The sequence below is a fragment of the Rhinopithecus roxellana genome, chromosome 9 (genome assembly GCF_007565055.1).
Source record: "Rhinopithecus roxellana isolate Shanxi Qingling chromosome 9, ASM756505v1, whole genome shotgun sequence".
Classification (NCBI taxonomy): domain Eukaryota; kingdom Metazoa; phylum Chordata; class Mammalia; order Primates; family Cercopithecidae; genus Rhinopithecus; species Rhinopithecus roxellana.
The window spans coordinates 105,597,647-106,069,498 of NC_044557.1; the positions used below are offsets into that span (position 1 = coordinate 105,597,647).

At 39.9% G+C, this 471,852-nt stretch overlaps 1 protein-coding gene and 1 pseudogene across 1 annotated transcript; both read left to right on the forward strand.

Moving 5' to 3' along the window:
• The first annotated feature begins 167,825 nt into the window (after positions 1-167,825).
• SNTB1 (syntrophin beta 1) lies at positions 167,826-460,166 on the forward strand. Its single transcript, XM_010381498.2, has 7 exons — positions 167,826-169,907; positions 289,654-289,870; positions 348,465-348,672; positions 420,992-421,131; positions 450,254-450,450; positions 453,948-454,138; positions 456,965-460,166. The coding sequence occupies exons 1-7, from the start codon at positions 169,331-169,333 to the stop codon at positions 457,055-457,057; spliced, it is 1,623 nt and encodes a 540-aa protein (XP_010379800.1). The 5' UTR covers positions 167,826-169,330; the 3' UTR covers positions 457,058-460,166.
• Positions 343,356-345,150, forward strand: LOC104676616 (annotated as a pseudogene).
• Positions 460,167-471,852: the final 11,686 nt, after the last annotated feature.

Genomic DNA, 471,852 nt, shown 5'->3' on the forward strand with positions numbered 1-471,852 from the left:
AGCTCTGAGAGTTGCCTGAAGAATGTCTTCTACCAGTTATCCCAGGAGCAGAACTGAGCTGTCTCCCACAGGATGCCACCAAAGGCCCCAAGACATCCTATGGACAGTTATTTTGGCCTGTATGATACCCTCATTTGATTTTCTCACTTTACAGAGAGTCCTTAATGTGGGTTATCCAGGAATCCCACAACAAAACACCCCACTGAGAAAAAAAGGTTTTGGCTTCGTACACAAAGATTTAATGTACTTGCAGCTTCTGGAACACAACATTTCTCTTCAAAAGTTTGCCATAGAATGGTGACATTTGTCAAGACTAAAAAGCTATAATTCTATTCATATATTACTTTGAAGCTGAAAACTAAAATTGCATTTACTGGACATAGATTTTAAATCCTCTATTTTCAAAGTAACCACAGACCAATCTTTTACAGTGAGGTCTTACAGCAGAGTAAATTTCATAGTGGTTGCTGCTTCTAACCACTAACTAATGACCTTCTAACGTCATTTCATGACGTTAAGCTTATGAGTCCAGGCTTTGGCGCCAGGTTTCATGTGTGTAAGTCCCAGCTATGTCACCTCTCGTAGATATATGACCAAGGCAAAAGCACTTAACACTAGGCCAGTATTTCCCAGTCTGCTGAATGGAGCCAATTCCAGTGCCTATTTCAGAGAGCTGTTGTGAAGATTAGACTGTGTCTAATGTAATCACTCAGCAAAATGCTTGGTCTGCAGTAAGCATTCACCAGATTGTGTGAACTAACTCAGTGCCCATCACAATTCCAAAAGACACAATCCTGAATGCCATAATCCCAAATGTTGAAATCCCAATCAAAATCCCTAAAGGCTAAAATCTCTAACATCTAAAATCCAAAAAGTCACAATCCTGAAGGATTAAAATCCCGAATGTTGAAGTCCTGAAAACCAAATTCTGGAGAAGGAATTTGTGTTTGGGGTTATTCTCCAGGTAGTTGCATCATGGTAGGCAGAACTATTACCTTGTTATTGTTTTTATTTGGAAATTAAGTTTAAGATGATGTGTTAGGGTGCCATGTTGACAAGGTGGGAACTTGTGGGCTTAATTTCAGGTGTCAATTTGACTGGATTAAGGAATGCCTAGAAACCCGGTAATGCATTATTTTGGGGGTCTGTGAGTGTTTTCAGAGAAGATGAAAGTGTCAGTCTGTGTAGATTTGGTGGGGAAAATCTTTCCTTAAGGCTTGCAGACACCATCCAATCAGCTGGAGGCCAAAGAACAAATACAGAAGGCAAATTGGTCTCTTTCTGAGAACTAGGACAGACCTTTTTTTCTGCTGCCTTGGACATCAGAACTCCAGGCTGTCCAGCCTCTGGACTCTAGGACTTAACACCAGTGGCCCCCCAGGTCCTGAGGCTATTGGCCTGAGACTGGGAGTTACACAATCAGCTTCCCCAGTTCTGAGGCCTTTGGACTTGGACTGAGCCATGCGAGCAACATCCCAGGGTCTCCAACTCGCAGATGGCCTGTCCTGGAACTTCTCAGGCACTGTACTTGCATGAGCCAATTCCCCTAATAAATCCTCTCTCATTGATCTATACACATATCCTGTTGATTCCGACTCTCTGGAGAACCCTGACTAATACTGATTTGGTATTCAGGAGGTTGAATATTATTCCTTCCTACTGTATCCCTTACAACATAATGGAAGAAATCAGTGAAACTATTTCCTTGCAAAAAGGCTGTGAGTTAAGTGTATGCGGCTTCTTAATGGTGAAAAGTAGTTTAAAGAAAGTTTAAAAGCTGATTATTATTGGTGCTACAAAAGCAAAAAAAAAAAATTTTTGCTTAATTCCAAGAGCCAAACAATAACCAGGCTTTCGAATGGAACAGTCATAGACTTATAAAACTTGTAGACCATAACTACTTTCGAAATACAACAAGTGTTTCAAAGATCACAGAAAACACAGGGCAAAAAATAGAAGAAATTTCCTTTGCCAAAGCACCAATTCACTATGCTATGTATTTTATCTTCACATCACTTCCAATACTGGAGGTATAAATTGCGTAGTGATATGGTTTGGCTGCGTCCCTACCCAAATCTCAACTTGAATTGTGTCTCCCAGAATTCCCACATGTTATGGGAGGGACCCAGGAAGAGGTAATTGAATCATGGGGGCTGGTCTTACCACAAACAACTGAATTACACACTTTATAAACATTCTCATGACAGTAAATCTCACAAGCTCTGATGGGTTTATCAGGGGTTTCCACTTTTGCTTCTTCATTCTTCTCATGCTGCCACCATGTAAGAAGTACTTTTCGCCTCCCACCATGACTCTGAGGCCTCCCCAGCCATGTAGAACTGTAAGTCCAATTAAGCCTCTTTTTCTTCCCAGTCTCAGGTATGTCTTTATCAGCAGCGTGAAAATGTGTACGCTCTTAAAAAGTTCTAATTTGGGGCCGGGCGCAGTGGCTCAAGCCTATAATCCCAGCACTTTGGGAGGCCGAGACAGGCGGATCATGAGGTCAGGAGATCGAGACCATCCTGGCTAACACGGTGAAACCCCGTCTCTATTTTAAAAAAATACAAAAAACTAGCCGGGCGAGGTGGCGGGCGCCTGTAGTCACAGCTACTCAGGAGGCTGAGGCACGAGAATGGCGTGAACCTGGGAGGCAGAGCTTGCAGTGAGGTGAGATCCAGCCACTGCACTCCAGCCTGGATGACAGAGCCAGACTCCGTCTCAAAAAAAAAAAAAAGTTCTAATTTGTTTTATGTAGTTTTTGTAAATTTGACTCCACAAAAGTACATTATCACAACATTGACTCTGTGTGTAACCATTGTATGTATATGTAAAAGCATTGAAACTTCCTTAATGAAGAGGTGTTCTGTTTGTATATCGGCATTTGTGAAAGATGATAAAATTCCTCAAGATCTTATCTCTTTGGGCAACAGCAATAGGTGGTGGTGACATCATGGTTTTTGATTCATTTTATCAAAATAGTTGGGTTTTCCATCATGGTATTTCAGATGACCACAGTTATAACGGTGGGTGCACACAGTTACCAACTATAGTGACGTGTTTATACATTTCTCTTTTTGACCTATTTCTTTATGAATACAGTTCATCTGCTTATAATTCTGGTACCCATGTGACTGTCCTTAGTATACCTGAGTGCTTAGGTATATGTGCAACAATATGTATGTTATTTTTGCCTATTCTATTTGTAAAGTGGCCTATGAAGTGTTCTGTTTTGTTTTTATATGTTTCTCAGGTAAATTGCCTTTTAAAAATGTAAACAAGGGTATTTTTTAAAATTCTTTTTTTTTTGTAATTATACTTTTCTGATTTTGATCATTTGGGATTGTGTTTGGGGGATTGCTGACTAGGAATTTTGATCCTTAGGGATTTCAACATTTGGGATCATGGCATTTAGGATTGTGTCTTTTGGGATTATGGCACAACTCAACCAAGCTAATTAGGTATTTCCCCATTTTCTTAGATTTAGAACCCCTTAAAATGGATCAAACAGGAATTTGCTCTAATGTCATGACCCCATTAATCAATATAACACTGATGCCCAAGTTCTGCGTGGCATCTGCCATCTCATCCTGGATCAGAAGGGTAGCCCCATGGCTTCAGAAGGTATATCTCCTCGATTAGATGTATGCTGTTTACCTAGTATATGCTTAGTATAAATGCTAATTTTCATCTCCGTAACTAAAAGGGAAATTCAGCTCTTAAAAATGCTAGTCTGGGCCAGATGAATACATATTAAGAGACTCAGATTTACCTACAACTTTCTGTGTGATCTTGGACAAGTCCTGAACTTCTTCACTCCTCAGCTTTATCTCGAAATGGGCTTGATAATATCATCCATAGAGGCCTACTAGGAGGATTATGTCTGATGTGACACTGTGCTCAACACTTTATAAGCATACTGTCTTCAGTGAGTATAATAATCTTTTCACTTTTGCAATAGATTCTCATTTTTTCTTTAAATAAAGACATGGTAAATGTGAGCATAAAATAAAGTCACGGTGGGAAACAGTTTGGCAGTTCATCAAAAAAGTAAATATGGCCAGGCGCGGTGGCTCAAGCCTGTAATCCCAGCACTTTGGGAGGCCGAGGCGGGCGGATCACGAGGGCAGGAGATCGAGACCATCCTGGCTAACACGGTGAAACCCCGTCTCTACTAAAAAAATACAAAAAACTAGCCGGGCGAGGTGGCGGGCACCTGTAGTCCCAGCTACTCGGGAGGCTGAGGCAGGAGAATGGCGTAAACCCGGGAGGCGGAGTTTGCAGTGAGCTGAGATCTGGCCACTGCACTCCAGCCTGGGTGACAGAGCGAGACTCCTTCTCAAAAAAAAAAAAAAAAAAAAAAAAAAAAAAAAAAAAGTAAACATAAGATCACTATATGACCTAACTATTCCATTCCTAGGTATATACCCAAAAAATGAAAACATATGGTCATACAAAAAAATTGCACACAACTGTTTATAACAGCTGTATTTATAACATTTAAAAATGTGTAAACAACCCAAAAGTCCATCAATTGATGAATGGATAAACACTATCAATGTTATTCAGCAATAAAAAGAAATGAAATACTAATACATTCTATAACACGGATCAACTTGAAAAACTTTATGCTAAGTGAAAGAAATCAAATATAAAAGACCATAGTTTATACGATTCCATTCATACAGAATATCCAGAATAGGCAAATCTATAGAGAATGAAAGTAGATTAATGGTTTCCTGGAGCTGGGGGAGAGGAGATGGAGAGCTAATTGGTAAGGAGTTTATTTGCGGGGGAGTTGATTAGAATATTCTAAAATTATGATGGCTGCATAACTCTGTAAACCTACTACAAACAATTGAATTACACAGTCAAAATGGGTAAACTTTATGGTATATAAATCATATTTCAATAAAGGTGTTTCAAGGAATATATGTAATGGTAATTGTATCTACTCTAAGTTCTTAGCTGGGATGCCTAACAGCTTCCATATTGCTTTGCATGTTATCAACATTTAAAAAGTAGCTACTGAATAAAGAACAAAATGTAGAAGCCAAACTTTTCCACTGAAATTTCCTGCCATTGTCACAGTCCCTCTCTCCTAGCCCTAAATCAAGCTGAATCAAGTGCCAAAATACACCTAAAGAAGTTAAAAGTAGCCAACTTTTTTTGCTGCAAATAGATATTGGTGTAGGAACTAGACCTTATGCGGTCTGGCTCCTCAACCTAAAAGAGCAGTCGTTTCCCACCCACAAATACATTCTCTTTCATCCACAACAAACAGTTGAAGACTAGAATCGTGTTTATAAAGGGTCACCAGACGAAAAGATTTTATTTATTCAGCCACACCACTGTTAGAATGAATTTTTCCTCCATGTTTATGGGTTGAAGAAAGTAATCTAATTGATTCATTCATTTAATTATTATGTATAGATCACCCACACTGTACCAAGAACTAGTCCAGGTATTAAACCTACTTAAGTTATTAATTTTCAGCATTACCAAACAAAAACATTTCATTTCTTCAAGGTGACTCAGATGTGCTCATAAAGATTCAATAGGGATGTTAATTTATTTAAACAAGGTTCTGGCCAACCATCCAAATAAAGTAAAAAAGGAGCCTCTAGTTACTTAGACACAGCCTGAGATTTTCAAGCAAAGAATGGTGACACTCTACTTGTCCACTAAGAAACCATTTCTTACTACTCTGGTCTTACGTCTTTTACTTGCACTGAAGTATCATTAATCCAAAAAGAATGTGGAAAGGCATGTAATTTCCAAACGATAACCTGATTTCCCAAAAGCAAACTGCAACTAAGATTTTGAGCACAATAAAGATAGAAATGGCACAGAAGAAGAGAGCATGATCCACTGAGGCACCAAACTTGAATCCTTGGCCTCCTCCACACTGTACATTTTACCTTGGCCATTCCCTTCTGCTTTTAACTGGCTTCAATTACTCCTAGTTTTGGCTTCAGCAAACAAAGTATTGAAAACTCAATTTTCCATTCTTCAAAGTGCATTACTGAGAAAAAGTGAAATGCAAGGCAACAAAGAACATTTAATCATTAGGATCTTGCCCCTTGCTGTGGGGAAACCACACAGCTTGGCCCACTTCCAAAGCCAGAATTAATGAATGAGCAAGATTCTCAGGGAAAGCCTTTAACTACAGCTGCTTAGCCCAGAGAGCCTGCCCCTTTATTGCTCTTGGCATGTCTGCCTCTGTTTCTAATGCATCACCTTCCCTGGGGAATTTGCACAGAGAGAAAGGTGCAGCCTTATGAATTCATGTTTCCATTTCCTTTCTTTTCTTAAGAAACAGACTTCAGGAGATTTAATTATGCCAAAACAGAAAAGTCTTGAGTCTTAGGACCAAGAGAGCAGTTATTTGGGATCGTCCTCTGCCATTTATTGTCTCTGAAGAATGTGGCACTTGCTTGTGGCTAAGGTTCTGGGCTACCGTATCTCAGACACTGAATCTTCCCTAAGCTCAGACCTCCAGGGAACCTGTAGCGGCAGCATCATGAACCCTCTCTCCGTCCTCATACGTCTCGAAAAGGTAGATCACCATTACGAGCCCAGCAAGGGCAACACTGGGCTACCATCCTAGGAAGTGAAGCTGTCTAGACAAGCCAAGTTAAGAGTTAGTCGGCTTCTATCCTAGAAGTTCTCTCCTGATGGCTTCTTTCACTCAGGCTCCCGAAAAGCTAGTGCAGGAAAACAGGCCTGACACTGCACTGTGACATTTGTTGTATGTTGCCACCCGATATCACACCCATCTAAATATTGAACATCACTTTGATTTCCTTTTGGGGAATTCTTCTACCCTTTCTAAACATAGTCTTGCAAGTGTCATTAAATCACCCTCCCCACCTCTAGCCAAAGGTGAGCACAGGACATAAGCTGGGGCCACATATGTTCTCGTCCCCAAAGCTTTCATCTTCAGCAGAATGATTCAAAACAAAAACTGAACACAGATTTTTTTTTTTTCATGGGGGTGGGGAAGTGTTTAGGAGAAGGTTTTTTTTTTTTTTCAGTTCCCGATATAAAGAATCCACTTACCCAACTCCCACTGCCCCCAACCACACACAGACAGCTGTTGTAGTCCCTTGCTGTCATTCCTCTTTCCTATTCCATGAGCAACTCCACAGCCTTCCAAATTCCCTCTCTGTATAAGTTAAGCAGACTCAGTTTCTGTTACTTGAAACCAAGCAGCTGCATCATAAGTTCAATTTTTCTCAGTTTAATAAAGCCAACTCAAAGATGTAACTAAGAATCTGGCCTCTAAAGATGGACTGTGTTTCCAATCCTTCAAGAAATTCTTAATAAATGTATTTTAGACTTGTTTACTATACAGTCTTTAAAATACTCTCTCTATATATACACACATATATGTGTGTGTATATATATACATGCGTATGTGTATGTCTCTATATATACACACACACAGATAATATATATGTATTATATATATAATAAAGAGAAAAACAATCTCATTTGAGACAAAAACTGTTCTTTTGTAACTACTGCTTATACTTTATAGAAATTATTAACTGAAATTTTAAAAAGTGATGTGGATTGCTCAAAAAATAGTAGGGTTATAAAAAATCCTCATATTTTCTGGCTCCCAGTTCAGAATGTGTTCAAGTAAACAGAACACAAAATAATGAAACTAAATCTTTTAACACACACTACCGAAGTATTACAGGTTACTTACCTCATTTAATCCTCTTTAAAACCTGCTAAGATATTATTAGGCCTATGTTACATCACAAGGTAACTGGGGATTTTAAGTGAATTGTCTTGGTCCTCAGCTAGTAAATAACAAAGTAAAGCAATGCAAACCCAGGCAGTTTTGACTGTAAAGTCTGTGATCTTCACCCTACATCATGTTGACTGTCTATGAAAACAAACTCTTAATGGATTTAAGGCAGAATAAATTATTCAATAAATGTTATTTAATCATTAATGTAACACCACGGTGGGAGACGAGGGAGTAGATTCCTACAACGAAACCTAAATCAAAATTAATTCAGCACAGCTTGAAGTGTTTCATGTTTAAAAATGAAACAAAACAAATATAGAATAAAATATAGGCAAAATTTTTCTGATCTCAGAGTAAGGAAAGCCATTCTAAGCAGAAAAACAAGGCAGCATCTTAAAGAAAATTATTGCTGTATTTGACTACATATCAGTTGAAAACATCTGTAGAAAAAAAGTAACATAAATTGAATTCAAAGACAAACAGGAAAAATATTTTCAGAGTACATTACACAAGATGAGTATTTTTAGTGTATAAATGTTTTTTTCTAAAACAAAAAGGGAATAAGCCCTTCAATATTTTTATATTTATTTATTTGTTTGAGAGAGAGTCTCACTCTGTTGCCAGGCTGGTGTACAATGGCGCCATGTCGGCTCACTGCAACCTCCAACTCCCGGGTTCAAGCTGTTCTCCTGCCTCAGCCTCCTGAGCAGTTGGGATTACAGGTGTGCACCACTACACCCAGCTAATTTTTGTATTTTTAGTACAGATAAGGTTTCACCATGTTGGTCAGGCTGGTCTGGAACTCCTGACCTCATGATCTGCCTGTCTCGGCCTCCCAAAGTGCTGGGATTACAGGCGCCCGGCCTTTCTTGTTTTTAAAACAGGTCTCACTCTGTCACCTAGGCTGGAGTGTACTGGTGTATTCACAGCTCACTGCAGTCTCCCAAAATCAAGCAATTCTCCCACTTCAGCCTCCCAAGTAGCTGGGACCACAGGTGTGCGCCAACGTGCCCAGCTATCTTTCAAATTTTTTGTTTCCCTATGTTGCCCAGACTGGTCTTGAACTCCTGGGTTTAGCAGTCCTTCCCAACTTGGCCTCCCAAAGTGCTGGGGTTACAGGCATGAGCCACCATACCCATCCTTCAAGTTTTAAAAATAGGCAATAGTCATGACCACTCAAATTACAGCAAAAGTCATATGCATGAGCAGAATACATCTAATGATAAATTTAGATTCACTAATAAAAAAACACAAAGTAAAGAAATTATAGGCTTCTATTTTTTTACTTACCATATTGACAAAAGTTTGCATTAGTCATATTGAGAGGTGACAATGTGCTAGCAGCCCTCACTCTTGGCGCCTCCTCGGCCTCAGCGTCCACTCTGGTGGCCCTCGAGGAGCCCTTCAGCCCGCCACTGCACTGTGTGAGCCCCTCTCTGGGCTGGCCGAGGCCGAAGCCTGCTCCCTCTGCTTGCGGGGAGGTGTGGACGCGCGGGCGGGAAGGGGGGCTGCGCGCGGCGGTCACATTCCAGCGTGAGTTCCGGCGGGCGCGAGCTCGGCGGGCCCCGCACTCAGAGCGGCCAGCCTGCGCCGCAGGCCCAGGGCAGCGGGGAGCTTACCACCTAGGCCAGCAGGTACAGAGGGCGTGCAGATTCCCCCAGCAGTGCTGACCGGCCTGAGCTCGAGTTCTGGCGGGGCCTCAGCTGCCTCTCCGTGGGGCAGGGCTCGGGGCGGGCAGCCCGCCAAATCGGAGCCCGCCATATTTGAGCCCGTGCACCCGCCTCGACAAGTGCGGCGCGGCTGGAGCCTCCCCGACGGGCGCCGCCCCCTACTCCGTGGAGCCTGGTCCCATCGACAGCCCAAGGGCTGAGAACCGGCGGGGCTGGGGACCCGCGGGCAGCTCTGCCTGCAGCCCAGGTGCAGGATCCATTAGGTGAAGCCGGCTGGGCTCCTGGGTCTAGTGGGGACTTGGAGAACTTTTATGTCTAGCTAAGGGATTGTGAACGCACCAATCAGCACTCTGTCAAAACGGACCAATCAGCGCTCTGTAAAATGGACCAATCAGCAGAATATGGCTGGGGTCAGATAAGGGAATAAAAGTAGGCTGCCCAAGGCAGCAGTGACAACCTGCTAGGGTCCCTTCCAAACTGTGGAAGCTTTGATCTTTTGCTCTTTGCAGCAAATCTTGTTGTTGCTAACTTTTTGGGTCCACGCTACCTTTAAGAGCTGTAACACTCACTGTGAAGGTCTGCAGCTTCACTCCTGTCAGCAAGACCACAAACCCACCAGAAAGAAGAAGCTCCAGACACATCTGAAAGTCTGAAGGAATAAACTCCAGACACACCATCTTTGAGAACTGTAACACTCACCGTGAGGGTTCGAGGCTTCATTCTTGAACTCAGCGAGACCAAGAACCCACCAATTCCGGACACAGTATCAACACTATTATAATACCAAATGCTGTGAAGGGTACCAGAAACAATGTAAATTGGTACAACTTCTCCAGAAAACTCTTTCCTATTATCTACCAAATGCTTTAAACAATGTCAATACAACTTGTCTCAATGGGGAAAACTTTTTAAAAGGCATTTGTTTTATGCAATAGAATGCTATGAAGTTATTGAGTGACAAGATAATTTTCATCTTTTATATATATATCTATATTTTCCAAATTTTCACAATAAATGTACACAGGAAAGTATGTGTGTATCCATATTATAAGTAAAAATAAAAATGTGTTAATATAAAATTGTGTATATACACTTATATGTAAATATATACATACATATATAGGGTTTAACATTTGTGCAAATTTAAGTTTATATACATTTAAGCTTGTGTGCATGCTGAGAAGTTTAAACTCATTGGGATATATACAAGAAACCATTTTATTCTCATTCTACTCTGTCAAATTTCCTTTTCCCCTCCATGTTGACACCTTAAGCATATTCCAGGATTCCTGAACACCTTCAGTTATTTAAAAACACAGTCCTTTTGTTTTAAAAGAGTCTTTCTCCACTGATTCAACCTCCTGTTTCAGCACCAAGCAGCATCCTAGCTTGGAACCTAAACTAGGGAAAGGGGTGTGGTCTATGCTTTCTCTTTCTAAAGCTTGGGTGGGAACAGAGCACGGTGGGCCTCACTCTCTGCTCTCTCCTTTCTGGACCTAGCGCTTCTGCCCTGGGGGCTAAAAAGAAGAGAGCAGAGCCGGGCACGGTGGCTCACGCCTGTAATCCCAGCACTTTGGGAGGCTGAGGCGGGCAGATCACGAGGTCAGGAGATCAAGACCACGGTGAATACTAAAAATACAAAAAATTAGCCGGGTGCAGTGGCAGGCGCCTGTAGTCCCAGCTACTCAGGAGGCTGAGGCAGGAGAATGGCGTGAACCCGAGAGGCGGAGCTTGCAGTGAGCCAAGATCTCGCCACTGCACTCCAGCCTGGGCAACAGAGCGAGACTCCCTCCAAAAAAAAAAAGAGGAGAGCGGAAGGAAGCACCAAGACTTGGGCTTCCCAGCCTCACTTGGTTGTTAGGTACTTTTTCCCTGGGAACACTAGGGGGCAGTGGTGCCCTACGTGGTGCTCCAGAGACTCAGCGGGTCCTGCAGGACTCCTCCCCAGGGCTCCTGTTAGCAAGACTCAGCGGTACATCCATCTCCCCCACATCCCTGCCTCTGTCCCACCGTTCTGATGTTCCCTCGAAGCCTTTTGCTGCTAGAATTTCTATCCAAGGAACTATGTCGCTCTGGAAAAAGACCTCTGGAGATGACCATGTTAAAAGGAAAACCACACCCAGATTAAATTTAACAAGAGTTTAACTGAGCAAAAAGAGAGTTTTCAATGGGGCAGCCTCTCAAGCCAGATCCGGTAGGCACAGAGAGACTCCAGCACAGCCACATGGTGGAAGAAGATTTATAGACAGAAAAAGGAAAGAGGCCTACAGAAAATGGAAGTGAGGTACAGAAACCTCCAGTTGGCTACAGTTCTGATTTACTTTATTAGAATGCTGTTTGAACTGACCCCCATTGACCAAAACTCAGTGACTGGCACAATAGTAGGTTACAGTCTGTTTACAACTCCATTAAGTTATAGTTCACTATGTACAGAGAAACTTTTAGGCTGAGCTTAAAATATGAAGGAAGGCAGCTTCAGACTGAACTTGATTTAACAATCTCATGTGGGTAGCTAAGAAAGAGACAATAAAGAGAAGGCAACTAAATACCTCTTAACACATCCGCTTCTCTTAACTCCTATCACTGTGAACTCCGGCCAACATTATCTTCTGCCTGGATTACTCAAAGAACCTCTTAGCTCCCTGCCTCCCAATCCCCCAACCCCAATCAATCTCGACCCTGCAAGCCAGCAGACTCCTAAAACACACATCCAATTGTTTAAAGACCTGTTGTCAATGATTTCCCATCCCCTTACGATAAGCTCCAAACCTGCCCACAGGGGATACAAGATTGGCATGTGGCCTCTCTTCACCGCATCCTCTACCTCCATCTCCCTGTTGCATCCTCTCCAGTTCTAGGCAGATTGAATGTTCACTCCCCTCCAAGGGGCCCCACTCCTGCTTACCCTAAGGTCTCCACAGAGGTGCTTCCTTCTTCCCACCACACTCTCTACCACCCCAGCGCTGTCACATCCTTACCTAATTCATGCCCCCCTCCTGCTTTCTATTTCAATTCAAGCTACACTCACAGGGCCCCCGTCCGAACACAAGGCAAGCTGTCAGGTACCCTAACATCAGCTGCCCTGCACTCACTACCATTTTGCAATCACTAATTTCCGTGCACTCTAAAAGGCAATGCTTTCACCGAAAGCTGGATTGTATCTTTCATATTTACAGAGGGGTATACCTCCAGGACCTAGCACCTAGTCACTTGATCCATAATAAGCACTTAACTATAAACGAATGAATTAATTCATATGGAAGCTTACTTCTGGGTATCTCTTGGGCTCCTCTGCAAGGCACTGATAGGTACAGGCAAACTGAATAATCTGAAAGAGTTACATTAAAAAAAGAGTATTTTCAAAAAAGTGAGCAGAACTTATGGAAGGCAACAAGGCCGGGGTAGCATCCTGGGGACAGGGACACCAGGGAGCACTCACCACACCTTAGGTGTAAAGGGCAAGAGAAGGGAGCCGTGGGTAGTCAGGATCTACCCAGAGATAGAGCTGGATGGAGAAGGACAACTGGCCAGATGCAAACCAGACATGAGCCTGCAGTTCAGGAGAGAGTTAGGGGAATAAATACTCCAGCTCTCTCTCTTACCCACTGGTATCTCCTGTTGGTGGCTTCCATTGCCTGAACCAATTCAAAGCCAACAGCAGAAGAACACAGTGATGGGTCCACATAAACCAGGTCTCCAGTGTGCAGGGCAGGGTGGAGACGAATAGAGAGGAGTAGATTCAGAGCACCAGCACTGCAATAGCAGAGGCAGGTTGCAGCTCTTTGCTTCCTTGTATCCTCTCAGTGCTCAGTACATACAGTGTGTCCAAAACATTTATGAAAATGAGTAAGGTGAATTGAACCGAACTGAATTGAATTGCTTTGAACTGAATGGAACCAACCAGATTGCTGAATAGTTTCCAAGTCAGGATTTATCTTATCTTCAAGTTATAATCATGGATATCGCACCCCTGATTTCTGATACACTCACGCGAAGCCTCCGGGTTTAACACAGTTAGGAAGGCAAAACATCCCATGTTTCAAGCAATTGCAGTGAAGCCTGCAGTTTACTGTTACATGACATTTTATATGGCTTGATGTTTTATCTTTAATGACTGGGTCTCCCTTCCCCCAAAGCGTATGGGGCATAATTTAGGCAAAGAAATATTGGTTACATCTGCAGTTTCAAACCAAAGAGGTAGTTAATGTTGCAGGTTTATATACATGCATTAAAATTAAAAAGTGCAACTTTTACTTGAGATTTCTTCATGCATTTAGTGGCAGCATCCATAAAGGCCTCCAGGTGCTGGTATTGGCTTGCACATGGCAGCACCTTGTGAATTATCCAGCTGGCAATTCACGGAGTGCAGCTTGTCAGAGCACAGAACCATTTGAATGGCAGCTCATGCTGGCGCAGGTGACATGCCAAAGGCAAGTCACTGGCATCCATTAGGAGGGCAGTCAACAGAGTTCAGGAATAAAAGGAGTCAGTCAGGCTGTGTCACAGTGACTCAAAAATAGCCTGCCCGATAATCAGTTATCTTAGTGGAAAACATTGCCAGACTTTTAATTTCAGGTAACCAGATTATTGGATTATCCTGCTTAATCCATTTTATTATTTTAATGTAGGTCCACCTTAAGAAAAATAATTTTTAAGCCCAGAAATGAAACTTGAACATAAGGCAAACAGTTGGACTAGAGAGTCTTTTATGACTCCAGTACTAGAAACAGGACTCACATCATCTGCTGTAGGAGAACTATTCCTTGTCAGACTTTCTGTATAATAATGAAAATCATAACAGTGATTTCACCCACCGTTTAAAGTATTCCATGCAATTAAATCATGCTATAATAGGATTATAGTGGCTGCACATGGGCTAAAAAGCAACCTACTTTGATGTCAAGGTTCTCTGAGTCTGAACTGATAGGACACACACACACACACACACACACACACACACACACACGAAAAAAGTCACAGAATTCATGTTTTGTGCCATCAACTATAAAATAACATCAAGGTCTAATCAGTTGTGTCATATAGGGAAACTCAGAAAAAAATTACAGCGTTCCCTAAAACCTACCTCATCTACAAATTTCAACAGAACAGTGATTTTAAATTCTGTCAGATAGCATAAAGTGGGGAAGAGATTTGAAAATGGTGAGGAGAATCTTTAACCCAGAAGTATACAGTTTATTTTAATCAAAGCTATTCAGAAATTATTAGCCCCCTGGAAAGTCCTGAGAGAGGTACTGGAACCAAAAGAACAAGGGCAAGAAGGAGGAACCCCCTGAATGAGATCCAGGTGAACATCCCCTGGAGGGTCTCCGGTAAACCCACCAATGTCCCTCTACCCCTGCAAAACCTACATTTGAACACCTGCCACAACAGAAAATACTGAAGTCAGATTGAGACAGCACCAACTAGGTGACACCCTCCCTCTCCTCCCCATCCTCTTCTCCTTGGCCCAATATCCTGGAAGAAAAAGAATGAAAACTGGTAAGCAGTACGGTGAGATGGGAGGGCCCACCTCTTCATGGTCACATGATCGTGAACTACAGCTCAGACCTGGCCTTGGTGGAGGGAAGAAAATCTAATTAGGATCTGAGATCAAAGTTTTGACTTGGACCACACTAGATTTTTCAATCCCTGAAATGAGACATTTTTGACATTGAAAGTGACTTTGTAGTCATAGGATTTTCCTAAGATATTATCACAGGACAGGATAGTGAGAGTCAATGGATCAGAGAGGGCAGCAGGTAGCAAAAAAAATGTTATTTTTTCTTTGCACCCAATTAATACTAGCAAGAAAATTGTTACATGTGGTACTGAGAGTTCACAGTCCCAACAGCCAATATTAATACCAATATTAATATCGACCTCTGCCCCCACTGCTCCCTGAGCCACGCAAAGCACTGTATGAGGCTCTCCATGTAGGCTGTGTGCTCTCAAGCCAATCCCTTCCTCCAGGGAGGAGTTTCTCTACTTGGTCAGTCTGAGTCATGCACACATTCATACATTCATGAATTGAAGATCAAGCCACAAGACTGATGGTCCTACTGGTTCTACTGTAATCAAGTAGAGAGGTAAGAAGCATTTCCCAAAAAGAAGGGATGCCGGGGGAAAAAAAAAAAAAAAAAAAAAAGACATTACAATACCAAACGTGTGGCCTACCACATCAGCCGACCCGTATTTACTTGTTCTGTTGTCAATTGTCAGAAAGCATCTACTTCTGCCTTTTAAACTAACCGACTTTTTAAGCTTTCTTTAATAGCAGGATTGATTCAGAGAATCAAGAAGCAGGATGTCAGCAAGGCAGAGTAAACGTGAGATATACTTAAAGCAAGCTGATGTAAATTTAATTCCTGGTTCTTCCAGCAACCTGTACTGTTTGTGCCAGATCACTTCATATCTCCAAGCTTTAAAACTCCTATAAGTCTTACAAAATTAAACTTAAAAGAGGGAAAAATAGTCATTAGCCACATGAATGACCTCAGAAACAATTTAATACTTCCAAGCCTCATAAGTTTTTTTTTTTGTTTTTTGTTTTTTTTTGTTTTTGAGACAGTCTTACTCTGCCTCCCAGGCTGGAGTGCAGTGACACAATCTCAGCTCACTGCAACCTCCGCCTCCCAGGTTCAAGCAATTCTCGGCTTCAGCCTCCTGAATACCTCGGATTACAGGTGCCCACCACCATGCCCACCTAATTTTTGTATTTTTAGTGGAGACAGGGTTTCACCATCTTGGCCAGGCTGGTCTTGAACTCCTGACCTCAGGTGATCTGCCTACCTCAGCCTCCCTAAGTGCTGGGATTATGGGCGTGAGTCACCGCACCCAGCCACAACTCTAAAAATCTTACAAAATAGGGCTGGGCACCATGATTCATGCCTGTAATCTCAGCACTTTGGGAAGCTGAGGCAGGAGGATCACTTGAGCCCCGGAGTCTGCAGCTGCAGCGAGCCATGATCACGCCACTGCACTACAGCCTGGGCAACAGAGTAAAACCCTGTCTTTAAAAACTATAATGAAAAAACTTACAAAATTAATCTAACGAGGGAAAAGAATAGTCAACAGCCACATGAGTGACCTCAGAAACAACTGTTACATATTTGATTTGCCTTAGAGAAATAAGTATATAGTCTACATTATTGTGCATTCATTAGATTTTAAAGATAACATCAAGGAACCTAAAACTCAACCTTATTTTGTTAAACAGTAAAGACATCTACTTTGTTCTATATAATAAACTGCCCAGGTAAAGTTTTAAATATAAGAGAAAAAAAGAAAAGTAGAAAGAGGTAGAAACAAACACCAAAAATTCTAAGAAAAAGGCAGAGACCATCACAATCAAATTAAAAAGTCAAACCCAGAAAAACAAGCATCACAGAACCTGGAGCAATAGTGACTTCTATAGAATAGGAGCACCATCTTGTGGAAGATAAGGATACTGCAGCTGAAGGCTTCTGACACCTTATTTTCTCAACTATGCAATAATTGTAAACAGCAATATCACTTTCTTGGTACTTTTCCAATGGATCAAGTGAAATTAAGTAGAGGAACAGACCCAATGTATGGACTGCAGGTTCCCCGATTATTAGAGGAAATAATGATTCATAGAATGTCTTCAAAACATCACAAATATGAGACACACATGAAAACATTCAGAATAAATCTAAAGGCAATGAAATTGTGAGGCTGTCTTAAGATTAAGTTTTCTGTGGCTTATTTCATTGATCTCAATTAACTAGTGTATTTATTTGAATGTGAATATTTATAGAGCATATGTTACATACCCCAGATACCACTATGGGTGTGCGCACGCGCGTGTGCTGCATGATTCCATTCATATCAAATGTCTAAATAGGAAAATCCATGAGAAAGAAATTAGATTAATGATTTCCTAGGCTTGAGGTTTGGGAGCGAATGGTGGGGATGATGGCTAATTGATACAGGCTTGCTTTGGGGGGTGATAAAGAGGTCTTAAAATTGATGGCTGCTTGGGAGGCCAAGGTGGGCGGATCACCTGAGGTCAGGAGTTTGAGACCAACCAGCGCGGCCAATGTGGTGAAACCCCATGTCTACTAAAAATAAAAAATTTAGCTGGGCATGGTGGCACACGCCTATAATCCCAACTACTCGGGAGGCGGAGGCAGGAGAATAGCTTGAACCCGGGAGGTGGAGGTTGCAGTGAGCCAAGATTACACCACTGTACTCCAGCCTGGATGACAAGAGTGAAACTCCATCTCAAAAATTAAAAAAAAAAAAAAAAATTGATGGTTTCCATGGTTGCAAAGCTCATGAATGTAGTAAAAGTCATTGGAGTATTCACTTTCAAGGGGTGAATTCTATGGTAAATAAATTATATATAAATAAAGCTATTATCAAAACATGTATCTATAAAGAAAATGCATCAGAACTTCATTGGGACATTTTTGAATATGTGCAATATAGATAAAAACTTGCATTAATAAGTATTTGTACACAGTTCTTGTTGAAATATGTGAATAAAATGTGTTCTGTGAAGGACTACCAATATTTGCTTGGTCTGTGTACCACATAGATTAGTCCATACATATGATATAAAAACAAATTGTAATTTACTCCTATAGTCAAACCAATGTTGTTCTTTGACAGAGTGAACTCAAATCACTTACCTGTTTTGTGAAGCTGCGAGATACCAGTTTGGGTGCTGGAGACACAGCAGTGAATAATACAAGGGCCTTGGCCTTTTGGAGCTTTTGTTCCAGTGAGAGATAAATGATCAAGAGGCAAGTAACTATAAAGTGCCATATGATATAAGGTGTTATAATGCTAAATAAAGCAGTGTGGCAGACAGGAAGTGTAGGGATGAGAGAAGGGACTGCTGTTTTCTACAGGGTGGATAAATTAGTGAAAACTAAGCAGAGACATGAAATAAGCAAGGGAGTGAGTCATGTGGTTATGGGGGAAGGTAGAACCAAAGGCAGCTAATAAACGAGGTGCTTGGGCTCTGAAATCAGACACACCTGAGCCAGAATCCCAGCTCTGCCATTTACCAACTCTGTTATTCGAACTCCCTAAGCTTCAATTTCTTCATCTACAAAATGAGACAAATAATGCATTATCCAATGCTGCAAAGGTTAAATGCACATAGAGTGCTTTGCACAGGGCCAGCCACATGACAGATGTACAGCAACTGTAGCCAACACCTATGTCAATTTGACCACGTGAACATGTAGACAGATATTCAAACACTCTTCTTGTTTCATTTTTATGGGATTTTCAATAATAGCTAACATTTATTGAATGCTTACTCTGTACGTCTTAAATTAAAACCTCACAATGTCAAAAAAGGGTAACGTTATTTTCATTTTATAGATGAAGAAACTGAGGCTCAACGAAGTTGAGTAGCTTGTTCATGTTCATGAACACAACTAACTGTGAGCCAGAAATTAGACAAAGGCAGTCTGACTACAGAATCTATACTCTTTGCCAGGATGCAAAACTAGCCCTCAATTAGAATGCATGCAAAGCAAGTGTCTGAAGCCAAAACCAAACTCATGCCTCCATTTCTTCCCATTCTGCTTAACTCTCACTCAGAATTATTTGATTTAATCATGCTACAATTCAAGTTTGACAGTTAAACCAAAACTGCACATATATGCTGTCAAAACAAGTGGTCACTGTAAAGATTTCAAATTGCCTGGTCCAGTTGTTTTTCCATCTACGATAGCAACTCATTATGGAGATGTGAAATCAATGTAGTCCACTGTAATCAACTTCTTTTGAAACATGGAATGGATAAAAACAGGAAACACTAGAGCCAATAACACACAGTAAGAATAAGTTTTCTGTTTTGTTTTTTGTTGTTGTTGTTTTTTGTTTTGTTTTGTTTTGTTTTGTTTTCAGATGGAGTCTTGCTCTGTCACCCAGGCTGAGGTGCAGTGGTGCAATCTCGACTCACTGCAACCTCCACCTCCCGGGTTCAAGTGATTCTCCTGACTCAGCCTCCCAAGTAGCTGGGATTACAGGTTCACCATGCCCAGCTAATTTGTTTGTTTGTTTGTTTGTTTTTAGTAGAGATGGGGTTTCACCATGTTGGCCAGGCTGGTCTCAAACTCCTGACTTCAGGTGATCCACCCACCTTGGCCTCCCAAAGTGCTGGGATTACAGGCATGAGCCACTGCACCCAGACAGAATAGGCTTTTTTTCCCCCCCCAGATGGAGTCTTGCTCTGTCGCCCAGGCTGGAATGGAATGTAGTGGCACGATTTCGGCTCACTGCAGCCTCTGCCTCCCGGGTTCCAGTGATTCTCCTGCCTCAGCCTCCTGGGCAGCTGGGATAACACGCACACACCACCACGCCTGGCTAATTTTTTTGTATTTTTAGAAGAGACGCGGTTTCGTCATGTTGGCCAGGCTGGTCTTGAACTCCTGACCTCAGGTGATCTGCCCGCCTTGGCCTCCCAGAGTGCTGGGATTACAGGCATGAGCCACTGCACCCAGCCCAGAATAAGTATTTTTAAGTAAATCCTCGTGATATGGTTTTCTGTGTCCCCACACAAATCTCATCTTTTATTGTAGCTCCCATAATTCCAATGCATCTTGGGAGGGACCTAGTGGGAAGTAATTGAATCGGGGGTGCGTTTTTCCCATGCTGTTCTAGTGATAGTGAATAAGGCTCATGAGATCTGGCGGTTTTATAAAGGGCAGTTCCCCTGCACACACTCTCACCTACCACCACGTAAGACATGCCTTTGCTCCACCTTCACCTTCTGCCATGAATGTGAGGCCTCCCCAGCCACGTGGAATTGTGAATTCACTAAACCTCTTTTTCTTTATAAATTACCAAATTACCCAGTCTCAGGTATGTCTTTGTTAGCAGTGTAAGAATGAACTAATATAGTAAGGATACATATTTTTAAGTTAATCCTTGTTTCAGTTGTGTGCATGCATGTGTGAGCATTGTGTATGCTCTGTGTTGTGATGTAAAAATGCACTTTTTACAGTTGGTCTTAATCTAAATACCTTGAAACAAACTGATGTAGGGGATACTCTTTGATCCTTTCAAACTATGATTGGTTGCCCACTTATGCCTTTTGCTTTCCAGGCTGGTCTGTTTAAATCAGGTACCTATAAGATAAGTTATCAGAATGGAGTTTTCATTCTTTGTTCAAACATGTTGCTGTCATGGATAGATGACATCTTTACCTACGTGTCAGAAAACCTGGATCAAGTGTTAAATTTTTACTATTTTAGTGGTTATGATTCTCCCAAAAAACCTGTCAGATTTTCTTTCATTGAGCAGACAAGCTATTTTAGCATCAAATATATATCACCTCAATTTACTAAGTATGAAAGTTGTGTCACACACTAAAAATAAATAAATAAATAAAAATTAAAAAAAAAATCTCTTGCCTTAGGCAAACTGGTTTTCAACAACCAGGTGAGTTCATAGACCACATTCTCAGTCATTCTCACGCATTTTTCAGAGTTGAAAATGTCATACATTTATATAATTTATTTGTAAGGCACTGACAAGTGACAATAATTGAAACATTATGGTCTGATTATTTCCTAAAGTAATTCATTTAAGCAATTCAAGTGGTTGAAATTTAAGGGTACAAAACATCATGTGACACTAATAAAATTTTATTATTGTTGTTAAGCTTACATAATTTAAAACACCTATTTAATTTAAAAAAATATAGCTTCCTTCCTTATAACATAAATTTAATCTTTTAGTAATAGGTCAAAAGATGCTTTGGTAACTTTAGAATTTTCTTTATAAAATATAATTACTCAGAAACAGTGTTAAAATTGTGCTATACATTCACCACCCATTTTCTGTGACAGATAACATTTGTTTGGGTAGCCCAGGTATAGTTTCAGAAATCCCTTCCACACTGCAACCACTACCAACTGAATAGAGTCGACATGGATTAAATGTATTTATCCTTCCTATCATTAACCATTATATTGTCTAAAACCAACATCTTGGGGTTCAAGTTCTATATCTTAGACTCTCCCTGGCACTTGAAACAGAATAACAATCCAATGTCATACAATGTGCTTTGTTTTACGGTTTGGAATATAAGGTCACAGCATAATGCATAACAAGGGAACCAATAGCTTCTCTTGCATAAAATAGTTATGATTAATATGGCCTAGTCATGAGAAATCTAGCTTATCCCCTTAAGTATTTTCCCCACTGAACAACCAACACTCAAATCTTTTGTCAAATCAATAGATCCTCAATTTTAGATCTAAACAAAATAGACACTATATAACTGAAGGGGTGGCCTGCCCCTCCACACCTGTGGGCATTTCTCGTTAGGTGGAACAAGAGACTTGAGAAAAGAAATGAGACACAGAGACAAAGTATAGAGAAAGAAAAAGTGGGCCCAGGGGACCAGCGCTCAGCTTACAGAGGACCCACGCCGGCACCGGTCTCTGAGTTCCCTTAGTATTTATTGATAATTATCTTTACCATCTTAAAGATAAGGGAGTGGCAGGATAATAGGATCGTTGTAGGGAGAAAATCAGCAGTAAGACATATGAACAAAAATCCCTGTGACATGAATAAGTTTAAAGGAAAATGCTGTGCCTTGATATGCATATGCAAACATCTCCATAAACCTTTTAGCAGCATTGCTTCAGCAAGTCCCACCAGCAAGTCCCACCTTATGCCGTAAGGTGGTTTTCTCCTATCTCAGTAAACAGAGCATACAATCGGGTCTAACACCGAGATGTTCCATTGCCCAGGGACGGGCAGGAGACAAATGCTTTTCTCTTACTTGAGATTAAGAGAATGGTGATGACTTTTAACCAGCAAGCTGCCTTCAGGTACTTGTTTAACAAAGCACATCCTGCACAGCCCAAAATCCCTTAAACCTTGAGTCACCACAGCACATGTCTCTTGCAAGGACAAGGTTGGGGGTAGGGTCACAGATTAACAGCATCTCAAATACAGCACAAAATGGAGTCTCTTATGTCTACTTCTTTCTATATAGACACAGTAACAGGCTGATCTCTCTTTCTTTTCCCCACATATAACTAATAAACATGATACACCATATCAACAGAATGAAGGACAAAAACTATATGATAATCTCAATAGATGCAGAAAAAGCACTTCATAAAATTCAGCATTTCTTCATGATAAAAGCTCTCAACCACATAAGTATAGAAGGAACATACCTTAGCACAACAAAAGTCATGACATGTCCATAGCAAACATCATACTAAACGGGGAAAAGTCAATAGTTTTCCTCTAAGAATGAGAACAAGATAAGGCTGCCCACTTTCACAACTGTTACTCAACATAGTACCGGAAGTCCTAGTCAAAGCAATTAGGAGACAGAAAGAAAGAACCAGCATCCAGATGAGAAAGGAGGGAGTCAAATTATCCCTGTTTGCAGATAACAGAATTTTATGTATAGAAAGACACAAAGACTCCACCAAAAAAAAAAAAAAAAAAAAATTAGAACTGAAAAACAAATTCAGTAAAGTTATAGGATATAAAATTAATATACAGAAATTAGTAGCATTTCTATACACCAATAGCGAACTATCTGAAAAAGGGAATTGAGAAAGCAATCACATTTACAATAGCTACAAAAAATAAAACAAAATACGCGGGGATAATTTAACCAAGGAGGTGAACGAGTTCTACAATAAAAACTATAAACCACTGATGAAAGAAATCGAAGAGGACACAAAAAATGGAAAGACATCCATGTGAATAGATTGGAAGAATATTGTAAAAATGATCATACTACCCAACATGATCCACAGATTCAATGCAATTTCTTTCAAAATACCAATGACATTCTCATGGAAAAAAAAAAAAAAAAAAAAAAAACTCCTAAAATTATAATGGTACCACAAAAGACCCCAAGTAGCCAAGGCAATCCTGAGCAAAAAGAACAAAGCTAGAGGCATCACATCATTTGACTTCAAAATATACTGCAAAGCTAAAGTAACCAATACAATCTAGTATTGGCATAAAAACTGATATATAACACCAACATAACAGAATAGAGAACCCAGAAATAAATCCATGTATTTACAGCCAACTGATTTTTGACAAAGACGCCAAGAACATATACTGGGGAAAGAAGAGTCTCTTGAACAAATAATATGAGTATATTTGTATGCTGAAGAATGAAACTAGATCCCTATCCCTCACAAGTACCAAAATCAACTCAAAATGAATGAAATATTTAAATGTCAGACTCAAAACTAGGAAACTACAAGAAGAAAATATAGAATAAAGGCCTTAAGGCATTTGTCAGGGCAAATATTTTATGGATGAGACTTCAAAAGCACAGGCAACAAAAGAAAAAAAATACACAAATACAATGACATAAAATTGGAAAGTTTCTGCACAGAAAAGAAAACAACCAACAAAGTGAGAAGACAACTTGCTGAATGAGAGAAAATATTTGCAAACTATTCATCTGACAAGGGATTAATATCCAGAATATATACAGAACTCAAACAATTCAACAGCCAAAAAAATAAAAATAAATAATGCCACTGCACTCCAGCCTGGGTGGCAGAACGATTCTCCATCTCAAAAAATAAAAAATATAATATAATAAAAATAGGCAATAATCTGAATAGACTTTATTTTTATTTTTTTTTGGACAGAGTCTCATTCTGTTGCCCAGGCTGGAGTGCAGTAGTGCAACCTCGGCTTACTGCAACCTCCTCCTCTCAGGTTCAAGTGATTCTCCTCCCTCAGCCTCCCAAGTAGCTGGGATTACAGGCACAGGCCACCATGCCCAGCTAATTTTTGTATCTTTTAGTAGAGACAGGGTTTCACCATGTTGGCCAGGCTGGTCTCAAACTCCTAACCTCAGGTGATCTGCCCACCTCAGCCTTCCAAAGTTCTGGGATTACAGGCGTGAGCCACCACTCCTGGCCTGAATGGACATTTCTCAAAAGACATACAAATGGTTAACATGAAAAAATGCTCAACACTGTTCATCACCAGGGAAATGCAAATTAAGCCAAAATGAGATACCATCTTACCCCTGTTAGAATGGCTATTACTAAAAAAGGACAAAAAAATAACAAATTCTAATGAGTATGCAGAGAAAAGGAAATCCTTATACACTGTTGGTGGGAATGCAAATTAATGTAAGCACTATGGAAAACAGTATGGAGGTTCCTCAAAAACCTACAAATTGAACTACCATCTGACCCAGCAATCCCACTACTGAGTATATATTCAAAGGAAAGGAAATTGATATGTCAAAAATATATCTGCTCTCCTATGTTAATTGCAGCACTATTTGCAATAGCCAGGATATGAAATTAACTGAAATGTCCAGCAAAAGAAATGTGGTGTGTGTGTATATATATATACATATATATACATATATATACACACACACATATATACATATATATACATATATACACACATATATATACATATATATGTACACACACACACACACAGTGAAATACTATTCAGCCATTAAAAGAAAAACATCCTGCTATTCACAACAACATGGATGAGCCTGGAGAAGATAAAGTTAAGTGAAATGAGCCAGGTACAGAAAGACAAATACCACATGTTCTCATTCATATGGGGAAGCTAAAAAATTTGATCTCATAAAAGCAGAGATTAGGATATAGTTACTAGAGGCTGGGAAGCAGGGAGATATGCAGAAGTTAATTAACAGATACAAAATTACAGTTAGATAGGAATAAGTTCTAGTGTTCTATAAATAGTGTTCTAAATAAATTATTATTATTTTACCAACCACCTTGGTAAAAATTGAAAATTATAATTATTTACATATTTTCCAATATTAAAACCCGGTAATTCTAGTATTAGAATCATACTTAGTTGGTAGAATCTAGCAAATAAATTTTTGAATTTTACCTTCATGAATTCCTAGTCAATACATCTCAGGATTGTTTTTAACTTTATGTTTATAAAACACCACTTTTCAATGGGAAAAAACTTTTACCAGTAAAAGAATAGTAAATTAAAAATTCAATAGGTACTACACAGAATAACCTGTGTATGCACATATACATATATATATGATGTATTTAATATGTAAGGCATATATATGTTACAAACACATACCTAAAAATATACCATTTACATACACACATAACTACATACCCAGTACTTGCTTGTTACAAATACATTAATTAACACAGTAAAGCTTCAAGTTGTTCTACATTGATACAGAATTCATAATAACTTGCCCAGTTTGGAGAAGACATTTGCCTTTGGATCATAAGAAAGAATATATCTATTAAGCAAATTTGGTTAGCAAGAATTGGAGAAGGGGTCTGGACATGGTGGCTCATGCCTGTAATCCCAGCATTTTGGGAGGCCGAGGCAGGCAGATCACCTGATGTCAGGAGTTCAAGACCAGCCTGGCCAACATGGTGAAACCCTGCCTCTACTAAAAACACAAAAATTAGCCAGCCTCAGTGGCGGGCATCTGTAATCTTAGCTACTCGAGAGTCTGAGGCAGGAGAATTGCTTGAACCTAGGAGGTGGAAGTTGCAGTGAGCCAAGATCATGCCATTGCACTCCAGCCTGGGTGACAGGAATGAGACTCCGTCTCAAAAAAAATAAAACAAAATAAAGAATTGGAGAAGGGAACTATGGAAGAATTCTTTATGCTGTTTAAGAGAACAAACTTTTTCAGATACATTTGGAGTGTCTATTTGAACACATGGTGTTTTTATTTACATATATGGAGTGAAAATACTGATTAAAGATGTTCAGCAAAACAACTTGAATAAAAATGGTTCATAACTTTAATGCATTTATAAATACTTAGCACACACCAAATATAAACAATAAAATACCTTGGGGAAAGTGATGTTAAGATATAAAAGGTTGGCTATAATTTATGTTTTCGTATGCAGCCCAGCATTTTAACCTTGGGCATTTTTTCTTGCTTAGCAGAGTATCTGGGCCACTTACTTCTTTTATTCTCCTAAAATCAAAAGGTGCAAAAATCATTTTTACACAAGCCTAATAGAATAATTATGAAATAGAATGTTCCCCCTGTCCAAATTATATAATATTTTCCAAAAGCAATTATCAAAGATCTGGATACTGTCTGCTGTTTTCAATTAAATGCCCCATTACTTCCTGACACTGCCATGATTACTGAGAGTAGGTGGTTTCACACTAATTTAGAGCTGTTCACAATACATAATGCCAGAGATGGCCATTCTCACTTGCACTCTGAAGAACGTAATTCATTGACACTTTACAGACGGAAACAACTTGCATGATTAATGATACTGCTTTTTGTAATCTTGCGCAAATGACTACAAAAGGCACAGAATACCATCTGAAGAAAATATCTACTTTACCCCAACATTAACAGTACTCTGGGAGAACATAATTTGAGTTTCTTTTAGAAGAAAGCATAGGTTTAATTTAAAGAATGTATATTGTGGTTATTTGCTGGTTGGGGGTAGCAATTGGATTTCTGCCCACTTAATGACAATAAATGCAGAAAACTGATGTGATCCCCTAGAATAAATGACTCTGCAACTTATACATTGCGTGTTCCTGCCCAATATATGTAATCTTTGAATTTTCCTGTCTTCACAGTAAAAGAAATGAGGTACATATTGTTTTGAGAATTAAAGATGATTATACAAAATTTCTAGCACATAGTAGGTGCTAGTGAAATGGCAGGTTAGTAAATGGTTATTGGATAATCCATTCAGGCTCTTTTATTCTTGGGATGAACACATATGGCACAATAGGGGAAAATTTTCCTCTCACACCACACTTCTTGACATTTCTTAAAGCATGTGTTATACTCTGGATTCCCAGAGATGAATGTTGGTGATTTGCAATAGCGTATACTGAAAGGATTTTTTTTTTCTGAATCTAACCACACTCAACTGTACACAAATTCATATCATGCAATTTGCTCTTGAGAATTTCAAGGACAGCATCTATCCTGCCCTTTTTCCTAGTAAAGGACCTTGTAACTAGGATAATGTTTCTGTCCCTTAGCCTTAAATACTGTGAGAGGGTATCTCCATAGAAGACTTTAAAAACACGGATATATTATTCTTTGAATATCTTGATCAATGCCTTCTCTTCACTGCCCTAGCTCTCTCTTGCCAACCAAGACTACATTGTCAGTAGTTAATTTTGAACCTCTGATACTGTTGAAGTCCCTCTAATAGCTGCTTAAACACCTTGTCCTTATTTAATAATGCTTTTAGGAAAATGACTACATGACTTGTCCTGCCCAATGAGTAAAAGGCGGCAAAGGTCATTTTAGCTAATTCCTAATTCTACAATCAACCTGCTCAAAACAAAACACATACATCCCCTCATCAGTAGATCACCCACTGTTGACTAGTTTGCCATTGGACAGAGTTTAGATGCCAGCTCCCTATTAATTATGCAGGACCTGCTCAGGGAAGCTGTAAAACTACTGATCAGCCAAGAGTGGAAATGTGCTCCTGTGGCAGGTAGCGTTTCTGCTATCACAAATATCCTTTAAGTTAAAAGTAAAAACTCTCTTTTTGGCATTATTGTTTACAGTAAGAACCTACAGCATGGAATGAAGGGAATTATTCAAATATTCAGTCCAGGATCTAATTCCTAAACAGCGGATTAAACCTAAGGAGATGGATACTATGCTTTTGAATGGAAACCGTTCTCTGGATTTCCAAAGGAACACATCACGTCACTTGACAATTTCTCAGAATAACTAAGACAATATCACCTTTTATATTTAAAAAGATATCCAAAGATCCTAGAATAGTACTTTATACATACTAGTTATTTAGTAAGTATGTGCTATAATTGTTAAAATGGTGGGCAGAAGAAACACACTAACTGTGTTCCATTAAGTTTGCTTTCAGACAGAAAAACTCAAGTGTTTTGAGTAAGTTTATCAAACAATTCAGCTATTTCAACATCATAACCAAAATATTCTGCAATCAATGTTATGTGGCTGTTTAACAATAAACCACAAGGAAAGTATGCAAAATTTTGAAGCACAGAATTGGTTATCCATTATAATTAATCATGGTTATAGTCTTTAATTACTAATTTGCTTATTTGTAGTTTAGGCTTCCCACGACCCGTCTATCCTACCAGGAAATCCTAATTCCCATCTAGTGGCCAAATTGATGATGTGACACATGTTAAAGAACCCTAAAAATCAAAGTGCTGGCCGAGCACGGTGGCTCACGCCTGCAATCCCAGCACTTTAGGAGGCTGAGGTGGGCGGATCACGAGGTCAGGAGATGGGACCATCCTGGCTAACACGGTGAAACCGCGGCTCTATTAAAAATACACACAAAAAATTAGCCGAGTGTGGTGGCGGGCACCTGAGGCAGGAGAATGGCGTGAAACCGGGAGGTGGAGCTTGCAGTGAGCCGAGATCCCGCCACTGCACTCCAGCCTGGGCGACAGAGCGAGACTCTGTTCCAAATAAATAATAAATAATAAAAGTGCAACTCAGAAGAATGTTATCTATATTCAGCATCATTCGCATCCCTGAGTGACAATTCATTGTCATTTTATACATTTCTGGTGTCACACAGAACTCTCAAGGTCGTTTCCTCAGGACATGGTGTTGATCTCACCCTAGTCTTCCAACATTAAAGAAACTCTCTTCAGCTGACACGCGTGCTTAGGTGACATTTAGAATAGCATTGACCTAGAGTTATTCTTCTCAAAGATAATGGTAATTGTATTAGTTCATTTTTACACTGCTATAAGGAAATACCCAAGACTGGGTGATTTATAAAGGAAAGAGGTTTAATTGACTCACAGTTCTGCAGGGCTGGGGAGACCTCAGGAAACTTACAGTCACGGCGGAAGGGGAAGCAAACATGTCCTTCTTCACAAGGTGGCAGGAGAGAGAATTGCAGAACAAAGGGGGAAGAGCCCCTTATAAAACCATAAGACCTTATGAGAACTCACTATCATGAGAACAGCATGGAGTAACTGCACCCATCATTTAATCACCTCCCATAAGGTCCCTCTCTTAACATGTGGGGATTACAGTTCAACATGAGATTTTGGTGGGTTCACAGAGCCAGACCATATCAGCAGTTGAGGAAATGGCCAGCTTTCCTCTCACCCCTAAAATCACACCATATAATCAGTCTCCTCTTCCTCTTAATGTAAATCTAGTCTACCTGTAAGAGCACTGCTATTCCAGGGAATAGCAAACCATCTGAGGTCTTAACTTTGTCCTGTGATATGACCCAACACCATTAGATGGCAGCAATGGCAAGTGACTGTGTCGTCATGACTCAGTCTTTTAGGCGGACTAGAGCAGCACTTGGGAAAGTAAAGCCGTCTGTGTGATGAAAGATGAGTCAGGCTCCTGGAATAGTGTTTCAATAGGCCTAAATTTTCATTTTCTCCTACCGTTCCCCATAAGACAGTTTGTTTTTGTATAGACCCTTCTGTTCTCTGGGAAAAAAATTCCTCTGGGTATTCAGTGTGTGAGGATTCCAAAAAACAATGGAACAATAGGAGTTCTTAAAGTATTTTATTAAGTTCAAGTTTTACTATTGAAAATGCCTCCTTACCCTATTGTGACATGATGCTTGGCTCCATGTAAGGTGAGCAAACTTAAGTCTTGTTTCATGAAGCTATTTATTTCAAAGTTTGGTGAAATGCCTTGAGCAAAATGAATTAGTGAGTTACCTAAAATCATTACCTCACTTACCTTAAATCAAATCAGCATGATCCATTGCAACAGCATATTTGCCCCAGTATTTTTAACTTCCAGTATCACTTGAACAGTCAAAAGGCTGTGATACGGCAATGTAAGAACACTTTTACAGCATTCACTTCTACTCAGCTGGGTTGAATTCTCTTAGCCAACATTCTCCTGTAATTGACTAATTGTAGTTGCCCCTCTGAGGAAGAAAGAAGCATGCAAATAAAGCCTCCATAGAAACAGCTACACAGCTCCAGGCTCCTTCTCCTTTTTTAATGAACTAAGATCCACAAGTTGTTTCTGGCACTGAGGACAGCTCCTCCAGGCATTTGATGTGCTAAGCACTTGAATTATATTATCTCACTTGGCACTGCCAAGAACCCTATGTTATCATCCTCAGTCCACAGACAGGAAACTAAGGCTCAGAGAGATTGAATAACATGCCCAAGATCCCACAACTACTAAGTGGTGGAGGACTGCCAACTCCAAGGGAAGACACTCCTCCTCAGTGGCTGCAGACATGGTAAGGTGGGAAACGACTCACCGCCACATGCTGAGGTCAACCCAGGCCCCTGCCCCTGCACACACAAGGGACAGTTTCCCATCCTGCTCAGCTGATAGAAAGGATCAGAAAGTGGATGGTGGGAAAATATGTGTCTTACCCCCTCCCAAAATCAACCCAGTAATTCTGCAACTACTCCCTACCTATACCCACAACAGTTGGGCATGTTCCTTTCTGTATTTACGGTGGAGAAATCCATTTTTGTCCTACTACACTGTCTCCCTCATAGTATATTTGAGCCACCTGCTGTTTATTTTCGTTTTGAGCATCACAGAGCAGCTACTTCCAATTCCAGGCCAAGCCTGGGATATACCCGCAGACAATGAACTTAAAGTCAATCTATACCCAGGAACCCTTTCTCCTGATTGGAAATAACTCCCAGTTTGCCCCTTGCACTCATGTCTGCAAAAAGGCCAAGCACTCTTCACCTCTGCTCTCCAATCCCCAACACAATCCCCCAACACCAGGCCCACATTCCTGGAATCTTATTGATGTATTTCAGGCACTAACTTATGGAAAAATGATAGATTCCTTCAACAAACTTCTGTTACTATTTATCCTCTTGTTTTACCTAATAAGAATACTACTATTACTACTAATAATAATAAAAGGGGTAAAGAATGTGGAAATCTCCAACAGCCTCTTCCTCTAGAGGTAGAAAACAGAGTCAGGGGTATACAAGAAGGGTATGTATGAAGGGTGATCTATCTCTCTCAGCCACTCAGAAATCTCAAAGGTCTGTTTTTCTTTGCACCTGACAACAGGGCCTGGGCCCACACTTCATGTGTCTGTGTTGTTTATGCCTCTTAACCAGTTTTCTGGGTAAGGAGGAGTTAAAATCCTACAGAATCCTCTTCTTCACCACACATCCTGGCAAGTCTATTTCTAATTTACATGAAGACACTGCATACATTTGTGAAGATAGCCAGTGATCTGGGCCAGCAAAATAGAAAAATAACAAAGATCATCTTGGCATGCCCAGGCACGTCTTTCTCGTTTTGTCCCACTCTTCTCCTTTAAAAACACTTTTTTCTCCTTCCTTCCCATGGCCACCCAAACCAGGCTGCGAGCGGTTCAGCCATGCTCATAAACATAAGCCAGGGAGAAAGTTTGACCTTGAAAACAGAATTTGGGTTAAAAATAAAAAGATAAGAGCTCTAACATTCATTAAGATCTGCTATGTGTTAGAAACACAGGTGTTTTGCTTATTTTCAGGTTATACACAAAAGAACACCAGAAGATAACTCCCATTACCCATCTCCAACTTCAGCAATTTTCAAGAGCCTGCCAGTTTTAGTTTGTCTATCCCTCATTTTTAAAACATCTCCCAGATATCACATCTTTTCAAGTCTAGATACTTGATTATGTGTCTTTAATAGGTAAGAGGTTGTTACAGAAAAATGATGATCATGTCATTATCACACATAAGATTAATAATTAATATATAAAATCATCTCATAAATAGGCCACATTCAAATTTACCTTACTGGCTCAAAAATGTACTTTTACAGTTGGTTTGATTAAATCGAGATGCAATAAGTTTCATCCACTGCATTTGGTTGGTAGTCTCCTAAGACTCTTGTGATCCATAAGAGTTCCCTTTCTCCTACTCCCACCCAAGATTTTTAAGTCATCTGTTTGCAAGATGAGTTATTTGACTTGTAGATTGTCCTAAATTCTTTGTTGATTTATCTTTTGTCATGTTGTTTAATTTACTATTCTATTACCACTTAATATAAACATGTAGTCAGGTCCAAAGGATGTATTTGTGTGTGTAATAAGAATCTATCATAGGTATTGAATACACTACCTATATAGCATATCTAGAGTCCCAGGATTCCTGACTGTGTATGTTTATTGACATTAGCACTGAATAGTGGGTTTTGGTGATATCTATCTGATCCCTTCCTTGTAGAGTTTCTCATTCAGTCCTTCACTGTTTTAGCAGCCATCGATGATCGTCTCCTAGATCCATTATTTCATTACAGTTAGTAAAACGGGTATTTCCTATCAGCCCTCCAGTATTTATTAGCTGGAACTATTTAATAAAGAACAATTTTCCTCATCAATTGTTTATCTGAAAACAACAACAAAAGCCAGATTAATGCCTGATTCTTTCGTCTGTTTTCAGAATAGTGAGTTAGTGACCACACAACCTTCAAATGAACTTGTGGATTTTGCATATTTAACATGTTTCAAAACACTGTAGTCACTATTTGCTTTTAAATTATTCCAGGTTTTCCCAGTGGGAGCTCTTGTATTAGTTCATTCCCACACTGCTAATAAAGACATACCTAAAACTGGGTAATTTCTGAAAGAAAGAGGTTTAACTGACTCACAGTTCAGTGAAGGGGTGGCCTGCCCCTCCACACCTGTGGACGTTTCTCATTAGGTGGAAAGAGAGACTTGAGAAAAAAAATGAGACACAGAGACAAAGTATAGAGAAAGAAAAAGTGGGCCCAGGGGACCAGCGCTCAGCATACAGAGGACCTGCACCAGCACGGTCTCTGAGTTCCCTCAGTATTTATTGATCATTATCTTTACCATCTTGGAAAAGGGAAATGGCAGGATAATAGGATCCTAGTAGGGAAAAGGTCAGCAGTAAGACATATGAATAAAGATCTCTGTGACATGAATAAGTTTAAGGAAAAGTGCTGTGCCTTGATATGCATATGCAAACATCTCCGTAAACCTTTTTTATTGCATGAAGAGCAGCATTGCTGCTAGCATGTCCCACCTTCAGCCCTAAGACAGTTTTCTCCCATCTCAGTAAATAGAACATATAATCAGGTTTTACACTGAGATATTTCATTGCCCAGGGACGGGCAGGAGACAGATGCCTTTCTCTATCTCAACTGCCCAGAGGCCTTCTTTCCTCTTATACTAGTCCTCCTCAGCACAGACCCTTCATGGGTGTCGGGCTGGGGGACAATCAGGTCTTTCCCTTCCCATGGGGCCATACTTCAGACTATCACATGGGGAGAAACCTTGGACAATACCTAGCTTTCCTAGGCAGAGGTCCCTGCGACCTTCCGCAGTGTACGTGTCCCTGGGTACTTGAGATTTAGAGAATGGTGATGACTTTTAACCAGCAAGCTGCCTTCAGGCACTTGTTTAACAAAGCACACCCTGCACAGCCCAAATCCATTAAACCTTGAGTCACCACAGCACATGTCTCTTGCAAGGACAGGGTTGGGGGCAGGGTCACAGATTAACAGGATCTCAAATACAGAACAAAATGGAGTCTCTTATGTCTACTTCTTTCTATATAGACACAGTAACAGTCTGATCTCTCTTTTCCCCACAGTTCAGCATGGCTGGGGGAGCCTCACAATGATGGCGGAAGGCAAAGGAAGAGCAAAGGCACATCTTAAATTGCAGCAGGCAAGAGAGAAATGAGAGCCAAGTGAAAGGAGAAACCCCTTATAAAACCATTAGATCTCATAAGATTCATTCACTACCCTACCATGAGAACAGTAGGGGGGAAACTGCCTCTATGATTCAGTTATCTCTGACCTGGTCCCACCTGCAACATGTGGGAACTATGGGAGCTACAATTCAAGATGAATTTGGGTGGGGACACAGTCAAACCATATCAGCTCCTTAACCTGGCTCATCCATTTTATGCATCGGGGTACAACAATATTTCTCAGGCTCATCTCAAATACTTCCTGCTCATGCTAGAATCAGTCATTTCTCCAAGGAGACCTGGTTCCTTTAACACGGAAATGGCACTTAGATATAAAATTCTGGGTACTTGGAGTGATTATTGCTACTGAACTGATCACATTTCTAGGCCTTGTCAGTAGACATGACTGAGAAATTTGTAGTTTTAAGAAAAATAAACTATAAATTCATACCAATATTTCTAATTCAAAATAAGGATTATAGTGTTTTTAATGATTTTTTAAAGTTTATCTTCTCTTACTCTGAAAATTTTATCTCCTAAGGATAATTTAATTGTTTAATTGATTTATCCTATTTTAGCTATAATAAACTCAAAAAGAATGTAAATATCACCACTAAAAGCTAGCCAACAAAATTGAATCTAAGATGTCTTTGTACTTCTTTTCGTCCTTAGGATATATGTCCCTAAGGACATACAATCAAAATATCTGTTCTAAACTCATTTAGAATAATTCTTGAGATCATTATGCCACAGAATTGGTAGATGCCTAAGTTCTTTGTTTTCAGTTTGTTGCAAATTTTTAGAAATTGTTATATTTTAATGTGGTCTTCCCTTTTGTTTTTAATCATGTAAAACATTTACACAATTTCAAAGTCAAAATAAAATAAGGTATGTGGAAAAGCATAGCTCTTTCGTATCCCCTACTCGTCTGCTTCCTCCATCCAACTATAGGTAAGCATTTTTACTGATTTTTGTTTTATCTTGCTATTGCAATCATAAATATGTATTTCATATTTCTTCTCCTTTCCTATCCACACTATAATCTACTATAAATACAGTAAAGCATTTTGCTTATTTTGCTTAACAATATGTCCTGGACATTATTGTATTTCAGAACATAAAGATACATTTCTTTCCCTTTCAGGGATACATTATATGACATTGTGTAAATATCCCAGTTTATTTAACTAATGTCCCTTTGATAGACATTAGTTATCAAATGTCTAAACATTTGGGTTTCCGGCCTTTTGCTGGTTGGTCTTCTGGGTTTGTGTTATTTAGTCCTCCCTAGAGCTTTGTCAATTTGGCTTATTATCCTCATGTTAAAAGGAGGAAACTGCTACATAAGCAGTTAAAGACTTGACCAAAGTCTTGGAATTAAGCAGGGAGAAGAGGAAAGAATTCCCCTGCTTCCATAATGTCTGTTATTTGCACAAGTCCATGTAATTCACACTACAATGAAAATGTCTGTTGACACCTTTATTTTAGAGTTGGAGGAGGGAGAGGTAAGCACATGCTTTGCAGTAGATTGTGGAGAAAAATTTAGCCTTAAGTTCAAGGCTGGAATTTCAGGCCTGAGCAAGCCTGTGGGGAGGGTATCTGAGGGAACAGCTGCCCTTTCTGGCTTTGTCCCCAGCTAAAGGCATGCCAGACATCCACAAGCAGGTGTGTCTATTTTGGGCAGAGGGATCTTCTCAGTGTCTGCTAAATCACAACATGTCCATTCTATCACAGTGTGCTCTGAACCCTGGTGCTCCCCTAATAAATCCACCAAAACTCCCTTTGAAGGATAGAGAACAATCCATTCTCTACTGTGCCCCTTAACAGTGACTTCTCCCTTCTTCCTTCTTATCCTACAGACCAACGAACAATTATATATACCAAACCAAACAGAGCAGCACAGTTTTGATTCAGTAAAAACCATTTTACATACATTTTAGAGGAGAAATTAAGCGAGATTTGGAGGAAGCCTTAGGACAAAACCAAAAACTTTCATTAATTTTCCTTTTTCCACTCAGTTTTTTTTAAGGAAAAAGATTAATTCTGAGGGAAAATATGCCCCAATCATGTTGTTTTAAAATAAGCATCTCAAGCTAAGGCCTCATCTCAGAGCACTTTTAGCCCAATCTCTTCCCACATCCATCCTCCTCTCCAAAATCATCATTGAAATCATTGTAAGATATGAGGATCATTCACTTTTCAATTTCAAGATGCAAATCATATTCACTGCACAGTTTTTAACCGAGGCAGAAGGAGATGGCCACTACATTTTAGAGATTTTGCAAAAGGGTTTAAACAAAGCAGCTTTCTTTTTCTGCCCCAGTAGCCACTGAATAGTCTTGTTAATAAAGGTTTTATTGTGCCATTGCTAAGCTTCTGAGACCAAACAGCATAAGCAAATTAGCCACAAGATCATCGTACCATAGACTGGGCAGCTGAGCACTTGGCTGACCATGTGGGGATCTGATTTCGTCACGGAGCTGAGTAGCCTCCCTAGCTAGCTGCACTCAGGACACTCCAAGCTCAGCTGCATGGACGTGCTTAGTAAAGCCAGTACTCCAAAACTCTGCTCTCCATCTAGTCAAAACAGGAAGTGCGGCATGTGAGTCAAAGGCTGGAAGTCCACTCACTCCACATAAGTGACTTTATTTTCTGCCATGTGCCAGAGACGGAGAAGAGAATGAGATGGGGAAGACACACCACTCCCTTCTGTCTGAGAGCGATATAGATAAATAAAAATACAGAGAAATACTTACATACCAGTTAAGTGTTACTGTATAACATTGGGTATATTTTTTAAGCTCTATGGGCATTTATTTGTTCACTTGCAAAGGAGGATAACAACAGTAACTACGTCAGATTATTATAAAGAGTAAAACACTCAGAATGTATCTGGCAGATGGTAGGTACTCCACGAATATTAGATACAATAATTATTAAGTGTCCCTCCCCTAAATTTAAAGCTAGATGTTCTCCCTCCCCTTCCTAAAGTACATTTCTCTCTCCCAGTGTTTCATTTAATTAATCCAACAAAACTTTAATTTAGATGCTACTCATATGTGAAGAAGAATGGCACAGAGCTGCATAGATTTATCCAAGTCATACACTTCATAGGACGTAGACATGGAATGCAGATCAACTTGCATCAGTTCAGCCACAAAATTCCTTATGCTTTTAACCTGTACCTATGCCACTTTTTGTGTAAGAGTCAAAACCATTAGGCACAGAGGAGGGAGAGATTTATGTCAACAAGAGGTACTAGGAAGGCCTACTGCAGGAAAGCATAGGAGTATACACTCTTCTGCTAAAACCTTCATGGCGCCCCATTGCTTTAAAATAAAGTGTAAGTCTTTTACCAGAGGCAGAAATCCTCTCTTCCCTGTAGCATCCACATCTGAGTCACCAGCAAGTCCTATTAGTTATAACTACAAATTGTATTCCACTATGTACATTTTTTCTGTCTATTTCTACTGCTACCACCCTAATCCAAGGTACCATCATCCAGTGCTGGTTTTTCCTACTAATGATCTCCTGGGACCTCTTCTTGCCAACCTACAAACCATTCCCTACACAGCAGCACGAGAAAGCTTAAAATGCAAACCAGACCATGGCACTCTCTTACTTTAAACTTTTTAAATAATTATCAATTGTATTTAAAGTTAAATTTAAACTCCTTGCCATGGGTTTCTAAATATGCATGATTTGGTGCCTGCTTATCTTTTCAACTTCATCCCATCAATTTCTTCTCCTAATTCATTATACTGCATTCATGAAGACCTCCTTTATTTTGTCCAACAAAACACATTTTTTCCCAGCTCATGGCTTTGTACTTGCTGTATTCTCTGCCAAGGATGCCTGATATGAAAGAAGAAAGAAAAAACAAAAGAGGAAAGGAAAGAAAGAAAATAAAGGAGCAAAGAGGGAAAGCCTGAGCTAAGGCACAAAGGTCAGAAATAGAATGGTGTAAGCAGAAAAAGATAAGCACTTCGGTGATGCTTAAATATAAATACAACGATGATAAAAGAATGAAGAAACAAAACAGTGGTAGGCTAAGACCAGATTAAGTAAATATATATTAGCTGTTATTGCTGCACCCAGAATTTAGCAACTTAAACCAACAGTTTCAATCTCACACTTTCAATGGATCAGCAACTTGGGAGTAACATAGGTAGTTCTGGTTCAGAACTTTTTATGAGATTTCAATTAAGACATCAGCCTGGACTAGTCATTTAAAGTCTTGAATGGGACTAGAGAATTCACTGCCAAGTTTGCTTTTGTAGGGCATCTCAGTTTCATGCTATGTGGACCCTTCCACAGTGCAGCTTGAATGTTCTCACGAAATGACAAGTGGCCTCCCCTAGAGGGGGTGATTCAAGAGAAAGAGCAAGGAGAAACCTGTAATGCCTTTCATGAACTCTCCATGGAAGTCCCATACCATCACTTCTGTTATTTTCTGTTTACTGAGCCCATATAAGCGGGGGAAAGTTAAACTCTACCTATCAAAGAGAAATATCTTGGAGAATTTGTTAATAGGTTTTAAAACCACCTTATCTATCAAGCAACGAAAAGTGACTTAGGAAGTAGGAAGTTGTATTTTAGGTTAATCACCCTGGTGCTGATAAACTGATGGATTTGAAAATAACAATACTGAAAGCAAACAGACAAATCCAGAGAATCCTGAAATAGCCCAGGGTGAGATCAAACAAGCAAACAATAGAAAAATAGATGCATTTGAGAAATAGTAAAAAGATAAATTTGCTGTATGAGGCAGAAAAACGTAAAAATTTTATGTCATATTTTAAATTTGAATTAATTTTCAAGATAGAAAATCCATGAGAGACAAAGAAGTTGAAGAATAAGAGCATGAGTTCAGCAATGAATATTTTGAGTTTGTGCTCTGAGGTCTAGTGGATACTAATTTGTCACTACAGCATTTGTTCTTGCCTTACTCTGATAACAATCTCCTTTTTTTTTTGAGGGGGATCTACCCATACCTGCTATCTTGCACAGGGCTATACCCAGTGGTGTGCTGGTAAACAAACTTTCTAAAATTAATAAAGCCCTAAGTTGTGATTTAAATATTCCCACCTTTTCCAACTTAATGCTACAAACAGTTTAACAACCAGCTCAGAAAATACTGAAATGTAGTTAACAGGCTCACTCTAGCACACTACTGGTTATTTCCCTTGCTTAGCAATAAAGCACATGACCCAAACCTAAGCCAGTCAGTGCATTGAATAACTTCTGGTCATGGTGATTGATTCAGAGATGGGCAATGAGAGCCAATGAGATGCAAGGAAACTCTAGCTATACATCATGGGAAAAAATTCCTTTTCCTCAACACATAAACGAGATGATGTAATGCAACTACTGCACCATGAGAAGTTAAAGGCTAGAGCCAACCCTGTAGAAAGCAGATCTGAGAGACTAAAAGGAAGTAAATCTAGATGACATTATGTAAGCCCTAAATCTAGCTGTAGCTAAAACTAACTCTATTCATAGTTTTCATTTAAGTGAGCCAATAAGTTCCTTTATATTCTTTATTTTTGTGATTTGGTGCAACTAAATTTTGCATTGCCTTTCTTTCACATTCAGAGAATCTCAGCTGATACACTTTGTGATATCCAGATAATTGGTTACATGAATCTGAAGCTCAGTTGGGAAGTTCAGGATTATCAGAATTTAGTGAAAATTTAAACCATGAGAGGGACAAGCTCACCAAGAGAGAGAACCACCCTGCTAATCTTAATATTCTTAAAATACTGTAGAATCAGAGAGCTTGGAGAAGCATTAGAGATTATCAAATCCAGCTCCTTCATTTAGTAATTAAGAAAACTGTAGCCCTAAAGAGTATAATAACTTGTCCGAGGTCATTTAACTGGTTATTTCATGACAGAGCCAGGACTGAATCCCTGATTTTCTGACTTCCATGTAGACTTTTTTCTAAGTCATCACAAGCTCCGAGTTATTAGGGTTTCACTTAACTCAATAAATATATGTTCTGTGTATATTGTGAATAAAAAATTATGTAACATCTTAGTTTAATGGATAGCACTTTGTTTCAAAGCACCTTTTATACATTAATACTTTTGCCAACCTTGTAAAGTCGGTTAGGCAAGTGGTTTGGAGGTAAGCAAATCTAGGCTTAGACTACTTGAATGACTTTTCCAAGGTCAAACAGCCAGTGAGTAGCTACCAGTATAGAACACATGTCTTCCAATGTTCTTCCTTCTGCCTCTTTCAATGTAACATCTCATTGCAAGTGTTAAAGGTATAAATTAGCACAGCTTCTCAGGATTTGTGATGACTTCTCAGAAACTTCGGGAAAATACATTCCGAAATGTTTATACTCTGTACTATTTTTTCTTTTATTCATATTTTAATTGAAAAATAAAAATGTGTTTTTTATATTTATGGTGTATAACATGATGTTTTGAAACATGTGTATTGTGGAATGACTAAATCGAACTAGTTAATACATATGCATTACCTCCATACTTATCAGTATTTTTTTGTGATAAGAACCCAATCTTCAAGTATATAAAATCTGCACTATTTCTACAATTCTTCAGGCTGCTAATATTCAGAGTGCTTAGCAGTCACAGTGCTAACACAGATGGTTTTATAGGAGGTATATTTGTTTCTGGGGGCTGCTGCGACCAATTACCATAAATTTACTGGCTTGCAATGATGGAAATTTATTTCCTCACAATTTCCTCACCATTCTGGAGGCCAGAAGTCTACAACCAGGGTCATATTCCCCAAAAAACCTTTAGGGAATAATTTGTTCCATATCTCTTCCAATTTCTGATGCCTGCCAGCTTTCTTGGCTTGTGGCTACATCACACTAATCTCTGCCTCCATCTTCACATAGCCTTTTTCTCATTGTATCTGTCCCCTGTGTGTATCTTATAAGCACACTTGCTATTGGATTTAGGACCCATCCAGATAATTCAGAATGATCACCTCTTCTCAATAGCCTTAACTTAATGACATTTGCAAAGACATTTTTCCAAACATCGCAACATTCACAGGTTCTGGGGACTAGGATATGAATATATCTTCTGAGGGACTGCCATGAAGGTCACTACAGGAGGCAAAGGAGAAGAGTTATTCATTTAAAGGTCAGGAGCTTAACAAGTGAAGTGAATCAAAGCTCTGCCAAAGTGATGACCAAGCATTCTCTTTCCCGGAGTCTTCAGTTCATCTACAAATTTTGAAAAAAGTCCAAGAGGTCAGTCTTCTGAAAAAATTCCCTACCATCAGCTTTGTCAGATAGTCATGAGTCTTGGGCTGGAGGGGGTGAGAATATATCCAACAAGTTGGGCCTGGCTTACATGCTTGGGCACATGCCCTGTTTATATGATACCCTCTGCCAAAGTCAGCTTCATGCCAAAAGGCAATCTTGAAAAGCCACTGTCGAAATAAGAGCTCCTGTTTATCTCTGACCAGCATAGCAAGTTCTCTGCATCACTCACTCTCAGAGAGCCGGCCACTAGACTAGCCATGTTCTTCCTGCTGATCCTTTGAACAAAGCTTGATAGGTGTTGATTTCCAACTCCAGAGCTGTGCCTGTGATGTATCACAATCTGCAGAACTTACATATAAGTGACAGTAATTCAGGGACTAATGACACATCTACTGTATGATTATTCTTCCATGGGAAAGACACCCTCTTTTCCACACTATTGGGAAGAAAAATAAGAAGGGAATTGATACTTACTGAGCATGACGAGTCTGTTTAGTTTGCCCCAGATCCACTCTCAATCCTTATTTAATCTGTTTCACAGTTCACTCCTGTGACCTTAATGGACTTCCTTACCAAATGGCTTCAAGTTAGGTTTAACCAATAGAAGACCCTGAAGGAAACTAGAGGGATGAAAAGAGAGGGAAGAAAGCTACACAATTCATTTCCCCGTTCCCCAGTGATTGCCAAGGGCTGGCCACATCTCTCCACAAAAGGCCTCAGCACCTGTCTGATAGCTCGTCCTACACAGCCTTCTTAGGTTCTCCCTGGGTCCCAGGAAACACTTCTGCTCACATCTTCAGGCCTAAAGCTGGTGACCCCAGAATATTGTACTATATTTTGTAGTTGTCCTCTGCCCTGCCTACGCATTGTCCAGCTCTACATTTTCCTAATTTGAATGGGCCATGTTTTCTGGCAGGACTCAGACTGATGAAGCCCCAGTTCTTTTATGATATTTGCTAGATGTTTTATTTCAATGATTACAACAGTCCTGTAGATACTCTTAACTCCATATTATAGATGAGGAAACTGAGGCAATACGGCCCTATGAGGTGATACTGTGCTACGAGAAACAGCTAGCAAGTGAGCAGTGAGAAGTCAAACCCAGATTTGTCTAACTTCAAAGCCCTTGGATTTTCAGTCATTTCTTCTCGATACTGAAGATACGTCTTATAGGATGCCTGGAGAAACGGAGTTTTAAGGCACAAAAATGGCGGAATCGTTCAAATGCTTTATTCGAAGTTAACCTTTATAAAGCTGTTCAGAGGCCCCAACTCTGTTTAGTATTACATGCAAAAAAACAAACAAAAACAATCCCGCAGACACAATAACTGAATGTAATTGATGTCTTTACTGTAGTCTCCTAAAAAGGAGCCAGGAGTAGATTACATTTATAATGCAGAGCCAAACTTCTTAAAAGCCTCTTTCCCTCATTATTCTCCCTGTCAACATATGTCACATATGGCAGCTACCCACAAAATCAAATCTTTTTCCTAACCACCTCCATGCTCTCAAGATCTCCAATAACATACTTTCGTCCTACTAGTCCCTTTGTCCTTTATTTTTGTTGTTGTTTTCCTCCTGCCAGTAACTCTACCTTTTCCAACAAAAATCCCTCTTGTCGGGAGAGCATTAGGATAAATATCAATGCATGCAGTGCTTAGAATCTAGATGATGGGTTGATGGGTGCAGCAAACCACCATGGCACATGTATACCTAGGTAACAAACCTGCACGTTCAGCACATGTATCCCAGAACTTAAAAAAAAAATCCCTTTTGTCTCTTCTATCTTCTCCACAATTTCTTTTGGTTTCTGTCCTCAATTAACACACAACTGAAGAACTAACTGCTTGACAGCTACCTGAGCAACATACGCATTTTGTTGGGAGAGTGGCAGTTTTGTTAATAGACTAAACTATTTGTTAATATTTTTTCTGTGACATAGTATAGAGTTACTGTTATTTCCTCAAGAAGAAAAGATGTTGGTGTCTCATGTAAAATCTATGCTAAGGATAAAATATATATTACAATTGCCTGAAGCAAGAGAAGGGTAGTGGGAGAGAGTGAAAGGACTCTTCAATTCACATCATATCCATTCCGTCAATGCCCCAGCAAACTATAGTGTAAATATTTGTTTGAACGCAAGTGTTTGGAACTCTGGACATATTTTATTTGAGAAACATCATTACAGACTACATGTTTTATCCATTATAAATAGTATTTGCATTAAAATTATAACAATTAATAATATTTCCTTATCAATAAATTTACCCTCTGTCTTCCATGTCCCAGTCTCTAGTGAGGCAGTCACACAGTCAAGCTGAGCCAAGAGGAGCTCTATCTACTAGAAAGTGATTCTAGGAACCATTACATTTCACAGCTTTTCTTAAACACCTTAATTGGCAGAATTCAGTAAAAGGTAGAATAAGTCAGTACAAGCAATTTGCAGTAGTTTTTTTTTTTTTTTTTTTTCAGTAACATTTATAGTTTCAGAACCGTTTATCCCAAAGCATTCTCTTTGTCAAGGCAAAACGGAGAGTAAAATATAAGAGGATGATTCACTCTCAGACATGAAAGAAAGGCACTCACAGAAACATTAGACAATGAAACCAGCTCATTCCAATTCTATGTATGGTTCATGCAGATGACAAGGATTTTCATTTTCCTGGTTTCAAAAAAGGCATCAATCAAACTGAGAAAGAGTCAGTTTGTTTTTCACTTGGACCCTGTAGGGTCAGGAGTAGAGAAAGGTAGAGAACCAACACTTGCTAAGCACCTGCCCTGTGAGACATCACCAAGTAATTAATAACTTACCTTATATCACAAAAATACAAAATACAGAGGCTGGGAGCTGAAGAGTATTCATATGCTTGTTGTCAGACCTCTCCACCTCCACCCTCTTACTAAATTATAATATCTGTGGAAGCAAGCAGCCCATCAGTCTGTTGCTAAATCCCCAGAGCCTAACATATTAGGTTTGTGCAAAAATAATTGCAATTTTTGCCATTACTTTCAATGGCAAAAACTGCAATTACTTTTGCACCAACCTAACAGTACCTGGCCCATAGAAAGAGCTCAACAAGAATATATGGAATAAATGAACTAATGAATGAGTTCCTTCTGACTTCAAAGCCCAGGGTTATTCCACTTCATCTTGCTTGTAGCTGGAAAAATAAAACTCAAACAGTGGTTGTCCTTAGATTTCGAGATGTCTGCTGTGCAGTGTATTGATATCAGGATAGTATTTCTTCCTTTACAAACAAAATAGTTCCCCTCCACGTAAGTTTGCTTTGAAAAACCACTCAGTGACATCAAATTCAAAATGTAAATCGCAGTTTTTGTTAGCAAACAAACCTAGTTCCCTTAATGATGATTGACCACTTAATTTCTACCTCTATAGTTAATTTGGGAGCAAATTGGAAAACAAAGTTTAGCAGAAACAATGACATTATAATGGAAATTCTGAGGAATATCTCATACTGTTTCAGGTTTGCTTTGGCTGTGTTTGCAGCCAAAATTCAGTCACAGTCAATCAACCAATTGTTTCCTCTGCACTACACCAAAGGAGTGGTTGGTCTAATTTTTTTTCTGTGCCACTGAATTGATGAATTGCTTTGGCATCAGGTAGATCAGGTAGTCAGCTTTTATCTTGGGAAATAATCATCTTCTGCTGGGAGAGCTATTCAGCTGTGTGGTAGTGCTTTATCATAGGCAGCGCATAAGTGGTGCTGTTTGCAATTTGATAAACGTGCACTGTAAGGCGCAGAAGTCCCCAAACACAAGTCTCATATGTAAACACAATCAAATCATGCTGTTAACTAGGGAACTGAATTGTCATTGTTCATCCTTCTCTGTCTTTTTCACTCCTCTGTAAAAAAAAAAAATCCTCATACTTCATTCTGTACAAGCAAATTGAGAGGCATTTCTCAGTTGCGGGTAGCATTAAGATGAGCATCAAATATTTTCCATCTGCTTTAAACTGAATTGATTGGGAAATACCATATTAAAACAATTTCATAAGAAACTGGAACATGGTGAGTGTGGTAGCTCAAATCTGTAATCCCAGCACTTTGGGAGGCTGAGGTGGGCAGATCACATGAGGTCTAGAGTTCGAGACCAGCCTGGCCAACATACCAAAACCTGGTCTCTACTAAAATTACAGAAATTAACTGGGTGTGGTGGCACATACATGTAATCCCAGCTACTTAGGAGGCTGAGGTAGGAGAATTACTTAAATTTGGAAGGTGGAAGTTATAGTGAGCCGAGATTATGCCACTGCACTCCAGCCTGGGCAAGAGTGAGACTGACTCCATCTCCAACAAAAAAAAAAAAAAAAAAAGAAACTGGAACACTGGGGAATATCTAAGAAATGCAGAAGGATAGCTAGTTTTTAAAAACTTTTCTTTCCCAAAGCCTTTGGAATCATAACACTTCAGATTAGGAGAAATCAAATGTTGCATGTATATGCAACGCGCACACACACACACACAAACACACCTGTCTCTCTTCAGACACTAAGGACCAAAGTTAATTATTTTAATTATTGCTGACATTTGTGCAGTGGATAGTAAGTGCATTTTAAAAATTATGAAATTGAAGCAGAAAAATTAAGCAACTTGCCATAGGTCCCATATTTAGTAAGTGGAAGAATCAAAATTGGAACCCAGTTTTATCTCTATGTCTTCACTACTGCATGCACCACCACACTTCTGTAATATTCCTGCCAATGTATGCTTGAATTCCTTTTTTAAGCCAGTCCATGAACTCAGTTTATCCCATCCTCAGACATCTCTATTTGAATTGCCTGCTCTATGCAGTGAATTAAAAGTTGTCTTTCTATAACTTCTGCCTAGTGATCCTAGGACTGGCCTGAGGCCTTTCTAAGTGCAATTCCTCTTCCAAGCGACAAGCTTTTGAATATTAAAAGCTGGTAATCATGTCACCTTGAGCTTGCTTTCTGGAGCCTGGGTAAATATTTCCAAGTCCTTCAGCCATCTTCTCTATAACATGGTTTTGTTTTCTTGATTACTGTCTATCGTATATGTCTTCCTCTTAAAATGTGGCTCAGTATTACTCATAAGATGTCAGCTTTCATCTGGCCTCCCTAGGAAGACCAGAAATCTTACCCCCTCAATCTATTAATGCATTGATTAAATTAAAATTTCTCTCTGCCCCAACAACCCTATGTTTTTAAATCTATACTTTACGGGCATGCAGCCTTGCCTCAGAGTCCCCAAGACCCCACACAGAGTGTTAAATCTGTAACAATCGTCTTCTAAAAACGTAAAGCAAATCCTACATGAAATTAACCAGAGCACCCAATGGGACTCTATCTTATGAAACTTAATCCACTTTAGTGTCCTGCTTCTCTCCCTAAAGCCTCATGGTCCAAGCATCCTCTATCTTTAAAAGGTCTATAAATCCTTAAGTGCTTGCCACAAACCCAGTTACTCTCCCAGGAAAGTACAGGCATATCTCATTTTATTGTGATTCACTTGATCGTGTACTGCATTTTTCACAAACAGGAGTTTTGTGGCAGCTCTGCTTCAAGCAAGTCTAGCAGCACAATGTTTTCCAACAGCATGTGGTCACTCCATGTCTCTGTGTCACATTTGGGTAATTCTTGCAATATTTCAGATTTTTTCATTATTATATCTATTTTGGTGACCTGTGACCAGTGATCTTTGATGTTACTACTATAACTGTTTGGGGGTGCCCATGAACCACTCCCATATATAACTGTGAACTTAATTGATAAAATTATGTATATTGTGACTGCTCCACTGACTGACCATTCTCCCATCTTTTCCTGTCTCCTTGGGCTTCTCTATTGCCTGAGACACAGCAATATTAAAATTAAGCCAATTAATAACCCTACAATGGCTTCTAAGTGTCCAAGTGAAGGGAAGAGTCACACATATCTCACTTTAAATCAAAAGCTACAAATGATTTTTAGTGAGGAAGTTATGCCAAAAACAGAGATAGGCCAAAAGCTCGTTCTCTTGCACCAGTCAGTGATCAACATTGTTAATGCAAAGAAAATGTTTTTGAAGGATTAAAAATGTTATTCCAGTGAACACATTAATAATAAGAAAGTGATATGAATAGTAAGAAACAGCCTTATTGCCAATATGCAGAAAGCTTTAGAGATCTGGATAGATCAAACTAGACACAACATTCCCTTAAGCCAAAGCTTAATCCAGAAAAAGGTCCTAATCTTCAACTCTATGAAGGCTGAAAGAGGTGAAGAATCTGCAGAAGAAAATTTGGAAGCTACCAGAGAGGTTGATTCATGAGGTTTAAGGAAAGAAGCTTTCTCTATAGCATAAAAGTACAAGGTGAAGCAGCAAAGCTGATGCAGAAGAGTCAGCAAGTTATACAGAAGGTCTGTTAAGATCACTGATAAAGGTGACTACTCTAAACAACAAATTTTCAATGCAGACAAAACAGTCTTAATTTGGAAGAAGATGCCATCAAGGACTATCATAGCTAGAGAGAAGAGTCAATGCCTGGCTTCGAAACTTCAAAGCACAGGCTGACTCTCTTGTTAGGAGCTAATGCAACTGGTGATTTTGAATTGAAGCCAGTGTTCCGGGCCTTAAGAAATCTGCTGTGCCTGTGCTCAATGAGATTTTATTGTTTTAAACTTTATTTAAACACAATGGATGACAGCACATCTATTTACAGCATGATTTACTGAATATTTTAAGTCTACTGTCAAGACTTAATTCTCTGAAAAAAAATTCTTTTAAAAATATGGCTGCTCATTGACAATGCACATGGTCAACCAACAGCTCTGATAGAGATGTATAAGTAGAAAAATGTTGTTATCATGCCTGCTAAAGCAACGTCCATTCTGCAGCCTATGAATCAAGGGGTTATTTCCAACTTTCAAGTTTTATTTAAGAAATACATTTTGTAAGCCAATAGCTGCCATAGATAGTAATTTTTCTGATGGGTCTGGGATAAGTAAATTGAAAAACTTCTGGAAAGGATTCACCAATTTAGATGCCATTAAGAACATTGGTAATTAATGCATGGAGGTCAAAATATCAACATAAACCAGAGTTTTAAGAAAGTTGATTCCAATCCTCATGGATGACTTTGAAGAGTTTGAGACTTAATTGGAGGAAGTAACTGCAGATGGGATGGAAATAACAAGAGAAGTAGAAGTGAATCCTGAAGATGTTACCAAATTGCTACAATCTCATGATAAAACTTGAACCGATGAGAAGTTGCTTTTTATGGATGAGCAAAGAAAGTGGTTTCTTGGGATGCAATCTACCCCTGGTAAAGATGATGTAAACACTGCTGAAATGACAAGAAATGATTTAGCATATTAAATCAACTTAGTTGATAAAGAATGGTACAGTTTGCGAGGATTGGCTCCAACTTTGAAAGAAGTTCTACAGGGGGTAAAATGCTACCAAAAAAATTCATATGTCAGAGAGAACTCTTTCTTGAAATGCAGCAAACTTCATTGTTGTCTTTTTATAAGAAATTGCCGGCCGGGTGCAGTGGCTCACACCTGTAATCCCAGCACTTTGGGAGGCCGAGGCGGGCAGATCATAAGGTCAGGAAATCGAGACCATCCTGGCTAACATGGTGAAACCCCGTCTCTACTAAAAATACAAAAACAAAATTAGCCAGGCATGGTGGCAGGCACCTGTAGTCCCAGCAGCTACTCAGGAGGCTGAGGCAGGAGAATGGTGTGAACCCAGGAGGCAAAGCTTGCAGTGAGCTGAGATCATGCCACTGCACTCCAGCCTGGGTGACAGTGCGAGACTCCATCTCAAAAAAAAAAAAAAAAAATACATATATATATAATCTCCACAGCCACCCCAACCTTAAGTGACCACCACCCTGATCAGTGACCATCACCCATCAATGAGGCAAGATCCTCTACCAGAAAAAAGATTACACCAGCAAAAACATTAAGATTACACCAGCAAAAAGATTAAGACTCAGATGATTGTTAGCAGTTTTTAGCAACAAAGTATTTTTAAATTAATTACGTACATGTTTTAGACATAATGTTATTGCACTTAATAGACTACAGTATCTTATAAATATAACTTTTACATGAACTGGGAAAGCAAAAAATTTGTCTGACTTCTTTATCATGATATTCACTTTATTGTGGTAATTTGTAACCAAGCCCATGATATCTCTGAGATATGCCAAGGCTTTTCTTGCTTAAGTTGTCATTACTGTTAAAAAGGTACAGTCACTCATTACCCTTGCCTTTGCTGATGAGGCCAACCAGGGACAGGTGTGTGACTCAAGTGCCCGCACATGAACTGGTTACCTCTGGAGTGGCTATAATTAACTACAGAAAAAAAAATGCTTCTTATCAAGTGGGGCCAAAACAACCTCATCGTATATTGTTTTTAAATGAAAGAATGTTACTCTTCAAGCTCCATTGTGTGAGAGAATTGTATTTTACTTCTGAACTTTATTCCTAGTGCGAGTCTCCATTTGACTGGGGATTAATCTCAGGTAATTCAAGGACTCCCTTCTTCGGGAGAAGTTACCTTTAGTTTGGGGGAGTTTATGGACTGCCAATGCTTTGCTGGGGAGAGGGCATCTGATTTGGGCTGTTGTTTATCCTCACCAGCATCTGTCAAATTGTCTTCCTCCTTAAGTCACCTCCTGGTTTTCAGTCATTGCTGCATTTCGGTTTGGGATATGTCATCTCAGTTGTTGAACACAGGCCTTCTCTTGGCACTTGGGGGTTACTCTTTCTAAGTGCTTGGGATGATTTTTTTTTTTTTTTTTTTTTTTTTTTTTTTTTGCACCATGCCACAGAGTCATAAAAACTCACTAAGGCTGTTTCTATCTCTTTCCTAATTTGCATTCTCCCAAATCTCTGGCACACACACCCTCTTAGGCTCCCTCTGAACTCCCAAACTTTTGAAATACAAAAATCAAGGAAAGACCCTTTGCTTCTCCTTTCAACGTGCCATTATTTTCTTGCAATGAGCTTAGAACCTCCTTTCTATTACCTAAATGGCAAAAAGAGATAGTAGGAATAAAAAATCATTTAAATTGCTATCCAAAAAACATTAATCTTCTGGAAGCATAAATTCAGAGCACACACAAAGACAGGAAGATTCACTCAAGTCCAATGGCTGCACCAAATGACAATGGAGGGAGTCCAGGTTTCATAACAAATGTGCCTCACACCATCTTAGGCCCTCGTAAGTGACTTGACTGCTAACGTGACCTCTTCTTCTTCTATCTCACCATCTATATTCTTGCAATAAACTCCTATCTTTGTTAACAATCTGTGCATGTCACTTCCTTGTGGCCCAGAAAAAAACCGACTGGCAGAATTAGTAAACAACATTATAGACTCCATTAACACCTCCACATATCCACACACATACACAAACACATACAAACACACACACACACACACCCCTTTCTGCAGCAACACTGGTTGGTAACTAGATATTGGCAATAAGATCCAGTGTGAAAAGATGGACTGAACCAATCAGATTCTTGCTTTCAAAAGTTTAAACTGAGGAACAATCAACAGAATCAAATAATACTCATACCAGAAAACATGTATTGAGCAGATACTATGTCGGAAGCATTGTGCTACCTGATTTAAATGCATATTTCATTTAAACCTCACACCAATCATTTAAAGTAGGTATCATTACTATCTTTACTTCATAGGTGATCCAATTAAGACAGAGAAATTAAGTAACATGCTGAAAGTCATGTATCTAAAGCCAGGATTGGAACCCAATAATTCTGACCCCAGAGTCTAGGCTCTCAGCCACCTGTGTGACAAGGAACAGATGCAGGAAGAAAAGCCACATACAGTGTTAGGGTCATAGTAAACTAATATTATGAAGAAATAGAAAATGTATAGTGCCACAAGCTTGTGCAGTGATGGTGGGGAAAGGCAGGAAGATCTAATCTAATCAGAATCATAACTAGATCATTCTGAAGAAGTGACATTTGGGCTGAGATCAAAAGGTTATATCGGAGCTAGCTAGTCACCACAAAGCGAGAATAGCACCGGCACAGCACCCCTGTGGGCCTGAAAGAAGCCCAGAATGGCTGGAGCAGAGAGAATGTCAGGGAGACTGGTGAGCAATGACACTAGAAAAGAAAGCAGAAAACACATCATGCTGGGCCTTGTAAAGTATGTTAATAAATTTTACTGGGAATAGCCATCCCGCAAGAAGAAGCTCAAGTCCTGAGTTTCCATCACTTCTTACCTCAAGCAGTCATCATGGATAAACAAACATGACTGCAAACGTACAAGGTAGAGAGTCTGATTTGTTCAACTTGGCTGAGGTATCTCCCGCTTATCCAATCAGCAGGAGGGGGCAAGGTCACATGGTCACCGGAGCCCATCAGTGTGAGGACGCAAAAGCGGTTTACTACAAATATATGTATTAGACCACAGATTCCTGCATTCACCAGCATCTTTGAAATTACAAGATTCCCAGACATACTCAGATTTACCTGGGTCGCTGAGTTTTATTGTAAAGATAAAATGGGACAAAAAAAAAAAAAAAAAAAAAAAAAAAAAAAAAAAAAAAAAAAACACCCTGAAGCTGACTTAATAGGCTTGGAGCTAGGTCTTATAGAAAAAGATGTTTATTCAGAAAACATCAGTAGCACTAACATCTACTACACACAGCAAAAGTTCTAGCCACTTGGTCCTGTGATTAACCTGGCAACAACAGTTGTCCAACTGGAATGCTCTGCCATTAAAGGTTTCTTAGTGAGTCTATGGCTCTGCTTCTTCTACTTCCATTACTATGACTTCACTCTCTCTGTATCTTCTGTTCCAGTTCCCTAAGAGCAAGGACTTGATGGAGTTGAACAGTTGCCCTCTGGTTTTAGGCTTCCCTGTTGAGGAGGATGCTTCTCAAGGTCTCCAGGGATAACCTAAAGAGGGTTGCCATTGCTCCAGTTCCATTTTTCTCCAATCTGCTGAAGGCAACACAGTGGTGCTTTGAATAAAGGACTCAATCTTTGTGCAAGGTAACTACTGCCAACAGGAGTCTAGAACTGGCCACAGATATATTTGGTTTGACTTGCACAACATTGGCTCACACAGTACTTATTTAATAATGTTTAACCATGAATGATTTTTGAATAGGGAAATTTCACATAAAAATTCAGATTTCCAGCTTTCCTTGAAAAATTAGAAAGTCAAGAAACACTAGCCACAGTCAACAGGCACTGAGTACTATATGAGCCATTAAAAAGCACCTGAGCTCTTCAGTTCACCAGAGTCCCTAACTTAGGCTACTGTCAAAGAGTTTCACTGCCTTGACTGACCCTTGTGGGCACTGGAGTTGATGAACGCTAAGGTAAAGAGTGATGTGCAGTTACTTTAATCAAAAGAGAGTTTATGGGGATGCAGGCACTTGAAGAGTCACTGCCTATAGTACTTCACCAATTGTGATTGAGAAACTATGGCCAGTGTGATTTCATCACTGCTGACAGCTCCTAGAGCAACTTTGAGATAGCCTCTCAATGCTGCTAGCTAGTGTCCCTACAAGCTGCTGCCTAATCAGCAATTGATCCTTTACTCATCCTGATAGCTTAACCCAGACTTGACCTAAGCATTTTTAAAAAGAGGCAGGGATAGACGAAAGAAGGCCTTGTAGCACATTGGCCCAATCCCATGTCACATCTCAGTTCATTCTTCTCTGCCCTAATAATGCCTATTACAAAACACAGTAATAATGGGGTATCCTTGCCAAGCTACATGCTTCTTCTGGTTATCAGATGACCCAGAGGGGTAGATACACCTCATGCTGGTAAAACTGGACACTCACATTTGTTGTACTAGTACATTCATGCTTCTCTCTTGAGAAGAGATGCTACACAACGTAAGGTAAAAATCACTATTTTACAGGGCAAATTGGTGTCCACCTATCTACCAGGCATATGACCCTGGGAAAGTCACTTAATCTGTTCCTGCTTCAATTTCTTTATCCACAAAATGTTGATAATATGTGTTTCAGTGGATACTCTGAGGATGAAATACAACGAAGGTGTACACTTACTTCTTCACCCTTTTAGGGCATGAAACAACCTCAAACTCAGCTGCTTTCATATTTAAATTAAGTTAACTTCTCTCACCCTAGCCCTCATATTGTCATCATGAGAAGCTTCTTCTTGCCTTATTCAGGTTCTTACTCCCCCGAAGGCCTTCTTTAATGCAAATGCTTAGTCCTGGTTTTCCGGAGAGAAGATCTGATCAGTCCTACCAGTGGCTGCATTTTTTTCAAACCTGCTGCAGCTGTCAATATATTAAGGTGAAAGCCATGTGGCCTCATTGGTGAACTCATGACCAAAGCATCCCACCGTGCTGCCACATGCCCCTAAACTATGAAACCCAGGAGGCCCCGGAGCCTGCGGGCTGTGCCCAGCTTAGTGCAGCTGCTGTGGTCAGCAGACACATATCATGAATGCAGGGAGAGGCCCTGTGGTCCAAGGGGTAGATACCACTATGGAAGCATCATCCTCTGCCCCTACCTCATGGTTCAGCTTCTGATTTTACAGACTTTCAAGCTACCCAGCTCCTTTAACAGACACTCACAATCAGCCACTTTCAGAAATCACATACCCAATCCAACACAGCCGAGTTTAAAAATGTTTCCCAACTCAAGGCACACGGTAGCAGAACCATTCTCATGGGACAAAACGCCGAGGTCCCCAAAGGTGGAGAATGCCCCTCCTCTCCTTCTCAACTCCTTCCATCTCCCACCGCTGGAGGAGCTTGTTTCCTCCCTGGAAAAACATGGAGACATGAAAAGGCCCTGCCGATGCTCTTCTTCACCCTGCCTTGTGATTAAATCCTCCCCTGTACCCCTTTTAGGGCCACATACGTTTTAGACCACCTAGTGACTTACAGACAGGCTAAAATGCGGGCTATCTGACAATTTGAGTTTACATTTCTCGGCAATTATTTAGGACAGGTGTTGCTACTGTGCCCTGCCCTAAGGAAGACGGTAAAGCAGGTGGAGTGGGTAGGGCACAGGAGGAGAAAGAGTGTAGCAGCTGAGGATGGAAACTGATGACAGATCACCTGAGATCAGGCCTCAGTTGTGCCACTCCCTTGACCCTGTGATCTTGACAAGTCACTTAACCTCCCTATGCCCCAGTTTTTTCTTCTGTCAAATAAGGCGATCACAAAGATTATAGGAATTAATATATGTAAAGCTCTTAGACCAGTCTCTGACATGTAAAAAAAAGAAAAAAGAAAAAAAAAAGCATAGTCACCTTTATTCCAGTTCCCAACAAGTTCCTCATCTCCATCTGAGACCACTTGAGTCTGGACTTTATTGCCCATATCACTATCAGCATTTTGGTTAAAGCTATTCAACAACTCTCTAGGAAGTTCCAAACTTTCCTACATCTTCCTGTCTTCTTCTGAGCCCTCCAAACTGTTCCAACCTCTGCCTGTTACCCAGTTCCAAAGTCACTTCCGCAGTTTCGGGTATCTTTATAGCAGCACCTCACTCTCTGTGGTACCAATTTACTGTATTAGCCCGTTTTCAGACTGCTATAAAGAACTGCCTGAGTAATTTATAAAGGAAACAGGTTTAATTGACTCACAGTTCAGCATGTCTGGGGAATCCTCAGGAAACTTACATTCACGGTGGAAAGCGAAGGGAAAGCAAGACACCTTCCTCACAGGGCAGCTGGACTGAGAAGTACTGAGCAAAATGGGAAGAGCCCATTATAAAACCATCAGATCTCGTGAGAACTCACTCACTATCATGAGAACGGCTTGGGGGAAACCACCGCCATGATTCAATTACCTCCACCTGCTCTCTCCCTTGACACGTAGGGATCATGGGGATTATAATTCAAGAAGAGATTTGGGTGGGAACACAAAGCCTAACCATATCAGTTTGTTTCCCTCATTTGGGGAACTCTTGCTACTCCATTCCTCCAATCCCTCGCTCTCATATAAGTGTAGAAATTTCCATGGAGAGGGACTAACATGGTACCACTGAAAACCAGGAGGACACTGCATACCTGGCAACAACTGAGAAAACATGGCTTCCCAAATTATATTTTGCAGTCCATTAATATTAATATCTTATTGCCAATTTTTACATCTAACTGTATTATTGGAATATGCCCTTTGTTGCTTGTTAATAAAGGGAACTATTTATGGTTGTTAAAGTTAAAGGGGCCCAAAATAATATCACCCTTTTTTCTTATCCAAGGTGAGACTCCAATGAAAGAGAAAGAGTTAGGTAAATGATGGAAAAAAATATCAGATTTAGCTTAGCACAATGGTACATGCCTGTAGTTGCAGCTACTCAGGAGGCTATAGCAGGAGGCTTGAGCCCAGGAGTTCGAGGCCATAGTGCATTATGATCACGAAGCCTGGGCAACACAGCAAGACCCTGTCTCTTAAAAAAAATGTCAGATGTAATACTGATAATGCTGATACAGAAATGCTGCTTAAGTGTGCGGCTACACTGGGTTTACCCATACTGGATTGCATACTCCCAGTCACAGGCAGCTCAGATCTACATTAGATAGGGCTTTTGCTGCAAATATTATATTATGTCCCAGAGGAGACAAAAAATTATGCTTTATTCAACCAGACAGATCCCAAAGACAATGCAGCTATGAGGGGCTGTTTCTCCCCGACAGTCATCAATAGAATATCACCTCTCTCCACCGAGATGACATGTCTAAGGGACAGAAATAGGGACAATAATTCTATATGGAAATATATGAATGGGGAATAATGTTCCTCCTAATAATGATATTAACCTATGACCCTTCCCCTTTCCAACCATGGAAGCTAAGTTGTGTTAATCTTTCTGAATTTCATGACATTTTTAATGACAAAAATAGTTTTCAATTTGCTTCTCATGACTGAGGCCATTTCCTCCTTGGAATCTCTCAGAGGCTCCTTGATTTCTGCAAATCTTCATGAGGGTTAGTATTTCCTGGGCCCCTGTTTTTGACCATCCTCTAACTCTAAGTAGACTTTTTAGGTGGTTTTAAAAGCTTGTGTGATTTCACAAAGTATTTCTTGCTCCAAATTTTCTTTCAGTCAAGCTCCAGGATTATATAACTGATTTCTTAGTAAATATCTCACTGTGACCATCCCGTCTGCTTCTCACAAAGGGCTAGATCATGGTGTCTGAATCTCCAAGTCCCAGGGCAGGACATGACACATAGCAGACACTCAAGAAAGAAAGAATGGAGGAAGGGTAATTGAGAGAAGGGATACAATAGAGAAAGAAGGGAGAAAGAAAGAAAACTTGGGGAAAGAAGAAAAAATGAAGGAAGGAGAGACTGCAAAAGGAAGCCAAGAGACCTGAGGAGCATTGCTTTCATTGGTAATGAAAGGGAGAAAACATTTATAACTAGACATGGTTCCAGTGTGTAATAGCGTTCTGAATTGGGGGCAGTTAATTAAACTTTCTGAGCTTCTATTTTCTCATTTATAAAAAAAAAATTATTTCAATATATTAGTTTGAGAATTAACCAAGTTAATGTCTGTGAAAATATCTAGCACATGTAATAAACACTCAATAAATGTTGGTTACATTAAGGTATGCATTTTAAATCATCCAAGTACTGCCAACTGCTGAATTCTTTAAAGGCTGCGTTGTAGTTCCCTTCAGACTTGAAAACCCTGATTTTGAGTAAGACACCTGGATTAGATCCCAAAGAACCACCATATGGAAGAATTTCACTCGGGGCTCTTCCTACAAAACCACATCAAATATATAAATGTGGGCTGACTCCAATCTATCTTCAGCTGGGTGGGGCACCCACACTCACTGCTACAATTATGTAGTGGAGTGGCTCAGTGCTTATCTGAAATCTCGATAATTATAAAAGGAGTCATATAGTCTTAAATAGCTTCTAAAAAAACACTGCCATAAAACAGAAGATGATAGTGTTTGCCTCAAAATAGATATCCAAACAGTTTCCCTTTCATGATTGAAAACATAATAGTAAATTTAACTTCCTGTCCTGAATTCCTCATTAAACTTCTCTGCAGTTGAGTGAGTTTTAGAATTTCTCCCAAGCTGCAAGTCTTCAGTGACAGGCCTGGAATTTGGTTTGGAGAGAAGAGAGGCTACAACTAGGACTGGGAATCCAGGTGCCTGCACTCATTTCCCTTAACCTAAAAGCTGGCTTGGTAGGAAGCAAGAGGCTCTCAGTATTATCTGTTACCTTCAAAATGGCCAGAGGGTGTAACTCCCAGCAATTTTTTAAAAGATTATATGGTGTATTAGTTCTTTCAGCACAAGAATTTTATATATGTATGTGTGCGTGTGTATATATATACGTATACGTGTGTATATATATATTTTTGTTTGTTGTTGAGATGGAGTTTTACTCTGTCGCCCAGGCTGGAGTGCAGTGGCACGATCTTGGCTCACCACAACCTCCACAACGCAGGTTGAAGCAATTCTCTTGCCTCAGCCTCCTGAGTAGCTGGGATTACAGGCACCCGCCACCACACCGATCTAATTTTTTGTATTTTTACTACAGACGGGGTTTTACCATGTTGGCCAGGCTGATCTTGATCTCAGGTGATCCACCTGCCTTGGCCTCCCAAAGTGCTAGGATTACAGGCGTGAGCCACTGCGCCCAGTCTTGTCTTAATATTTTTAAATCCTCACTCAATACCAAGCATAACTCCTGACACATTGTAGGTATAGTCATTGATCAAAAGAATAATAGAAAAATCAAATGAAGGAAAGATTTGAAAAAATAACTGAATGAATAATTGAATGATGAATAAATGAGAGTCTGAAAGACAGTTCAATAGGGCTTTTCATGGTTTTACTTTTACGTTCAAGAATACATCTGCAGGTTTGTTATACTGGTAAATTGCATGTCACAGGGATTTAGGATACAGATTATTTCATCACCCAGGTAATAAGCATAGTAACTGATAGGTAGTGTTTCTATCTTCACCCCGCTCTCACCTTCCCCCTTCAAGTAGGCCTCGGTGTCTGCTGTTCTCTTCTTTGTGTCCATATGCACTCAATGTTTAGCTCCCACTTACAAGTGAGAATATAAACTACTTGATTTTCTGTTCCTTAGGTTAATAGTCTCCAGCCGCATCCTTCTTGCTGCAAAGGACATGATCGTGTTCTTTTTTATGGCTACATAATATTCCATAGTGTGTATGTACCATATTTACTTAATCCAGTCTACTGTTGATAGGCATTTAGGTTGATTCCATGTATTTGTTATTGTAAATAGTGCTGTGATGAACATGCAATGCATGTTCTTTATGGTAGAATGATCTATAGTTATTCAAGTATATACTCAATCATGGGATTGCTGAGTTGAATGGTAATTCTGCTTTGAGTCATTTAAGAAATCGCCAAACTGCTTTCCACAATGGCTGAACTAATTTACACTCCCACCAGCAGTGTGTAAATGTTCCCTTTTCTCTGCAACCTCACCAGCATCTGTTACTTGATGAGTTTTTAATAGTCCTTCTGACTGGTGTGAGATGGTATCTCATTGTGGTTTTGATTTGAATTTCTCTAATGATTAGTGAGGTTGAGCATTTTTTCATATGCTTGTTGGTTGCATGTATGTCTTCTTTTGAAAGGGGTATGTTCATATTCTTTGCCCACTTTTTAATGGGATTGTTTTTTCTTGTTAATTAGTTCAAATTCCTTGTTGATTCTGGTTATTAGACCTTTGTCAGATGCATGGCTTGCAGATATTTCCTCGCACTCTGTAGATTGTTTACTCTGTTGATACTTTCTTTTACTATGCAGAAGCTCTTTAGTTTAATTATGTCCCATTTGTTAATTTTTGTTTTTGTCACAATTGCTTTTGGCATCTTCATCATGAAATCTTTGCTAAGTCAATGGGGCTTTTCAAAGTGCTTAAAGGCTTACAGAAGTGTTCAAATTTGGGCTTACATATTCAAGAACTACATTTTACACGGAGTGATGAGATGTGAGGGTCTAAACCCATATTAACCTGATTCATAAATTGATTAATTAATCAGTGTCAAATTACTAATTTACACTGAGAAAACTCAACTTTTAGCATTCAAAAATCCTTAGCCTAATTTCTGACTCACAGGAGGCATGCAACCATATTTACTGACTATGCATAATATTTAGTCAACTCAACAAATATTTAATGAGCGCACACAGTGATCCAGGCACTGAACTTAGCACGGGGGATACAGTGGTAAGGAAATCTATCATATCATGATCAGGCAAGCCTCTTTAATGGAAAAGTCTCTATGGGAACTTGAGAAAAGTAAAAAAAAGTTTGCATGTTGCATATAAAATCAGAGAAAAGATCTTAATAAATAATTTTATTATCTGCTGGGTGGATGTTTATGTCTTTCTACCTTCTTAATCTAGTATGTCACCTTAAAAAGAGCTGGCACCAGGCACTTGGATCATAAATATGGTATTTCATACTGGATATGCTCTTTTGCCATGATCTGTTTACCTTTGATCAGAGGTTTAACACATTATCTCCTTGTTTCTGCATCTTCATAAACCTCACTCAATGCTTAGTGCCTACTGGCCATCTAGCACTTTATGAAAAACTATGAAATAGTGACCATATATTTCAGAGCGAAAGATACGCATGCTAATCACTGTGAAAGATTTATGAGGATAGCAGCACTTTTGAAATCTTAACTGTCATTAAACTGGAAAAAAAACCATCACAGAGCTACTAAAACCAGACAGATGCAAGGAAGGACCAGAGTGAGTTGTGATTCTACACAGAAATGAAATGGAAAATAAGACAATGTTATGTGTATACCTGGATCTGTATATCAATATCAATATATGTGCATTCATTTGCTAGGGCTTCTGTAACAACATCATCAACTAGGTGACTTAAGCAACAGAAATGTATCGTCTCACAGTTCCTGAAGCTAGAAATCCAAAATCAAGATATTGGCGGGGTTGTTTCCTTCTGAGGACTGTGAGGAAGAAACTGTTCCATGCCTCCCTCCTGGTTGCTGGTGGTTTGCTGGCAGTCTTTGGTGTTCTGTGGCTTATAGGAGCATCATCGAACTCTCTGCCTTCATATTCACATGGCATTCTCCCTGGGTGTGTTTGTCTCTATGTTCAAATTGCCCCTTTTTATAAAAATCCTCGTTATATTGGATTAGATTTCACCCTAATTAGCTCATTTAAATTATCTCTGTAAAGACCTTATTTCCAAATAAGGTCACATGCTCAGGTACTGGGGGTTAGGGCTTCAACACATCTTTTGTGGGGACACTATTCCACCCATACAATATGTTTGTCATTCATAGAAGATTTCTGCACAGTAATCAAGAAAATATAAACAGTGATATCTTCTAGGGAGTTAGACTATGAGATCAGGGGAATTTTATTTTTGGCTTTTCATCTTTGAATACTCTATCAATTTTAACCATGAGTATATAATATTGTCTTGATTTTCAAATTACACCAGTAATGCCTACTTGGGGCTTTCTTCATTATGTTATTGGAAATAAGCAACAGAGCATTTAGCAGAAAATGAATAGCTGCCCCCAACATTCCATGTCTGAAACAAGCACTTCAGGGAGAAGTCTAGATTCTGTTTCCAGTGAACAGAGTGTTTTACTAAGCCATTTAATCTAGGTTGTAAGCTATCTGAGCTGGGACTAGTTTAATCACATTTTGGACACAATGCCCAGTATATTTTTGGCCATGAACCTGGGCAAAAGGCAATGTCTGTGACCCATTTATGAGTCACCAGATCTTATTGGCTAATGCCAAACAATATCTCTTCTGTTCTTAAAAAGTGGATTAACGTGGAATTTGCTGTCTCTGCTAGCATCCCCCTAAAAGGACTGCAAACATGAAGCTAAGCATGACAATCAGAGGCACAGGCTCATTCCTGCTGCACGTGCATGTGGCAGTTTCCTCTAAGTGCTTCTGCAGTGCCAGGCCTCCAAGGCCACAAGTATGTATCCCACAGGGCTGAGCCAAGGAACTTCAGTGTGCGCCCTTTATCAGTCCCTTCAAGGCCAATGCCACACAAAATTTATTTCAGCTCTCTCTCCATTCAGTTCTCACGTCTATAGAAAGGAAAGTCAACTAATGGAAACCTTTGATTTCAGTGTCAGTATGAGATTGTGTTGAAAGAGGAGTTTTAATGTGTAAGTAGAGAGGAGCTATTTAATCAATCAGCAACTTCTACTTTCTTTAAGCTTTTGCTGAGTACCTGGCATTGGGGCACCATGTGAGTGCAGCGATTAGTGACAGAGGCCTCAGAATCAGAAAGACTAGAGTCTGAGTACTGACTCTGTCAAATACTTACAGTTGCACCACATGATCCTTCTAGTATTAAATCATCCTGAAATATAATTCACTCAAGGCAAGTAGAGGGCACATTCTTTCATAGGATAGCAAAACTAGATTATTATTTTATAAGAAATGAGTTCAATGTCATGTTAATAGGAAGAAAACTAATTTCTCATGAAAGATCAGAAAAGATTTCCTGAATTAAAGTTGTTTTTTTTTCCCTACCCAATACCTTTGAATGTCTACTGAATAATGTGGTTAGGGGCCAGGCTCTTTCTATCTTCTTGCCCCACCATCTTATCACATTACTTTTTCTTCATGGTGGCTGGAGATCTATTGCACCTTCAATTATCACACTTGCTTTTCAAGCAAGAGGAAGGGAGGAGGGTCCAAACCCCTCTGCTTAATGAAAGCCCTTCTCATCAGAAGTAAGCTTATATACCATTGGGCAGAGCTGTGGTATATCACCACTGCTGCTAGGCTGTGACTGAGAAAAATGAGTCCTTCATCCTTTATCCCCTAGGTTAGAGAAAAGCAAAGAAGGTATTTGAGAATCTGTGTTGAGTGAGCCAATCCTTGACAAAGGCAGGGATGGAGGAGAAGACATCAGTTATACAATGAGTTATTTATTTGCAAGTTATTTTTAGCTTCACATTAGGATGAGGAACTAAGATTGAGAGAGGTTACAATTGCCCCAAATTTTGAGATAGGATTGGAACCTCAGTCATCGTGTCTCCAAAGTTTTTGCATTTAAGAACTTTGCTTGCCTGGAAATTCAAAAAATAAGAGCGCATCTCCCCCTGCAAAGGAGCGCAGCCCATCGCCAGCAACGGATCGAAGCTGGTCAGAGAATGACTTTGATGAGATGAGAGAAGAAGGCTTCAGTCCATCAAACTTCTCAGAGCTAAAGGAGGAATTACGTACTCAGCACAAAGAAACTAAAAATCTTGAAAAAAGAGTGGAAGAATTGACAGCTAGACTAATTAATGCAGAGAAGATCATAAACGAAATGACAGAGATGAAAACCATGACACGAGAAATACGTGACAAATGCACAAGCTTCAGTAACCGACTCGATCAACTGGAAGAAAGAGTATCAGCGATTGAAGATCGAATGAATGAAATGAAGCGAGAAGAGAAACCAAAAGAAAAAAGAAGAAAAAGAAATGAACAAAGCCTGCAAGAAGTATGGGATTACGTAAAAAGACCAAATCTACGTCTGATTGGGGTGCCTGAAAGTGAGGGGGAAAATGGAACCAAGTTGGAAAACACTCTTCAGGATATCATCCAGGAGAACTTCCCCAACCTAGTAGGGCAGGCCAACATTCAAATTCAGGAAATACAGAGAACGCCACAAAGATAATCCTCCAGAAGAGCAACTCCAAGACACATAATTGCCAGATTCACCAAAGTTGAAATGAAGGAAAAAATCTTAAGGGCAGCCAGAGAGAAAGGTCGGGTTACCCACAAAGGGAAGCCCATCAGACTAACAGCAGATGTCTCGGCAGAAACTCTACAAGCCAGAAGAGAGTGGGGGTCAATATTCAATGTTCTTAAAGAAAAGAATTTTAAACCCAGAATTTCATATCCAGCCAAACTAAGTTTCATAAGTGAAGGAGAAATAAAATCCTTTACAGATAAGCAAATGCTTAGAGATTTTGTCACCACCAGGCCTGCCTTACAAGAGACCCTGAAGGAAGCCCTAAACATGGAAAGGAACAAGCGGTACCAGCCATTGCAAAAACATGCCAAAATGTAAAGACCATCGAGGCTAGGAAGAAACTGCATCAACTAACGAGCAAAATAACCAGTTAATATCATAATGGCAGGATCAAGTTCACACGTAACAATATTAACCTTAAATGTTAATGGACTAAATGCTCCAATTAAAAGACACAGACTGGCAAACTGGATAAAGAGTCAAGACCCATCAGTCTGCTGTATTCAGGAGACCCATCTCACATGCAGAGACATACATAGGCTCCAAATAAAGGGATGGAGGAAGATCTACCAAGCAAATGGAGAACAAAAAAAAGCAGGGGTTGCAATCCTAGTCTCTGATAAAACAGACTTTAAACCATCAAAGATCAAAAGAGACAAAGAAGGCCATTACATCATGGTAAAGGGATCAATTCAACAGGAAGAGCTAACTATCCTAAATATATATGCACCCAATACAGGAGCACCCAGATTCATAAAGCAAGTCCTTAGAGACTTACAAAGAGACTTAGACTCCCATACAATAATAATGGGAGACTTCAACACTCCACTGTCAACATTAGACAGATCAACGAGACAGAAAGTTAACAAGGATATCCAGGAATTGAACTCATCTCTGCACCAAGCGGACCTAATAGACATCTATAGAACTCTCCACCCCAAATCAACAGAATATACATTCTTCTCAGCACCACATCGCACTTATTCCAAAATTGACCACATAATTGGAAGTAAAGCACTCCTCAGCAAATGTAAAAGAACAGATATTATAACAAACTGTCTCTCAGACCACAGTGCAATCAAACTAGAACTCAGGACTAAGAAACTCAAACAAAACCGCTCAACTACATGGAAACTGAACAACCTGCTCCTGAATGACTACTGGGTACATAACAAAATGAAAGCGGAAATAAAGATGTTCTTTGAAACCAATGAGAACAAAGATACAACATACCAGAATCTCTGGGACACATTTAAAGCAGTGTGTAGAGGGAAATTTATAGCACTGAATGCCCACAAGAGAAAGCAGGAAAGATCTAAAATTGACACTCTAACATCACAGTTAAAAGAACTAGAGAAGCAAGAGCAAACACATTCAAAAGCTAGCAGAAGGCAAGAAATAACTAAGATCAGAGCCAAACTGAAGGAGATAGAGACACAAAAAACCCTCCAAAAAATCAATGAATCCAGGAGTTGGTTTTTTGAAAAGATCAACAAAATTGACAGACCGCTAGCAAGGATAATAAAGAAGAAAAGAGAGAGGAATCAAATAGATGCAATAAAAAATGATAAAGGGGATATCACCACTGACCCCACAGAAATACAAACAACCATCAGAGAATACTATAAACGCCTCTACGCAAATCAACTAGAAAATCTAGAAGAAATGGATAATTTCCTGGACACTTACACTCTCCCAAGGCTAAACCAGGAAGAAGTTGAATCCCTGAATAGACCAATAGCAGGCTCTGAAATTGAGGCAACAATTAATAGCCTACCCACCAAAAAAAATCCAGGACCAGATGGATTCACAGCTGAATTCTACCAGAGGTACAAGGAGGAGCTGGTACCATTCCTTCTGAAACTATTCCAATCAATAGAAAAAGAGGGAATCCTCCCTAACTCATTTTATGAGGCCAACATCATCCTGATACCAAAGCCTGGCAGAGACACAACAAAAAAAGAGAATTTTAGACCGATATCCCTGATGAACGTTGATGCAAAAATTCTCAATAAAATACTGGCAAACCAGATTCAGCAGCACATCCAAAAGCTTATCCACCATGATCAAGTGGGCTTCATCCCTGGGAAGCAAGGCTGGTTCAACATTCGCAAATCAATAAACGTAATCCAGCATATAAACAGAACCAAAGACAAGAACCACATGATTATCTCAATAGATGCAGAAAAGGCTTTTGACAAAATTCAACAGCCCTTCATGCTAAAAATGCTCAATAAATTCGGTATCGATGGAACGTACCTCAAAATAATAAGAGCTATTTATGACAAACCCACAGCTAATATCATACTGAATGGGCAAAAACTGGAAAAATTCCCTTTGAAAACTGGCACAAGACAGGGATGCCCTCTCTCACCACTCCTATTCAACATAGTGTTGGAAGTTCTGGCTAGGGCAATCAGGCAAGAGAAAGAAATCAAGGGTATCCGGTTAGGAAAAGAAGAAGTCAAATTGTCCCTGTTTGCAGATGACATGATTGTATATTTAGAAAACCCCATTGTCTCAGCCCAAAATCTCCTTAAGCTGATAAGCAACTTCAGCAAAGTCTCAGGATACAAAATTAATGTGCAAAAATCACAAGCATTCTTATACACCAGTAACAGACAAGCAGAGAGCCAAATCAGGAATAAACTTCCATTCACAATTGCTTCAAAGAGAATAAAATACCTAGGAATCCAGCTTACAAGGGATGTAAAGGACCTCTTCAAGGAGAACTACAAACCACTGCTCAGTGAAATAAAAGAGGACACAAACAAATGGAAGAACATACCATGCTCATGGATAGGAAGAATCAATATCGTGAAAATGGCCATATTGCCCAAGGTTATTTATAGATTCAATGCCATCCCCATCAAGCTACCAATGAGTTTCTTCACAGAGTTGGAAAAAACTGCTTTAAAGTTCGTATGGAACCAAAAAAGAGCCCGCATTGCCAAGACAATCCTAAGTCAAAAGGACAAAGCTGGAGGTGTCACGCTACCTGACTTCAAACTATACTACAAGGCTACAGTAACCAAAACAGCATGGTACTGGTACCAAAACAGAGATATAGACCAATGGAACAGAACAGAGTCCTCAGAAATAATACCGCACATCTACAGCCATCTGATCTTTGACAAACCTGAGAGAAACAAGAAATGGGGAAAGGATTCCCTATTTAATAAATGGTGCTGGGAAAATTGGCTAGCCATAAGTAGAAAGCTGAAACTGGATCCTTTCCTTACCCCTTATACGAAGATTAATTCAAGATGGATTAGAGACTTAAATGTTAGACCTAATACCATAAAAACCCTAGAAGAAAATCTAGGTAGTACCATTCAGGACATAGGCATGGGCAAGGACTTCATGTCTAAAACACCAAAAGCAACGGCAGCAAAAGCCAAAATTGACAAATGGGATCTAATTAAACTAAAGAGCTTTTGCACAGCAAAAGAAGCTACCATCAGAGTGAACAGGCAACCTACAGAATGGGAGAAAATTTTTGCAACCTACTCATCTGACAAAGGGCTAATATCTAGAATCTACAAAGAACTCAAACAAATATACAAGAAAAAAGCAAACAACCCCATCAAAAAGTGGGCAAAGGATATGAACAGACATTTCTCAAAAGAAGACATTCATACAGCCAACAGACACATGAAAAAATGCTCATCATCACTCGCCATCAGAGAAATGCAAATCAAAACCACAATGAGATACCATCTCACACCAGTTAGAATGGCAATCATTAAGAAGTCAGGAAACAACAGTTGTTGGAGAGGATGTGGAGAAATAGGAACACTTTTATACTCTTGGTGGGATTGTAAACTAGTTCAACCATTATGGAAAACAGTATGGCAATTCCTCAAGGATCTAGAACTAGATGTACCATATGACCCAGCCATCCCACTACTGGGTATATGCCCAAAGGATTATAAATTATTCTACTACAAAGACACATGCACATGTATGTTTATTGCGGCACTGTTCACAATAGCAAAGACTTGGAATCAACCCAAATGTCCATCTGTGACAGACTGGATTAAGAAAATGTGGCACATATACACCATGGAATACTATGCAGCCATAAAAAAGGATGAGTTTGCGTCCTTTGTAGGGACATGGATGCAGCTGGAAACCATCATTCTTAGCAAACTATCACAAGAAGAGAAAACCAAACACCGCATGTTCTCACTCATAGGTGGGAACTGAACAATGAGATCACTTGGACTCGGGAAGGGGAACATCACACACTGGGGCCTATCATGGGGAGGGGGGAGGAGGGAGGGATTGCCTTGGGGAGTTGTACATGATATAAATGATGAATTGATGGGTGCTGACGAGTTGATGGGTGCAGCACACCAACATGGCATAAGTATACATATGTAACAAACCTGCACGTTATGCACGTGTACCCTAGAACTTAAAGTATAAAAAAAAAAAAAAAAAAAAAAAAAAAAAAAAAAAAAAAAAAGAACTTTGCTTGCTTGGAACAAGAATCTAGAGTTTTCCTTTAAGCACCTTTGATAGGAGTAATGTTCTCTATTAAGATATAGAAGTAACAGTCAAGTTTGCAGTTGGCAATATACCTCCTTGACTGGCTTTAGGACATGGTGGGAAGAACAATTTAGTTGATTATTCAAGGTAGAGGCCAGCATACCCTACCAGGCCATTTTAGCTGCTGCTCTCTCAACATGGTAGGCAAATACACATTTATTTTGTAGTCACTGATAAGGTCTCCAATTAGATTTAAGTAACAGTAATTGTCTCCATCTCTTGTATTGGTTGAAATCGACAAGCTAATATACCTTTTACAATCCATTTTTTAAGCTATAAGCAGAAGGATGTTTAAACTATTTTCTCAAAAAGCAAAAATATACAGTTCTCAGAACTTCTCCAAAAAGGTGATCAACAGGGCACTTATCAACTATGATTGCTAAAGAGACTGATGACAGATGGAGTTAGAAGGATTTAATTTGGTTTCCAGACACTGTAAACTGTGGATAATCTGATGCACAAAGAGTATGAAGTATGGAATGTTAAATAAAAAGTAAACCACAAGTGCAAAAGAGTCTTATGTCATTCAGTGGCAAGGTCGTCTGCTTACTCCAATGGCTGGTTATTTAGAAGAAAGGTTCATCTTCACAGTGTGTCACCTAATGATTAGGACTGTACCTTGTGGAACATAGAAATGTATCATTTCAAGATAATACCTACCTTTGCATCACAGCACTAGGTGAGTCATTTGCAAAAGCACAGCACTTATGTCCTTGAAAATGAAAACTAAATTGCGTGGCATACAGAATAAGGTGTGCAGCTATAGCACTGGGAATGTAACAGAATCAGATAATCAACTTTGGAAACTGAACCACAGCAAATGACTCATTCATTCATTCCACAAACCTTTATTGATCACCTACTGAGCTAATAATCACTGTGACCCTATTTGGAATAACTAGAACACAGATTAAGGGAGATAATGTCCTGCTTTAGATTGAGGGCCTAGTTAGACCAGGCACCATCTCACTTATTAATGGCTACCTTGAAAACAAACCTATCTTACCACCGCTCTCGGGAACAAGGGGGAAATGAGCACCTTATGACTGGGAGCATAAAAAACTAATTCTTACTATGACTTTAATGGGTTTTGAAGTCTTAAGAAGCAGGAACCTTTTGTTAAATAATCAAACAATTAAGAGATTTCTGAGAATCACACAGGGCTTATCCCAAAGTAAGCAAAAAGCTATTAGTCACCTACTGGGTTATCCAATTATTTATTCAATATGGTCTTTAAAGTAACCTAATGTGTATGAATTGAGCTTTGGGAGATATTAATGGCCATGGGGTATGACCTGGTGACAAATTTCCCTTAGTACTTTGCTGAATGAAGCATTTGGACTAGGCATCACATTCATGATTTCTTATGCCCCAACACCCATCTTACCCAGTAGCAAATTTTGTATTATATTGAAATTGTCTCCTAAACTCTACCATATGTTCTCTAAGGAGCTGAGAGTCTCCCTTATTCATCTGTGTATACTCAGCAGTTAACATAAAACCTGGTATATAAAAGATACTCAATTTTTGAAAGTATATGAATGTGTAAGCCATTTCTTTTTCAAATGTAAAATTCACAACTCGTTAGGAGAATTATGTACATCAGAGGTATATAAATAACTATTCTTAAATTAATAAAAAGACAAAATAAATGGATGAGTAATTTTATTTGAAAACCTGTTGTCTTCTTGGAAACACAAACAAACACACAATCCCTTCATGTGTTCACATGAAGAGGAGAAATAGTGCCTAAGACAGTTTGGGATGCTATATCAGAATACCATAGACCAGGTGGCTCAAACAGTAAACATTTATTTCTTAGAGTTCTGGAGACTGGGAATTCCAAGGTCAAGGTGCAAGCAGATGTGATGTCTAGTGTGGGCATCCATCTTGGTTTGCAGACAGCTGTCTTCTTGTATTCTCACAGAGCAAAGAGCAGAGAGAGAGGGGTTATAAGTTCACTTGTGTCTCTTCTTTCATGAACATTCATACCATCATGAGGGCTCCCATCTCATAATCTAATTGCCAACAACAGCCCCACCTCCTAATACTATCACAATGGGGTTAGGATTTCCACATATGAATTTTGGGTGCACACAAACATTCAGTCCATAGCAAACAGTTTTCTAAGCTGAAGTCTTAAGTGTGGTCTTTGCTCCCAGGGACCCTAGCCATGTAGACGTGTTTTATAATTCACCCCATGTATAGGACCAAGTCCACAGTATTTTGTTCCATTGTGTCATTGCTTATTTATTTGATTTTTATGCAGGTTCACACCATGACAATCAGGTCCTCTCAGTAGCTAATAATTGGGTGCTATTTCACACTAATGTCTGGTATTCATTTCATTGGGAAGGAACAAAAACATTTGTCTTTAAATAAAATTTATGCAGAAATAGATTCACTTACTAATTTAAATTCAGGTACCACAGCATTGAAATACTTTGGCAAAATCATTTTCTCTTCTCTGCAGTTCTTGTATCACTTTTGTTTTCTTGTGATCCTTAATAAACAAGACACCTTCTTGGGAGGCATATTAAAGTGTGCAAAATTTAGATAATAAAGCAAATCCTGGGACACAGCATGTATCATGCATTATTCAATTTTTAGAATTTCAACAAATTTTCAGCTATGCCTGAACATGTGAATCAAAACAACATTCAACTAATATAGGTGGGTGCTAACTAGGAGGCCCTTTTCTCTTTTTCCACTTGAGGAACCTCTCTATTTTGGCAGCAGAAGGACTAATTAAGCCTCATAAGTTATGTGTGCTAGAAACTAGAGACCCCACAATTCTGATTTATTCTAAGGATAGACCCTCCTCATCCCCCAGTCTCTTACTGGATTCTAAGATGCTGCTTTTTGTGCATGCTTCTTTACTTCGATTAAGACTCCATAGAGATCTAAGGTAATTTCATCCAGTAAAACATTAGAGCTTCAAAGGAATTGAAGAATGTTGTTCTACGATAATCTCAGCAGAAGCTTAAAGGAAAAAAAAAAAAAGGATGTTATCTTAAAGAGATTCATAGAGGTAACTTTTGTCTAGTGAAATGAACCCCAGTAAAACTCCCAGGACAGTCACAAAGGTTTTTAAGAAAAATGAGTTAGCAGAAATGCCACTAGCTTGGATTGAAAGGAACAGATACAGATAAAATGAAAAGAGGTCTTTGAAATCCCTGAGAAAACTGCACACCTGAAAATATGGCTACTTTTTACAAAAAAATAAAATAAAGTAAAAATAACTCAGAGACACAGAATAGAGACAAGAGCCTAGAAGGCAGAGCAAAGAGCCATAAGGAATTACTCTCAAGTCTTTAATCCTATTTAAGAAACTACTACCTGTGCCTTGATGATTTTCAGAATGGCTATGGACTAGTGATTCCTATATACCTTCTATTTCTCCCTTTTTGAACAGGTGATTTTTTTCCCATAAGTTATTGGGGTATTGGGGTACAGGTGGCACTTGGTTACATGAGTAAGTTTTTTAGTGGTGATTTGTGAGATTTTGGTGCACCCATCACCCAAGCAGTATACACTGCACCATATTTGTAGTCTTTTATCTCTTGCCCCTCCCACTTTTTCCCCGAATTCTCCAAAGTTCATTGTATCATTCTTATGCCTTTACGTCCTCATAGCGTAGCTCCCACATATCAGTGAGAACATACAACGTTTGGTTTTCCATTCCTGAGTTACTTCACTTACAATAAGTTACTTCACTTACAATCTCTTACTTCCTGAGTTACTTCACTTACAATCTCATTCAGGTCACTGCAAATATTAATTCACTCTTTTTTTATGGCTGAATAGTATTTCATCATATATATATTTCATCATATATATGATGTAGTATTTCATCATATATATATGTGTGTATATATATATATCCTACAGTTTCTTTATCCACTTAATGATTGATGGGCATTTGTGTTGGCTCCATGATTTAGCAATTGTGAATTGTGCTACTATAGATATGCATGTGCAAGTGTCTTTTTTGAATAATGACTTTTTTTTCGCTGGGTAGATACCCAGTAGTGGGATTGCTGGATCAAACAGTAGTTCTACTCTTAGTTCTTTAAGGAATCTCCACACTGTTTTCCATAATGGCTGTACTAGCTTACATTCCCAACAGCAGTGTAGAAGTGTTCCCTGTTGACTGCATCCACGCCAACATCTACTGTTTTTTGATTTTTTGATTATGGCCATTCTCACAGGGAAAAGGTGGTTTTGAACTGTGGTTTTGATTTGCATTTCCCTGATCATTAATGACGTTGAACAGTTTTTCATATATTTGTTGGCCATTTGTGTATCTTCTTTAGAGAGTTGTCTATTCATGTCCTTAGTCCACTTTTTGATGGGATTTTTTTTCTTACTGATTTGTTTGGGTTTGTTGCAAACCCTGGATATTAGTCTTTTGTCAGATGTATAGATTGTGAAGATTTTCTCCCATTCTGTGGTTGTCTGTTTACTCTGCTGACTGTTCCTTTTGCCATGGAAAAGCCCTTTGGTTTAATTAGGTCTCAGCTATTTATCTTTGTTTTTATTGCATTTGCTTTTGGGTTCTTGGTCATGAAATGCTTGCCTAAGCCAATGTCTAGAAAGGTTTTTCCAATATTATCTTCTAGAATTTTTATAGTTTCAGGTTTTAAGTTTATGTCCTTAATCTATTTTGAGTTGATTTTGTATAAGGTGAGAGATGAGGATCCGGTTTTATTCTCCTACATGTGGCTAGTCAATTATCCCAGTACCATTTGTTGAAAACGGTGTTCTTTCCCCACTTTCTATTTTTGTTTGCTTTGTTAAAGATCAGTTGGTTGTAAGCATTTGGGTTTACTTCTGGGTTCTCTATTCTGTTCCATTGGTCTATGTGCCTATCTTTATACCAGTACCTCGCTGTTCTGATGAGTATGGCATTATTCTATAGTTTGAAATCAGGTAGTGTGATGCCTCCAAATTTGTTCTTTTTGCTTAGTCTTGCTTTGGCTATTGAGGCTTTTTTTTGGTTCCATGTGAATTTTAGAATTGTTTTTTCAATTCTGTGAAGAATGATGGGGGTATTTGGTTGGGGATTGCACTGAACCTGTAGATTGCTTTTGGCAGTATAGTCATTTTCACAATATTGATTCTACCCATCCATGAACATGGGATGTGTTTCCATGTGTTTGTATCGTGAAAAGAATATGATTTGTAGTTTTCCTTGTAGAGGTCTTTTGAATCCTTTGTTAAGTATATTCCTAAGCATTTCTTTCTTTCTTTCTTTCTTTTTTGCAGTTATTGTAAAAGTGGTTGAGTTCTTGATTTGATTGACTGCTTGGTCGCTGTTGGTGTACAAAGGAGCTACTTATTTGTGTACATTAATCTTGTGCCCAGAAACTTTGCTGAATTCTTTTATCAGTCCTAGGAGTTTTCTAGAGAAGTCTTTAGGGTTTTCAAGGTAAACAATCATGTTGTCAGCAAACAGTGACTGTTTGACTTCCTCTTTACCGATTTGGATGTCCTTTATTTCTTTCTCTTATCTGATTATTCCAGCTAAGACTTCCAGTACTATGTTGAAGAGGCGTGGTGAGACTGGGCATCCTTGTCTTGTTCCAGTTCTCAGAGGGAATGCTTTCAACCTTTCCGCATTCAGTTTTATGTTGGCTGTAGGTTTGTCATCGATGGCTTTTATTACATTCAGGTATGTCCCTTGTATGCCGATTTTGCTGAGAGTTTTAATCATAAAGGAATGCTGGATTTTGTCGAATGCTTTTCTGCATCTATTGAGATGATTATGTGATTTTTGTTTTTAATTCTGTTTATGTGATGTATCACATTTATTGACTTGCATATGTTAAACCATCCCTGCATCCCTGGTATGAAACCCACTTGATCATGGTGGGTTATCTTTTTGATATGTTGTTGGTGGATTCGGTTAGCTAGTATTTTGTTAAGGATTTTAGCATCTATGTTCATCAAGGATATTGGTCTGTTGTTTTCTTTTTTGATTATGCCCTTTCCTGGTTTTGGTATTAGGGTGATGCTGACTTCATAGAATGAGAGAAGGTTCCTTCTTTCTCTATCTTGTGGAATAGTGTCAAAAGGATTGGTACCAGTTCTTCTTTGAATGTCTGTTAGATTTCTGCTGTGAATCTGTCTGGTCCTGGACTTTTTTTGTTGGTAATTTTAAAATTACCATTTCAATCTCACTGCTTGTTATTGTCTGTTCAGATTATTTAATTCTTCCTGATTTAGGCTAGGAAGGTTTTATCTTTGCAGGAATTTATCCATCTCTTCTAGGTTTTCTAGTTTATGTGCATAAAGGTGTTCATAGTAGGCTCGAATGATCTTTTGTATTTCAGTGATGTCAATTGTAATATCTCCTGTTTCGTTTCTTAGTGAGGTTATTTGGATTTTCTCTATGCTTTTCTTGGTTAACTTTGCTCATGGTCCATAAATTTTACTTATTTTTTAAAGACTCAGTTCTGTTTCATTTATATTTTGTATTTTTTTTTTTTTTTTTTTTGGTTCAATTTCATTTAGTTCTGCTCTGATCTTGGTTATTACCTTTCTTCTGCTGGATTTGGGTTTGGTTTATTCTTGTTTCTCTAGTTCCTTGAGGTGTGACCTTAGATTGTCTATTTGTGCTCTTTCAGACTTTTTGATGTAGGCATTTAGGGCTATGAACTCTCCTCTTAGCACCACCTTTGCTGTATCCCACAGGTTTTGATAGGTTTTGTCATTATTGTCATTCAGTTCAAAGAATTTTTTAATTTCCATCATGATTTTATTTTTGGCCCAATGCTCATTCAGGAGCGCTATTTAATTTCCATGTATTTGCGTGGTTTCAAAGGTTCCTTTTGGAGTTGATTTCCAGCTTTATTCCACTGTGGTCTGAGAGAGTGCTTGATATAATATCAATTTTTTTAAATTTACTAAGGCTCTTTTTAGGGCCTATCATGTGGTCTACCTTGGAGAAAGCTCCACGTGCTGTTGAATAAAATGTGTATTCTGAGGTTGTTAGATGAAAGGTTCTGTATATATCTGTTAAGTCAGTTTGTTCCAAGGTATAGTTTAAATCCATTGTTTCTTTGTTGACTTTCTGTCTTGATGACCTGTCTAGTGCTGTCAGTGAAGTATTGAAGTCCCCCACTATTACAGTGTTGCTGTCTATCTCATTTCTTAGGTCTATTAGTAATTGTTTTGTCAATTTGGGAGCTCCAGTGTTAGGTGCATATGTATTTAGGATGGTGGTATTTTCTCATTGGACGAGACCTTTTACCATTATATACTGTCCCTCTTTGTCTCTTTTAATTGCTGTTGCTTTAAAGTTTGTTTTGTCTGATATAAGAATAGCTACCCCTGCTTGCTTTTGGTGTCCATTTTCATCCCTTTACTTTAAGTTTATGTGAGTCTTTATGTGTTACGTGAGTCTCCTGAAGGCAACAGATAGTCGGTTGGTGAGTTCTTACCCATTCTGCAGTTCTGTATCTTTTAAGAAAGAGCATTTAGGCCATTTACATTCAATGTTATTACTGAAATGTGAGGTACTATTGCTTCCATCATGCTCTTTGTTGCCTGTGTACTTTTGTTTTGTTTGTTTTTACTTTATAACTTGTATTTTTGTTTTATAGGTCCTGTGTGATTTATGCTTTAAAGAAGCTCTGTTTTCATATGTTTCCAGGATTTGTTTCAAGATTTAGAGCTCCTTTTAGCAGTTATTGTAGTGGTGGTTTGGTAATGGTGAATTCTCTCTCTCAGCATTTGTTTGTCTGAAAACAACTGTATTTTTCCTTCATATATGATGCTTAGTTTTGCTGGATACAAAATTCTTGGCTGATAATTGTTTTGTTTGAAGAGTGTGAAGATAAGTCTTGAATCCCTTCAAGCTTGTAGGGTTTCTGCTGAGAAATTTGCTGTTAATCTGATAACTTTTCCTTTATAAGTTACCTTGTGCTTCTGTCTCACAGCTTATAAGATTCTTTCCTTTGTCTTGACTTTGGATAATCTGATGACAATGTGCCTAGGCAAAGATCTTTTTGCGATGAATTTCCCAGGTGTTCTTTATCCTTGTATTTGGATGTCTAGGTCTCTCACAAGGCCAGGGAAGTTTTCCTTGATTATTCCTCCAAATATGTTTTTCAGGCTTTTAGAATTATCTTCTTCCTCTGAAGAAGATTATTCTTAGGTTTGGTGGTTTATCATAATCCCAGACTTCTTGATGGCTTTGTTCATATTTTCTTATTCTTTTTTCTTTGTCTTTGTTGGATTGGTTTAATTAGAAGACCTTGTCTTTGAGCTCTGAATTTCTTTCTTCTAGTTGTTCAATTCTATTGCTGAGACTTCCCAGAGCACTTTGCATTTCTAAAAGCGTGTCCAGAGTTTCCTGAATTTTTTATTGTTTTTTCTTTAAGATATCTATTTCCATGAATATTTCTCCCTTCACTTCTTGTGTCATTTTTTGGATTTCTTTGCATTGGGCTTTGCCTTTCTCTGGTCCCTCCCTGATTATCTTAATGACTAACCTCCTGAATTCTTTTTCAAATAAATCAGGAATTTCTTCTTGGTTTGGATCCATTGCTGGTGAACTAGTGTAATTTTTGGAGGGGTGTTGAAGAGCCTTGTTTTGTTGTATTACCAGGGTTGGTTTTCTGGTTCTTTCATATTTGAGTAGGTTCTGTCAGAGGGAAGATCTAGGGCTGAAAGCCGTTCAGATTCTTTTGGCCCATGGGGTGGTAGTACTCTCCCCCTTTTCTTATGGACGTGGCTTCCTGTGAGCCAAACTGCAGTGATTGTTGTCTCACTTCTGCGTCTAGCCACCCAGCACGTCTGCCCGGCTCTGGGCTGGTCCTGGGGGTTGTCTGCACCAAGTCCTGTGATGTGAACTGTCCATGGGTCTCTCAGACATGGATACCAACTCCTGTTCCAGGGGAGGTGGTGGAGGGTACAATGGATTCTGGGAGGGCCCTTAGCTTTGATGGTTTAATGCTCTATTTTTGTGCTGTTTGATCTCCTGCCAGGAGGTGGTACTTTCCAGAAAGCATCAGCTGTAGTAGTGTGGAGAAGTACTGGTGGTGGGCAGGGCCCTAGAACTCCCAAGATTATATGCCCTTTATCTTTCACTACCAGGGTGGATAGGGAAAGACCATCAGGTAGGGATGGGACTAGGCATGTCTGAGCTCAGACTCTCCTTGGGCATGTCTGGCTGAGTCTGCTGTGGGGTATGGGGGTAAGAGTCCCAGGTCACTGGAGTTGTGTAGGGGAGGATTATGGTTGTCTCTGCTGAGTCATGCAGGTTGTCAGGAACGTGGGGGAAAGCCAAAGTCACAGGCCTCACCCAGCTCCCATGCAATCCAAAAGGCCTTTCTCACTCACACTATGCCCCTTACCAACAGCCCAGGGAGTCTGTTTCCAGGTGGAGGGTGATGGGCTTAAAAACTTGCCTGAGGCTATCTGCCTCCCAGCTGTGAGAAAAAAGGGCTTTAGTTCTTCCCCTGCCTGTGAAATATATATGCCTGATTTGCACCCTCCCCCGAGTTCTGGCCAGGAGACTTCTCACCCCTGAACAGGATATTTTATAGCTACTATCTTATGGGAGTGGCGTGATTCTATGTTGAGTGCGAGTAGAAGACATAACTTAAGTTTTAGTTAACAGGTCTTCAGCTTGAGAGAAACCATAAGCAAGGAAATGTTCTTAAGGAGTAACCTAGAAGCCCCATTCACATCTGGACCATTTAAATAAGGAGATTCCGGACTTTGTGTAATATTGTAATAGGGTGAGACTTTTTGGAGCCTTGTAAGAGGGTGAGTATATTTTGCACATGTAAGGGTTGTGAATCACTGGGAACCAGAGTGCAGATTATGATTGTCAGGCTTTGACATGACCCTGAATGATTATTACCTTCTAGTGTCCATGTATTTGTATAATCCTTCCCACACTGAATAAGGATGGGTTGTGTAACCAATAGAAGATTGCAAAAATTATGGAACAATAACTTCAAGGCTAGGTCACAAAAGACATTGTGACTTTCTCCTTATGCTTTCTTAATTCACTCTTCTTCCCAAATGCACATGGAAAATTCATGAGGAAGGACTATATTTTAGGCAATAAAATTAGTCTCAATAAACTTTAAAAGATCGAAATAATATGAAGCCTTCTTTAATGACAATGGAATGCAGTTACCATGAATAATAACAGAAAATCTAGAAACTTCATGAATTTATAAAACTTAAACAACACATTCTTAATCAACCAATGTGTCAAAGAAGAAATCAAAGGAAAATGTCAAATATATGAAAATAAAAACACAGCATACCAAAACTGGAATGCAGTGAAAGGAGTGCTCAGAGAGAAATATGTAGCTATAAATGACCCCATTTGTAAAGAAGATTTGAAGTCAAGAGCCTAGACTTCTACTTTAAGAAGTTAGAAAAGAAATAACAAAGTAAGCCCAAAGCCAGCATAAAGAAGGAAATAATAAAGATTACAGTGGAGATAAACAAAATAAAGAGTAAAAAGGAATAGGGAATCAACAAAACAAAAATTTAGTTCTTTCCAAACATCAACAGAATTAACAAAGCTTTACCTAAATTGACCAAGAAAAAAAGAGAATACTCAAATTCCTAAAGTTAGGAATGCAAGTGGGGACATTAGTACAGACCTTACAGAAATGAAAAGATAATAAGAAATTGAATAACCTAAATGATATTGGCAAATCCTCTAAACACACAAACTGCCAAAACATACTCAAAAAGAAATAGAAAATATAAATAGACCTATAACAACAACAACAAAAAATTGAATTTGTAATCAAAATTTCCATTTATCACTGGAAATCCCAGTGAAGATGGTGTCACTGGTGAACTTCACCAAACATAGAAAGAAGAATTAAAACTAATCCTTCACAAATTCTTCCAAAAAAATGGAAGTGGAAGAAACACTTTTTCACTTATTATATCAGGCTACTATTAATACCAAAGCCAAACAAAAACACTGCAAGAAAAGGAAACCACCAATTAATACCTCATATGAATATAGATGCAAACATTTCAACAAAACATGAGCAAACAAAATTCAGGAGCATATTAAAATGATTATAAATTGTGACTCACTGAGAATGTAAAGTTGGAATAACATCTAAAAATAAATTAATATAATACTCCATGTCAATAGAATAAAAGTGAAATCCATATAATTATCTCAGAAAATAGAGAAAAAGCATTTGACAAAAACCAACATCCTTTCATAATAAAAAAAATCAACTAACTAGGAACAGAAATGAACTTCATCAACCTGATAAAAGTCATCTGTGAAAAACCTCCCACTGACATCATACTTAATGTTAAAAACTTTGGTCCTAAAATCAAGAACAAGACAAGGATGTCCACTCTCCCCATTTCTGTTCAACATTTGACTGACAGTTCCAGTCAGGGTCAATTGGGGGCAGGGAGGAAGGAGGGAAGGTAGGTTGGCAGGCAGGGTAAGCACCTAAATGGGAAAGGAAGAAAGTAAGACTAGCTCTATCTACATATGAATCACACAAAAATGGACAAGCTGAAACTAAAATTCATATGGAATTGCAAGAGCCCTTGAATAGCCAAATGAATTATAAAAAAGAGCTAAGTTGAAACATATAACTGCTCAACTCCAAAACTTATTACAAAGTCACAATAGTCAAGACAGTATGTTACTGGCATAAGGATAGATATACAGATCAATGAAATAGAATTGGGAGTTCAAAAGTGAACTCATAGCTCTAGGGTCAGTTGGGTTTTGACAGAGGCACTGATACATTCAATGGGGAAAGAACAGTCTTTTCAACAAATGCTACTGAGATGATTGGATATCTACATACACAAGAATGAATTTAGACTCCAACCACATACCATATACAAATATTAGCCCAAAAAGAATCAAAAGCCTAAATGTAAGAGAAAAACTCTAAAACTCTTGGAAGAAAATATAGGGTTAAATATTTTTAACCCATAGCTTAGATAGTGTTTCTTAAAAATGACACCAAAAACACAAGCAACAAAATAAAAAGATAAATTCAACTTCATCAAAAATAAAAACTTATGTACATTAAAGGACACTACCAGGAAAGTGAAAAGACAATTTACATAATGGGAGAAAAATTTTGCAAACCATAGGGCCTAGTATAAAGAATGTATAAAGAACTCACAACAAAAAGTCAAATAACCCAATTAAAATTTGGATACAGAACCTAAATGGACATTTCTCCAAAGTAGATAAATAATTAGTCAATAAGGACATGAAAATATCCTCAAAATCGTTGTCATTAGGCAAATGCAAATTAAACCATAATGAGATGTCATTTTGCACCCATTAGTATGGCTAGAATTTTCTTTTTAAATGGAAAATAACAAGTGTTAGTGAGAATGTAGTGAAATTGGAACTCATACATTGTTGGTGGTCTGTAAAATACTGCAATATAGAGTATGACTATAAATATGTAAAAATGCCTCTGTCCCAGGTAAGATGGATTTGACATAAGAATGGTCTGTTTCATGACAGGCCAGGCAGCCTCATAAGTAAGATAATATATGTGCCCTCTGTCCCAGCATAATTGTTAGTCATACACCCTCTTCTCTCAAGAAAGCCCTAGAATGGACAACAAATTACATTGCCATCCTCCTCATGGAAAGAAACTTTACCCTAAGGAAAGAGAGGATGAAGGCCCATCCCCTTTGCAAAGGGTTATGAATCATTAAAGCAGGGAAAGAGTAAATTTGAGGACAGGAGGCAGTGGACTTCTTGAATTGCCTTTCATCCTACACCTCACAACGTCCTCCAAGCTGTTGAGGATATTACACAAATATATTTAAAAATTAAAAATATATAAATCGAGATCCCAAGGAAAGTTATGTTTTTTCTATAGCAGAGCACAGCACAAGATGCTATAACACAGCATAGTACAAGAGTGTGTAAGAAGTATTTTCCCCATTTCAATGTTGGATGTTAAAGCGAGGAATAGAGATATCAATGTCGACCTCACTGGCAGCAGAGAACACTGGATACGAATATGATAGAAGTTAGGAAGTTAAGGCAAAAAATAAATTGATACCTAGAGATGCACACGTTTTCATTTATGTGACAATTGCTTTTCTGTTTTAATGTATGCCTGTGGAAAGAGGAAGGTGATTACAGAACTGAATAGTAGTTATTTTAAGATGAGGGGATTATAAGCGTTTTTTTCACTTTATTCAAAACTTTTTATGTAGTTATTGATTTTTGACTTTCTCATAATAATAACTTTTATCAAAAATGTTACCAGTTATATCAAGGCACAATCAGAGAAGCAAAACTACATATCTATATGTGGGTGTGTGTGTCTTTGTCTGTGTTTCTGTCTCTGTGCACATCCACACATATTATTTGCTACAGCGATTTGACTTCCTACAAATTGTGAGAGCTGGTTGAGCAGTCACTGTGGGATGGTTGTCATCCTGTCTGATGGTGAAACTTCAAGTCCAGAAGGCAGACAGTCGGGAAGAGAAGATGAATGTTATGTGGAGTAAGCAAGATCAAGCTAGAACCATAGTCACAAGCCGGAGCCCACAAGCACAGGCAGAAAGCCCTGTCTGTTCTTGTTATAGTGGGTGTCCTACAGAAGCTAGGCCCTTCCCTCACAGAACTACACACACATCTAACCCAACAGTTGCAAGAATTGGAGGAAGATCCAAGGAAAAGTGAAATGGTTGTGGGCTGGCTCCAATCTCACACCATGGGTGAGCCTGCAAGTCAGTGACAATATGTGTGAACTACAAAAGGGCAGCTGCATCACATCTGCCCCATATATCTCACCCCAAAATATCTCTTTTGCTCAATCCTATCCAGAAACATGCAAGAAATAGGGATTTGGGGAAATGTAGGTCACTGTAGCCAAGCTGACATGTTACAAAGCCACCACAGTCAAATTGTGCCTTTTGTCAAAAAACACCAGTAGTTTCCCTAACAAAAGATCATTAAAATCTGGACTAACATGAATATCTCCTTTACCAGGATATCTCTAGTATTTATTCCTAAACGTTTTATTTAATCTAATTCAACCTCTTCCCTCATCGTAAAATAGGATTAATAATATCACCTATTTTAGAAAAGTTATTAATTATAAGCCATAGAAACTGTAGGGTAGGATTTCTCAGCCTCCCAACTGTTGACACTTTGGGACAGACTCCTTTGTGACACAGTCTGCTCTGAGCACTGTAGAATGTCTCACAGCATCTCTGGCCAAGGCCAGATATATCTATATCGCCTCTACTACTCGTGGGTACTCTTGCCTCCACCACAGCTGCAAGGCCATAGCAAGTACCCGGCTATGGTTATGGAACATCTGCTGCTCACCTAGCAGGATGCCAAGTACTGTGTTAAATCCAAAGAAGTCAGAGTTCCTCAGCTTCAAGAAGTTACAATCAGCCCTATAAATAATCAAGATTTGACCTTTCTGTGGGGGCCACGTCCTTTAGCACAGTCCTGTGTCCAGGGAGAGCAAGGACACAGGACGGTGCTGGACTGTGGAAGACCTTTTGGTTTTGGAAGACCTTATCGCTGTTATTGAAAAGAACATTTTGGTCAGAGATAAACGATGGCATCTTTCCACTTTCTCGTTTGGAAAGCTACTTAGAAAAGAAGGAAGTGAGTGAGCAAGGGTTGATGGTGATGTGATGGATGAGAAAAGGCTCCTCTCTATGCTGCAGTGGCCCAGAAAAGGCAACAGTCACACACGTAGTGCTCGTTAGTGCTGATGGGAGTTGGGTCTGGCATCCAGAGAAGAACATGCCCTTGGAGTTGTGCTTCCCTCTGTGGACAAATTGACATTGAGGAAACCTTTGCCATAAATAATCCCTGCTATTCAAGAGAATATTTATCCCTTTGCTGCAGAGTGAAGACAAAAGAGTCAACGAAGTTTTCAGGAGGAGATCACAGACTCTGGGGGCTCTCTTTAGGAAGATTAAGAAAGACACAACAGGCATCAGAACCGTAATGATGGATAAAACAAATAAAGAGGTGTTGAGTTGCTGAAACTTGCAATGGCTGTGTAATAGTCCGTTCACACACTGCTCTAAAGAAATATCAGAGACTGGATAGTTTATAATGAAAAAAAGTTTAATTGGCTCCCGGTTCTGCAGGCTGTACAGAAAGTATAGCGGCTTCTGCTTCTGAGGAGGCCTCAGGAAATTTACAATCATGGCAGACAGAGTGGGAGCAGACATCTTACTTGGCAGGAGTAGGACCGAGAGAGAAGAGGGAGGTGCTACACACTTTTAAATAACCAGATCTTACAATAACTCACTCACTATCACAAGAACAACACCGAGGGGATGATGCTAACCCATTCGTAAGAACTCAGACCAGGCCCCATGCCCAACATTGGGGATTACAAATCCACATGAGATTTGGGCAGAGACACAGATCCGCACGATATCAGGTTGTAACAGGTACATAATGCTAAATGTCTGGGTACAGAATGAAAAAATCAGTTACTATCCCTAAAACCTGTATTCTACTGCTTTGTATTTTATTTAAATAGAAAAAAATAAAAATAAAACAATGAGTCAGGGTCAGAGTCCATTCAACTGAGCATTCTGTCCTTGGCAGTGCTATTAAAGGTATTTTGGTGAAGGGTAATGTTGGCCCATGTTACATAAATGAATAAATAAGTGAGATAAGGAAGGATACATAAATCAATAAACAAAAAGACTCACGGCTTTGCTCCATGCAGTCATTCATGGACCCAGGCTCTTTCCATCTATCCTGACAGCCTTTGGAGTCCACCACTGGATCCTCTGCATTCAACCTGTAGAGAAAAGAAAAGAATGAATGTAGAGGACTTAGTGGGAAGTTTAGGGTACAGTCCTACAGGTGGTGTACATCATTTATTCTAATATCTTATTGGCAATAACTCATTCACAAGGCCACACCTCACTGCAATCATAGCCAGAAATATAATCTAGTATGTGCTCAGAAGCAAAAGGGAAAATGGTTTGGTGAACCACAAAGTGCGTTTAATCTTGATCTGGTCCTTCTCAAACTATTTTCCAATTTGAAGAATCCTTTGCTTTTGTGTTTTTCTTACCTTGATTACATGATAACCCTTCCGTGTAAATTCTCCAGCTCATTTATGCCTCTCACGACTTGAGATATCAGAATTACACACCATAGTGGAAGAAAAATTAGAGATGAGAAGAGAGGGGATGAGAGGAGAAGAGAGAGCTTCTGAACTAAAAAGACCTGTGCGGCAACAAATCCCAAACACCTCATTTCACAAAAGAGGACACTAAGTCCCGGGGAAAAGTCACCTAACCATGGCAGCACACCTTTAAATATAAAACTGGGACTTCAGCCCAGTGCTCTTAATTTTCTTTTCAGGATTCTTACCAACAGTACCATTATTTCAAATGTGCACATGTTAAAATCTGCTACAAATGTGCAATAACTTTTCCAAGTAGTTTTTAATTCTCTGTAGCTTTATAATAATGTCTCATATTTTGTTGGTACTTTTGACCCAAGAAGTACATATTTGATAAGCATGCCTCTAGTCCAAACTACCAACCCAGAGCTCTTTGTTTGAGCTTCTATCATTATAATTATTTTTCACTATTCATCAGAATGCATGTATATACTGAACAAGCCTCCAAAAAGAAGTATTTGGAGACAATTTTGTTTTTGGTTTTAACTCCCCTTTTATTTGCTATATTAGGATCATTTCAATTGATAATATTGGAAAATAATTCAAAAAGCTTAATTTTCAAAATGGAATCATTGAATCATGTGTATACTGCAGGATTCAGGGATACAACCAGTATCATCAGAGTTATTCATGTCTACCCATTTTTAATTCTCTTTCTTGGTCAGTCTGACTCCCTCTTCTTGCAGACAGGCTACTTCCACATGTTGGGAATGATGGCCACTGGCAAGGTCAGCCCTACAAGTTTTAACTTGAGATTCAAAGGGAAGAGAGAATCTTTCCCTCCAACTGCAGCAAAAAAAGTCCCAGAGTGGATTCTAACTGGCCTGGCTCAGTCACCTGCTTTTCAATGAGTGGATTTAGGTATGGGAGCAGACACTATGATTGACAGCTCCACCAAAACCACAAGGAGTGGGTTAGGATTTCCTCCAGAAACCAGAAACGGGGCTACAAAACATGCTGATTTGAGAAAAATAGCTGTTATAGTCCATTCTGCTTGTTGGCTAGGAAAATGATATTAAACATTCAAGAAATGGAATGCATTTTTAATGCATAACTAAAATTTCAGCCACCTGATGCTTGAAGTATATACCTCCAACCTAAGAGTCAACATGAAAATTCAGGACATTTTCCTTCCTCTCTTTAAGTTAAAAATATAGAACCGTAGATAGACAGTAAAAAATAGTATCTCTCTGCCCAATACCTCCTGTTATTCATGGATATTCAATGGAAAGATATCAGATTTGTAGTTAATTTGGTTACTTATGCAAAAATTAATCACTAAGATATCTCTCTTCCCACCCAGAAAAAAAATAGAGCTAAATGTTGGGTTTGGAAAAGGGCTATAAACATTGTCTATTCCATCTCTTTCATTTTCTACATTGTGATATTGAAGACCAGAGAAGTAATATAATCTAGCTAAAGTTACACAGCTTCCTATTGAATAAATCCTGGGTTAAGACTCAAATTTCCTTCCAGGTAGTCTAGTACTGTTTTCATTGCATACCATTATCCAAATTGTGTACATATTACATCCTTTTTAAAGGTTTTTTAAAATGTAGAAGCAAATAGACAATTGTAAACTAAAAAGGGATCTTTCCAGGTCTTATAATCTTTCAATTTTTTTTGCAACAACTCAAAAATCCTCCTCCATTCATATTTTCCAGTGCATAGTCCTATGATATCCAGAAAAACATGGTGGCTTCTATGAATGGCAAGTTTCAAACTGAATGGAAATGCTTGCAAAATAATTACTGATAAAGTCAGAAGGACATGAATCATGAGGGTTGCCTTTCCAATTTGGCTTCTGAATTTTTTTCAAAAACATCTATCTCCTGTTGTGTCTTTATGCAATTATACACAGCATGATTCAATAGGGAAAGAGTCCCTAAATACCATGAACAGCTAAAATAAAGTTCTAATCAACCCACTTGATTTTTAAATTGTTACAAAATACATCCTAGGTACTAACATGATAATCCTTAACTTTTCTTACTTTAGTAGAAATTAGTTCTGTTTTTCTTGACCAACAAAGTTTACTTGGGATACACTCTAATCAGAAAATTCAACTTAAAATGAAATACTATCCTTTGCCCATCGGGTTAATAAATTAGGATTGAAAGTACCTAGTTTAGCAAGAGTGTGGTAAAGGGGCCATCTCATATACTTCTAGGGCAGATGTAAGGCATTAATATTTGTTCTTCAGGCCAGCTAGGAAATATGTATTAAGTATCATTAAAAATATTCATGCCTTTTGATCTAGTAATTTTGCTTCTAATAGTTTATCATAAGAAAATTATCAAATACATACAAAAGTGATCACAACAGTATTTGTCACAATATTATTTGAGTTGGAATAAAAAGGATGTTACTAAATATAAAAAAGCTGTGGTTAAATAAATTAGTGATAGCACATATGATGGAATATTTTCCAACCTAAATAACCAAGAATATAAGATTGGAAATAAACTAAATAACCACAATATAAGATTGGAAAATAAACTTTGGTGTGTTAGGATGATGAAATACTATGATGCCATTTTTTAAGTAGAAAGATTTTACAACAATATAATCCAATTCATGCAAATTTTGCAAATATCTTTCAATATACCTGTACACACACACAGAGAGAGAGAGAGAAAGATATACTTTAGAAGTACATATACCACACAAATATTAGCATATATACCAAAAATATTAGCTCTGTCTGGAGATAATATCTACTTCAAAATGTTACTGTTAGGATTCAATTTGTGTGTGTGTGTGTATGTGTGTGTGTATCCCTATCAGAAGCCCTGGGAAATAGCCTGGGAAATATATCTTCAGATAATGCTGATCACCTTCTTGCCTGTACAACCTTTTCTGTATGTGGCACCACTCCACACTATTCTATATCTAACATGATTTGGCTCCAAGAACAGGGATAGAGAAGAATCTTGGGAAGGAGGATAAATCAGGTAGAAAACTTAAAAGCATCTGGAACTCTTGGCAGCATCTCTGCATTTACCCTGTAAAACCAAAGCCTTAAGTTGACGTCAGCTTTCACATGACAGCAGAGTGACAGGGCCTCATCTTGCGGTGCATGATCTGAAAGTCTACCTTTAGTGATGAACGTAGACTAAGGGTAACCTCTTTCTCAGAAAGTGTTCTCTCATTACCTTTTAAAAGCATGAATCAGACCCAGGAAAAGCTTAGGTTCATTACTTTAAAATAACCATGTGAAGGAAGCCACAGTCACATGTGCAGGCCTAATGGATTTTGCCCCTTGAAAGAGGCCTAATTTTGGACTCTTCTTCCTGTTCCCTGTTGGGTTTCCATGGAAACAAGTGTCAGAGGGGAGGGGGTCAACTCTACTCATCTTGGGTTGGGGAGCTATTTGAATGGGTAAGAGAGACAAAATCTGTCCTCTTTGGGAGCTAATTGGGTCTAACTATGGGTGTATACTTGGCCATAACAGAAAAGTGGAGGGCCCTGAGGTGATGAGGGATTTTAAGGCCAGAGCAGCAAAAGCTTCACAGAAATCTGACATAATTTTCATCTTCTCCAAATTGCTACCTGGTAAGCTGTTCTCTGACCATCTTTAGTCTGTTTTCCCTTTTGTTCAAAAAAAAAGTGTAGATGACATCTTTTCAGGCTATTAACACAAAGGGAGAAAGGACTCCCAAACCCAATCCTACAATCTGATTTAATGAAACTGAAAGTCAAACTGAGTGAAACATCAAAGTATTGCTTCTCTGAGAAATGAATTAAACTTCAAAATGCACAATCACCTCAACTACGGGTTAACTCATTGTGGCAAATGTGCATATTCCAGTATAGACCTCTACTCTCCCACAAAGCAACACTTATTATAATGGTGGGAGATGGCTGAACCATAATAAACAGAAACACAGACTCCAAGGTAATTTCTTTGACTTCAATGTGGACTTTTTGGCCTCAGTAGCAGATGTCACACACATCTTCTAAGTTCCAGGGAGATACCAAAAACACCATTGGAGATGCTAGACATAAGTAAGACAGAGGCACATTTCAAGACAGGCCAAATTCCAGCTAGAATTTTCTGGTGTAAATGCCAGTGAAAGGTTTGACTGAATCAAGTCCTAATCATACTATACATTTATGTATCATTACCGCATGACTACTCATTTTATACTGGGCCAATACAAATAAACTCATCACTGTGATATACAGTCTCTCAGGAAGAAGTGTTTAGATGAGAGAGAACAGCTTTTCTCCTACTATCTCACCTATGAAAAGACCCTTGGGTTCTATTGTTTTCTTAGATCAACTTTGAAAGAAAGAAAGAAAGAAAGAAGGAAAGAAAGAAAGAAAGAAAGAAAGAAAGAAAGAAAGAAAGAAAGAAAGAAAGAAAGAAAGAAAGAAAGAAAGAAAGAAAGGAAGGAAGGAAGGAAGGAAGGAAGGAAGGAAGGAAGGAAGGAAGGAAGGAAGGAAGGAAGGAAGGAAGGAAGGAAGAAAGGAAGAAAGAAACCCTTTTGTTAGCATCTACATATGTCCATCAGTAATGATAAGTATATCATGGTTATAAAGTCTCCGAAAATGAAGAAAACAATCTTCAGTGGCCAGCTTGCATATGAGGGAAAGAAAACAGGAGTGGAAGGGATTAATATGTCAAACCACTTCCTTAAAGACAAGAAAACGTGACTTGAGAAGTTTTTCTTAGTCATTGTAGCCAAGTTCTTCCTATTCTGAATAACAGTTGCATTTACAATTTCTACCTTTGACTTTCATTCATTCAACAAGAATTCACTGTGTAACTGTGATGGGTCAAAGCCAAGGATTGGTACTTATTGACTGGTGACAAATTTTTCCTTATTATGTAATCAAATATCTGTTATGTTCTTTCTTCCAACAAGAGTCTATGTCTCTTGAGGACTTGAATCATGGCACACCTTTGTCTATAAAATAAAGATCTGAGTGTTCTCCCTCCATTATATTGTAACAACCCATCTTTCCAGCCCCATCCCCACCTTTCTCTTTCATTTCTCTCTATGACAAACCAGCCATGCTATGCCCCATTGTGATATGAAGTCAGCACATCCTGTTGGAATGCATTGGTTCGGGCAACCCCTTTACATGAATGCCCTTCTTCAAACTCTTTTCTTTAAAATGATACCCATTCTTTGGTGTCATTATCAGAGGCTATCCTGTCTACTAAGCCTCTGGAGGACCTCCAAAACCATAATCACTCTCTTCTTCCTCTGTGTTCCTGTAACATTTTTGTTCTGATCCTCTCTTTAGAAACTTCTCACATTCTTCTTATTTCAGAGCCAATAATGTCATCTATTCTATTAAATTTGAAGCTCATTATTTTAATAATGTCTTACTTATCACTGTATCCTCTATATCACATATAGAAGACAATTAATAAACATTTTAAATAAATTTATTGATACTAGCTCTTGCAATGAATGATAATAGCTAAGCAAACTCAGCCTGGAGATCCACTAACAAATCATGGCTGAAATAATTACTTTACATCCACAAAATAAAATACTATAAAGCCATGAAAAATGGTGACTTAGAGGAGATTTTCAGGCCGTCACTCTTCTTTCATCCTTAGTAGCTGTTTCAAGCTATTTAAATCATCTCAAACCCTCAAACTCATGTTTCTTTTTACTCTCAGCAGATGACTTCACATCCTAATTCACAGAGCAAATAAAACAACCAGATTTGGTTTTTTTTTTTTGTAAAAAAAAACTTTGTAACACCAAGCATACACACTCACCTGTGTGTGTATCCATCCGGCCCTTCCATACAGTTACACTGAAAGAGGTTTTACTTATCTTGCTTTAAGACGAATTTCCCTCCATGTGCTCAGTGTTATCCCCCAATGTCTTTCTTCTTATACCCTTGCTGTATTGATTACCCCTTCAAATTTCTTTATCTTCAGTCACTTCCTCTCTATTGAGTCCTTCCCAAGGGCATTTTTAAGTGTTCATGTATTTGTACTTAAAAAAAAAAAAAAATCACCTCACATGACCCTGGATCCTGTGCATAAAAAACTTGATGAGGCCAGTTCTCTCTCTGTTCCCTGAATTTCATCTACTGTGCATTCCCCTCACACTGATATCTAGCTTCCTTCTCCACCACCAAATAAAAATAATAACAATACTTCATCAAAATCATCACTTACCTGCTTCTCACTAGAGCCTTTGAGTACTTCAACCTTTAAGCAGTTGCTCGATAATTTAGACAGCTCCTCTATACAGTATATTTATCCCCAGCTGTCAACTGCACTTCACATGGCTTTGCTTCTGCCTTTCTTGGTTCCCCTTTGTGAGCTTCCCTTCCTCTGACATCCCTTAAATTTACATATATCTCAGAGGCTGCATCTAGGTCCTCTTTTCTTCTCATTCAAAACATTACTAATGAACATTTTCCTCCACCGTAACTTCAGTTACCATATTAGTGCCGATGACTCAGAGATGGGGCCTATGGTTTCCACCCAGATCACTCTCTTCAGCTCCCATCTCATACACCCGACTGCCTCACAGGCGTCTCCATTAAGCTGTCCTACAGGCAACATTTCCTAGCATTTTCCTGAAGTGCTCCATTCTACCACACCCAGCATTCTCCTCTTCTGCTTCCTTTCTCATTAGACAGCCCCACCACCATCCAACTAAGAAACCCAGATGACATTCTTATTACCTCCCCTCCTCACCTTCCACATCCACCCAGTCACCTTATCATGTAGAATCCACCTTCCAATATTTCTCAGGTTTACCAACTTGTCTCCAGGTCCACTGACACTACCCTACTCCAGGCCACTATCACCTCTTGCCAGGATTTCTGAAACAACCTCCCAACTCATTTTTCCTGCCTCAGTCTTGCTACACTCTAATCTTTCCCTAGATTACAACAACCATGGCATTTCTAAAATGCACATTATCTGTGCATATTAGATAGACACAGAGTCCATGTCAAAGCTCTGGGGAAGATTGTGTCCCTACTGAAAACTCTTTCGGTGCCATTGCCCTCAGAATAAACTACAATATTATAATGAACTCCCCATTCCAGATTGCTATAATATCTGCTTAGCTCCATGATTTTTGTCTCTTACATGCTACTTTTCTTCCTTCTCTATTCCCCTGCCATCTTGAAAATCGCTGAGCTCATCAAGTGAACCTTCTATTTCACATTGCTTAATCTTTGCTTACTCTGTTCACTTTACCTGTAACATTCTCCTTTTCTCCAAGACCACACTCTCATACCTGTCAATCACACCTGGCTAATGTCTACTCATACCTCAGATATTAGATGAGACATTGATTCATTCAGGTATCCTTCTCATGCGTACAAGTCCAGTTTGAGTGCCTCCTCTTTGCTCTCACAGCATCTAGTAACCCTATTGTAACACCTAACCCAAGACATTATAATTTCTGTTACTTGCCTATATCCTATATTATAAAATTCTTGAGGACAGACATTGTGTCAATGCTGATTATTTATTGATTCAACAAATAGTATTGCAATACTAATTCTAGAATTGCAATGGTGAGGAAAAACAGACATGTAGGTTCATTCATATTTCTTACAGCTAATTGAAAAAAAAACAGACATTAATCAAATGATCATGCATAAAATTAACTCTGGCAAATGCCACAAAGGAAAGTTAGGTTTAATGAGAGCCTGCAAAGAAGGGATTGACTTACTCAAGACGGCCAGGGCAAAGAAGGCTTCCTTGCTTCTGCAAGATGTGATAACTAATGGGAGATCTGACACTGAAGGTAATTAAAGGACAGAAAGAAAAGAATGTGCTCCAGTTTAAGGAACAGCCTGTGTCAAAGCTCTAGAGGAGATTAAAGGAACTGAAAGAGATTCAATGTGATTGAAACACCAAGAGAAAAATTTAGGAGATTAATTGAAGACTGTACAAGTAGCTAAAGGTCCAGACATTCAAATTTGAATACTTATTCTACAGTCTTTGAAGGATTTCACACAAGAATATGATATAAGCAGATTTTTGCTCTGAAACAAATCACTCTTGACTGCAGAGCAGACAATGGATTGGGTGGACCCAGAAATGAATGTTTGTATGTCTATAAGGAGACTGCTGCCATCATCTCAATGGCAGATGATAGCGATTTGGACTAGGTTGGTGCCATCGGCCAAGGAGAGAAAGGGAAGAATTTGGGAGATATTTAAGAGATAAAAGTAATAGTACTTAGTGATGGATTCAATGTAGTAGTTAAGGAGAAATTCCCTAGAGCAGTACCTGGCATTTAGTAGCATTATAACAAATATCTATTTATAATATCACTATGTAGTATATAATATCTTGATTCTTAAAAATATATACCTATGGACTAAGTTACAAATTTCAGTTCTTATATTTTATACTTATTAACTTTGATCAAGTAACTTAATTTATTTTGTTTTTATAATTTTTTTTTTGAAACAGGATCTGGCTCTATCATGCAGGCTAGAATGCAGTAGTGTGATTATAGCTCATGGCTACCTTGAACTCCTGGGTTCAAGTCATTCTCCCACCTCAGCCTTACTAGTAGCTGGGACTATAGGCATGGGCCACCACACCCAGCTAATTTGTTTTTTCTTTTTTTTTTTCAGAAACAGGGTCTTGCTATGTTGCCCAGGCTGATCTCAAACTTCTGGGCTCAAGTGACCCACCTGCCTCAGCCTTCCAAAGTTTTGGGATTATAGTCATAAGCCACTGTACCCAGCCAAATAATTTAATTTCTATGTGATTAAATTTCTTCATCCATGTAATGGGGGCAGGGGAGGGAGCAGAAATATAACACAAATGTCATAGGACATTTTTATGAAAATGAAATATAAAAATTGATATAAAGCATTTATCACAATATGTAATATACTGTGAATGTTGAATATATGTGAGTTTTAAAATATGTATATAACTGTTCTATAATATTATTACACAAACATGAAGAAAGTTTAGGAATCCTAACTTTAGCCATAATAGAGATTAAGGAGGTAAAAGTTCTATACATTGAAAACTATTAAACAATAAAATAAATTGAAAAAGGTACAAATAAATGGAAATACATCCTGTGTTCATGGATTGAAAGAATTAATATTGTTAAAATGTTCATACTACCCAAAGCTATCTACAGATTCAATGTAATCCTTACCAAAATTTTAATGACATATTAACAGAAATAGGAAAACAATCCTAAAATTAATATGGAACCACAAAAAACCTGAACAGCCAAGGCACTCTCCATTAAAAAGAACAAAGTTGGAAGCAACACATGACCTGACTTTAAATTTTTACAAAGCTATAGCGATTAAAACAGCATGTATAGGCATATAAATAGAAACATCCACCAATGAACAAAATAGCCCAGAAATGAACCCACACATTTACAGTTAATTGATTTTGAAAAGGTGCCAATAGCAGATAGTGGGAAAAGAACACTGTATTCAATATTGATGTTGGAAAAACTGGATATTCACATGCAGAAGAATGAAATTGGAACTCTTATCTCATACTGTATATAAAAATCAACTCAAAACGTTATTAAAGACTTAAATACAAGAACTGAAACTATGAAAAGACTGGAAAAAATAGGAGAAAAACTACACAACATTGATCTGGGCAATGATTTTTTGGATTTGGCACTCAAAACTCAGGCAACAAAAGCAAAAATAGACAAATGGGATTATTTCATACTGAAAGGCTTCTACACAGCGGAGGAAACAATAGAGTGAAGAAACCTATAGGTTGAGAGAAAATATTTGCAGTCAATAATCTGATAAGGTATTAATAGCCAAAACACAAAAAAAAAAAAACCTCAAAAAACAACTCAATGTCAAAAAAAAGCCTTGATTTTGAAATGTGAAAAGTATCTGTATAGACATTTCTCAAAAGAAGACATACAAATGGCCCACAGATATATGAAAAAATGCTAATCATCACACCAATTATTAGGGAAATGTAAATTAAAACCACAATGAAATATCACCTTATACTAGTTACAATGGCTATTATCAAAATGACAAAAGATAAATTTTGGCAAGCATGCAGTGAAAAGGCAATCCTTGTACACTGTTGATGGAAATGTAAACTAGTACAGATATTATGGAAAACTGCATGAAGGATTTTCAAGAAACTAAAAACAGAACTACCATAGGATCCAGCAATTCCATTTCTGGGTATATATCCTAAGGAAATGAGATAAGTATGTCAAAGAGGTATCTACATTCCCATATTGATTACAGCATTACTTACAACAGCCAACTTATGGAATCAATCTAAGCCCATCAATGGATGAACAGATAAAGAAAATGTGGTATATTTACACAATAGAATACTAGTCAATCTTAAAAAAAAAAAAAAAGGAATGTTGTCATTTGCAACAACCTGGATGAATCTGGACATTATGCTGCATGAAAGAAGCCAGGAATAGAGAGGCAAATATCTTATGTTCTCACGTATATGTAGAATCTAAGAAAATCAAACTCACAGAAGCAGAGAGTAGAATGGTGGTTATCAGGGCTGCAGGGTAGGAGACATAGGAATATGTTGTTCAAAGAGTACAAAGTTGCAGTTAAGAGTAATAAATGATAAATACTTAAAGTGATGGATAGGTTAATTAGTTTGATTCAATTATTCTACACTATATACGTATAACCTCACTGTGTATTCCCCGATAAAATACTGTCATAATTTGTTAAAAAATAAAATTAAATAAAAATAATAATTTTTTGAAAGAGCAAGGATTATTTCAGTGGTTTTATGGAGAAAGGAGAAAGCAAGAGATGGCCCAAAAGACAAAAACACTAAAGAATATACAGATGTGATTTGACCACATTTATAAATTGTTGTAAAATGACAAGTCTGTATATACATTTTAAGACAAATGTTGAATATTTTTAGTAAAAATAAAACTCTTATTTATGAGTTTATCTCCTTTATGTATGGGTATTTTAAAAATATTTTCTGTAATATACATATATATGTATATATTATATTTATAATAAAAAATTGGCCGGGCGCGGTGGCTCACTCCTGTAATCCCAGCACTTTGGGAGGCCGAGGCGGGCGGATCACGAGGTCAAGAGATTGAGACCTTGCTCGCTAACTCGGTGAAACCCCGTCTCTACTAAAAATACAAAAAATTAGCCGGGCGCGGTGGCGGGCGCCTGTAATCCCACCTACTCCGGAGGCTGAGGCAGGAGAATGGCGTGAAACCAGGAGGCGGAGCTTGCAGTGAGCACAGATCGCGCCACTGCACTCCAGCCTGGGCGACAGAGTAAGACTCCATCTTGGGGAAAACAAAACAAAACAAAACAAAAAAGAAAAAATTAATTTTGAACTATACTTTATGTTTCACTTTCTGAAAGTATGAAGTGATTCTGAAGCTTTATTCTCTTAAAACCTAATTCAAGGCTGGGCGCAGTGGCCCTTTGAGAGGCCAACGAGGCAGATCACCTGAGATCAGGAGTTCAACACCAGCCTGACCACCATGGTGAAACCACATCTCTACTAAAAATACAAAAATTAGCCAGGTGTTGTGGTTCACGCCTGTAGTCGCAGCTACTCAGGAGGCTGAGGCACAAGAATCACTTGAACCTAGCAGGCAGAGGTTGGAGTAAGTTGAGGTGGCATTGCACTCCAGCCTGGGCTACAGAGTGCGACTCTGTCTCAAAAATAAATAAATAAATAAACCTAATTCAGCAATTGATGTCATCTTGTAATTTATAGTTTATTTCCCCAGATTTCATAGCACTAAGTTTTCCCTATAATTTTGCTTGTATTTCTGCTTTAAGCGTTTAAGAGCTGAAATGCAAAAGAAATTTAAATATGTGTATATGTCCAACCATAATGAAAGGAATACAAAATTACTGAAGATGACCAAGAAAAATTACAAAATAAAGCAGACCTGTGTATTTAAGCTGGGTGAACTCAGATTTGAGAGCAGATAATAGCCTCAAGAACTGATTTATGTAACTAAATTAAAACAAAAAGATAGTCTGTAATAATTACCCCTCTCTTCTAATCAAAAGTACTCAGACAACACTTCGCAAAAGCACAGTGGAGACTTGCTTTAATACTGTATTATAGAAATAAATGAATAAGCAGAGGGAGGAGAAAATTAGAAAACATACACTATTGGACACTTTGCATTATTCCCCAAAGTAGAGACGTTTTAGGTTCATTAAGGAACATCTAAAGATATGAGTGCAAACAAGCTATCTGATTACAGAAACAATTTAGAAGAAAGAAAGTAAAAGATCTAACCTGAACTAAATGAAGGTCAAGAGAGACTATAATAAAATCATCAGGCTTTTGAACTAAAAGGTTCTCTAAATGACAATAGTCATATTCTAGACATTGTAGCAAATGCATTACAAATGTTCTCTCACTTAATGGCCACAAACAACCCTTCCCATTTTACTATAGAGAAATACAGAGGCAAAGAAAGGCTGAATAACACTCCAGTTAGTCCAACTTTCTGAATTTTCTCTTTGCTCAGATAGTATAGGGAGCTGGGGAAGAGGGAGCAAGTTACAGGTTTTGCTTGACAAAATCTATGCTTGAGTATAAAGGCAGAGATATAAAGTAGTATTTAGAAATATCCACCTATGCCTTAAGACCAGACAACTTTTGAGTATTTTTTAATGAACAGATTTAGATAATAACTATAGCATAGTAAGTCTTGAATCCTCATTGATATTTGATTATGTTGATTGTATCAGTCAATGGACAGGCAGGCTCAAAAAGTTTAACTGAAGCCAGTTTAATGAAAATTGTGAGTTGAGAGTAAGTTTAAAAAAAAACCAAGTAGGTTTTGGTGATGACCAAAGGATGACTTCAGCCTTGACTAGTGTTCTGAAGAGCAGCCTGTCAAAGTCAAGTAAAGAATTTGAGGGAACAGGACATAATACATTAGCCATATTTTCACTGCAAATGTTTGGAGGGCTAGCAATGTCATCTGAATGGAAACAAATTTGGATTTGTTCCAAAAAGAATATCGAACTTAAAGCAGAAAGAGCAAAGGCTGTCCTTCTGGATTTTGGTAAAGACTGGTATGATAACAAGTTTTCCATGGAAAGATGATGTCTACCATTAACTCCAAATGGTTATTGGGAGAGCGAGATGCAAGTACAATCTACCTGTGTTTGGGAATAATTGTTAAGCAGAAACATCTCAGAGACTGGATGATCTAAAGATGTTAAGGGAACAGGAGCAAAAGTCAGGAGATACTGACTGGAACTTTTTCTCCACAGAAATATTCACCTACAATTTCTCATTTTGTGAATGAGTAAACTGGGGCCGAGAGAAGCAATGCTAAAGTAAAGCTAAAGACACATTTATAAAGCATGATTAGGACAAAAATATAGCTGTAAGGACAGCTACCAGTCCACTATTTTCCCATTAAACCATACTGTCATTACTGCTGTCATTTTTTCCATTGCTTAGGTACTAACATAATATTATTATTTATGATTGTCTTAATTGTCTCCAAACACACATATTACAATTATGTTGAATAAGAATTTGATCCATAAACCTGCAGCCCTTACATATTGCCTTCATCCTCATTCTCAACTACCAGAAAAGTAGCCTACTAATAAGAATACTAATAAAGATACAAAACAAAGAGGTACCCCTAATAAGTCAATGGTGGAAATAGGATAAAATTATGAAAAAATGTAATGACTCCAAAAGAAGGCAAGAAGAGAGTTTAAAAAAAAAAATGGAATGGATAGAACAAGGAGAAAAATGTTAACACCACAGATTTAAATTAAAAATCAGGTAATATGTAAACACTGCCCCTCTCAAAAAAGGAAGATTGTCACATTGTGTTTAAAAATTAAAAATGACAATCCAACTCTATGTTATCTACAACTAATACTCTTTAAACATAGGTAAAAAGAGTAAAAGAATGAAAAAGATATGTTATATAAACACTGATTAAGAAAGCTGAAGTGGCTATACTAATATTTCAGGACAAGAACTGAATATAATATAATATATTATAGGAATATAAAATGATGTTATCTAATGATAAATTAACAAATTCATTAATAAGGTATAACAATTCTAAATGTGTATACACCTAATAACAGATTCAATATACACAAAGAAAGGTTGTTGGACCAAAAACATAAATAGACAAATCCACAATTATAGTTGGAGATTTTGAGATATTTCATTCAATATTTGACAGAGCAAAAATACAGGAAATTATAAGGATTTAGAAGACCTGTACAGTATATTGGTCTTAACTAGAATTTCTCCAACACTCCACCCAGTAAAAGCATAGTACACATTCTTTGAAAGTACATATGAAACATTAACCAATGTATATCAGATGTTGAACCAGAAAAGATATCTCACAGATTAATAAGAATTCGAATCATATAAATTATGTTTTCTGATTATAACAAATTAAATTAGAAATCAATAATTGAAAGATATCTGAAAAGTCTCTATTATTTGAAATCAAGCAACACATTTCCAAATAAACTATGGATCAAAAAGAATATAAGAAAGTACCTTGAATTGAATAAAAATAAAAATATAACACATAAAAATGTGTGGATATAGCTAAGACAGTGCTTAGAGGGAAGTTTATAACTTTAAATGCTTATATTAAAAAAGAGGAAAGGGCTCAAATCATTGATGTAAGTTTCCACCTTAAGAAACCAGAAAACGTAAAAAACATCTTAAACAGAGAAATAAATAATAAAGGGAATGTTTAAATTATTGAAATATAAAATATAAAAATAATAGGGAACATCAATGAAACCAAGAACTGGTTCTTTGATAGGATAAATGAAATTGATAAATCTCTGGCCAGATTGATAAAAAAAAAAAAAAAGAAGAGAGAGAGAGACAGAGAGAGAGAGGACACAATTTGCCAATATCAGTAATAGAAGCGAGAACATCACAAAAGACCCTACAGATATTTAAAAATAAGTGAAAACTGTGAACATCTTTATGCTAGTAAATTTAACAATTTAGATGTAACAGGAAAATAAATTGAAATACACATACTACCCAAAAGAAATTGATAACTCAAATACCTTATATTCAAAAAATTAAATTTTTTCTCAAGAAACTTTTCATACAAAATTATCCAGCTCTACGTGGCTTCACTGGAGAATTCCACTAACTCTTAAGGAAGAAATAATAACAAGTCTACATGATCTTTTTTAAGATGAGAAAAGAACATTTCCCAACTCATTCTGAGGTCAGCATTACCCTGAAAATAAAATCAGACAAAAGCACTATAAAGAAAACTAGGTATCAATATCCTTTAAGAATAGTGATGTGAATATTCTTTTAAAAATTTTAGCAAGTAGAATTCAGCAATATGTGAAAAACACAATACATCATGGCTAAGTATTTATTCCAGGAATGCAAAGTTGATTTACTGTTTGAAAATCAATTAATATAATTTAACCTATGACTAGACTAAAAAAGAAAAGCAAGTCATCTCAATATATGCAGAAAAAGCATTGGATAAAATTCAACACAAATGCATAACAAAAATAAAAATAAATTCTCAGCAAACTAGTAACACAGGGAAGCATTCTCAAATTAATAATTAGTATCTACAAAACACCTAAAAGTAACATCATCATTCATGGTGAAGGACAAATACTTTACCGTGAAGATCAGAGCAAGACAAAAATGCCTTCTCTCACTTATTCAACATGTAATAGTGGTGCTAGCTTATGCAATGAAACAAGAAATAAAAATAAAATGCTTATGAATTGGAAGAAGTAATTTTTTTTTAATTTGCAGAACACATGATTATCTATGTAGAATATTCCAAAAGAATATGTTAAAACTAAAGAGTAAGTTTAGTAAGGTTGTAGATAACAAACTCAACAAAGAAAAATCAGTTACAAATCCTGTATTCTTTCGACATTGAAAAGTTTAAAATAGGCTATTTGCAAAAGCATAATTTAAAATAATTAGAAATGAATTTTTTAAAAATGTAAGCCTTTTAATATAAAATGGTAAAATACCACTGAGAAAAATTAAAGATCTAAATAATGGAAAGATACAGATTAGAAGACTAATTATTGTTGAGGTGCCAATTCTCCCCTAATTGATCTATAAATTCGTTGCAATCTTATACAAAATTTCAACACTTTTGTTAAAACTGGGAAGTTTATTCTCAAATGTACATGAAATGACAAAGTAATTAGTATAACCCATGACACCGACAAAGAAGAACAAAATCAGAGGATTTACGCTGCTTGACTTTAATAAAAATCTTACTCCTAAGGCACAGCAATGGAAGCAGTGTGGTATTGGTGCCAAATAGATACACAGATCAATTAAATAGGAGACCTCAGAAACAGACACACACATATATAGTCAACTGATTTTTAACAAAGTAGCTAAGGCAGTTGAGTGGGGAAATATAATATTTTTTGAGAAATAATTTTTAAACAGTTGGATATCCAAATTCAAAAAAACTGAACCTTAAAAATTATACCATTTTTAACTTTTATTTCAAATCGTAGACCTAAGCATAAGAGCAAAAACAAGCATCAAGAAAAAATCATAAAAATCCCAGTGATTCTGAATTTAGTAAGGATTAAATAGAATTAAGAACTCCAAAGAATGAAATGTAAAAGAAAAAAATGGACAAATATGACTTCATTAAAATTTTAGATTTTGCTCTTCAAAAGACACTATTAATAAAAAGATAATCACAAATGACAGAAAATACTCACAATGCACGTAGCTAATAAAATATTTTCATCTAAAATATATAAGGAATCACACAATACAATAATGAGGCAATGACCTAATATATATATATACATGTGTATATATATGCATATGTATATAAATTGCATATATATGTATCCAAACTAAAACCATGAGATACCGTTATGCATCCATTAGAATAGCTAGAATTAAAAAGATTGACAATACCAATTATCAACAAGTACATGGAACAACCAGAGCTCTCTTTCATTGCTAGTGAGAATACACACTTAAAAACAGTTGTAATTTCTATATAAGTTATACATATACTTTAACCATATACCCTGAAATTCCATTCTTAGGTATTCATCCAAGTTATGGAAATATTAGTACACACTTGTACTCAAAAAGCAGATTTATTCATAATAGCCTCAAATTTGAAAGAATTCAAATTTCCAACAACATCTGAATGGTTTAACAAAATGTGGTATCTACATACAATGAAACACAACTCAGCAACTAAAAGGAATAAACTACTATAAAAGCAATAACATGAATAATATCAAGAACATTTTGCTAAGTGAAGGAAAAGACTACATACTATATGATTTCATTCATGGAAAATTATTTAAAAGTCAAATAAATAAACAAATATAAAATAAAAACTAAAAAGCAGATCAATATTTTCCAAAAGTCAGGAGTTGGGGAGAGGGTATTGACTTTGTTAAAGCTAACTAACTATGGCCTGAGAAGGACTCCGTATTTCTGTATTTGAGTCCTTGTAGAGAAATTGCAACCTAACTTCATAGGCAGACAAACTGAAAACCTAATTTAGGAGTACGTAGCAATAGCTGAGCCTCGGCCAATCCCAGCAGCCATCCATCAACCACTCATACACTGCGGAGTGTTGGAATGAGGCAAACGCCAACCTGTAACCAATACAGCTGTTTATGTACCTCACTTCCGATTTCTGTACCTCAATTCCTTTTTTATTTCTTTTTGTTTGTTTGTCTATAAATCTCCCACCACGTGGCTGCGCTGGAGTCTCTCTGAATCTGCTGTGATTCTGGGCACTGCCCGATTTCCGAATAGTTCGCTGCTCCATTAAACTCCTTTAAGTTTCATTTCGCTGAAGTTTTTCTTTTAACAACTTTAAAGAGATATAAAGGAACTTCTTGGGATGATGAAAATATTCCATTTTATGATTACTATGGAGACGACACAATTGGTAATTGTATGCAGTTACATATCCATATACAATTATCAAAACACAACAAATTATTGCACTGAAAATGAATGTATTTTGTTGTGTGTGAATTTTACTTTAATAATGCTGATTTTAAAAATACACTACAGACAAAAATGCCTACGACCCTAATGCTGTAATTGTCAATGGGAATTTCTTAAACTATGATAATTTAATCTTCTGCTAATTAATTAATTACATATGATCTAACACATGGTATAAAAATGAAACAGAATATTCACAGATTATTCTGAAGAGTTATGGTAGCAATGCCAACTGTTGAGGATATAAAGCAGGAAAAACCTTTATACACACTGAAGAACTGTAAATTAGGACAACTTCTTTGAAAAACTCCGTGCATTAACTTTTAATCCTAATCATATACATACCCTGTGGCCTAGCAGTTCCATGAGTGAGTATGTATCCAATAAAAATAAGGTCTTGTGTCCCTTAAATAAAATATACAAGAACTTCATAGGTGCCTTATTTAGAATACTTCCAAACTGGAAACTAATAAGTGTTCAAAAACAAAAAATGGAGAAATAAATGGTGATATAGTCACAAAATAATCTGTTCAACAATAAAAAACTAACTACTGCTACCCACAACAATACAGATGAACTTTGTAGGCATCATGTTAAATAAACAACAACAAAAAGACCCCAAATTCCTTTCAAAGAATAGGCAAAACAAATCTAAGTTGATAGAATTCTGAATGGTGTTATTTTTGGTGGGAGTATTGTCAAGGAGGGGACATGAGGGAGCCTTCTGAATTGCTGGCTATATTCTAAATCTTTTTTCTTTTTCTTTTTTTTTCTTTTTGAGATAAGGTCTTGCTCTGTCTCCCAGACTGGAGTGCAGTGGTGTGATCATAGCTTACTGCCACCTCCAATTCCTGGACTCCAGTGATTCTCCCGCCTCAGCCTCCTTAGTAACTAGGACTACAGGCACAAGCCACTGCACCACGCAAATACTCTCTTTTGATGTGGGTGGTAGGAACATGGCTGCATACACATTTTTGTGAAAATCCATTGAATTGCATACTTAAAATTGGTGCACTTTATGTAAATTACACCATAATTTAAAAATTTTTGAAAGTTTAAATCATGCTTTAAAAATGTGTGGAAACATTTAAGTGTGAATAAAGGTTAAAAGATCATAACATGTAATAGTCTTAGAATATTAAATACTATTCTCGCTCTCTGGGTAAGAAGCTAGGGGAGGGAAAGGATGCTTTTAGAATATTCTCTTTATAAAAATCCCTGTGGAGTGTACGAGCGAATTCCCAGGATCAGCTAGAATAAGACTTCAAACCACACAAGAAAAAAACAACCTCTCAGTGTATTTAATTAAAATGTCGACACTTTTTATTCACTCCTTCAGTGGTTATTTCTTCTGAGTTTCCCATAAGGGTTAACAGTGGACAGACATGGCATGACTGGAAATCGGCAGGTTATATACTTTAAGCCCAGTCTGTTTCTCAATAGTGGTGTACACTTGGGGTGTTAGTTACCCTCCCTGTGATTTCAGATTCTCAGCCAATGAAAATATTATTAATAGTTATAATAAGAATAGCTCCTGTCCACTGAATACCTATTGTGGGCTGAACACCATGCTGGCTACTTTCCATTCAGTATCTCCAACTTTATTTGGTAGGTCTTATTATGAAGAGGCAATATACGAGTGTGTTCTCTGGAGTCAGGCTTCCTGAGTTAAAAACCTGGCTCTGCTTCTTCCCAGCTATGTAAACTTGGGCCTCTGTTTCCTCACCTGTAAAATGGGAATAGAAAAATTGCTTTTCTCCCAGAATTGTTGCTAGAATTAAACAGAGATAGAAATAGAGATAGATATATATAGACACACACACATATTTTTGTGTTTCTGTGTGTGTGTGTATCATTGAGAATTTCCTGGCATGTAATAAGGGCTGTAAAATATTTTATAGGTAAAATGACAAAAATAATTTTGAAGGTAGAAAATGCAAGCCCACAGAGGCAGTAGCATATCAATGATGAGGCAATGACCATGGTACACTCAAGTACAGACAAGGGGTGGGCGCACATCGTCTGTTGGGAATTTTTTAAATAATAAAAACAAGACATTTTACTATCATCATGCCCCAGCAACTCAAAACAATGTCAGAGATAAAAAAAAAACCCTCCTGGGACCAATTGCTTTCATGTCCTATCCACTTTAGACAACCCCGAATCAAGGTTAAAACATTTGCCCAAGGCCACACAACTGCAGGTGATAGAGCTGAGATTTAAACCCACAGCCATCACATTTAAAAATCTATACTGACTAAACCTTCGTTAAGAACCATTCTAGCTCCCAAAACACATATCTTATAATTTCTATCTGCTGTATACAGTATTCATGTCTTCTTCCTTGAAACATTTTTAATCCAAGAAATAAATAATAGTATCTACCATGTCCTAGGTTCTGTTCTAGCTACAGAGGCTACAGGTGTCCACAAGAAAATGTAACTGCTGTTTCAGAGCTTACATTCTAGTAGAGTAAGACAAAGTAAATAACGCAAATACAAACACATAACTTTCGGATGACTAATCCCTCAGCTACATATGGCTACTGAATACTTAAAACGTGGCTGGTTCAAACTGAAATGTGATATAAGTGTAAAACACATGGATTTCAAAGATTTAATAGGAAAAACAGAGTGTAAAAGACCTCATAAATATTTTTATATGTTCATTACATGTTGGTAAAGAAAACAGTGATAGTATTAAAACAGCATATTTACCATTTCCAATGTTCTTTATTTTCTTAATTTCAAGTTTTCAGCTGGTATTGTTTTCCTTCCAGATGAAAAACTTATTTTAATATCTTTTATAGTGCAACTCTGCTGCCAATGAATTCTCTTAGCTTTTGCTCATTTGAAAAAGTCTATTTTGCCTTTGTTTTTAAAGCTATTTCCACTGAATAGAGAATTCTAGGTTGGGCTGGGCACAGTGGCTCACGCCTGTAATCTCAGCACTTTGGGAGGCTGCAGCAGGCTGATCACAAAGTCAGGAGTTAGAGACCAGCCTGACCAATATGGTGAAACCCTGTTATCTACTAAAAATACAAAAATTAGCCAAGCATGGTGGCGCACACCTATAATCCCAGCTACTCGAGAGGCTCAGGCAGGAGAATCCCTTGAACCTGGGAGGCGGAGGTTGCAATGAGCCAAGATCATGCCACTGCACTCCAGCCTGGGCAACAGAGTGAGACTCTGCCTCAAAAAAAAAAAAAAAAAAAAAAAAAAAGAATTCTAGGTTGATAGTTTTTTTATTTTATTTTTTCTTTCAGGACTTTAAAGATGCCATTCTATTATCTTCTGGTCTACAATGTGTCAGACTAGGAGTCTGCCTATTATGATGGTTTACTTTGTATACAGTGCCTGGCTCCTTTCGAGATTTATTTTTTATCATAGGTTTCCAACAATTTTATTATAATATGCCTGGATGTGGTTTTCATTGTGTTTATCCTGCTTGAGGTTCTGTTGAGCATCTTGGATATATAGATTTACCATTTTCATCAAATTAGCAAAAAATTTTGCCAGTATTTCTTCAAATAATTTTACGTGTTAATTTATTTTTCCCGTTTTACTAAGCTTAAATCACACATACATTGACATTCAATGTTGTCCCCTGAGTCACTAAGGCTCTGTTTATTTTGTTCATTTTTTTCTCCCTCTATGCTTCAGTTTACGTGGTTTCTATTGCTATGCTTTCAAATTTAGTAATTTTTTTCTTGCTTTCTTGGTGTTAATCAGTTTTAATCTCCTCCAGTGAAATTTTTCATTCATATATTATCCCATTTCTAGAAGTTCCAGTTTTAATCTTTCATCCCTCTCCTTATTAGGCTGTTTCCCTTTAAATTTTAAAGGTGTTTGTAAAGCTCTTTTAAGGTTATTTTCTGTCAATTCCATTGCCTTTGCCATGTTTTAAAATCTGTTTCTGGTGACTGATGCTTTTTGTAATAGAATAGACTTTAATTTACATTTTAATTAAATGTAATGTATTCATATACATAATATTTATATTATTTTATTATAATATAAATTGTGATGCTTTTTGTAGTCAATTGAGTTGTTCTACTTCTTCAGTTGCCTACTATTCTTCATTAGATTCTGGACATTGTACATGTTACACTGGTGAGAATACATTTGCACAGCCTCAGCTATCACTATTGCCTGCATCACCCTGGCTAACAAGGATGTCTTGGGTCTGTCCACATATCCAGTGCATTACTACTACAATCCTATTCATAACCAAGAAATCTCAGAGTCTATGGCACTACGCTGTAACCCGCATCAGAGCTGATGCTGGTACCCACTACTAGGAGCCTAGAGGGAACATCACATCCCTGGATTCCCTGTAAACACACACACACACACACACACACACACACACACACACACAAATGTTCCTTTTTTTTTAATTCTAGCAAACTTTTGAGTTACTTGTTGATCAGCTTAAGCTTTTCAAAGTTTTCGTATAAGCTTTGTTATAGCAGGTTTCAAGTGTCCTTTACTGTAGACCTAGTTTATTCACTCTTGCAAGGCATGACCCTCTAGTGTTTCCACTGAATCCCTCAAAGCTTTAACAAGGGCTCTTCACTATGGTTGACCAGAACACAAACATCTCCCAGTCCTGTGTGTACTCTAGAAACTCTTCAACTCATGGTTTCTTGTTTTTTGCCCAGCCTCATGGAGTCTCACCCTTCACAACTGTGGTTTAGTATTCAAGGAGGTCTTCATACAGATTTTGGAGCTCTTTCTCTGGGCAGCTCCTCAATCTCTGGTTTTACTCATTAAATTCCAGATGGCTCACTCTTTCTAAATTCCAGTTGATCTCCTTCTATGTGCTATCTGGAAAGTGCTTCCGGACAGAAAGGCAGATGAACGTAATGTTCACTGATTTGGGTTAGCTGTGTCCCCACTCAAATATCATCTTGAATTGTTGTTCCCATAATCCCCACGTGTCAGGAGAGAAACCCAGTGGGAGGTAATTGAATCACGGCAGCAGTTTCCCCTTGCTATTCTCGAGATAGTGAGTAAGTTCTCACAAAATCTGATGGTTTTATAAGGGGCTTCCCCTTCACTCGGTTCTCACTATTCTCCTTCCTGCCACCATGTAAAGAAGGATATGTTTGCTTCCCCTTCTGCTATGATTGTAAAGTTCCTGAGGCCTCCCCAGCCCTGCAGAACTGTGAGTCAATTAAACCTCTTTTCTTTATACATTACCCAAATCTTGGGTATTTCTTCATAGCAGTGTGAGAAGGAACTAATGCATTCACCTTGCTTATTTCTCTTCTCTCATAAATTATAGCCCTGCACTGCCTGTTGTCTACTGTCCAGAAATAGTTGCCTTGTGTATTTCATCCAGTTATCTAGTTATTTACTATGAGAGGATTAAGTCTCAGCACAGTTACCCCATTATAGTCAGAAGCTGAGGTAAGCATGTATGAAATTTGGCAACTTATACAAATAAAAATGTTTTCTTCTTAAAAAGTAATTTTTTTTTTTCAAGATGGTAGATTGGAGGCATTGTTAACATGCCTCTCCCACTTGGAAAGACAAAATAGTGTGTCAAGATTCACGCTCTGAAATTTTTTCCAAGAAGTAACACAGGATCTTAATAGAAAAACCTAAAGGAACTACAGACTCTTGGAAAGAAGCAGGAGGCAGTCACCTCCACCATGAACCAGGTGAAAAACTGTGCGTTTACATAGTGTGAGAAGGGGAGAGACGGCCTCTGTGACACACACTCCCACTGGGGAGCCAGGCAGTCCAGGCCCTGGAGAAAAGTTTTGACCCTATCCAGTGCTGGAGCTGATTTAGTGAGTATGTAAGAAGGAGCAGCATTAAGATATGCTTTGTGTGCAGTCCCAGACTCCAGCAGGGGTAGAGGGAAGCCATTCCTGATCCTGTCTCAGGAGACCTTACAGAAGTCTGCCAGCTAACTCAGGCAGTGGTCACAGGTTGACAGAAGCTCTCAATTGATATTTGTGATATAATCTCAAGTGGGGATGAACCCTGATGGCCAGAACCAAGGGGAAAGTAGGGAGTGTGCTAAGAAATGGGCAGAGGAGCTGGGTGCCTACTTTGTGGATGGACTGGAAGGGGTATAACCTGAACGCCACTGTTTCTGCCTCAGTTGGGTAGGCTTATAGCTGGGGCAGTTTTGAATTCTGAGTACGTGCTGCTTGGAACCCAAGTGTGAGACCTGTATTGCCAGATAAGTAGGAGCTGAGTAGCTGAGTGGGGCTTATTGACACCTGCTATACTCTGCTTTCTGCTTTCTGTGTGGATCTTTTTGTGCAGCAGGGGCAGCTGTGCTCCTCCCAGTAACCAGGGAATGGCCCTCTGATCTTCAATAGGGCCACTGCTTGTGTCCACACATGGGAAGCCAGAGTACAAACTTGCCTGACTTAGACCCTACCAGGCTCTGCCCTTCTACATATGCTGGTAGTGTAACACAATGGAGAGGAATATTTGGAAGCTCCATGGCCTTACCCATCACTGGAGATACCAGAGTACTTCCAGTGGGTAACATAAGGCAAATACAAATTCCACTGCTACCACTCCAGCTGGTGCTTTTTGGCAAGCACCAGCTCCTGGCTGGAGGCCAGCCAGCACAGCCCATTACAACATCTGCAGGCACAATAACACAGCACTCAGGAAGGAGAATACTTTCAGGTAACCTCAGCTATCACCATTGCTTGCATCAACCTGGCTAACCAGGAGGTCTTGAGTCTATCCATGTATTTAGTATATTACTATGACAAGCCTACTTACAACCAGGAAATCTCAGAGTCTATGGCACTACCCTCTGATCTCCATCAGGGCTGATGCTGTTACCCACTACTGGGAACGTCACATCACTGGATCTCCTGCAGACATTCCCCAGCACCAGACTGGAGCAAGCAGTCCCACTGGGTGGCTAGACCCAGAGGAGCAGCAGGATTCACAGTAGTCTGGCCCACCAGGGACTGCTACTCCTAGGGAAGAGGGAATGCACCATGGACATCTAATGGGATGTCACATGGGACATCTCAAGGGAGCATCCCATGAGACAAAAGAAATCAGGCTGCAAGCCCTGACTTCTTGAGCTTTCCACTTGTGGGAAGTTTCTTTCAGCAGAGGCACAGGTACACTGCTAGGCTAACTGGGAAAAGTCTAGTCTCAGATTTACCCCAATAGTCAGGCAGCCCTAGCACTCATGAAGGGTCTTGGAGAAGGGAACAAATGGAGGATCTGAATGAAAAAAAATTTTAACGAGTTACATATTTTAAAGAAAAACAAATCAATATTTCTGGAAATGAAAGACACGTTTAGGGAATGAAAATATGCAGTGTAAAAGTTTAACAATAGACTAGACCAAGTAGAAGAACGAACTTCAGACTTCAAAGACAAGGCTTTCAAATTAACCCAATCAGAAAAAAATAAAGAAAAATGACAATCCTAAATATATGTGCACCTAACTCCAGAGCTCTCAGATTCATAAAGCAGTTACTACCAGACCTAAGAAAAGAGATATACAGCAACACAACAATCTTGGGAACGTCAGCACTCCACTGACAGAACTAGACAGATTATTGAGGCAAAAAGTCAACAAAGAATCACTGGACTTAAAGGGCACCCTAGAACAAATGGATGGAGCTAGTAGATATTTACAGAAAATTCTACCAGGAATAGCAGAATATACATTCTTCTAATCAGCACATGGAACATTCTCCAAGATAGACCATATGATTGGCCACAAAACAAGTCTTAAAACATTTTTGAAAATTGAAATTATATCAAGTATCTTCGCAGACTACAGCAGAATTAAACTAGAATTCAATTCCAAATGAAACTCTGAAAAATATACAAAGATATGAAAATAAAGCAATCTGCCCCTGAATAACTTTTGGATTAACTATGAAATCAAGATGAAAATTTAAAAATTTGTCAAAATGAACGATAACAGTTACCTTTGACCAAAACCCTTTTGAAGGTAACTTGACCAAAAGTCAAACTTTCCTTTTAGCACTGCTTTTGCTTTATAGCAAAAGCTATATAAAGTTTATAGGACTAAATGCCTATGTCAAAAAGTCTGAAAGATGACGAATTGACAACATAATGTCATACCTCTGCAAGGAGAGGTATCTACAAGGAGAACTACAAAATGCTGCTGGAAGAAATCATACACGGCGCAAAACAAATGGAAATGCATCCCATGTTCATGGATTGGAACAATCAATATTGTGAAACCGGCTGTACTGCCCAAAACAATCTACATATTCAAAGCAATTTTCATCAAAATACCAACATCATTTTTCACAGAATTAGAGAAAAAGTCCTCAAATTCATATGGAACTTGAAAAGAGCCCCAATAGCCAAAGCAATTTTAAGCAAAAAGAACAAATCTGAAGGCATCACATTACCTGATTTCAAATTATACTGCAAGGCTATAGAAACTAAGACAGCATGGTGCTGGTATAAAAGTAGATACATAGACCATTGAAAGAGAATAGAGCACCCATTCATAAAGCCAAATACTTAAAACCAGCTGATCTTCAACAAAGTAGATAAAAACATAAATTGGGAAATGGACACCCTATTTTATAAATGGTCCTAGGAAAATTGGATAACCACATGTAGAAGAATGAAACTGGATCCTTATCTCTCACCGTATACAAAAATTAACTCAACATGGATTAGATACTTCAATCTAAGACTTGAAACCATAAAAATTCTAGAAAGAGAAAAACTAAGAAAAACTCTTCTGGACATTGTCCTAGCAAAGGATTTATGACTAAGATCCCGAAAACAAATGGAACAAAAACAGTAATAAATACATGGGACCTAATTAAACTAAATCTGAAAAGTAAAAGAATATTCATCAGAATAAGCAAACAACCTACAGAATGGAAGAAAATATTTGCAAATTATGCATCCAACAAAGTACTAATACACAGAATCTACAAGGAATTCAAACAGATCAGCAAGAAGAAAACAAACAATTCCATTAAAAAGTGGGCAAAGGACATGAATAGACACTTCTCATAAGAAGATATACAAAGGGCCAAGAAACATATGGAAAAATGCTCAGCATCACTAATCATCAGGGAAATGCAAACTAAAACCACAATGAACCACTATTAAAAAGTCAGAAAACAATAAATGTCAGTGCAGATGTGGTGAAAAGGGAACCCTTATACAGTGCTAGTGGGAATGTAAATTAGTACAACCTCTATAAAAAACAATATGGAGATTTCTTAAAGAACTAAAAGTAGATCTACCATTCCATCCAACAATTCCCCTACTGGGTACCTCCTCAATGGAAAATAAGTGGCTATATTAAAAAGACACCTACATGTATATGTTTATCACAGCACAATTCACAATTGCAAAGATATGGAATCAATTTATGTGCCCATCAACAAATGAGTGAATAAAGAAAATGTGGTATGTATATACCATGGAATACTACTCAGCAATAAAAAATAAATAAAATAATGTCATTTGCAGCAACTTGGATGAAACTGGAGGCCATTATTCTAAATGTAGTAACTCAAGAATTGAAAACCAAATACTGCATGTTCTCATTTATAAATGCAAAGTAAGCTATGGGTATGCAAATGCATACAGAGTGTTATAATGGACATTGCATACTCAGAGCGGGTGAGGGTGGGAGGGGGGTGAGAAATTAAAAAGTACTTCTTGGACACAATGTACACTACACAGGTGATAGGTGCCCTAAAATCCTAGACTTCATCACTATACAATTCACCTATGTAATCGAAAACCACTTGTACCCCTAAAGCTGTTGAAATGGATTTTTTTTTTTTTTTAGATGAAGTCTGGCTCTGTCGCCCAGGCTGGGGTGCAGTGGTACAATCTCTGCTCACTGCAAGCTCAGCCTCCTGGGTTCACGCCATTCTCCTGCCTCAGCCTCCCGAGTAACTGGAACTACAGGCTTCCGCCACCATGCCCGGCTAATTTTTTGTATTTTTAATAGAGACAGGGTTTCACCGTGTTAGATAGGATGGTCTCGATCTCCTGACCTCGTAATCCACCCGCCTCAGCCTCCCAAAGCGCTGGGATTACAGGCGTGAGCCACCACACCCGGGCGAAATGGATTTTTTTTTAAAGTAGATTAATTTCAAGAGCATCTCATTATAAGAAATACCTAGTTCAGTACACTGATTTTCAAACATGTTTGCACAATGCAGTAACCTGGAGCCCACTCCCAGAGTTTTTGACTTAAATGGTCTGCGATGTCACTGGAGCATCAGAAATTTTAAGATTCCTTAGTGAGTTTATTATGCAGCCAACTTTGAGCAAACCACTGGCTTGCTATACTGAAGTACTTACTGACTGATATTACACTAAAAACAGATGCATGCAGTGTGTGTGGGTGTGTGTGTGTGGGGGGGGTGTTTGTGTGCACACACCAACTGGGTATAAATATATATGTGGAGTATACCCTCTACCTAGGTCTCTAGATCAGTATTTCTCGAACATTGTTATTGGAGAAGAAATATTCAAGACAAAACCTAGCAAATGATATTTTCTAACTGTGAATGTGCCTAGCTAACTCTAAGGACAGAGCAGAGAATTATGTTCAAGTAACTGATGGCAATTAGGAATAGCTGTGTGTAAGTGGATAAGGGCTATATATTATGGATTAACCATTTGATTATGTGCTTATTAATGTGATCCAGAATGGTTAGCAATGAATCCTACCAGGGAAGGCGCCTGTTTGACATGCCAGGGCTTAGAGTAGAGCTCATGTCCCTTTATTCCACCCTTCAGTTGTTACAGTTTTTCTTTCAGACCAAAGCCACACCTAGAGAGGTATTCACACCTAGAGAGGTATTAACAGCTAATCTATGTCTACTAAATCAGGGATTGAATTGAAACACTTCATAGCCTAAACTGAATTTTTCTTCTCTGGATGTACTAAAAAAGAACAGAAATATGAAAGAAAGGTACACTTATTGAGAACCAGGTTTTTTATATATGCCATCTGACCAATAGCACCAACAATCCTATGAGATAAGATAGTCTCATTTTAAGAAGAAATCAAGGAAAATCTTAGGACCTTAGTTCTCATGATTTTCTTTGGTGAACATGAAGAAAAAAGAGCGAAAAAATGAATTAAAGTATATCAGCTCTTGATGAAGTAGATGAGGAAATCAAAAGCCATCCCAATATCTCATTTGTTCCTCGTGCAAATTTCAGAGGCTTTTATGTGGAACTGCTAGGACTCCCTTAAACACTGCGTGAAAACTGCTTGCCAAGAAGGGCCATCCCAAGTCTAATATCTCATCATTCTATAGGTTCAGCATCTTGCCCAGGGTAGGAAGTCAAGGAGTGTTTATAGCATCTATTTTTTTTCTTTGTTTATCCCATAATGGTATTCTTCTCAGCTAAGAACACTAGTTCTCTAACTTTCCCATAAATATTCACACAGATTAGTGTTATGCAAAAGAAACAGGCACTGGAGCACTGGACAGATCTGGGTTAAAAATCCCAGAACCAACTATTGCTAGTTGTATGAGGGTGAGTATGTTACATAAAAATCTCTATAACTCACTTATCCCATTTACAACAAAATAAATGGTACCTGGGTCCATCATGGTAACAGCAGGATACTGATGACACAACCAAGTTTGCTGATTTAAGAGAATTCAATTCAAGATCAATTTACAAAGACAAGAGTAGTTTTTGGGGAACCAACAATGTGTAGCAATTACATCAAGGCTTGAAGGGGCAGGTGAAAGAACAGTGACTGGAAGAGAGCTGTATGGGGAAGATGGCTCAACAGGAGCGGGACATTTTGAGAAAGGAATGCAGCCAACCCACAGTGACCCAGAAAAATAAATATTTCTGCCGTATTTGTGGACTTCACTCTCCTCTCACCTTCCAGTTGCCTTCCAGTGCCATTAACTGAACTCCACAGGAAGCTAGAGGACAAGATGAAGAAAAAAGAAGGGTAGAGAGTAGAACGTAGATGGGGCAGGAGGGTATACAAATGGCATAGTAACTACACAACTTTACTCTGAGGACTACATGAAACAGTCAGCTATAGCGGATGCATAACATGAGGCAGTTTGTTTCCCTTTCCCTCCTGGCATTTACTCTTTCTTCCTCTCAGGCATTGCTTCCTGTCATTCTCCTCCTCTTTCCAATCTCTAGAATTCCCTGATCTAATTCTTCCAGAGTCCTGTCTCCAGCCCTGACCACTCCACCTTTACTACCTCTGTCTATTCTTAAATACTTGCCACTCTTGAAGAAGTGAGTATCACATTCACATACCTGGAGTTGAGTTTATCCCTGGTTAAGCTTTCTTTCTAGTTCCCTAAAATACCATAATTGAAGTAAATGGGAAAATACATGAACTTTGGCAAAAGAGGAATAAATAACACCTTTATTAAAATTTGTTCTTTACTCTGTGGATACAAGACCTTGGCTAAAATGTTAACTCATTCAGACGTCTGATTTTTAGGCCAAAAATATTAGCAGCAGCAAACAGGAAAGAAGAAATCAAGAAGGGAAAAGAAAGGAATGGGAGAAAGGAAGGGGGAAGAAACAATGGCAAACACAACAGAAAGAATGGTTGAGATCTAGACATAGAGGAAAGAGAGAGACAGAAACACTGAAGTCCTAGAAGGACATAGTAAAGTAAGGATGCCCAAACACTTGAACAAAGGTAAAATATGTTTAGAGTTATCTGGTTAAAAATGCAGAAAATAATATAATGTTCTAGGAGATGATTTCTCAGAAAAGATGATGAAAATCAAAATTATATTAAGCTTTGCAGAGTAGTACCTCAATTCCCTAGGGAATTTAGTTATGCAATGTCCCTCATTCTTATGAGGGGAGATACTTAGAAATCAATATACTGTCTTACGTTAGTCACTGTTGTTTCTTACATTTGGTCTTGTCCCCTCTGCTTTTTGAGTGTAGCATTCATAAGACATTTACTGAGTCCCTTCTGAGGCTGCCATAAATGTGGAGGCATGGTAAGTCTTTACAGTAAAAGAAGAAACATATGTGGAGCCAGGGAAACTTGAGTTCAGATCCTACGACTAATAATATCAGTTGAGTCTGAATAAGATTGTTTACAAATTGGTGCAAACTGAAGAGCAGAAAGAGGAAAAAAATAAGATAAAAGTTGTTTTCACAACATGCCCTTACAACGTGCACAAGTCACCCCCTCCATTCACAGATTCATTTGACAAACCATTATTTTCATAAGGGCATCACTCATATTTAGAAGGGTTTTGGCACATATTAGTCACTCAGTAAATGCTTGAGTACTTGAGGTTCAAAGACAAATATGGTGGGTCACTGTTGTGTAAAGGTCTTTGAAAAGCAATAAGTATATTGTTGGGTTACCTCCATTCTTTTTTCTAACCAGACTCCTATATCCCCATCTCTCCATTTATGCAAGGCTAAGTGCTAAGTCAGGTTATCTGAGACCCATAGTTTGAAGTATCTCTAGGAGACGAGGCTGTTTCTCAGCAGAATCCTCAACAAGAGTTTAAGTCTTCTCAGTAGTGAGTTGGGTTTCTCCTACTAATATGTGATGGGTACTTTCTACCAGTTGATCCTATCAGTGGACAGTGCTACGCATGTGTGACTATATTTAATGAGATAAAAATATGCTCTAAGAGATAAAATGGATTGTCTCCATTTTACTGATCATAAACCTAAGGCTAAGAGAGGTTAGGAATTTTTCAAAAGTCACACAAATAGGATTGATGGAACAAAGATTCCAACCAAAATGTCTGCTTTTCAGATACTCAAAGGTTCATACTGCAGGCACACCAGAACAAACCACTAACTTCCCAGATAACCTCTGGACTTGGGATCCAGGCCAGACCCTTAGAGTCTGGACCAAGTCTCCAATACCTCTGTAGCTTACCTGAGTCTGGATGCCACATAAGACAACTAAGACAGTTATGGCAAGGGCAGATTCACTAGAGTATGTGCAGCCAAGCAAATCCCAAGGGTGGAATCATGATGTAACAGAAAGAACATTGCCATGGAGTTCAGACACCTGGCGTCTAGCCCCAACTCAATTAATATTAAAGGGTGGATGACTGCTGCTTATTATATTTGTTAGAAAAATCACATGAGATAACCCAAAAAACAATCACAATAACCTCATAATTCCTTTATTTAAAAAAGTAATTGAAATTGAAGTCCTTTTAAGAGAAGATTTGATGGAAGAAGAAGTTGAACCATTGATTAGAGTGACAGTTTTGATCTGTCTTTGTTTTTCACTTACCTCAGTTTTTATTTTCTGTTACTCATTGATGTGAATCATTAAGGTCTAGTTCAGAGTCCTCCCCAAACTTGTATATTCAGTATGTTAACAACTATATAGAAAATAAACTATTCATTTTTTTAAAAGAAAGTGAAAGATCATCTACTCAAATAGTTAACAGTGATCATCACTTGAGTAATGTGAATATAGGTGATTTTTAGAACCTTCTTTCATAATGAATGTGTATTATTTTCCAAATGAAAAAATAATATGTGCTCATTTTAAGTGCTGTACCAAATGCGTATTACCTTGAAACAAATAAGAAGGGAGAAATTGAACAAGTAAGGGGTGTCTCAAAAAATGTTCTTGTCTATAAACACATGATTTACTTGGAGATAAATCAAAGATGAAACATGATTACCTAATCATCACTGTAATTTTGCAAGTTATATAACCAAGGGGTGCTACTGATACTTAACTGTAAAGACAGAGAACTCTCCACAGGCGACTTCAACAGTGTGAAATGTCTTGAACTATTATCCACACAGAGCTGTGGCCACAGAACAGAATAAGAAGCACTAGTTAGGTCTACATGGCATAAATAGCTGAAAGTCCATCTGAGCCTGGATTTTCTCACGGCTGTTCATTGAGCTGAGTGATATCAAGTTGGAAGAGCACATATCTGAAAATTCCATGTATATATTCCTATGTCTTGGAATACAGGAAAGTATTCACAACTCAATTATGTCGACCAAGTTAAAAGGTAGCCCCTCCTGCATTCCCACATGCACCTTTGTTTAAAATATACTCACATCCATGTCCCTACAAAGGACGCAAACTCATCCTTTTTTATGGCTGCATAGTATTCCATGGTGTATATGTGCCACATTTTCTTAATCCAGTCTGTCACAGATGGACATTTGGGTTGATTCCAAGTCTTTGCTATTGTGAATAGTGCCGCAATAAACATACGTGTACATGTGTCTTTGTAGTAGAATAATTTATAATCCTTTGGGTATATACCCAGTAGTGGGATGGCTGGGTCATATGGTACATCTAGTTCTAGATCCTTGAGGAATTGCCATACTGTTTTCCATAATGGTTGAACTAGTTTACAATCCCACCAACAGTGTAAAAGTGTTCCTATTTCTCCACATCCTCTCCAACACCTGTTGTTTCCTGACTTCAATGAGATCACTTGGACTCGGGAAGGGGAACATCACACACTGGGGCCTATCATGGGGAGGGGGGAGGGGGGAGGAGGGAGGGATTGCATTGGGGAGTTATACATGATATAAATGATGAATTGATGGGTGCTGACGAGTTGATGGGTGCAGCACACCAACATGGCATAAGTATACATATGTAACAAACCTGCACGTTATGCACATGTACCCTAGAACTTAAAGTATAATAAAAAATAAAAAAAAATAAAAAAAACAAAAACAAAAACAAAACAAAACAAAACAAAACAAAACAAAACTTTCCTAACAGCATGTAAAAAAAAAAAAAAAAATAAATAAATAAATAAATAAATAAATAAAGTTAAGCATTCACCTTTCATACCTCCTAAAAAAAATAAATAAATAAAAATAAAAAAATAAAAAAAATAAAATATACTCACATCAACTGATGCCCTAACAATCTTTTTGAAGTCTGGATGAATTTCCTCGTCTACTCACCACCTTTTCATCAATTTCAAATATTTGTTCAGTTGCTGCCTTCCAGCTCAAGCTACTTTTCCAGAGGGGGAAAAAAAAATCAGTACTATATTTAAAACTAATTGCCAAACATTCTGAATGCTGAAGGTGGCCTAAATAAAGTTCAAAAAACAGATAGTCACGAGGAACTGGAAACAAGCTTCAGTGATGCCACTACATTTGTAGACATCTCACCTTTCCATTGGAAATTTAATACCAACTTATCATTACTTTATGAGATATAAAGCAGTGTCACAATCAGTTGTCATTTTTTCAATTTGACAATTGGCTTATTACTTTTCCTCTGACAGTTGTGTTCTTCCGGATTGAGTATCGTTTCTCAGCAATTGTTTTGAACAAAGCACTGTCATCTGTTGCGGGAAAGAGAATTAAAAAAAAAATCTATTGACCCTTTCATCTTTAATTCACCCTCCTAAGAGAATGTGAAGTGCGTGTGAGGCTCTTTTAGAAAGTTAGCTTTATGGTTACTGCCACAGTTCAATCCTGTTATTCCTTAATGATATTAAAAAATTGTTTTAAGTTTCACATAATGTTCTCGTTGAATACCCATAGGATTATAAAAGATTATGTTTGATAATGTAAAATTACTGTAGATGCTCAAACCAGGCCTATGTTTTTTTCATTTATTCTACAAATGTGTGAAATATTGGAGAGTTAAAGTCCTGCAAGTGAGGCTTGACCAGTCAAAGACAGGAGACATGAAGGAACCAGCAGATAAATTCATTCCACAAACATATGAGCACTGTATGTGCCGTATGTGCCTATGTATTCCAGGCACTGTACTTGCTTGGTGATATCACATGTACCTTTGTCATAGACCACATAGTTTTGTTTTTTTTTTAATGGTGAAGAGGTAGTTTCCCTTCCTTTATCCTGGGAGCTACTAAAAGTTGAAGTTAACTAGAATATTAACAAAATAAAAGGGCTTGCTTGTACAATGTCTTTCATGAACAGCTTTCATTTAATGATAGCAAGTTTTGGAAATCTTTTTTTTTTTTAATTTTTTTATTTTACTTTAAGTTCTGGGATACACGTGCAGAACGTGTAGGTTTGTTACATAGGATACATGTGCCATGGTGGTTTGCTGCACCTATCAACCCATCATCTAGGTTTTAAGCCCCACATGCATTAGGTATTTGTCCTAATGCTCTCTCTCCCCTTGCCTCCAACCCCCCAACAGGACCCTGTATGTGATGTTCCCCTCCCTGTGTCCATGTTCTCATTGTTCAACTCCCACTTATGAGTGAGAATATGCAGTGTTTGGTTTTCTGTTCCTGCGTTAGTTTGCTGAGAATGATGGTTTCCAGCTTCATTCATGTCCCTGCAAAGGACATGAACTCATTCTGCGTAGTATCCATGGTGTATATGTGCCACATTTTCTTTATCCAGTCTATCATTGATGGGCATTTGGGTTGGTTCCAAGTCTTTGCTATTGTGAATAGTGCTGCACTAAACATACGTGTGTGTGTGTCTTTATAGTAGACCACCTCAGCCTGGAACTTATTGTTCTTATCCCTATCAGCATTTTTGTCAAAGTCATTCAACAAGTCTCTAGGAGTTTCCAACTTTTCCACATTTTCCTGTCTTCTTCTGAGCCCTCCAAACTGTTCCAACCTCTGCCTCTTACCCAGTTCCAAAGTCACTTCCACCTTTTCAGGCATATTTTCAGCAATGACCCACTCTACCAATTTACTGTATTAGTACATTTTCATGCTGCTGATAAAGACATACCTGAAACTGGGGAGAAAAAGAGGCTTAATTGGACTTAGAGTTCCAAATGGCTGGGGAGGCCTCCAAATCATGGCAGGAGGCAAAAGGCACTTCTTACATGGGGGTGACAAGAGAAAAATGAGGAAGAAGCAAAAGAAGAAAGAACTTGATAAACGCATCAGATCTCCTGAGACTTGTTCACTATCATGAGAATAGTATGGGAAAGACTGGCCCCATGTTTCAGTTACCTTCCCCTGGGTTTCTCCCACAACACGTGGGAATCCTAGGAGGTACAACTCAAATTGAGATTTAGGTGGGGACACAGCCAAACCATATCAGGTATATACCCAGTAATGGGATTGCTGGGTTGAATGGTAGTTCTGTTTTTAGTTTTTTGAGGAATCACCACACTGCTTTCCACAGTGGTTGAACTAATTTACACTCCCACTAGCAGTATATAAGTGTTCCCTTTTCTCCTTAACTCTGCCAGCATGTGTTATTTTTAATTTTTTTTAGTAATAGCCACTCTGACTGGTGTGAGATGGTATCTCATTGTGGTTTTGATTTGTATTTCTCCAATAATTAGGGGTATTGAGTATTTTTTCATGTTTGTTAGCCACATACATGTCTTCGTTTGAAAAGTGTCTGTTCATGTCCTTTGCCCACTTTTTAATGGGGTTTTTTGCTTTTTACTTGAGTCTTTTAAAGTAAACAAACATCTCATCTCCCTATAATTATAATATTAGGTGAAAAAGAAGTCTTAGAGATCAAGTCATTTCTAAAAACTAGGAAGCAACCCAGGAAACACAGAGATATCAATTTCCTTTTTTGTTGTTGTTGTTAATGAGAGGATTAAAAAGTAAACTCAAACTACAATTACCATAATTTCATAACATAAATAACATTTTAATCCCAGTAGGAAAGAAATTATCTCAGAATTCTAATACTCTGTTACAAATTTGTGAAACCTCATTAAATATTCTAATTCTTCTCATTTCACTCCCATTCTAGCTGCCCTGACACTGGACCCTCCAAAAAGCCTTAATAGGTGAACTCTGTCATAGACTCTGTTTTCTAAGAAACCCATGCCTAGACATTGCTATTCTTTTATTCCCATTTTAGAGATTAAGATAAGTGAGACTTAATCAAATTTGTCCAATGTTACATAGCCTGTAAACTGCATGATTAGGATTCAACTCCAATTTGCGTAATATGTCTGAATGTCTGATTGTTACGTTATTTCTCAATGCCCCAATTTATCCATTCTGACACTGTCAAGTCATTTGACTTAAAACAATGGCATAAAAATATTTCTTTGTTTCTCACATAATTATAAATTTTGAGAGATATCCCAGACAGACGGCCAAAATGAAATGTATTAAAATAAATATAAAAAATTTAAGGTGAACATGACTAGATACCCACCCTATATTTAGCTTCCCCTTTTTCCTTAGTAAGAGAACCAAGATTTGGTTCAGGGTAGCTGGCTTTGTCCCAGCTTCCACTGTGGCTAAGGGTAGCTACATCACACAGTGTGGCTGAGGAGATGTAAATGGAAATCACTAGGAGGGGATTGAAGGAAAGCTCCATAAAAAAAAGACACACTTAACTAAAATATGTGCTGTGCCCTTTACCTCTGTCCCTTATACTATGTAGATTGTGAACTTGACACTGGAAAAGGAGCATTCATTTTACAATCACCAAACATTTTTGAAAATAAAAACCCCATGCCAAAGGAGTCTCCGTGGAAACACAGAAGAAACCTGAGTTGCTGGGAGTGTTGTTCAGCTACAAAATTAAGTCCAAACTGTCCCTCTCAGCACTTCTATTTATAGAAAAGAGAAAGAGATCCCTGAATTGTTAAGGAACCATATTTTCAAGTTGTCATGACATGGAGCAGAACGCAATCCCTAATGAATCACTGACACAAACATATCTTTTTAAAAACATAAAAATAAAAAATGGAAAATGTGGCTATACATGAAGAAATTATGAGAGCGTCAAGTAAAGAGTTTAAATGCCCAAATGTTGGCACTAGGAATTGTCGAGAGATACAGGTAGGAGACCCTCCAAGGTGGAAACATAGAGCAAAAAGTAGAGATATGGAGGAAATCGTGAATCAGAAAGAAGAGGGGTGAAGAGATGAACCAGGTGCTAGGTATTAAACAGTTGAAAACACAGAGCTTCAGCCATCAATGCCTAGACTGAATTAACATCAGCGGCCGCATCCAAGAGCAGATGGAGGCTTCCTATCCAAGCTAAGCATCATAGAACAGCATGAACTCTGCTGATAGTACACTCCACTGTGTAGAGTGCACCCAACTTCTCTTCACACTGACATAATGCTTAGGTTTAAACCAAACTTTCTGTGCAGCTGGTATGAAGCGGAAAGACTGGATCTGAAGTTGCCAATGAAGCTCTTAGAGAGGAGGTAGGGTCCAAAGCTAACAGGACTCGGGGCTCACTCAGCCTTCCTTTTGTGACTCATGCTTTCATGTATTCATTCACTCATTTTTTTCAACAAACTTATGTTGAGTATCTAGCATGTTATAGGTATTGCTAGCAAAAAATAGAAATCACTAAGTACTAGCAAAATATAATATTCAAAAGGATAAAAACATGACTCACATACAATATATAATGATTAATTTATATTAACTTCAGAAGGAATTGGTGAAATCATAAAATATTATCAAAGAGCATTTAAGCAACAGAGAATTTATAAGGATTAAAGAAAGAACATTCAAGTAAAATGTCTGGAAAGAAAGAAAGGATTAAAGAAAGAATATTCAAATAAAATATTCTATATAAAACTAGTAAACTGTCCTCTGCAGTTACGTTTTCTACTAGACAGAAATTATTTGCATGTCTACTGGACAAAAACCTACAAGTTAAAATGTGACATTACAGCATCAGGGCTCTGATTTATAATAAATAGGATAGCAAACACAGGCATATTTGCCTCAATTATTAAATAGTCTTCGGGTAAATCTATTATACAGTGCTTCAGAATGACACTGAAAGGACACACAACTGTCTTTGCCTTGTTTCTAAGTATTGAATAATTTTGGGAATAAGAAGCAGATTCTGTGGGTTGTTCTATTGAAACTACACTTCCCCAACTCCAAGAAAAGAAATAAAGAACTTAAGAGAATTAAATCCTCAATGTAAACATATACCTGGAACTTAATATGACACTTCATTTGATTCTCACCCAACCAAGCAAGGTGATTATTATTAAACACATCTAAAATATTTTTTAAATTGAGGCTAAAAGCATTGCAATCACACACAAAAAGGAGCTAATCTCAAATTTGTAAATGTCTGTTTCCAGTCTTCAAGCTCTTTCCATTTAGGCCATGTGGACTCTCATGAAATGTATAGATGTATTGAGCCATCCACTGACTGGTTAACTCAACAATACTTAGTGAGTACCACCTACACATCCAGCAATCTTACAGGCCCTGGCATTGCAGGGATGAACAATCTTTTCCTTCATGAAGCTTACATCCTAAGGGACTCCAGACCTTCACTTTGGACAGCCATCATCGCAAGCATTTCCCCCAGATATATGTATATATTTAATACTAATTTGAAGTGGTTCTATTAAAAAAAAAGTATGCTCCTCTTTCTGTTATCTCAGTCCAGCCACAGATGCCTGCTCCTTTTATCTAGTGGCCTCTGCCATTTCTTGCTCTCTTCCAAATCCATTTCATTCCCTGAGTTCAGAGCTGCAGAGCTTTTCTTGTAAGTCAGACAGACATCTCACATACTCCATTCAAAGGTTTCAGATGCCTACATGACAAGCAGCTGCTGTTGGGAAACCTGAGCCAGGAGCCCTTTCAAGCAGGCTGCTCCATGAATGACTCTCCCCTGTGACTGCTGGTACAGGCTGGACCTGGGATGGACGGTCAGCCCAGGATGAGGTGGCTTTCACTTAGGATACATGACTCAGGAAGCTGCTCCTTACTACAACATGTTGCAACTTCATCTTATATGAGCATAATTCAGGCCGGCCCTCTTAGTGGTCATTCACAATGGAGTATATCACTGGCAAAACAGAATTCAAAGCCCTCCTCCTCCTCTACCAGTGGTCCATGTGTGAGAGGGCTCCCTTAGGCATTCAGCAAGAATGCAAAACAGCAAGAGCACAGTTCCTCGCAGCCCGTGCAGACCATTTCCTTACTTGCTCAGAAATTGTGGTAAAACTCATTTCCTGCCTTTGAGTTGCAGTTATGTGTGATTGTGTAATGATTAAACAGCAGGCCATGAAATCCTAACCTTCTAGAGCTCTAAGGACTGTATATCATTGTATGCCCCACTCCTCCACTTTTAGACAAGGCTAAACCTGGGTCATTACATTCATATTGGAGAAATCCAACTGTAGCCCAAAGGAAGAGAAGGCAGAGGCTCTCACTATTGGTCTCAATCAACCATTGCAAGGTTTAAGAATAATATGCTGCCAAATACGTTTCCTGGTGCGTCAATGAAATCCCTCAAACCACAGCTTAATGGTCCGTCCTTCTCTTATTCTGTATTTGTAGCGATGTTGTGAGACTGGTCAGTATCCACTAAATTACAGTATAACACATTGCAAACACAGTCTGCCCTTCTCTAAATATTTCCAACTCCCAAGTGTCTGGGACTATGTGGCTGTGGTGAGTAAGCCATAAAGTTGAACTAGAATCCACGCATTCATCCCGGTGAACTCCCTGAGGGCCAGAAACAGGAGATTCTAACTACTCTGTGTAAAAAGTAATTTTTACTTCCTCTAGAAGGATAGCCAGGTCAGGTCTACTCTTATTATTCCTAGACCAAAGGTGACAAATTGAGGCCCACTTATTGTATCTAAAGAGTTTACCATATATTTTAAAGGAATAAACCAAACTAACACACTCCTCATTAAAATATGTTCTATTGTCCTTCCTTGAAAAGTATACCTTCATAATGACAAAATTGGAAAAGATTTCTAACATCATTTATTTTAAATGACTGGAAGCCAGCGTGATATCAATGAAAATATGAAAACTGAAATTTAATTCAAGTTGGGGTGCTCTGTTGGAAAGATGTCAATGTTAGGATGAGTTCTAAAGACATAAAATGTTTTAACTATTATATATTCCATTCACATAAATATTTTCTTACCTTTATTTCAGCACATAACTATGTTGTTAAAGAGATTCTCATAATTTGTGTACAATTGACAGTAAAGCCAAATTACATACACTTCTCTTGAGTCATTGTAGTTCTTAGTTTTTAAAAATTAATTTCAATTAGGAGAAATTCTGAAGCAATAAGCAATTGGAATTGTCAATGAATTCTTTAAACAATAGATTCAGAAATTAATTATTATTTTACATATCATGTTAAAATATTTTAATGAGGTCACAAACTATAACCACAGAAATATCATTAAAATTTTAATTTTATCACATAAATAAGGCACAATTGCATTTTATCACCTCTTTAAAAAATATTCGAATTCTGTAGTATTTCTTAAGATAAACATGTTCCATTTTTCTCTTCTAGTGAATCTTACGTCCTATTGGAACTTAATTTAGTTGAAGGCATTTAGTCAGTGTTCTTAGTGGGTATCTGAGAGTGGTTATGATGTCATACTTGATATGTTTCATTAAGACATCTCTCCTTTGCCTAAATCCAGAAAAAAATATGTATGATCTCTGAATTGATCCCAATGTCATTTCTATAGGCATAGTTGAGAAAATAAATCAAAAATATGTATCCTTCAGAGTATGGAAAATATTTCTGTATTTCAGTCAACATTCTACTTTGACAATTTTTTTAATCTACCAGGTTTGTGCCATTATCCTAGGCCTGCTGTCAGTGGTCTCTGAATTACTTCAATAAAGCTGAATATTTTTATTTAGTTTTTTGAGGATTTGTTAAACTATATTAAATATTTTTTGTAAAAATAAAATTATTTCCAATTTCAGCTTTAGTACCAATGTAATGGCTGATGTAAAGAATTAGTATCATGCTTCACACTTGTTACATCCAGATCAGTGTTGTCCAGTAAAATTTTCTTCAATGATAGAAATGTTCTGGATTTGAACTGTCTAATACGGTAGTTTCTCTCCATATGCGGCAGTTAAGTATTCGAAATGTGATATGACTGAGGACCTGAATGTTTTATTTTGTTTAATTTTAGTTCATTTAAATTTAATCAGACGCTTTTGACTAGTGGCTACTATATTGGACAGCAGAGATCTCAACTTACATTTGAACACATTTAAAAGTAATATGAATTTATCATATTGCAAAATATTTCTCTGAATTGATCTCAATGTTGCCAATATTGTAAGAATTTCTGAATAGTGCCTTGTCCCTGCTTGGAAACCATGTCTCACTATGCAAAATCTATTGATTTCATGCTATCTGTAAAATTCATTAATTTATCTTATTCTTACGTAAGAGTTCTACCAGTCAATTTCTTTCCATATTCTAATATCCATCTCCAGTATTATCCCACCCAGGACTGAGATATGGAGGAGTGTTTGGCTGGGGCCTGAACTGTTTTTGTGCTAGGTGAAACTTTCTGATATGGAGTCCTATGACCAGGGTTCCTCTTATCCAAATCTAGGGTAAGTTATGTGGGGGAAATAAAAAATATTGAATTTAAAAAGGAAGTAAGGAGAAGAGGAAATAGGATACAGTGATTTATCCTGCCCTCCTTACTGTCGGTACTCAGGATGCCCAAATCTGGGGATAAATGATAGTTGGCAGCTTCTGACCACAAATTTCTTATCATTAAAACGTTCACTATTCTGAAGAGGAGGCAAGACCTTATGTAATCAATAGGTTCAAAAAGTTTTATGAGTAATAATTGAATGAATGAACAAAGCACATATCTCTATGCCACTTCCCCCTTACAATAGAAGGGGCTTTCAATCAGCTCCCCTTTGGGGCCCAATAATTTGACACATTTAACTATAGTCCTTAGAGGACCTTGAAAAATGATATTACATCCCTAATATTCAATTTCATCTGTAAAAATTAAGAAGTTTGCATTTAAAAAAGACGCTTTCTTCCTGATCTTTACTAGGATGTTTATATGTTCACTATCTAGATTTTTAACTGAATTGTGGAATCTCTTTCGTGAAATGATGACAAAAATGGTACGTCCGGGTATTCCTCATTACAGGAACACCATTTCAGGGACACTATATATTAGTTTGTTAGGGTTGCTGTAACAAAGGTTTGCAAACTAAGTGGCTCCAACAGCAGGAATTTATTGTCTTACAGCTTTGGAGTTTAGAAGCCCAAGATCAAGTATTGACAAGCCCATGCTCTTTCTGCAGGATCTGGGGAATGATTTTCTGTGGTCCTGTTTTCTAGTGTCTGGTAGTTCCTTGCCTTATGGCAGCATAAATCCAACCTTACAAAGCTTTCTTCCTGCATATGTGGTTGTGTCCAAATTTCTCCCTTTTTATGAGGACACCAGTCATATTGGATTAGGGGCTCACCCTATCCAGTAGGACTCCATCTTACCTAACTACATCTGCAGAGACCCTGTTTCCAAATGACCCTTTCGAATAAGGTCATATTCTGAGATGCTGAGGATTTAAGACTTCAATATATATACTTGGGGGTAGGGTACATAATTCAACCCATCACACATACATTCCAGATTCCCCTGTTTTAAGATATACTGCGACATTGCATTCACATTGTACTACTCTCTTTTTCTATATTCTTTATATTTTTTCCTGGTAGATTATGTATCATTTCCATTTTATAGATGTGAGGTAAGAAGAGCAGAAAGAACATAAGTGATATCCCTAAATTCACAATTGTGTTTGTATAGGCTCATAGGTGGAAAGTTAATACTCAGTGTCAACTTGATTGGATTGAAGGATGCAAAGTTTTCTTCCTGGATATGTCTGTGAGAGTGTTACCAACGGAGATTAACATTTGAGTCAGTGGACTGAGAAAGGCAGATCCACCCTCAATCTGGATGGGCACAATCTAATCAGCTGCCAGTGCAGCCAGAATAGAAACAGGCAGAAGAACGTGGAAAGATTAGACTGGTTTAGCCTTCTGCCCTACATCTTTCTCTTGTGCTGGATGCTTCTTGCCCTCTAACATCGGACTCCAAGCTCTTCAGTTTTGAGACTCAGACTGGCTTCCTTGCTCCTCAGCTTGCTGATGGTCTATTGTGGGACCTTACCTTGTGATTGTGTAAGGAGAGACTTAATAAACTCCCCTTATACATACATCTTTCCTATTCGTTAAGAGTTCTGACTAATACACATTGTCTCAAATGAGAGTTTGGACTTGGACTTTTGGGTTAATGCTGGAATGAGTTAAGATTTTGAGGGACAGTTGGGAAGGCATAGTTGTGTTTTAAAATATGAGGACATGAGATTTGTACTGCATTAGTTCATTCTCATGCTGCTAATAAAGACATATCCAAGACTGGGTAATTTATCAAGAAAGACATTTCATTGACTCACAGTTCAGCATGGCTGTGGAGGCCTCAGGAAACTTACAATCATGGCAGAAGGGGGAGCAAACATTTCCTTCTTCACATGGCAGCAGGAAGGAGAAAAATGAGAACTGAGCAAAGGGGGGAACCCCTTATAAAACCATCAGCTCTCATGACAACTCACTCGCTATCATGAGAATAGCATGGGGGAAACTGCTTCCATGATTCAATTACCTCCTACTGGGTCCCTCCCACAACACATGGGGATTATGGGAACTACAATTCAAGATATGATTTGGGTGAGAACACAGCCAAACCATATCAGTTACCAATGCTAGTTTCAAAGTATCCTACTCTCAAGGGCAGTGATTTTATTCCAAGACTATATTTTGTTGCTTGTTCTGCATACATGATTTATTTTTCTAAAGATGTCTTTATTACCATTATTCTAATTCCCATGTAAACTGAATATTTAAAAGCTACTCAGTCTTGCCTGCTTTCTCTGCCCATACAAATTCCAACTTGATCCTTTGTTACTGTACTTAGTCTGAAGAACAAGATAAACCCTTAACAGAAATTGACCCTGGGTTCTGAGTCTTCTTGCAGACAAATTGAAAGGCTGTTGACCCTGGACCTCAAACTCTGAATTCCTCAGAGTCACAGGAGTATCCCAGGGCATCTAGCTGATGGAATTTCTGCACTTCCACAGGGGCAAACCAGAGAGTTGGTGGGAAAAGCCAAGAATCACAGGTCAAGCAGAACTTGGCTCCACTTGGCCATGCACTAGCTGTATGTAATATCTCAGATTTAGTAACATAATCTCATAATATAGTGGGACTCATCAAAATGCACATAAAACATTTTATAAATTGTAAAGCACTATACAAATACTAGTTCTTTGTGTAATGGAAAGTATATTTCACCACTCTCCCACTGGGCACTTTAACTACCACTTCTGGCCCTGCTACTGTCTCCAGCCATTTAGGTGTTCAGGACATTCTCCAGTATTCCTCCATATCCTTCTCATGGAGACTGTGTTGTCCACATAGAGTGGGTCAGAGGAAGACTGACTAAATGTGAGGCACAATTAGGTCCCATTCTACTGGATGATCAGTATGTGTAGAGAAGGCTGAGGATGGGAGGACCTGTCCAGAGTAGATGTTCTGGGAACAGTGACTGGTCCCCATCCTGCTTCCTGATGTAAGCTCTAGCTGTTCCTTGCTCAGGACTGCATTGTTACTTTAATTTATCCATGCCACTCCTCCCTTCTCTTTCTTCTCTATACTATGGAATCTTCATCTAGTCTCAAGCAGGGAAGGTCTGGAGAAGTTACACTGGACCAAATAATCTTCCAGTTATTTCCAAGTTTTTCAAAGCTAAAGAGTCAAGAGTTTGAGTGCACTCTTCTCTGATCCTCTGTGTTGACATTCCTCTAGTTAATGGATAACACATGTTTAGATGTCTGGTTATAGGAAGGGCTTCAGACCTCAGGTTCAAGGGAAATGGACTGGGGGAAAGATATATGTTGACTCTTAAAAGTATTGTAACTACTTGAATATCTGGTCGATACTTAATTCATAGTGGAGAAACTTTTGCTACATTATAAGGCAAAAATTGCAAGGTGAAACTCACTCTGTGTAGGTCATTTAATGTAAAATTAGTCAAAGAGGCTTCCAGTGGGAAGCAGAAACCTGGTACCATCTTACCATGCTAGTATCAGCTGTGTAATCTGGGACTGATCCCTGAACACCAGTAGGAGGCTGAATAATAGCCCCCTAAGATATCAGGTCCTAATCTCTTGAACCTGTAAGAGTTACCTTACATGAAAAAAGGATTTTTGTAGGTATGGTTATATTAAGGTTCTTGAGATGAGGGTTTATCTTGGATTATCTAGGAGGACCCTAAATGCAATCACAAGTGTCTTAGTCCATTTGTGCGGAGACTGGGTAATTTATAAAGAAGAGAATTTTATTTCTCATAGTTACAGAGGATGGAAAGCCCTTGATAAAAGTGTTAGCAGGTTTGATGTCTGGTGAGGGCTTCTCTCTGCCTTCAAGGTAGTGCCTGTTGCTGCAACCTCCAGAGGGGACAAATGCTGTATCCTCACATGGTGGAAGGAATGGACAGGTGTGTACCCACTCCTCAAAGCCCTTTTATAAGGGCCCTTACCCCATTCATGAAGGCTCTGCCCTCATGACTTAATCACCCACTAAAGGTTCCACATCTTAATACTATCACATTGGTGATTAAGTTTTAACACATGAATTTTAGGATACACAAACCATAGCAACACATATCTTTATGAAACAGAGTCAGGGGGAGATTTCAGACACATGGAGAGAAGATGATGATGTGAAAATGGAGCAGAAAGTGATTCAAAGATGCTTACACTGCTGGCCATGAGATGAAGGAAGGGGCCATGAGATAATCAACAGTAGGAATGCTCACAGCCAGAAGAAGCTGGAAAAGGCAAGGACCCAAGTTGTCCCCTAGAGCATCTGGGAGGGAGTATAGCTGTGTAAATGCCTTGATTTTGGCCCAGTTCTGCTGATTTCAGACTTCTGGCCTCCAGAACTGTGAGAGAATAAATTTCTGTTGTTTTAAGTTTGTGGTAATTTGTTATAGCAGCCCTAGGAAACCTATACATACTTTTGAGTCCAAGTTTCCCATTTGCTGAATTGGAGGTGGAAGGGAGAATAGATCAGTAATTCTCAACTCTGTACACACAAGAGACTTAGTGGGAGAGCTTATGAATTATTCTGATAGGGGCCACTTCCAGAGACTCTGATTTAATACCCTGGGGTGGGGCCTGAGTATCCGTACTTATAAAAGTTCTCCAAGTGGTTATAATGGTGCAGCTAGGCTTAGGAGTCACGAGACTATGTGGTTCTTCCCACATCTAACATGCCTAGTGGTCTGAATATGAGATAAGAGATTACTAGAGAAGACAAGACAAAAGAAAAAACACCCAGGATAAACCAAGAGAAGACTGAGTGGTATGTAAGAGAGCCAGAGGGCTCCAGAGCAAATCTAGCTTATCTCTTTGGTGTTTGCTAGCCTTCCTCTCCTGGGGAGGGTGTAATCATCTCCCCCAACAGTAAGGAACACTTTAGATGTATGTGACTTTCAGAAAAACTGCATCAAATGGCAAGTCAATTTACTTGTGTGCTCTGCCAGAATAGAAACGAAAGGACCAGCAGAAATTCAAAGAACTTTCTTTCTTAATAATTCATTCATCCATTCATGAAATATTTATTAGAAGGCTATTCAACATTCAATCATTCAACAAATATGTATGAGGTATATACTGTGTATCAGGCACCGTTCTAGGTACTTGAGATCTAATAGTAAACAAAATCCAGAAAGATTCTATTTTTCACAGGGTTCTGGGAAGAAACATTCTGCGATGAAAAATACGTCGGGGGTGTGCAATAAGAAACGAGGTTGGGGGAAGGCGTGGTAGTGCCCATGCTTGGACACGAAGGCCTCACTGAAGATAAATTTCAGCACACCCCTTAAGTGGGGAAGGGCAAGAGCCATGGTCTTCTGGTTAGAGAGCTTCCCAAGCACAGGGAATAGCAGCACTGATGGCCAATATTTTCAGTAAATCTAGAGAACCTGCTATTCTCAGATCTTGATTAAATAATCTATGTATTTCCTTTCACTTTACTCTATCTCAAAATGCTTTGGAAATGGAAAATGGAGCTTGTTTAACTCCAAGTAGAATGGAGCATAGGGAATACTGCTTTGATGAGGAATTGGTTCTATCAATAAGACTCTTCTTTACCCTTTTTTTTTTTTTTTTTTAACCAATAAAGGCAGGAAAGGGAATCTTTTCAAACAAATAACCCAAAACTAAAAGTTAAGCTATTGTGAGACTTTGGTCCCCAAAGGGCAAATTCCTCAACAAGAAGCTCAAGGGAGGAACAGTGACCAGGGTGGCCGAAGCCCTTGAGCTCCACATTGTTTTTCCTTGCTGTGATGTGATTTTCCTTTTACATTTTTGGACCAGTCCCCTTTCCAATTAGGGATCACAGTTGCTAAGAATAAAGTGGTGTCTGTTTAACTGGCAGAAGGCACAATGGCCCACTCAGGCCATCAATGGGAGTCATTGTTCAAGAAATATTGCCATTGAGATTTTCAAAATGCTAATGAAATTACTTTCTCTTTCAATGTTGATTGTCACCCAGCTCCTTTTAGAAAAATGAAGGAGGGGTTTTAATTTTAATTATAGTGGACCAAAAACATTTCTCATGAAAATACAGATTCAGAATTTTAAAACTGCCAGGAACTTTTGATATTATTTGTGTAACCAACTCATGTATAGAGAAGAATACAGCCCAGAAGGCTGAGACATTTGGTAACAGCAACACTGCTGCTGAATGGCAGAGTTGGAACTAGCACCCAGTCTCTTCCATCTCCATCCTACTTTCTTTCCACTATAGCAGGCTGTGCCATCAGAAATATTTGTTAGTGACATCTGTAATTCACCATCAGATTTTCTTTGCCATGAATGAGTGCCAAGTAAGTATCTTCCTCCAGCAAATTTTCTTAGTGCTGAAACATGAAATCTAGGAAGACATCTCATGACCTTCTCCTCGCTGAATCAACACTACCTTTTCCACTCGAGCAAGGGATGTCCTTCTACACTGCTAGGGGAATCAAAGGAATGTATTCCTTTGGGTAGAGGCATGTTTCCTGGTGGAGCATGTTCTGTGGCTTATGTGGACTTTAGGTCTCAAGACTAAAAGATTGATGAGTTCATCTTTTTCAGGTAACCTGATCAGCAGCTGAGGGTGCTTTAGCCATCTGAATAAAGTGCCCTGAAGACTGCACACACAATAAGCCTCTTTTGAAAAGAGGATCCCAGGCCAGGCCTCATGCCTCACACCTGTAATCCCAGCACTTTGCGAGGCTCTCTTGAGTCCAGGAGTTCAAGAGCAGCCTGGGCAACTTAGCAAGACCCTGTCTCTATAAAAGAAAAAATATTAAAGAGAATTCCTCTAACAATCTGGAAAATAAAAGTATGATTCAGTCCCCACTTAGATTAAGCAAACTCTACTTTATCTAAGTGCCCATAATTCTGCTGTGATTACCGGTAAACATGACCCCGGTTTAGACAGGCAGCTTTAGCACATAAAAAATTGCAATGAACTTGAAATGTAGATAATTTTCGTTTTTAAGTACTTCCATTCAGTCATTTATTCAACAAAAACATTAAGACCTACTAAAAGCCAAGCCCTGTACTAGGCAATAAGGAATAATCTTCATCTAAAATAGATTTCCAATTTTGCCACGATTTTCAGTGTGACTTTTGAAAAATTCATTTTCTATCTCTTAGCTTCAGTTTCTTCATCTTTAAAGTGAGAAATTTTAATACTTACCTTGAGATCTTCACACACAAAATGTTAATACTTTACAAACTGTGAAAGCTTCAAATCAAAACAAAGATTTGTAAATACTGTATAATCAATCCTTTTGGAGGATGTTTATTAATAACAGGAAAGTGCCAGGCACTTGTACTAGTGTCTCAGCTCGCACTACTCTAACAAAATGCCACAGACTGGTTAGCTTAAATAATAGACATTTACTTCTAGTCTGGAGTTTGCAAAGCTCAACGTCAAGGTGGCAACCAATTTGACTCCTGGTTAGGGATCTCCTCCTGGCTTACAAAAGGCCACCTTCCTTCTGTGTCTTCCTGTGGTGAAGAAAGTGAGAGAGCAGGGGTCTCTCTTTGTCTTCAGATGAGGACACTAATCCTATCCTGAGTCCCCACCCTCACCACCTCATCTAAACTTAATTACCTCTCAAGGACAACACGTCCAAATACTATCACACTGGGATTTAGGGCTTCAACATATAAATTTGGGGGGCACACTAGGATCATTTTCCCCTTCCTAAATCCTCCCAGGTAGGCAGTATTATTTTCTTTAAACCAGCAGTAACTGAGATGTACCAAGGGAACGTGTTTGCCCAAATTCCTAATGCTAGGAGATGGAGGATCTGAGAATCAAGTCATGTCTGTTCACTGTTGACTCTGAAGGCTCTGATGTGAAAGTCATGCATATATGACTTCTACAAAACAGACCTGACTGCCACCAAGCAGGAGGAAGTAAATGGCACTGAAACTCTTAGAGTAAACTAACCCAACTGGTTCATAAAATTTCATGCACTTACAATGATGTATATCCCCTCCCCCCAGCAATAGAAATTGTCTCCCAAGGCCAAATGCCTTATCTCTTGATATACATTCCAGAACCATCAAAAGAAATAATGGAAATCGTATCTCCAGGTCAGTCAGTCTACAAATTTGACAGCTTCATCAAGACGTGTGGTCTCCACTATCAAAAAGATTTTTTTGTCTAGGGCCAGGACATTTTAGCATGATAAACTCAAATAAATAAAGTTTACCTGAGGCTCCCACAAAGAATTTCAGGAATTGACCTTCTTTTCAGGCCTAGACACTTGTATTTTTTTTTCCTATCAAAAGCAAAAAATGAAAACAAAAGCCTGAAACACTAACAGTAAACATTTCTAATTCAGTAACTTCTTTAGAACATTCAACATCCAAGAAGAATATGAGGGTCAAAAACTTTCTGGGGTTTTCTCCTTTTTTTTTTTTTTTTTTTTAAGGTATTATCAGTGGTCCTATATGCAAAAGCTGAAATCAACCTCGCAGGCACCTTTGACTTTTGAGTAGGACATTTCGTTCTGTACTTGCCTGACAAATTAGTGGCCATACTCTTGTTCCCAAGTAATAATCTAAATCCTAACCTGGGGCCACCTTGCAATGTTAGTTCCATTATGTCTTAGGTAGCAGAGAGGGGTTAGGGGAGACAAATCAACCCCTCAAATGTGGTTTTCTGGCCACTGGCATTCTCCCGGAGCCTGAAACAAGGTCATCGAGTTAGGAACACAACAACTGAAAAGAGCAAAAAGCAAACAAAGACAGAAACAAAGGGCCAAGGCCACAGAGCAATAGTTGAACTCGGTTCCAAATAACTGTTCAGAACCAATGTTAACAACACTCTTTCCCAATTCTGAGAGTGACTTTGATTTAATTCATCAGAATAATTCAATTATGCGATTTTTTAAATTTCTATTTTTCAATTCTTTTTCTTTGCTTTGTGTAGTCCATCTGCCAAACTGCAAAGAGCCTCGGTCAGGCTCACATCCTCACTTGACCCTCACATATGCAGCATGTGTGTCATATTTATCATGCCACATAGTCCCAAGTTGGATTTATACATGTTCATTACTGTGTTGTGAAATGTATAAAGATATCTGTATTGCTTCTCACTCATAGTGAGCCCTGTATATGTTCTATCTTTTTCTGTTTAGCCTTAAAACAGCCTTGCAAAGTAGCTGGAAAAGATACCATCACTCCCATTTTACAGATAAAAAACTATTAATAAGGTTCAAGAGGTTCAGTGACTTGCATGATAAAGGCTAGCAAGTTCGGTGAGGTGTTACAGGAAGAAGATAGACTCTGTAGCTGAGCGGAACTTGTACCTACCACCTACTTTTCCTTCCTCTCTTTTTCCATTCCTCCATTTTCCACTTTTCCCCAGTAGTCAATAACTACCAACTGTTTGAATTTAAGCCAGGTAGACATTAGGTTCTGGCAAATTTGTGGTACTACTTCTTTTCCAATAATCCAAAAGCAATAACCCCAAACCTGACCTGTGTCAAACTTGAAATTTTAGGTCCATTTCATCTTACCCAAAACCTGATCTTATCCTACATCTTAGCTACTACAGGTATTTTGCTGGCTATTATGAATAAATGTGTATGCTGTTCAATAGTATGGTACAATAATTTGTACCATAACTGTGACTGTCATAATCACTTAAGTATTATTTGTCTCCAAGTAACCTTGAGAACAATGGTTTAAGGAAACAATGTTTGGGGTAAATGAAAAGCTGAGCAGAGTTCCATATATGAGAATGACGCCCTGGAGCCCGAAAAAGGGAAGCGATAGCAGTTTCACCCCCTTGGCTCCAGCAAGCCACCATTTTTTTCAGCTCCTTTACAATCCAACTACTGTTTTTTATTGTTGTTGTCAGCAACAATGCCAACTCTTAACTGATGTCCTTAATCACATGGCTGCAAGCAAGCTTCTGACCCTCATATTCTTTGTTCAGGAAGTGAAGAAACATACCCAGTTGCCTCAATGTAAAGGCTGAATGAGACTGTGTGTGAAAACAATCAGCATCTTTATGATTAATATCAGCAAACGTCAGTGGGTGGGGAAGTGGGAGATGTAGAGAGATAGGAGAAAAAGAAGGAGAAGCAGTAGCATGGGAAACCTACAAAAATTTATTTGTAAGTCAGTTACGGATTTCCACATGTAGTTCCTCCTAGAGGAGAAAAAAATTAGTCTTTCTTAGGGTATGCAGAAAGACATGCTAGTTCTGCCAGATATTAACAAGGGTTACTAGAAAAAAAATGAGACCTGTAATCCTAGCACTTTGGGAGTCCAAGGTGGGCAATTGCTTGAGCCCAGGAGTTGGAAACCAGGCTGAGCAATATGGCCAAACCCCATCTCTACAAAAAAAAAAAAAAAAAGTTACCCAGGCATGGTGGTGCATGTGTGTAGTCCCAGCCACTAGGGAGGCTGAGGTGGGAAGATCCCTCGAGCCTGGGAAGGTCAAGGCTGCAATGAGCCATCATCAGGCCACTGCACTCCAGCCTGGGAGACAGAATAAGACCCTGAAAAAAAAAAGAAAGAAAGAAAGGGAAAAAAAGGTTGAGGGGTGGTGAGACAGGAGAGAGAGGGGGTTGGAAGGTCCAATGGTCAATACCCGACTAAATAAAATTTAAGAATTTATATATATATGACCTTTAATATGTGAATGAGAATGGGTAGACAAGACGACTACAGATATGTTGGATTTACCAAATGGATATGATTGTGGAAACATTTTCTCAGAATCTACTTCAGAGAATGTTCTGTGGAACACAGTTTGCTCAGTTACATCTGCAAAGAAACAAAAAAGACAAGAACTTGGGACAAAATGTAGTTGAATTTCTCACGTTTATGTAATACCTTACAGTTTATCAAATACTTCACTGATGTAATCTCAATATATGATGTTTTAGTCTCACTGTCCTTTGAATTTTACCTAATTCCATATGGTTCTCAGTCAAAGTGGCTCATGAGTTATGTAAACAACAGCAGAATTCTTTCTCAGTCTCCCCTCAATTTTTCTCATTCTTTCCATTCCTATTTTTTCTCCTTTTTCTTAAAGATTGGATACAGGGCTGAAGGGAAAACCACCTCCATCCTGTACCCCACACAGGTCCAGCACTTTTTCCTCTTCCAGTAGGATCCTAAGTAAGAGGAGTATGGGGAGTGCTAGAAGTGCAGTTAGTTATTAGTTCAATGAATGTTTATTGAGAATGAGGCATAATCAGAAATGCTGGGAGGGAAAAACAGCAAACTAGGACTATGTATAAAGGTAAATCCAAGTTAGATTAACATCTCAGTTTCACTCCTGCTGCTGGACAAGAGATAGAGACAAAAGAGGAGTCATCTTCTATTACTTTATATCATAAACATTGCTAGATCTGGTTTCACTGATTAAGAATAAAGCAGGTGAAAAAAAATCATCTGGTGATCTCTACATCATTTTTACTAAAGTGGCAGCTGTTTGTAAGAAATAGTATCTGTTGTTGTTTGCCTCCCAGTCTTTCTTTTTTTTTTTTTTTTTTTTTTTAGAACCATGCCTTCCCTTATTCCCTTAACTCTTGGTTCATATGGTTTGGAAGAACTTCATCCCCTTGGATCAGGGAGGATACACAGGCAGAGAACTCCATCCTTGGGTCAAAGGATCAGTTGAGGGATCAATACTTGATGTCAGCAGATCAGAGAATGTCAACGTTTGCTGAATCTCTCAGGAAAAAGGAGTTTATGTTCTCTGTGATTGTGATCTCTATCTGTGAGAGTGAGGTAAACCTGGAAATTCTGGTGACCATGTTAACCATCAATTAGAAGTGGTTTCCTGAGAGTAAATCCTAAACTGAGGAAGACAGAGGTGAGAAAGAGAGAGAACTAGGCAATTTCCTGATGGCATTATTTGCACAACTGGATCTAGCCCTCCTGAAACTAGAAACACTTATGAAGTTTTAAGGTTTTTATTGAAGGGTTCAGTCTTTACACAACGGTCTCAGCTACAATCTTTTGTTTCATGTGAGCCCATTTTCTCCTGAGCCAGTCTGTATGCCTAGCACTCTAGGTTACTAAGGCAAGAAGCCACTCACTCTAGGACTTGCACAGTTTGACGATATTGACACTCTCTTTTATAGCTCTCTGGGCATCCAGTGTCTTCCCTTACTTACTGATAATCTAAGTTATGCTTTCAAAAGATATAACAAGCACTATGGGGTGTTTTTGTTAGGAGAGTTTCAGGTTGTCTATTTGACAGTATTTCCAGATATAAAAGTGTAACTATTTTTTTTAAATTGTGTTTTCTATAGTAAAATATAGATTGTCTTCTTTCTGACACAAACAGTCATTAAAAAGCTGTATTGCAACTGGATGACAACTGGCAGAGGGGAAATATAATTTTCCTATTGATCCTTCTTTGTTTCCCAATGTACTTCTGTTAAACTAGAGGTCTAAGAGCAGAGAACATATTTTTTTTTTGAGCATTCTGAGTCATATTAATTAGTCCATGTTTTCAAAGTGCTTTTTGAGATGAAATCTTTATTCATCAGCAAAACCGGGTTTTTTTTTTTTTTGTCGTTGTAATGATAACAAAAGATGCTAATTGGCCCACCTGCCATGAAAGAACAACTTCACCTTTACATTTAATGACTAGAAACAACATACCTAGGTATCCTATTTATTAATTCACAAGTTAAAACTTCATAGGCAAGAAATATATACTTCTACTGTTACAATAGCAGTGAAAATTCACCGCAATGAAGGAGGGCATTTTGGCAATGCTGTGTACCACCTGAAAATAGAATGTTGCTTATGTGGGTGTCACAAGGGAAAACCCATTATTCTCATTGTTTCCATGTCATTGTTTCTAAATATATGAGAAATATTTCCGTATTTCTCAGCAGTGTAGACCTTATTGAAGTAGTCCATTCTCAACACCTGTCCTATGAATATTGCTTTATGCCATTTCTATTCTATTTTTATAGATGGGAAACAGTTGTTTGTATTTTTAGCATTTAAATAAAACCTGTCTTATATTAGGTTGGTGCAAAAGTAATTGCTGTCATTGCCATTAAAATGAATCTAAGAAAAACAATCTAATAAAAACACAAATTCAAAAACAATATCAAAAGCCAGACTTAAAGAACATAAGTATTTAGCAATCTGAACAGTAATGAAAAGATTTCTCTCAGATTCTTTTCCATAACATGCAAAGAGAAAATATTATGTTCTCTGTAATATTATCCAAATATTCTTTGGCATTTTTCCTAAGTTATATTTTTATCCATGCTGTATTTTTTTTGGATATCAGATGTTTGATAGGACATTTGAAATGACTTAATTTTCTTCCCAGGAACTAAAATTATTTTTTATAAATTTTTCTTACAGAATCAAAACTATTTGAAAATCAACATTAATAGCCCTGTCATCTGAGAAAACAGAGAGATCTATAAAACATCTATCATAGAGCACCAAGTATATACAGCTCTTTAAGCTTTAAATCTAAAAATAAAATGTTCATGACACTTGTTTGGAAAGTAAGTTATAGAAATAAATTTAATTCAAATGCCTCTTTTTAAAAAATTAGTTTTGAAGCCTTTGTTCCATAATAGATGGCCCAATATATGTGCAATTCACTAGTTGCAAACATTTGGGGATTCTGGGTTACTTCTTTTGTGGACCAAGGTACCCTTGAATAAACTGAAATACTCATTCAGTAAAATGACACCCCAGAGTCAGAAAAGCTAAGGGAGCACTGAAAAGCACCTACATTATTATTCTCAACCAGATTCTATCCCAGGCTAATCTATCTGGTTCATACATAGAATGAGTCTAATTGAAATCTTTGAAAGTCTGATGATATATAATGTTGAGAATCTGGCTTCTAAAACGGTCTTACTTCTTAATTTGAAAATAAAACAGGCTGGTTTATGAATTTTTATACAATCCTATTATCCATAATTTATCCACTATGTCTAAATAAGGAATTTATAATAGCTGGGCAAATAAACTCTCTTCCCTCAAAGAAGGTAGTTAGAAGTATTTTAGGGGACTTCATGTATGTCTGTAATTTGAGATTTGGAGTAAGGAAGAGGTGACTGTGACATGCCCTCTGCTCTCAATAGTCCCAGGTCTGAGGAGAGGCGGATGTGAATCTGCAGTTATGAAGCAGTGTAACAAGTGCAATGACAGAACACTCTTCCAAGTGCCTGGATGGCAGAAAGAAAGGAGTCATCAACTCCACTTGGGAAGCCCCGAGAAAACGTCCAGAGGAGATGTTTGCACCAAGATTGAAAGACAAGTAGGAGTTCTCTCTACAGACAAGAGGGACAAGGGGAGTCCCAGCAGAGATGTGAAATATAATGGCAGTTTGAGGGAACTGTGTACTTTCAGTAGGATTGGAGAGTTAAGTGTACTGAGGGAGGTGGTGGGAATTAGGGTTCCAAAGGCACACACGTACATATATTTACACTTTAGTATTTCAGTCATTTTTTAAAATGTACAAATAAAAATGATGGTTTTCATACATTGATTTAAATTAAAAATATACAAATAAATATATATCCTTACAATTAATTTCACCTGTTTCATGTGGCTCCCACTTGGGGGTTGCATTATACATTTATGTATTTTTTTTGGGCAGCACTCTAGACTATGGGTTTCTCATTTCTGCACCTTCTGTGCCTAATATGGTTCCTGTCACATAGTTCAATACCACACCCATCAAGAAACAACAGAAGGAAACAGAAGAGCTATGGAGGATTCTGTAATACAGTGAAGGCAGTTGTTATCAAATGATTTTTCTCTCAACAGTGGTGTTCTTGGACGGGTACGGCATGATCTGCTACTGAAAGGTAATAATAGTCATCTTTTCTCAGTTTTGGCAGGCTGGGGGATGTCAAATAAAAGGATTTTCTTTTTTTTGTTTGTTTGTTTTTTGTATTTTTAGTAGACACAGGGTTTCACCGTGTTAGCCAGGATGGTCTCGATCTCCTGAGCTTGTGATCTGCCCACCTCGGCCTCCCAAAGTGCTGGGATTACAGGCGTGACCCACTGCGTCCGGCTGGATTTTGTTTAAGTAGTATTTTTTGCTCGTGAATTTTTATTAAACCTTTATAAAATAAAGTAAATAAGAAGTGTAGTCAATAAGAAAAATGGAAAAGAGCCCCCCTCTATCAAACACTGGGAGCTTCTTTAGAAGCAGTATTCCGGGTCCTTCTATAACTTATTTCTCAACCTCTTCCATTTCAGTCCAGTTGGCTCTCAGCTTCTGACCTTTGATTGCCTGCCTTGCTTGGGATCTTCTGCCCCTTGGACAGAAGTCAATATTTAGCTTTGCTAGCCTTGATGTTTGATGCTACTCTAGATCTTGATCGTCTTCCCCTTCTGGCCTTGGGTGGGGGAATCATATCCCAATTTCAGTCTCTTGGCCTTCCTAGCCAATTCTAAATTGTACCCACAGAGACATAAGGTGTTAGGCCAAGAAGACTTTATTGCTTTGAGCACTTTGCCTTTGAGAAGTGTGAATCATTCCTAATGAAATGGGCATCAGTTCCCATTGATCTGGGGATGCCACAGATAACACTGTTATGCTCCCTACAAGAAGACAGAAAAGTTTATGCCCAAAATTCATGGTGGTTAGGAGCTTTGGAGAGTTATTGAGAATCCAAAACGTAACGTGATTTCTGGTCAGAAGAGTGGGATGCTGAGGAAGAAGATTCACGCCATGTGGAATGCATAAACTAAAAACTCTAAGAAATATCACTTCCCTTGTCTTTTTAAAATTTGATTTAATTCTGATACTTTACCCCATTCTACCAGGCTGACAGAATATTCAATCTCGGACATTATGTGGGTCTCCTGTCTCCCAGGTTTCCATCAGGATATAATATACCTAAATGATGTCTTTAAAAAAAAAGAAAAGATATGGCCTTCTAATCCTTACTTTTTGTGATGACCATTGATATCTCAGAGTCCAAGCCACATTAGTCCTCCAGCCTCTCATGGTTGTTAACTCCTGTGCCCCTCAAGTGTCAGGAAACACTTTCTAAGGCTGGGTACCTTCATGATACACGCCCCACCTCCCCAGGCACTCATTATAGTCTTAACTTCTGAGTCCTGTATCCTCTTCAGGGAGCCATATAGCAGTTTATAGTATACACATCTATACTAGTCTGGAAACACATAAATCTTTCTCCTCTTTTCCATTCAAAAGAATTTCTCTCCATTTCTTTGCCTTCAAAGACGTCACTGTTTCATCTCTCCCTCTGGGACATGATCTTTTTAAATATCCATAGGATTTCACAAAAGACAAAAAGAGTTATTGACTCGAGGTTGCTTTTACAAAGGCTCTGGCTTCTAGCAGACACCGGAAGCAAGATATGGTAAAAGAGGTAAGAATAGAAAATACAAGGAGAAAAAAAGCATAAATGGATGTTTTAACCAACGGAGTTGAAAGAAGAACTATAAAAAACCACAGATTTAGACAATGGCTTCTTTGTTTTTTTACCCTATCTCCAATAGCTAGTGTAGTACTTGGCTCAACAAATACAGATTGTATAAATGAATAATTGAATGAGTGAATTCAACAAGATGTATGTTGACCACCTTTCCTAAGGCATACCAAATTTAAGCGACCTCCATCATTTTCTCAGGATGCCCACCTAATTTGGTCTATCAATGTGGCAATTATCTCAATATAAAAGAAACAGACCTTGTTGTTATGGTCTGAACCTTCAGTGGTGCATGTGTCAGACTAGCAAGATCCAATCTCAGACATTTCAAACATCTTTAACAAGCAAAAAGTTTGTGGGCCTCTTTTCTTTTCACTTCTGCATGAGGAACTTTGATGGCAAAACTGGTAAATCTCCTTCCAATTTTAATATGGAAAGAGTCTGCAAATGACTGCTAGGCCAAAAGCCCCTGCAAAATCAGCTTCCATGTAGAGAAAAATAAATGAAAATATAAGAGAGAGTGTGAGTGAGGCTCTCATGCCTTCAACATGTCCTCAGATTGACAGGACTCAATTTTTGTCTTCACCCACTAAAAAATGATCTGCACTCATTACTATCCTTCCCTCCTTCAATCCCTCTTCCATATAAGAAATGTTTCCCCCCTTTTTGTTCGTTTTTTGTTTGCTTTTAACCTTTCCTCCGTTTCTGATTCCCCCTTTCTGAAAGCAAGCTCTTCTGTTTGGGATCTGTATTAATTATCTTTGCTATAATGTCAAACCCCCAAATCGTAGTGACCTATAATTTTAAAGTTGTACTTCTCAGTTGTGTGTGTGTCATTGGTGGGCCAGCTATGACTTGCTCTAGATTATAGCTCTACTGCACAAGTCTTCTCATTCCAGGATGCAGGCAGAGCAAGCAGACCCCAGGTAGAACACATCTTCTTCGTGGTAAGAGGGAAGAATAAGAGAACCGATGATGTATGTCAAGTTCACTCATATTCTTCTGAGTAAATCATGTCAAATGGCCAAGCCCAAAGTCAATGGGATGGAGATATACAATCCTCTTACAGGGAAGAAAGAGTGAATAATTTTGCATAATAATGCAATTTGCCATAGGATCCATCTTACTTCTTCTGGAATCCCCATCCATTGATGGTATTCTCTACGTTGTATCTCCAACTTGTCTCTCGCCTCACTCTCTTCTCTCCATAGGTAAGCAACCTTGGTCTTTTACACTAAAATAAACAACAATTAATCCTTCAAATTGGCCGGGCGCGGTGGCTCAAGCCTGTAATCCCAGCACTTTGGGAGGCCGAGACGGGCGGATCACGAGGTCAGGAGATCGAGACCATCCTGGCTAACATGGTGAAACCCCGTCTCTACTAAAAAAAATACACAAAAAACTAGCCGGGCGAGGTGGCGGGTGCCTGTAGTCCCAGCTACTCGGGAGGCTGAGGCAGGAGAATGGCGTAAACCCGGGAGGCGGAGCTTGCAGTGAGCTGAGATCCGGCCACTGCACTCCAGCCCGGGTGACAGAGCGAGACTCCGTCTCAAAAAAAAAAAAAAAAAAAAAAAAAAAAAAAAAAAAAAAAAAAAAAAAAAAATCCTTCAAATTCAAGTTCCCTCTATCTATTATCCAGTTACTCCTCTTTCCCCCTTCAAGATTCTTTTAAGAGCAATCAAAGTCTCCCATCTCTATTCCCTCTTCAACACATTGCATTGTGGCATTTCCCACCCTACCCACAAAACCCTGAAGTGGCTGTTGCCAAGGTAACCAATACTCTCTTAGTTGCTAAGTTCAGGGAGCACTTTTTCAGTCTTTATCTTCCTTGACCTCTTTGCCAAGATGAAGTGCTGTTGACCACTGCCGAGGCTATCACTCTTAGTGACTTTAATATGTGCTCTCCTGACTTGCTTCCTATTTTTATGGATGCAAACTCTAAGTATCCTTTGAAAACGGTGTTTCTTCTTGTTCTGGGTTTGTGGGGGCCCAATAAATAATATTTTCTTTTCTTGCAACTGGAAGACAGACAGGAAAGTCAGGCTAGTGGAGATAAAAATGTAAGCTATATTTATTGATGAAAGCTATACTGGATATGTGGTTTAGTTGTGCAACGATAATGAATTTCCTAAAACTGAAACTCAAGAGTAGACGTGTTATACTGAGTTGCAGGCAGTGGTGAAACCTCATAGGCCTCCTTATGGGGGCAGAAAATTTTTAATTGCTTCTCAAAGAGCTCTTTATAGGGAGGCAGATGCCAAATGGGATGGGGAAGAAAGGATTGAGCCTTCCCAGCTTTGAAAGGACAGTTCCTCCTTTCAAAGGTGCCAAACTGATAAGCAACTCCTCTGCCTTCTAATTGACAGGGCAATGAGAGGTCAGGCTTGTTACTCCAACGGAAGTGCTGCAAGTCCCTCAGTGTAGAAATATGAGTCAGGGTGAAGGAGGCTCTGCCCTCACCCCACCCTCTGTCCCCCTCCACATCCATTTCTTTATCATCGGTGTTCTCCACATTATCTGCGAGGCCTACCATAACAAAATATCGCAGACTGGGTGGCTTCAAGCATAGAAATTTACTGTCTCACAATTCTGGAGGCTGGAAGTCCAAGAGCAAGGTGTCCAAAATTCGGTTTAGTTTCTCCTAAAGGTTCTCTCTTTGGCTTGCAGGTGGCTGCCTTCTTGCAGTGTCCTCACATAGCCTTCTCTCTGTGCTTGCACATCCTTGGCGTCTCTTCCTCTTCCTTTAAGGACATCAGTCATATTGGGTTACAGATCACCCTAATGGCATCATTTTAACTTACTTACACTTTAAAGACCCTCACTCCAAATATAGTCAGATGCTGAGGTGCTGAGCATTAAGGCTTCATTATACGCATTTGCAGAAGACACAATCCAGTCCATAACACCAAGATGTCATTCACTACTTTCTTCTCTACTGTAGCTACACGTACTCTGCAGAATCTAATCTATTCATCTAGATTGAACTCTCACCAGACACTGATAACTCAAATAACATGAATTCATTCTCTTTGGGAGTTAGGGATATTTAAGGAAAAATATATGTGAGAGGTGTGTCCAGGAAAGAAGACAACGGAGGGGACAATGAGCTTTCTGAAATCCAATCCAACACCAGGCCCTCAGCCTGAGCACAGAGCAAAAGGGGGCTATAAATAAAAATTAAAGAATTTGTATGAGAGTTTTGTTAAACCTCCAGCACAACCAGTTTGGTGACCACTAGAGAAATGATGGTACTGGGTTAGGAAAATAGGCAGTCCTTCCATTTCTTCAAGAGACATGCTGTGGCCTGAGGACAGTTAGGAGCATGTTGTCAATTGGTACTGCATAGCTTTGGGGATGTCCCAAGGTGTTAGGCGAGCAAGGAAGCGGCATTATCATGATGAGTGCACACAGACATAGAAGATGGAGAGGCAGAACGGGACAGGTTCATCTCTTGTGAGACATTGTGGGGAATCTTAGACAATGTCACTTGGAGCACAGATCCGAGGCACCACAGAAATGCAAATGGTGTCATGACCAAGAAATGTGGGTTTTAATTATAATGTAACTGTTTTTACACTTGTTTGGGATGAGGCCTGGAAGGATATGGGTTACACTGAAATGGCACACAGGCCCCACCTGCCTTTCCTGCATCCTCTAGCCCCATAACCCTTAGAGTCTACTGCCAGCCAGGACAAGTTATCTGGAACACCTAGAACTCACCTGGCTGCTTCTTGCTTCAATGTCATCGACAATCTGACTTTTGTAATGAATACCCTTCCCTGTCTTCCCCCATGATTATTACTCCGTTTTCTTTTGAAATCATGCTCAGATATCACTTGGAGTGGGAAAAATTTTCTGAATGTCCCTAAATTTAATATTTCCTTCTGATTAAAAGAAGGAGCATTCCACCCCTTTAATCAGAACTTCTATCTCTTTTCTTCTTTTATTGTTCTTCACTGATCTTCCCACGGGCAGGGAGAATCCATGGAAAAGGAAAGACTTTCTGCTCTTAACTTTATGTGGTCTGGTCGGGACCAGGCACTTCCACAGCAGTAGAGTTTCCAGTCAAGATTTGTTGAAGTGAACTGAAGAGGAATGAACACAAGAATCTAGAAAATTCCCTTATTTGCCTTTTAAAAAGATATCATGAGAGTTAAAAAAAAATTAAGGAAAAAAGTAAAAGAAGAAAAATATATGCAGCGAAGAAGGAAGTGTTTTTTTAAATGTGTCTGTGTGTGCATGTGTGACATATATTCATTTATGTTAAGCAAAGCTCTGGCCTTTGAAAAGATAAATGTCGGCATAATATAGAATGACATGAAGCCTTTCCCAGTATTTCCCATACAACCACATAGCTTAGGAGACAACCTAAAGGTGCCACTGATTTTCACATGGCAATGATTGCAAATTCTAAGGCACAGTGAAAAGACAGTAAGATAATGTTGAGACCTACCCCATAAGAGTCATTCATTTGGCTTTTATTTAAGGAGTGCCCACTTGCTAAGAGGGAACACTATTCTCCACTATTTCACGTTTCCCACTAGAAACACTAAAGTCACCCTCCTGGCCGCCATCCCCACCCGGCGACCTCCTCTCCAGGAGAGTAGTGATACGTCTAACTGAGGAGTTTGGGAGAAGGGACAAGCCTGTTCTATTCCTTAACAGCTATAGGGAAAGTTCTGCCTCCGTGAGGGGTGGCCTGTCTTGCCCCAGTAGTACTGGTGACTGAGTGGGAAATTCCGGAGTTCAGAATTAGGAAGCAACATCCTCAGCCTAGTTGTGGGACCCTCTAAAACTCCAGCCCTGCTACATCACGTTCACTGCGACAACCATATGGTCTCCTCCCTCAAGAAACTCATGGTTCACAGTAGGGACCAGACACATAAATATATAATTACAACATAATGTGGTGAGTAATGATTGAAATAAGCGTGGGCACTGTGCAAGCACAGGAGAAAGTCACCTGATCCAGCTTGGGGAGGTCAGGGAAAGCACGAGCAGCAAGCTGAGTGTTCAATGATAACTAAAAGCTAGCCACCAAAATAGTAAACAGCAACTGCCGTTTATTGACCAAGTACCATGTTTCAGGATGCATGGTAAGACACTTTACATAACCTAGCTCAATGAATCCTCACAACAGTCTGTAAATACGTTCTTACTTGCATCAGAACGATGGGAAAATGAAGACTCAAAAGTTATTTTTTATGAGCTCACACAACTTTTAAGTGATGAGGATGGAGGCATGCATTTTTTTTTTTTTTTTTTTTTGGTGCTTAAAATCAGGATTTGGCAAACTTTTTCTATAAAAGATCAGATAATATTTGGGGCTTTGTAGGTTATGTGGTCTTCACTGCAACTACTCATAATTCTGGTGCTGTGGAGTGGAAATAGCCATAAACTATACATAAATCAATAAGTATTGCTGTGTTCCAATAATACTTTATTTACAGATAATTTGAATTTGAATTTCTGATTATTTTCCTTTGTCTTCCTGAAATCTTCTTCTGACTTTTTCCAACTATTTAAAAAGGTAAAAGCCATTCTCAGCTGTGCAAAAGCAGGCTGTATAACAACGGGTAGCAGGTCAGATTTGGCCCATGAGCCAGTGATTCTCTATCGTTGCCTTGAGTCATTTTTATGCCCAAGTTTCTGATTCTTTCCTGCAGTTTTTCTCCTCAATTGTGATGGTTGAGATCTTTGTTGTCTTTGTTTTTATTAAAGTATAAGTTACCGGATTTTCTTTGACATTTTCTAAGGTGGAAAATAATTTATTGTCTTCCTAGATTGCGTTTAGCTCAAAGTAAGAATGTTATAGCTTATGGGGGTGCCAATTAGAACTCATTACAGTAGGTTTGCCCCTGCCATTAATCTGAAATATTTGGGAAAACTTTACCTTTTGTTCTTTCAGCCTTGAACTTTGTTTGGTTTCCATTTGGTTTTCCCCTCACTATTCGCCAGCACATCCCTCTAAGAAAGTCATCCCTTTATAGGTATAGATGAGAAAACCAATGACAAGTCAAATGATGACTTCAGAAAATGACCCTTCAGTTTCTTACTGCCTGGAAGTGCAGTGCATCTGAGAACATTCCTTAGTTTCCCAAAGATGAGAAGTTAAAAGCCCTTGTAGAAATTGTGGCATGGAAGTCTTCTTGTAGGAAAGGCTCTAATAAAGTAAAACTGTCAAAGCTCAAGTCTGACCCTTGGAAAAATTGTGAAGGGAGTGGAACTTATTTTCTCAGCACTTTCCATTCTTGCCTAGAGTCCCTATTCCTGCTCAGTATCTGCTTACCCACTCTGCACCCTTAGGTGCCCAGTGTCCTCAAAGCACCCTTGGTCAGCTACTTAGTTCAAAGTCATAAACAGAATAGTATTCTATCTTTCAAATCTATGGGATAAGAACTCTGTCTTTCTTAACACCCAGGAATGGGTCATTTTTGGCAGAACTGCTAGTTGCCTACTCCAAAATCCACTCTCCCCCTACCACCCTTTTTTTTAGTAATATAACCTTACATTGTTATTCAGGCAAGTGACTGTCTGAAATATATTTTCCCAGCATCCTTACCTGTGAGATTCCTTAGCTGTGAGCAAATGATTAAGTTCTAAACAATGATATGTAAGGGGAACTTCTGTTTAGCAGCTTTCAAGAAGCATGTTTAGATATCTGGTATGCAGCCTCTCTTTCCTCTCTTTTTGCCCCATTCTCCCTGGAGTATGGATGCTGTGGCCAAAACTCCCAATAGTCATTTTGACCATGAATGTGAAGGACACATGCAAGGGATGGTGGATGGAGGGCTGGAAGGAAAGTTGGTCTCTGATTTCATACAGCCACCAAGTTAGCTCTGGACTACTTTAGATTTCTTTTATATAGGCAAAAACATAAAGATAAACCTCTATCTTATTTAAACAATTTGCGGGGGGTTCCTATTATATGGCTCCACCTAACTCTAACTTGAATTTGATACAATAATCAAATTAGCCAAACCCATGTGGGGAGAAATATTATCTCTCTGGCTTTTTTGAGGCAGCTTAACTGATATACCATCAGGTATCCAGCGGCTGGTAAATGTGAGCATGGAAACCTCCAAGGCTGGTTACAGCAATTTCCTGGCTCTTACTTCTCAGTTCCAGGTCAATCCTCAGCTCAGTTCTGGACTTTGGGGTCTTCATCTTACCTAGAGAGACAAGGTAGGATAAGGGTCAAGAGCACAAACTCTTGACTCCCCTCGCCCATACCTGCTTAACCACTTCCTAGCTGTGTGTCTTGGAGTATATTAGTTCTGACCTCTTTATGCCTTAGTTCTCCAGCATAAAAAAGATTACGTGAATAGTAACTACCTCATAGGATTATTGTAAGTCTTAAATAAGTAAATGTATATAACATGCTTATTATAAAACATCATCTAGCACAAAGGGATGCTACCTGAGTGTGTGCTATTATTATTAATGTTATTATCATTAGTATCTTTGACAATTTGGCCTTGATGTTGATAACAGTTGATATTCCTACTACAGGGTTTTGTTTTGTTTGTTTGTTTGTTTGTTTTTTCGAGACAGTCTCACTCTGTCACCAGACTAGAGTGCATTGGCACAATTTTGGCTCACTGCAACCTCCACCTCCTGGGTTCAAGCTATTCTCATGCCTATGTCTCCCAAGTAGCTAGGCGTACAGGCGTGTGCCACCACTTCTGGCTAATTTTTATACTTTTTTAGTAGAGATGAGGTTTTGCCACGTTGGTCAGGCTGGTCTTGGATTCCTGATCTTAGGCAATCCACCCATCTCAGCCTCTCAAAGTGCTGGGATTACAAGCGTGAGCCACTGCGCCTGGCCGGTTTTTCTTGTTTATTTTACTCCTTTAGTAGTTTATTTAAAATATTATTTGAACTATAAAAAATAAACATTAACTGTTAAAAATATTCAAGTTGGGTATAAGTCAATAAAGTAAAAACTAAAACCCCTTCCTGCACTAGTCTTCCCACTCTCACTCCCATTGGCAACCACTGTTAACTCTTGCACATGTATCCTTTCAGATATGTTTCATCCACGGAGAATCATACAGAGACATCAAGAGACAGAGAGAGAAATCCTTTGAGTGAGATATGTCTTTTTGTTGTTTTATACTAAAAATGTTCCTAGCATATGTACTATTCTACTTCTTGCTTTTCTTGCTCAATATCATTTGGACATTTAGAAAATGTTCCCCTGGTATTAGGGAATACCATAGGAATCATAACTGTTTCCATACTCTTAGTATTATTAAAAAATTGTCACAATCTACTTCCTTGCACAGTATCTTTGTGCACCTGTGTGAGTACATTTGTCAGAAAAATTCCCCAAAATAGAGTAGCTGGGTCAAAGTGTATGTACATCATAGATGTTGCTATAAAGCTCTCCAAAAAAAATGTGCAGTTCACTGATAGGGAGTTGGAGTTCTATCTGCCCACACTATCTTTAAGATTGGATGTTTTCAAACTTCTTAAATAGTTGCCAACCTGAGAGATGAAAAATAATGCTTTTATTGTTTTAATTTTTATTACAAATAAAGCCGAGAACCTTTCTGGAAATTTATTATCACTTTTGTTTCTTTTTTTATGGAATGTGTTTGATTTACGTTTTTCCCATATTTGAATCTTGCCATTTCCTCAAGGACTCTGGGTTTCTGTGCTCTGGGCAGCCTCACATAGAGACTCCTGCTGCATTTCTGGTTTCTGACATTGGCCATTCAGTTGTCATCTTGGCCTGAGTGTCCTGGCTCCAAATGCTCTGTCCTAAATGGGTCAGGGAGGGAATTGAGGGGGCAGATTTAGACACATCAATCCAGGATCTCTAGGTAACAGCATAAGACATTGTAGCTCTTCTTTTCCAAAGCTTTGGCTCCTCCATGAGGTGAGAGGATCAGTTACGTGGCTCTAGGCCTCTCCAAGCTGCCATGAGTCCTCACCCAAAGGTCCTGCATCTCCAACAGCACAACATATCCTGGAGAGAAATGCTTGCTCTTTAGTGAGGACTACACAGAAAGTCCAACAAGTCCTACCATGCTACCGTCATCCCATGTCAGAATGGAATCCCTTCTGGAATGGTTGAGATGGCCAAAGTCCTCCAGGAAATAAGGTCTCCCAAGCTGGGGCCATGCATAACTCACAAGATGGGAATCACCTTCTAGCAGCAACTGTAGCTCCAAAATATTGAGGATGCAATAGACAAAGTGGAGTTCAGACAACCAGCTCCAGCTCCACCACCTGTTAGTGTCACACTTTGGCACTGGAATTTAAGACTTCGGGGTTAAATTCTCTCATCTTCTACTTCTTCATCTGTGAATGAGAAAAGATTTGTCCTCTCTACTTCTGAGTTATTGTAGAGACCAAATGAGAGTGTATATTGTGAAAATATTTTATAAACTGTAAAGGACTGTACAATTTTTATGGCTATTGTATATTATTATTGTTAATAGTAGTAGTAGTCTTACCAGTAGCAGTAGTAGTAGAGTAGTAGTTCTTTACTCCTTCTCCTTGGCAATAGCTTTCAAAGGCAGAAGAATTTCCATTGAGATCCCTTGGGAGCACTTTTGGAGGGGAAGGACTGTATCTTACGCACCTATACATTAACGAGGGCCCAGCCCAGTGTCTTTGCCTGAACAAATGCTTAATGCTTGTTGGATGACTAACTAATTGAATGCCTGAATGGATGAACAGATAAATAATTGAATGCCACTTGGTTTTCTCTCTGACCTTCTTGGAGCAACTTTAAGATACCCTTAGTAGTACCACTAAGGTTTCTCCTTAGACCTTCTTTTCTGAACAGGAGTGAACATGCACGTCCACCTCTTTATGAGAGGAGCAGCAAACAATCTGTGGCTAATTTTAAAGGCCAGTTTTAAAATTTGATTTTTTTTCCAGAGAAACTAAACAATCAATTTTTAGATGAAATTTCCCAGTTCGTCAAAATATGCCAATCAAATAAAATATGTCTGTGGGCCATGATTCTGAAAGGTACAAAATTTGAATCACCTTTCAAGAGTGTGTACAAAGCTTTGTGTTGTGAAACAAGTGTGTGTAACACCCTCAAGAGGGCCTTTAAACTTGCCTTCACAATTCTCAAGGAAAGGCATGGTTTAGTCCACGCTTCCTTACTCAGGTGAGCCCCTTCACTGTCCTCCCATAGCTCTTGCAAAACGTTGCTTTTCCTCTATCCCAGGGTGTACCTGATCTCAGGAGATGAGGGCATTTGGCCAAAGCAACACATTCTCCTTCAGAACAAAGAGCACAGTTATAAATCCAGCTTCAAGAGCTCATCCCTCTGCTATCCCTATAGATCTCCACCACCAGATAAGCCATCTGACCTCTGAGAACAACTGCATTACACAGTACCAACCTATTCTTCCATAATTCCTCATGATTTTCCAATCCATCCTTGACCTCCTCACCACCACCTGGTCTTCACCAATCCATGCCCACCATTGCTTTCAAGCTCTAACTCAATCGCTCACTCCTCTGGTCCTGCCCTTCTCTAAGAATGCCCAACTTCCACATTTTTCTGGGTATTTAAGTGTTCAGTCCCCAGCACAATGGGCTTCTGGGTGTGTTCGGTGAGTCAGAATGGCAAAGCGATACTCTCCAGAACTTTGACCCCTGGGTTGAATCCCATCTCTGTCATTAGGGCAAGTTACTCAATAGTTTATTCCACTGCCAGGGGAATAATCACAGTGGCCTGGGAGAGTTGCTGCAAGGATTACATCAGATGACATATGTAAAGTACTCAGTTCTCCATTTGACACATGCTATGAGACCTACTTTCTTAGTTTTACCTCTATTTTCTGGGAGTTTCATCTAATTCTTTTCTTTTAAACTGCAAATTGCCCATTTCTTAACAACAGAAACTGAGACCTATTTTTTAATCCCAGAAAAGTGTCTAGTACAGGCTGTCTATGGATTAGTCAATAATTGTTTCTGAAATTACCAGAATGTTTATATAATATTGAAGTCAAAGTCATGAGGGACCTAGGAATCAGGTTTAAAAGTTGATGGCCTTGGCTGGGCGCGGTGGCTCACGCCTGTAATCCCAACACTTTGGGAGGCTGAGCCGGGTGGATCATGAGGTCAGGAGATCGAGACCATCCTGGCTAACACGGTGAAACCCTGTCTCTACTAAAAATACAAAAAATTAGCCGGACGAAGTGGCGGGCACCTGTAGTCCCAGCTACATGAAAGGCTGAGGCAGGAGAATGGTGTGAACCTGGGAGGCGGAGCTTGTAGTGAGTGGAGATCGCGCCACTGCACTCCAGCCTGGGTGACAGAGCGAGACTCTGTCTCAAAAAAAAAAAAAAAAAAAAAAAAAAAGTTGATGGCCTCAACAGAATTGGTGCAGTATTGTGTAAAATGGTGATTCTCCAGACATTGAAGAAGAAAAAAAAAAAGAAAAAACACTGACGTTTGACTCAGAAAAACTGAGTTATAGTATCCTTGATAAAGTCTAACACCTTGCTAAGCTTTTATGTCCTCGTTAGAAAACCACCTGAGATGCCTGCGTTTCCAAGAATTGTTAAAGATCAATAGCCATCATAATATGCTGTTTGAAATGAAAACATTTTCAAACATAAATTAATATAATATAAAAACAAAAAACCAAAGAATGACTGGATAACTTACACTTCTTGTACTTACCTAGGAAAGAAAGAAAGAGGCAGGCTGTTTCTCCTGGAAACTTCCCAGTTTCCCAGCATTGTTAGGATTTGAAGCCTTGAAATGCAGACATAATCTCATCCTCTCCAGGATGACCAGAGGTCAGGCTGTACTTCCCAAGGCTACTACGAGCCAGGTCTTCTTGCTTCCCAAACTCTACCCCTGCACCTGTGTTAAGCCTGCTGTGGCTAAAGCTAATTTCTAAAATATTAGAAACACTTATGGGAGCAAAACCAGGTGCTTAACCAGAAATATTTTTCTCTGGGTTGACTATGTTTATAGAAAATCAACATAGATGTATCAGTCCCTTTTCATGCTGCTGAAAAGGACATGCCTGAGACTGGGTAATTTACAAAGAAAAGAGTTTAATGAACTCACAGTTCCACGTGGCTGGGGAGGCCTCACAATCATGGCAGAAGGTGAAGGAAGAACAAAAGCATGTCTTTCATGGTGGCAGACAAGAGAGAGTTTGTGCAGGGAAACTCCCCTTTGTAAAACCATCAGATCTCTTGAGACTTATTCACTATCACAAGAACAGCACAGGAAAGACTCGCCCCCATAATTCAATTACCACCCACCAGGTCTCTCCCATGACACCTGGGAATTGTGGGAGCTACAGTTCAAGATAAAGATTGGGTGGGGACACAGCCAAACCAAGTCAGGAGAATTCCAGCATCCCTATAGATTAAAGTAAACCCAAACTTCATCTCTATCCAAGTACCATTTTTAAAGCTTTTGCCATAATGTTGTTTTGGTTTTTTTACATTTGATTCTACTGCTAGTCTGTGGAAGTCTTTGTCACTTGACAACTGGGAGTTCAGAAAAACATGGAAAATCACTATCTGATAGTTGTTTCTTGCCTTTTTGAAAGAACCTAATATAAAAGCAGTTAGTCTCACATGGAATCACATAGCAGAAAACAAACTGTCTGCCATCCTTATTTCTGTCAAGTGTTTGAGCACTGGTGCAGATCTATGGAGCATGCTATCAAGCAGAAGGAAGGCCAATCAGCTCACTGCCGAGAAGCCTCCTTTGCAGGGTTGCATTAATTGTATAAGCAGGGGCAGGTGGTCCTTGGAACTCAGGGACTTCACGGTATCAGAACATGAGACTGGATCACAGTGTTGAGGCTAGACTTGCCCTATGCAAACAGCCTGGAGACTCATATAGAAATCCAGACCTCCAATTCACTTAACTTAAATTGAGAGGTACAGATTTATGAATCTGAAGACCAAATCCAGCCTGCAAGAGTCTTTTTGGTTTGCTTGCCTTTTATTTTATTTGTGGGGCCAAATGATATTTTTTACAATTTGAGCCAATTTTTAAAAATCCTTTAAAAGTATATTTCTTGACTGTCTTAGAAAATTGGAAGATCTGACCCCTGTGCTTTCCTGAATGGCAGCAATTGCTGGCTGGAGCTAAGTAGTGCTGCCCCTCTACATGAAGTTTGTGCTCCCTAGTTTTGCACATCTCTCACCATTTCTGATTATTCCCCAAATATGAGGCCATTTGTTATGTTACTTGCATTGTTTTCTTGTAATAGGGATGTATCTCTCCTATACTTATGACTCTGTCAAAATTTGGAAAACTGAATAGAAGGCTAGAAGAAAGATTGTTTCAAGAAAATTGAAAAAGGACGTATTTCCTTTTGAAGGCAAAGAATAAACTTCTAGCCAGGTGCAGTGGCTCATGCCTATAAACTCAACACTTTGGGAGGCTGGGGTGAGCAGATTGCTTGAGTCCAGGAGTTTGAGACCAGCCTGTGAAACCTGGCAAAACCCCATCTATACAAAAAATACAAAAATTAGCTGGGCATGGTGGCATGCAGCTGTAGTCCTCGGTACTCAAGAGGCTGAGTGGGGAGAATCGCTTGAGCCCAGGAGGTAGAGGCTACAGTGAGCCATGATCATGTCACTGCACTCTGGCCTGAGTGACAGAATGAGATATTGTCTCAAAAAATATAAATAAATAAATAAATAAATAAATAAATAAATAAATAAATTCTGATATAATCACATACGTGATATATGTAAATACAATATATACCTACCATCATTCTCCTTTGGTTACAAGCTTCCACATTTGCCAAAGAAGAATCACAATAATTTTTGCCTTGAAAGAATTTCAGAACTCACTGGTTTTAAAGGACATTTTGTGACGAAATCTAAGTTCGCTCTAAGTGGATTTTATTGTAGAAACCACAAAACAAAATGCTCCCTTTAAAAATAAAGAAAGATAATGAAAAAAAGAAAAGAGAGAGAGGAGTAGGAAGGGAGGGATCCCCAATATCCCCAAACAAATTTTTCAGTTGGTTAACTTTCTGGAAAGAAAATAAAAGGCAGTAAAATGTGTTGGAACCTTACTGAAATTTCTACTGCAATCTAACACTGATCTGACTTGGGAGTATTGGTGTTGGTGACTAAGAGGAACGGCCACAATTTTTTAACCTTTCAGGAAGCCTATGGGACAGAATTTAAAGCATAGCCATGTAAGGCTGACAGACTCACTCTTCAGAAGAGAAGTTAATCCTCTTGGGGGTTTCCCTTTAAAAATAATTTTAAAGGCCCTCACTCAGAGAACCTGGAATGTAAAACTGAGTTTCAATTAACTGAAGCCCGGTGGAAAGGGGACAAGATGTGGACTCTGTCAAACTTAAGTCTGAATTCCAGTCCTTCCGCTCACACTTAATGTGACCTTGAGCAGGTTTCTTCATGTCTCTGTGTTCCAAATCTCCATTTATGAAACTGGGATGACTTCTGCTTTACAGAGTTGATGTAAGGCTTGCATGAGAAGATATGGCAAACTGGTTCATTGCAGGTCCTCTCAAATGTTGGTTCAGATTCTCTTTTTCGTTTCCTTTGTTTATAATTATGATAACCACCATAGACTGGAATGCCTATTACAGTTATGAGCCACCAAATGACGTTTCAGTCAAGGAAGGACCACATATATGACAATGATCCTGTACAATTGTGTTATAATTGTCCAACATGCTATACGAGTTTGTGGTCTAGAAATTAGTCCATAGCCTAGGTGTGTGGTAGGCTATAGCATCTAGATTTGTTTAAGTACCGTCTATGCTATTTGCACAACAAATTGCCTAACAATGCATTTCTTAATACGTATCTCCATCATTAAGTGACACCTGACTGTATTTGCCAGACTGGCGCCCCTTACCCTAATTTCCAGTTTTCCCTGCTTTTAAAGTTTCTCCAGTCCTTTTCAAAGTATTTTAAGACATTGGAGCAGGTGTTATTCTTTTTTTGTAAATGGTCAAGTTAGAAATATTTTAAGCTTTTCAGGCTTTATGGTCTCTCTCAGGATTACTCAACTCTGCCTGCCATTGTAGCATGAATGGTAGCCATAGACAACATGTAAATGAATGTGTGTGGTTGTGTTCCAATGAAACTTTATGAAATTGAGTAGCTAGTCCATGGAAAATAGTTTGCCAACCTTTGCACTTTACTATGAAACTTCAGCATCCTGTACACATTGAAATTTTAACAATGCCTTAGGATAAAAATTTCAGTTTGTTTTAGGAAAGAGAGGGAGGCAAGGGAAAAGGGAGAAGAGAAATAGTTGAAGAATTCAATGTGAGTTTATATTCATTACACTATTATTGTAACCAAATATAGAGAAAATAATCTTTCCACTTGTCTTAAGCTATTTACTTTAACTAAGTTGTTTACCACTTATTAGCTCAATGCTCTCAGACCTAGTAAGACTAGTTAATATTTATTGATCACTTACTCTAGGTGAGTCCTGTGTCAAGTGCCTACATGCACGATTTTATTTAATATTTAAAATAATCCTATGAGATAAAAATAATTTGGAAACACTGTTTTAAAGCCAAGTAAGTGGAAGCTTAAAAAGATGACTTTTCCTAGTATCACTGGGTCAGTAAATTAAGTAACTGGAATTTATATCCAGGTAGTTTGACTTCACAGTTGTTTAACCTCGGTTTTATTATACATAAAAATAAATTATCAATCTATATCTTACAGGTTACTTGGAAAGATTACAACAGGATAAGTATCTGAAAACACCTGGGTAACAATCATAGGGCACTAAATCCTTTCCTTTCTCTTTTTCTAGTCTTACTAAGCATTCATAATTATCTAGCAATTTTTTTTTAAGAGACAGGGTCTCACTCCATCACCCAGACTGGAGTGCAGTGGTGTGAGTATGGCTAACTGCATCCTGGACATCTTGGGCTCAAGTGATCCTTTGTATTCAGCCTCCCAAGTAGCTGGGACTACAGGTTTGTGCCACCACATCCAGCTAATGTTTATTCATTTTATTTTTTTGTAGAGACAGAGTTTTGCTATTTTGCCCAGGCTGGTCTTGAACTTCTGACCTCAAGTAATCATCCTGCCTTGGCCTCCCAAAATACTGGGATTACAGACATGAGACACCATGCCCAACCATTTACTAAATATTTGTTGAGTACCCTCTATCTTCTTGGGTTTGACTGATCTAGAACCACTGATTCCTTGGTAGAGGAAGTTTTAGTGTTGGCTTGGCAAAAGAAATTGTTTCTTTAGCCAAGGATATATGATCTTGAAGAGTCTTTGGCCTTGAGTTTCCATGACGTGTCTACTCAATCTTTCTTAAAATGCTATCTAATCTGCATCAGAATCCTGTTGATAAAATTTACATTTTCAGACACTAACTAAGATCATAATCATCAGCATGTTTTGGGGTGGGGCTCAGGTTTCTGCTTTATTATCCCCAACTCTATTTTGAAAAAAAATTAAAAAAAAACTTTAACCTACAAAAAGTTGAATCATACAGCATAAACCCATTTATCTATCACTAGCTTCTCTTATTTGGATCTCTTTCTCTTGCTGTTACACTCTCTCTTTGTTTCTGTCTCTGTATTTAAAAATTAGTTTATAGTTTACCACATTTCCTAGAGAGTTATTTTCTTTCTCCATTTGAAAGTCAGTTATAGACATCATGTCACCCCTAAACACATCAGCACATATATTTTAAGAGCAAAGACATTCACAACCACAATACTGTTATCACACTTAGGAAATTTGATTTACATTGATGCAATCATATTATCAAATATAGTCTATATTTAAATTTCTTCATCACACACAAAAGTCCTTATAGTTTCTCTTTGATGATTTAATCCAAGATTTTGCCTTTTATTTGGTTTTCATGTTGCTTTAGTTTTCTTTCATTTAGAGTAATTCCACCCTGTTTCTTGTCTTCCATAACTTGACATTTTTAAGAACCTAAGCCACTTGTTTTGTTGAATGTCCTATAGTCTGGATCTGCCTGTTTGCCTGTATTTAGATGGTAGATTAGATCAAGCATCTATATGGTACTTTGTGCACTTTTACTGGGATATATACTAAGAACAAAACAAACTGCAAAGAAATTTTGAACTTGTTTGGTAGTTTTGTTATTGGTATTGCTATTGAAACAATAATTCTGAAACAACTTCCTTTTATACTGTAGAATACAGAAAAATGAATTAACCTATTGGCATTTTTGAAAACCAAATTTCTCACTTATTGGGAGATACAAATGTGAATAAGGAAAGGTAAGGAAGTACCTTATGATGTTAGGTTTGAATTGGCGACACGAGTATGAACGCTATCTGTCTTCCTTAGTAGCAATAAGTTTACCTGGTCTCCAGATCTTGGTTCCTATGTGACCTTTCTTACTAAAAGGAATCAGGGATCTTTAAAGGAGTGGCTGATGCCAGGACTAGGCAGATAAAATACAAGTTAATCCTGCCAGAAGGCAAAAAACAAACAAACCAAAAAAATACTTAAGGACAAAGAGGACCTGTCAAAAGAACATAGGAGTCAGCTTGAAGAGGCTCATACTGGCCAAATTTTGGATATCAAAACAACAAACAGAATAATGATAGTAGTGAATTATGGCACATTAGGGAAGAATCTATGTTGAAGTGAAATGTAAAAACAACGGCAGCAAAAATAGCCGTATATTGGAGAAAGCTCTTCATTACAGAAGTATGTCTGCTGATAAATGTAGAAGGAATTTAGATATGTTACTTACATTTTTAACATGCTCCCTATGTGGTTCTAATTCCCTCCAAAGTTTGGGAACAATTTCTAGATGTTACCTTGAAGTTCTTTAATTCTATAATAGCTATAAAACTTTAAACATAGTTCCTTTCTTGCATAAATAATATTTAATATAAACATATGAAAAACAGAGATTCTAGTTAGCCGCTGATAATTTGTTTTCTCCTTTATAATACTTCTGAAAGCATTTTTATTGACTCTTCTCTATACTGGTCAGTCTGGCTATTCCTGAAATTTGCCATTCTATTCTAGTATGGTCCTGGGAGAATTCTTCCCCCTCTTTACTTCCACTACAATTCCCTTCCTCTGTGGAGAAAAATATTTACACTCACGGAGATGGGAAAAGGAGGCAGCTGCCTCAGACTGTCTCGAAGCTCTGCCTTTTGCTTGCTTTAGTTTTCTTTGTCCCTTCACCAGGGAGATGAGAGCTTTTAGACATCCAGTTGCCTTCTTGGAGTTTAGTTCAGTGGACACTATGTAAAAGCAGTGTGTAGTGATACCTCAAAGGGCTTGAATTTTCATTTCAGACGTGAAATACAGCAATTGCCTTTTGCCTTTAAATATGTGTTCTTCCTCTTGGCCTCCAAGTTTTACATCTAAGTAAATGATACTGTCTTAATCTGTTTGTGCTGCTAGAACAAAATACTTGAGACTGGGTAGTTTATAAATAACAGAAATGTATTTTTCACAGCTCCAGAGGCTGGGAAGTCCAAGATCAAGGCAGTAGCAGGTTTGGCACCTAGTGAGGGACCAGTTTCTTCTTCCAAGATGGCACCTTGTTGCTGAATCTTCCAGAAGGGACAAATGTTGTGTCCTCATATGGCAGAAGAGATAGAAAGGCAAAAGGGGCTATCTAGTTCCTTCCAGCCCTTTCATAATGTCGCCAGTTGCATTATGAGGCCTCTACTCTCATGACTTAATCAACTCCCAAAGGTCCCACCTGTTAATACTATCATATTGGGTCTTATGTTCTGACATGAGTTTTGGGGGAACACATACATTCAAACCTTAACAGATACCTAAATGCCCTTATCTAGGCCCTCAACTATAATGCTTTTAGGTCACAACCTGTTTCATGTTCCACTATTCCCTCAAACTTGACAAATCTAAAATGAACTCACATCACCTCCTGACAAGTTCTCCCACACTCTTTCTGTCTACCTAAGTTCATGCCTAGTATATTATAACAGTTATGAGCATAAGCTTTGAAGAAAAACAGATCTAAGTTAGACTAGGTTTGAACCCCAACTCAAATGCTTATAGAAAGTGTGAACCTGTTGAGTGCAACATTCTCATCTGTAATATGTGGATGATATTACCTACCTCAAATAATTTCTGCCAGGAATCAATGGTATACGTTAAGTACACACAGAATCTAACACCTTGTAAAGGTTTAATAAAAACTAATTGTTATTTCATTGGCTTCTCCTCCTTTTCCTAGTTCTTTATCCAATAAATCATCACAAGCTGTTGAATCTTTTTTAAAAACCATCTCTTTTATTTCCACACAAATACTGATTTTTAGCCATCCTGCCTAGGCTATTGAACAATCTCCCTAAGTCATTTTCCTGCTTCAGTTTGCCAAAGGCTTGTATTCCTATTGTGTGCAAGGAATCATGCTAAAGCATCTCAGTCTTTCCCAACTACTTAATCCTCAATCTGTCACCAGTATCTCTTCTGATAATACCTCTCTTTTGATTAGCAGGAATGAATGGCTTCTCAGTGCTTTTAGATAAATTCTACAGTAAGTTTCCAACATATCTATAGTGAAGAGCTATCATTTAGTCTGGCCCAGTCTGCTTCCAGATGTATTCTAGTGAACACATGCCTTTCTTTTGGTGACTTGCTTATCACCCCCACTCTAGCCATGAGGCTTTGGCTGTCAATCATGCTCTCTATCTGTGTTCAGAAGGATAGAAATGTAACCCAAGCTGAGTCACCTGACTCCTCTCTTTGCTTGAAAGTTTTCTTGAATTGAGTTTAGGAGAAAAGGGTCCTTTCCTTCCTGGAAGCCAAGCTGAGTACCATGAACCTGGAAGCTGCCAATGGCCATGGTTTAGCCTTGTATAGCCTAAGAAAATGCAGTGTGCTGGTATCACGTTCTAGCTGTACTTGAGGCTCGTTTTTCCCTTGATCTTCTAGCAGATTGGCTGTGTGAACCAATGATTTTCTCATTGGCATTTAGTGTCAGTTGAAATTTCATCATTTGGAGCCAAGTATTCTGACGAATAACACTATCTTTTCACCAGATCACTGTCTTATTTCTTTCCCAAACCCATCCAAGCTGGTCAACCCACTGCTCAATGAAGAAAATGCATATCCTTTTTCTTCTTGCCTTTGACCAAGTTGATCTCCCTGCTAGGAATGTTTTCTCTTATGCTCCAAAGTCTGTACTTTATTTAAGACTCAGCTCAAAGCCTACCTTTTCCATGAAACTCAATTTGTTTGCCATAAGCTCAAGTTGAACATCTAAAGTTTAGATTCTAAAGTCTGAAAGTACTGAAATCATCTCATATGATTTCTAATTATTAGGTCATTAATTCTTGGATGTCTTTCCTTTCTACCAAATTATAATCAAAATTATGGGTTCAATGAAACCATCAAATCAAATTCTATCATTTTATAGGCAAGAAACCAAAGTCGAGAAGTGAAAAGAGATAGTTCCAAATCACAAAGCCACTTTAAGTAAATTAGAATTTACTTAAAGATACTCACGTATGACTGATAATAGTGAAGAATGCACTGAAAAGGAAAAGCATGTGCCAGTAGCTTAAGTCACTGCAAAATGTCTATGTTGTTAGAAGAGTGGGGGGAAAGATGAAAAATAATTTAAAGAAAATGCTACAGTTGTTCAATGATGAAAAATGAAAGGCCCTAAATATTCCATGATCTGGAAATATTTCTAGGCAGCAAAACTCTTGGTTTACCTTTAAGAGATTCCCAGAGCAGTAGAAGAACTTGAGGCCCTTGCCAGAGAAAGCAGTGGGATAAGGATGTGGTATTTGGGGACTATTCCAAGTTTCAGTTATAGTTAAAGAATAGAAGGAAGAGATATCCATTTAGGATATAAGAGAATTTGCACTAGTCATACTGATAGCATAAGAGTACAGTGCAAAGAGGTAACTGGGGGCGGGGCAGGGGTGTCTGGAAGGAAACTGCTGGAGCAGAGAGGAGTGGGTCAGGTGAGTTATAAACAAAAGTGAGCTAGCAGGTTATGATACAGAGTAAGAAAAGAAATTTGCCATTTCTCATGAATCAAGGGAGGGGCACAGAGATGATTCCATAAAGGAAGTAGAGATGGTGGAGAAGGGATGCAGAGGTCTCCTCACATATAGACCCCGATGGCAAATGTTCTCCTAGTAATTGAATAACAAATCTCCTTTGCAATCTGAAGAGTATTAATAGTTTAGCAAGGCCCTGAAATAGTTATTTCAAATTTCTTTTCATATTATTTTAAAGATGCATATGGGTGAAACTTTGATTTCTTATTCCTTTTTACTTCCCACATCTGATATACCTACTTAGGCCCATTTGCTGAAGTTTCTAGTATGTAGTAGGATAGCTTGCTATTATGATTTCACAGATCTGTTATGTTTGACATGTCTGCCAAATGGAATCTATCATTCCACAGTTTCAAATGTATAATCCCTGAGGAAAAATGACAAATTTATACCATAGATATTAAAATACTAGTATAAAGTTTGTTTCAACAGTAGATTGTTATAGAAGAGAAGTAAAAAGAGTAGAAATCAGTAACAGATGATGAAGGATAAACAACTAATTACTTTACAACTCTGCCTTAGGCTAAGCCTGAAAACATCCTCAAAATCAAATTCTAAACATAGTGAGCAGTCAAATAACTCTCACCTGACTGACTGGTTGGCTGAGAGTCTGGGTGATGGTTTATCTAGTTTACCAAGGACTTGCCCAGGTCTATGCAGGTATATGCAATAGAAGGAGTTTCCCAATCCTTTTAAAATGGTGACATATCTGCTAGCCAACTGGGGCACACCAGAGAAGAAAGAAACCACTCAGCCTTCTACTCATGTGCCATCTCCCATTCTCAGTGCTTTACCTTTAAAATAAGAATCACTAATCTAGCACTGGGATTTGGAATCTGGAGGCTGGCTGCTTCCAGACTCATTTCACTCTCAGAACTGCAGCTACCTAATTCTCCCTGTGGGCTCTTTGTGTATATGTCTTCTTCCTGTCTTGATCATCTTTGCATTCCTGGGTGTGTCTGTCTCCAGCACCTACCTAAGTTATTTACCAAAGTATATGCTCAGAAAGTATTGGTTGATAACTGTTTAAATAGGTAGGCCACATCTTGGGAGTTTTGCATCTCAAGAACCCCTCCTGCTCCGCTTTCATTCTGGTCTCTAACATACCCATAGATATCAAAGAGCTCTCCATTTCCTCTTCTCCAGTATTCACATTGTATCACTCTCCATTCTATATGCATTGGAAAAATCTCCTTAAAGATGCTCAATCTGTTACTCATGAAACACTATCAAAAGCACAGTGATCATATTTTCCAAACTGAAATATTGGAGCACATATTCTAATCAGTAGAAATTTACTTAGCAGGTAATTGAAAGTAATTTTTGAAAACAGGACTGTTCTTCAAAACCCAAAACATATGGTTGTTGAAACTCAAAGAGGACAAGGAAGATGGTCTGTGTTATGATCCTCCAAGGCCCCAAGCTGTGGCCTGGTCCAACCTATCTCTCTGATCTCCTCTCTTACCTCTTCTTTCCTCCCATAGACTGCCCCAGCCACATTGACCTCCTTTGGGTCTTTTGAACCAGACCAGCTTGGTTCTGTCTCGGGTACTTTGCACTGGCGTTTCCTTCTCCCTGGGACCCTCTTTCCTAGGTCTTTACAAGGCTTGCCTCTTATTACTCATGTCTCAGTCTAAATGTCACCTTTTCACAAAGGCTTTCCTTAATAGCCAACACCTCCAGTAGCTGGTCCTCAGCAGCTCTCAATTTTATGACTGTTTTTTCTTCCTAGCATTTACTTCTACATGAAAGTATCTGATGTGTTTATAGTCCATCTCCACTTCTACCCTACCCTACAATGCAAGCTTCACAGCGAGAGTCTTTGCTGGTTTGTCCACTCCCGTATCCCAGCACCAAGAACATGCTAGGGGCACAGCGAAATTTTATGGAATAAACAGAACATGGTTCCTTCCCCATGTGATACTCTTCTGTTATGTATCTGTGGCTACTGTGGGGCTGAAGATTGTGTGACCTGCTCTTCCAAGGCTAAATCCACCCAAATATCCTTAGGAAAATGCATATCTCATGGGAAAGAGCAATAGAAGGATTTCAGTTTGGACTGGGTGGACAATGGAAGTCAAAGTTAGGACTGGAAAAAGATACAGAACAGGGGACAGAGCTCAGTGAAAGAAATCGAGTAAAAAGGGGACTTTCGGTACAATTTCCAGAATCCTGAAGTTGGACTGTTCCTAGACTCAGCTTTGACACAAACTTACAGTGTGGCCTTGGATCCTTCCTTGCTCTGCTCTGAGCTTCAAATGCCACATCTAGGAGTAAGCAAGCTGGAGTTCGCTTCAGACCATCCCAGTGACCATTCTCTGAAAGGGGACACCTAAGAGAGTACTTGCTTTCCTAATTATACGGAGTATGGGGCCGCAGTGCAGTTGTCCCAGCCTTACTGAACTAAAAAATGAGGTCAATAAGGTATACCTTTGAGAGTCAGCATTAGCAATCAGAGGCCAGATATGTGGAGTTGTCTGAGAGGAAAACAAACACCCAGGCCTACTTGAGGGTACAGGATGGGAGGAGGGTAAGGATTGAAAAACTACCTATTAGGTACTATGCTTATTATATGAGTGACAAAATAATTACACCAAACCCCGTGACATGCAATTTACCTATACAAAACACCTGTACATATACCCCTGAACCTAAAATTAAAAAGGTTTTTGTTTTTTGTGGGTTTTTTTGAGATGGAGTCTCACTCTGTCACCCAGGCTGGAGTGCACTGGCACAATCTCTGCTCACTACAACCTCCGCCTCCTGAGTTCAAGCAACTCTCCTGCCTCAGTCACCCAAGTAGCTGGAACTACAAGTGCCCGCCACGACACCCAGCTAACGATTGTATTTTTAGTAGAGATGGGGTTTCACTACCTTAGCCAGGCTGGTCTGGAACTCCTGACCTCAGGTGATCTGCCTGCCTTGGCCTCCCAAAGTGCTGGAAGTACAGGCATGAGCCACCGCACCTCGCCATAAGTTTTTTTTTTTTTAATAAAAGACAGAATGAAGTATAACAAGACCACAACAGTCACCAGTTTCAACTTGTTAACATGTCTATAGAAAAAAATGTGTTGACTAGGGGAGGGCAGGGTGTTCTCCAACCTTGGAAAGAAGGAAAGGCCAGAGGCACCAGCTGGTTCCACCCTTCTCCATATGGTCTAGGGGAAGGGCCTTCCTCCTCAGTGTCTCCCTCCCAGTGGAAAGGCTGGCTTCAGTGTGCAGATGAACATAGGGGCTATAGCTAACAGGCTTTGAAGATTTTCAAGAGTGTAAGGGCAATGGTTAAATCCTGACTCTGCCATTTACTAATTACATGACAGGTGCAGCTTATGAAACCTGAACCTCCCCTTCTTCACCTGTGAAATGGGAATGACGGTAATAGTAAATATCCTCAAGAATTGCTGGGATGATTAGGTTAATATGTGTAAAGCACTTAGAATAGGAGCTGTAATTATGATTCCACTGGAAAGGCCATCTCTGGCTAACATACATGCCTCAGGCCTAATAACTGTCTCCTCTCATTCCGATGCAGCTTTCAAAAAGCAACATACTCCTTCCCATGTAGGTTTGCTTACACAGAAAAAAAAAAAAAAATGTGCTGATCACAGAGATTCTGAGAAATTCCCATCCCAGAGCCTACAATTTCTTATGGCAAATCGATATATTATCTGTGGTTGTGCCTGGGCCTCCCACATTGTTTGGCTACAGAGGCAAGATGCAGGCATGATGTTGATGCAGGATTTCTGGTCCAGAAGTAGATCTGTCTTGATTTGTAAATCTTCACACTGGCACTCTGTTGCCTATCTCAACCTTAGTGTATCTGGATTTCAACGCAGATACTCGGGATCTGGTTTCACTGAAGAATGATGCACATGAGTCCTCAGTCTCTAAAGCAAGGGGCCAGCCCCAGCTGCTTTTGGGTCCTGAGAGTGGATGGTGATACCACCTGTGCTAGCTCCTTGTCTGATTCTGCACGTCACAAAGGGCTGGAGAGCCCCTGAGGCTGCCGTCCCTGCTGTGGCCACCTTTGCATGAAAGAGTAAAGAGCTTTTGCAAAATGGGTGAGTTAAAAATATAGGAAAAGGGAGAGCTACAAGCAGAAGCATCAATCCAGGGCACCTTCTCACCTGCAATGTCTCCACCTTCTCAAGAAAATGTCCAAATGTTTTCATTTCATTCTTTAACCTGGTTGGGACTCCACTCTTTAGGGAGTCATCTGAGCTTTTAAGCCTCCTTGATTAAAACTGCGAGTTATTCTAAAAGACTTAGAGAACTTTCAACGATGATGCACATCAATGGGAATGTGTTCAATAAGCTTTATTTCCTCTCAACACCTTGCTGGGTTGGGTTTACCTCAGGAATTAACAGAACTGTGTGTTTTGTTTTGTGTTGTGTTTGGAGAGAGGGTAGACCGCAGTGGGAAGGGGACGTAACGGAGAAGCATGAAACACCTTGAGCGGATCCTGAGACCTGCTTAGAGTTAGGGGAAAACTGGAGAGGTTCAAGGATAGAAGAACTCAGGGTTGTTCAGGTGTGACATGGGTTACGTGGGCATTTCTGGATCGGTCTGGGAAGGTAAACAACCATTATAATATTGTTACCCTGGAAAAATGCAACTTGAAATCCAAATAACTAACTTGCAAAGCAACTTTTGAAATACCACCCATTCCAACTGAATTCTTAAATGGGAGGCTTCTTATATGGGAACTCAGGAAGAGAGATCCCCAGGCAGCATTTGGTGTGGCACTGGGAAAACAAAGATAGGTCAAAAGCTTAAAGCATAGAATGAGTTAGAGCTGGAAGAACATTTGTCCCTGGGGTCTGAGGCAGGCATGACCTGTTGAAAACCCCAGGCCAGCAGAGACACCTGTCCAGGGCTCCATAGAAAATATTTCCTGCATTTAAGGAGAGGAGGTTTAAGGCACTCGGGCTATGTTGAGTCTTCATTCTAGAATCTTGGGACAGCGTATTCCCTTTTAACTCCTGTGGAGTCCAGGGCCTTGGTCTGAGTTTAGCTTCCTCCTAGGAACCTGGGTGGAAAAGAGAGACAGGTAAGAACTCCGCAGAGTCAGGGAAGCCTGGGTTTGAGGAAGCAGAGGGAGGAGACCTGGATCTAGTTACAAAGGAGTTGTAAGACCTAGGGACAATTCTACGTGCTGGGTGTGAAAGGGAAGGGGGCTCAGGAGGACCTAGTGAGGGCACCGAGGCGGGACGCACGCACCCGGCGAAGGTGCTGTGTGGGCGCCCACGGAATGGGGGAGCTGGGACGAAAGGGGGTACTGCTGTGGGCTGGAGAGAAGCGGGACGGGGAAGGCGCTCGGGAAGCTGTCCCCGCGGCGTCGTGCGCTCCGGGGACGGAGGCGGGGAGGTCTGGGCGGGCGGGCGGCGTGTGACCGCCAAGGCTGCGGCGGCTGGAACAGGTGAGCGGCCGCTGGGTTGTGGGTCCCCGCCCTTCACCGCCAGCGTGCCTCCTCCCACGGACTCTCCCCAGCGCTGAGCTGCTCCGCGGCTCCCCTTGGTTTGGGGTTTTGCAACTGGCTGCTGGCTTTTTTCCCCTCCCCTGTCTCGATCTCTCCTTCTTCTTTAGGTTGCTCCACCCCGCCCAGGATCAGGAGAGGGGGAACCAGCCTGACTGCGGCTGCCAACTCCCGCCGAGTGCGTCTGCGAACTCCCGGAGCAGAGTCCCGCGTGCCGCCACCTCCCCGCGGGGCGCACTCTCCTCGCTCCCCCGGGCCCCCCGTCCTCCCCCCGGCCACCCTTCCCCACTTTTCCCCCCTTTTCCAATCACATGGCATTTTAAGAATGCCGGAAAGATGGCGGTAGCAGCGGCGGCGGCGGCGGCGGCGGCTGGGCCGGCTGGCGGGGGAGGCGGCCGGGCGCAGCGGAGCGGGCTGCTGGAAGTTTTGGTGCGGGATCGCTGGCACAAAGTTCTGGTGAACTTGAGCGAGGACGCCCTGGTTCTGAGCAGCGAGGAGGGCGCTGCGGCGTACAACGGCATTGGGACCGCCACCAATGACTCGTTCTGCAGGGGCGCCGGGGCTGGGCACCCGGGCGCGGGCGGCGCGCAGCCCCCGGACTCGCCCGCCGGAGTCCGCACCGCCTTCACCGACCTGCCGGAGCAGGTGCCCGAGTCCATCTCGAACCAGAAGCGCGGCGTGAAGGTGCTGAAGCAGGAGCTAGGCGGGTTGGGGATCAGCATCAAGGGGGGCAAGGAGAACAAGATGCCCATCCTCATCAGCAAGATCTTCAAAGGGCTGGCGGCGGACCAGACCCAAGCCCTGTACGTGGGCGACGCCATCCTGTCAGTGAACGGAGCCGACCTGCGGGACGCCACCCACGACGAGGCTGTGCAGGCGCTAAAGCGCGCGGGCAAGGAAGTGCTGCTGGAAGGTAAGGGGTTAACCGCGCGCGGGCCGCGCCGGGCGCGCACACACCTGTTCGGCTTCCCACCCGCACGCTCACACTCACGCCACACTCGACCACGTGCCGACACACCCCAGGGGGCCGAATGTGTGTGTGTGGGTGAGGAAGAGGGCGGAGGAAGTGGCAGCATAGAGTTTTGTCAACTTTTACCCACCCTGGGGGCAATTTGTCTCCAGTCCGCAGGGTTGGCTTTAACCCAGGAGGGGTGTATGGAAAAGCAAGGCTAGCAGGGTTTCCCAGCCGGATTGCCTGCTTAGTATACGTTGTTTCATTTTTGTCTGCGAGTAATCCTGGTAGAGTGTAGGGATTGGGATATGGAATCCAGAATGAAGGGTGAACTTAGAATATTCCTACATCCAACGTTGCCAAGCAGGGCTACTGCGTAATTGCAACTCATAGTTTTCCTCTTTGGCAAAATTTCCCACTCTAAAGCCTGGGCAACCCAGCAGAAGAGGGTTGACTCATAAAGGGGTAAGAGAGAGGTGGCAATATTGTGAATGCTAAAACTCCGACTGTCCTTCTGGACGTTACCCCTGCAAATGGGGGACTAGGATTATGCCTGGAGAGTTGTGTCAGGGGCCGGGAAATATGTTGTAGTTTTGGGAAAAATTCACTTTCCCTGCCGGGCATCTGGCCGGTCAGTCTGGATTCCAGGTTCCTCTGGGTGGAGAGCTGGTGAAGTGGTTTTTCTGGCTGCGTTTTCTGGAGCCCTTTCTGAGTGGTGTGGAAACAACTTTGCATTTGTAAACAGTTTCCCCTGCGTGTGAGGAGCCTAGAAACTACTCTCTGTCTCTTGAGATCTGATGTCCCCAGTCCCCTCATTATTGAATGTGAATAGAATAGGAACCATCTATTTACAGTTTTGCACTGTTCATGGCTGTGTTGAGTTATGTCGGGGAGAAGGGCATGTGGTAGTAAACTGAATTCTCCTGTTTGGCTACAGCTGCATTTCTCACTTGTTTCTCTTCTCTTTAGTGCTGTGTACATACCTCTGTCAGCACTAATAACGTGTAATTATTTTATCTATTTACTCAGCCTAGCCTAGCTATAGATTGCGGTATCTGGAGTCTTTTATTTAGTGGTGGATCTCTCTTGAGCTTAGTTGCTCCATGACATACATGCTGAGTAAATGAATAAATGAACCCATAGCTATTGAAATAGACTATTTCATCTGAGACCATGTAATATGGTGATTGATTTAAGCCCTAAAGACTTAAGTCAATTTCCTGCTTACCTAGTCGTGGCACTGTTGTGTGAAACTGAGAAAGTTTAAAGTAAGGGTGCCAGCATCGCTAGTGTGTGGCAGCTGATGCAACTCCCTGGTATGTCATGGCCCACCTCCTGGCCCACAATACAGAGAAGTCCTCCCCCACCGACTTTGTTTGTCTAGAGGATTTGCGATGTCTTCATAGTCAATTGCCACCCTGGACCCAGAAAGTGGAAAGCTATTTGCTTTGGCTTGATGATTAACATAACAGAAAAAAAAAGTTTTCTTGACTCTAGTGTATGTTGGTTTGTGTGACAAGGGGCAGGTGGGATCTGGGGCAAGTGTTATTTGGACTATAAACTGTTGGGCACCTGCTCAGTTTGCAATACTTACTGTAAATACCGGGGTAGGGGTTGGGGGTGGGGCAGAAGGCAGGTCATTTTATTTTAGGTACCATCCTTTATTATGTCCCTGCTTTTCTTCCTCTGCTTGCTTTCAATTTCATGAATAATTACTTGGCAAAGAAGTAAAAAATATCTCTCACCCAAAAAGAGGAAGAAATTTCTCTGCAATTGAAAATAAACTTAGAGAAAGAAAAAAAAATCAAGCAGTTATGTGACTTTCAGTTTCTTGAAACAGAAACTGAAAAGTGAGTTTGGTAAAAACCTCTAACATGACATTCTTAGAACACTTTGTCATTTGTCACAGGCAGGACCTCTGGAGAAACCCTGTGGGTCTCCTAGATATGAACATTTTTGGCTCAGTGTAGCAGCCTTATCCTCAGCCCAAGTTTTTCAAAATCAGCTGCTGTTAAGGGAAGTGGAGGCCCTCAGAACAGTGCCTCTTATTCTGAGCCAAAGTGTTCGTTCTCCATGCAATGGTAGTCATCAAATACCATCAAGTCAAATATCACAATCCTCTCTTTTGTAGCTTAGCCTAAGACTGGGATTCCCAGTTGAAGGGGCTTATTAGGACCACTTCAAGGGCTTTTTAAAAAGACATACCTACTTCTTCATATTCTAACATGCAGTGTGGATTCCAGAGTTTCTACATAGGAGAGGTTTTGAAGATGTAATCTGGTTGCCTGACAGGGCAGAGGGAAATGTTTTGAAGGTACATTTGTATAGCAAGTACACCCTTTTCTCCGCCTAGATTCCTTTTTGTTTGTTTATTGGGGGAGTAAATGGAGATTAGTTTAGTACTCCAACCACCGCCCATATGCACCCCACTGCATGACATGCGCCCCCTCGTGGAGAGTTACTACCTCTACGAGTGGAACACCCTGTAGAGTGAAACCCTGGAAAAGTTTCAATGCCTGCATTCTAGGCATAGATTCCGCCACAGAATTAACATAACCTCCCTGAGTCTCAGTGTCTTCATCCGCGAGATGGGAATAAGGAAACCTGCTGGACCGGCTTACTTTACAGGGCTGCTGTATGGAAGAATACATTGAGAATGAAATGTGTGTATCAAATATCTGCTACAAGTAGTTAGCTTTACAATTCAAATGAAATGAACATGAAACTGTCCCTTCTCAAGGACAGTCCTATCTTTTTCCTTTACTGGAGTTTATATTTCTCATTTTTATAACCCCCTTTTTTTTTGTACTATGGTGTAATGCTGGGAGACCATTCCTGTGGGACCACAGGAGTTAAACAGAACTGGAGAAAGAGAATCATAACAATAGCTAACATTTCTTGAGCACTTAATATGTGCCAGGCTTTACCTGTTACACTTATAGTAACTGAGGCCAGTACTGTTGTTATTGTTTATTTTACTGATGAGGAAATTAAAGCTTACAGACGTTAAGTTTTTTGCATAAAGTAACATAGTGGCCAGCGCGGTAGCTCATGCCCGTAATCCCAGCACTTTGGGAAGCTGAGGTGGGCAGATCACAAGGTCATGAGTTCAAGACCAGCCTGGCCAACATGGTGAAACCCTGTCTCTACTAAAAATACAAAAATTAGCTGGGCATGGTGCCACATACCTATAATCCCAGCTACTGGGGAGGCTGAGGCAGGAGAATCTCTTGGATCCGGAAGGTGGGGGTTGCAGTGAACTGAGATTGTGCCATTGCACCCCAGCCTGGGCAACAGAGAAAGACTCCATCTCAAAAAAATAAAAAATAAAATATAAATATAAATATAAATAATGTAACATAGCCAGGAGCATTCCAAATCTATCTGACATAAAAGCTTATACTTTTAACCTCTTCACAATACTGATGCTCTGAGCTTCCACTTGGAACTGTGTACTTGAACCAGTTGGAGTTATTGGGTTCAAAGCATTCTTCTGCCCCACTCCTGAAGTGCTGGGGACAAATCAGCAGGAAACAGCAATTGTGTGGGCCACTCAAAAGGGAGGGACGGGAAGGAGGAGTGAGTCTTAAAAACCTAATGCACCAAGTGTCTGCTGTCAAAATGAAGCTGCTATAACATGACCCAGCCCTACCATGGTTAAACACATGGCCAGCAAGGAGACTAAATGTAATCCAAATGTGAATAAACTCTGCCAGTTAAGCCAGTGTTTAGCCAATATTCATTAAAGTTAAGATCAGAAATCTTCACACCACAAGCTCATTTCTCATTTTAAGGGGTATGGGCAGGGGCTGCACCTCCAGCCATGCAGGTATTGTACCTGTAATTCCAGCAACAGCATTCACATAGACCATAGTGTCAGTGGCACCCTCTGGAGCTGGGCACAGTGCACTTGCGCAAACGTCCTTGGCAGCTCCAGGTCAGGAGGGACAGAGAGGTTTTTTGCTCTTAGATTGATAGTAAAGTTGTATTTTGAAATAGGTCAACTTTTTGTAACTGAAGCTACAAGGAAATTAATTTATCCATAACTTTATTGAGATCAAGAAGTTCAGAATCTTCTGGAAGACTCATGTTGGAATATGGAGGTGGGGGTGGACTGAATAATCCCTTGATCCAAAAGGTCTCCTATGGAACTGGACTGGAAAAAGTGGAAACTCAAAGTAGAAAGTCAAGGACAGTTGTTGACATTACCTCTGTCCATTAGAGCTTCCCCTTCAGCAATGCTCCCCTGGAATGTTTGCCTGAGATGGTCTGGAACCTCACTGTCACAATCACTTTCTCCAGCCGTGGAAGTGGGAGTGATCAAGGAGAAAGATGGGAGCAAGGGAGGGGCAGTAATTTTCTGGAATAAAATATCAGGATTGGAAGAAAATTTGAATTTTAAGGAATCTTACTTTATTTAGGATGTACAGATTCTTGAAGAATACCCAATATCCTGAGATTCGTGTCTTGAAACCTAGGTTTTTATCTTCTACTAGTTTCACTTTTATAAGAAATTTCATCTTTTTAGGACTTAGTTTTCTTTACTGGAAAGCATAAGGAGCTGGGTTAAGCCATCTCTAAACCTTATTCTGTCTTACATCCTATAAACTCAGACCTGGTGCACATCACTAATAACAAAATTTTAACACCCCTTTTATTATTGTAAAGTGAATTTCACAAATAACATAGCCTAACTCTAATTTAAGTTTAACCATCAATAGAATGCCCTACTAGTAATATAAAGGAGAAATAAAATAAATTGTTAAAACAAAAACCATTGTTTCAATAGATAAATGCATGGACACAACTACACCAGAGGTCATAATGAGAGAGTTAGATGCTCGCACCTTTATGTTAAATCACTACCAATGCACAGCTGCACATGAAGATGAGTAGGGCTGTGTGGTATCACTTAGGAGCCAGACAAGCCTTTCACTGTGAAGGACTGCCCCAGGTATTCCAGGATGTCCAGCTTCCCTAGCTTCCTTCACTAAATGCCAGCAGTGTGACACCCTTCTGTACTTCATTGCTAAAAAGCCTTCATAAGTTTCTGAACTGCCACTGGGAGGGAGGTGTGGACCCCCCACCTTCTTGAGAACTGGTGTCCTGTAAGAATACTAATTCTGCCTCATCACTTTGTAGTGTCTAACCTTTTGCAAACTCTTTTTCGAATGTAGTAATAGCGAACACATGCAAAACACTGTACCACATGCTGTTTTAAGCACTTTACACAGATCAGCTCCCTGGATCCCAATGCTATTAGTATCCCTCTTTTACACACAAGAAAACTGAGGCAGAGAGTTTAAGTCACTTGCCAAAAACACACCGTGAATAAGTGCGGAGTCTTAGGTTCAAGCACAGGCCTTATAGCTTTTAATCCTCATAAATGGGCTTAGGAGATAAATAGATAAAGGATGCTTATCCCCAATTTGTTGATCAGGAAAGGGAAGCTCCAAAGGTTGGAATGATTTGTCATCATTGGTCTTCTGTTTTCTTATCTGGTGTACTGGTTTTCTATTGCTGCTATAACAAATTATTAGAAACCCTAGTAAATTGAAACACCACACATTTATTACAGTTTTTAAAGTCAGAAGTCTGACACAGGTCTCACTGAACTAACGTCATTAGCAAATCTTTATTTCTTTCTGGATGTCTAAGGGAGAACCCCCCCCTTTTTTTTAATCTTTTCCAGAAGATCCTAGAGACCACCCACATGCCTTTGCTATTGGTTCCATTCCATTTCTAAAGCCTGCCATAGCACCCTAAATCCTTCTCACATCAAATCACTCTAGCCTCTTTTCTGCTTCCCTTTCATTTTTAAGGACTCTTGTGATTACTTTGGTCACTAACAAACACACAGGATAATTCTCTATTTTAATGTTATCTCATTAGCAACCTTAATTCTATCTTCAACCCTAATTCCCCTTTGCCACATAAGTTAACATATTCACAGGATCTGGAGAAGACTAGGATGTGCGTGTCTTTGGAGAGTGGGGGTGGGCATTCTTCTGCCTACTAAATCTAGTTTGCTGAAGTTGTAATGGTAAGAAATGTCCAGGGTAGTCATTAGATGATGAACCACACTTTTATAAATAATCACTTCCTCTCTCATTGCAGGAGAGTTTCTCATTGATTTACATATTTGCTCTTTTATCAAGTAATTTAATGAGTGTCTTCTATGTACTATGAACTATACACTACTAGGATATTGCCCTCAAGAAACAACATTCTACTGACAGATGCAGATAAGCACCATGCAGATACCTATAAGAGGGAGGAAAAATGGCTACATTATGGGTATTATGAGATGCTGTGGTACTCTGTGGGAAGGGTATCTGGTCTGTTCTTGGACAGGGCAGTATAGAAGGCAAATGTCTTCAGGCAGCCCAAGAAAGAGCTTGGGCCTCATCTGTAGCTCAGTGTGGCTAACGGGCAGAACGTGACCTTCAGACTTTGCTGAGGGGGAAGAGTGGGGAAAAGCAAAAAGTAAGGAATTGAGGACCATGCCTTGGGGGGCTTATTACGGAATTGGATTTCAGATTGAGGGTAAAGTGTTTTAAGCAGGAAAATGTCATGCTCAGTTTTGCATTTAAGGCAGATTTCCCTCTAGAGTAACATGAGGTTGGTGAGGCCCTAGTAAAATGGAAGTGCCAGAGAGTAGGAAGTCACCTACTAGGTGACTAGTCACTAGGTGACTTCCTACTCTCTGGCACTTCCACTTTACTGAGGCTTTCCAAACAGGAGCTGGAAATCAGGTGATCTAACACCTCATCAGGCCCATCCTGCTGTATACTACACAAACTGAAGACACTGTGAGGTGGACAAAAAGAAGTTAAAGAGGTATAAGGCGTGGCTTCTGGTTTCAGGGAGCTTCAAGTAATTGAGGAGGTAGGGCATTTGAGGCTGACTATGAAGTACTTGAGCCGGTGATGAGCGATACATGTTAGCCTTTAGCACAGTGCCTGGCACATATTAGGCTGTTAAAGTGTGTTAGAAAGGAAAAAATGCTAAAGGATAGATGAATGGATGGGTGGAAGGAAAGAGGAAGGAATAAAGGGAGGGAGAAAGGGAAGGAGAGAAGGAAGGAAAGGAAAGGGGAAGGGAGAAAGAAAAGAAGGAGGGAAGGGAGAGAAAGAATTAGAAGATTAGTTGCCCGTTTTATGACTCCCATCATCCACCACTCGTACTACTGGACTATGGTGGTAAACATTAGACGTGGTATAATGAAAGCTATACCTTGCTCTGTAGAGGAGTAAAGAGTGACTTTATAGACCTAGGAAACATTTAATGTAAGCCAATTTTGAAAGATGGTTGACGAAAGAGGAGCCAGACATGATTACAAAAGGTATAGGTAATGTAATTATCCTTTTAATGTTATACAGTATTTATAACCACCTTTCTTTTGACCCCCTATGGCTCAGGGACCTGCCAGTCTGAATACGTAAGAACACTTTCTACCTGAGGAGATGAAAACTGTCTGCTTAGATATTTTAATTGCTTCTTTTTTAAGCGTAGGTAGCAATGTGAGAATTCAGACCATTTTCCTTCCTTGAAGCTCATCAGAACAGCCCTTCAATTCCTTATTTCTGCTGTGGTTGGGTAACGCTCTTCATGTTCAGTGGTGCATTTTAGCAGTCACCCCATGGAGGGTGTATTAAAAATAACTCACTCCGCATGGCTCCATATTTGTGAAAAGCTTCTAGCTGAACCTACCAGTGGTCTGGGGAAGGAAAATTATTCTGTGGTAGCTACTGGCCTACTAGGCGTTCCATTTCAAATGATGCACTTCAAAGCTGTTAATGTTTTCTAAAAGCCACAAGTTCCCCTGCATTTATATCAAGTGTTTTATATACCAAACCTCATTACCCACTTCACTGGCCTTGACCTTTAATGATGCTTGCCTTTAGCTCTGGCCTGCAGAGTTAAGACTTAAGACAAAAATATGTAATACCCACCACAAAATCAATGCCCACACAGACTCGTGCAAGTGAGCACCACTCTCAAACAGGGATAGACAAGATGGAAAAGCTTATGATTAATAGTGATTATGATGGAAATTAAAATGACGACCCATACTTTTTAGCTCAATACGTTTTTAAAAACAACTACTTCTACCTGTGGTTTGAAGCATCATTCTTTGCATGTTGGTGAGTGTGGAAAGATATATCTAAACTGACTGGTTGGTTAGTAGCACTGCATTTGATATATCCTGTTTATTTGCATTGCTGTTCAAACTGCCATTGTTTCTTCCTGTCACAGTTTTGATTTATTTATTTATTTATTTATTTATTTCTCTCTTCTCAAAGCAGGTTAGTGCAGTGGTTTAGAGGACGGGTGTTAGATTTACTCTGCCTGGCCTTAAATTCCTATTCCATTATTTCTAACTATGTGCAAATTAACTACAACTCTCAATTTCTTAATCAGTAAAGTAACTTTCCTCTTCGTAGGCTTGTTCTGAGGAGTAAGGGGATTATGTATGTAAAAGAGTTAACTCGTTGCCCAGAATTTAGTAAGTCCTAAATTATATAGTATGTCACATCTCATGCTTAGCTAAGTATTATTTTCCAATAGAGTTCAATCATGTAAGTTATAGGGTTTAATCATATGTTATATAAAGTCGTTTGGGGGTGCAAGGAACAATTTGGAATTTGCCATATAGGGAATGGAACAGTGTAACGAATGACCAAGGTGAGGTTGTTTGCTTTGTGGGGTGAGAGTTATGATTCCACAGGGGTGTTTTTTGTGGATGATTTTTAAGCAGTATCAGATGTTTTCCATCAACCAGACCACAGTGTAGGCTGCTGTGGGTTTTGGTGGGCAAATATGAAATCTGTATTAAAATGCTGGTTGTGCAGAAACATGCAGGAAACTATTTTGTAAAGGGAAAGCCAACACATAAGGATTTAACCTACACAGCAAAATTCAAACTTCTTTGAAAGTTTGCATTTCCGATTACTTCAGTCTTCCAATAATTATGGAAATGTGGAAATATTATTAACCAAAAAATGCCAAAATGTTTCTTTTTATTAAGACTGATACTTTATAAAACTTCTTTCTATAAATTTACATAAATGTAATAACATAATTGTTATTAAACCAACATTATACTTTTCGTTTTTTATTCTCTATTTAGTTCTGTGCTTCATGAAATCCCAGAGGCCATCCAGTGGAAGATATATCATTGTTTATGTACCTTTAAGAAAGAAAAACTGTCTTCAATGGGAAGTCTAATAAGATAGCTGATTAAAGTTGGGACACCAAAGGGTTATCTCGCCAGTACAGGGAAAAATGAGAAATAGGCCCATCACTCAGACAGGCAACTTGCAACACAGAAACTTGTAGGTCTCAAATTTGGTCCCGGTAGAAGGAAGGACAAACATCTTCCCTGAGATTTTGATTTTACAATGTCATTGTGAATTTTTTAAACAATGTTGGGATAGTGCATTTAATTTAAAGTGGTCTCAGGTGGGTAGGCCCCTGAACAAATCCTAGGAGCAGCTGTGAATACTCTCTGGACGAACTCTAGGGTCCATCCAAGTCTCCAGGGATTTTAAGATGTCAGCCATTTTCAAGGACATTCTCAAAATCAGAGATGATAAAATATGAAAAAATTGGACAGTTTGAATTGATTAAATACGGTGCATAATAGTCATACAATATTGTTACAATTATGAATTTGGACAACATTTGTAAGGTGAGATCTTGTTGATAGATTGAAGCAAAATTTTCATTCCATTACAGGAATGAAATTAAACTCCTTTCCTTCTAAAATAGAACAGTCTGGAGGAGAGACAGGTGTAGAGTAATACGTTACATATATATAAGTTACAAATAGATTTTATAAAACAATAATAAATTATAAAGGAGTGAATGTTGCCACAGAACTTACAGAATGACCAGAGAAGTCATTATGGATACCTGAAATTGAAAGGAATGTTTCACAGAAGAGGTGAGTGACTTACATAGTAGAGTTACATTAGCAAAGTGAAACTTAAAATATAGGCAATTATTTGGCTCTTTGAGGCCTTGCATTTCAAATACTTTCATCTGAAACTTTCTTTCATCTGCAGTGAAAATCAAGGTTAATGATTTTTCCTTGCTTGCTTGTAATATTCCTATATTTTCCTCTGTTTTCTACTTCATTTTTAGAATTTTTCTAAATCAAAATAACATATGATTATAGCATTTCTTTGCATACCTTGTCCACACGCTCTTCTGCTGAGAATGTTAGACTGTATATATCCCAGAATACAAAACTTAGAATATTAAAATGTATATTCAAATATTAAAACATATATTCTAATATTTTAGCCTATATTCATATTAGAATATATTTTAATATTCTAAGTAATATGCTTATACTGCTTTTTCTTGATATATCAATTCTAGGCATTATTAACTAAATCAGTCTATGTTTACAAAATTATGACCATGACAGTATCATTCCATTTTTTAGCCAAGTAATATCTATGATTAAATTTCTTGGAGTTATTAACCACTTCTTATTTTTCTGTTTGCTTAGTTTTTTTGTATTTATCCCAATTTTTTTTCTTTCGAATACAACAATAGATTTATTAAGTTTCCAGCAGTAATTTTACTTTTTTAATGTTCATTCCCATCAAACAATCCACAGTTTTTTTAATAAAAAAAATTAAAATTCTGTATAATTTTTTTTTTCCTGGGGCCCTGCTACTCTGGACTGGTCCCATCTAGGTCTGATGCGTGACCATCCTCCTTGAGCTGTCCTCGGCTTTCTCCTGTGTCTATTTTCCTGGATCCATTGTTATTTTTTCTCTGAATTCCCTAGTTTCGCTGGAGCACATTTTTCAGTGACTTCCTGAGAAAGATTTTGGTAGGTAAGTATCTGAAAATGTCTTTAATCTCTCACTGGATGGATAATTTGAGTATGATATCCTAAATTAGCTGTTGCTTTCCTCCAGCACTTTCCAGAGTTACTGACGAGGAGTCGTATGGCATTTTCATTCTCTTTTAATAACCTTTTTTTAAATCACTAATTGTCTAAGTTGTGTAAAGTTGGCATGGGGCTCTTATTAATCAATTTGCTAAGCATGTGATAGACACTAATAAGCTAAAGCCATGACTCTTACACTATGTGTGGAGGTTCCCCTGGGTACATAGGGTGCCCCAGTGAACTTGCCAGGATGCCAGGGACTGTTTTACAATTTCAAGGAAGATGTAGCAACATCTTTTGGACACCAGATAACCATAACTTGAGTTTCTTTTTTTTTTTTTTTTTTTTTTTTTTTTTTTTTTTTTTTTTGAGACGGAGTCTCGCTCTGTCACCCAAGCTGGAGTGCACTGGCCAGATCTCAGCTCACTGCAAGCTCCGCCTCCTGGGTTCACGCCATTCTCCTGCCTCAGCCTCCCGAGTAGCTGGGACTACAGGCGCCCGCCACCTCGCCCGGCTAGTTTTTTGTATTTTTTAGTAGAGACGGGGTTTCACCGTGTTAGCCAGGATAGTCTCGATCTCCTGACCTTGTGATCCGCCCGCCTCGGCCTCCCAAAGTGCTGGGATTACAGGCTTGAGCCACCGCGCCCGGCCCATAACTTGAGTTTCAACGTAAGATTGCTACATTTCTTCAACGATGTGATATCTTTTAACTGAGTTTTCTGCAGTACTGTGATTTTTCAAAAAGTCATGAAAATTCGCATGGAACAGGAAATGAGAGTGGTAATATCTATTATAGTATAATTTCAAGGTTTGAAAAGTTGCATAATGCCCAGTAGGTGCCAAGTTTTTAGTACATAAATACTTACTGTTGTTTGGGCCTAAGTACTTAATAAATAGACTTGTTAGGTATTTCTTTGGGCCCCAAGCGTGTCATGAAAAAATCACTAAGACACTAAGGGCACTGTTTACCAAGAAAGGTGGGACCTCTGAACTGAAGACTCTTACACTATCTGCATGTAGAAATCCTATTAACTGAATGTTGGACTCTCCATATTGACCCACTAATAAACTGATTTTTGTTGCTATCTTATTGTTTCTCCAATTTTCCTTCATTTTTGTTCATTCTGGAGAATTATTAGATTTTTTTTTTTTTTTTTTTTTTTTTTTTTTTTTTTTTTGAGACGGAGTCTCACTCTGTCGCCCAGGCTAGCGTGCAGTGGCGCGATCTAGGCTCACTGCAAGCTCCGCCTCCCGGGTTTACGCCATTCTCCTGCCTCAGCCTCCTGAGTAGCTGGGACTACAGGCGCCCGCCACCTCGCCCGGCTAGTTTCACCGTGTTCGCCAGGATGGTCTCCATCTCTTGACCTGGTGATCCGCCCATCTCGGCCTCCCAAAGTGCTGGGATTACAGGCTTGAGCCACCGCGCCCGGCCGAATTATTAGATTTTTATCTACAACTCTTGTATTGATTTTTCATTCCATCTATCATATATCTAAGTTCCCAAACCATTTTCGTGTTCTTTGATTGTTCCTTTTTTATATAGCATCCTCTTGTTTAGGCACATTATGTTTGCTTGTCTGTCTGAGCATATTAATAATAGTTTTTTGAAGACTTTTTTGCACCAGTATTGACTCAGATGTCTCCAAGTTGCTTTTTCTCTACTTCGTTTTTGAGTGTGCTATGCATATCTGATAATTTCATCTATTTTGAGATTTGTTCCATCTTTGTGTACCCCAAGAGACAGAATCTGAAATGAGGATCTAAGTGCAAGAAGTTATTTGGAGGCCGGGCGCGGTGGCTCAAGCCTGTAATCCCAGCACTTTGGGAGGCCGAGACGGGCGGATCACGAGGTCAGAAGATCGAGAAGTTATTTGGGATGTAATTCTAGGAAACACTGGTAGTAAAGTGCAGACATGAGACAGTGAAGGGAATGAACCAATAAAGGCCCTACTGTTACTTGCTCAGTCCCTCTAGAGCTCAGCATGTCCCAGTTGAAAGTGAGTGAGAAAGCTGGTAAAGTGGATTTACCAACTCTCCAACCATCTTTGCGTTAGAGGTTGCTTCTGGGACATTAACTCCCTGGCCAGCATCTCCATGAGGGCTGTGTGTACTCCCAACAAAAAGATGCCCTCAGGGAGAGAACTGAAGGTATTTTCTGTAAGCAAGCTTCCGCCTGTGGAGTTGAATGCAGAGGAGACATAACATGCTAACATTAGGCTTCATCATGATCACATTCCTTATTCTAAAAGAGTTCAGAGGAAATCATGGTGGAAGGTGTATTGCATGCAGCCCTAGACACATTTTCATCTCAAATCTTTTATAAAAAGCTGGTTCAGACATGACCAAGATTGAATATATTATCCTTGGGAAGACTTGCAAGACAATATTTTGGGCCACCTATACCAGATTTTTAAGAACTTCTTGGAATGCATGGCTAGCTGAGTGTTTGTGAAATCCAGCCGATTGCGGATTGCACAGTTCCTGTGAGTAGATTACGTACAAGTTAGATTCACTGAACTAAACAGGAGTATTGTGTACATCAAGGTTTCTCAACTTCAGAGATAGTGACATTTTGGATCAGATAGTTCTTTATTGTGGAGGCTGTCCTTTGTATTATAGGATGTTTAGCAGCATCTCTAGCCTCTACTCACTAGGTGCAAGTAGCATTATCTTTTTCTAGTTGTATTAAACAAAAGTGTCTTCAGACATTGACAAGTGTTTTCTGGAGGGCAAATGTCCCCAGTTGAGAGGCACTGGTGTACAGCCTACAGCTCTGGTTCTCAAACTTCGCCACATATTATGGACACTTGGGAAGCTTTTAAAACCCTCATGATTGGATCCTTCCCCAAGAGGTCCTGATTTTAATAGTTTGGGGCCTTACAAGGTTTAAAATTTCCCCCAGGTGATTCTAATCTACAATCAAGGCTGGTCATTAACTGTAGGGCAGCAAAACTTGCTGAGTGTAAGATAATCAGATATGGTGGGGCCTGTGTTAAACTGGGCATCTTGTTGCCATATAGAAGAGATTTTCACTTCTTATGGATTTATTTCTCTTTATTTGTGCTTTGTAGCAAACATAAGACATTTTTAGCACATCTCTCTTTTAATAGTACTATTCTGGTATGACAAGAAAACTACTGAGCCACAGAGTGACGATAAAAGCCAGGTGTGGAATAAAGGCATACAGACCAGCTTTGTGACCTTGTGCAATCACTGCATCTGCCTGGCCTCAGTTTTCTCATTGATAACATAAGAATAGCAATGATGCTTTCTTTATAGTGCTGAGGTGACAATTAAGAGTTAATACAGAACTTAGTACAGTATCTGGCACACAGAGGTCAGCATGTGTTGACTCTTATTACGAACTGTTTGTCTTCCTTCACTTGAATGTATGCTCCTAAGAGATCAGGTCTTATCCATCTTAAAACTTCAGTGAACTGAGCAAAATTAACCCATTGACAATTGTCTTTTTGTCATTAGCTATGGCCTTCACATAGAAGGATTAGGACAAAAAAAAAAAAAGAAAAACAAGTTGCTTTGGTTAATGATATTTACTGGCTGTAAAATAATGTGCATTAGTTTGGGTCAACAACTACTCAAAAATGTTGCCAGGCCATGGGCTTTTGTTACATCAACCCCTGCTTGAATATCAACCCCTGAATAACAAAGCCACAAAACTATCCCGGTCCTTACTTCTAAAGTAGAAAAATAAAAGTTAGAAATGGATTTACTGCTTTTCAAATATTATAAACACTTTAAAATTTTTATACAGGTACACTTTATTTAAAATCTTAACGTGTCACAGGATCAGTATTTCTCATTTTGTTAGAAAATGTATTCTCTGCAAATTTATCTTTGCCTCAGATATGAAATGACAGGAGACCATGTTTTTGTATGGTGTGTTTATCAATCTGTATTTATCAGGGAAAAAATAAATATAAGTTTCTACAGCTATTCCAAATGCTGAATTAAATCGTATATCCCTTGAAAATGGCCGTAGCCCTGGGAGAGCTATCTGAAAGAAACTTTTTAAAGAAGGAATCTTAGAAAATAGTTTGTAAAATTCCATTCTCAGCTACTGTATTTTTAAAAAAATGTGTACTTCTTTATATATTAGTATTTGTGTGCATATAATGTAAAACATGCACACAAAATCTACTTTGGGAAGGTTGAAACTTTTTCTTTTAAAGCTGTACAGAAAGAGCATACATATAAAACATGCATAACACTATATGATAGCTTTGCCCCATGAATGTTCAAATAGTAAATGCCATACACATAGACTGAGGGAAGAATCATGAGACTTAGGAACGGGAAGGAATGCTCTCTTGCAGAGCCGGGGCCAAAAGTGGATGCAAAATAGTTCATTCCTGTCTGCTCCTGCCTATTTTCATGCTGTGTGAAAACAGCATGCTTTCCCTGCAAAGCAGCTTTAATATAAATCTCCTCATCAGCCCTTTCCCACCAGGTCGGAATAGTTAGACTCTCAGGAGCATGTCCCAGGCACTGGGAAACTCCCACTTCAAATGGACTTTCTTTCAGTTTTAAACTCCAGACCTGTGTTGTTGATTTCTGGCTCTCCTCTCCAGACTTTCTACTTTTGCATTTTTTAATCCCTATTTTTTGGATTAACTGTGTCACCCCAAAATTCATAGGTTGAAGTCCTAACCGCCAGTACCGCACATGTGATCTTATTAGGAGATAGGGTCTTTATAGAAGTAATCAAGTGTATTAGTCCATTCTCGCACTGCTATAAACAAATACCTGAAACTGGTATTTCTTTATAAAGAGGTTTAATTGGCTCATGATTCTGCAGGCTGTACAGGAATCCTGGCTGTGGAGGCCTTGGGAAACTCACAATTATGGCAGAAGGAGGAGGGGAAGCAGGCATGTCTTACCATGGTGGCAGGAGAGAGAGAGAGCTAAGGGGGAGGTGCTACACACTTTGAAACAACCTCTTGAAAACTCACTCACTATCGTAAGAACAGCAAGGGGGAAATCTACCCCCAAGATCTAATCACTTCCCACCAGGACCCTAGTCCAACCTCGGGGATTACAAATTGACATGAGATTTGGGCGGTGACACAGATTCAAACCATATCATCAAGTTAAAGTGAGGTCATTAGGGTGGGTGGTAATCCAGTAAGACTGGGGCTTTATAAAAAGGGGGAAATTTGGAAACATTCATGCACACAGGGAGGGGCCATATGAACATGAAGGCAGGGATGGGGATGATGCATCTACAAGCCGAAGAACACCAAGGATTGCCAGCAAACACCAGAAACTAGGAGCAGGGCACGGAAGAGAGTCTCCCTCACAGTCTTCAGAAGGAACCAACCTTGCTGACACCTGGATCTTGGACTTTTAACCTTCAGAACTGTGAGACAATGAACTCCTGTTGTCTGAGCCATCCAGTTGGTGATCCTTTATTATAGCAGGCCTAGGAAACTAACATCCACTGTAGGAGGATTTAGAATACATTTCATTAGAAGTTAATAGGGAGTGTATGAAATGAGTAAATAGTAACTAAATTCTAGCATTCTAGATATTTTTTCTCTTTGTCAAATATCTGATGACACCACCTGTCTTTACTAACTGTTCAGATAAATTCTTGATCACCTCTAGGTGTATGGTCAGGACAGAGAATGCTGGGCAATGGTGAAGGTTGTTCAGATTAATTTGTATTTATTCAATAGGTGGGACCAGGTCCCCTGGTACATACAGCACCACTAAATTTTGCTCTCATGCGTGCCAGCCTTGCTATGAGTACAGTTACCAGAGAGTAACTTCTCCACTTTCTGAAGGAGTCAAAATCTGATACCTATACAACTGAACTAATTAATAGGTTTCCTAAAATCTTCACACGTGTCATTGCTGAATAAAAAAGTTATTTGACACAAATAAATGTCAAATGTATAAGTATTTCACAAATATTGCATGGGACATCCTTATGATGAAAAATATTTGTCATTCATCTGAAAGTTAAATTCAACTGCATTTTTCTTTGCTAAATCTGGCAACCTTATTTACGTGACTTTCAAAATTATAGCCTTTCAACCAGTCTGAGACTCTGGTTTGCAGCAAACCAGGAGTCACTAGAGATAGACTAACCAGAAAGTAGATGGTTTTAAAATGGTTTGTAAAGATAATGGTAAACCAAGAAGCTCTTTAGAAGGTATGGCCATGGTCCTTCTCAGAAGACTGAAGAACAGCTGATGGAAGGTGTGGTTCCTTCTCTGAAGCCCTGTCTCCTCTCACCAATTTTAGAGGAACCAGAGCTTGGAGCAGCAACTAAGAAATGGGGCAAAGGGGTAAGGAATAAGATGGCAGTAAATCTTCCATCAGTACTGACTGAATTACTAATAAAAACTAATATTACCAGCGTAACCTAAAGCACTTACCAAGTGAAAATCAAAGAATTGGTCTCTTGATGCTGTTGTAAAACTAATCAACAAGATTATCATTAATAACAGCCTCTCTTTATATATTTACCATGTACATCATAGTACATATTTTTATATACTTGAGTGTGTGTGTGTATATATATATAACAGTACATATACTACTTATATATTGAATAGTTTTCTCTAAGTAACCCAGACTTTACAGAAGTCCCTCTAGTTAGTCATTTGAAAGAAGTGAAGGAAGGGGCTTACCTTCTGAGTTTTGTATGTGAAGGTCTGAGAAATGTAACGCTGTCATAAATTAACTTGAGCTGATGGGAGCTGGGAATACTGGTACGGGAAGTTTAGAGAGGGAAATATGCTTTAAAAAATTTCAGTATTCCGGCCGAGCGTGGTGGTTCACGCCTGTAATCCCAGCACTTTGGAAGGCCGAGGCGGGCAGATTACAAGGTCAGGAGATCGAGACCATCCTGGCTAACATGGTGAAACCCTGTCTCTACTAAAAATACAGAAAAACAAAAATAGCCGGGCATGGCCGCATGTACCTGTAGACCCAGCTGCTCAGAAGGCTGAGGCAGAAGAATGGCATGAACCTGGGAGGTGGAGCTTGCAGTGAGATGAGATCGTGCCACTCCACTCCAGCCTGGGTGACAGAGTGAGACTCCATCTCAAAAAAAAAAAAAAAAAAAAAAAAAAAATTCAGTATTCCATTCCAAGTTACTGGGTTGCATCATCCTTCAGAATATTGTATGATCTACAGGACTTCTCGAAGTCTCTCCAGTTTCTCGCTGACTGGTAGTGAAGCTTACCTTCTTAATACTGAATTCGCCATCTCTGCACATTCCTTCAGTTTCTTTATGAAGGGGAAGGGAGCCATATGGAAAGAAAGCCTCATTTTATGATCTCACCCTATTATTGTCATAACTAAACCAATTGCAGGATTTTTTTTCCTTCTACAGTGTAAAAAAATTTTATCACGCTTGACCTATGTTAAAAAATAAGCTGAGGCATATTTTGTCATTGAGAAAGACACTGTGAGCTAGTCACACTTATAAAAGTTCTTTCATATGCTTCAAATAACAAATATATGAATATTTCAAACACTCAATAATTTTGGGGTGTTTGGCAGCAATATTAAAATTCAGATTAATTCTTGAATTGTTAATGTGCTCTAGAATCTTGTATTAAATAAATAGGATTTTTTAAATCACCTTAGGCAAACCTGTATTTGACTAGTTAGAACAATGTAGAGTTTTAAGTTTAATAGGCTGATCGGCAATTACACAACTCCTTAGACCCCAACCACCCAAATCTTCATAATTCCGGTTCTCAGAAACCCAGGACACTGGATGGAAGAAAAAAATATTTTTAGCGGAGCTGCTTCCTTGAGTGAAACACTTAATAGATTGTATCCTGATAGATCACATTTGGGAACAGCATTTCTTCACGGGCAACCTGTGTCCTCTTTCTTAGATCTCAACTTGCTTTATCTCTTTAGCAGCTTGATTAGAAGTGGTTACTGCAACTGCTGTGGAAAAATCCACCAGGAGGTTATCGTATTTAATGTTTCAGAAAACTTGCTTTTGAAGGCGATAACAGTATTTCTTAATCACTGTGCCTTTGGGCAAAGCACAGATGTGTTGCATACCGTTAAATCACTCTCTTCTTAGGACGTAATGTTGTTCTTTGAAAGTATTTGGTTCTCCTTCCACCTCTCTTTCCCTCGCCCTCTCATTATGCCAAAGAAGGCACATTTCACAGACTTACTCTCCACACCCAGCAAGGTATTCCTTCAGAAATCCTGAATGATTTTTTTTTTTTTTTAAGCTCATTCCATCCCAGTTGCATCTCCAAGCTCATGATACATGTTTCTTATTCATTTCAGGTCTGCACAGATTGAGCACCTCTTAGTATGGAGCCCTAAAGTAGATTCCAAAGATAGAAATGTATTAACAAAGCACCAACACACAGACCTATAGAGAGGCCACCTTCTTTTCTCTTCTTTCAATAGAGTTTGCCTTGAATTAGAGTCAGGGAGAATCATAATATAATAGACACTTCAATCTTAGTAACAAAAAAGGTTGAAATTATATTTCAGTGAATGTTGATTCCATTAAAAGTATAAGTCTTGAAAGGGAAATAATGGAGAAGCAGAGGACTTCTTATGTGAATCAGCTAGTGTACAACATTCTGTACAACCAGATACCTTTTTATAAAATAAAATCCCAAACCTCTGAAATACCATCAAAACTTGCTACAATTTTAGCTTCAACCCAATTTTCCAATTTCCTAGGTTAACGCTATACTTTAGCTAAATTATTCTACTTACCATCTAAAAACACTGTAAGATATGGGATTTGCCACAGTACTTGGCTAGCAGCAAGCAATTAGTTTGTATTTGGAGAAGAGTGAATGAATGAATGAATGAATGACTATTTCTTCTGCCATTGCCATTAAAAAAGATTTAAAAGCTTTAGGGGTACAAGTAGATTTTTGTTATATGGATGAATTTTATAGCGGTGAAGTCTGGGATTTTAGTGCACCCATCACACAACTAGTGTACATTGTACCCAACAGATAGGTTTGAATCACTTACCGCCACCGACTCTCCCCTTTTTTGAGTCTCCAATATCCATCATACCTCTCTGTATGCATTTATGTACCCATAGCTTAGCCTCCACTTATGAGAACATACAGTATTTAGTTTTCAATTCGTGAGTTACTTCACTTAGAATAATGGCCTCTAGTTTCATCCAAGTTGCTGCAAATGACATTATTTTGTTCTTTTTTATGGTTGAGTAGTATTCCATGGTGTATGTGTGTGTGTGTGTGTGTGTGTGTGTGTGTGTGCGCGCGCTTCTTTAGTACTCATATATATATGAGTGATACCCACTCCTTGGTTGATGAGCATTTCAGTCATTTCCATATCTTTGCAATTGTGAATCACGCTGTGATAAACATACCCATGCAGGTGTCATTTTAATATAGTAAATGTTTTCCTTTGGGTAAATACTCAGTAGTGGGATTGCTGGATCCAATGGTAGATCTACTTTGAGAAATCTCCATACTGTTTTCCATAGAGGTGTACTAATTTACATTCCCACCAGCAGTGTATAAATGTTCCATTTTCACAACATCCACACCACCATCTATTGTGTGGGTTTAAAAAAAAAATGAATTATGTTTATTCTGATTGGGGTAAGGTAGTATCTCATTGTAATTTTAATTTGCATTTCCCTGATGATGTTGAGCATTTTTTCATGTTAGTTGGAATTTGTATACCTTCTTTTGAGAAATTCATGGCTTCAAGTATTCATGATATTTGCCCAACTTTCAATGGGATTATTTGGATTTTTTCTTGATGATTTGTTTGAGTTCCTTGTAGATTCTGGATATTAGTCTTTTGTCAGTAGTATAATTTGAAGTCAGGTAATATGTTGCCTCCAGATTTTTTCTTTTTGCTTAGGATTGCCTTGGCTATTTGGGCTCTTTTTAAGTTCCATAGGAATTTGAGGATGATTTTTTTGAATTCTTTAATAAATGATGTTGGCATTTTGATAGAAATTGAATTGAATCTGTAGATTGCTTTGGGCCGTATGTCCATTTTGATGATACCAATTCTTCCTATCCATGAGCATGAGATGTATTTCCATTTGTTTGTATCATCTCTGATTTCTTTCTGCAGTGTTTTGCAGTTGTCCTGGTAGACATCTTTTGCCTCCTTGGTTAAGTAAATTCCTAAGTATTTTATTTTATTTTTTGCTATTGTAAAAGGGATTGTGTTCTTGATTTTATTCTCATCTTAGTTGTTATTGGTGTATAGCAGTGCTGCTGATTTGTATACCCTGACTTGGTAACCTGAGACTTTACTGAATTAATTTATCAGATCTAGGAATCTCTTGGAAGAGTTATTAGGTATTTCTGTTTATAAGATTATATCATTGACAAACAGAAAATTTCACTTCCTGTTTTCAAATTTGGATGCCCTTTATTTCTTTCTCTTGCCTGATTGTTCTGTCTAGGATTTCCAGTACTATGTTGAATAGGAGTGGTGAAAGAGGTTATCCTTGTCTTGTTCCAGTTCTTAGGAGCAATGCTTTCAATTTTTTCCCATTCAGTATGATGTTGGCTATGGGTTTGTCATATATGGATTTTATTATTTTGAGGTATATTCCTTGTAGGTCTAGTTTTTTGATGGTTTGTATCATAAAAGGATGCTGGATTTTATTGAATGCTCTTTCTGTGTCTATTGAGATGTTCATAAGGCTTTTGTTTTTAATTGTTTTTGTGATAAATCCCATTTATTGACTTGCATATGTTGAAACATGCCTCCATCCCTGGGATAAAACCCACCTGATTATGGTGAATTACTTTTTTTGATGTGCTGTTGGATTTGGTTTACTAGAATTTTGTAGAGGATTTTTGTATCTATATTCATCAAACACATTGGTCTGCAGCTTTCTCTTTTTTTGTGATATTCTTTCCTGGCTTTGGTATCAGGGTGATACTGGCTTCGCAGAATGAGTTAGGAAGGATTCTCTCCTTCTCAATCTTTGGAATAGTTTCAGTATAATTGGTACCAACTCTCCTTTGAATGTCTGGTAGAATTTGACTGAGAATCTGTCTGGCCTTGGGCTATTTTTTTGTTGGCAGCTTTTTTAAAATTACTGATCAATCTCATTGCTTTGTATTGATCTGTTCAGGATGTCTATTTCTTCCTGATTCAAGCAAGGGGTAGGGGGTATACGTTTTCAGGAATGTATCCAATTTCTCTAGTTTTTTTGTTTGTGTGCATAGAGTTGTTCATAGTAGTCTCAAATGATATTCTGTACTTCTGTAGTGTCAGTTGTGATGTCTCTATTTTCCCTCCTAATTGAGCTTATTTGAATTTCTTCTCTGCTTGGTTAATCTAGCAAGTAGCTTTTCAATTTCGTTAATCTTTTCAAAGAACCAGCTTTTTGTTTCATTGACTTTTTTTTTCTTTTGGTTTCAGTTTCATTAGATTCTGCTCTGATCCTTTTTGTTTCTTTTCACATGCTAGCTTTGGGTTTGATTTGTTCTTTTTTCTTCTAGTTCCTTGAGGGATGACATTAGATTATCAATTTTTCATCCTTCACACTCTCTGATAGAGGCATTTTGTGCTATAAGCTTTCTTCTTAGCACAACTTTTGCTATATCCCAGAGGTTTTGATAATTTGTGTCACTGTGATCATTCATTTCAGAAAATTCTTAAATTTTCATCTTTATTTTGTTGTTAACACAAAAATAATTCTGGAGCGGATTTGTTTAATCACTATGTATTTGCATGGTTTGAAGGTTACTTTTGGAATTGATTTCTAATTTTATTCTGCTGTGCTCTGAGAAGATACTTGATACTGTTTCGATAATTTAAAATTTATTAAGACTTGTTTTGTGGCCTGTCATATAGTCTATCTTGGTGAATGTTTTGTGTGCTGATGAGAAGAATGTGTATTCTGAAGTTCTTGGGTAGAATGTTCTGTAAGGGTCTTTTAGATCCATTTGAGCTAGAGTACAGTTTAAGTCCAGTGTTTCTTTGTTGATTTTCTGCCTCAGTGATCTGCCTAGTGCTGTCAGTGGAGTGTTGAAGTCCCCCACTATTATTGTGCTGCTGACTATTTCTTTTCTTTTCTTTTTTTTTTTTTTTTTTTTTTTTTTGAGACAGAGTCTCGCTCTGTCACCCAGGCTGGAGTGCTGTGGCCGGATCTCAGCTCACTGCAAGCTCCGCCTCCCGGGTTCACGCCATTCTCCTGCCTCAGCCTCCCGGGTAGCTGGGACTACAGGTGCCGCCACCTCGCCCGGCTAGTTTTTTGTATTTTTTAGTAGAGACGGGGTTTCACCGTGTTAGCCAGGATGGTCTCGATCTCCTGACCTTGTGATCCACCCGTCTCGGCCTCCCAAAGTGCTGGGATTACAGGCTTGAGCCACCGCGCCTGGCTCTTTTCATATATCTAATAGTAACTGCTTTATGAATCTGGAAGCTTCAGAGTTAGCTGCATATGTATCTAGAATTGCTATATCTTCTTGTTGAACTGATCATTTTATCATTATGTAATGACCTTCTTTGTCTTTTCCTTGTGCTGTTTTTGCTTTAACATCTGTTTTATCTGATATAAGAATTGCTACTACTGCTTGATTTTGGTTTCCATTTGCATGAAATATCTTTTTCCACCCCCTACCTTGGGTCTATAAGAATCCTTACATGTTAGCTGTATCTCTTGAAGACAGCAGATATTTGGTTTATGATTTTTAATCAGTTATTCCAATCTATATATCTTAATTGGACCATTTAGACCATTTACATTCAATGTTAATATGGAGATGTGAATGTGAATGACTGTTCCAGTCATCATTTAATTGTTACTTAGTGACTTTGTTTTCTTACTTGTCTTATTGTTTTATAAACCCTGTTAATCTTAAGCTTTCAGGAATGTCTATTCCAATGTGTAACAGCCTTTTGTTTCAAGATTTAGAACTCCTTTTAGCCTTTCTGGTATGGCTGGTCTAATATTGACAAATTCCCACAGCATTTGCTCACCTAAGAAAGACTTTATTTCTTCCTCATTTATAAAATTTAGTTTTGCTGGATACAAAATTCTTGGCTGACAGTTATTCTATTTAAGGAGACTAAAGATAGGAGCTCAGTCCCTTCTAGACTTCAGGTTTCTACTCAGAAGTCCCCTGTTAGTCTGATAGATTTTCCTTTACAGGTTACCTGATGCTTTGGTCTCACTGCTGTTGGAATTCTTTCTTTCAGGTTGAGTTTAGATAGCCTGATGATTATATATCTTGATGATTTTCTTTGTACAATTAATCTTCCAGGAATTATTTGAGCATCTTTTATTTGGATGTCTAAATCCCTAGCAAGACAAGGGAAGCTTTCCTTCATCATTCCCTCAAATAGGTTTCCCAAACTTTTTGCTTTTTCTTCTCCTCAGGAAACCCTATGATTCATAGGTTTGGCCATTTTACATAACCCCATATTTCTTAGAGACTTTATTCCTTTCTTTTAATTTTTTTTGTCATTTTTGTCTGATTTGGTTAATTCAAAAGCCTTGTCTACAGCCTCTGAAATCCTTCTCCTTGATCTAGTCTATTGTTAAAGCTTTCTTCTTCATTTTATAGTTCCCTAAATATGTCTTTCATTTACAGTAATTCTGATGGTCTTTCTTTAAAATATGTATCTCTTTAGAAAACTTTTCATTCGTATCCTGAGTTGTTTTTGAAATTTGCCTATTTTTTTTTTTTTTTTTTTTTTTTTTTTTTTTTACCTTTCTCCTGTATCTCCATTAGTGACTTAATAATCAACCTTTTGAATTTTTTATCTGGTATTTCAAAGATTGCATTTGGGTTTAGATCCACTGCTGTAGAATTAGTGTACTCTTCTGGGGGTATTCTTTGCATATTGCCTGAATTATTTTTCTCATTTTTTCTTTTTTAGGTAGACTATTTCATCTAATTATTTTAAAATTTATTTTTGATTCAACTTTTAAAAAAAATTTTTTTCTCTTGAGGATGTGACTTTAATGTTTCTAGGTTATTGTCACCTAGCTTCAGCTCTGGGTGTTTTCCATGGTGAATACTCTGTATGAGTTTCTTGTTTATAGAGAATCCTTGTGTAATGGCTTTCTCAGATGCTGGTTGTAATAGTGATGTGTTAGGTATGTGAGCAAGTTCGCCATCTCCTGTTGGGCTAGAATGGCAGAGGTCTCATGAAGCTTACCTTATTCCCCAGTGGTATGCATTTAAAAAATGTTTTTTCTTTCGTACTTTCTTCATTGGGTTGAACAGTTTAGGCTTCAGGCGAGTGGGAGATGGCTATGGGTAAAATCTGGCTATGGCTAAAGCGGGTGGACAAACATATTACCCTAATAGTGTGCCAAGGTCATAGACTCAACAGAGGTAGGTGGGGAAGCTTTCAGTGAAATGCACTGAAGTATTTCAGGGGAAATGGAAGGAGCCACCACAGCCTCTATTCCAAGCCAGCAGGAAAGAAATCCTTCCAGTCACTCTTGACCTGGTATTCTGGCTATTCAGATCAGACCAGTACGTCTTTTCATCTGTAGGAATGCTGATGTTTTATGTAGGGAGGGATTGTGACTCTACCTCTCATGCAAGCCTGAACCTGGAGGGTACTCCTCCTACAAGGATTTAGTCACCCTGAAGTGTTCCAGAAAGACTGTCTACAGATGTACCCATGCTGAACTTCTGTGGTAAAAGCCCCAGCTGTGTCTGCAGTGGTGGGAAAGGGGGAGAAGTCCCTTCTCTAAGACCCTTCATGAGCACCAGGGCTGCCTGACCATTCGGCTAGAGCTCCAGACTTTTCTCACTGAACCCAGCACTGCACCTGTACCTCTGCTGAAACAGACTTCCCTTAAGTAGAAAGTGCAGGGATGCAAAGCCTGAAGCCTGATTTCTTTTGCCTCACAGGGTGCTCCCTTAATGTGGTGCATGCCCTCTTCCCTAGGAGTAGCAATCCCTGAGAGTCAGACTACTGGAAATCCCTCTGCTCCTCTTAGTCTAGCCACCCAGTGGGGTTTGTGCACCCCAGAATGTTGCTGGGGAATATCTGCAGACAGTTCAGTGGTGTAACCTGTCCTCTAGTCTCCCAGCAGCAGGTACTGCGTCAGCTCTGATGGGAGTAGGAGGGAAGTCATGTAGATTGTGTGAGATTTCCTTAGTTATAAATAGCCTTAGTGTATTGGCTTTCTCAAATTTCTCAAATGCCAGCTGTAGTAGTAATGTACTGGGCACATGGACAGACTCAAGACCTCCTGGTTAGCCAGCATAATGCAGGAAATGGCAATAGCTGAGGTTGTGCAAGTTTTTCCTTCCTAAGTGCCGTGTTACTGTGCCTGCAGATGTTGTAATGGGCTGGGATGGCTGGCTTCCAGCCAGGAGGTTGTGCTTGCAAAAGAGCGCCAGCTGTGGTAGTAACAGTGGGATTTGTGCTTGCCTTGTGTTTCCCAGAGTAGGTACTCTGGGGTCTCAGGCAGTGGGCGGGGTCATGGAGAACCCAAAATTCCCTGTTAATTGTGTTTCACTAGCAGGGTGGGTGGAGGGGCAAAGCCACATGGGGGCCAGGTCAGGCAAGTCCATACACTGGCCTCTCATGTGTGGGCTCAAGCAGCAGCCCCAATGGGGATCAGAGGGCAGTTCTCTGGCTGCTGCAGTAATGGTCCAGTAAGGAGCACAGCTGCCTCCACTGCACCAAATGAGCTGCGTGGAGCGTGGGGAGTAGCAGGTGGCAATAAGCTGCACTCAGCTCCCACGCATTTGGCAAGGGAGGTCCAACACCCACAGTGTTCTGCTAGCAGCAGCTAGCTGGGTTCCGGGCAGCCTGTACTCAGAACCCAAAACTGCCCTGGGCCATAACCCTTCTTGACTGAGACAGAAATCATGGCTTTCAGGCCGTACCCCTCCTGGTTCACCCAGGAAACAGAAATGCCCAACTCCTGTGCCCGTGGCTGTAGCACACTTCCTGCTCTCTCAATGGTTCTGGTCATAGGGATTCATTCCTACTCAAGATTATATCATGAATCTCAGCTGGGGGTTTCTCTAAACCTGTGACCACTGCCTGAATTAGCTGGAAGACTTTTGCAAGGTTCCCTGTGAGGTGGAATCAAGAATGGTTTCCCTCCATCCCTGCTGGAGTCTTGATGCCACTCCTTCTCATATATTCCCCAGCACTCACTAAATCAGCTCTAGCACTTAGTAGGGTTGAGGCCTTCCCCTTGGCCTGGACTCCCCAGTGTGGGGTTGTGTCATGGAGGCAGTCTCTCTCCTCCTTAAACTCTGCAGACTCACTTTTTCTCCTGGTTCACAGTGTAGGCTGCTGCCCACTGCTTCTTTCCAAGAGTCTGCGGTTTCTTTCTGTTTTTCTTTTAAATTCCTGTGTTGCTTCTTGGAAAACTGTTGACAGCATGAATCCCAATACACTATTTTGTCTTTTCAAGTGGAAGAGGCATGCTTACAATGCCTTGAATCCACCATCTTGGAAAGAAAAAGCTGCTATTGCCATTTTTAGCATCATTTTTCCACAGCATTCCACACCAAGAATATTCCAATTCCAAATGATCTGATTAGTGTGGCTTGGGTCAGGTGTCTCTCCTTTGTCCAGACAGCTGTGTCCAGGAAATCAGGCCATGTGGCTAGATGCCCACTCAGCCAGGACTCTGAGGACACTTTCTGAGAAGTGGCTCATGGTTATGACCTGCCACATCATGAAGTAGCTTATGAATGCAATTTATTGAGATATTATAGGAGATCCAGTATAGTCATCCCTATGTATCTGAGGTGGATTGGTTCCAGGACTCCCTTGGATACCATAATCATTGGATACTCAAATCCCTTTAATAAAAATTGTGCAGACTGGGCGCAGTGCCTCACACTTGTAATCCCAGCACTTTGGGAGGCCGAGGCAGGTGGATCATTTGAGATCAGGAGTTCAAAACCAGCCTGGCCAACATCGTGAAACCCCGTCTCTACTAAAAATACAAAAATTAGCTGGGCGTGATGGTGGGTGCCTGTAATCCCAGCTACTTGGGAGGCTGAGGCAGGAGAATTGCTTGAACCCAGGAGGTGGAGGTTGCAGTGAGCAGAAATTACGCCATTGCACTCCAACCTAGGTGACAGAGCAAGACTCTGTCCAAAAAAAAAAAAAAAACCTGGAGTATTTGCATATAACCTACACAAATTTTCCCATATACTTTAAATCATTTCTAGATGACTTATAGTACCTAATATAATCTAAATGCTATGTAACTTGTTATACTGTATTGTTATTTACTTGCATTTTTTAAAAATCATTTTATTGGTAAAAAAATGTTTGTTTTATCTATTTTGAATATTTTTCATCTGCAGTTGGTTGAATCTTTGTATGCAGAACATACAGTTAGGAAGGACCAACTGAATCTGGAAGAGGCAGTAGGGAACAAAGAATTTACTGATTGTTCTTCTTTGCCCTTGAAGTTAGAGATTGAAGAAGCAGTTTCTAGAATTGGAAAGGCCTAAAAGGGGTTACAAAGTGGTATTTTCAGGAGAAAGCCAAGACTCTATCAGGGCAAGTTGGAAGAGGAGGAGGGAGAATTTGAAAAAAGATGAAAAATAAGGAGAAAGGTTTTTTCCGTAAGAAAACATTTCATATATTTTTAGGTTTTGTTTAGGGGTATTGACATTATTTTCTTTCATCTCATGATTAAATATGCATTTATTGAATGCACATGTGTATTCAATACAATATTCAATGTGTATTCTACATGTGTAATATTACTTTCATTTTAAACAATGCATTCCAAGTCCAAGCAGCAGTATTATAAATTTTAAAAAAGCAACCCACATTTAGATTGAGATTTTCCCATGATTGTTGAATGATTCAGTAAAAGTGAGTGAGTAGATGAAATGAGTTAGTGAAAACCAACCAACTTAAGAGTGAGAAGTAGGTGTATTTGGAAAATATCAGTGATATATAATTTATATAATGTACTTCCATGAGAAATACTTGCTATTCTGTTAGATTGCTAGCAGAACTTGTGTTCAAAGTTAACCAGAACAGTTAAGCCAAGTTAAACATATTTGCAGAAGCTTTTTAGGTTAGTATACAATTGCATATTATAGAGGAATTATTGATTAGACACACTTATTAAGAGAAACTTTTTCTCTCTTAAACTTCCTGTGAAGAGATAGTTCTTAGTATAAAGACCAGTGCATGAAGAGTTGACTGGAAATCAAAGAGAAACTTGTTATCCTTGTTTTTCTTTCTGAGTGAAAAGCAAAAGGTAAATATCATGGTCAAATGGAAAAGTAAATTGGATTTTAAATTTTCATGTGAGTTTTCCCAGTTTGAGGTGCTCAGATTTCATTTAGTGGTTAGTTTCATTTCATTTAGTTATAATTGACAAGACCTCTTAAAACGTGACATATCCACTTGAGGGTTGAACTTTTTCATGTACTGTTAGGTGAATGCTTTTACGTTTTTGGATGGTAACTCTGTTATATAACATTTGTTATGTTTAGTATAACATTTTACATATATATGTGTAGGTATGTATGTATACATATTTATGCATAATTTAAATTATTATTACATTCTAGGAGATAATGTTGTGGTTTCTTTCTCCATTTTATTTAATAGAGTTTTTAAAAATAGGTAAATGTGCAGTAAATCTCTAACCAATAAATGTTGTATTTCAATTGATTTTAACTTTTAAAAAACTTTTTTTAAAAAGATACTCTAAATGTTTCAGGGAAGGCTTGAAAGATTTTGTTGTCTCCTGGTTTCGTGGGTTGACCTGTGTCTCCTCAAAATTCATATATTGAAATCTTAATCCCCAGTATCTCAAAAGGTGACTGCATTTGAAAATAGGATTGTTGCAAATATAATTAGCTAAAATGAGGTTATATTGGAGTAGGATGAGCCCCTAGTCCAGTATCACTGGTATTCTTATAAAAAGGGAAAATTTGAACACACAGGCATGCATGGAGGGAAGACCATGTAAAGACACACAGCAAGAAGATGGTCTACCAGCAAGCCATGGAGAGAAGCCCAGGACAGTTCCTTCTCTCACGGCTCCTTAGAGGGAACCAATCCTGCTCACACCGTGATTTTGGACTTCTTGTCTCCAGAATAATGAGACAGTAAAATTCCATTGTTTAAGCCACTTAGCTTGTGGTAATTTATTATGACAGCCCTAGCAAACTAATACATCTGGCTGTATGTCAGTAGTGGCTGCCATATGGAATGATATGATCTCTCCCATGCTAGAGACAGACTTTTTGTTATGAATTCCAACTCCATGCCCCAGCTCCTAGGACTTTCCTTGTTCTTCTCTTTAACATTAGACATTTCTAATGTCTACTGAGGTTGAGCTGTGATATAATTTTCCAGGAGGACCTATAGAATCATCTGAAAATTCCTGAATAAGAATAAGTCCATTCTCTGTTTTGTGAAATTCATAAAAAGAGGTAGGTTGGCTACATACGTATAATACACACACCTAGTAGGAATGCTGGGCTCTTGCTTTGACTGTATGTTCCATGGCCTTGGGTCACTCACTTAACTTGTCTGAGTCTCAATCTTTTTATTTGTAAGATAGAAGTTAGTCTTTTTGTGATATTGTGAGTCTAAATTCAAATATCTATTACATAAGCCAAAGTAAGGGAATATGTAGTAATAACACTTAATAGTTTTCATGGTTCTTTTTCTCACCATTTTCATGTATTATCCAAGTGAAAAATATCTTTGGTTAAAAAAAAAAAAATGGCAAAGTACAGGATGTCTTATAATGCAAAGCACAGTGTCTGCTTCAGCCGTCCCCAGCCTCCTCAATGCCTAGCTTACTTCCCAGAGGAAACCACTTTTAACAGTTTCCATATTTAGCTCTTTTAGTGGTTACCACCCTGACTTAAATAATATGCTTATGCTACATTTCCTTGATGATCAACTCTAGACATTATCTCTTTGCTCTCCACCACTTACTACTTTTAAAGTGAAGAATCACTGATTCAGCAGACATTCCCGATTGCCTACAGGTCCACCGACCTCTTTTGGAGGCTCATTCTCTATGGATCTAATTTGAGCAAAGAACTTTCGCTTCACTCAAAGGAAACCAGGGATTAGATGATCACGGGGCATAGCACAGGACAAGAAGGCGTTTGGCTTAATTACTCAACGTCAAATTGGGCCTGAGTTGTAATGAGTTTACTCTTAATATTTTTCTGTCTGACCACATTTGTTTTAAATAAAATTAAAACAAAAGGCGAACTTAAAATATTTTATGTTACTTTTACAAAAAGGGAAATTATCTACCCTGATAGCTCATTACTTTAAGAAGTACCACTTATTAAGAGATACTTAACAGGTATGGTGCTTTATTCTTCAATTTTAAACATGAACTAAACTGCTATGAAGATGTCAGTTGATCATCTGCGGTGCCAGTTTGATTTGATTTTGCACCCTTCCCCTTCCAGAAATTTGCTACTGGTTATCCAAAGAGTAAGACATAAGAGAGAAAACAGTTGAAACCATTACTGTTTCTTGGAAACATGGCATTTCTGCAATTCAGATTTTTCTGGAAGTGCTATAAAGTAAATGACTTTGACTTATAATTTAGAAAACCTCATTATCATCCATAATGTCAGGAAAACATATTTTAGAAAAGTTTACACGTTGACCATTTTGGGTTTCTTTGAGCACTGCTCAAAGAATGTGACACATCTGTTGCTCATTTCTAACTCCTGATTACGTTGAATGACTCACCAAAGTGGAGTCAGAAAACCTTGATGTTAATGGAGTTTCATATTTAGCTACTATATATGCCATAGTCACAGATATATATTAAAGCATAACTTAAGAGGAGATATTCAAGGATATGTCTGCAAACGGGGCAATCCAATTTGGTGGTGGGGTGAAAAGAAATGTAGAAGGGGTTGTGTTTTCAGCACTTCCTGCTGCATACCAGCCCTCTTTCTGGAAATTCTCTCTTGCCTTGTTGGCTTCACGATAGCACTCTTTCCTGGTTCTTCTGCTCTGACACAGATCTTTTTTTTTTTTTTTAAACTAGATCATCATTCCTCATATGTCTTCAATAGGCTTTTAATAAGGTGTCTGTTACTTTTTTGCAACACATCTGCCACTTTTTCATCGGCCCCCACCGGTCTTTACTCAATATAATATATCCAGAGCCCTACGTGGATATATTATGTTGTTTTTTGCAGACGACCCTCACATCCCTCTCTCTAGCCCTTGCCTCTATCCTGAACTACAGGCATGTTCACTGGATGTTCCTACGTGGACAACCCAGAAATTTCTCAGACGTAACATACCTCAAACCAAAACTATCATCTTTCACTCTCCTGTCAAACTCCCTTCTAGGTAACAGCCTCATGTTTTATCTATTAATACAAGCCAGAAAACTAACGCTTCGGCTCCGTCCCTTCCTATCTCTCAAGAGTTCGTTTTACCCACAGCTTGCAAATTTTTATTCCTCTTTTTATGCCCTCTTCCCTTGTCCTAGTCAGATCTTATCCTGTTTCTAGATTACAGCAATATCTTCTATAGCTGGGCTCTCAGTCATCAGCTTTTCTAACTCTCCACTTTAAAATTTTATTTTATTTTATTTTATTTTGAGATAGAGTCTCACTCTGTTGCCAGGCTGGAATGCAGTGGCACAATCTGGACTCACTGCAGCCTCTGCCTCCCAGGTTCAAGCAATTCTCCTGCCTTGGCCTCCCGAGTGGCTGGGACTACAAGGGCACACCACCACACTCAGCTAATGTTTATATTTTTAGCAGAGACAGGGTTTCACCATGTTGGCCAGGATGATCTCAATCTCCTGACCTTGTGATCTGCCCACCTCGGCCTCCCAAAGTGCTGGGATTACAGGCATGAGCCATCACCCCAGCCTTACATTTTATTTTTGGCCAGAGCTATTTTACTTAATAGAGGTGGTAATCATGTCATTTGCCTGCTCGAAAATCCTTGATTAGATCCTATGACTATCAGGATACGACTGAAACTTCATAGCCTGACATCTAATACTTTTTCCTCTGTGCCTACTGGTCTTTACTCAATATAATATATCCAGGGCCCCATGTGGAGCGTAACATACTGCAGAGGCCTGATAAATAAATGAATAAATGAACAAATGAATGATGGAGTGGATAAATGAATAAATTACTCACCAGGCATTAAGCCTGCAAACAGATGCATGCATCATGCTGCCAAGAAAGCTATTCCCCTCCTTCTGATACGGGTGAAATCCTATTCAATATGTCATTTTTTAAAGTTTTTTTAGACTATTCCAGTCTCAATCAATTGCTTCTCCACTTGTGATTCTGAGACATTTTATTCATGCTACAGTTGTAGCAGTTAATATATGTCAAGGTTATTTATATGTATGTTGGGTGTTCACAGAGACAGGGACTCTTGATGGCAGTGAAGACTCAGCTGCTAGCAAAAAGCCTGATGCACTTTGGAAATCAATCCATGTTTGAATTCCCACCACCACTAACTTCTTTCAGTCATATTATATCTTTCCTGAAGTCCTACAATAGCTTTGTAAGTGTTTTCCCTACCTCCATTCTCATCCTAAAATCTACTCCTCATTGTCCTACTAGACGAATGCTTTTGTTCTGTAAATGAAAAGTTTGCAGAAATGCCAGAGCATTGATGAAATTAGAGGTCAAGATTCCTGATTTAGAGGTCATTGTCTTCTTAAATGCATCCGAAGTTTCCACCTTTTTTGGTGACTAAAATTGTTTTAGAGTTTTAGGCACCCTGGGTTGTGAAATAAATAGAATATCATTTTGTGGCGTAGTAGAGATCTTTCTGTAAGTTTTTAGCTGCTTAGCCATTTCACATTATTTGTACTTTGTGAGTAAATATAGAGTGAGGAAGAAATGTTCCTGGGAACAGGAAAGAGACATATCTAAGCCTGAAGTGAACTTAATGACTTTGTGTTTTCCCTGCTAACAAGAGTCTTGGAACCCACCTGGGTTGTATCAAATAATACAATTATTGCAGTTCAACTAGGTCATGTTTGTGTGCACACAAAGTTTGGATGTGGCAGAAGTAAATGACCAGACATGGTTTACAGAGCTGTAGTTTGCAAAACAGCAAAGGTTTTCAGACTTGAGAAAGAGAGTGAGTTCAGAGAAACATCAGTCTAACTGAAGGTTTCTGCTGCTGCTGCAGATGCCACTGTTAATTGGAATTGCTTATTACTTCAGTTACTTTCAATAGTGCTTTGGGGGATACTCTTGCCCTCATTGTCTAAATCTGTCCCTGTCACTAGTGACTGGATAACCCAGGGCATTTTAACAGGCATCCTATTACCTGACAGTAGGCATCCAGTTTCCCGTATTAGAAGTAGACATTTCTCCTGGGATTTTACCTTCTGTTCAAAGCTTGAACTGCTTTGGTAGGAAAAATGTGGTCCTAATAATGTTTTCCAGTCACCTGTGGCTTGCAAAGTACTTAATGCTTATTAACTCATTAATCCTCTTCATGAATCCAGTGAGGAAGGTAGATGTCAAGTTATGTTTTTCCTCTTTCTAAGGGCTGTGAATCTGAAGCACAGACTTGCACAGACTGTTTGGGACATATCAGTGGCAAACTGGGAGAAAGGGGCCTATCATTTTGAGATGTTCATACCCAAAATCTAGCAGCTGATCTTTAAAAATTGTAACTTCAAGGTGGCTCTCCCCTCTGTAGCTATCAATCAGAAATCCTCAGTGGGTAAATCTAGCAGGAGGCATTGGCTGAAAAATGAAGCTTTGAGAGCAATAACATCTGCTCAGTTGGGTGGGGAGCAGATACTTGTAGTGTCAAGATTGTGATGCATGGTCTTGGGATTTTTCCAAGTTCAACATGTTTGTCAGTCTTTTGAGGCCCCTATTTATCCACGGGGTAAGGATTTGTTTAACCAATATTTCCTCCTAATCCTTGCAAAAACATATATGAAGCACACAACAGCAGATGAAACCATAGTAGGAATTCTTTCAAAGGACCCAGTCTATGGCTTCTGTCCTTCCCCATTCTAAATCTGAGTGGTAGAAATGTATCCTAGTGGAAGATTGGTATTCGATGCTTACTGCTAAAACTGGAATGTGAATTCCTACTTCTAATTAAAAGCCCTCATTGCTGTTCCTTAGATCTATTGGTTAGGTGATTTCTTGGGTTCTGGCCAACCATAGAGGGGAACTTTAATCTGCATGCTTCTTAGAGAACCCTGTTGCCACCTTATTATTTTCCTAATGAAGTATACAGAGCCCAAGGACATGTAGATTGTTTATTCATCCATGTGTGCACTTATTTAGGAAGTACTTTTTCATTATTCACCATGTGACCACCATGTGCCAAGCTCCTGGGGGTACTGATATGACCAGGCTTCTGAGGGGGAAGCAGGTGGGCCATTTAGCAGGAGGCCTCATATTCATAAAAGGCCTCACATTAAGACTCTTGACATTGCTCCCAAATGAAGTTTTATTTTGGTTGTAAATAAGGGTTATTTACAAAATACAAGCATTTAAAAATATGTGAGAGTTTTGGTAATCCTGCTTTGGCATTGCATAACATCATAACGTGTCCACAGGTTTCAAAAGTGGAAGTGACCTGGGCTGGTTAGAACCTCTTGAAGTTTGTAGAAATGGCTCAGACACCCTCCTTGTGTCTCATTACTCTGTAGGAGATCAGGCATCCTTCTCCCCAAGAAACAATGCAGATGGTACCCCAGAATAAGAGAACATCCAGAAGCAGCCATGGAATATAAATGTTAGACAGCTGGAAGAAGCCACAGAGAGCCTCCAGTGCTTATGTGTCAGTCAAGGAAACTGACTTGAAAGAGTTGTGGGGGGACATCCCTAAGACCTACAGGCAGTTCACGGCACAGTGAGACTAGAATGGAAGGTTGGTAATCTGAGGAGCTCTGCTGTTTCCTCCATAGAATTGGGCCCTTGATAAACATACATGTGCATGTGTCTTTATAGCAGCATGATTTATAATCCTTTGCGTATATACCCAGTAATGAGATGGCTGGGTCAAATGGAATCTCTAGTTCTAGATCCCTGAGGAATTTCCACACTGTCTTTCACAATGGTTGAACTAGTTTACAGTTAATGGGTGCAGCAAACCAACATGGCAATGTATACATATGTAAAAAATCTGTACATTGTGCACATGTACCCTAGAACTTAAAGTATAATAAAAAAGAGAGAGAGGCTAGGTGCGGTGGCTCACGCCTGTAATCCCAGCACTTTGGGAGGCCGAGGCGGGTGGATCACCTGAGGTCAGGAGTTCGAGACCAACCTGACCAACATGAAGAAACCCCATCTCTACTAAAAATACAAAAATTAGCTGGGTGTGGTAGCTTATACCTGTAATCCCAGCTACTCAGGAGACTGAGGCAGGAGAATCACTTGAACCCAGGAGGCGGAGGTTGCGGTGAGCTGAGATCACGCCATTGCACTCTAGCCTGGGCAATAAGAGGGAAACTCCGTTTCAAAAAAAAAAGAGAGAGGGGGCGGGGAAAGAATTGGGCCCTTGACAAGAGAGTGGCACTTATACTATACTGTGCTTTACCCTGTTACATGGTCCTCTACACCACTCCCTAGGCATGGGCTGATGTCAGCTTCTTTCTGTTCCTTCCTTCCTTCCTTCTTTCCTTCCTTCCTCCTTCCCTCTTACCCTCCCTTCCTCCCCACCTTCCCTCCTTCCTTCCCTCCCTAGGCATGGGCTGATGTCAGCTTCTTTTCCTTCCTTCCTTCCTTCCTTCCTTCCTTCCTTCCTTCCTTCCTTCCTTCCTTCTTTCCTTCCTTCCTTCCTTCCTTCTTTCCTTCCTTCCTTCCCTCCTCCCCTCCTTCCCTCCCTCCCTCCCTCCCTCACTCCTTGTTTCCTTCCTTCTTCCCTCCCTCCCTCCTTCTCTTCCTTCCTCCTCCCTCCCTCTCTCCCTCTCTCCTTCCTTCCTTCCTTCCTTCCTTCCTTCCTTCCTTCCTTCCTTTCTTCCTTCTTTCTTTTTTTATTTCTTTGTCTACCCCCATCCTCATCACTCTCTTTTTTTCTTTCTCTCTCTGTCTTTTAAATTGAGTGCATCCTGGTTTTATACTTACTGCCAGTGTCTTTTGGCTATACTCCTCCCTTGTTCCTACCAGCAATGGAGGTTGGCCCACATCAAAAGCAGAAAGTTTGGTTTTAATCAGAATAATATTTGCATTGTGAGCTTTGATCTTGACTTCTCCTGCCTGGGGCCAGAGCAGGACTTCACCGCAACAGTGAACTCAAGTCTCCATGTTCTCCTCTCTGAATCTGGGATCACCAGGATGTGGTTAGCATGTTGCGGAATGAGTGTCGCTGGGATTCAAAGCCTGCAATGAGTTTTTTTCAGTAAGTCCCAACTATATGAGAAAGAGAGAGGGAAAAATCCCACATAAAGTAAGCATCTCCCTTCTCCCCTCAAAACACAAAAAAGACAAGCTAGACCAGATTGACTATTTTCCTGTTTCATCCTGTTCTTATTCCTTTTCTTTGAGTTTTAGACAAGTATGTTATGACAAAAATTTAACTCCATATTTTCCCTGGAGTTTCAAAATTCTTTGAGCCACCTCATGGATAGTACTGCTCAATGTGCCAAAGACTTCAAACTCAACATGACAAGCCCGAACTTAACATTTTCTCCTAGAAACCCGCTCTTCTGGCTAGGCGTGGTGGCTCATGCCTGTAATCTCAGCACTTGGGGAGGCTAAGGCAGGTGGACCACTTGAGGTCAGGAGTTTGAGACCAGCCTGGCCAACATGGTGAAACCCCGTCTCTACTAAAAATACAAAAATTAGCAGGGCGGGGTGGTGTGTGACTGTAGTTCCAGCTACTTGGGAGGTTGAGGCAGGAGAATGGCTTGAACCCAGAGGCAGAGGTCGCAGTGAGCCAAGGTCATGCCACTGCACTCTAGCCTGTGTGAGAGAGCGAGACCCATCTCAAAACAAACAAACAAACAAACAAGCAAACCCTGCTCCTTTGGTTTTTGTAATCTGCCACCAGGCTCCCCAGCTGGAAACCTTGAATTCATCTTACACTCCTCTCTCATTCACCACGTTCTGTCAATTCTGCCACCTAAACAAATCCAATTACTGCCTTCCTTCCACTCTGTACGCCACACAGCTGCCAGGGAGATCTGTCTAAAATGCATATCTGATTGTGCCATCCTCCTCCTTGAAAAGCTCTGTGCATTCCCCGGACTGAGTCACACATGTACACTCTTAAGCATGAGATAGCCACATGGCTCTGGCTGCAGCTTAACGAGGTAGCCCTGCTATAACCCATGCTGCAGCCACACTGGATGTCTGACCACACCGTCATGGGGTGTGCTCATGAGTGCCTCCTGCATCTTTGCTCCAGTTAATCACACCACCTGCAATATTCTTTCTCTTTCTTTCACAGCTGGTCACATTTTGTTCTTTCTTCTAGATTCAGCTCACTCTCCCCACATTTAAGTCTTCCACGGCCTCTCAGGTACTTGGTTGCATCATCCTCCCACTTGGATTTGATTTACTGGAAGGAACATGGGCTTTAGAGTTTCACAAACAAGACTTAAGAACCTGTCCCACTCCGAATGTCATTGCTTCAACCATAACATAGACACAGTGCCAACTTCACAGAACTATTGAGGGAATTAAACAAAGAAATGTTTGGCTTCTGATAAATATTAGTTTCCTTTCTATAGCAAATTTTATGTAGAAAATTGCATAGTGGTTAAGAGACTGTGGCCCTCAATCCAGAAGATGTGGCTTTAAAGCCTAGCTCCACCTCATACTTACGTGAGTGACCTTAAACGATTACATTTGCTTGAGCAAATTATTCTGCTTTCAATGTCCTTATCTCTATAATAATAGTACCCGCTTGATAGGGTGCTTGGGAATATTAAATGAGATAAATATAAGGTTATTGTATTTGGCACACAGTAATCACACAGTGGGTTTTGGCGGTAGTCTTTTTTTTTTCCCTATACTTGCCCTGCGGTATCATAATTATTTGTTTACACATTGTTTTCCCTATTAACCTAAGGATTCCTAAAAGGACCAGATAATGCCTTACTCAGACTTGTATCCTCAGCTGCTGCCGTGGAACACAGTGTAAGTGTTCGGGAGTTACTTCTTCAAATGGATAAGGCCTGGCACGTTTCATATGAAGTTTTACTCCTGGACTGTGGTCAGCAACACAATCCGAAATTCTTCTAGGGTACTACCCCACGCTCACATCCATGCCAATCTCTATTTTTATTATTTATGTATTTATTTTTAATAGAAATGGGGTCTTACTATGTTGCCCAGGCTGGTCCCAAACTCTGGGCTTAAGCAATCATCATACCTCAGCCTTCCAAAGTGCTGAGATTACAGACACGAACCATCGTGCCCAGCCTCAACCTCTCTTTAAAACCCACTTCAAAGTAGGCTTCTCTAAGAATGTTTCCTCCATGTTACCCCAAGTTCATTTAGAGCTCTCTTTTAAATCTCAGTTCCAGTTGCTTTACTGATTTTTTTAAAATTATTATTTCACATGTATGTCCTCAGTGGGCTTTTTTCTTCAGTTGTTAAATTATTTCATTTGTTTATTTTTAATTTTAATTTTGGGGGCTACATAGCTGACATGTAAATGATAGGGGACTGGACTACCTCCTTTCTATGATCTGTGAGTGGTCCTGCTGTCACCAACAGTAGCACAGTTGTTGTGGGGCTTTCAATGAATAGTGTTACCTGGTCAGGTTGCCTCTCATGGTAGCATCTTTTTTCCCCATCTTCTTTTCTTTTTCTTCTCTTTCTGTTCTCTCCAAGGGCCCCTCCAGCCTTGAATGAGTGTTGTGATCCCTGTTTTAGACTAGAGGAACTTCCATTCCTGCCCTGGATCCCAGAGTCCATCCATTTAAAATCTGTTCTCTCCTCTTTCCTATCTGTGGCAGGCATATACAATGTGGGTTGTTTCTCACCCTTCTCACTTCAGCTTAGTTGACTCCAGTGGTATTGGATGCCAGGAGACATCCTCCTCCTTTGCTTGTTTATTTTACACACATACACAAACACACACACACACAGATTTTAAAAGTGTGCCCCTTGCCGGGCGTGGTAGCTCACACCTGTAATCCTAGCGCTTTTGGAGGCTGAGGTTGGTGGATCACTTGAAGTCAGGAGTTCAAGACTAGCCTGGCCAACATGGTGAAACCCCATCCAACACAAATAATTAGCTGGTGTGTGACTGTAATCCTAGCTACTCAGGAGGCTGAGGCAGGAGAATGGTTTGAACCCAGGAGGCAGTGGGTGCAGTGAGCTGAGATCATGCCACTGCACTCCAACCTAGGTGACATAGTGAGACTCTGTCTCAAAAAAAAAAAAAAAAAAGAAGAAGAAGAAAACAATTGTGTCACCCCAATCCCATATGTGAGAGACAATCTAGAGGGTTCTGTACAGGACAGACATAAAACAGATACAGGTCGGGCACAGCGGCTCATGCCTGTAATCCCAGCACTTTGGGAGGCCAAGGCGAGTGGATCACTTGAGGTCAGGAGTTCAAGACCAGCCTGACCAACATAGTGAAGCCTCATCTCTACTAAAAATATAAAAATTAGCCTGGTGTGGTGGCGCATGCCTGTAGACCCAGTTACTTGGGAGGCTGAGGCAGGAGAGTCGCTTGAGCCCTGGAGGTGGAGGTTGTTGTGAGCCAAGTATACGCCACTGCACTCCAGCCTGGGCAAGGGGAGTGAAACCATGTCTCAAAATAAATAAATAAATACATACATAAATAATAAATAAAATAAAACAGATACAAAATATGTGCTGAAACACTGTTACCCAACAGAAGTCTTAAGAGCAGTATATTTTAGATTTCAGTTAGTAGGGCTAAATTCTATTATAAAGACGCTCAGAGAGCTTGACGTAAATTAAAGCTCTCTGTTTGGGTTTAAGTTTCAAAAAACGATGAGGCATGGTTTTGTTTTGTTTTAGGCATGTTTTTCTATCGTCTTCATGTCACACCCTCGAGCTGAAAGTGATTCTTGATTAGGGAGAAGACAGAAACCAATTAAGGGCTTCTCCAGTCCAAATGGAGTGATTACTAGAAAAAAGCTGCGGCGTACTCCACTTGCATTTACACAATCTCAATGCATTTGTTTTCTTAGAAAAGAAATTTAAACACTTGTGATGCAATGGAACAGAATTTTTTTTTTTTGAGACAGAATCTTGTTCTGTCCCCAGGTCGGAGTGTGGTGGTGCAATCTCTACTCACTGCAAGCTCTGCCTCCCAGGTTCACACCATTCTCCTGCCTCAGCCTCCCGAGTAGCTGGGACTACAGGCACCTGCCACTAGGCCCGACTAACTTTTTGTATTTTTAGGAGAGACGGGGTTTCACCGTGTTAGCCAGGATGGTCTCAATCTCCTGACCTCGTGATCCACCTGCCTCAGCCTCCAAAGTGCTGGAATTACAGGCTTGAGCCACTGGGAACAGAAATTTTTTAATACATTTTTCCTAAATCTGTCTTTTTCTTTATTTTCATATGGAAACAGAAATTTATTTGTCAGGTGCGTTTTTCTTCAGAATAATTATTTTTCTGCTCTTCAGATGACAGAAATGGTAGAAATGAAAAGAGCATACACACCTAGCATTTTCTTCCATTATATAAATTTGTATCTTTTATCTCATTCTCTGGATTCGGATATTCTAATTATTGTCTGGGTCCCTAGACTTTTCTCTTTTCCCAAAACCTTGTTCACCTCCCTCTGGGACAGAGCAGTTTCCCTTCCTGGGGATACTGAGCTGCTAGTTTTATTCTCTTCCGCCCACAAATCTAGTATTGCTGCATCTCTAAAGTCTCCTTGATCTCCTCCCATGTAATAACTTATTTTACCCTTCCATTGAGTGATCAACCTCCTGGGTAAAAAATGACAATCCAGGAAACAGATGATCCAGAGTGACTCTTCTTGTTATAGTATTGTGAGATCATTATTTCGCACCTCTACCCATTCCCTAGCCTAATTAAAATGTCTGGAAACATGGGTACCAGAAATAAACTGCATAAGAAAATAAGCACAGACCATTGAAATTAGATGGTTCCATCATTAAAGGTCTGTACTTTTTTTAAAAAAAATTTTGAGACAGAGTTTAGCTCTTGTTGACCAGGCTGGAGTGCAATGGCACAATATCGGCTCACTGCAACCTCTGCTTCCTGGGTTTGAGTGATTCTCCTGCCTCAGCCTCCCAAGTAGCTGGGATTACCAGCGCCTGCCATCATACCCAGCTAATTTGTGTATTTTTAGTGGAGACAGGGTTTCACCAATGTTGGCCAGGCTGGTCTCAAACTCCTGACCTCAAATAATCTGCCTGCCCTGGCCTCCCAAAGTGCTGGGATTACAGGTGTGAGCCACTGCGCCTGGCATAAAGGTCCGTACTTCAAGAGATATATCTTTCAAACTCTATTTATATTCTCCTTTTTAATATTGGAGACTAAATTTTTGTAAGATCTGGTTTTCAGATAAGCACTTGAAATAAGGCAAAAACAAACAAACAAACAAAAAATACGCTTATTACTAGACCTAGTTCATATCTTAAGGAAAGAGGTGGATGTCGTCTGTAGAGAAAGCGAAGCCAAGGAAAGGATCCACACTGACCTCACTTTCTGCAAATTGGATGGTGGTGGTTTCTCTTGTTTCTTTTTATCAGTTCCTCCACCAACATCAATATTTGTTGGGAGGAAAAGCCACCTGGCAATGTAGGATCAACAAATAGGAGAAGACATCACAGTCATGACTACTGTAGAGTCAGATGTCGAAGTAGCTATCAGTATAAACTTGTAGGAAGAGATGCGCTTCCTGATAGAAAATACAGCTAGGATGCACACAAATGATTCCCAGAAAATATAGTGGCTGCTTACAACCAGCTCCCATTGGTTAGTGAGAGAACAACTACATGTAGTAGAGAGAACACTGAGCTAAGAGTTCAACCCTGTTTTTGTTCTCGACCCTGTCCAACAGCAAACTTGTTTCTGAGTTTGAGTAAATCATGTAATAATATTATGTACTGGGCATGTACTGAGCATTCTTTAGGCATCGTGTATATGCTGATCATCTATTGTGTAGGAAACCATCCAAAGCTTCATAACTTAAAAAACATATTCTTTCTTACCATTCTAGGGATTAATGTGCACAGCCAAGCAGCGATTTTTGGGGTACCTTTGTATGGTTGCAATTAAATTGTCAGGTGTTGGAAGGCTCTATTCACCTGACTGCATCCCCTAGACTGAGATGGCTGGATCAGTTGAGGATTCTTGGAGCAGCTCCCTCTGTACAGCATGTCCATGTGCTTGACCTGGGCTTCCTCCAGCATGGTGATCTCAGATAGTGGGACTTCTTACATGGCTGCTGGCACCCCCACCCACTGCAACCCAGAGTGAGTATCCAGGAGACAGGAAGTGGAAGCTACTAGTCTTTGAAAGTCTGGGCCTAGAAACTGGAGCAACATCATTTCTGCCATGTGCTCCACGGGTCAAAGCAGTCTCAGAGCTCCCCCAGATTAAAGAAGAGGAGAAATTGACTCACTTGTCAATGGGAGGAGTGTCAAAGCAGGTGCAGTCATCTTTACTTTACTACATTACTTAATACTCCGGAAAAGGCTCTGACTGGGTTCCTCTTGTCCAGAAATCTGCTTGAAAAGAGGATATAAAGAACTATTGCCAAATGGTGATCAAAATAATCAACTCTATTGGTACTAAAACTGTGCCAAAAGCTACACTTCCTCCAGCTGAAACGGGGGCTTGTTCTACCCCTTTTGCCCTGAATTTCAAATACAGGGACCCTGGGTCTAACCTGGCTGATCCACACAGTCAGATGCCTTGTCTGGAACTGAGAGAGAAGATGCCTGGCTGGACCTTCCAGGTGGGGCAAACAGGTCTAGGTCCACAGGCCAAGAGAGAGGCTGGAAGTCTGTCATTCTTTTGAGGCACCCACTGGTAATGTGCTTAGGTCTGATTAGTAGCTTCTCCGCATGTGGTGGGGAACCATTGAGATGCACCTGAACTTTCTTTCAGTCCTGCCCTTTCTTAAGAAGTAGAGCAAGTCTCTATCTCTTCTAAAAATGTGAGGAGGGCAGGGATGTGTCAGGCATTTTCTTCTTCCCCCTACCATCCAAAACTCCAGGATTATTGGCCATCTTTTGCATAGAAGAAAACTTAGGCTTAGAATAGATTCACCAAGTTTCCAGAATAACAAGCTGATAAGCAATAGAAGCACATTCACAGGACGTCATTCTCTCTCTCTTTCAACATCTCAAAAATCGAACAAAGGCATGCGTGGCAAACCTTACTACCTCCCCAACACACTACTCCCAAGACCCACCCCTACTTACTTCTCTCCATATCCCTTATTACCTTACCATCTTGCATAGTGTATGTGTACTCGTTCATATGTTTGCTGTCTGCCCCTCCTCCCACTATAACTGGATCAAATGTAAATGATATCATTAGAACATAGAAGAGTACTCAGTTAATACCTGCTGCCTTTAGAATGTCCCCTTTATGAAGCTCTCAAGATATGGGCTGCCGTGTACCAATCACTACTGGCTGTAGGGTACTGGCACATCGCTGAAGTTCTGGTGCTGGTGTAGATTCACTGGGACTTGAATAGCATGAGATCAATGCATTCCATAGGAAACTGTGGTAACACTGTGTGCAGGTGGGATAAGTCTGTTTTCCAGGTAAGATGTTCCTGGCTTAGCCGCTGTTTTCTGTGACAAGTTTTGTGGACAGGAACAATTGCCTGCCTTCCCAGAAGTGCACTTAGAACCTCAAAAAAACTGGCTCTTGGGCAGATCAACAAACCATTGAATGCAGTTGCAATTTAAAAATTTGAGCCACAGAAAGATACTGTTACTTGGCTGGGTTGTGACTATCTTCCCTGGGTAATCCCTGCAGGACTTTTGACGGTAGTAAAGAAGTGGCATCTCCCATTTCATCCGTCAGAATCATCGTTTAGGAATTATCAAGAATGAGAGAGAGTTAGTCTCGGAATGTGCAGAAAGGTATACATGGCAGTTAATAATATATTAATAAAAATGTCACTGTGCTGAAGAAACAACCGAGCATGATAAAAGACTACTATGGAAAGAACTTTTCATTATGGCACTCTTGCTATGGCTTTAGGTGTCTGATTGCATTTAAGGCTCAGAACAACCCTCTAAGGAATGATAATCTCCATTTCACAGATGAGGAGGAAGAAGAACAAAGAGGCTAAGTGATTTGCCCAAGGTCTCACAGTAATGAGTGTCAGAATCCAGATTTGAACCAAGACAGTCTGGCTGTAGAGCCTATGTTCTAAACAGCTATACCACCAGATCCTTCTACTACCTTTTTGGTGTTTTGTTGTTAACATAAGGTCTAAAGAGTGTATAAGCAAGCCAACTAACTTGCACACTCTTTGTGTTATTGAAATATATATGCATGGTGTGTGTATGAACACTTTATATACACGGTGTACAATTATAAAGTACTTTGGAGTGGGAGGGGGTTTAGAAGTTTATTTCAGCTTCCCACCCAGTGCAGGGGTCCCCAGAGAATCACCATTCAGCTTTGCTTGAACTTTAAGGTCAGATGAATAAAAATACTAAGGGTCAACATAAGCGCTGATGCTAATAATTGCTGTAACTATGGAAACAAACTAGAATACAAAGGACAAAAAAAGGTTCTTAAGAGAGAATCTTAAAAAGACAACTGAAATCCACCAGAAACACACAAAGTAGTGACTAGGCTTGGGAACCCAAATAAATTAATAAACACTGGAAAATGGAGGAGCGTAGGGTGAGAGAAGTATAAGCACTAGATTTCTGGCCATCTGTAAAACATAGTTAAACACTTTGTTTCGATTAAATAAATATTTTTGTGTTTGTGAAAAAAACTCTGGGATAATCATTCATATAATTAGAAATAAGATGCCTGCCTTCTAAATGGATATAGAATATAAAACATAGCCTATTTGGGAAAAGAAATAGTGGAAGAGAAACAGTAAGAAAACAAATGAACAATAGCAATGAACCCCAATGTGTAAGCTCCATGGCAAATACATAGCTTTACATTTTCCTGTTAAAACATAAAATATACCAAAGTAGATTTAACAATGATATGCATGATTTGTATTCATTACCCAATGACTAAAAATATTCTAGCCAATTATAGGGCTGTACAGTATTTTGTTGGTTAACATCTTCTCTAATTACTTGGAAGATAAACTATGCCTTATTCAATTTGGTATTGCCAATGTATAATTGTTGTATGATTGGTGCTCAGATATATGTTAAATGACTTAATGAATTTTTTAAAAATGAGTAGATAACAATATAAGGAAAAAAGTATTTAATGAAAAAATATTATATATAGAAGAGTGGGTGATTATAAATGTATAATCAATAGTGAAGACATAATGAAATGGAAACCTTATGTGCCAAAGAGCATTGCTATAAACTACTTGGGGCAAAAACTGTTGAAAATACAAAGATAAATTGGTGGTAAGAGTGTGGGCTTTGTAATCGGTCATACCTGGGTTTGAATCATGGCTCTGATATTTAGTAGGTTGGCCAATTATTTATCCTTTCTGAATCTTATTTTCATCATCTACAAAAATGGGACTAACCTCATTGTGAGGATTAAGTGAGGAAATGTAGGTAAAAGTGAAGGAGGGAGAGATGTATCCTGTTCTCAGTGGTTATGCAGCATTTGTTCAATAAATATCCTGAGAGTGGGAACCCTCTTCTAGTCATTTTCACAGTTCTTTCATGCCAGTATAATGCCTGTTCTATTAAACATTCAAATAGATGCTGAGTATAGAATAATTTTAAAAAGAAGATGAGCATAAACTCTGCTTCCTTGCTTAAAAACAGAAATCTAACTGTAGTGGCTTTACAAATTAGAGGTTTGTTTTCTTACATAAAGCTCAGACATAGGTGATGAGGTGTGGCTCCATGAAGTTATGAAGGACTCAACCCCCTTCTCTCCTTCAGTTCAACCAACCTTAGCACTTTCTTTCCATGCTCCAAGTCACAGAATGGCTTCTGAAACTCTAACTATCATGGCAACTGCCGTGACTTGAATGTGCTCCTCAAAAAAAAAAAGTGTTTTGGAAAGTTAATACCCAGTTCAACAGTGTTGGGAGGTGGGATCTAGTGGGAGGTGTTTAGGTGATAAGGGCTTCATCCTCATCAATGCATTAATGCCCATTATTAAAGAGTTTGAGGCTGTGAGTTCCATTTCTTGCTCTCTTGCATGCATGCTTTTTTTTTTTTTTTTTTTGCCTGTCTATCTCCCACCATAGGATGATGCAGCAAGAAGGCCCTCACCAGATGCCAGCACCTTGATATTGGACTTCTCAGCCTCCGGAACCATGGAAAATAAGTGTCCTTTCTTAAAAGTCACCCAATCTGTGATATACTGTTACAGAAGTACAAAACGGACTCAGACAGCCACAGTCTAGGTTATAGGAAGAGGAATGGCAACAGTCAAGGACATTTCTTCCACTTTGCTTATCTCTCTTCAAAAACTCTCCTGGAATCCCTACCCACAAATTCTACTTATCTCTTATACCATCCATTACTCCCTATAAAGAAGACAGAGAAATGTGAATTTTTTAGTTTTCTCGGTTTTATTTTGTTTTGTTTTGTTTTTGAGACAGAGTCTTGCTCTGTCATCCAGGCTGGAGTGCAGTGGCATGATCTTGGCTCACTGCAAGCTCCACCTCCTGGGTTCAAGTGATTCTTATGCCTTATGCCTCAGTTTCCCAAGTAGCTGGGACTATAGGTGCCTGCCACCACATCCGTCTAATTTTTTTGTATTTTTTAGTAGAGATGGGGTTTCACCATGTTGGTTAGGCTGGTCTCAAACTCCTGACCTCAGGCGATCCTCCCGCCTCTGCCTCCCAGAGTGCTAGGATTACAGGCATGAGCCACCGCACCTGGCCGTGAGTTTTTTTTAAGCTGGAATCTTAGCCACCCCATATACAATAGAGGTTCTAATGTTAGTGAAGAAAGGGAGAATTGATATTAGGGAGGCAACAAAGAATCTGTCAAAATGATTGATGGTTTTCTTGGATGGAAACTTCTTGCATCACTTATTAAACTCTACACTTATGTATTTAATAATTTTCTGTCTAGTGGGTTTACTTCAACTGAGCAGGGCCTGGGGTGGGGTCCTAAAGTAACTGATGGAGCTTTCCTTTGTGAGTTTTATCTGATATATATTCTCTGAGAGATTGAATTTAGAAAGTAGGGCAATTGAAAATGGCTAGGGATTCCTGAAGGGTATTTATTAATTTATTTGACTGGTAAGACATACACCAAAAAAATCAACAGGGGCAAAACAAATACAACTAAAAAGTAATTTTTCTTCACCCTTGGTTCTCAGTTATTCAGCCCCTGTTTTTAGAAGTAACCACTGTGACTAACCACTATTTAAATTTTGTGTAGACTTCTGGATGAAGTCACTGCATATAATGCATATATGGGTATGTAATCTGGTTTTTTTTTTTAAGCAAATGAGACTGTATCAGACATACTTCTGTGCACATGGAATATTTCACTTAAGAGTATTTCTTGGATATCTTTCCAAGTCATACTTGAGAAGCTGCCTCATTGTTTTTAACAGCTGGCTAGTATATCATTGCATGGATATACCATTATTTATTCTCTTGATGAACTGTATATACACCATAATTTATTTGGCTGAACATTTTGAAGAGTCCAATATTTTTGCTGTTATAAATAAGACTATAATGAATAACCTTGGAAATATGTCATTTTGTGTATGTGTAAAAGTATTCCAAGAACTAGAATTTATTCTGAGTCAAAAGACATTTGACCTTATGACTTTGAGAACATTGCCAAATTACTCTCCATAAGTATCGTGGCAGTTTTTACTCCACTAACAGTGTACTGAGAATATATTTTTGCTCATTACATGTGTGACCAAACACTTGGTCTTCTTGGAAAGGCCAAGGCAGGAGAATCGTTTGACCCCAGGAGTTCAAGACCAGCCTGGACAACATAGCAAGACCCCATCTCTATAAAACAAACAAACAAACATTTTGGTGTTTGCTCATATAAGAGACAAAAAAAAAAATCGTAGGTTGAGTATCATATTGTAAATTTAAGAGCTAAAAAAAATTCTATTTATATTCTTTGCACATTTTTCTCTTGGGTTGGTTAATTCTTACAGGTTGTCTTTATAGTTTAAGGAAATTAGCCTCTTATTAGTTGCAAATGTTTCCAATTCGGTTTTTACTTTGTTTATGGTATTTTTCATGCAGAAAAAAATTTTTTAACTATTATATAGTCAAGTTGATTGACTTTTAAATGGCATGCAGATTTTACATCATATGTAGAAAAGTTAAGATCTCACATTAAGATTGTTTTAATAGGTCAATTTTTTCCTAGTTTTGTTTTTCCAAAGGGTAGCACAAAGACCAGTGTAACTACAAGCTACCAGGAAGCCAATTTCAGCTCCTCCTGGAAGAAAGAACTTTTTAACAATTAGTCCAACAGTGGAATCAACCCCTTCTTGTTGTAGTTTTCTTCAGGGTTTGGTAAGCTAACCATTTCTAAGAGTATTCCAGGAAGCCTGTTTTTCTTATTTCTGCAGTCCTCTATCTTCTTTCCAAGAAGAAATTTACATTTTACAACGGGTATCATTACCAGGCAGTTCTTGGAAAATAAGCACATTTAGTAATGGGATATTAAGACTCATGATATCTATTTAATAAATAGCAAAAGAAATTTAATGGAAATCATATAAATTGTTCTAGAGGAAGAAGTTTTTTGACATAGTTCAGTATAGTGGTGACAGACTGAGCTTCCAAGTCAGAAATACTAATTCAGATCCAAATCTCTGCCTGGCTGTGAACCTCTGAGCCTCAGTTTCCCCATCTTTAAAATGGAGATAGTAATACTACCTACTACATAGGGTTCTTGTCAGGCACTCTTAAAAGTCCAAAAGTTCTATGCATTTTTTAAAAGTTTAAGTGTTCAATAAATATTAGCTATTTTGTTATTACTCTATTTGGATGCAATTCCATTGCCTAGTATTTTTTTTTTTATTTCAGCAAGCATTTATTTAGTGCACACTGTGTACTAAACACTGTACTGGATTCTGGGGCATAAACAAGAGTAAACAAAGTACCTGTTCCCAAAGACCATAGCCTTAGGTTTTACAGGGGTAAGGAGGCAGGATAATAATAAAATTTACTTATTAAATCAATAAGACCCCAAAGCACTGTGCATTTGTAATCTAGAGTATGAATGGCACATATGGCAAAGTAACATGTTGGCAACGAGCCTATGAATGAATAGCAGCTGGATTGCAAAATCAAGGAGAAGCTTTTCCCCTACCCTCCGAACCCAAACAATCCCCTTCTTTCATCAGGTAACAAGAGATGACAGCACAGGGATCAGGTCCTAATGCACAGCCTTTCATGGCCCCAGTCCTGCTTTTCATTCTGATTAGAGGATAAAGGAAATGGGTTTCCTGGCTGGTCTCATCCTGGTAAACATTTTGCCTGCTTTGCAGAACCGCCACCCTATTTAAGTGCAATTTGCTGGACCTGCAGTTGGTTGAAAACAGCAGGGCCTTTGTCAGTGAATAGCGCTGTAGTGACAGGGAGGACATTTATAAAAATGCTGGTGTGTCTCATGCCCTGTGCCAGCTGGTGCTATTAGTGCTCTTTTATGTGCCTCTTGAAATACACTATAATAAATCTTTAAAGGAAAGCCAGGGCATAATGAGTAATCAAATTCAGTCGTCTGGAATGCATTGCAGTGGTGGCTTCTAAACGTGCATATTGCCCCACCAGAAATGGAGAACTGAGAAGTTAAGCAAAACAGGTTGTTCTTGAAAATGTATCAGAGACATTTTTGGTAAAGAATCATAGTGGCCCTCTTCCAGTGGCTTTATTTTTATTAAGAACTAGCAATCCACGAGCTGAAATACACAGACTGCTGGAACCCAGCCTTGATGTGAATCCTGCATCTTAGTCTGAGTTACTATTTTAATAAAAAAGAAACACTTCTATTAAAAGTCTCTGGGTGCTCCACCAAGTATTCTCTATCTATTCAATGTTACAATCATAGAGCTTATACCATACTGTAGGAAAATGTCTGGGAAAGTGATGACTGAAAAAAGCAGTTTTCTTCCAGTGGTATCTACCTGATGATCACCCCATATGTATATGGTCAAGGTGCGGAAGAGATCTCTCCAATTAAAAATACTTGATACATTTGGGTCATACAACGTGTTCCAAGTTTTCTCTTTTTCCTTTTCATTTTTATTGCTGTAGAATAATTAAAAATGATCAAAAATAAAAGAACTGTGGTCAGGTATGTATGTCTACAGACCACCCATTATTCTCCCTTCTGGGCAAAGTCTAGATCAATTTTTCCATTTGAGCTGGAGCTTCCTATTTGCAATTATAGAGATTAGTGTTGAATGCTTGGACCTGCTAACATAGGAGTTGGTTAACTGTGGCTTGTGGGTCAATTCCAGCTTTCCATCTCTTTTTTATTTGCCTAGAAGTTAGTCTGTGTTTATTGTTTGCTGTAACTGTAGGTGTCAGAGGCTGAAATTTCTGCTGGTGTCCTTGTTTTTGGGGGGTCCCTGTTTTCCTGGGTTTCCCCTAGAGACTCCTCTATAAATAGAATCTGAGCCTTGCAGTTCTTTTCAGCTATCATCCTCTGTTATACTGGAATCCTATTGATGTGGCGCTAAAATGGAGGTGGTGGTAAAGGAGAAGCACTCAATAACCCTACGATTTGTCTCAGTCTTCAGTGACTCCATCATTATAGATTTAAGAACATTTTAATTCCTTTCCTTGTTTATAGTCTTGCTCATTTTCCTGTTGGGTTACTTAACTTTTGCATATGTTCTTTATAGTTTTAAGAAATTCGCCTCTTGTTAGTTGCAAATCTGTTTCCTATTTGTCTTTTGACTTTGTTTATGGTATTTTTCATGCAGAAAAATTTTTAAATATTAATAAATTTTACTATATAAAATTCTTCACAAGGTCTTCAGGGTTTTTTTTCACTCCTTAGTAAGTGAGACAGGAAGGCTAGATGGGGCTGGAGTTGGGTATTTCCCTTCTCCCAGGTCAACTGGGCTCTCTCTGATAAAATCTTACTAGGTTAGGCTCTGGTAAAATGGTTTCCCTCAAAGACAGGTTGTGTTAAGGAGAACAGAACAGTCTGGGTGTATTTAAAAATGGTTACTTCCCCCCCCCTCCCCCCTGCAGGAAGGATGAGGGGATTTTTCTTTGACCTTTACAGTGCAAACCTAGTTAAGTTTCAGCAGGTAAAACTCATACAAATGTGCCTCACCCACCTCCCTCAGGCTGGGTCTCCAGGAGTTTTTAATCTCTGAAGCTAGGCCAGGCTCAGTCTCCAGTAATTAGTAAATTATCCTTTAAATGTGTCTACCCAATGTTGGCTCCAGTATTTCTGCCCCAACTAAGATACAATTCTTTGTATTGACGCTTCTTTTCGGTTTTAGCAGTGGTGATTTGATCTGTGACTTCACTTCTCTGATAGACCTAAGAAGAATTGTTGATTTTCAGGGTTTTTTTTTTTGGCTTGTTTCTTACTGTGAGGACAGGAGTGATAAATACCATGATTATTTACAGAGCCAGAAACCAAAGTCTACCACCTGTATTTGTATAGCTTGTGAGCTAAGCATGCTTTTTGGCATTACCAAATGGTTGAAAAAAATTTAAATAATTTTTTGTGACATGTAAAAATTATATCAAATTCAAACTTTAATACTGTGTTCATAAATAAAATTCTGTTGAAACATGGCCATTCTCATTCATTTATGTAGTCTATGGCAGATTGAGTATTTGTGACAGAGACTGTATGGCCAGCAAAACTTAAGTTATTTATCATCTGGCCCTTTACAGAAATGGCTGCTTTTTAGTACACTCTAGACATAGGTCCTGGTTAAGTTTGAATCCATTGACACTGTGCTTGAGTTGAAAATCAAATGACTGGGCACCTGTCAAGGGCTGGAGAGGATCTTCACATTTAGAGATGAGCGAAGACATAGGCCTTCTCTCAAGGAGACTCTAGGCTTGTGGGGACAACCAACCTTAAAGGGACAACCAAATAAGAATTTAACTGGAGCAGTTCAGAATGAAAGGCTATGGAGTTCGTCTTGGGCCATAGGAAGTCATTGGAGTCCATCCTATTTGGTAGAACAGGAACTTCTTTATGATGGGCCAAGGGCTGGATCTTTTCAGGAGTGCCAAGCTCAGGTGGACATTGATGTATTGCACTTTCTGAGAACTGAGAAGTTTCAGCCCCAATCTTTCCAACAGTAATGGCTGCTGTGGCCACTTCAGTACTGTAATGCCACTTTCAAATGCATGTTTGATTTTTTTATTTTTAATTTTACCATTGTGATTTTTTTATTCTTCAGTTACCAAGAATTACGCTAATTTGAGGAAAGAATGGACTCGTGCATCAGAAAAGTATTCAAAGGAAACCATCAACCTAATTTCAGAAAGTAGAGACCAGTGAAAGTCCTAAACATTTATAAAGGGTAGAATGCTTGGACATTTCTGGGTTGATTGTGAACTCTGCCAGTAGTGTTTATCCATTTGCTCTGCCCTCTGAAGCCTGCTTAGATTTCGAGTAAAAGGAAGGATAAACCACAAACCGTTTAGTTCACATATATCCTATAATACATGTATGTTATTATCTCTGTAGAGAATAGGAGAACTTCAGAACTTTGTCTATGGCCTGGATGGAAATTCTTTCAGTCCCTGTTGTTATTTACAACAACTATAAGATGTCAGAAATGCCTCCTTAGCTAAAGTGGGTTGGGGCCGGGCAAGGTGGTTTATGCCTGTAATCCTTGTGCTTTGGGAGGCTGAGGCAGGAGGATTGCTTGAGCCCAGGAGTTCAAGACCAGTCTAGGCAACACAGCAAGAAACTGTCTATAAAATAACAATAATAAATAAATAAATAAATAAATAAGTTGGTTGATGCTGAGGAGGGTCCATGCTGGACTTATATGATAGGACGGATGCAGACAACAAGGAGATATATAATATGGAGTTCCTTATTAATTAATCACAACTTCCCTGAGGTCCAGATTCCTCAGAAAAGTTAGGTGACCACTCTTGGGCCCCCTGTGTTGGCCACAGTGTATTAAGATGTGCCTAGTCTGCAAATTGAGTAGTGTCCTGGAGTCTTTCTGGCTATGTCCCCAAACTGCAATTCTGACTGTGCACTATGTTGTGGTTTGGCCCGGAAACAGGTATATTCCCTTGCTGCCTTATACTTTTTATCAGAGTGATTGTGAAATCCACCCAGCAGCTCTTGTCCATGGGGTATCAGCATATTACATTGCATGTTAATGGAGCTGGAGAAATAGTGAAGAAAATAACCCATGCAAAAGTAACTAAAGCACAAATAAGGAACATGATATTTACTCTCTTGAATCTCTCACAGAGTGTAGATTTGATGAGGACCTCTAACTCAATGTGAAGGTTGCCTTAATGAAATCTGTCTCTTACTATCGTCATCCAGGCCCTTACTGAGTATGTCCAGAGGGAGGAACTCATATCCTCCCCTCAACCCATGTGTGTCAGTGTTAGATACTGTATTAGTCAGGGATCTGGGGGTTGCAAGTGACACATCAATTTGTTTAAGCAAAAAACAAGATTTATTAGCTCTCTTGACAAAATTTGAAAAGGGCACATTTCAAAAGTGAATATAAATAAGGTTTAAATATTGGAAATCAATAATTTTTCATCTCTTTCCCTCCTTCCTTTTCTCTTTCATATACGTATATGTAAAGCTATTACAACATCACCTGGAACATAGTAAGTGCCCAATATGTGCTACTTGTTGTTACCTTTATTACTTCATAGGGTTAGCAGAAGCAATAAATGAGATAATGCGTTTAGCATGGTTCCTGGTATCACCACCACCACCACCGCTGTTACTACTTCTCTTTCCAATTTTCTCTGTTCTCCTTTAATCTTTCAGAGTGTCTTTTCTACTTAGTGGAAAATATGGCCATCAGTAACTTCCAAACTCACATGTCCCTGCTTCACAATTAGAAAGCATTTGGGATTTCTTCTTTCTGTTTCTTATGTTCCCCATGTTAGGGAGAAATCTGATTAGCTTAACTTTACTCCAGTGTGCATACTTCTGTGGTCACAGTGGCCAGAAGGAAGGATACCCTCACTAGAACAGTACAGTTGGAATAGAGGGATGTTTTTCACAGAATAAGGGAAGACTTGTTAAGCTGACACAACTAGAAAGCTGTTAGAGACATCTGGGTGATTAGGAGTGCTTTCCATAAATTTAAACGGAATACTTGTACTTCCTGGTTTGCTCTTCTCCTGAAACACAAAATGAATCAGTTCTTTCTCCTCTATGACCTTTCAGATATTTAAACGCAGCTGCCATGTCTGACTACTTGGCACATTACAACATTCTACTGACCCAGGTCTCCTCTCTCGGAGTTACTTTTACTCCAATTTTCAGCTCTGATAGGACCCTTGTAGACTTCTCCTTGTTTGTTCCTTTTCTTTAACCTCTCTAATCGCCTTGCCATCCCTCACCCTGCTTTAGTCCCCATAGTTCCCCTTAATCGTTGCTCAGCTGGCCTGGCCTTTGCAGACCAATCACCCAGTATCATGTAGGAATGCAGTCCTTTCAGCAGCAAACAGGTTTGGGAACCCGATAGATCTGTTTTGATGCCTGTGTCTCTCCTACTGAGTAAAAGTATGACCTTGAGAAATTGACTCAGCCTCTTGCAGTGTTGTTGTAAGGATTAGGGACTAGTTATACACAGTCCTTAGCCCAAGGCCTGGCATATAGCAGATATACAATAAATAGTAGCTGTGGTTACCATCATCATTATTCTTATATCAATTGCTGGCATCCCACAGTAAAGGAACATGTGGTTAGAGAATTTATACTCCATCCCGTGCCCATGAAGCAAAAGGCCAGGTTCTTCCTACCCTGGCAAAGCCAGCATGAAGAGGTGACTTGACCACATAGGCAAAAATTAGACCTTGGGACTTCAATTTCTTTTTCTTGCAGGACTTAGGTGTTGTCGGTCCCAGCACTTAGGCCACTGGGAATGTAGCAGTGGCTTTTCTCTTGTTTTCTACCTCAAGTTTTAAGCCAATTGTCTTGAGGGATATAAAAGCCCCGTTATCCCAAGCTAGGGAATTAGAATGTTAATTCTGTCCAGGTCAGCTATTAGAGGCTACATAGGTAGAGATGACTCCTGTCTGGGGGCTTTACCAAAAGTGCTGGCTCAACTCATTCAGCTCCATCGAAGAAACATAGTTTTCATATTCTTACTCTGGCTAAATGTCTTGGCATTTGAGGTTCCCTACATTTTGACTGTAGTCTACTTTTCCAGCTTTAATTCCCCTTACTCTGTTGTACTCAACTTCTACCCATACAGAACAGGTTAATTCCCCCTCCCAAAGCCCACTCTGTGAATAAGCACATCTGAATATTTTATCACATCATTACCTCAGTGAGTGACCTGCACCAAACTAAATAAATCCTACCCATCTTTACCACCTTAGCTGTCTATTCATTGCTTTACATCTATCCATCCATCCATTGAAGAAAATTGCTATTTTAGGCATCGAGGATACAGATGTAAACAAGACCAAGTCCCTGGCCTCATGGAATTTACATTCCAGTGTAAGAAACAGACAACAAAGATATAAATAGATGCTCTAATGCCAGGTGTATTAAGTGTTGTCCTAAAAATTAAAACAAAATAAGGAAAGAGAAAATGATGTTAGAGTTAGGAAGGGTAGAGATTGACTATGTTGGATATGCTTATTATGGTTCATAGAAGGGAAAGTCATCTTGTCCAAAATGCTCCAATACCTCTGAAAGACAGCAATCCATGGAGACGATGCACTATTGATCTTAAGAGCACAGGCCCTGGAGCTGGATTGACCTTGGTTTGAATTCCAGCTCAACCACTTGCTGGAATTCAGCTCAACGATGTGACCTTGGCTGACTGACTTACCATCTTAGAGGCTTCTTATTCCTTATCTGGCAAATGGGGATTATAATAGCACTATTTGTTCCAGCTGTTGATTGTTGGGAGGATTAAATGAAGTTATGTCTGTAAAGCTATTACAACATAACTTGGAACATAGTGCTTAATATGTGTTACCTGTTGTTACTTTTATTACTTCATACAGTTAGCATAAGCAATAAGTGAGATAACGTATTTGGCATGGTTCCTGGTATCACTACCATCGCTACTACTACTACTATTATGATTGTTATTTTTATTATTATTTTCTAGTGACAGAAGACTTTTAAGATGGGAAGTTCCTTGTCTTATGAGTTTCCTTTTTTGACAGTCTGTTCACCAAATCGCCCCTTTTCACGTTGAACCCGAACGTACTTCACATAAATATTTAGTTTGTGGTCCCAGATGGACCTGTCGATCATAACCTCCAGAGCTAAGCATCCAGACCAACATAGTTTGGCTCTCCCTGATCATGACAGCCCATGGCACGCTCTCCTCCTCTGAAACCCCCAAGCCACTTTTGTTAATGCCACTCACTTGACTTTACCCTTTATTGTTCTGATAGCTATTGCCTTATTATGTTAGTGTTTAGTTCAATCTATACCCAGAACAAAAGTGCTCTAGGGCAGGATATTGTCCTACCTTTTCTTTTTATAATCCCCTGGATGGAACCCCCTCTCTCTCTTTCTTCTCTCTCTCTCTCTCTCTCTCTCTCTCTCTCTCACACACACACACACACACACACACACACACAACACACCACAGCGTAGCATAGACTCAACATTTACACAGTGTCAAGGCCACTGTGTCACTACTGTGTGAAGGCCACTGCAACCACACTGGGTGACATGAGAACCAACACCATTGCCTCAGATACAAAGGTTGCTTGTGTTTCGCTGGAGCATCTATTATTATGCCAGTTTCTTCCATGTGCAAGTCAAAATTGAGTCTTTTTAAAATGTTCCTGCTGACTCATAATCATGCTTGTCGTCTTTTCCTCCTCATTTACGACTCTACAATCCATAATGTATTAAATGATGCAAGATCGCGGCCTAATATTAGGGAAGGAAAGTAGTAATTGAATTCTTAAACTCATGCACCTTTCTGTAGCCTTTGCTTATGATGTTGTTTTTGCCCTGGGCACAGACAGTACATTGAAGGACTGGCCTTCAAACCAGCTTCTTCCATTGCTTTTCTAATGATAATAGTGAGTAACATTTATTAAACGTTCACTTTGCCTTCGTATATTCTCTACTACACTTCACATGCATGATGTCATTTAATCTTCAGAATCACCCTCTGAATTTGGAACAATTCTTATCCCCACTTTAGGGATAAGAAAATTGAGACTTAGACAAGGTATCTCAATCCCAGAACTAGATTTCTTTTTCTTCTTCTTTCTTTTTTGAGACGGTCTCACTCTGTTGCCCAGGTTGGAGTACAGTGGCACAATCACAGCTCACTAATAGCTCAAGCGATTCTCCTACCTCAACCTCCCCAGTAACTGGTACTACAGGCGTACCCCACCACACCCAGCTAATATTTTTCTTGATTTTTTTTTTTTTTTTTTTTTTTGTAGAGACCTTTTTTCACCATGTTGCCCAGGCTGGTCTCAAACTCCTGGACTCAAGCAATCCAGCAATCCACCCACCCTGGCCTCCCAAAGTGCTGGGATTACAGGTGTGAGCCACAGTGCCAGGCCCAAGAACTATATTTCTTAACTACTCCCCCGTATGATTCCATCAGGACCTGTGTGACAGTGAGATAATTTTTCAGGTTCTTTTCTCTGTGATGCAGCCTCTGGCCATGTGTTCATTTATAGTTTCAAGTAGAAAGTGAGTTACTGTCAGCAGGCCAGAAATAGAAGACTTTGGAAAATTTCTTTTATCTATGATATTAGTTTACAAAGTTTAGACCCTGATTTAAGTAGGCATCATACTCCCAAATTAAGATTGATGAGACAAATTAGAACAAATGTATCTATGATTGCAGGATCAGTCATAGGGTTTCCTTGATACAAAAATTCTCTCCTATCTTTTGATAGTTCAGTTTGATTAGAAAAATTCATTGCATACACAAATTTTTAGGCACATATCTAAGGCATAAGATAAGATATATATATGTGGATCCACTGGTTAAAACGTTAAATGTGTGGCTTGTTTCATCATTAAAGTCCCTCTAATATGCATTTATTTGCTTCCCAGAAGAATTTGATCTGATCGTTGTTCTGCCAACCGCACACACCTGATTATTCTCTGATCTTATCTGCTCCTACTCTCTGCCTTGCTTATTCTCCCCTTACTGTTCACAGGGAAAATGTACCAAGCACTGTGGGACTGAAGTTCTGTTCCTACCCTCAAGGAACTTCCCATTTTGTTGAGGTGACAAGGTTATATACATGGGATTATTTGACAATTTGGAGCTACATAGTAGTGCTGTTGAGAAATAGGGCAGGTCTTAAGAGGAGGATTTAGAGTAGACTTTTCAGAGGAGGTGAAGGACTTGAACTGGAGATTGGATTTGGTTGGTGGAGTAAATGGATGGGTTTACAAGTCTGGGAAGTGGAGTAGGCATTGGAAGACCAAAGACAGCATAAAGGAAGAACTTTTTAAAGTTATCCAATTATATCCTACCATGTTTCAAACCATCTTGAAGGCATGATGCTGGAAGGAACCTAGCATGTGGGTGGACTGATCTGATACATGTACCATTTTTCCTTGGTGTATATTATATGAGTTTCAAACAGTAGTTTAATGTGGCGCCTCAGGATTTAAACAGGTGATTTCTATTCCCACACTGCCAGTGATGGCCCAACTGTGATGTTCCTCCAGGGCCTCTGAAACACCCTGTGCCATCAGGCTTAGCCACCCCAAGGAAAACCTTGGAAGGGAGCACATAATGCTTCTTTTCCAGTAAAAACAAGTCTGTTTTTTCTTTTTTTTCCTTCCAACTTTTGTTTTAGGCTCAGGGAGTGCATATCCAGGTTTGTTACAGGGGGAAATTGCATGTTGCTGCGGTTTGGTGTACAAATTATTTCATTAGGTAGTGAGTATAGTACCCAATAGGTAGTTTACCAATCCTCACCTTCCTCCCACCCTCCATCCTCAAGTAGGCCCCTGTGTCTGTTGTTCCTTTATTTATGTCCATGTGTACTCAGTGTTTAGCTCTCAATTATAAGTGAGAACATGTGGTATTTGGTTTTCCATTCCTGCATTAATTAGCTTAGGATAATAGCCTCCAGCTGCATCCATGTTGCTACAAAGAACATTATTTCCTTCTTTTTATGGCTGTGTAGTATTCCATGGTGTGTGTGGAATAACATTGTTTCACAGTTTCTTTATCCAGTTCTCCATTGATGAGTTTCTAAGTTGATTTCATTTATTTGCTACTGTGACTGGTGCTACAATGAACACAGCTGTGTGTGTGTCTTTTTCCTAGAACGATTGATATTTCTTTAGGTATATACTCAGTAATGAGACTGATGAATCAAATTCTTATGAGGATGGTCAGGGAAGTTATTCTCACTTTACTGAAGATGAAATTGATGTTCATGTGCTAAGACACAAAGATGTGATTTTTAAAATATTACATATATAATAGGTATGAAACAATATATATTATATATGCATATATACACACACAGATATAATATGCTAACTTCAGCATTTCTGCAAGCTTTAACCTAGCCAAGGTGCCTGATCTGAGATCAAATTGGATTTTCATTACCTTTTGGCCTAATGAACCACATACACCTGCCCTTCTCTTAGGCTTGGCTCTTGCTAATTATCTCTCTCATTTTGATGTTCTTCTCTTCTCATTGTGTATGTCATTTTTAATGAGACAAACCAGTGTTTGGGAGAGGTTTATGGGCAAGAAGAAAAATAAGACGATCACTAACAACTGGCAGCAGGTTATAATGCCAAGATCATCTACAACATTTTAAATGACGTGCTGAGCTGTGTGCTGAATTGCACCATTTTCCATTAACTGCTTTCAGCCAGAACAAGATGAACAAGTAAGAATGGGTTGAGAAAGCGACCTGATCATAATGTCTGCTATTTATTGGGCACCCATTGTATGCAGACACTGTACTCAATCCTTACATATTTTTTTTCATTTAAACCTCATACTATTATTATCACCATTTTACAGAAAAATAAATGGAAGCCTGTAGAGGTTAAGTAGGTGGCTCAAGAAGATATAACTAGTAGTGATGGAGCTGGTGGTCAGGAATTTTTATATATAAATGTATATATAATAGTTCATTGGAAGAAAGCTTTCACCATGAGTCAAATGCTTATGGGTAAAGAAAAATTGGAGGCCAGCTGTAAGACAAGACATTTACTTCCAGTGCCAATCAATATTGTCACCATAGCAGGTGTAGAAATGATTGTGGGGACAGATTTCTTGCACAAAAAAAATGTATCTTTTAAGATTTAATTTGTATGGCTATTTGAATGTGCAGTAATAAAAAGAAGTAGAAATACACACATAGAAGAAGTAACTTCAGAGCCTTCACAAAACCCTCCTGTCTGAAAGGATATCCTCTACCCACTTGTCGTGTCAGAAATTCCTTCCTTAGTAATTAATATCCTTGCGTAGTTTTTTTTTAGGTGTCATCTTAATGTGGACAACATTCATCACATATCAGATTTTGTCACATTATCAGATTTCATCAAAATTGAGTTTGTCTTTTCACATTTACTCCCCCTTCTTCCTTCTCCTGAGATAACTTAACGTCCTCACTCCACTCTTTTTTTTTTTTTTTTTTTTTTTGAGACGGAGTCTCGCTCTGTCGCCCAGGCTGGCATCCAGTGGCTGGATCTCAGCTCACTGCAAGCTCTGCCTCCCGGGTTCGGGTTCACGCCATTCTCCTGCCTCAGCCTCCCGAGTAGCTGGGACTACAGGCGCCCGCCACCTCGCCCGGCTAGTTTTTTGTATTTTTTTTTTTTAGTAGAGACGGGGTTTCACCATGTTAGCCAGGATGGTCTCGATCTCCTGACCTCATGATCTGCCCGTCTCGGCCTCCCAAAGTGCTGGGATTACAGGCTTGAGCCACCGCGCCTGGCCACTCCACTCTTTACTTAAGCACTGAATCTCACTTCATTCTCTCTCCTTCATCAGAACTTCTCCATTCTGTGACTCTCTGTTCCTTGATACCTTGTTCTCTAAAGCTGACAGTGGGTGATCACAGGTCAGTTATCAGATGGAATCCTTTAGCCGTAGATAATACGATTTTTCTGCTTCTTAGAAGACAGTGTCATAATAGTTAAGCAGCAGGCTGATTGTATGTGTTTTCATCACCTGAATTGTAGTATATCCAGATGGAGGGTAGTTTGGGGGAGGGGGATTCTTTTAGATTCTGCAGGAGCTTTTCCCCATACTTAAATCACGGTTTCCCTTCCTAATGCATAAAGCTGATTCTGCTTGGAAGAGGGAAGCCGGCCTTTCATTTTCCACCTGACACCTCATGATAGATGGAAATGTCCCTTCCTCTTCTCTTTCTTATCTCTCAGCATCCTTATTCTCTGAACAAATGAGCATTCGTGACCCTTGGTGAGTCAATTTCATTTAAACAGAAGGCCAGATACACCCCAGTGTATTCAATTATTTTATCATCAATTCCCTTTTCGGCAGCATCTTTCTCCCAAGAGTCAGAGATCACTTTACAAACTGTATTGGCAACATTATTGCAAGTCAGAGCACAGTGACCTGCATCTGAGGACAGTGATTTAAGAGACAGTGAATATGAAAAGACAAATTTGATTTTGATGAATGAATGATAAGAATTTTGTGTGTTATCAACATAAGGTGACACCTAGAGAAACCAGTTCAACAAGTACATCACCAGTGAAGGAATTTCAGGCAAGTCAGTTGGTGTTGGGGCAGTTAGGAGCTCAGCAATTCATTTCACACTCTCCATCAAATGATTAATTACACAAATACACTAATTCAAGATACTTCTTGAGCTTTTGCTATCGCCAGACCCTGGGCACAGGGTGCTGGAGATACAAAGGTTTAAGTGAATAAATGAAGGAAGCTGGCAATGGTGAAAAGGAAGGAATGAAGGAAGGAAGGGAGGGAGGGAAGCAAGGAGGGAGGGAAGCAAGGAGGGAGGGAAGGAGGGATGGAGGGAGGGAGGGAGGGATTGTTAGCTTTAGTAATTGAATAATTTGTCTCTGACAGGAAGGGCTGGCCTTGCAAGCTCAACCAAGCTTTCTTAATACTTCTCAATAATTAAAATAATTGAGCTATATGACTAAAAATTTGCAAGTGGAAATTTCTGTTCATGTTCTGTGATTGCTATAGGTTTATAAAGCAAAAACTTTAAAACTTAGAAAGAACCGTGTTATGGCTTTGAGTCAAAGACTTGGACAGTTTTTTCACCTGAAAAAACAGAACCTAGACTCATGAGGAGTTAGGTAAGTTCACAGGAATTACCAGACAGGAATTCCAAGAGCACCACAGACCTTTCTGTACTAATGTTTCAAGCCAACCCACATATTGCAGTTGCTGAGCCGCCTAGACTTTCAGCGGAAATGTAAAGACGAGAAAGATATTTGGCTTCTAACTTCCCCTGAGTCTGTTTCAGTTTCCTTTTTTGCAAACGTTTATCAACAGTTGTTCATAAGACTTTCTTAATAACCAAAAAACGCAACAGGCAGCCAGAAGAGATGGCCTCTTCACAGCATACAGATAGCCACAAAATACCACCAGAAAAAAATAGAATAAGACACATCAGGTAGATGCATAGAGGGGCTGTAGTGGTTTATGCAGAGTATATTGATCCAACTCCTAGACATGGAAAAATCAACATATTTAAGTAGCCTCCTTAAAATAAGTTGACTTTTCAGTAAGCAGTTTGGCCAACTGCTAGTGTACAGTGAAAGGAATAATTTAAGATTTAACCTTGGCCACAACTTGATTCTGCAAACATGTACAGAAGAAAGAGAATGCTTTTCCTTTCCTTTTTACTGCCTCCTGCAATCAGTGGTTTGCCCAAGCAAATTTTAAAAATGGGAGAAAACGGGTCTTTGGAAGAACTAGTTAGAAATAGGCTACAGCCAGACCTCCTAACTAATCCGTTGAAGGATGCCTTCTCATTCTTTTCCAGGCTTTCCTTTGATTCAGTGTTTGAAAAATCAGGCAAACTAGAAGATTATTATTATAACCACTGTTATGAGTCATTAAAATTTTTTATAATTTAGATTTACATGATTACTGATTCACTTGTATTATGTTCTTATTGGGTGCCAGGTGTCCTACTGCCTGTTGCCTGTATAATTACTAACAATAACAAAAATCACTGCAAGGTTGGTAGTATTCTTCCTATAATTTGTAGAAGAGAAAAATTTAGACTCAGACAAGTGCAAATGACTTACTCGAAGTCCCACAGCTGTGAAGTTGCATGGCCAGTGACTTAAATGCTTGAGTCTGTCTGGCTGCAATGCCTGGGCTATTTCTTACCACACCATGTTTAATGAAACTAGAACACTGCCCTAAACGATAAAACAAGGATATATCTTTAGTGCCATTCTAGTCTTTTGCTGGGTAATGAAGCATTAACAGCATAACCCTTGGAAGAAATTTCCATTTTTTATTTTCCTTTGGAATTATCTGCCTTGAGGGTCCATAGTAAATTAAAGGACTTACACATTTCTTCTTCTATGGGCAGCTTTATAACATACACATTTTGTATGTTATATATATTATATACTGTATTCTGGGTCCTGTGAAGTCAAAAGCCCCCTGATCCATGAATCTGGCTTTTCCAGACAGCAAATAACTTCACCATCCCTTTCCCTCTAGTCTTTACTATCCCTGCATGAGCCAGATGCTTTAGAAAACAGATCCTTTGTATTGAATTTCCACACTGCAGTTCCCAGACCACGGAAGGATGAAGACCAAATTTTTTGTATTTTGTCATCTCTATTTATGTGGATAGATATATATTTAGAACAAGTTAAAAAGGAGGGAGGAAAAAAAAAGCCCACTCCAAAACAAACGACTTCCTGATCTAATACAGAGGATGCAGGAGACTTTGCCGTCAGTAGAATGGACAGGATGTCCACTGTTGCCACAACAGAGCTTATTTGAGTAGAGTCGAACTAATTTATCTGAGAGGATGCCTGGTTGCACAAGAGAAAGGGGAGTGAAAGGTTTGAGTTATTTAGAAAAGCAAACAGTTATTCTTTAGCAGGCATCAAACACTTTAACTCTGGCAAACAAGTCCTTTCAAGAGCTCATCACATGGAAAATAACTAGCAATGCATAATGTATCTTTTCTATGAGGAAACAGTAGAGGAAGAAAGAAGAAAAAAAATAATTTTTATATCTACCCAGAGACAACCATGTTTAAAAATTAGTACATTGTTCTAGATTATTTTGTGTATATATACAAATGTGTGTATGGCCATGCCGTTTTTTACATTTTAATTTTAAATGTATGTTAAGTTCATGGGTGCATAGGCAGGTTTGTTTTATAGGTAAACTTGTGTCATGGGGTTTGTTGTACAGATTATTTCTTCACCCAGGTATTAAGCCTAGTAACCATTAGTTACTTTTTCTGACCCTCTCCTTCCTCCCACTCTCCACCCTCCCAAAGGCCCCAGTATGTGCTGTTCTCCTCTGTGTGTCCATGTGTTCTCATTTAGTTCCCATTTATAAGTGAGAACATGGGCTGGGTGTGATGGCTCATGCCTGTAATCCCCGCACTTTCGGAGGCTGAGGTGGGCGGATCAGTCGAGGTCAGGAGTTTGAGACCAGCTTGGCCAACATGGCGAAACCCCGTCTCTCCTAAAAATACAAGAATGAGCCAGGCATGGTGGTACACACCTGTAGTCCTAGCTACTCAGGAGGCTGAGGTATGAGAGTCGCTTGAACCCAGGAGACGGAGGTTGCAGTGAGCCAAGATTGTGCCACTGCACTCCAGCCTGTGTGACAGAGCAAGACCCTGTCTCAAAAATAAATCAATAAATAAGTGAGAACATGCAGTATTTGGTTTTCTGTTCCTGCATTAGTTTGCTAAGGATAATGGCCTTCAACTCCATCCATGTCCCTGCAAGAGACATGATCTCATTCTTTTTCATGGCTGCATAGTATTCCATGATGTATATGGGGTATGACTATTTAAAAAAAAATAATAAATAAGACCATATGATATATTCTGTATTTTAACCTGCTTTTTTTTTCTTTTTACTTAAAAATACCGTGGACATTTTTCTCTGAAAAAACAATTCATTGCTTCTGAGTATTCTGTGCCTAGATCTACAACAATTGTTGGCTGTGCATGTTGCTTCCTATTACAAACCATTCATAATGGCATCCTTGTGACTCACTGAACCCTTGTTCACTGCACTCCAGCCTGAGTCCACTGACTTCCTTAGGATAAATTAATTAAAGCTGCAATTAAATACCATGCATATTTTCAAGATGATTAAACTGTCCCTGGAAACATGGTTTCAGTCTATAGCCTGAATATAGGAAATGCCATTTCTCCCATCTCCAGTAATACTGAATGTTTATGATACTGAATAACAGAAAGAAATCATTATTTTGAAAGCTTTCTGTCTATTCATCTTGATATCATAGTAAATGGCACAATTAATCTTAAGGAAAGACTGTAAGTTTTATTTAGAAAAATGGGCCGGGCGCGGTGGCTCAAGCCTGTAATCCCAGCACTTTGGGAGGCCGAGACGGGCGGATCACGAGGTCAGGAGATCGAGACCATCCTGGCTAACATGGTGAAACCCCGTCTCTACTAAAAATACAAAAAACTAGCCGGGCGAGGTGGCGGGCGCCTGTAGTCCCAGCTACTCGGGAGGCTGAGGCAGGAGAATGGCGTGAACCCGGGAGGCGGAGCTTGCAGTGAGCCGAGATTGCGCCACTGCACTCCAGTCTGGGTGACAGAGCGAGACTCCGCCTAAAAAAAAAAAAAAAGAAAAGAAAAGAAAAATGCCTGCTTGGCTTATTTAGATGTGAACAGCTAAAGCTGGGGTAGGTAAATTTTTTCCGTAAAGAGCCAAAGAGTAAATATTTTAGGCTTTGTGGGTTATAAGATCTCTATTGCAGCCACAGTTGACCCTTGAACAACATGGGGCTTGGGGCAGTGATCTCTGCACTATTGAAAATTCCCATGTAACTTTTGACTTTCCACTCACTTAACCACTAATAGCCTGCTATTGACCAAAGCCTTACCAATAGCATAATCAATTAACATTTATTTTGTATGTTATATATATTATATACTGTATTTTTACAATGAAGTAAGCTAGAGAAAAAATGTTATTAAGAAAATCATATGGAAGAGAAAATATATTTACTATCATTAAATGAAAGTAGATCATCATGCAGGTCTCCATCCTCGTCATCTTCATGTTGAGTAGGCTGACGAGGAGGAGGAAGAAGAGGGGTTGGTGTTGCTGTATTGGGGTGGCAGAGATGAAAGAAAGTCCAAGTATAAGTGAACCTATGCAGTTCAAACCTATGTCAAGGCTCAACTCTGCTCAACTCTGCAGTGGCACCAAGCCTTCGTGGATAATGAGTGTGCCTGTGTTCCAATAAAACTTTATTTACAAACACAGGTGGCTTGAACCCACAGAGCTGGGGTGCACCAACCCCTGGGATAGACCACTGGGCATGGTCTGTAAGGATTAGATTCAGACCAAAACAGAGCAATAATAGGGTACATGATGGAGTAACTCTTGGGAGGAGAGGCAGCAGTTAGAGGCAGTAAAGATACGGGGGCAGTGGGACAGGACTTTGGGGTGAGAGAAAGTGTCCAGTGTCATGGCAGCTGCTAAGCATTACAGAAAAAACCTTCCAGAGAGAAATTCCCTATGGTGTGGGTGGGTGGCTGAAGAAATTCAGCTGAGGAATTGCATCATGTCTAAAATTAATTTCAAGATATTTCCTGTTTTGCTCCAAATAGGAGTTCTCTTCCATGTTTCTAAAACCTTCAGTAAAATGTTACTGACGAATGAGGGAGCTAGGAAGGGCTCCTCCCATGGAGTAGGTGGAAAGAGAAACATCCCCAGGAGGCGTCATGGTGAATGGAGTGTCTGAGAATTAATCTAGGTGAGAGAATCCAGACAAACTGTGACAGGAGAATGTAATTCTGCTTCTTTTCTGGAATTTTCTGAAGTCCCCCGGGGAATGCTGGCTTCTCTCCATCTGTAGGATGGGGCTATATCAGGCAAGGTTCTGGCAGGAAATGGATGGAGTGCTGGAGTAGAGGTGTGACCCAGGTTAGGTAACCAACCACGATGGGGATGATGTCAGGGACTAGTGACAGTGGGGAGCCATCAGCACCCCAAGCATGGGAGGCCAGAGAGGGAGATGCATCACCAAGGGCTGATGAAAGCTGCAGGCAGTGAAGACGCTCCACTCTGCCCCACTGCTAACACTTGTAGCTCTGTGCAGCCAAGACCAGAGAGGACACGTAGCTGGGAAGGACAGTTAAAATAACCACTGAGACCTCTTTTTATTCCACGTTTGTTCTTCTCCCTATGGTCCTAATGTCTGGACCAAATAGAAGTCAGAGGACAAGTGAGACTGGTTAATGGAGCCCACAGAGGTCAGTCTCTTAGGACATCAAGAAAGACGATGGATTTTGGGGCAAGAAGGTGTCATGGAGAGTAACCAGCCATTTTATTTGGATAATAAAAGAAAGCTGTGGAACTTGGGATATCTATATTATTAAAATCTACCAAATTATGGTATTATATTATTTCATGTAATATATGATTGTATTATTATTTTTAATGTGGCAACAATATTAGGTGCTTTGGACATAGAGGAAGAGACAGCGATACAAATACAAATCATACAAATGTGATTTGCAGTTGCTGCTTGTTTTGGTTTTAGGAGTCTGAAATATTCTCCAGTTTAATCCATGTGTAGTATCTATTCAAAGTTTCTTTTGTCCAGAAAAACCCTACCAACACTTAAAAATAATAAAATATTAAAATAGAAGGAAAATGATTCCCACTGAGTTCCTCTGCAATTATAGCAATACTTCATATTCACTGGTAAAAATGAAGTTGAATTTATGCCACGTCAAACATACTAAGAGTAACTGAAAGGTTTGCATTTGTATTCTGAGGGGGTGAGAATGATCCATCTTCTGCAGATGAATCAGCTTCCAGGGTTGGTGGAGGGGCTACGACAAATGACAGCTCGTGATTGTTTTCTTGTGGAGCTCAAGGAATCTTTGTACATTTTTCTGTTGCAGCAAATTGCATTGCTAACATTGACCTTCATTTGCTTAAATGGATGCATTCGTTTTTAGAAAGAAATGAGAGGTGCTAGTTAATTTTTAGTGTAAGAGATGTAGATGCACTCTTCCAAGGATTGATTTAATCAGCTTCTCTTCCCAGTGGAACTGGAAATAAATCAAAGTGAAGACCTGATTTTCCCATCCCATTACCTTCTTGTATGAGGGATTCCCTTGCAAAAAAGGGTCACCCAGGCTGGAGTGCAGTGGCACAATCATAGCTCACTGAAGCCTCAAACTGCTGGGCTCGAGCGATCCTCCTGCCTCAGCCTCCCAAGTAACTGGGACCACAAGCATATGCCACCACGGCCGGCTAACTAATTTTTATTTTGTGTAGAGACAAAGTATCCTATGTTGCCCAGGCTGGTCTTGAACTCCTGGCTTCAAGCGATCCTCCTGCCTCATCTTCCCAACCTGTTAGGATTACAGGCATGGGCCACTGCACCCAGCCCCAAATTAAATTTGTATTAAAAAAAAAAATGACGTTTTCTTTGTATTGGGCCCTGTGATATAATGGTTGTGGGCTCTGTACTTTAGTGTGAGACACACAAGTTTAGGAAGAGATTTAGGCTATTTCATTGCCACTTGCCAACATTGTAATGATGACACCCAGAAAAACCCCACACCTCTAAAAGTGCCTCTGTCATTAGACCACCTGCTTTTTATTGAATGTTTTATTCATAGCTTGAAAGGGGGTTTTACTTTATCAGGAAACAGGGAATTACTACTTCTACCTTTGCTGCAAATCAAACTCCATTAGATTTTCATCTTCCTTCACTGATGCACAACCCTTTAAACACAGGTCTTTGCATGACCCTTTACTCAACTTTCCATTAATATAGGCCAATCACACTCGCCTGCATTGCAGATATCAGTTAACACGAGTAATGCTGGCCAGGTATCAAGAATGTCAATCAAGAAACCAAGGAAAGGGTGTTTTGTAATTACGAAACCGTGTTTTATAATTACCTCTGTGCTATGTGCAATTTCCTGACCCCAAATGATAATAAAACACAGTCATCCAATGACACAGTCAGCCAGTCTACGAAATCTGTGTCCTTTGAAGATAAAACTTCCCTAAGATTGTCCTCACATATTTGGGCTCTACCATCAGAAGTTTCCTTGTGGAACAACTGAGCAGAAAAACCCATAAAGAAGAATTTCCGTTCTATAGTAGTCACTGACTTGCTTTCAGAGAAATGGTAGTCCCTGTGGTGGCCTCTAAAGGTCCTCCAGAGAGCTCCCTGTAGTAGACTCCTACCTCACTTCACTTTTTTCTAAAAATCTTACTTTTGCACACTTGAAAGTCTCTGTACCTCCTCTCTTCTCATTTTCAAAAATATCAATTTTTGAAATTCATATCTGGCTTTTTGCTGGTCCCCAGGGATCACTATTGGTTCCACTTGTCCCTCCCCAACACTCCCAAGGTGTGAGTTGATCTGTCCTCCCCACTGAGACCCAGAAGAGAGCCCTGGTTTAGTGTTTAGAGATGCATGCAGTGTTTAGCACCTTCTTTGTGTAAACTTCCCTATCTAAAAACTACCTATCAGTCTGTTAATTTCTGGAAAGAGGAAGGAAATGTCTTACTATAAAGAGGGATATTCATGATTCCAATCTGTAAAGGGACCATTTAAATAAAGCTCCTGAGAAGAACAGCTGAATGAAACGCTGCACATATGTCTTAGAAGAGTTCAACAATGTGAAAGGTGGAGAACTTATGCTGTACCCTCAACTGTAGGAGGAAGCTCAGCAAGCAGTCCTGAGCTGAGACAGGGATGCTCAGGTGCCATCCTGTGACTCGATCTTTTTGCTTCCCGTAAGAAATAAATCATAAATAAATCACCTCAGACAAATCTGATGCTTTCAGTTGCTTACATCCTCCAGAACAGGCGAGCCAGTCTTCTGGCTCAGTAACTTATCCCTGAGTCATTCTGGGTTGGTACACTTTTACCAATATTTCATGAAGATTCTTTTTATTGCTTTTTGAATCAATGGAACACAACATCCAAGATAATCAAGAAAATCTTTTTCAAAGGCATGGCTTTCTACCTCAAAATGGTTTTACTTAAGCCAGGGGCCATAAGATGGCAGGCAGTGCTTTGCTTGGCTGTCAGAGGAATTGACTTTTCTTTTTAAGTTGAATGTCTTTGCTTCTGCTCTCCTGTTTTCATGGGCTCTATTATTTCCTACAGTTGTTCATCCAGCCCATTCACATGTGTATTCTACCCGCCCATCCCCTATGGATTAAACTTTTACTTTCTCAACGTTGTTTAGAAACACAATATTTATATGGCTATTTCTGTATCCCTTACACATACCCTACCTCAATACTGACCCTGGAATACTTTGGAGAATAGAGTTGAAGGCTTTGCGTCTTCAACTCATACAGTCTTTATGGCATACCTTCTCCCCACTTTCTCCTCTTCCTTCTCTATTTCTCCTTCTTCTCCTTATTTTTCTTTTTCACAACCTTTAAAAATGTAAAAACTATTCTTAGCATGTAGGTCCTACAAAAATAGGCCAAGAGCCGGATTGGCTATAGTTTGCTGACAACTGATATAGAGAAATGAAAGTTGAGAAGACACTTAGATTCATGTTTTAAAAAATTAGGAGGGGGTAAAATACCATACTTCTTGGGTGTTTGTTTGTGTATGTGTTTGTTTGTTTTGAGAGGGAGTCTGGCTCTGTCACCCAGGTGGGAGTGCAGTGGCGTGATCTTAGCTCACTGCAACCTCTGCCTCCCAAATTCAAGCAATTCTCCCACCTCAACCCCCCGAGTAGCTGGGACTACAGGGGCTGGCCACTGAACCCAGCTAATTTTGTATTTTTAGTAGAGACAGGGTTTCGCCATGTTGGCCAGGCTGGTCCTGAACTCCCAAATCCAGGTGATCTGCCCACCCTGGCCTCCCAAAGTGCTGGGATTACAGGTGTGAGCCACCACAACTGGCCTCAAAACACTATACTTCTAACCACATATATCTGAGTCTGAATTCATAGAACATGAATCAAAATTGCCTAGAAATGCTTAAAACAAAGAAAGAAAATCAATGACTAGTTGCCATGAAGACTTAGTAAACTTGGACATGAATCTCTAATACAATCATGTGAGGTTTATGTCTCATCCAAAAGGAAGAGAGCTGTATAAAGTAGAAGTGAATACACTGGACACCAAGAAGATGCATCCTTCTGTGCAAACTCACTGCCTGACATTAGGGTGTGGACAGGACTGATGTGATGTTATCATGCTAGTGATTAAAATCACGGACTATGGGATCAAATCCTTGCTCAACCACTGGCTAGCTGGGATGTAACCAGTCTTAAGTTCTGTGGGCTTCAGTTTCTACATCTGTGAAATGGCTGTCGTCATTGTGACCACTTCCTAGTGGTTGTGTGCTGTTGAGAAGATTAAAAATGCTTGATACATTTGGGTAACAGAATGTGTTAAAGTTTTTTCTTTTTCTTTTTCAATTTTATGTGCTGTAAAAAAAAAAAAAAAAAAGTGATTTAAAAAAAAGAAGAAGAAAATAAAGAACTGTGTTTGGATGTGCCTACAGGCCGCCCATCATTCTCTCTTCCGGACAAAGTCTAAATCAGTTTTTCCATTTGGGCCAGAGCTTCCTATTTGCTGCTATGGAGACTGTTGTGGAATGCCTGGAGCTGCTTAACATAAGGCTTAATTACCTATGGCCTGTGAGCCAGTTCCAGTTCCCCACCTCTTTTGTCTTTATTTACCTAGGAGTTAGGCTATGTTGATTGTTTGCTGTAACTGTGGATGTCAGAAGCTAAAATATCTTCCGGCATCCTCTTTTCTTCTACCTCAAGTGCTTAAAATATGCCTGACAGATAGAAATGCTCCGTAAATATTAGTTATTATTATTGTGATTACTCTTTTTGTTTTACTACAAAATCAATGAAAGGAAATTGATAATTTTCTTCTGAGAGATCATATTCTAGAAGAAAGATGCCACAGTGCTGGAGGATCTGAACCTGGATGCTTCATTCTATATAAAATATAACATGTGCCAAGTTCTTGAGTGTGTCAGCTTCATGGCTCAGAAGGTGGAGGAAGAGATGAAGGCAGCAGCTGCTATGGACCATCTTGTCTTCAGCCAAATACATAAGAGGTGCATCACTTCTCTTCCAGCTGTCCTCCTGTCACTAAAATTAAAGAATCTAAGTATCCACCCTCTGGCAAAAACAGATCATGGAAAAGAAGCAAGTAACTGCTTTCCTACTGAATTTCTCTTAGGGCCACTGACTGATTTCCCCTGAGTATAGATGGGTTACTCCAAGAACATGGGGTCATGTATGGCTGTGTCATTTTTAATCATGCCAGCAATCTGACTCTTCCATTAAGTTTGTAATTTGAATATGCCACATGGTATTTATGATCTTCCTCTTCCTCACCAATAAAATGGGAGTAATAGCGACACTTCCCCACCTGGGCAGAAGGCAAAAATGTAAAGAAGAGTTAAAAAGCACTCCCCAACCCAAGTGCTTTGTAAATATTTAATACTTACTGAGTAGTTGAGGTAAATGTCAGGAGAGTGTGGAGCCCACCATGAATCTTTTTGTTATGACAGCTCTTTAGATGTGTTTAATTCCCCAGTCCAAACACAGGGAACCCTGCACTTTTCTGACCATTTCCCCTTGTCTTATTTTCCTGCTTCTACTATGCCCGAATATTTCCCATCTACCATTAAATGACAGTTCATTCGAATTCCTCTACAAAAAATACTTTTAGTTTATTAGGATCCTTGATGGGCTGCTCTCCACTTTGAGTTCCTAAATGCTTGTACAGAAAAACTTAGGTTTCTTGGGAAATTCCCTTTCTGGACAAAAACACCTCTTTGTATTTGAAGAGGACTGAATGCCATTGTCTGAGAACAACCCCCATTGTTGGAAGTCCTCGCTTCTCATTAGGCTAGCTCATTTCCACAGAAAGGCTCAAATAATTTTCTTTCAACTTCACAACCCTACTGGGCCCTTGAAACTAAGCAGATTTTGCACTGTTCCCCTGATGAAGGTTTGCTGGTTGATAGGAGGGGTCTAGGTAAATTGAGTATAAATAAATGGGTAAAAAAGAAAAGCCTTTTAAATAATGCATTGGGGTTTTTCCAGAGTAACACTGTTTCCTCTTGAAATTACTAGAGTTTTTCAGTAAACATTTGCCTGGATACATTTTCACAGAGGAGTTTGCCACATTCTGAGGACCTCATTGGCTCCCACTGTTCATTGCTTTGCCCATCTCACACCCACTTCAACTGTCAAACAGAAGAACAATTCTTATTAACAGTGATTTGCTTTGCAGTTTTAGTTTATTTCTAAATTACAAACATGGTTGATGACTGAAGTTGTTTTAGTGACTGTTTATTGGAACAGAGCAGAGAATAGATTCAGGAATTCTTCAGGCTGCCACATGTATGGTGAAAAATAGAAATAAAAACCATGCCATTTTGCTTAAAAAGAAAAATCCCCAGAAACCTTAATGGTGATACATGCAATCTAAGGTTAGATAGCTTATATTTGTATTGTGCTTTGCAATTTTCTTAGGACTTTTTTGTACATTATCTTCTCAGCTTTAAAGTACTGGTTTTGAGGTTTTTGGTTGATGACCTCCAGTAATAGCTGTAGAAGACAGAGCTAGGATGGATGATTGTGAGTTATAGGGAGGAACATTGTTACATTAGGAAGGAAGGAAGGAAGGAAGGAAGGAATGAAGGAATGAAGGAAGGAAGGGAGGGAGGGAGGGAGGGAAGGAGGGAAAAGGTCAATCACTCAGCCTCTCTAAGACTTGCTTTCCTTTTCTAAAACGTGAAGAGAATAATAATTCTTACCCTATCTGTCCCATAAGGTCTTGGATCACCTGCAGTAGACTCTACATTAAAGTATTGCTTCATCCAAAGAGTACTTTAGAAGTTTTAGTGGGTGTTATTGCTTACATGATTATGACTCAGGAAAAGTTGATGTCTTCGTCTGTTCAGGATGCCCTAACAAAATATCATAAACTGTGTAGCTTATATATAACAGAAATTTGTTTCTCATGATTCTGGAGGCCGTGAAGTCCATAGCAGATTTGGTGTCTGGTGAGGGCCCACTTATGGTTCACAGAAGGTGTCTTCTTGCTGTGTCCTCATAGAAGGGGGAAGCACTCTCTCTCAGGCCTCTTTTATAACAGTACTAATCTCATTCATGAGGGTTCTGTCCCTATGACCTAGTCAACTCTCAAAGGCCCCCATCTCCTACTACTATCACCCTGGGAGTTAGGATTTCAATATATGAATTTGGGGAGGACACAAACATTCAGACCATAGCAGTTGGTCCACCCAAGATTGTTTCATTCACTGGCCTACTGTGCTATAAAGTTCCCACTTTGGGAAGATAACACATGAACTCTATAGCATTTATGAACATATCAACTGGATTGGCTCAGCCACTTATGTATTGCCTTCTTAGGAGACCTAATAAAAGTGAAAACTAGGATTATATATTATGACAATTGAAAGGGGTGGATAAAAGCTCTGAATTGGAGGATAACAGAAAAGAAATGAGGATTGCATTGCAAGGTAGGTGGAGAGCATGCTGAAGCCAGACTTCACCAAGACATACCTTGACATGGCTGGCCCCAGGTTTGCCCTCAGCCATACAAACCAATAGCTGCTGTGTTCTTCTAAGTGACTTCTGAACTCTAATCTCTGCATATTGCTTGTGATTAGATCTTTCTGAGCTTGTTTTGGTTTTCATTTTCTTCTGTCAAAAATTGCTAGTTCATAAGATATGTCAGAGTTGGACACAAATTGCTTTTCTTTCCTCTTAGAAAATGCCAATGGAAGGAACATATACTACACAGCCATGAGATTTCTTTGAACTGAGAACAAATATCTAGCTGTCTATCACTTCTTCGGTGCTTCATAGTCGACAAAGTGATTTTTCATGCTGTATATAATTTATTTAGTGCATTAACTCTGAAGTAGGTAACCCCAGTATTTTTAGGAAAATGAAGGTAATACATACCTACCTTGCAAGGTTGAGAGGATTAAATGAGACATTTGTAAGCAACTTTTCACAGCCCCCTGGCATAGAGAAAAGTCTTATTTTTAATAACCATATTTTATGGATGAAGAAACAAATTCAAAGGATGTGTGATACGTTCAAGGTCACAGAACAAGTTGAAGATGGATCTATCACTTGGACTGCCGCTCCACCGTGCTAACATCATGTTGATGAACAGTCCAACCATTTGATATTTAAGTTTAAATTCCATGTTTCAAACTGTTGAGAAAGAAAGTGAGAGAAAGAAGGAAAGAGAGAGATGGAGAGAGAGGAGTTTAAGAACATTGAAGGGCTAAGACACAGGTAAGACATGTTGAATACCTCACCCAGGGGTGATTAGGATATCACGTAAAAATGATGTGTGCCTGTGGCTCAGGTGTAGTTATGTAATCGAAAGGGCTGTGGGAATGAAATGCATTTAATTTTCCTCCAGCTCCCTGCTTCTAAGGCTTCAGTGTTTGAGTTCTGCCACACCAGCCTTTGCATATTAATAGATGGTTGACAATCCCTGGGGAGCTCAGGGTGAGGGAGAGGTCCTCTGCAATAAAATCCAAGCTGATTCAGTTGAAGATATTTGTGAAGCCCTTTTTTATATCTACTTTGCTTCTAGACCTCCCAGCATACATCACGGAAATGTTATTTCCAGCAACTGAAGCTTTGATCTCCAGCAAAACCAGCTCTTGATAGAATTTGGCAGTAAGCGGGTTCATGGTCATTGGCTCCTTGTTATTCTTTTTGGCCTCCTTGCCATACTTTTAGTTCTCTTCACTGATATCTGCTTGTTGCAGAGTATTTCCAATTTTCCATGATTCACCAGTTGAGGGGTAAATGGTTAGGCTTTGTGTCCCAACCCAAATCTCATCTTGAATGGTAATCCCCATAATCCCCACATGTCAAGGGAGAGGTCAGGTAGAGGTAATTGAATCATGGGGACAGTTTCCCCCATGCTGTTCTCATGATAGTGAGTTCTCACCAGATCTGATGGTTTTTATGAGAGGCTCTTCCCACTGTCACTCAGCACTTCTCCTTCCTGCCGCCTTGTGAAGAAGGTGCCTTGCTTCCCCTTTGCCTTCCACCATGATTGAAAATTTCCTGAAACCTCTCCAGCCACATTGAACTGTGAGTCAATTAAACCTCTTTCTTTTATAAATGACCCAGTCTTGGGGAGTTCTTTATAGCAGTATGAAAACAGACTAATAGAAGGGCATACTTTCAAAAGAACATAGTTTACAATAAAAATACTTGGCGAGCTATTGTGAGCCACCCATGGAGCTGCTTGAACCAACCTCTTCCTGCCTCCTGCCTGTTCTTCTTCCTTCTTAGGAGAATCCAAAGATGGCTCATTTGTTCCCTGGTGTATTAGTTTGCCAAGGCTACCAAAACAAAATACCACAGTCTGTGTGACTTGACCAGCAGACATTTATTTTCTCATGGTTCTGGAGGCTAGAAGTCTAAGGTCAAGATCTGGTTTCTTCTGTGGTCTCTCTCCTTGGCTGCAGACGGCTGCCTTCTTCCTGTGTCTTCACGTGGCCTTTCTCTGTGCACATATAACCTTGGTGTTTCTTTTATGTGTGTCCTAATAACCCCTTATAATAAGGACACCAACCACTCAGATTAGGGACCACCCTAATGACCTCATTTTAACTTAATCACCTCTTTAAAGGGGCTGTCTATCTCCAAATACAGTTCAGTTCCATGGTCCTGGGGGTTAGGGCTTCAACATATAAATTTTGTAAGAGGTGGCACAATTCAGCCCATAACATCTCATCACCTTGCTCCCTTCATGTCTTGCTGCCTCCCTTTTCGGTTTCTTTGGTGTCTTGTTTTCCATTCTTCTGGTCTTATAAGGCTCCAGGGTCCCCTTATGGAAGTCCCTTGTGTCATCCTCCAAGCCACTCTCCTACTGTCCTGCAAAAATTTGCTGACATTCAAGCTTCTTTGAGGTTTGTGTAAACTTTGTGGCATTGACCTTGGGTTGTCACATGGCCATAGCCTCATCTGGTGACTTGGGCTACAGCCCTCTTCCACCAGAGCAACGATGCTTTTCTTAAGACACAAAATGGACAGACTTGTATTCTCTTTCTTTAATGCCCCTAAGTTGTTTGACTGCTTTTCCTGACTCATTCTTTCTATTTTATGTCCTCTCCCTCTTAGAACTTCACAAGTTCTTTTATGGGCTGGTTTGAAAAACAGTCGAGATGTGTTCACTTCCAAAGCTTTTTTATCCACTTATAGCCAGTCATCCTTTAACCATCTGGACCCTCTCAGAAATCTCTAGGCTGGAGGGCTCTTTTTCCTCTCAAGACTTTGCAGACAGTTAAAAGGCAGCCATCATCCGGTTTGGTGCAGGCCACATGACCTAGATGCCGCAATTATGCTCTCTTTCTGGAGGAGGTTCCAACAACCTGTGTTTCAGCATGCATCGTAGGGCTTCATCCTTCTGGTTCTGGGGTAAATCCGAGGTTGAACCCTAGAATTGCCACTTAATTGTTCAATAACCCAGGAGCATTATTTTCATCGGTCTTAGACTCTTCATCTATAAAATGGTGATAATGACACCTACTTCTTAGTCTTGCTATCAGACATGAAGTAAGGTGGCATAAAGCCTGGCACATAGCAAGCATTCAATAAATGTTAGTTTTCATGACCATTTTGCAAATAAAACTTTTTTTTTTTTTTTTTTGGGACAGAATCTCGCTCTGTCCCTCAGACTGGAGTGCAATGGTGCAATCTCGGCTCACTGCAACCTCTGCCTCCCGGGTTCAAGCGATTCTCTTGCCTCAGCCTCCTGAGTAGCTGGGATTATAGGTGCCCACCACCATGCCTGGCTACAATTTTTTGTATTTTTAGTAGAGACAGGGTTTCACACTATGGGCCAGGCTGGTCTCGAACCCCTGACCTCAGGTGGTCTGCCCACCTCAGCCTCCCAAAGTGCTGGGATTATAGGCATGAACCACCATGCCCGGCCTGCAAATAAAACTTTGTGACAGGCTGGAACTTCTTCGGTTATAAGCTTTCCTTCTCCTGTTTGTGCTCCTCTATTATTTGTATTAAACAAAGTATTTATTGAATATCTGTTATGTTCTAAGTACTGCATTAAGTTCTTTACATTTGTTGATCTTATTTAACTCCTCACAATAAGCCTTAAGGTTGATACTGTTACTAACAGAACTTTACAATCCTGGGAATATAGCCTTGAACAAGGCAGATATTATACACTCCTGTCAGATCTTACATTACAGTGAGAAACTCAGAGTTCAACTAATAATTACAATACAATAATTATAGCAGCCGACTCTTCCTTGAGGCAGTACCTACTTCCCTCTAGTTATTACTGGATCTTGGAGTTCAAAGAGTTTGCCTTACTATTGCTAAGCACTCCATGTTGTGAAATCATATAATCAACTTTCACATTCCTTAGGAGTCTTATCGATGAAAACTCTGAAATCTTAGAGATGGAAAGAAATGGAAGGGATATGGTTGTTTGTATTTGTTAAGTCAGAGCTAATTATTTGTAATTACCTCATAAGCAGGAGACGCATATTCATGCTTTGTTCCTTCTTTTAGAAGGGACCAAATAGTTTGGAAATCTCAGACAACATCCTGATGAAAGGCAGTTGAAGAAAGAGAAATATTACTTGGTTGGCTTAATGGGAGTTTGGAAAAGATCTATTGCTTGGAGTTCCAGAATCACTGAGCCTGGGCCCTGTAATTCCACAGAGCAGTGTGCTGATCATAAAACCAATGTTGTATGGAGGAAAATGACACAGACGCCTATGCGTGGACCACCAACTGCCAGCCAAGGATACCTTTCGGCGCCCTCAACTAAAAACCACAGCCAGATTTTTAACATGGATAGACCTTCTTATTCATACAAAGTGATGCCTCAAGTGTGATGACTCACTCTAGGAAGAGGAAAGAAACAGACTACTCAATGCTTTTGAAATAAATTATGTAATATTTTTACCATTTTGTGAGTGTTTATTAGAAAGGCTATTTGTCTACCTCGTACTTGGCATATACATGATTTGTACTCCCAGTCAGGGCCTGTTGAATGAAATTAGTTTCCTTTATCAATCATCCCTGTGATGTCTGTTACATGGACTGGCATTCTGGATACTATCTAATAGCAATAGTTCTAATGAACACACTCTAATAATATTGCTCCTTGCAACAGATGTGTTTTACCCCAAAGTATAAATTCCTTAAAGCATAGACAGGCAGAGTTGGCTCATGCCTGTTATGCAGCCTATCATGTCCTTTCTTTTATTTCTTTCGTTTTATTTATTTATTTTAATTTTAATTTTTTTTTTTTTTTTTTTGAGATGGTGTCTCATTCTGTCACCCAGGCTGAGCTGGAGTGCAGCAGCATGATCTCAGCTCACTGCAGCCTCTGCCTCCCGGGTTCAAATGATTCTCCTGCCTCAGCTTCCCAAGTAGCTGGGATTACAGGCATGTGCCAACATGCCCAGCTAATTTTTTGTATTTTTAGTAGAGACAGGTTTTCCCTATGTTGGCCAGGCTGGTCTTAAACTCCTGGTCTCAAGTGATTTGCCTACCTTGGTCTCCCAAAGTCTGTCATGCCCTATTGAGTAGCCTGCAAGTGTCTCAAAGAAATGTTTATTAACTACTTATAGAATATTTCTTTGTTCAAAATAGAAACGATTAACTCTTAACTGAAGTAAATGATATAATTATCTGAAGAACAGAAGTGAAATCTTTCACGCTCAAGAAGACAGAACCCACATCCTCAGAGTGAGGTTTCTGCTTTTCTGGTTAAACATGAGTATTAACTGGAAAAGTCTACTTTAAAGCATGAGCTCTGGTAGGTACAGCTAACATCATTTTGGACACCTTCGCTTTTTTTAAATCATAAACTGTAATGCTGTCTTCCTCTTGGTGGTTCAACATTACAGAAATGAGTAGAGTTAACCTACAAGTTGTAGGAAGCCATTTGGTGACAGAAAGAAACTTGAAAAAGTAGCTGATTTACCCACAAGTCCTATCAGCACTTTGAAGAAACAAACACTGCCACAGTACCCTGTTAAAAGTGTCAGTCATAAAGCGCTTTACAAAGGTATTGTGCCTCCGACTTTTAATTTTCATACCCTCATGGAGAGATAAGCATCTTCAAAAGAGCCCAGTTGCCTTATAGGGCTTTCAAAGGAAGCTTCCAGTTTGAAACACTGCTCACTGCTTCTACATTCCCCCCATTTCCATGAAATAAAATTGGCATACTAGTCCCCTTTGCAGAAGTTATACAGCATTTGGGAATACTGAATGTTTTCTGCTGAAGTTCATCTTAGAGAACTTAAAAATTCAACAAGTCATAATCATAACCCAGAATTAAGCCCATGGTATACAGCAACAGCTGGGGTCTGGGTGATAGAGAGGAACGAGTTCTGCCATAGACATCTGCAGGTTTGGCTTCTGGTTCTGGGTCGGGTACTCACTTGCTAGGTGATTCAGGGCCAGTCTTCTCTCAGGGAGCCCCAGTTTCCTGCTCCTGCCATGTAAAATGAGCCTGATACCTGCATGATCACCAAGCTCTTTTCCTGCACTGACATCCTATGACTCCTAGCAAGGCAGGGGAGCTCACCTTTTCTAATGAAATATTAAGCAATCAGGACTAGACGCCTTGGAAGTCATCTCTTCAAGCCCAGTCCTTGCAGGCTTTCATCAGCTGGCCCAGAGAGGTCATACTGTTCCTATTGATCCTGTTTCTAATGTTTTGCCATTGACTAGATTTCACATCTTTCACTCTCTCTGAGTCTGAAAGTAAAGAGCTGCTGCCCCTTTCTACAGAACGTGTGTGTTTCCTGTATATTGTGGTTGTATACTTTCTTTGCTCTGACTTGTGAAAAGAAAAAAAAAGAGAGAGCTAAGCATTCTTTTTCTTTTCTTTCTTCTTGAGCAAGCTGAAATAGGCAGGGTATAATTTCACTTGGGTTTATAAAATGGCAGTTTATTTATTTAACTGAGAAATACCTGTACTTTTTCTTCTTAGCTATTATTTATTTATTTGTTTAATTTTTTATTACTATATTTTTTTGAGACAAAGTCTCACTCTGTTGCCCAGGCTGGAGTGCCGTAGTGCAATCTTGGCTCACTGCAGCCTCCGACTTCCAGATTCAAGCAATTCTCCTGCCTCAACCTCCCGAGTAGCTGGAATTACAGGTGCCCACCACCACACCTGGCTAATTTTTATATTTTTAGTAGAGACTGGGATTTTACCATGTTGGCCATGGTGGTCTCAAACTCCTGACCTCAACTGATCTGCCTGTCTCGGCCTCCCAAAGTGCTGGGATTACAGGCGTGAGCCACTGCGCCCGGCTGCTATTATTTATTAAGCAAACCCACAGTAAGCACTGTGCTAAACTCTCTCTCTCTAAAGATATACTATTTAAAAGGTTTAAATCACCAGGAAAAATAGGTGTTATTGTTCCCACTTACAGAAGATGAGATTAAAGTTCAAAAATATTAAGTGACTTGCTTAGGGTTACTAAGTGATGGACCTGAGATTCCGATTCATCCCAAAGATCCTAATCACAACATGTTTAAATCATTTTGAAGAGACATAAGAAGGTGTAATGCTTCCATTTCTAAAACAGTTTGTTGTAAAATCAAACTCATTTTGAGGTATGTTTTAAGCTTACCACTTGAATATTTAAATTTCATTAGAACTGGGCCTGGTGCAGTGGTGGATCACCTGAGGTCAGGAGTTCGATACCCAGCCTGGCCAACATGGCAAAACTTTACTAAAAGTACAAAATACTCTACAAAATTACTAAAAATACAAAAATTAGCCAGGCATGGTGGTGTGCACCTGTAATCCCAGCTAATCAGGAGGCTGAGACAGGAGAATCACTTGAACCCAGGAGGCTAAGGTGGCAGTGAGTTGAGATTGAACCACTGCACTTCAGCCTAGGTGACAGAGCAAGACTCCGTCTCAAAAAATAATAATAATAAAAAGAAAAAATAAATAAAATTTCATTAGAACTGTTCCTGGCATAGAATAGGTGGGTACTTAATTTGGTTGAACAGATACTTGGATTTATAAAAATGCGATTTATGTGCGGGACATCACTAAGGGGTTGTTGGCAGAATTAGCAGTGCGTCTGTCGTATGTTGAGTGAGACAACTGCTTTTGCAGGCTCTGTGTTTGCAGTTGACCTGATGCCACAGTCATGTGCATGGTGGCTGTAGGGGCAGTGGTTCTGGTAAAGTCTTGGGACACACTCTGTCCTTAAAACTCACACTCTGTGCTTAAAAATATGTTAGTGGAAAGACTGCATCTAACAAACTGAATGTCCCTTTTGACATGTTTTTCAGTGGCATCACTATCCTGTGAGGTTGGTGGTAAATTAGGCATAGTCCCTGTTCTGCTGTATCAGCCGCTCTGAAAGCAACAGGACTCTCATTTTGGGCTCTTAGACAAACTTGGATTCATGTAGGCACAGCATAGAGCTATTAATCAAAATTGATAGCAATTGTAATTAGAGCTACATAGGGAAATATTATTTTTAAGGTTAATTTTGAATAATCAATGCATACATGGAATAGAGAATTCAACAAGTGCCAAAACTCTCACCCTCAACCCTCACTTCCATTCACCCAGTCTCTTCCAGAAGATTTCAGAGATATCTAGACATATACAAGCATGTATATATTCATACATTATTTTTTCTCACAAAGAGTAATAACATATTTGAACAATTCTGTACATTGCTTGGAAAATAAGATTTTCTTTAAAGAGTGTCCAGCACATAGAGATCAGTTAATAAATATTTTGTGAAAACCACAGTGAAATACTATCTCACATCAGTCAGAATGGCTATTATTAAAAAGTCAGGCCAGGTGCGGTGGCTCATGTCTATAATCCCAGCACTTTGAGAGACCAAGGTGGGTGGATTACTTGAGACCAGGAGTTAGAGACCAACCTGGGCAACATGACTGTAGAAACCACGTCTCTAAAACAAAGTACAAAAATAGCCGGGTTTAATGGCTCGTGTCTGAAGTCCCAGCTACTTGTAAGGCTGAGGTGGGAGGATCACTTGAGCCCAGGAGGCAGAGGTTGCAGTGAGGCAAGATAGCACCAGTGCACTCCAGCCTGGGGACAGGGTGAGACCCCATTTGAAAAAAAAAGATCAGTAAACAACAGATGCTGGAGAGGCTGTGGAGAAAAGGTAACATTTATCCACTGTTTGTGGGAATGTAAATTAGTTCAGGTGCTGTGAAAAGTAGTTTGGAGATTTCTTAAATAACTTAAAACAGAACTACCATTTGACCCAGCAATCCCACTACTAGGTATATATCCAACAGAAAACAAAATGTTCTACCAAAAAGGCACATGCACTCGTATGTTCATTGCAGCATTATTCAATAGCTAAGACATGGAATCAACCTAGGTGCCCATGAATGGTGGACAGGATAAAAAAAATATGGTACATATACATCATGGAATACTATGCAGTTGTAAAAAAAGAATGAAATCATGTCCTTTGCAGCAATGTGGATGCAGCTGGAGGCCATTATCCTAAGTGAATTAATGCAGGAACAGAAAACCAAATGCTGCATGTTCTCACTTATAAGACTTATAAGCGGGAGCTAAATATTGGGTGCTTTTGGACATAAAGACGGCAATAGACAATGCGGACTACTAGCCGTGGGAGGGAGTTGAGAAACCAACTGTTGGGTACTATGCTCAGTACCTGGGTGACAGGATCATTTATATCCCAAACCTCAGCATCACACAATATACCCAGGTAACAAGCCTGCCTGTGTACCCCCTGAATATAAAACAAATGTTGAAAAAGGAGAAAAAATAATAAATGTTTTGTTTTGTTTAAAAAATAATTCATGGCCGGACACAGTGGCTCATGCCTGTAATCCCAGCACTTTGGAAGGCTGAAGTGGGCAGATGGCTTGAGCTCAGAAGTTCAAAACCAGCCCAGGCAACATGGTGAAACCCCATCTATACCAAAAATATACCCCTGTAGTCCCAGCTACTCAGAAGGCTGGGGTGGAAGAATCACTTGAGCCTGGGAGGTGGAGGTTGCAGTAAGCCAAGATCATGCCACTGCACTCCAGCCTGGATGACAGAGCAAAACCCTATCTCAGAAAAAAAGAAAAAATAATAAATAAATGAAAAATAAAAAATAATTCACAAAAGCAACATGCAAGAGGGAAAGGGTGGGAGAAGGAATATGTGCATAGTAATACCATACCACAGTTACACTCAGAAAGACTCGCCTAGGAAGCCAGGGTTCTAATCTTTCGTGAATTCTTCTGATCTAGAAGGAAGCTATATGGTATAGCAAAAAAACCATAGGGTTTGGAGTCAAACTCACACAGAACGTGTTCCATATTTATTAGCTCAGCAATCAATGAACTGAAAATTCTCACAGGGAACCACACAGCCTGGTGCTGGGCACATGGTAGATTTTACACAGGAATGATAAAAACTTCTGCTCTTTCATGAATCTTATCTACAGTAGTTTGGCTCAATTTCAACTTGGGTCTTGTTGCAATAGTCTACGTATGATGAAAAAAAACACCTGGTGGTAGTTTTCCTCTTCTCTGAAAGCAATGGCTAGCATTTATGGAGTATTACTATTGCCAGGCACCGTATGAAGCACTGTGCAAATGTGATCCCATTTAATACTCATCGCGACCCTACAAGGTAGTAACTATTCTTGCTATTATCTTTAGACAAGAAACTGAAGAGAAACATAAGATAATTTACTCACTGTTCCCTCAGGTAAACGGACTGTCATCTGGCTGACCCCAACGTGCCTGCTCCTCACAGTCCTTGCCTGCCTCTTGTCCGCATCAAATGGTCTTATTCTCTGTAGACATAACCCTTGGACACCCCAGAAGAGAAATGGAGTTGTTACCACCTCAGCTCAGTTCTGGCACACACCCCCAAAGCTGGAGGCAGCTTTTTAATGTATTACAACTACAAATCACACGACAAGGCAGCCTTTGACCCCACATGTCAGAGATCCCATATTATTCTTTTCTGTGTTGGCCAGCAGGCAAGAGTTTTTATTGAGGTGCATTTTCTGGCTTCTCTTACTTCTGCCGCCCAACCAAACTATCCCTGAGAACATCCTTGCCTTCTAATCTCTTGCCATCACAGCAGGCTTCCTATAATTCCTGCAGCGTAATGCAAAAAGAAGCGGGGGGAAAGTGTTGACTGAGATTTCTGGCAAACATTATTTAAGCTGAAGAGGAGCACTGCAGATTGACTATTAGACACTATTAGACTATTAGTGCTGGTAATGCCAGGATGCTTTCTTGTCAGCATTCCAGTCTGAGATTTTTATGACTGTTTAATTACCAACACTCTCCCACATTGCCAGGATGTGCCTCTTCAAAACCCTACTGGAAGTTCAGTGTCGATTACAACCAGCTACATGCATTTCCTACATTGTAGATCTTTAATAGCTTTCTTTATTCTGTGGCACTAGCAGAAATCATCCAGATAATGGCTCCAAATTTCCCTTTTAAATCTTATATTTTTTCCCATGTACCATGAAAATAGAACTGTTTTCTTTCTGCTGAAGAGTAATTTTCCTGGTAATGATATTTAAACAGGAGTCTATTTCAAAATGTCCACATTCATCTTACATGTTATCTGGAGATTCATTCATGATTTTTAGCCATTTGAATAATTGTGGGAATTACATATTTGATGTCAATGTTGAAAGAGGAGTTTAATCCACATAGGGTGAGTTTGTCAAGAAAATGGCATTGCTACAGAAATAGGCGGTTGTTTTATAGAGAAACAAACTGAATCCTTATCCCAAAAAAAGTATACTCACCAGTCAACAATGTCTCTGAGAATGTCTAGGGAACTAGAGAAGACAATCTTAGTGCTAAAATAATATTCAGGTTTTTAAATGGTAGCTACGATTTTTTAGAAATCTATGTGTACAAAAATAGATTTTTCAAAACTGAATAAACATAGTTCTTAAACAATGATGAGCAAAATAGTTTTGTTTATACGGCACCAGCAAATGGGGAAAACTTTAGTTCTTGTTGAATACCTGGGAGAAACAGAAATCCTCATTGAGGTGGGAAGGGAGTGAGGCAGTCATTTCAATATATTGAGCCCTGAACACCCAGCCTTACCTCCCACATGGTTATCTGTCAGATTGATCAGACTGGTTTGTATAAAGTCAACAGTGATAACTTTATGTGTATGGTGGCAGTGTTCTAATTTATTATCAGTACTAATGATAATTATCAACTTCATAGAGTTTGTAATGATATTGAGAAATTTTCAAATAGCAGCTCTTAAGAAAGCTGTCCTGTCTGGGGAGACGAAGGAGCTGCCTAAAGATAAGAATACAGACTAGACAGTATCTTAAAAGTCCTTTTGGTCCTGTGTTACAATGATGAATATTGTGTATGATGGAACCTTTCCACGGGCATAATTTAATCTGTCCTTTCTCTGTTGTAGATACTGCTGCTACCAACTCATTTCCTTCAATCCTCTTTTATTAGGTTGGTGCAAAATTAATTGTGGATTTGCCATTACTTTCAAAAACAAAAACAAAAGTGGCTTCCAAAGCTCAAATCTCACAGTAGATTAGAGCTTTGTACACAACATTGTGAGCTAATTTGCAGCTGAAGCTTTAAAACTTGGTGCTTCCTTTCCATCAAATTACTGGAAGTTTAGGTTCCCCTAAAAGCAGAGTCTGTTTGAGACAAGGACCTAGGTACAGGTAGTTGATTTCAGAGATGATCTCAAGAAGTGGAATGAAGGGCCGAGAGATTGATACAGGGAAGAATGGAGAGTCCTTAAAGAATGAATACTAAGCTGGTTAGCACTTTGAGCAACTGGGGAGGAATCTGACTGGGGACAATTTGAGGAATTATTCAGAATGCATTTAGAATAATGATACCCCCCGCCTCCCATAGGTTTGAAGGCTGGAGCATTATCCAACAACCCCTCACCCCTCCTCTCTCCACTTACCTCCTCCTTCCCAGTCTCACATTAACTCCTCCATACTTGGCTGAGGGGGTTCTGCAGTTTTGCAGAAAGTTCTGAAGCAGAGGAGCTGAGGAGCCTTAAGACAGGAAGTCCTCACTGGTTAAAGGAACTGCTCATCACATCTGCCGTTAAAATCAGATGTGGTTCAAGTCAGGAGTAGTCAAAGACTTGGGCCATGGAATCCCATTAGCAGCTGCCACATTTTTTAATTGCTTGTACTCCCCTGCCCTGCATCTCCACCTCCTAGCCCACTTCCCTCCTGCTCACACTCTGCCTTGTGCTTTTCGCCCACAGTCTTCCATGGCCCCCCTAAGTCAGCTTGCCTCTCTCCTCATCCCCAGCTCCCTCTCCCTCCTGCATGCCTAGTTCAACTGTGCGATTCTGCCACCCTGGCTTTTCTTCCTTCCTCTCTAGCTAAAATCATCTTTGTTTAGGAGCCTCATCTTTCTTATCTGGCTTTCCATTTCATTAAAACAACAAAAACAAACATAGTTTCCAAAGCTCAAATCTTACATTAGATTAGAGATTTGTATACAACATTGTGAGCTAATTTGCAGCTGAATCTTTAAAATCTGGTGCTTCCTTTCCATCAAATTACTCAAAATTTCTTCCCCACTCCATGTTCCCTAAAAGGGAATCTCAACTAAAAATAGCTTTCAGTGTTTGAAAGCAGTTATGTGGTGTGGGCTGAGGAGCTCAACTTGTGCATGCGTGGAGAGAACTTTATTCTGAGAGTCTCAGGAGACACATATCCCTTACCTGGCAGGTGACACAAGATGAAGGGACTCTGTGTTCTCTTGCAGCACTGAAGTCATGTAATGGAACTAATTAAAGCAAGCAGGCCTGGGCCCATGGCTGTCACTCATCTCAAAGCCCCGACTTTGTCAGAGTGTACAAGAGCTCTGACTGGCCATATTACCCATGTGTTGGGCAGGGTCCTCTGAAACAGGGCTCCTTTGCAGAGTAACCAGGTTGAACCTATCGCAAAAAGGCTGGCACACCTCCAAAGCCTTCTGCTCTCTTCCATGGGTTTCCTCTGTAGCTTCAGAGACCGAAAAGATCTTGGCAGAGCCTGAAGTAATCTTTTTCTTTCATGGAGAATAAGCCTGAGTTTCAGACCCTCTAGCTCTAACTCCATTAAGCATGCCTCTCTTGAGTTCCCAACACACTGTCTTTGCTTCAGTTGCATTGCTAATTGTGATGTAGTATAATTCATCTTCAGATGTCTGCTGCCTTCCCCACTAGACTGGAAACACCCTGTGGCAGGAGCCATTTCCTAGCAAAAACAATAGCTGCCATTTACTGGACATTCAGTATGTGCTAGGTATTGTCTTAGGGTTCTAAACATATTTCATGTTCTTTATGGTAGTCTTGCTGGGCAGATATGATCATCCTCTTTTGTAAATCAGAAAATTTGAGAGAGGTCAAGTATGCCCAGGGATATACAGCTTTTCAAGGACATAAGAGGAACTTGGGCCCAGCCGCCTATCTATCTGAGCCAGTGCAACTAACTGGTGAGCTGTACAGCCCCCTCACTGCTTCAGTGTATGTGTCTCCTGGTCAAGAAACCAACTAGGAGTGAATGAAGGGATATACAGAGTGGGCTTAGCAAACTCTGGGCTCATCTCACACATTTATTTACTTTGTCCATTTGGAAATAATGCCAATCACACTCATCCATTTACACTGAAGAAATGTAACTTTTTTTGCCTTCTAAAAATAATTTTAATTGGCTTTTTGTATAGTTTGTAGCACTGGAGTATTGACTTTTAGTCTTTTCTAAGTATAAATCATATGTAGTATATATATGTATGAATATGCAATATATATATATATATGTGTCGTATATAGCTCCTTTGAACCTGCTTTGTTCATATAGCAACAACATAACACCATGAGTATTCTTCCTATTAAAGTATCATTGCTACAACATAGTCAGAACAAGTGTTGTGACTGGATAATCAGACTGGAAGGGAATTTTGAAGTCATTACCCACCTTTATCTAAACTAATGATCTCCAGAGGCCTCAGAAATAATGCCACACGTCTACAACCATCTGATCTTTGACAAACCTGACAAAAACAAGAAATGGGGAAAGGATTCCCTATTTAATAAATGGTGCTGGGAAAACTGGCTAGCCATTTGTAGAAAGCTGAAACTGGATCCCTTCCTTACACCTTATACAAAAAGTAATTCAAGATGGATTAGAGACTTAAATGTTAGACCTAAAACCAAAAAAAAAAACGTAAAAGAAAACCTAGGCGATACCATTCAGGACGTAGGTGTGGGCAAGAACTTCATGACTAAAATACCAAAAGCAATGGCAACAAAAGCCAAAATTGACAGATGGGATCTAATTAAACTAAAGAGCTTCTGCACAGCAAAAGAAACTGCCATCAGAGTGAACAGGCAACCTATAGAATGGGAGAAAATTTTGCAATCTACCTATCTGACAAAGGGCTAAAATCCAGAATCTACAGAGAACTTAAACAAGAAAAAATTCAAACAACCCCATCAAAAGGTGGGCAAAGGATATGAATAGACACTTCTCAAAAGAAGACATTTATGCAGCCAACAGACATATGAAAAAATGCTCATCATCACTGGTCATCAGAGAAATGCAAATCAAAACCACAATGAATTACCATCTCACACCAGTTAGAATGGCAATCATTAAAAAGTCAGGAAACAACAGGTGCTGGAGAGGATGTGGAGAAATAGGAACACTTTTACACTGTTGGTGGGACCGTAAACGAGTTCAACCATTGTGGAAGACAGTGTGGCGATTCCTCAAGGATCTAGAGCTAGAAATACCATTTGGCCCAGCAATCCTGTTACTGGGTATATGCCCAAAGGATTATAAATCATGCTACTATAAAGACACATGTGCATGGATGTTTATTGTGGCAGTATTCACAGTAGCAAAGACTTGGAGCCAACGCAAATGTCCATCAGTGATAGACTGGATTAAGAAAATGTGGCACATATACACCATGGAATACTATGCAGCCATAAAAAGGATGATATCCATGCAGGGACATGGATGAAGCTGGAAACCATCATTCTCAGCAAACTATCACAAGGACAGGAAACCAAACACCGCATGTTCTCACTCATAAGTGGGAATTGAACAATGAGAACACTTGGTCACAGGGTGGGGAACATCACACACCAGGGCCTGTCATGTGGTGGGGGGCAGGGGGAGGGATAGCACTGGGAGAAATACCTAATGTAAATGATGGGTTGATGGGTGCAGCGGGCCAGCATGGCACATGTATACCTATGTAATGAGCCTGCACATTGTGCACATGTACCCTAGAACTTAAAGTGTAATAAATAAATAAATAAATAAATAAATAATTTAAAAATGAAAAAAAATAAACGAATGGTCTCAAAGTTATTTTTAACTATGACTCATTTTTTTCCTCAGGAAATCTATATAAAACATCAATAGATAGCATAAATAAAAACTGGCATTATGGTTATATTTATATGAATTTATTTTGTAAGTACAGCTTTGTCACATTTACTCATTAAAAAGCCAGCCAATTAAAGTATAAGGCTCGTTCAACCAGGCAGCAATGTTTAATTGGAAGTTAGGGATGACATCTGAGGTTTTATGTAAGCCTCAGTATCTTGTCTTCATTGCATAGGAGTTGGGGGGTCATGGTCCACACAGGTATTTGTAACATCATCGTTTAACAGATGCCCCTGGAATTAGCTAAATACAGGCTACAGGAGAAGCCTGATTTCAAGTCTGCAGAAAAATGAGTTAACCTTGTAGCAGCATCCAAACTTTGGTGTTCCAGCATATCTAAGTTTTATATAAGACACATTTAAATGCACAGGTGCCACTTTTTCTTACCATTTTTTAAACAGTCAGAAGTAAATTCTCATTAAAAAGTGAAATCTTAAACAAATATGTGTATAATCCCTTAAAGCACACTTTATAGAAGTCTAGGGTTCCCTGACACCCTAGGGTTTTCTGAAATTCAGCTAGGAAATCACTGATTTAGCTTTCCCTAAAAGTCTAACACATTAATAAAAGCTGCAAAACAGGGAGGCTACCTAGGCTGCCTCAGGAATACACCCAAGTATTTAAATCCCCTAATGATGGTCAGAAAATTCCTTCTCATGCCTGACTTAAGTTTCCTAAGCTGGTGCCTCAGCTTAGCATAGTATATAGAAGGCTCTTTGAAAAGACTTGTTGACTGACAGATGGAGGCTCCTGTGGAAGGGTAAGGTAGGTGATTGGCCACTCTTCTTCTCACCAAATAAATATGATCTAGTCTCCCACTCACTCCTGACTTGGTACTGTGATTACCACGATTAGGCAGCATCATTTTCTGATTAGCCCAACATCCTACCAAAACAGTAATGACTTCTTCAAGTCGCCTCTGCATAGAAAACATTTGGCTTGATACATTTTTACAGTGTGGGTTTGCAAAGGATATTGATCAATGCTCTTCATAGCACTTATGTGAAGCTCTAATACTTCTCGTCAAAACTCAGTATAGGATAGAGGTCATTGCACTGGGTCAGGCAGAAAGGAAAAGTCAGTAATTCGAGTTGTCCACTTGAGCCAGTAATTGAATGTTCAATAGTTGTCTGGGGAGTTGGATTCATTTGCAGCAGATAGAAACAGGAGATGGTAGGCAGATCTGAGGCATACGGAAAAGACCCAGTTATCAGAATAGGGTCACGGGGCCAGAGAGTCAGGAGGACTTGATACTCACTGGCCATGCATTGTGCTGATGGCACATAAATCTATCCTTTCTGGCCCACATGAGACTCGTGTGAGAACAGGGAGGATACTGGGCCCTCAGATAGGGGCCAAGGAGAGAGCTGGAGGGAGAGGAGAGCTTCACTGTCTGGGGTGCCAGGGAAGGTCTAATATGCTCAGGATTGGGCTGCCCCAAAGTGCATATGGGAATTTTCTCCACAGTCTTATGACATAGGTTATTTATGTTGGATAGCGAGCTTTTCCTCGTCTTGCTGCCAGCCCCTTTGCCCTAACCCATGTACTTACTGCATCACCGATCACGGGAAGGTTTGATGGCTACCCAGGCATTTAAGAAAATTTGGAAGCTGTGCTCTAATCCTGGAAGGAAGTATAAACTTTTAATTGAACTATGTAGACAGTCTGAAATCATTTTACAAATAGGAGGGCAAGGCTTTTTGAGCCTTGCCCGCCATTCATGTAAGTGGAATTCTTCATGAGAGACAGAAAGGTTAGGCTCATTCCATGGCATGAGAAATGATGTGAGCAAAGGTGAAATCTGGTAGAGTAAGTAAGTGTAGTGAGTAGAGCAGACACCAGCAGACGATGTTGGTTTTTCTGTCTTCCCTGTCTCTCTTTCCTACATCCTGGTTTGTGTTTCCTGGATTCACCTCTCAAATAAACCACCAGCACTCACGTCCTTGTCTTGGGTTCTGCTTTTGGGGGAAGGCAAACTAAGACACCGAGTTCAACCTTCTTCAACTGAATGTCATAGCTTTGGGGGAGAATTACATGGAGCAATGATGGATGGCAAGGATACCCACCAGATGAGCCATCTCCACCTGGGCAAGCTAGACAGACTTGGACCAACCAATTGTCCATGCTTCTAAGAGACTAGGAGTGTGCCTGAATAGAAAAGGGAGTTTATTCAGTAGTATTAACTCATACAATCACAAGGTCCCATAAAAGGCTGTCTGCAAGATGAGGAGCAAGGAAGCCAGTCCAAGTCCCAAAGCTGAAGAACTTGAAGTCCAATGTTTGAGGGCAGGAAGCATCCAGCACTGGAGATAGATGTAAGCTGGGAGGCTAGGCCAGTCTGACTTTTTCACGTTTCTCTGGCTGCTTTATATTCTAGCGACACTGGCAGCTGATTAGATGGTGCCCACCCAGATTAAGGGTGGGTCTGCCTTTCTCAGTCCACTGACTCAAATGTTAATCTCCTTTGGCAACACCCTCACAGACACACCCAGGATCAATACTTTGCATCCTTCAATCCAATCAAATTGACACTCAATATTAGCCATCACACCAGGTTAATGAGTTCCTTCTCTATTCAATCCCTCTGCTGTTGGACAAACCTTTTACCTTGCTGTTTGCTTCCGAGATGGTGAGAGAGTTTGGGTTTGAAGCAGATGCTGATCAGTGACCTTCACCACACTTTCCTAGTCACAGTATCATAGTTGTTCTGAACCTACCAAGTCAAGCCAAGAGACAGCATCCTTCCTTTGTGTGTGTGTGTAGAACTGACACTCTTGCCTTAGCTCTTGTAACATTTGGAGTTTATAGGGAACCACAGAGAGAAAACATACTCTATTTTGATTTCTTCCTGGTAGTTTTACTTTCTCTAAACTTTTTGTTTGGTTCTAGTGGCTGCACAGTGCCTCCTACTTAGCCCCCCAAAACCCTCACTTCCCACCTGTCAAACCACCCTAAGTCCTTATTTCCCTTCCCCTTCCAGAAGCAGTTAGGAGGAAGGGGGTGTGGTCAGAACCAGACCCACTTCTAACATTTTCAGAGCCCAAAACATGAGTATGAATGGAGGTCCATATACTATAGGTCTAAATATGTTAACATTATCAATCAAATTTACAAACATGCAATAAAATATATTTGGCCACCTTCTTTGCCAAAGCCTAATGAAGAGAAGCTGGTGGGAGACCAGGGGGAGAAGTGGCCCTGGCCTGAAGTCCATCCCCTCTTCTCTTCCCACCCCTGGTTCCACAGGCACTGCAACATGAATCCTGCTCACATGTGTGGACAGCCCAGCATGCAAGCTCTATCCATGCCCTGCCCCTGTAAACGTGGCTCCCTTTGCCCTCCTGGAGCCTAGAGGTTTTATGAAAGCAGTGGCACAGTGACCCTCAGGAGGACAGACAGGGAGGACAGATGCTCACAGGCCCTGGGCCCAAGCTTGGAGACTTTGCATCCTTCAATCCAATTAAATTGACACTCAGTATTAGCCATCACATCAGTTAGACAATTCCAGGTTCCAGAAGGGAACATAGGCTCCAATTGGACCTATTCCCTTGGCCTGGAGGACTCTCCCTTACATGGGAAGAAAGACAGCCAGCAAAATACCAGGGCACAGCCCTCTAAGAATAAAAGGGACAAAGGCCTCCCTAGCCTGGTTCAAAGGGCAGGACTGCTCAGGGCTGATGGACAAGACAGATCTAGTACCTCTTTTCTTCCATCTCAAACCTGTCCATGGCACTACTGAATGGCTCTTTTTTGAGGAAAGAGGGCTTTGTTTTTCATTTTATTTTTGCTTTCTCTAAATATGCCCTGCAGATCCTTCCTTTAACAGTGTGGGGGCTGAACAAGCAGCTTCTGGCCCTGGCCCTGTTTCTGTATCTGGAGCAATACAATAGAACATCTGCCTTGACCTGGACTGCCTTCCACTCTGCACATCATTTCCCATCTGTGCCAGGAGGGGGGTGAAGCTGTCAATACACATCAACTGTATGGACTCCTGCCCTTTCTCTGCTACAAGGGCTGGAAGCTTCCCCGTGATGAAGAAAGGCAACCTCAATGCTTCGGAGGCTTAGCACTATTTGCCCACCCAAGAATCCATCAGGAAAACTGAAATTATAGAGTACATTGTGGCGAAGGTGTAACAAAATAGCAACTGATGAGCATGAGTTTTTGTTACATTCCCTAGGCCACTGGAGTCACCCAATCATTCCTTCAGCTCCGGCTGACTCTGCAAAGGGCTCTGTGTTCTAGCTCTCGACTTGTGCAGTAGGAGAAGAGTCTTAATATAGAGTGGCCCATTTGAGCGTGGTTCAATGGGCTGCACCACAGACTCTGGGATAGCAGGTGATATTTCATATCGCCTAGGCAGCGCTGAAAGGAACATTAAGCTGCATTTCCATTATCAGTGAGGTCCGTAGTGGCCTGAGGATCAGAATCCCAGCATTCTAATCAGTCTGCCTAATATTTTCCTGGGCGGCCTCCTAAAATCCTATGTTTGGTTTGCATAGGAAGTCTGAACCACCTTTCTTAAAGGAAAAGTGATCTACAAGAATGCCCGGAGCATGATGAGCCGAGGAGAGATTCAGTGACAAGTTAAAGAGCCTTGTGCTATGAACAAAAGGATCACTTCTGGGGAACCTAAGGATTTCTGCAGAGAGGAGTGGCTCATTTGGCTGGAGTATTAAAATCCATGAAAACTACTGAAAGATCAGTAAGGAAATTTCTCTTCAGAGAGGCCCAGACCCCAGTCTTAGCCTTTGCCCTCATGTGAATTACTCTGCAGACCCCAAACCACCTAACAGTGCTAGACAAAAATCTTCTATTTCTCATGTTAAATCATGAAATTTTATAAGTTTAGGTTGAAGAGAAAAGCAAGGACATCTAAACCGAATACCAATGTCATGCTTAGTTCCTCTGCAAGGCGCCGCCAAGCTGACTTTCATCCTCCATGGGACACCTTAAAGGAGAGGGAACTCACTGCTTGTAGCTGTGGACATTTCTGATTACTAAAAGTTCTCATTATCTATCAAAGTCCTGAACATCAAGTGTCTAAAAACAGAGACCTATATCTTAACCTCTAGCATCCTCCCCAAATGAGGGAGGATGTGTATTTGCAAAGTCAGCTGCTGGAATAGATGTCACACTGCAAGTACTGACCTCCACAAAAATAGAATATTTTGCCTAGAATGTTGGCTAAGGAATCAGTTTTGTTTTGTGTGTGGCTGTGTGAAGAAAATAACATTTTATTATGTGAATAGTTTTAGTAGGGATACAAATTTCAGGTTACTAATGCATGAAAACACCTTAAAGTATATTTCAAGTGAAAATTGTCAATAATCATGATAATAATAATAGAATTCTGCACAGAATATATTCTTCTCAGGCAGTCAGTCTGTGGCAGACATGCTTGAGATAGGAAAATTTATGCCTGTATTCATTCATTCATTTATTTATACATTCATCAAATATTTATTGACTACCAACTATGGGCTCAGCCCTAAAATGACTGGGATGAAAGACCGAAGTTTCTTCCCCTAAGAAGGAGGTCAGAATCTAGCGGGAAAGATGATGATGTAAACCACTCATTATGACACTGAGAAGAGATGCCAGGAGTTCTGTGGAACTGAGGATGTGCACCTGGATTAACTCAGAAGGAATTTCCCAGGGTAAATGGGACATCGCAGATTGATATCAGCTGGTTCTCTTCATTGCCTCCTCCAGAATCTCCAGTTCCTTCATGACTTAGAGGTTTGGCTTTTTTACTAAGCTTCACTCGGATTACTTTCTCAAAACAGTCTCTCCACTGCTGTGTGAGTGGGACAGCATCATGAATAAAGGGTGCACTTAATAAACGAAACAAGGAGGGGGAAAAAAAAAGAAAGAAGAAGAATGCCACCTCTCCTAATTACCTGTCACTTTAACCTCTGGCAATTGGACCCTTTGGTCTTCTGTGCCAAGTAACTGTCTCAGTGTTGACATCACGTGAAATCTTCACAGAACCTTTATCGAGTCTCCCACCCTTTCACCCACTTTGTTTGTTTATCATACCTTCTAGGCATCCTCTTTTATTTATTGCTTCTTTCAAAGAGACCTTTATATTATGAAACCCAAGTCTGTTTTCTTTTTTTTTTTTGTTTTTAACCATTTATCCTCCCCAGATACACAACTCATGTGATGTCAACTAAAATTTGCTATTATTTTCTGGGCTCTGTTGAGTAACCAGCCTTACTTTTTGATGAGAACCAAGAAACCTGAGCATTGGATAAAAGTAAAATATAAATTTCACTGAAATACAAGCAAGTTATCCTTCATTCACAGGTAGGCGAATGAACCAAATTTCCTTCTTTCACAAGGATAGTGTGAGCTTAATGAGGCCAAACAAACGCATGTTTTGACTTTCACTCATTTAGGGTAAATTTGCTTTGGAGAAGTGAATGGGTTAAAGTCAAGACTGAATGACCTGGAATGCATCTTTTTGAAGGAAATGGAGCTATGCATGTAGAGGAGAATGAAAATTAAGGGGAAGTTACAAGACAAAGGTTGGCTATATTTTTTTATAACTTCTACAGTTGTATATTGAAAGGGAATTCGACTATGATGGAGATTTATGTCTTGAAGATAAATGAAATTTCTCCAATTTGTGCTATTATGTAGCTCATCTTTTCACAGAAATCCAAGACTACTGACAGATCAAGAGGTTTCACATTTCAGATCCTTTCAGCATTCAGCAAATGCAATAAATATCAGAGGTGGCCGGTGTTGAATGTAAGAGCAGATGTTGTTTCTGCAGGAAGCAGGATGGAAACTTACATCCACTGGCTTGCTGCAACTTTGAGGAGACTTTCTTCTATACCTTCCTCTAAATGTGACTTGAAACCTTCTGCCGTGATATTTTAATAAACTTTCTATATCCTGATGTTTCCTTTAAGGGTACCATTCTTGCCCAAGTTACCACCTTAACAAGAGACTATCTCCATAGCCCATCTGTTAGTTCAATTAACAGAGGCTTCTGAGATTTTTGCTTGGGGACTCAGCATTTATATTTATACCTCATCCTCTAAGAGTAATTCTTGCAAATAATCTTTGGGAATGGTGGCTGCTTCCTAACTGGATTTGAAGATCCTGCTTTTAATGAAGAATGTTTTTGCCAGGAAAAAAAAGGACTTAAAATATCTACTTCCATGATTCCATGTCTTTCTGGAGTGTGGATTTATTTTTTGTGGCCAAATCACCTTCTGTGAAATGAAGTATTTGTATCTTACTTATGAGGGCCAGGCTCAAGTTCTCTTGGGACAACTGAATTGCACAGCTGGCTGGAATTGACACCACAAGTTTTGACTCTTTCTGAAGACAGTATTATGGATGGCTTGCACACACTGGCTTCTTCAATGTAATCGAATGGAGGAGGGGTTCTGTCTCTGTGGTGGGCAAAAGAGAGTGTTTCAGAAATACAGGTGGAAGGTGCTCTTGGTGTCTGTGCTGAGCAAAAAAATAAATTCTGGTCTGGTAAACTGCATCCAACTCAGTTTGATCAAACAAGCCAAATTTACATGTTTCTGGTATGGAAAGACCTTAAATATACAAAGAATGTGATATGGAAGACACTAATTAATGAACCCCTTAATCCAAATATACACTAGCCTATGACAGACTCTAGCCTCTTCTTGGCTCTAACACTCTCTTGTTCCTGGGTTTCCTCTTTTAAATAATAATTGTAAGTATTTTTATAGAGTCCTTTACAGGTAATAATGTACATTATCTCTTGTAATGCCTACATCAAATTATTATTAATGGGAATGAACTATAATTACACACCACAACTTGAGTGAATCTCAAACATGTTACACAGTGTGAAAGAAGCCAGATGTACACAAAAAAGTACATATTGTATGATTCAATATTTTTTTTTTTGAGATGGAGTCTCACTCTGTTGCCCAGGCTGGAGTGCAGTGGCACAGTCTGGGCTCACTGCAACCTCCAACTCCCAGGTTCAAGCGATTCTTGTGCCTCAGCCTCCCAAGTAGCTGGGACTACAGGCACCTGCCACTATGCCCAGCTAATTTTTGTATTTTTAGTAGAGATGGGGTTTCACCATATTGGCCAGGCTGGTCTCAAATTCCTGACCTCGCAACCCACCCACCTCAGCCTCCCAAAGTCCTGGGATTACAGGCATGAGCCACCATGCCCAGCCTGTATGATTCAATTTATAGAAAAATATAGAAAAAGCAAATCAGAAAACAGATCAGTAGCTACTTTTCCGTGGGGTGGGGTGACTGAAAAGGAACATGAGGGAAATGTCTAGACAGATGAAAATAAAACCTATGAAATGCATGTAATATGTATTTATCCAGACTGAAAGATGCATGTAAGGTCTGAGTACTTCACTCTATAGATTATGCCTGAATTTTTAAAAATATTATTTCTCTCAGGTGTATCTATAGATGAGGAGGCTGAACTTTAGAAAGATGAAATAAGTTGTCCATTCTCATGCAGCTGAAAGAGAGTGTACCTCAGCCCACATGATCCTAACTCTTTAGTTCAGGTTTTTCCACCTAAAACAATTTCCAAGAATGACAATATTTATATTACTCCACTATGGAGTCAATGCATTTTAGGTGCTTTTCCTCCTGGGAATAGAGATGAGTTTCTGAAACCACATGACAGGGTCCTGGCAATAGTAACCAGGAGAAGACGGTGTGCAGCATGTGTAATGGTTAATGCTAGTGCTGAATCATAAAGCCTGAGTTCAAATTCCCACTCTGCCACTTATTATGCAGCATAAGAAGTTGGGTGAGTCTACCTGCCTGAGATTCAGCTTCTTCATATGGAAAATAAACTGTAGTCAGACATAAATCTGATCATTCATGGGCTGTTTGTAGTTGCCTATGAACTATCACTGAATGATTGCTATGATTGTTCTTCACAGTTTTGGTTAAAGGATGAATAAAAGCCCCTGTGGTATTAATAAGTTTACCATGTTATTACAGTGGCTTACAATGTGACGTTTTTGTCTCCACTGAACTTTTCTAAGTTGTTACATAATTATCATCATATAAAAAATGCATATAAAATTAGACTTAATAGTGCTTCTATCCTTGACCTCCTTGTTTGGTAACAGGAATTGTTGAAAAATTCAGGATGGTGTGTACCTTATTCACTATATGAATAATGTCTATATATATATATATTTTTGAGACCCAGTCTCGCACTGTCGCCCAGGCTGGAGTGCAGTGGCGCGATCTCGGCTCACTGCAAGCTCCACCTCCCAGGTTCACGCCGTTCTCCTGCCTCAGCCTCCTGAGTAGCTGGGACTACAGGCACCCGCCACCACACCCGGCTAATTATTTTGTATTTTTAGTAGAGATGGGGTTTCACCGTGTCAGCCAGGATGGTCTCGATCTCCTGACCTTGTGATCCGTCCGCCCCGGCCTCCCAAAGTGCTGGGATTACAGGCGTTAGCCACTGCGCCCGGCCTGTCATATATTTCTAAGTTCTGAAAGAAAATTCATTCCAAGTGTAATTCACTTATAAATCTACAATTCCATGAATTCTCAGTATGATTCACTGAAGTATGTCTTAATGTTTGTAAATGACTGCAAACTTGGAAGGAAGCATTTCTTGGAAGTAATTAGAATATTATGTGTATAATGCGGGTGGACTTTCTTAAAGCAGAAGATTCCATTTAAAACATATGTGAGTATTACCTAAGGATTTAAAAAAGAAAAGCAAATGAGTGTTTTCTTTTTTATATTGACAAATAAGATACACTACTCTAAAGGTAAAGTTTGTTTTTTGGGTTCTGCTCCTGTTACAATTGATAGCATGTTAGACTACAAATATTTTATTATGTTCTAGGGTCCTCAGATCCTGCTTAAGAAGTCAAAAATCCTGCATGACTTGTAGGCTTGTCCAATGAGGTCATATACTTAAATATGCATTATCTGTTGAACAGAAAAGAAAAAGGAATGAAGAGTTTAGACCCTGACAGAAAGTAAAACACTTGTATTTTTTCGTGCAGAAATATGTTGAATTCTTTGGTGCAAAACACCTGACGGCCTGCACAGCTACTGTTTACACAGTAAACAGTCTTGCATGGAGGGAAGTGAGGAGGCCCAGGACAATGGATAATAAGAGTGTTCATCTGCAACTCACAGCCAGGATTTCCCATTTAGCTAACCCAGAGCTTTGATCTGAGGGAGCTGTGAGGCCTTGAAATGTGTATGCTTTGCCTTAGGGCAACACAATTTAGAGTGTATAAAGATTTTTTTAGTGATTTTTTAAGTTATGCAATATTTAAAGGTGTTATTTACATTGAAATACTTCAAGTCCACTTTCAACCTGGAGGAAACTTAAGTTTCATACTTAGATTCAATTAACCATATCACCATTTAAACAACAACATGAATCATGAAGTGATTTGAGATTTTTTCCGGCTACTTGCCCCAAGCTTGTTAAAACTCTGGTTTTGTTTTCTGCCAGTGAATACCTGGGTTTCAATGTTCTACCACAGACAACACCAAAAAGTAGGGTTTTGTTTTGTTTTGTTTTTTTGGTTTTGGCACAAGCCAAAAAGATTTTGTTCTGGATTCTTCTCCAAGTGCAGGTCAATATGCCCTAAAATATTTTCTGGTGATTGTTTTGAGATTCTATCAGTACCCAGGAAGAGCTGCCTTTTAACACATTTCAGAATGTGTGCTACATATCCTTTAATTTGATAATTTATATTGTTTTAGTCTATTTGTACTGCTATAACAGAATACCAGAGCCTGGGTCATTTATACAGAAAAAAAAAAAATTATTTCTTGTGGTTCTGGAGGCTGGGAAGTCCAAGACTGAGCCAGCAGTAGGTTTGGTGTCTGGGAAGTACCTCATTCCCTGCTGCCAAGAGAGCACCTTGCTTTGTCCTCCAGAGGGGATGAATTCTGTGTCCTCACATGGCAGAAGGCAAATGGAGAAAAGGGGCCTAAGCTAGTTCCCTCCTGCCCTTGGTAAGGCACTAATCCATTCATGAGGGCAGAACCCTCGTGACCTAATCACTTCCTAAAAGGTTCCACTTCTTAATACTACCATAAAGAGGATTAAATTTCAACATGAATTTTGGAGGAGATGCATTCTAACCACAACAAGTGTTATCTAATTTAATAGCAAATTTGTACATTACATGATAACAGGCCCTGTGAGGCTTAGAGAGGTCAGGAAATGTTCCCTGTAGCCATTTGTGCAGCAATCAGCCGCATAAACTGAATTGATCTGACTCAAAGTCTGTGATCTTTTAGCTCAACTCTACTGGTACTCAAATAAGCCGATAAGCTTCCTGTTGTTTAGTTTGAGTTTTCCCTTCACAACACCCACAACCTCCGCCCCCTTCTTCCCTGCTCCAAGATTAGATCAGGGAACATAGATAGTGTTTTAGAATAGGAGGAAGGGTTTAAGTCATCTGTTCAGTTTAACATCTATTTCCCTTTTGAGCTTTGATGTCTGCCTTTTGCCCTTTTGCTTGCCCCTGGGCTGTGTGCGGAAAAGGTGGGGGGATAGTGAGGATATGGATAACTTGCAACATAAGAAAATGGCTCTAGGTTGTTACATACCTGCCATCTCCCTCTGTCCTTGTTCTCTAGTTTTCTTCTGGGAGGTTTGCCTTGGGCAGAAAGGGTAAAGGGAACTACTATTTATGGCATACTTTTTTTTTTTTTTTAATACCAGACACTTTACATATATCATCTGGTAAAATATACACAACCACCCCATGCTCTTGGTATTATTTTCTTCTTTTTCATGAGAAGAAATCTCAGGCTTAGAGAACTGTAGCAAGTTGTCCAGACTTCAAGGCTCTTTGGGGAGAAAAGATTCTAAATCAGATTTGATTCCAAAAGGCAGACTTTCACAGCACAGTAGGAAAGAGGAAAAGCTTTGGAATCAGGCTTGAATCACAACTTTGAGGCTGTAGGGTCTTAGGTAAGTTGTTTGACTTCTGTGTTTCCATCTGTAAACTGTTAATATAACAGTACTATCTCACAAGATGGTCGTGCAAATTAAAAGACATAATCTATGTAAAACCCTAGACATTTAGTTAGCGCTTAATAAGTGCTAACCATTACGATCATCATGTAACATCTCCTTCCACTGGAACTGAGATGAAACTCTGACCAATTCCCAAAGCTTCAGACTCATAATTCTGCTGCCTGTTGACCTCTATCTCTTCATGGATGTTCTATCCACAGCTCAAACCTCACATCTCCAAAACTGAAATAGTTCATTCTCATCCCAGAAGCTTGTATTTCTTCCCATATTTTGAATTGCTGTCTGCCTAATTTACCAAGGCAGTTTCCCTGATTTTATAGAATAGGAAATTTAAAACACTAGAGTGTTAAATGATTTGCTAACAACTACTCAGAAAATTAGGAACCCAGCCATGATGGAAATTCAGGTATAACAAGTTCTAGGTGCTTTATCCTACACCTTGTTTCATTCCTCCTTCCCTCGCTCCCTTTCTCCCTCCTTCCTTCCTTTCCACCCTTCCTTCCATTTTTTCACTCTCTCACTTATTCATTCATGCATTCATTTGTTTAACATTTTTAACCTTCCAATCCTTATACATTGAATTGCTTCTTCTTGTCATTTAGCACAGCCTAGGACTTCCAGTGCAACATTATATAGAGGGATAATGAGAGGGTATTGTTAATTCAGTCCTGATTTTCAAGGAGATGCTTATAGCATTTCCTTATTCAGAGTGCTTGATGTCAGTTTGGTTTTATTTCTAGTGGACAGTCTTTATGAAGTTAAGGAAGTTACCTTCTATTTCTGGTTTACTAAGGGGTTCTTTTGTTTACTATAACTGTCTATTAAAGTTTATAAAATATAAAATGAATTTTCCTCACTTAAGTAGTCATATACTTTTCTCCTTTCATCTGTTAATATACTGAATGCCAGTAATACATTTTCTAATATTGAATCAAACTTGCATTATTCACATAGTCCAAGCTTGGTCATGCTGTACTACTGTCTTCTATATATATTGTTGGACTTGGTTCACTGATATTTTGTTTGGCATTTGGGATTTATGTTTATATTTAGGAAAATGGATGGGCAATTTTCCTTTAAAAATTTTCCATGACTTCTTTTGTTATTAAAGTTATATTAGCTTCATGGAATAATTTGGGGAGACTCTTTCTGTGTCTAGTCTCTGGAATAGTTTGATTAAGATTTGAATAAGCTATTCTTTAACAATTTGGTAGAATTCACTAATAAGCTCTGGTTCTAGTATTTTCTTTTTAAACATTTTCTTTAAAATTAAAGAATAAATTTTTAAATTCTTTTTAAAGAATTTTCCCATTCCTTTAAGAGTTACAAGACTACCCATGCTCTCTATTTTCTTAGGTCAGTTTTGTTAAGTTTATTTTTTTCTAGGAATTTGTGCACTCCAGGTTTTCAAACTTATTACTATAAAACTGTCAAAAGTATTCTTTTATGTTTTTGAGATTATTTATTAGTTTAATCTCTATTATATCTGATGTCATTTCCCCTTTTGTTTATATTACAAATTTTATGTCTATTTTTTTATTTTCATCAATGTGACAGTTTGTATGTTTTTTAGTATTTCGTGTATGACCTTTAGATTTTTTATTTTGGCACATGTGGAATATTTTGATAACATCAATTCTGATATAATTATCACAGAGTATGTTTATTAATTTAATCCCCTTTTCCAATATCCATAGATTTTCCCAGCATCAATAGCAATTCATTGCTTATTAACCACCATAATCTAGCTCATGTCTTCATGTTACCTGAAGTAGATGTATTATTACATCTGTGATTATGGTGAAAGGGATTTTCAAATTAGAGTTAGAAGATGTGGGATCAAATTCCAGGTCTGGTGCTTACTTGCAGTAAGATATTTAAAGTCTCTGAACCTCAATTTGCCTACCTTTTTATTGTTACATTTTTCTATAGGTTTATTTATTGAAAGAGTTGTATCCATTCACTGATGCTCACCATCATTCCTTTCCTACCTTTTCAAAAAAACAACAAAGCCCCAACTATCTTGACTGCTGCGCCTCAAGTGAAGCTTCTAGGGGTTTAGCATTAAATCTTGTGAGGTTTTATTCTTCTGACTCTGAGAGTCAGATCCTTAAAGCTTGCTTAGGCCTTTCCTCTGTCAACGTGATCTAATTCTTGGGAATTACTCTCCTAAGAAAGTATGAGGCAAGGCTAAGCTAAGTTTGGCCTCTTGGAGAAAATCCAATGCAGAAGCCCAGTAAAGTCATATTGAGCTGAGTCCTAAAGGCATCAGTTTTATGGAGCAAGATGTGTTTGTGTGTGCACATATGTTTGGGGAGGAGGTAAAATTTGATGGGGAAAGTTGTTAGGCTTTCACTCTCTGGGTCATGGAAGTCTCAAAAAAATAGACGCATAGTCAGATTCTAAAAGGCCTTGCAACTTAAGCATATTTCAGATGAGGGTGACAATAAGCATGCAATGAGATTGCGTGCAAGGAAGTGCTATAAAGCACTTTCAAAATAGAAGGTATCCATAGCATTATCTAGTCTGACAGACTCTGATGTTTCAAAGAACCCCTCACCTTCTACCTTACCTTCAGATGCCTCTACAAGTACTTTAGATTTGCAGCATATTTGGAGTAAGGTGGAAAAATGTCATACCATTCTTGACTCTACCCCTGGTAATGATATTTAGTTTACTTAATGTGGTTTCCTTTGGAAAAGTTTTATGACTCTGGACTTCTGTCACTGAAAAATAGCTGCAAATTTACTGAGCCCCAAGTTTGATTTGCAGGATGTTATTATGAAGCTACACCTGGAATAATAGAGTTTTATCTTCCAGAGATACCTGTAAGGGGCAAGAGAGAGACACACTTCCTGCTTTTGACGTAAAGTTTCATTCACATGTGATTTCTGTCCAGCAAGGAGTAAAAACAATATTTGGAGTTGAGCAATCAGACATCCTTTCTGCATGTTACTTACTTCCTATCTTCAGATGTCAGAGTATAGCTGTTAAAATAGTTACTTTATTTTCCCAGGGAAGAGAAATTATGATTATTTTTGATGGTGAGGGCCTTGCTGGCAAATTAATCCAGGTCCTCTCAGGACTTACTAATATCTGATGAATAAATTTTAGACTACTTTTTGTGTGTAGTGAATCATATTCTATAGAAATTTTGGTATTTTAAGTTTGTATGCCTTTTCTGCCTGGCATGATTATAAAATTCTCAGAAGCAATAACTTGTATATCCAGTTGATTATCTATCCTGCAATGTCTAGTCCCACACAATGCACGGAGTAAGTGCTTAATTTATGTGCAAGAAATGAATGAAAGAAATGATATTTTCAAGTACTTTTTATTTTGACAGTTCCAAGAGTCAGAAAAGAGACATCCTTGCAATGCATTTTCTCATTGAAATTTCATAGCAACAATAACAGCAATGACATAATAGCAATATTTAAATTTGAGTGATAAGCATGTGCTAGATACGGTTCTAAGGGCTTTGTATACATTTTTTGAAATTATTTAATCTTTGTAACAATCCTATGAGATAGGTGCTGTTATTATCAGGTAAGGAAACTGAGGTACAGAGACGTTATATACCTTCTTAAAGAAGTCCACCTTGCAAATGGAAGATTTGGGATTCCAACCCAGATGCTCTGACTCTAGAGCTCGTAGTTTAAACCACTACACGATGTTGCCTATCTAAGGAAGACATTGTGCTCCTCATTATACAGATTCAGATTCTAAGACCCAGATAGCTTAACAAATTGTCCCATTGTCACACTACTAATATGTAGCTAATAAACATATAATAATGAAGAAATGTACAGCACAATTTTATGCTTGGTAATGTATCTGTGAATCGATCTCACTATATTGGAGTCTGTGGATTAGGCATCTCAATTAACCACATTCCAGAAGAAATAACAGAATATGGCAACTTGAAGAGATTTTAGAAACAATCTGCTCTTCCACAAAGTAGAATTATTTTCTGCAATGTGACTGGGAGATAGCTCATCCAGTTTCTGCTTGAAATGTCACTAGCATAGGGAAGTCACCACCTCTCAGTCTTTTCTTATATTGAACTAAAATCTTACCCCTGTTGATTGTATTCGTTGATCATGGCTCTATTCTGCAGACATACACAAAGTGAAGTTAACCCAATCCCCAGTTATTAAGTCCTGTAAATTGTTTTTCTAGGTTGAATAACTTCTAATAATTGCAGTGTATCTTTCAGTGTTTACTATCCCAAGTTTCTTGTAGATTTTTACTTACTCTGACTCATTTAATCCTCACAACAGTTCTATAAGTGAGTGAAAGAACAAACATGTGGGGAAACCAAGTAATTTGCTCAGGACCACAGAGCTAGGCAATGGAAGAGCTTGGAATCGGATCCTAGGGTCAGACAGTTTATGCACTTCACTCTTTTGTGCTAGTGTCTCTCATTTAATGTATGGTTTAATTATTTCCTGAGCCTTTCAACAAGCTGATCACCTGCTTTACCCTCATTTAAACATCATCTAACCTGTTAGAGCTTCAGGTATGGGCTGATCAAGGAGGCAAAGAGAAGGACTTCTCTCTCCTTTTCTGAATGCCATACTTCTGTCAGTGGAGCCTAATATCCTACTACTTTATTATGGGAATCATAGCCATGGAAATCCCTAGAATCTTTATTCTTATCAATAGCTTTAACACAGTTCTCCCTGTCCTACATGTTACAGAGATTTTTATTTTGAACATGCAATGATAGAACTTTCTACTTTATCTCTATTATATTTCATCTTTCTATTTAGTGCCCATGTGAAACTCTTAAAATCTCAATGTTGTCATTGTAAGCATTAGGTAGCCCTCCCAGAAGCTATCTAGTAACTTGAAGTAATAAAAACAATACCTATTATGCACCTCATCTATTAGATTCAACAATTTCCACCTTCAGGTTTTGAAGGAGTGTGGGCCGGTTGCTTTATAATATCTAGATGTCAAATGAGCAAGATCCTGGTAGTTCCAGCCTCTTTTTGTTCTGGCTTATCTTTTTTCTTTATGAAAACACAAGCATTGATGTTTTATCAGTTTATGAGATGATGAAAAGAAAATGCTGCAGATTAAAAGTTTTTTTCTTTTTTCTTTTTTTTTTTTTTTGACACAAAGTCTCATTCTTTTGCACAGGCTGGAGTGCAGTGGCATGATCATAGCTCACTGCAGCCTCAACTTACTGAGCTCAAGTGATCCTCCTGCTTCAGCCTCCTAAGCAGGTAGGGCTACAGGTGTACACCACCATGCCTGGATAATTTTTTAATTTTTATTTTTGCAGAAATGAGGTCATGCTGTATTGTTCAGGCTAGTCTCTAACTCCTGGCCTCAAGCAAGTCTCTCACCTCATACTCCCAAAGTGCAGGAATTATAAGTGTGAGCCACAAAGCTCAGCTAAAAGATGTTTTTAAAAACATGACTTCGAAAATTGTTGTGGTTGTACAAACAGGTTTCAGGCATGAACATTTGTATATGTGTAGAGGCAGCATCCAGGATACAAGAAAAAAGCATGGTAAAGTGATTGGAAGTCGAGGGTGTAGAGCTAGACAACCTCAGTTCAAATCTCAGCACTGCCAGTTGCTACCATGTGACCGTGGGCAAGTCACTTCAGTTCTCCATGCCACAATTTTCTTTCTTATAAGGTAGGCATAATAGTATGCCTACCTCATAGGATTGCTCCCTAATGAGCATACTTTACACATTTAGAGCCAGGTCCAACACATGATAAGTAACCAATAATTGCTAGTTGTTGTTATTGTTCTAAAGCTGGAGTTAGCAGACTACAGCCCATGGGTCCAACCTGGCCTTCTGCCTGGTTTTGTGAATGAAGTGTTGTTGGACTGCTGCCACACTGATGTATTTGTGTAGAATCTGTGACCTCTTTGTGCATCAACGGCAAAATGAAGTTATGACAGAGACGCTAAGGTCCACAAAGCTCTCAGCATTTTCTCTCTGGCTTTTTACAGAAAACTCTTGCTACCTCCATTTTACAGGATAGAATGCAGGGTTCCTGACCCTCATCTGTGACTCCTTGGTCTTGTAACCTTAGGCAAGTGACTGATATTCTCTGGCCTCTGCTACTTGATCTGTAACAAAGATGGTTATGAGACTGCTCCTAGAGAACAACTCTGAGAAATTGGCCGCACACGGTGGCTCACGCTTGTAATCCCAGCACTTCGGGAGGCCAAGGCGGATGGATCACTTGAGGTCAGGAGTTCGAGACCAGCCTGGCCAACATGGTGCAACCTTGTCTCTACTAAAAATGCAAAAATTAGCCAGGCATGGTGCTGTGCACCTGTAATCCCAGCTACTCAGGAGACTGAGGCAGGAGAATCGCTTGAACCCAGGAGGTGGAGGTTGCAGTGAGCCAAGATCATGCCACTGCACTCCAGCCTGGGCGACAGAGCCAGACTCCATCTCAGAAAAAAAAAAAAATCTGAGAAATTATATTATGGAGATTGTATTTGTTGTTCATTTGCTCACTAATTCCATGTTTTGTAGCCAGACATTTGTGCTAATTGCATGTCCCTGAGTCTTTATTTTTTCTGACAGTAATGAGTACTTTCTATGTGCTAAAAACACACTTCTAAGCCCTTTGTGTGTGTTAACTCATTTAATCCTCATAACCTTATAACAATTCTCTGAGGTAAGAACGGCTATGCATCCTCATTTTTCACATAGAAAAGTGAAGCTATCAAAAGGGTAAGGAAATGTTCCCAAGCTTATGTAGTTAGGAGGTGGCAGAGCTGGGATGTGAACTGTATAGTCTGGCTCCAGAGTCTAGAGTTTGTAAAGTAGTCACTCAACTTTGAAGACCTTATGGTTTTACTCGAGAGACCTATTATGCAAACAATTGCATATAAATATAAGGGTTTTAAAAATATTGGTAAGCTGATCAGCACAGTGCCTGGTATGGAATAAGCCATCATCACGATGTTTATGGTCCTGATGCTGTTGGTATCAGTGGAAGCTACTACAAAGAACAGCTGCTGTTTAAGGGAGGCATGCCTGGAGGTGTCAGGAGCACTTTGAAAAGGAGGTCTTACCCAGCATGAGGTTTAAAGGATGTAGGGAGTTTTCCAGAAAAGTTTCCACATGGAGGAAACTGCATGTGGAGAACAGAGGCAGGAGAGAACATGGCATATTCAGAGAATTAAACAGTACTTCTCTGTGGCTTGTGTGTGAACCATGGAGAACAAGTCAGCTAAGATTAGGTCAGGAAGTAGGCAGGTGCCAGATGGTGAATGGCTCTGTGTAAACGGGGACAGGCTCCTGTCCTCTAGTGCATGTCAGTTTCTGAGCAATGCCCTATATTGTCTGAGTGTTTAATGTCTCCACCCTATGCTGCAACAGGCACATGTGTACTGGAATGCAAGCACCTTAAGGGTGGGGAGCCAGTCTGTCTTATTCCCTGTGACTATTCCAATACTCAGGGCCCTCCCTACAGCAAGAGCTCATTAAACATTTGTTGAATTAATTAATAACTAAACCAATCGTTGTGCTCTGTATGGATGTAGGATTACTCATGAGATGGGATACTTTCTGCGGGTACATTGCCTTACTTTAGCGTCATTTATCTTGCTTTGTTGAAGAATCAAGGTAGGTCACATTGAATGAGTGGATTAGTCTAAAATAGGATAATTTTGAGATAATCTTTTCTTTGGAGGCCAAAGATTACTTAACAAATTCATACCTAGCTAATTTTACTTTCGACTCTACATTTTAAAGCTCAGTCCCTTCTCCAAGAATGTCCCATGACTTCTTCAGAACATTTTGACCATCCTTCAAGTGCTTCTTCCCTTCAAGATGTATTTATGCCAGGATTCAGCTGGCAGAATGAAAGTAAAATAAATATTGGTAACTGAATGAAAATAATGATTCTTCTAGATCATGCTGCCAAACCTAAGAAAAACTAACTTGAGAACATAATCTCAATGTGGGCTTATATTCCTATTTGTCAGGTGCCTGTAGGGTTTGGTTAAAAAGTCAGAAGACACATCTGCTTAAGGCCTCTGTCTAGAATTTGGCACACATTTGAACAGGGCTATTTCTTGGTGATGACATAAATAGCAAGATGAGGTAAGACACACTTTTTTTTTGTAATATTGTCAGAAAAGGCAGCTTCCCAAGGAATCAGAGAATGCTTGAAGGGTAGGGACCTTATTTCCCTCCTTTGACAGGCAAAGAAAATGAGATCCAGATAAGGGAAGTGACTTGCCCAGGGCTGGAGAGCTAATTAGTGGCGGAGCTGGAACTGTAATCCAGGTCTCAGACTCCCAGGGCCAATTCTCTTTCCTCTGCATCGTTCAGCCTCTCGAGACATTAGCTATAACTTCTGAGAAACGTATTACCTCTTTCATCATTTCTTGGTCTTTTTGAAAATATTGATGATCTCTCTCTGCATCTTTCCTCTCTAAGATGACCTGGGAAAATGCCATTGAGGGTAAATCTTATATTACATTTTGTTGGCAAGTCCCACTGTCACCAGCCTGTCCCCAACTTGAACATTTCACCAAAAGTCTGAATACCCAGGTTTCTTACCTCCAGCTAATCCCCTTTCTCCTTAATCAGATTTTTCAAACTGCACATTTGTGTTTACATCCTCTAAAGCAATGAATTTTTTTTTTCCCTTCCTATAATCTGGAAATTCTTTTTTTGTTGTTGTGTTTGTTTTTATTTTTAAGAAAACTTGAATATATCAGATGGACTTTCTGGCTCCTTAGAAACTAGTCTGGTAGGAGAGTTGATTGGATTTGCCTAAAGCATTTCCTCATTAGTAGCCTGTGTGCTGCTTTTTCTTTCAAATGTCATCTGGCCAACCCAACAAAGATTTAATTGTGGCAACTTGGAGCCGTAGCAGACTTGGGTTTTACTGAATGCTCTTTTGAAATCTTCACAACTGCCTGTCCTTCAAATGAAAAACACAAACATATTGAAAGTGGCTTGGTGGATTATTGGTTTGAAGACCACTTCTTACTTCTCTCCACCCCTTTTCTTACAACTGAAGATTGGAATTTTAATTGCTAAACCACAGCTTTTAAATCACGATGCCCAAAAAGGGCATGGTTTATTAATTAGTTCTGATTACTAGGCACCCTGAACCTGGGCCTGGCTGCTTCTAATCAGTTTCAACAGCTCTTTACCTGAAATCACTGCCGGTAAGCACATGGAGGTGTAATTATGCAGACGCTAGTGGTTCAGTTCTGCCAGGTTAAACCCTATATTATGAATACATATTATGGTGTCTTAAAAGGCATTTATTGAAATGCCATAGTTGAACAGTCCAAGCTTACAAAATCAAACTCTCTCATGTTACAGGCAACAGCCCCTTAATTGGATGTTTTCTCCCAGCACATAAAAATATTGACTTAAATACACGTGCGCACGCACGCACACACACACACACACACACACACACGGTTTTTTTTTTCAGAGTGAGAATCAGTATTGCTTCCTGATTGAACCTAAGGACTCTAGGGCCAGTCTGCCTGGATTCATCTCGTGTTTCTGCCATTTTCCAGCACTGTGACTTTGGGCGAATGACCTAACCCCTCTCTATTGTAGGGTCTTTGGTGAAAGGGGGATGATTATAATGCCTATATTGTTGTGAGGTTCAAATGAGTTAGCACACAAAAAACACTTAGCAAAGTATATGGAACATGGTCATCATTTTTTAATTGATTGCTCTAACACATTTATTTGTATTTATGTGTTATAAAATCTATTTATGCTAAGTCCTCAGAGAATTAGGAATGCCTTCCTCTGGAAAAAACTGAGTTGTCTCCAGATATTTATTCTCTTCATTTTCCACAGTAATAGCCACCTCTCCCTACCATTTTTAGCTGGGTGGACAAAGAGCTGTCAAGAATAAAAAAAAAAATTATTTTCCACCTAGAAGTGGCCATGTGAGTAAGTTCTGGCCAATGGGTTGTGTGTTAATCCATTTTGCATCGCTATAAAGGAATACCTGGGCCTGGGTAATTTATAAAGAAAAGAGGTTGAACTGGCTCACGGTTCTGCAGGCTGGACAGGAAGCATGGTGCCACCATCTGCTTGGCTTCTGGTGATGCCCCAGGGAGCTTTTACTCGTGGTGGAAAGCAAAGGGAGAGCAGCACATCATATGGCAAGAATGGGACAAAGAATGGGGAGGTCCCAGACTCTTTTAAATAACCAGATCTCAAGTGAACCAACTGAGTGAGAACTCACGCATTACCAAGGGGATGGTGCTAAGCCATTCACGAGGGATCTATCCTCATGATCCAATACCTCCCACCAGGCCCATCTCTAACACTGGAGATTACATTTCAACGTGAGATTTGGAGGGGCTAAATATTTAAACCATATCAGGTTGTAAGCAGAAATAGTGTGTCGATATCTGAAAAGTGGCCTTAAAGCAAGAAGGATCGTGTGTTTTTCACTTCTTTGTCCTTCCTACTAATGGGAATTTGGTTGCGATGGCTGGAACTCAGCAGACATATTGGATCATTAGACAGCATACCAAGGATACAGAGCAGTCAGGAAGCAGAAGCCTGCGTCCCTGACAACTTCAGCGAGCAGAGCTGCCCTAGCAGCCCTTTTCTTTCACTCTAGACTTTTGACAAACAAATGACAAACTCCTGTATTACTTAATACACTGATGTTGGCCGCCTATTGTAGATAAATCTATTCTTAGGCAACACCTTCCCTTCCCTGAATTAGATGATATCCTAACTACGTTGATTGCCAGGTGTAGAAATTCCAGAACACTAACACACAGAGAACCACGAAGGTTTCACACACTCTATTTCCAATTAGAGCCACTACTTTATCACACCCAAGCATGGCTACCCTTCTTTCACTCCCTGCCTGGGGCTGCTTAGTCTAAGACCTCAACTGGTGATTGGAAACAGGAGGGCTTGGCAGTAGAATTATGTCTACAATTGATAGCCAACCCTTGTAAAAATGACTTGGAGTCTCTTCCAGCAAGAAGGGCCATCTTGACCATTTTATTGCTTCCTCTGTACCAGAAATTATGGGTTCTTGGAGAAATCCAACGTCAATCTTCGTTTGCTTTTTTTTATTATACACAGTAACAAACTTCTCCATTTTCTATACATATCAACAAAAATCAGGACTCTTGGACAAAGGGATTTTAAGAACGGATATGTGGATGTTATTTATTCTCCCTCAGGATAGATATGAAAAAAACTACCAGGACCTCAGTATATCTTCTTTAGGAACAGGAATGATAGTCTTTTAGCCTCATTTAATTCCTTGAAATTGAAAATTTGTTTTCTGGAGATTTCAAGACTCCTTTAGGGATTTTGCTAAGATTTCCTCCCAATACTAGTGAAAAGCAGAGGTGATATCTAAAGCTCTCAGAAGAAACACAGAAAAACCTAAGCCATTACCCTATCCAAAGTATAAAGAAGAATGATACCTTATTTCTATTTTTCTTGGTGGTGAAGTTCACAGGCGTTGTTCAGCAAAGCCAAATTAGGTTTCTTGAACTTATGGGTTGGTGTCTTGGCATCAGGAAAATTCTTTGGCTCTGCCGTATTCGCTATACTCTACCTTTCTGAGGGTCCAGTTAAACAGATTTAGATTTTCTTACTTTATCCTTCACGTCTGTTCATCTGTATCCCATATTTTCCATCTTTTTGTATATATTTGTGCTACGTTCTATAAAATTTCTTATCTACAGTTCCGTAATTCATTCTTCTGACATGTCTATCTGTGGAAGTTTCAATTCTGGTAATATTACTAAACATTCTGTTTGGTTCTTTTTATCACTATGTTAAATCACTTTTAAAGAATTTCTAGAAGATTCTCTCAAGCTTTCATTTGTCTCTGTAAACATACTATAGCTTTGTAGTATGTGTGAGACTTACTGCTGTCAGGCCGGGCGTGGTGGCTCACGCCTGTAATCCCAGCACTTTGGGAGACTCAGGCAGGTGGATCATGAGGTCAGGAGATTGAGACCATCCTGACTAACATGGTGAAACCCCGTCTCTACTAAAAAAGTACAAAAAATTAGCCGGGTGTGGTAGCGGGCACCTGTAGTCCCAGCTACTCAGGAGGCTGAGGCAGGAGAATGGCGTGAACCTGGGAGGTGGAGCTTGCAGTGAGCCAAGATTGTGCCACTGCACTCCAGCCATGGCGACAGAGTGAGACTCCATCCAAAAAAAAAAAAAGAAAAGAAAAGAAAAGAAAAAAGACAGTGCTGGTTCTTGCACGTGGTACGTTGTTTCCTTGTGTGCAACATTTTCTTTGATTTGTATGCCTGCTCATTGCCTTTTAAAATGATTCATAGGGATTCTTTGAAGCTTAGGATGAAGTTGCCTTCCTCCAGAAAGGACTTGCATTTGATTCTTCAAGGCCTCTAGAGATTTGTCGAGCTTGAGATTTCCTTAAATCAGTTTTAAGATTTAACATAAGCACTCATATCATCTACTTACTTCCCTTCCTCCTGGCTTAAACTTTTAATAATGGACAATTTCTTATTATACCTCATGGACAGCACAGTTCTTAGCACATGAAAACTGACTGATAAGTTTTGACCGAATGAGTGAAATTGTTAAATTATCACACCTACCTTATATTTTCTGTCTTTATTTTCAATTGGCCAGTTAAAAGGATTACTATATGCAGAATATTACTCCCAATGGGATATCCCTTCTTCAAGGCAGTGCCATGTCTTCTCTCCTTTGGAAATTCCCCTAGTGCTGTGTCACATAGGCAATGGTTACTTGGCAAATATTTGCTTCCAGGCTAAGACTTGCTATACTCCTCATGCTTCTTCCCAGGAATGGATAAAGCCACACATTTCTGGAATTCCTCCTGCCTTATATGGAGATTTAGAGTGTTGCTTGGGTTATCTCTGACAAAAACCCCTATGGCCCTGGAAATGGTGGATACTTCTAATCTTTTCTCTTAAGTACACCCAATCTCACCTTCCAGGAGTTCTCTCTAAAGCTAACCTTTGATTCTGCCACTCTCTCACTCACAGATCACCATAACTATCAGGACTGCCTGTAGAATAAAGCTCAAACCTATTAGCTTGTCATTTGCATCCTTCATCTAGGTGGTTGGCCAGATCTCATGAGAAAATATTATCTCTGGGAATCAAATTCTAGCTACACCACTTACTAGCCATGTAACTTTACGTAAGCTAAAATTCAGAGCATCAGTGTGCTGATGTATACAATAATACTAACCTATAAGAGATTACCTATGTCAAACTGCTAGTGTTCACTTGAATTAGAATAGCCCTACAAGGCATTTCTTTCTAGCAGGTCTTAAAGAGATAGCAATATTTTTCTTATATAACTCGTGGACACATGGACGCTCAGTAAATAAAAGATACCTTATCCATACCTTTTCTAGACCTTAGTTTCCTTGTATATAAAATGAGGCCTTAAATGGTCATTTGAAACTTAAAGTGGGAAGATATGTAAAGCACCTGATTCAATACTTGGCACATCATTAAGTATATTGCAAATGTCCTTTCTCTATCCTTCTTCCAAATTGAGACCCGACTTACCTTTTCTATGGAATTGCAATAAAAATTATAAAAGAGAGCATGTTACCTAAAGAAAGGATTATTATTCTTATCTCTACTTTTTAAAGTCCTAGCTACTCTTCAAGGCCAAATTCAAATGCCACCTTCTCCATGAAGCATTCCTGGATTCTCACTCCTGCAACACTCATCCCTACTCCACTCAGAAGCATAATAATGCAATCAAAGGAAAATCTTCAACTCATCTTAGCTGATACTTGAATTTTCTATATTTCCACTAGTATAATTCTACAATATACAAAGCTAAGCAGTCTTCTAGCTTCTACTAAAATGGTTTCCCAGATGAAAAAGTTCAGGATCTTCTAAAGAAGTATATTTATTCCAGCCTCAGACAGCTTAAATATGTCCCCCTAAATTTCTGCATTTGCTCGTGCGTATGTCTGTGTTCCTCTTTAAATATTTTGCCCAGAAATAAATAATATTTATTAAAATACACAGTCCATGAATAGTATTTCTCCTTCTGTAACTGCAACCTGTGCTAACAGGTTTGGAGCAACCATGGAGCTCTTTTCTCCTAATTGCACTTATATTCAATCAAAACCCTGAACTTTTCTTTGACAATATATGTTGGTGTTAAATGACTGCTCCTCTGTCTTGTATTAATACATCTATTTTTGATATGATTGAGTCCCTCAATAAAGGTCCATATTACATGCATCTGGGTATATTTGAACTGCTGATTAAATTTTTGTGAACCTGAACTCTTTCATGCTCCTAGATCCTTTTTTTAATGGGTTCTTCCAAGGCATTTTATTCCTTTTATAAAACACAGCTCATTCTACTTTGTGCCATAGTTTGTGTAGTTTGTCTTATGTCCTATCTTAGGTGGGTTTCTGAGAAGCAGAGCATCTGTCTGGGTGATTGGGTAGTGACTTTGCAGCCTCTGAAGCTTAGCGACTTCTGTTGAGCCAAGATTGAGGAGCAGCTATGAGTTGTTCTCACCCAACACACAGCAACTAGGCTATAGGAAAAGGGTCCTAGATGGGACACCAACAGCATCCACTCTAGTCACCCATGATTTTGTAACGCTGAGTATGGAGTGTATTGTTCATCTCTGTAGTCTCCATAATCCTGTTCATGTCTTGCATAGGGAAGCCACTAGTTGGTGGAACTGATTTGTCAAAGATCTGGAGGAAATGCCCCCTAGTTTGCTGTCATTCCAATTCACTGCCACTTGTAATAACAAACACCTGTGAGGGACTTAGCCCAAACTCCTCAAGCAGCAGAGAACCAGAGTATGTGGGTAACAGAGAGAAGAATATGCAAGTTTGTATTGCATGTTCCAAGAATCTCGTTGCCCTGTCAACTCAAAAGCTGTCTGAGGACCAAATGCTCAAATTCAGAATAGGCAAAAATACTCCTTAATACCAAGGCAAACATATCAAAGAGCAGAACTTCAGTCTGCTCCACTTGGCTCATAAGCTATTTTTGTTTTCTTAAGTTATTTTTGTTTTCTTAAGCTTTATAAAGGTAATACACACATATGGTTAAACATGAAAATGATACAAAAGAGTAATAAATAAATAGTAAAAACCTATTTCTTAATTGTGGCTTTTATTTCCACTTCCCATAGCTAACTAGTGTTAACAATTTCTTATATTTCTACCCAGAAATAATTGTAGGCATATAAGCACATATATTTATGAATTTATATACAAAGATATTATAGTATATATATTGCTTTCTCCTTTTATCCCCACTAATAATAGATCTTACAGGTCTTTCCACATCAACACATCTATCTATCGATCTATCTATCTATCTATCTATGTAGATATATTTCATTTTTTAAATGATGATGTAGATGTCTTACAATTTATTTAATCTGTCCCTGTTTAATGGATATTTACATTGTTTCTAGTTTTCAGCTCTTACAAATAATTTTTTTGCTATTACACATTTTCTCCACTACAAAATGTGTTCTTATATGTATTTCTTTGTATGTTTCCTTAACACTATTAAATTGAAAACCCTATGATTGTTTCTCAACAGAAAAATGGCATCATGGGTAATGAATGTGGCCGCCATATTCCTTACATCTATGTTGAATAATGTATATTTAGCCTAAGTTATACTTTCTCACTCTGTGCCCATGTTTTCAGCCTTTTTCCCAGAATGCAAAACTTAAAATCAGAAAATGTAAAAGTTGTCACAGTTGAAAAAAGCTAGACACAATTCTCAACTGTAGGACGTCATAACAGCAAGTTCTAAGATCCACAGAGCTATATAATTTAAATAATAAGATAATTACCTTGCGTGGAACAGAAATTCGGAATCTCGTTGAGAATTTAAGAAGTTCAGTATTAAGAGCTTATCCAATTCAAGTCTATTTCAGAAACATAATCAGACTTTCCAGAAATTCAGCCATGATGTATTAAAAGCACTTATTATCTTTTTGCTTGCAGTGAAGTACATGCGAGAGGCCACGCCCTATGTGAAGAAAGGATCCCCAGTATCCGAGATTGGGTGGGAAACGCCTCCGCCTGAATCTCCTCGATTAGGGGGCAGCACCTCAGAACCCCCGTCATCGCAGTCCTTCTCCTTCCACAGAGACCGGAAAAGCATCCCCCTCAAAATGTGCTACGTCACTCGGAGTATGGCCTTGGCCGACCCTGAGAACAGGTAAACAGGGTCAAAACTCTCCGCTGTGTTGAGCAGCTCCTTGACCTCTCAGGCTAAATGGGGGCTTTCACCAGGTTCCCCTCATGTTCTGAAAACATATCATGGCTTCCAAAGAAAAGCATGAAAGGGCCATGCTGAGAATTGTGTGTGTGTGTGTGTGTGTGTGTGTGTGTGTGTGTGTAAGAGAGAGAGAGAGAGAGAGACAGAGAAGAGAGAATCTATACACTGAGCACTGGTTCTGGAAAGAGTTGAAGAACTAGAATTAGTATCCTAAATGTCTTCAGGGCTCATTACCAGTCCACATGACTTAGGCCAAGTTTCTTAAACTGCTTAACCTCAGTTTTGTCATCTCTAAGATGGGAATAATTGAAAGAGATGCTTTGTTGGGTTGTGAGAATTAAATTAGGAAATCCATGTGATATAGTTTGGATGTTTGTCCCCTCCAAATCTCATGTTGAAATGTGATCCCCAGTGTTGGAGATGGGGTCCAGTGACAGGTGTTTGGGTCATGGGGGCAGATCTCTCATGAATGGCTTGGTGCCCACCCCGACGTAGTGAGTTCTTGCTCTATTAGTTCAAGTGAGAGCTGGTTATTTAAAAGAGCATGGCATACCTCCCCTCTCTTTCTTGCTCCCTCTCTTCCCATGTAACTTGCTGGCACCCCCTGCCCCTTCCACCATGAGTGGAAGCTCCCTGAAGCCCTCATCAGAAGCAGATGCTGGTATATAACCTGCAGAACCATGAGCCAGATAAACCTCTTTCCTTAAATTCCCCAGCCTCAGGTATTCCTTTAGAGCAATACAAAAGGAATTAATGCACTATGTAAGGTGCTCAGCACAGGAAAACTTTCCATGAATATAAGCTACAGTAATGTTTCTTATTAATGTTAGATAGTAATAAGCAAATTCACCTTACTAGGCCTCAGTGCTGTCAACTGTATACTTGGAGGGTTAGATGAGAGTTGCTTTAAGGCTATTTTCTACTTTAAGCATCTCTTTATGCTCAAGAGAGCAAAAGGAGTGGCTTTGGTCCAAGTCTGGAATGCTGTTGCCCAAAGTCGGTACATGACTTTGCATGCCACAGGCTAGATATATCACCCAACCCATGGCAATTATAAGGAATGCAGCCAAGAGGAAGTAAAATTCAGGGTCCCTCATCCCCCAGAAGTCTTACTTTAGCTCAGTAGAAGAGAAAACGTACATTTTAGGAGGAAAACAAGAGAAATAAAGAGAGTGAGGAATTGAGCCAGCAAATGGGGAATCTTGGTGACCTTTGCATCCACATTAAAGTGCTAAAAATAGGAACCGCTCGACTGGCCCTTATTTAGAATGTGTGTGGGACAGCTGCAACCCACCCGAATAGGAAGTATTTGGCTAGGCTCAGAGTTGCTGATGGGAGTAGGGGCAGGGAGAAAGTTGCTTCCTTGGCTCCCAGCTCAATGTCTTTTTTGTTCTCATCTCAGTTAGCTCACTCTAAAGACGCTGCCAGGGCCCTTCTGGCTCTGGCCAGCTGCAAGATCCTTCTACTCTGCTCTCCCTACTCCTCCTGTATTAGTTATTTCGTACAGGGATTGGCCAGTTGTACAAGAAAGCCAGCAAGTATCGGCAAGAGGGGTAAGAGCAGACAGATTGGGAAGGACACAGAGCTCATCGCTGGTCTCTGTTCTCTGTTTTGTTCCCCACAATTTCTGCAGAGTTCCTGGGCCTGCAGTCGATGTCCTGGTTATTCTAAGTCTCCTTTTCCCTGGCCTTTTACCCACCCAATAAAACAAGTCCCATCTCCCAAGGATCTAATGTCAAAGTTTTCAGATGTGATGAACTCCATGTAGTATTGAGTGCCTATCGTGTGCATTATACTAATTAATGTAGACCACAGACTGCAAAGTGGCAGCCTATAGGTATACCCAGCCTACAGATATGGTTAGGTTTTTTTTTTTTTTTTTTTTTTGGAATAGTCTATCTAGTGTTTAAATAAATTTGAATTAGTTGCTATGTTCAATAATTGAGAAATTTCACATTTAAAAAGCCAGGTTTCTGCTTTTCTAGAAAAGTTGGAAGAACTGGTCATGTTATTAGGCCCACATTGATGCAGCAGCGCAGTAATATACCAGAGCTCTGTAGAGTTTTCTCCTTTGACAAGGGAATGAACTCTCCTCATCATTTCTATTACCTTATACTTACAGAATTCAATTAATTACCTGCCTCATCTTTGAATTTGTAACCCCGCTTAGTCCTCTTAACAGCTCTATTTCTTTCATTATCCCCATTCTACAGACAAAAAATTGAGACAAAAAATGTTTGTTTAAGTTCTCAACATTATATAGCTGTTATATAGTCTAGCTGGGCTTCAAACTCATACCTATAGAAAGGGTGACAGTGTCAGTTAATCATTTCCAGAAAAATGCAAACCGAGACAAAAACTTACTGGGACATTATAGGAGCAATTCATACACTAGGGAGAAAATCTGAATAGATGATTTCTTGGGTTTCTCCCAGAAGTAGACTGAGATGCTACAACAGCACTCCCAGGTCATTTAATTATATTTTAAAGACGATTTTGGGAGACACCAGACCTTAATCCAGATATTGGAAACTTCAGTCTGTGTGTCAAGCCAGTAGAGGAGAATAAGTTTCAAACTTTTATATTGGTGCTCGTCAAGTCCACCAGTGATGATCATACACAGGGCTTCCCCTGTAGGAGAGGGAGAGCCTGTTCTGCTGTGTTGTGAGAACCAGCAGGGCAGAATCGAACATGAGAATCCAGCTAAGCCAGATGGTTCCGAAGGGACTTCAGGTCCCAGCAGGTCCCAAACTGCTGCTAACAAGAAGATTGGGGGCCCAGGTGAGGCTTGCCCATGGTAGAGGAAGAGAAGAAAATAAAAAGGAAACAAATATTTTATGAAACTCCAGTTACAGGCTGAGCAGAGTATGGTGTACCATTCAGAAATGTGGAATATGCAAAACCCAACTCTATGCTAAGTGCAAGAGACACACCTAACAGAGTGATTTTAAAAAGTGAAAGATACAAGGTTGGGTGAAAGCTTACAAGGCAAATGCAAACTATTAAATAACAACAGAAAGCATTGATTTTGATCTTGATATAAGACAAGGTAAAATGCCGGCTAAAAAATGTCCAAGGTAAAATGTCCATAAAGTAGCACAAGGAAGGATTGATTTATGTTGAAGGCCAGAGTTCACAAGCAACATCCAGTAGTTATGAATACATACCACATAACAAAACAGCAACTTTTAGAACGGAAATTGGAGAAGATGCAAGAAGAAATAGACAGAAACATACTCATATTAGGTATTTCAACATATACCACTTTCCATCCAAGTAAGGGCAAGTAGAGGACACAGATAAATACAGTAATCCCCCCTTATTCATGGAAGGAATGTAACAGGACCCACAGTAGATGACTGAAACCATGGATAGTACTGACTCCTCTATACACTGTGTTTTTCCTATACATACATACCTATGATAAAGTTTAATTTATAAAGTAGGCACAGTAAGGCCGGGCATGGTGGTTCAAGCCTGTAATCCCAGCACTTTGGGAGGCCGAGACGGGCGGATCACGAGGTCAGGAAATCGAGACCATCCTGGCTAACACAGTGAAACCCCGTCTCTACTAAAAATACAAAAAACTAGCCGGGCGAGGTGGCGGGCACCTGTAGTCCCAGCTACTCGGGAGGCTGAGGCAGGAGAATGGCGTAAACCCGGGAGGCGGAGCTTGCAGTGAGCTGAGATCTGGCCACTGCACTCCAGCCCGGGTGACAGAGCAAGACTCCATCTCAAAAAAAAAAAAAAAAAAAAAAAAAAAAAAAAAGTAGGCACAGTAAGAGATTAACAACAGTACTAATACTATAGAACAATTATAACAATATACTGTAATAAAAGTTATGTGAATATGGTCTCTCTCTCTCTCAAAATATTTTATTGTACTGATTTTTGGACTGCAGTTGACCTCAGATAACTGAAACCATGGAAAGTGGAACCATAAGTAAGGGACGACTTACTATAATTATTTAGAAGACCTAAACAACATGATAAATAAGGTAGATCTGAATACACTGCAAACTCTTTACCTTGATAATAGAGAATACACTTATTTTTCAAGTCCACAAAGAACACTGACAAAATTAACCACAGATCGGGTCACAAAGAAAATGCAGTAAGTTCCATTAGGTACAAATAATACAAACAATAGCCTCTGATGACAGTGGAATAAAACTAGAAAATCAATAACAAAACCAAACCACACAAAGCCTTTTGTTCATGGGTTTTTAAAAGCTCTCTGTAAAATAACTCTTGGGTCAAAAGGGAAATATAAACTGACGTTGTTGAATTTCTTCAAAGATAAATAATAATGAAAATAATGCATCCATTAAATATGAAGAGAAAGAATATATAAAGAGAGAGTGTAGAGTGTGGAGTCAACTAGACACACAGTGGAATCTTAGTTCTATCCCTTATATGTGAATTTAAGCAAGAATCTCATTTAATTCAAATAACCATCCTAGGTAGTGGGAACTCTTCTCTCTACTTTATAGACAGTGATACTTAGCTGAGAAATGAGAGTTGAAGCAAATGGTAGATCTCAGATTCAAACCCAAGCCTAGCTGACCTCAAGCCCAATTTCTGCATCATCACACACATTGCCTCTAACTTCGGCACCTGGCAGAGTAGCTCACGTGAACTGTAAGCACCTTGGCCAGGAGTTAATGGTCTCCTGGGAGCTAAAACCTGTGAACCGATGACAAATGCCACAGCATCTTGGGGCTCATCCTCTCAGTTGGTGACACACAGGTGCCTATAGTCTGAGTAAAAACTCTAATGTCCAATTTCTCAAATACAAACAGCCATAGAACAGTAGGCAGGATTGCTGCTCTTTCTGTGAAAAAGGTCACCCAGCAGGCATTGAATCCACAAGAATATGTGACTGCTAGTGGCTGTCAGTAATTATAATATATTTTAATTATTCTACCTCTTAAATATCTCTTGTTTTTCATATTCAGCTGTTCACAGCCGCTTCCCTGAACCAGGCCCACATCCTTAGTCCCTGAGAGTATTTGGGTGTTTCTTACAGGGTGTTTTGTTGGTAGTTTGCTCTTTCCCCGTTCCCCACCATGTACTGTGTACCTAGCTAGCCAAGGGAATCTGAAACACCTGAAATTTACCCCTTCTGTCAAAATGGCTGGCTGTCACCTGCACTCATATCGAAACTCCTCAGTATTGCATAAAAACCCCTTTAGGCTTTAGATATTCCCTAACTGTTCAGCTCCTCTTTACCTCACCCTTTCTGTTCCAGCATCCCCTAAATAATTTGTATACTTCCTACAATTGTCTTCCTGACAACTTCCTACTTGCCCTTTAAGCCTCAGGATAAACATTCTTCTCGGATATCAGTGTCTCGCTATACCTTCTGTGTCAATTTGTTCATTATAGCATGCTTCATAATAACTTGTGATTTTTTTCTTACATGCCTACTCAGTTCCTAAGTCATAAGCCTTCTGAGCTCTGAGACACTCCATGTTTTCATTTTATTACCCCAGATATCTAAAACTTTGGCATTCAAAACTATTTTTGTTCATAAATGATAAATAGTATATTTATCTGCTCGTTTTTCATATTCTTCTCTAAAAATGTCTTTTGAAAAAAATCTTCCACTAAATAGTCTTGGGAATAAGGGAATAAATAAAAGCATAGTTCTCTTCTGACAGACATAGGAAGCTTGAAGAAACCAGGACAATCCATTAACCAAGCCTGTCACTGGATTGTGAGCAGCTGTGCTACAATGGGCAGTTTATGAGGCTTTAAGTCATGACTCTTTGTACTGCTGCGTAACAGAGTCCACTGTAGATTTTCATGGTTAAATTATGGAAAGATTGACATCATCTTTCTTGGGAAACAGTGTACATCTCTATTTATGGTGCACAAATGAAACATTCACAGAAGGTGCTGTCTTGGTTTGAAATGGAAAACCTCTGCTACGCTGCACTGTGATTCAGAGGGGTGTGATCTGTTAAGTCCTGTAAGATGTCTGGATACGTTGCTACAAGGTACCCTTAGTGATGTCACCACAATCCAGTGCTTGAGTTTCAGCCACAGAAGATCAGAAACTTGATTTAGTTGGCATAGTGTTAGCGGATCCATCTCTAAGGGGTTGACTCACATTAACCAAATAGGCAAAATTTGCTTATTCGATGAGCAACACCATTGTCAAATAGATGGAAATGCCCACATGGGAGGATCTATATGCCCTCTCATTGTGAGCAGGCTGTATTGAAAGACAAATGTGAATATGAGCAGAATGCCAGAACACTAAGTATTAATGACTCAAACAATGTGGACTTTCAAAGCAGAGCAATGCACTCTTTCTGAGTAGATAAGCTACACAAGAAATTATACTGTCTTGAAAGTGATTTGGTGAGTGTGGAATCAATATAAGGTGTGCTAATAGACCTTAGGAAGTATGTTTTAGATAAGTAAGCTGAAAGCCCTCCCTTCCAGGACAGGGAGAGCCTTGCCAAGGTGACCCTTATGTAAATTTCTGCTTTGCCAAGACTCCCACTCCTTTGGGCTGTACATAAATAGCCTGAGGTTTCCCATGTGGCCCTTCCCTGTCCTTTCATGGCTAATTTATCCCCTTCAATTCACATGGTTCTTTCTTCCTGTGAGTACAAAACAGTGGATTTGGGTTTTGCTTATCAAACTTAATCACTTTTCATTCTGGGCTCCTTGAAGTTGTTCTCATAGTACCCTGTGTTGAGTTTTAGATGATTGGAAGTACTTTAGTTGTACATTCGTAGACAGATGGTCTTTGGTGGCTACCAAGAGAGGAATCGTTTTACCAGTTCAGCCTTTCTCCCCTTTTTCCCAGTGTTTGGGGGCACATTCTTGCCCCCTCATGTCTTATATAGAACTCTCAACTGTATTTATTAAACTTTGAATACTGTTGAAACATTTCCTCCTTTAGTGCATCAACGGTGAAGATTTATGAGGTGGTTTTTCCTGTCTTTTCTCCTCTGCCTTTGTTTATGAAAAGTGCTTCTCTTTTTAAGAGGCCCACAAAATATGTATTTTCTGAATGTAGTTTCTTCATTCTTTGCTGGGCACATCATGGTGGCTTCATAATGGAAACTATTGCCAGAACTCATGATTGACATTACATTTTGGAAACAGAAAAATATATATATAAAATATATGTATATGGTGCTATAATAAGTAATGTTTTACATATGTAAAAACAGGTCCAGATTAAATGCATGCTTGTATCAGTGAATAAAACTCTAGGGTTACAGTTATTATGGAAAATATGGGTTTGGTGGGGACGGAGCAAGATGGCTGAATAGGAACAGCTCCAGTCTCCAACTCCCAGCGCGAGCGACACGAAAGACCGGGGATTTCTGCATTTTCAACTGAGGTACTGGGGTCATCTCACTAGGGAGTGCCGGACAATCGGTGCTGGTCAGCTGCTGCAGCCCAACCAGCGAGAGCTGAAGCAGGGCGAGGCATCACCTCACCTGGGAAGCGCAAGGGGGAAGGGAATCCCTTTTCCTAGCCAGGGGAACTGAGACACGCAACACCTGGAAAATCGGGTAACTCCCACCCCAATACTGCGCTTTAAGCAAACGGGCACACCAGGAGATTATACCCCACACCTGGCCAGGAGGGTCCCACGCCCACGGAGCCTCCCTCATTGCTAGCACAGCAGTCTGCGATCTAACCACAAGGCAGCAGCGAGGCTGGGGGAGGGGCGCCCACCATTGCTGAGGCTTAAGTAGGTAAACAAAGCTGCTGGGAAGCTCGAACTAGGTGGAGCTCACAGCAGCTCAAGGAAACCTGCCTGTCTCTGTAGACTCCACCTCTGGGGACAGGGCACAGCTAAACAACAACAAAAAAAGCAGGAGAAACTTCTGCAGAAGCAAACAACTCTGTCTGACAGCTTTGAAGAGAGCAGTGGATCTCCCAACACGGAGGGTGAGATCAGAGAAGGGACAGACTGCCTGCTCAAGTGGGTCCCTGACCCCTGAGTAGACTAACTGGGAGGCATCCCCCACTAAGGGCAGTCTGACACCCCACACCTCACAGGGTGGAATACACCCCTGAGAGGAAGCTTCCAAAGTAAGAATCAGACAGGTACACTCGCTGTTCAGCAATATTCTATCTTCTGCAACCTCTGCTGCTGATACCCAGGCAAACAGGGTCTGGAGTGGACCTCAAGCAATCTCCAACAGACCTACAGCTGAGGGTCCTGACTGTTAGAAGGAAAACTATCAAACAGGAAGGACACCTATACCAAAACCCCATCAGTACGTCACCACCATCAAAGACCAGAGGCAGATAAAACCACAAAGATGGGGAAAAAGCAGGGCAGAAAAGCTGGAAATTCAAAAAATAAGAGCGCATCTCGCCCTGCAAAAGAGCGCAGCTCATCGCCAGCAACGGATCAAAGCTGGTCAGAGAATGACTTTGACGAGATGAGAGAAGAAGGCTTCAGTCCATCAAACTTCTCAGAGCTAAAGCTGGAATTACGTACCCAGCGCAACGAAACTAAAAATCTTGAAAAAAAAGTGGAAGAATTGACAGCTAGAATAATTAATGCAGAGAAGGTCATAAACGAAATGACAGAGATGAAAGCCATGACACGAGAAATACGTGACAAATGCACAAGCTTCAGTAACCAACTCGATCAACTGGAAGAAAGAGTATCAGCGATTGAGGATCAAATGAATGAAATGAAGTGAGAAGAGAAACTAAAAGAAAAAAGAAGAAAAAGAAATGAACAAAGCCTGCAAGAAGTATGGGATTATGTAAAAAGACCAAATCTACGTCTGATTGGTGCCTGAAAGTGAGGGGAAAATGGAACCAAGTTGGAAAACACTCTTCAGGATATCATCCAGGAGAACTTCCCCAACCTAGTAGGGCAGGCCAACATTCAAATTCAGGAAATACAGAGAATGCCACAAAGATAATCCTCCAGAAGAGCAACTCCAAGACACATAATTGCCAGATTCACCAAAGTTGAAATGAAGGAAAAAATCTTAAGGGCAGCCAGACAGAAAGGTCGGGTTACCCACAAAGGGAAGCCCATCAGACTAACAGCAGATCTCTCGGCAGAAACTCTACAAGCCAGAAGAGAGTGGGGGCCAATATTCAACATTCCTTTTTAAAGAAAAGAATTTTAAACCCAGAATTTCATATCCAGCCAAACTAAGTTTCATAAGTGAAGGAGAAATAAAATCTTTTACAGATAAGCAAATTCTTAGAGATTTTGTCACCACCAGGCCTGCCTTACAAGAGACCCTGAAGGAAGCCCTAAACATGGAAAGGAACAAGCGGTACCAGACATTGCAAAAACATGCCAAAATGTAAAGACCATCGAGGCTAGGAAGAAACTGCATCAAATAATGAGCAAAATAACCAGTTAATATCATAATGGCAGGATCAAGTTCACACATAACAATATTAACCTTAAATGTAAATGGACTAAATGCTCCAATTAAAAGACACAGACTGGCAAACTGGATAAAGAGTCAAGACCCATCAGTCTGCTGTATTTAGGAGACCCATCTCACATGCAGAGACATACATAGGCTCAAAATAAAGGGATGGAGGAAGATCTACCAAGCAAATGGAGAACAAAAAAAAGCAGGGGTTGCAATCCTAGTCTCTGATAAAACAGATTTTAAACCATCAAAGATCAAAAGAGACAAAGAGGGCCATTACATCATGGTAAAGGGATCAATTCAACAGGAAGAGCTAACTATCCTAAATATATATGCACCCAATACAGGAGCACCCAGATTCATAAAGCAAGTCCTTAGAGACTTACAAAGAGACTTAGACTCCCATACAATAATAATGGGAGACTTCAACACTCCACTGTCAACATTAGACAGATCAACGAGACAGAAAGTTAACAAGGATATCCAGGAATTGAACTCATCTCTGCACCAAGCGGACCTAATAGACATCTATAGAACTCTCCACCCCAAATCAACAGAATATACATTCTTCTCAGCACCACATCGCACTTATTCCAAAATTGACCACATAATTGGAAGTAAAGCACTCCTCAGCAAACGTAAAAGAACAGAAATTATAACAAACTGTCTCTCAGACCACAGTGCAATCAAACTAGAACTCAGGACTAAGAAACTCAATCAAAACCACGCAACTACATGGAAACTGAACAACCTGCTCCTGAATGACTACTGGGTACATAACGAAATGAAGGCAGAAATAAAGATGTTCTTTGAAACCAATGAGAACAAAGATACAACATACCAGAATCTCTGGGACACATTTAAAGCAGTGTGTAGAGGGAAATTTATAGTACTAAATGCCCACAAGGGAAAGCTGGAAAGATCTAAAATTGACACTCTAACATCACAATTAAAAGAACTAGAGAGGCAAGAGCAAACACATTCAAAAGCTAGCAGAAGGCAAGAAATAACTAAGATCAGAGCAGAACTGAAGGAGATAGAGACACAAAAAACCCTCCAAAAAATCAATGAATCCAGGAGTTGGTTTTTTGAAAAGATCAACAAAATTGGCAGACCGCTAGCAAGACTAATAAAGAAGAAAAGAGAGAAGAATCAAATAGACGCAATAAAAAATGATAAAGGGGATATCACCACCGACCCCACAGAAATACAAACTACCATCAGAGAATACTATAAACACCTCTACGCAAATCAACTAGAAAATCTAGAAGAAATGGATAATTTCCTGGACACTTACACTCTCCCAAGACTAAACCAGAAAGAAGTTGAATCCCTGAATAGACCAATAGCAGGCTCTGAAATTGAGGCAATAATTAATAGCCTACCAACCAAAAAAAGTCCAGGACCAGATGGATTCACAGCTGAATTCTACCAGAGGTACAAGGAGGAGCTGGTACCATTCTTTCTGAAACTATTCCAATCAATAGAAAAAGAGGGAATCCTCCCTAACTCATTTTATGAGGCCAACATCATCCTGATACCAAAGCCTGGCAGAGACACAACAAAAAAAGAGAATTTTAGACCAATATCCCTGATGAACATCGTTGCAAAAATCATCAATAAAATACTGGCAAACCGGATTCAGCAGCACATCAAAAAGCTTATCCACCATGATCAAGTGGGCTTCATCCCTGGGATGCAAGGCTGGTTCAACATTCGCAAATCAATAAACGTAATCCAGTATATAAACAGAACCAAAGACAAGAACCACATGATTATCTCAATAGATGCAGAAAAGGCTTTTGACAAAATTCAACAGCCCTTCATGCTAAAAACGCTCAAGAAATTCGGTATTGATGGAACGTACCTCAAAATAATAAGAGCTATTTATGACAAACCCACAGCCAATATCATACTGAATGAGCAAAAACTGGAAAAATTCCCTTTGAAAACTAGCACAAGACAGGGATGCCCTCTCTCACCACTCCTATTCAACATAGTGTTGGAAGTTCTGGCTAGGGCAATCAGGCAAGAGAAAGAAATCAAGGGTATTCAGTTAGGAAAAGAAGTCAAATTGTCCCTGTTTGCAGATGACATGATTGTATATTTAGAAAACCCCATTGTCTCAGCCCAAAATTTCCTTAAGCTGATAAGCAACTTCAGCAAAGTCTCAGGATACAAAATTAATGTGCAAAAATCACAAGCATTCTTATACACCAGTAACAGACAAACAGCCAAATCGCGAATGAACTTCCATTCACAATTGCTTCAAAGAGAATAAAATACCTAGGAATCCAACTTACAAGGGATGTAAAGGACCTCTTCAAGGAGAACTACAAACCACTGCTCAGTGAAATAAAAGAGGACACAAACAAATGGAAGAACATACCATACTCATGGATAGGAAGAATCAGTATCGTGAAAATGGCCATACTGCCCAAGGTTATTTATAGATTCAATGCCATCCCCATCAAGCTACCAATGAGTTTCTTCACAGAATTGGAAAAAACTGCTTTAAAGTTCATATGGAACCAAAAAAGTGCCCTCATTGCCAAGACAATCCTAAGTCAAAAGAACAAAGCTGGAGGCATCACGCTACCTGACTTCAAACTATACTACAAGGCTACACAGTAACCAAAACAGCATGGTACTGGTACCAAAACAGAGATATAGACCAATGGAACAGAACAGAGTCCTCAGAAATAATACCACACATCTACAGCCATCTGATCTTTGACAAACCTGAGAGAAACAAGAAATGAGGAAAGGATTCCCTATTTAATAAATGGTGCTGGGAAATTTGGCTAGCCATAAGTAGAAAGCTGAAACTGGATCCTTTCCTTACTCCTTATACGAAAATTAATTCAAGATGGATTAGAGACTTAAATGTTAGACCTAATACCATAAAAACCCTAGAAGAAAACCTAGGTAGTACCATTCAGGACATAGGCATGGGCAAGGACTTCATGTCTAAAACACCAAAAGCAATGGCAGCAAAAGCCAAAATTGACAAATGGGATCTAATTAAACTAAAGAGCTTCTGCACAGCAAAAGAAACTACCATCAGAGTGAACAGGCAACCTACAGAATGGGAGAAAATGTTTGCAATCTACTCATCTGACAAAGGGCTAATATCCAGAACCTATAAAGAACTCAAACAAATTTACAAGAAAAAAACAAACAACCCCATCAAAAAGTGGGCAAAGGATATGAACAGACATTTCTCAAAAGAAGACATTCATACAGCCAACAGACACATGAAAAAATGCTCATCATCACTCGCCATCAGAGAAATGCAAATCAAAACCACAATGAGATACCATCTCACACCAGTTAGAATGGCAATCATTAAAAAGTCAGGAAACAACAGGTGCTGGAGAGGATGTGGAGAAATAGGAACACTTTTACACTGTTGGTGGGATTGTAAACTAGTTCAACCATTATGGAAAACAGTATGGCGATTCCTCAAGGATCTAGAACTAGATGTACCATATGACCCAGCCACCCCACTACTGGGTATATACCCAAAGGATTATAAATCATGCTGCTATAAAGACACATGCACACGTATGTTTATTGCGGCACTATTCACAATAGCAAAGACTTGGAATCAACCCAAATGTCCATCTGTGACAGACTGGATTAAGAAAATGTGGCACATATACACCATGGAATACTATGCAGCCATAAAAAAGGATGAGTTTGCGTCCTTTGTAGGGACATGGATGCAGCTGGAAACCATCATTCTTAGCAAACTATCACAAGAAGAGAAAACCAAACACCGCATGTTCTCACTCATAGGTGGGAACTGAACAATGAGATCACTTGGACTCGGGAAGGGGAACATCACACATCGGGGCCTATCATGGGGAGGGCGGAGGGGGCAGGGGGGAGGGATTGCACTGGGAGTTATACCTGATATAAATGAGGAATTTATGGGTGCTAATGAGTTGATGGGTGCAGCACACCAACATGGCACAAGTATACATATGTAACAAACCCGCACATTATGCACATGTACCCTAGAACTTAAAGTATAATAATAAAAAATAAAAAATAAAAAATTTAAAAATAAATTTAAAAAAAAACAAAAAAACAAAAAAAAAACAAAAAAAAAGAAAATATGGGTTTAAATCCCAAGTCCGTTACTTATTCCCTTTAAGTAAATCATCCAATCTCTCTGATTTTCAGGCTCCTTTGCTATAGTCTTAATGTTTGTTTCCCCCCACCCCATAAATTCATACATTGAAACCTAATCTTTAATGTAATAATATTAAGAGATGAGACCTTTGTAGGCAGTTAGGTCATGAGGTTCATACTTCATGAATGGAATGAGTGCCCTTTTATAAAAGAGGCTAAAGGGAGCCTGTTTTCCCCTTAGACCATGCAAGGACATATAGTAGGTACCAGCTATGAGGAATGCACCTTCACCACACACCAAATCTGCTGGTGCCTTAATCTCAGACTGTCTAATCTCCAGAATTGTGAGAAAAAAATTTCTATTGTTTGTAAACTACTCAATCTAAGATATTTTTTTTTTTTTTTTTTTTTTTTTTTTTTTTTTTTTTTTTTTTTTTTTTTGAGGCGGAGTCTCGCTCTGTCGCCCGGACTGGAGTGCAGTGGCCCGATCTCAGCTCACTGCAAGCTCCGCCTCCCGGGTTTGCGCCATTCTCCCGCCTCAGCCTCCCGAGTAGCTGGGACTACAGGCGCCCGCCACCTCGCCCGGCTAGTTTTTGTATTTTTAGTAGAGACGGGGTTTCACTGTGTTAGCCAGGATGGTCTCGATCTCCTGACCTCGTGATCCGCCCATCTCGGCCTCCCAAAGTGCTGGGATTACAGGCTTGAGCCACCGCGCCCGGCCAAGATATTTTTTATAGCAACCTGAATAGACTAAGAAATTGATACAGAATTGGGGTATTGCTATAGCAAAGACCTAAAAATGTAGAAGTGGTCTTGGAACTGGGTAATGGATAGAGGCTGGAAGAATTTTGAGGTACAATGCTGTGAAAGGAGATTTAAGGACAATTCTGGTGAGGTCTCAGAAGAGGAGAGCTGTAAAGAAAGCCTCAGTCTTCTTCGAAATTATCTAGGTGGCCATGGTCAGTATATTGGTATAAATACAGTGGTAAAGGCAGTTCTGATTAGGTCTCAGATGGAAATGTGGAATATGGTATTGGACAATGCGGGAAAGGCCATCCTCATTATAAAGTGGCAAAGGACTTTGCTAAATTGTGTTCATGTCCTAGAGTTTTGTGGAGGGAGGAACTTATGAACAATAAAATAGAATATTTGACAGAAGAAATATCTAAGCAAAATGCTGAGGGTGTGGCATGGCTTCTCCTGACTGCTTATAGTAAAAGGCAAGAAGAAATACATGATTAAAAATGGAATTTATAATCAAAACAGATGCAACACTTAAAGATCTGGAAAATTCCCAGCCTGACCCTGTTGTAAATAATGAAAAAAATGTGTCCTGGAGAGAACACAAAGAGTGTAGCCAAATGAACCTTTGATAAAGAGATTAGGATGAGTAGGTGGAATCCAGATGCTATTTATTCATCAAGACAATGGAAGATTGACCCTGAAGGCATTTGGAGATTTAAGGCTGCCAGGGCCTTGGGAACAGAACAATTTAATGACTCTGCTCTGTGCCTTGTGTTACATTGATCCTTGGCTGCCCCAGTTGTGGCTCAAGTGGCCCCAGGCGTGGCTTAGGCTACCCTCTGGAAGGCACAGGTAGTAAAACTTGGCAGTATCTGCAAGATGCCACTACACCAATACACAGGCTGCACGAGCAGTGAGGACATGGCTATCTCCACCTAGATTTCAAAGGATGCCATGTGGGGCCTTGGGGACCAGAAAGAGAACAGAGGTGGGACCACCAAAGAGAACCCCCACTAGGGCAGTGCCCACTAGAGCTGTGGGGCCGGTATCATCACAGAGAGCCCCCACTATGGCAGTGCCTAGCAGAGCCATAAGGGCAGAGCCACCTCAGGGACCAGACCCCCCACCAGTAGAGCCATCAGTGTGGAACTCCTGCCTGGGAGAGTTGCAGGCATGCAACTTCAGCCCATGAGAGCTGCCACATTGACTGTGCCCATCAAAGCCATCCAGGTAGAGCAGGGCTACCTGGAGCCTGGGGGGGCCCAACCCCCATCCCAGTGTGTCTGGAAGGCGGGACTTTGAGTCAAGGAAAATTATTCTGGAGAATTAAGATTCAATTTTTGCTGGGCACGGTGGCTCATGCCTATAATCCCAGCACTTTGGGGTGCCAAGGCAGGTGGAGTACCTGAGGTTAGGAGTTCAAGACCAGCCTAGCCAACACGGTGAAACTCCGTCTCTACTAAAAATACAAAAAATTAGCCGGGTGTGGTGGCAGATGCCTCTAATCCCAGCTACTCAGGAGGCTGAGGCAGGAGAATTGCTTGAACCTGGGAGGCAGAGGTTGCAGTGAGCTGAGATTATGCCATTGCACTCTAACCTGGGCAACAGAATGAGACTCAGTCTCAAAAAAAAAAAAAAAAAAAAAATTCAATTTTTGCCCTGTTGGGTATAGATTTGGTCAAGACCTGTTATTCCTTTCTTTCTTCCTATTTTTCCCTTTCTCTCCTATTCCATGCCTGTTCCACCATTGCATTTTGAAATACATAATTTGTCTGATTTCACAGGCCTCCATCTGGAGGGAAAGTTGCTTCAAGATTAAGCATATCTTTGAGTCTCACTTATATGTGATTTAGACGACATTTAGAGAGACTTCAGATTTTAGACTTTTGAGTTGATGCTGGAATGAGTTAAGAATTTTGGGGGCTATTTTGATGGAATGAATGTATTTTGCATGTGAGAAAGACATGAATTTGGGCGTGCTAGGGGCAGAATGTTATGGTCTGAATGTTTGTGTCTCCCCAAAATTCATATGTTGACAACTCATCTCTAGTGTGACAGTATTAAGAGATGGGGCCTGTGGAAGATGATTAGGCCATAAGGTCTCCACCCTCATGAACAGGATTAGGGCCTTTATAAAAGAGGCCCAAGGGTGCCTATTTGCCCCTCCTGCTACATAAGGACACATAATAGGCACTATGAGGCTCTAACCAGACACCAATCTGCTAGTGCCTTGATCTTGGACTTTCCAGTCCCCAGAACTGTGATCAATAAATTTATGTTATTTATACGTTTCACAGTCAGAAGTATTTTGTTATAGCAGACTAAGACATTACCTAACAGACTAAGACATTATCTATAAAATGTGGCCAATAATATAATCATGTATGATTTTTATGATAGATGACTTAATGTTGGCATCCTCTAATTCCTGGCAGGATAACTATGGGGTAAATGTAGCCTTCAGTCAAACTATCCTCCTTGCTGGGTGCAAAAAAAGGGGATTTTTTGTTTCTCTGTACTCAGAGTCCAGGAGAGAGAACTGGAAGGTCAAGCTGTCAAGCAGAGATTATTTTGTAAGACATTCTTTCACAGACATTTTTAAGCCTTTTGAGATTTCTGGCTTTTTATAGGGACCTCAGTTCCATTTTCCCAACTCATGGGTTCTCAAAACCTTAACTATCTTTTATTTGTCAAATTCCAAGTCCTCAGCCCACCCACCACTACCTGACCCACTACATACTACCTGTCTCAACCCCACCCCTACCCACTTTCCCAGGGATGCTTTATTATTAGCTTAAATACTCACCATTCTGATTTTTAATGCCATCTCCACCCCCTTTTGTTGACACCTGGGAGTTTCCTTTTCTTTCTTGTAAGATCAGCATTACACAAACAAGCACACTTTTCTTATTATACTTTACCTAGAAAACCCAGGTGTCAGTAGCAGAAGCATTCCTGAATGTATGTAGATCATTATTTTGCTGGAACTGGAAACTTCCTGAAACATGGCAGTGGAATTGCTTGTAATTGGCTATGTATATCAGGAACAAAAGTCAATATTCTATTTTTTCAAGTGTAATTTAACATAAGAAGTTAAACATTTATCATTCAATTTAAAACTAAAAACAAACAAAAAACTATGAGTATATTTTTTTGATAATTTACCTCCTTCATTTGAAATTATGGACTGCCCTCTACCACCAGAGCCACCATTTTGGTCATGCTTTTTCAGCTATCTATATATCTACCTATTTGTCTATCTGTCTATCTATCTATCTATCTATCTATCTATCTATCTATCTATCTATCTATCTATCATCTATCTAATCTATCTATCTATCATCTATCTAATCTATCTATCTATCTACCTACCTACCTACCCACCCACCTACATACATGTCAGTATTTGCTTCTCACTTAGAGGACCCATGTGAAATACTTTGTTACTGTAGAAAGGGTATACATACAAAGAGAGGTGATGTTAGCCTTAGATTCAACAGTGTGGACCCTCTGCATTTGAGAAATTTAGGAAGTCGAATACATAGTAACATTTCAGCAATCGTTTTAATGGTGGTTGGGAAGGAGAAGTTCAGAGAGGTTGGATTAAATTAGTCAGAAATTTGAAATAGGAAACAAGTGCTAAATGGTTGTATTATTTTTAAGCATACATCATGAATGAGACTAAGTGAAGAAGTACTGCCTGGTGGCACTCATAACAGGCCTAACAAAATAGATCATACACTCCCTTTTCTAAGTTATTTTAAGTGAAATTTTAAATGTTATCAAAATGATAAAGGCAGATAATTTGAAACCCAAATAGATCTAAAAGATTTATTTTTTTAAAGCAATGGGAATTTATTAATTTTATGATGTCTTCCTCTTTTTGTTATGTCTCTTCACATGTCTTGTTAGAAGGATGTTGGAACTTCTAGATTGATGTTGTAAGGTTGTTTTTTTTTCTCTATTGCTTACATCACATTTTTTTGACTTTATTTTTTAATCCTTCTCATGAATATATTTTTTTACCTTTCACCTGTCATGTTTTGGGTCTTTTTGTTTTCTGAATTTTTTTATAGAATTGTGTTCTTTTTTGGATGTCATATTTTCTGTTAATTCTTGGATAATAGTCTCTTTTTTTACTTTTCTTTGTATTCTTTGTTCCTCCATTTACTGTTTTCTGTTTGTTTGTTTGTTTTTATCTTTGTCTTCTTTACTGGAGGTTTTCTTAAATGTCTGGTGATCCATTGCTATCTGTTCATTTCTTGCACTGAGAAAAACGTGTTGGAACCTACGTGGGGAGTTGGGAGGGGGATGTCAACTGGTGAGAATTCACATAGAATTATTGCTTGGTGAACCAATCCTTACCAAGAGATCCCTCCCAATTCTGCAAATATCAGTGTTTAGAAGCGTTACCTGGGTCTGTTCAGTCACTTATGGGAGAATCATTCTGTCTTTTGGAGTGTGGATTGGGGGTAGATAGTGAGAGAATACCCACTTTCCACTGTTCTGAGAATCCCAACACTCAGCATGCAGACTTCATTAAAGGCCTCTTTTCAGGGCTATATCACCCCCCTTCCCTGTCTCTGGAGGTTCTGAGCCCATGCAGGTTGTACAGAGCCAAGGGACTCACATCTGGCTGGAATTCTCTCTTTGTGGCCCTTTAGGTTACAGGATTTTATACTCTTATTCCACTCTGCAGAGTCAGTAACCCGGCTCCACTGCTGTCTGTCCTCCGAACATGTTGTGCCTGTCTTATTCTCTTGTGAGTTTAGACCTCCTTTACTGTCTTTTCACTGGATCTTATAAGGGGCAGAAGATCAATATGAATAGCCAAACTACTGTTTTTCCCAATGAGAATCCTTGCATAATTTGCATCTTGGTATATAACAGAGTACACAAAAGATTCATTTTAATGAGCTTAAAAATATTTTTATAGCCTTGTTAGTTTTAAGAAAATTTGTTTTCTTCCTAAACTTCAGCATTCATTCTAATTACCATACATTTTTAATCAATGTGGATGAATTAATGAGGTTTCACTGGCAATGGTAAGCTAGTTAAAAAAGGAGTTTAAGTACCTCTGGTTTACCTTGAGAGAGACTTGAGGAGAGGGCTCACTAAACATGGTTCTATGACTTCACCAATACACGGCTCCTTATGAGTTAATTTTAGCCCATATCCGTACCTATCAGCACCATTCCAGGAAAATTTTAGTTTCCTGTGTGCACTTTGAGAGGTTAAACTTGACCATCTGGGTGCTGAAGGATTTTTGCTAATGTTGATATATAGGGCTTGATCCTTTGCTTTTGATACATTAATTGAACTCTATTTTGCTTGCAAAAAGCTGCCCAAGGATTTTCAAGCAGAGATAATGATGCCTCTGAAAATAACTCCAATGTTATCATGCAGGCATTCTCTATTCAAGCAGGCATAACCTAGCCTGCAGATTCTAGAGTAGAAAGGGGGGCATCACAAAGAGACCCCTGCTCTTTCTTCTTTTGACACATGGGAAATTTGGATTTCCTTGGTGGAGAATGAGTTTGGGATACAGCACTGCAGACACACTTAAAACAAGACCTGTGTGGACATATAAGGTGTGTATCTATTGGCTGATACTCCCTTTGATTCTCAACAATACTGTAACAGGAACTTTGACATTGCTAGTATGTTGAACCTGATTGAGATATTGCTCCTTTTCTTAAATTTCAACTTTTCAATAGATAGTTTTGATCATCTTGGTTCTTTGCTGGATGTTGAGGCTGCATCAATGACAGAGTCCTTGCCCTGACATAGCTTCCCATTAGGTAGGGAATATCTACAAGTTGGTAATTAACCAAATAATATCATAGAAAGACAACAAGGAAAGTACAGAATGCTATAGAGGCTCCCTCGCAGGAAGGACACCAAATCCAAAGTTCTGTTTTTAAAGCAGGCTGGGTGTTGTCAACAGGGAATGGTTCTCAAAGCAAGTGATGTCTATGCCTAGACTTGAATAATAAAGTAAGTGTTATCCAGGTCAAAGGTTGAGATAGGAAGACAGGGAGGGTATTCTCAGCAAAGGAACTAGTATAAGTACAGACACTAAGGCAAGAAAAAATATAGTTCGGTAGTTCCGTTGAAGAATGGGAGGTTTAGTTTCTTTGGAGCAATTTATAAGAAGAATGTCTCTATACCTACTGTGTACCCACAAACATTAAAAATTAAAAAGAAAGCAAAAAAAAAGAATATCTCAAGAGATGAATCCAAAGAGGTCATCATGATGAGAGCTAAGCCACTTTATGACTTGGACTTTATTCTAGGAGGGGTCTGCAGCCGTAGAGTGATGTAACAAAGATCTCTCTGGCTGCATGGATCAATAGGAGGCAAGACTAGAGGCTGGGAGACCAGCTAGGATGCTGTTGCAGAAATTTAGGTGAGAAATAATCCTGGCTTCTTTTACAAGGTTAGGGCAGTGATTCTGAAGAATAGTTAGATACATTTGAAAGACTTAAAGAGACAGAATCGGCAGGAGTTGGTGATGAAATGGGCTTGGAGGGATGAGGAAAAAGAAGTATTCCAGAATTAATTTTGCTCAGAGCCAGTCAACCACACACCTGGCCACTATTACCTAGCTTATTGCACTGGTCCTGAGTCAATGGGACTGAGGTCAGGTATGTCTTGATGGAAGACAGGGGTAGGTGGAGGCATAGGAAAGGTTTAGGCTTTTGAAGATATTGCCTGAATTGAGACTTAGAGTATGACTGCATTTTGAGAGTTTTGTGTTCCTTACTGGATTTCCAAGCTTGTTAAGGACAGCAGCATGTATGGTTTTTCTTTTGTATCTGCCAATTTTTAGAACAGTATATAGAAATCACTCACTAAATACAGAAGGATAAATGCAGTGATATTTGTCAGGAGACAGGTATCATCCCTGAAATGTCAGCTAAAGAGCATAATGCAGGAACTATAGACAGAGGAAGGGGCCATCCTGGGAACCAACAGGGGATGAGGAAGCACCCAGGACTTAGCACTCAGTGGCAAGCTCTTACCACCCTTGGGTCTGAGGAGCAAAAAGAGCAAGTTACTACAATCTGGAGAGGACTGTAGCCCTGGGAGAGGAACAGTGGCCCAGCTGGGGTTGGAGGTATGTCAGTACCCCAACCTTTTTCTTCTGCCATTGAATCCCCATCGGGGCTTCTGGTTGGCCATGCATAATTGGAAGCCAGAGGTGAGGGAGGAGCCTGAGTGATGTCATTTAGCCCATAGAGGTTGACTTCTTGGAGCACAAAGCAAGGCAAAGAGTGGCAAATAATGAATCTGGAGGCAAAAAGAAAAAAAGTCACAAAATTGTATTTATATTCTGCCTCTTTGAACATAGGTCTGGTGTTATAATACAAGTGATAACTAGTTATAAGAAACTGTGGTTAATCCATATACTTCATTTCCTGACCCTGTTGGAGAAAAATGTCTTGGGTAGCCCCAAATCAGTATTTATACCTTCCTGTTTAATGAAAGTTCTTAAACCTACCTAGAGTTTTGATAAAGATTTCTTTTAGCCACTGTGATATGAGCTGGATAGGGAAGTAACAATCGAGAGGCTCAGAGGAAGACAGAGTTGGTTTGGGTCAAGCTGGAAGTTGCGGAAGAGCCATGTATCAGGGAGGGAACAGGGCAGCTTAGCTCTGAAATAGGGTTGGAGATTAGTTTTTTACTCTTCTCAGAAAGTGGTCGAGGTCTACAGGGACCATGTTCTTCCATTATGACAAAACTGGAGGCTAGAGAAGGCACCAGTAAGAACGTCGTCACAATGCCAGGCTAGTTTTGATAGTGACATATCCATAAAAAGGCAGCAGAGAGACAGACAGGCTATAAGGAGAAGAAAGGGGCACATTTGAGCAGTAACTATTCCCAGTGGAAATCAAAACTCTAGGCTGCAAAAATGTCTTTTAACCTTAATTTACTTTCATTTAAAATGCCAAATCACTTACCCTTTACGTGCACACTTTCACTTATAATGTGGTGTTTTTTTTTTCACCCTAGAATAAAACCCTCTCCCGGATCTCTGTTATGAAACACACAATAAAGGCCAAGCAGTGCGATCTGTTTTCATTGCCTGTATTATTAAACATTCGGACAATCAGAAAATGTTTCCTCATGTTACCTGGAAACCAAACCCTAGATCCAGAAGTTAGAATTCTTGGAGCTATTTTCTCAAGCACTCCATCAATATTTTTTACCAAATCCGTTGTGCAGCCTTGAAAAGATAATTGACTTTCAGGCCAGGCCAACCTGGATTTCATTACCATCTTTTCTACTTATTATCTAGGTGACTTTTGGCAATTTACTTAACTTCTTTGAATTTTTTGAATATATGAAATGAGGATGATAGATCTCTATGAATATACTATTTTTAGAATTAAATAAGTTGACATCTGCCTAATGCCTGGGACATACTAGATACTTAGCAAATGTAAAATCCTCCAATTTCCCACTTAAAAAAAAAATCCAGCCCTACTAAGATTATCAAAGGATTCTTTCAGTATCATGAAGATGTGTTAAGAATTTTTTAGAGGGTTTTATTAAGTCCTGGGAAAGTCGTATATTCAGTTGAAAAGTATAAAACAGCCATTTGGGTAAACGAAAACCACATGATGATTTTATATACTTCTGTCTAATCCTGCATCTGTAGTAGCTGAGAGTTTGAAGAACTAGGTCAGTTTGCAAATAGCATCTTTAGATGAATTTCTCCAGAAAACACAGAGACACGCCTTGAATCACTAAGAAGATGTAGAAGCCTTCCAAGGCCATATATGGCTTTATAGAAATATTCCAATAAATTTTTATGGCACAGTTCTCTGGCCTGCTGTCAGATATGTATAAAAGGAGAGTGACAAATAAAAGAGGGTGCATGAGCCAGAGTGGAAATTTGGACCACAATATTTCTGTGGATACCAGAGCAATCCCAGGGTTCTGTTGACTTCCATGTGCATCAGGTTTCGAGCCTTTATAAATCTATTATCATTATCTCTGTGTATAAAGGGTTGTTTTTTTTTTTTTTTTGAGATAAGGTCTCACTCTGTCACTCAGACTGGAGTGCAGTGGCATGATCGTAGCTCACTGCAACTTTGACCCTTGACCTCCTGGGCTCCAGCAATTCTCCCACTTCAGCTTCCTGAGTAGCTGGGACTGCAGGTGCACAAAACCCACCATGCCCAGCTAATGTTTGAAATTTTTGTAGTAGAGATAGGGTCTCACTATGTTGCCCAGGCTGCTCTTGAACTCCTGGCCTCAAGCAATTCTCCTGGCTCAGCCTCTCAAATTGCTGATATTACAGATGTGAGCCACCATGCCCAGCTGTTTATATAGTTTTAATTGTGCCACCAGCAATTTAGAACATGTATCTTGGTCATTTTTTTCCTAGTTCTCCAGCTACTTCTGTTGTGCTCTGTCCACCTTTTCTTTTGGAATCCTTCATAGGGTGAGAAGTACACCATTGTGAGCTTTTTTTCAGCTGTGGAAGAGAAAACTAACTGCTATATACCAGCATTGAGCTAAATGAACTAATGAAAACTTCATTAAAAACCAATGCTCATAGCAGCTGAGAACTAATGAATTGCTGCTCTCACAGCAGTCTGCAAGTTGTAGTGGAAAGAGCATGTGGCTTTGTAATCAGATAGCCCTACGTTTGAATCCTGTCTCTTTGTGATCTCGAATACTTTACCCCTCTATGCCCCAGTTAATCCATATATAAAATGGGCATAATAAGATCTACTTTTCAGAACTGCCACAGAGTTTACATGCCTCTCAAAGTGCATAACTTCTTGAGTAAGATGAGTTTTACCAGGGAATATATAAAGCCACTGAATGAAAAGGTATACCTTCTAGGAACATGAATTTTCCTCTGAATTTTGGATGGATATAATTTATTGTTGAGTTCCCTTTATGACAAAGTACGACATGAGACTTCAAACAAATTTATGCTTGTCGTTATTTGAGGTCAAACTTAAGACTACCCATAGTCACAAGCTTACTTATTTCAATAATCAGGAGTTCTCAGAAAGCTGTTAAAAGAACTTATGTATATAACAATATTTAGCAAGTGTTATCACAGTCAGATTCAGTGAAAGATATAGAAACCAATCTAGGTAACTTCAGCAGAAAGGGATTTAATAAAAGGAATTCATTGCCTATAAAAAAAAAATGGGGTCTGGCGTGGTGGTTCATGCCTGTAATCCCAGCACTTTGGGAGGCTGAGCTGGGCAGATCACGAGGTCAAGAGATTGAGACCATCCTGACCAACATGGTGAAACCCCTTCTCTACTAAACATACAAAAATTAGTTGGGCATGGTGGCATCTGCCTATAGTCCCAGCTACTCAGGAGGCTGAGGCAGAATTGCTTGAACCCGGGAGGCAGAGGTTGCAGTGAGCCGAAATCGTGCCACTGCACTTCAGCCTGGTGACAGAGCGAGACTCTGTCAAAAAAAAAAAAAAAAAAAGGAAAGGCTCAGGGAAAAGACTTTAGATTGGGTCTCCATTAGTGACCTTTAGAACTCTACAAAACTGACAGAAAAGTGAAACTGGAGAACCAGGAGGTTGCCATTGAAACTATGCTACACTAGAACAGTGATCCCCGAATTGGAAAACTGGGATGAAGGAGCTGGTACCTTGCAACTGCCTTCTGACACCCAGAAAGCTGAGGATTGGATACTAGAACTCCAAGTTGCCTGCCATGCTTCTCACAGCTTTACTTACCAGCAGTGGAAGCCAAAACATCAGGAGTATTTCCTTCTCTTCACGTCTACATACCACATCTCATGGGACTACATAAAATATATATCTGGCAGAACCTATTTCCAGAAGCTTTGCTGCAAGGGAATCTGGGAAGGTAGATATATCTTTAACCATTCTATCTTCTGCACTACAGAAAGGTACATCACAAAGAAGATGCAATGAGGTAGAGTAAGTTCACAGTATCCATTGCACAAAGTGTTGGCTACATAGTAGAAGCTCAAGAAATGCTAATTCTCATCTCTTCTCTTCTAAAGACTCAATATATGATTTTAAAGGAAACTCTGTGCCCTGACTATGGTTTGGGGAATTGTGGCAAAGATAGTTTACCTCCTCTGATCAGTTTTGTGGAATTCTAGAAAGAGATTCTTGTGGTAAAGAGAGTAGTGCTCACCAAATAGTCCTTTTGTTCCTCTGCATTTCCAGGCTTTCCTACAGTTATATTGGGTCTTGTGGCTAATTTTGGCTAATGAACTATGACTGGAAGTGATGTGTGCACTTCTGGGCTGAGACAGTGATAAGTATGTGTGTTCCTGGAAGTACAAGTACAAAATGACAGAGCTTCCTTTAGCCTGGCTTCTCCAGTGATCTAATGGAGCATGTATCTACTGTGACACTTAGGACCCTTTGTGGACATATAGCATATTATTTTCATAAACTTTTGTTGTGCTAAGTGACTGAGATTTCAGGATCATTTGATACCACAGTATAAATCTATCCTATTGTAACTAATGGGGTCATCATGTAAATGTACTGAGTACAGTCAAGCTGATTAATACTTATTGAGAAACACTAGTAATTCTCATGAAGCTTAGACTGTTTTGTAAATGAAATTTTTTCTTTCTCTTCCTCACTTTATATAGTTCTTAATACAGAGCCCCAAAGGCTGCTATATTACTTCCTTTTTACTTGAAGCCATCCAAGTGAATGATTGTAACCCAGAGGTCCCAGATGAAGACCACTGGGCCGTTTCGCACTTAAAACATGTGAAAAGCATTATGTGTTACTGCAATTTTAGCTGTTGCTTTTAGAAACCTTTACTATTTGCAGCTGACTTTCTTTCTGTCTGGGTCTAAAGATACCTTTGTTCGAAAAGGAACGCTTGTCTCCGTTTGCCTCAGCAAAACGAAGTGTAACTATAGCATAACCAAATTCTGCCACAGCTAAAATGCTAGAATGTAAGTTTGTGACATTCCTTCTGCCTTCCTGGCTCATAATTACTAGGATTTTTTAAGACAAGACCACTAATTTTTGAAAAATAGAGAATAGAGACTTGAAAACACTTTGTTCTCTTTTTGGCCCTCACTTCTGTACCCTGTCATATTTTCATCTGAATTAACTTCTGCTTAGAATTGCTTGTCCTGAAGAGCCTAAATTCTAAACCAGAGGGGCTGTTGAGGAGGAGAGGTTGGCACGGGGGTTGGTCTTGGGAGGGACAATGTCCCTCCCCATCCAGGAGGCCCTGGTGCCAATCAGTCATAATAGAGCAAGAGGCCCTGGTACAGGCACTTCTGGGAATCTGACAGAGTTTTTGCAGCTCTGTTGTCCATCATAGCCCAAGTAGAGAGGGTGGCTTAAAAGCACAGGAAATCGGCCGGGTGCAGTGGCTCACGCCTGTAATCCCAGCATGCTGGGAAGCTGAGGTGGGCAGATCACCTGAGGTCAGGAGCTTGAGACCAGCCTGGCCAACATGGTGAAACCCCATCCCTACTAAAACTACAAAAATTAATTGGGCATGGTGATGCCTGCCTGTAGTCCCAGCTACAGGCAGCTGTACTCAGGAGGCTGAGGCAGGAGAACCGCTTGAACCCAGGAGACAGAGGTTGAAGTGAGCCGAGACCACACCACTGCACTCCAGCCTGGGTGACAGAGTGAGACTTGGTCTCAAAACAAAGCACAGGAAATCAAAGTCTGCAGAGGCCTTTCAGGATCCAGACTACTCTTGGGCATTTTAGCAGAGAATTGAATGCAGGGAATTGGTTCACTGTTGATGAAGGACCTGAGAATCCAGCAGGAAATGATGAGGCCTCTTGGAGGTTAGCAATAGCAGGAAGCTCCACCTCTCTTAGGCTACAGAGGCAAAGTAAGAGGGAAGTTGCTACCAGCATCCAGGGTGCAGGGCCACTTTGCAAAAGCTGGAACCACAGTGGACCTGCCCAGCTAGGGGGAGCCATAGAGAAGACCCTGTTGCTGCTGGAGATTCTATACTAGGTCAAGTGGGGGACCTGAGGTACTATGGTTTTCCCTTCCTCCTGCCCTCCAGTCTCCTCCAGTGCCTCCTATTTGGCAGAAGCCATGTGACACAGAAGCCTCAGGGAATCATCCCCCTGTAATAACTGACCAAACTCAGGAAAAGCGCAAGGAATGGATTTGATGGCAAACTGTCCCAGGACAGCAACAGGAAAGCATCTGATTCTTCCCTATGTCTTTACTTCCTAGTACACAATAAGTTCTCAATAAATGTTACACTGAATGGATTGAATGGCTCTGATACTCAACTCTCTCAGTTATGTGAAATAAGTCACTTCATGGCTTTGAGTGTATTTCTGGACTAAACTAGAGATAAAAATATGTTCCCCATTCTTATCCTAACGAGTAGAGGATTCTGATCTTTGGTGTCTTTCAGGAGCTCTGTGCCATCTTGCAGAGGTTTTATTATCATTGCACAAGATTCTTATCAGTGAGTTAAATCATCCTCACCCCCAGGATTGACCCTGAAAATCATTCTTTGGAATGAGACCTTAATGTTTAATGGCTTTAATGTGATTTGTTTATTTCTTTGGTGGAGTGCAAGAAACATACAGATTTCTGGTCCCAGGTAACTTACGTGTTGCTCTAGGGTATCACTTTAAAATATTTCATGATTTATTCATTTATTTTCAATAAGTAATACAGATGCTCCTCAACTTACCAATGGGGTTACATCCTGATAAACCCATCATAAGTTGATAACATCATGAGTCAAAAATGCATTTAATACACCTACCCTACTGAACATCATAGTTTAGCTTAGCCTATATTAAACATGCTCACAACACTTACATTAGCCTACAGTTGAGCAAAATCATCTAACAGATTATTTTATAATAAAGTATTGAATATCTCATGTAATTTATTGAATGCTGTACTGAAAGTGAAAAGAGGGGAGGTCGTATGGGTACCTGAAGTACAGTTTCTACTGAATGCACACTGCTTTTGCACCATCATAAGTTGAAAAATCCTAAGTTGAACCACTGTAAGTTGGGGACCATCTGTACATGCACTTGGTTTAATATTCAAAAGATACAGAGGACTTACAGTGAAAAATAAGTCTACCTTTAAGTCTTACATCCAGGCCACCTGCTTCTCCTCTCAAAGAAGCAATACTGTTGCCAGCTTTTTATGTTAAAATGTCAATTTAAGACAGTAATTATTTCCCCAATCTTCCAAATGGCAGGCATATTAGTTTTCTAGGACTTCCATAACAAATTACTACAAACCAGGTGTCTTAAACGATAGAAATGTATTCTCTCATAGTTCTGGACACTAGGAGTTCAAAATCAAGGCATTGGTAGGGCCAACGTCTTGATTGCCAAAACCGCAAGGTACCACTTTGAAGCCTCTAGAGAGGAATCCTTCTTCCTTGGCTTTTCCTTCTTCTAGTGTCCTTGGTATTTCTTGGCTTGGTATGTCAATCCTTGGTATTTCTTGGCTTATAGCTGCATCCCTGCAATCTCTGCTTCAATCTTTACTGGCCTTCTCTGTATGTGTATATCATCGTGTGTCCTCTCCTCTTCTTATAAGAGCACAGTCATTAGATTTAGAGTCCACCTAATAACATGATCTCATCTCAACTGATTACATTGCAAAGATCTTCTTCCAAATAAGGTTGCATTCTGAGGTTCTGGGTAGAAATGAATTTTGAGAGGACACTATTCAACCCATTATTACAAGTTATGGGGCTTCTCAAGTTCCTCTAAAAATAAGACTTATGTGGGGAGATGGGGGTCACATCACTGGATAAAAATATAGATTCCTGGCCCCATCCCAGATCCACAGGATTGGAACCTCCCAAAAAGGGGCCTGGAAATCCATAGTTTCAACAGGTTTTCCAGGCAAGCGTAATCGTTGGAGAAGTATGAGAAATGCTCTTTTGAAATAATCAAACAAAGGCAAACATCCCAAAGTACAAAACCCGATCCAGTGGACTTGAGGTCAAACACTTGCTCTGCCTTCTACTAATTAATAACTTTGTGCATTTCACCTAATGCCTCTGGGCTACAGTCTTTTAATTCACAGAATGGTAGTAACAGTAATGGTACATACATTGTGGGACTGCTAGAAATGGAAAGAACATTGTGTCCATGTACTCTGAATGATGAAGAGCTGCTAGGAGCAGACCTGAGACTCAAACCCAGAGCCTCTGAGTCCGTGTCCACCATGTAGTTTCCACTGAAATCTTGCCTCCTTTTGACTTCAAAGAGGAATTGTCCATAGGATTCTTTTAAAGATCTAGGTTCCCCCAGGGGAGTTTTAATCTGATCTACTTACAAAGCTATAATATTTGCACACTTATTAGATAATAATAAGTAAATAGAGCAATGGGTTATTTGACACCTCAGTGACATCTGCCTACAATCATCCTCTCACTTCCCTACCCACCAACCCCTAACATCTACTTCACAAGCCTGTGGTCATCCTTCAGTCCTCCTACAGATATCACCTACTCTGAGCAGTCGTTTCTGTCTGCCTCCTTCAAGACCAGAGTTGTTGATATTGTTATTCTGAGAAACCCTGGCTATCATTTTTCCAGCCCCTGCTGTATGAAGACCAAGGTATTAGTGACAGAATTGGGACTGAGCTAGCCCTTTCTGACTTCAAAGCCCATATGTCATGGAACCATCATATTACACTGTCTTCAAACCCCTTCTAAAGCTACCCTAACCACATTGTATGGCTTATGGGAAAGAAAGCCTATTTCCTCCACCAAACTATGACTCCTTCTTGTTATCTATGCCGAAGCACAATCCCGCATTTTGTTTGTGTCATAAAGCACCACATAATAGGTGCTCAACAAACGTCTGACAATAGACTAGAGGAATTTATGGGTAACAAGAAAGCTAGACCTCTACTTTCTAGGACATGATACATTTTTATGAGTTGGAAGGAACCTTAGAGAAAATTTTATACTAAAGTCAAATTGAGAAGCTTTTCCAGGCTACAACAGTGACTTAGCATCAAAATGAGACAATGAATGATGTCTTGATGTTTTCTAGCTTCTTGCTACTCCAAGTGTGCTACAGGGACACTAGTAGCATCACATCACCTGGGGATCTATAAGTAATGCTGAGTTTTAGACCCCACTTCAGGCCTGTGGAATCAGACTCCGCATTTTAATATGATTCATTCCATTACAGTTTAACAGGCATTTTCATTTTGAATAGATCACTGAGCTTTCACCAAACTAATCTCTCATCCTTTAGTTGAATGTCCTTTTTTGTTGTTTTCTGGAGATGAAATTCAATTTCCTGGTGAATCCACATGTGTGAGGAATTTAGTAAGGAGGGGATGGTGGTAGTGAAATCAATTAAATGTATTCAGTGCCTTGGAAATAAAGCTTTAACAAAGGATCAGAAAAAGTTCCTTTAGTGCAGATGGGAGAACTGATTTGTCATTTAGAATAGCACCCACTCTGGCTCAGATCCAGGCAAAATGTCAACTGCTCCAACTCATGAAAGGTCAATAAATTGCCTGAAACATTTTATGAATTGCTCATCTCAAAGGCAGAGCCACCATGGAGATGGCTGATGGTTGTATGCAGTCCAACCCCATGATGTCATCAGTCTCATGCCCTTGTCCCAGCCTGATTTATCCCCTCAGCTTCTAGGGTGGAGCCATTTGAAGCTTCATTTTCTCCTATCTGAAGTCGAGCCAACTTTCTATTATGGTTATGGGAGTAGAGTAATGGCATGAAACAGAGAAAGTAACAGCTCATCGGCCTAAAGTATTTCTTCCCAGAGTTTTAACTTCTGCCCCTAAGTCTTTTTACTAAGGCTGCTTAGAATTAGTAAAATCATTTAGTTTGAATTTCTTATTTTCTCCAGCTGTTCATGATGCCAAATTAGTGGTGATGTTGGCAGGCGCCAGAAGAAAGGAGAGAGTACTAAAAGCATGGATAATATACAAACCCTATAATTGGTCCCTTCCAATTATCTGTATTTGTAAACTGATGCCAGGAATATAGAGACCCTTAGGGACTGATTCCTGTTTATAGACACAGTGACTGGTACATAGAAGCTGCCCAATAAATACCTTTCATCTGACCTGAAGCAAATACAATCTAATTATCTGTCACTTAGAACATCAAAGGAAATGCCATAATGCCTTCATAATAAAGACTGTCACACTGAAAAGACAGTATCTTAAAGACTTACCTGAAAAAGCATGGTAGAAGACTTCCACTGTGACCAAGATGGAGTAGAGGGAACTATATTTACTCTTCTTCCTGAAACAAACAAAAAAGCAGGTAAAATGTGTGATACGACAATGCTCAATACCTTGGACATCAGGCAGTGACTCCTGAGAGATGGAAAACAAATTAGATGCCCCTCTGAGAAGTGCCCCTGTCTTGATCTCTCAAGCCATGACCCAGGGAGAGGGAACTGCAGGGGAGCCTGACAGACTCCCTGGGTTGGGAAGACAGAGCTGAGAGTCTGGAAGACCAAAACAGCCACTATTCACAAGGCAGATATCAGTGAGGAGAGAACTGCACAGAGAATTCTGGAGATTTTGAAAAGGGTCTTGTAGTGTCTAGCTGAGAACCGATCAGTGTATGTGTATGAGGAAACGACACAGAGCCGAGGCAAAAACTACACCACAGGATGAGAAGAAACAGTGCTCAGCGCTCACACAAGGCCAGAAATAATGCCTGTCCTGCATTTTCCAGTGGAACTGGAAAATGTCATGATTCATGGGACATTGGGTAGAGCACACATAAGGGCCTCACCTCTATGGAAAGAATTAGCCCCAGATGGAATACCACTCCAGTCCTGCCTAACAAACCTTAATAGCAACACCTGAAAAGACCAAATGGTTTCCAAATAACTGTGTCCCAGAAAAAAAACAAACACTGATGAATATTTTTAGGAATATAAAAATATCCAACCTTCAATAATGTAAAATTCACAATATTTGGCACCTATGAAAAAATTACCAGGGCTACACGCAGTTGTTCACTCCTGTAATCCCAGCACTTTGGGAGGCCAAGGGCAGAGGATTGCTGAAGGCCAAAGACCAGCCTGGGCAACAAAGTGAGAGCCCCATCTCTACAATAAAATAAAATAATTAACCAGGTGTGGTGCACATTTTAACTTGTGTATTAGTCTAGGACTCTGGGAAATGTTTTCTCCTGTATCTCCTTGTGTCCTAAATGAACTGTTTGAGTCCTCTCTATTATTCCTCACGTATGGATTTTCAAACACTTCTCTCCATTTCCATGACCACCAAACCACTGAGGCATGTACATTACTGGGCAGGGGAGGAGCAGCCAGGGGCCAGCTTTCACCTGTGTGAGCTGTAGTGTGGTGGCTCGCTAGAGCCAGCTGTAGTACTAGCTACTTAGAAGGCTGAAGTAGGAGAACTGCTTGAGCCCAGAGGCTTGAGGCTGCAGTGAACTATGATGGTGCCACTGCAGCAAAGCCCAGGTAACAGAGCAAGACCCTGTCTTGCTCTGTTAGAGAGAGAGAGAGAGAATTACCAAGCATGCCAAGAAGGAGCAAATCTGACCCGTGATGTAGAGAAAAACTGATCAATTGAAACTGACCCAGAACTCACATGGATGTTAGAATTATCCAACATGGACCTTAAATAATTAATATAATAGTATTCCTTACGATCAAAAAGTTAAGTAAAAATGTGAAATTTTAAAAAATTAATATCACACTTTTGAATATGAAGCAATGTGTGGATGAAAAACACACTGAATGGCATTCATAGCAACAAATACATAGTAATAGAAACTATTCCTAATGAAACATAGAGAAGATAATTTTTAAAAAATGAACAGAGAATCAGTGAGCTATGCTACAAATTCAAGCAGCCTAATACATGTATAGTTGGAGTCCACAAAGGGGAGAAGGAATCAAAGGTCATTTGAAGAAATAATGGCTGAAAATTACTCAAATTTGATAAAATACTGTAAACCCCCAGGTCCACAGAAGCTCAATAAACCATACATGCAAGAAATATGAAACTAATGACACCAAAGACATTGTAATCACAATGCTCAACACCAGTGATAAAAAGAAAATTTTAAAAAGTCACCAAAGAAAAAAAGACACATTACACATGCAAACTAATTTATAATGAGAGGAACAAAGAGGTGGCAGCTGATTTCTCACTAGAAGAAATGCAAATGAGAAGGCATTTAAGCAACATCTTTCAAGTCCTGAAATAAAAATAACTGCCAAGTAGCATTCTATACCCAGCAAAAATATCCTTCAAAAATTAAGGTGAAATAAAGACTTACTCAGACATACAAATGCTCAAAGAATGCATCGCCTGCATACCTGCACTACGAGAAATACTACAGGAAGGCTTCAGGCAGAAAGAAAATTACATCAAATAGAAATATTGTATCTGCAGAAAAGAATAACTCTATAATGTTACGATGATAACACTTCCCTCATTGATTTGTAGATCCAATGCCATACTAATCAAAATCTCTGCGGATTTTTTAATAGAAATTGGAAAACTGATTCTAAACTTCATATGGAAATGCAAAGGACTCAGAATAACCAAACAGCTTTAAAAAAGACAAAACTAGAGGACAAACAGCACTTCATTCTAGTCTTTTTATAATGTTACAGCAATCAAAACAGTGGGGTATTGACATCAAGACAGATGAATTGATTGATGAAACCTAATAGGGAGTCCAGAAATAGACTCACATATATATGGGTAATTGACTTTCAATAGAAGTACAAAGGCAATTCAAGAAAAATAGTATTTTAAACAAAGAGTGCTATAAAAATTAAATATCCAAATGCAAAAAAGTACTTCAATCTTTATATTATACTGTATACAAAAATTCCTTCGAATGTATCATCAACCTCAAAGTGAAACATAAAACTAGAAAACTTCTAGCAGAAAACAAAACATTTTTGAATTTGAGTTTGGAAAATGTTCTAGATAAGATACTAAAAACACGATAACTAAAGGAAAAATTGATAAATTGGATTTCATTAGAATTAAAAACCTATTATTGAGAGAATAAAACCACAAGCCAAAGATTGGGAGAACATATTTGCAAAGTATGTATTGATAAATGACCTGTATCCAGATCGTATATATTTTATTTATTTATTTAGAGATGAAGTCTTGCTCTGTTGCCCAGGCTGGAGAGCAGTGGCACAATCTCAGCTTATTGCAACCTCCGCCTCCCAGGTTCAAGCAATTCTCCTGCCTCAGCCTCCCAAGTAGCTGGAATTATAGGCGCGTGCCACCATGCCTGGCTAATTTTTGTATTTTTAGTAGAGACGGGGTTTCACTATGTTGGCCAGGCTGGTCTTGAACTCCTGACCTCAAATGATACACCCACCTCGACCTCCCAAAGCACTGGGATTACAGGCATAAGCCACCATGCCCAGCCAAGAGCCTATATATTTAAAAAAATCTCTAAACTTATAATAAAAAGGCAATCAATGCAATTTTTAAAGGACAAAAATGTAAACAGACACTTGGTCATAGAAGATAGATGCATAGAAAATGAGAACAGGAAAAGGTGATCTACTTCATTAGTCAATGCACACATGCAAATTAAAACCACACAGTGAGATACTGCTACATTCATATGAATCTAGCTAAAATTAAAAAGGATGACTATATTAGGTACTGGTGAGGATGGGAAGAACTCAGACCTTCATATACTTCCGTTTGAAAATGAAAAATGGTACAGTCACTCTGATACAGTTTGGCTATTCCTTAAAATGTTAAAGGCACACCTACCATATGAACCAGCAATTTCCCTCCTAGCTATCAACCCAAGATAAATGAAAGTATGTGTCTATACAAAAACACAAATGTTCATAGAAGCATTATTTGCTGCTATTACTATAACCAAAAACTAGAAACAACCCACTTTCCCTTTGAAGGATGAATAAACAAACAGTGCTGTATCCATGTAATGGATTACTTAGCCATGAAACAAATGAACTATTGATACATGCTACAACATGGATGGATCTTAAAACAATTATGCTGTGTGAAATAAGCCAGACAAAAGGAAGACATACTATATGATTTTATTTATTAAAATTCTAGGAAATACAAACTAATCTATAATGAGAGAAATGGGGGAAGGACTGTCATGGGGGGGTATGTATGTCTAAAATTATTGTGCACTTAAAGTACATCCAATTTATTGCATATCAATTATACCTCAATAAAGCTATTAAAAAATAAATGCAGTTATAGAAATAGTCTTGCAGATAAACTGGACTATTTGCTATTCCTGAACATCCTCAGCTTTCATACATTTCTGTCCTTGGTCATCATCTTCCCACAGACTGGAATACTCTCTCTTCATTCTCCACCTGTCAAAATCCTCTTATTCCTTAAGCCCCATGTCAAATGCTTTCATCTTCCTGAAGTATTTCCTGATCCTTACACATATCATGGCTTTCCTTCCTTGGATACTCTGTGCTTCCTGAATGGCACACCTGTTCTGCCATGTATTATAATTATTTTGGTACCATCCACCGCACTAGGCTATAAATGACTTAGGTTACATCTAATTTATCTTTGTATCCCCTGTCTTCCTATGCCTAGCAGACTCGGTAACCATGGATGGGTAATTTTTGAGTTCAGTATTTGGAGGACACAATTTCCTAAATATACAAGCATTAATTCAGAAATAAAACTGTCATAATAGAATGCCCTCCTACTCTGCTGTAATCGGATCTTTAGTATCTCAAGCATTCTCTCTTTTGCACTCACTGTGCCTCCATTATAACTGCAGAGACATTCTGGCTGGTCTCCTTGCCCCCAGTCTCTGTCTTTTCCAATGTGGACTCGCCGGCATGATATCACTAAAATACAAGCTTGATCAGGTCATTATGCTTGAATAATTCTGTCAATGGGTCCTCACGCTGCCTCCTGTTTGTCCCTTTGCTTTCTTGCCCACCTTTCCCCAACACTTCTAAGCCACTCAAGAACTACTTGTGGCCAGGTGCGGTGACTCATGCCTGTAATCTCAGCACTTTGGGAGGCCAAGGCAGGTGGATCACCTGAGGTAAGGAGTTTGAGACCAGCTGTCAACATGGTGAAACCCCATCCCTACTAAAACTACAAAAATTAGCTGGGCATGGTGACGCATGCCTGTAATCCCAGCTACTCAGGAGGCTGAGGCAGGAGGCAGAGGTTGCAGTAAGCCGAGATCGCACCATTGCACTCCAGCCTGGGTGACAGAGCGAGACTTGGTCTCAAAAAAAAAAAAAAAAAAAAGAACTTCTTGCACATTCCATCATGTGCAATGTACTCTCATACTGATGTCTCTTCCTTAGGCTGCTGCTGTCCTTGGGATGCTCTCCCCTTGGCCTCTACTCTTCCTTTTTGGCTTAGTTAACTTTTCCTCTTCCTTCAGAAGTAAGCTTTAGGGTCATCACTGTTCTAGTCATTGTACATGTAACTCAGTCCATTTCTATCTGTAGATGAGGAAACTCAGATGCAGAGAGGTAATTTCTTTGTTCAGGGCCACTTAGCTCATAGCCAGTACATGGACCAAGCCAAACTGGCTCTGTTAACGACATTCTAACCTCTGTGATATGTGGCCTCTCCTAGATGGCAGTCATTGGGTTCTCTATCTGCTCCCCTCCAAGCCCCCTGCCACCCCCTGCCGCCACACACACACACACACACACACACATACACACACACACACACACATACATACACTTCAGCCTCTGTGGACAGTGAGCTCTTTGAAGGCCATGGCTATGTTTTCTTTTTCTTTTCTTTTTTTTTTTTTTTTTTTTGAGACGGAGTCTCGCTGTCGCCCAGGCTGGAGTGCAGTGGCCGGATCTCAGCTCACTGCAAGCTCCGCCTCCCGGGTTTACGGGAGCCTGCCTCAGCCTCCCGAGTACCTGGGACTACAGGCGCCCGCCACCTCGCCCGGCTAGTTTTTTGTATTTTTTAGTAGAGACGGGGTTTCACCGTATTAGCCAGGATGGTCTCGATCTCCTGACCTCGTGATCCGCCCGTCTCGGCCTCCCAAAGTGCTGGGATTACAGGCTTGAGCCACCGGGCCCGGCCCATGGCTATGTTTTCTAGCCTCAGTAACTCCTAGTACCTAGCAGGCTGCCTAGCAGAAAAAAACATTCAAGGACTATTTTTGAATGAATGATTCAAACGTGATTAAGGTTGTTTGTACTTGCTGCACCCAAAAATCTGACCTCTTTCAGTTTACGTTTTTGTAGAAGGTACATTTAAGTCCTACTTTCAGTCCGTGCTTTCATGATAATTGATAATCACCCCTCATGCAAATTGTCCAAGGGTACACTGCTGGATGTAAAGTTGAATCACTTGCCTCACACATCTGCAGGGAACAAATGTTTGGAATGCTGTGAGGCAGAGGCAGACATCTGACCACCTAGGAGTTCAGAAGGTCTCCCTGGCAGCACACACACAGCATTCTCCTCTCGCTGTCCATGGCCTGCCCCTCTCAACCCACCCCATGCACCTTGAGGTCAAGAAGTAGAAAGTTTTCAGTTAATTTCTTTCATCTGTAACAATTTTTCTGTTCTACTATTTTAATACACATTATCTTAAAAAACAGGAACTAATGAAATCAAAACAAAACAAATCTAACCTCATAGCTTTGCTGCTTCACAGAGAGACTGACTTTCTTCCCAACTTGTCTGGCACCTTGGCATTTACTGTAAGATAAGAAAGATTGAATTTCATGTAGTGTGACCTTTTAAAACTTGAATTGAGCATTTGCATTATTCTGATTTTTGTCCTTCTTTGCAGAATTGCATGACAATTTAAAACTTGTCTAGATAGTTTAGATATAGATGTTTCTAAATAGCAATTTTGTGGGTAGCTGATTTATTTGTTTGTGCTTGTTTAAATCAGTCAGGTAATGAAAATGATTATTGCTGTCTACAAAAGAGGTGAAAGTGTCTTTGAGCAAAGACTTCCACAGAGAAAATAATTATGAAGCCGTCATCTCCATAAAGACCTTGACAGTGAAATATCTACGAAGTACAGTGAGTGTTTAAAATACAGAAAGAGCTACTAGTCACAAATTTAGGACCAGCTCTCTGGAAAATGATTTAAAAAGTTAAAATTGCCTCCAGCACACCATGAGTTTTCTACTCCTTCCCCATTCTCTGAACATAGATAAACTTAGTTGTTAAGCAATCTGGACTTGCAGCCGTAAAAAAGAATGAGTTCATGTCCTTTGCAGGGACATGGATGAAGCTGGAAGCCATCCATCCTCAGCAAACTAACACAGGAACAGAAAACCAAACACTGCATGTTCTCACACATAAGTGGGAGTTGAGCAATGAACACATGGACACAAACCAGGACCTATGGGGGGTTGAGGGGAAAGGGGAGGGGGAACATTAGGACACATACCCAATGCATGTGGGGCTTAAAACCTAGATGACTGGTTGATGGGTGCAGCAAACCACCATGGCACATGTTATACCTATGTAACAAATCGGTATATTCAGCACATGTATCCCAGAACTTCAAGTAAAATAAAAATTAAAAATAAAAAAAAAAGAAATCTGGACTCTAGGCTCAATAATAGTACCTGCAAGTGTGACCTTGGGTAAATAATTTCTCTTCTCCGGAAGTTAGGCTTTTCACTTGTGAAATGAGTGATTGGTTTAAATGGTCTTGAAATTCCTGTTAGTTTATTAATTGTCTTTGATCATTCATTCATTCATGCATTTAACTAGGATAACTTTGGTTTCTGCTTTTTCTCTGTACGTGCATGCTTCATTTTGTTGCACTTTGCTTTATTGTGCTTTGCACATACTCTGGGTTTTTTTGTTTGTTTTTGTTTGTTGGTTTGTTGGTTTTAACAAATTGAAGGTTTGTGACAGCCCTGCCTTGAGCAAGTCTCTAGGCACCATTTTTCCAATACATTGTGCACAGTTTGTATCTGTGTCACATTTTTGTAATTCTCACAGTAATTCATACATGCTTATTATTTTGTATCTGTTATGGTGATCTGTGATCGGTAACTTTGATGTTACTGTTGTAATGGTTTTAGGGTACCACAAACTACACCCATATAAGTCAGATAACTTAATGCATAAATGTTATATGTATCCTGTCTGTTCCATCGATTGGCTGTTCTTCCCTTGCTCCCATCTCTCTCCCTATCCTCAGGTCTTCCTGTTCCCTGAGACATAACAATCTTGAAATTAGGCCAGTGAATACCTCTTTGAAGGCTTCTAAGTGTTCAAGTAAAAGGAAGAGTCACACGTCTCTCACTTATATTCAAAAACTAGAAATGATTCAGTTTAGTGAGGAAGGCATGTCAAAAGCTGAAATAGGCTGAAAGTTAGGCTTCTTGTCCCAAACACTTAGCCAAGCTGTGAATGCAAAGGGAAAGTTTTTGAAGGAAACCAAAAGTGCTACTCCAGTGAATGCAAATAATAAGAAAGCAAAACAGCTTTTTTTGCTGATATGGAAAAAGTTTTAGTGTCCTGGATAAAAGATCAAACCAGCCACAACATTTCCTTAAGCTAAAGCCTAATCTAGAGCAAGGCCCTAACTGTCTTCAATTCTTTGAAGACTAAGAGAGATGAAGATGCTGCAGAAGAAAAGTGTGAAGCTAGTAGAAGTTAGTTCATAAGGCTTAAGAAGCTGTCTCTGTAACATAGTGCAGGGTGAAACAAGTGCTGATGTAGAAGCTGCAGCAAATTATCCAGAAGATCTAGCTAAGGTCATTGATGAAGGTGACTTCACTAAACAATCGATTTTCAATGTAGATGAAACAGCCTGGGATTGGAAGAAGATACCATCTAGGACTTTCATAGCTAGAAAAGAGAAGTCATTGTCTTCAAATCTTCAGAGGACAGGTTGACTCTCTTGTTAGGGGCTAATGTAGTTTGTAGCTTTAAGTTGAAGCTAATGGTTATTTGCCATTCTAAATCTCCTAGGGCCACTAGGTATTATGCAAAACCTTCTCTGCCTGTGTTCCCTAGGTGGAAAACAAAGCCTGGATAACTGCACATCTGTTTATAGCATGGTTTACTGACTATTTTAAGACCATTGTTGAGACCTCCTACTCAGCAAAAAGGAGATCCCTTTTAAAATATTACTGCTTATTGACACTGTAACTGGTCACCCAAGAGCTATGATGGAGATATACACGGAGATTACTGTTGTTTTCATGTCTGCCAACACAGAATCTGTTCTGTAGCCCATAGATCAAGGAGTAATTTTAACTCTTATGTCTTATTTAAGACATGATCATGAGTGAAGGCATGAATCATATAGCCTTATGAAATGTATTTCTAGCACAGGAGAACTAGATACAGGCAGATGTATTTCTTAAATACACTTCATAAGGCTATAGCTGCCATAGATAGTAATTCCTGTGATGGATCTGAGCAAAGTAAATCAACAACCTTCTGGAAAGGATTTACCATCCTAAATATCATTAAGAACATTTGTGATTTATGGGAGGAGGTCAAAATATCAACGTTAATGGGTGTTTGAAAGTTGATTCCAATCCTCATGGATAACTCTGAAGACTTAAGTGAAAGAAGTAACTGCAGATGTGGTAGAAATAGCAAGAGAACTAAAATTAGAAGTGGAACCTGAAGATGTGACTGAATTGCTGCAATCCCATGATAAAACTTGAACAAATGGAGGAGTTGTTTCTTATGGATGAGGAAAAAAAAAAAGTGGCTTCTTGAGATGGAATCTATTCCTGGTGAAAATGTTGTAAAAATTGGTGACATGACAAGAAAGGATTTAGAATATTACATAAACTGGGATTATACCTGTAATGCCAGCACTTTGGGAGGCTGAGGCAGGCAGATTGCTTGAGTTCGAGACCAGCCTACCTAACATGGTGAAACCCCATTTCTACTAAAAATACAAAAATTAACCAGGCATGGTGGCATGCACCTGTAGTCCCAGCTACTCAGGAGGCTGAGGCAGGAGAATCGCTTAAACCCAGGGGGCAGAGGTTGCAGTGAGCCAAGATCAGGCTACTGTAATCCAGCCTGGGAGACAGAGTGAGACTTTGTCTCAAATAAAAAGAATATTACATAAATTTTGTTGATAAAGCAGCAGCAAGATTTGAGAGGACTGACTAAAATTTTGATAAAAAGTTCTGCAGAGGATAAAATGCTATCAAATACTATCACACGCTGCAAAGAAATATTTTGTGAAAAGAAGAGTCCATCGATGTGGCAAACTTCATTGTCTTATTTTAAGAAAATGACACGGCCATGCCAGCCTTCAAAAACCACCACCCTGATCAGTCAGCAGCCATCAGCATTGAGGCAAGACCCTCCACCAGCAAAAAGATTACAACTTGCTCAAGGCCCAGATGATCATTAGCAATTTTTAGCATTAAAGTACTTGTATGTTAAGGTGTGTACCTTGTTTTCTTAGACATATTGCCATTGCACACTTAGTAGACTACAGTATGATATAAACATAACTCTACGTGCACCGGGAAACCAAAAAAAATCCTGAGATTCATTTTATTGTGATATTCACTGTATTGTCATATTTGCTTTATTGTGGTGGTCTGGAACTGAACCCATGATATCTCTGAGTTATGTCTGTATCTAGTTCTCCTGTACTAACTAAATTGCCTATGATGTTTCCTACTTCCTGAACCTAAGTTCCCTGGCTATTCTCTAGTCCCTTTATGTGATAGATTCTCTTTAAATCCTTCCTGTCCCATCCAGCTTCTGTCTCCTCTTCATCATTCTCTCATGGCCCTCTTCTCTGCTGGGTGGCAGCTACTGAGAGTTCCTGTTAAAAGGTTCTTAGATACTAATAACTTAATTTACTGCCTTCTACAGGTAACACATCTTTATTTACATAGAAACCTGAGACACAATGCCTTTATCTATATCCTCTCCCCTTTTCTCCTCCTGTACTCTCACTAAGGAAGGATTTAGTAGAAAATACAACTGAATGGATGAGTGATATTTTGGCAATGGTGAAGTACTGTTATTATGTATAAGCGCTGCTAAATTCACATAGTAAATAATTGTTTTAATAATTTATTGAGAATTGAGTGATGATTCTCTACACCTAAAATAGGTACAAATGATTCTCTCACATTAGGAATTTCTTGAGTTATTTGAAAATTTAAGAAAGCATGTGCTTGTTCAAGATTGCTTGAGTATGATCTTAGTGATTACCGAAACAGTATCTGTGTTGAGTTCTCTTCACATGCCTCCTGGCATGTCTGGCAATTACTAGGCACTAAAAAGTAATTGATAAGTTGATGAATGAAAAGGCATTTTTGTCACAATTTTGCAAATGGGTCAGACAGATAAATCTTATTATTTTACATGAAACTCTGACATAATGAGAGATTGTACTTGAGAGATTATTAGATGAAAAAAATCCAGGACTTGATCCAAGGGTGGGGCAATGAGGAGATAAAGTGGCCTATTTTTGGAGAGGTATAAGTCAAAATGCTTTCTAGCAATGTTAAGTAGGCAGCATGGGTGCTGCCAATTTCCATTTCCATGCCCACAGCAAACATCCATAAATGATTATGACACTTATCCTAGATGAGCCTGGAATGAGGCTTCAGATTCCTTTCAAGACATCATTTCAGGCAACCGCTACCATTTAATCAAAGTTGGCCTAGACACTCTTCACAATAGCAGAGACTTGGAACCAACCCAAATGTCCATCAGTGACAGACTGGATTAAGAAAATGTGGCACATATACACCATGGAATACTACACAGCCGTAAAAAAGGATGAGTTCATGTCCTTTGTAGGGACATGGATGCAGCTGGAAACCATCATTCTCAGCAAACTATCACAAGAACAGAAAACCAAACACTGCGTGTTCTCACTCATAGGTGGGAATTGAACATTGAGAACACTTGGACACAGGAAGGGGAACATTACACACCGGGGCCTGTCGTGGGGGGAACACGGAGGGATAGCGTTAGGAGATATACCTAATGTAAATGACGAGTTAATGGGTGCAGCACACCAACATGGCACATGTATACATATATAACAAACCTGCACGTTGTGCACATGTACCCTAGAACATAAAGTATAAAAAAAAAAAAAAAAAAGTTGGCCTAGAAAATAAAACTTACATCCCATCCTAGGTTAGTCACTGCCCCAACTCCACTGAGAAAACTTGGTAACTTACAGTCTGGCTAGCTATTCTGAAAGGGAGATACCGCCAAGATAATACTGATAAAACTTGTATACTGGGGCCTAGAGAAGAGGACAAGAGGCATCAAGGATGTTGGGTCATCCAACTTCAATTATTGGAAAGATATTGATGGCATTAAAACAAAATAACCATAGGAAAAACAGACTCTTGAAGAGTAGCTTGTACATGTATATACTATAAGTCTCAGGTTATAACAACATATCCAAATGAAAATGGAGATATTTAACCAAACTCACAGTGTTTCTCTCCAAATCTGAATCATTTTCAGTTTTTTATCTTTTTTTTTTTTTTTTTTTTTTGAGATGGAGTCTCGCTCTGTCGCCCGGGCTGGAGTGCAGTGGCCGGATCTCAGCTCACTGCAAGCTCTGCCTCCCGGATTCATGCCATTCTCCTGCCTCAGCCTCCCCAGTAGCTGGGACTACAGGCGCCTGCCACCTCGCCCGGCTAGTTTTTTGTATTTTTTAGTAGAGACGGGGTTTCACCGTGTTAGCCAGGATGGTCTCGATCTCCTGACCTTGTGATCCGCCCGTCTCGGCCTCCCAAAGTGCTGGGATTACAGGCTTGAGCCACCGCGCCTGGCCAGTTTTTTATCTTAGTAAATAGCACTGTCATTAATTTAGTTGTCTAAGCCCGAAACCTAGGCATCACCTTGACACTTCTGTCTTCCCCGCCGCCTCACAGTTAATCTATCATAACATCCTGTCAGTTTTATTTTCTATACCTTTTTCTAACTCATGTACTTTATGCCATCTCCACCACTAGATATTACACGAGACATACTAATACTAAAAAATTATTCCATGTTTATCTGAAACTCAAGTTTAACTGGGCATCCAACATTTTTATTTGCTAAATCTGGCAACCCTAGTCTAAAATAATCCAATTCAAAAGAAGCAAAAGTAGGCCCTCAGACTCTAAATGGTGTGATCTAGATTGGGCTGTGGGATAGATTATTTATCAACGTAAGTACTAAGATTATAAGACAAACGCACATTTATTTGCCCCGCATAGCACCTTGTCTATTTAGATGGCTTATTATTTTTTAAAATCAGTTGAGCAAGGTAAAACCACAGAATATTTTGGGAGGTATAGATGATATGCATAGTGAGAAAACAAAATGTTTTCTTTAGTTTTGACATTAGCTGACTTTTCTTGTAAAATTAATAATGATGTCATTTCCCAAGGAAAGGTCAAAGTGCTGAAATTCTTCACGTATTTTGTAAATTTATGTGTCACTGAAAAACTGAAATCTAGCCAACATGAGAGATATTGTCAAGTTCCTTCAGAGCTTAGCAGAATACTATATCATGCATGACCTGTTTTTGAAATAGGATTTTGTGAAAAATACCAGAACACCTTTTCTGGTTTCTTTTTCATTAACTGCTCATACTTTACACATTCCTTAAATGATCTCCCTGGTTCCCATCATGGCAACCAGCTTCCTAAATCCACATTCTTAGCTGAGGATTGTAGTTTCAGGCAATAGAATCAACTCTGGTTAAGGATATTATGGTGTTCACGGATTTCCTCAAAATTTCAAAAAAACAGTCTATGGAAGCTCAACACCAACTGATCCTGAATGCTGCTCTAGGGAAAATACCCATTTGTCACCTTCATAACAACTGTTTCACAACTCACACACTGCTTCAGCTCACACCAATGACATCTGAGATTGGCCAAGCTCTACCTAAAAATGGGGTGCCTCCTCCTTCCTGCCTTCCAGATGATGGAGTCTATGCATGTCTATGCACATTTACTTCCTGATGTTGCCCCCTTCAGAATTGCCATTCAGTGTGAGTGGTTCTGTCCTTGAGCAACAAGGAAGGCTGGGAACTTGGATTCTGGCTTCTATCTTTGGGAAGCTCAACATATAATTTGGAAAATTTTCCAAATACACAGGAAGGATATTCAAAAGATATTGAACAGCAACCAACATGAAATATGTTCCCTGCTTTCCAAACACCACATTTTATAACCATCCTGCTAGATGGAGCATAATGATTAAGACATGGGCGTTGGAGTCCAATGAACTTTGGTTCTAGTTCCAGTTTTACCTCTTACTAATGGGAAAAGGCAGGATGGGCTACCCCGCTAAGACACCATCTTCTTATCTGTGAAATAGACACATTAATACCATTCACCTCGTAGGACGGTATGAGGATAAAATGAGAAAAGTGAACAAGTATGGCGGTGGAGTTTGCATCTTCACGGAACAAATACTTATCCTCATTACAAATGTGATTACTACCAATCTTTTTACCTCTTTCTTTTATATCTTGTAGTTACAACCCATTTTAGGATTTTTTAAATAATCTGATTTTTGCTTTGGTGTTGTCGTTTTCACATAAGAATACTTCTTTCTACTGAAGCATTTCATCAATGACATTATTGCAAAAGTTCTACAAATATTCATTTTTTAAAAAGTTTTCTAATTTTTTCCTGATTACATTGAAAAAAATTGGAAACTACAGAAAAGCAGAAAGGTGGAAATAAAAATACCCCAAAATGTCATGATCTAGAGTTAACCACTGTTACTTGTCTTTCGAGAAGTATTTTTCATCAACCATAGGAATCACAGATTTGAGGAACTGAAAGCGACCATAATGACCATGTGGTTTGAATTCTCTTAGATTCCCCGAATTTGCTGCAAGCCAGCGAAACTTCATCCTCCTGACTAGTTTCATCTGTGTTTTCTCCAGAGTCACTTGGAGGGGAAAGGTCATTTGAAACTTTCATTGTCAGGTTGTAAGTTGTTTTATTTATTAATTTTGTAGTAGGAGGCTTCACGTTTTATGTGTTAGCCTCATGTTTCTAAACAGAGGAAGTAGGGGATGCTGGGAAATACCATTTGACTCTATGGAAGCCTTTGAGAGAGCAAGAGGGGAAGAAAATTACTCTTTTATTGTGAGTTTTGCAAATGATCTCTGAGAAGCTCTGATATCATTCATATGCCGTGCCAAGCTGGATTGAAACGGCTCATCTTGGCAGACATTGAGAGTGAGCATATAATTCCTTGGGGTTGGGATGGGCTGTTATCAGAAATAGTTCCATAGGCAGTATTTACATAACTGTGGTGGAGTGTGAGAATAAACACAGCTGTGGCATTGCCCTAAATATTTCTATTCAGCAGGGAATTAAAAGAGAACTTTATCGCTGAACGACAGATAAACACAATTCATCAAGCAGTGGTCAGTTCAACTGGGGAACAAAATAGGAGTTATAAAAGACTGGCCTGCTGAAAATAGCTCCCATCAGCCATCCTGACGTTATTGCTGCTTTACTCCCTCCCTCCCTCTTCTTCCCTAGTTCCAGAAATGCAGGGCTCATCAGCCAGCAAGGAAGTTGTCTAGATTTTCTTTACCCCAAGAAGGAAGTCGAGGACACTGTCCTTTACTGAGTAAAGACCTACCCTGGGCCAGCATGCTTTATATATGTTCCTTACTTCAGAATGGTTCCCCATTTTCTTTCTGGGCTATAAAACTGAATGTTGGTGGGAGTAAGATTTCTTGCCAAGAAGACAACTTTTTAACTCCAAAGTGAGCTAAAATGGACACGTGATTTCACAGCTCTAAATGATCTAAATTCATCTTATGAATTTTTTTAAGCGTCCATATATTTTAAATAGTAGTGCAGTCCTGGTTCTGCTATGTCCAGGAAGATAGTTACATGATGTATTTGTGTAATAGTTTTCAAGGATTGCCATAACAAAGTACCACAAACTGAGTAGCTTAAAACAATAGAAATTTATCCTCTCTCAGCTTTGGAGACCGGAAGTCTGAAACCATAGTGTCATCAGGGTTGGTTCTTTCTGGAAGTTTTGAGGGGTAAACCATTTCATGCCTCTATCCTAACTTCTAGTAGTTGCCTGCCCTCATGGGCATTCCCTGTCTTGTGGCTGCATCACTCCAATCTCTGCCTCCACCTTCACATCGCCTTCTTTTCTGCACGTCTCTCTGTGTCTTTTCTGTCTCTTATAATAGCACTCTTACTGGATTTAGGACCCACCCTAATACACTGGGTGGAATGATGAGATAATGAGATAAGGATTTCATCTGAATCCTTCCCTTAATTACATCTGCAAGGATCCTATTTCCAAATAAAGTCACATCCTGAGGTTCTCCAGGAACCTGAATTTTGGAGGGACACTATTCAATGCACTGCACATGGTGAGTTAATTGGAGACACAGACTATGTACTCCAGTTGCCTCTACAGCACACAACACATGCCAGACACCTCATCAGTGTTCTAGAACACTTGCTAATTGGCTGTGACAGCATTGCATGTTTCTTACTCCGTTTTGTAACCCAAGAGATTTACTGGGATTTTCTGTTTCAATATGCATGCCTTGACTCTTTACTAATAGAATTTCTAAGAGAGACCTATAGGTATAGATAATATGAAAACATTATGTTCACTAATATAGTTTTTTTCCCCCATTTACTGAGTCAACAGAAAGTCTTAAATGCTAAAAACATAAGTGACAACTACTAACATCAGGTCACAAAGCACTTTCCTAATTATTACCTCATTTGATACTCCAGTAACCCTGTGAATGTTATCACCTTCATTATCATCATCATTACCACTTTGATCATTACCACCACCATCTCAATTGTATATGGGATGAAGAAACTCAAGGCTCAGAGAAATGAAAAGACCTATTTGAGGTCAGTGTATGAGTCAGGACTTTTGGTTGTATTTTGAAAGTAGCCCAACTTGAACTGGCTTAAGAAAAAAAAAAGGAACATAGAAGAGCAGGCCCTTCCCTCTCGATGGCAAGATGGTCATCACAGATCTATGATTGCATCCAACCCCCCAGTATTTACAATGAGGAGGGGAAAAAAGTCTCCTTAACAATTATTCCTGGAATGCCATTTCTTTACTCTATCACTTTCTATTATGGAATGTGCACTACACTGGATCCAGCAGAAATTCTGGGCCTGGATCTCTTTGGTCCAAATTGTTTCATACCTACAACCCTCAAGCCATCAAATCCCCCAGACCACATAGAATGAGAATGAGGATAAAGCCTGTTACCAGAAAAGCAGGATATGGAAATGGCAGACAAACAACAGATACCCATAAGAAGCATAGTTTACAAATGACAGCTTGGGCTTGAGACAAGATGGTTTTAACCAATAGATCTGTTCTATGGCCAGTCCTTCTCCTCTTCTGTTTAAATGCATTGAATACATGATAAATGCACAATGGAACAAAATTTAAAAGATACAAAGTTATACAGTTAAAATCTCCCTTCCAATTTTGTCCTCCTGTCACTCAGTTTCCCTCCTAATTGAACTCATCTCTATACCCCTCCAGGGATAGTTACAGTTTCCACATTTACAAGCATCATATGAGTTGTTTTTACATCAGTGATACATTATTCTCACTGTTCTGTCCTGCGCTTTTTTCCCTCCACTCTGTTAGGTATTTTTGGCTCTCTGACTTTAATGACTTCAACCACCCAGGCACAGTGACATTTTCACACACCACTTAGTTTTCACTCTTGAATTTTTTTCTGTTTTCCTTTTTCTCTCCTTCTCCCTACCTTCTTCTTACTGCATTTCCTCATTTTACCTCCTTCCATATGTTCATAATGTAATTATTGAAGTTGAAACTACCTTTTTAAGAAAACACATAATACTAAACATTTGACCCTACAAAATGGTTCTTTTGAGGTATGTTATCAGCAAAAACCTACTGAAAAAAATGAAACCATTTCTCATCTCTTTTCACCCCAGAGTCACTGATTAGCTCAGGCTATGAGAAAGCAAAAGCTAATTGTAGCTCTAGTTATGGCCACAACACTCATTAACTTGTGCCCCTCAACAGGAACCTCATATAGCTCTCTTTTGTTTTTAGAATAAAGAGGTAGATGGGTTAAAGGGTGACATGTTATCAGGTTTGCCCCAAATCTTTTAGTATCTTGCAAAACACTCATGCATCTTTCCCTGAAGTTATTTTGTTTTCATTCCAGGATAGTAGAAAGAGCCTTTGTATAACCTTTTGGTTTTTCCCGGGGCTTGCATTTTTCTTCAAATCCCAGTACTCTGGAAAGCAGTTGGACTATAGCCCACCTGCCCTGGAGGACTCTCCATGCTTCATTGGACCAATACAATTTTATTGTGCACAAATTTGGAAAGACTATTCATTGTAAACTAGGAAAATTGATCAAGATGGGCATGGCACTGTGACATCTCATACATGTTATTTCATTTAATCTTTTCAATAATCTCAATAGACAAGTATATTGAGGCATTCTACAGATAAAGAAATTGAGGCTAGGGAGTTTAAGTAACTTGTCTAATGCATCACAACCAATAAGTCATAAAGCCACTCTGAATCCAATAAGTCACAAAGTCAGTCTGAAAGTCATAAAGCCAGTGTTTATTCCAGCATGCATCTTTTCCATTGGTAACAATATGGGCGGCTGAAAGAACTATTGCACAACCAATCAGGAATGGAATTTCTTTACTCCCTACCACTTTCTATTCTGGAACGTGCATTACACTGGATCACATTTTGGTAAAATGAAGTCAAATAACAAATTAGGTCAAAATGTGTTTATTTGAAGTTCAGGTAATGCCAAGTAGTGGGGATATTATAGGTGTAAAATCACTCCATGACCTTGTTGAGAATCTTGAGTTGTCACCCAGGGATTTGAAGGACTTCAGTGATACCAAGTACCTATCGTTTGCCTTAGATAGTAGAACTCATTGATATTAAAAGAGGAAGTTTGTAGTCCTTTCTCCTCTCCCTTTGGGTTTTGTTGGGGGTGAGGGAAAAAGGGGGAATGTAAGTTGCTGAATTATTTTAATTACTCATTGCACAAATAATTGACACCTTTTCCATGCCAAACTTTTGTCAGATCAGCCCAACAATTCTTAGCCTACCATCATATTTGGTGGTTTCATGCTGCCCTCATGTGTGGTCAGTGAGAGGCTCTTTCTCATCTCTCCTATTGTCATTGACCCCTATCTTAAGTCTACCATATGTATCATCTTATAATCCAGAGTCAAAGCTTAGTTAAAAAGAATGATTTCCCTCTTTACTTGGATCTGCAAGATCTTCATAGGCTACTGGTTCACAGCTCCAAAAACTCTACCTCTACATTTGCAAACAGGCTCTTTGCAGGACTTTACTTCATCTGAAAGCTTCTCTATGGTGGTTTTAAGATACAGATATGTCTACAAATGCTTTGGTACTCTTCCTTGTATCCCAGTGGAGCTTAATTCTCCTTTTGTTGAATGTGTATTGGACTTATTGACGCACTTCTAACAATAAGAATAAACCAAAACTCATGGTGTGCCTGCTGGTGGGAATGTAAACTAGTAAAACCACTATGGAAAACAGGATGGAGGTTCCTTAAAGAACTACAAGTAGAACTACCATTTGATCCAGCAATCCCATGACTGGGTATCTACCCAGAGGAAAAGAAATCATTATATGAAAAAGACACTTGCACACGCATGTTTATAGCAACACAATTCACAATTGCAAAAATATGGAACCAACCGAAATGCCCATCAACCAATGAGTGGATTAAAATATGTGATATACATACACCACAGAATACTACTCAGTCATATAAAGGAACAAAATAATGGCATTTGCAGCAACTTGGATGAAGTTGGAAACCATTATTCTAAGTGAAGTAACTCAGGAATGGAAAACAAACATCAAATGTTCTTACTTATAAATGGGAACTAAGCTATGAGAATGCAAAGGCAGAAGAATGATATAATGGACTCTGGGGACTCAGGAGAAGGGGTGGGAGGGTGGTGAGGGATAAAAGACTGCACATTGGGTACAGTGTACACTGCTCAGGTTATGGGTGCACCAAAATCTCAGAAATCACCACTAAAGAACTTATCCATGTAACCAAAAACCACCTGTTCCCCCAAAACTATTGAAATTTAAAAATCAAAGAAACAGTAACAACAAACATGGTGTGTGCCTTTGAAGACCAGGTCAGAAAAGGCATAGCAGTTCCTTTTTGTCTTTGGAGGAAACACCTGCCATGTCAGGAGGACACTCAAGCAGCCTTTGGAAAAGGCTCATATGGCAAGAAACTGAGGCCTCCTGCCAATGGCCATAAGAGGGACCCATCTTAGAAGTGGATCCTCAACCCCAGTCAAGCCTTCAGATGCCTGCAACCCCTGTCAGCATCCTAACTGCAAATTCCTGAGCCAGAACCACTCAGCTAAGCCATTCCCAAATTCATGACCTACAGATACTGTGAGATAACAGATGTTTGGAATTTTGTTTTGTTTTGTTTTTGTTTTTCAGTAAGGGTCTTGCTCTGTCACCCAGGGTGGAGTGCAGTAGTGCAATCATGACTTTTACTGCAGCCTTGACCTCCTGGCCCCAAGCAATCCTCCCACCTCAGCCTCCTACGTAGCTGGGACTACAGGTGTGCACCACCATGCCTGACTACTTTTTAAATTTTTTGTAGAGATAGGGCCTCCTTACTTGCCCAGGCTGGTGTCAAACTCCTGAGCTCAACTAATCCTCCCACTTCAGCCTCCCAAAGTGTGGGGATCACAGGGATCACAGGCATGAGTCACTGTGCCTGGCCTGGAATTTTAAGCCAAATTTTAATTTTAATCAGAGAGGCCTGTGGTGGTCTTTAATCTATATAAATTTGTGGAACATTTAAAGCATATACCCAGGCTTCAATCTCTGGAACCTTACTCAGTATGACTGGGATAGGGTCCAACCATTTATATTTAACTGAATGATTTTTTTAAAAGAAGCCTATTAAAGGATATCTGAAGAATACTTTTGGTTGAGAACCTTGCTGTTCTTTTTGATGATAAAAAGCAACAGGCCTCTCTGCTCTGTGTCTTTTGTATTCTTCCTCTGAAAACTGATGGGGGAAGCTCAGTTCACCATTCCATGTCCCTCTCAGCCATTGGGAAGCCTGGCAAACAACCAAGCTCAGTCCTTTTTTTTAAATGAACCTATGGCACAGCCCTTCTCAAACTTGACTAGAGTCAGATTTTCCTGGAGGATGATTGCTGGACCTCATCCCCAGAGTTCCTAGTTAAGTAGGCCTGAGGTGGGAACCTATAATTTGCATGCAAATACTGCTGGTCTGTGGTCCCACCTTGAGAGTCACTGCCAACAAGTATGGGACCTGGTACTTCAACGTTGCCTCAGAAATTGTCCTAGATCCTCCCTACACTTCAGGTAGCAACAAAAAATGATCCATTCATCCATTTTTGCCTGAGGCAAAAGTTAATCCATAGAAATTCGAATAGTGATTATATTGGAGGACAGGAGCTGGAAAGGGTATACAAAAGGGATTTCTGGGATGACTGTAATATTCTATTTTTTGATCTGAGTGATGGTGACACAAATATATTCTCTTCGCAAAAATACAGTTGAGGTGGACACCTACAATTTGTGCACTTTTCCGTCTGTAGGTTATACTTTAAAAGTTGACTTAAAAATTAATAATAATGATAAGCACTGTCAAAACCTGGAAGAAATGGGTGTCCGCATCACTAGCCTATACCTCTGTTTGCAAGTCTGCTTTATCCTAGGGCCATGCTGGCAACCCAACAAAGAAAATACTGTTTTCTTTCTTTCATTTTTGCTGGCATCACTTGTGTGTGTGATACCTGTGGAGTCCTGTTTCCCAATATGTTGTTTCTTTGAAAACAAATGCCAGCCTTCAAAAGAAAATATTGTAAATGACGTATTTGCATGTTTTAAATTCCTAGAATAATAGATATTGATAGAATATCTTGAAAAGCCAGTTGATAACCACCATTGTTGATTAAAAATAAAGTTTTAAAGAAAGGAGAGAAAAGCAAGCTGAGATCTCATTAATGCTTTTGAGAATCCTCGTTTGTGTTCTGCTATGCAACTTTACTGAACAGTGAGAACTTTGGGAGACAATGAACTCACCCCAGATTTATTACCCATTTCTTTGAAAAGAACCTAAAAGTCATGAGTTTTTTTTTGATTGACAATTGATTCTAATTATTAAGTCTTTGGATATGAATGAAGAAGGAGGAAGAAAAAAAATGCTGTCTATTTGACAGGAGATTCTTACTCTACCGACAACCCCAATATCCATGGTTCCTTTTCTTGTTGAAGGACTGCTGCATATTATTATAGATGATAATAAGAGAACAGAAATTATCTCAGAGATGGGGCACCCATTGTTACTGTTGGTGTTTATGATGACCCAGTTGATGCAAGAAAGGAAGGATTCAGGATGGCTGAAATAAAAGTTAAGCATACTGAAGCCAAAGAAGCTTTGGAAAATTATATTACCTTACAGGATTTTAACTCGGCATCAAAATTAAAAGAAGAAATAAAAGCATTAGAAGATATCAAAAGAAACCTTTTGAAAGAGACAGAGCAATTTGAAATTAAAGAAGTCCACATAGAGAAGAATAACGCAGAAACATTATAGAATGTCTTATGCTGTGAACTGTTGAAGCAGATGTCCATTTCAGCAGGCATAAGTGCAGCCATGAATGGGATCATTTAATTTTTTATTATTCCTAAGATAATACATGTTTACCCTACAGTAAGAAATCTGTTTTATGCTCAGGAGCTGCAGACTACAGAATCAGGATTTTGTATGTAACACTTTGTGTTATTATTGCAGGTTTTGCAAATTGATGATGTCACAACAAAAATAAGTGCTTTAAAGGGAATCTTTGACTAGCTGATAATGTTTGGGGTTGAACCACTTAAACCTAAAAAATCAAAGCCTTTTAATATGAAGGTGCAGAGATAAACAGTGATTGATGAGCAAGAGTCATAAAAAGTTGAAAAGGCCTTACAGCGAAGAATGTTCTGAAACTCCTTTCTGTCTACACTTAGGACAGGAGCCACAGAAGGACTAGCCAAGCCAATGTTCTCCGGGCTTTGGGTCAGCAGCAGGACTTTTTCCCATCTTAATTTTGTAATGGTAGAGTCCTGTGACTGAAGAGGATGTTCGACTTCAACATTGCCTAGGTGTGTTCTCCCCCGTGTTTGCTTCTGCAAGCAGGACTGATCAGGAATGCTTTGAAGAAGTTTCTCTTTCAAGCCTGCAAACACTGGCCAGTGCTCCTGCATCTTCTCCTTTAGCTGAAATTGATATCAGAAATGTTGTTGAGTTACTTATAGATTTGACGAGAACAAGCAGATTAAATCCTCAGGCCAAGAATTCCTAAGATTATCAGGCCTTAACAGTACATGACAGTTTGGCTATAAAAATTTGCAGTGAGATCTTAACAAGTCCATGCTCACCAGAAATTCGGGTCTCTATAAAAGCATTGAGTTCTTTAGAACTCAATAACCATCTTGCAAAAGATCTTCCGGTTCTATTGAATGGGATTCTGGAGCAAGTAAAGGATGGGGCACGTCTGAAAGCTTTGGAGAAAATCAAGATTCAGTTGGCAAAAAGGAAATAAAGAATTTGGTGACAAATTCTTTAGGCTTGAAGCAGCACAGGATGCCAACTTGACTACAACTATTTTTCAAAATGAAGATGAAAAGAATAAGGAAGTACATATGACTCTTAGGGATGTAAAAGCAACCCTGGCATCAAAATCTAGTCAGGAAAAGACTAACAGGGGACAGAGAAAAGGGACAGCTTCAGCTAAGATGAAGAGGAGTCATCAGATTGCTGAGGCTGACTCTGAAAGTGACCATGAAGTTCTAGAACCAGAATCAGAAATGAAGATGAAACTACCAAGACAAGCCAAAACAGCAGTGCTGGAAAAAAGTAAACTTAATCTTGCACAATTTCTCAATGAAGATTTAAGTTAGGAAAGATGGTGGAGGTAGAGTTCTTTAAAATTATCTTCTGTTCTTTGCTTGAATAAAGTTAGCCTTGTTGAAATTTTTTAAAAGGCCTTCAAAAGAAAATATTGTAAATGAAGTATTTGTATGTTTTAAACTCCTAGAATAATGAATATTGGTAGAATAACTTGAGAAGCCAGTTAATAACCACAATTGTCTTTATTTTTTGTTTTTTTTTTTGTTTGTTTGTTTTGTTTGCTTTTGGGACAGAGTCTCGCTCTGTCTCCCAGGCTGGAGTGCAGTAGCCCAATCTCAGCTCACTACAACCTCCGCCTCCCAGGTTCAAGCGATTCTCCTGCCTCAGTCTCCTGAGTAGCTGGGACTACAGGCATCCGCCACCATGCTTGGCTAATTTTTGTATTTTTAGTAGAGATGGGGTTTCACCGTATTGGCTAGGTTGGTCTCGAACTCCTGACCTTGTGATCCGCCTGCCTCAGCCTCCCAAAGTGCTGGGATTACAGGCATGAGCCACCACGCCCAGCCCATCATTGTCAATTAAAAATAAAGTTTTAAAGAAATAGAAGAAAAACAAGTTAAGCTCTCATTGATGCTCTTGAGAATGCTAGTTTGTATTCTGCTCTGCAACTTTACTGAAGAGTGAGAACTGAGGGAGAGAATGGAAACTCTCACCTTAGATTTATTACCCATATTTTTGAAACATGCTTAAGAGGCATGAGATTTTTTTCCTCTGTGTGAGCACAGTTGTCACCGAAAGAATTCCCTGTTCCATCACATAAAATTTTTGGTATCTTACTGGGGAGACTGGCTTTGCAAATTCCTTAAAAAGAATACTAATTATGGCTAAAGTTCTCCTAGTGACATCCCACTTTCCAAACCTTCCTTCTTCTACAACTTATGCTTGTGGTAAAACGGTTTAGTCACTGTAAAAGGTTGGTTTCAAATGTTAATGAAGCCAAGTTGCACTGGGTCTTCTAACTCTCAAGCCATCTGCAAAATTGTTATTTTGAAACTCAGGAGCTAGGTGGAACATCATTAGGCATAGTTGTTGATGATGAATACTACACTTCACATCACTGCAGAAGACAGTGAATGCCCCCCATGGGACATTGTCCAATCTCAAGGAGAGGTATCATGGTATAGTATTTAAATTCACAGGCTTTTGAGCCTATTTAACATGGGTTTTCATCATTCTCAGCAAACTATCGCAAGAACAGAAAACCAAACACCACATGTTCTCACTCATAGGTGGGAACTAAACAATGAGATCACTTGGACTCAGGAAGGGGAACATCACACACCGGGGGCCTATCATGGGGAGGGGGGAGGGGGGAGGGATTGCATTGGGAGTTATACCTGATGTAAATGACGAGTTGATGGGTGCTGATGAGTTGATGAGTGCAGCACACCAACATGGCATGTGTATACATATGTAACAAACCTGCAAGTTGTGCACATGTACCCTAGAACTTAAAGTATAATAATAAAAAAAAATAAATAAAAATTTTAAAAAACATGGGTTTGAATCCCAGCATCACCAACAGTGTGGCCTTGGGTAAATTGCTTCTTCCTCTCTCTCTCTCCCCAAAGTTCAATTTTTTCTTCTGTTAAGGCGGGGGGGGGGGGGGGGGTTAATCATATCAGTCACAGGGCTATTAGAAGCATTATATATAATAATATAAAATGATTTAAAAGTTTGCCTGGCACATAGTAAATTCTCAGTGAATAATAGCATGAGTATTAAGGGATGAAAGGAAGTTAATAAATGGATAATTCTATTCAGCTTTGAATTTCCAAATCCCTGTATCTTTCTAATGTAAACATGAATGAATAAATGATATTTATTGCATATTATACATGAATGAATATTGGGTTTTTTTTTTCTCTGTGCAATTAAAAAGTATCTGTCTAAAATTTACAGATACGGAGAACAGGTTAGTTGTTGCCTAGGGATTTGGTATGTGGTGGGGGTGGGGGACACATGACTAAAAAGGGGTAGTTGCGGGGGAGATTAAAGATCTCTGCTTTGTGGTGATGGAGTAGTTCTGCATTGTAATTGCAGTGGGGTTTACACAAATCTACACATGAAAAAATGGCATAGAAGTATACCTTCACATCGTACCCATGTCAGTTTCCTAGTTTTGATAATGTACTATAGGAGGTAAAATATAACCACTGGGGGAAAGTGGTAAAGGGCATCCCAGACTTCTTTGTTCTATTTGTGCAACTCCATGCTAATCTATAATTACTTCAAAATGAAAAGTTAATGACATAAAGTGTCTGTTGAGAATTTCCTTCTTTTACCACAATTACAGTATACAGATCTCTCACTCTGTTTCTCCAGTAATCCAATTAGAGTTCTGGCATAAGCTTTGGTGTTGGACTTTTATTTTTATTTTAGTTTATTTTATTTGAGACTGAGTCTCACTCTGTAGCCCAGGCTGGAGTACAATGGCTGGATCTCAGCTCACTGCAACCTCTGCCTCCCAGGTTCAAGCAATTCTCCCACCTCAGCCTCCTGAGTAGCTGGGATTACAGGCACCCGCCATAATGCCTGGCTAATTTTTGTATTTTTGTGGAGACAGGGTTTCACCATGTTGGCTAGGCTGGTCTTGAACTCCTGACCTCAGGTGATCTGCCCACCTCAGCCTCCCAAAGTGCTGGGATTACAGGTGTAAGCCAGCATGCTGGGCCTGGACTTTAAATATATAATATTTTAAGTGCTCTCTCCCCGTTGTTACCCCTTCCTAAGCCAATTCACGCCTTCACACCACGAGTCTGAGGATTAAGTGGAAGCTAAATGTACTACAGACAAAATTCCTAAAAGATGCAATGTTTGGTCATCTTTGATTCTAAAATATTCTCAATTGATTAACACTGAGCAGCAGGATTAAGCATGTGGCTAGATATATTTCAATCTATTTCCTGCCAGCACCAGCAAGGATGTGAGTATATTATTAAAATCATCTGTGAATTAAGAAGTAAGGCAAATTAGTATCAGCTCACAGTTTGGAAGTCTCGATATGATACTACTAATCAGCAAATCAGCTGAATAACAAGAAAATCAGATAACCTTAATTTAGGTGATTTGGTGGTTGCACAGCTGTGTTCCCAGTATGTAGACCAGTACTTGGGCACCCAGTAAATATGTGTGGATGAATTAATGAATGAATGAATGGATGGCGGGACCATTAAGGCATCCCCTGAGAAACTGACAAAGTCTAAAAATAGGAGTAAAGAATTAATTCACCTTTGTGGCCCAGGTCTTGACGAAGCAGGACCTGCCAGGAAACTTTCTAACCCTTCTCTCTGTGCTCCTCTAGGCAGCTTGAAATCCACTCTCCAGATGCTAAGCACACGGTGATCCTAAGGAGCAAGGACTCAGCCACCGCCCAGGCATGGTTCAGTGCCATCCATTCCAACGTTAATGACCTGCTGACCCAAGTGATTGCTGAGGTCAGAGAGCAGCTGGGGAAAACAGGCATTGCTGGGAGCCGAGAGATTAGGCATCTTGGCTGGCTTGCAGAAAAGGTAAGAAAAATACCTTCCTCTATAATAGTCATCCTTCCCGAGATTCCCGCAGCTCTCATAACCACTGAAGTTATCTCATTCCATAGGCTGATTCTCTCATTCACAGTCTGTGTGGATTTCTTATCCCTCTCTAGCAGGCTACAGGCCTTTACATTATATAGGGGTTTTGTCTTAATCAACTTTGATTACCCGCATTTAGTCAAACATGTGGCAGATTGCACGGGGTCCAGGTTGTTGGATGATGGATGAATGAGTGAGTTGAGGAATAGTTTGATTTTAACATCTATGTATGAAGGGAAGGGAAAATAACTCAACCTCAGAACAGAGCTGTTGCTTTGGGAGGCAAGGAAGTCCAAATTATTGTTTCAAAAGGGTTTGTGTGGGTTTTGATGAGCCTGTTTGTTAATAACACAGACACTTTTGAGATGATTCAATTATACATTTACAAGTAACAGCAAGGATTACTTGAGCAATTACTATAAGCTGGCTCTTTTCTTATGTTACCTTATATTTTATTTGTGCTCTTAAGCCAGCCCCTCTTTAATGTTATCATTAAAGAGCACTTACTTTTGTGAGGCACAGTGCGAGGCAGGAGTCGGGGAGGGAGTGAAAACATAAAAAGACTTGGCCTCTGTCTCAGAGAGGACAGCTGCTGTGGAAAGGACTTTGGGTCATATTAACACGGTCCCTGATTTCTTTTCCCAAGTTATGTGATATGTTAAAGATAGTAAAACTCACTTTGTGGCCATCTCTTGGGAGTTACTCTTTCTCTCTATTTCAAAGGATTGAGTCTTTGCCATTGTCCTTACACATGATTGCTGTCCCTTGAAGTTCACCTTGAGTGCTCAGGAACGCTGGACTTTGGGGATGATCTGACCTCCCAGTGACTCACCTTCTAATAGACAGTGAATGGGAATAGTGAATGTCACAATAACACCTTTCCTGCCAAAGAACTCTGTCATCTGAGAAGGCCCAGTCAAATGGCACCTGGAATAATACTTGAACACACCATTTGGCTGTTTTCCATCATTGTGCTTTGTTTGCAGCAGATCATGCATGGGTCTTAGCCTAAAAATTTAACACCAAATGGGTTGTTTGATTTCGTATTGTCCTATCTCTCAGAGATTTCAAAGAACCAAAGGGACAATGCAGGTGATAGGAGCATCCAAATTCATAATAAACACAAACCACCCATAGCCTTTCATGAGCTTATGTGTTAGGGTTCCTGAAGAAAACAAGACCATAAGTCTGGATGGCTGATATAATTTTGAAAGTCACATCTCTATCACTCTCCACTTTCTACTGTCTTCAAATGCATGTGTTTTTATTAGGAAAGGGCCTGATAGGGATCTTTCCATTACAAGTGGCAGAAAACTCAACTCAATTTAGCTTGAGCAAAATGGGCATGCCAGGGTTCTGATAACTGCAATGTCCAAAGATAAGCTTCAGGCATGGTGGGACCCAGGGACTTAAATAATGTATTAGGTCCAAGTCTCCATCTCTTTCTCTCCCTGTCCTTTCATTAGTTTATTACCAGGCTTCCTCTCTAGTTGGCCTGATGGTTCCAGGCTTATGTTTTCTTTGCCCCTGGTTGTCTCAGTGAAGAAAGACCTCTTTGCCCCAATTGTTCCAACACAAGTCCTAAGATTATAAGTCTAATTGGGTTGACTCGGATAATTTGTTCAGTCTTAGTGCTGAAATCAGCCTCACTTAAGTCATCTGCAGTAAAGTTGAGGAGGGGTGGTTCTCTAATGGAAAAAATCAGGTGCTGTGCAAGAAAAAGAATCAATGGATACCAGGGAAGCAAAAGCAACCAACATTTACTGTAGAACAAGAGAAGGAGCTGATTGTGATTAAAAATGCTCTCACTTGGTTAAGGTTCTGGGTGGACTTGGAGATATAGCACATATTTCAGGATCCTGGCAGGAGATGGATGGGAAGGTTGAAAGGGATAATTGGAAAGGATTTAATGCAGGAATAATTTATAAGGTATAGCCAAGGTTTGGGAAACCAATAAGAAATAGAGAAGAACTCCAGGGCCAACAGTAGTAAGAGGCCACTACGATCCCTTGACCAGAAAGGGCAAGGAGAAGCAGCAGTTACCTGAGACTAGGGAGGCTTCTAGCTGTAGAAAAGTGCCACCTACTACCAGCTGTGGTATTTGGAAGAGAAATGCAGCCCCTGCCAACCCCTGCCCACTGACCCCCTGCTGGTGTCTTCAAGGGCTGAAGCTGGCTGGAAGCCAGAAGCAAGAAGCCCCATGGATGCACTCTTAAGGTGAGTCTCCCAGGGTACAGAGAAGGATGGGAAAGGTAGAGACTGGATCTGAAGGGGCAGAGGGAGGCTGGCCAACACATACAACCTTGCATCTTCCAAGTTGATGGTCTTAATTCTTGGAGGTACTTTTCTCTCATCTCTTTAAATACAAGTTATGTTTAAAATAATTACCATTATTCATGAAATTAAAAAATCTTCCAAAGGTTACTCTTTCTCACCTATAATTTGTCTCATGCCTTTTGCTTATCCCAAATTATTAGCAGACATATTATTAGACATTCTCATGGAAGAGTAATAAATGTGCATATAAAGCTCTTCCTGTTTTTAGCATATGATTGTTCTTATGATGTAATTTCAGATCATCATTCCAGAGGTCTCCTTAAGGGTATTATGCAGAGTATCTGTAAGAGCAATAATGATCATGGATAATTATGAGAAGCAAGAATGTCTTTTATTGCCTTCATTTTCACGCTTCTCAGAAGATTACCATAGATCAAGTTTAAGGGAACAAATCCAAACTAGTTTTTTTGAATAAATATTTAATACTGAATCCTGGTGTGCAGATATATGAATGGTTTCTAGCAAAATGTTGCAATGAATGGCAAATCCTTAATACGATGCCTTTCTTATATTATCACAAATATCATGAATTTGCTTGGTATTTGTAAAGGCATAAAATGTGGTCCTATATCTATCTAGCTGTAATTTATCTTAAATTGACATTCTTTGTCTTTTCCTATATTGTTATATTTTGATTTTGTAAATTTATCACAGTCACTCTGTGACAAGGTTGTACAGGTTATATTTAATTTAGTTTCAAGTTTTTAGAAGTGGCATTTATGTGAATTCAAAAAATGTGAAACAACTTCCTTTTTAAAATTCCGTTTAGTGCAAATCCTAAAATCTCCTCAACACTATACAGGAGGAAAATTTAGTATTAACATTCTTTTTCTTCATGAGATAGTCAGGAGACTTGAAGAATGGCTTCTGAGAAATGACAGGGATTTGAGTGAATGGAGACATTTCCCTGCACTCCAAGAGAAGAGAAAGAAGGAAGGCCTGTGTTAGTACGGCTTGTTGGGGGACTGGGGGGAAGACCAGAGACTGATCTAAAGTGAGGCGAGAGTTCATCCTGGAGAAAAGTGATAAGAGGACCTGACACCTTGACTAGAACTTGATTATGGAAGATTTTTTTTGTTTAATAGACAGCGTCTCACTATGATGCCCAGGCTGGAAATCCTGGACTCAAGCAATCCTTCTGCCTCAGCCTCCCAAGTAACTGGGACTACAGGTGTGTGCCACTGCACCTGGCTACCAATTACGGAAAATCTGCTTTCCCCTGTGAGCACCGTCACCTGTAGATGGGTCATGTACATCAGTGTAAAGCCCTTCCCATGTCCATATTAGCCTCAAATCTTTCTTTTTGTTTTTTCTTTGAGATGGAGTCTCGCTCTGTCTCCCAGGCTGGAGTGCAGTGGCATGATGTTGGCTCACTGCAATCTCTGCCTCCGAGTTCAAATGATTCTCCTACCTCAGCTTCCTGAGTAGCTGCAATTTGGCACATGCCACCACACCCAGCTAATTTTTGTAGTTTTAGTAGAGATGGGGTTTCGCTCTGTTGGCCAGGCTGGTCTCAAACTCCTGACCTCAGGTAATCTGGCCACCTGGGCTTCCCAGAGTCCTGGGATTACAGGCGTGAGCCAACGCGCCCAGCCAGCCTCAAATCTTTTAACTCTTTGCAAGCCCCCATGTGGCCCAAGATGAGCCATAAATACCAACTCCTGTGAATTGTAAAATGTGTCATGCCCCAAACACATTTTTCCCAATCTTTGTTTCTTAGTTCATCTAATCTTTTTACAGTTTCGTTACATTTCAGATAAGAGAAAAACAAGCTAAGTTCTGACTCTCTTGCTACTTAGAAAAACAATAATAAACAGGGACACAGCAGAATTGTTGAGTTATATTTTGTGCTCAGTTCATGAGGCGTTCCCTTTGCTTTCCCTTGTTATCTCGGTTTGCAAACTATTTCTTGTCAGATTAAATATGCAAAAACACAACACAGCAAAACAAAAGCCCAGATGGGAGCTCTGAGATGCAAGTTCAGGTATCAGCTTTATTCATTTCCATTTCGTATTCTTTCAAATGGGAGCGTTTATATAGTTGTGCCTCCCCATGGTGTTACTGGAGAAAAGGAAGTTGGTAATTCATACTTATTATGGGCAATATGCTTCAAATAATCCAAATCCAATGAGGTAAACTTGTAGTATTTGAGTAACTTTTCTAAGATCTCTCCTCTAGTATGCGGTAGATTTAGAATTTGAGCTTCTCTAACTCCAAAGTCCAGCACTTTCCACTAAGCTGACCTTATAAAGGGGCCCAGGAAACATCTGTCCTTATGAGTAATGCCTCCAACGATCCCATCTAGAGCAGTATCACAGACCAAAAGCACAGTTTCAGAGCTAAAAGACATACCAAGATAATTCAAATCCTTTAAAATTATGAAAATAAGGGTAATTTCCATCCTGGCTAACACAGTGAAACCCCGTCTCTACTAAAAATACAAAAATTAGCCGGGCGTTGTGGCGGGCGCCTGTAGTCCCAGCTACTCTGGAGGCTGAGGCAGGAGAATGGCGTGAACCCGGGAGGCAAAGCTTGCAGTGAGCAGAGATCGCGCCACTGCACTCCAGTCTGAGCGGCGGAGCCAGACTTCATCAGGAAGTCAGGAGAGAAGGAGGGGAGGAGGGAAGGAGGGGAGGAGGGAAGGAGGGGAGGGAGGAAGGAAGGAGGGAGGAAGGAAGGAGGGAGGGGAGGAAGGGAGGAAGGCAGGAAGGGAGGAAGGGAGGAAGGGAGGAAGGGAGGAAGGAAGGGAGGAAGGAAGGAAGGGAGGGAGGGAGGGAGGGAGGGAGGGAGGAAGGGAAATTTGTATACCTAGGCCAGGCGACACTTACCAAGATCTTCTCATCTCTCCTATCCATATACATCCTATATCTTCAACTGCTTCCGTTCTTCTCATGACTCTAAAAGAAGAAAAACAAGGAGTGGAGATTCTCTCCTTTCTGTCCTTCTCTTCCATTCTTGACTATGTCAATCAACCAAGTCTCTCTGGTTAGGTTCCTTCTTTTATCTTCCACATAGTAATCCTCCTCCCTTCTCTTCCTTCCTAATTTTGTCCTATGAAAGTTCAAAGAACAGGTCCTACAGAGACTGAAATCATATTTCATAGGGCAGATTAGGGGAAGGCAATTTGTATATACACATACACACACACATATCTATGAATGTCAGTTATCATTATTTAATTAGACATGCCAGTCTCTCAACAAAACGGTTCAAATTTCTGCTACCAAGGCATATTAACTGTGAGTGATTTCATAAAGTACAGACCTCATTGCTAAGTCTTCAGTTCACAAATCCCACCATGTAAGTAGCAGATGTACATCCTGACTGGTGAACAATCACATCGCTTCTTTCAAAGTCTACAGGTGATTGGCCATGGCACCTCTGTTAATCAGTTCACACTCAGACAGCAAAGGAGATAACTCCCTTTCCTCCCTGTCTCCCAGTGACAAATCCATATGACACTTCACAAGAATGGATCCTAGAAAGAGGGAGTTGTCCCACAAAGATGACAGTGCAGCAAAGGTACAAAAAGTGATAATGCTGGAAATGAAATTTGCACCAAACATAACTGGAATGATAGCAGAAATAGCTGCCCTTGGGAATGTTCACACTGATACTGTTCCAGATAGCCGCCAGAAGAACTTAGGGAAGGTAAAAGTATAACCTGTTAGTGAAGACTGTAGCTGTGATGAAGGATGAAGATGCCCCAGAGGAGGTGACACTTGTGAAAACTTCACATTAAAGGAACTCCCAGAGATAGTTCACATCATTGAAAGTGCAAAGGATAAAATGTTGCTAGCTGATCCAATCTTAGAAAGGATGATGACAAATTGTCGAAGCATTAAAAAAAAAAAAGGCTCGTTCTATATTGTAAGTTAGATGAGAAAACAAAAGGTCTGTTCAAACTGCACTTTAATTCTCAATCCTTCTAATGTTTTAAATTAGAGATTACTAAATAAAATTTACTCTTTTTTCTCATCTCCCTATGCGTATATAACTGACAGTAAGACACTTTTTAACATTTTGATAAAAAATTTTAAAGGTCATGTAATGATCCTAATTTTTCCAACTGATTAAGATTGCTTAGTGTGGTTTCAGCTTTCATAATTATTACCCAGTACTGTGCAAAGGCAGAACTGAGCGATTTCTCAATCTCTCTACCTCCCTGTATCTATCTATTCATCCCTATCTAATTACCTATTTATCTATGTGAATATATTGGTCTCTCTCTCTCTCTCTCTCTCTATATATATGTATATACTATAGTCTATATTCTTACATAATTTGTTAGATCACCATTAATTTTAAGTTCCAACAATAGTAATTTACTCTTCCCCCCCAATTCCAGGTAACTAGAACCAACCAAGTGATTTCATTCTCTAGCTACATTGCCCACCTACATTAGAAGAATCTCAGTGTGAATGTAAAATAGCCCTGGCCCTAGGAAAACAGGCTGCTGTAATCAAGATCTTGACAGTGTAATTAACAGAGTGATATTTTTGGAGCCCCTAAGTATATCAGCCCCACCATCTGCCTAAAAAAAATTACCTAAGTCAGAATTTCTCACTGCTTCTTCCAGGGAGAAAATAGTCTCTGACCTGAGGGAACTCCCGTCTGATAAGAGATAGAAATAGAACTACTGCCCGGGCTACCCTGGCTTGCATCATCCCTAAATCAAGACTACTGGTTATGGTAGAAAACACAGTCTGTTAACGCAATTAAGTGCTAATAGGCCTGTTGTGTTGCTTTAAAAGGGAGTCATCAAGTTCCTGAGTGAATCACCTCTGAGATGGAGCAAGACTAAGAAAAAATCGGGCAGCAGCTTGGGAATCTTCCCATTAGTCTTTTGCTACAAGTGTTTAAACTAAATGTGCCAGTATGAATTTCATTCAGATTGCCTCCATCATCTATTCTCTCAAATGAAACATCAGAGATTTTAAATTCGGATGAGTAAGTGGGTGGCAGCGGCAGTATGAAATATGCCCACTTTTCTGCATGCCTTCACAGTCATGTGCATTTAGTAAATGGAATTTAGTAAAGTGAATTATTTTCACCAAAGTGGAAACATCAGATCTGCCCATGTAAGAGCAGGGGTGCGTGTACATTTTATTTCTTATAGGCTGATTCATACAACTTCGTATGGGCCTGCTTCAGTCTCTTTGGAGAGAACCATGGAACTTGAGATAGAAAGCCCCCTGTCCCTGGTCACATGGTGCTATGGTTTGAACTTGTCCCCCAGTGTTCATGTGTTGGAAACTTAGTCCTTAATGCAACAGAGTTGGGATCTTTAAGAGGTGATGAGGTCTTGAGAGCTCTGCCTTCATGAATGTATTAATGTCATTATCACAGGAATGGATTAGTTATTTCAGGAGTGGGTTCCTGAGAAAAAGGATGACTTCAGACCATTTCCTGTTAGTCCACACGCAGACAACAGGGCTGCCTCAGGTACTGAAGGCCCCACATCTGTCCCAATGTGCCTAGGATTTGAGACATGGAGTCAAAGGAGATCATTCTCCATCATTAAGTCTTAATGTTGTTTTCCCTTTTGTGTTTTGGACTTAACTGGGACCAGGTACCCCTTTCTTCTTGCCTATTTCTCCCTTTTGGAACAGGAATGTCTATCCTATGCCTGTCTTATCATTGTATTTCAGAAGTAGATAACTCGTTTTCATTTCACAGACTCACAGCTGGAGGGAATTTGCCTCCAGATGAATTGTAGTTTGAGTCTCACTCATCTGATGTAGATGAGACTCTGAACTTTGGACTTTTAAGTTGGTGCTGGACCAAGTTAAGACTCTGGGGCTACTGAGATGGAATGAATACATTTTGCATGTGAGGAGGACATGAATTTTTGGGGGAAGGTGTGGAATGCTATGGTTTGAATATGTCCCCAAAGTTCATGTGTTGGAAACTTAGTCCCCAATGCAACAGAGTTGCATTCATGGGACCTTTAAGAGATGATTAGGTCATTGGGGTTCTGTCTTTATGAATGGACTAATGCCATTATCATGGGCATGAGTTAGCTATTGCAGGACTCGGTTCCTGATAAAAAGGATGCTTGACCCCCTTCCAGTCTGTCTCATGTGCACACTCTCTTGCCCTTGCTTCTTCTGCCATGGGATGATACAGCAAGAAGGTCCTCACCAGGTGCAGGCCCCTCATCCTTGGACTTCTCAGTCTCCAGAACTATAAGACATAAATGTCTTCCCTTTATAAATTACCCAGTTGGCCGGGTGCAGTGGCTCACGCCTGTAATCCCAACATTGTGGGAGGCCGAGGTGGGTGGATCACTGGAGGACAGGAGTTTGAGACCAGCCTGGCTAACATGGTGAACCCCATCTCTACAAAAAATACAAAAAGTAGCCGGGTGCGGTGGTGCACGCCTGTAGTCCCACCAAGACTACAAGAGGCTGAGGCAGGAGAATCACTTGAACCTGAAAGGTGGAGGTTGCAGTGAGCCAAGATTGTGCCACTGCACTCCAGCCTGGGTGACAGAGCAAGACTCTGTCTCAAAAAAAAAAAAAAAAAAAAAAAAGTCAAGCAAAGAAACAAACAAAAAATTACCCAGTCTACAGTACTCTTGTTATAGCAACACAAAACAGACTAATGCATGTGCCTTGCAGACTCTACTGAACCTACTTTTATTGGGCATTACGGATTGCCCTTTCTTTATGAAATAGATGTGTTCCAGAAGAGCTGCCTGACTTTGGTCAAAACATAATGATTTTCTATTAATTTCTATTATTTGAGTTTTCTGGTCACCTCCTCTCTGCCCCACTGGTAAGGAAGATATTTCCCACCCGAAACAGGATGAGATGGCTGAACACACACTACTTAGCACTGGACAGATGAGATTAGCAGTAGTTTATTAGTCACATATACTCACAGCCTGGGAGGAGGACACTGCACACCACGCAGGGCCACATTGGGGTTGCACTAGGGAGCAGAGTGACACAGCAGAAGCACTGGGAAGCATATTTTGCAGTAATAGGAGGATGAGGTGTGCCGTGGTTCCCAGGGGAGGATGTGATTGGTTTCTTTGAATAATTTCGCAGGCTGCTAGGGAAATAAAACCCACTAGGTTGAGGACTAGGTGCAGTGTAGCTGGTCCAGCTGATATGAGAACTAGCTGTTTGGCGGGCATATCAGGGGAGCCAGGTTAACTCACCAGTAGGCTTTTGGAGTCATGTGAGGTTCAAAGATGTCAAGGCAACACATGAAGTTTTAAGCCTTACAATGATCATGAGGCCTACATTGGTCAATGTCTCCAAATTCTTTAGAAGCAGAGTCTGAGACGGAGATTCTTGGGGAGTGATTAATGAGTGAGGCTCTTAGGAGAAACCTGTAAGGAAGTGAGTGAAGCAGGCTAGGCTGCAGAGGAAGGTAAACAAAAATGTAGTATTAGCTGAAATCTAGTTTCAGCCTGATCCCCCTGGAGCTCAAGAGTAGGAATAGCAGGACAGAGCTCTCCCACTTTAAGCCAAGGGAACCAGGACTGTCTACACCCATATAAGGCAGCCATTGGCTGCGGGCTCCCATAGAGGTAGAGAGAGACCATTCCCATCAGCCAAGGCAATTCTGTAGAGAAGCAAAAGGTTAAGCTGTGACCAGTCAACATGTGCATCAGGTAAGGCTAGGGTGCACTGGCCTAACAAAGGGAATTTTGGCAGGCAACCAACAACAATATCTACTATAATCACTGGTGTATTCCCATGAGGGAAGGAATTCCATCAGGGATTCCTTAGGTATATGGGACCTTTAGGTGGGACAGATTTAAATATAATGGCTACTACTGTGACATGTTGAAGGTTATAGCCACCACCTAGAAACTGACTTTTATTTACAGCTGTATTCACATTCTAATAACTCACATTGGCATTTACTTGCTCCCTTGTCCCTCACATCATAGAATAATAATTTTTTTTAATGCTTTGAAATTCTCAAACGTCATTTTCAGAGTTTCTTTGCATCCTTACACGTTTGGTTTGGGCTTTTTATTACTTCTAATAGAACTGGGATGCTATGCAATGCAAATGAACACATTACATTTTTCATCCTGAAACTCTCTCAAGTTGGTATTTTCAGGTTTGTAAGTTGAATTCATTTTCTGGTTTAGCAAGTCAGTCAATTTGAAGTTTTTAAAATATTGATTTTATTTATAATTAGGGATAGAAATATAGGTGAAGCTATAAATCTAGAATCTGATTTAAGAACATACATAACTACATATGGGCTGCATCAAGGTGAAAACAGAGATCTTTATGGAGCTGGAGAGGCCAAGCAGGACTCTTAGAATTACATTAGTCACTTTATCACAATGATTCAGAGAGAGAGGCCCTAAAATATTTCTTCACGTGTTTTGGCCCTGCAGCTTGTAACCCTGCCGAGAAAAGAGGCTGCTTCTTATTTAGTTCTACAGCTCCAGTGCCTAGACAGTGTCTGGGAAGTAGTAAGTGGTCAACTTAATGTTTGTCGAATGCATGAGTCAGTGGACTGGTGATATTAGCCAGAAAATGATTCCCTGTTGCCAGTAGACACTGCAACACATTTTCTCTGAGAATGAGGTACAATTCACATTATGTGTTCAAAGTGGCTTTGCTGGGGATGGGGTAGGAGGGAGGGAAACCCAGGCACCTGGTATGAGTCAAAAAGTGGAAGAGATCTCTGGAAAAATGAGAAAGAATTAAAGAGTGAAACCTTGGGGAGCATGAAAGGAGGAAGAAGATGGAATGATAGTTGGTTTCTGGTCACGGTGACCCATTCACCAAGCTCTCTCTTGCCCTAAGTAGAATTGACACATTTCTTCTGTTCTGAAAAGCTTCTGAAATATAACTCATAACGCCTATTATTACACTTGTTTGTTGAACTATTTTGTTGGTGCAAAAGTAGTTGTGGTTTTTGCCATTGCTTTAATTATGCAATTACTTTTGCACCAAACTAATATTTTATTTTGGCTCACAAAACATGTGGCTGTACAGTTCATTGCACTCTCTGACCTCCCTTCCCTACCTCTCCACCTTCCCATTTCTCACTCCTTGTTCTTTTATTCTCCGCTCTGCATACAAACAGACTAAATCTTCCACGAACTAATCTTGGCATCCTTTCAGTTGCAGATTTCCTAGACACTTGACTGTATCTTCTTTTCCCTAGTTAGCTGTCCACTTATAGGGTCATTTTCCTGCTCAGTAGCACCTCCACTAGTGGGCATGAAAGAGGGAAAAATGGCCGAGCATGGTGGCTCACGCCTGCAATCCCAGAATTTTGGGAAGCCAAGGTGGATCACCTGAGGTCAGGAGTTTGAGACCACCCTGGCCAACACTGTGAAACCTCGTCTCTACTAAAAATACAAAAATTAGACGGGTGTGGTGTCGAGAGCCTGTAATCCCAGCTACTCGGGAGGCTGGGGCAGGAGAATCATTTAAACCCAGGAGATGGAGGTTGCAGTGGGCAGAGATTGCACCATGGCACTCCAGCCTGGGGGAGGGAGAGGGAGAGAAAGAAAGAAAGAAAAAAGAAAGGAAGGGAAAGGAAGAGAGAAAGAGGGAAAGAGAGAAAGAAAGAGAAAGAGAGAGGAAAGGAAAGGAAAAGAAGAAAAGAAAAAAGAAAGAAGGGAGGAAGAGAGAGAGGGAGTGAGGAAGAGAGAGAGGGAGTGAGGAAGAGAGGGAGGGAGGGAGGGAAGGAAGAAAGGAAGGAAGGAAGGAAGGAAGGAAGGAAGGAAGGAAGGAAGGAAGGAAGGAAGGAAGGAAGGGAGGGAGGGAGGGAGGGAGGGAGGGAGGGAGGGAGGGAAGGAGGGAGGGAGATGCGTATTAACCCAATTGGATTCTCATCAGAGGCATTGGGAAAAAAATGTGCTAGAGGATTCCATCAGTAGGCATGTCTGTGTATTTTACAAAGTTTCAGGCAAACATTCACTTTTTGTGTGCCTGGATCTCCCAACACACCATAAGATAACCCGAAGTCCATAGTGTTGGTGCTGAAAACACAAAAAAATCCCTGTTGTGGGTGGGGGTGGGGGTGGGGGGAGTTGTGCATGCCTGATGCACAATTTAACTGGCTATATATTAGCTGTTGAATTCAAACATCAAACATTTTGGCTAAGATGAATTTGGAGAACCTAGAAATAAAATTGGGGTCAACTAAGTGCAATAAGAACTTATTGAATGAATATGTGGGAGGCAGGGAAGGGCAGTGAAGGTTGCGATATACCCTACTATAGAAGGAAGAGCAGGGGCTTTGCATGGAGACCTACCTGGATTTTAATCCCCAGTTTGTTAGTTACTGGTTGAGTGACTTTTGACAAGTTTTTAAAAAATCTTTAATCCTCACTTTTTGTGTCTGTAAAAAAAAAGACATTAATACCTACTGCAAAAGATAATTTTTACAACTTAATTGAAATTGTTTTTGTATAACGGCTGGCACAGGACCGGCACATAGCATCCAATAAATTTAATCCAGCAGGTGAGGGCAGTCAGCTCTCTAGCTTGCATGTCTTGTTAGAAAAGTAGCAGTTACTTTTGGAGTATTTTTGGAGTGGAGTTTGCATAGAGGCCTCTAGAAATCTCCAAATTTGTGAATGCTACTATACGTGTGTGTGCACACGCACACACACACATACACACACTTTCTTCTATTAGGTGCAATAAAAATGAGTTGTACTGGACTTTTTTTACTGAAATACTGACTTACCAAATGGCTCAGAACTACTGATCCAATATTCTATTCTTTAATTTATCCTTAACGTCTATTTTCTGGCAAAGAGCTATCATCTTCATAGAACTTCCATCATCAACACCATCATTTGGTTTTAGGCCATTTTACAAAAATGTGTGTGTGTTTCATGCCTTCATGCAAGGGTAGGACAGCAGAGCCATGCTGACATGCCTAGAGAGGGGGTTATCTGGGCCTCCTCCAGGTCTGAGTGTCAGCCCACACTTCAAAACTGGCCCTTAACACAATGACAAATTAGTGCAAAGTCATCAGCATTCAAGGTCACACAGAGTAAAAACTGTATTAAATATATGAAGGCCAAAGATCTACCATAAATATTAGAGTAAAAACTGAACTTAATAAAGAATCAAAATCAATACTTAACAATAGTGCTGACAAAATTAGGGAGGGAGAATGCGCAGTGTGAAATGGGGTTTCCAAGAAAAGCTTGATGGGAAAAATCAGACTGAATAGTCTTCAAAAAGGGGAAAGATTTGAAAGCTTCAAATGGATCACAGATAACCTGCTGCCTAATTTCACAAGGTCCTGAAATAAAGAACATATTACTTCATGTCTGGAAAAGAGGTCATAAATCAGAGTTACATAAATCAATCCCACGTTCCCTGAAAATGAAATCAATCTCTCTCTTTCTCTCTCTTTCGTTCTTGCATTCTCTCTATATATATATACATAATTTTCATATGAAAATTATGTATATATGTATACATTTCATATATATATGAATCATATATACCAATACCCCATTATGAATCTTGTAGAAGTAATTCCATGTTTACAGAACTGTAAATTATAAGAACACCTTTCTAAAGCTTATATAAATGATTTTAAAAGGCAATTTTTAAATTAGTATAAAAATGATCTTTCAACAAAAGCATAAAATAATGTATTCATAATTGCTGTATTTCTTTTCACTGCAAGAGACCAGAAATTGAAGGAAGAAGTATTTTTAGGAATTTTAGGGTTCTTGATGGCTTTTGTAGAAACTAACCCATAGATATGTATTTTATTGTTTTCTCATTTTTCTATTTAAACTTTTAACAAACAAGAACCTTAAACATAATGGTGAGTTATTCTGGTGCATTTGAAAAAGACAGGTTTCTGGAAGCTTCACCATGGACCTTGATATTTTTCTGAGAAAACAGACCTCAGAAATGGGGAAACCAACTTCTCCCGGCTCTAGATTTTCCACCCTCTGCCCTTCTAACGTATGGTTTTTCCTCCATGCCAAGCTTCAAGGCTTTAGCTTGAATAATAACTGGGTTGAAAGGTAATTTCATCCAGCATCCAACAGCCAGAGACCAAAATGGAACTATCACAGGAATCTATTTTTTATTTATCCCTCATCTTTTAGGGATTGAACATCTTTTTGCTTATAATCAAGTGATTTTTTTTTTAAATATATGATTAGTCATTTGCTTATCCATTTGATAAACACTATTCGGCACCCATAATTCACTCATTCTGTAAGTAACTATTGAGCACATACAATATGCCAAGCAAGTGAAAGCACTGGGACTATGATGGCGACACGTCAGACAAGTCCCTTGCTGCACTGGAGCTTCTTTCAGCAGGGGAGGTAGATAATTTGTAAGAAAACAAACAATTCAGATTGTGATAAGTGCTGATAAAGAGAATGGGCAATATGAATTTAAGGGACGAGAAAATTAATTTTAGATCATTGTTTATAATAGGCGAGGCAGTGAGCTGGAGATACAAAGACGATCTCAGGGAACTCAGAAACAAATGAGGAAGACAAACATGGAACCAAAGAATTTCGAATACAGACCTGTGACCTGTGCATGCCATAAGTTATTTCCATATTAAATCGATGGGGGCTCTTAGGAAGAAATCAGCTCACTTGGACTAAGAGTTTAAGAAAGCTCTTAAACTGAAACTTAAAAATCAGGTACAGAAGGACTTTCCGGGTTGCAGAAATAGTGTGTGCAAAGGCTTAAAGACGCAAAATGCATGGCCTCGTTTAAGAATGGCCATTAATCTTGGGTGGCTAGAGCACTAAATATATATATATTCAGGTGATACTGCCTTTCTTAGCAACACCCTTAGGCAGTTGTACCTTCACTCGTTTGCTACTGTATTGCATTTTTAGAATTCTTCTTTGGAATCGCCTTCAAAGACAGTATCTGAAAATCTACTTTACAGTCACGTGGGCATCCCCCTTAATCCAAATGTATTTTCTCTCTCTTTTTCCACTTTCACCCTGATTGGCTTAACTGATCACCTTGTACCTATTCCAAGGAGAGCTCCGGTCTCAGAGCTAGGGATCTGGAGGTGAGTTCTGAGCATGGAGCGAGGTTGGACATGCTATTATGCCAACCAAGGCTGACCAACAAAACATCTCACCCAAAATGCATGAGGAAGCCCAATGCCATAAGTTCCTTTGGAAAATAATTCAACAGCATTTTTTGAGTCCCCACCACTGGGTCAGGTAGGTGTTCTATTCTACCTTAGCACTCGTTCTAGTGAGTTTTACATATCAATTCAGTCTTCACCCAGTATTTATAAATCTGTGGATTATCTTTCTTTTAGAAAGTTAGACAGATGTAGCAAACTGCTTTTGTGAAGTACAGCCTAGGGCTTTATGTATGATACCACAGTAGATTTAGAAGTGAACACTCCAGTTTCTCATTCCACAAAAATATTCTTCCTTGGTGTCCCAACTCTAACAACCACACAAGTTACAATAGCAAAATTAAATAGTCGCTTGGTGCTTTATAGAGTGATTTTATATTCCCTACTGCCTTTAACACGCTAAGAGCTCACTGATTCTACACCAGAGGTGTCCAATCTTCTGGCTTCCCTTGGCTTCCCTGGGCCACATTAGAAGAAGAACTGTCTTGGCCCACACATAAAATACACTAACACTAACGATAGCTAATGAGCTTTAAAAAATTGCCAATAAATCTCATAATGTTTTCAACACAAATTTGTGTTGGGCCACATTCAAAGCTGTCCTGAGCCACATGTGGCCCATGGGCCGTGGGTTGGACAAGCTTGTTCTACACCATTATCTGCCAGAGCACTGTTGGTTTGATGAGTGAGCACGTGCCTGTGCACCAGGCTGCAGGCCTTGCTCTGCAGGAGCCACGTTCCCTTTCAGGAGGAACACAGGCATCTTCAGCAACGTTGTGTGCACCTCATGGTTGTCATGGTGCAAAGTGCTTATTGGGATTCTGCCAGAATAGATGTGATCATTGAGAATAAAAACTACTCTTTGAATTGTGCTGACCAGAAAGCACATCCTCGGTGTCGAAATGATTAGTGTGACCTTTAATTTTTAAAGTGACTTTATGCAAATGGGAGTGCTGCATGCTGTGTAATTTTAAACATAATATTGCATTTGTTTGTTTTCCTTTTTCAAACCAGGACTACAAAAATCAAAGTAGGCCTGGCATGGTGGCTTATGCCTGAGATCCCAGCACTTTGGGAAACCAAGCTGAGAGGGTCGCTTGAGGCCAGGAGTTTGAGACCAGCCTGGGGCAACGTAGCAAGAGCCCCCCATTTCTACAAAAACAAAAAAAAAAAAAACACTTTTTTAAATTAGCCAGGTGTGGTGGTGTGCCCCTGTAGTTCTAGCTTACTGGGAAGGCTGAGGCAGGAAGATCACTTGAGCCCAGGAACTCAAAGTCTACAGTGATCTATGATCACACCACTGCGCCCCAGGCCATGTGAAAGAGTGAGACCCTGTCTTAAAAAGAAAAAAAAAAAAATGAAGCTAATCTTAAGCACCAGTGTTGAGTCAAGGAGTCGAATCTAAAATCACCAACTGCTAGTAATCTCTTCCTCATGGATCCACACTTAAAGGAAAGGAAAATTGATGGTACTACCCAAAAATGTACTATTAAATCATTATTTTTGGATCATTACCGACTTGGAGATGTGAGGAAGGCTTCCTTTCCTAATATTATTTTTTCACTCCTACAAGCGTTTGTTGTCCTCCAGGAAAAGGTGATAGGAGGTGTGTAGGCACTATTTGGGTGCTGAATGATGAATTACAGAGGATCATTTAGGAGGCCCCACCCTGAGAGGAACAGTTAGCTTATAAAGAGCTACATCCAGTTAAGGAAGAAATTGGTAGGAAAGAAAGAAGAAAAGATAAAGGGAGAAGAACAGTTAGCTTTTAAAGAGCTACATCCAGTTAAGAGAGAAATGGGTAGGAAAGAAAGAAGAAAAGGTAATCCTAAAGGGAAAGGAAGAAAAGGAAATGAAAGGAAAGGAAGAAGAATAAGGAAGGAGAAAGACATGCTGTAATCTTTTTACCTCCATTTGATTCAAACCGGCTTATGTTATTCAGATGGCAGAAATAATGTTTGCACTTAAAGAGACTTGCTTTAAAACTTTCAGCCCTGACCTTGAGGCTGCTCGCTTGGCCATCTAATGAATGGTATTTGGTTCCTGGAAATATGATGCCATTTGCATGTTCAGTTTTCTCCTATTTTGGTGGTAAACCCAATAAGTTCTTCATGTAAGCAGAAAGGCAAATTGATAACCATGAAGCCCTGTGGGTTCTGCAAAGGGATTTTTCCTCCCCTCAATTTTTAATGAGGCCCCATATTCGTTGTCTTCCCCAATGGCTACTTTGAGCAAGATGTGCTCAGTGTATGCTGTTGAGCTGATGCCAAGCTGCTGACCTTTGCATTTGGTGAACCCTCAGCTGAGAGTCTGACCTAAGCTCAGACATATTGTTGGATCCGTCATGTTGATTCTTGGCTCTGATACTAATGCACAGCTAATGAGTTGCATTGTGTACATATTAACACCAGCTCTAGTGGTGCTAATGCCAGATCCACAGCGAGTTGGAGTTGTGGGGAGGGAAGCAAGATACCCAGTGCACTAGCATCTTTTTGTTTGTTTTTGCTTTTTTGTTGTTTTGTGTTTTTTCGAGACGTAGTCTCGCTCTGTTGCCAGACTGGAGTGCAGTGGCGCAATCTTGGCTCACTGAAACCTCTACCTCCTGGATTCAAGCAATTCCCCTGCCTTAGTCTCCTGAGTAGCTGGGACTACAGGTGTGCACCACCACACCTGGCTAAGTTTGTTTTTTTTGGAATTTTAGTAGAGATGGGATTTCACCATGTTGGCCAGGATGGTCTTGATCCTGACCTCGTGATCCACCTGCCTTGGCCTCCCAAAGAGCTGGGATCATCTTAATAGACATGAACAATTAGAGGAGCTGTGTTGGTGGAATGCCTGTTTCATGGCTTATGGGAAGTAATATGCAGTCTAGAGGTGGAAAAAACATACTGTCTTATCTCTCCTTTCAAATTAAAAAAAAAAAAATCCTCCACCTCAGAGAGGTGCTTTACGAACTGTGAAATAGGAAGAAAAGTTGAAATGTTTGAAGAGTTTGATAATGGCTTTTATTACAAGTGGAAACTGATGTCCAGCCCTGCTATTGAGTAACAGTAGATTTAAGACCTCCAGGCATGGCCACGTGGCACTGACCACAGGCACATTGGTGACATTTCAAGACAGTGCTGTGTTATCTGTTTTCTTCAAGAGCTGGCAGGCCAGAGCTAGGGCATAGAAGGGCATGCTACTCTGGCCTTGGAAACAAGTTTTCAAAAGGCAGTGGTGTAAAGAATTTCTACCAGCACACTCTGAAAGACATAATATGCCAGAGAAGGAATTGTGTCTAATTTGTTCCTGCACCTGAAGTGCCTACCACTGTTTCTGGCCACTAGTTTAAGACAGATTGGTTGAACTAGTTAAGGAGTCATGAAAACTGATTATGCACTCCACCAGGCTACTAAGGATAGCTGTTTTACTTTGGACAGGGTATCTCTCTTAAATTTGTTTCAGCTGCCTCATATTACAGATGAGAAAACCGAGACGCAGAAAGGATAAATAACTTTGCACTGTATTGCACTGATTTCCCTAAGAATTTATGTTATATGAGAAAGAAGGATGCCTGCTGTAATGCTGTGGATAAACAGTGTGCATGCAGCCCTAAAGAACCAATTCTCATCCTCACTGCTCTTTCAAGCTGTTTTTTTTCTTGGGCAAACCACTGACAGTCTCTCTGAACTCCTGCATCCTGCCTCGTAAATGGTAAATAATGCACGTGAAAGCACTGCATAAACTTTAGATCCCCATGTAAAGATAAGCCATTATTATTTATTTATTTCCAAGACCCTGCTTCCCCAACTCTGTTACTACAGTTTAAAGGGGAGTATATATGAGAAAAAGAAAACAAATAGAATCCACAATCAAATAACTGAAAAGTCAGATGTCATGATACAAACAAGTACATTTGAATTTGTTTACTATAATGAATCCTAAATCATTCACACCATTCTGATACCCAACAAAGATTAATAACCACTACCAGATACATGGTAATTCTCCATTTTACCCTTGTAAAGAGAAACAAAGAATGCCACATACTTTTTCCTATATAAATGTCAGTAAACCTTATATTTATTCACTCACTGTCACTGAGCATCTGGTACACTATTGTAGTACATGATGTTACTATATTCTAGTGGTATTGTAATGTTGATCTCCAGAGTGTTGCCTGGAGAGGGGATGGTGGGATGGTGTCAATTAAAAATGCAGATTTTTTACCCATTAACCAACCACTCTTCATATCTCACTTACCTTTCCCAGCCTCTAGTAACTACCATTCTACTCTCTACCTCCATGTGATCAATGTTTTGTCTTTTTTTTTTTTTTTTTTGAGATGGAGCTGCACTCTTGTTGCCCAGGCTACAGTGCAATGGCACAGTCCTGGCTCACTGCAGCCTCTGCCTCCTGGGTTCAAGCAATTCTCCTGCCTCAGCCTCCCAAGTAGCTGGGATTATAGGTGCCCACCACCATGCCTGGCTAATTTTTGTATTTTTAGTAGAGACAGGGTTTCACCATGTTGGCCAGGCTGGTTTTGAACTCCTGGCCTCCGCTGATCTACCCGCCTCAGCCTCCCAAAGTGCTGGGATTATAGATGTGAGCCACCATGCCCAGTCAAGATCAACTTTTTCAGTTCCCACATAAGAGTGAGAAAATGCAATGTTTTTCTTCCTGTGCCTGACTTATTTCGCTTAATATCATGACCTCCAGTTCCATCTAAATGACTATAGTTAACAATATATTATATATTTCAAAATAGCTAGAAGATTTGGAATGTTTCCAACACAAAGAAATGATAAATGTTTGAGGTGATGGTTATCCTAAATACCCTAATTTGATCTTTACACATTGCACGCATGTATCAAAATTTCATGTGTGCCACAAATATGTATAATTATGTATCAACAAAAATATTACAGCCGGGCGTACTTTTGTCTCTACTAAAAATACAAAATTAGCCAGGCGTGGTGGTGAGCACCTGTAATCCCAGCTACTAGGGAGGCTAAGGCAGGGAAATCGCTTGAACCCAGGAGGCGGAGGTTGCAGTGAGCTGAGATTGTGCCATTGCACTCCAGCCTGGGTGACAAGATCAAAACTCCATCTCAAAAAAATAAAATAAAATAAAGTAAAAGCAGATTTGGAGACTCTACCTTAAACCTACTGATTCAGAATCACCCCAGTGGCTAGGGCTTGGAAATCTATATTTTCAGCAAGCTCTCAGGAGATTCTGGTGCCTAATAGTGTTTAATAACCATCACTGTATACTGTGTTGTGGAAGACCACATGCTATGGAGTTAGTCCCCTTGGTTCTATGACTTACTAGCCTTGTGACCTGGGCAACCTACTTTAATGTTTCTAAGCTCCAGTTTTCTTATCTGTGAAAGGGATGTAATAACTACTTTGCAAAGATTTTGTGAAGATTAAATGATATAATATACACAATGTGCTTGTTATAACATCTGATATTATAATAAGATCTCATTCGTAGTAATGGCTACTGTTAATGTTATTATAAGGACCACTACGCCAAGTGGAAATATCCGTTAAACATGATGGCTTTCTCGAAGGCTCACTGTTCAGTGCCTGTGTTAAATTTTAGCAGCTAATTGCAGACACCATGATGTGCACTACAGGGGAGACATGAATGAAATCAAATGGAAATTCAGTGACTCACTCTGTTTGGAGGTACTTGTGAAAGGCTCACCAGAGAAGACATGTGAGCCGATCTTGAAATAGGTGTCTTCCAGGTAAGAACCAACCTCACCAATACACAGAAAAATAAGTAATACTGACAGTACTTCCAGGAAACCCAAAGGAAATTTGCCACATGTCTGGCACTGCGTTTTTTTTTGTTTGTTTGTTTGTTTTTTTTTTGAGACAGAGTCTTACTCTGTCACCCAGGCTGGAGTACAGTGGCTCAATCTCAGCTCACTGCAACCTCTGCCTCCCGGGTTCAAGTGATTCTCCTGCCTCAGCCTCCCGAGTAGCTGGGACTACAGGTGCCCGCCACCATGACCAGTTAATTTTTTATATCTTTAGTAGAGACAGGGTTTCACCGTGTTAACCAGGATGGTCTTGATCTCCTGACCTCATGATCCACCCGCCTCTGCCTCCCAAAGTGCTGGGATTACAGGCGTGAGCTACTGCACCCAGCCTGGCACTGCCTTCTTGATAGCTGTGTGGCATCACTTGCCATCACCTCTCGTCTCAGAGGTAATTATTCTTTCTCCGACTTAATTTTCTTCACAGACTGCTGTAGGGAATGCGGACAATATAACTTCACAAATGTGTTAAATAATTCAAAATAACAGTCCCAGTTTCCTTATTAATGGTTTGTTTTCTAGAGCTTCTAATTGCTATTTTCTAACTTTTGATTTTGCTTCTTCTCCCTTTTCTCCCTCTTCTGCACTCTTGGGGGAAGGTTTAACTGGCCACCAGCTGGTCAAAAGTGACCCTGAACAAAGATCTAAGGAATCCAAAGCTTAATGGTGGATAAACCTAACAACCAGCATTGATTTCATATGCACTGTTTAGCATTATCAAGAAAATTCAGCACATTTAGATTAGGCGTTTGCTATAGGGTCAGACCGGCTCAGGGCTCTTATTTGGCCAGCAAGAGGCCAAGACCCACAGAACCACCACCACCACCACCCCTGTGTCAGCACGAAGCAATTACAGAAGACTAACCTTTGTCCATTTTCCCCCAAATCTTTGGGGTCTTGGAATGCTGAGGGGGGATGTGTTACAGTAGGTAGTAGTCAGGTACGAGCAGGGCAGGAGCGGGCTCCCCACACACACATAGCAGGTGTGTTGGGCGAGCATCAGGTGATGGTTAGGCCATTGTTAATTGTCTCTCTAAAGTAGTAATTGATCACAGCTGGCACCAGGGCAAAGCCGTCGCCTACCAGAGAGAAAACACCTGAAACTGATCAGCAGCTTCCCAGTAAGATCTCAGGAGTGGAGAGAAGCAATGCAAGACCCCGGAAGTAGGCCAAAGTATAAAACCCCAAGTCAAGAGGTAAAGCTGTGCCCTTGGTTTCTCAAGTTGCCCACTTGGCCCTCTTCCAAATGTGCTTTTCTTCCTTTCCTTACTGTTTTAAAGCTTTTTAATAAACTTCCACTCCTGCTCTGGAAAACAAACGAAAAACTTTAGCCCTGCTCATTGGGCTAAGAATGCAAACCATTTCCCTATCCTCAAGGTTTATAAGATGATTGATGAAGGAAACAATCAGTTAAGAAGTTTCAAAATCGGGGTCGGGCGCTAGTGGCTCACACCTGTAATCCCAGCATTTTGGAAGGCTGAGACGGGAGGATCTAAGATCAGGAGTTCGAGACCAGACTGGCCAACATGGTGAAACCCCGTCTCTTCTAAAAATACAAAAATTAGCTGGGCACAGTGGCCTGTGCCTATAATCCCAGCTACCTGGGAGGCTGAGGCAAGAGAATCGCTTAAACCAGGGAGGCAGTGGTTGAAGTGAGCTGAGATCATGCCACTGCACGCCTGCCTGGGCAACAGAGTAAGACTCTGTCTCAAAAAAAAAAAAAGTTTCAAAATCAAATAGTGAATAATAAAGAAACTGTGTGTGCAAAGCAAAATAATCCTATGTTGATTAAACCACTGCCTATATCTTTATGTGATTAACTCGAAAAATGTGAGATCAGGAGAGTTAAGAACATTGGTCTAGCCTCATGGAGGATCCCAAAGGACAAGATTTGGGAGGAGAATATGAGTGTATTAAATCTCACCTGTGGTACCCTTAGGAATTGCATGCACACCTTTTCATGAGGCAGGAGGTCTATGCTATGGTTCCCAGGAAGTGTTGGGCCATGGTCTCTTACAAAGCCTGGAAAACATCAGACAGAACAGTGGCCAACACTGCTGGAATACTTGTGTGTACTGCCATGTAATATGTAATAATAAAGTGAGACATCTCTCATTTCTCCCCCTCTCAGGCAGAGAGGTTTGACACAGTTTGTTTTTTATTTGTTTAATTTTATTGTTTAATTTTCTTTTAAAAATAATCTATACTCATTGTAAAAACTATTTTCCATTTGTTTTTTCAATGTGATTACAAAGTTTGTAAAGGTGGTTCTGCAGGGCTTGGAAGCGCTCCCCAAAGATAAACTTATATTGACAGGGCTCTCCAACACCCTTGGGTGGCAGGTTGGGAGGGAACTTCACATTTCACCAGCCGCAGCAGTCTCTTCTGATGGCTCGGGGTGTCCTGCCCCAGCCCCTGCTGCCTGATGGCAGGATTACTGCTGGTAGGTGGTCATTTGATCTCTGGCATATGTTGACAATGAAAGAAAAACTCCAGCATGGACCTACGCCTGGTATATTCATTGTTGTCTTCAGTTTAAGGAACACAGAACATTAACACAGGAGGGAAGAGGGCAATTCCATACTGAACTCTTTCTACCTTAGAATCTTTGGCTTGTCTAGTTTTTAAAATATTTTTTCATGCCTGGTACTAGACTTATTACTTTTCCTTTGTTCTTCTCCTTTATTTTCCTTTCTACGTATTTTCGAATAAGACTTACTATGCAGTCTCTATCTGCTCTTTTAGTTGTCATCCTTTACTTTTTTTAGATACATATGTGACCTAAAATCTAAACAGAATATCTCTAACTCATTCCCCCTTAATATAAGGATCTCAGCAAGATTTTACTGCACCCCTATCTTAACATGTTAATTTGTTCAGTGTCTTATTTATCATCTTATTTTACACTCCCCAAGGTAGCAATTACTTTTTTAAAAGTCCATTTAATACTCACTTAGGCTCACATACACATCGGTTTCTTTGCTCACCTTTGCTTTCTACATCCCACGACTTCCTTGGGAATTCAGTTTCCTTCTTCATAAAGTACTCCTTTTAGTAATTTTCTTTTTACAAGAGTCCTTTCCTTTCTTCCAAAATGCTTTCCCTGTGTTTTTCTAGTATTTTAAACAGATTTCCAGTGTTGTCTCTATCCTTTTGTTGTATTATAGAAGCTGAATTAGTTTGCTAGGTCTGCCATAACAAAGTACTGCAGACTGAGTGAGTTAAATAACAGAAATTTATTTTCTTATAGTTCTGGAGGCTGAAAGTCCAAGATCAAGGTGTCAGCAGGGTTGGTTTGTTTAGAGGCCTCTCCCTCTGGCTCGTAGATGGCTGTCTTCTCTCTGTATCTTCATGTGTTCTTCCCTCTGTGGGTGTCTGTGCCCTAATCTTTCCTTCTTATGAGGACTCCAGTCATATTGGATTAAGGCCAAACATATGGCCTTATTTTACTTAAATTACCTCTTTGAAGACCCTGTGTCTAAATATAGCCACATCTGAGAAACTGGGGGTTAGGACTTCTACGTATGAATTGGGGTGGGGAGGGACAATTTTGCCCATAGCTGTTGTTCATGTTCTTCTAATAATCCTATATGATGTGTTCGTTAACTAGTTCTCATGGAGAATTTTTATCTTTTGTGATTTGAAGTTTCGGACAGTGAGCTCATCTTCATTGGGTGTTTAATTTGGGAATTCTGTGTGCCTGGGTCAAAGATGGGTTCCTACAGAGCAGCTTTATCCCAAAGGATCTGCCAGGTGCTGCCACAGTTTCAACGACTCTGTTCAATGTTTTTGATAATTACCAAGCTTGCAGTTTCTGTAGATCATGTAGGCAATATAAATGCTAACCCCAGACCCTCACGAGGCAGAAGCCTGTGGTTGTAAATGATCAGAGACCTTTTATCCTATCCAAATCACAGCTGATGTCAAGAAAGCTTTTTCTTTTCATCCTTTCATGAACTGGACATTCTTTCAAGGGTCCAGACTTAAGTATGGACATCAGTCACAACATTTCACCTTGCAGAAACCACCCATGGAGTTATGTAGCACTCAGCTATTCACAAGTAATTCTGAAACCTGTCTGGGATTATGGAGATCTTCATTTTCCCCAAGACTTTCTACCCCAGCTGGGCCATAGCAGTAACGCTGCATCACTTCCCTTTTTCTTTTTCTTGCATCAGTGACTTTCAGCTACTCATTTAAAACTATGTAAGTCCGATGTTATCCTTCACTTTTAGGTATCTTAGTACAAAGGTTTTCAAGATAACAAGTCCTTCATTGCTGGAATGAAAAGTTAAATGGCAAGTTCATTGGGATTGCATTAAATTTATAGATTAGGTGGAAGCAACAGCCTTATAATAGTGAATATTCCCTCTCAAGAGCTGGGTATTTGTTTAGATACTCTTTGTGTTCCTGTATTAGATTTTAAAATTTTTCCTTGTGTGAATTTGTACTTCATTTTATTTTTTATTCACTTTTATTTACCTTTGACTATTATACTTGGAATCTTTATTATTTTAACTTCTACTAAATGTTTTTTGTTTATGTAAAGGCTATAATTTCCGTATACTAATTCTGTATCTACTTGTTGGATTCCTTTATTTATGATAATTTTCCAATTGCCTCTCTTGGCTTTTCCAGAGATACAGTCTTCTCATCCCAAAATTATGATAATTTTACCCCCTCATCTAATTTTTTATGTCTCCATTTAATTTCTCTTGCTGGATTGATGTTTCTTAACAATGGTATGTAATTGTGGGGATAAGGAGTATTCCTATATTTTCCCTAACTTAAACAGGAACGTTTCTTGTGTTGTCAAGAAACAATAATGTTTTTTGTGGTTTCTTGTTAAGCTTCACATTGGCTAACTTGCGAATTAAAGTGATGGACATTTGTATAGGTCTTTAGAATTTAAAAGCACTTTTCTACACATGGTCATGTTTGAATTCTCACCACCACTTGATTTTGTGAGACCAAAACCAACTTGCCCAATTTTCTTTTAAAGACAACTTACTGAAAATTTTACTTTAGTGAATAATGACCTTCAATTGTACCTGCGGATAAAAGTTTTATTCACTTTTGGTTACCAAATGTAGTGATAATACCTGCCTATTTACAAACGTCCTATTGTTTGTTTCTTACTGAAACTCAAATCTGGTCTTCTTAACTAAAAAGCAAGTGAGAAGAATTTAAGAAGCTGTGTAATGATTTGGACACACATAGACATACACACTGATATAATAGTATTTTATACTGACATAAATATATAACTATATATTTATAAAGTACCCATATTTATACAGTATAAATACAGTATATATAGTATAATTATATATTATACCATTATATATAATTATGTAATTATAACTATATAATTCTGTTATATTCTTATATTATATATAATTATATATTGTAAAACATATGATATATAAATTATATATATAGATACACATATCAGTATATAATTTTAGGGTAATAGCTATTACTTTAAAATGTTTGCATAAAGCACTGCAAAGACCTGGTCTGATCTGTTTATACTTACACAGTTGGTGGCATTCACTAAGGGCCACTCTGCAAGACTGTGCAGTTTGTGCATTCCACAAAGGTTCCCAGATGCAGGGACAAGGAGGGGTGAAATCCAATTGACATTCTACTTGCCAAGCCTCCCGCCTTGGCAAGGGCATGGCCCACCAGAAGAGGCCCCTTTTTGTCTGTAGCTAAATGTTGCACGTGCAGGGCTGCATTTTCCCAGAAGGGGGCACCTTTTCATCATTCACTTAAAGATTCCATAAGGCTGACACCACAAGCCATGGATTACACTGACTTCCCTAAAGCCTAATTTCATGCATAGCTCACGGGAGTCACAGCACAACCTCACACTAGTATTACACTGGGGCTTTGCCCTATCTGGACTTTGTCTTAACAAACGTGAGGTCATCTTTTCAGAAGATTCCCACTATGTAAATCTCAGTTTTGAAACATATGCCATCTTCATCATCATCAACAGCAAACATCTACTGGACATCTACCAAACAGGGTTCACTGATACACAGTAGATACAAAAAGAGGTGAACACATAACTTAGCATGGCTACTCAGCAAACGCTAACCAAAGATACGTGTCATGGCTGGGCTTGTGAACATACACTACTCTTGTCGCAGGTAAACGTTCTATAGAAAGCACAGTTAGACGTGGTAACATCACAAGAAATTACAGATTTACCAGCTGTTAGCCTTGTAGCTACTTCTGGGGAGCTTGGTATCTCCATAGGAAACAGAGTAAGTAAAACTTCCCTTCAGAGACAAGCTGTGTATTATGGGAGCAGCACACTGACTCTGGAAAGCAGATAAATTTCCTGTGCATTGATGCACTGCAAAGGACTCGGCCTATTTCTTGCTGTTCCTCCAAGCCCTAAAGAAAGGGAACTGCAGAGTCAGCACCGCTGAATCAAATTATTGAAGTGGAAGGAATCTTATACATCATACACTCGGCATTCCTCGTACACAAAGGCACATTGGTGTAGGAATATGCAGTGACCAATTCAGGACCACACTCTTGGTAACAGAAGAGTGGAGATTAAAATATGACATGGAACTCTACTTGAGGATTCAGGATGCTACTGCTCTTAAGATTTTTCAAGTATTTTCATTCATCTGGCAATGACTTATGAATACTATAAGTATTAATAGTCTCTGGAACATCAATGGCTTGAAGAAGCAGCACATCTTACTGGAAACAATTGCCTGGCTTTGAATTCTGGTTTGTATCTTTTTACTAGGAATGGTTACTGAGCTATATAGTTCAGTATTTAGGTCTGATGCTTCTATTTTTGGAATAGTTGTCTGTATGAATTTAAAATGCAAAAGTTGGCTGGGCATGGCGACTCACACCTGTAATTCCAGCACTTTGGGAGGCCAAGGCAGGTGGATCACCTGAGGTCAGGAGCTCAAGACCAGACTGGCCAACATGGTGAAATCCCGTCTCTACTAAAAATACAAAAATTAGCTGGGCACGGTGGTGCGCACCTGTAATCTCAGCTACTCGAGAAGCTGAGGCAGGAGAATTGCATGAACTTGGGAGGCAGAGGTTGCAGTGAGCCGAGATCACACCACTTCACTCCAGGCTGGGAGACAGAGAGGAAACTGTCTCAAAAAAAAAAAAAAAAAAAAAAAAGCAAAGGTCATAGGCGCCAAGCCATGGGCTAATTAGTGGCCTATGATATGACCACCTGAGAAGAACTGACATTTGGAAAGCCTGCAAGAGTGGGCCACTTAGTTGTGGAAGCCGAACTGACATTTGATGGAGATTCAGGTATTCAGAGCACCACCATGAGCAACAAGAAAGCAGAGGACACTCATAGGCAGAGAAAGATGACTATACGGATGGAGACACCAAGGGGATACCAAAAGAACAGACAACTAATTATGTTTCTGATGGCTCTCCAGTTCCCAGGAGGCCTGGCTCAGTTTCTTTCTTGATCTGTGCATTCCATGAGAACCTTGGCATCCTCACCTTACACCTCCCTCTTTATTTGGGCCCCTATCGGTCATTTTTCCTTTTTTTGTAATCAGAGTGTCTGGACAATGCTGCCTTTCACTTGCAGACACCTGGATATGGAACCCTGGAAGAGCAGGATTCCTTTTGACAAAGCCCTGGCCCGACAAGCATTTTAGTCCCTACTGAGAAGGGCTGCAGCCACCTCTTCTTCATCAGCCCTGGTCAAAACATACCTCCGGGGAGATGGAAACTTCATTCAACCGCTTTCCAATTCCATTAGAAAGAGCTTTATTCCTCCCAAGATTGATTAGTGAATTGATCATGAACTGAATATTAGGTCTGAACATTTTGAGGTGATTTCTGAATGAAACTTGAATCCCACAGGACCTGTGAGTGACATAGGACCCAGCAGTTTCCCCTGCTCATCCTGAAAGCATATGGGCACAGTGTCATGTCCTATAGATCAGTGTTGTTTCACCTTTTGCATGCATCAGAATTGCTTGGAGGACTTGTTAGAACATAGATTGCTGGACTCCCCTGCAAGAGTTTCTGATTCAGTAGGTTTGGGGTGGGATGCAAGAATTTGCATTTTTAACAAGTTACCAGGCAATGCTGATGATTCTGGATCTGAATTATACTTTGAAAAGCACTGTTTTAGAAAAATTCTTGTCAAAAAAAAAAAGACAAGAAAAGAAGTGACAAGTGTGGAATGACAACTAAAAATCTAGGGTAGCTGGGCACGGTGGCTTATGCCTGTAATCCCAGCACTTTGGTGAAGCCGAGGTGGGTGGATCACTTGAGGCCAGGAGTTCAAGACCAGCCTGACCAATATGGTGAAACCTGTCTCTACCAGAAATACAAAAATTACCCGGGCATGGTGGCACACCTGTAGTCCCAGCTACTTGGGAGGCTGAGGCAAGAGAGTTGCTTGAACCTGGGAGGAGAGGTTGCAGTGAGTCAAGATCACACCACTGTATTCCAGGCTGGGCGACAGAGCGAAACTCCGTCTCAAAAACAGAAGAAGAAAAAAATCTAGAGTTTTTTCAAGGGGGGGGTTGATGAAAATATTCTAAAATTATATTATGGTGATAGCCCCACAAAACTAACTAAGAATAATTGAATTGTACATTTTAAATAATTGAATTGTACATTTTAAATGAGATAATGTGGTGGTATATAAATTATATGATAGCAAAGCTGTGTAAAAGTCATCTTAACATGACTTTTAAACAGCTATTGATGTTTAAAAGCTTTTTAAAAGTTTAATGACTTTTAAACAACTTTGTTATCATATAGTTTATACATAGAATTGACATTTTAAATGACTTTTAAATGCTTTTTATCACATAATTTATACATATTTTTAAAAATTAATTTAATAGATTGAAAACAATATTTTTCTCTTAATTAAATAGAATAGAGTAGAAAATATTAGAATGTATTTACATAGTATATTAGGATTCTCCAGAGAAAGAGGAGCAATAGGATGTGTGTGTAGATGGAGAGGGAGCTACACAGATACACAGAAACACACGGAAAGATAATCACATGATTATAGGGGCTGGCAAATCTGAAATCTGCAGGGCGGACTAGCTGGCTAGAAATTGTGGCAAAAGATGAAGTTAAAGTCTTGGGTCCAAAGACAGTGTAGAGGCAGAATTCCTTCCTTTCGGGGGAACCTCGTTCTTTTCAGACCTTCAACTGATTGGATAAGGCCTACTCACATGATGGAGGGTCATCTGCTTTACTCAAAGTCAATGTGATTAAGTGTTCATCACATCTACAAAATACATTCACAGCAACACCTAGACTGATATTTGACCAAACACTGGCATACCATGGCCTAACTAGGTTGACACATAAAATTTACCATCACACAGAGTAAAAATAGTATCTTGTGAAAAGTTTGTTTCCATTTGCACACTCACCTATGTGTGAACTGGCTTGTGATTTTAAATGCCTTCATTACTGTGAGTCATAGGATGAAAAATAGAAAAGCCTCTGCTTTTCATCCTCATGTGCAGATGACTGTACCAAAAACTTTATGAAATAAACAAAACAAACAAAAAGGCTGCTTTAATACTTTTGGTGAAAGCATACTAAATGAAATTTAGTCAAGTTTTTGTTATTGTCGTCATTGTTTGTTTTGGTTTTTTTGCCCCTAACTTAAAGACCTAGTGAAAAGAAAGTAGTCTCAAGGTTTCTGGAGCCCTGTTTGGCTATCTGGCTCTCATCTTTATTACCGTAGACAGCCATATGCTTGTGACTAAGGGCTTGTAAAGCCAAGCCGGGATGACTGAACCAAGTGGAACACACGTGTAGGTTGGCATGCGCGTCTTGTAGACACATTGGGATGATTAATCCAAGCCTCACTGTTGCATTAACATGCGACCAAGCAATTTATTTGGAGGAGGCTGTTTTGGCATGGCAGCTTCAAAGACATAAAAATATTGCAATTTCTTAACGAGTCAGGTGCAGAGCTGACAGTCATGACCTCCCACTGCAGACGCAAGCAGGGCACACAATGAGAGTCAGGGATGGAGTGAGACACAAGAGGTAGATGAAGTTGTCTCCAACACACATGACTTTGTATTTTTTGCTTTGTAAAGGACTTTAAAACTGTGTCTTTGAATTTTTTTAGCACAAAGGATATGGTGAAGCTCTCAACTGGATTAGAGATGGGATTAGGCTCAGGTATGGGGTAAGGATGTCCATGGTGTATGTTTTGGAAAACACAACTCAGATTGTTTTTAAAGATAATTTCTAATGGTCTCATCCAAGTAAGCTGTCTCAGAATATCAGATGTTTTCATCCTCATGAGACTAACGAAATCTAAATTTTACCATCTAAATTCACCACCCTTAGGTATGTAATAAGTGCATACCGCCTCTCACCCTATGCTGACTACTCCCCCTCCCCACTAGAGATCAGTCTGAGGATGACTGCAGGAATAGCAAATCTCTCTGCTGAGATTCGGATTATTCCCCAGAGTGAAAGTATCCATCGTGTCTGACTCATCTGGATTCCCAGCAGTGCTAGCAGACAGCACCTCTTGACATAACTCCATGGGGAGCCAGCCTAGCTGCCTTGCCTTCCTCTTTGTCTGGGTCTGCTGGGCACCAAGCTCTTTTACCTGCATGAGTGTGGGGAAGTGGTGTTTTGTCCTCTGTATGAGCTGTTTGCTTTTCCTTCCCATCTGAGTCTAACTAATCCCCTGTGCTCGGGCTGTGTCAAGCTGAGCAAGCCTGGGCTGGACTGTCACTGTGCCCCATCTCCTCACTCAGATTTCCCAGGATGGCCCTGCTCTGTGTCTTTTGCTTGTGCCTCCTTCGCCCCACAGCCTTGCAGCTGTGCCTCATCCCACTCCCTTGTGACTAAGCCCAGTTTCCCCTCTTTCTCTTGCAGCCCCATCTTATGGTCAGCCTCAAACTGAACTGCAAAACTATATGGCCTGACTGTAGAGCTACCACACTATGCTGACCGAGATAGATTATAGATAAAGTAAATGACAAATTGATGCATAGAATAAAAGACGAGTAAGGAATTCCAGCTCCTTATTGCTGAGTAATAGCTACCTCAATTAAATGCCTTTTCACTGGGGCAGCAGCTTAAAAGCAACAGCCAATTTAACATCTCCCACAATTCTGTGGGCTGACTGGGTTTAGCCAGAAAGAACTTCTGCTCCATGTTCTGCCAGTGAGACCTTCAGTCATCTGGAAACTTCACTGAGCTGTACCATCCAAGATGGCGCACACATATGGCTGATAATTGGTCTTGGTTGTCATTTCGGAGCTCAGCTGGGATTTCAACTGGAGCACATGTGCCCTCTCTGTATGGCTTGGGCCTCTCTTGGCATGGTGGCTGGATCCCAGGGGCACAGTGTTCCAAGTACACGAAAGCAGGAGGTGTAGAATGTCTTCAAACCCAGTTTCAGAAGTTGCACGGCATCACTTCTGCTGCATCCTGTTAGTCAAAACAAGTCACGGGGCCTGCCCAGAGGAGAGAAAGAGACTCTACCTCTTGGTGGATTTGTGGCCACCTTTAAGCCACCACACAGAGACAGGTAAACAGATAAAGAAGAGGTGAACTGAAATATTCCAACTAAAATTTGGAGGAGCTAGATCATGTTTTCTGTGTTTCTTGTTACTTCCCTGCATTTTCTGGTTTTTAACAATAAGTAAATTGCTATTTTTAAATTTAATAAGTATAGCTTATGTGTAATCCAAATGCTATAAGTATAGCTTGATAAATTTTAACAAACTGTACCTGTCCATGTCACTAGCATCCACATTAAGAAAGACAACATTAGCAGCATTTTAGAAATCTCCAATAGCTATGACTTTTGCAAAGAGAAAAGCATTTAATATTTAAAGAGAAGCATCTATCGTTTTTTAAAAAGTTATTTCCAATCTTCTATTCTTTACAACTATGACATATCTTTGACATATGTAAAATAACTCTTAACTATTCTTCAAATTATAGATTTCAGGGTTCAAATGGCTAATCTCCAACAATTTCCAGCAAATGAATAGAAGTAGGATTTTCCAACAGCGAAGTGCCCAGTCTGAATATTTGGTGAACTCACTGATCATGTATATCCTTATTTAAGCATTAATCATTGTCAAACTAATATTTAATTCTTCAGATTTGTTTTGAAATGAGGCATGAATAACTATAAAGCCTGGGTTTATAGCAAAAGCATCAAGCAGCAATTAGCTTCAGAAACATACAAAAAAAAACCTGCATGTGCACACAAGGTCATTTTGTCAACCTCACATTTTCTGGAGGTAATCGTTAGGTTCTGATGAGATAGAAGTCACACAATTATACAACTCACTGTTAATACAAATTATTTGTGCAGTATTTTTATTAACTTTTAATGTGTATTTCTATTTTGTAACAGCGACTGATGAATAATTAAGGACCAAGGCTTGTTCTCACTCTTTAAATCTTGACTTAAAGTTCCCTGGTGACATTCACCTTTCCTGGCCACCTTACATAGAGGTAGCATCTTGCTTCGTGCCTGGCTTTTCAACAGAGCCCTGTGGTAGCCTGAATAATGGTCTGTAAACATATCCAGATCCTAAGCCCTGGAACCTGTGAACATTACCCTGTATGGAAAAAGGGCAGTTGTACATATTAAAGACCTTGCCATGCAGACATAATCCTGCCTGCATTATTTTACTGGGTCCTACATGTAATCACCTGTATCTTTATAAGAGGGATGCCACAGGAGACTTCACACAGAGGAGGAGCTGTGTGATGGAAAGCAGAATCAGAGAGAGAAGATCCTATGGCTCTGGCTTTGAAGATGCAGGGCTGAAAAAAAAAAAATGCAGCTCTAGAAGCTAGGAAGAGTAAAGCAAAGGGCTCTCCGCTAGAGGATCAGGAGGGAGGGCAGCCCTGAGGATGCTTTGACTTTCCCCCATTAACTCGAATTTCAGACTTTTGGCCTCCAGAACTATAAGAGAATAAATACGTATTGCTTTAAGCAACTTGGTTTATGGTAATGTGTTACAGGGGCATAGGAAATGAACATGGTGCCTGCTACAGTCTGAATGCTTTGTTTGCTTCCCTGGTTTTATTCTCATCTCCCTCACTAGACTCTAAGCTCCTGGGGGTGAGACCTTCTCTGACTTCTTCACTGCTATCCACAGTTCAGTACTTGGCACAGAGTAAATGTATACTAAGTGATTCAGCCATAAATGACACTCAGGAGAAGGCTGTTTGGAGAAAGCTTGTGAATGCTAAAGGATGGAGAAAGCTTGGCCTGGCATAAAGAAGTGGGGCTGGAGTTACAGATAGGGGCTCCGTTATATGCAAATGTGCAGAGATGAGGATGAAGAAGTCATGTGGAGCTATGGGGACCCAGTGAAGAAATGACCAGATAAGCCCTGAGTTCCCTTGAGAAGAATGGAGACTCTTCCTGGAAGGATGACATGAGGTCAGATTGAGGGAACTGTGAAAGCCCAGAGGAAAACAACAGATTGGAATGGAAAGGGATGCATGAGAGCCAGAAGTGGGACTTCAGGCTGGATGGCTCTTGACTTGAGGGCATATAGTTTGCCCAGTGAGCAGAATAAGCACCAGCAAAGCATCTTTCCATCCCCAAACAGAGAAAAGTTGACTCTTGAGGAATTAATGATGACTTCTGTAGCTGGAAAATCTGCCAAGAAACTCTTTCAATTTCACATATGATGTATGTTCTGTTTTAAATTTGTCTTGATTTTAGTTGGAATTATATATATAAGTCGGCAAAACCGCAACCTTTCCAGGACTTTAGACCTCTGAAGGATTAAGACTGTAAGTCGTTGGGGCTGCAGGATGGGCCAGAAGCCGGATTCATCCCTGGCCGGGGCCTGTGTCCTGATGCTGCCAGGGTGGCTCAGTTCTAGGGGAACATACTCAGTCTGCAATGCGCAGATCTGCAAATTCATTGGCTCCGCCTCTTTCCATAATGCTGCTCTTGTATTCTTACTTTGTATAATTACCTGATGACTTACATCCTTATTAAGAGCTTGCCAAAATGGCAATCAATTAGCAAACTCATTCATTAGGATCCTTCTTTGTGGTTTTGTTGTAAAGGATACTCATTTTTCACTAATGTGACGTCCTGCTACTCCTGAAAACTGCTGTCCTGTGAAAATGCCAATTCAGCAGGAACCCTGGCTATGGAACAAGAGTGTGCAAATCACACATGCTTATAAAAATCCATCACACCACTTGTGGGAGGCAGATTAATGGCTCCCTGGGGGGTGTTGTGCTAGTTTCCTATAGCTGCTATAGCAAATTACCACAAACCCAGTGGCTTCAAACAGAAATTTATTCTCTCATAGACCTAGAATTCAGAAGTCCAAAATCAGCATCACTGGGCCAAAATCAAGGTGTTGGTAGGACCATGTGCCCTCTGGATGCTCTAAGGACAATCTATTTCTTGCCTCTTCCAGCTTCTGGTGGCCACTAGTATTCATTGGCTTGTGGCCACATCGCTCTAGTCGCTGTCTCTATGGTCCACTGCCTTCTGCTCGTCTATGTGAAATGTCCCTCTTGTGATTGCATTTAGGGTTCATCCAGGTAACTCAGGCTAGTCTCACTATCTCGAGACCTCTGCAAAGTCTTTGCCGTATAAGGTAGCACAGGTTCCAGGTATTGGGACATGAACATCATTTGTGGGGGGACAATTGTTCAGCCTACCACAGATGTCTATGCATTAAGCACCAAACCTCTGCATATGTGATTAAAGTTACGGACCTTGAAATGAACAGAGTAGCTGGATTATCCAGATATGCCTAATCTCATCACATAAGCCCTTAAAAGAAAAGACGCTTTCCTGATTGTGGTCAGAGAGAGCACAGAGAAAGACACAGGAGGCATGTGAAGCAGGAGAGAGACTTTATCCACCATTGCTGGCTTTGAAGGTGGAAGGGAGGGTGGAGAAGAGCCTAGGAATGCAGGCGGCCTCTAGAAACTGGGAATGGCCCTCAGCTGACAGCAAGGAAATGGGGACCTCGGTCTTATAACCGAAAAGAACTGAATTCAGCCAACAACCTAAATGAGCCAGGAAACATGTTCTCCTCTAGGGCCTCCAGAAAGGAGCACAGCCATGCTGACATCTTGATTTCAGCCCAATCAGACTCGTGTCAGATTTCTGGCCTGTGCAGCTATAAATCTGCATTGGGTCATGATTGGTTTGTAGCAACAGAAAATTAACACACCACTGTAAACAGTGGGTTTAATAAACAGAGGAGGTCTCAGTTTATTAAAGTTTTTGGTATCAAATAACAGACATATAGATATACTCAAAATTAATAAATGTTGATGTTCTGGTCTCTGTTTAGAGAAAATACCATGATAGATTTTTGGTTTAGTGAATGTTGACATTTCTGAATGTGTGCCTTAATGTATGTATGTTATGTAGAGAGATGCTGGAGAATGCTTTTATAGCTTAAAAGACATAAAAATATTTAAGAAGAGCAGCTTGTGAAACCATCCACATCCCTCTGCTTTATCCCGTCCCTGGGGGGTATGGATGTATGTGATTATACGTATGTCATTGAACATGGGCAGGGAAGGGGGTTAATACACACAGACACACATGCGTGAAGAAGCAGCTCAACATATTGATCAAGAAAGTGAGTCCATTACAGGAAAGGGGTCCCAATCCAGACCCTAAGAGAGGATTCTTGGATCTCATGCAAGAAATAATTCAGGGAGAGTTCATAGAGTAAAGTGAAAGCAAGTTTATTAAGAAAGTAGAGGAATAAGCTGGACGCAGTGGCTCATGCCTATAATCCAAGCACTTTGGGAGGCTAAGGTGGGCGGATCACCTGAGGTTGGGAGTTTGAGACCAGTCTGACCAACATGGAGAAACCCCATCTCTGCTAAATACACATAATTAGCCGCACGTGGTGGTGCATGCCTGCAATCCCAGCTACTCGGGAGGCTGAGGCAGGAGAATTGCTTGAACCCATGAGGCAGAGGTTGCGGTGAGCCGAGATTGAGCCATTGCACTCCAGCCTGGGCAACAAGAGCGAAACTCTGTCTAAAAAAAAAAAATTAGAGGAATAAAAAAATGGCTACTCCATAGACAGAGCAGCCCCTAGGGCTGCTGGTTACCCATTTTTATGGTTATTTCTTGATGATATGCTAAACAAGGGATGGATTATTCATGCCTCCCCTTTTTAGACCATATAGGGTAACTTCCTGATGTTGTCATGGCATTTGTAAACTGTCAAGGCACTGGAGGGAGTGTAGCAGTGAGGATGACCAGAGGTCACTCTTGTCGCCACCTTGGTTTTGGTGGGTTTTGGCCGGCTTCTTTACTGCAAGCTGTTTTATCCACAAGATCTTTATGACCTGTATCTTGTGCTGACCCCCTGTCTCATCCTGTGACTTAGAATGCCTTAACCATCTGGGAATGCGGCCCAGTAGGACTCAGCCTCATTTTACCCAGCTCCTGTTCAAGATGGAGTTGCTCTGCTTCAAACACCTCTGACAAGTCCACTGCAGAGACAAAACACAGTGATGTAGCCCAGGAGCCTGTGCAGTCAGGGCTCAAGGAGGACCAAGGACAGTTAACATCTGAGAAGGTTTATTTTAGCCTCTGGGCCTTCTGCTTGACTCTTGCCTTCACTTTTTTTTGTGACTGTGTGATAAAATATACATAACATAAAATTGACCATTTTAACTATTTTTTTATTGTATGGTTCAATTAAGTACATTTGCATTGTTGTGCAACCATCACCACCATCCAGCCACAGCACTTTCTCATCTTCCCAAACTGAAACTCCATACCTATCAAACAGTGTTCCCATTACCCTTGTCCTCTTTTGCCTTTACTTCTGCACATGAGCTATAGAAAGGGCAGACATATCCCTCTGAGGTGCTAAAACAACACGAGGAAACTCAAAGTTTGAAATAATTCAATTGAAATCATTTGAGATTTATACATTAAGACATGAGCAGCCAGGTGCCGTGGCTTTCACCAGTAATCCTAGCACTTTGGAAGGCTGAGGTGGGAGGATCACTTGAGGCTAGGAATTCCTGACCAGCCTAAGCAATATAGCAAGACCCTGTCTCTAAAAAAAAATAAATATTAGTGGCTGAGTGCAGTGGCTCACATCTGTAATCCCAGCACTCCTGACCTGAGGTCAGGAGTTCGAGACCAGCCTGGCCAACATAGTGAAACCCCGCCTCTACTAAAAATACAAAAATTAGCTGGGCTTGGTGGCACATGCCTGCTACTTGGGAGGTTGAGGTAAGAGAATCACTTGAACCCGGGAAATGGAGGTTGCAGTGAGCTGAGACTGCACCATTGCACTTCAGCCTGGGCAACAAGAGAGAAACTCTGTCTCAGAACATACATACATACATACATACATACATAATAGCTCAATGTGGTAGGATGCACCTGTAGTGCCAGCTACTCGGGAGGCTGAGGTGGGAGGATCACTTGAGCCCAGGAGGTCAAGGCTGCAGTGACCCATGATTGCACCACCACACTCCCGCCTGGGTGACAGAGTGAGACCCTGTCTCAAAAATACATACATACATACATACATACATACATACATACATGTGCTGAGCCCCTTAGAAGAGATATGTTACCTACACAATACATAACAAAAATATCAAAGGCTCATAAAATCTCAAACGATACCAAATTGAATTGAGTGAAGTGAACAATGAAAGTCCCTCCTCTCTCCCCTGCCTGATGCCATTTTAAGAAAAATGCCCTGAAGAGTTCGGTATGTCCCCTCTTCCAGACAAGGACTTTTTGTAGTTGTGAATTTGGGCCAGCTTTAAAAATAGAATCCCCAGATAGCTTTCCAGATGAGGTGATTTATACGATTAGGAAAAACCTCTGTCCAATGTGCCATCTCCCCAAATCATTTTCTCATTTTGTGGTTTTATGGCTGAAATCCTATCATTAACAATTCATTTATTTGGCTTAATGATTTGTCTCTTCTTAAGATGCAAATACCGCTTATAAGACTAACTCTTTAAGCCCTAACCCTCCTGTAAGAATGAGTCTATTTAAATAGAGTCATTTCTTCTTTCTCCTTTATCTCATCAGTTGTTTGTTTCCTTCCTTTTATCCATCACCAGCAGAGACTCTGAGTCCCATTAGGACAAGGACTACTTGAGCCTTATTCACTGTCCAGTTCCTGGGATGGGGTGACACAGGATGTATTCAATAAGTATTTGATTGGCTGCAAGACCTTGAGATAATGGACTCAGACATGAGACCCAAGGGTGCTGAGACATAATGGAAGGCAGAAGAAATGTGGTGTGAGCATGCGAGGCTGCCCCCAGATGGCTTTTCAGCTGCTGTGCACTGCCTAGGCTTAGGGCATCTTTCCTTTCAGTGCCTGCTTCAGTGGGACTCTGTGACAGTTGTTAAATATTTTGAATATCACCCCCGGCACTGCGATTAAACTTAACTGACCTCAGAGTTCTCTTCGTGATCTACCCTGTGAATCAAAACTTTACAACTGATTCTTTTTTAAGTTTGAGAAGATGGAAAATCAAAGCAAGATAGGAGTGTCTGAGTTTTTTTGTTTTTGTTTTGTGTCCTCAAAGTTGTTTTAATCTCCCTTTTTCTTTTTAACAGCTGTGTAAACATTTAGCCAACAACAACAAAAAGCCATGGGAACGGGGTGTGGGGAAAGGATCATATGCAAAGGAATCTGCTGTTTGCAGAAATATTTACGGAATGCCAGCAGCGTTATTCCAGGTGTATACAGCAGATTCACTGGCCCTGTTAATACCTCCCCAGTGGCATTTAATTCACTTATTCAGAATTAGGAATTGCAAAGACCCCAGAGTAGGAGAAAGGGAAACTGACTCAATAGAGCTCTTATATATGCCTCATGACAAATACCAACAGTTACCACAGTTTATGATATATTTCTTTCTTTATTTTATGGCTTATGTAATGCCTGTCCTCTCTGCCAGCCTAAAAGCTCCATCTGAGGTACAGCTTGTCTACTTCTGTTTGTCACAAAGTGCCTAGCTCCCAGCACAGTGTCTGGCACATAGCATGTGCTTAACAAATATTTACAGCATGAAAGAATACACATTATCTCATTTAGTTGGGATAGGCTGTTCTAATGGTATAAATGAATTTTTAAAAAAATTCTCTGCTTGGTCAGGCACAGTGGATCACACCTGCACTTTGGGAGGCTGACGTGGTAGGATTGCTAGAGGCCAGGAGTTCGAGACCAGCCTGGGCAACGTAGCAACAGTGTGACTCTACCAAAAAAAAAAAAAAAATCATGGTGTGGTGGCACATGCCTGTAGTCCCAGCTACAGGAGGATGTGGCAGGAGGATCCCTTGAGCCCAGGAGTTTGAGGCTGCAGCATGCCATGATCACGACACTGCACTCCAGCCTGGGTGACAGAGCCAGGCCCTTGTTCTTGAAAAAAAAAAAAAAAAAATCTGCTTATTGGCTTGAAGTTGGACTGTTAATTTATATTTTTAGTAGCTTTCTCTCAAAGCTTTTAGCCTCTTTCACACTTTTTAATAAAATGAAATTCATTTTCATAGATGATTTAGCTTTCTTCATGAATGGGGTCAACTATATATAATTAGTGACTATCATAATAGAAGCAGTAAGAAAAGATTGACCCTTACTATTTCCTTTATGAGAAAGTAGTAAAAAATTAAACTGAAGTGGTCTATTTTTTATTTGTTATATCATCATCATCATCATCTTTAACTGAGTTGTCCCCTTTTGCAATTTAATGAAAATGGATCTTTGTAGCCACTGAGACTGAAATGCTTGCATATCAAGGAAATCACCTTCTTTATCCTAAATCACACTCTTTGCACACAATGAAGAAAAGAGGAGAACTGAGTTTTTATGTATTGGATTGCAAAGACACCCAGGGGAACAAGGCTCTAAAGGACTCAAAAATTTGTTGGGGTGAGGTTAGTATGAGGCTAAAAGAAGAGGCGCCAGCATAGGTGCAAAGGAAGCATTTACAGAGCCATAAAAACAGGGCAGTTGTTGATACCAGCTGCAGTACATCTACTGCCCATAGCATTGTCATGGATAATGTGTTTTCTGTCCAAAACCTCATACTCCTCACAATGTGAGGTATAAAGCCAGAGTTATTCTTAGACATTCCTTCCTGGCAGAGAGCAAGGAGGTCCCGGGGTTGCTATGCATCTCTGACAAATCTATCCAGAATAGGATGTACACCTTTGACCCCTAGGTCTTAACATGGATAGAGGGAAAAGGTCACCAATTCTCAAAGGGTTAAAAGGCAGGATGAAGTAGACTAAATCTCACAGAGCTTGGTAAATGAGGAACACATAAGGAGATGGTGGAGGAAGAAGTAAATTGTTAGAAGCGAAATATGAAAAGACAAAAAGCATGTTCTTGAGGAGGAGTTTCGTGTGGCTAATTTTCAGAACTTGCTGATGATCCAAGGACAGAGGAAAATCTGGGAGAGAAGCATCTGAGAGTCCATGATGCTGACTTTTAGGCTGGTATATGTTTTGTGTGGTACCTACTTCTATAGCTGTTCTCTCTTGGAAACTGTAATGCCCTGCAGGAATGTCATTTCAGAGAATGAAAGTGACATGTGTTAGGTTGAAATCTATAATGAGGCCGGGTGCAGTGGCTCACGCCCGTAATACCAGCACTTTGGGAGGCCGAGGCCGGTGGATCACGAGGTCAAGACTTCAAGACCAGCCTGGCCAACATGGTGAAACCCCATCTCTACTAAAAATACAAAAATTAGCCAAGCATGGTGGCGCATGCCTGTAATACCAGCTACTCAGGAGCCTGAGGCAGGAGAATTGCTTAAACCAGGACCCGGGAGGTGGAGGTTGCCGTGAGCCAAGATTGCGCCACTGCACTCCAGCCTGGGCTACAGAGCAAGACTCTGTCTTAAAAAAAAAAAAAAAAGAAAAGAAAGAAACCTATAATGAACACAGGAGAAGCAAAGATGAGACTTGGGTAAGGATATGCTGGTAAGACAGCAGATGTCATTTCATATGTGATGGGCCCTGCAAGACCAGCAGGGAGTGTGGTGATTCCAGAAAGCATTAATCATTACGGCATGCACTTTTACAACACACATTCTTGCAAATACGCTATATAATGATTACTGTGCTTCCTACTTTGCATCTGTTACCACATTTGATTGTCACAATAACCCTATGAAATGGATACTGTTATCTACTTAAATCAGGCTGATGTTAGGTACTGGTAGGAAATTGAAAGACAGAAGAAAGAAGTCTCATGATTCAACTCCAGCAAGGAGCATGCTGACCACCTATGTATCATTCATGGCAAAAGGGAATTTTGAGGGGGGAAAAATAAAGTGAGAGAGAGGAACAAAGCATGTCACCTCATATTTTCACAGCTCCTTTTCTATTTGGAAATCACACTTACATCATTTCCTGTTTGGTAACTACAAAGAATTTGCCAGCACCATAAAGACAGCTGCATGAAGCAGATTCTTTGCAGTGTAGAATGAGCCTGTCCATAGGAATGTGAACTTGGATATTGACTGAGCCTAATGGGGTGGAGGTGGAAGACTGATGTGTTAGAATTGTTAGAGGAGAGTGAAGGTGCAAGATAAGGTGGAGCTGGAAAATGGAATTTTCTGGTTGGATATATTATCACTTCTAATAATTTTGGAGTTATTTTAGGAAATAGAAGGAAAGAGTAGATTCTGGGTAGTACAATGGACTGAATGATTGTGTCTGCATGACATTTTATATATTGAAATGCTAATCCCAATGTGGTGATATTTGGAAGCAGGGCCTGGGGTGGGGGTAAGGGTAATTAGGTCATGAGGGCAGGTCATTAGGTCATGAAGGGTCATTAGGTCATGATGGTGGGGGTAAGGGTAATTACGTCATGAGGGTGGGTCATTAGGTCATGAAGGGTCATTAGGTCATGATGGTGGGGGTAAGGGTAATTACGTCATGAGGGTGGGTCATTAGGTCATGAAGGGTCATTAGGTCATGATGGTGGGGGTAAGGGTAATTACGTCATGAGGGTGGGTCATTAGGTCCCATTCATGATGGGATAGTTCCCTTCTTAGAAGAGTCAAGGGAGCTAGCTAGCTCCTTCTACCATATGAGGATACAATGAGAATACAGCCATCTTCAAACCAGGAAGTGGGCCCTTATCAGACACCAGGTCTCCCAGCCCCTTGATTTTGTACTTACTAGACTCCAGAACTGTGAGAAATAATGTTGTTGTTTAAGCCACTCAGTCTATGGTAATTTGTTACAGCATCCAGGATTGACTAAGATGGATGGGCAATTGGCAATTCCCATAGCAGTACAAGTGGATACAACAAAAATCAATGACAGTGGTACATTAATGACTTAGAGTTTGGAAAAATTACTGTGAATGAATCAAATGTTCATAAATATAACATTAGAAAGAAATGAAGACGAGGAAATCCCTGAGCAGAGCTTATCATAGCTTGGAGGTTACTTTGGCAGATGTATCTTTATTCAGGTCAACTGATCTCAGCGAGCATTTATGATAGTATTGTAGACACTGGCTAAATGGTTAAGTAATAAAGGGCTATAATCCAGTATCAGGATGAGTTACATGGGTCAGCGGTTCCCAAAGCAGGCTGCACATCAGAGTCCTCAAAAGAGGGTGCATAAATACAGATGTGTGGTCTCAATTCCTGGATACCAGGATTCAGTGAATCAGGGATTCAAGAATCTATTTATAGCAAATACCCAGTGATACAAGGCAGGGAGTCCAAGGAGACTGGTCACTGGTAGAAAATGAGTGGTATATACATTATGATGATAGTGATGGTAATTGATGCTTATTACAGATATGCTCAAACAATAGTATACAGAAGACTTACCCAGGCACCTCCCTATAGATCTAGATTTCTGGGAGACACCCACAGCACTTTTGAATAATTGGATCCCAGAAGGAGCAGACTTCTGAATTTGTAACCAGCAACCCCGCTCATTCTGAAGCAGATAACCTACCAATGAAATTTTGAGAAACACCCTTTAAATACATTATCTAATTCCATCCTCCTAACAGTCTTAGAGAAGTAATATCCCCATTTTACAGATGGGGAAACTGCAGCATGGAGAAGATGAGTAACTTCTTTAAGATCACAGTGAAAATAACTAAGCTGAGTTGCGAACTAGAAGTGTCAGATAAGATTTATTTCCTTACTACTAGATTCCCTCCCTGCTGCCAGGAAGTCAGAGGAAAAAAAAAAAAGACTATTCCCAGTTGGGGCAGGTTTTATGAAGGAGTTTAAAGCAGGATAAGTGGGCTTCAGAATTTGTTTGTCACTTGGTCCTTGGAACACAGTTTTACAATTTCTCCAAAATCAATTCTTGTTTGTTTTTGTTTGGTTGGTTAGTTGTAAAGCTTTGATAGATCGCACTGGAAGCAAGCATGTTGATGTTTTGTTCATATAGTAAATGATATTATGGTGTCTGACATTACTGAATAGCCATAATGCCAGGCCATGAGTTTAGGAAATGTTGGTGTGATGTTGAGGCCAGACACTCCCTACATTTTAACATTTTCTTCCTTCAAAGAACTTCTGGTTTTCTTTTTTGACGGAAAAATAAAATGAGGAAGTAGACAAGGAAGCCCACAAACACGCCCCACCTTTTATCCTTTGAAAACAAAACACAGGATGTTGAAGCATACATTTTTTTTTTCCCAAAGAGCTTGCTCTGTTTGGATTTAGCAATAATGTTATCTCTCCTTCAAAAGATAGCTTTTTTTAAAAAAAATTGTCAATTTCTGCACATCAGCATCCCTTTAAAGGGCATCTTTCCTGGAAGTTAAGGAAGTAAAGGCTGTTAAGTCAAAGATAACTTCTTTACCAAATAGACACTTTAATTGAAATGGCCCTTTGGAGTTAATGAAAGTAAAATAGCTTTCCCCACCACATTGAGAGGAGGCTAATTTAATTATCTGTGAGCGTCACAGATTAGAAGCAGCCTTTCATCCATTTCTGGAAGCTGAGTATGGACTGCTCACACCTGATGAAGGGAAAATGGGAATTGGAGCCATGGGTGGGCGAAGAAGGTCCATGAGACAGCGCATAGATCTCAGGCTTCTGAGCACTTCAAACAATGATGCTTAAACAGTTTACAGTATTCACTGGGGGGGACCTAAGTCACAGTTGACTAGGTATGACTTTAGTTACTCAAGAGTTCAAGGATCTGTTGAACACCACTGTACTCTAGTCATTCCGTAGGGGCTAAGGATATGTAAAGTATGGAACCATGATACACAAAGGACAGGCATCCCGCGCAAGATAAGAATTTCCAGAGACTGACTTTTCAAAACTAGAAGGAATTAGTAAAAGAGTGGGAAATGGGTAGTAGGTTGGGCCTGAGGATTATTGTAGAGATCTTTATAATTCATGAGAACTGTGCCTCAAGAACTTTGAAAGGTGCTGAACTCTTAAAGCTACCACCACATACAATTTTCCTCCCATAAAACATTAGTTTTCTTTTTTTGTTGTTGTTGGATTTTTTGTTTGTTTGTTTGTTTGTTGGGACAGAGTCTCACTCTGTCGCCCAGGCTGGAGTGCAGTGGTGCGATCTCGGCTCACCACAACCTCCGCCTCCTGGGTTCAAGCGATTCTCCTGCCTCAGCCTCCCGAGTACCTGGGATTATAGGGACCTGCCACCATGCCCAGCTAATTTTTGTATTTTTAGTACAGACAGGGTTGCACCATGTTGGCCAGGCTGGTCTTGAGCTCCTGGCCTCAGGTGATCCACCCGCCTCAGCCTCCCAAAGTGCTGGGATTATAAGTGTGAGCCACCGTACCCAGCCATATAGGGATTCTTAAAACTTACATAAAGGAAAATAAAAAATAATAATGAACCTCCAGTTTCAACAACTGTCACTATTTTATCTACCTTGTTTCCCCCACCTGGCCACTTTTAGAAGGGACAGGGGAGGGATTTTAAAGCAAATTCCAGACTTCCTGTCATTTCGCTCCATACATTATTTTTCAACTTAAATTCATTGCCAACTGAGGTAGGCACAATAACGTTCCCCACAAGGACGTCCGCGTCCTAACCCCCAGAACCTGTGAGTGTGTTGACTTACCTGGGAAAGAGAACTCTGCAGATGCAATGAAGTTTAGGATCTTGAGATGGAGAGAAGATCCCGGATCATCCAACTGGGCCCAGTGTCATCACAAGTGTCCTTATAAAAGGGAGGCAGGAGAGTCAGAAGCAAGAGAAGGTGACATGGTGACAGAAACAGCGGGAAAAAAGGTAACATGATGCAGAGCCATGAGCCAAGGGATGTGGGGGACCCAGAAGCAGGAAAAGGCAAGAAGTGGGTTCTCCCCAGAGCCTGCAGAAGGAACCAGCCCTGCCAACACCAAGATTTCAGGATGTCTGACTTCCATCCAGCACTACAAGATAGCAAATACCACCAAGTTCGTGGAAACTTCTTGCAGCACCAATAGGAAATGAATACACTAGCTTTTAAACATAGGGAAAGTTTATATAAAAACATTCAGATTCCTGGCTTCTCTTGAAACACTGGAAGATTTGACAATGCCATGCCCACAAGCATTCCTGGTAATAGTTGGCTAATTCCTGAAAAGAAGTTATCTCATAAGTGAAATGGAGGTTATTTCTCTTTGTATACCTGGTCCTCTGTAATAATATGAATTTATGACTCATTTCTAGAAGGTTCTGTGGTTAATATAGCTAGTGTAACATTGCTTAAGGGATGTGTTTTGTGTCCAGTGTGTTCTATCCCATGAGCTGGAAAGGTCAAGAGCCACGTAACTTCCTAGACTGCAGATATCTCAAAAAGTTTGGGAGTTGCTAATGCTGTTTCATAGCCTAACTTTGGTAGTTACTCAAATGCTGTTTCCTAGCCTACTGTATTCGTGTTATATGTTGTTAGACATATGACATGTTTGATTTTAAACTGCACAGCATATTACATTGGACTTCACTCTTTTAGAAACTTGCAAATATCTGCCCTGGGGTGAGCAAAAAACACCAGCGAAAAACCAAGATTTGCTAAAGTAACAGAATCATGCAAACTGAATTGATAGAATAATGGAAATGTTTCACCTCCTTTAGAGAACAGACTATGTTTCATTTACTAGCCCTTCAATTGTGCAATAAAGAGTAAACATAAGGGACCAATTTTGCCCCAGCTACTTGTTATAAATAGAAAGGTCTCTTACTGGAACAACATGTTAAGGGTTATGACTCATTTCCACCTTAGTCTTCAATTACTTTAATCAGATGTGAGGCTTGAGGAATAAATAACTGATTATTAAGAGGGGAATTTAGGAATTTGGACCAACATATTGACATGTGGCCTGAGTGAAGCCTCACAAGTCAGGAGGCAGGAAAGAATGACAGAAGGAATAACCCCAAAGAGAAGCATGTGCACTGAGCTGGGCCCATGCACTCTGTCCAGCTGAGAGGAGACAGTCCAACTGAGCTCCCCACATGAGCCACATGAGTGACTTTATCATTCTAACTGCCTGTGCTTCACCAGTATATAACCTCTCAGAATGACAGTTTCTTCTTCTGTAAATGGGGATAATAATAAATACCTTAAAGTGTTGCTGAAAGGATTAAGAGTGGTGAACTACAGCATAGTGCTCAAATGCCCTTGTAAGGGCTGCCATAAAAAAGTACCATAAACTGGGTGGCTTACACTACAGAAATGTATAGTCTCACAGTTCTGGAGGCTAGAATTCTGAGATGAAGGTGTCAGCTGGGTTGGTTCCTTCTGATGACTATAAGGAAGAATGTGTTCCATGCCTGTCTCCTGGCTTCAGGTGACCACCAGATTGCTGGCAATCTCTGGCATTCATTGGCATGGAAACGTATCACCCTGGTCTCTTCCTTCATGCTCACGTGGCCTCCTCCTTGTGTACATGTCGATGTACACCTTTCCCCTTTTATGAGCACACCAGTCATGGTGGATTAGGGGCCCAACCTATTCCAATATGACCTCATCCCAACTTAACTAATTACTTCTGCAATGACCCTATTTCCAGATAAGGTCACATTCTGAGGTACTGGGGTCAGGACTTCAACATATGAATTTTGGGGAACACAATTTAACCCACAATAAGACTCATCAGAGTAGACTGTCATACATGTTCACTCCCTCAGCCCTTTCCTCCGTTGATAGAATTCTTTCCCTGTCGCGTAGATTTTTAAATCACCAGCTTTAAATGACTCAAAATCAAACATATTACATTTTCCCTAAATCTTTTTTCTCCTAACTGCTCTTTCTAACTTACTACACTTTCTTTTCTTTTTTTTTTTTTTTTTTTTTTGAGATGGAGTTTTGCTCTGTCGCCCAGGCTAGAGTACAGTGGTGCGATCTTGGCTCACTGCAACCTCCGCCTCCTGGGTTTGAGCAATTCTCCTGCCTCAACCTCCCGAGTAGTTGGGACTACAGGCACCCACCACCGTGCCCAACTAATTTTTGTATTTTTAGTAGAGATGGGGTTTCACAGTGTTGGCCAGCCTGGTCTCGAACACCTGACCTCAGGTGATCCGCTCACCTCGGCCTCCCAAAGTGCTGGGATTACAGGCATGAGCCACCATGCCTGGCCCTAACTTACTACACTTTTTTGTTTTGTTTTGTTTTTTTTTTTTTTTTTTTTTTTTTGAGACGGAGTCTCGCTCTGTCGCCCAGGCTGGAGTGCAGTGGCCGGATCTCAGCTCACTGCAAGCTCCGCCTCCCGGGTTTACACCATTCTCCTGCCTCAGCCTCCCAAGTAGCTGGGACTACAGGCGCCCGCCAACTCGCCCGGCTAGTTTTTTGTATTTTTTAGTAGAGACGGGGTTTCGCCGTGTTAGCTAGGTTGGTCTCGATCTCCTGACCTCGCGATCCACCCGTCTCGGCCTCCCAAAGTGCTGGGATTACAGGCTTGAGCCACCACGCCCGGCCCTTACTACACTTTTAAGAGATCCAAAGGTAGAGCAAATCGCAAACAATTCTGACCTAACTGAATTGGTCGTAATTCAATTGAAACATAATATTGTATAATTCAGGCAGGGCATGGACTTGAAAGTTGCTTTTAGACTTTGCTCAGAGAAAGATGAGCTAAGCAAACACGTAAACAGATGAAAAGGGAATGTTTACAGGTTTAAAGAACAATCCATTACAAAGCACTAGAAGGAATTTATTTTCATACAAAAAAGAAGCCTTCATTTTCAACAGCTGGTACTTTGAAGCTGTCCTGAGGCAATGGCTGTGTCCCCTGGGAGACCTGGGTGTTCCCAGTTGAGCCAAGACAGTGAGGGTGTGTGGCAAATATGACTCTAAATGGGATCGTTGCTGAGAAACCCTTCTAGGAGTCAAAGACTTCTCATAAAGTCATCCCTTTATAAAAGAAGGGATGACAAGGAAAGCAAGTCTAGATCCAGAAATCTGGATCTGGGAGGTGAAAACAGTTTCACAGTCATGGAGTCAGGGTTTCTCTGGAGGGAGGGAAGAGACACAATAAGCTGTCAAGGAGTAAAAACAACATAGTCACAGAGAATGCACACAAAATCATTCACCGTGGAAATGGCAAGGGGGGCACACAGCAAATCCAGTTTGTGGTCTAAGTTCATGGCCAGGATTTCTCCCAGAGTGGTGCGTGGGGCGGGTGGGAGATCGTAGTAGGAGCTGGTAATATAATGACTCACCCTTTCTCCCTTCTTTGGCTCCCAACTGAGAACCAGAAGGAATGATGAACTAATGGGAATCAACAACAATAAGAAAACACATTAATAGCTGAGCAAGTGCCCAGTAAGCGCTAATGCCAAACTCTGGATAAATGTCAGATTATACAGAGCATGGCCTAAGCCATGTGTCTTGCCTCCTGTGCACTCTGGAATGCTGAGGTCTACAAAGTGAGTTAATGGGGTGGACCAAACTGGCCAGTCTGCCCCAGGGTCAGCCAGGTGTGTGTGTTCTCACTGTGCAGACACAGGGACTCGAGTGATAGGGTAGTGATCACAGACACCCACTGCTGACAAACGTGACAATGCCTCCTATTAAAAGAGGCCGATGACAGTTCTCAGATCTGAACAATCAGATTAATAACGCTTCTTTCCTCGGAGGGGAGTTAAGTAGAAAGAAAGAAATGGGGGTCACTCTTTCTCCCTGAAGTAATCCTTCAGCAGGGCTCCAGTCGGCTTTTCCAGAGGCGAGGGAGGGTGCAGGGTGGCCACTCAGCTAAAACTTATCGAGCCACAGCCTCAGGCAAATGAGTCTGTTTCTTGCAATTTCTTAGTCCAACTTAATCGTGTTTATCTTGAACATGCAGTAAAACAGGGATGCAGAGTAACCCAAGTAGAATCTAACAACCTTTTTTTTTTTGAGACCGAGTCTCACTCTGTCACCCAGGCTGGAGTGCAGTGGCCTGGCCTCAGCTTGCTGCAACCTCCGCCTCCAAGCAATTCTCCTGCCTTAGCTTCCTGAATAGCTGGGATTACAGGCCCGGCTAATTTTTGAATTTTTAGTAGAGATGGGGGTTCCACCATGTTGGTCAAGCTGGTCTCAAACTCCTGACCTCATGATCTGCCCACCTCAGCCTCCCAAAGTGCTGGGATTACAGGTGTGAGCCACTGCGCCCAGCCGCCACTTAATAGTTTTGAACCTTAATCTCATCTTTTGTAAAGTGGGAACAGTAACACCTGTTTTCCATAGTGATTTAAACCTTTTAAGTAGTATATCTTTAGAGAAAGAGTTCAAGCAATTCTCCTGCCTCAGGCTCCCAAGCAGCTGGGACTACAGGTGTGCACCCCCATGCCCGGCTAATTTTTGTATTTTTAGTAGAGACGGGGGTTTCACTATGTTGGCCAGGCTGGTCTCTAATTCCTAACCAGTTTGTGGTCAGGAGGCCCACCTCGGCCTCCCAAAGTACTGGGATTATAAGTGTGAGCCACTGCGCCCGGTCAAACTCCAATAGGAGATTTTCTTTTTTTTTTTTTTTTAGATAGCGTCTCACACTGTCGCCCAGGCTAGAGTGCAATGACCCAATCTTGGCCCACTGCAACCTCCGCCTCCCAGGTTCAGGCAATTATCGTGCCTCAGCCGCCCAAGTAGCTGAGAGTACAAGCGTGCACCACCACGTCTGGCTAATTTTTGTATTTTTAGTAGAGACAGGGTTTTACCATGTTGGCCAGGCTGGTCTCGAACTCCTGACCTCAGGTGATCTGCCCTCCTCGGCCTCCCAAAGTGCTGAGATTACAAGTGTGAGCCACCGCGCCTGGCCTACCAACAACCATTTTAAGCAAGAAGAGACATTGGAACCACTTAACTGGAATGCATTTTGGAGTGTATCCATTTTGAAATGCTGTCTCATTAGCAGTGAGCAAATGAGGCGAAGCAATTGAAAGGCCAAGTTCATGTGGTTGACATGGCCCTGTGCTATGATGAAGCCTACACAGACCCTCCTCTGCCTTCCACCTCCTCTTCCTGCAATGCTGTAGGTAGAGAGGACATTTAAAACCCGGGCTGCACACTTATCTCCTTAGATATGTGTGCTCTGCCCTAAGGTTGGCTTCATTTTGAAATCCCAGACACCAAGGCATTACTTTTAATAGAGTCATCTACATTAGCATCTGACCTTCTGCATGCTCAGTAAATAAGACAACTTGTAAAACATCTACTCCCTTTCTGCAAGTATGCAAAGGGAAAAAAGAAAACTGGAAAATTGACTGAAAACATAGTGGGTTTGGGCCACTTTCTTATTATTAATTTCCTGTCTTTATGCCTTAGTAGGAAGTTCTGAGGACAGGATGCTGGGGAGCCCAGGAATTTTGATAGTCTTGTGACCTTTCTGGTTTAAATAGTGCAACACCAGGCCTCTTTCGTCTCTTTACCTCCTTCCTTATCTCAATAGAAGCCAGATGTTTCTTTGGCATATTTTTATTACAGCATTTAGAAAATTACATAAGTAGGCCAGGTGAGGTGGCTCACGCCTGTAATCTCAGTACTTTGGGAGGCCAACGCAGGTGGATCCCCTGAGGTCAGGAGTTTGAGAACTGCCTGGCCAACATGGTGAAACCCCATCTCTACTAAAAAAAATACATAAATTAGCTGGGGGTAGTGGCACACCTGTAATCCCAGCTACTTGGGAGGCTGAGGCAGGAGAATCGCTTGAACCTGGGAGGCGGAGGTCGCAGTGAGCTGAGATCATGTCACTGCACTCCAGCCTACGCAACGAGTGAGCCTCTGTCAAAAAAAGAAAAAAAGAAAAAAAAAATTCCATAAGTAATTCCTGTTTGCGGTTTATTTTCAACAAAATAATAAAACAAAAATTACCCAAAATTCTATCCTTTGGAGATAATTATTTCTGTGTGTAGTTTTATGGAAAAAAAAAAGTTACCATGATGTTTCATGGTTTTGGAGGCTGCTTTTCCCAAACAACAATATATATAGTTTTTTCTTTCCCAGGAAAACACTGTTTTGCATTCTATCACTATGGATCAATTTGCATTTTCTATAATTTTATTCAGTATGCATATTTTTCTTTCTTTTGTGTGGCTTCTCTCACTCTGCAAAATTATTTTGAGATTCATCCATGGTGTTGCATGTACCAATAGTTTATTCCCTTTTTCTGGCTAAATATTATTGTTCCATTGCATAGATACACAATTAGCTTATGCATTCACCTATTGACGGACATCTGGGCTTTTTGAACTATGGATACTAAAAACTACTAAGAATATTTCTATACAAGTTTTCATATGGCCACATATTTCATTTCTCTTGGGTTAATAATATCTAGGAGTGAAATCACTAGATCAAATGGTACATGCATGTTTAACTTTAAAACAAACTGCCACAGCATTTTTCAAAATGGTTATCCCATTATTCAGTCTCAACAATGTATAAGAATTTCAGTTTCTTTACATCCTCATTAACACTTGGTATGGTCAGTCATTTTAATTCCATTCATTTTAATAAGGGTGTAGTGATATCTCATGTAGTTTAAATTGCATTTCCCTAATGACTATGTTTGCACATCTTTTAATGTGCTTATTTGAGGTTTATGTGTATCTTCATTGTTGAACTGTCTGTTTATATTCATTTTTGTTGAGTTTCTTTCTTATTACTGAGTTTTGAGAGTACTGTATGTATTCTGGATGTAACCACCCAAGGGGTTCTCCTCGCCTGCCTCCTAGACAGAGCCGATTCATCAAGACAGAGGAATTACAATAGAGAAAGAGTAATTCACGCAGAGCCAGCTGTGCGGGAGACCAGAGTTCTATTATTACTCAAATCACTCTCCCTGAGCATTCAGGGAGCAGAGTTTGTAAGGATAACTTGGTGGGTGGGGCAAGCCAGTGAGTCAGGAGTGCTGATTGGTCAGAGATGAAATCATAGAGAGTCAGAGCTGTCTTCTTGTGCTCAGTTAGTTCCTGGGTGGGAGCCACAAGAGCAGATGAACCAATTTATTGATTTGGGTGGGCCCAGCTGATCCATCAAGTACAGGGTCTACAGAATATCTCAAGCACTGATTTTAGGAGCAGTTTAAGGAGGGTCAGAATCTTGTAACCTCCAGCTGCATGACTCCTAAACCATAATTTCTAATCTTGTGGCTCATGTTAGACCTACAGAGGCAATCTAGTCCCCAGGCAAGAAGGAGGTCTGCTTTGGGAAAGGGCTGTTACCATCTTTGTTTAAACTATAAACTATAAACTAAGTTTCTCCCTGAGCTAGTTCAGCCTACACCCCGGAATGAACAAGAATAATTTGGAGGTTAGAAGCAAGATAGAGTCAGTTAAATTAGATCTCTTTTACTGTCTCAGTCATAATTTTGCAACGGCAGTTTCAATCCCTCCTTTTGGGTTTTATAACAGCTTAATCTTAAGCTGTAGGCTGTGAAGATGGGAAAAGGTTATTGAGTGCTCTGGCTTTTTCCTGCTGACAGGGGATGTAGTGGGAATTGGAGTGAACCCCAAGGTGAGAAGAGTGGAACCACTTTGCAACTGTCTGAGCAATGCATGCAGGCTTGGCGGGGCTTCCAAGGCTTGCATGGCAAAAATGTTTGCACTCTTATCTATAGTTTTACTGCAGTGTAACAAGTCCTATAGGATGAGGAGCATGATTCCCAATTTTAAAAGCGAAGATTTGAAGGCATTAGTTTGGGGACTTTTAATCCACAAAAAATTTAGAAGTTAGTCTAAACTGCAGGAAAAAACAGCTAACAACATATTTTTCTCTTTCAAGTCCCTTTTTTTTTGTTTTTGAGATGGAGTCTCCCTGTTGCCCAGGCTGGAGTGCAATGACACACTCTCGGCTCACTGCAACCTCTGCCTCCCAGGTTCAAGCAATTCTCCTGCCTCAGCCTCCTGAGTAGCTGGGATTACAGGCACACACCACCATGCCTGGCTAATTTTTATATTTTTTGTAGAGACGGGATTTCACCATGTTGGTCAGGCTGGTCTCGAACTCCTGACCTAGTGATTTGCCCACCTCGGCCTCCCAAAATGCTGGGATTACAGGCATGAGGCACCATGCCCAGCCTCCAGTCCCCATTTTTATTAAAAGCAAATTCAGATAGAACTGATTTGTTTACAAAATAAACTTCAGTCTTTTTTTTTTTTTTTTTTTTGAGGCGGAGTCTCGCTCTGTCGCCCAGGCTGGAGTGCAGTGGCCGGATCTCAGCTCACTGCAAGCTCCGCCTCCCGGGTTTACGCCATTCTCCCGCCTCAGCCTCCCAAGTAGCTGGGACTACAGGCGCCCGCCACCTCACCCGGCTAGTTTTTGTATTTTTTAGTAGAGACGGGGTTTCACCGTGTTCGCCAGGATGGTCTCGATCTCCTGACCTCGTGATCCGCCCGTCTCGGCCTCCCAAAGTGCTGGGATTACAGGCTTGAGCCACCGCGCCCGGCCGACTTCAGTCTTACTATACTTGGCCTGATTATTTGCTTAAATTGCAGCAAGAATAATTATTTTTCACTTAGGCTTTTTAAATTGGCTTTGATAGAACTCTGTTCCATGAAGGATCCCAGATAAGACTTTTTAAAAACTGAGCCCAACCATGGGTTTATACCCTTAAATATCTATGATTGGGCAAATTCCTCTCCTCTTGAGGTCCCAAGATAACTTGGGGTTCCCGGGCCTGTTAGAAAGTACTATTCTTTATTTACCACAGGTCAGGAACCTTGTACAGGGACTCTGCGTGGACAAGGTATGAGGCCAAACTCCCCCATGGGCTTTAATTGGCTCTGTAAGCTAACTTTGATTCTTTAAAGGAATCATGCCATTTCAGTGAAAGCCTTGGTAAAATAACCAATTTCTCCAACTGTGTCCTGTTACAAAAGAAAACAGATTTTTATTGCACTTATGCAATTAACTACACTGCCATAAATTGAGAATATTCACAAATAGTTTCCAAATTTTGAAGAAATCAGGTAGGGAGAAATAAATATGCTTCAAATTTTGTTCACAGGAGTATATTTTACTCAGTTGTTAAAAGTTCCAAATGGCTCTAAACAAATAAGTTCCCCTGACTCTGAAAACAAATAGCAATGTTTAACACATTAGCTTTTCATGAGAGTCCTAGAAGATTGGGTTTTTCCTCTATTCCAATAGCACAATTTTTAAAGTTATCTGAGACTTGCACTTAGAATCCTCTATCTGATTATAAACTGCCTTTTGAAAAGCACCAAAGCAAGACAAAATGTCTGTGGATGACAAAAGTCTATAGCCACTATTAAAGCTATAATTGACTAGGAATTTTGGTTACTTCTGTAGCATACAATTTTACATAATTAGAATTATTAATAATATACACTAAATTATATCAATGTTATGGAAGTTTCCCATAATTTGGGAACATATACTAAAACATATTTATACAAATACAGTCCAAGGTAAACCAACCACCATTTACTTTTTTATTTAAAAGTTTTTCCTTTATTCTAATGTCACAATCTCCAGTGTTATTAATCAGAATCCTGCATTTAAGAGCACCTGTTAAATTTTATAGCTGATTATAAAGCCATCTTTTAAAGAGGACCAAAACAAGACAACAATTGTCTGTGGATGACAAAAACATTCTAGGGCTGCCACAGTTAAAGACACAATTGGCAAGGAAATTTGTTACCTCTGTGGCACACAGTCTGTTAACATTATAATTATTACTGGTAACATATACTAAGTCATATTAGAATTATAGGAGTTTCACATAATTTTGGAACAGATACCAATAACACATTTACACAAATGTAGACCAAAGAAAGCCAAACACCATTTCATATCTGACAATGCTTCTTGTTTGATTTTTGTACCAAATAAGCCAAATGTCCTTTTTGGACTTTAGAAGACCTAATATTTTAGATATAGAAAGAGACATAATTTATAATTTGATTTTGGAAAATTTGTCAAATATCAAAGGTTTAAAACATTGGATATCACAAAATACAATCCCAGGTCACCATAAGTCATTCATTTGGCCAAAATAACTCCAAAAAGTTTTTTTTTAAAAAGAAAAACCTTTACTCTGATAGAGGAGACTTAGCTTTCCAAACAAGACCCAATGAAGATAGCATGAGGCCAGCTGAATCTGTCTTTTCCTTTTTTTCCTCTGCCATTTACCCAAAGGAAAAAACAAAACCCTTTCATTATCTGTTAACATTACATATAAATAGTCTTCATGAGAAAAGACAAAACCAAATTGCATGTTTGCATCAGTGCATTTTTAATGTTAAAGCTAGTTTTTCAAATAAAATTTTATATCGTTATCCAGTTTTAATTAGTTTGACCATAAGGTAAGATTTTCATAAACTTTTTAGGACCCCTTACAATTTTTCATCAAACATAAAAGATTAATTTTTTAAGAAAACTCTGCTATTTGGACACATGGGCCCAGATTCTGGCTCCACATCAGTGTGATGTTAATGTTTTTACCTAAGGAAAAAAGCTAAATAATTTCTTTTAAATTTTAGCCAACTTGTTTATACCCACAGAATTTGTATAAGATCAACCCTTTACAAACCCTTTTCACTTTGCTTAAACCTTCTGTTTTGTTTCATTACTTTTTTAGGTTAAGACAATCTTTTTTTTTTTTTTTTTTTTTTTTGAGGCGGAGTCTCACTCTGTCACCCAGGCTGGAGTGCAGTGGCCAGATCTCAGCTCACTGCAAGCTCCGCCTCCCGGGTTTAGGCCATTCTCCTGCCTCAGCCTCCAGAGTAGCTGGGACTACAGGCGCCCGCCACCTCGCCCGGCTAGTTCTTGTATTTTCAGTAGAGACGGGGTTTCACCGTGTTAGCCAGGATGGTCTCGATCTCCTGACCTCGTGATCCGCCCGTCTCGGCCTCCCAAAGTGCTGGGATTACAGGCTTGAGCCACCGCGCCTGGCCAAGACAATCTTTAAAACCCTCTGAACTAGCAGAATTATATTCCCTTTAACAAAAGCTATATTCCCATGCCTTCTTATAATCTTTTACCAAAAACACATTCCCTACACACTTTGTATGTAAAACTGTTTTTCCAGTGATCTCAATTACATGTTACAATGTTAAACTCTTAGCAACTTTTATTTTTAGTGAAAAACCTGAGAAGTAAGCAATTTTAATTATGTACTAGTGGTGGAGCCTAGGACATCAGACAAATGCAGATAAGGTCTGACTCCTTTTAGCATAGCTAATGGGCATGGCTTTCCATATGCTCCCAGGCCTTATCTATAATCTAATGCTCCAAAATAGGTAAATTGAATAAATTTCAAAAGCCAAAGAAACAGTTTGACCTTAAAGCATTTAGCAAATTTGATATCTAACCTTAATTTAAACCAAATATCTACATTTTAATACATTTTGTTCTTTAGAACTCTTTATTTCCAAAAGATTACGAAAGTCATGTGAACAAAAGGCATTAAAGTTTCTATTTTTCTGATGAAATATTTGATTTGAACGCTTATTTTTCTAAGCCAATCAGAGCTCTTTTATGTATAAACATACAACACATATAAATACATAGACAGAAGATTCAGCACTTGTAAAATTTTTCATTTGCCAGTTTCTTAATTGCATGACTGGCTTCAGGGTGAAGCCCTTGGAAGAACAGAGCTGGGAAAGCATGCATTTCTAGGGCCAAATAAGTAGCAATAAGCAGCTGAAGGCAAATATGGATCCTCAAAATTAAGGGTATCATTTTATACTGGTTTGTGGATCCCAAAAGGAGGGAAATACCATGGGAGAAGACAGTGCAGTGGTTCTACCCTGCATTTCACTGAAAGGCAACCCAAAGCCAATCAGCCCATTTTGTAATCAGCCCATCCCTCACGGGAGTCTCAATTCCCAGTGAGGGGTGGAGATGTTTCCTTATCTTCCAGGTGACCAAGAGCACGCGTCTCTGATTCAAGTGTGCAAAGAGTCAAGAATCCCTCCATAACTACTATTAGGCACCCCTTAAAGTGTATTTCCTACTTATAATGCGAAGTAACTTCTGATACCTGTAAACTCAAAACCATCAGATAACACAATGCAAAACAGAACAGAGTCTTTGATTTTGAAAGGGATTTATCAGCTTTTAACTCCTGGGGTTTCATGAGGAAAACAGAGGTTTTTTTCCCCCAAAACGGGATCTGTGGCACCTCCTCTTTCTCCCAAGGAGTCCTAGGCTACCAGAAGTTATCTCAGGGCCTCTCATGTGTGTACTAAGAGTGGCAAGACAAACAAATGGGGCAAAATAATTCAGTCGACTGAGAAGAAAAAAACTTATTTCCAGAAAAACAAGTTCCAAGAAGAGAAAAACATAAAGGCCTTTTAAATGTATCTATAGCTTGTTTATCCACTTTTAATTAAGCTGACTTTTAACCATAGTACTCTTTAAAAAAGAAATCATTTTAAATTTCTTATTACCTGACTTTAGCCGTGCTAAGTGGCTTCTGAACTTTACCAAAGGTAATCTCCTAGGTGCTTCAAAGACATTCTTTCTTTCTTTTTGTACAAGATTTACAATCTCCACAAGATAGTTCAGAAAAAGGAAAATTCAAGAGAGGAAATCAGAAGCTAACTGTGGGGGGTGGGGCAGGGGAAAACCACCTCAATAAATGTCAAAGTTACACAAATAACAAACCAGAAAGGAATCATTCTGGAAGCCAACAACTGAACTCAGGCCACCACTGTCAAAAGATAAAGCCTTAGCTACTGAGCTATACAGCATTGAGCAGTTTCTACTGCTTTTCCCAGAAGGAGCCTAGAGAAGCCAATTTCAAGCTTGCATGGCTTCTAACTGCTCAACAAAAATTTTTAGGACTAACTATGACATGAACCCCAAAATTCCTGTCCTCTGGATGGTGGAAACCAAAAGAAAGTATCTTCACATGATCACAAGGGTAAACTCTGAAGGATGCAAAACAAGACAGAGAAATTTCAAACTGTATTGGTTTCAGGGACCCGTAGCAAAGTTTGTAACTGACCAGCCTGCCAAGCTGGCTTAAAAGCAGGCTTATAGAGGTCCTAAACCCACGTTCTATCCTGTAATACCCTTCTCTCCATTACAGAACACAGAAAGACAAATTATTAGCACAAAGTACACTAGATTTGCTACAGCCTAAGACTAGTCTCACACATCCTTTATCAGATACATGCTTTTCTCCCAGTCTGTGGTTTGTCTCTTTATTCTCTTAATAGCTTTAAAAGAGCAGAAGTTTATAATTTTATTGACATTCAACTTACCAATTTTTTCACTTATGGATTATGTTTTTTATTTTTGTTTGTCGTTGATGTCAGAAACCTTTGCCCAACCCAAGTTCACCAAGTTTTTTTCTTGTTTCCGTCAATAAATCTTAACGTTTTATGTTCTACAGTTTAGTATAGATTCATCTTGAGTTAATCTTTGAATATGGTGCAAGACACAAATTGAAGTTAAATTATTTTGCATATGGATATTCAATATTTCAAGCATAATTTGTTTAAAAACTGCCCTTTCTCCACTGAATTTTTCTTATCCCTTTGTTCAAATTTTGTTCCCTGTTATATGCAAATCTATTCTGTTCTGCTTTGTCTACTCTGTTCAGTTGATCTTTTTGCCTGTCTTTATGCTAATACCACACTCTGGATTACTGCCGCAATTTAATAACACTTCAGGTCAGACGGTGTTATTCCTTCAATTTCCTTTTTCCTTTTCAAAGTTGTCTTAGCTCTTCTAGGTTCTTGGTATTTCCATGTAAATTTCAGTCAGCTTGTCAATCCCTACCAAAAAAATATATTTTTTTAAGCCTGCTGGAAGTTTTACTGGAATTCAGTTGAATCTTTAGATCATTTAGACAACTAAAATCTTAATCATATTGATCTTTCAACCCATAAATGCAGTGTATGTTTCCACTTGTTTAAGTTTTCTTTAATTTCTCTCAGCAATGTTTTATGGTCTTCAGTATGGACGTCTTGCACGTGATTCATCATGCCTATCCCTAAGAACTCCATACGTTCATGCTAGTGTAAATGATATCATTTGTTATTTCAGTTTCTGTTTATTGCCAGTATATGCAGATACAATTGCTTCTTTTTTTCTTTTTCTTTTTTTTATTTGAGACCAAGTCTCACTCTGTCACCCAGACTGGAGTGCAGTAGCACCATCTCGGCTCACTGCAACCTCTGCCTCCCAGGTTCAAGCAATTCTCCTGCCTCAGCCTCTGTAATCATAGTAGCTATGATTACAGGCGTGTGCCATCATGCCAGGCTAATTTTTGTATTTTTAGTAGAGACGGGATTTCACCATGTTGTCCAGGCTAGTCTCAAACTCCTGACCTCAGGTGATCCTCCTGCCTTGGCCTCCCAAAGTGCTGGGATTACAGGCATGAGCCACCCATGCGCCCAGCCATAATTGCTTTTTATACATTGGTCTTTTTTCCTACAACCTTGCTAAACTCAGTTATTAGTTCTAGTATCTTTTTGCTAAATTCTATAAGATTTTCTACATAGACGTTCACATTGTCTGTGAATAAAGACAGTTTTGCTTCTTCCTTTCCAATCTGGGTGCCTTTTATTTCTTTTTCTTTTGTCATTGCATTGGCTAGAACTTCCAGTGCAATGTTGATTAGAAGTGAGGAGAGCAGACATCCAGCATTCAGTGTTAGTGTGATATCAGCTGTAGGGTTTTTCATCGATGCTGTTTGTCAGGTTGAAGTTACATTGTATTCTTGTTTGCTGAGTGTTGTTTGTTTGTTTTTGAAATGAAGTCTCACTCTGTTACCCAATCTGGAGTGCAGTGGTACAATCACAACTCACTGCAACCTCTGCCTCCTGGGTTCAAGCGGTTCTCCCACCTCAGCCTCCTGTGTAGCTGGGATTACAGGCGCCCGACACCATGCCCAGCTGATTTTTGTATTTTTAGTAGAGACAGGGTTTTGTCATGCTGGCCAGGCTGGTCTTGACCTCAAGTGATCCGCTTACCTTGGCCTCCCAAAATGTTGGGATTACAAGCGTAAGCCACTGCGCCAGGCCTGCTGAGTGTTTTTTAAATCAGAAACAGATATTGGGTTTTGTCCTTAAAATACTTTTTTAAGTATTTTAAGCATTGATTGATTTTTAATTTGTTATTAAATAGCTACAGTAATGCTTTTTTGAATTAATCCCTGCTTAGTCATGATGTATTACCATTTAAATATAATTTCATACTCAATTTGCTAAAATTTTGTTTAGAAATTTTGGGTCTATGTTCATGAGGAGTACTGGTTTATAGTTTTCTATTTTCATAATATATTTGTCTTATTTTGGATCAGTGTAAGTCTTTTTTTTTTTTCTTGTTTGTGGATCAGTGTAAGTCTAGTCTGTAGAATGAGTTGGAAGTATCACTACTTTTCCATTTTCTGAAAAAATTATATATAATTGGTATTATTTCTTAAGTGTTTGATAGAATCCCTCAGTGAAGTCATCTGGCCCTTGAGTATTTTGGGAAGAAATATTTTAAACTACCAATTCAATTTCTTTAAGAGAGATAGTACTCTTCCAGTTTTTTGTTTGTTTGTTTGTTTTTGTTTTTTTGAGATGGAGTTTCCCTCTTTTGCCCAGGCTGGAGTGAAGTGTCTGGATCTCAGCTCACTGCAACCTCTGCCCCCTGGGTTCAAGCAATTATCCTGCTTCACCCTCCCGAGTAGAAGCAGCTGGGATTATAGGCACCCACCACCAAGCCCGGCTAATTTTTGTATTTTTAGTTAGAGATGGGGTTTCGCCATGTTGGCCAGGCTGGTCTTGACCTCCTGACCTCAGGTGATCCACCCGCCTTGGCCTCCCTGCAAAGTGCTAGGATTACAGGCGTGAGCCCCCATCCCCAGCTGTTCCAGTGTTTCTTCTTGAATATGCTTTAGTAGTTTGTGTCTTTCAAGGAATTTGTCAATTCTTCATCTATTCCGTTATCATACATTTAATGCTATATTAATTAATATTATTATCTATAAAGAGGATCTGACTATGTTTCCTAGGCTGTTCTGAAACACCTGGCCTCAAACAATTATCCCACTTCAGCCTACCAAATTGCTGAGATTATAGATGACAGCACCACACCCGGCCTTATATTTAATATCTGCAGACTATGTAGTGATGCCCCCTCTTTCATTTTTTTAAATTTTACTTTAATTTCTGGGATACATGTGCAGAACATGCAGGTTTGTTACATAGGTATACATGTGCCATGGTGGTTTGCAGCACTGTCAACCCATCATCTAGGTTTTAAGCCCCACATGCATTAGGTATTTGTCCTAGTGCTCTCCCTCCCCTTGTCTCCCGTCCCCCAACAGGCCCCAGTGTGTGATGTTCCCCTCCCTGTGTCCATGTGTCCTCACTGTTCAACTCCCACTTATGAGTGAGAACATGCGGTGTTTGGTTGTCTGTTGTTGTGTTAGTTTGCTGAGAATGATGGTTTCCAGCTTCATTCATGTCCCTGCAAAGGACATGAATTCATTTCATTTTTGATATTCATAATTTGTGTCTTCTCTCTCATTTTCATGGTCAGTCTGGTTGGCTAGAGGTTTATTGATCATTGATCTCAAAAAACCAGATTTTGGTTTTGTTGAACTTCTGATGCTTTTATGTTTCTTTTTTCATTGATTTCTGCACTGGTCTTTATTTTTCCTATTTTCTGCTTATTTTGGTTTATTTTTTTTTTTTTTTTCTATTTCTACTTTGTTAAGGTGAAAACTGAGACCACTGACTTGAATACTTTCTTCTTTTCTAATATTGGTGTTAATTGCCCATTTCTTCTTAGTCCTGCTTAAAAAGCAACATCTTGAGGATTTTGATATGTTGTTTTTTTGTTTTCCATAGCTCTCTATTATTGATTTCTAATTTAATTCCATTTTGGTCTAAGAACATACACTGTTTAACTTGAATACATTTAAACTTACTGAAACTAGATTTAATGCCCAGAGTGTGGTCTATCTTGTTAATTCTATGTGTACCTGACATGAATGGATGTTCTGCTATTGTTTCTTTTATTTTTTATTTTGTTTTTGTTTTTTGAGATGGAGTTTCACTCTTGTTGCCCAGGCTGGAGTGCAATCGCATGGTCTTGGCTCACTGCAACTTCCACCTCCCGGGTTCAAGCAATTCTCCTGCCTCAACCTCCCAAGTAGCTGGGATTATAGGCATGTGCCACCATGCCTGGCTAATTTTATATTTTTACTAGAGATGGGGTTTCACCACGTTGGCCAGGCTGGCAAAGGTTGCAGTGAGCCAAGGTGGCACCACTGCATTCCAGCCTGGAAGACAGAGTAAGACACCATCTAAAAATAAATAAGTAAAAATAAAATAAAAATTAAAATGACACCCTCTTTAGTGTCCCATGATCAGACCATATTTTTCATGCCATACTTTTCACCTTTATTTTTCATCATTATCTTAACATCCATCCACGTAATGCATCACTCAGTCTGCTCCTCTCCTTTTTTTTGAGACAGAGTCTCACTCTGTTGCCAAGGCTGGAGTGCAATGGTGCGATCTCGGCTCACTGCAACCTCCGCCTGCCAGGTTCAAGCGATTCTCATGCCTCTCAGCCTTCCGAGTAGCTGGGACTACAGGTGTGCGCCACCATGCCCTGCTAATTTTTGTATTTTTAGTAGAGATGAGTTTTCACCATGTTGGCCAGGCTGGTCTCAAACCCCTGGCCACAGGTGATCCGCCCGCCTCAGCCTCCCAAAATGCTGGGATTATAGGCGTGAGCCACCGTGCCCGGCCTCTGCTCCCCTCTTGACACCCATCTTAAATTCAGCAGGTGATCCAGGTACCAGACAGCTTATGAGAAGAGAGAAGTTAGTCCTAGAAAGCTGAGGCTCCCATAGAGCACTTTTCTTCTTTTTCTAGCCTTTTCTCTCATTCTCCTTTGCCTTCTCTTCCTTTTCATTCTCCTTTGCATTCAGCTCTAGATGTCCTAGATTTTTTTTTTTTTTTCTGAGACAGGGTCTCACTCTGTTGCCCAGGCTGGAGTGCTGTCGTGCAATCTCAGCTCATTGCGACCTCCACCTCCTGGATTAAAGTGGGTCTCAGGCCTCAGCCTCTCAAGTAGCTGGGGTTACGGGCATAAGCCACCATGCCAACCAGCTCTAGAGGTCTTATCTGACTCCTGATTCCTGGGTCCTGGGGATGGTTCAGGGCAAGCTGGAAGACAGCTGGAGATTTGAGTGGCCTTGCTTAGCCCTGTCCCTATGTGTCTGTGGCCACACTTAAATGCTGTTTCTCTTCTTTATCAGCCTCCCTGAGAGTTGGTGCAGGGATCAATTATCTAATGTTTGTAAAGCATTTGGAAGTTGATCAATGCTAATTATTATTATTACACTGATAGCTCATCCTTTGTTCTGAACACCTAGCAACCTGAGGCGAAACAAACTTCAATTAAAAAGTTGTCCAGATAAACACAAGCTGCAATACAAAAGCCATAATGGCCCTTCTTCCTTTGTGAAGGTTTTCACTTTGTGTTCTCTGTCCCTTACATCTAAGCCTTCCTTCCTGCTCATTGGAGCTGGGGGAAACAGTGGGCTTGAGGTGAGCAACTGGGGTGGTTTAACATTTTGAGTACCCATCATATAGTAAGTTTTATATACGTTGTCTCATTTGATCCTCAAAAACACGTGCATGGGAGGCCATCCTCAGCATGTGACACATCGGTGAACAAGTGCTTAGAGCACGTAAGCCGGTGAACAAGTGCTTAGAGCACGTAAGTAAGCTGTTCACGTCCCTCAGCTGGGAAGTGGCAAAGCCAGATTTTGCAGACACGCTGTTTGGCTCTAAAGACTGTGAGCTCTTCCTGCCATGCATGCTCAAGTAGAAAATGGAATGTAAATATGTTAGGAAGAGTGAGTTGGTAGGAGGTGAGAAAAAGAGACCCACGTATTGCTTTTTGCCTTAAGAAAAGAGTGCACTGAACGAAGAGCTGTAAAGCAAGAATCCCAGTCGCTGAAGCAGTTCCAGCCTAGTAGCAGATAATTTTAAACTTAAAAGATGATTGGATTTTGAAGTTGAGGAGGTGCTAGCAATAATTTAGTCCCACCCCATCATTTGGTGGAGGAGGAAATTTTGACCCAGCAAAGGCAAGTAATTCTTGCCCAAGCTCACTCAGATCTTTAATCTGATGTGCACTCTACTAACCTTAATACTAAAAAATAGCTATGATTTTTAAGGATTGCCTGTCTACTGTCTGTAAGACAGCTTTGTAAATCCTATATGTGCATGAATTCATTTAATCCTTACGATTCTGCCTAAGAGACAACAGTATCAAAAAGGCACTGAAAGTTCTGATAAAACTGTGTCTTTGGAAATAATGTGAAGATTTTATATTTTTTGTTTGTTTTGTTTTTCCCTTTTCTTTTTTGACACAGTCTCACTCTGCCGCACAGGCTGGAGTGCAGTGGCGCCATCTTGGCTCACTGCAACTCCATCACCTGGGCTCAAGCAATTGTTGCACCTCAGCCTTCTGAGTAGCTGGGACTACGGGACATGCACCACAGTGCCCGGCTAATTTTTGTATTTTTAGTAGAGACAGGATTTCCGCCACGTTGGCCACGCTGCTCTTGAATTCCTGGCCTCAAATGATCCACCCACCTCGGTCTCCCAAAGCACTGGAAGTATAGGCATGAGCCACTGCGCACTGCCAGATTCTAGGTATTTTAGAAGAGACAAGATCAGTTTTCAAACTATATTCCAAAGATTGGTCACAACCCAACTTAGAGGCATGGGTGGTGCTAGGATGAAGACATAAAGTCTCAGAGGTGCCAAGATCCCCCACTGGGAGGCAACCCCATGTAAACTCTTTTTCAATTCTTCTTCTTTTTTTTTTTTTTTGAGACAGCGTCTCGCCCTGTTGCCCAGGCTGAAGTGCAATGGCACAATCTTGGCTCACTGCAACCTCCGCCTCCCAGGTTCAAGCGATTCTCTTGGCTCAGCTTTCTGAGAAGCTGGGATTACAGGTGCCCGCCACCACGCCTGGCTAATTTTTGTATTTTTAGTAGAGACTGTGTTTCACCATGCTGGCCAGGCTGGTCTCGAACTCCTGACCTCAGGCGATCTGCCTGCCTCGGCCTCCCGAAGTGCTGGGATTATAGGCCTGAGCTACCTTGCCCGGCCAATTCTTTTACATATTGTTCTAGGACTTGTGACTTAATCTGAGCAGAGAGATCATTGAATTTAAAGAGTTTGGAAGCCACTGACCCAGATGATTTGGGAGACCTGTCTCAAATTAAGGACACTTCCATAATTGTTACCAATTGCTTCTTACCAACACCTCTCAAATTCTTGCCATTTTGTAAACCTTTCCTCTCATGCTCTGTGGAAGTGATTACAGAGACAGGATTCAGTTCACCAAAGTTGTCCTTCAGAATAATTTCAGAATTGAATGTTTTATTCCCCTGTCGCCTTTTCTTCACCTTCTTAGTTAGAAATCTGATCAGTTCTTGAGAAACTGACGACTGCAGCACTCAAGGCAGGAAGCCAGGCAAAGATGGAAATCACATCTGTTTCAGGAGTCATGTGTTAACAAAATGCAAACACACCTCCAAAACTGTCGTATTCACATCAGAATATTTTGGGTGCCAGGAAAGCTGGATTTGTAATGCACCTTGTCACTAGAACAATAGCACCAATATTTGAGCCTGACAAAAATTCGCCTTCAAAGGTTTGAAATAATGAAGCGTGTGTAGCACAAGGTATGACTTTTAAAACTCTGTTCTTCCCGAGGTGGGAGGATCATGAGGTCAGGAGATTGAGACCATCCTGGCTAACACGGTGAAACCCCGTCTCTACTAAAAAAAAAAAAAAAAAAAAAATTAGGCGGGCGTGGTGGCGGACGCCTGTAGTCCCAGTTACTCCGGTGGCTGAGGCAGGAGAATGGTGTGAACCCCAGGAGGTGGAGCTTGCAGTGAACGGAGACCACGCCACTGCACTCCAGCCTGGGCAACACAGTGAGACTCCTCTCAAAACAAAACAAACAAAAAAATTCCTGTTCTTCAACATGATTTTTTTTCCCCCGTTGGAAAGTCATTTGTCCTCATAGGCAGCCTTCTACCTTCTAAGCATTTACATTAGCATTAAAATGACAGCTCTGCATACAGGAATAGTGGAATGTGCATACAGGAATAGTGGAATGTGCCCACTACAAGTATTCTTAAGAGGTGACAACATGCTAGCAGCCCTCACTCACCTTCTCGGCCTCGGGGTCCACTCTGGCGGTGCTTGAGGAGCCCTTCAGCCCACCCCTGCACTGTGGGAGCCCAGCTCTGGGCTGGCCAAAGCTGGAGCCGGCTCCCTCCGCTTGCGGGGAGGTGTGGAGGTGGAGGGAGAGGCGCGGGCCGGAACCGGGACTGCGCCCGCAGTGCTCACAGGCCAGCGCAGTCGCGGGCTCCGCGGGCTCCGCGGGCCCCGCACTCAGAGCAGCCGGCTGGCGCTGCAGGCCCAGGGCAGTTATGGGCTTAGCACCCGGGCCAGCAGCTGCAGAGGGTGTGCCACGTCCCCCCAGTAGTGCCAGCCCGCTGGCACTGCTCGAGTTCTCACCGGGCCTTAGCTGCCTCCCCGCAGGGCGGGGCTCGGGACCTGCAGCCCCCCATGCCCGAACCGCCCCCCTCCAAGGTGGGCTCCTGCACAGCCAGAGCCTGCTCGGCGGCGCTCAGTCCCATCAACCATCTAGGGGCTGAGGAGTAAGGGTGTATGGCGCTGGGACTGGCAGGCAGCTCCGCTGGCAGCCCCTGTGCAGGATCCACTAGGTGAAGCCAGCTGGCCTCCTGAGTCTAGTGGGGTTTTGGAGAACTTTTATGCCTAGCTAGGGGATTGTGAATACACCAATCAGCACTCCGTGTCTAGCTCAAGGTTTGTAAATACACCAATCAGTACTCTGTATCTAGCTAACCTAGTGGGGTCTTGGGGAACTTTTATGTCTAGCACTCTGTGTCTAGCTGAAGGATTGTAAACGCACCAATCAGCACTGTGTCTAGCTCAGGGTTTGTAAATACACCAATCAGTACTCTCTATCAAGCTAACCTAGTGGGGACTTGGAGAACTTTTATGTCTAGCTGGAGGATTGTAAATGCACCAATCAGCACTCTGTGTCTAGCTCAGGGATTGTAAACGCAACAATCAGCTCTCTGTAAAATAGACCAATCAGCGCTCTCTAAAATGGACCAATCAGCAGGATGTGGGAGGGGTCAAATAAGGCAATAAAAGCAAGCTGCTGGAGCCAGCAGTGGTAACCTGCTCTAATCCCTTTCCACAGTGGAAGAGTGTATTCTTTAACTCTTTACCATGAATCTTGTTAGTGGTCACTCTTTGGGTTCATGCTGTTTTTTTTTTTTTTTTTTTTTTTTTTTTTTTTTTTTTTTTTTTTTTTTTTTTGAGACGGAGTCTCGCTCTGTCGCCCAGGCTGGAGTGCAGTGGCCGGATCTCAGCTCACTGCAAGCTCCGCCTCCTGGGTTTACGCCATTCTCCTGCCTCAGCCTCCCAAGTAGCTGGGACTACAGGCGCCCGCCACCTCGCCCGGCTAGTTTTTTGTATTTTTTAGTAGAGACGGGGTTTCACCATGTTAGCCAGGATGGTCTCGATCTCCTGACCTCGTGATCCGCCCGTCTCGGCCTCCCAAAGTGCTGGGATTACAGGCTTGAGCCACCGCGCCCGGCCCATGCTGTTTTTAAGAGTTGTAACACTAGCGGTGAAGGTCTGCAGCTTAACTCCTGAAGCCAAGGAGACCGCAAACTCACCAGGAATAAAGGAACGCCTCCAGATACACGGTCTTCAAGAGCTGTAACATTCACCGCTAAGGTTTGCAGCTTCACTCTTGAACCCAGTAAGACCATGAACCTACCAGAAGGAATAAACTGAACACACCATCTTTAAGAACTGTAACACTCACCGCGAGGGTCTGTGTCTTCATTCTTGAAGTCAGTGAGACCAAGAACCCACCAATTCCAGACACACTCTCACAGCAGAGTTTACCGTATCCACACAGCACTTTTCAATGAACTGCAAAATGTTTTAGGGCTTTGGGATTATTTAAACCTGCATATACCACTTGACACATAGGTGAGTTGGTGATTCCACCAGTAGAGAAGTCTGCATTATACTGTTGGTATTTACTGTTGAGGCTTATTTTGCAAACAATATTGTTTTTGAAGAATGATGCTTAGTTGCGTTCACATTTAAATGACCGATTCCGGTCAAAGTTAATGGATTGCATCTGACTAGGTAAGTAAGAGAGTCACTTTGGGAGGATCATTTGTAGCTTCTCCAGTCCTATTTAATGAGCTGGAAAAGTAATTTACTAAGTTTAATGTGGAAGCTGGAAAAAATTTATTCTGAACTCCCCCCGGCCCCGCCCCAAACGCTTTATGCTTTGAGACTACTTGATTCACCTTGCAGGGTCCGGTACATTGCCTTTTCTAACAGTTTATTTTGATCTGTTGAAGATGCTGTTGTTCTGTTGGAAAAAGTCCTGTTACAAAAGCAATAAGCTAAAGCTAGCTTTTAAAATATGCATAAAATGCACAAATGGAGGAATATGTCAACAGTCTTTCATGTTCTAGTATAAATAGCTTTACAGCAGGGGAGTGGGGGAGGGCGCTTCTTCAGAAGCACAGTTTTTGTTTGGAATCGCTGGAAGGGAGGCATTAAAATATGAAGGTGATCATCAAGCAATGAGTTCTTCCTGGGAGAACTTTGGAAAGGATGGGAAGAAAGGTATTGAAACTGTCAGCACCAAGCTTATTCTTGGCTTGTCTTATAATTTTTCCCAAGGAAAGTCATTGCCTTGTCATAGTGATGCCATTTCCAAAGGACACCATTTTTGACATGTTCAAAAATTGGTGTCTGACACAATTTACCCATCCTGTGTTTTACTGAAGGTGTTACCATCTGCCAGCTACCACGCCAAGCACATTACACACACTGTCTCATTTAATCCCCACTATAGCATGATGAGGTAAGTGCTACTTAACAGGTACTTACATGATGCTTATTCTGTACTGCATTAAGCATTGCTACAAATTTTAGCTCATTTAATCTTCACAACCACCCTCTGCTGTAGGTACTATTATTTCTCATTTTACAGTTCCAGAAACTGAGACACAAAGAAATTAGTTGAATTGCCCAAGATTCCCACAGCTAGTAAATTGGGTAACACAAATTTGTGTTCAGGCCTGCTAGCTCCCGAGTCAGTACTCAAAATCACTGTTGTGTATGATATTATCCTTATCAGTAAGGAAATAGAAGCACAGAGAATATCTTGTCCAGAGTCACACAGGCAATAAATAACAGACTCAGACTTAGGAAGCCTACATGTAGGACCCACAGAACTCAAGCCTTACATCATTTTGTAAATATTCTCTTATCGCTCATTCCTCATACTAGGGTGTTAGCTTAAAGCAAGAGCTACACACATGCTTGTATCTCTATACAGATTCCACTGTGTCACTTAATGTAGTAAGACTAGAAAGGGAAGAAATTAGCTTTATCACTTATTTAGTTTACTGTCTAATTTACTTTGATTCTAAATAGATTTTTGAGTTGTGACTTGCTATGACAACATTAAATCTTGGATTAGTTGTCAGTGTCAAAAGCAATTTTAACCTCATCTGGAGCAGTGTTTCTTTAATCAGCATAGGGATTACCTGAAGATTTTGTTTAAATGCAGATTTGGATTCAACAGATCTGGATGGGCCTGAGACTCTAGCAAGCTCCCAGATGATGCTGATGCTACTGGAACATGGTCCATATTTTCAGTAGCAAGAATTGAGCATTCACTGAGTTTTTAAACCGAGCTTAAAGATGTATCCTAGGGCCCATCAAATGTCCTGTATAGACAGAAGAACATATAGGAAGTTTGGGAAAGGCAAACACCAGGCCAAGGGGATGGCTCATGAGATAAGAGCTGAGTTACACAGATTCTGCAGATTAGAAGGGTTTTCAAAGATCATCTGGTCCAATCATCCTACTGATGACTTTCAGAATCCTTTCACATTCCCGTCAGGTCATCTCAACCCTTGAGTTAATAGATTATGGGTGGTGAATGGAACTGGACATTCAACAGAACCAGAGAAGTTTCAAGATGATGCCTGAATCACAGAACCAATCTAAGAGCAAAAGATTAGGGAAAGAGGCTGTGATGTCTCACTCTGTCTGGGTAGACATTTGCCACCATAGTACATTTTTCAGAGCCTTTAGATATTTATTCAAAAACTTTTTAGACCTTACCATTTCATAATAAAAAATAATGCTTCTGTACCAGAGAATCAGCTGGAAGTACTTACTCCCCCAGGCATTTGTCTCCTACTATGAAATAAAGATTCAGTGCTGACTGGCAGGTGAGAAACAGTGACAGATGTGTGGCAGCTGGGCTGCTTCTTGGCTGTCCTGACTATACATTTCAGGGCCCTTGAGACAACAGATATTTTCAAGGATCAGGAAGGATGGAATAAAGACAAGGTTCTTTCCATTTTGATTTTGCAATCAAACCAAAAGACACTCAATGTATTGCTGAGTCCTCTGATTAGGGGAATGCCAACTTCTCGTAATCATCCTTTTCTCAGGCTGTCATCTGACAGTTCTCTGCTTTCTTTTTCAGGTGCCAGGGGAGAGTGAGAAACAGTGGAAACCAGCCCTGGTTGTGCTGACTGAGAAAGACCTTTTAATCTATGACAGCATGCCAAGGAGGAAGGAAGCCTGGTTCAGCCCAGTTCACACATACCCTCTTCTTGCCACCAGGTAGCCACGGCCTTGGTTTGGTATGATGTGTTTGCAGGTTGATACTATTTTAATGAATTACAATTAGCTCAACACGTTATATTACTGCTCACTATTGCAGCAGAGGCTGAGAGCTCCTTAAGAATATAGCCACACATTTTTAGCCATATAGATTAATGATCATTTATGGCCAAACATGAAGCAACAAGACAGAGACAAAGAACAAAAGACTCATCCATTATCAAGGAACAGTGACATCTGTGAGATGGTCCTCATCTAGCCAGCTTCCTGGGTCTCCATCTCATTCCCTTTGAAATGAACTAGGCATATGTGTTTGTAGTCTTGAAGTCCAAGTAGAATCACCAAGCAAGGGTCTTCACTGGGTGGCACAAAAGAGTGTTATATGGGAATACTCCACTGTGCTTTTTAAGGCTTGTTCAGCAGGAAATCTCATAACAAGTTATTTCTCAGTTACATGACGCTTCCTGTGGAAGGGTGGCTGCCAGGTTCTGTTTTTCAGGTCCTTCAATGCACATTTATTATTTATGTGAAATATGTCTTTAAAAAGCACTTCATTGAGTTATTGACATGCAAAGGTGTGTACATATTTAGTGTATACAATTTGATAAATTTGGAGATAAATATACACCTATGAAACCATCATCATAGTTGATACCATAAACATATCCATCACCTCCAAAAATTTCTTCCTTCCCTCTATATTTTATTTTTTGTGATAACATGTAACATAAGATCTGCCCTCTTAGCAACCTTTTAGGTATATAATACCATGTTGTTAGCTATAGGTGCTATGCTGTACAGTAGATCTCTAGAGCTTATTCAACTTGCATGACAAAAAATTTCATGTCCTTTGGCCAACACATCCCCATTTCCCCCTCCCCGCTGGAAACCACCATTCTACTCTCTGCTTTAAGAGCTTCGTCATTTTAGATTCCTCATATAAATGGGATCCTGTAGTGTTTGTCCTTACGTGTCTGGCATATTTCACTTAGCATAATGTTCTTCAGGTTCATTCATGTTGTCAAATATGGGAGGATTTCTTTCTTTTTTAAGGCTGAATAATATTGGATTATATGTAAATACCACACTTGCTTTATCCATTCATCTATAGATGGACATTTGGAGGCATCACACTTCCTGATTTCGAAATGTATTACAAACCTATAATAATCAAAACCTTATGATACTGGCATAAAAACACATAGACCAGTAGAACAGATTGGAGAGCCCAAAAATAAATTCATCCATTTGTGGTCATCTGATTGTTGAGAAGGGTGCCAAGAATACACAATGGAGAAAGGATATTCTCTTCAATAAATAGTGCTGTGAAAACTGGATATTCATATGCAAACAATGAACCCTATTTTACACCATACACAAAAATAAACTCAAAATGGATTACAGACTTAAAGATAAGATCTGAAACTGTAAAAATTCCAGAAGAAAACATAGGGAAAATATTCTTGACATTGGCTTTGGCAATGATTTATTGTATATGACACCTGCAGCACAGGCAACAAAAGCAAAAATAAATAAATGGAACTACATCAAAGTAGAAAGCTTCTGCATAGCAAAGGAAACAATCAACAAAATGGAAAGGCAACTTACGAAATGGGGACCTCATATTTAATTAAAGGTTAACATCCAAAATATGTAAAGACTTACATTTCTTTTTTTTTTTTTTCTTTCACTTAGTGTTTAATGAAAATTGTTTTCTTCTATGTTGTTGAATTGGGGCACAGCTTGATATCTAAAGTCATATAGTCTGAAACATAACTTAAATCACTAATTGTTCTGGTGATGATCACGTAATTCTTAAAAAAACACTGTCAAGTTACATCAATGTTTTGAATCTCCATGAATCTCAAGCTAGGAATATAAGCTAGAAATCTGGCATCATTACAAAAAGTGAGAGTTGATCTTCAGAGTTTTTTCTTCTAAATCTAGATGTATGTGTGAGAGAACAGACAATACAGATATGATTTTTATAAAGGAAAGAGTGAAAGGGAACAATTCAACTCCTAAAGTATTACTTGAGGTACCTATTGGGTATGGTAGGTCCACTTGAAGATCATGCCATCATCCCATCTGCTGAAATCCCCTTTCCCCTTCTCTGAAGTCCCTCTTGCATTTCTTTTGTTTCAGGCATCCAAATTTAAAACTCAAAACTCATCCTTCACTTCTTCTCTCTGGCACTTTGTAGGCAGCCAGGTACTACGTTCTGTGTATTCTCTGTATAAAATGTATCTAGCATCGAACCTCTTATTTCTTGCCAGATGTTATCCTAAACAGCTCTCCACCCACACCCCCTGAGCTGCCACTGCTTTTGTAATTCATTCTCATCATACTCTAATTCAGTGGCCACTTCTTTAAATCCCTTCATTAATTTTCCGACTCTTCATTTTATGTCTTGAAAAGTTCTAAATATAAAATAAACTGCATTTATGAGGTGGCATGGTATTTTGTTAGTTTCTCTATATTTTCTAAATCCAATATTTACTACAGTAAAACTCTTGATTGATATTCAATAATCAGCATAGCTATGTCAAATGCAATGCTCTTTTTTTTTTGTGGATGAAAACATTTGTTTATTTGTATTTTGTTTCTTTTTTTTATTATTATACTTTAAGTTCTAGGGTACATGTGCATAACGTGCAGGTTTGTTACATATGTATACTTGTGCCTTGTTGGTGTGCTGCACCCATCAACTCATCAGCACCCATCAATTCATCATTTATATCAGGTATAACTCCCAATGCAATCCCTCCCCCCTTCCCCTCCCCATGATAGGCCCTGATGTGTGATGTTCCCCTTCCCGAGTCCAAGTGATCTCATTGTTCAGTTCCCACCTATGAGTGAGAACATGCGGTGTTTGGTTTTCTGTTCTTGTGATAGTTTGCTAAGAATGATGGTTTCCAGCTGCATCCATGTCCCTACAAAGGACGTTTTTATGGCTGCATAGTATTCCATGGTGTATATGTGCCACATTTTCTTAATCCAGTCTGTCACAGATGGACATTTGGGTTGATTCCAAGTCTTTGCTATTGTGAATAGTGCTGCAATAAACATACGTGTGCATGTGTCTTTATAGCAGCATGATTTATAATCCTTTGGGTATATACCCAATAGTGGGATGGCTGAGTCATATGGTACATCTAGTTCTAGATCCTTAAGGAATTGCCATACTGTTTTCCATAATGGTTGAACTAGTTTACAGTCCCACCAACAGTGTAAAAGTGTTCCTATTTCTCCACATCCTCTCCAGCACCTGTTGTTTCCTGACTTTTTAATGATTGCCATTCTAACTGGTGTGAGATGGTATCTCATTGTGGTTTTGATTTGCATTTCTCTGATGGGGAGTGATGATGAGCATTTTTTCATGTGTCTGTTGGCTGTATGAATGTCTTCTTTTGAGAAATGTCTGTTCATATCCTTTGCCCACTTTTTGATGGGGCTGTTTGTTTTTTTCTTGTAAATTTGTTTGAGTTCTTTGTAGGTTCTGGATATTAGCCCTTTGTCAGATGAGTAGATTGCAAACATTTTCTCCCATTCTGTAGGTTGCCTGTTCACTCTGATGGTAGTTTCTTTTGCTGTGCAGAAGCTCTTTAGTTTAATTAGATCCCATTTGTCAATTTTGGCTTTTGTTGCCATTGCTTTTGGTGTTTTAGACATGAAGTCCTTGCCCATGCCTATGTCCTGAATGGTACTACCTAGGTTTTCCTCTAGGGTTTTTATGGTATTAGGTCTAATATTTAAGTCTCTAATCCATCTTGAATTAATTTTCGTATAAGGAGTAAGGAAAGGATCCAGTTTTAGCTTTCTACTTATGGCTAGCCAATTTTCCCAGCACCATTTATTAAATAGGGAATCCTTTCCCCATTTCTTGTTTCTCTCAGGTTTGTCAAAGATCAGATGGCTGTAGATGTGTGGTATTATTTCTGAGGACTCTGTTCTGTTCCATTGGTCTATATCTCTGTTTTGGTACCAGTACCATGCTGTTTTGGTTACTGTAGCCTTGTAGTATAGTTTGAAGTCAGGTAGCGTGATGCCTCCAGCTTTGTTCTTTTGACTTAGGATTGTCTTGGCAATGCGGGCACTTTTTTGGTTCCATATGAACTTTAAAGCAGTTTTTTTCAATTCTGTGAAGAAACTCATTGGTAGCTTGATGGGGATGGCATTGAATCTATGAATAACCTTGGGCAGTATGGCCATTTTCACGATATCGATTCTTCCTATCCATGAGCATGGTATGTTCTTCCATTTGTTTGTGTCCTCTTTTATTTCACTGAGCAGTGGTTTGTAGTTCTCCTTGAAGAGGTCCTTTACATCCCTTGTAAGTTGGATTCCTAGGTATTTTATTCTCTTTGAAGCAATTGTGAATGGAAGTTCATTCCTGATTTGGCTCTCTGTTTGTCTGTTACTGGTGTATAAGAATGCTTGTGATTTTTGCACATTAATTTTGTATCCTGAGACTTTGCTGAAGTTGCTTATCAGCTTAAGGAGATTTTGGGCTGAGACAATGGGGTTTTCTAAATATACAATCCTGTCATCTGCAAATAGGGACAATTTGACTTCTTCTTTTCCTAACTGAATACCCTTTATTTCTTTCTCTTGCCTGATTGCCCTAGCCAGAACTTCCAACACTATGTTGAATAGGAGTGGTGAGAGAGGGCATCCCTGTCTTGTGCCAGTTTTCAAAGGGAATTTTTCCAAAGACTGACATTTCAATAGCAAAAAAAAAAAAAAAATTTCAAAAAGGACCTGAATAGACATTTCTCCAAAGAAGACATACAGATGTCCAACAGGCATTTGAAAAGGTGTTTAATGTCACTAATGATCCGAGAAATGCAATTCAAAACCACAGTGAGGATGTGGTTAGGATGTGTGTTAGGATGGCTATTGTCAAAAAGACAAATAATAACGAGTGTTGTTTATCATTTGATAAATGCGAACCCTTGTATACTGTTGGTAGGAATGTAAAATGGAGAAAAGGAAATCCTTGTATACCGTTGATAGGAATGTAAAATGGTGCAACTACTCTGGAAAACAATATGGAGATTTCTCTAAAAATTAAAAACAGAACTCTAATGTGAGCTAGCAATCCCACTTCTGAGTATATATCCAAGAGAACTGAAATTAAGGTCTTAAAGAGGTAGTTACGCTCCCATGTTCATTGCAACATTATTCACAGCAACCAAGACCTGAAATACAGTTTGATTTTTAATTATTTAGTTTTGAGACAGAGTTTTGCTCTTGTCACCCAGGCTGGAGTGCAATGGCGCTATCTCGGCCCACTGCAACCTCTGCCTCCTGGGTTCAAGTGATTCTCCTGCCTCAGCCTCCTGAGTAGCTGGGATTATAGGCACCCACCACCACGCCTGACTGTTTTTTTTTTTTTTTTAGCAGAGACAGGGTTTCACCATGTTGGCCAAGCTGGTCTTGAACTCTTGACCTCAGGTGATCTACCTGCCTCGGCCTCCCACAGTGCTGGGACTATGGACGTTCTTCTCAACCACTGCACCTGGCCTGAAATACAGTTTTAATGTGTTGCATCCTTGTCCCCTTCTTTGAAAGCTTATATCCCAAAAACAGAAATGAATCAAACTCGAGTCTTGCTTTCAGGTAGCTGACATTTACCAAACCTGACTTCTGTTGCCAGCTCTTTTTGTTTGTGCTTTATGACAGTGAACTGTTTGCATTCCTTCTATACCTCTGCTTCTTTACCTGCAAGCTAGGCATGATAAAGTCATATTTGTGGCCTTCCTGGCATAGTGCCTGGCAATATCGTGCGCTCGATGTCTGTTGAATGAATTATTGAACAATGTGAGGCAAACACTGGAAGGAGTTTGGTCCAAGAGACAAAGCATAGTGGACAGAGGTTTTGGAGCATCTGACCTGAGCAAGATGTAGACAGAAATAAGCTGGGCTCTCCATCCAGGAAGTACTGAGCTGCCAAACAGGTTATGGTCAGTGGTCAGCTGGCTTCAAGGAGGACAGTGAGACCCAGTAGCAGAGCAAGAAGTAACACAAGGTTAAAATGCCAGCAGTGAGTAGAGCTGAAACTCCAGAAAAATCCTTGTTACTTCCAGTCGTGATTGATAATGAAGACCAGCAGTGGGGGTGGGACCGGGGAGGTGGGGAGCTAAAGATGGGAATTATTGGCCCCAGAGGTGAATGGAGGAGGTTTTCGGGGCGAGGAACCAGGCCTAGATCACTTTTGAAAAATAAAATTTAAAAGCAATTTAATACTTGAAGCTTTCGAGCTTCAAAATGTTTGGCAGAATGGCTATTAAAGTACAATACAGCTTTGTAATAAAACTACAGTAATCATGGCCGGGTACGCTGGCTCACACCTGTAATCCCAGCACTTTGGGAGGCCACGGAGGGCAGATCATCTGAAATCACGAGTTCAAGACCAGCCCGGATAACATGGTAAAACCCCATCTCTACCAAAATACAAAAATTAGCCAGGTGTGGTGGCACCCATTTGTGGTTCCCAGCTGCTCAGGAGGCCGAAGCAGGAGAATCACTAGAGCCTGGAAGGCAGAGGTTGCAGTGAGCCAAGATTGCGCCACTGCACTCCAGCCTGGGTGACAGAGTGGGACTCCGTCTCAAAAAAAACAAAAACAAAAAACCTCAATAATCAGAATGTAAACATCCTTAACTGCACACAAGACTCAGGCTGTGTCTTGGGGCCCATGAGAATTCGGCCCAATCGCTATTGCTTTCTGTACTTTGCATCCACAGTCCTCATCCAATTGAACAAGGTTATCTTCAGATTCTGAGACATTCCCACAACAGAAACCAAAGAAAGATTAGACCATAGTCACTGGATTCCAGTTACTAAGAAGGAAAGTTGGACCCAAGCCTCTTGAAATGATTTTCAGAAACAAAAGTTGAAATAAGGTAGTTTCGGCGCCCCTCAGGCAACATGAGAATAAAATTCACCCTAGTACATAGCCTTGTTCTCACAGTTACTTGGCATTATGAACAATAGGGGCTGCTTTTTCATTCATTCGTTCATTCGTCAGTCAACATTTATAAATCATCTACTATGTGCCAGGAGGTATAATTGGAGCAAGGGATAAAGAGGTGAAAAAAATTCAAACTTGTGAACCTAGCGTTATCTGGAACGAAGTGTGCCAATGTGCAGGAACACGTAAGGAACCGTTTGCAATAAAGACAACAAAAAATGCCAAACTCTGCCTGGAGAGTGGTGGAGGACTCCTTGCAGTAGAAGTCATGTTGAATTGAAGCCTGTGGGAAAACTCACCAGAGGAACAAGGGAAGGGAGCCCAGAGACAGGCGTGGGCATTCCAGGCTTAGGGGAGATCCAAGCACAGAGGTCATTTTGCAGATTAGGTACCTGAGGCTCAGAAGAGTTCAGGAATCACCCCAGGTGGTGTAGCTTCTGAGAGTGGAGGTGGGATTCCAGTTCTGGAACTGTGTGTCACTTGCCTACCTGTGCCTTGGTACCACTGGGGATTGGCACAGAGGTGGGAGATGGGGAGGAAGACTTTTCACTAGTGTATCCTTTTTTACCTTTTGAAATTGGAACCATGGGGAGTGGCAGGAGTTTGGGGATGATAAGAGTCATGGATGTGATCTGGGTAGATATTTTTACATTTGGTGTCAAATAACAAATGTCCAAGGAGTGACTGTTGAATCCAAACAATTTTCCAGTGATCCTGATTCCATTGTAAAAAAAAAAAAAAAAAAAAAAAAATTCTGTGAGGACACGAAGTAGTCAGCTACAGGAAGAGATAAATTGCTCCCCAGGAGTCTCCCCTCTTTTGTTTTTTTCTCAGCTTTCCTATCTTGTAACCAGGTTTAGCACTGGGACTCCAACCCCCTGGTAAGACAAGGAGACTGAGAAAGGCTCTGCCTTAGCTCTGGTTCTTCAGAAGCAGAGAAGGCAACAAGGACTGAAGTGGCAGTGAGTTCTTAAGCAAATGCTCCCAGGAGAAGCCTGGAAGGGACAAGGGGAAGGACAACCAAGAGAGAGGAACCAAGGAGGTTAGTATTTCAGGCAAAATCTTGGTCTCAGCCTGACCTTATAGGGGGCTTGCGAGCTAGACTGCTTAGCATGGTAGCCACTAGCCAGATATGGCTATTTAAAAAATTAAATTTAAGTAAAATTTAAAATTCAGATCCTCAGCCTCCTCAGCCATATTTCAAGTGTCCAACAGCCACCTGTGGCTAGTGACTACCATTTTGAACAGCACAGATCTAGAACATTGCCATCACCACCAAAATTCTATCAGATAGCACTTCCCTAGAGCATGTAAATGACTCCTTCAAGTTTGTCCCGACTCAGGCCAAGTGACTGGACCTGTACATTCCTCCCGCAGTCCATGGACAGCTGAGGCTGCCTGGAGAGACGTCATCTCGCAGGCTCTTCAGGCTTCTGCACAAGCAGGAAAGTCCTAAATGTGATTCCTTAAAAGCCAAGGCCCAGAAGGAGGGATGGGTGTGCAGAAACAGTAAATGGGACCTGAAGAGGTTTGAGTGGAGCACTGAAAGTGTCTGTTACAGGTTCACAAGAGACACAGGTGCCAGGTCTGAACCGAGAGTAAAGCAGATGAATAGCCTAAACCCATAAGCCTGCAAGCAATATGCAAACAGGAAATGGAAACCTCTTCAGTGCATCGTTGTGGTCATTTAGAAGATGCAGGCTGGGCGCCGTGGCTCACACCTGTAATCCCTGCACTTTGGGAGGCCAAGGTAGGCAGATCACCTGAAGTCAGGGGTTCAAGGCCAGCCTGGTCAACATGGTGAAACCCTGTCTCTACTAAAAATACAAAAATTAGCCAGGCATGGTGGTGGGGGCCTATCATCCCAGCTACTCAGGAGGGTTTGGCATGAGAATGCCTGAACCTGGGGAGCAGCGTTGCAGTGAGCCAAGATCATGCCACTGCACTCCAGCCCGGGCAACAGAGCAAGACTCTATTTAAAAAAATAGTAATAATAAAATAAATAAATAAAAAAACAAAAAACAGAAGATGCAGTAAAAAAAAAAAATTCAGTGTCTGCAATGCAACCATAAAGGGGACCCAGTTGTAATAGTTGTCCCCTCAACTCACTGTCCCTCTCCCAAATTACCCAGCCTAACCACTGAACTGCAAGAGGAAATGTTCCTCTGTGTGTGTATTAGCCCTATGAGGAATGATACAATTAGGCCTGAAGGATTGCCCTGGTCTCTGGCTGGTAGTCCATGAGGCAGAGTATGTCCAGGATCTTAGGTGGCACTGGCTATTCATTCTCATTCTGTCCTCTCAAAGTAGTAGGTGAGCTTTTGCCTGCTCCTGGGCTGCAGTCTGGATATAGCAGAGCTGGGAGTTCGCATCCTAGTCTTCCTTCCTCCAGAAGGGTGCTTAACCCCAGCCTGATCACCCCAGCTCCCTCTTTCAGAATCCCTGTCTGTGAAACACACTTACTGGAATGCCATTGTCTCCAAAGCCAAAGGAAAATATACTTTGGTAAAATAGATTTTTAACTGATCTTTTGGCTTAAGCATCAGCTACCAGAGCATCAGTCCTGATCAGCTTCTCCCCAAGACCCTGTGGATGTACCTAGAAAAAGACTTTTAGAAAGCAAACAATGGGGAAAAAATGACCCCTGCGTTCTCTGTGAGATGATGTCAGGGAGATGGAGCCCCTTTGCAGCTCCAGGCTGAACTTCCTAATGAATTGTTGTAGGAGGCAGGGTCCACCCCAGCTGAAATAGAGATTCTTATCTCCTTGCGGATGAAAGTGGCTGTCTGAGGTGGGAAGCTGGGCTGATGCTGTTGGTTTCTGGTAGGTTGTGGGGGATGGTCCGTGCCAGAAGTGGTAGCATTCAAAGGGAAGCAGAATCATTCCATTGCAGAGGTTACCCCAGTACTTCCATTGACTGCTTTTTTAGCCACTTATTTAAGTTCAACAAGTGACTCTTTCATTTACTTCCAATGCATTCTGTACAGCATGTACAGCACCGTATCCTTTATATATGACCACATAGGCATGTAATCTACTAGTATTATTTGTCTGTGTATATTTCTAAAGAAGAGGATCATTCCTGTTTTAAAAAATGTATTTTAAAAATCTTATATTGAGGTCTAATTTATACATAGTAATATGCACAAATCATAAAGGTATGATATAATTTTTACTTATGGATATAGAGCTATATTTTTAAAAAATGTATTATACTGTGCCTACTAACTAATCACCTTGGGTGATATTATCAAGAAGGCCATGGTAATATTATTTTCAAAATAGATCAAGCTGGGCTGAGCACTTTGGCTCATGTCTGTAATCCCAGCACTTTGGGAGGCTGAGGTGGGAGGATTGCTTGAGGCCAGAAGTGCAAGACTAGCCTGGACAACATGGGGAATCCATCTCTACAAAAATAAAATAAAATTTAAAAAAACACAATTAGCCATGCATGGTGGTGCACACCTATAGTCCCAGTGACTTAAGAGGATGAAGTGGGAGAATTGCTTGATCCCAGGAGATCAAGGTTGCAGTGAGCTATGATGGCACCACTGTACTCCAGCACCTGGGTCCAGAGCAAGATCCTGTCTCTTTAAAAAAAAAAAAAAAAAAGTAGATGAACTCTGTAATGAAGTAGTGACTGGCCCTTATTGGGCATAGATCAAGGCTACGTGCTTTAGGTGGATTCTATTAGGGTTTGCAAACTTTGCCCAATATGAGAATTATCCGGATGCTTATTAAGATTCAGGTCTTCAAAACCCTGCCTTAGTGATTCTGGCTTAGGTTGGGGTTGTGGATCAGGAGAATGTGCTTTTAACAAACCAGGAAAATGTTTTTCAGGGTTACCATATTCAACCCTCACAATCCCATAAGGTTAAGGTTTTATTCCTATTTCACAGATCAGTTAACTTAGGAACTAAGTAGTTAAGTTACTTACCCACTGTCGTGTAACAGTAACAGTAAAAGATGGACCTGAGATTCTGTTTCTACCTTTTGATTCTTATCCACTATTTTGTGCAGCTTCCTAAGAGCACATCCTTATTTCCTAGAGTTCCAATGGCTCTTAGAATTTGCTGAGTGTATCATATATAAAAGTTTTCTTTCCTGACAAATAAATCATGCAACAGGTGGCCTCTTATTCAGCTAACAATCAAGGGAATTGTTACCCCTAATCACGCAGAGTGAGGACAGAGTTGTGGATAGAATCAGAGACCTAGAGTTTCTGGCTTACCCAGCAATGGGAGTACCATCTGGGACTGTTAGACAAGCAAATATTCAACTCCACTCCAGACTAACTGAATCAGAAACTCTGGGAATGGGACCCGGTCCATCTTTGATTTTAACAAGCCTCCAGGTGTTTCTGACACAGGCTCCAGTTTGAGAATTATTGATTTAGAAGACTGTGTGCTGTTGCTGCCTCCCGTCTTCTCAGGGGTTTGTGGTGTGTCCGAGTCCATTTGGGGCTGCTATAACAAAATAACTTAGTTTGGGTAATTTATAAGTAATGGAAATGCAGTTCTCACAGTTCTGGAGACTGGGAAGTCCAAGATCAAGGTGCCAGCAGATTTGCTGTCTGGTGAAGTCATGTTCTCGGCTCCATAGATGGAGCCTGTTGCTGTGTTCTCATGTGAGTGGAAGGGCAAAAAAAGGGACCAACAGACTTCCCAAGCCCCTCATTTTTTGTTTGTATGTTTTTTTTTTTTGTTTGTTTGTTTTTGAGACAGAGTCTTGCTTTTGTTGCCAGGCTATAGTGCAATGGCGTGATCTCGGCTCACTGCAGCCTCCACCTCCCAGGTTCAAGTGATTCTCCTGCCTCAGCCTCCCAAGTAGCTGGGACTATAGGCATCCATCACCACACATGGCTAATTTTTGTATTTTTAATAAAGACACCAGCTAACTTTTGTATTTAATAGGGACACCACAACCGGTCTCTATTTTGTATTTAATAGAGACACCACAACCGGCTAATTTTTGTATTTTAATAGGCCATTACATTGGCCAGGCTGGTCTCGAACTCCTGACCTCAGGTGATCCGCCTGCTTCAGCCTCCCAAAGTGCTGGGATTACAGGTGTGAGCCACCACGCCAGGCTCCCCAAGCCCTTTTATAAGGCACTAATCCTATCCATCAGAGTGGGGCCCTCAGGACCTAGTCACCTCCTTAAAGGCCCTACCTCTTAATCCTTTTTTTGCATTAGAGCTTCAGTTTCAACATGAATTCTGGGGGGACACAAACATTCAAACCACAGCATGGTGGGAGGGGAACTCCACAGCAATGATGTGGTTCTTTTCCCTGTGGTTCTTCAGAAACCACAGGTTTGGCTGCAAGCTGTGATGACCACCAATGGATCAGTTCTAAGGCTGTCCTGGGTCCCGGCCTCACAGAGTGATCCACAGCTCCTAAAATGTGGTGTGTTGCTGCCCTTCCTTTTCACTTAGATGACCTTCTAGCTCATTTTCACTGGTATTTTGCATTCTTTCCTAGCTTTATTTTCATGGCTGCATAGTGTCCATCACACGAATGCTCCAGAGCTTGGATTCTAGAAACTGACAACCTGGCTCCGAATCCCAGCCTTGCTACTTACCAAGCCTTGGAGCTTTGGGCAAGTTTTGTAATCTCTTTTTGCCTCATGTCCTTCATCAGTAATATGTGCCCAATATCTGTACCTGATTAATAGGGTTATTATAAGGATTACACTAGATCATGTAAACTGCTTAGATTAGTGCTTGACATATGGCAAGTGCTAAATAAATTTAGTTATTTTCTAATTTTTTAACCCCTCTTCTATTTTGGGGTTTAAAAATACGTTGGCTACATTTTTAAAAGAACTCCGTCACTGAAAATTTGTAACGAACTAAAATTCACAGGTCATCATTATACCACCTGCTAAAAAAACTTCTAAAATCCATCCTGTTAGCCAAAACTAAAAGTGAAGAGATAAGCCAACAAAAAGTCTCCAAAAATATCTCCTTAATAAATGGAAGATAATTGGATTTGCTGGTAGAGAGGGAAAACAGTGTTTCATCATATCAGATTTGACAGACCTGGGTATGCACTGCAGTTTTGCCCAGGCAAGCCCCAGTTTATGACCACGAGCAAGTGACGTCTTCTCTCTGATCTGTTTCCACATCTGAAAAATAGAATCATAGGCTGGGCACAGTGGCTCACACCTGTAATCCCAGCACTTTGGGAGGCCGAGGCGGGTGGATCACCTTAGGTCGAGAGTTCGAGACCAGCCTGACCAACATGGAGAAACCCTGTCTCTATGAAAAATACAAAATTAGCCAGGCATGACAGTGCATGCCTGTAATCCCAGCTACGTGGGAGGTTGAGACAGGAGAATTGCAGTGAACCGAGATCACACCATTGCACTCCAGCCTGGGTGAAAAAAGTGGAACTCTGTCTCAAAATAATAATAATAATAATAATAATAATAATAATAATATCTATTGCAAGGCAATTATGAAAATTAAAATATGATGAATGTATTAGCCATAACAAAATACTATAGACTGAGTGGCGTAAACAACAGATATTTATTTCCTCACAATTTTAGAGGCTACAAGCCCCAGATTAGGTGCCAGCATGATCAGTTTCTGGTGAGCACCATCTTCCTGGGACTGCTGCCCTGTTTTCACGTTCTCAAATGACCTGTACTTTGTGTGTGCATGGAGAGAGAATGCAAGCTCTCCATTGTCTCTTATCATTTTGAAGACACTAATCCTATCATATCAGGGCACCCCATTTAGCTTTAACCAACTCCTCTTAGGCCCTGTCTCAAATACAGTCACCTTGGAGGTTAGGGCTTCAACACATGAATTGGGTGGAAAGGGGCACAATGCCATTCATAGCAATGACCTATGTACAGCCTTCTTTTTCTTTTTTTTTTTAATTTTTGAGACAGAGTTTTGCTCTTGTTGCCCAGGCTGGAGTGCAATGGTGTGATATCGGCTCACTGCAACCTCCACCTCCCAGGTTCAGGCAATTCTCCTGCCTCAGCTTCCCAAGTAGCTGGGATTATAGGTGTGAGCCTCCATGCCTGGCTTTTTTGTATTTTTAGCAGAGATGGGGTTTCACCATGTTGGTCAGGCTGGTCTCGAACTCCTGACCTCAAGTGATCCATCTGCCTTGGCCTCCCAAAGTGCTGAGATTACAGGCATGAGCCACCGTGCCTGGCCAGCCTTATTTTTCATAAATACACATAGTAGGGCCAGGTGACTGTCATTCCCCTTCTCTTCCCTGTAGCAGAACTAGGGAGCTTCTTTCAGTCTTTTCTCTAGCACAAGAGGGAATGGCCAGGACTATAGCCAGTAGGAAACAGTTTTCTTCTAAATCAAGTTATTCCCTCAAAGAGTTCACAGTTGATGTGTTTCTTTGCTTGGGTTTTCCTTTTCAGGCCCAGGCACATCTAATTTATATTTTTCTGGAGAATGAAAATTTGATTGTGTGTTTCATAGAAGTGGCACCAGAAATGCTCACAACATATTCTTGGTGTCGACTGCCATGCAAAGATGTTTACGAGCAGTCATCTCTCCTCTCCCACTGTCAAACGTGGATGGTGCCCCTGTGAGTCCATTGATGGTACAATTTATAGCAGTGCACTCAGGAAGTTTGCAAACATGTTGTAATTTTAGCAATTCTCATCCCTCAGCTTTTTATGAGTCCTTGGGAAAACATTTTTTGCTTAGCCAAAGTTCATTTCATATTGCTAAACATTAAAAAAAAAAAAAGGTATGCTCCCTTGTATGGAGTAAGAGTGTTAGTTTTTTTGTCACTGTCGTCATAATTGGCAAATGAGATGGGTCTACAGAGAATGAGGATTAAGGTCACATTATTTCTGGAGTTATAGAGGAGGTTTAACCCAGAAATTCTGCACACCCAGTCCCAGTGGCTGGTGGGAGTTTGGGGAACACAGAGCTTATAAAAAGAGTGACACTGCTCTGAGTCCAGTTTATTGTCCCGTGGGCCTGAGAGAAGGGTGTGGGGTTGCCTTGAAAGAGGAACTGAAGAATGTGCACTTCTCTACTCCCAGATTGCTTGGGAGCCAGGCATACTGAGCATTTCGGCTAAACCTGATGGGTAATCCTTGGTGACTAAGCAACTAACCCGTTTCTTCTTCTTTTTTTCTTTATTTTATTTTTTATTTATTTATTATTATTATTATTATTATTATTATTAGCGATAGCAAGGGTTATTGTGAAGAGCGAAAGAAAAAGCTTCCACAGCATGGAAGGGTGGAAGGGGACCCAAGCGGGTTGCCCACAACTAACCCATTTCTAAGTGCTAAAAGTAGTAGGAGTAGCTGCCTCAGGCCAGCCTCAGAAATTTTAGGAATTCTTTTCACTAAAAAGTTCGGCCTATTGCAAATCTGTCAAACATTAAATTACAATCAGCCTGTGGTTTCCATGCTAACCCTGGGGGTCATCCTTACTGGTAGAGAATATGGGGCATATTCTATGGGCATTGCCTGGGGTGGCATGAAGAAATTTACATGCCCAAGAATCTAACCGCTGTCAAACTGGGAAGTGTGGGGTTTACCTTCCACACCCAGCCATCCCATTTTTCCCCATATACCTAGTGATCTTCCAGTGTCTGGTCTCTGGTCTTCTCTCCTGCTAACCAGGAGCCCCTCAGGAGTGGTGGGTGGGATATAAGAAGAGTGAGGAGATCCATGGATTTTGAAATCAGACAAACCAGGAGTTGAATCCTGAGACCTCTACTTGCAGTGCGATCTTGGGCAAAATACCAGTCTCTCAGAATCAGAGTCTCCTCATCTGAACAAAGGGGGCGGTAATATCTTCCATTTTATATAATGATTGATAGGACTGATTGAGATAGCATATGTAAATATTAAGCATATGACTGAGACATAAGAAATGACTGATTAATGTTAAGACCAGATAAAATAATTGTAATTAAAGTAAGTAATTTGACATATTTGACTCTGCATTTTATCTGGGAATCCTAGTGTCTTAAATCACAGTAATTGAGCTCTAAGGACTGAGGTTAATGAAACTGTTGGCTGTTTGGATGGGTTTGGGGGAGGGTAGGATGGAGCCGGAAGACTGCAACTCCTTGGCACACACAACAGAGCTAGCTCTAAATGCTACTTGTAACAGCTCCACAGACAGGAGGCCTGCAGATGGCTTCCTCTTTGGGGCAGGAATGTTCATTTCAGTTAGAGAAACAATAGGCTCCTGTTAGTGGCCAACATTGTAGCCACGGCTGATGGTAGGAGAATTTCTGGAAGCAGTATGAAATAGGAAAAGCTGAGTGTTATAAGAGCTGATTGTTCAGGTTATTTGCTCATGGTTTCAATTTTCCATTAAAATAGGACCAATTTTAGTCATTTACCATCCATGGAGACATTCCTGAAGGTCTTTTTATACTGTGTATTCTATATACCCAATGGGACGTATGTTGAACTAATTAAAGCATAGTTAGACAAGAGAATATGTAAGAGTTAATTAAAAGATTAAAAAATTATTTAAAATGTATAGCTCCAAGAGTGTTAAATAATAATAATAATAATAATAATAATAATAATGATAATAAAAACCAGGTAACTTCAAAGGAAAAATTTCCCAAGACGTTGGACGGTCATGATGTGAGAATATCCATCAGATTGTAATTCCTGTTTCCCTCGGGAGGAGTGCAGCACAGGGATAAGTTAAACCCATGGATGACCTGAAGTCTGCATTATATTCTTTCCTTTCAAGTTTCTTAATTTTTCTTTTTTTTCTTTTTTTTTTTTTTTTTTGAGATGGAGTCTCACTCTGTCTCCCAGGCTGGAGTGTAGTGGTGCAATCTCGGCTCACTCCAATCTGCCCCTCCTGGGTTCAAGTGATCCTCAGCCTCCTAAATAGCTGGGATTACAGGCATGTGCTACCACGCCCATCTATTTTTGTATTTTGGTAGAGATGGGGTTTCACCATGTTGGCCAGGCTGGTCTCGAACTCCTGACCTCAAGTGATCCACCCGTCTCAGCCTCCCAAAATGCTGGGATTACAGGTGTGAGCCACTGCGCCCAGCCTCTTTCCTTTCAGTTTCCTTCCCCACCTATAGTTGGTGAGCTGGAGTTTGGCTCTTTTTGTGTGTGATAGAAAGAGTATGGACTCTGTAGTCATATAGCCCTGGGTTCAAATTCTCACCACTACCTGTGGGATCTTAAGCAGTTATTTCACTGCATAGAACCATGGATTCCTTGTTTATAAAGTGGAGCTCATAATACCACTTTCAAAGAAGCGCTGTGGAAATTAAACGAGATAATACATCCACACAACCTTTCACACGGTGAACATCCGCTTTTCTCTGTCCATAATACTACTGGCAGATCACGAGGCAGGTCACGAGAGCACACAGAAAGGTATGGAGGACAGCCACTTTTCTCCGGAAATCTACTTGGATAATGCCACTGAATAGTCAGGAAATGACTCCAAACTGTTTTGCTGCTATTCACCTGTACTAATTTGTTTATTTCTTATAGTCAATATCCCTCAATATCAACTTTCTGAGACATGGGACCTTGCCTTTCACCACCATATTTAGATGAAAGGAGTTTATTTATTTATTTATTTTGAGACGACGTCTTGCTCAGTCACCCAGGCAGGAGTGCAATGGTGCAATCTCAGCTCACTGCAGCCTCTGCCTCCAGGGTTCAAGCAATTCTCCTACCTCTGCCTCCTGAGTAGCTGGGATCACAGGTGCCCACCACCAAGCCTGACTAATTTTTGTATTTTTAGTAGAGACAGGATTTCGCCATGTTGGCCAGTCTGGTCTCGAACTCCTGACCTCAGGTGATCCACCTGCCTCAGCCTCCCAAAGTGCTGGGATTACAGGCATGAGCCACTGTACCCGGCCCAGATGAAATGAGGTTAGAAGATATAAATGAGGCAATTGATTGGCTATTCCTAGCTGGGGGAAGTGATGCAGGGGGTTAGAGAGTGTTCCTGGGAAGCCCCTCTCACCTGACCATTTGGTACTTGTTAGTGATTCTTTGACCCTCATTTCTTTCCTGAAGGGTCTGTTCCACTGGGGTGGCCAGTGGATGAAAGTACTTGAGACTGCCAGAACCATGTAAGGGATCTGGCCAGTGCTGTGTGTGTGTGGGTGTGTGTGTGTGGCTTGCATTGTGGCATCTGCTGGGAGATGCTAATTACAGCAATTAAGTAAAATGAGGATGTAACATTGCTTAGCAACCCAGTTACCTAATATGTAATTTTACTAATTTGGCTGAATCTGTGGGCTGTAATTGTTTGTGTTTTAATTAAGGATATTAATGATAATGTTTTTGTATGGAACATTTTATGCAACATTCTCTGATACCTCTCCAGAATTAAATTAATGCATAAGCATTTCTTGAAAGACAGGTTTTTGGGAATTTTTTGTTTTGTTTTGTTCAAAACTAGTCAGGCTAAGGGGTATATTTGAAGATCCAGAAACAATACGCAATCTGATACCTCAGTTGTCAGTGGAGAGAGAAACACTTGGCCTGATGTCCTGCAGGAATGAGTTCCTCAATGTCCTGGACAAAGATTTGGCCCCAAAATGGTCCTATCATGCAGCCAGTTTGAGCCTCATGGAATTAATCACTTTGGGCATTTAAAGTAATTTAAAGACATTTTATAAATTATTTTTATCTTGCTTAGGGACCCGTTTATATACAAGTCTTCAAATTGGATCCATGCTGACCATGAATGTGAAATCTTAACAACTTTCACTTTTTCAAAAAAATAGGCAACTTCTATCCCCCAGACCAAAAGAAGGTAACTCTACCTCCCTAAACAACCAAGTTACTACTGAAAACACCAGTCACTAAAGATAGATTTAAAAGAAGCAGCAGGAAATTGATGTTAGGCTGTTCTCATAAAACATCTAATCTCAGTTACCTTTCAAGATCACTTTTTTTCAGGGCTGAATTAATCTGGAAATTAGCATTTAGTGGACGTGAACCCCAGTTCTTTGGATTTGGCATTAGCTACTGCTTTGTGTGGTTGAAGGGCTGAGAGTGGGAGAGGAGTCATACAGTAGTCATTAATCACAAACTTCTTGGGAAACTGTTCTCTTTATATTCCAGCTATTCATTTAGTTGTTCATTTAACAGATACTGAGTGCCTGCTATGTGTCTAGAACTGTTCTAGGTGCTGGGAATACAGCAGGGAATAATCAAATAAAAATTTCTACCCTGATCAAACGTATGTTCTAATAAGAATAATGGCTATTACTGTGTATTCTGTGCCAAGCACTGCTCCATGGAATATTCATTTATTAACTTATTTAATTTTCACAACACCACCATGAGGTGATCATATTATTATCCCCAGTTTGCAGTTGAGGAAGCTAAGGCATGGAGAGTTTAAGAAACTTGCCAAGGTCACATAATGAGTAGTAGAGCTGGGATTTGAATCCAGATATCTGAGTTTCTGCTTTACCTCCTCCTACCTATGACTTCATTCTGTTGCCCCTCTCTGCTATTATACAGTCCTATTTATTTTTTTTCACTTCTTCACACTCCTGGCTAATAGGAAATGTAAAACCTTTGTGTGATTTAACCTTTCTGTGATTTATAGCTTTGCTTCCAACCACGGGAATGTGTTTCTGAGTTTCGTAACTAACCAATTTTATAAAGAGCAAAGCATGTCCTTGGTTTTCTCAAGCAGTTTCAGATAATACTTAGAAATTGGGTGTGAACTGCAGCTTGAAACCCCGTCCCGGGGTGCAGTATTTTTTTCTGGCTGGGTAAGAAAGTTATCTTCTCTTGGGAGACGGCATTTTCTTGGTTGCTATAGTTTAGTTCTTGCAACAGATAAGAGACAGATGGTCATATTTTTAAGGATACACACAGAGCTTAAAATGTAAAATAATTGAAATATAAATAATAGCTATTTCAGAGCCCCCCTGAGACTGCAGATCAGGACAGATCTTTGGGAAGAATCTTGGAAGGAATGTAAAAAGGCTGTTCCTGGCAGAATGGGAAAAAGCCAGGCAGACAGATTTTAGCTTTACCTTTCCAAATGTCCAGATGACAATTTTCGAAATCTTAATGTCCAGCTGACATTTACTTGGTACTTAGTTCCCAGAATCTGGCTACAGTAATGTGTTTCCAAGTATGATCTACAAATAAAGAGCACATTAGGAAGCCATTTCACTGGCCCTGAATGTCAGAGTATTTCAGAATTGTATTGTGTTGTGTGTTTGTGTATGTGTATACTTTCCTTTGCAAAACTGAATTCACATGTTAAAAACCTTTTGAAAAAACATGTATTCATGCAGTTACCCAGCCAACATTTATTGAACACCTACCATGTGCTAGATTCCAGGGAGTTAGAGAGAGGAGACCAGGCTCCAACGCTGAAAGAGAGCAAGGTCTAGTAAGAGAGATCAGGTGGTTATTATGAAACAGTAAGGTAAATGGATTGATAATGATGTGTGGGAATCCAGAGGGGGGATGCCTATCTCCAGAAAGAGATCAAAGAGGAGATCAGATGGCAAATAGTCTTGAGCTCCAGTAGATCACCTTGCTGTCAACAGAAGTTTGTTTTCCCCAGCATCTTCTTACCCAGGAGCTGTCAACTTTGATACATGAGCAACAACCCCTACAGAGTAAATACCCAAGAACCTGAGTTGGCTGGCAGCTTAGGCGGCCTCAGACTTGCTGGAAGGGCACTTACTTCATCTTGGCTTCCATGAAGCAAGATATCTGCTCCAAGTATGGTGTTCTCTCCTAGATTATTAGCCAAGGTCCAGAGATGGTTTTGAGGGGAGAATAACATCCCCGGGGAAGTCAATAACTAACCATGCTTGAACACTTCCACAGATAGTGCAAATATTTATGCTTACCCTTTCCTCCTTTCCATTCCTCATACAAAATCTTCTCTTTTCCAGATAAACTCACGTTTTCTTTGGCATTGTTAGGAAACCTTTCCGTATTTAGATCCTCAATTTCCCATCTAAATGACTATTTCTTTTGAATCCTGTTTGGACTCCCAGTATAAACTTCCTCTCCTTTGCAGTGGACATGGCCCTTTGGGGATCCTGGTGTTACTTAGAACTCAGGTGTCGGGTTCTTAAGATCTTAAAGGCCTAATGCAATATGGCTGTAGCTTATCTGGAGTCTGACATGCCTGTGAGCCATCTGAGTGGAGATGATCAGTAAGCAGGCTGTTGGATAGAGAGTATCCAACATTGTATATCCAATATTATTTATTGGCTGGGAGTTGGTAATATGCCACTACAAATTAATCTCAAGAGAAGGATTTCACAGAGCATTTATAAATTGAATTATTCCACTAGTTTTCTCTATTTCTTTCTGGAGGCGCTACTCCTATTGCCCTGGTGGCTCACATAACAAAAGAGAAACGATCTTAATCTTATCTTGTCTGAAGGCCTTGACTTATCTTTGCCATGCCATAATTTCTACAGCAATCAGCTGTCTGTTCAGTCACTATAAGGTAGTATAGTGATGAATGTCCACATTCCTCTGTTTCATCCCCAACTTATTATTGGTGATCATCAGAAGCAATTTGTTGGGAATGATATAAAGAGTAAGTGAAATCTATTATTTCCAATACCTTGATAGGGATGAAATAACAAATATGTTGATAAACATGGGATTCCTTCTTTGTCTTTGTGCCATAATCACTGATCTCCACTTTTAAAGAATTGCTTTTCCTGAAAGTTCAGATTCCCTCTCTGGAGGAAGATCTTTATAATGATCAGGTTGCTCCAGTGAGGAGGAATAATTCTCCAGCCATCCACCCCACCTGGCTCATATTCTTTGCTTGTCATCTACCAGAAGCTGGTTCCGACTCTCTTACATAATCCAGCAATGAGTCTCTCCAAAACTGGAGCTCAACTTGGAGTAAAGAGGCCATGGGGATTTGGAGGGAGAGAGTATTTCTCCTTTTAAACTGTGTCTCCTTGAGGCTTAATCCATGCCTGTTCTGTTCACACTGTACCTAGACTGGAGTTTGTGTAGACTAGGTGCTTATTAGTCTACTAGAGGGACCGTAACAAAATACCACAGACTGGGTGGCATCAACAACAGACATTTAGTTCTCACAGTTCTGGAGGCTTGAAGTCTAAGATCAGGTGCTGTCAGGATTGGTTTCTAGTGAGGACTGTCTTCCTGCCTTGCAGATGGCTGCCCTCTTTCTGTGTCCTCACATGGTCTTTCCTCTGTGAGTGCACGGAGCAGGAGAGATTTTTGGCTTCTCTTCCTCTTCTTATAAGAACACGGTTCCACTGGATTAATGCCCCACTCTTAGGACCCCCTCACTTAACCTTTATTACCTCCTTGTAGGTCCTAATGCGATAGGGGTTAAGAAGGAATTATTTAGGCAGATAGCAAGGGCATGGGAGTCCTCAGTAAAGCTTTTCCTTTTAATGAAAAGCAGCCCCAAATCATTTTCTAACAAAGAGCAGGCTATACGTTGAGCCGCAGATATAAACAAGCTGGGAGCTTGCAGTGGTGAATGCCTACAGGAACTACGGACTAGACATTTTCAAGATGGCAGCTCCATCTTCCCTTCTCTGTCAGCCACATGTACAGCAAGAAGCAGACAAGATGGCACCGATCAACTGGAAAGTCCAGTTGCATAAGAAGATTAGGGTAGGTAGGGCAAGCAGCCCTTCCCCAAACTATGTGAAAGTCATACCTGATGGAACCGATCTGTGAGTCCTGCGTAAATCAGATATCGCCTTCTCAAACTGGACTATAAAATTCAGTGCATTGGCCTCCAGCCGGCCTTTCTGCTTGGAAACCCCTTTCTCTCTGGAGGAAGCTGTTTCTCTTTCTCTTCTCTTATACCTATTAAACCTCCACTCCTAAACTCCTAGTGTTGTCCTTGTTCTAAATTTTCCTGGCGCAGGACAACGAACCCCAGGGGATATACCCCGGGCAAGGTAGCCATTTCACTATTTTCAAATACTGTCATACTGGGCTTTAACATATCAATCTTATGAGGACACAATTCAGTCCATAACAGTACTCCATAAATATTCGTTGAGTATATCGGTTGGTGAATGAAGAAATCTTTATTGATTGAATGAATGAATGAATGAATGAATGAATTAGTGAGTGATTTTTGGTGTTCTTTTGTAAGGAAGGGAGAAAGGACTTGAACAAAGCAAGAAGCTTCTCTGTGAACCCTAAGAGTACCCCTGAGTCCAATAAGATCCTATAACTTCAACTGGCAGGTCTCAGTATCTCTGTTATCTCCTTTGCTGGAGGCCAGTGTGTCAGTGTAAGGGATTAATGAAGCCACAGGTGTAGGTTTCATCCCACGTGGATCAGTTAACTTTATTCTGAGAAGGGCTATTCCATAGCTATAGACTGTGGGCCTTCAGTGTTAGACTCGAAACACATCTAATATTAAACAATGAAATAAATGTGAGTTACACATGCATTTAAGAAAGATGAATAAAAACAAGTAAAATAATTACCCAATTTTTGGTGACTCAGTGACAGCAGTCATAGTGGTGGTGGTTTCATTAAAGAATAAATGCTTGCAGAGTGAAAACTGTTAAGGAGAACACCCCGCCCACCACACAGGTCCAAACTAATCACAGATGAGGCAGGCTGGCTGAGTGCTTTCAACCAGCGCTCATTGTCGTACATTTGATTACTGTAGATGTCATGATTTTTTTATACTAATTTGTATGCATTTCTTCACTCATTTGCCAACTCACTTATTCCAGTTCAGAGTCAATGGTGGCCAGACGGAGCCTATCCCAGCAGCTCAGGGCACAAAGCGGGAACCAACCCTGGACAGATGCTCACACCCACATTCACACTCATCCCAGGACCATGTAGACACGCCATGTAACCTAATAGGAACATCTTTGGGATGCAGGAGGAAACTGGAGATCCCAGAGAAAACCCAGGCAGTCATGGGGAGAATGTGCCAACTCTGCACAGACAGTGGACCCCCAGGGAATCCATTTCTTTTCTCACTAATGTTATAATAAAATGATGTTAAATGGAATGAAAATATTTGAGGACCTGACGTATATGTTTTTAGAGAATTTTTTTTTTTTTTTTTTTTTTTTTTGAGATGGAGTCTCACTCTTTTGCCCAGGCTGGAGTCCAGTGGCGCAATCTCAGCTCACTGCAACCTCTGCGTCCCAGGTTCAAGCGATTCTCCTGCCTCAGCCTCCTGAGTAGCTGGGTCTACAGGCACGTGCCACCACAACTGGCTAATTTTTATCTTTTTAGTAGAGATGGTGTTTCACCATATTAGGCTGGTCTCAAACTCCTAACCTCATATGACCACCCGCCTCAGCCTCTCAAAGTGATGGGATTACATGCGTGAGCCACCATGTCCAGCCTTTTAGAGAAAATTTTAAGAGTTTTTTAAAAAGAAGACATAAAATCAGCCATAAAATTGCTCTACATTTTAATGGATTTGTTTTCAAGCTTTTCTTTAACATCCTTGAGTTACATTTACAGAGCTTTTCCATAATATAGATGCATTTTCCCACATTTACACATAGTACTTATAATTTCAAGGTGTGTAATACTGCATCCAGAGGACATACACACATATGGATACAGCAGATAGCTGATGTATTTCACTTGAGTTTTATCTGGGAAAAGTATCCTTTTATTACAGCATACCCACTAGGTAGTGAAAAGACAATTTGCTTTATCTCAGAGTTTACATACAGTACTGTACGTTTCATTAAGCCAATATCGGCATATCCAAAAGGACACATAATTCAACATGTCTGCTGTTGCTTAGACAGCAAATCCAGGTTCTTTAATATAAAAGAGAATTTACACTTGGTTAGTTGAAAAATCAATTTTCCTCTTCCCTCTTTTTATTAATCAATGAGAGTTTTATGATGAGATGAATAACACAGACCATCCATAGCCCTTCCTGTAAAACAGGAGTCCCCAAGACCTAGGCCGTGGACCTGTAGCGGTCTGTGGCATGTTAGGAACGGGACCGCACAGCAGAGGTGAGCAGCTAGGAAGCAAAGCTTCATCTGTATTTACAGCACTCCCCATTGCTCGAATTACCGCCTGAATTCTGCCTCCTGTCACATCAGCAGCAGCCTTAGATTCTCACAGGAGAGAATCTAAGAGTTCGAACTCTATTGCTCCTTATGAGAATCTAATGCCTGATGATATGTCACTGTCTCCCATTGTACCCAGATAGGACCATCTAGTTTGCAGGAAAACAAGTGCAGGGCTCCCACTGATTCTACATTATGGAGAGTTGAATAATTATTTCATTATATATTACAACGTAATAATAATAGCAATAAAGTGCACAATAAATGTAATGCACTTGAATCATCCTGAAACCATCCTCCCCTCCACCTCCCACCAATCACCAGTTCCCCACCCCATCCCGAAAGATGGGGAAACCAGTCCCCGGTGCCAAAAAGATTGGCACTGCTGCTCTAAAAGCTTCCTTTGACCGGGTGTGGCGGCTCATGCCTATAATCCCAGCACTTTGGGCGGCCAAGGCAGGCAGATCACCTGAGGTCAGGAGTTCGAGACCAGCCTGGCCAACATGGCAAAACCCCATCTCTACTAAAAATACAAAAATTAGCTGGATGTGGTGGTGTGTGCCTGTAATCCCAGCTACTCAGGAGGCTGAGACAGAGAATCGCTTGAACCCAGGGGGTGGAGGTTGCAGTGAGCCGAGATCACACCACTGCATACCAGCCTCAGTGACAGAGCAAGACTCTCTTATTTATTAAATAAATAAATACATACATACATAAGTAAAAACCTTCTTCATTATTACTTCTCGAACACACTTCCCATCAAGCTCTCCCTGTTCAGGGTATCGGTCAGCTTGGTTCCAGGCTTTCTCAGACCTCGTTCCTTTCTCTTAGTAATTCCATTCCTCATACCCTGAGCTACCGAATGTGGATTTTCTAACAAATTGCATTTTCCCAGGTATTATTTATTTCAATTTTATAGTCTAATAAATATTGGTAGGAAATTCACAGAAACTCCTAGGATTCTCCATGAGAGTGGCATATATTTTTCTCACTGTGCTTCTGCCTCTACAATATATTTATGCTGGCTCTGGATCGTGACAGACTTGATGTCCTCTGGATGGAAATTTAGGGAATGGAAAATGAGAGCAAGTTAGGCCAGGGAAGGAAGAAGGGAACCAGTTTTTATTGAATGCTGACTATAATGTTCTAGATACTGAACAAAGTGCTCTGTATACTTTACTATATTTAATCCTAATCCTATGGGGTAGGTATTATATTTTTTAAATGAGGAAACTAAGGGTAGGGGTAAGAATGGAGCACAAACCATATACTAGTTTCTGTGATAGGTACAGAGTATTGGTTATTTAATCTTCACAACACAACTGTACTTTTTTTTTTTTTTTTTTTTTTTTTTTTGAGATGGAGTCTCACTCTGACGCCCAGGCTGGAGCGCAGTGGTGTGATCTCGGCTCACTTCAACTTCTGCCTCCCGGGTTCAAACGATTCTCCTGCCTCAGCCTCCCAAGTAGCTGGGATTACAGGCACAGGCCACCACACCCAGCTAATATTTTGCATTTTTAGTAGAGATAGCATTTCACTGTGTTAGCCAGGATGGTCATTACCTTACTTTTTACGAAGTAGTGATTCTTAAAAAGTTTAACAAATGTCAGACAGAATGGAATTCTAAAACAGCTTCGTATGCCTCCCAAACCTATGTCCTTTTTCAGTTTAACATGCAGCCTGCCAGCTGTGCTCAGCTGATACAGATGTTAAAATTTCAAAAAGGCAGGGTGAGCTATTTAATTTCTGGATTCGGAGTACGGAGTGCTCGCCATTACACCATGGCACCTCACATGAGCAATTTAATTTCTTTTTTTTTTTTTTTGAGATGGAGTCTCACTCTGTCACCCAGCATGGAGTGCAGTGGCGCGATCTCGGCTCACTGCAACCTCTGCCTCCCAGGTTCAAGCAGTTTTCTGCCTCAGCCTCCCAAGTAGCTGGGATTACAGGTGCATGCCACCATGCCCAGATGATTTTTGTATTTTTAGTAGAGATGAGGTTTCACCATCTTGGCCAGGCTGGTCTTGAACTCCTGACCTCGTGATCCATCCCCCTTGGCCTCCCAAAGTGCTGGGATTACAGGCGTGAGCCACCACGCCTGGTCGAGCTATTTAATTTGTTGAAGCAATTAAAGCTTAAACACTTTCAAGTCTAAAAACTTATTTTGAAATACAAACACTTTTGAGCAAATAAGAAAACACAGTATACATACACATTCTTGCTCCTTGTAGATACCTTTTCTTAATGAATTTTTACCTTACCCTCAATCCCTTTAAAGCCTATGCTAGGTAGTCTTCAGAGAAATGCTTTCTGTTTTCTTTATCCTCACTTGCATTTGAATTCTCTAGCAGCTTCTCAGTGACTCTGGCTCACTTATTACAAAATGCCCTCCTCCCTCCTGAATGAATTGGGCTTAATCTCTACATGTTAAATCCCCATGTGTGGGCACCCATGCCAGCAGTCATTTCCCTTCACACTGTCCTAGACTACTCTCAATGAGATTCATCGAACTGACATACTTTTTTTTTTTTTTTTTAAGACAGTCTCACACTGTTGCCCAGGCTGGAGTGCAGTGGTGCGATCTCAGCTCACTGCAATCTCTGCTTCCCAGATTCAAGCCATTCTCCTGCCTCAGCCTCCCGAGTAACTGGGACTACAGGTGCATGCCACCATGCCGGGCTAACTTTTGTATGTTTAGTAGAGAAGGGGTTTCCCATGTTGGCCAGGCTGGTCTTGAACTCCTGACCTCAGGTGATCTGCCCGCCTCAGCCTCCCAAAGTGCTGGGATTGCAGGTGTGAGGCACCATGCCTGGCCTTCCATATCTTTAATGACTCTTTCAACCTAAAGGCTTTTCAAATACCCTTTTTCTTCGAGTTGGCCTTGCAAACCACCCCTCCTGCCTAATTTTAACTTTGTAAGTAAAAGAAAGCTCCTTCAAGTTATACAACAAACTTGTTGCCAGAAATTCAACAGGTAATAATTTGCTTTATTCTACTGATAATTTTGTTCCTGCAGTATTTAGGTTTATAAGAGAACATAAGCTTTTGTATTTCCTCTGTGCAATTTTAATCTAGGGGTAAGAAAATAACTCTTGCATCCACCATGTGGTTAGACACCTGGCATTTCTCTAGCAAATTGTAAAGTGTTGCTTTCTGGATTAAAAGATGAGACTTAAAATGCAAATACCCTAGAGAGAAGTCACATTTACTAAATTAGACTTATGCTACCCTGCAAATGATTGATATAAAAGTCTCTCCCAAAAGGAGACCGAGATATCGAGGCATAGGAGAGAGGATGAAAGATCCCAGTGTTCAAAAGCAATGAATAAGAAGTAGGACCTAGCCCCTGCTCCGAAGGTGGCCCTCAGAGCACTTTGATTCTTCCTCTTTCAAGTCTGGTCTTTCAGAAAATATTTACTATGGAAGTCACATTTTATGCTGAGTGTAAGTTCAAAAGTCAGTGTGAAAATCTTGTGTGGTAAAAATCTCTCTTGAAAATCTCCCCTAAAGTGCAGTTCCATACTGCTTCTCAAGAAGTCCAGCATTGCCAGTTCTTCCTGGAGCTTTATCAAATACACCAGTGCTATTGCTTCAACTGAGTTACAGCTTGTTTGTTTGCATTTAGGGGCTACATGCATGAAAAATTGCACACCTAGAAGTACATTCAATGCAGCCCAACGTTCCAAACTACAAGAGACACAGGAAAATGAAGCCTAACCCGGGAAATAATAGATTCTCAGTCTTATTTCAGGCTTGTGCTAGGACATATAGATGCTCAGGAAAGGAGTGCTGGAGATAATTTTACACAGTATTTAATTTCTTTTCTCCCTCACATTTATTTATTTATTTTTCCTTATAGTTGAACTTGCACGAATTAAACTCATATTATTGAACTCCCTTGCATATTCGTCCAGATGTCCAGCTCTTGGGTGCTATCTTAACCTCATGCTACCGTTGGAGAGGAGATAGCAGAAGAGCAGGGTATAGTGGAGCCCTTTGATTCCAGACCAGAAAAATGAGAGCAGATCACCAATTTGGGTCTTATACAAGGTGATATGCCAGGTGAATAAACTAGTCTCCATTTTGATGTTATATATCTCTCTCTCTCTCATTCTCTCTCTCTTTCTCCAGGCTGGTCCATTCAGGTCCAGGGAAGGGATCACCCCAGGCTGGTGTGGATTTGTCCTTTGCAACACGAACCGGTACCAGGCAAGGGATTGAAACACATCTCTTCAGAGCGGAGACCAGCAGGGACCTCTCCCACTGGACAAGGAGCATAGTACAGGGTTGCCACAATTCTGCCGAACTCATTGCTGAAATCAGCACTGGTGAGTGCTGCAGTGGGCTACCAAGGACACACTGTTAGGGGAAGATGAACCCTCTACTCCACTGGGGCCTTAAAGTAGTTTTCATCACTGGCCTCTGGGGATAGTTAAAATTCCAGAAGCAAATTTAAATTCTTCTAAATTAAGGAAGTCCATGCCCTACTAAAATGTAACCTAAAGCTTTGATTATAAAAAGACTTATCCTATCTTCATTCAAGAAAATTTGGTAAATTGGATAGTCGGTTACAGTTCTCCTACCTGTAACCGCTGGGTGGCTTCCTGGAGGAATAAACTTTGAGGCATGAATGAGTAGTGTTCTTGGTTACAAACAGCAGAAACTGATTCTGAGTAATCTATCACAGAATAAAATTATTGGAAATATATTTGGCAGTTAATAGGATTGATCAGAAAACAGGTGTGTGAGTCTGTTTGGCCTGCTATAAAGAAACGCCTGAAGCCGGGTAATTTATAAAGAAAAGAAGTTTATTTTGGCTCCCAGTTCTACAGACTGTACAGGAATCATGGTCCTGGTATCCGCTTCTGGTGAGGGCCTCAGGAAGCTTCCCATCGTGATGGAAGGCAAATGGGAACTGGCATATCACATGGCAATAGAAGAGAAGAGAGAGAGAGACAGGAGAGGAAAGTGCCACACTATTTTAAACAACCAGGTCTCTCATTAATTCAAAGCAAGTGCTCACTCATTACTGAAAGGAGGAGGGAACCAAGCTATTCACGAAGGATCCGCCCCCAAGACCCAAACACCTTCCACCAAGCCCCACCTCCATACTGGAGATTACATTTCAGCATGAGATTTGGAGGGGATAAAACATCCAAACCATATCAACTAGAGACCCAGGGCAGTAAAAAAACAGGAGCCAAAGGCACTGTGGTGGCGATAAGCAGAGCAAAGGTACAGTTCTGCGAAGAGTGACCGGTGCCTCTGCCCTAGTGTGAATGAAGAGGCAGAGGCAGAATGGAAGTGCTGAGTGAGTACAGGCCACATCCACACAGAGCTCTTTGAAAGGGCAAGTTGGTGGTAGAAACGGGAGATGTGTGTAGAAGGAAGAACTCTTCTATAGTACAGTACGTATTAAGGACCTGCTATATGCCAGGCATTTAATGTGTCAGTAGTTTCATACATTGAAAAACAAACTTTTTTGGGGGGGGGGGGGATGGAGTTTTGCTCTTGTCACGTGGGCTGGAGTACAATGGCGAGATCTCACTGCGACCTCCACCTCCCGGGTTCAAACAGTTCTCCTGCCTCAGCCTCCTAAGTAGCTGGGATTACAGATGGGGAGGCAGTGCTATCAGTACAATCTCTATGCCACTGTCCTTGGACATCCTTGAATGGGAGGGCTGGCAGAGGGCAGGGTTCAGGGACTGTTCCCAGAAGGAGTTATAGACCTGTTAGAGGAAAAGATCAGCCCTAGTTACAAGTCGAAAGATATCTGCAAGTCAGTCAGGAGAAAGGGCATATGTTTTAATCAGAGCTCTGATTAAAATCCACCACATTCTGTGAGCGATGGAGATCTCTATTTCTTCCCCAAAACTTTGAAGGCCTCCCCGCCTACTGTCATTATCATGAGGTAGGAAAGTTGAGCAATTCTGTGCCCAGCTCCTTCCCCACATCCCTCCATGTCCTGAGTGCCAGACCCAGAAGGGACACAGGACAGAGTGCAAAGAACTTGAATTTTGAAAGCCAAACAACCTGGACTGGTGACGTGTTCACCTCTCTGAGCTTTCCTTTTTCCACCTATAATATCAGGCTGTGTTCGGGCTTCAGAAGTTCGAGGCTGGTCTTGAACTCCTGACCTCAAGTGATCTGCCCGCCTCGGCCTCCCAAAGTTGGGATTACAGGTGTGAGCCAGTGTGCCTGCTGGCCTTAATTAAATCAAAGTTCTGTTTTTTCTGGCTTGAGACAAGGCCTATAGGGCCATTGGAAGGCAAGTACACCTATAGACCTATGTGTTGTTAGATGGCTAGATAGGGACTAGTAGATCCCAGCAAAAGGAATTTCTTCCCCTTTTTTTCCTTAATTCTATGGGGCTTTTAAAATTACAACACCAAAATAAATCCATTGCGTGGAGCAAATGATGATGTACAGCAAGTTCTCAATCAATAAAGCCCTTGCTCTTATGCCTCCAAGCTCCACCCCCAGCAGGGAGTGTCCTGGTTTCCCTACAGAACTTTTAGATGTAGATCAAAACCTTAGCCAATTTACTTGTCAGGGTCTGTTAAATGTGGTGTTTTGTGAAGCAAAAAAATCCAGTCTGATCTGTAATAACCTTTTTCAGAACTCTTTGATCAAGAGTTTTAAACATTCACAAGTCTTCCGAAATAGGAATTAGGATGCTGCGGCGGTCCCCGTGCCCAGCCCATAAGCTTAAAGAGCAGAACTCTTTTCCTAACCATAGTGAGAATCCCAGAGAAAAGCTGGCACCGCACCTGCTCAAGAGGCTTTTGCTTTGTGTCTTTGGATCAGAGGACACCATGTGGATGCCACCCCTGAGATTCCTGGATGCCACACCCGGGGTGCTCTTCATGGAAGATGCCACATCTGAGGTCTGTCCAGCAATAGCAGCTTTTCCAGGATCCAAGATCATCAGGGAAATTAAAAGAGCACCCCTCTCAATTTCTAAAATGAGATTTGTTAGACTATTAAAAATTAGACTATTTTTAAACTACTCATTCCTGACTTACGTATTTACATTAGTTAACTTTGATAATATCATGGGTGTATGCTGTCTTCTTTCACCAGGTGGTAGATATAATTGTGTGTGTGTGTGTGTGTGTTGATGATGATAAGGATGGTGATTCAAAGGTGTCTTTATTTATTTAAAAAAAAATTTGTTTTTGTTTTTTTTTTTTGAGACAGAGTCTTGGTCTGTCACCCAGGCTGGAATACAGTGGAGCCATCTTGACTTACTGCAACCTCTGCCTCCCAGGTTCAAGCCATTCTCCTGCCTCAGCCTCCAGAGTAGCTGGGACTACAGGCACACACCACCACGTCTAGCTAATACTTGTATTTTTAGTAGAGATGGGGTTGCACCATATTGGCCAGGCTGGTCTCGAACTCCTGACCTCAAGTGATCTGCCTGCCTCAGCCTCCCAAAGTTGGGATTACAGGTGTGAGCCAGTGCGCCTGTTGGCCTTATTTAAATCAAAGTTCTCTGGCTTGATACAAGGCCTATAGGGCTGTTGGAAGGCAAGTACACCTATAGACCTGTGTGTTGTTAGATGGCTAGATAGGGACTAGAACGCAGATAACATTCAGTAGATCCCAACAAAAGGAATTTCTTTCCATTTTTTTCCTTAATTCTATGGGGCTTTTAAAATTACAACACCAAAATAAATCCAAAGAGAATATTTTCATGAACAATGACTATATTTTTATTTTAGTAAGAAATGTGTAGCTGATCGCTGGGACTGAGAGGCATGTAGTGAGTGATTGGGAAAATGAATTGATTGCCATGGTTCATACTTGTCTCTTTCTCTCTCAGCTTGCACCTACAAAAACCAGGAGTGCCGTTTGACTATACATTATGAGAATGGATTTTCTATTACCACTGAACCACAGGAGGGTGCCTTTCCCAAGACCATCATACAGTCTCCTTATGAAAAGCTCAAAATGTCTTCAGATGATGGAATCAGGATGCTGTATTTAGATTTTGGAGGCAAAGATGGAGAGATTGTAAGTGTACTTTTCCTCAGACCATGTGATTTCATATATTAATATTTCATTATGCAACATAATGCTGCCTTACTCTTATTCAGCATTTGACTGCTAATGATGTACTTGCAAGCCCATGTTTTATTTGATCCTTGAAAAACAATGATTAGGTTCAATTATTTCAAAGTTCTTTTCTTCGGTCTCATTTTCCATTAGAAGACTACATAAATATTTGAGTCAAAGGAAAGAATCCTTTACAAAGCTAGATTAAATTCTTATCAAATACGGTCTCACCAGCCTAAAAAATGTACCCTGCAGTTTTAAAAAGTATCAAGCATCTCATATAACCTTGGCATTGTGCTAGATGTTAGGGATGCAGTGAACTAAAATACATGGTCCCTACTGTCAGGGAAGTCTCCGAGGAGAGGACAGAGAGCAAAGAGACAGGAGGGGCCAGATGAGGAGCAGAGCAAGAGGGCAGCAGGAAAATGAAAAGAAACTGATCAACTCCACTGGCGTGGAGAGAGGGCCAGAGGAGGGCACAGAAGCATGGAGCTGATGTCAAACAATATGCAAGAAAATTAGCAAATTTATCCATGAAAGTAACATATGTCTCATCTCAATCCAAGTAGTCCATGCGCTGAAATTCATCATTTCCTGAGATGGTTTCTGCCTGCCATAATGAAAAGGTATATGACTTCACTTGCACAGAAGGGTGAGAATTGCACATTCTTATACTCTCTGGCTAGCAAGTGTCATCCTTGGCATTTCAGGAAAACATAGCATCTCATTTAAGCTGTCAAATGTAGAACTTCAAAGAGGACTTTGATTTCATAATGACTAGTCTCTGTTTAGGTCCTCCCTAGCCACTGGGTTACTCAATGAATTTGTTGGCTTTCAGGAAGAAAAGGGCAGGACACACTTAACAGACTGTAGGGACTTTTTATCTCAAAATTGCACCCTCACTCTTCTAAATGATGCCATACTTCTGGTACCAAGACAGTACCAGATTTCTTGCCATGAGTGCCATAGGCAGTCACGATGGAGGCCATTCCCTGTGGCTGACACTTGGTTGCTGTCATTCACTTTCTGAGAGTTACTTCTAGCCAAGCATTTTTCTAACTTTTAAAATGGATCTACAGAATTTTTATCAAATGTTTGTTTGTTTGTATGTTTCAATCAGTAGGTTCAGTGTGAGGCACCCACTTGGAAATAAAGTAGTGACTTGAAAGTCCATTTTACTAAATATTTCTAATTCAGTTGCTGCTCTATCAATCACCCATCATGTGCTTTTTCCTAAAGGTGACTACTCTCTAGCAAAGTGGAAAAGAACAAGAATCAGTCTCCTGCTTTATCCTTGGCTTAAAAATTCAAGGCTATTTTTGCCCATGAGGAAAATCACTTATGTCTAAATTTCAGCCTTTCTGCCTGTAATTACAGCCTGACTTGGAAGATTTAGGAAGAACTGATTTTTACTGCCAGTACATTAGTTGACAAGCTCAAATTCAGACACAGCCTCCTTCCCCTCTACCCCCTATGTATGTTTAAGCAATCCTGGAGGTGGGCCACAGACCTTTCCAGTGTGGAGGGGGAAGGGAGCAGAGATGAGCTGTAGGAAATGCAATAAACTGAGGGTCAAGACCTGGGTTCTCTTTCTGAGTCTGCAACAAACTCACCAACTCTCTTGGGAAAGTCCTTTCATTGCTTTCTATCTCAGTCTCCCATCCATAAAATACACAGATTGAAGTAGCTAATCTTTAATGTCTCTTTCAAAAGTTTCCTTCTGTGTTAGTGACATAGAATGTTGTGGTTAAGCCCTGGCTCTGGCATTAGACAGACTTACATTTGAGTCCACGCTTTTCATTTACTGTAAGATCTATATTTCAGAAAGTTTCATCACTTCCCTGAATCTTAGTTTCCCTATGTAAAAAAATGGAGATAATAACAATAGCTTCCTCATCGGGATGCTGTGAGAATGAAATAAGATAGTGGATAGAAGATATTTAGCACAGTACCTGGCTCATAATGAGTACCACCTTAACTTTGGTAGCTATCATATGCTCAGGTGGTTGTGATTCTCCAACATTGTCATCATCAGAACAAAACTGGGGACAGCAGAAGAGAATTGAGAACAACTCTCCCAATTTCCCTAAATTAGGTCAGGTGATAAAATTCAACTTCTGAAGGACTCTCCTGCTCAGACTGTATGTCTTGCGTGTGCCAGGTTCTCAAGGAACACATCAAGAGGCATAAGACTTCAGATGGTGCCTTCCCAGAGATGTGGCATACGTGCTTAACAGTTCAAGACTGAGGGTGGTGACAACACAGCTGCTTAGCATGGGTTTTGTGTTTTAGTTTACGAGGAAGTTTCACATATAGTAGCTCCTTTAATACTCTAATGACTGTGAATTAGTAGGACTGAGAAAAATTTTAAGAGACTTATCCAAGATGGTATGTCTGAAAAGCATCAGAACCAGGATTCAAACCTAATCTTCAGATGTGAAATTTAGTACTGCTTCATACTGTATCAAATCCAACATGAATAAATATCACTATTGTGGTACCAAAAATAAATGGCTTAGTCAAGAAGGACAGCATCAATATTTATGGTATTGGTATATCTAAATTTCACAGGACCTATTTTGGAAAAAAGATATATGAGATGTAAGGAATAAGTTCAAAGAGTTGTTCCTTTATCTCATTGAGGGGCAATGGTTTTAGAGCATAATTGCTCCAGTTAACACTTAAAAGCAGAAAGTGCATATAGATTCATTTGATGTGCAAATCACTCATCTACATCAAGCATTCATTTAAAATCGCTCATGCTCTCTTCTTTTTAAATTTCAGCAACTGGACCTTCATTCCTGCCCCAAGCCAATTGTTTTCATCATTCATTCCTTCCTGTCAGCTAAGATTACAAGACTGGGCTTGGTGGCCTGAAGACACGGGTGACTTGCCTTTAAGAAAAGAAGGGCTGCAATGCCACCAGAGAACGTGACATCAGACACCATCTGTAGTGAGCAGTGCACCAGATGTAGCGTGCTACAGTCAGCTTTAGCTCTCAAGAGTCATATGTAACTGTCCCAGACTCCTCTATCAGTTTCAGCAACTACAAGGGATACCCTGCGAAAGTACCATGAGAAGTATCAGAGTAAAACTTTTTAGAACAGTACAAGGTTAAAGAGGTGAGGTGACGGGCAACACACAGCATAGCTTTGAAATAATGACAACAAGGACATGACCATTAGAACAGCATGTGCAGATCTTAATCATCCCAGTTCCTAGGTAACTGGTTCACCAGGTACGCAAGGCCCATATAGTTGAGAAATGGACATTTTTACCTACTCCTCCTAGCCCCCTATGCCCAGTAACAATGATCCCTTTTTTTATTGTGATTTATTTCCTAATTCTTGCTGAGTTGACTTTCACTTGTAGGAAAAGAAATATATTTCAAATAGAAACCCACCTTCTATTTAAGTATGAAGCAGCTGTTACTTTTTAAACACGAATTATCTTTCAATAGTGTAGAATGATTCCAAAGTGTCCCCATTAGCATATACTGAGCAGGAATTAAATAAAGCATCAGATACTGATCTGAGCTGTAAGCTAGTAGAATCTGAGCCAAAGTAGACTGCTTAAATTGATAAGCTTTGCTAAAGAGTTGTATGCACAAAGGATTATTAATTCTGGGACTATACTCACACCAAGATCTGCTGTCTTGTAGCCAAGAATTACAGCTTTATTTATAGAGAGTGAATTATGGGTATTTTTTCAGAAAAGATTGTCATCTGATACACATATAAAACAACTCACATTGTTGGAGTTAACTAATTATCCCCATTTCATGGTTTTCAGTGGAAATACTAAGCAACTTATTGACCCTTGTTTTTGCCTGTGCTTGTATGCATGCATTTTCAAGCAAGTACTAGAGCAGCCTCATTTAATTCTGGACAATGCTGGGTTTTACATATAGACTGAGTGCTATAATCAAATCTATTGATAGTATCTGCAGTCCTTTCAGAATTCCAGGGAAATAATATAATGACCTGATATTTTTCTACAGGAATATTTTCAGACATTATATAGCACATTACTGATTTAATGCTTTTGCTTTTATCTTTCAAATCAAATTCACTAAAAATAACACCTATTGATTTTGAAGTCACTTTTCTCAAGCCTTGAAAATGAGCTCTAGGATCTCTATAAACATTTCTAACACTTTTCCTTTAGTTTACACAGACAGACATCTATTGTTAGACCTGTGTGTTTTAAAGAATCATATGTTAACAAATACCCATGCAAAGAGCTTCAAAAAGTGAAACCGTGTTAAAGGAACACGATTTTACTCACTCAGACGTATTTGTTTATTGAATTGCAAAGTTTTATTTTAAATCAGCATTTCCCCAAAGAATATATCACATGACGCTAGTTCCAAGGGGCTTGACTGAGTGGTGTTTTGCTGGGGGGAGATAGTGGTTTGTTAATACACTTTACTAAATACTGAGCTGAAAAATGTTACAGATTTCACAATTGCCTCCTTGAAGATTTTAAAGTTCATTGTGATTCTTCAAGGGGAAATCTGGTGAGCCATTCCTCACACTTACCTACGGGACTCCTTTCTAACGGAGCATCTTGTGAAGCTAGTGGGTTTTGCTTTTTGTTTTTTTAATGCTTCAGAAAACACAGCTTTAGGATATTGACTTTTTGTTTGTTTCTATTTTCAAATGCTGAAAAGTCAAGTCCCAGCTTGAATACCATAGAAAAGCTTTGATGCATTTGTAAATTATATTGCACTTTCACTATATATTTTCAGAATCACTGGAATGTAATGTTATACAAGAGAATTATAATTGTGTATTGTAAATAACATATTAAAATACATATATTAATGCCAATAGTTAAATTCAACAATATGTAATCTAAGGTGCTCGGTTCTACATGAAGTATGAGTTAACTGTTCATAATTAAGTTGCCAAGATTCTATTATATATTTATAGACAAATTAAAATGATCATAATTACAAATATGATTTCCTTATCACTTAAGTTTTGGACTGATTAATATCTGCGTGGGGGTCAATGGAAACTACATTCTCTACATTTATAAACATTTACTTATTTATATTTTAGGAAAATATATTTGAATAAAATTAATGCATTTTCTGGAGTAAATTAAAATGTTATTAGCAAGAAATAGAAAATTTGACTAAGATAATTGTATATATGAATCATTTTTCCCCCCAAGTTAAAATGTATCATAATAGAGAGGCTCTAATGAATCGATTTCCAATATTCATTTTTTTCTCATTTTGAATTCAAGTTACAATGACTTTACACTATAGATTTTAATCTTGCCTGATGTGTGCTGGTGTGTATGACACAAACTCGTAAGTCGGGATCATGCTTGGGTACAGTCAATGAATCAACCAAGTCACTTTGAGGAATTTGTTTTGTCCAATTTGCTCTGTGCTCAATCCCATGAATTATTAAATTTACAATGTTTGTCCCCAAATGAAAACCAATATAAATGAATGATGTTTTAATCTGTACTTTATGGGAAGCTGCCTATTTGTCAGTAGATGTGGTTGAGTCCCCTGGTGCGGTGACATGCTTTTAAGCCATCTCATAGGGATTTAAAGAAGGCCAATAGAAATACAGATATTGGTTTTTCTTTCTCTTACTTGAACTAAGTAGGAGAAACCAAACCATAAACCTATCACAAACTACCCAGGCAGAGGCATTTACTTAATTCATCAACTAGTGCAATTAAAACTCTGAAAACACATGTTCCTTGTTGACTCTGCTTGGTTGAAGCAGGAAAGAGTGGTTTTGATGGTCGGAAAGTTTTAAAATTAATGGGCAGGGCCTTTCTGGCCCCTGTTTTACAAACACGTTAGATATTCCATCTTGAGGGGATTGCAGTAGGAGGCTACTGTGAGGGGCTAATTTTTGGATGTATCTGGACTTTAAAAAAAAAATGTGCCTACATTTATAGCACCATGAATATTATGTAAAATTTATATATGAATTAAATAAATATTCACCTCTGATTTCCAGTGCAGAAGTTTATATTATATTCTAAATATACAATAGGGTGACCTGAACAGTGGTTTTACAATACTCATAGAAGAGCATGGGAGGCAAGTCTTGCTATTCTCTTCCATCAAGTGCTGAAGGATAAGGGGGATGCCACCAGCAACATGTTTGTGTGTTCACTTATTTTTACTTTTCTGAATTCATTTAAAAATATATAGGTTTGGCCGGGCACGGTGGCTCACGCCTGTAATCCCAGCACTTTGGGAGGCCGAGGCGGGCAGATCACCTGAGGTCAGGAGTTTGAGACCAGCCTGGCCAACATGATGAAACCCTGTCTCTCCTAAAAATGCAAAAATTAGCCAGGCCTGGTGGCATATGCCTATAATCCCAGCTACTCAGGAGGCTGAGGCAGGAGAATCGCTTGAACCAAGGAAGCGGAGGTTGCAGGGAGCCGAGATCATGCCATTGCACTCCAGCCTAGGTGACAAGAGCAAGACTCCATCTCGGGAAAAAAAAAAAAAAAAAAGTGTTTTTTCTTTTTCCCATTGCAGCAAAGTTTAACAGATCCCTAGAATATTAATATTGTCCCCAAATTATTAAGTTGAATATAGTTTCAGGATGGGTCTTCACCTAGGGCTTAGGGCTCCCATTTTTAACTAAGTTTTCATGGGATTTGACACATACACCAAGCTCCAAATACACAATTTCTCTGTTGTACTAACATTTGATTTGTGTTTAAGTTGCTTGTAATAAATATCATGGACTGGGGTTTCAAAGTCTTTTTACTAGTTGAAACTTTAGTAATATTAAGATTAAATTTAGAACCATAGAATCACAATTTTGAAGAGATCTTAGAGGCTATCAACCATTTTAGCCCAAAGTTTATTATTTCTTTCTTTTTTTTTTTTTTTTTGAAGGAATGAAGGGCTTTATTGAAAACGAAAGTACACTCCACAGTGTAGGCCTGAGCATAGGGAGTCAAAGGCTCTGTTGCAGAGTTTTTGTGAGTTTAAATACCCTCTACTTGGGGTATGCCCTATGTAAATGAAGAGGATGAAGTAAAGTTACAAGGTGTGTGCCCTATGGACAGGCTATTTCCTGTTATAGCTGAACTGTGAATTAGCCTTACGTTCCCTGCCTCCAGACTCATCTCTCCACTTAGAGATGTGATCCTCATAAATCTTTACGGGAGGCAGAGGGACCGATGGTGTTTTTTTCTGTAACTGCTTCATGCTGACTTGAGGCGGAGTCTCTACCTATTGCGAATCACGGAACTCTCGCGCTGCTCTATCTAGTGGAGGCAGGGTAGTTTCTTGATGGCCAGGGGCGATGTCTTCACCTGGAACTGGCTGGAGCCTTTGTTGCATGATCACCTGAAGCTTGATGGTCTCTCAGGGGTTCCAATAGGTGCACAGTTCCAAAAGTGTGGCGGGACCCTTCTCAGTTGCAAGACCATGAACCTAAAGCTCAAGGTCCCGAAGTTTTTGTTGTAGTGTGGATGGCAAGGACAGTCGTTCTTTGATGTTTCCAGAAGATTCAAACTGTAAAAAGTTTTCTTGACCCTATTATTTCAACAGTACTAACTTAAGGTATATGATTTGCTAGTAATGTAGCAACATTGTATAGACATATAAAAATGAATATAAACCAATTGAAACTTTTTGAATATAAACCAATTAAAACTTTTTAAAATTTGTACCACTTAAAGTCATCCCACACATACACTATGGCCCAGGTACTACATCTTTGGAAACACTGAACTTGTACAATATTCCATTAAACTCAGGAATCTCTTCCTGAACATCCCTTGAAATTATTCATCCAGCCTGAAATTGAAAATTTCCAGGTATGGGAGAGAAGTACCTCATCTCCCCGGGTAGGTCATTCCATTGCTGGATGGGTAGAGATGTTTGAAAGTTCTTATATTGTTAGAGCCAAAACTTGTGGCAGAAGTGGGAGATGGTGAAAAATAAGAAAGCCCTATGGGGACAAGAGGCAGGATAGGAAACTGACACACAATCAGACCATCCATTGCCTGTTGGCAGCGTGGTCAGGGAAAGGCATCCCATGGACAAAGCCCCTCCCGCTGACCCTGATCTCAGAGGTAGACACACTCCTACTCTCATGCTTGGCCTCATGGCTGTGATTCTGCCTTGGCTTGGACCATGGCCTGGGAATGTTGAAAGAAAACGTTAGGTCAGAGGATCACTTGAGGCCAGGAGTTTGAGAGTTTGAGACCAGCCTGGATAAAATAGCGAGACTCCATCTTTAAAACAAAACAAAACAAAACAAAACAAATTTCTGTCTGCCTAACTTTCAGTCATGACCATGGTTCTACCCTAGAAAATACTGGAAGTCCAATTTCCTGTCCACGTGAATATCCTATATAAAAAGACAAGTCAAGGCTGGAAACTACTAAGTAATATAAAATGATCTGAAAATAGTTTTCAATAGAGCATTTAAAGTTCATTTTCATCTTTAAAGAACTACAGTTACCAAGATTAAAACCTTCTAAAATACTTAGTGGTAAGATATCTTGCAATAATTGAGAGGGCAATTTGGCAATATCTACACAAATTTAAAAATATATGTACCTTTTGACTTGTGGGAATTTAGAGATATAACTGTATGAGTGCACAAAGGCGACTGTCTAAAGATCATCTCTGCAGCGTTGCTTGCAATAAGACCATTGAAAAAGTCAATGTGACCATCACTAGCTAAATAAATCCTGGCACAGAGGTATGCTTGAACATTCTGCAACTGTTAAAAAGAATGGTCCATCTTTAAGTGCTAATACGGACAAAATCTCTAAGTGCGAGCTCTGCGAGGTGCATATCTCCCACCTTTTGTGTTTTTAAATGGCTCTCCAGAAGAGTCAAAGTACACCCTCCACATACCCCATGGGGGCATTTTGGAAGTCTGTGGTAATGCTATTTGGTTGTCACAGTAACTGGGGGAAGGTGGCACATTATTGGCATTTAATGAACACGACCCAGAGTTCATAGATATAATGCTAATGACAGCCCTACATCCAATGGTACCATTTCCCACACAATTTTTGAGTGTCCTGGGTTATTTGTGTTGGTGAAAAACCTATTTGATAATCCAAGCCTAGACCCTGACTACCTTTTATGTATGAAAACATTCTGACAGATTCAATATATTCTGACTTTTCTAGCTATACAACTACCATATATATGAAAAAAAGATTGTGTTTCGTTTTGCTCAGGTCATTATCAAAAGGTATTAACATTTTATAAAAACAAGTCTGTGTGGTACTTGAGTTACAAACAACTGACTTAGCATCACTTCAGTCATGGCTAATTGGTGAGAAAGTCAAACATCTGACTACTTCATTTTGTCTTTTAGTGTAGTCATAATCCAGCATCTCCATATTGAAATGCATAGTTTTATTATAATTACTTTGCTTTTCCAATAATTTTACCTTATGGTTAAGAGATAGCAATTTTTAAGAGCCTAAGTATGTATAGGTTAGATTACTGTATAGGACACATCCTATGTATATCCTCAGATTCCTTCAGTGCCATCATGGCGTCTCCTAAACTTCCAGCTGTTTACCCAACCTTAGGCACCACCATAGCTGGGTCTGCTTGACCTAAGTGTTTAGCCACTTAGAGCCAACCAATTGCTTGCCTGGAAATGTTGCCTCCCCTCCCATCTCTGTTTGGTGGCTGCCAGGCAGCCAGGCAAAGGAGACACATACTTCAATTTCTGAGTTCTATCATCAATTCCAGACTTGGATGGACAGCACACTGCAGGGCACAGGAGCTGGATTCCAGAGCAGCTGCTGGGTCATAATCTGAGCAAGGCAGAACTATAGGGGATTTAAATCTTTGTGGGGTCAAACAGGAGTCAGTCACAAGGAGGAGCCAGCACAAATAAATAATCCTCTTCTTCCTCTTTTTTTTTTTTTTGAGACCAGAATCTCACTCTGTCACCCAGGCTGGAGTGCAGTGGTGCAATCTCAGGTCATTGCATCTCTTTCACCTCTTAGGTTCAAGCTATTCTCCTGCTCAGCCTCCCAGGTAGCTGGGATTACAGGCAGACGCCACCACCCCCACCTAATTTTTGTGTGTGTGTTTTTTAATAGACACAGGGTTTCACCATGTTGGCCAGGCTGGTCTCAAACTCCTGACCTCAAGTGATCTGCCTCCCTCGGCCTCCCAAAGTAATGACATTACAGGCGTGACCCACTGCACCCAGCCTCTTCTTCCTCTTTTTATGTACTTGTGTGAGGCATGCTTTCTCTGTACACCCTCTATCCTGAGAGACATCCCATGTGACTGAGAAGATGCTGACTTAGTGGTTGACTGTGTCTCTCTGGGCCTCATGAGCACTAATGTCACCTTGCCTTGCTTTCCTGCCTTCCCTGCCTTTTCCCCCCTTTTTTCATCATCTCCGTGTCTCCCAAATAAAGCAGCAGCACAAATCCTTGCCTCCGATTTTGCTTTCTAGGAAGCTTGGCCTAAGACCATTATTTATGAATTCCACCTTGTGACAGCGAAGGAGACATTAAAAGTACTGCGTATAGAAGGGGTGTTTGGGCCTGATTAGTTGAGAAACAATGGACACATATAATATGCTTGTACATGTATTAAAATGTCTGGAAAGATACATTTAAAAAGGCCTCTTACTATCCGTTACTGCTGAGAAATGGGACTAGGGATGATGGGTATGACCTTAATACCCTTCTAGATTACATGAACTTCTTAACTGTGCATTTCAAAATTCCCTTTTAAAAAAGGTTTTTTTATGACTAATGTTCCGATATGATGAGTAATATATTTAACCTGTCTATAAAATCCTGAATAATAGAACTATTTGAATATGTGACCAGAAATCAATTATCATGTCACCTACAGTCCTCTAAATTACATTAAATTTGATTTCACTGGGGGAAGCAAGTCTAATACCTCATTAAAATGACTAAACCATGTCCAAGGAGAGTATGGAATCACATTTGAATGATAACAGAAAAGCCGCAGGAACCTCTCTTTTGGACTTTTATTCTCTATTATTTTTTTCCTTCTACATAAATGAGGCTTTTTCTTGGAAGGGTGTAAGAGTCCACAGAGGGAACATTGCTCAGTGTCACAGCAAGAAGAGCTGGGTAGAGGCGGGAGATGGTGAAACATAAGAAAGCCCTACGGGGACAAGAGGCAGGATAGGAAACTGACACACAATCAGACCATCCATTGCCTGTTGGAAGCGTGGTCAGGAAAAGGCATCCCATGGACAAAGCCCCTCCCGCTGACTCTGATCTCAGAGGTGGAGACACTCCTGCTCTCACGGCTGTGATTCTGCCTTGGCTTGGACCAGGGCCTGGGAATGTTGAAAGAAAACGTTGTTCTTCACAAGAATCAAAGCCGGTGATATTTTCAGCAACTTTCCTGTATAATTATTTGGATGAATAAAGCCTATTTACTTCCAAGAACTCAAAGGCAATTCCAGGAAACACTAAGAATAATGCCTCATTAATGAATTGTAGCTCTCCTGCTTCCTAATTCTCACCTGCACAAGAGAGTAAGGAACTTCTTCCTCTGTAAGTTTTCTGGGTCTCATGAAAAAGGGAAATGCAGTCCAAAAAGTAAGCAATTTCCTTTATCTTCAACTATGGCCTTCAAACTAAGGCCTTAATAAATGAAGTTTTTGAAACTTTCTTTCTTGCACTTGGCCTCTCAATGAATTTTTGGATGTGAGTGGAAGCTAATGTTTATGTACAACAAGCTACCTCACAACCTAGTGGCTTAGAACACTGCAACATATTATTTCTCATTATTTTGAGGGTTGCCTGGGCAGCTCTTTACTGGTTTTGCCTGGGCTCACTAATGTGGCTCTATTTATCTGGAGCATGTGCTAGGCTGAAGATCCCAGATGCCTCACTCACATGCCTGGCAGCTGGCGTGGCTGTCAGGGAACTTCTGTTCTCTTCCATATGGCCTCTCACCTTCTCATAGGCTAGACTAGTTCTCTCACGTGGCCCCCTTATATGCAGGACAAGGTTCTACAGGAGCAAAAGAGAAGCTACGAGGTCCTCAAGGCCTAAGTTCCAGCTCATAGCATGTCATTTATGCCACATTCTACCGGTCAAAGTCACATTGGCAGCTCAGATGCAAGGACTAGGGGAACAGATTCCATCTCTTGGTGAGAGGAGCTCAAAGCTTTGTGGCTATATTTGACCATATTTTACCCTCTGGACACAATTATTTTCATTCATTCCACATGAAAAATAATTAATACAGGCTAAAGTCAATATTTCATGATCATCTGGTAGGGATAACTCTCTTAGGGTGTGGCTTCTTAAAATCTACAATATCGTGACCTACAGAAACAAAGTTAACTGCCTTCCATACATCCAAAATACAATGATGAGGCAGAGACAGGATAACTGCAAGAGATGGGACTAGTCACTAGTTCACAGTAATTCTGAAATCCAACTAGGATTGGACGACTTTATTCGAGATCTTCTGTATGTGATTTTGCTTAAAGTTGCAGTTTCCAAGAACCTACTGATGACTTGAGGACTTACTGTAGTCCAAGGATGCAACTGATTAGTTTTCTTATCCTGCTTCTTGTCCATTGAAATTTGGAGGTCTCTCTCTTTTCAGTTTGATACAATGTTCTTACAATTTTCTGAGATTTCTGGTGCCAAGAAAATTCAATGGGGAAAGAATACTCTTTTCACTAAATAGTGCTGGAACAACAGGATGTCTATATGCAAAGGAAAGAAGCTATATCCCTTCACAAAATTAAGTCTATACAAAAATTAAGTCAAAATGGGTCACAGACAAATTCAGGGGCTAAACTAAAAAGTAAAAAACTCTCAGAATGGGAGTAAATATTTGCAAATCGTATATCCGATTGGAAACTAGAATCCAGAATATATAAAGAAGTCTTACAATTCAATAAAAGACAAATAACCCAATTAAAGAAAGGTCAAAAGATCTGACTGAACATTTCTTCAAATAAGATATGTAAGTGGCCAGAAAACACATGAAAAGATGCTTAACATCATTAGTTATCAGGTACATGCAAATCAAAATCACAGTGAGATACTACTTCATATCATTCTCTTGCGAAAAAAGACGAGTGCTGGCAAAATGTGGAGAAACCAGAACCCTCATCCATTGCTGGTGGGAATGTCAAGTGGTATAGCTACTTTGGAAAACAGTCTGTCATTTTCTCAAAAACTTAACCATGGAGTCACCATATATCCCAGCAATTCCACTCTTAGGCATATAAACCCAAGATAACAGAAAACATTTGCTCATGTGCAAACTTGTATGCAAATATTCATAGCATTATTAATAATACCAAAAAAGGAATCAACCCAAATGCCCATCAACTGATAAATGGATAAACAAAATGTAGCAGATTCATACATTATTCAGCTATAAAAAAGGGATGAAGAACTGATACATGTTACAACACGAACTTCAAAAACCTTATGCTAAGTCAAAGAAGCCAGACACAAAAGGCCATATATTACATATACTGTATGAGTCAATTTATATGAAATGTCCTAGAATAGGCAAATCCATAGGGACAGAAAGCAGATTAATGACCAATGTCCTCACCGCCTCCCCCCCCCCCCCACACACACACCCCAATGTGTGATGATGGATATGTCAGATTGTGGTAATCGTTTCACAATGTATATGTATATCAAATCATCATGTTGTACACTTTGAATATGTACAATTTTAATTTGTTAATTATACCTCATTAAAGCTGAAGGGAAAAAAATGTAGATTAGTGGTTGCTAGGGAATGGCGGAAAGACAAATAAGAAATACCACTAACAGATACGGGGTTTCCATTTGGAGTGATGAAATGTTCTGGAATTAGATGCGGGTGATGACTGCACACTTTGTGAGTGTACTAAAACCACTGAATTATACACTTTAAAGGGTGAAGTCTAGTGTATATGATTACATTTCAACTAAAAGAGACTTTGTGGGTTTTCTGTGTATCAAGTTATAGTCTAATCTATTGATGACAGCCATACCATTCTTTTCACAACAGGTCTCTCTTTATTGACAGTGTCAGGTGCTGTGAAACACTACCCTTTAGATTCTTAGAAGCCCTTTGTCTAGCTGAGAGGGTCTACTTTTAAATCATTAAGTATTTCAAATGTCTTAATAGAGGATTATATAGTCACACCTTTGGCTTGATTCTTTTTCTGAGGCTATTTCTGCCTTAGAAAATTTTTTACCGTTGGAGATACTGAAAGTGGAAAATAATTTTATTTTCCAACCCAGAATATCCTAAGCCCTTCATATCTCCTCTAAATTCTGCTAGAAAACTGAACATTTCTTGAAATTCGTTTATCTTTTCCTGTACCTTATCATATTCAGCTAAACAAATAAATGGCCGTTGATACTTCCAACACTGTCTGGAAATATCCTTAATTAGATCCATGAGTCCATTAGGTAGAATTTCTCTTTTCTGGGCTATTTAGGCAACAGTTTGCTAAATGTACCACCACTACGTAACACATCTGAGCTACCTGGGCCCAGTGACTCCCTGTTTCCCAAACAAATGGCCTCAAATGGTTGAGGTGGTTAATGTTTGTAATCCCAGCACTTTGGGAGGCTGAGGCAGGAGGACTGCTTGAGGCCAGGAGTTCAAGACCACCCTAGGCAACATATCAAGACCACATCTCTACAAAAAAAAAAAGAAAGAAAGAAAGAAAAAAGTACAGGCAAGGCAGTGCTTGCCTATAATCCCAGCTACCCAGGAAGCTACTTGGAATTGTTTGAGCCAAGGAGGTCAAGGCTCCAGTGAGCTGTGATCCTGCCACTGCACTCCAGCCTAGGCAACAGAGCAAGACCCTCTTCCACCCCCACCCACAAATAAAAAGAGATTTCCAAATGCATCATGTAGTCGCCAAGACATGGTATAGTCTATTTCAAAATTGTATTCATTCTAGTTGGTGTTTAGAGGCATCTTATTATGGTTTTAATTTGCATTCCTTTGATGACTGATGATGTTGAGCATCTTTTCATGTGCTTATTGCCATTCCTGTGTCCTCTTGTGTGAAATTTTTTTTCAAATATTTTGCCTATTTTTAAAAAATTGGGTTATGTCTTTTTTTTTTTTTTTTTTTTTTTTTTTTTTTGAGATGGAGTCTTGCTCTGCTGCCCAGGCTGGAGTGCAGTGGCCGGCTCTCAGCTCACTGCAAGCTCCGCCTCCCGGGTTCACGCCATTCTCCTGTCTCAGCCTCCCAAGTAGCTGGGACTACAGGCGCCCGCCCCGTCGCCCGGCTAATTTTTTGTATTTTTTAGTAGAGACGGGGTTTCACCGTGTTAGCCAGGATGGTCTCGATCTCCTGACCTCGTGATCCGCCCGTCTCGGCCTCCCAAAGTGCTGGGATGACAGGCTTGAGCCACCGCGCCCGGCCTGGGTTATGTCTTATCATTAAGCTGTAAGTGTGCTTCACATAATCTAGATAAAAGTCCTTTGTCAGATATATGCATTGCAAATAATTTCTCCCAGTCTGTGGGTTACATTTTCACTCTCCTAGTGGTGCCTTTCCAAGAGCAGCTTTTAGATTTTGAAGTAAAATTTATTTTTTTTAATTTTATGGTTTGTACTTTTTGTGTCCTTTCAAAGAAATCCTTGTTCTATTCCAAGAGTGATGAAGCTTTTTCTGTTTTCTTCTATAGGTTTTATGGTTTTGGACTTTAAATATAAAATTATGATCCATATCACACGAATAGTTGCAAATGGCAGGAGGTTATGGTTGAAGGTAACTTATTTTTCCATATGGCTGGATATTCCCTTATTCAAGTTCAATTTTTTAAAAGACGTTTTTTCCTTCAATGACAAGTTTGATATATAGGCATACCTATAAGCTTTTATTCTGTCCCATTGACCTATATGCTTATTCTAATTCCAATAGCAAATTGTCTTCATTACTGTAACTTTATAGTAAGTCTTGAAGCAAAGAAACAAGTCTCCCAACTTTGTTCTTTTGCTACAAAGTTATTTGGCTATCGTATGTCCTTTTAATAAGTGGTTACATCAATTTAGTTTTTTCATTTATACTTTTGCTTTCAATCAGGTTAACTGACATAATTTACATATGCTAAATTTCAAGCAGCATTACAAAACTTTATCCAGCATATTTACAAAAGAAATATTTTAAATGGTATCAGGCTTACAGGTTATCTTCAAACTTGTTTTAATGTATATTATTAAGTACGGCAGAAAACCAGGATCCTTGGAAGAAAAGAATAAAAACAAAAAAATGGATACACCAATACTTGCAGAGATTCTATGTTTGGATAAGCAGTGTGGTTCAAGAAATACAAGTTCTCATTTTGGCTCTGTAGTTGCTCAGCTATGTGATCCTGGATATGACATTTAATTTCTTATCTATAAAATGGGAAATAGCTACCTAATATGGCTGCAATGAGATAATGTAAAATGATTAAGATAATGTCTGTCACATAGTGCTCCACAAATGTTAGCCATGATTATCATCTTTTCGTGATCCCTGTGAAGTCAGCATTATTTACCCCATTTTTAGAACAGCAAATTGAGGTTATGAGAGTTTTTCTTTCCTATGACTATTACTGTGTTCCTAGGAATGTTTTCAAATTGCCTGATCTAATCTGTTGTACTTTAAAACCAACTGGCTCCTCTTATATTATAAATGTTTATTAATGTGACTAAATAAATTTATATTTAAAAACGCCTGTCGGTACAGCATTTTTTTCCTTTTGAGATAGGGTCTTGATCTTTCTCACAGGCTGCAGTATAGTGGTGAAATCATGGCTCACTATAGCCTCGACTTTCTAGGATCGAGCAATCCTCCCACTTCTGCCTCCTAAGTAGCTTAAGACCCCTCCTAAGTGGCTACAGGTATGTGCCACCATGTGCAGCTAATTTATTTTTTTTAGAGATAGGGTCTTACTATGTTGCTCAGGCTGGTCTCGAACTCCTAGCCTCAAGCAATCCTCCTGCCTCAACCTCCCAAAGTGCTGGGATTACAGGTATGAGTCACTATGCCCAGCCATGGTACAACATTTCAAAAGACAATTTTGCTAACCTAATAGAATCTTCGAATATTGGCTCACTCTTGCAATTCCTATGATAGTGAACAATTCAGACAAAAAGGAACATTTCAAATCAGCAATTTCATGGAACCCTAGAAATGCTTCTTGAAAGCATTCACTTTGAATTCAACATAGGCAAGCAAAGCATATGTGATAAGCAAATTTCTTTAGTTGGAAGAAACTATAAAGATGGCAGATTTGATTACATAAAAACTAAAAATCTCAGAATACTATAAACAAAAAGACAAAGGGTCAATATCCTTAATATATAATAACATGTATAAACAAGTAAGAAAAAGTCAAAAACAGTTCAAAATAAAAATGGGCAAAAGCTAGAAATAAACAATTAGAGAGATGCCAACATGTTTAAAAAAAATTCACCCTTACTATTTTCAGTTATCAAAAAAGGAAATGGGGACTCTGCTGATGGGAGTACATATTGGTCTTTCAGGAGGGCAATTAAAAATATTTACAAAAGAGCTTAAGACCCACAAATTCCCCTCCTAAAAAAGTATACTAGGAAAATAGTGACATACTGGGAAGATTCATTAAAGTTTTATGTGTTACAGGGAAAAACGGAATCTTTACATCCAATAATGGGGGATTAAACAAACTGT

Bases quoted from the DNA above. Each gene is read 5' to 3' on its own strand.
- SNTB1 (XM_010381498.2), top strand. From the start codon at position 169,331: ATGGCGGTAGCAGCGGCGGCGGCGGCGGCGGCGGCTGGGCCGGCTGGC. The intron at 169,908-289,653 runs GTAAGGGGTTAA...TTTTGCTTGCAG, and splicing joins CAAGGAAGTGCTGCTGGAAG to TGAAGTACATGCGAGAGGCC. The intron at 450,451-453,947 runs GTGAGTGCTGCA...TTTCTCTCTCAG, and splicing joins CATTGCTGAAATCAGCACTG to CTTGCACCTACAAAAACCAG.